General features: G+C 47.0%; 2 protein-coding genes, 1 long non-coding RNA gene and 2 pseudogenes across 8 annotated transcripts; 2 read left to right on the forward strand and 3 right to left on the reverse strand.

The window, feature by feature from the left end:
- The first annotated feature begins 17,686 nt into the window (after window positions 1-17,686).
- Window positions 17,687-22,795, forward strand: LOC131813760 (uncharacterized). The gene is made up of 3 exons (XR_009346954.1): window positions 17,687-18,189; window positions 18,303-18,628; window positions 19,018-22,795. It is a non-coding gene; the product is annotated as an uncharacterized LOC131813760 (long non-coding RNA).
- A 50,691-nt stretch (window positions 22,796-73,486) lies between these two features.
- On the forward strand, window positions 73,487-185,540 carry STK24 (serine/threonine kinase 24). Of its 3 annotated transcripts, none has more exons than XM_059144407.1 (11): window positions 73,487-73,980; window positions 120,538-120,768; window positions 156,510-156,566; window positions 164,199-164,307; window positions 164,605-164,762; window positions 172,651-172,836; window positions 175,491-175,636; window positions 177,399-177,528; window positions 178,622-178,690; window positions 181,035-181,171; window positions 184,479-185,540. In XM_059144407.1, exons 1-11 carry the CDS (start codon window positions 73,939-73,941, stop codon window positions 184,513-184,515), a joined length of 1,302 nt encoding a protein of 433 aa, XP_059000390.1. In that variant the 5' UTR covers window positions 73,487-73,938; the 3' UTR covers window positions 184,516-185,540. The 3 variants fall into 3 exon arrangements, with proteins under 3 accessions (XP_059000390.1, XP_059000388.1, XP_059000389.1); XM_059144405.1 differs by lacking the exon at window positions 73,487-73,980 and adding an exon at window positions 102,217-102,267; XM_059144406.1 differs by lacking the exon at window positions 73,487-73,980 and adding an exon at window positions 118,840-119,053.
- Window positions 165,698-169,655, reverse strand: LOC131814086 (small ribosomal subunit protein eS1-like; annotated as a pseudogene).
- A 2,813-nt stretch (window positions 185,541-188,353) lies between the features above and the next one.
- Window positions 188,354-460,596, reverse strand: FARP1 (FERM, ARH/RhoGEF and pleckstrin domain protein 1). Of its 4 annotated transcripts, none has more exons than XM_059144403.1 (27): window positions 460,367-460,596; window positions 403,287-403,480; window positions 283,588-283,692; window positions 266,976-267,018; window positions 264,433-264,511; window positions 256,914-257,011; window positions 254,412-254,526; window positions 253,400-253,547; window positions 250,998-251,093; window positions 249,323-249,486; window positions 248,757-248,825; window positions 246,580-246,655; window positions 245,217-245,451; window positions 231,907-232,094; window positions 230,698-230,787; window positions 229,537-229,670; window positions 211,358-211,439; window positions 205,064-205,301; window positions 202,885-203,015; window positions 197,933-198,001; window positions 197,638-197,727; window positions 197,070-197,152; window positions 196,881-196,993; window positions 195,603-195,769; window positions 191,869-191,976; window positions 191,343-191,494; window positions 188,354-189,797 (listed from the first exon to the last, which is right to left on the reverse strand). In XM_059144403.1, the coding sequence occupies exons 2-27, from the start codon at window positions 403,455-403,457 to the stop codon at window positions 189,716-189,718; spliced, it is 3,126 nt and encodes a 1,041-aa protein (XP_059000386.1). In that variant the 5' UTR covers window positions 403,458-403,480; window positions 460,367-460,596; the 3' UTR covers window positions 188,354-189,715. The 4 variants fall into 4 exon arrangements, with proteins under 4 accessions (XP_059000386.1, XP_059000387.1, XP_059000384.1 ...); XM_059144404.1 differs by lacking the exon at window positions 460,367-460,596 and adding an exon at window positions 459,357-459,489; XM_059144401.1 differs by lacking the exon at window positions 460,367-460,596 and adding an exon at window positions 458,688-459,029.
- LOC131814253 (small nucleolar RNA U3) lies at window positions 295,740-295,819 on the reverse strand (annotated as a pseudogene).
- Window positions 460,597-551,581: the final 90,985 nt, after the last annotated feature.

The raw sequence follows: 551,581 nt of genomic DNA on the forward strand, positions 1-551,581 counted from the left end.
AAGCCTTGGGCTGGGAGGGGTGAGATGTTAGATGATGGGGATGAGCCGAAGGGAGTCTGGCCAGTGTGTACCGCTCCCATCACTCTGCCCTCTCGCTTACATATCACGCCTCTGACGGGGCAAACCAGGGCTCCAGTGCGGAGCTCTCGCTGGCCGTGTCTGCTCTTGCTGGTCGCTGTAAGAGAACGGATCCTGGATCCTCTAGAGATACTGTCATCCTACGTGTCCGTGCAGCGGCTGCGTGACACCGGGCGAGTCTTGACCTTTCCGGTGTCATTCCTCCTACAAGGCAAAGCATACCACACACTCTGAGGTTTTAAAAACCCTCTGTTTCAGAGTGGCTGGCACGCAGTAAGCTCCCAAATAATTTGAATGAACTCCCCGCTCCGCTCTGATAGTAACACTGTGGTATGCTTTGCCTCTGAGTGGAAATGATGCCTACGTGATCTGCACTGCAGTTATTTCCATTCCACAGAGTAGCCAAGTAATCCGCTGAAGGTCACGTCCACAGTCTGGTTGCAGAGCCCAGGCGGCCGGCCACACCACAGACCTGGCGATTTCAAGGACAGCGTGGATTAACTCAGTGTGAGCCTTACAACAATCCGAAAGAAGGCCTTATTTCTCCCATTTCCGAGATAAGAAAAGTGAGGAACAACCAGCTGAAGTTACTTGGCCCGGGCCATCTCCCCGGCAGAGGGCCAAGCCAGGGTTTGAACGCAAGCCAGTGGGAGCGGAAAGGCCTGCCTCCTAAGCCCCTGGGCTATTCTGTGTCCTTCCGCAGAGCAAAATGCAAACATGTGATGGGGCACCGGCTGAAGGGGGTCCCAGAAAGCTTCCGAGAGGCGGTCGTTCCCTCGAAGCCCAAGATGGACAGCCCAGGGTGGGGCTCAATGGACAGGACAGGCCGTCTGTGGGGAAGGGGGACTGAAACAGAAAAGATGAAACAGTTTACCATCGTAGGAAGGAGGCCTCCTGGAAGGCCTGTGTGATGTTCTGGAAACACCGGAAGCTGCTCCCAGGGGTCTGAGCCTGTGGGAGGCCAGTGGGAGGCCCAGCCATGGCTCCTGGGGGTGGGCTTAGCTCTGAAGACCGCCTGCTGCGGGGCAGGGGCCTGAGTCACCGAAGGAGTAGTGGCCGGCGACAGCGCAGGAGAGAAAAGGAGACAGGGGAGTCACAGCAGGCAGAAGACAGCAAAGAATGTGCAAACTGTCCTGAGTATTTTTTTTTTAGTTGCGATAAAGTACACAGAACAAAACTCGCCCTGTGGCCATTCTTAAGTGTAGGGTTTAGTGGCGTGAAGAGCGCTCGCCTTGCTGAACAAGCGCTCCCCGTACCGGGGTGCCAGGCTCCGTGGGTTATGTGTCTGCTTTGGCCTCAGGTCATGATCTCGGGGTCCTGGGATCGAGTCCTGCATCAGGCTCCTTGCTCAGCCGGGAGCCTGCTTCTCCCTCTGCCTGCTGCCCGCCCCCGCTTGTGCTCACACACAAATAAATGTCTCTGACAAATAAATAAATAAGAACTCCCCATTCCCAATCCTCCCAGAGCCCCCCCAAAAATAAAAAGCAATTCTCCTCCACCTGCCTCCGCCCTGTGGTGTCGGAGGGTCTGCGGGCTTTCTAGAGAGAAGCCCACGCGTCAGGGGCCTCTGACTCCAACCTGATCAAAGGCAGTGGAGAGAGGGCCCGGGCCTGGGGCTCTGAGGTCCGCCTGCGGGGACCCAGCCCCACTCCAGCCCCGGGTTCCCTCATCCCGCTAACCCCTGCCAGTTCACGGCCGATGGAGTTTTGGCGGGATGTCAGCTCTGGTTCTCTCTAGCGAGACTTGGCGGCTCCGTGGGGGTGAAAGGAACCGGGGCTGGGTGCGGCGGGCTGCCCTCTCCGAGCCCCTGGAGCACAGCCAGGCACGTCTTCGAGCCTCGTGGGAGTCAGAGGACTGGTCCCGGGCAGCCAGCCTTTGTGCCTGGGGACCGTCCGGTCCTGAGTGCTGAGCCCAGAAAGTGCTTCCCTGCAGGTCTCCCTGAACTGCTCTCCGCCCTTCTCCCCGGGAAAGAGAGAGAGAAGGGAGCTTCAGGCCACCTGTCGCGGAACTCGGTTTGAGAGCTTTCCCCAGCCTTGCTATCACCCGCAAAAGAGGCCGAGAACCCCTTCCTCAGCTGGACTTTGGGGCCCAGACAACTGCTGTTCAGCTGGGATTTGGGTCACCGGTCAGAATGAGCTCCGGCAGGACTTGAACTAACCTTGGCTAAGTCATTAGAGTTACTGGGGCCCTTGGTTCAGTTTACAAACCTGGAAGGAATTCTTAACACTTTCCGCTCGGCTACTCAGAGTCACACCCAGGTGTGTCCAATGAGCATTAAGGACCTACAGCTGGCGACTCCGGAACCAGGAACCAGGGAGAGCTTCTGGGAGGAAGTAGTGTTCTAAGAAGAGGAAGCGGGAGATTTCTCTCTCTGCTCTCCCTCCCCCCTCTCCCTCCTCTCCCGGCCACCCTCTCTGTTTTTCTCTCTCTCCACACAGCAAAAAAGCAGCTATCAGGGCATCTGGGTGGCTCAGTCAGTGAAGCGTCTGCCTTTAGACAGATCCAAAGATCATGATCTCCGGGTCCTGGGATGGAGCCCCAAGTCGGGCTCCCTGCTCAGTGGGGAGCCTGCTTCTCCCTCTCCCTCCGCCCCTTCCTTCCCCACCCCCATCTTGTGTTTGCTCACTAGCACTCTCCCAAATAAATAAGTAAAATTTTAAAAAACAAAAACAAAAAGGCAGCTGTCATAAGGCAGGAAGAGTGGCCTCACTAGAAGCTGACCCTGACGGCACCTTGATCTTGGACTTCCAGCCTCCAGAACCGTGAGAAAATTATTTTCTGTTGTCTAAGCCCCCAGGCCTGTGGTATTGGCCATGGCAGCCCATGCTGATGAATTCAGGGACCCACTGTCCCTGTTGGTCTGGGTTTAAGGGAGTTCCAGGGCCAGCCCTGGGAGTATCCTCATGATGGGTGAGACTGGATATGGAAAATGCCCGGGCTTCATCCAGTGCAAGGTACGCAGTAGGTGCTCTATAAATGCTAGCTAGCAATTATTATTTTATCCCTTCTACAACTACTTAGTAAGCACCTGCTCTGTGCTAAATGTGCTTTAGAATACTGGTGGTTACAAAATAGGTAAATAGATAAACTTGGGAAGTTTACAAGCCTTTAGTTACCTGGACCAAATCACAGGGGTCTCGGTGTGACAGGGTTCATAGTGGAAGCCGCGTCAGACTAGGAGAACAAAGGCCAGGTAAGGTGGGGCTCAAGGCAGCTGGCCCCCAGCAAAAGCCACCAAACCGAACAGTCACCTCCATTGCTTCCTGTTTCTAAAAAAAATGGGAGCCTAGGAAGATTGGTAGCATCAGGGCCTGGTCAGATGTGCACAGTGTTTTGCCAAATGGCTCTGGCCAAACCTGGCCAACCCCAGCTGCCGGGAACTTTCCTTTTGACAGAGCCCGGGTATGACGCACGGTTTGTCTGGAAGTGCCGCCGCTTGGCCACAAGGTGGCGGACGAGAACACGCTTGGCAATATGTAGCAGCAACAAAAGGCTTTTGTAAATGTCAGAAAGGCTTATCATACATTTTTCATGCATACACATCAGAAGGCCTCATACATACCGAGTGTCTGTTTCTAGAAGCTTCTTTCTTGGGACTGGCGCTAGTGGACTTCCATTCTGTCTGGGACTCGGGTACAAATCCCAGTTGGGGTCGCTGTTCCTCAGGATGGCACCAGGCAGTATAAGGAAACAACTGGGCTTTTTTGAGCTGGGAAGCAAACTCAGAGAGAGCACTTCCTTCATGCCCGAGTTTGCATGATTTTATGTATATCCTCGTCCACTTACCGATTCATTCAACAAATATTTATTAAGCTTCTGCTGTTTCCCAGGCATTAATGTCAGCCGGAAGAGTAAATACAAAACATAACAGCGGATGTTGATAAAGTGCTATGAAGTCAGGGGACAGAGACTGGGGAAGGCTGGTATTTTAAATGGAGTGGCCAAGGAGGACCTCTCTGAGGAGGTGCCATTGGAGCAGAGACCTGAATGGAATGAGGAAACCAGGTAGTCAAATGTCCAGGGAAAGAACATTCCAGAAGGGGCCCCAAAAGGGCGTATGTCCTGAGATGGTAATACGGTTGGTGTGTTTGAGCACAGCAAAGAGGCACCTGTGTCTGGAGTGCAGTGAGCAAGGGCGGAGGGAGGGGTGACCCAGATTGATCGTGTGGGCCTTGTGGGCCACACTGGGGACTTGGATGCCCGTAGGAAACTCTCAGAACATTGGTTTCTCAACATTGGCTGCATTTTAGAATCACCGGAGAGTTAAACCATTCTTTAATACCAGTGCCTGGGCCTCACTCTAAACCACTAGAATCAGAACTCCGGGGTTACAGGCTGAGAACCCATTTTTTTTTTTTCCTGGATGTTTCCGGGGACTCTAATAAGCAACTAAGGTTAAAAATCACAAGTGTTTGATACTGTGTAAAAGCACAATAGAAACCATGAAAACAGGCCAACACTATGATTAATGATAATATGTGCCTTTCTGGAAAAACAACTTTAGATCTAGCAAATGTGTGGGAATGTAGTATGGGTCATTAAAGACAACTACTTAAACTATGGACTTTAGGTTGGAACTCCCGCCTCCCATCAACCCGAAGGAATCCTTCTTGGGGAAAATGCAATTTCTAAAGCATCATGGGTCACTAGAAGCTGCAATGCGGGCGTCGTAAACCTGGTGATAGAGCTAAAACATGGGCCTGTCTCTGTTCTGTAGACTTTCCAGGTTTGTTATGTGTGTTGGCTTTCCTCTGTGGGGGAGATGTGTGTTGGGGGTTCCCTAAGAAGCCCGCTCAGTGGTGCTGGGAACCCCTGGTGCAGACGGTTCTCATTTGTACATCATTTTCTCCAGCAAGGTATGCCAGCCTAGGTCACTGTGCCTTTTCTTCCACATATCACAGAGTGACTGTGAATATTATATACAGATGCCCTGCCTGGGCCTTATTTTGTCACACAATAAAGGTGTGATGTGATTCCCTTCACGCCTGAGTTAGGCTCCCCGTCTTTGCCCTACAAAGATTCCCATCTGGTTAAAATACTGCCTCCATTTGCTGGAACTCCCTACAGGCATTTTCCTGCACCCCCCATGCCCATGGTCTTGGCCGTTCCCCCTTTCTGATCTCCTGTCACAGGGCCAACAACATCGGCCCAGGCCCATGAAGCCTTACAGGTAGACAGTGTTGACGTGTCCGATCTTCAGGCTGAAGGTTGAAATCCATGTGGATAGAAACCAAGTCTCAGTTGGGTGTGGCATCTATCAGAGACTAAAGTGCATAGGAAGGCTTTTGACTGGTCTCTGAAATTTCTGTCTCCTTGCAGTTAAATCAACAAACCACAAAGAAGGGCGGACCCTACAGCAATATGGTTTGGGCAGCAGAAATAGGAAAGAGCACCTAGTGCGGTGTGACGAGCAGTCAGTTAACCGACAGTCTGGCAAGACTGTGCAGAGGCCCGGACCCTATGGCCTCAGCGCTCCTTTTACAAGATGGCGGCAAAGGCAGCCGGTCGGCTTCTGGAGCTCTGTGCGCATGTCATCTCTCTACTGCCCACCTCAATCAAAATGTCTGTCCAAACTCAACCCACCACCCTGAATACTCTGTACGAATATAGCACATTCTGAAAAATTAGTTTTTTATCCTTTATTGATTCAGTAGTAGCAAAGTCTAAAAAGGCAAAGATCTCCACAAGACTTGTCTTAAAAAACAGCAATCCTAAAAACAAACAAACAAACAAACAAAAAAACAGCAATCCTTGGGTTTTCGTGTCCCACTGGGTTCCCACTCCCTAGGGCAACCACCTTGAGCTCTTGCAACTAATTGTTTACCTCCAAATAGCCTGCTTATTAGCTTTCCATATTAACTTCCTACTGGAGAGAAGGCGTATTTGTCCTTGACCCACACCCTGTTGTTCACACAAGGGCTACAAATGCACACTTGCCCGAGGCGAGGACAGGGTCCCCATCGTCTCAGCACAGCCACGTGCTGATTTTAGTTCGATCACTATTCATTGGTCCATTGTTGTGCTTGCTTCGACGTGATCTTCACATAAGCCACACCGTGCGCTGGGATTAGTTTTCCCCTCCCTGCTTTCCCTGGCCTGTTGGCCCTGGAGTTAATCATTCCTCTCCGAGCTTGCTTATTTTTCTACAGATCTTCACAAACTCAAACTCCAGATCTTCCTCGGCTTCATGAATCTCCTCTCAGTGTGATCAAATGCACAACATGTCCTAGCAATTTCTTCATCACCTTCAAGAGGTTTCTTCTGGAACCTACTGAGAGATTTGTTAAAGAGAGAAATCCTGGGTCCAGGGTGGAGTCACTTGTCCCCAGGACAGCAAACCGAGACTTAAAGGCAGGTTCAACCTCTGCAGGAGTAGAATTTTAAGCCAGTGAATCTGGAATTTTCTGGTTAGCATCTATGAGGTGGTCTTGCTTGGGCCCTCTCTATCCCCCAAAGGAAGAGGAGGTCTTCTTCACCTGCATGATAAGAAAGACCCCCAGCTCCTCCCACAAAGGAAGTCCACAATCCTTTTGCTTCTTGAGCTAATAACTTCTTGCCGCCCTCCCCTTCCTATTAAATGCTTCCATTTTCTATGCCCCCCCTTGGGACACCCCACCCCTCCTTGCCAGATGGGATGCTGCCTGATTCCAAATCACTTAAAGCAATTAGATCTTTAACTTTACTTAGTTGGATTTTTGTTTTGTTGTGTTTTTTTGTTTTAACAGATTCCAATCTAGAGGCAAAAAAGATCCTTATAAAACAATCTTCAAATCCCCATCATTTCTTAACCTTGGGACCTCCCCTAGTATGTATTTTATGCCTTCTTCTCCCTTAGTTATTCCTGGTTTTAGTCAGGCACTTTTCTGTGGTTGATTCCTGAGAAGTGGACATGGGGGGTAAATTTTTCTAGGATTTTCCATGTCTGACAGGTTTTCATTCTAGTCTCCCATTGGCTTCACATTCAGCTGTATGTAGAGTTCTAGTTGGAGGCCATTTTCCCCAGGAATTCCGAGACCATCCCCACGGTCTCTGAGCTTTTCAGTGTCACTATTGAAAAGCCCAAACCATTCTGATTATTGATCTTTGCTAGGAAAATGTTTTCTCTAAAGGCTTGTAGGATCATCTCTTGGCTTCTGGGAATTTGAAATTTCATGGTGATGTAGGTTAGCATGAGTCCATTTTTAAAAGAATTTAATTCCAGCTAGTTAACATACAGTGTTATATTAGTTTGGGGTGTACAATACAGTGATTCAACACTTCCATACATCACCCAGAGCTCCTCTAAACAAATATATTCCTTAATCCCCATCATCCGTTTCACCCATCAGCCCAGGCATGGGTCTATTTTTATCTGTTGTTCCCCTGGGTGGCTCAGTCCGTTAAGCATCTGTCTTTGGCTCAGGTCATGATCTCAGGGTCCTGGGATCGAGACCAGGGTCAGGCTCCCTGCTAGGTGGGGAGTCTGCTTCTCCCTTATCGTCTCCCTCTGCTTCTGCCCCTCCTTCCCCCCACCCCACCCCTGCTGGTGCTCCCTCTATCAAGTAAATAAAATCTTCTTAAAAAAAATTTTTTTAAGGGCGCCTGTGTGGCTCAGTGGGCTAAAGCCTCTGCCTTCAGCTCAGTTCATGATCCCAGGGTCCTGGGATCGAGTCCCGCATCAGGCTCTCTGCTCAGTGGGGAGCCTGCTTCTCCATCTCTCTCTGTCTGCCTCTCTGCCTACTTGTGATCTCTATCTGTCAAATAAATAAATAAAATATTTTAAAAAAATTTTAATTAAAAAATAAAAATTAAAAAATCATCTTCGCTCCATTTCTTTTGCTCTCTAGACTCCTATTATTTAGTTATTCCTCCCCCTTGACCAGATTTGAATTGTTTTATTCCTTTTTCCCTTCCTTTTTTCATTTGTTTGATTTTTTGAGAAATCCTCAATTTATTTTCCAAACTCGCTAACGTATTTTTTTAAATTTCTGCCATCATATCTTTATTTTTATTTTTATTTTTCTGCCATCCTATCTTCAATCCAAAGAGTCTTTCTAATTACCTGAGTCCTTATTTAGTCACATCCAGCTTCTGTCTCGGGCTCCCCGCTCTTCTGACTTCTAGACCATCGCTGCAGGTATTTTGAGGTCTTCGTCCCCTGTGTTGTCTCTATTCCCTCTAAGCTGTTTTTAGCTGAGTCGTTTGCTTCTTAGTCTGTTTCTCAAATGGCACATTTCCTCAAATATCTTGGGATTCTTGGCTGTCTACTCAGATTTCAGAGGAGGGGTCTACAGAGCTGGTTGGAGGCTCCGTGCACGAGACCGTGGTCCACAGATAGGGAAATCTGGGTGAACCATTTTAGTGCAGAAACCCAGAAGGTGGCATTTTTAGATCTTCCCTTTAGTGGATCCAGACCAGAGCATGGAAGCATGAGGAGGAAGGGAGAGCTTACAGCCAGCGTGGAAATCTTCCTTTATGCCTACCTGTTGCTCTGTCAACCTGTACCTTACCCCCAACTGTGTCAGCTGTCTCCGGAGCCTGCGACCCTTGATTTTACCCTCTCCAGAGAGGAAGCCACCACTGAGATGGTGGGGTGGAAGAACCCAGCTGTGCAGTGGGGGAGGACTTAATGATGGAATTCCCACCTCCTGCCCCACATTCACGCCTACATCCTAACCTCCTGGTGCTGCTGATTTCTGAGGTGTGTGTGTGAGCGTGTAAATATGTGTAAATGTATGCATGCAATTCGAGTTGCTCTGTCGCTTCCCTACTACTACTGGCTTGGGATCCAGCTTTTTGAAGTCGGCTAAGTTACCATTCATCTATCTGCTGTTCAGCTTCCAAAATTGTCAATATTGTCTTCTCTCCAATTCTTGTGAGTGTCTACATTTTAAAAATATATATTTCACCATCTTTACTGTCATTTAGTGAGTTTAAGGAGGGAATAGATGTAAATATTTGTATTCAGTCCTCCTCTCCATCCAGAAGTCCTAATTGCAGCCTTCTTTTTAATGAATATGCTTTCTATCTCTATTCTTTCCAACAGTCTGGTCACAGTGCTTGGAAAAGCTGCCCGCTCCCCAAGGTGTGGTTCCCTGACCTGTTTTCCCCAAACCCACAGTTGTCTGCCAGACCCTCGTAGGTCAGCTTGCCATGTGAGCTCCTTCTGCCACATCCAGCCACGAGCCTGTTGGCGCGTCCACTCAGGACAGACCTAATGGGGCTGAGACCCCAGGGATCTGGGAAGAGTAGAAGTGTCTCCTGGTGACATCCTGACACTGAGAACCAGACAACCTCAAGTTCTGATCTGGCCATCTTGCATCCAAGAAAGTGGTTTTCTTATTTGTTTTGTGTTTAATCATTTTTCATCTGCTTAGATGGTTAGAAATAAAAAACAAAACAAAAGGAAATAAAATCCGGGTGGTACACTTGCCTTTGGCTGCAAGTCACAGAAACCCCAGCCTAAACTAACTTCGATAACGAAGACTTGGTTGGGTTTCCGTGATTGGAAGTCTGATGCGGGCCAGCCCTCAGAGCTCATTGACCCAGCTGTTTTGTGATGTCATCTGTGACCAAATCTCTTCATTTTCTTTCAGTTTCCTATCCACATTATTCTTGTCTCATTCTAAAACCACTTCCTCCTACCATTATAGGAAGGCAATACCCATAGCTGACCTTCCTTTGTCATGGTCGATGTGAGTGTGTGCTCTTGAGAGAGAGCTAAAGGGACGGAGGGAGAGAGGGTCAAACGAAGGAGACTTTACCCCCAAATTCCTTTCCTTCATGATTGTGTGGTCACATGTCACATGTTAACAAAGAACACCATGCAGAGCTGACAGTGGTCTGGGAGGTGAGGAAGTCAGTCAGAAGACCAGAACAGGACAAAGAAAATGCATGCCTTCAAACAGGAGTGGTGGCTGGGGCCCCCAGCTGGCTCAGTCAGTAGAGCATGCAACTCTTGATCTTGGGGTTGTGAGTTCAAGCCCCACTGTGGGTATAGAGATTACTTAAAAAAAAAAAGACATCTTGGGATGCCTGGGTGGCTCAGTTGGTTAAGCATCTGACTCTTGGTCTCAGCTCAAGTCTTGATCTCAAGGTCAGGAGTTCAAGCCCCATGTAGGGTTCCACTTGAAAAATAAAAAATAAAATCTTTAAAAAAAAAAAATTGGGTGGGTGGCAATGGGACCAGGACAGAAAGAAGAGTTTTGGGGGGTAATTGGAAAATCCAGTAGGAGAGCAACTTGAAGAAAGTAAGCCCAGAAGAAGGCCTAGTGGAGGAGACCAGGGGGCATGGGATGCTGGAGGGAAAGAAAAGCCCCCTTGGGGCACCATATCATTTGGGCCCTATTGTGGGTTGAGCTGTACCCTCCAAAAACATATGTTGAAATCCTCACCCCTTATTCTTGTCGATGGGACCTTATTTAGAAATAGAGTCTTTGCAGATGTCATTAAATTAACATGAAGTCACACCGGAGTAGGGTGGGTCCTTGATCCAATATGGCTGGTGTCCTTAGAAGAAGAGACAGACACACAGGAGAGGTGCCAGCCCTGTGAAGAGGGAGCAGAGATCAGAACAACGCACCTGTAAGCCAAGCGCCGCTGGCAACACCAGACGCTGAGAGAAAGGCCTGGAGGGTTCACCCTAGAGCTTCTAGAAAGCTTGTCCTGTTGGCAGCCAGCACCTTGATTCTAGAGTCCCAACCTCCAGATTGTAAGAGAACAAATTTCTGTTGTTTTAAGCCGTTCTGTCATGGGTATTTGTCACAGTGGCCCCAGGAGCCTAGCACAGGCTCTGAGCAGAAGACATGGCACACTCCAAGAGGGGAAATGAGAAGGGTCTTTAGGAACATGGCGGGTATGGGTAAAGCTTCTGGAACCAACATAGCAAGAGTAAGCACCAGGGTCTCGTAAAGACTCACCAGGGCCAGACTTCAGGGGCCAAAGGAGGGAGCCATTGCTGAGAGCCAGAAAGAGCTCCTCAGCTGTATGGAATGCAGCCAACCAAGCTAATCTGGAAGGGGGGATTCTGGACTTCCTTCTCCTCTTGCCTTTCCTTGGCTGAATCCAGCCAGAAGCCAGAACAAGGGAGACGTTGACTCTGTTCCTATAGACCAGCGTCCCGGGAAAGAGCAGAGAGGCATGGGTGGAGACCAGACCTGGCAGGGCCTATGGAAAATATCCCTGGGGGAACAAAACAAAACAAAACAGGAAATGTGGTTTCAGTTAGAATGTTCTTAGAGAACCAGTCCACACACTTAAAGCTTTTTTTAAAGGTAAGGAGGTATCTAAGAAACAGAGCCAGTGAGCGTGACAATAAGGGATGTTAGCCATACTTCCGTGTATCTATTTATGCAGAATTCATCAGAACACAACAGGTCTGGTTCTCTAAACTACCAAAAGACGGGGCGGGGGGGCGGATACTGAGGCAAAGAAAAGACTGAAACCAGAGCTCACATCAGCACTGACTTTGATGTTAGTGCCTTTCTCCAGCTTGTCTCTGTAAATTCTCATGAGCCATATTTCTTCCAGAGAAATGTGCTCATCGGGTTTTCTCGTCCCGGCTAACCAGCTGACGGTAACGTGCTTCTTGGTCTCTCCAGCTGGAATGGGGCTTAAGGAACCATTAGAATGGGGTGCGGGTGTTTTGGCACTGGGAGACCATGCCTCAACCCTCAGCTGGCCTTGCCCGGGTTTTGTTCCTGTCCCTGGAAAAGGGTATTACACCACCAGGAGCTTGTTCTTAATAACTCAGGACTCCATTCATTTCAGATTTAGGCCAGCATGCTAGGGTGGAAATCATTCAGACACTTTATTATGGCACAAAAGGCAAGACTTTTAATATCTAAATGAATTAATGAGAATCAAAAAAATATACCTTCAAATAACGAAATTGCAGTTAAAAACGGGATTATTGTGCCTCCTATCAGTTTAAGTCTATGACCCAAACATTTCCAAGGACAGAGGACTCAGAATTATCATAATGATTCCGATACAGAACAAAACCATCCATTACCATCTCTTCCTGAATGAGCAGGGCTTTCATCCTCATTAAATTGTAAAAATGATGAAGTAATGGCCTCCATGAGAAATGTAAAATGTTTTCAATTAAAAGATACATTTAGGGAGAGGATTTTATTTATAGATGATCATTAGCATTTAGTCAAATTAATGTATCCATGCCAGCTAATAAATCATATCTCCATATTATAAGAATTATCTTGAGCTTCCGTACCATACAGATTTGCACATACGAAAATGGTTGGAACTGGGATTTTTCTTACCTCATGAGATGAAAGATCACTCCTGCAAAAAAGAAATAATTATAATAACAATCACTACCATGTACCGAGTTCTTTCCATGCTTGACCCACATGTATGAATTCTTTTAACCTTCAGGAAAGCCCTATGGGGTGTGTTCTATTTTAATGACAGACCGTGTTTTGGCCATTATGCTTTTCATCCTAAGGTTTAAAAGGGGTTTTGTTTTTTTCATTTATTTAAAGCAAAGTCCAAGATTTGATTTTTAGGAACACCCGTAGTTCAAGGGTGAATTGATGACCTGGATTACAAGATTGCCCATGAGACCACAGAAAAGGGAAACCCTCCCCAATGAAGCTGTGGACTCTTGAAATTGATTTGTGAAATTAACATGCTCCACATAAAATATAATTTTTGTTTAATTGATTGACTTTGAGAACTAGATTAATTCTAGAGGTTACCAGGACAAATAAGCATGCAAGAGTACCAGGAAAACTCTAACCAAGAGGAGCATTGAGGAAGGACTCCCTTACATAGTGATGTCAACAACTGAGTCAGAGATTTTACTCTACCTGTAAAGTAACAAGTTAGCCTCCCACTGTTTCATGATATGGTAGAAGACACCAGACTCCTGGCTAAAGCAGAGTGTCAGTATTATCAGTGTTTTCCTGACTGGGTTCCTAAGCTCTAATTCCCATAGGTGACACAAAGAGGACCATGTGGGTTGCATGACAGGGGAGAAACCCTAAACTTAGGGAGCCCAGATCTTTTATGATCGACGGAAGCATGCCTGCCATTTTCTTCCAGGGGACACGATCTCTATCTTCCACAGCTGTTTGTTAGGCACATATCCTTAAAAGATAGCTCAGAACAAAGGCAACTTCAGCTCAAAAGAGGTGCAAAAAATGCAAGAAACGCAGAGACAATTAGCACAACATATTATACAAGCTTTATAATTAAAGCAGAGATTATGGGCCGTGAAAAGACAAATAAGCAAATGGAATAGAATATAAACATCAAAATGGACCCAAGTTATATGGGAATTTAAAATTTGATAAAGGTGTCATAGCAAATCATTGGAAGAAAATATGGATTTTAACAAACAATGATAAGAAAATAAGGTCATTATCTGGGAAAAAATTTAAGTTGGCTCCATATGTCACAATTACTCAGAATAAGTTCCAGATGAAGTGAAGATTTAAATACTTAAAAAATGAAACTATGTGGCATTGATGGGGGACCGTTGCATCAAAATAATTATACCCCCTACTTCTGGGAAAAAGTGGAAGAACTTAGCTTTATCTGTGATATTCTGGGTTGTTTTAAAGGGCTAATAAATGTAGAAGGAATTACAGAACATTGCCTTTCGAATCATCATTGTAATGATCGATTAAAGCTAAAATTATCACTGGATGCTCAAACCATTGGATAAAAGTTTGAAGAGTGTGATGATTAATTGTGTGTGTCAACTTGGCTAGGCTAGTCTAAATGACACCATGAAGGTATCTAACATTCAAATCAGAAGACTCTGAGTAAAGCAGATTGTCCTCCAGAATGTGGGTGAGCCTCATCTAACCAGTTGAAGGCCATAAGAGAAAAAGTCTGAAGTTCTCTGAGGAAGTGGCAATTCTGTCTCCAGCCTGCCCTGCAGACTTTGGACTTGACGGCCTCCATGATTGCATGAGGCAACTTCTTAAAATCAATCTTTCCTCCCTCTTTCTTTCTCTCCATACATATAGGTTCTGTTGTATTGGTTTTATTTCTCCAGAGAACCCTGACAAATACAGTGGGTTATAGGCTATTTACATATCTCAAATAGACTCCCACAATTAACTTGTTAAAAGCAAAGGGAAAAAGGGGACCTTTGTGGAGCTAACTGGAGGGTAATACCTTATCTGAGTGATCTCAATAACGGGCTGAGCCAACATCACGTGCCCTCTGATGTGATGCACTGAAAATGAGCCGACATTATTAATGTAGGAACCCTGCCAAAAATGAGCCAGCTGATTCTAATCGAGAGGAGAGCTTATTGTGAGCATGAGGAAACAGTCAAATCTAAAACGGATGAATGGAAGAGCATCACACAAAGCAACTGACCCGTACTCTTCAAAACGAAATGTCAATGTCATGGAAAACCGAAAAGAAGAAGAAGGAAAAGAAGAAGGAAAAAAAGAAGAAGCCTGAGGAACTGGTCTTGAACAAAGAAAAGAAAGACATAACAACTAAATATGAAATACGATCCTGAATTAGATCGAGAGCCAGAAAAAAATTGCTTATAAAGGATATTACTGGGCAAATAGTTAGACAAGAGAATTGAATTATTATGAAATCCCCTGACTTGGACTAAGAGTACCATAGTTAGGTAAGAGAATGTCTTTGCACTTACGAGATCCTGTGAGTGAGAGAAAGGGAGGAAGGAGGGGGAGGGAGAGACAGAGAGGAGGGAATGAGAGGAAAAAGCAATGCATCAAAATGACTAAGATCAGTGAACTCAGGGGAAGGGTATATGGAGTTGATTGTACTTATTTGTGGTCTTCTAACTTTTCTGAGGTCTGAGGTTTTTTCAGAATAAAATGTTTAAAAAAGAATACATAAGCATTGGAAATTTCTTTTTAAGATTTTATTTATTTATTTGAGAGAGAGAGAGAAAGAGTGGTGGGTGGGGCAGAGGGAGAGAGAGACTCTCAAGCAGACGCCCAGCTGAGCACGGAGCCCAATGTGGGGCTCGATCTCATGACCCTAAGATCATGACCCGAGCTGAAATCACTCAGTCTTCTGAGCCACCCAGGTGCCCCAAGCACGGGCAATGTTTAAACCAAATAGTGACAAGTATGCTTTGGAAAGACAGACATGGAAGAATTTCCAATTCATGTGATTCTATGGCACATTTTTTTGGACTACTCCCCTGTTTTAGACGTAGAATCACGGTGAAGTAAGATACCACAGCAGTAAGCTATCCACTTGCCCTCTCCCATGATCTGGTATGATTCTTCCTGCGGTCCTTACTCCCCGTTAACTTGTAAAATGAGTATCATGTCAAGGCCAGGTATTAGGTGGCTCAGTACAAGAGCTATTTTTTTTAAATGTCTGTACCTCTGATGTGTTTTTCTTCCTTTACCTATTTATTCCAAAAACTTCTTAAATTCCAGTTTATTGTGTCTGAAAGCTCCAATCGAGCACATTTCTCTACTTTATAGTGCGGCAGCTGTATCCCTGATATGGGGTATCGGCTGACGCGGGTCAGGAGCAGAACCAGACCATGGGAGCAGGTATTGCTTAGCTCAGGAAGGGGCACGCAGTGGGGTCACGGGTAGACTGTGAGACGTGGAACCCGGCAATGGGCATTAGGGATGCAGCTATAAGCTTGGGGTTTCAAGAGCAAGCTTTGGGGCCCTTCAAGACTTAGGGGACAAGGCAAGATCCCAGTCCTGGAGAAACCAAGGGATGGGGACACAAGAACTCAGAGTTGGAGTGGGGACAGGATGGGGTTCAGGTGCTAAAATGCTCATACCAAACAGAACATTGGTCTCCAAAAAGAAACGCAGACACCCTTTCTTTGAGAAGGAATTGGGGAGGTCAGTGTAGGATGAGGGCAGAATCCATGTTATCGCACACCACCTCCTGAGCTCGTAACTCCTTCAGCCTTGTGGTTACCCTTGATCTTTGCTTTCGCTGTCCTCATCCACCGCCGACTTCCGCATGGACCAGCCATTTAGAGCTGCGCAGACTCAGCACAAGGCTGTCCTCTGTGACCACAGAGGCCTTGAATGCTCATCTTGGCTGGATGGGAAGACTGACCGTTACAACTGGTATCCAGCTGACGTGGAAGCCAGATAGCGAAGACTAAACTTAGCAAAGTCTGAACTCGTGGGCTACAAGAATAAATCTGAAATATCGCCAAAAGTTATTTGATGATCACCGCAGTGGTATCACGAGAAAAACTTAGAAGTCAGTTCTTACATTTAACATTTCGCTGTAGAGACAATAATTTCTCTTGTGATCACTAAACCACTTTATGAGATTAGCCGCTCACGGTCAGCTTAGCTTTGCCAGGGCAAGGACCCGTGTTGCAAATGTTGTCACTGTGGGGTCTCGTGATCGGATTGGGGGTGCACCGTATGTGGGGTGACCCACCTGGGTTAGAGGCCAGGGGCAAGGGCAGTGAGAGAAGTCCCCCAAGGCAGAACAGAGGAGATGGAAGGTTGTTGACTACACCAGAAGAGAGCGATGGGCAGGACAGCCAGGGAGAGGCTGTCTGCCACAGGGCCGTGGTGCCGTCTACAGTTAAGGGGGGAGGTGCGCAGGTAGGGACCCTATGGAATTTTCCTTTTTGTAAGTAAGGCATTCACCGGCCAGGGTTTACGGATGTTTTGAAGTAGGTCATCTAGCGGACCTGTTTGTGTTCATCCAGCGGTCTGGGGCTGCCTGTGGCCCTTCCCACCTCACTCAGACTTCCACCGTCCACACTGGTTGCCTAAAAGTGGTCTCAACAGTCACCGTGTTAGGAAGCTTCCCTTCCCCTCCAGTGGCAAGTTAACTCCTTAAGTTCTTAAAGTTTTTTTTTTTTTTTTTTTTACTTTTCTTATTTTATTTTTTTAAAAGATTTTATGTATTTGTCAGAGAGCAAGAGATAGCACAAGCCGGGGGAATGGGAGAGGGTCAAGCAAGGAGGCAGATGCGGGGCTCGATGCCAGGACCCTGGGATCACGACCTGAGCTGAGGGCAGACACTTAACGACTGAGCCACCCAGGCGTCCCCCGAACTTAAAGATGGAGCACTGGTAATAATGCAAGTTCTCTGAAGCAGTCCTGCAAGCGAAGACCCGTGCCATACTTTAAAACACACTTCCTCAGAGTATTTTTTTTTTTATTACACATCGATGTATACTCGTATTGAAAATCAGCATGCAGGTACAACCGTAACTGAGGACAGCGTTTCCTATACTCCCGGCATCCCCGTGCTGATCGGAGTTAATGATAACCGAGACGCTTGAGACTGGCGTGCTCGAAAAGACGAAGAAGTTGGCTCCTTGACCTTGCCCAGGCGTACCTGACTACATGGCTGAATCACAGACTTTGGCCCAAAGCCGAGACCACAGCTCAGCGTGCCTGCAGCCTTATCTGCTGCCTGGTATTGTTCAAGAAAGCTTTCCTGGGCTTCTTGCTGCACACTTTTTGGGAAGGTTGAGTCCACAGAAGGACTGACTTAGCTAACTTTATGTTTTAGCAAGAGCCTTTAGCCTGAGTGTTACATCAACTAAACCTTTCTTTGCTTATCTACAGATCATGCATTGTTTCCTAGAAACACTCAGAGCCAAGCCCTCTTGCCCAACCTCCCCACCCCACCCCCACTCCCTCTGAACATCTGGAAACATCTGTAGCTGGCACCCTTGGGTCTGTACATAATCGAGTGTTACAGACCACAAGGTCTCCCTTCTATTGATCAATGGCCCTAAAATTCCTGTACAACTCATCAGGCTAGCCAGAAACCTCAGAGCCATTTTTGGACGAGGGTCTGCCTTCTACCCCCAGGTGGCTGGCCTCCTGGAGAAAACTCAGATTCTTTTCCAATCAGAACTCGTTTCTTGAGTGTTGGCTTTTCCAGGGACAGCAGCCAAACCTGGGTTTTTGGTATGGAGGTGAGGATCACCAGGATTCAGAGCACACTCCGGGGGACACTGCCAGGAGTGTCCCCTCGCGGGTGGCTCAGACCCCACAGTTTGATGCGTTTGTAGGGACCCGCAGAGGCAGAACCTATCCCGTGTCCACACACCGTGGGAGCGACGCCCGACACCAAGCCGGCCATCGATGTGTTTCTGCTGAACAGGAGAGCAAGCCAACAAAGGAACAGGAATGAGCAGGAGACTGCGGCAAGGTCAGCATTTATGACCCGCGGTGAGAGGCCCCCGAGGACATTCCGTCCTGACCTGTCTGGAAGCAGAGGGTTTGACCTTGTGATTTAACTGAGATCTTTTCAACCTCTGACAGCTTTGCTAGAAAATCCACCAGAGGTGCCCAGGCCTCGGAGGGAACGTTTCAGAAACCGCAGGACGCCCACTCCATCAGAGAGCCCTGGAAGCAACAGCAGGACAGGGGCGGCATTTCCAGAGCCTTCCTCGGGGGGAGGGGAAGGAGTGCGTGTGCACCCGGAAGGCTCGTGATGCTCGGCTTTCCGTGACAGCCCCAGCGTCAGCCCTCTGAGCAGGCTTCTTAAATTGCGGGCTGAACAGCTCTGACTCACCGCCCAACTCCGGTCCTGCTCTATTTTCCATTATAGAAACCTTATCTTGTGCGTCAAGATCCGAGATAAAAACGTGAGAATCTGAGAGGGTGGGAGCAGGGAGGGGGTTGGGCTGTGTGGGAGGAAGGGAAGAGGGACCGACGCCCTCATCGACACCCCCCACCCCTTTGCCTGGGAGGGTGTCTCCCGCCGGGAACGCAGAGCGCTGTTCCCTTGCTGTGGCTGCTGGTGGCCCAGGGAAGAACCTCCTCCAGGGCGGGAGCTGCTCCCACGCCCCGGGGCCATCCCACAGGCTCCATGACTCCTGGATGCAGGCTCAGTCCCCCAAACCAGCTCCTGATCCCTGACTCCTGACTCCGGGGTGGCTTTTGTAAGGGCAAATATAAACGCAAAATAAGAAGTTTAATTCTCCCAGGGGACGGGAGGGGGAAAGACTCCCCCACTTTTCCTGTTTCTTTGCAGAATTCCTTTTTCCATCCTCCTCAAATGCTCCTACATCTTTTTTATGGGCCACAGAAGCCACTGGCCAGCCTTACAACTCAGGATTGTGTCCTGAAAGACCTGGGGGTCATCTCTTTGTACGTAATCATCAAGGAATACCCCATTTCCCCCAGGGGAAGATGCGCCTACTTTCTCCCCACTTGACCTTGTGAAAGCTGCCTGATGCAAAAGATTTATCCGTTTAGCTACGGAAGACAGACAGACAGACAGCGTTTCTCTTTGCAACTCCTCCCGATGCTGGCCTGGGATTCTCATCACGGTTCTGGTTTAATGTGGGTCAGTGATACACCTGTTGGCTTTCTCGTCTATCTTTGCAGAGGGGGTTTGGGGGGTCAGGAGTCAATTTGGTTTTTAATTGTATTCCCCACACTTTGTCCCACACCAGGGACATGATTTTCACATCAAAGACAAGTGGGGAGATGAGAGATTCTATTGACCCAACGAAGGTGGTGCAGACCCAGCCTTCGGCAGCTTGTCTCCCAGATTCCTGGCCCCTGCTGTTCCCCTCACGGTGGGCTGAACAGAAGGCACTTCGTGAGCATCAGAATACTGAACCCAGAGACCTGGGAACAGGATTTCATCAGTGATGTGAGAGAGCTGGGGAAAGCTGGTGATGGTCCCTGGCGCACCCGATCCATCTCCAACCTGAGAGGTCAGGGAACGATCCAGTGTGGTGACAGTCCTCTGAACTGTGTCACCCAGGGCGGCCTCAAATCCCTTGCTCAATCCTGGGTTTGTGGCCTGCCCAGGGCTGTGGCTGTCCTCTCAGCAATTAAGGAGTCCCTCCCGCCATATAGGACCTAACTACCTGCTCCGAGATCATCCCGGAACAGCCAGGGATCCTCCCCCTGAATCACACCCCAGAACTCGCATGAATTGGAGCCTAAGCGTTAACCAGCATCTTCTATAGAGATGCAGAGCCGTCTGGGAAGGCCCTGCAGGCGTCCCCACACCTTAATCAGTTCGCCATTTGCAGATGTCCACCGGGACCTTGCACTTGGAGTTTTAGAAGGAGAAGGTGAGGGCTGAAGAAAGGCTGATGAAGGAAGAAGCTGTTTTGAGGCTGGGCACATAAGCAGGTGCATCGGGAGGGAGGGGCAGCTCGGAAGCCAGCCTGTGGTGCAAGTCAACCCTGAAGGCGGCCACTGCCTCTAAGCAACCAGCCCAGGGAGCTAGACAACAACCACTGAGCAGTTGGGGGAAAATGGCCAGGACCTGACAAAGAGCTGCATGCTTCCCTTTTGGACCCACTTACAACTTGATACCAATCAGAGAAAACCAAACATGTGCCCTAACCCATCACCTAGGACACCCTGATTCTAGTTAGCCCACTACCAGCCTCCCCAGGCCAGCAGGCTCCAATCGGGGCAACCCAGAACCTTCCCCTCCAGCTCTGTGAGGCGCTGCCGTCCTCCGCCTGCTTCCCGGGTCTCTGGCAAACCCAAGGGCTGGCGTCCAGCTCCCTCTCTCGGGCCAGCTCTGGATAGGAGTAGTCTCTGCTGTTCTCGTTTGTTCCACAGAGGTAAGACCAACTTCTCTCATCTTGGAAGAGAGGAGATGCCGTCCAGGCTGCCGGATGGGTGGGTGGGAAGCGACACGGCGACCGTCCTCCCCTCCTGCCAAGGCGAGTCTGCAACGCGTCCGGGGGCCAGAGATGATTTTTAAGATGAAGCAAAGTGAGTGGCCGCCACAGACAGAGGCGTCCTGCCACGGGCCGGCTCGTCCTTCCAGAATCCCGACGTTGCCCTACCCTACAGGCCTGCCGTGCATTCCAGCCCGCCCTCCCCCGAGGACGAGAAGATCTGACAGGAGCCTGAGGTGGTTTCCACCATGTTCTGGAAGCACCTCCCCCACAGGGATACTCCAGCTCCTCAGGCCTCAGAGCTGGGGGTATCCTTCTGATGCTTTGTGAGAGGTGACCCTCTGGTCTGTCTCCTTTGGAAAGCAAATGCAAGTCCCACCAGGGGTCATGCTGGAAGCAGGAGGAAACCAGGATGCACGACCCCCACAGGATGACCAGGACCCTCTGCGTGGCAAGGCCTCGGGGGAGGCCTGGTGAGAGGGATGACCAGTTGCGAAACACAGGCCGCCTCTTCTCTCTCTCCCAACCTTCGGACGAAGACTGAGTCAGCTTCCCAACACAAACAGTGACTCAGGCCCCGAGAGACAGAGTGGCCAGCCCTTTCTCTGGCTCTTCCTTCAGGAAATGGAATAACTTCCCATGAAAATATTCAGAGGCGGTAATGAAGGCCCTCGCCTTCGTCCTTTTAAGCTAAAGCCCTCGGAAGAGACTCCTTTTTCCTTAAAAGTAGTTCTCCCACATTTTGAGAGTGGGAACTCAGCCCTGTGGGATGTCCCGGGGAATAGAAGGACACATACCCGACCAGGCCCCCAAATGTCTGTACCTATCAGAGATTAGATGGGACTGACGTCCTGACTAACTCCAGTGTTGTTGGTCTTTCCTTGGTTCCTGTTACTATCCACAAGGGTCCTGGGGACCTCACAGAAGGAAGGACCTAGATGAGAAGAAAGACATCCACAAAGCAGATGCCAGCGAGCATCTCTGTGGCTGAAACCACCACGGACCAGCATTTTTTGATTTCATCTTGTCATCAAAATGTCGCCAAAAATGGGTTGAGGGCCGGCCCCGTTGGCTGGAGACCCCACTGATGTCTGTTGGGTCTGAGAACATTCTCGAAAGTATCCCCCGCATGAACACTTACCCGGTGGAGGCACTGAACGCCACTTTTGCGGACCTTTCTTGACTTGGGAGAAATGCTTTCAGAAGTCCCTCCAGGGAGCCGTGTAGAGCGTGGTTATCAAACTCGCAGCGCTCTCGTTCTGCTCCAAGCACCTTTTTAGTCCAAGTACAATGTCATGGCTATTAAGGGCCCAGGAGACTTTCTCAGCCTGGCTCATCTGTAACTGTCTGTCACCACGCTGGGTCCTTCCACTTCCTGTTCCATTCTCGTGCTCCTGCATCTTACCATCACTGACCCTTATCTTAGCCAGTACGGGTTTGTGGTGGAATGGAAACCCCATTGGGAGGAAAACACAGGGGAGAGTCAGCACTAATGGGTGCTGGGGGACGCTAAGCCTGCAGACCCTGGGGTTCTCCTCCAGGCTCTTGGTCAAGGGGTGAGCTCCTCTGACCCGCTTACCAACACCTTTGGAGCCCATGTTTAATGATACGAAGATGTTCCAATAAGAACAATTTACCAAGTGAAGGGCAGTTAGTCCAAAATGGGTTTCTGACATTAAGGAGGCAGTGAGCAGTTTTTTCCATAAGAAAAAACGGTGACTCCCGGGCTAGGTCATATACTTTCCTCCTTTCCTCCTTCACGGCAGAGTGTCCTCATTTGGTCTGGAAACGTCCAAGAGAGCCCAGATGATCAATGGAAGATCTCGGGAGAGGCTCGGGGCTCAGCCAGCGCTTCGCTGTGTACTACGGGGAGAGAGTTAACCGCTCTTGACCTTGGCTTTGCCGTCTTGCTTGCTCTTAGTCATTTTGTGGAAGAATACAGTACAATTTCCAAAATGAATGAAGGGGGTGATTCTGGGGTTGGGACAGACCCAGCAGATACAAAGCAGTGGCCGGTTCCAGATCAACCCAAGAGAGGGCTGAGGGCGAACTGTCCACACTGTGCAAAAGCCGTCAACGTCAGGCTTTTCTACCAAAACGGTTTCTCGAGATCAATTTCTTGCATCCCTAAGCATCACACCAAAAGTTATTTTTAGGCTTCCCCTGGCAACAAGCACGTGTCCATCACAAAGACATTTGCCCATGGCTCCGCCAGAGTTATTTCATGGGACTCTGAGTCCCTCTGCCTCAGCCCCGTCAGAACAGAGCTCACCCATGGGCTCCCCACTCTGCCTTCAGTTTTACTTGCTCCCCTAGGAGCACAGGGCAATGCTTGGCCCTCAGCTGCCTTTGCACCCCGAGTGTAAAGCCTGCAGAATATCAAGTCCTTTTGGGGGCACCTGGGTGGCTCCTTTGGTTAAGCATCTGCCTTTGGCTCAAGTCATTATCTCAGGGTCCTGGGATCGACCCCATACTCCACTCATCTCTCTCTCTAAATAAAATAATATCTTTTAAAAAAAAAAAAAAAAGAGTATCAAGCCCTTCCACTCAAAGACCAGTTTTGGTAGTGGTGTCCCCATTCATCGGAGTCACAACCCCAAATTATGTAGTTCCTGGACCTCATCTGCCATTATCTTGAAGACTTTCTCGATGTTTGAGCCCTGCACTTCTCCCTGGACTTTGCTTTCACTGTGACTACTAGCGTGTAAGATTTCCTTAGTTATACACTGTCCCTGTCCAGTCTCCGGTATCCCCCGACCCAACACACTGGAGTTCCTAGACTCCCGGTCCTCGTCTGCCCAACGTCACTGCCTCCTATGCCTCCCTGGGGGCTTCTGGCCTCAGTGTGACCAAGGGGAGGAGGAGCTCCCAGAGCCACTGCTGGAATCTCCAAGGGGTGGCCTCACAAAGCCAGGCTATCATGACGCTGTCTCTCTAGCCCAGTGGTTCTCAAAGTGTGGTTCCTGGATCAGCCGCAGAACGAGTTCAAAATGCACAGCTGTACTCCATCACAGTCTGGGCGTGAGGCCCGAGATGGGAGCTTTCACGAGCCCAGTGCAGGTGGGCTGGGGTGATTCTGATGGCCATGGGTGAAGTGGGCTGGGGCGGGGGGGGAGGGGTTCAAGGAAGGCTCTGCTGACCTTTACACGCCCCCGTGTGATCCAGACGGTCACCGGAGGGTTCACAGCCCTCAGCCGGCCCACGGCGCTCCCAGGCCATGACCTTAGGCCTGGATTTCTGGGCTACGGCAGGAAGTCCCAGATACCCAGATGAACAAGGACAACAGGCCAAGACTTCCTGAAACGAGAGCCCTACGAAGACCAAGGGGAGGCAGCCTAGGCCCTGCCACTTCCCAGGGCGCCCACCTTGGCTGGAAGGACACCATGCTGTTCTGCTCCAGAAAACAGACCATGTCGCAGTGCCTCTGAAGGACCACCCAAGGCCGACTGTGGCTGAGCACAGTGGACCCAGAAAATCCACGACTGGAGGTAAGTTCCCCAATTTTGAATTTTATGCATCCAGTAATCCCTGAAGAGGGACACCTTGCCTTGCCCTTAAGAAAAAAATAGCATGAGTACTCCAAGACATCTGGGAAGATGAAGGTTAAAATAAATCCCCATGTCAAGTTAATAATTAAGTATTTTACATTTATTAGCTTTTTACATTCCAGGCATTATGCTGGGAGTTTCTTGGCTAATCCTAGGGAAACTGTGTGTGAAAATACATGTTGATGAGTGTCGGGCGTGGAGCGAATTACGCTGGTCTCTGAACACTCGGGTTTGGGTCTTGGTTCTGCAAACTCAGGTGAAACAGGAGATAAGAGTGCGGGATTGCTGGGCTTTTTTCAGATCGATATATGAGAAAATGCCTAGTAGGTGCTCAAGAAATAAGTTTGGATTATAAATGGCCACTTCCACTTTACATCCAAGGAATGAAAACTTTGGAGAGAGGCTCAATGCTGGCTAAACAGCAGAATCGCCTGCAAGGCTTTTTTAAAAAACCCAGTAATCCACGAGCCCAGCCGGCACAGGAGGCAGGTTGGCGCCAGTGGGTTAAATGAGTCGCCCAAGACCCCGAGGCCGGCAGGGGGCGGGGCCAGGTCAGGCGCCCAGGTGTGCGGATGGTGAAAGCCAAGTTCTGGTGGAAAAGTGGGTTCATGGAGGCTCCAGTGCAGGCAGCACGTGAGTCCTGAGTTCTGGGGCCCATGCAGCGTGAGGATGCTGGTTTCTACTGGACGTCCCTTGGAGAGCACTCCCTTGTCCCGGTAAGCCTGGTATTTTGCCGGCAGAACCAGTTCGGAGTCTGGCTTAGGCAGGGCTGATCTCAGAGAAAGCTGCCCTTTGAGAACAGAGAGGACAGTAGTGCAGAGAAGAAGCTAGAGGTTTCTTTCTGATTAATGGGAATTATTCTGCCACTAGGGGAAAAAGAAAGAAAGAAAGAAAGAAAGAAAAGAAACAAAATCCCAGCTGCCTCCAGACACGTAGAGGGGTAAGCTTCACGAAACACGTTTGTACTTACTTCCCAGCTCTGTCACTTCCTGGCTGAGCGTCGTTGGGCAAGTTACTTAACCTCTCTGTCTCTTACTTTCCTCCTTTGGAAAACTGGGATGATAACTGTATCTATCCCACTTCTGTGATGACTGGATGAGATTGTCCCAGTAACACACTGGGAACAGGGACTGGCATGTCGTCAGCAGGTATTAAATTCGGAGTTTCACAAAAACCTGAGGCTGGGCGTCTGACCCCAGGTTAATGGCCAGTAGCATAAAGCTGGTATCCAACCCAGGTTTTGTAAGTCTGGCTCTAAAATTCCTCTTCCTCTACAGCTGCCCCAAGCAGGTCCTGTCCTCATCAGAGCCGCCCACTTACATGCCTGTGCCCACGGCCTTCTCCCTCCAACTCCTTATTCCTCCTTTTCATTTCATTTTTAAATTTTTATCTGCGGTATTCATGTTATTTTTCTTGTAAAAGTAAATTATTTCTCACCGTAAAGGTAAAATAGCAGTAGCAAAAAGTGTGAGGTGAAGGAAAATCCGCCAGTGATCCCACACGTCCCACACAGCTCCTCGCTGCAGAGTTCCGTCCTAAGTTCAACAGTCTTTCCACCATGGCTCTCATTCATTCTTTTTGTTGTTTTTTTTTTTTTTTTAAGATTTATTTATTTTTTTATTTGACAGAGAGAGAGAGAGCGAGCACATGTAGTCAGAGAGGCAGGCAGAGAGAGAGGAAGAAGCAGGTTTCCTGCCAAACAGAGAGCCCGATGCAGGGCTTGATCCCAGGACCCTGAGATCATGACCTGAGCCAGAGGCAGAGGCTTAACCCACTGAGTCACCCAGGTGCCCCTACATGGCTCTCATTCTTTTTTATTTTTTATTTTTTAAGATTTTATTATTTATTTGACAGAGAGAGATTACAAGTAGGCAGAGAGGCAGGCAGAGAGAGGAGGAAGCAGGCTCCCCGCTGAGCACAGAGCCCGATGCGGGACTCTATCCCAGGACCCTGAGACCATGACCCCAGCCGAAGGCAGTGGCCCAACCCACTGAGCCACCCAGGCGACCCCATGGCTCTCTTTCTTTAGAGTCCATAAGAACTGCAAGGAAAACTTGGTTCAAGTTCAGGTGCCTGGGCTCTAGCCTCCGATGTCATGATTAGGCAGAACCAGGACTGGAGACTCAGGTACCTCGGACAGCGTGGGCTCGGAGGAATATCTCTGTGGCATCATGCGTGGTCCTATGCGGTGTCGTGGAGACAATTCACACAAGCAAGCACCTCTTCCTGGCCAAGACGCAGGCTTTACAGCGGTCACCTGTCCTCCACGCGGCTGCTGGGGGCCTTCATGTGCGCATGTCACAGTGCAGCTGGTGTTTTCCTTCCGACAGAGCTCAGACCCTTTCGCTGTTGCGTTGATGTCAGGATGAGCCAGCGGCGTCTGCTGGAAGGAATGCGGCGTTCCTTCTCCTCTGGTGGACTCCGTTCGAGCTGTGTGTCCGGGCAGCTCTGGTGTGATTAAGCCAAGTGGGGAATGCAGCCTGGAGAGGCCACGATTCTGGAATGAGCAGGAGAAGAGGAAGAGGAAGGGGGAGGAGGAGGAAGGAGAAGAAAGAAGAAGAATGGAAGAGGGGGAAGAGAGGATGGAGAAGATTCTGGAATCTGAGCAGGTTCAATCTACTGGACAATGGCAAAGTCCGGAGCAGAAGGTTTCAAACTGCAGAAATCCCAGAAGCAGCTGGATGAAGGCCTCAACCACCAGGGGAGGGACTAGGGCGAGCACAGCCCGGGGCTCAGTGTTGGGGGGTATTTCTCCCGCGCAGCCCTCAGAGAGAAGGCCTCAGCTGGCCCCTGCTCGGATAAGCACGCCAGCCTCGCCAGCGGCTCATGGGAGTCTGCTGAGTTCTATGCTAGAAAAATCTTTCATGCCTATGGAGCAGCTCAGGCCCATTCATCTGTCCCGCTCCTCTGGATGGGAAACCCTCTCCCTCTTCCTCACCCTCTATTGTCTTGGTTCAGTAATAAGATCATGTACGCAGCTGCACTGATGGGAGAGCAAAATTATTCCATGGGCTCTGATGGGGGGGTGGGGCTTATTTTCTATCTTTCCTCCATGATGCTGTCGACCACTCAGGACTAACAAGGGCCGTGGCGTCAGTGCGAATCTGCCAATCTGCACAGAGAACCACGCGTGCCGGAAACCATTTGTAATACCTTGAGACTAAAAGACTCCCCGCCCCCACCCTGGAAGCAAGATGGCCTCTCATCTTGCCCCTATGAGGGGGATGCCAGTGGCCTCCCGCTCTGTTTCCGGGAGCCTCAGCACCACTGGTCCTTCAGTTTAGTCTCTCCCGAGGATGAAGGGCGGGACTCAACAAAACCGAAATAGTCATTTATTTATTTGTGATCAAAGCAGTCAAGTCTTCATTTTCTCTGGTCAACAGAAAAGCATGACCTCAAAAAACAGAAACAAAAACAAAAACACACATTGAGGTCAGAGTTGACAGTAAATGCAAAATTAAAGAAGCCCGATGGTGGGAGCGCCTGACTGGTTCAGTCAGTAGAGCACGTGACTCTTGATCTCAAGGTGATGACTTTAAGCCCCATGTTGGGTATAGAGTTTAAAAAAAAAAAAAAAAGGAGCCATGTGGTGTAAGAAGTATTTTCCCCCAAGCCGTGGTCAGGAAATGAGTTCCCTTTCTTGGTTCCCAAGCATGGACATTATTTCATCCTGTCGGTGAACCCTTTGCTTCTCTGATCCCACGGTATCTGCTTCCTCTTCGTCTCTCCCTTCTCGGTGCAACCAGCGGCTCTCAGGACCGAGCTCTGGAATGGTTGTGTCCTCGCAGTCCCTTGGGTGGGGTTTCTGCCCGTGCTGGCTGCACTTCCTCATTATGGCTTGATTGTTTTACGAGCATTTCTGATAGCGTCTCCTCTCGGCAAATTTCCCCTCACCACAGGCCAGGCCTGGCCCGAGTGGCCTCCTGTGTCTCTGTGTTCACAGGATCAAATAAGAGATTTGGAAGTGGCGGGCCTGGGCTGTCCAGCTTGAGGAACTGGTTTGGCAGGAAGCTCACTGCGGTGAGAAACAGGTGTTCCAGAAAGGGCGAATGACATGAAGAAGCAGGAATGTATGTCACAGGCACTTTTTCGGGGTGAGGTCCAAGTCCCCGTGTCCACAGGTGGACAGACTCCAGGGAGGTCAGAACTCGTCTGGGTCAAGCTTCAGGCACTCGGTTTCTGGGAGCTGATGAAGTCACAGAGGGAGAGCTGCGGGCCTGATTCATGACCCTTTGCTCACTTCCTGGGCCCTTTGCGAATGGCAGGAGGCCCCAGGGGACTAGGGCCAGAAGCCCACATCCTAGCTTCGCTTCTCCTATCCCTAAATCACAGAGTCTCAACCTCAGCCCTGACGCTTTGGCCTGGATCATTCTTTACCATGGGGAGCTGTCCTGTGCATTGTTTATGACGACCCCAAATGTCTCCAGACATTGGTAAATATCCCTTGTGAGGGGGGCGCCTGGGTGGCTCAGTGGGTTAAAGCCTCTGGCTTCGGCTCAGGTCATGATCTCAGTGTTCTGGGATCGAGCCCCACATCAGGCTCTCTGCTTAGCAGGGAGCCTGCTTCCCTTCCTCTCTCTCTGCCTGCCTCTCTGCCTACTTGTGATCTCTCTCTTTCTCTGTCAGATAAAGAAATAAAATGTTTTTTTAAAAAATATCCCTTGGGGCAGGAGTGGAGGGGCCAACCACCCCCGGCTAAGAACCACGGATGTGAAGGCTACACTGTGCTTTCAGACTCACAGGCGTGGGGCCCGGGGAGCAGCAGACACTGCTTGCCTCTCACGACAGGCGGTTGCAGAGAGACAGTGAGACTCGAGTGAGGGAAGTGGTGGGATAGATGGCTATCTCCTCAGACAGACGGCTCACACACTCACTTGCTGCTACATCTCTAAACCTCGTTTAGGGAGCAATGTGTTCACTTGGGCAGAAATCTTCCCATATGTGGGTTCTGACCAATTTCAGAGACCCACTGTGAAGGCTCCCACATCTATGGATGTTTACCCACTCAGACTCAAACTCACCCAAATTTCAGAAATAAAAAATTAAAAAATTTTAGAAAAAAGAAGAAGACTTTACTTTTTCAAAGTTCCCAGCGCACAGTTTGCAAAGCCAGAATCTGCCGTCGTCCTCTTAGGAAGTATTGTTACTGTTGCTGCCGGCACTGTATCAACAACATTGAGGGGAATGGGAAGAAAAATTCTACTCTTATGCCATCCCTCAAATCCGATGGCTCTCATATTTTCATTTTTCCCCTAATCTTTTCTTCTTCTTCTTTTTTATTTTTTAAGCTTTGTTTATTTATTTTAGAACTAGAGATAGAAAGCACAAGCAGGAAGGGAGAGAGAATCTCAAGCAGACTTTGCACTGAGCATAGAGCCCCAGGTGGGGTTCAGCATGGGGCTTGATCTTGCAACTGAGACTATGAACTGAGCCAAAACCAAGAGTTGGATGCTTAACAACTGGGCCACCCAGACACCTCTTGCCTTTCCTTTTTTTTTTTTTTTTTAAAGATTTTTATTTATTTATTTGACAGAGATCACAAGTAGGCAGAGAGGCAGGCAGAGAGGGGGGTGGGGGAAGCAGGCTCCCTGCTGAGCAGAGAGCCCGATGTGGGGCCCGATCCCAGGACTCTGAGATCATGACCTGAGCTGAAGGCAGATGCTTAACCCACTGAGGCACCCAGGCGCCCCCCCAGACACCTCTTTTCTAATTTTTAACCACACAAATATTTGATTTTCTTAAACTAAGTGGAAAGTTGAGTAGACCCAGCTTCAAATTCTCAACATCCTCTTCTAATGAACATTGGTGGGATATGCATACATGAGTTGTTCTTTTGGCACCTGAAGATAGTTTGAAAGAAAATGGCAACAAATGTACACACATTTGCAACCATTCAGCTGTGACATGACATTTAGCAAAAGGAATCTAGGAAAACCATTTCGGTCTTGATTACCCAGATTTGTTCCCATCACTCCACTTAATGACAGGACTTTAAGCAAGAAGTGACCTTCTGGAATCATCCAGAGTTCTCGTTACCAGATAAGTTAATTGTCACCCAGATATACTGACTTTTCTGCCAAGATAACATGGGGAGTAAATGACGAGGCTGGAAGGAATTCCCGATTCCGGGACCAACACTAATGACTTCTTACCACATCTTCTCCCTTATTGCCTGTCCATAAAAGTTGACTAAGGAAGGACAGGTCAGAATGAACAACAATATTGTAATGTCTAATGAGATTATACAGCTGATTTCCACAAAGGGTTAATTCAGTTTCTCACACAGAAGGATTAGGGTTCTGGGTCTATACATTTGGTAGAAATTGCCCAAGACAAGAAGTTAGAAAATAGGGGCTTCCTCTGGTCTCTGCCATTCATGAGGGCTAAAACCCTAATCGCTTCACTTCTCTGAGCTATGACTTCTTAATTTGAAAAATGTCAGTAGTAAGTCTTACCACGTATGTATTAAGAATCTAAAAAACATTCTTTTTTTTCCCAAGATTTTATTTATTTATTTGAAAGGGAGAGCGCTCACGAGAGGGGTGAAGGGCGGAAGGAGAAGCAGGCTCCCAGCTGAGCGGGGAGCCTGACGCAGGACTCACTCCCAGGACCCTGTGATCACGACCTGTGCCAAATGCAGATGTTTAACCAACGGAGCCACCCAGGCCCCCTCTAAAAACATTCTATCTTTTGAACCAATAATCCCCCACTCCAGGATTGTTATCATTTGAGGAAAATTCTGGGACCCAGAAATAGAATTCTGTGCAGTAATCTCCCACCACCACCCCTTTGTAGCTACCAAAGGTTGAACCTGCTATGTGAGTGCTGTCGTGCTAGCTGATTCATATAGTCGTCTCTGGTCTTCACGATGAATCAGGGATGGGTACTGTTGTGTTTGCTAAATAAATGAGAAAATGGAAGGCCAGTGAGGAGAAATGCCTTGCCCCAAATCACACAGGTGGTGAGTCACACCTGCCTCTCTTGCTGTCTGTTGCTTTTCTGCCTGTCTTCTTATTCTCTGTAATGCTAAACAGTATCCAATGATTGCAGCTGATTTAAAAATTACAGAATGGGGGGCGCCTGGGTGGCTCAGTGGGTTAGGCCTCTGCCTTCGGCTCAGGTCATGATCCCAGGGTCCTGGGATTGAGCCCCACATCAGGCTCTCTGCTCAGTGGGGAGCCTGCTTCCTCCTTTCTCTTTGCCTGCCTCTCTGCCTGCTTGTGATCTGTCTGTCAAATAAATAATAAAATCTTTAAAAAAAAAATTACAGAATGGAATTTTCTCAGCCATCAAAGTATTGTTTTTTTAAAGGCTTTTTAATCATTTTCAACAGAAATGTTTAGTAGACTCCTCTGCCTAACAGAGTCAGGGAGAACGAGGGTGGAAGGAGCGGCTCTCCATGCCCAGCAGTGGGTCAGGATGGGAGCAGAAAGGCTCAGGTGGAGAATGTGACAGCAGGAACGGCCATCAGCCTCCCCTGGATGATAAGACACTCACAAAGACGCCAGGCCAGTGGATCAAAGAACAGAGTGAGCATAAAACCCATGAGAATGGAGTATAAACTTACCAGAAGGTGTGTTGTTAGGATTTAGGTTTGGCTGCTCCAGCAGAAAAACTTTCCTTTAACTAGATGGAAGTCGAATTTTCTTGCAAAGAAACCCAGGCAGGTTACCTGGAACAGGATTCCCAGAACCAGAGACCCAGCTTCCTTCTAGTCTGTAGCTCTGCCATCTTCAACACGGCTTCCATCCCATAGTCCAAGATTTCCATATGCTTAGTCAAGGAGGATGAGGGGAAGAAAAGGAGACCCTCTGTTTTAGGGCTGCAATCGGGAAGTTACAGGCATCTGTTTAATACATACCCTATTGACTAGAATGTGGTCTCATTGCCACATCAAGTGCAAGGGAGTCTGGGAAATGTAGTCTTTAGAAGAGCCGCTGTAGCCAAACTGGGAACCCCATTGATATCAAATGAGGAGAGAATGGATGCGGAGGGACAGTTAACACAGAAGGCTAAGGAAAGGCAAACAAGAGAAGGGTTGTTATCCTCTTACCATCTGTAGAGACTGTGAAACGTTAATTATGAAAACACAGCAAAACATCCAAAATCCATTTTATACTATTCTATCCTTGAAGCTCTCACTGCACCTGCTTCCATTTTCCCCCATCACCATCTCCTTCAGAGACATCGAGTAAAGTCCTTCCTTATTTCTCTAAACTATTTAGGGTCATTTATGTGTTTTTGTTGGAAGGCACCCCATTCTGAGACTGATCTGGACAGAACAAGTCATTTTTATTATATTCAGTTTAACCAACTGAGCCACCCAGGCGTCCCATTATTATATTCAGTTTAAGAACCAGGACACAAAGTTGCATACAAAGTCCAGTTACAACTTTGATTCTTAAAGCCACAGGAAAAGAGACTTTGGGGGGAAAACACCACTATGTGAGTGCTTGTTTTTTGGTGTTAGGATTCCAAGTTTTTTCACTTTTTTTTTTTTTTAAAGAGAACGAGCACTAGTTGGGGAAGGGGGAGAGGGAGAGGGAGATAACCTTTTTTAAATTTAAATTCTATTAATTAACATTTAATGTATGATTGGTTCAGAGGTAGAGGTCAGTGGTTCATCAGTCTCATATAACACCCAGTGCTCATCACATCTCATGCCCTACTTCATGCCCACCACCCAGTCACCCCCTCTCTCCACCATCTCCCCTCCAGCAACCTTCAGTTTGTTTCCTATAATAAAGAGTCTCTTATGGTTAGCCCCCCTCTCTGATTTCATTTTGTTTTCCTTTCTTCCATTATGATCCTCTGTTTTGTCTCTTAAACTCCACATATAAGTGAGATCATATGATAACTGTCTTCCTCTGATTGACTTTTTTTGTTAGCATAAAACCCTCTAGCTCCATCCATGTTGCTGCAAATGGCAAAATCTCATCCTTTTTGATGGCCAGGTAATATTCCATTGTATATATACTACATCTTCTTCATCCATTCATCTGTCAGTGGACATCTGGGCTCTTTCCATAGCTTGGCTATTGTGGACATTGCTGGTGCCCCTTTGGATCACTGCATTTGTATCTTTGGGGTAAATACCTAGTAGTGCAATTGCTGGGTCGTAGAGTAGCTCTATTTTCAACTTTTTAAGGAATCTCCATACTGTTTTCCAGAGTGGTTGCACCAGCTTGCATTCCCTCCACAGTGTAGGAGGGGTCACCTTGCTCTGCATCCTCGCCAACGAATGTCATTTCCTGACTTGTTAATTTCAGCCATTCTAACTGGTGTGAGGTGGCATCTCATTGTGGCTTTGATCTGCATTTCCCTGATGCCCAGTGATGCTGAACATTTTTTCATGTGTCTGTTGACCATCTGGATATCTTCTTTGGAGAAATGTTCGTTCATATCTTCTGCCCATTTCTTGACTGGATTATTTGTTCTTTGGGTGTTAAGCTTGATAAGTTCTTTATAGATTTTTGGATACTAGCCTTTTATCTGACATGTCATTTGCAAATACTTGGGAAAGAGAGAGAGAAACTTAAGCAGGCTCCATTCCCAGAACAAGGCTCAATCTGACTCTGAGATCATGACCTGAGCTGAAATCAAGAGTCAGATGGTTAACTGACTGAGCCCCTCAGGTGCCTCATACATTTTTTCACTTTTTAAAAAATTATTTTGCAAATGTCTAAAGTTACTTCAATGAGCATCTGTGAGTTTTATATTCAGAAAAAGATTTAAATGCTTATTTATAAACCACTTCCTTCCTGTCAGTTCTTAGGCAAAACAAATGAATATGGTATATGTGAATTTGCTTTGAAAACTATAAGGAAAATTAGAAATGCAGAGTCTTTAGTATGTATCCTGACTGGTTATTTTTAGGGAAATGACATTACCTGCAAGGTAGTGGATTCAAATGCTACCAATTCTAATACAGAGGCAGATCAATTACATTTCAAAAGATACTTTTTCTGTATTACAGTCAGCAAACTGCTTCATATTTACCAAGCACTATTTACCAGTCAGAAATTTTTCACACATGAAGGCGGTTCTATCCTTAACTCTGTTTTTCAAACCAAGAACCTGAAGCTTCTGGTAATAAACTAACTAGCCCAAGACAACAGAGTTCATGATCTAATATATAATTTTCAGAAAAATACTAGTCCTCAAAATTAACCTATCTAAATAGACTAATTACCAGTGAAGATACAGAGGAAGTAAAGATCTGTCCTTAAAAACACCCCGGGTCCAGGTGTGTGTGGCTGGCTTAGTGGGTAGAACGTGTGGTTCTTGATCTCAGGGTTGTGAGTTCAAGTCCCGTGTCGTGTCAGAGGTTGGTGATTGCTTAAATAAGTAAACTTAAAAATGTATATTTTAAAAAAAAAAACCAGGTCCAGATTTGAAAGGGGAATTCTATATTCTATCCACCTTTAAAGATCAGGTAGTGCCAATGCTATTTTAACATAGTCCAGAGCATAAGAAAAGGGGGAAAACTTCCACCCTGATTTTATGAAACCAGTGTTCACTTGATCCCAGTTGTTAATAAAGATGGCACTAAGAAAGAAAACTACAGACCAATTTCACTTCTGAATAACGATCTAAAAATCTTTTTTTTTATTTAAAAAATTTTTTTTTTAATTTGACAGACAGAGATCACAAGTAGGCAGAGAGGCAGGCAGAGAGATTGGGAATCAGGCTCCCTGCTGAGCAGAGAGCCCCATGTGGGGCTCTATCCCAGGACCCTGAGATCACGACCCAAGCCGAAGGCAGAGGCTTAACCTACTGAGTCACCCAGGCACCCCCAATCTAAAAATCTTAAATAAAACATTAGCAAACAGAATCCAATAGCACATCAACGATAATGTCTCACAGAGCTGGATTTTGAAGCCATTTGTGTCTTATTCTACCTGTTAGTTATCACGCCCACTAAACAAAAACACACTGATTTTTTTTTTAAGTAGGCCTCACAGCCAGTGTGGGGCTTGAACTCACGACCCTGAGATCGAGAGTCACATGCTCTACTGACTGAGCCAGCCAGGTGCTCCAAAACACAGTCAATTTTTAAAACTGTGTTACATACATACAGGAATGTACAACAGGTAGATTTTCACAGATTGAATATACCCATGTAGTAGCACTTCTGTCAAGAAACGGAATGTTATCAGAATCCCAATAGCCCTCTCATGCCCTCCACACTTGACCCCTCAAGGGTATCTGCCATCTTGATTCTTAGCACCACAGGTCCATTATACTTACTTTTGGACTTTATATAAATGAACTGATACAGCATATGTCCTTTTGTGTCCAGCGTCTTTTCACCTGACATCACGTTGGTAGGATTCACCCATGCTATTGTACGTGGTTGAAGCTGATTTAGTCTCCCTGAATATAGTTTTGTATACAACAATGTGAATAAACCATCATTTCTTTGTCCATTCTCCTGTTGATGGAGAGTTGGGCAACTTCCAATTTGGGACAATTCCAGTAGTGCTGCTATGAATATTCTTATACATGTCATGTATATGCATTTGTCTTGGACATCTACCTGTGACTATAATTGGCAGGTCCCAAGGTAGATGTTTGATGGATATTACCAATTTTTCAAAGGGACTATACCAATTTACACTCCCAACAGCAATGTATGAACATTCTGGTTGTTTCATATCCTGATGAACCCCCAGTACTTTTTTGGGTCTTTTTCCAGGTTAGCCATTGTGTTGAGCATATCACAGTATCATGTGATAGCTTTAATTAGCGCTCATGATGTCTAATGAGAATCTTCTATGTATTGGTCATTCTTGAAACGACACTTAAATTTGTCAGGCTGCTTCAATTTTATCTCATGTTCTGTCAGTAAACAGACTCACTTGTTAAAATGGAGTGTGGATCCCTTTTGTATCCTCAGTAATCTGGCACTTAGAGACGCCTGCCCCCATAATCCAGTCTCACAGTGTGGCATGTGATTAAAGAAGAGAGTCCATCGTTAGAAAATCAACTTTAAAATGGTGCAAGTTCTTGTACTATAATTCTCAGACATCATGAAAAGAAATATATAGGCCACAGCAATGCCTCTCTAAATCTCTTTTTCCTTCTCATCTTAAAAGGAAAAGAAATGATTAATTAGACTTCATGAGAATTATATAATTCTGTGTACGGCACACCAAGTTTTGATTTGTAAAGATATAGCTAGAGGAATGAAAAGACAAGCGACACAATGGGACAAAACAGCTTCAAATCACGTATCCGACCGAGAACTTACATGTGCAGTATCTAAAGAATTCTCTAAACCGAACAGTAAGAAAACAACAACCTAATTTTAAAATGGGCAAAAGGCCAGGAAGAGGTCATCAGCAAATAAGCTTGTGAAAACATATTTAGCATCGTAACCAGTAGGGAAATGCAAATTAAAACCACAAGATACTGGTACATACCTATTAAAATGGCCGAGATAAAAACAATATCGTCAGCAAAAATTGCTGGGGACAGTGGAAAGCAATTTTGCTAGTGGGAATGCACAATAATGTAGCCACTCTAGAAAATAATTTGCAGCTTCCTAGTAAGTCCAACATACAGCCCAGAAACCCTACTCCACTGTATTTGCCATATGTTCACATAAAAACCTGTACACAAAGATTTATACAGCTTAATTCATAATTGCCCCAAAACGGAAACTGGAAACTATCTTCAGTGGGTAAATGGATGGACCAACTGTGATATATCCTGTACTATGCACTGCTACTCAGGGGTCGAAGGGAACAAGCTAAGGTACCCAGGTGGTTAAGGGTCTGCCTTCAGCTCAGGTCATGATCTCAGGGTCCCAGGATCAAACCTGCTCCCAGGATCATCAGGCTCCCTGCTCAGTGGGGAGTCCGTTTCTCCCACTCCCTCTTCTGCTCCCCCAGCTCATGCTCTCTCTCAATAAATAAAATCTTTTTTTAAAAAAAAGGAACAAGCTAATGTTACAGCCACACTTTGGTTGAATCTCAAGTGCATTATGTCTCAAAAGGTCACATACCATATGATTCCATTTATAAAATATCCTTGACCAGAAAAAAACAGAGTGAGAGAGAACCTGTTGGTGGTTTCTAGAGGTGGGAAGAGTATGACTACAAACAGGTAGAACCAGGGAATTTGTGGGGGGTGATGGCCTGTTCTGTATCCTGATTGTGGTGGTCATTCCATGCCTCCATACATGTGAAGACATGTACACCCCCCAAAAAAGCGTACTTTAATTAAAAAAAAAAAAACAAAATACTTTCTGCATGGCAAAAAGCATCATAAGCAAATTGAAAATACATATGTCAAAGATAGAAAAAACATTCATATAATTCATATCACAAAACACTATGGTCCTTAACATATAAAAAGTTCTTAAGCATCAATAAGAAGGCCAAAACACCTACTCCCTGAAAGAACAAATAATATAAACAGTTAACATTTAAATAAAATATAAATGACTCTTAAAATATGAATAGGGGCACCTGGGTGGCTCAGTTGGTTAAGCATCACACTCTTGATTTCAGCTCAGGTCATGATCTCAGGGTCCAGAGATAGAGCCCTTCATCAGTGGAGAATCTGCTTCTCTCTCTCTCCCACTCCCACTGCCCCTACCCACAACTCATGCTCTTTCTCTTTAAATCTTTAAAAATTTAAAAAAATATATGAATAGGCATATATTTTACCCATAACCAAAATGCATACTAAAGCTACAATAATATACTACCATTTATCTATAGGATTGGCAAAAATCTCAAAGTTTGACAACACAAACTGTTGACCAAGTGCTCTCATTTATTGCTGAGGGAATGCATATTAATGTATATTAGAGGATTTGGCACAGTCTATCAAGTATTTTCTCTGACTCAGGCATATTTATGCTATATATGCAAAATGAGGTATAGTCAAGGTTATTCCTTGCAGCATTCTTTTGTAATAGTCAAAGAATGGAAACTAGCCAAATTCTATCACTAGGGAACAAGCTGACTAAATCATGGAATATATCCATTCTTTGAACTACTCTGCAGCTACAAGAAAGGAGGAGGGAACTTTCCATGCCCTGATAATGGATGCTTTCTAATACATGTATTATTGTTATTTTTTTTAAATTTTTTCTTTTTTAATTTTTTGTTTCTTTTTACATGTATTATTGTTAAAGGAAAAAAGTAAGGTGCAGAACGGCATGTGCCGTGTGTAGTGCTCTGTAGAAGAGGTAAGGAGTATAAGCAAGGGGTATAAACATACTGACTGTAACAACTCAGTAATTATATCACACAAAGAAAATAAGCGAGAACATAGAAGGGGCTGTTGGTGAAGAAGAGAAGAGTGGGACAGAACGGTGGAGAGTAACAGTAGACATGCAACGTTCATTGTCTGTCTTAGCATATGCTTAGCTTGTGAGCCACTTCTATAAACTACTTGGTCCCCCCAAGAAGTACGTTTTCAAATAAGAAGACACATCGTCAATGGTCCATCATCCATCAGTTCCGTGGAACACAGAAGAAGCAGAAGAGAAAGGAAAGGTGAGACAGGAAACCAGAAGGAACACTAGCTTACAATGAGGAAGGAAGGGGAGCTGGAAACACCCTGGGCTTGTCAGAGAAATGGGAGCCGAGGAGGGACGGAGTGAAGAAACAGACGCTAGTCGGGATGTGGGAGACTTGAATCTAGGTCCTCATTATACCAACGGGGGGAGATGGGGGCGAGTGTTTTAAGCGCTCCAAGTCTATTTTCTCACCTGTAAAATGGAAATAACAACAAACGGATCTCCCGAGCTTAAATAAGGTAAAGGTTAAATGAAAGGAAACTGTGAAAGCTCCTTGCAACAGGGATGCGAGTCAGGAAATGACAGATGTTGGCGACGATGCGGGAAAGAGGAACCCTCGCACACTGCTGCTGGGAAGGCAAGCTGGGGCAGCCCCTCCGGAAGACAGCATGCAGCTTCCTCAAAAAGTTGAAAATAGAGCTACCCTAAGACCCAGCACTACTAGGTATTTACCCCAAAGATACAAATGCAGTGATCCAAAGGGGTGCCTGCACCCAAATGTTTATAGCAGAAATGTCCACAATAGCCAAACTATGGGAAGATGTCCCAGATGTCCATCTACCGCTGAATGGATAAAGAAGGTGTGGGGTGTGTGTGTGTGTGTGTGTGTGTGTGTGTACGTACACACACACACACACACACACGAATACTATGCAGCCATCAAAAATGAAATCTTGCCGTTTGCAACAGTGTGGATGGAGCTAGGGGGTATTATGCTGAGCGAAATAAGTCAATCAGAGAAAGATAATTACAATCTCACTGATATGAGGAATTTAAAAAACGAGGCAGAAGATTATAGGGGAAGAGAGGGGAAAAATGAAGTAAGACGAAACCAGAGAGGGAGAGAAACCACAAGAGACTCTTAATCATGAGAAACAAACAAATGAGGGCTGCTGGAGGGCAGGAAGGTGGAGATGGGCTAGACGGGGGATGGGTGTAAAGGGGACACATGATGTCATGAGCGCTGGGTATCATATATGACCAATGAGTCACTAAATTCTACTCCCCAAACTAATAATACACTATGTGTTAACTAAATTGAATTTAAATAAAATATTTTTTTAGAAAGAAAGAAAAGGAAAACAGAAAAGCGTCCCATAGCTTCCAGATGCCTCTTTCCTCCAGAGACCTGGCGTCTGCACCAGGGAAGTCTGGGAGGGCGGACCTGGCCAGGCTGGCTCCACCTGAGAGGACAGGTTGACAGGCAGGGACAGAGGAGCACAGTCACCGTCCCCCGAGCCACACTCCCCATAGGCAGGGGGAAAGGAGAGGTCAGCCTGTCGCAAAGGATTCCACTTCCCCACCAACTCCTCCCTCCTGAATTTGCTAACTTGGTCGCCTTCCTGCAGACTTTTGGAGAGCTTCTGGCCTCCTGAGAGCAAGGGCAAACCATGTCTGAGGGCTTCGAGTAAGGTGTGGAGGGCACGGTGCCCAAATCTGTTGCGTACAAGAGAGTAGGAAAGTGGGTTGCAGGAAGGCAAGGTTCAGGGCCGGGAGCTCTGTGGGAGGAGCCGTCCGGGGGAGAGAGGATGGCGGCCACAACTGAAGAGAAGGAATGGAGAGATGGGAATGGCGCTGAGAGAGGCTTTGGTGGTGGAACCAGGAGGGAGAGATACAGGCAGAGAGATACGTCAGTGAAAGCAGTGGACACAGGCCTTGCTCAGTAACCACTGACAGTGGAGGGAACGGCCGAGCTACTTTCCCAGCTGAGCAGAGGTGACAGGGCATTTCTGAAGGGAGAAGGAGGAAGGGCGGAGGGGAACAGAGGTTCAAGAACGGTCAGGGAACTGAAAAATTACAAAAAGCAGGAAGAGCAGGAAAGCAGGGTTAGTCCCTGTGGAACCATCTGGGTTTGCTCCCTGGGCCTTGTGGAAGTTGGGCTCTTACCCTTCCCCAGAGGCCTGGAGTCAGGGGCCCTGCCTTCAGGTGTCTACTGGCTCAGTCAGCTCTCTAGGCAGCTTGAGTTTCTCCAGGCAGGCACAGAAGTCTTGTGGGAAGGGGGAGTAGAGTCATCTGAGGGATGTGGCTGTGAGCTGTTAGCCGCCGTGTGAGTGTTCGTGCAAGTCTTCTAGGCCAAAGCTGAGGCCTGGTCAAGGAAGGGTTCAGAAGAGCCTGGCTAGTGTTTGTCAAGGAGAGAATCCTTAGCAAGGGTTTGGTGAGTGTCTGACCGTATCTCATGGGCGAGGGAGGAAGAAGCCATAAGGGTGACTGACTCCCAGCTTTGCCTTGGAATAGCCCGGTGGGTGGGATGTTGTTGCTGTTCAGAGACAGAGAAACTGAAAGAAACCATGGTTCATAAAGAAAGATGGTAGTCGATTCTGACCATGGTGAGTCGGCGGGGCTAGGGTTTAGCTGCCTAGGGCAGGCAGTCAGCAGGCAGCTGGATATTAGGGTCTGGACTGAGCAGAGGTGCCTGGTCCACCTTCAAACACCAACTGATGGTTGCATCAGCCGGGCCCGGCCAGGGACCATGGAACAGAAGAGAAGGCGGAGGATATAATGTAATTCCCCACGCTCCATGTGGGGTTAGGAAAGTAGGCATGATGATCCCCACTTGTCAGAGAAGGACGCTGGATTAGACTGAGGTCATGACAGAAGTCGTCCAGTCACTCCAGAATCGCAGCCCTATTAATTGATTATATTAATGTCCCATTAATTAATTATCAATTAATCCCATCAGAATATGTCTGTCAAATATTTCAGGAAATGAAATGATTAGATGATTGTGTATTTCTCTATGGATTTTTATTCTATTAATATTTTTAAAAGATTAACCTACCTGGAGGGATGCCTGGGTGGGCTCAGTCGGTTAAGCCTCTGCCTTCAGCTCAGGTCATGATCCCTGGGTCCTGGGACATGGGGCTCCCTGCTCCGTGGAGAGCCTCCCTCTCCCTCTGCTGCTACCTCTGCTTATGCTCTCTTTCTCTCCGTCAAGTAAATAAATAAAATCATTAAAAAAATTTTTTGTGGTTGAAGACAACCGAGCAATAGGAAAAGAGCTAGAAGCAGTCATGTGCTCAACCAGAGGTAATAAATACTAGTTACATGAAACCTCTCAAACACTCTCTCTCCCTCTCTCAGAGACGTTAGCCCAACCAAGGCCGTCTGTAATCTCTACAAGGCGACCTGTCAGAGCGCACACTCCAGGGAGGTAGGACCTGAAACTACTCAGCATCCTCGAGAGTCAGCCCCTAAGCTCCAGACCCCCTCACAGTGTTCCTTAAGTGGATGTGGGCACAAAGGCTCTGCTGGGATAATTAGCCTTTTCTTACCACACCTTCAGATTTGCCTCTCACCTCTGAAAACACACTTGATACATCGAGAGAGATAATTAACCCACCAGTGCCTTCTCTCGGCTTTCACCTGCTAAAGTACTATTTTTGGAACGATTCTGCCATTTACTATTTTAAACGCACGATAGGCTGTCTATGAAATAGATGTGCATTTATCAATCAGCTCAGTTAGTTCAACACTGTTTCCTTCCATAACAGATCACAATTCAACCACGAACATGAGGAAACCATGAGCAATTTCCTTCATTTAACCTCCATCATTACTCAAATTCAGTTATCCACAAGAGCCTATCTTTTGTGAATTTGATTTCTGGGAACTAGGCTCTTTAGTCCCATTTTGCCTATGGGAAAGGCTTGTCACCCCAGGACAGGATTGGAATAGAGTCCCTCCTACATTCAAATGCTTGTCGTTCCTGGAACCCAGTATGGGACCTTATTTGGAAATAGGGTCTTTGCAAATGTCTTTAGTGAAGATGAAGTCATACTCGTTCCCATTAGGATGCTATTATGGAGAGACTAGAAGACAGTGGGCTGGTGGAGATGTAGAGAAATGGGAACTCTAGTACGTCGCTGGTGGGAATGCATAATTATGGGCGCAGCCTCTGTGGCAAACAGTTGGACAGTTCCTCAAAAATTAAACATAGAATCACCGTGTGACTCAGCAATTCTGATTCTAGTTAGACACTCAGAAGAATTGCAAGCTGGAATTCAAACAGATACTTACACACCGATGCACGTAGCGGCATTGTTCACCGTCACCAAAGGTTGGAAACAACCCAAATGTCCATTGTCAGATGAACGGATCAACAAAACGCAGTGCACACATACAGCGCAACATTATTCACCCTTAAAAGGGACTGAAAGTCTGACTCCTGTTATGACATCGATAAACCTTGAAGACATGCGGTGGTGAAGCAAGTCAGACACGGAAGGATAAATATTGTGTGACTCCACTTACGTGAAGTACCTAGGGAGGACAAAGTCACAGAGAAAGTCAAAGAGGAAGTAGAATAGATGTCTCCAGGAGTGGAGGGTCCTGGCAAGTTATTATTTAATGGGTGCAGATTTCCAGTTTGGAAGGCAGCTATGCTCACCACTATACCACCAACGCAGAGTTCCAGTTTGGGATGATAAAAAAACATTCTGGAAATGGATAGTGGAAATGGTTGTACAACAACACAGATGTACATAATGCGACTGACTTGTATACTTGAAACTGGTTGAAACGGTAAGTTTTATATTACGTATATTTTAACCACAATGAAAAAAGGAATAATAATAAAAGGAAAAAGATTGAGCCATACTGAAGAAGGTTGGGCCCTCAGCCCAGTGTGGCTGGTGTCTTAGAGAAGAGAAGAGACTGGAGGGGAGAAGGCCATGGGGCAAGGTGAGATGCACAGGGAAGACGGCCTCGTGAAGGTGGAGGCAGGCACCGCAGCTGTGTCTCTACAAAATAATGGCGGCCAACAATGGATGGCGGCCATCAGATGCTGGGAGCCGTGAGGAAGAATCCTCCCCCAGAGTCTTCAGGATGAACATGGTCCTCTTGACACCTTGAATGTGGACTTCTAGCCTCCAGAACTGTGAGAGAATCAACTGTTGTCCTTTTAAGCCTTCCAATTAGTGGCTCTTTGCTACAACAGCCCTGAGGAACTAAGGCAGCATATTTCAGATCATTAAATATAAAAAAGCAGGCTTCTCTCTGGGAGGTTGAGGAAGGGACAGGATGGGAGGGACTCAAGGGGACTCTCAGAAAACTGTTAGCCATCAGCTCATTTTACAAAACCAGCTACAGTTTGCCTGGGTGGCTCAGCGGGTTAAGCCTCTGCCTTTGACTCAGGTCATGATCTCAGGGTCTTGGGATTGAGTCCCGAATCAGGCTCTCTGCTCAGCAGGGACCCTGCTTCCCTTCTCTCTCTGCCTGCCTCTCTGCCTACTTGTGATCTCTCTCTGTCAAATAAATAAATAAAATCTTTAACAAAAACAACAACAAAAACCAGCTACATTTAAGTCTTGCCTGTTGAAATCACATTGTCTATTTAGGGCTTATTATACATTCAGTAAACTTTGTCTGAATGGTATTTCTACTTTATAAAAGTTTAAGTGCTAAAAATGACAATATTTTTAAAATGACAATATTTTCATAATGGAATACTATATTTTAGATGTTTAATGGATGGAAAGGCATTTATGAGATATACTGAAGTCCAAAGAAAATGTTATGAAGCAACCTGATTCGAAACCTGAAGACGCATGGATGCAGCTTCAAGAGTTTCCAAAATTTTTTGCAGAGGCTCCTGACTGACACAGTTGGTCAAAACCGATTCTTGATTGCGGCTCAGGTTGTGATCTCAGGGTCGTGAGTTCAAGCCCCGCATGGGGCTCTGTGCTCAGCGTGGAGTCTGTTTGGGTCTCTCTCTCTCTCTCCCTCTCTCTCTGCCCCTTCTCCCTGAGCTCTTTCTCTAAAATAAATAAATAAATCTTTTTTTGGTGAGTTACTTTAATAATCAGAAAAAAACTTAATGTTATTATAAACATTAAAGATTCAAAGGCAAATAATCGAGTTGATGGGTTGAGGTTAGCTTCTTGGGGGGCAGCTCTTACAAACTCCAAGCCAGGGGTCCACGAGCATGCTGCTGTTCGTGGACCCAAGCCCTTGACAGCTGGTTCACATCCCTGGTGCTCCCCATTCAGTGATCTGGACAGGAGTGGCATGGAGAGAGACCTTCCAGAGTTCCCCAGTTACCCTTGGGCTCTGAGCTTTGGAAGCAACTAGGCTCTGAGTTTTTCTCCCACAAGACCGATGATGTTTCCTTGTTTAGAGACATTCTCTACATATTTATTTTCTCACTGAGAATAACCATTTAGTTATTTAAACAGTTAGTTTATATTGACAAATATTTATTTTACCGGGCACCATGCTAAGTGTTGTGAGGGTGGGGGGTGTAGTTTTGTGATCAGAGCCATGAGATAGACACTCCAACTGGCTGGGAATTGAAGCCTGGCTCTCTGATTTCCTTACACTGCAAAAGGGCCAAATCACTTAATTTCTTCTGCAGTCTGCAAAATGGAGATAATACACTTAATCAAATCTGAGATTGTTTTGATTAGAGGCATGCAGTATTTGCTACTAAGAAAGGCCAATGTTACCAATTAAACTTTGACATGTTGCCCTGAACGACAGACTTGTCCTGTGCGTCAGTTGGTCACATCAGCCTCTCGTGGCTCTGAAATGTCTTTCATAGACGTCAGAAATCTGGCAGTTTCTCTTGCGTCCTATCGGGTTGTCTGATATGTGATGGGCATGTCTTTGTGTACATCTCCGTGGTACACTCTCCATAGGGGAGTCTTCTGTCCTTAAGGCCATAAAGCCCTTGGTTGTTGCTTTGCAAGAAAATACAGAGGTGCGATCCCTTCTCTAGAACCCAATTTCCAGCTCTATTTCTGTGATTTTCAGGCTCACACAGTCCCAGCCAGGCACATACATAACTCAATTGAAATGCTGCTTGTAAGAGCCATGACCCAGACTGGGTACACAGAGGCAAAGACAGATCCTCACTCGCCAATACTGATCGTAGAATGCCATCAGTTGCCAGGTACACTAGGGTTCTGAGATGTGAATGAAAGAGAAAAAATGTTTAATATCTATTAGAAGTAATTAAATCAGTGGTACCTCCCTCTTGGAATTTCGTGATGGTTATATACACAATGATGACCCAATTCCACCCATCCTGCTGGGCGTAGGTTCTGAGATTTAGATCTAAAATGGGCTCCAAAAGACCTCATGCATGTGATTGTTAAGTGAGTGGAAAGCCGGGGCCTCCCACTCCCTTGCTAGGGGATTTCTGGGTCCTCTCTGTGCTTCCTGGATCCGGCCACTTAGCACACACACACTGACGTTGCATAATCGGGGCTGTGCGAAGGGCTCTCCGGTCTCATGGTCAGCAGTCAACCAAAGCAAGTCGGGTGGAGGGGAAAAGAAAATCAGGGGCACCTGGCCGTTTCGGTCAGTGATGCAGGTAGCTGTTTGTCTCGGGGTGGTGGGTTCGAGCCCCATATGGGGGGGAGAGAGGGTGGGGGGTGGGGTGAGCCTGGTGGTGGGTATTAAGGAGGGCACGGATTGCATGCACCACGGGGTGTGGTGCGTAAACAATGAATCTTGGAACACTGAAAAAAATAAAATAAAACCTTGAAAGCAAAAGAGGGAAAGAAGGAAAGAAGGGAGGAAGAGAGAGAGAGAAAGAATGAAAATCGTTGCATGAGGAGTGAGAACTCATTTCTGGTCCTTGCTGCTCCAAGTCAGCAGTGACTGACCTTTCCTTCCCTCCTCTCCCTCTGAGCATTAGCAGAATCGGCAAGGGCCTTCATGTCCGTTTTATCAGGTGACCTGAGGGACACTTGGTTTCTGGCAGGTGACATCCGTCCCTGCCTCGTGTATTTACTTCCTATACTTACAGTTGTGGCGTAATGTGTTCTCAGTACGATGGAAACACCTAATTCATTGACGGAGATGTCTGGCTTAAAAAAAAGAAAAAAAGATTTATTTATTTGAGAGAGAGAGCGAGCATGGGCATACCTGTGAGATCACAGGTCAGGGGAGGGGCAAAGGGAGAGAATCTCAAGCAGAGCTCAGAGCCCGACCCGGGTCTCGATCCCATGAGCCATGAGATCCCGGCCTGAGCCCAAACCGAAAGTCAGATGCTCAACCAACTGAGCCACCCAGGCTCCCTGACAGAGATGTCTGTGAAAGCCATATGGCTTTCATCACAGCCAGGGAGGAACTTGGTAACTATCTTACAAAGCAGCCCCTGGCATTTAGGAAAGAAACTTAAAAAAAAAAAAAAAAGAAATTCCATATCAACAACAGAAATATCTTTGTTAGGCAGGCTATAGTAAAAAAAAAAACCAAAAACACAAAAACACCAAATAAGGGACATGAGCTTGTGTTTTTTTTCTCTATAAATAGACTTCTGGATAAAAGGGCAAAAGACATGAACTTTCCATGAAAATAATACTTTAAAAGCTGTTAATTACAGTAAAAATTTTGTTCTCGGACCAGAGTGACACATATTTATTTATATATAAATATATATAATATTGACATATATTAAATATATATTTTTAAATAAATAAATGCATTTATTTATTGTTTAAAAGTCTAGAAATAAGTATAAAAGCATAAACATGGTCAAACATTGCAGTCCTGAGTGACTTAACGGTCTAGAAATTCTGCCGGAAGCCCCTTTCCAGTAAAAGCAGAGCCTCTGATAAATTCTAAACTTGTCACACTGATAATGTCGTCTCCCAGATGCTGACCAACTGGAAAAAAATAATTGATCCCAGCGAAACCCTGGGAACGTTGGAGGACAGTGACTCTGTCAGTAGGGAGGGAATGCTGGGTGTCCCAATAAGGTTGTTTTGGTTTTTTTAAAGATTTTATTTATTTATTTGACAGAGAGAGAGAGAGAGAGAGAGAGAGCGCACAAGCGGGGAAAATGGTAAGCAAAGGGAGAGAGAGAAGCAGACTCTCCACACATCAAGGAGCCCGATACAGGACTCGATCCTAGGACCCTGAGATCATGGCCTGAGTCGAAGGCAGATGCTTAACTGACTGAGCACCCCCCAGATGCCCCCCAAGTAAGATTTTTAGGATCATAGGTCAAGAAACCAGCTGGTTCAAGCTTCACCCCAAGGGAGAAGTGAGTGGAGGCTTCAGGATCAGGCCACAATGGTCATGAAGGGGAACGCTTGCGCCCTCACAAGGGACCCGAACCAGGAACAAGTCTTTTCTGATTTCTTCTTCCCTGGGCGGCATGGTTTCCCATCTGCTCTATCAGGCTCTTCAATACCAAGGATTAGGGTGTAAGTGAGGCGCTCCGAGGGGAATTTCTGAAGGGCTGAGAAATGGGGAGTTCAAGAGTATAAAATCAGACCTCCAGCTTGTTCTGTGTCAGGGAACGGAGCTGGACTTTTATATTATTTGCCCCCATCAGTCAGTCGATGATTAGAGTCTATGGGGGTGGGAGATATGGTAGGAGCTTGTGGGGGAAGAATAGAAACTCCCCGGGGGGTTTCTGGGTCTCTCAGGGGTGGGGATGACTCTAGTGAGATCCCTGGAGAGTTCTTGCAGAGGCGGGTGATGGGCGCGCACAGAACTGGTAAAAGGAACCCAAGGGGGTCTGGGCAGGGCAACACCTCTGACTGGAAAGGGAGAGAGAGAGAAGCAGGCTCCCCGCTGAGCAGAGAGCCCGATGCGGGACTCGATCCCAGGACCCCAGGCGAAGGGAGACACTTAAGAGAGTGAGCACCCAGGCTCCCAGGGAACGGGAGGTTATCCGAAGGAAGTCAGGTGGCACCCGGTGACACTGACACGGACAGGTGATGAATGATTGTGCAGAGGACGGAAGGACGTATGTAGAGTCAAGTCAATGAAAGTTATTGAACTACAATAACTGGTAGGAGGAATTTGGAGAACAAGCTATTCAGGAGCTTTAGAAAATAGATCTAATTGAAATAAGAATAACAAACAGGTAAAATAAATAAATAGATAACAAAGAGGTAACTCACTGCTCGAGACCGGGGTATAAGGATGAAGAGCCAGCGTGAGAACACAGGCCTTTCAGAGACAGGTTAAAGGAGAAACCAAGTTTAAAACAGTATAGCCTGTGGAGAAATCGGCAAATCTAGGATAAGGCTTATGTCCATTCATTTAAAGAAAATGAGAGCCCTCTGGGTGTTGAGTTTCTGAGTAATTTTTTCTTCTTTCCCCTCTCTTGTAAACGATGAACTTCCACAGTTTATATAATGGGAATAAACTTCAGTCAAGAGACAAAAAGTAGAACTACTTAATTTCCATCTAGTTTTCTCTCTTTCTTTTCCATAAAAAATTTTTCAAAGGGAATGGGCAGAGCACAGTCATTCAGGGGGTACAAAGGCCTAGATAGAACACGAGCTCAGGGAAGATGTAAATGCTTTGAATGAGTTTGGGACCCCAAGTCCAAGTACATTGTTCCCCAGAGTCCTGCAAAAACTTTAAGATGATGTCCCTGGACCCACCACTAGCAGATCAGACAAATTCAGGGCCGTGTGAGAAGGTAAAAGTGCAGTGAAAACAGGTGAAGGGGCAGAGGTTGTCTTCAATGAGGGCTGTTCGGGGAAGCATCATTTGACGTTTGGGGGGACAGCTCTTTCCTGTGCCCAGCTCGTTCAGGCAGGAGCTGGACGTTTGCCCCATGATGATGCTGTCACTGTGTCCTCCATGGATGGGAGGCTGGGCCAGGTCCCAGTTCCAGAAGGAAGTTGGGTGGCCCATCAGCGGACCACAGTGTTCCCCCACCTGAACACAAAACTGATCTTTAGATGCAAACCTTTTCTTGGCTTTCATGAGTAATTAACATGAGTCACAAGTTCTCATGTTACAAACAACCCAAGGTCACTTACACGTAATCTGTGTGTCAGGATCATTCCTGGGGTGTTTCTTCTGACAGTCTCCCCCCACCCACATTCCACCAAGGTTGGCAGGACCTCTGTGCTTCCCCACCCCACCTCTCCCACTACCCCCGCACTCAGAGGAAGTCGGGGACTACCAGGCCAAAACCAAAACTATGCAAAAGATGCTTTTCTTCCTGGCCTATTTTCCTAAAACCAGAGCTCAGTAGAGAACTAGTCTTCTCTTTCTTTGAGGACAAATGAAGAGCAGCTGGAGGGATTTCTTCTAGCTTACGGGCTCCGTCCCCTGCTGTCCCCACAGCACGTATGATGAGATTTAGGTGGGCCCAGGGTTCTTGGTCCCAAGGAGGCAAGGGCCTTCCAGATTAAAGAGCCCAGGTGGTCTTAGACAATGAGGACCACCGACTGGGCACAAAACCCAGAAGAGTGGACTTTCCTGTTCTTGGCACCACATAGAGCTTCTGACTTCCCCTGAAAGTCTGGGAACAGAGGAGAAAGACTCAGTAACAACAAAAATCCAATTTGCCATTTTTGGGGTTGGAAGATTTCGTTTAATGTAAAGAAAACAAAGAAATGGATATTTATTTTGCATTCCTAGAGTTTGTGAACTCAGCTTTACACCAGCTTCACTTACTAAGTGTGCTCTAGTTTTAGTTGCTAGCGTTAGAAGTGACTGGAATGGACACAAGATTCTAAGTCGGGTGCTGTGCGCAAGTCTGGCTAGCTGCCTTGAAGCTCTTGGCAACTTGGCGGGGCTTGGTCATTCTCGCGTAGCTGGGACTGCTCACGTTTGGGAAGAACACTGCTTATCGGAGCTTTAACAGTACTGTCCTAAGTAGGGCATGGTCTTGAGTGGCTCTCATTCCTGCTGCATTTTACTAACTACTGTGAGTTTAGAATTATTGTTTTCAGTTTATTTTGCCATGGGATTCCATGATGATTAACTTCCACTCCAGTCATCATTTATCTTGATGCTCAGATGACCCAGATTTGCCCACCAGGAACTCCTTCAAAGAGGTCCATCCATTCTTTCGCTATCTCACTCTCTTATTTAATGGTACAAGATGTTCAGGGGTCATTTTGTACTTTTCCTGCCACAGCCCTGGAGTCAGCCACTTCTCCAAAGAGCCCTGGTTCCTTTTAGCGAGAATGGTAGGTAGAAACCAAGATCTGGGCTCTACGTGTGCTCATTTTCCTGGTGGGTCATTGCTTCAAGACCCTTCCAGCAGAGAGTTAAGAAATGTAATAATTAATTAATTAATTGAATTTATTATCATTTATTGTTAAATAATTAGTTAATTAGTTGAATTTATATAAAAATTTTAAAATGTATGTGTATATGTTATGTGTATGCCTGTACCTATGTGTATACAGTAGGTCTGTATCCATGTAAAAGTATAAGTCCATATTGATACCTCCGGTTCCCAAAGCAACACCGTGGCCTTCCGGCTGCCCCTATTTATAATTTCCTTTTCCAAGATTGAGAAACCCAGCTCTCATCATCCTAAATACGTCCTATTCATTTGCTCAAGTCTTGAATACACAGAAAGTAATTTCAGTTACTAACCAATACTACTGTAAGAGGTAAATCTATTAGTTAGGGTTCAATATTTCATTAATAGTTTTTTTTTTAGGTAAAATTTATAAGTAGTGAAATGTATACATCTTAAATGTATAATCCATTGGTTTTAATGGATATAGAACCCCATGCAATCCAAACCTCTGTCGAGAGGTAGACCATTTCTATCATTCTGGAAAGTTCTCTCATCCTCCTTGGCAGTTAATCTCCATAGCCCACCAGACACAGCCACTGCTCTGATCCCGTAGCCATGGATCAGTTGTGTCTGTTCTCTGACTGCACATAAGTCCATTCTTACAGTATGGACCCTCTGGTTCTTACCTTTTCTTGCTTAGTGTCATGTCTGTAGGAGTGGGCCATGTTGTTCCACGAATCTGTGCTCTGGGCTCTTGTCGCTGAGTAGGATTTCGCTATATAAGCACGCCACATTTTGGTTATGCACTCTCCTACTGATGGACCCACTTTTGGATTGTTTCCATTTTTTTGGCTTTTGCGTATAAAGCTGCTCTGAGCGTTCTTATTTATTTATTTATTTATTTTTTAGTTGTTTTTTGAGACAGCATGAGCGGCAGGGGAGGGGCGGGGGGAGAGGGAGAAGGGAATCTCAGGCAGACTGCACCGAGTGTGGAGCCCACAGCGGGACTTGATCCCATGACCCCAAGAACATGACCTGAGCCAAAATCAAGAGTTGGACGCTTAACCGACTGAGCCACCCAGGTGTTCCATCTATGAGCACTCTCATTTATAAAGAGGGAAAAAATAGCAGGTGTTTGGGACATTTTTCCCCTGCTGTCCCCTCCTCTCAGTCCACCTATTTCCCCAGCAGCCGCTCTGAGCAGTTATGACCGGACGTCACCTCGCCTCAGCTGCCCTGCAAACATGGGACTTCCCCAGCATGCACTGTGGCATTCATGCGTGTGGGAGGGTGACACAGGTGGCAAAACCTCTCCCTTCTATCTGTTGGTAGACAGCTCTGGGGCACATTCCACATGGTTCCTCAGAAGGCTCAGTGGGACCGACCACCAAGTGCCCACAGGGTGACGATAATTGCTCGGGTCCTTCCTCTCCCTGGCACGCTACCCAGCCCCTCGTTCCTGCTCCCTGGCATCAGACCCCAGCACACTGTGCATACACTAACCCTTGGCTCTGACTCTGCATTTGGGAGGAGTGCCACCCAAGGTAGCCCCTTCAGCGTGTGCTCTAGAAGCATGCAGGTGAAGAGCAGAGGTGCAAATTAACAGCGTTCAAGGGTAACTACTTGTGGTGCTCTCTGACTCAGAGATCAGCGAATTTCTTCTCTCTCTCTCTCTCTCTCTCATTAAGTGTAAGATGAGAGAGATGCATTTCAATTTCAGAAATGTCGAGACGTAAGAGATCACACGTCTTCTGTGCGAGCGTACGTAGCTGTCAGTCATTTCCCACGCGCCTGCCTCACTCACTCTTGTGACTTTCCAGGGCAGAGATAGAGTCTGATGGAAACACTGGAAGACACAGCAGGTGCTCAGCAAACATTTGTGACTAAGAGAAGGAGGGACAGCAAGGAAAAGGGAAACTGAGGAAACTGAAGTCAGTTTTGGAAGAACTCTGAGAGGCAGAGACTTAGTAGAAGACCTGAAGAGGAGAGGAAATCAGACTGAAGCCCCAGGAGCCTGAATGAACGAATGAGTGAGTAAATGAATAAATGAATGAATGAGTGTGAGGAGAAGGGCCAGGACCGAGAAGTAGCTGGGAAGGAGGGCTTGCCCTGAAGCAGCTCCTTCATTAGAAGGACACACGAGAGCCTAGCAGCCTCGGCAGCAAGTAATGCTATTGCCACCATCCCCTCCCCAGTATTTCAGAGAAAAATAGGCTCAAAGAGATTATTTTAATAAGCATGCTTCCTAAATTAGCTTATAGCAACTTTTCTGTCATTTTCCCAGTTCTGCTTCTGTAATCCATGAAGCAAATTCTGTATCTCAATTCCGGGTGACACTACTTCCAAATAACATACTTGGATTTCATAGATTAAGACGATTACTGTGGATTAATAGAATAATGACTAGATCAGGAATGTTATGTTAATTAGGGACAGAGTCATTTGCAAATATAAAGAAACGGGTATTAAGACATCCAGAGGGAGGGCGTAGTACACGGGGCTCAGTGTCCGTTTGGGGAGACTTGTTTGCTCCCCAAGTTGGGCCCCCGATAAGGTTGCAAATGCTTGTGTAAGAAATCAGAGAGGGCTTGTAGCCATGGAGAGTGGGTTAGGAGAAGGAGCAGCTCTCTCTCCCCTCTCCTCATTAAGGACATTAGAGCTGGATTTAAACCGGGTAGAAAACTAGTCCGGCATCCTCATTCGCTGTATAAGACAAGGGCAGGGAGTTCTGTTTATCGGGATGAAAGAAATCTTCACTGGAAACCATCATGATACGTTTAGCAGGTGAAGGCTGAGTTGTTTCTGTGGCTGATTTTTTTTTTTTTTAAGATTTTATTTATTTATTTGGCAGAGAGAGGTCACAAGTAGGCAGAGAGGCAGGCAGAGAGAGAGAGAGGAGGAAGCAGGCTCCACCCTGAGCAGAGAGCCCGATGCAGGACTCGATCCCAGGGCCCTGAGATCATGACCTGAGCCGAAGGCAGCAGCTTAACCCACTGAGCCACTCAGGTGCCCCTATGGCTGATGTTTTAAGTGGAGACTTAACCTTCTTAGCCCTTCTGGAAAACTACAGGTAATAGACATTAGGCTTGTGTGCTCAGGTAGCAGACTAGCGGAGGACCAGCCAGATTTAATGGTCCAGGAGTCTCACCGTGACTGATGTCCCAGCAGTGCAATGGGGAGCCACTCGGGGCTTTGAAGCAGAGGAGTGGTGTGATTCCACCTTTAACTGTATCTTTCTGCTGAAGATAGATCAAGGGACCATGACCACGGTGGACATGGGAAAACCAAGTGAGAGGCCATGGCAGTCATTCAGGGGAGAAGCGACGGTGTCTTGGAGCAGGGAAGGTATCGTGGTGGTGGAAAGGAGGTATCCGACTCTGGTTGTATTTCGACGGGAGAGTGAGATGGATTTGCTGATAATCAGTAGGAGGGTGGGAGAATGAGAGCGAGGTCAAAGCCGCCTCTGAGGTTTCTGACTTGAATGACTGGGAAAATGACACTGGCATTTACTGAGATGGGAAGGGCAGAGAGGAGCAGGTTTAGGAGTGTGCGGAGGGGGGCGGCAAAAGCTGTTTTAGACAAATTACATTTGAGATGCCTGTTAGATATTGTAGATGTTCAGGAAGCATTTGGATATGACCCAGACTCCAGAAAGAACTTTGTTGGAGGTAATACATTTAAGAGTCATCAATGCTGAATATTGATCTTACCAAAAATTACAACACAGCTATAACAGGAGGAAGGTGGGCGGACAAAGTATGTGTACCTAGGGGAATGGGGCATATGAGAAACCGAATCTTTATCTCCTGTAGCAGGAGCTCCATGGTAGGTAGGTACTGGGAAAACCTCAAGAAATAACTATGAGCATCATAAGAAGCAAGCATCCCTATTGCTTCCGCTCAATATCTTGACATTTTTCTTCCTCATCTTTTTTAGGAGGGTATTTTTTTTTTTTTTAGATTTTATTTATTTATTTGAGACAGAGAGTGAGAAATAGAGAGAGAGAGAGCACAAGCAGGGGGAGAGGCAGAGTGCAAAGGGAGAAGCAGACACCCCACTAAACCTGATGTGGGGCTCAATCCCAGGACCCCTGGGCCATGACCTGAGCAGAAGGCAGGTGCTGAACTGACTGAGTCACCCAGACACCCCATAGGAGGGGTATTTTTAGAAGTTTATTTTTATTTCTTTTAATTATTTTTTCATACCACATGGGGTATTGAACCCACATGCTTTTTTAAAAGTAATCTCTATACCCAATGTGGGACTTGAACTCACAACCCTGAGATCAGTGGGATGATCTACTGAGTGAGCCAGCCAGGCACCCCCATTTTAGTTCCTATATTAACAGCTTCCTCAAGATATGATAGACCAACTATACAATTCATCCATTTAACATGTACAATTCAGGGACGCATAGGTGGCTTAGCCAGTGAGGCATCTGCTGTTGGCTTGCGTCATGATCTCATGGTCCTGAGATCGAGTCTCTCATCAGGATCCCTGCTCGGTGGGGAGCCTGCTTCTTTCTCTGCCCCTCCCACTCTGCTGCTTATTCTCTTTCTCTCTCGAAAATAAATAAATAGAAATACTTTAAAAAATAAAAAAATAAAATCTACAATTCAGTACATTTTGGTATATTCACAGACTTGTGCAGCCATCGCTACAATTAATTTTAGAATTTTTTATTATGCCAAAAAGAAACCCTGCACCCCTTAGCTGTCAACCCTCTACCCCTCATCCTTCTCCCTCAGCCTAGGCAACCAATAACCTACTTTATGTCTCTATGGTCTGGCCTATTCTGAATGTTTCATGTGAGTGGGATCTTACCAGCAGCCTGGGTGGCTCAGTTGGTTAAGTGACTGCCTTCAGCTCAGGTCATGATCCTGGGGTCCTGGGACAGAGCCCCGTGCTGGGCTCCCTGCTCAGGGGGGAAGACTGCATCTCCCTTTCCCTCTCTCCCTCTCCGCATTCATTCTCTCTCCCTCAAATAAATAAATAAAATCTTTAAAAATAGTAAGTGGAATTTTACAATATGTGGTTCATTTTACTGGTTTGACTTTTTTGACTCTCCTCTTCCTCTCTCCTAAGTTCTGTCTTTTCTTTTTTTTTTTTCTTTTTTCTTTTTTTTAAAAGATCTTATTTATTTGACAGACAGAGATCACAAGTAGGCAGAGAGGCAGGCAGAGAGAGATGGGGAAGCAGGCTCCCTGCTGAGCAGAGAGCCCGATGCGGGACTCGATCCCAGGACCCTGAGATCATGACCTGAGCCAAAGGCAGAGGCTTAACCCACTGAGCCACCCAGGTGCCCCAAGTTCTGTCTTTTTAAGCACTCTGCACCCTGACCACCAACTTTGGGTTCTTTGGTCCCTACTTGGCAGAAGCCCCTGCCATCTCTTCTGAATTCAGTTGTCCTTAGAAAATCTTGCCTTTGGGGCGCCTGGGTGGCTCAGTGGGTTAAAGCCTCTGCCTTCAGCTCAGGTCATGATCCCGGAGTCCTGGGATCGAGCCCCTCGTCGGGCACTCTGCTCCGTGGGGAGCCTGCTTTCCCTTCTCTCTCTGCCTGCCTCTCTGCCTACTTGTGATCTCTGTCTGTCAAATAAATAAATAATATCTTAAAAAAAAAAAAAAGAAAGAAAGAAAATCTTGCCTTTGCTCTGTCCCTCTATGACAAGAAGACAACACTTCCTACAACCCCGCCCATGACTGTCCTTCAGTGCTGTAAATGAATCAGAAACGTTCCAGAGTACTTTGGACGGTGTCTACCTGAGAGCACGGCTGCCTGATGGAATCAGCCACTATCCTAGGCAGCCTAATTAGAGTTTATCAGCAGTTCCCCTTCACTGCACTGCAAATTATAAGGTGTAGAAAGCTTTTGAGGGGAATCTGCTTTGCAGTGAATGTTCTGGATTGGACTCCACAACCGTATGAAATATTTCTATCCCAAACTCCTCTTTTATACTTACACAGGTGAAAGGGATATTTTTTTCAATTGAATTTTTATAGATTCACCAATAGTGCTTTTGCCTTTAAAGCTCTGTGGGTTACCTGTGACAACAAAATGCTTTTCCACACTGGCATTTGTCCAGGGAGTTGAAACAGACTGCTGAGCCAGTTTGTAACATGTGTGGGTCTATCAGAGAATGTTCTCTGGATTTGTTCAAGAAGCAGCCATCATGTCCAGAATACTGTCTTCCTTACAAAAAATAAACAAATAAAATAAGAAAGAGTTTTATTTTCCATACTTAAACAACATTCAGATTTTAATTCTATTTATCCAAGGAGGTTTCTCTCAAGCTTTCAGAGCATAATTGATGGCAGTTTGGAAAAAAAAAAAAAAAAAAGCACTTCTTCAATACTTGAGGGCTTTTTATATGCATTTATTATGTGAATTAACTAACTACAGGAACTGAGAAATAGCCCCATTTACAATGCAAATATAACATTCATAGAAAAAAAGAGACAACATTAAATAAAACATTTCCTGATTAAAGATACTTTAAACAAACAAAGCTGTCAAATATTTCTACGTTAAAAGAGATACAATAAAGATGTAAATCAGACAAAGGACAACAGTATCGTGAATCACAGCAAATAAAAGGAAAAGCATACAGAATATATTTTATTCCAAGGAAAATAGGAGGCTATTGTAAGACTTTAAGTACATGAGAGACATAATTTGGTTTGCTGTGTGCAGAATCCATCGGAAGGGGCCAGAGTAGGAGCAGGGGGGCTAGACAGAGAAATGAAGCTGGTTTGGAGAGATGCCTCTCAAGCTTCCAGGTACATGCAAATCACCAGGGTTTTTAGCAAACTCTTGATCATGGGCCACACGTGAGTGGGTGAGGTTCAGAGTAGGGCAGTAACAGCACTGATGGAGCACATGGATGGATCCCTTTGGAATTTAGAGGACAGGTTTAGGGGACTAGCTGATTAATCAGGAGAAGGAGACGAACGGGTCAAGGATGGGTTCCATGTTTTTGAGTGAGAGGCAGATCTTGACCTTGGAAAACATATAAATGAAGACGGAAGGATTTAGATGTCTTGAGCTCAAAAGAAAGGGCTGGAGATATAAATTTGGGAGTTAGCAGAATGATTAAATGGCATAATGGACCCAAAGGAGCAAAGAGGAATAAGAAGGAGAAGGCCTGGAGCTTCCAGTACTTAAAGGTTGGGGGAAGTAGACTGAACCAGTTGGGAAGAGCAAGACGGAGAAACCTAGAAGGTGAGAGGAAACCAGGAGTGCGGGATGCAGATGCTAACAGAAGAAAGACGCTCAAGAAGGCAGCGTAGTTAACCATGAAAAATAACACGAAAAAATAAAAGACAGTAAATTACCCACGCGATGCAAGTGTCTACCTAGGTCACTGGTGAATTTAGCACAGTTTCTGCAGAGTGGGGGATGGGGCTACCCCAGATTGGAGGGACTTGAGAGGGGAGAATAAAGCAAGGAAAAGAGGATAGACTTTGAAGAAGTTTGCGGAGGGAACGAGATAGCTGGTGGTAGCTGGGGCGTATGCAGTACAGAGGGAACCTTGTCTCTTATCTTTCAAAATAGAAAAGACAAAAGAGTGTTTTGCCGTTGGAAAAGACTGGGTTTAAGACCAAAGATTCAGAAATGAGAGAGACTGAGAGGTAGCATAAGGGCCCTGAAAACGGAGGAGGGTTGGAGGAAATGGATTTGGATGCAAGGAAGGACATGTGCCATATTGTAGCCCAAGAGAGGACCAATGGTAATAGGCTTGCAGACATGGAGGTGAGATATGAGACCTCTCTCATCCCACAGTTCCTGTTCTTGGCCAAGCAGGAGAGAAGTCAGCAGCTAGAAGCAGATGGGCAGAAGGAGGGTGCTGGGTTGTGAGGCGAGCAGGGAACATGACCACCCCGAGTAGCACAGGTGATCTCCAGGGAGAGCTGAGAGCCTGTGGGAGAGAGGGGATCTATCTCTACAGCCGGTCTGGCCCCCAGTGCAATTTGCTGCAGGTGCTTGGCTTCCCAGGCGCAAGACAACGAAGGTGGGCGTTTGAGGGTTGGTCATTCGCTGAGCGAACGTGGAAGAAAAGCCCAAAGAGAAGTAGAGTTTGGTTTAAGCTAGTGAAAAGAATGTCCTATAGGCTATAGTGTCTGGCACCCAGTAGGTTTACAAGATTTGTATTCATTATCACAGGAGAAAAGAGACAATTCCCAGCCTCCCTTGGCCCCCCATCCTCCTGCAAGACCACCCACCTACCTTTTCCTCCAAGATATTTGTACAGAATATTGAGCTGCTTTTGGAAGTAAGCGTGATATTCATTGTCTATGGTTATGTGTTATAGTTACATATGTTTATATATAGTTATGGATAGTTTATGGAGTTACAGTGTTCCAGTTATTTTATGTGTTCCCACTTCATTATTATCGAGGTGAGAATGTAGAATCTCAGAAATTAGGCTTATTGTTCAGTTATTCAGTTTACTACTGGAATAATGTTCTGTGTAGCTAATTCTGAGTTTCAACAAATGATACCACTTATGGAAAGTAATCATCAGATGAGCCATAGTATATAATTTATTATAATCACAATAATTTTTTAAGATTCCTTATTGAGAAAATCATATTTTTCTAAATATAGTAGCACTTAAGGTCTTTTTTTTCCCCCCCTTTAACGTGGCTTATTACTGTTACTAGTCTGTAAGGATTGCATTTAGTCTGCTAGCTGAAAATTAAAAGTTTTTGCGCAAGAGGTAGATTTTAACACAAAGGTCACATTAGGAATGAGTCGTGACAAAATAAAAAAACATGTTTCAGGATAAGGAATTAGGAAGTTGGGCAAACCATTGTGCTTCTTTGAAGAATGTGTTTCTTCATCTGTAAAGGAAGGAAATGAGGAACTAGGACTCCCATTAGGGTCTATGACTGGACCATCATGACTACAGGGTAGCCGCTACCCACATGTGGTTGCTTACATTTAAATTTAAATTCATTAAATAAAAATTCAGCTCCTGGGTCACACTTGGCACATTTCGGATGCTCAATAGCCATATGCAGTTAGTGGCTCCTCTATTGGACAGTTTGGATATAGACCATTTCCATTCACCACAGAAAGTCCTATTGGACAGTTCTGGCCCATAAGTTCAGTCTTAGGACAATTGGAAGGAGGGAAGATGTTAAGGTGCTTCCATAAGTCATCCATTGTGTGGTGATTTTCCACTTAATCATAGTAGACAACATTTCTAGAATATACCTACATCTCACCAGGCCCAGTGGATTGGGCAGCAGGAAGGACGGGAACTAAAGCAAGGTAGAGCTAGTGCGATGAAATTATCTCCAGGTAATGGAGAGAAGATACATTCTAGACCCTTCTCACCTTCCTTCCTTCCCTGCCCTTCTTCCTTCCTTTCCCATATTTTTTAATAAGTGCCAAGACTTGAGTCAACTACTGGGTATTCAAAGATAACTGAATCTGTCCATTTGGTCAGAGAGAAAAGCAGAGGATGACAATACAATGTATTTGGTAAGAAATATGACAGAACAATCTTTGGGGGTTTCTGGAAATCCATGGGAAGATTACCTAACCCTAGATGAAGAGGCAGAGGAAGGCTTTCCAGAGAGGGTGATACTTAAGGTGGGGATGAGGGGAGACATATGTGAGTTAAAATGATTTCCAGATATGAATATTATGGTTTGTTATTAATTATGACCCTGTTAAAATGCCACAACGGAAAGGAAGAGCAATTCGAGAAAAATAAATAATGAATAGTTTTTGAAATAATTAGCATTACAAACCCTGTGATATGCAGACTTTGCAAAGTCACTGTCAAAATGTGAGAATAGTTATTTTTATCCACTCTGAAGGGTTACCTGCCTAACTCAGTCTTTTTAGTTGCTTCCTCCTTTGTATGAAAAGAACTGTAAGCTGATTCTGCTCATGTGGTCCTATAACCCTCCCCAAGGGTACTTCTCAAGACTTCTACCATTTCAGGGGCACCTGGGTGGCTCAGTGGGTTAAGCCTCTGCCTTCGGCTCAGGTCATGATCTCGGTGTCCTGGGATCAAGCCCCGCATTGGGGTCTCTGCTCTGTGAGGAGCCTGCTCCTCCCTCTCTCTCTGCCTGTCTCTCTGCCTACTTGTGATCTCTGTCTGTCAAATAAATAAATAAAATCCTTAAAAAAAAAAAAAAAAGACTTCTACCATTTCAATAAATGTTGTTTCTCAAATCTCTTAGTTTCTCAGACTAAAATCTTTGGAGTTATTCTTGCTTCTACCTTTCTTACACTTCACATCTCTTCCTTCAGATCCTGTTCACCTTTGCCTTCAAAATATATTCAGAATTCTGTCCGCTTTCCCTAGGCCCCGTGATACCTTTATGGTCCTCACTACCTTTACTTTGTGCCTAGAGAAAAGCAAGAGATTTCTCATGGTGTTTCTCTACGGTTGCCTTTCTACTATGAATTCTCCACTCAACAGCCAGAGTAACCCATTTAAAATTTGGCCGATCACATCATGCCTATGTTCAAACTCTTTCAAGCTTCCCATTTTGGAAAGATAAAGTTGAAAGTACTCATGATGAGCCACAAACCCCTACATGATCTGCCCCAAGCTCCTTCATCCCTTCCTGGAATTGCTCAGGTTGGAAAACCACATGGATCATTCCCTCACTTCCTTCATGTGATTGTCCAAATATCCCCAAACAGAGAGGTCTTCCTTGTCTGTCCGATCTAAAATGGCTCACGCTGGGGGCACTTGGCTCAGTTGGTAGAACATGCGACTTTTGATCTTGGCGTTATAAGTTTGAACTCCACAGTGGGTGTAGAGATGACTTTAGAATCTTTAAAATTGCTCACCGTTGCTACCAGCTCCACGATCATTCTTTATCCTTACTCTGCTTTGTTTTTTATCCGTACTATGTTTTGTCTTCAACACATTTATAATCACTCGATGTGTTATATATTTGTTTATTGGAATATAAACTCCACAAGAGCATAGATTTTGTTATGTTTACCGCAAAATCTCAGTCCCGTGATCAGAGTCTGACTGAGGCATGTGCAGTTCATAACTTGTTGATGAGTGAATAGAATTCACGTTTCATCTATAATTATATGACCTCTGTAGACTATGAGTTCCTAATGATATGATTACATATTATTTCCAGCCACCCGTTACCACTTGGAAGGTAAACTCACTATAAATGAAGTTCTTTAAATATACCTCCCTCATGCTGAACCTGTAGGATCATGGACCCAAAACAAATCTTAAAAGGTACTCTTGCTTAGAGCCATTCCTTTCAAAATAGAATATGGATTAAGTGTTCATAATGGATAGTTTATGGATAATAACTTATTATAGTTAGTTTATGGATAATAATAATAACACTTAATCCTTACTCTATTTTGAAAGGCTACCTGGGAAGAAGAATCCATTGTTTCCTTTGTTTAACAACTTTAGTTCCTGGAAATTTTTTCTTAAGCCAAATCTAAATCCCATTTGCTTTTATTCTAGGATTAGGAGAATTTTCATAAATAAAACCAGTCACTTATATGTCAATTATACCTCAATTTTAAACAACAGGTATTTTTTTCCTTCTTTTTCTCTCTTTTATTTCCTTTTTCATAAGGAATCCATAATCATTGTAGAAAAAAAAAAAAACAAAGAAAAAATCAAAGATAACCTATATAAATAGCCTCTTGTATTTACGTGTGTGTATATACATATATTTTTAATTAATTACTTTATTTATTTGACAGAGATCACAAGTAGGCAGAGAGGCAGGCAGAGAGAGAGAGAGGAAGGGAAGCAGGCACCCTGCTGAGCAGAGAGTCGGATGCAGGGCTTGATCTCAGGACCCTGGGATCATGACCTGAGCCGAAGGCAGAGGCTTTAACCCACTAAGCCACCCAGGTGCCCCTGTATACACATATATTAATAAATATTTTATTGACATGTAACATACCTATAAAACTACACGAGTCAAAAACAGCTTGACAAATAATTCGAAGTGTAACCCCAGTGTAACCACAACTCAGGTCAAGAAATAGCGCCCTCTTTCCCACAGGTAATCATTATTCCTTTTATCCTCTCAAATTTAACCACTTTGGAGGTCTAACACTATTAGATTAGTTTCGGTTGTTTTTAAACTCCAGGTAAGTGGAATCATACAGTACTCCATATGTGTAGTATTCTTTCATATCTGCCTTCTCTTATTCAACTTCAGGTTTTGAGTTTCAGTGTGTACACACACACACACACATACACACACACCATTTCTCTTTATTAAATCTGTCTTCGGTTGTGTTTGATCAGCTCTTAAACTCATCAAGTTCTTAAGAATTTCAGTTATACTTTTTATTTCTAGAATTTTTATTTGATTCTTTTTAATTTTTTAAACTTTTTTTTTGTTTTTTTTTTTGTTTTGTTTTTTAGAGAGATCATGCAAGCGAGATGGAGAGGGGTAGAGGGAGAAGGAAAGAGAATCTTAAGCATTCTCTATGACCAACACAGAGCCTGATGCAGGGATCTATCTCAGGACCCTGGGGTCATGACCTAAGCAGAAATCAAGAGTCAGATGCTTAACCAACTGAGCCACCCAGCCATCCCCATTTGATTCTTTTCTTTCCTTCTTTTTAAGAATTGGAAAAATGTGATTCATTTTTATAGTTTCTATTTTTCTGGAAAATTCTCCATCTCCATCTGTCATTTAATTTCTTGTTATATTCATATTCAGTCATGTTTATTTTAGTATGTTTCTTCTGATTACTTTGATGTCTCCATGATTATGTTTCTATTATATACTTTTTCTCTCAGTCTTCTGTCCTGTCTTGCCTTCTTATATGCCTGGTTATATTTTGTAAGTTCTATTTCACTGCCTGGTTATTTTTTATTGAGTACCATACATTGCTTATGAAAAAATGTACCGATGGTTTGAGACTCCAGATGATGGAATCTTCATCCAGAAAGGATTGAAGTTTACTTCTGGAATAGCACAAGGCTAGGACAGATCACCTTAGTCTGATTTATTGGGCTGATTTGAAGCTAGGCTTATCCTTTGTGAGAGTTAGTCTATTTCTTTTCTTTTCTTTTTTATTTTTTTTTTTTAAGTAGTCTCCACACCCATGGTAGAGTCCATAGGGCTTGAACTCATGTCCCTGAGATCAAGACCTGAGCTGAGATCAGGAGTGAAGACCCTTAACTGACTGAGCCGCTCGGGTGCCCTGAGAGTTAATGTATTTTGATTCTTCTTCATTTTTAGGGTGTAGTGCTTTGTGGTCCCAATCAAAAGTTTGGGTTTTTTGCCAGAACTTCTCTTCCGTAGCACTGAAGTCACAACTTTGCTTACCTGGCCCTAGGGAAGTGCCGAACTTCTGCTTCGCTCTTTTGCCACTCAGTTGTCTCTTTCAAATTAGCAATTGCCTCAGGAAGGAGAGCAGCTCCACATGCCAGGTCTACCTCTTGTGGCTTTCCTATCTTCTGGATCTTGGTTCCACAAATTGCCTTGCTAACTCTCTGATAACGTCAAACACTTTTTAAAAAATTTATTAATCTATTAATTAATTCATCTACCTGTTCTAGTCATATTTAATGACATTGTTCTGAAATAACCTAGGCCAGAATTCAGCCATTGCCAGAGCAAAATTTTACATATACTCTAAGGAGAAATACTATTATAATGTACCTGCATTTCTATAACTTGCTTTTCTCACTTATCCCTATGTGAGCCATGAAAATCTTTAATAAGTATGTTAGTATTAATTTACACAATAATTTTAAGATGGTACATAGAATTTCTACCATTCTATGAGTGAATCATAATCTTTTAGCCAAACCCTTATAATTGGACACGTTGACTGTTTTTACTTTTTCTTTGTTATGAACACTAATATAATGTTTATGGTCATTTTACCTTTCTAAGTAGTTGTACTTATTTCTTAAGTATAGTATCTTGAAACAAAAATGTGATAGAAAAAAAGTAGGACTATTTTAAGGTTTTTGTTATATTACTAAAGGTCCCTCTAGGGAATTTATACCGACTTACTTTTTCACCAGCAGTGTATAAGCCCCAGTTTCCTTATGTTTTTAAACATTTTCTATTTTTTAAATTTATTTGACAAAGAGAAAGAGAGAGAGAGAGAGAGCATGCACAAGCAGGGGGAGGGGCAGGCAGAGGCTAGGGAGAAGCAGACTCCTGCTGAGCAGGGAACCCGATGCTGGGCTCAATCCCAGGACCCAGGGATCATGACCTGAGCCAAAGACAGACACTTAAACAACTGAACCACCCAGGTGTCCCATTTTTAAGCACTTTCTAAATAGTAGAATTCTAATTTTTAAATTTACCTGCTTCTGACATGCATAGACAAATATATATTATATGATTCTTCCACATCTCCACACCAAAAATACTCTTGGGATCACAAGGGAAAAAAACTAAACTTCAATCCTGACCTTGAGAAGTTCATGATTCTTCATAGGCTTTTTTGGGCTGTTGTTTTGTTTTGTTTTTGTTTTTTACGATTTTATTTCTAAGTAATCTCTCTACCCAACGTGGGGTTTGAACTCACAACCTTGAGTTCAAGAATTGCATGCTCCACCAACTGAGCCAACCAGGCGCCCCTCTTCATAGGTATTCTTGGTATGACTCAGTTTTCATTGTGAAATGAATATTAGGAATATTCCCCAAGAGCCTAATCCTCTGTATAGAAACTTGCTGTCTTGTCCTCTCACCAATTATACATACATCTTGGACCCTGCCTTATTTTAAATTGCAATTATATACTGAGGGCTTATTTATAATCCACAGTCCAGGCTAGCTTCTTGGTCTCCTTCTGCCAACTCTACATAGCCAGGTAGTGTGGCTGTACTTTATTTTTCCTCCTTCGTGTACTTCCCTAAACTCATCCTTTTTGAACTCAACTCAGTGGTCTGACTCCTCATCCAGCTTACCAAGGTCACTCATCCAGACCAGGGGTCAACAAACCACCAGGCAGGGTGCCAACTTGGCTTACCAGCTGTGTTTGCAAACAAAGTTTCCGCTCCGCTTACTTGCATGGTATTGTCTGTGGCTACTTTGTTGATACAACAGTGAAGCTGAGTGGCTGTGATAGAGATCCCAGGTCCCACAAACTTAAAATACTGATACCCCTGCCCTTCACAGGAAGTCCGCCCGTCCTTCATTTTTACAACTAAGATCCTGAACTTAATAAGAAAGATTTCCCCACTGCCAGATTAAGCAGCTGCTCAGAACAAACCTCCAAGTCCCCAACTGCAGTGGGCAAAGGGCGGATTGCTCAGTGTGACTTTATTTAGGGTACAGGCACTCCCCGCCGCAAAAAAACAAAACAAAACAAAACAAAACTGTGGGATGATTCTGTCCCTCCCACTCTTCTAGCCAGTCAGACCTCCCTATGAATTCAAGCAGAGCTATCATGAAGGATGTCTCATTTTATCTGGGCTCTTAAATCTTTGGGATGATAAGGGCAAAGAATGACATGATCATCCTTCTCTCCTATGGAAAGAGCCTGTCTGGCAGGGAAGGCAAGCAGGAGCCAAATAAGCCCAAATATCGAGACACACAGAGTCCTGATGACCTTCCTTGAATCCCCAAATTGAGTTGTCAGCAGCTAGCTTCACTTTTTACAATTTTACTCTTTAAACTTGATGTGACGGGCTTATAAATACTGGCTTTCCCAGGTAAATGAGATAAATGACTCTTTTTGTTTAAGCTAATTTGAATCAGGTTTCCGTTGTGTGAAATCAGCAGAATCTAGACAAGTATAAACCTGGACCCAGGGATAGAAGGTGCGAGAGAGAAAAACTGTCATGCAGAAGACAGAATGGAAGGCAGTGGGTGTTCCTGGTTCCTAAAACCATGGTTCCCAAACTCTGCCTCAAGGTGCCCTGAGTGTTCACAGAGGTAGCCCAAGATGGTTTACATTTTCTAGAAATGCAGCGGTATTAAACATCTGTCAGAGGCCATGCTGACAGGTGGTCCACAGTTTCAACACTAGATCACGCTTCCTTCTTTTCAGTGATGTCATAGAGCCGCAAAGCATCTGCTTATATTTTGACAGCTGCTATGTTAAAAAAAAATCAATGTGTACCAAGAACTGAAGCATTGAAGAAATATGTCCAACCTCATTCTAAAGTCTGAGAAGTTGTATATTATCCAACAGGAACACATGTCCCCTTAGCATATAACTGCGATTACTTAAGAATTAAATTAATAGACTCTTTTCTTTATTTTTATTTTTATTATTCATTTATTTATTTATTTTTTGAGAGAGAGAAAGAGCACAAGCAGGGAAGGGAGAGTTAGAGGGAGAGGGAGAGAGAGAATCTTAAGCAAGCTCCAAACTCAGTGTGGGGCCCAACTCTGGGCTTGATCTCATGACGCCGAGATAATGTCCTGAGTTGAAATCAGGAGTTGGATGCTGAGCTGACTGAGCCACCTAGATGGCCCCAGATTATTTTCTAATTTACAGTGTTATTTTTCAAAGGGCTACTGAGTTATTAAAACAGAACCACTAAGTTGCTTGTACCTAGCTTCTTGATTAATTGGACTATTAGGTATTTCTTTTGGCTCAGAGGTGCTATGAAAAATTACTGAGATGCTGAGGGTACCGGGGAAGGAGAAAGTTTGGTACCTCTGCACTTAAGACCATCCCCAGGACCTCAGATCCTCACCAATAGGAGGTGAGCTGCTAAAACAGTGCACCCTCCAGAAGGGCCAACCTCCATGTGCTCCTCTCCAGTGTGGCCACAGAAAGCCACAGAATCTGGAGAACCTTCCAGAGAACAGAGGCAAGTAGAGTCCCAGTGGCTGATCCCGGTCCTTCCCCAATTGTCTCACTTTCCGGAAAGGTATCATGTATATCATGGTCTGATGATGACCCCTGCTCATTTTTCTCCCCTTCTTTTCAGATGAGAGTTTTTAAGGTGGTTATCAAAATTTTTCCCCGTATCAAACACATTAAGTGTGCTAACATTTACCGTGTAGATATATAGCAGATTTTTGACCTATGAAAAGCTATATCCAGACTTGACAAAGAGGAATACATATTATCCAGAACCTCCAGAGTAGGAATGGATGACCTAAGTAGACGCTGCTGGAACCTGACTTGCTTTGGAGAAGTAATGAGTATATGGGTGGCTAGGCAGGGGCTGACTGTAGTATGTTAGGGTGGGAACACACACAAGAAATCATAAATGGAAAAAGAGAATGTGTATGTTTGTGTGTGTGTGTGTGTATATGTGTGTGTGTGGATGGACACATGCTGGGCAGCCAAGGGGTGTGGATGGACACATGCTGGGCAGCCAAGGGGTGCCCAGGAGTCTTCTTTCCGTCTTTCCATCTTGGCACCTCTTCTAGGAAACCCACACAAGGATAAGGGTAACCAGAGGCCAGCAGGGAAGACAGAAAGAAGAAAAGCAGCGTTCCGATTTTATCACTCAACACACCCTCCTGGATTTAACCAAGCCTCAACCAGGAAGCTTGGATTTCCATCATGGAGCTAAAATTTCCCTTTTGCGGTTATGAAGGGTTGAGCTAGGTTTCCGTCACTTGTTTAAAGAGGACTGACTAATAGCCTCACTGACTAATAAACTCATAGGAAACAAAGTAAAACTGGGCTGGAAAATCAAGGTTTGAAACTACATGCTTTTTTTCAGGTGAATCCTTGATGATAGGGTTGTGTCAGGTCGATATTTTCATGAGGATTCTGAGTATAGCTGGCTGTGTGCATTCTGGAACCAATGCCTACAACTCCCAGGCACATTTTACCTTCGGGTGGTTTATTCAATGTTCCTTAAGCACATAATTCCCTAGATCTCCTTGAAGTGAAAATTAAAATCGCTTTCTACAATTTGTCTTCCTTGTCAGAAAATAGGGCCAAGGGCTTTTAACAGGGGAGCTGCAGTTCTGAGAGTGTGGGATGGATGACATCACCCTTCTGGGGATGATTTCATTTATGCCCTTTCTGGACACGTCTGAAAGCAAACCCAGCCTCGGGAGGGAGGGAAATCTACACACTTGATGAGTCTTTGTGTACTGAGTCTTTATGAGCTGATTGGCAGGGTCAAGTGTCCACTGTGCAGAGGGGTGACAAGCTCTGTTAATTGGCTTTTTGCCAGGCAGAATTGCACATGAGAATTTGTGTAGTGAGCCTGTTCTAACGTACCCTGCTAAACAGCCTTAACTTCCCTGGTGTGAGCCCCGAGAACATGCCAGAAACAGAGAACAAAAAGCCCCTTCCTCTTGCGGGCTCAGCTTCCAACCAGCCTGGTAAATTTCACCTCCAAGCACCGTGATACTCGGGGCGCGGAGACACTGGAGAGAAAGAAAGACTTTATTAAAGTGTAACCTTTTGGCTGAAATGAGTATTTATGACTTTCGAAATACTCCCTGGAAAATATTCTGAACTCTTTTCTGGCACATTCTGCCACGTATTTCAGATGATTTCTTCTAATTGGAAATGCTTTACCAAGCAAATACGTGCTTCTCTTCCCTGCTTCTGCTCTGCGTTGTCCAGCGGCTGGAGATTAATGCTCTAGTTTCTCCATGAGAAGAAGTTCAGGGACTACGCCCACGGAAATATGAAGCAATGCCTATTAGCATAAATGTGAAATGTGACGTGTGTGGAATGGTGCACAGGCCTTGAGAGAGGAGAAAGGAAGCTCCTGCTCCTGGAGCGGAGCCTGGAGGAACTAGATAAAGCAGGTGGCCAGAACCGCTTGTGCAGGGAAAGGGCTGGGTCCAGGGCTGACAAGGCGCCCCACCCCCAGTTCTATGTTGAAGTCTTAACCATCAGCACCTGCGCACGTGACTGCAGTGGCAGACAAGGTCTTTAAAGGGGTGATTAAGTTAAAATGAAGTCCTGAGGGCCAGCCCTAACCAAATCTAGCAGGTGTCCTGGTAGAAAGAAATCCGGGCACATGCATATGTACACGCACGATGTGGAGACACAGGGAGAAGGCGGCCACCTACAAGCCAAGGAGAGAAGCCTCAGCAGAATGGACCTTGCGGACACCCTGATCTTGGATGTCCAGCCTCCATCACCGTGAAGAAAAACGTTCCTGTTTAGCTGCCCACCCATGGTACTCTTTCATGGCAGCCCGGGGAGACATATGTGGGGTGCGACCCCAAACTGAATTAGAGTCATGTTGCTCTGAGAGCTTGATCTCCGAGCCCCACGCCCACCAAATGAAATTTCCTTTGCACCAACGTAGCCAGATCTCTTCCCGGGGCCCTAGCATATAATTCCTCGTGGTCATGTCATACCAATCTTAATGATCTGTCTTCCACTTTTTGTGTCTTCACCTGCTGAACATGTGTAGGATTTGTCAAGCCTTCTGTTACTTCTCCGAGCTACTCGAATTTCTCTCTTTAAAGTTCACCATCTAAGTCCCTTTCTTGAATCTGTACATTTAAATTGCTAATGAGCTACTTGTCTAGCTGCTCTTTATAAAGTGGCATTTGGGGGTGTTTATCTTTTCAACCCAGAAGGAGAAGTGAAGGGACTGATTGTTGAATTCTTGTTTTCAGCTACGCTCTTGGAGCTCTGCTGGGACTACTCACTGGTTTAGAGGGAGTTGATAGCCAAGGGCTCTGTATTCTGGAGGGCCCTATATAGGGGCCTGGAAATGTCCTTTGTGGTCCTGAACATGTGTCAGAGCACAATTCATTGCTCAATTGTTATCCTTAAGTCAACACAAAAGACAAAGAGGGCCAGGGGATGAAAATAATTCCATGGGCTAGTATCTCCATGGAGACCAGCAAATGCATAATCTCTATGGAGACCCTCAAAATCTCTCCTTGTGAAATCATAATAGTATATGATCTCTTGTAATTCCGTGTGGAGGGTGGAGAGGAAGTGACAAGAGGAAGAGGATGAGAGGATAATCCTCTTCTTTCCATGGTGGGAATTAGAGCTGTCGCAACTCTAAATTTAATCAACCGCTCTACAGTAAAATTCTGAAGTTAGGATTCTGGGACGTCATTTCTCTAGGTTGGGAGGAGAGGTACCTGAGGAGTGCCAGTGTTTATGGACCCAACACTGAACCAGATGTCTGACTCGTAGTTGGCATTCGAAAAATGTGTTAATGGGTGAACGGCGGCAATAAGCAATTGGGCGGGATCTCATCAGGGGCTCGGGCTGTGTCAATCTGCTCTGTTGAAACAAAGGTAGAAGGCCACTGCCCTGGGGATACTGGGTAATGTCTGCATATGACCCAGTGCGACCAGGAACTCCTATTTTGTGTCTTCTCTTACGAGGAGAATTGTGCTCAGTGGTATAAATATGGTCAAAGGAGGAAATGAAGTTCAGTCATAGTGAGGAGGTAAAAAGGGAAAATAGCAGGGAGAAATCAATAGGGAAAGAGGCCCCTAATGAATGCAAGTCACTGTTTCCAGATAAGTTGTATCCTTTTATAATCTACATGCTCTTAGCCTCCCTAGCTTCTGGATATGAAGTGGGACTCTGGTTACTTTTTATACAAGATTAAGGTCCAAGGCCTCCCCTCCCGACACCCCTCATCCTCCCAGGGCTTATTTGTTGGAAATAAGCTCATGCAAGGTGGACTCCATGAATTTCCAATGATAATGCCTCCGACCAGCGTCCAAACATTTCTGTCCACTTGTCCTGTTTCTTCCTCCTTATCTTGCTGCCTTGTTACTGCCCCTGACTGCTAACCCCAGAGAGTTTTAGCACGATGGTCTCTACTGGTTGAGTACAGACTAGAAAAAATCAGCTTTAATTCCAGGGATAGCCACTGCTCAATCTTGGTAATAGATACTTCCGGGTTTGTCTCTGGTAATGCATCACAGACATATAATGTTCTATGTCTATAGATATAGATACAGATTATAGATATACATGTATATACATACCTATAGATATATAGATATCTATATATATCTATAATATATATCTGTATATATCTATATCTATATATCTATAATGTTATATGTCTGTGATGCATTACCAGAGAAAAACCCAGAAGTATATATTACCAAGATTGAGCAGTGGCTATCTATACATATCTATATACATGTATATCTATACATATCTATAATGTTCAAATATATGTTCATATATAGGAAGTGGTTTGAGCTCAGCCTATACATTTGTTTTGCACAGTGTCTTCTTCCTTGACAGCCTATAATGAAAATACCTTTCCATGTTACTAGATATTGTAATATATCATCATTTTTAATGTCTACATAGTACCTACTGTATAAATACACTATCATTTACTTAACAATCTCTTAAATTTTTAATCTGTTCCTAGTTTTCCCACAATTGTAGCTCTCCTTGCCCTGCATCTTTTTGTATCCATTTCTGGGCATGTCTTGGTTCTAACTTTAGGCCATGTTACTTAAGGAGACTTTCTGGGTGGAAGATTACAAACCTTTTAAAGATGCATCTCTTGCTTGTTTCGCTGGTTCTCTCTTTATGTTCCCATTTTTGAGTACATGAAACTTACACAGGATGGTGAACTCTCAGGTATCCGGGTTCATGCTTTTCTTAACTTTGTATTTGCCCCATTCTCTTCCCAGTCCTTGGGGGAGGCAGGAATTCCTGACTCAGTGATCCCATAAAGATAATCTGAAGGTATCCATCCTGGACTTTGAGGAAAAACATGCACGTTTCCAAAGGGAAAGTGAGGATTATTTTTAGCACCCCAGTCCTCCTCGGATCCAGCGCACCTCAGGGAGCAGCAATTCCCAGGATACCGCGACCCTTCGGAGTATGAACACCCCTTTCGTCGCTCGCTGGAGGACTTAGAGTTTCCTCCCAATTGTTTAGGCTCTCCGGGGGACTCCCGGGCAGCACCAGTGACTGCCCGGGTGCAGGACTGTCCTGAGGTGCAGGACATCAGCTCGTGGCCGCCACTGTCCCCTTCAAGTAAAATACTTTCCGGAGCTTCTTTCCTCTGTTGTTGGAGAAGAGGTGACTAAAAAGTAGAGGCAGGACTGGTCCCCAGAGGGGACTTGGAACTTTTGCAGGCGGCCGAAAAGAGAGGCCGAGAGAGGGCCGGGGATACGTCTAGACACGGTTTCCTTCCATTGTCTTCTCTTCCTCCTTGCCCCCTCCATCCCCCCCGCCCCCATTTTTCCCTTTCTTCTGGGTGGACGCTGCCGCCTGGGTCTGGGGCCCGGAGATGGTGGGGTGCAGCCCCCTCACTTCTTCGTTAAGTTTCAGCCTTCAAGTGGGGCTGCTTTCAAGCAGCAGAAACACGGAGCTGAGCGTGAACAGCCCTCGACCTCTCCCCTCCCGGCTTCCTCCTCGGGTGGGTGGGAAACTTCACCCAGAAGCCGAAGAAGCTCCGCCCTGGTAGTCTGGAACTGGCCACGGACCGGGGACCCTCTGGGCACTCTCCCTCCCGAGGTCCCCCTGCCCTAGCCTCTGCCCTCGGGGAGGTCGCCCGGAGCCCGTTTCCCTGGGGGCAGACGGAGCGGGGTGGGCTTGCGTGGACCAGGAAGAGGATGGCAGAGTTCAGACTTGGCGCTCCCCGCTCCCTCGCCGCCCGGCCCCGCTGCGCGCCGGACTCCCGCCGGGAGCGCGGGGGGAAGTGGGGGCGGCGAGGCTAAGCGGGGGGTTGGGCACGCTGCCAACCCCAGGTCCGACTCAGTCCCCTCCTCCCCTAGCCCGGCGCGGGGGCTGAGGCCCCCCTCCCCGCACTCGTGCGCCGGCCGCCTCCCGGCTCCGCTCGGCCGGCTGGCAGCGGGAGGCGGCCCGCGGGAGGCGCTCGGACCCCCGCCAGGACCCCCGCCCGCCCGGCAGGCGGCGGCGCAGGCGGCTGCGGCCTAGGGCGCCCGGCGGCCGCGAGCCTCCTCCCCCTCCCGGAAGCGCGGGGCGGGGTCCCCGGCCGGGCCGCGGGGGCGGGCGCGGGGGCCGGGCCGGGGCGGGGCGCGCTGGGCTCTGCGCTCGCGGGCTCGGCGGGCTGTGCGCGCCCACTCCCGCTCCAGGCGGCCAGCGCGCGCGGGCCCAGGCCGCCCGGCTCCAGCCCAGCAGCAGCGGCGGCAGCTCGCGGCGAGTCCCCGCGCCACTCTCGCAGCCCCTCCCCGGCGCGGTGCATGGAGACGCGGCCCGCCGCCCGCCGTTGAGCCCGCCGCCCCGCCCGGGACCCGCCGGGGCTGGGGTTGCCTCAGACTCCGGCCGGCCCCCGCCGAAGCCGGACTCGGGCTTGGCCGGCCGCCCCCGCCGCCCCGGGGCTGCGCGCGGCCCGCGGGCCTCGTCGCCCGCGCGGATCGCCGCGGCCCGGCCGTCCCGTCCCAGGAAGTGGCCGTCCTGGCCGCCATGGCTCACTCCCCGGTGCAGTCGGGCCTGCCAGGCATGCAGGTAAGCAGGAGCCGGGCCGCGAGCGGAGGGAGGGGATGCGCGGCCCGGGGCGGAAGCGGGGAACTTGGCGGTGTAAACACGGCCCCCCCTCCACACGCTGCCCCTTCCGGGGTCGCGCCGGCCTCCAGCGCGGCGCTCCAGCCCCCAGGGCGCCCCTGCCCCGCGCCGCGGCCCGGGGCTCGGGGACAGGGGGTGGGGGTGAGCGCAGGGATGAGGGGGTCCGCGGCCTGGAGGCGCCCTCGCGGGCCGGGGGCCGCGGGGGTCTGGCAGGGATGTGGGGGAGCCCTCTCCGCCGCCCTCTCCGCACTACGCCTTGCGAGCTGCAGGCCCGGCGCCCGCCGGGTCCCCGGGAGAAGTGATGGGGGGAAATGCCCTTGGAGGCCCCGACCCGGTCTTTAGGCCCTGCGTGCAGGCGGGGGGCGGCGGAGGCCCCGTTCCCCGCGAGCAGGAGTTAAAGTTGAGAGGCCGGAGGGGAGCCCCGGGCGCGCCCCGACTCGTCCTGGGCCCGGCCGGGCGGAGGAGGCAGGGCGGGGTGAGGGAAGGTGTAACCGCCAGCCCCCACTCCCGGCGCTTTTGCTCCGCGCCTTTCCTTCTGGTGCCAACTGAGGGGAAAGTGCGAGCGTGTAAACCTTCTGGAAGGAGGAATCAGGCGGACAGCCTGTACTCCAGTGTCCCGAGCCGACGCTGACCCGCCGGATCTCGGGACACTGGGCTTTCACTTGGACACTTGATTGGATCCAGACGAGTTCCTTCCCCGTAAACCTCTCGGTGGATACTTTGTGGCATCTTGGCTTAACCAGTGATTTGGCGGAGGGGTGGGGGTGGGGGTTGTGTGTTGGGCTTGACTTTCAAATGTGCCTGCTAGCATTAGAGTCTTCGCCTTTGGGGACTGTTTTTAGTCCTTTGGAAAACAAAACTACTTGGCCCTGGTTAATTTGTCATATTTGCAAGCGCACAAATGGTGGCAAAATAGGAAATGGGACTGAAATCTTATGATACAGTGGGAGTATGTCTTTAAAGTTTTGTTCTCCCGGTTTAGTTGAGGGAGTGTACATAAAGAGCTTTAAAAAAACAACCACGGTATCCAAGTGGATTTATTTGTTATTTTACAGGCATCCGCCGGCCCATTTTTTTCCGTCTTCCCTTGCTCTTTAGGGCTGAGAAGTGCAGTGTTTGGACCTGGCATCTTAAGGGCTGAGACTTGAATCTGACAGGTCTTCCCATGGCAGGTCGTATGGCCCACCCCACCCCCGCCTTTTGTTAACCGTAAAAAGAAAGCTGGATTTCATTGTTCAGGTTTGAAATCTATAAAAATAGCAACACCAAAGCTACCAGAATTTTATCCCGAGGGTTTTTTTTTTTTTTTTTTTAAATAAAGGAATAACAGTCAAAGTTAGTATCTTGAGTGTACTTGAAGAAAACTGCCCTTGAATCTCATTTAAAGAGCTTTTAAACTCAACACTCATTTAAAACCTAAGCTTCTGCAGACTGTTAGGTAAAAATCAGATGTGGTTTCTTGGTATTAAAGTTCCTGCTTCGCTTTGGTTTGAATGGAGAGGCAGGAAGGCACGGTGAACTGGGTGAAAATGATTCCTGAGCCCTAGAGCAAGAAGAAGCTCTTGAGTTGAACAACTTTTCTTTTCTTTTCTTTTTTTATCAGTTATTTCCTTTAGACTGACGTCTGCCGTGTTAATCAGGTTGTAATCTAGTACGGATGCCTCACTTAAAGTTTACAGTGGAGGTGTAAGGCCTTTGTGGAAAGTGAATCAGTTTGAGGCGGTACTTAAAGCCCTGTTGGTTGGTGCCCTGAAGAAGGTATCAGGTGGTCTCCAGGTGTTGGTGTCTGTTCTCAACGTTTTCTGTTGTCTTTTTTTTTTCCCCCTCAAGTGGATGGGCGAAATCTTGGAAAGAGGATGTAAATTTCCATTTCAAGGGAACTGTTTTTGTTTGGTTGAGACCTCCAGATTTTCAGCTGTCATAGGTTGGGGGCAGGGAGCTGTAAAAGGTGGCTTTCAGCACTCCTGTCTTTAAGTCCACGTACAAACTGTAATTGTGTTTAGTGTGCCATTTGGGGAAGAACATTCCTTTCCTCTCCCTTCTCCCAAGAAGAAAAACAACAGGCGCATTTATTTTTCTCCTTTGAATTAGCAGTTGTTACCAGCCCAGGAGGCTTTCCTCAAAGTTATGGGTTAAATTAAATGGAAGTCACACCTGCTTTTGACTGTTCTCTAGAATAAGATAAGAGACACTGCTAACCCTTCTGTGTCTGGTCCGGATACTTCCAATCACCCCGCCCCCTTTTTTTGTTCCCCTCTCATCTTCTGAACAGGGCTTATAAGGAGTTGGGGTAAAAATTTCAGAAAGACCGCAGAGTGAATTTAGGTGGCCTGAATTTAAGTATCAGAGATACTTAAGTAAGCCTGAAAGGACATTTTCATATAAACACCATTTTTTCGTTGTCTCGCAAATCATTTTTATGCCTCTAGATTTTTATTGGTGCCTCTGGAGGTATGGGTGTTATTTATTCTGTCTTCTGGATGTGAAAGCCAACAGAGACTAATTGAACTGACCAAGGAGAGGGAGTATATGAGCTGGGAAGTGTGTGATTTGAAACCAGAACTTTTCCTGTCTCCCAGACTGTTTCTGCTCATCATGGTGTACTGCTGCTTTATTATAACTTTTGCAAACATTAAAGGCTTTTTAAATTACACTTTGGGGGGCGCCTGGGTGGCTCAGTGGGTTAAGCTGCTGCCTTCAGCTCAGGTCATGATCTCAGGGTCCTGGGATCGAGTCCCGCATCGGGCTCTCTGCTTAGCAGGGAGCCTGCTTCCCTCTGTCTCTCTCTGCCTGCCTCTCTGTGTACTGTGATCTCTCTCTGTCAAATAAATAAATAAAATCTTAAAAAAAAAATTCCACTTTGGGTTTGCCGAAGAACTATGCTAAATGAGGAATACAAGATTGATACTTTATTTGGCCAGGAACTATTATTGAACATTTATATGCCAGGTCCTAGGTAAGGGGTAGAGGACTGTACATCTGAATGAGTTAATATTTGTAATAAATGTGTAATGAAGGTTGCCAGGGGCCTTTTTTACCTCCCACATCTCAGTTTCCTATTAACATAGGGGAGAAAATAAAAAATCATGAACTGAATGTAGTAACTACAAATAGACTTACAGAAATTAGGTTGATTTGGGGATGTATGTACTCCGTGTCCTTGAACATTTGTTGTTTCAATCAGTTTAATTCAGATTTGAAGAAAAGCTTCAGTTGTCAGTGGGAACACTAGCCAGCTTTTAGTTTGCTTAAGTTGTAATTTAAGAAGAATTAGGTTTTGGTTTATAAGTTTCTCTTGCAGATTTTTATTGGTCACATCTCAGCTTCCAAGCTTTTTGGTTTGTGACCCGCGTAAGAAGTACATTTTACATCAAGATCTGAAACAGAAGTTTTAAGAGACAGCCCTGACCCTCACTACTTGTGATGTCCTGCTTTTGTGTGATGTCTTTTATTTAAAAAGAAAGAGAGAAAGAAAGAAAGAAAAGCTGGTTGCAGCATTAAATTGATTTCACAGCTGACTGGTTTGACCCAAGTCCGAAAAATACTGAGTTTGGTATGTCCCATGTGCAGGACAGCTGAGTTACTTAGCATGTTTTGAGGATGTCGTTAATTTACTATATTTCCCGATTTGAAAAGTACAAGAGGGTTTAGAGGAATAGCTGGGAAACTTAGTTTCTACTTGGTAAGCCATCCTGTCCCCCTCTCTTCCTCTCTATTGTTCTCCTTGATTGGAAAGACTAACCTTGGCTGAGAATGTCCCTTTAAGTGGGGATTGCGAGAGGAGCGTTGAACAGCCTGGTTTGGACATGTTGGGAGCTTTCCTCAAGTGCTCTTGCTTGCCCTGGGGACACCTGTGTACCCTTAAAAATACGGGAAATGAAGGAAAACAGAAGGACAGCTGCATTTAATTGTGGCTTCAGTGCTCTCGGATTTTTTTCCCCTTGTTTGTGTCGCATTGCCATCGTTTTTTTTCCTGTTTCCATGGAAGAGGCCTCTCCATGTTCAGCCTGTTGCCATCTGCACCCTGGGGAAAGGTTGGCATGTTACGGGGTGTGGACATTCCCGGGATTTGTGAGATTGAGGTTCTGAAGGCACCTTGAGCGAAATGCTTTAGTGTGGAATGGGGTCTAGGGTCCGATGGTGGACGAGATGGGGAGCCTCTGTGGTTGCGAGGACCTGTGAGGAGTGGGTGGGGACCTCGGCGGGCCACGTGCTCAGGAAGTCAGCTGCCCAGCGAGGGCTGTGATCTGGGCGGTCCCAGGGGTTGGAAAGCAGGTTCACGGGGACACAGAGGTTGGAAAGCAGGTTCATGGGGACTAGCCTGGACCCCAGAGCGGGGGCTGGGGAAGGGGGCCTGCGCTCCGGCTGGGGTAGGGAAGCACTGAGTGTCAGGAGCTTTAGGAGTCCTGCTTGGCTGCTGGAGGTGGAAGTAGGATCCTGGGGCTGGCTGGCTGCCACTTGGAAGGCGGTGAGAGGAACCCCAGGCTGGTGAGAGTCGGGACAGACAAAACTGAGTGGTTGGAGGTTCAGGTGTCACCAGGATAGCCAAGGTGGACTTTCTTCTTTTTCAAGATTTTTTATTTTCAAGTGATCTCCACCCTACATGGAGCTCCAAGACCCACTCACAGCCCTGAGATCAAGAGTTCATGCTCCGCCGACTGAGCCAAGCCAGAGGCCTGCCCCTCAGGGTGGAGTTTTTAGCAGATTGACTTCAAACCTTGGTAATTTTGAACTCTCAGTGAACATTGAACACTCTTTTTCTTTTTTTTTTTTTTTTAATACGATCTCCCATCTCCCCAGCTTTTGATGCTTTTTTGCTGTTCTATGCTAAGAGTAATAAGGAAAGTAAAGGCACAGTTTTCTGTTACTGTTAGTTGCCTAAGATTGTTTTTTTTTTTTTTTTAAATTTTTTATTTGACAGGCTAAATATGTTTTCTTAAATACCCGTTTAAATATAACTTGAAGGAGTGTAGGACATTTTGGTTGTAATCCAGCTATGGGAACGGTCCTGGTAGGATTTCACATAGAACCAAATGACCTTCAAGTCGAAATTGGTCAGGTTAGATTTTTCTAGGCTGCCGACATAGCACGGTGTCCCCTCAGGGTCGTTACGGGCAAGTGGCAGCCATCCTTGCTTTCTTGTTCCTGCGTGTGATGCAACTTCACGTTCCTCTTCCCGCTGTTTTCATGCGCAGAGCAGAGCTCGCCCACTTCGTGCCCGTGGAAGGGTATTTCTAGGACCTTGATGAAAGACGTGGTGTGAGGAGTCACTGAAGAAATGAGCCTGTTGGCAGCTGCTGCTTCTTCCTAGAGTCTTTTTTAAGGCAGCTGAGGCCAGGGTCAAGGAGTCAGAGGATCTCTGGAGAAACATGCCACTTGGCACTGCGTTGGGAGCCATCTCCCAGTGATTCAGAGTTGCCTGCTTGGGAATTCCATACCTGCAGGAAATGGGCCACACTGAGCCAGCCCTTCTGTGGCTTCTTTTTTATGCTTCAGCTCAGCATTGTTATCGTTCAGGGAACCTTGGAACCTTGTAGCAGCAGGGAGTGCAGGAAATAGAGGTTGCACTGTTATCCCTGTGTGTCTGTTTAGGGTCATCTGGTGTCCTTGGACCAGTCATTTCCCATAATTCACATTTTTGCAGTACAGTATGTTTTAAAAAAACTCCTAGGGCCCAGTGCTTTGGGGAAAAGAAAAAAAAAAAAAATCATGGCTAACATAACACCTGGCTGTGGAGTTGAGTATGGAGTTTTCCTTTTTTTAAAAATTTTATTTATTTGACAGAGATGCAGCAAGAGAGGGAACACGAGCAGGGGAAGTGGGAAAGGGAGAAGCAGGCTTCCCGCCGAGCAGGGAGCCCTATGTGGGACTCGATCTTCGGAGCCTGGGATCATGAACCTGACCCGAAGGCAGGTGCTTCCCGACGGCGTCTAGGTCGCTCAGTGGTTAGAGTATGGAGTTTTCTAAACCCAAATGGCTCCTTGATTTCCAAGGTTCAGATTAAAAAAAAAAAAAAAAAGTATCTTTGCTTGCTACAAGATATACAAACACCCCAGATTGTGGATTACAAAGGCACTGTATGTGCATACCCCTGGGGACAGCATTGTTGACTTTAGAGACCTTCCATTATGTTTTCTTGAGGGTTGTTAGGTTTTCTTGAGGGTCAGGGTCAGTACAGGGAACCTTATCTGAGCAGCGCCTGCTGGTATCTGAATAAATCGTGGGAACATTCTGAGTTTTCTGTTAATGCTTACGAAATATGTAGCGGGTGTTTATCTTCCTATTATTTTCAGCCTCTTCCTATTTTTAAAAAGATTTTTTAAAAGGCCCTGAGACTTGAAACGACCATATAGGTCCAGATTCTTTGTTTTAATTATTTAGGATTTTTGCTTAGTTTTTATTTAAAAGGCTGAGCATAAAGAGACATACGGCCGAATCAGGTTTGTCCGGAAGGAGAGCCGAGACTGGCCCCTTGCCTCCCTCGTCCCCCTCCCCAAAGGCGGCCCCCTTGACCTCTGTTAGCTAATTGTTGTTATTTCTACTTTATTTATAGAGAACATTTAAAAAATTGCTGCTGCTTTTTTCCTAGTTTAGGGCAGGGTCTGTGTGTGGACTTCGGACTCTGAAGAAGAGGCTTTGGTTCTTGGCTGTCTCAGGCACAGGTCCCTCTCTTCCCTCTCCCCGGCATAGTCTCCTTCTGACTTTGGTGACGTGCTAGCCCAGCCCTTTAGCAAACCGGGGTAACTTTTCAAATCTTCACTGAAATTTTTTTTTTTAAATAAGGTAATTGCCTTAGTTTGGGCTGCTGTGACAACGTCCCGTACAGAGACTGGGTAGCTTAAACACCAAATGTTGATTCCTCATAGTTCTGGAGCCTGGTGAGATCGAGGCTCTGGAAGATTCTCTGTCTGCTGAGGGTAGCTCTTCCCGGGTCATGGACGGTCTGTTCCATGGCAGAGGGGTGTGGGAGCCCTCTACGCTCTCTAAGGACACTTGTCCCAATCCCAAGGGCTCCACTTTCATGATCTAATCACAGGCCCCACCTCCCAATATCAATCCCAGAGGGGACTGGGTTAAAGGTGGGAATTTGGGGAGGACACAAGACATTCAGTCTGTGGCAGTATTTATAACTTACTCAGCCAAAGCTTGCAGAAGTTACTGAAATGTTTTCCGAAGTTTAGGTCAAGCAGACAGGTGTCTGGAGACATCTTGCTGTGAGCCTTCTGAGCCGCTCCCGAGTGGACTGGTGGTCGTCTGCCCTGAGCGCTCTGCTCACGGCCTCTGTCACCTTTTGCCCTCAAACGTGGGACTCCTCGTGCTGCCCTGGACCACCTCTTTTTCTGTGTCTCCTGTCACTGTCTGTCTGGGTTTACACTGTTGTGTTGGCGAAGTGTATCTTGCAGTGCCTTCCTGTGAATAAGGTACATAGGAGATAGGTTCTTTGAGGTCATGAACATTTCTTTTCCTCTCAATTAATGTTTTGGCATGGGATATAGTTACAGGGTGGAAACTATTTTCCTCCAGGATTTTGAAGGCATTTCTCAGTGTTTGAGGCTTCATTGTCGCCGGTCAAGTCTGCAGTGCCACACCAGCACTGGATTCTGCGTGTGTGAGTTCTTTTGTTCTTCCTGAGCCTAATAGGATCTGAATTTTTTCTTCCTGAGCTCGGTTTTCACAATAACTTGTCATGATGCAGGTCTTTTTTTTGTGACCGATACTCAGGAAGCCCTTATCATTGGGCAGCTCAGGTCTTTTCTGTGGTCTCCCTCTCTTAAATTATTATTTGGATGTTGGACCTTCCATTGAGGACGGGTCCTCAAAGAGTTTTATCCTTTTAAACCTGTTTGCTCTCTCTTTGTCTCGCTTACTTGGCTTTCTGGAAGACTGTCTCAGTTTTTTCTTCTAACTCTTCTAATGAGTGTTTCTGCTCTAATTTTTTAAATTCTAAGAGGTCTTTTTGGTTCTCTGAATGTTCTTTCATTATTTCAGTTGAAATATTTGCTCTTATCTCCCTGGGTATGTTAATTGCAGTTATGTTTCCTTCCTCCAGAATAGATTCTCTTCCTCCAAGGCCCTTGGTCCCCTCTTGTTGGTCATGGTCTTTATTTCTAATGCTAGAGGCCACCCTTGAATGTCCACTCCTCTTTAAGAGTGGGGGACAACCATGCTGGTTGGAAATCTGAGCCCTTGACTGGAGCTTTGTAAACCTCAGTGATGCCGGGTGCTTCTGCCAGATGGGAGAGGTGACGAATGGCTGATGTCTGTTTCTTTCAGCCTTTTATACATTTCCCCTTCCTGGAGAAGCTTCTGACCTGCTCTGGTCTGGACCCCTTCTTGTCCACAGCTGGTGCTCCCCCTGCTGCTCCCCCTGCTGCTCCCTCCTCCCATCTGAGACCTGAAGCCTGATGTGCGCCAGGCGCTGGAGGTTGGGGGAGGACTGAGTGTGGGTGCTCCGTCTTGTAGAGCTGCGCTCCCGTTATTTAACTCCCGCCTCTGTCCTCCTCCAGGAGCCCTCGGCTTCCTTTCTAGGAACTGTGATTTCAGTAGTTGCCCTGATTGGGAAGGCTGTGAGCGGGGAAGGCCACTGGGGGGTCTAACCACTTGGTTAATTGACTTTCCATCCTTATTTTAGATGCTGCCGGTTCCTGAATTCTGCGGATTCAGGCTGCAAATGGGCTTGGCTGGCGGCGCTCTCTCCATCTCCAGTTTCGCCTGTCCTTCCCCTCCCTCCTCTGAGTTTCTTCCCACTCCTGGAATTTCATTGCTTTTGGTCTTTTCTCCCCTCCTGGCAGGCAGAGGTTTAACCTTAGAGAACCTCCCTTTGTTCTGGTTTGTTGGGATTTCAGGATTGTTCAGAGTAGGTTACGCTCAGCTTTCTGCCTGGATGCCCCTCCTTCAGCTGGTACAGAATAGAATGAGTGCACTTTGAATTCCAAAGTCAGGTCTTCTCCAGGTGCCCGAGCCCGGTGAAGGGCTCCTCAGGCCCTCGTTCCCTTCAGGAGATGGTGCCTTCTCTTTTCTCTCTGTTAGTCGACGACCATATAAATCCATGCCTGTTTTTTACATATCTCTATCAGTGACCTCCACTTTTGTAACTTGAGCTGAGAATCTGTTTTTCTCTATTCTGTGTCTCATTTGCTAGTCTCAAGGTCATGTGGGCACAGAACCATTTCTTGAAGCCTCATAGTATCTCTTTGGAGAAACATCTTCTTCAGTTGATGTGTGTTTTGGGGGCTCAGCCCTGGCTTGGAATGGACTGTGTGCTTCTGGAGGTGGGGAGCCTGGAGCAGCTCCCCTGGCCACTGGCTCCGTGGTGGTCAGTGCGGGACCCGGGCGCAGGTGCATAGCAGCTGTCTGATAGCCCGACACGGTGTTCAGGAGGACACGTGGCGGAGCCAGTTGGCCGTGTGTCAGGGGGTTCCATGCTGTGGATGGAGGCCCGTGGCGTGGGGGTCTCTGCAGGTTCCATGCCGTGCACAGCCTTGTGCGCAGCCTCAGCATTTATGAGCCCTCAGCTCAGGTGTGTATCTAAGCAGGTAAGGTTGCTCTTGTGGGATAGGACCTTAAACTGATTTCCTACTTAGGAGCAAAGTATTTTTGGGGGGGTGGGTAGAAACTTATAGTAATAAATCATTGAGTGAAAGTGAAAGATCATCCTGAATTTGGGGGACAAGGTGGTGGTTAGCAGTTATTTTCGGTACCATTTCATAGGATAACTTTGAAGTTCCGTGCAGTGTGGTTACAGTTGCTAAATTGCTACCTGAACTCTGGGTAAACTGAGAGCCAGCTGGGGAAAGGCATTGTTTGAACATTCTGGGAGTTTCCTTGTGTTTGATGCACCTTCGTTGTGCCCAATGTTTCTCGAGAGGTATTTTGAAAAGAGAAGAATTATGTTGAGTACAAAGAGTTACTCAGTTCCTTAGCGGTTCCTTGTGGTAGGCGGGTTTTCTTTTTCCTTCTGCTCCTCTGCATTACCAGAATAGATAAGTGGGAGAAGTAAAGGTGCCTTTTGCTTTGCTGAGTTGAGAAAATAAATATTTGTTGCTTGTAGTGGAGGGAAGCCTTGAAGGAGTAGGACAAACTTTTATTACCTTCTTCCCAAGGGGAGGGTGCTGGTGGGCTGCTTCTGCCCTTGGGCAGTCCTCGAGGCTTCTGCCCAGGTGGAGGGGCTCTTATACCCATTTTACAGGTGGGAAAACAGAGGCTTAGGAAGTTTAACCAAGGCCCCTCAGCTAGAAAACAGCCCTATTGGGGCGAGAGCTCTGACATCGGATGCCAGCATTGGCGGTGCTCTCCCTCACACCAGAATGCCTCCCACCGAGCCTTTCAGGTCCTGCCCTTGCCCCGTCCTGCCACATGGGATCCTGTGTCCCTAAGGGTCACAGTGTGCTTCCAGCCTCTGTGAAACCAGCCCAGTAGGAGATGGTATTTTGGGCACCTGTATTACCCCCTCCCCCCCTTTTTTTTTTTTACTTTTAAATATTTTGTTCCTGCTCTGGTATTATTTTTAAGTGGCTTCCCAAAATGTGTGATTGTGCCTGTGGGGGTGATGACTTGGACATTAAGGTGTTTTCCCCATTTCTGGTCCCCAGTCCCTCTACTGAGCCCTTGGCCCTCCCCTCCAGTGGGATTGGGGCCTTTGGGGGCCTCTTACTGCCTTTCTGTTGTTGCCAGAATAGCTGAAGAAGGTACCCATAGTCAGACCAGTGGTTTCGAAGTTTTAGCATTTTTCCTCATCACCTGGAGGGCTTCATGAACTGTAGACTGCTAGGCTGTCGGTCTGGGACGAACACTAACAAGTTCTCCAGCTGTGTGTCTGTCTCAGGGACCACAGTTTGAAAACCATTAAACTGGAGAATTAAAAATCCTTAAATCCCTGTTGCTGGCCACTGTGGGACACTCTAGCGATGCCCCATTTGAAATCTCAGTTGAAAATCAGTGCTTGGGGCGTGCGGCGGGCTCCGTCAGTAGAGCCTGCAGCTCTTTTTAGGGGTTTCACCACTTCGGATTTTCATTTTTTCTTATTGATTTATAACGTAAACTCAAGTTGGTTAACATACAGTGCGGCGTTGTTTTCAGGAGTAGAATTTAGTGACTCATCGGCGTGTGTAACACCCGAGTGCTCATTTGGTCACGCGCCCTCCGTACCGATACCGCCCGTTTAGCTCGTTTAGCTCGTCTCCCCTCCCACCCCCCTGCAGCGACCCTCAGCTTGTTCCCTGTACTTAAGAGTCTCTTATGGTTTGCCTCCCTCTGTTTTTATCTTATTTTAGTTTTCCTTCCCTTCTCTACGTTCGTATGTTTTGTTTCTTAAGTTCCACACGTGAGTTTTCACTCGGACAGTGTTTGTCTTTCTCTGACTGACTTCCCTTAACATAATACCCTCTAGTTCCCTCTGTGTTGTTGCAGATGGCAAGCGTTCATTCTTTTTGACCCCTGAGTAATATTCCATTGTGTTTACACGCCACATCTTCTTTATCCATTCATCAGTTGGTGGACGTTCGGGCTCTTTCCATGATTTGTCTGTTGTTGACAGTGAGAGCTTGCAACTCTTGATCTTGGGATCATGAGTTTGAGCCTCACATTGGGTGTAGAGGAGGCTTAAAAAGGAAATCTTAAAAAAAAAAAAAAAAAAGAAAGACAATTCTTGAGACTTATGACTTACATTTCAGAAGAATGACTTTGGAACCATGGGTATAACTTTGGGAATTGGGAATTGACTGGGCTTCTGTGAGACTTGTTAGAGCCTTAACTGTTTTAGCAGGTATCATAAACCTGTTGGGAAATAAAGGAAGATCTGTGTTCTGTATCTTTGTGACATCAGAACTTTACTTTGTAAGGACTGCATCCCTTAGAATTAGCATTCCACTGTTCTTTTGGAAAACACCAAACCACAACAGAAGTCCTGACGTGATCATTTTCCTAGGGTTGTGAGGAGGACTTAATCGTCCCAACTCAAGCCTTTGGTTGCTTGTGACCAGATAGCTTGTACTGCTTTTCAGTCCTTCTCGCTGGTCAGCTCTCCGCTCCTCCTGCCTCTGGGAACCTGCTCATCTGGCAGGATATCCCTTGCTGGGAGGGGGGCTAGCTAGGAAATGAATGGGTTCTCTTTGGGCAAAATTGATTTTCTTTTCTTGCACTTGTTCTGTTTGACACTGAAGATATACATATATGTGTGACTGGGAAAAATATTCCAGGCCAGTAGACTTTGTTATATTTGGGATCTCAGAGGTTGTATGCTTTTATGTATAAATAGTTGATTTGATTTTAATTTGAAAAATAATCTGTATTTCTATATTAGCAGTCTTTTATTAGAGTTTACTGCGATTAGCTAAACTTCAGCCTTATCTGACTTGCTTATTTGAGGGTGGTTTTGGGGGGAAGGAAGAAGTCTTGATTTTTTTTTTAAGTCTATTGTAATTTTTCAGAGCTTTTTAATTTTTAATTTTAATTTTATTTTTTTTAAAAGATTTTATTTATTTATTTGACAGAGATTACAATTAGGCAGGGAGGCAGGCAGAGAGAGAGAGATAGGAGGAAGCAGGCTCCCTGCAGAGCAGAGAGCCGGATGCGGGACTTGATCCCAGGACTCTGGGATCATGACCTGAGCCGACTGCAGAGGCTTTAACTCACTGAGCCACCCAGGCGCCCCACAGAGCTTTTTTAAATTTGTTTTTTGTCCAATATAAGGGTAAATGGTGTATAAAGGTAAATGGATTTAGGAGATGGACTGTGTCAGGAAGGGCAGTTTCGAGGTTTGGGCTCCTCTCTTCCCTTAGTCAGTGACGACTTGGGGGTCTTCCTAAAAACAGAGTTTGTGTCATTTAGAGGGCTTCCCTCCGTGTTTTCTCCTTCAAGAAACGGTGAGGTGCTGCTGTGAAGTGAAACTGGGTGCATTTCCTGACCTCACTGTCCTCACACGGGCTGCTTGAATTTGTCCCCAACGCGGGCATGCGTGGTGGTGGTGGTACTCTCCTGTCACGCTCGCAGTTGGAGAGCCACAGCCCCGGGGTGTGACCAGAGGTATCGTGGGACAGAATTCCTTCTCTGCTTAGGCTTGAAGCGGGGTCATGTTTTCAAGTGATCCCTTAGTTTAGAACAGTTTTGAGTTGAAAAGCAGTTTTGTCAAGGATCTGCTTGATCCCTCCCTTTGGATGGATTACTGTGTATGTGGAGCAAAGGTTTCTCAGCCCCCCCCCCCCATGTAAATGTAAATGTCTGTGCTCACATATGTGTGCTCATATACAGTATGTTAATTTCTTTCCTCTTCATTGTGATGTGTCAGTAAGTAGCCTTTAAAAACCTTGTGCTGTAACACTCCTAGTTAGAAGCAGTTTATCCTCTTTGTAGGTCCAAAAAGAACAAAGTTTCTGTTTTCTTTTTATCTCCAAAAGGAACAAACCCCTCAACATCCTGAAAAACAGAACGGAAAGTTACCTAAAGTGATAAAATACTGATGAATCGCTAAACCAGGATTACACTCCGTATTAATGCACTTGAATTTAAATAAAAATTTGGAGAAGGAGATATAAAAAATGATGAAATATTCTAAGCCCTTTTAAAATGATTAAATTCTCCATATTTTTCTACATGGTTTGTTGCACTGGTTCCTTCTTAGTAGGTTAGCCATAGCGATCAAGGCTGGTTTTGAAATTCCGGGAAAGAGATTCTTCCCTGTGTCCTTTCGTGTCAGGGTCACAATAATTCTGTTCACTTCTGCTGGGGAACCTGTGGCCGTGGAGGCTCTTGGAAGACCAGAGCGAGGGCTTCACTTGCTTACCTGCTGCCGTGTACGAGCGCTCCCTCCCAGTCCGGCCATAGTGCCTACGTGTAGTCTACTAAAAAGTTTTGTGAAATGGGGGGTTGAAGATAAGTACAGAAATGGGAACCCCTTTCTGGGAACACATACTCACTCTAGCCCCCATTAAATCATTTCTAAAGAGGGGCGTGTGGGTGGCTTAGTGGGTTAAAGCCTCTGCTTTCAGCTGGGGTCATGATCTCAGGGTCCTGGGATCAAGCCCCACATCAGGCTCTCTGCTCAGCAGGGAGCCTGCTTCCTCCTCTCTCTCTGCCTGCCTCTCTGCCTACTTGTGATTTTTGTCTGACAAATAGATAAATAAAATCTTTAAAAAAAGTTATTTCTAAAGGAAAGCATGTATGGTGTCAGTACTTGAGTAAAGCTGTTTATGACTTTGCTTATTTTCCAGTCGTCTCTGAACGTATGTACGTTCAAATCTGTAAGAAATCGCACTCATACACAGGTGGTTCTTTTGTATTTTCCATCCAGAAATGGATCATAGGTATCGTCCCCCATTTCTACATTTTTTTAAAAAGAGATTTTATTCATTTATTTGCCAGAGAGAGAACACAAGCGGGGAGTGGGAAAGGGAGAAGCAGGCATCCAGCCGAGCAAGGAGCCCAATGTGGGGCTCGATCCCAGGACCCTGAGACCATGGCCTGAGCCGAAGGCAGACACCCAATGACTGAGCCACCCAGGCACCCCACCGCATGGTTTGTTTTAAGGTCTTGACTGACTTAACCTTGCCTCCGTCATGTAAGGCTCCCTCTTCCTTGGGACTCAGAGCTCTGGTCGGAAGCACTATCCTTTTCGTCTCTGCTGGCCGGACAGAGTAACCTTGCCACTTTGTCTTGCTTTTGGAGAAAGAAACAGTAATTCATCACTGTTACTGTTGTTCATGAGTCTTTGTGGTTAATTGTTTTGCTTACATTGATACGCTATAGAGCATTCACCCGGTGGGATGGCAGATAGATGCTGGGCTCCGCTTCCCCTGCTGAGTTGTGTCCCAAACAGAGGACACTGTGCGTGGACTGGGCGCACGTATGCGTGTGTGTGTGTAGCACCTGCACACGCGCGCATGGGCCGGTGTGAGCGGTAACTCAATGGCAGAACCTCTCTCCTTTCTGGGCCTCCTTTAGTTAGCTAGTGAAGCGACCCCTCGGCCCCGAGGATGATGAACAGCAGGAAGTCTGCTGGGCTGTACTGTGTTCTTAATTGTTCTTCAGGTGAACACTTTATCTATGTGGTAAGTATAAGTATTCTAGCTTTTTTTTTTTTTTATTTAAACGATTTTATTTATTTGTGAGAGAGAGTGAGAGTGCACAAGCAGGGGGAGTAGCAGAGGGAGAGGCAGGCTTCCTGCTGAGCAGGGACCCCCCCGCCCCGGTCTGGATCCCAGGATCCCAGAATCCCAGGACCCCGGGATCATGACCTGAGCTGAAGGCAGGTGCTTAACTGACTGAGCCACCCAGGCACCCCAGTATTCTAGTTGTAGAATAGCTTTTCTATTGTGTGTATTTCTTTTCAGTCTTTTGCTTTAATGAAAAGTTGTAGGTAGCTGGGAAACTGGCAGGACCGTGACCGGTGCAGATATTGTGAGTTGAGATTCCTGCACCAAATGAACCTTCACGCCCGAACAGGACCAGCCTGCTCTTAGCAGTTTCAGAGTATGTACCAGAGGCCCTGTATCCACGGCTCTTCCCGCACATGGTGCCTACGGGAGCAAGGGACTGCTGGCCTCCACGGTGCGGGTGTGGAGGGCGGGCTGCCTCACTAGCTGCATGCGGGGGGGGGGGGGGCGGGGGGCGGCGCCACGGGCTGAGTTTCTGCACCAAGACTGGGGTCGACCCCCATCCCTTCATGGCGTCCTGCCCACTGGTTTCAGATCAGCGTCAATCTTTCCTCCAAAGGAGTTAGGAAAAACTTGTTTTCTCAGAGACTTGGGAGTTTTGGAACCTCGAATAAGGGACATGGGCCTGTGACTACCAACTTTCTACCATATGTACGTTTTCCTGAATACAGAAATTTGAGAACTAGAAGGCAGTGATCGGAGAATCTAGCATTACGGAGTTCCGCTGGAACCTGTTGGCCTTTTCTCTTCATTCAAATTTAAAAACTTCTTTATTGTACAATTGATCATCCTTAGTTGTTTAGCTCTTGTGAGCGCAGACACAGAAGTGAGTGTTGTTGGACAGATGCACAATTACTGAGGGGGAGGAAGTGTTGTCAGACCCTGTGTCTCAAGGTCTTTGCTATTTATAGCTGAAACATGGTGTCGACTGGCCTCTTGGCTTGTGGTATTGAAACAGAAACATTTATAAGGCTATATTGATATTTTGATTATAATTTAGTGCCAGGATCCTACCACTGTTACCATTTGTTGCAAGCAGAAGCAAAATATCTCATGTGTCAGAGAAAAAGTTTAAAATACAGACATTGCCCCAGTGCATGTCAAATTGGCTTTTTAAGTTTGTCAATTAGAAGTCCGGCATGTTTTCGTCTAGAAACGAGTTTAGAAATGGTGGTTAAGTTGTGAGGCTATGCTAGAAAAGCCTCACCGACCTACAATTTAAGGGTCACGTTCCTGGTTCCGGAGGCAGGAAGCCAGTTGGTGTAAGAGGGCTGGGGGAGAAGGAAGCATTTTCTTTCCTTTTCTTGGTCTAGGGCTGGCCCTGGGCAGCATTGCCAAGCTCAGGGGGCTCTCTGGCAGGTTGCTGGCCCTCACTGTCCTGCCCAGTCCCTGTCTCCTCCACCCGTGGAGGCCTTCTTGGAACCGTGGCTCTGGTGTGAGATTTCTTGACCGCGTCCGTGGCAGCAGGTTTCAGTCGTTCCCAGTTAAAATTCCGACTCCTTCTTTTAAAGCCAATTTTAGCTAGATTTGGGAAAGCCTCTCCACTAGTTGATGTATAAGTAGTAGCCGTTGATTCCAGGAAGAAAGTGCATTGCTCTGAATAAATACCTAAAATGCAGAGTATCAGGCAGTGAAAGGTTGAAGGCCTGTGTAGGAGAGAGTGTCTGTGCCACGCCCCATGCCTGCTGCTGCTGGAACCTGGAAGACAGATGCCAAGCCCTGTCTTCAGGGGGCGTATGTCCTGATAGCAGGGGCACGTGTATGAGCCCGCGTCGGTGGGACGAAGGCAGCTGCAGGAGCGTAAGGCACAGAGGTAGCATAGAGGAGACAGTCACGAAATACCAGAGGTGGCACTTTGAAAATCGATCAAGGAAATGATGCCTGAGCTCTGTTCTGGAAGATTTTTTAAAGGCAAAAAGAATCTAGACAGATTAGAGTGTTCAAAATCGTAAGAGGTTTTTTTTTTTCCCCTCTAAAATAGCATGAAGTTTGGAAAAGTGCAAGGAATTCACTTTTGTTCGACATGAAAGGGAAAGGAAGGAGAACAAGAGACAGGAATTGAAGAGGTCGTCAGGGACCAGATCATAAAGGACCATGCTGAGTGGTCAGGGCTGCAGCCTATTAGGTAAAGCAGAATTTCCAGGAAAGTTTGCAGCTGCAGACGGAGACCACTTTTGGATTTTAACAGCTTGCCTGGTGCCTGGGCTAGGAGACCCTTGCCACCTCGGGTGTGCCACTAGGGGGACTGGACTGGGGCATCCCCGGCTGGGTAGGGAGAAGAGGGATTCCAGAGGGTAGGTGGAATGGGCTGGATTTGGTAGGGGTGGCAGTGGAGGGAGAGGTGGTCCGAGGGGAGCCTCTAGGGTTCTGGCTGGGGCGTGTGGATGAATGAATGGAGGGGCCCCTGAGATGATGGGCCTGTGGAGGCGAGGTAGAAGATCTGTGTCTATTTCAGATGCTGGAATGTAGGAGGAGGGAAGGAATAGGTGGTTTCCCATCTGGGTCTGGAGCTTGGGGGAAGGGTCTGGATGAGGAGGGACGGAAGCTGGGACTTACTAATAAGTAGGTCATCAGTGGTGGTTAGCAGTACAGGCGTGAGCGCGGTGAAGAGGGTGTTGAAAAGCCACGAGCCTGTGTAGAATCTTGCTTCCGGACGCCTGGACGTTCTGCCTGCCTGCTTTTCCCTGTGAGCCGTGCTCGGAGCTCTGCCAGCTGCGCAGCAGGGCATTGCGGTCCGAGGCCCCAGGGCGGAGGGGTGGGTGTTAGTCTGTTCCCTGGGGGCAGGGTTCACAAGCTGATTGTTCTGTAGTCTAGAGCAGCTCCTAGTCTCTTGGGTGGCAGGGCGTTTCTTCTGACACACGTTTTATTACGTTAAATCCTATGCCAGAACTCCAAGTACCTAGTCCTCAAAATATGCTGACTTTTGACCCTGAATCTCCCTCATGGGTGGTTTACTGGATGTGACTGCTGAAGTGGATCAGAAAGCAGCTTTCCAGTGAGCTGGAGAGCAGAATTTAATGAGGACGTTCAGACATTTTGGTTTGGTTACACCTGCAGAGATCAGTGTGGAAGCCTCTAGATTAACTCGACCAAATGAGCTTTCGTTTAGCCCAGAAGGTTGAAGGGGAGGTCCCTGCCGGGCTCCTGACTGCACCCGGTCCGACGGGGAGGAAAAGTCAGGAAGAAGGAAGGCAGTGATGGGGTGGGTCGTGTCGGGCGATGGCGCTGTTGCAATCATTTTCTTTAGTGTGTGCACATGTGAAGCGTGCCAAAGCACTGGTTTTTGACAAGAAATGGATTTTGGAGTTGTATCTTGTTGGTTTACTTCCTGTTACTCTCCAAGAAGCAAGATGTTTTAAATAACTTGGGGGCCTGGAGAGGACAGTTCCTAAAACTTGGGGTAGATGGGAGCTGCTGAGTTTGCGTCGCTGGTTTTGCCAGAGCTAATTTCAGTACTTGGAGTGGAAGGGCCCGTTGTGCTCGGTGAAGAGCTGTGGGTGTCCCGGGTCTTGGGGCGGTGGGGGCTCTCTGGGGGCGGTACCTGGAGCGATGAGGATACTCCTGTCGACAACAGAATTGAGCAGAGGGTACGCAGACTTCTGTATACTCTCAATGTCCCCCCTCCGCCCCGCCCCTGATTATATTGGTTCCGATCAATGAGCCTACATTGATGCCTCATTATCATCAGAAGTCCGTGGTTTGTGTCACGTGGTTCACCCGTCGCACTCTCTGTCGGTTTTAACAAATACGTGAGGACATGTGTCCACCCTTAACAGTGTGCAGAAGAGTCTCACTGCCCAGAAAATCAGTGTGGGTCTTTTAAAAACATGTCCTTTTGGTTCTACTGGAATATTTTTTTACCTGTACACCATTTTTCCTCCCGTTTTTTTACTCTCTGACTTGACCAGAGTAGTTTTCTCTTGGTACGGGGGAGCCTGGGTTGCCCTTGGTCTCCGTCCTTATAAAAGCTGTGTGCACTTGGGGTTCTCGGGGTGCACGTATCCCAAATGATGTCTTGAGAAGTTAGTGGCTCTTGGCAGCCATCCAGGAACCAGACAAGGGAGGATTTTTTTTTTTAAGACTTTATTTATTTGATAGCGAGGCAGCAAGAGAGGGAACACAAGCACAAGCAGGGGGAGTGGGAGAGGGTATGAGCAAGGGGCCTGAGGCGGGGCTGGATCCAGGATCCCGGGGGGCCATGACCCGAGCCAGACACCCAGCGACTGAGCCACCCAGGCGCCACGCAAGGGAAGGTTCTAGCAGGGCCTCCCGCCACAGCTCATCATTGGCTCCCTGCTCCTCCAGTTCTGAGACTGTGGAGTTGAAAAGCGTGTATCCGCACTGAACGCGGGGGAGGCTCGCACCTCCTCTGAGTAGCTCTTCTTTTCGTTTCAATCCCTAAAATTTCCGTCTTCCCGTCTTTTCCCAGCTGGGTCAAGGGGAAGGCGAAGGCCATTTTGCCCCAGAGTTGGAATAGGTGCTCTTAGGCTTCAGAGCCCCCCAACTCCACTGACTTCTGCCTGTGCTGAGGCTCTGCGGAGCTGCCCCACACTGTTGACCTGGCCTTAGCGTCTCTGATGTGTCTGACACCAGTTTGGTCCTTTGGGTCTGAACCCTTTCCTATAACCCAGCTCCTGTGGAAGGCTGTTGGGAATTGTAAGGAGGGAAAAATTAACTGCACGTGGTTTCCCCCTCCAATCCCCCTAGACTAACGTAAGGACTCCATTAAAAAAACAAACTATTAAAAATTTTAATTTAAAATATTACAGAAGTAAACATAACTAACTGTAAAAAAAAAAATCAGTACAGAATTGTATGGTTTTATCCCTCAGGGTAACTAATGTTGAGGGTAAGGATTCTGTGTTTGCCTTAATTGCAAAGGGTTGTTCACTCTTCTACATTGAGAACTGAAGGAGAAGGCTGGGAATGCCATTTATTTTTTCCTCCTTATCACAGCAGTTCTATCGGAAATGTCACCAACCTCTAACCAAGACCCCTTAAGCCATCCAGTTTCTGCCAGCACTTAAGTGCTTTCCATACTCCTGATGAGACATGATACTCATTCTTCAACCAACAGAGATTGACTGGATGTCTGCTGTGTTTCAAGGACCCTGCTAGAGGCCGGGGAAGTAGATGCTCTCGCAGCCCGTTGCCCGCAGACATTCCGGCAGCCCAGCAAGCGCCCGGAGTATAGGGTGATACTAATCAAAGTGGATGAAAAGAAAGGAGCCTTCCTGGAGGAGGTGGCCTTGGGCATACATAGAAGTAATTCTAGGCAGATAGGATCTTGTCATGGAATTGGCTGTAATTTGGGATAAATGGTGTAGATCAGTTAAGTGAACGTTTTCCCCTACCCGAGAAAATGAGAAGGAAAAGGTATTAGAGAGATTTCAGTTTGGAATAGGATAAAAGTGCTAAGAAAAGAAAGGTGAAGTCTGGGGGGTTCAAGTCTGGTGGGGTCTCCTTAATGGATTGGATCATCCAGATTATGCAGCAGTGGCCTGAAGTGACTTTGGTGGCCTCTTAATTTATCTCTGACTGGCTTGAGGGACACATAGCAAGGAGAGATTGGAGACCTAGGTAGGTCTTGATTTCTATAGGCTGGCCCCAGTATATTACATTTCTAAAAGTTGACCTTAATCTTCATTCCTGATTCAGAGGAATGGTTTGTTGTTAATTTTTTTTTTTAATTGGGCTAAATGCACATGGAAGCACGGGGGAGGGGGGTGGTATAGATGGTTTCGCTTTATTTTGTGTGCTTAGGGCCTTTGGAAGAAGCAAAAATACCTGCAGGAGCGCCTGGGGAGGGGCTCAGTGGCTCAGGTCATGATCCCAGAGTCCTGAATCGAGCCCCGCGTCGGGTTCCCCGCTTCTCCCTGCCTCTGTGCTCTCCCTCCTCCTCACTCTTTCAAATAAATAAAATCTTTAAATATATATGAGTGTTTTTACCTTTGAGCCAAGAGCTTTGGGCGGGCTTCCCCTGGGGGAGGCTGGCTGTGGCCGCGAGCTCGGCCGGGAGCTTGCCCGGAGGCCCGCGTGCGGGGAGGCGCGGACGGGTTCCGGGACGGTTACCCGTGGCGGGCCGGGGAGACGCCGCGAGGGAAGGAGGCAGCTGCTGTGTAATCAGGGCAGAAGAAACAAGGAAGGGTTGCCTTCTCTCTCTGACAGAGTCCCCTCCGGCGGCGACGTCGGTGTCAGCGATGAGTCGCGCGCAGGGCGAAGACCCCTCTGTGGCGGGGGAGGCCGGCCGCCTGGGAGCCGGAGCCGCGGGGCGGCGCGCGGGGCAGCTTCGGGCCGCGGCGTCGGGCTCCTCGGCCGGAGAGGGGTCGGCTGGGCCCTCGCTCGGCCTGTGGGGAGCTGAAGACTCTTCAGAGGGTTGGCGCGAAAGAGTCGCTCAACCTGAAACCTTGGTGCGTCGCAGCGGCGGTCGCCGCTCTCGGGGCGGAGTCGCGGCCGGAGTTGGGTGAACAGTCCGGGTGCAGAGGCCCCGCGACCCCCTGCGCGACCCCCTGCGCGACCCCCTGCGCGACCCCCTGCGCGACCCCCGGGGGGCGGGGGCTTCGCCGAGCGCTCCGGACGCCTGTGGGAGGCCGGACGGTGGACGGAATAGGTGACCAAGTAGATGAAGTCGTTCCTTCGGTTTTCAGAGGGAAAGCGGTGGCCGGAGGGGGCGTCGTGGCGCGTGCCCAGGGCTGCTGTGTGATCTGAGGCCGACCCCTGGGGACCCCTGGGGCCGGGTCAGCGCCGGGACGCTCCCGGAGGCCTCCTCCCATATCCGGCCTTTGGCTGCAGTGGACCGGGTGCCTGTCGTTTGTCGTCCGCGTTCCCGCCGCGGCGCATTGGTGACTCAGAGGAAAGAGGCACCTAAGGCTTCGGGTCAGACTGATGGGAACACGAGGACGTTTGTCATATGCCAGCTTGAAAACTTCCAGTATATTATTCTCAGGAAACTGCAGCATGTACGCCTCTGTCTCCTCTTTGATGAACACTTGGGCCGGCAGAGGCACGGAATGAGTGAGAAACGGACAAGGGTTTGAACCCACCCGCCTCTGGCCGTGGGCACCATCCTTACGCTGTGGTTCTCCAGTGCATTTGCCTCCTGGACTGCAGCGTGAGGCGTTTCTGTCCGGTTCTCCAGGGAGAAATTGGTGTCCAGCCCCACAACGGGCCCCACCTCCTCTGAGCGCTTTGCAGCCCACTGTTCGGTATGGGGAATAAACCCCGTCTGGGATGGGTTTATTGGGGTATTTGATTGGATACGGGATTGAGGCTGTGGTACTGAGGTATAGAGAAGGTGACTTGTACATGTTGTGCATTTGTTCAGTTTGCACGGTTGGTAATAAGGCCAAGGTTTCTGGGTTGAGAGCTGAATACGTATGGGGGCCTTGCAGAGGAAACAGTGATTTGCAATGAAAGATCGCCCCTTCCCCTCCCCGGGGGCCTACTTGTGCAGGAGTCCGTGAAGAGGAGTCAGTACAAATACTGGGAAAACAGCACAGCCTGCTCTCTGTTCACTTTAATTTAATTAATTTTAAAAGATTTTCTTTATTTATTTGACAGGGAGAGACACAGCGAGAGAGGGAACACAAGTAGGGGCAGTGGGAGAGGGAGAAGCGGGCTCCCCACTGAGCGGTAAGCCCGATGTGGGACTTGATCCCAGGATCCTGGGATCCTGACCCGAGCCAAAAGTGGATGCCTAATGACGAAGACACCCTGGTGTCCCTCTCTGTTCACTTAAAAAAAAAAAGATCTTTTCAATATCATCTATCTTTCTTTCTTTCTTTTTTGTAAAGCTGTCATTTATTTATTTGAGAGAGAGTGAGAGAGAGCACAAGCCGGGTTAGGGGCAGAGGGAGAGGGAGAAGCAGACTCCCCGATGAACAGGGAGCCCAACACTGGGCTCGATCCCAGGACCCCGGGACCATGATCTGAGCGGAGCGCACACGCTGAACTGACTGAGCCACCGAGTTGCCCCTACGTATTTTCAACATTAAAAAATCATGCCTTAACTAAGTCTGGAATGAAGGGGAGCAGAAGCGTTAGAGGGCCTCCGAGATCAAGGTGGGAATGACTCTAAAAGCGTTCCTGTGGCAACGTGCAGAGTTGTGCGTTCTGTCCCTTTTCAGTTGAGAAAACCCATCTTCTTCGCTCTTTTTGAGCGGCTGTTTGATTCTCTGTCGACCCCTTTTTGGAAGCGGGAGATAGGAGTCTGACGTCCTGTGATAGAGGCTGTGCCATCTGCATCGCTGGGATTGGAGGTAGGAAGAGCTGTTGTGGGCGATAGTTAGGAGCAGGAGCGGCTGCCTGTGGTGGGGTGCGTGGGAGGAGGCCCAGGAGGACGGCAGGTGGACACCGACCTGCTGAGCACCTGGTCCCTGGGAGCGCTGGAGCTGGCCGGAGAGTGGAAGAAGGTCTCTGTTCGCCACATTCTTGGCAAAATTGGTCCCCTTGCAGCAGCCTCCTCCATGTTCAGGCTTTTGGACAGATCTTATGATATTCGTCATTAAAAGAAAGCAAAACCAAAAATAACAGCAAGTCCTTTGTAAAATGAGTTACTCCGGTGTTTAACGTGTAGTGAGAAGAAGGTCAGTAGGCCTTTGACGGCAGAGGGTCTTTTTGTGTATGGCCCTCTGGGATCTGGGGCGTATCTGGTAGGAGAACCTGGCGTTGTGGGATGGGGTGAGCAGGGCCCCGTGCGGGCCTGCCCTCTATCAGGTGTCCTTTAGAAAGCGGCATTGTACTCATCGCCCGGCCCCCCTACCAGCGTTACTTTGCCAGACCTTGTTCTCTGGCTGAAAGTGTGGGTCCACATGTAATGAAACACGCTGTCCTTTAAACTGAATGATTTTGCACATTGAAGCGATTTCTTTCATTCTTTGGTGAAACCTAGGATGACAAAGATTTTAAGAGTATTGAATCACATCCGTATCTTAAGAAATTCCTGTGATTTTTCCAATTTCTTTAAACTTCCATGTTTCCTTTTTAGCTTTGGAAAAAAATTTAAACAGGCTTAAAAATAAATGCAAATACAGGAGAAATTAAGTTTTTTTTCCAGATGATTTATTTATTTTAGTATTTTGGTTTTGTTTATTGGTTCTTCTTCTGGAGAGAATTGTTTAATAGAAATGCAATAGTTATAGTGTTTGGTATAATACAGTTCAGGATGTTTAATCTATTATAGAAGCACGTTTGCTGCTTTTAGCTTCTTGATCATTGTCCAGATTGATTTAGGGTAATGGATTAGAGATGTCTGAAAACTGACCTTTTGTAGCCAGAATGGTTTGAGCCAAGAATTTGGGACCATAAACTTAAGATCTTCCTGAAGTCAGTTTGGCCTTTAAAAAAAAAAAAATGTTCTCAAAAAAGAGTCTTTCAGTGTATGTCATGTTTATATGTGTTTGTTAAAAATGGAAGCGTTGGGGCGCCTGGGGGGCTCAGTGGGTTAAAGCCTCTGCCTTTGGCTCAGGTCGTGGTCTCAGGGTCCTGGGATGGAGTCCCACATCGGGCTCTCTGCTCTGCGGGGAGCCTGCTTCCCCTACCCCCTCCCCTGCCCGCCCCCCCCACCCCGCTTGCCTCTTTGCCTATTTGTGATCTCTTTCTGTCAAATAAATAAATAAAATCCTTAAAAAAAAATGGAAGTGTTACAGCTCTGCTTTTTCTTAGTATAAATTTGTAAATTAAGCTCATTGGTAACAATTGAGAAAATGCAGAAAAAAACGATTAAAAAACCCATAAATAACCACTTGTTATTATTTTAGTGTAAAATCCTTCTGAAGTTTTCGGTGAATGTATGTTACGCATCTGTCCCCTCCACACACAGCAAAAATGGAATCTTCTAAATGTACCATCCCATAATGTGCTTTTTCCTGTAAAACGCCGGACCACTTCTCCGTGTCGATGATTCATCATCATACGGAGCGGCTGCTTGGTATTTCATTGAACGGCCACAGAGCAGTTCCTGAAACTAATCCTACATGGGTATCTGCTTCGGTAGTTGCAACTTAAAAAAAGGAGAAAAGGAAAATGCCAATGACTATACGAATCTGCATCCTTATCTGGCTATTTCCTTGGGATGCGCTAGAAGCGGGAGTTTTATTTCCTGAATTTCAGTTTTAGGCACTGTTGGTGCGCGCACACGCACACACGCACACACACGCGGGGTCCTTGTTGCTTCCAGAGCTCGTCCTTTGTGATCACTCACATCTTTTTAGTCCTTCATTTTTAGTATATGTGCTGCCGAAGCGAGCACTAGTCCTTCATTTTTAGATGGTGTTTGTTCTCCCTGTCCTTTTTGTTGCAGTTTTCCTGAGTTTTCTGCTTTTAACGTGATGTTTATTTGCATGGCTTTTATTATCTTCAACTGCGGTGGCTACTTTTTTTGGGGGGGGACACATGGGAGTGTCCTATTTTATTTAGGTTTTTTTTTTTTTTAATTAATTTAAAATTCCAGTCAGTTCTCCTGCTTGTCAGGCTGGTTCCAGGTGTGCGATGCAGTGATGCAGCCTTCGACGCCACCCCGCTAGCTTCTCTGAGTCAAGAGAAGTATTTGAAACCTTTCCCCTGCCCCTTGCGAAGTCCTCTGTAGGATGACGTGTCATTTTCCTTCAGCCCTTTGCTTGTTGTATTGCTTGTTCCGCCCGCTCTGCTGAGTCGCATTTCTGTACGGGTCCTCCCGGCTTAGGAGCACTCCGAGGGGCGGGTTCTGTCGGGTCCCTGCCGTCTGCCCGGGACCAGGGCTGGTGCAGGGATGCGGGCGCTCCCCTGGACCACTTGCCCATCAGGTCCGCCAGGCCAGGGATGAGCTCCCTCCTGCCTCCGCTTGCTCTTCCTTGGGGTGACTTGCCGCCCCCCGCGGTGGGCTCCTCTCCCTGGTTGGGGACATGAGGAGGGCTCTGCCACCTCAGAGTCCTGCCCACAGCCTGAGCCCCTGCCCTTCCTAGAGCATCTCATTTTCAGAGAAGCCCCTTCTTGCTGGGGCCCAGCGAGCAGGGGCTGGGCTCAGGCGTCACTGATTCGGGCAGTCTTCAGGGCTACGGCTGTTCCTCAGTTTCCTTGTAGATGGACTTTTCTTCTCCTTTCATCACCTCCAGTGTGGGTCAGAGGAGAGAGGCGTAAACATGCTGCTCATTTGCCTTCTTCCTTGGCGAGTCTCCTTGCGGTCTCTGTCGGCACGATCGTCCGCGTGATGGATGGGGAGTTAGTGCCCAAATAGTCACCCTTGGCCAGTCTGCCTCACGTGCTGTTCTCCTTGAGCAGAGCACCGAGGAGGACTTGGAGGAAAAGGAAGCTTTTGTGTTGTGCGGGAGCTTATCTGGACCAGTCAGCCGCGCTGGAGACTGAGTCTCCCGGTGCCCGGTAGGGGATGGTTCCCTGCTGGGTGCAGCCCTTTAAAGGCGCCCTGTTTCCTTGAAGCTTCCTCCTGCTGAGGGTCTGGATGACATTTACTCTGGATGACATCCCCTCTCGCTGGTGGGAGGACAGTAGCTGGCGCGGCAGGAGCCCTGCGAGCCCGGGTCCTCCCAGGCCGCACATGCCACCTCGTGTGGGACAGGAGCAGGACAGCTTCCTGAAGGAGGGAACCTCCCAGAGGTCACCTCCCCGACTCCCTTCGGAGAACTGAGTACTGGAAAGAAGATAATTTTAAGGAGAAACTTACATTGGTGCAGGATCTCGAATCCTTTGGTGTCCGAAGCAGGTCCTTGTTTGGGCATCCTCTTGATGACCTCAGCACGGTATTTGGTATTTTCAGACTTCACCCTACGAGGGATGGCTGGCATTTCCTGTCACACTGGGGAGGTGCGTCAGTCGGTCAGTCAGTGGTGTCCTTGGGCGCTCGCTGAGGAGTGGAGAGCCGGCGGCTCTCTGCACTGTCCTGCTTTCTGCTGGCGCCCAAGCCGCTCCGGGGCCTCGCCCACCCTCGCTGGGCTGCTGCTTCTCATCTGCTGTGGGTTAGCAACCTCCCTTAGAGTGTGGGTTGATCATGGGCCAGAATGTTCTGAGAGGGACTGAGGTCCCCTTCTGTGCAGAGCAGGGGACACGAATTCAGGGCTCAGGGTTCATGACCGTGACCTCTCTTTCTGCGCTTGGAGGCGGAAGGCTTCCTGCTTCCGGAGGGTTGAGGTTTCAAAAATCTGACCTCTGAATCGGAGTTGGGTTACTATACTGGAACAGTTGTGCGAGCTTCCCTTAAATATAGGCACACTTCACGCAGCACTCCAGCCCCTGGGCCGGGGCAGGGGGCGGGCAACTCTGCTGCCTTATGCATTTGATTTGCCCTTCAAGTGTTTAGTTCTCTTTTTTGGGAATGAGCAGCTCTGTAGTATCCTTGAGTAGGGAAGGATTTCACAGAAGCGGTAATCTTTGGGAGGGGTAGCATGCCTGGCTGTTTCTTCTTAATTCATCGGGGACCAGGGCCCAGGGCCCAGGGCCCATCTTCCTTCTCTTTTTTACCCTTGCTGGCATTTTTGGTGATGTGGCTTTCCCTAACATACAAGTGTTTCCCCTCCTCTGAGAGGATTTGCTACACAGAGGTGCAGGAGAAGCGAGGACCCTGGAAACGGAGTATGTATTCGTCTCAGCAGTGTGAGGTTTAACATGTCCGTTCCTTAATCTGAAGTAGGTGAATTGTCTTGTATGCCGTTTCTGGGGTCTAAGTGGGTGTAAGGGATGACTGTGCTGTTGTGGAACTGACCTAGGATCTGTGAGGTCGGCTTAATTTTAGTTACCATCAGTAAAACGCAGGGCAGGGAGCAATCCTGGAACGATCCTGCTTACTGGTAGAGGTTGTTTTTTTTGACTGTGCAAAGGCTGGTGTGTTGTTTTCCTTAGACTCGCTGCCCTTACCTGGTAGCCAGGAGGGAGTTGGCTGGAATGGGCCTTACTCAGCAGTATTTATTTCGGTTTGCACACCTTCCAGAAGGTTGCTCACTTAAATCCCCATTTATAATATTTGAAAACAGCTGACCCACCGGTCTGTACTGGGCGTGATGGAATGTGGGGCCAGAAATTACGAAATCTGCGAGTTGATGACCGCGTCCCGAAAATAATGCAGTTTCGTGAACACCTTCATTTTCAAGGTGGGGTAAGTAGCCTGTGAGGATTGGAGGAAATTAAATGATTTAATCTTTACCTCTTCAAAAGCCAGGGCAACCACAACACAAAGGTGAGGTGAATTGCTCAAGATCATTAAACAAATATGTGGTAGAGGCAAGACTTGAACCAGTTTGTCTCAAAAGCCCACACCCTTAACCACTACACTTCGCACTTACACCATGAGGAAGTGTATTTTATTTCTCTGTTTAACAGCAGATGCTGGTGTCACTTAAACGAGGGAAGGCAGGACACGAATGAATTCTAGGTAGTGTGGAATATGGTAAGCAGTTTGTACTCCTGCATTATTTTTGCCACAGTACTGGCTGAGAAAAGAAAGACCTTACATTTCAAAGCAAGCTTAACGAGTTCCTCCTTAATAACTATGGTCTGTCGAAACAGCATCTTCTCAGGTTCTGTTCATGACGGAGAAAATGGCGTAGAGCACAGGCGAGTCCAAAGCTTATCTTACCGCTTTGCTTGCTGTCTTTAATCCTCCTGGGACAGTATCTTCTGTATTTATTAAATTGGTTGCTTCTAAGTCAAAAATAAATCTTCCCTGAAAGAAGTTGAGAATTTATTTTAGATTAGAATGTAATTTCCTTGAACCTTCACCTTTTCTGAATCTGATGCTAAAGCATGCTCTTCTCTACTCACAATCCCAGGAGTTTTCATAGTAATGCCACAAGGAAAACAGAAGAAAACCACCTTTTCTTTTCCCGCCCTGAGCAGACACCCATGCTGTGCTTCCTGAGTAGGGGCTCAGGATACCTCCAGAGGTGTTGGGGTCGCTTGTGAGTGGCCTGACGCTTCATGGACACTTATGCTCTGTGGCCTGGCTTGGCCTTTGTGTTTGGGGGCAGGTGGGTTGGAAGAGTCGTCGTCAGGGATGTGAAATTTCGGTGAATCAGGAAGCTATGGAAAAACACAAAACTTTCTTGTTTTTGGAAAAAACCACTCCGTGGACACCTCAGCCGGGTGTTCCGCGAAAGGATGAGGTAAGATGGAGTGAGTGGAGTCTGTCCTTGTAGGGCTCACGGTCGTTTGCGGGGACGCAGACGAATATAGGAGTGCAATGTGGGATATTTTTTCTTTGAAACGCTTCTGTGGTTTCCTTTCCATACTGCAAAATGTACTCCCCGGGGTGTATAATTCAGTGATTTTTAGGGACTTGACTGAGTGGTGCAGCCCTCACTGTCAGTCGGTTCAGAACGTGTTCATCCCCCAGTGGGACTCCTCATGCTCACGGACAGTCGGCCTCTGTCCCCCCAGCTTCAGTCCCCTCTGTCTCCATCACTTGGCCTCTTCTGGACACTTCATATAAATGAATTCATCCAGTCTGTGGGTCTTGTGACCGTCTCCTTTGACGTAGCATGGTTTTGAGGTTTGTGATGTGGCCTGTGTGAGTAGCTTGGTCCCTTTTGCTGCTGAATACTGTCCCATTGTAGGGATGTGCCTCATTTCGTCTGTCTATCCACCAGTTGACGGACATCTAAGTTGTCCCCAGTGTTTGGGTACCGTGAATAATACCACTGTGTGTGTCTTTGTGTGAGCCCTCGGGGTTCCAGTTCTCATGGGAGTGGAACTGCTGGGTCATACGGTGGTCTGCTGTTTGATTTTTTCAGAAACTGCCAAACTGCTTCATGAAGTAGCCACGCCGTTTTACATCCCACTAGCAGTTTACCGTAGGAAGGGGCAACATATTTTTAATAGATTAAATAGATTTACCATTGCTTCCATTATAACATGGATACTGTTCCATCAATATGGCAAAACAGAGAAAAACAACCTAACAGCAAAAGCAGTGGTTTCATTCCTTACCCACCCACAGCCATTTCAGGCTTGGCGCCATCGTGACCCACCGTCGAAGAGGTGCGTGCCGCCGAGCATCGTGATTGGAGTGAACGGGACAGAAGTTGAGGACAGCGTGCCCAGGGGTCTGCGGGCCGAGTGCATGTAAACAACTTGTCCTTTCCGTTCTGTTTGGTGGCTGTCAGGGTCTGTGGATTATAACCATGTGTGTCCTTTTCAGTTACTAAAACCTTCCTCTCAGTCCTCGCCAGCCCTGGGCTCCTGCGTCTCCTCACTTGATTTTCCTTCTGGTAGTTTCTGGAAGTCATGACAGCCTTCGGTACCTTTCCTGAGGTTTTCCGGAGGTTTCCCCGCACAGCTGTGGGGGAGGGACTGAGAGGAGCTTGGGGGCTTGGGTGGCAGGCGGGCCCCTCCTTGAGCCGCTCGTGATCCCGGGACAGGGAGTGTGTCTGTCTTGTGTGAGTGTGTGTGTGTGTGTGTGTGTGTGTGTGTAAGACACGGGGCAGGAAGAGGAGCGGAAGGGTCCTGAGAGGGGCAGAAAGTAAGGCGAGCTAACAGGTGTCCTCTGGAGCCGAAGGTCAACTTAATGTGGGGATAAAGGGACAAGGGATGTGAAATACCACCTGGGCCGAACACTTGGCTTTCAAGCCCAACGATGTTTAGTTTAATTATAACCTGAAGTCTGGTGTGGTCCTCAGTATGGAGGTTCTGGAAGTGATGAGAATTTGCAAAGGCCCTGTGGGTCAGTGACATTGATGAGAGTGACAGAAAGTCAGTGTCTGCTGTGAAGGAGGTCAGATCTGCAGGGGAGGGTCTGCTGGCACTGAACTTGAGCTGAACCTTGAGCTGTGGAGTGGAGGGACAATGCCGGTAACTCGCACGGCCCGTGCCAGGGCCCTTGGCACCGATGAACTCATCCGACCTCCCACCGCCCTCAGTGCAGGGGCTTTATGTTGTCCTCATGGGCGGAAGAGGGAACAGAGGTCCCCAGCCACTCAGGATCTCATCCCCTGTCCCTTGTCAGAGCCAGAATCCGATCCAGGCAGTCCAGCTGCAGGGTGTGTTCGGTTGAGAGGCAGTGGAAATGGACCCAGAAGAGGACTAGAAATAGTCTTGCTCCTTCTTGCTTCCTGTTTAACTTTGGGTCGCCTTACTTGCGTCCCTTCTGTATAGCTGGGTGGGGGGAGCGATACGAACTGATGGCACCGTTCAAGGCAGAGCGTGCCCTGGACCAGAGGGAGAGCTGGCCTGGGCTGGAGACATCTCACGCCTGCTTGAACCTGGTTGTGTTTGCTATTCGAGAGCGCAGGAAGGTAAGTAGATCTTCCCCCTTCTAAAGAGTCATACCCGGGAGCATTGTTCTGACCGGAACCCTGCCCTGGGGCCGGGGCCCAGAAAGCTTTCCATCACTGGCACCAACTGTAAAAATAAATGTGCTTAACAGGTAGCCTGGTCCATGTGAGGCGGGTTTTTAGGGGTCACAGTGTAGGGTAATAGGACTTCGGCTTTAGAGCTAAACGCTGTGCCTTCTGGCACTGTGTCCCCGGGGAAGTAACAGACTTTGCCGGCCTCCATCTTCTCCCCCGGGGGAGTGTCTTCGTCCGAGGGCTGGTGAGATGATGGACAGGTGCGTTGGGTTGGGAAACGAGGGCCGGAGAAGGGGCGTGGCGGGGTCTGTTGCTCGCTTCTGCCCAGGGATGCCTGGCCGTGACTTCTGAGGTCCCAGACGGCTCCTGTCCTGCCCTGGGCACTGGTCCTGGGTCCCTTTGGTGGGATCAGGCAGCCTTACCAGCATGCAGGCGGGGGACAGAGTCTACTCTCTTGGTGGTATGGCCTGGGGATGGCCAGACTCCAGCTGCCCTGGGCCCACTTTGTCAGCTCATGAGCTAAGACGGTTTTTCCATTCATAAAGAGTTGTTCAAAGAAAGAGAAGAGGAATGAGCCACGGAGACTGGCGGACGCAGCCGAGGTGTTGGCTGTCTGCTCCTGGAGAGGTTTTCTGCCCTTGCTCAAGCACAGGCCACGCAGGCCTCAGCCCTCCCGAGCATCGCCCAGGACAGCCGACCTGGTGCTTGTCTTCCTGGCCGGTCGTGGCGGCAAGACTTCTGAGCAGTGTGAGACGCGCCACCCCCCACCCCGGGAGAGAGGAGCGCTCTGTGATCCCCTCGGTTCCCTGGTGGGCGGGAGGCAGGTTTCCTGCTTGGGCCGAATCAGCCTTGCTCATTGCCTTGGCAGTTTTATTTCATCTGTTTTCTCCTTAATGCCTCTAAAAGCTGAGGATTTTCAGGTAAAGGAAATGTGACCATTGATTGAAATATAAATACACCTAAATTGTTTGGTCTGCCTTTTGGAATAGTCTGAACCGGAGCTTCCTGATACTTGCTACTGTAAGCTTTTGTCAAATACGGGAAGGCGAGTTCACCTGCAGGGAACGGGGGGGCAGGGGGGCATCCGATTGTGCTCCTTCTGCTGATGGTGGCGTTCCGTTGTGATCACCCGAGGGCACACCTTGCCTGCTGGGTTCCTCTCCCCAGCCGTCCTGCGGAGCGCACTTCCCCACACAGAGGCTGACCCTTGATGCATAGACAGTGGGGCTGAGCCCCCTGACTGGCTGCAGGGGCCCGCGTGCCCCTGACTTACCTACAGTACCCAGGTGCCCTCAGCTGCCTCACAAGGGTCATGTTCGCTTTCTCCTGCTGTGGCTGTGAGGTCTGGAAAGGCCCAGTTAGGAAGACCGCCCTGCACAGAGCCTTTGAGTGCGGGGGCTCTGGAAGTGGGGGTGCCTGTTGTTTGTCAGTGCTTATTGTAGGGTACAGTCTGAAGCTCTTCCAGGGCATGCATGTATCTTTGGTGGGGGGAGGTTAATAAGGGAGGTGGCAGCGTTCATTTCTCTGGGAGCTCTGTCATCTCTTTGGGATGCATTCTGTGTTTTTCATCACCTGCTTGCCCGATAGAACTGGCCTGGTTTCCGTCTTTGCCTGCGTGTCTGGGGCTGCTCATCATCCCGGAGACCCCCCAGGCCTTCCTGTGTCAGCGGCGAGCCTTCCAAGGAAGGAAAGGGTGCCCGGCAACCCCTGCAGGGGCTCAGAGGGCTGGACTTCGTGGGGCCTCTGGGGCCCAGAAGCTCAGTCCTGCTGTGACTTGCACTGTTCGTGACCTTGGGCAAGTCGGAGCCCCAGGCCCGGGTGTCCTCCCTGGGAGGGCGGGTGAGGCTTTGGCACCCAGCAGGCAGGCAGAGCCTTAGAGCCGTTGGCTCGGTGTGTGCTGAGAGAGCTTGCAGCCAAGGGACGGTCCTTCCAGCCCGGGCCCTCTCCCTCCCTGGCCCTCGGGTCCCCGCTGTCGCCCCTTCTCTCGCCGGAGCTCTGATGGCACAGAGCTGCAGACGCTGGTTTCCTGTAAGGTGGTGTGCGCGGGTGTGTGTATGTGCGTTTGTGTGTGTTATTAGAGACTGAGGCCAAAACAGTGAATTCAACTGGGGGGGGGGGAAGTCATTTTATTCTCTTAATTATAATATTTTTCTAAAAAACTTGCATTTGTGAGTTTAAAACTTAAGCAGTTTCTACCGAACACATCCCGTTAAAGATAGTAGATCCTGGTATGAGGATCCCCTAAAGCTCCTGCCGGTGTGCGTCTGTAGGTCTAGACATCCATATTCATAGGGTTTCACATCCCTTTTTCTCAAAAAAAATTTTTCTTCTTGCCAAATACTGTAGAGTATTTACTGAGTTTCTTCTAGATTATGGGGCTGTTGTGGGGTTGAGCCGAAGTGTACAGTATGGGGGAAATGCGTTGGCCAAGCCAGATTGTGGGGTGGGCACGTTGGAAGGGCTTCAGAGAGCTCAGGTGGGGAAGCCGGGGCTGCCGCTGAGGGCAGGAGGTGCTGTGCTCAGGAGCCAGGCCCGGGGCGTCCCCTGTGCTGCCCCGTGGATTTACTGCAACGAGGAGAGAGCAGATTTCTACAGACCCGGGACTTCGGCCTCGCATTACAAATTGATCTTCCATCGGTTAGTGAGGAATGAGGCTTCTCTTTCTTTTGAGGATTGGAAAACTGTCCGTTCTTTGAGCTAATAGACACCATTTGCTATTTAAAGGTGTTTTATGGTAAATAAAAGTTTTTATTTTGGAGACTTTGAATTAACCAACTTAATACACAAAACACCCTTTGGGGCTGGAGGCAGAGAGCAAGCTTGCAAGGTCAGCGAATTACCAGGAGGCAGGTTAGTGGAGGTCGCAGGGGAAGGAGGTAGAGAAGATTGAAAGGCTGAGCCTTGGGGAGATACCCCAGCCCGAATGACGTCCCACTTCGCTGATGTGATTCCTTCCCAAGCGGAGAAAAGCAGGTGAGCGGGAGAAAAGTTCTCAAGGCGTTACTGTGGAGCAGTCTCCTGCGCCTGACCGCTGGTTCTTAACCTTGCTTGCCTGGTGGAACCTTCTGGGGACTCGAAATAACACTGATGCTGGGGGGTCCCCTCCCCAGAGCTTTGGATTTCATGGTCCAGGGTGATTGTGGTGTGCAGCCCTGGTTGAGAACCACTCCGCGGTGGGGCAGCAGCCGGTAGAGCCGTTGGTCTTTGTTGCTCCCTCCCCCGCAGGCTGTCCTGGCCCCGGGCTCTGGTCGCTGTGGCTCTCGCTCGGTGCCAAAGGAGGCCAACGCCATCTTGGGGATGGTGCACGCCATCGGGTGGTTAGTTCTTCAAGCCACAACTCATGAGTGCCGTTTGTGCTGTTGAGGGTGCAGGCTGACCAAGTAGGACACTGTCCTGCACACCTGTCCTGTGTCCTGAAGAGGAGCCCTCGTGTCCTGAATCAGCATTTGGTGTAAAGGCCAAAGCCCCGACCTTAGACTTCCGACTGAGTCAGAGTGAAGAGGCCAGGGTTCCCCTGTTGTGTTTAGGTCAAAATGTGTCTACGGTTGGCTGCGGGGTGGGGGGAACCCCAGTGATCTGACCAGGGGAGATGTGCTGATTGTGACGATTCAGTTCCCTGAAAGCAGGACACCCCTTCCCAGAAGTGTGCCGGAGGCTTTCCAGGCAAGGGTGGAGGCGAGGGGTGTACCACGAAGTTTCTTCACTGTGTCCATTCCCAGAACTCTAGGGGGCCAGACATGGCAAGGATTTCTGGGAAAATACTCATGGAAAGGCATCTGAGTTTTTTGGGGTCTTTTTTTGGGGGAGGTTATAGATACTAGAGTGTCTTTGTATGTATGTAATCTTATATGTGTTTCATCAAAAGTTCAGCTTTTTTTTTTTTTTTAAAGATGGGTAGGCATGGGAGAGATCCCAATCAAGAATGAACTTTCAACTTGTTAGGATGGGGAAAAGCTTTTACGGGTTCATGGACTTGATTAGACAAATCCCATCTTTCAGTGCAGAGTGCCTCTTGAAATGTAACGATTACATTAATCTGATGAGATGGGTGTTCAGGGCATTTTATTTGCCAGTAATTAGCTCTAAGATATCTTATTTATGAGAAGAATAATTTATACTAAAAAAACAGGAATGTGGGGAGCCTGGGTGGCTCAGAGGCTTAAGCAGCGCTGACTTTTGATTTCAGCTCAGGTCATATATGATCTCAGGGTCCTGGGATGGAGCTCTGTGTTGGGTTCCATGATCAGTCGGAGGCTGCACAGGATTCTTTCTCACCCTCTCTCTCTGCCCCTCCTTCCTCTCTCTCTAAAATAAGTAAATAGATCAATCTTTTTTTTAAAACAAGAGTATTAAGCCATACTTTAAAATTACGATAGTCTTTAAATGTGTCTTTGGGGGCGCCTGGGTGGCTCAGTGGGTTAAAGCCTCTGCCTTTGGCTCAGGTCATGATCTCAGGGTCCTGGGATCAAGCCCCACGTCGGGCTCTCTGCTCAGTGGGGAGTCTGCTTCCTTCTCTCTCTCTCTCTCTGCCTGCCTCTCTGCCTATTTGTGATCTCTCTCTCTCTCTGTCAAATAAATAAATAAAATCTTAAAAAAAAAAAATCCCTATTTGGGACCACGTTGCATTGTTATAAATGGTGTGTTTTCAGTAACTGTTTTGGCCAGTGTTTCAGTGATTTCTAAAAATGTTTCCAAAACTAAGTGCTGTTTTAAAGATGACCTCACCTGTTCTCCGAGGTGCTTGCTGAGTGCCCGCCCGCTCTAGCAAAGATAACAAGTCAGTGCCAGTGCCTCACTTTTTCTCTTTCTCTGAGGCTAATTGGATCCTCTGACACATGTATAAGGTAAATAAATACTGGGAGCATCATTGTTCTGTTTCACCGAGAAATTAAGGACTTGCTCAAAGTCACAGGACAGTGTTGCCACAGGGGGACAATCCGGGTCTTTTGATGCTTTTGTGTTCTTGTATTTTGCTGTCAGAGCTTGGGAGGCAAGGAGGGACATGCTCAAACTTTATTTATTTATTTTAAAAAAAGATTTATTTATTTTATTTATTTATTTGACACAGAGAGGTAGGGGGAGCATGTGGGCACAAGCAGGGGGAGTGGTAGGCAGAGGGAGAAGCAGGCTCCCATGGTATCCTGGATCCAGGACCCTGGGATCATGACCTGAGCCCAGAGCAGATGCTTAACTGGCTGAGCCACCCAGGTGCCCTACTCTCTCTCTCTCTTTTTTTTTTTAAGTAAGCTCGAAGCCCAGTGTGGAGCCCAATGCGGGGCTTGAACTCACAACCCTGCTGAAATCAAGAGTCGGTCGCTTACCTGAATGTGACATGCTCAGGCTTTGGAAGTAGATGGCTGTGGGTTTGAGTTCGGGGTGTGTCACATACCCTGTGTCCTTCAACACATCAGCATGACCGCTGCCAGCTGGAGGGGGTCCATCCTTCCGAGTGGGCATCTGTCATTTTCTTAGGGCTTCATTCTGCCTTAGGGCACATCTGAGACCAAAGAGTTTGACCGCCTCCAACTGTAGCTTTCCCCTACCTCGTGAAATGGGGAAGGCCAGGAGTTGGGGGTCTCTGGCTTCTCTGCAGGTGTGAGGATGTAGCTGCCGTGTGTGTTCCAGTCTTCAGCTTGTTTTGCAAGACAAACTGAGGTTCAGGTTTCTGCTCAGGAAGTTTTAGTAGGATGTCTTTTTCACAAACTAAAACTTTTTTTGTTTTTCTGTTATTGTTTTTGTTGTTGTTGTTTTTTAAAATTTATGATTTTAGAGAAAGAGAGTGAGCACAAGTGGGGCAGGGGAGGATGGAGAGAATCTCAAGCAGACTCCCTGCCGAGCACAGAGCCTGTTGTGGGGCTCGATCCCACTACCTTGAGATCGTGACCTGAGCCGAAACAAAGATCGGACGCTCAACTGACTGAGCCACCCAGGCACCTCTAAGATTGTGTTTGTGTTTGGGAACCACATGGGCTTCTTGATAAACTGCTTGAGTGTGCTGTGTCCACACCCACCAGGCAGTGCCTTTGCATCTTTCCTCCTTGGCCATAATTCTCCCTTTCCATTGCTTGTGCTCATCTAACCTTGAGTCTCTCTGAGACTTCCTGCACGGCCGAGGCTGCCTTCTGTGTCCGTTTTAGGGGATGGAGTAGTCAGCACTTACCGGGAGCGGAAGGTCTTCAGAAAGTTCTTGCTTTTTATAATTCTTAGCATCATTTCTTAGACCTCAGAGCTTTTTACTTGGAGGAGGGGCTGTCTGGGGCTCAGCAGTCTCTCTGGAAGCCTCGTGCTAGAACGCTACTTGGCGGCCCAACCCTCTTGGTCGGTGGTTCGTTGACGACCACCACACATGACCTCCACGGGGCTGTCCTCTGCAACTTAGGAGTTTTGCAGATGTTTCCTTCCCGCTTTCTGGTGATGCTCCGTCAAGCCTCCTAGAATCTCCCTCATCCCTTTCCTGAAGGAGGAAAGGCCTCATTGTTTTAGTTGATTTTAGGGTAGCGCAGTGGCATGTGCATTGGTTTGTGAGTTAGGTGATTTGGGGTTTTACTTCTGTCTGCAGTTCAAGGGAAAGGCTTTTAAGAAACCACGGAGTCATGACCAAGCGCTGTCGGAAAGGGCAGCTTAGTGTTAACGACGAAGAACTACAACAGAAGCAGTTTTTCTTATGTTCCTTTATCTCTTGAGCATCCTGAAAATGTACTGTTTGCCCATTTTACAGATGTGGAGACAGATATGGGGGTTTCAGTAACTTGCTATGAATTTGGCAGAGCAGAGATCTGAAGTGCTCGGGCCCCCTAGATGCCATAGTTTTTGGCGGGTAATTTAAGCATCAAGAGGGACAGTTTTGAGTAACTGTCTGATAGTTTATTTTGGGTCTCATCTCTCCAGATCTTAGGTAGCTGCTGCCCTAAATGAGAGATTGTGCATGTCAGCGAGCAGCTGACACCGGTTCTGTTCTTCGGCCTCCGCTTTCCTGGTCTCTCTTCCCTGTAATGCTCTGGATGTGGGCTGGGTTTTTGTTTTCTATTGTTTGAATATGTCTTCGGCTTTCCTTCTTGGAAAGGGGCGTCTGCTTGAGATTCTCCCCGTTCTTTCCTTTTGAGGGAACTCTGGATGCTGTCTTGCTGCTCACCTCTTTGCTGGTTAGGTTGGCGAGATGGTAAGATGCTTTCTTCGGTGATCACAATCTCAAGCGGGAAAACAGCCTGCAAAAATGTTAATACAGTTTCCTCCCACCGCGGGGGTGTGCTCCTGGAACCACTGCCTTTGCTCAAGGGAGTGGTCAGGGTTGAGTGTCATTAAGCAGTAAATGGGAATCCCCCCCCCCCCCAAGAGCCTTGAAATAAGGCTGATCTCTTTGGTTACAGAAGAAAGAGGGTGTGGGACACACAGTTGAGATTGGGCTTTTTTTTTTTTTAAGAATTTTTAATAATTTTAAGTACTTTAAGACTTTCAAGAAGTTGCAGAAAACGCTGTGTAGTTCCTGTGTGCCCTTCCCCTAGCATTCCCCAATGATAGCCTCTCACGCTGTAAAAACCAGGAAACCGATGTTGGCACGGTGCTGGTGAATTAGCTGCAGACCTACTTCAGGCCAGACTGGCCAGTTTTTGCCCGTAGTTTTTGGGGGGTGTAGTTGGGATGCAGGACTGTTCTAGTGTCACAAAAAGTCTGCCTGTCACCTCTTACCCAGCATCCCTTCCTCCGCAGCCCCACAGCTGTTCTCCGTCACTCTTAGCTCTGTCACTTCAGGAATGTTCTATAAATGGAACCGTACACTAAACCCCTGGTGCTCATAGACAGTGTTGAGAAGGTGGGTGATGGGAGAGTCAGTAGGGGTGTCGGAAAGGAGCCCCGGGATTCTGGTTCACAGGGGGCATCTGGGGCTTCAGTAGAGATGATGCGTTGCCCGCGGGTGAAGGAGTGAAGGAAAACCATGGGCTTTAAGGTTAAGTGGGAGCCCACCGGCAGGGTTTAGGAAGGTCTAACAGTGGGTCAGTTGGAGGCACAGCTGCTGTGAGGTCAGGCGGGGCAGGGGGGGATTGCATGGGGAGACATTCCAGAAGAATGATGGCCACAGTTGGGCGGTTGGGATAGCAGAGGAATTAGGATGTTGGAATCCGCCGCTATAGAAATGGCAGACAAGAAGGCTGGTGGCACTGGGACACGGGCTGGGAGAGCCCGGCAGGTATGAGGGTAAGGGACGGCGGGCAGCCAGGGTGGAGGCATGCGGGTGGTGGGGCTGCCCCGGCTGGCACATGAGTCTCCCGGCTGGGTGCCTGTCCGCTGCACGGGTGGTGGCTGCCTGCGGTGCTGCCTGGTGGGGGGAAGGGGTTCTGAGGCCGAGGGCCTCTCTAGGAGGACAGATCTGCGGTTGGTGAGTGGGTGCGTGCCCGATTCCGAGGTGGGGTTGGGGCGCACCTGCCGCCGACTCCCCCTCCTCATCATGTGCTCTCTGTTGTAGGGACGGGAATGCGATAAGTAGCAAGTGTTCGAACATATCAAACTTGGCTCCTTTCTCTTCTCAGAGAGAAACAAAGAGCAAAGCTTGGCTTTAACCCAGAGCGGGGTAGTATGGCGTGGCCAGAGCCGGACAGCTAAAGCCAAGGAGCTTTGAAAGTTGATTAGTAATGCCAAATGCATTTTTCATTGCCAGAAATGATCCAAAGAAAACAGTAATAGCTATTCAAGTTTAAAAATATAAAATACTTGTCATCCTAGAACTATTTTAATGTATTCTCTCAAGGGTACGAAATACGCTGAATTGTAGCAGAAGCCCGAGCTCCGGGAGCGCGCAGCTTAGCCCTTTCTCTGAGCTTTGGAGGGGAGCGGGTCACTGTGCATGTGGATTTTCTTCCCAAAGAGATCCCAACGGTGCAGGTGGGCCTGTCCTCACTGTGCCGCGTGGCACGGGATACTACTTCTGCTGAGCACATGTCCATTTCCTGTGGCCGGGGCTTCTAGGAGATCCCAGGCGCTAGGGTAGCTGGTCACCCCGAAACTTCCATATTTTAATCAGTGAGAGGCTTGTGTTGATTCTGGATTCACCCTGACTTTTCAGCTCTCCCACAGTCCTTGAGCCCTGGAGGTTTTCCAGGCTCGTGGGGTCGGGGCTCAGGAGCTTTTCCAGAGCCCAGACTTTTGCCTGAGCCCCGCCCCTGAGGGAATGCATCTGCCATTTATTTTGGTCAGTTCTGAGGGATCTTGACCTTAATATGATTAGGTGTAACAAATGCTCCGGTCTCCCTAGACCTTGTAATTAACAGTAAACAGGATAATGTGTGAGTGCGTAGGAAGTTCCAGAATGTAGCCAAGGTTTAATGAGACAGGCAGCCTGGTGGTGTTAGGGAGAAGGGGTGATGAATGTGGGACGATGGCACCCAGAAGTGGAATCCACATGTCCTTTCCCAGACTTTCTGGGCATAGCCCGTGGTGGTTCTGCGAGAACTGGAGAGCCGTGACTAGAGACGAGCCCTCGGTGTTGGAGGGCCTTTGGGGCAGACATCGCATGGTCCGTGTGTCACCTGGCGCCACGAGAAGGCGCTAGGTGCCCACTCCTTAGTGCTTTTCCTGGAGACACTCTTGTTTCTGTCCCCATGACCCTTCTCCCAAAGGAGGAAACGGAAGTTTGCAGATGTTGAGTAGCATATGGGGCCCTATTACATAGTAGATATATAAACGCCGTCCAAACTCTTCCATCATGAGAAACCTTTTCCTCCTCCGGCTCAGAATGAGGCTCTCCAGGCCAGCAGTGCGGGTGGGAATTTGGACTTGGGGGGCCTGAGTGGTATTTCTGAGGGTCAAGTCCAGGACCTGTAGGGTGGGAGCTGGATGTTCTTGTGCTGGCAGTACCCCACCTGGGGCTCTCTCCCCGCCCCGCCTTGTTGATCCAGGAGAGGTGAACTTTGGCGGGAGGGTCCTGACCTTCCCGCTGCTTCGGAGAAGGCTGAGCTGCTGCGTGTCCTGACCCCTGCCTGGGATCTGGCTGGGGCTCCAGCAGCAGGACCCTGCCGCCCGTCTGGCAGGTGGGATGCGGGGGTGAGACGCCAGCAAGCCTTTCTCACCTGGGATGATGGCCAGCTTAGTTCATTCAGCATTAACCAACCTACCTTCCTTCCTTCCTTCCTTTCTGGGAGTGGGGGTAGGAGGTGGGGCAGAGGGTGAGAGAGAGAATTTTAAGCGTAGAGCTTGATTTCATGACCCTGAGATCATGACCTGAGCCCTAATCAGGAGTCAGACACTTAATCCGAGGAGCCAAGGTACTCCCCAGCATAAACCATTCTGGAGAGAAAAGCCTCAGGATGGTGGTCAGAACAGCCCCCGTTCTACCAAGGGGATCTGCTTTGCCCGTGGCATAGATTCCGACAGGCAAATGCTGAAGCTGCTTTCTGAACAAGGTCATGGTTGGCACTGAGTCTCTCATGGCTGTGGGGCTGCATGGCCTGATAATGACTTGCCAAAGGGCAGGGGACCCTGCTTATTTAGTCCCCTGCTGTCACTGTATTAGCATATGTCTCCCTCCATGCCAGGGACAGTCTGCAGCCCGGTTCCAGCTGCTGACACAGTGGCAGAGAGTGGGGACTGACACGCCACACTCGACCACACGCAATAGCAAGCTGTGGCCGCCAGCTGCACCGTACAGGCTGCAGGAGAGGGCTTTGGGGGAGAGGGTCCAAGCAGTTGTGTGAGCAGCTGGGTCTCCATCAGGCCAGAGGGAAATCGGGCAGTTGATTAAAATGAAACACTCCACCAGAGTAGAGAATGTCTGTCTGCCCCTGCCGCCCCCACGATGGACACGTTTCTCTGGCAGTGATGTGGGATTTCTGTTAAACTGGTTGCCTGTTCTTGTCTAACTTCTCCCCAGAGCATCATGGCCTGAAACATTGATGATGGAATGTGGCTCATGATTCCTGGGTTGATTAGGGTTTCCCTGCAGGTCCTTCCTGGGCTCGTTCACATGCCTGTGGTCAGCAGGAGGAGTGCTGGCTGTCTGCCCTGGGTCCCAGGTTATGTCTGGTGTCTTGGTTCTTCTCCGTGTGACCTCTCCAGCAGGCAAGCCCAGGCCCCCTTTTGTGCCAGTGGATGCATTCCAAGACGTCAGAGACAGATGCTGCAGGCAGGGCCTCTTAAGGTTTAGCCTTGGCAAGAGCACAGCGCCCTAGGAAATCCAAAGGCCAGCTTGATTCAGGCCACCTCTAGGTGGGAGCAAGGGGCACAGTGGCTTTGGGGTGTGGACGTAAGGCGATGAAGTTGTTACTCTAATAATCTCCCAGGCTGCCTGCTGTCCCCGAGGATCCGTGTCCTTTACAGCTACAGGATATACGGATACAGCTACAGGATATACAGATCTCCTGTTTTTTCCCTTCCCAGGTGGCACAGCATCGACCTTAGAATCTGTGCTCTGCCGGCTTCTGCCAGCGATAGTCCCGGGGGGGCCACCAGGTTGCAGCTCCGCAGATCTGGCTTCTCTTCATTCAGGGAACTGAGGCTTGAAAAGACACCCCCCAAAACAAGCAACCAAACCAGCATGGTGGGGTGGGAACACGGTGACTGCAGCAGCCGGGCCTGTTTCAAGAGTGGCGAGAGGGAAGGGCGTGTAGCAGCGGACGGTCCTAGCAGCTCCGAGGTCCGGCCCTGCCCTGGCAGCGGGCTCCTTTTGGGCGTCAGCCGTGGTGTCCGTTGGTGGTGGTCAATAACCAGCCCACTGAAACCTGGAGGTTTCCAAGAGCAAATTTGCTCCCTCTCGTGCAGTCGGTGGCTGCCCGGGAGGCTGGGCTGGCCTTGGCTGGGCGCTGTCACGCGGCTGCGTTGAGCTCCGTGAGCTGGTGGCGGGGCTGCGGCTGGGAGGTTGAGGGTCCCCTGAGCCGTGGAATCGCCGGGGCTGAGTGAGTCCCTCCCCTGCGCTCAGTTCCAGCCTCCTCAGCCCTTTTGGGGCCTAGGTTTAGAAGTCCCCACGTTCTTTTGGCCAGAGCCTGTGTCAAAGTCTGCCCAGATTTAGGGGGTGGGGACGCAGACTCTTTCTTGCTGGGAGGAGGGCCAGTGACTTTGCAAAGGCGGGTGTGGGCCTAGAGCGGGGCGGTTCACTGGGGTTATCCTGGTACCAGGCTCCCTGCTCTCCTCTCCGGCATTGTGGGAGTGTGGATACATTTTTGTTGGCTTCATTTTCTATTCTCAAAAAGGAATGCCACGGTCTTTTCTTAGTCTGGGGCCGGGACAGTTAACAGAGGGTGTCAGGTTAGCTGACCTAAAACAGCCGTATCTTAGTGGCATGTAAGCCTGTCAAGGCTGTTGCGCTTCTGTCCCCGGGTCTCCCGGGCAGTGGTTCTCACAGTGGGCCCATGGATCTGCGTCACCTGGTTGCTCTCTGGTGCTTGGGGGCCGCACACCACATTTGCTGAACCAGAAGTTCTGGGGCTGGGGCCAGGCAGTTTGTGTTCCAACAAGCCTGCAGGTGATTCTGAGGACACAGAGGTCGTTTCTGCAAGTTCAGGGGGCTCTTCCTACAGCTCCCTTAGCCTTGCAAGCTGGAGGGCCGCGTTCCTCGCTCCCCCTTCCTCTGGCTCTCAGTCCCCCTGAATTAGGATATTCTTTGTAGACTCTACCCTGCAGGGCGTGTGTCGGTGTGAGGCTGGGGCTTTCTCCCTGCTCAGGGGACATTTCTTGGCCATCAGTCATCGTGCCCAGGGACATGGGTCAGGAGTTAAAATATGGTCCCTGACTTCCCTCGGCTCCTAGTCTAGTGAAGGACGTAGTGTGGGAGGGCTGGCCGGTTCAGGGAAGTGACAAATGCAGTTCGTGTAGCTGGAGCTCGAGGTGTCCATGTAGAATTATGGATCTAGCAAGTCCTCGATCCTGGGAGTTAAAATTCAGAAGGCAGGGCAGGAGCTCGCAGTTTTGAAAGTTACCCCATGTGTAATTTAAAGCCATTTTTCCTAGGAGGTGGCTATTCGTCAGAATTAATTGGGGGTCTTCGAACAATATGGGTTATGTGCCCCTGCCCTGTGCATGGCTGAGAGCGTTTTGGGATTGCCCACGTGTCCCAGGGGCTTCCGACCAGCCAGGCTGGGGGAACACAGTCTCAAATCGTGACACTGCGTGGCGGGGACGAGTAGAGGAAGGATGTTGTGCTCTGTGGGTAGTTTGTGTGGGGAGACTCTGCTGGGACCAGGGGCACCGGGAGGAGCCGAGTGCAGAGCAGGGTTTAATGCCAGGGGCCTGGAAAGTTCCCAGAGGGAGGGCTTCGTGGAGGAGGACAGGATCAGGCACGGCAGCCTCTGGGCTGCAGCCGATGGACGGGGGGGGGGCGGGGCAGGGCACCTGGCTGGACTCCGTGACTGGCGGGGAACTCTAAGGGAAGGAGAGGGCGAAGGAGGAAGGCGACCAGGGAAGCCCAGTGTGTGTGTTTTTTCAAATGGGAGAAACCCGAGCAGGCTGCCAAGGCTGATGGGTCTGTAGAGAGGGCTGAGCGGAAGAGCGAGCAGTGAAGCCGGCCCCCGATGAAGCCACAGCCCGGGGGACAGAAGGATGGACTCAAAAGCTCAGCGCTTGGGATTGGCCTTGAAGAAAAGGAGGGCCCCCTCCCCTCATCCTGGGGGGAAGGAGGTAAGGGAAGGGGTTTGGAAATGGGGATTTCTAGCTGCTGAAGATGGACGTGGTCTCTCTCTTGTTCCTTTTTCTTGCAACCCAGGATGTCTTCTTTTTCTCACTTACTTTGTTCATTTTTACTGATGGGGGGTTAGTGGGTTTTGCGAGTGTTTACCTTGTTCAAGTGCACAGTCTCAAAAATGGGGCTTCTTTGGCATCTGAGAGATAGCCCCTGACTTGGTGCGCCTGTGTTAGTGGGGTATGCTATCCCTGCGGGGTTCACACTGCGGCGCAGCAGCCCCTCCGCATGGGAACGGGCGGGCTGGGGTTCAGTAGTCCCTCCCTCGTGAGGTGCTGCTTGGGACTCTGCGGGTTTCACCTTGAAAGCAGGTTCGTGGTTAGTGCCGACTAGCTCACGGTGCTGCCGACATTGCTGTAATTCTCTGTTGAGGGCCCCCACACCTCCTCCTCCTGTGCCTGCTTTCCCGCCTCTTTTTCAGCCCTTCTCCTTCCCCATCTTCCTTCCTTCTCCATGTTTCCATTTCTTACGAGGACTGGTAGACTTTGAGGGTGCGCCTGCCATCCTCTCACTGGTGGGCAGCATTTTTGAGAGCAGGTGTGGGAGGCGGTGTATCCAGGGTCCTGTCTTACTCTGGGGGGTTTCAGGTGGTGCCAGCAGTCTTTTGGGGTGGATGGTCCCTTGTGCTGAGATAGGCCGTACCCCTTAGTCTCCTTGCTGAATGTCAGTCTCCTCCCTTGTCACCTCCTGGGATGACAGGTTGCTGCCCACTGAGAACTCAGCTGCTCACACATCTCTCTGGTCAAGGAGTCCTTAGGGTGGGTGTTGGAGTCCTCTTGGAAATGGACACTGTGTGTGTGTGTGTGTGTGTTCACCTAATCGCACTAGAGATTAAGAGCTTTCAGAAGGGATTTCAAGGGTGTGATGCTTACAAGACAACAGGAAACAGGTTCTTAATGTTTTCTGGGTTCTGGTTAAAATATTGAGGCCAAGGTAGTAGCTGTAGGTGAAGATGCATAGGGCTGCCTTTGCTGGACTTCAGACCGGGCCTGTTAGGAAATCATTAAGTGCTGGTTAACCTACATCGTAGTGCATAACCAACCTGAACTTAGGAAATGAGGCAGAGAGGGGGAAAAAAGGGAGAAAAGTGGAATATTTGCTTCAATAGGGGTGTTTTTCAATAAATCCATATATCATATTGCATTCAAATAAGGGTTTGGGTTTTTAATTAAGCAAGTGCTGGAGCCTTTCCCAGTTTTTATAGTCTGAGTGGTTCTTATTTGCACACTCGCTGTGTTTTATAGAGAGGAGGCTTAGAAATCTCCGTGTTGTCCTGTGTGTGAAGAGCTGTGAGCACAACCAGCCTGACCCTTAAATGAAGAAGACTGGAAGACTGTGTTCTTTATGTTTGTAAGGAAAAAGGAAAATCTGTCCCTATCTTGTGAGTTTCTGAAGGTTCTCTTCTTTTCGTTCTCTCCTACAGAACCTGAAAGCAGATCCAGAAGAGCTTTTTACGAAACTGGAGAAAATTGGAAAAGGCTCTTTTGGCGAGGTGTTCAAAGGCATTGACCTTCGGACTCAGAAAGTGGTTGCCATAAAAATCATTGATCTGGAAGAAGCTGAAGATGAGATAGAGGACATTCAACAAGAAATCACAGTGCTGAGTCAGTGTGACAGTCCCTACGTAACCAAATATTATGGATCCTACCTGAAGGTAAGGCTTGAAAATGAGAACGCAATTTTCCATGACCGAGCTGGAGCTGTGTACGTGAAGGACGTCAGTGTGGCAGCTTTCAGAGGAAGGAGAAATGTTCTGACCTTTGCGATCAGAAGAACCTGGCCTTGATAGTTTTATCATCCTAAATGTCACCTGTAGAAATATATTTTGGTTTAAGTTTTTGTTGATGTTGCCTTTCAAAGAAGAAAGTTATTTCTGAGGGGGACTTGGTCATCAAAGACACCTTTATTCTGAAGGTATTATAATGGGCATCGATGACTTTCCCTGGTTTTAGCATGGTTTATCATAAAAACTCATGCTGCCCTAATATTAGCCTCTTGATATTATCACTTATCTAGTGTAGTTTAATACTATTTTAGAAAAACTGCTGGAACTGATACTGTTGTTGAGTGAGCTAGTTTATCTCCACTTGACTTTGAAGAATTGTAGGTAAGTAAATAATTACTTAAAAGAGTTACAACAGTCCACTACGCATTGTCCTTGACTTCACCTGATTCTGTGAGTCGGTAAGACGAGCATTGAGATCGGTGTTCTGGTCCCTCCTGGGACTGTGTTAGGTGTTGTCAGTCACTCCGGTTGCACCACTCAGAAAGCATAAGGCTGTCCCTTGGGTTACAAGTCCCTTGACTTAACGCCCGTTTTACTGACCTTAACAGTGTAGTATCTTCCAACGTGGAGTTTTGGCAATTAAGAATTGGTGAACAAAAATTCTAAAATAACTTGTGGAAACGAAAACCTCATAGGTAGGAAGAACTCCTTCCTGAGAGGTGGTCGGCGGTGAGCCCAGAGAATGTACGGCCGGGCTTCCTCCCGACCGGGTTTACGCTCTGAACTCTTCACGGTGCTGCCCGCCATGTCAGCCTCCTGACGGTGCAGGCTTTGACTTTGAGGAAATGGAATAATAAGGTATAAGCGGAAGGATGGACATTTTGAGAACCCATCGATTCACTTAAAATGAATATTTAAAGAAATAAAAATCAAGTGGTAATCCAATCTATTTTTTTTTTTTTTTTTTTTTTGGCAATGTGACATAGGTTCAAATGGCAAAGGATGGCAGTCGGCCATGGGTCAAATGCAGCCTTGTGAAATGGAGAGAATAAGTTTTGGAGTCTGACGTCTTGGTCTTGAATCTTGCTTGTCTTGGCATGTGGTTTTGAGCAAGCTTATTTGTTTGTTTTTTGAAAAACTTCCCTGCTTCCTCATTTGTAAAATGGGAAATTATGGTATATACCTCATTGTTGGAAAGATTAAATGGTATCAAGTATGTAAAAATACCTGGCATGTGCTAGGTGCTTAACGAGTGTTAATTTCCTTCCTTAATTGAATTTATTCATACTCCTTCTCTGAAATTACCTAGCAATGAAGGACGTATTCACTGAGGTCGAAGCAAGGAGGAGGAAGTGTGCCAGTGATAACAGTGGATGTTGGGGTGGGGTGCATCCATTTTGGGTCGTGATAGGGCAGAAAAAGAAGCACCGTATGTTTTGATTCTCATGGTCTAAGCAAAAACACGTCTGACTACCGGACAGGAAAAGCAAAGGTCTTAGTGATGTTAAATATCTATTGAGAAAAAACAAACAGCCAAAGAAACTCAACTTGAACTCTGCTGTACCACTTAATATTCTTTGTGAAATGACTTCGACAATAGCTTTATTGTAAATTCAGAGTTGGTTTCATGTGGTGTGTTGATGTTGTATTTTAATATGTTCATGGTTCCTTCGGCAAAGGAAGGGTGGAAGATTCTGGCAAATTTGTGGTGATTTATGCCAGCTAATAGTCGACTATGGGAATAAAGGATCAGTGGTTCAAAAGTATCTTTTTCAGCCCAGTTCTCCAGCAAAATTTTAACTGCCTGCTGGAATAGATTGCTGTATTATGGCCAAACATGGTGTTGACTCTACATACTTAGAGATTCCATCTGTAATGTCTCGTTCTTGCCGGAGTCACTGATTCTAGAACATATATTCCAAGTCAACCTAACCTTGATCTAGAGTCGTCCAGTAAATTTATTTGGTTAACATAATGTCAGCTGCTAGAATAACCTCCTCCCCCCCTAATTTATAACAGCTCACATTGGATACAAGCTCATTTCTTGCTCACTGGTAAGCCTGATTTATGGGTGGTTTTCCTCCAGATAGTGATTGAGGAACCCTGGTTCCTTGTTGTTCTTCCTTCCACCTTCCGTGCGTGACTGTGCTCGTGGGCCTTAAGTCACTGTGGGAGCCAAAATGGAGACTCCTGTGAGAAGTATCCATATGCCCAGGCCTAGGTATGGAACACGTCATTTCTGCCCGTGTTCCCCTGGCCAGTCCGCAGTCATTTGACCACACCAGACTCCGGAGAGGCTGGGAAAGGGCATCTCATCATGAGCCTCATGCAGCCGGCTGTGGGCTTGGTGCTCAATGAACCGTCCCTTTCCGAAGCCTCTTACCCTGTAAAGGACGTAGAATAATTTCCAGAGTGATTTTCTCCACTAACTATCTTCAGGAGGATGAAAAGTTTTGATAACTTTGTCTAGAATGTCTTACATTTTACTAGGCAGATTGTCTTTTAGAGAATATAACTGCCTCAAGAATGCCAAAAATAATATCATCATTGTGGAAACTTGCCCTTGGTTTCTTAAACCACGTAAAAGCGGATTCTGTGTAATTGGATTAAGAACATAAGGAACTTTTCTAGTTAAGCAGTAATGGCTGTTATGAGTTGGGCAGGACAAGAATCCAGAACTGTGAGTCTATCCGCTGGTTCTTGTTTATCAATTCCATGAAGTTCCTTGCCCAGAGGAAGAGCCTCAGTGACAAGCCAGGGGCTTCGTATCATCTCTGCAGGCTGACGCAGTTGAAGCTTGTAAAGTCCTGTCAGGTAGGATACAAATTAAATCGATAGAAAAGACAGATGATGGGTCAGTGGGTCTTTGGCATTAAGTTGAAAATTACTGTGCTTTCTGTGGTTTTTGTTTTCCTTCTAAAATCTCCCAGTAGCATTCAGAGGGTAATATTCTTAGTTCTTTAAGGGCTGATGGCAGCGAGGGCCTTCCGTTTCACCTGGCGTTGAGTAAGGACTTTCATATACCACGACCGGGCAGAGAAGAAATGAGCAGAAACTGGGTTCTTCGTACTGGGCTAGCACTTAGAGGCTTCCTAACTGTGTCCGTTGGTTTCCATCATCTGGTCTAGAAAAAGAGATTAAGCACAATAGGTCCGGAGTGCTCTGATACACTGAATGTTATTGAGGATGAGGGGCACGGAGTTGATTTCCTACTGTGTGGCTGGGATCTGATCAAGAACCGCAGTGGAGTAAGTGTTCCGCCTGAACAAGGTCGGTTGAAGGAGGAGACCAATTCAGGTTCTGGTGACGAATCTGAAGCCTGGGGGGGGCTTGAAGGTTACCAGGGTCCAGAGAAGAACCGCATTTGTTGTAGTTCAGGTGTTTCATGTTTGGGAAATGAAACCAGTGAGAATATTTAATTAACCAGAAGCCTCTGAGTCCTAACCATAAACTACTGGAATTTCCTGTTAGAAAAATACCACCTGCAAGGTCAGAATGAAACTGTGTGCATGTGCGTACCCTGCATGTGTGTGTGAGTGCGCGCGTGCACGCGGCGATGCTCCGGGCGATGTGCGGGAGGGGAGAGAGAAGTCGGTGGTTTTTAGTCGGGCAGGAAAGACACAGAAGATCGTAACCACATGATGTTCCTTAGGATTCTAAGCCTGTTTCCTTCTTGAGCAGCGTTCACAAGTGCTGCTCACCCTCGTTAGCTCTACCCGGCTCTTCCGGGGTTTTTTTGTCGTTGTCAATTTGCGGAGGTAGATGCGTTATTAGAATCTCCACTCTGAGGGTCACAGTCAGGGCCAGGAGTTTAGTCTAGGGTCTTAGCACAGGTGCTGACACCCCCCCGCCCCGCGTGCTTTAGGCTGCTGATTTTCTAAGGAGAAAACGCAGAAGCAGAAACTTCCCCTACGGGGTTACTGATGAACATTGAGAACAGGTAGATAAAGTGCCTGGCATGTGGGAGATCTTTAGCAAATGATCATTTTTTTTTTTTTTTTTAAAGTAAGAGAGAAGTTACCTGTGACAAATGATTCAAATTCATGAGGTTTTTTTTTTTTTTTTAAAAGATTTATTTTGGGGAGGGGGCCAGAGGGAGAGAGAATCTCAGCAGACTCCCTGCTGAGCGCAGAGGAGGGGAAGGTCTTGATTTCAGGACCCTGAGATCCGTACAAGAGTCGGAGGCTTCACAGATTCATGAATCTTAAAAACAGATCATTAGCATTTTAAAAACGAGGTTGATCATTTTCCTTTTAAAGTAAATGACTTAGTACTTTCACATATGAAGCCAGCTTAACCAAAGCAAATCAAATGCAAGGCAAAAAATCCAGAAAACAAAAAAAGCTGTATTTCTCTTAGCTGTTTTTGTCATAGTATTGATACTAAGGAAACATGTCCATGGAGTGAGTAGGTGTCTAGTAGTGAATTCAGATCCCCAACCTAAAACTAAGGTTTTCTTCAGTTCCTGAAAAAATTTAGGGTACTTTTACTCATCAGATTCACTAGAAAACTAACATGGAAAAGTCCCCTGATGAGTTTTAGAAAACAATGCGCTCTACGTAAAGACAGATTAGGCTGGTAAAAGGGTTGGCTACGTTGTGTACATTACAAGTACACTTCACAATGATTTATTTTTTAAAGATTTTATTAATTTATCTGACAGACAGAGATCACAAGTAGGCAGAGAGGCAGGCAGAGAGAGAGGGGGAAGCAGGCTCCCTGCTGAGCAGAGAGCCCGATGCGGGTTCCATCCCAGGACCCTGAGATCATGACCTGAGCCAAAGGCTGAGGCTTTAACCCACTGAGCCACCCAGGCACCCCCAACACTGATTTTTTAGAGTTAAATTATTTCGACTTCTGACGCCTTTGGTTCTTTTCTTCTTCGTTCTCCAAAGGGAAAATAGTTCGTGATGAAATAGAAAAAACAATCATTTTGCCCTTAGGAAAAGAAGTAAAAGAAAACATGTATAAATGGCTGGCATCTTTGTGAACGAGGCTGCTGGGTTGGTTACCGTCCACCCACTATGCTCATGCTTCTTGTCCCAGCGTGACTAATAGCCTCTCCTTTGACTCTCAGAAGCATCCATGTTTGGACAATGTACTCAGCCTATTCTGCTTTATCTCAAGAAAAAAAAAACCAAACCCAAACTACAGTCTCTTGCTTCCCTGTATTGTATTATAATTTCACGATCTTTTTATCTCAGAGATGAAATAAGAGTGTTGCAACATGATAGTAAACATATCTGTTGGGACATGTCTGAATTTATCTTCGCTCACACTTTTTCCCCAACTGCTTGCCCCACAGTAGATCCTGCTGTTGTATTGACCTAGTTTCAGACATAGTTAGCAATACTTTTGGGAGGCATTTCGGCTCACATATATGCCTAGTATGCGTGTAAACACTCTGCCTCAGGCATTCTTACATAAAGCACACAGGTTCCTCCTCGCTCATGCTTTCCCTGCCCCTGAAAGCAGAGTGTCCCAGCACATTCTCACTGAGACAGAGAAGATGCCGTACCGTTGGTATCTAGGATTCTGTGGGTATAGTCCACGAGCAACGATTTGCAGCTTAACTGAACTTGAGTCAACAAGGCAGAGTTAAAGGGCCAGAGGGGAAAGTCAGAACTCGCCTGCTGTTAGGAGTCTCTGTGCCGAATGGGACTTTCTGTGGTTGTAACAGAGAAAGGCATGTGAAATTGGGGCCCAGCCCAGGCACCTAAACGGAGTAGATGTGGTCCCTCTGTACCTCCTGCCGACATCCCCAGGCCGCACCCTGCGACGCTGACGGTACCCGTGGCCACGTCCGGAGACATTTTCAGTTGTCAGCATCGGGGATGGTGCTACTGGCGTGTGGTAGTGGGCGGAGACCGGGGTTGCTCCTACAGACCCTGCAGAGCCCAGGATAGCCCCTACAACAGAGAGCCACTCAGCCCAAGTGTCCGTCGTGCCACCGCGGAGACAGCACGGCTCATGGAGTGAGCCGTGATCTTTTGTCCCAGAATGTAGGAGGAATGGAATTTCTGGGGCTTCGGTTGGGACTCTGGGAAATATCCCCAGGGGTATTTTGGACACTCTCAGAGACCATGATGATGTCCATGTGATTCTGTGGCCAGACCACAAGCGAGCTTCGGAAGCCGCGTGAGCAGGGTGCGTCCACATCTGGGACCGTGACCTCATGCTCTGTATGCTGGGCTAACCTCTGAAATGTCACACGGTATTTTGGGGACAGTGGTATCCAAAAGATGCTTTCCTCCGTGACTTTTACTCTGATGTAAGATAGGACAAAGGCTGTAGGATTTTTCAGAACGTTATGGGGCAGTAAGTGTGTCATTTACCTGAATATTGTCGAGGACCCTCTCTTGGTTAGCGTCCATGACAAACTCTGCCCTTTTCAACAAAGCCCTGGAGAGTGCTGCTGGTCCGGCCTCCCAGGGATGCTGGTCTCGGGAAGGAGAGGGAGCCTTCCCTCACTGCTGAGTGTCTGAGTGGGAAGCGGGATTCTCCCGTGAGCATTTGTGGGCTTACTACAAAGTTCATACCCCGGAGACATTATTTAATACCCAGACGAGTGCTGCATAACCTCCTCCGATTGATTTATTGTCTGTGTTCTTGATGACAGCCAAGGTCAAAAGTTAATGATGCAGCAAGTGAGATGCTGATGCCTTGGTTTTTTTCCCCCGTTTTTGGTATAAGATGTTTTTTACTTTTTAGTTCTTTTTGGTCACTTGTTCATAACAGTGGCGTGTCATTCTTAGTCTTAAGCAGAGATCGTCCCACTGTAGCCTCTCCGAGTTTTGGGCTAACTGCCTAATTAATAAAATGACCTGTTTTATAATGTTAAATCAAGAATTGGTCATCCCCCCCCCCCCCCCCCGTATTTCTTTCCACTTTTTCCATTAATGGACATCAGATAAGGAGAGTGCAGGTTTTCCGCCCCTGTTTTTCGGTGTGGCACCATCAGTATTGATCTGTGTAAGACCCTGGTCTGTTTTCATCCATTTGATTGTATTTCCTTCTTCTTCCCCCTACCTTTTTCTTCTGTATCATAGGTTTTGATATGTCTTAGGATAGTGTGTCCTCAGTAGATACAGTGTTTTGTGTGTTGTGCATGAGTTTATTTTTCCCTACCACATGGTTGTTTTTCAAAATTTGCACGCGGTAAAATTAAGCGTTTTTGGGTGTACAGTTCTTACAGTTCTAGTTCTTTGTGTCTTAACACACGTATGGATTCTTACAAGCACCGCCATACATAGGACGCAGAACAATCCCAGCCTCACGAATAATTCCCAACTCGTTGCCCATCTGATCCCCTGGCATCCGTTCATGTGTTTTATTGTCCCTGGGGATGTGCAGGTTCCAGAGTGTCCTATAAAGGGAATCGCACATCCTGGTCCTTCTCTCAGCTAGCGTCGTGTATTTGGGATTCATCCACGTTTGTGTGTGTCCGTTCTTTGTGCCTTTTCATTGTTGGGTCATGCACATTGTCATGATGTACCAGACTGACCCTTCGAAGGGCACTGGGGTAGTTTCTGGGTGTCGGCCATTGTGTGTAATGTTGCTGTAAACACTCCCCTACAGGTGCACGTAAGCTTTCGTTTCTCTAGGATAGATACTGGAAGTGGGATTGCTGAGTCATGTGGTTAAGCTTATGCTGGAATTCCCACAGTGCCTGTGTCATTTTGCATTGGCTTTGTCAGCATTTTTTATGGTAGCCATCTCTGTAGGTGTGTCATGGTATTTCGTTGCAGTTTTCATACGCATTTCTCCAGCGACTTAGGATGTTTGAATGTCTTTTCATATGGCTCTTATTTCCATCAGCCCTCTGGAGTAGGGTACTTTTGCTTTACTACCTGACACTCCTTTTTGGTTTCTCTGTTTTTTTGTTTTTCTTTTTAATAAACAGCTTTAAGGGGGCACCTGGGTGGCTCAGTGGGTTAAAGCCTCTGCCTTCAGCTCAGGTCATGATCCCGGGGTCCTGGGATCGGGCCCCACATCAGACTCTCTGCTCGCCAGGGAGCCTGCTTCTTCCTCTCTCTCTCTGCCTGCCTCTCTCCTACTTGTGATCTCTGTCTGTCAAGTAAATAAATAAAAATTTAAAAATAAAAAAAACCAGCTTTAAGGAGGTAGAATTCACATGCCCCATAGTTCATCCATTTAGATGAAGTCTTCAGTGGTTTCTGGTGTATTCCCAGAGTTGTGCAGCCATCACCATAGTGAACGTTAGAACATTATCATCACCCCAGAAAGAAACGAGTGTCCATGACCAGTCACTCCACATTTCCTCCCAGGTTCCCCATCCGTAGGCCCCCAAGGACCTACTTTCCAACTCTATAGATTTGCCTATTCTGGAAACTTCATATAAATGGAATCCTAGGATATGTGGCCTTTTGTAACTGGCTTCTTTGACTTAGCATAATCTTTTTCAAAGTTCACCCATGTTCTAGCATGTGCTGATACTTTATTCCTTTTCATGGCTGAATTGTAGCCCATCATATGTATGATTTTTTTAGTATTTCCGTTTTTAGTATTTGGTATGTATATTTAAGTTTTTAGTATTTGGTATGTATATTTAAGTTATTGATTTTTAAAAAATAATTGAATCTTCTTTTAAGATTTATTTCATTATTTGATAGAGAGTGAGAGGAGAGTGTGCACACACAGGGGAGGGAGAAGCGGGCTCCCCACCGAGCAGAGAGGCTGATGCGGGGCTCGATTCCGGGATGACCTGAGCCAAAGGCAGACGCCCCGAGGTTATTGATTTTTTTAAGTCCATATTTGATATCACAAGTATCTTCTTTGATTCTGTTGTACTGTTAACTGAGAGGTATCCTTTGTTGAAAGAAATCTTTAATTCTAGTGTAGATCAGTCTGTCAGTTTTTCACCTTCTGGTTTGTGCCTTTGGGATCCTGTTTGAGAAATCCATTAGTTCCTGAAGTTTATAGTTTTTATGGTGTTTTTCTTCAGTTAGCCTTGGAGTTTTGCTTTTTATTAGATCTTTATCTGGTATATAGTGGTAAGTAGGGATTTTATTTTTCTCCATACAGTGGGATAGGTTTTCCATTACGAGTCTGTAAATGGTCTGTCCTTGCCCTGCTCAGGTATGATGCTGTAGCACACCAAAGTCTTACATATTTCTAGGCCTGTTTCTGGATTTTCTGTTCACTTGTGAAGCCAGTATCATACATGTTTTATGTGTGTGATTATTAGCTTGTCTTTAAGTCTCAATATCTGGAGGGGATAACCCTCTTCATCTTTCCCGCGTACAAACAAAAGCTTTGCATGAGGTCTTTGAGGATCTTTATTCTATCGTATAAGGTTAAGAATGAATTTGTACATTTTCTGTTTAAAATCCTACTGAAATTTAAAAATTTATTTTTGAGGAAAGTTGTCTTTTTGTGAACCTTAATAAAGTTAAATACTGTCCCATAAAAGATCTTGTGGATTTGTAGGTCAGTTCCTAGACACGTATCTTACCTTGCTGTTTTGCGTGATATATTTTTGGGTTGCTTAGTTAAGGGCATTGTGATAATTTTTTTCACATTGTTTTTGGTAATCTTGCTGAATTCTTGCTAGTTTTGCACGCGTATGTTCGGATCCGTAAATACCGGCCGTTTTCTTCCTTCCCTAACACCTTCCGCCAGCATCTTCCATTTTCGGTTTTGGCTGTGACCTCTAGGACTGTGACTGTGTTGGTTATGTAGTGATAGGAAGGGTATACCTGTGTCGTTCCTGATCTTAAAGAAAATGCATCTTAAATTTTTCTTTAATAGGTATGGAATTTGATACAGAGTTCGGCGGTGCAGACTATTTTTTCTAAATAAGGAAGTCTGCCTCTATTCCTAGTTAGAAGGCTCTTTAAAAAACAAAGTAACAGGGCGCCTGGGTGGCTCAGTGGGTTAAAACCTCTGCCTTTGGCTCAGGTCATGATCTCAGGGTCCTGGGTTCGAGCCCCACATCAGGGTCTCTGCTCAGCAGGGAGCCTGCTTCCTCCTCTCTCTCTGCCTGCCTCTCTGCCTACTTGTGATCTCGGTCTGTCAAATAAATAAATAAAATCGGGGAAGGGGAGGTAACAAATCATAATACTCCTTTTTTTCCCCTGTAGTTTTAAAGACGGTTATGTCTTTTCAGTTACGACTTTTTCAGTTATGACTTTTTCAGTCTCCGTGTACGTAGGTTGGCTAGATCTGAGGTGTGCCCCTTCCAACTTCTGAGAAAGGAAACGGGTGTCACAGGGTGAGGACGGTCCTCTCTAGCTGATGTTGGTAAGAAGACCCCGGAGCTGGTTTCATTAGCTGAGAACTAGGGTCCTCTTCTGGGGCCTGCAGTTTTTTGCATACCACTCAGATGGAACAGAGAGAAGTAGAACCTGACCTTGCCTTGGACTGTAGGCCGCTGCAGGGGCCCCATCACCAAGATTCCCACCATCGCATTTCCTTCCTGGTCACGGGTCAGGAACGATGCTGAGACAGAATTTTAGCAGCTGTTCAATTGCTCGCTGAGTGATTTACTCACATCTGTGCGGGCAGTTACTGTGCGTCTTGGCTCCCAAACCTTGTGTGGGTTCCTGGGGTGGAGGTATAACCCGGCTCAAAGCAGCTGGACCGAAATCACTGCACACTGGCTTGTGCTGAATTTGACAAGAGGTTTCCAGGAGGCAGAAAGTTTTTGTATTTGAAACTGGCCTGGAGGGATTACTTGTGGGGCAGTACCTTGATAGAGTACCTTGATAGAGTTGTCTCTTTGGGAATTGTTCAGATGGTATCTGGAAGGTCTAGGGGTCACCATTTCTACGTGTGCACCTTGGGATTTGTTTCTCCCTTTGCTGGGGACTATCCAAGACACACTTGGGAGTATTTTCGGTGGCGGTAAGAGGAGAGGAAGGATGGGTTGGGGTGGTTCAGACTGCCTTGGTGGTTCTTGTATTTTTGAATTTACTATAATACTAAATATTTTCCATCCACTGGTTTTAGATTGCACTTTGGTACTTTGCCTCTACATTTCGGGATAGGTAGGTTTGTGAGAACGTGGAACAGAGACGCTTGGAGATTGGGGGAAGGGTCTTTGAATTTGGTTTGGGGAAATATCCTACGGAGGCTCTAGAAGAGACCTAGTTAGAAGGGAAAGATCGCCTTTCCCTGCCGCTTTCTGTTCTGCTCTAGCCCCCCTGACCCCAAGCCCTGGAGATCTGGAGGTCTGCCTCTGAAGCGCTAATTCTGGCTCTGAATCTTGGGCCTTTGTCCTCGTCTGCAAAATAAAGTTCCTTTCAGTCTCTGTTTTGGCTTAGCTTGCCATTCAGTAAGTTTTTTTTCCCCTCTTATTTGTTTGTTTTAATTAGAGCGTGAGCACACACAGGTGCACTGGAGGTGGGGTGGGGGCTGGGGGGTGGGGAGGAAGTACCAAGCTAGCCCCTCTTGGGTCTAACTCGGAGCTTGATCTCATGACCCTGAGATGACGACCTGAGCTGAAATCAGAAGTCTGACGCTTAACCGACTGTGCCACCCAGGTGCCCCCAATAAGCAATTCTTAAGCACAGTCAGAGAAATTAGAATCCTAGATTGTCAGAGCAGGAAGGGACTTGGCAGGCTCCTGGCACACTCTTTATTCTCTGGATTAGAAAACCAAAGCACAGATGAGCTGAGTGATTTCCTTTTCTCCTGGTATCAGAGTCGGGCTGGGTTCAGGGCTGCGGGGCTCCTCGCCCCTTGTCCCCTTTTGGCTTCCCTGCACCTGACTGTTGTCCTGTCACATACTTTTCCCTTTTCCGTGTTGGATTCCCTCCGCTGGTGGCTTGTTCCTCCTTCCATGAAGGGGATTTCAAGGTCTCATCCGTGGCTTAGCCCATTTTGCCTGAGCTGAGCTGTTCAGTCCTGAGGACGGGGGTCCTAACTGTTGCTTAACGAAGCACCTGCCCTTTCCTCCCTCCCGCGGATGATGGAGCTCCGCAGGCAGCCCCTGGCGAGCGTCCGCTCCTGAGGCCTGGCTGCACCTGCAGATGATCTCCTTTCTTGGTTCCCCACTGTGGCCTAGACCGTGGGAGTGCTAAAAGCTCCCCAGGTGACTGTAATGTGAGGTCACGGTGAAAGTCATTAATCGGTAGGATCACCTTGAGGAGAAGGAGCGTCCGCAGAGAGCAGCACACAGAAGGTAATTACCACTAAGGAAGCTTTCAGTGTTGGAGAAAATACCAGCTCAGAAGGTTCAGCAAGAAGGGTGTGTGTTTCCTCACAGAGCAAAAATTCCAGAAGAAGGGCACCTCCTGCTGATGGTCCCCAGGGTCCTCAAGGATCCAGGTTCCTTCTTCCTTTTCATACCGAAGTCCTCAGGGTCTTAGCTTGGCCTGTGGGCAGATAAAGGGCCATTCTTTTTTTAGGAAGTGTTCTTCAGGTATAGGAAACCTTTCTCAGAAAGCCTCCCTAGGCCCCCTCCTTACATAGTCACTCATCAGACCTGGGTGACAGCCTGATGCCTCACTGAGCCCCTGGCTGGAGAGATGGGGCCACCTCATCGGGCCCCGCCAAATAGGACTTAACCTCTTTTTCTCCCCCCCACCCCCGGAGTTTACCTGTTAGTAGTAGTAATCTCTGCAGCCACTGTGGGGCTGGAACTCATGACCCCGAGATCAAGAATTGCATGCTTCTTGCACTGAGCCTGCCAGTTACCTCTAGGATTTACTTCTTGAGCTGGAGAAGAGTGGGTTTCCCCCAGAGTCATGAAGTCAAGGGAGGGAGAAGGGGGAAGTGTTGGTTGAGTAAATCAACCAACAGAGCCTCTGAAAAGGAATTCTGTTAGGTCCTGCCCTAGACATGCCCACTGGGAAGCTCTCTGCCACCCCTGCCATGGGGAGTCTGGCATTTGCTTACCTGGGAGCGTTCCATTTTGCTGGTGGCCATTGAGATTCTACTGGAAACTTGATCAAATTAGCCAGACCCTGGACTTGCAGGCGCCTGGCCCTAGGTCATCTTTTCACACCTGCCTTGAATCTGAGTCCAAGTTAGTATCGTCAGATGGCCTAGTGCTGAATTTCTACCTTATTTCTTGGCTGGTTTAACAAGAGAGATTCTTGCCTAGCAGGTGTTGACCTTAAAAGTAAAATAATCAGTTATTTTACCAGCAAAATGAATTTATTTCGGGATAGCAGAGGAATTGCAACTTGGGTCTGTCAAGCTGAAGCAAAAGGCATAGTCAAGTCCAGAAGATATGGGAGAGGAAGACTCTTTTATAGGGGAAAGGGGGCGCTGGGCAGGGCTGTTAAAAACAAAGTCCATTGGACTGAAGGGGAGGATTGGATGTGTAGCGGCTTCTCATTGGCTGAGTTGTGGCGGTCTCTCATTGGCTGGGGTGTTGCCGGGGGAGGAGAAAGTCCCTCTTGCTGGAGTGGTAGGGTATAGGCTTCTTTCTTTTGGGGCTCTAAGGCGTTGCGTACAGTAGTAGGGTGTATGGGGCTCCCCCCTTCTGGCCTCTCAGCTCCATTTTAAATGAGGTTTCCTTTATTCAGTTATTTACTCTTCGGTGCATAGATGATTGTCAACCTCTATAGCTCACATGTGTTGAATGAATGAATGAATTTGAATTTGTTTCAGTAGCTATGGCCCGCTTTGACATAGATCCAGAAGCCTAGCCAACACCTAAAAAAATCTTTCCTATGGGACTCATAATTGGACTCCCTTGGGATAATGGGGACCTGCTTTGGCTGCCAGAGCTGGCTGTCACATGAGCCCTGCAGGGCGGCCCTGTCCCTCCTATTCCTTCCATTTTGGTTTTGTGGTCCTGTAGCTCTCATTGTTAGCACCACCTTCCTCGTTCCTCACCTGTGGATGATTCTGTGGTTGCCCATAAAACAGTCTGGCAGAGTTTACATTCCTTTTCCAAACAGCCGTTCGAGTAACTTAAAGTAGCCTGCCCTTATCCGTGGGGGATTAGTTCCAAGACTGCCAGTGGTTGCCTCAAACTGCAGATTGTACCAAGCCCTATATACTATGTTTTCTCTTAAATGTACATATGTGATACAGCTGAATTTATAAAATAAGCACAGTAAGAGATTAACAGCAATGACTATAATAATAATAGAACAGTTATAGTAATAGCGTTAATGTGAATGTGGTCTCTCAAAATATCTTACTATACTTACCCTTCTTATGATGCTGTGAGTTGATAAAATGCCTATGTGATGAGATGAAGTGAGGTGCAAGACACAGGCATTGACCTTTTGGGCCTTTCACTGGGAGGAGGATCATTTGCTTCCGGATTGTGGTTTAGTGCTGATCACTGAAACTGCCAAGGCTTCCGGATTGTGGTTTAGTGCTGATCACTGAAACTGCCAAGGCTTCCGGATTGTGGTTTAGTGCTGATCACTGAAACTGCCAAGGCTTCCGGATTGTGGTTTAGTGCTGATCACTGAAACTGCCAAGGCTTCCGGATTGTGGTTTAGTGCTGATCACTGAAACTGCCAAGGCTTCCGGATTGTGGTTTAGTGCTGATCACTGAAACTGCCAAGGCTTCCGGATTGTGGTTTAGTGCTGATCACTGAAACTGCCAAGGCTTCCGGATTGTGGTTTAGTGCTGATCACTGAAACTGCCAAGGCTTCCGGATTGTGGTTTAGTGCTGATCACTGAAACTGCCAAGGCTTCCGGATTGTGGTTTAGTGCTGATCACTGAAACTGCCAAGGCTTCCGGATTGTGGTTTAGTGCTGATCACTGAAACTGCCAAGAGCAAAGCCATGGACAAGGGGGGATTTGCTGTAGTAGCAAACTTGCTTTCTACAGAGCCAAGTTCTTCCTGATAACTTGCCTTTGTTTTCTTTTCCCCGGTACATCCTAGAGCAGGTCCTTTGTGGCTGTTGCTCTTTTGTGTGACAGACTCTTTGGGCTCTGACGGATTGACTGATGTGAAGTTAGTTCCTGGTCCTTTGGGGTAGGGAAGTGGCTTAGATGCTTGCCTTTTGAGAACCTGCCAGACCTAAAGGTTTAATTGGTATGTTTAAGAGCCCTTTTGTCCGTTTTCTGATGATTGATCTTTAGGGAAGTAAATTAATTTGTAGGTGACTTTCCTCCTTCCTCTTTACCTGGATATCTATAACCTATATTTGGAGAAAAAACACATATTTGAATCCTGTTTTTAAAAAATGAAGATGTTCTCCCTCACGAAACTCTGCGTGAGTAGGTTTTCTTCATTCTTCTTTTTTTGTATGCTTTTGCACAGATAACTGTATGCAAGTTATTCTGTATACAGAGTATTCTGACTTCTGTTTATTTGCATTAATTACGGAGGTAAGGATCAAGTATCTTAAGGCATTTCTTTGCCTGAAGGAAAGGACTTTTTTAAGAAAGGAAATTTTGAAACGATATCCAGTAGAACATAGACAAATAACTTGCCTAGCTGTGCAGTTGGAAAGTGTGTTCTGGCATTGGGGGGCTGTTGGCGTACTGCAGACCAAATTGCTAAAAACATTTCATATATAACCTGTGAAGTAGACCAAGCATTGCTACACTGGATTAGGTATGTAGTTTTCTGAATTATCATGCTTTTTGGTTAACTTGGTACGAGGTTGACTTTCTGGTTTATGCTTTGATGGACTCTTCGCTGTCATCGTAAGTGAAATCAGTAGAGAGAAGTCAATGGCAAGGTTGATTATAGACCAGGGCTCATGGGAGCTCATTGCCTGCGTTTCTTGTTCATATACAAGTCTTCTCTTGCTTCTGGCCGAGGCTGGTATAGGGTGGTATGGATTTTGCAGCCATTATTGCTTATGTATCTTAAATAGGCCCGACGAGGTGGAGTTGGCTTGTGTTCGGTAGCATGAAGACTTCTTGCTTTTCTCTCCTTCCTTTGATGGATCTATATTTCTGGACACTTTTCTGAGAGTTGAGATGCATTCAGAGGCTGACGGACTGGTTCCTAGAAGAGAGGGGGCATAAGTATGCCAGATGCAAAACCACAATGATTTCTTTGATTGCAGGGACCTTTGGGCCAGCTTGCAGTAAGAACTTGCCTTTAGAAGATCCCTTGGTTCACATCAGTGTCTCCCTCTCCTCAAAGGGATGGCAGCCCGATGGACAGCGGGCACATGACCCTGACATCAACAGACTTCCTCAGAGGTAAGCTGCTCTGTCAGTGCCACCCAGACGGACAGGCGCCTTCCTCATCAGTCCTGAGCGCTGCCTCTATCCACACTGTCCATACACGTGCTCAGAGGACCTGAGTCTTTTCCACTTCCTCAGGTGACAGATAGCCCTTCCTGCACAGGGATTAGAGATGTGTGGAGTGAGAGCCAGCTGTGGCAGCTTTCTCTTGACTGAGGACAGGCATTTCTGAGTTGGTGGTCTTGAACTCACAGTCAGTCCTTTACGGCTTTGTGTTCATTTCTCACTGTGTGTTGGGCTTAATTCTGGTCACTAGGAGCAACTGTGTTGCTATCTGGGGACAAGCTGCACATGGTCTGTCCCTTCTTTTGGGGGAGATTCTGTTGATGCACTTGCTGGCAACACCATGTTATGACTCTGGTGCAGGCATGTGCAGTTTCAGAGACTGAGCTTGGAACTGGGACCATGACCCAAGCCGAAGGCAGAGGCTTTAACCCACTGAGCCACCCAGGCGCCCAGCTTTTTGTTTTTTTTATTCTAACCTCTTAAGGTCCACCTTAGGTCTGTTACAAGGATTTCCTTTGTAAGCTCCGGACCTGTCTGGGAGCCGTGCTCGTGTGAGGCTCTGGCTAGTGTGGAATGTATTAGGAAGCTTATCTCCTGGTTCTCACATGTTCTTATAGTGCTCGGGTCCCCACTGCTGTGTTTGCCATCTAAGGGGCTCAGGGCTGTCGAATGAATTGATTCTAGCATCAGTGCCTGGTTTAATAATGTACCAAGTTGGATACTACACTTTCTGATGTTGATCATCAAGTTTCTGCCTCCAGTGTACATTGGAGGAATGAGAACTAGTCCACTGGCGTAGCTGGCAGCAGAAGCAGCATGTTCTTGGTCTCTGACTTCTGCTTTCTCCTTCGAGCAGGAATGATTGGGTCCCTTCACCTCTGCTGGGTGCACCACAAGTGTGCAGAGTTGTGTCCGCCTTGCACTTGTTTTAAAAATCACCACCTTGGTACCCTGAGTCCCTTATGTGGCCGTTGGGTGTGGGATGGAAGCCCCTAGAGCACATTTAAGAAGCGTCTACTTGTACCACACCGAGAAAAATTGACGGCAGTTGTTTCCAGTATGTTCGGTATGAGATGTGTGAGCCCTTCATTAGTAGGATCTGCCCCCGCCACCCTCATAGTCCTCCAGGTGTTTGTTTTTTTAAACCTTGCCCATGGGATTTCATCGATGTGAGGAAAGAACTTGGGATGACAGCGCCAGCCTCTTTCTCCAACAGCATCTTAAAACTGTGTTTGCACCTCAAGGTCATACTCTCCCTCAATCCCAAGACCCAGTTTCTAGGGCTCCCAGGCGTAGGGTCAGGTGCATTTCTTTCTCCTGCTGTCATAATCTGTGGGTCACCGGTTCTTTGCATCCTGAGCTCTGCTTCTCTGTCTTGGTCTCAGAATGAAGGCTTGGTCTCTGTACTCGAAACTTGTTTGGTGTCGTGAGGGAAAGAGAGACAGAGCCAGGCAGGCATCACCCGAGTAAGTGCTCTGATGGTGGGGGCACGAGGTTGTACTTGGAGTACACAGGAAGGGCAGCCCTCCACAATAGGAGGGGGAGGGCAGGGGGACACGGGGTGCGTTTCTTGGAGTTCATGTGTCACGGATTTAGGATTGGCAGACCGGGCCAGTGGGCCTCGGAGAGCCTGGGAGAAGCCTTTGGACAGAGGGTGAGAAGGTGGGGTGATTTAGGAGGGTGATACCCGGGAAATTTCTTTCTTCTTTTTTTTAAAATATTTTATTTATTTGACAGAGAAAGCACAAGTAGACAGAATGGCAGGCAGAGTCAGAGGGAGAAGCAGGCTGTCGCTGAGCAGGGAGCCTGATGCGGGGCTCGATCCCAGGACCCTGTAATTGTGACCTGAGTCAGAAGCAGACGCTTAACTGACTGGGCCACGCAGGTGCCCCGAAATTTCTTAATAAACACACTGAATTGAAGGAGGGAGAGAGGAGAGCGACCTGGACTGTCCTCCGGTGGCTGCTCTCCTGCTGCACGTGGGGACTGTAGGTGGCTGCTGGTCAGGTCAGGCACCTGGCGTGTGAGTTGGATTTGATGACAGCAGTCAGTTCTGTACGTGCACCCAGTTTTCAGATAGCATGGTTTTCTGTTCCTAAATGGAAAAAAAAAATAGAATTTCACTTGACAGGTGAAGTCCAAACTGAAGTTTCTGAAGTCCAAACTGTTTTTACTCATTTGGTTAATTAATTAGAAACTCAAGTGTTTCAGAGCACACATAAGAGGTGTGAATAACGGTATATAAATATTGTTGGAACTCTCTGTTGTGGTTTCCCTTTCTTTCTTTTTTTTTTTTTTCCCCTTGTCTCTGGTTTCAGAGTTTCAGCAGTAACAGAAAGACCGGGTTGGTTCTGGAAAGACAATCTGTTGGCTCACCTGCCGTGATAGGCACGTTTTACTCACCATGTATGGTGGGGAAAGGTGCGCGCATTTGAGGACCAAGTGGTGTGAAGCTTTCCAAGTCTAGATGTGCCATAAAAATGCAAGTAGCCCACTGTTCTGAGTGTCCCGAATAAAGAAATTCGCCGCTAACTTATACTGTATCTCGCTAGGTTGGGTCTCTATGCTGAGTCGGTGATCAGGGGTGCACACCTGGGCTCCATGGGTTGGCAGCGGTGTGGGATGGGCGGGGAGGGAGTGGGGGGAGGTGTGAGGGGAGGGAGGTGTTGCATAACCTTCACACTGATGCTGGGGTGGGTCCCTGTGTTGGGGCCAGAGCACAGCTGAGGTGACTTGTGCCCTCTGGTCTGGGGAGCGTGATGGTTTCCATGTCTGACGGGAATGTCTTCTGTCTGCAGTTCCTTACTTGCCTGCTGTTAGCTGGCTTTTCCTGTTTGTTCGTCACATGCTCCTTTGTCCTGGCTTTTAACTCCCGCCCAGGTTTCGCGGCTGGCTTGGACCTTGCTCAGGCCTCAGATCTACTTACTGAAGCATTTACCAGTTATTTCCCCTAGAATGTCGCATACAAACTTCACCGTGCACAGGCCCGAGCAGCGGATTTTCCTGTCGGGTGAGCTGGGTCTCAGGGAATCCGGAGTTGACGTTAGGAAGGCATCGGTGAGAAGGAGCGTGTTTAAGGTGGATACAGTAACTTACAGCAGAACATCCAAGGGCTTTGAAAACCGCTGATTCCCATCCTGTCCTTCAGCTAGAGTTTGGGGATGGTGGCCTGGCCTTGTTTATAAATGAATCAGTTTAAAATTTCTGAAGTGTAGGGTCCTTGTAGGGCATACATTGAAAATACCATGGAAATGTGGGCAGCGCTTTTTCAGGGTGACTGTGTCAAGAACATTCGGCCTTCATCTGATGCTGTGTTTTCTTTTCTTTCTTTCTTTCTTGAGAGCAGGAGAGACAGAATGGGGGGGGGGGTGCAGAGGGAGAGAGAGAATCTTACGCAGGTTCCAGGCTGAGTGTGGAGCCTGACGCAGTGCTCGGTCTCACGACCCTGCGATCATGACCTGAGCTGATAACGAGTGTTGGATGCTTGACTGACTGAGCCACCCCGGCACCCCTGAAGCCATGTTGAAGCCTTCATGAAATTGCCCGTGGTCTCTAGGAGACAGAGTTGGCAGAACACATCTCCCCGGTGGCTGTCTGGGGTTGCCTGAGGCCTTCCATTGCCACTTTGCTCCTGTGGTATCTCTGGGGCTTCGAAGGTGGAAGGTGGATGTGGACGGCTGTTTGGAGGAAGAGTGCCATGGGCAGGGGAGCCACGAGGAGCCGGTTTGGCAGGGAAGGAAGCGTCTATGCAGAATTTGCTTGCTTCCCTGGCCTGTGTCAGAATCGGGAGGAATCTGGAATATGCCAGTTGCTTCTAGAAATGTCTGACCTAACATTATTACACTCACTCTAAGTAAATTAAAACTTGGAAAAGGGAGTCGAATGTGTGCCAGGAAGTGGTCAGATCTGTCCATTTGATCATTTTGTGATTCCTCTGTGTTGTTTTCTTAGATTTTTGGCTTGTTATTTTAAACACAACTGATTTTGGACTTACTTCAAGTATCTGTCCTGTTTCCATGCTTCTTATTTCTCCTTTTGCTCTTTGTTTCCTTCAGTGAATATCCTTTACTCTCTAAAGAAGATGGGTTTGGGGATTATGATTCCATTTAAGTCCATGAACATAATTGGACTCTGAAAAAAAAAAAGGAAATTCATGCTATGGTCAGATGCACAACTTTGAGCAATAATTTCCCAGATGTTGGCAAAATGGATTTTTTATGTTGTGGCGGAGGCACCGTGTTGTTCACCGTGTTGTTGCCTCTTTGTTTAGTTGACTGTTTCCTTTGCTATGCAGAAGCTTTTGATTTTGATGAAGTCCCAAAAGTTCATTTTCACTTTTGTTTTCTTTGCCTTTGGAGACATATCTTGAAAGAAGTTTACAGCATCCTTTCTTGATAAAAACTCTTCACAGCATAGGGATGGATGGAATATATCTCAATATCATAAAAGTCATATAAAAAAGCCCACAGTGAATATCATTCTTGATGGGAAAAACCTGACAGCTTTTCCCTTATGTCCAGGAATGCAGCAGGGATGTCCACTATCACATCACCATTGTTGTTCAACATAGTATTAGAAGTCCTAGCCTCAGCAATCAGAAAACAAAAATAAATAAAAGGTATCCAAATCAGCAAAGAAGTGAAACTCTCACTCTTTGCAGATGGCATGATCGCCTGTGTGGAACACCAAAAAGCCTCTACCCCAAAAATGCTTGAACTCATACAAGAATTCAGCAAAGTGGCAGGATATAAAATCAATGCACAGAAGTCAGTTGCATTTCTATAGGGTAACAATAAGACAGAACAAAGGAGATTAAGGAGGTGAGGAGACCCTGGTACTGGCCCAGGCAGAGCCTGTCCTGGAGACATGGAGGGTTGGAGTCCGCTGGAGCCAGAGTTGTTTTAGCTGGTGTTTCTGGTCGCACAGAGAACTGACTCAACAGCCCGTTGGGTCCTGCATCCCGGGGTGGTGGGGGGCAGCTTTTCCCTGTGTGGTAGCCTCCTGCCCTCTCCTGGCCAGCTGTGCAGTCAGACCAAGGCTTGGAGGTCCTAAGTGTTGAGAGGATGTGAGCCCCTCTTGGGAGCTCCCTAGCTGCCCTCACGCCAGCAGAGGCGTTTTTCTCTGCCTTATGCACCAAGGTTTGGCCAAAGGGGGCCCAGCTGAAGGGCCCTTGGCAGACAGCAGGACCCATCCCTGCTTTAATGTCTGGAAGGCATCAGCTGTGTTCCCTGATGGCCTGGAACAGCCACAGCCCCTGGGACAGGGAGCAGCACATCTGTTTCCTTGGAGAGTAATTTCTAGTCTGCAAGTATGTGTCCTTGCGATTCTGGGGAAAATAGACACGGTGTGCTGAGTCTGTGGTATCAGACTCCAGGGTCACCGTGGGCAAAGACAAAACTTTGCTTTTGAGCAGATTGAAAAAATCTGAAAGTAAATCTTGCTTTCAAATCGCAAAGGAATACACTTCATTTTGCAACCAGTCACGGGGGGAAAGTTGTAGGCTCGGAGCCAAAGATAATATAAAAGATGTGCTTTGAAATGTTTCTGAGGGTGGCGACTGGATCCCTTTCTCTCTCCCGAACACACTGTCCTAGTGTAATTGAAGAAGGTCCCTGAAGACATTTGGCAGCTCCATTTTATGTTTTTCTCTCCAGAAAGTCGAATGAATTAAAATTCCAGTTAGGCTAAATATTTTCCTTCACCAAAAAGAAACTCAACTCTGGGTTTTTGGTTGTTGTTGTTGTTGTTGTTTTGGCTAATGTTACATGTAAATTAAAATGAATATTAATTGTATTTCTCGTTCTCTTCATTTCAACATACATGTTCTGCATATTTAAACTTTCGTCTGGAGTATCTAAACACAGCTGAGGTATTTAGATAAGATAATTATGCCATATGTTTTCTCCTCTAAAACATATATTTCTGAGTAAATTCCTTAAAAAATGGTATGATATATGCCATCACAGATCTCATTTAGATTATGCAAAGAGGGACCACTTGGGTTGTAATTGAAGGGAAGACTTGTTCCCAGGGAGGTCATTCTTCTCTTTCCGCGTTCGTTCGTTCATGTGGCACAGCGTGACTATCGAAAAAAAAAGGAAAGTGGACGCTGGAACCAGCCCTTGGATCGAATCCTGCCCCAAAGGAAGGGGCCTGCCAGGGGCCAGCCAGAGCGTCAGGGTGGTGGTCCGGGAAGAGTCTGCGATCGAGCTGTGCGGCTTTTCATACACAACGGGGTCTTCCTTATGGGGGCAGAGGCGGGCTGGAGCTGGCGGTGCTTCACGCCGTGGGGGGAAGCACGAGCCTGTACCCCGCAGGGCACGTTCCGCGCTCTCTCGGGCCTAACCGTGAGCCCCAGTGCTGCTCCCCGTGACGGAGCCCGTGGTTTGTGCATCTGATCCAAGGGCAGTTTGAGTGTTTTCAGGAGCTCATTGGTCGCAGACGCAGTGTATGTTGAGAATGTGTGCGTGTCCCGAGCCCTTTGCTCTGGACTGGTGCCGTGCAGAGGACACCTGAGTGAGCAGCCAGCAGCACGGCGGGAGCAGAGCAGAGGTGCGCCGGGCAGATGCGGGTCCTCGGTGCGACCGCGCGGAGTCGGCGTGTGGCCTGCAGGCCTGGGCTTCGCAAGCCGCCGCCTTCAGGGTAAACTCCACACACGGCAACAAAATACTGATATGAATGCGCATGCAGGCATTTAAAATACAGCATTTGTGTTTTGTGAATCTACCAACTCCGTAGCTTGACTCAGAACGCGAACGGCCCTTCTTTAAAGATGTGCGGGAGGTGCGGGCTGCACAGTTTATATATTTTTAGTCTTGCCCAGCCGTCCTCGCCTTCGGACCTGGCTTTGTCTCTTCGGGCTGGGTCGTTCTCCAAGAACTAATGCCATCTTCAGTAGGAGTTGGCCCTTCTTTGGATTTTGTGGGTTTTGAGATGAGTGTTTCTGACATATGTTGCGTCACACCCGCGATGGTTGTCGCTGAGCTGAAGGGTCGTGTAGGCACGAGGCATGTCCCTTTGGCAGAAGGATCCATCCGTGGCGCGGTGAGGGCAGAGAACTTGGTCAGCTTAGTGGTTGGCATTTCCTGACCGTGGCGTTTGCTGTTCTGGTAGCGGAGGCGCGGGGGAGGAAAGGTCCTTCTCTTTTACCTCCCAGGGTGTGTTTCTCACATTGCTCTTGATTGCTGCTCTTCCCTGTGACTTAGAGCCTTTGTGAATACGCGCATCTGGATGCTTTGTGTCTGCGTGTGAGCAGAGCGGTTTCCGTGGTCTTCCTCTGCGTGAGCAGTCAGCACAGAAACTTCCCACGGTCGCGTGTGGTATCGAGTTAGGTCAGCTTGCTGTCGCCGGGGAAGAGAGGACCATCTCAGACCTCTCTGGGGGACTGACCTATCACACACACTTGTATGTGTGAGCACACACTCGCGCACACACATACACGGTGATAAGACAGCCCTTTTGGAAAGAGTCCTGTGATAGAAGCCCAAAGAGGAGCATTTCAGGGACCGTCCAGCGCTCTTTCCAGTTTATTAAAGGACATTAGAACAAGAATTCTGAAACTGGCCGTGATGGAGCGTGGGGCTGGGGAATCCCTTAAATTGCAGACAAACATTTTATATTTTCCCAGCAGTCAGATTGGAATTCACAGCTGTATAAAAGGAAGCCAGTTAAACAGTTAAATGTTATGGACAGTGACATCAGGAAGTATTTTCCTCACTGGATTCCTTTAGAAATTGCTGAGAGCCTGTGGTGTTCATTATGGTGGCTTCTGTCGGGGGTCTCAGTCTGTCAGAATGTCTCCAGAGGCGCCCGGCTGCTGTCCTTCCTTGCCACCGGCCAGGTACCTCCGTAGACGAGAGGAGACGGATTGCCCGAGCAGGCAGGGTCATTGGGAGAATGAAGTGAGACCCTCCTTAGGAAGTGCCTGGCTCTGCACTCGTGGGAAATGATGGTGGCAACCCCGCCTCCTTGATCAGGAGGAAGGCACGAGGAGTTCTTGGGACTGTTCCTTCCCCAGGGAGCCTGTGGCTGCCCCCCGTGAAGGAGAACGTGCCTGTCCCCAGGCTGCGGACAGCTCTCCCTTCCTTCCCTAAATGCCCTGGGCCAGCACCACCTTGCAGCCAGCTCAGCCCCTCGTGGTCACAGGTGAGAGGCGGCCCCAGGGGACAGCAGCCTTGTTCTCCCTACAAGGAGGTACTTGTCTGATCACAGGGGGACCACTGCAGATGTGGAGGGGAGCCCAGACCCCCAAAAGCGCTGTAATTGGGGCAGGCGGGAGGGCAGGCACGGGGGAGCAGGTGGGGACAGGCGGGGTGGGGGGCAGGCAGGAGCTGGTCGGGCTGGGGTGGTTGATGCTAGTGTAAGGTGGAAGCTTTCTGTGCAAAGAGACTCACACCCAACATTCACTTATTTCCAAGGGGTTTCTTTAGAAATAACTTTTGGGGCCAATGACCCTTGTTAGCTGACGGCTCCTCTCCTAGGCTGCGCTGCATCCCTGGTGCTGAGAGGCGCCCGGGTTCCCACGACTCTCTCCTCTCCCTGCTGCGCTCCGTCCTTCAGTGGGAACCATGGCGCTTTCCCAACCCTGCCTCTTGCAGGTGTTTCGGTATGTGGTGATGCCATGAAATGCCTGTTCCTCAGGATGGTGCTAGGATACATTCTGTTCTTCCAAGGTTTGAAATCACTCAAAGGCAGAAACCATCTGATCTTCCTGCTTGCTGTCTGTCTTTATGTAGATGCTTGTAGAGGAAGGAAATTTATCCGTTTCTTCCCCTGACTCCTTTTCTGTCTATAGGTCTTGGGCTTGCTTGAGTTAATTTTAATTCGTACGTTACAAAGAAGTTGAGTTTCCTTCTGGATTTTCAGATTTACTATTCATGAAATATTGTGATCTTTTCTATTTGCATTTAGAAAATGGTTTGTAATTTTCTTTATTGCTATTTTTGCAAATATAGTGTATTGCCGTTTTTTCTTGATTGCAGTAAATGGAAGTTGTCATTTAAAAAAATGATACATTTCTCATTTTAATATTTTCCAATATGCATATGTCTTTATCTTTAGTCTTTGCTTTGCTTTTCTTGGTTTCCTTTTTCCTTCCTTCCTAGCTTATGGGTTGAACACTCAACATTTCTTTATTTTTCATTTTATTTTTTGGTGTGATAATGAAAATATATCATGATATATCATGAGTACATCTTTGGCTGTACTGTAGATATAGCTTTTGCTATATAGGCAGACCTCATGGATCCTGCGGGTTTGGTTCCAGACCATGGCAGTAAAGCTCAATATTGTATACTAAAACAAGACAAATGAATTTTTTGGCTCTTAAGTACACGTAAAAGTTACGCTTTCGGAAAAGTTATGTTTATATTGTAGTCAGCTAAGTGTGCAATCATAGCACTTTGTCTAAAAAAGCAGTGTACATACTTTAATTATAAAATACTTTATTGCTGAGAAATCCTGACCATTTCTCAGGGTCGGGGTGGTGGTTGCCGCAGGTTGGGGTCGCTGTGGCAATTTCTTAAAACAACATTGAAGTTTGCTGCATTGATTGACTCTTCCTTTCCCAAGTAGCTTCTCGGTAGTGTACCGTGATGTTGGATACTATTATACCCAGTTGGTGTCAGTGCTCTCAAACCCTGTCACTGCCATATCAATTAAGTGTGTGTCATAGTCTCAGTCCTTTGCTGTCATTTCAACAGTCTTTGCCGCATCTTCTCCAGGAGCAGATCCCATCTCAAGAAACCAGTTTCTTGGCTCCTCCACGAAGAGCATCTCCTCGTCGGTTAAATCCTAAGATTGCGGTGATTTAGCCCATCTTCAGGCTCCACTTCTAACTCTGGTCTCTTACTGTTTCCACCACATCCTCAGTGACCTCCTCCCCTGGAGTCTTGAACCCCTCGACATCATTCATGAGGGTTGGAATCAACTTTTTCCAAACTCCTGTTTGTGTTAATAATTTTGACCTTTTCCCATGGATCATGAATGTTCTTAGTGGCATCTAGAATGGTGGATCCTTTCCAGAAGGTTTTCAGTCGACTTTGCCCAGATCCATCAACCTATGGCAGCTATAGCCTGAGGAAATGTATTAAATCCTAATACTGGAAAGTCAGAATGACTCTGAGCCCTGGACTGCAGAGTGGATGTTGTTCACACAACACGAAGACGCTGTGAATCTCACAGCATGTCTCCACCAGAGCCCTTGGGTGACCATTAACACTGAGCAGTAACATTGTAAAAGGAATCCTTTGTCGTGAGTAGTAATGTCTCAACAGTGGGCTTAAAATAAAAAGGTAAACAGTATTGTAAACAGATGTGCTCTGTCATTCAGGTTTGGTGGTTTCATGTAGAGAGGACAGGCAGAGTAGATTTAGCCCATTCTTCAGGGCCCTGGGAGTTTCCGAATAGTCACTGAGCACTGGCTTCACCTTCATCACCAGCTGCATTAGCCCCTGACTAGAGACTCAGCCTGGCCTTTGAGGCTTCATAGCCAGCACTTATTTCTCCTCTGTAGCTACGAGGGTCCAGTGTCTTCCAGCAGAAGGCTTTTTCATCCAAATTGAGAATCTGTTGCGTGCAGCCACCATCATTCATGATCTCAGGAAACTTTGGGATGACGTGATGCATTTCTACGTCATCACTTGCTGCTTCATTTTGTACTTTTATTTATGGAGACGACGTCTGCCTCTCTGCTATCTTCAGACTTTTCTCCTGCAGCTACCTGACCTCTCTCGGCTTTTATGGAGTGGACTTCATACTGCTCATCAGCAATAAGGCTCCTTTCCTTTCTCATCATTTGTGAGTTCACTGGAGTAACACATTTAATTTCCTTTAGAAAGGTTCCTTTTGCATTCACAACTTGGCTGATTGGCACAAGAGACCTAGGTTGTCTTGGGTTTGGACATACCTTCTTCAGTAAGCGTACTCATTTTTTGTTTCTGATTAAAAGTGAGAGATGTATGGTTCTTTCATTCACTTGAACATTTGGAGTCTGTTGTAGGGTTATTCATTGGCCTAAAGTCAATATTGTTGTGTCTTAGAGAACAGGGAGGCCAGAAGAGACAGGGGAATGGCGAGTTGGTCGAGCTTCCAGGACATACCACATGTACTTGTTAAGCTCCTCCTCTTTTACGGGCATGGTTCGTGATGCCCCCAAACAATGACATTGGTAACATCAAACATCACTGGTCACAGATTCCCATAAGAAATACAACACTAATGAGGAAGTTTGCAGTGTGAGGATTACCAGTATGTGACACAGAAACATGGAGGGAGCCAGTGCTATTGGTAAAATGGCGCCCGTAGATTCACTCAGCACAGGCTTGCCACAGACGTTCCATTGGTGGGCCTGCAGAAAAATGAGGGATGCCTGTGCATAGTGTTTCCAACATCATTTTTGCCTGATCTGTAGTGAAGATTTTGATTTTTTCCCCTTTGGGCTAAGGATTTGGTCAAATAATTTTTAGTTGACTTATTTTTTTCTTTGTCTGCTTTCCAGTACAACCTATTTTTAGCTGATTTCTGTATATAGGGCCTTTCTCCCACTTCATAATGTGTTTCCAACACTAGAAGAATTTCCCTGCATTGCAGCACTTTTGTCCTCCTCTTGGGGCCTGGAAGAGGGAAGCCTGGATTCTCTTTCCTCTTCCCCGTTCTCATCTGGGTGGCCTCTTCATCCTCTGTAGGTGGGAATGATTCCCTTTCTACCATAGAGGCCTTTGCTTTGGAAGCCATATCCTTTTTTTTTTTTTTAAAGATGTATTTACTTGAGAGAGAGAGGGTGCACGGGCACACTCATGGGTGGGGGAGGGGCAGAAGGAGGGAGCGTGCTCATGCAGACTCGCCACTGAGCGCGGAGCCCCACACGGGGCTCCATCCCAGGACCCTGAGATCATGACTGAGCCGAAATCAAGAGTTAGATGCCGACTGAACCGCCCAGGCATCTCCCCCCCACTAAGAAGACCGCCATATTCTAAGGCTGGGAACTGGCATTGTTTTAATAAAGCCTCCCGTATTGTGGGTCATGGATCTGGAGGCCTCTGACTGCAGTGCAGACGCAGAGCAGAACTTGGGAATTCCTGCTGTAAAATCTCGTTCTGTGTTAGCTGTGTGGACGCTGCTCTGTCTCATTTGCCTGGTTGTAAGCTTTTGCTGGGTGTCCATGAAGCCCCTGGGGCTTGTTCATGTGGGGGCCAGCTCGCTCACCCATTCCAGGCTCTCAGGAAGTGTTTCCAGATCATTCAGGGAGAGTTTTCCTGGAAGCTGCGCTGTTGTTGCGTTGACATCAGATTAATTTGTTCAAGCAGAAGTTACGGGAAGCAGAATCAAAAGCCGAATGAGGAAACTGCTGTTTCTGTAGCTCATGGGAGAAGAGGCTATTTTCCCTAAGACGTTAAGAAGTTACTGCCTCTGAAAAAGGCCCTGTAAGCCCGTAGAGACACGGACAAAGGATGTAGATGGAGGATGGTTCACAGAGAGGAAAGCAGTCACGACTCTTGGTATGTGAAGGTGTTCAGCCTACGATCAGAGAAGGAAACGTCCTGAGAGACATTTTCCCCTGCTCGTGGATTCTGTCTTCATGTTCTAGGGCTCCCATAATAAAGTACCACAGTCCCGGTGCCATAAACAGCAGATGTTTATTTTCTCACAGTTCTGGAGGCTGGAAGTCAGAGGGCAAGGCATCGGTGGGGTCGGTCCCCTCTGAGGCTCGTAGACGCCCCCCTTCTCCCGTGGTCCCAGGGCGTGTGTCTGTGTCCTCATCTCCTAGAAGGATGCCAGACACGTTGGATCAGGGCCCACCCTGGTGCCTTGATTCTTAACTTAATTACCTCTTTAAAGACCCAGTCTCTGCATAGTGTTGACCCTTGGAACTGCACAGGTCCACTCATGGGTGCAGAGTTTTTACAGCTCTGTCAGTGCTTTGTCCCGAATACCCTTTTCTCCAGACAGTGTAAGGGCGTTACCGGTGAGGTTGTGGTCAGCGGCAGGCCATCAGTAAAGTTGTTGAGGACTCGCAAGTTCTCTGTGGATCTGGGGCTCCGGGGGCGGGTAAGGGGGTGTCAGCATCTCTAACCCCTTGGTGTTCAAGGGTCAGCTATACAAATCTTGAACTGGGGGTTAGGACTTCAGCCTATGAATTTGGGGGGGCACGAAATTCAGCTTAGGACAATGACAAGAAAAAGTTTCATTACGCTGTTGGCGAAGGAAAGGGGAAATTGGCACTCCTACGTTGCTGGTGGGGCATGGATCGAGATGGGTTCTTTGAAGAGAAATTTGTCATTATTTGTTAAAATCCATGTGGGTTCCTTTGACCTAGAAGCTTTATTTCCCGTAACTCTTCAAAGTGAAAACATGTGAGGTTCTTCCTTGACACTTGGCTCGTGATAGCAGAAGACTGGGAACGACTCCATGTTGTCGGTGTGGCATGGGTTAGTTATGGTTAAAAAAAGAAGAGGAATTTCTTTATAGTCAAATAGAGAATGTTCCAAGGAGAAGCAAGGTACAGAGCAGTGCACAGAATGTTACCATCTGCATAAAGGGGAGAAGGAGTTTGTGGGTTTTGTGGAGAGCATTTTCTTTGAGGTTGCACCACATGTTTTGGTAGTTTGGGGACAAAGGCTGGGTACCCCGGGGCCAGGGGGAGAGGGAAGGTTCTCACTGTATGCATTTTGGTACCTTTTAAATTTCGAAATGTGAATTTTTTAAATAAAGGAACCATTTTCTTTCACTTATGAGAAAATGGTATCGCGAGGTCGCTTATAATTTACATTTTTGAGGTGTTTTAAAAATGAAATTATTCTGTTTAAAATCATTCATGTTTTAAGAGCTTTTCTGATTTATTCTTCTGAGAGCACCCCACAAGTCATGATTTGGAAGGTTTTATGAGGGTCGTGAGTCCACGTCTAGGCAGCGCTTGGTCACTGAGGACAGGTTGCTGTGTCCCTCAAGCCAAACCGTCCTTGTAGGACTTTCTTGTCTCAGGCTCATAGGGCAGTAGTTATTTTTTTCATTCCAGCGTGGAATGTGTATGAATCATTGTTCCAGATTTCATGTTGCTCAGACACTCCCATGCAGGAAGATACTATTTAGTAACTTGTTAATTGGGCTGCAATTTGGTTTTACCAGGCTATTTTAAGGCACTTATGGGTGACGATGTTGATAAAGCTAGTAGCACGTTGTTTGTGTGTGGCACCTCGAACTTTGCAAAGTGCGTCCATGTTCATGACAATCTCATTATACTGTTAGTTGAACTTGGAGGTTTAGAAGCAGGTTATGACCATCTTTTTAAGCCTAGCATCTCGTAGTGCATAAGTGATGACTTTCCTGCTGGAGGTTTCAGGGGGTGTAGTGGCTCTGCTGTGGAGGAGAGCATGAGCGCTCAGCACTGGTGGTCCAGTGCCACCTGAGGCTTATTGACCTTGGCCATGTAGTGCAGGGGTTTTCGGTGGGGGCGGTTCTGGCCCCCAGAAGACACGGTGCTGCCTGGAGACATGTCGGTGATCAGCACTGGGGGTGTGTTACTGACATCTAGTTGGGGGAGGGCCAGGAACGCTGCTCAACTATCCCGCATGCACAGGGCAGCTCCCCGACAGACAGCCTAGGCTCCCCCGGCCTCAGATGTCAGGGGTGCCGAGGACGAGAAGGCTTGATGCAGGGCACAGAGGCAGCGCCTGCCTGCCTCCCCCAGAGCCTGGCTCCGCTCTCCCCAGCTCATCCATTTACTCCCTTGTGGACGTGTGCTTTAGGGTCGGTGGTGGTGGAGCTTACTCGGAATCCTGACTCATGGCCGTTGTAAGTGACCTTGTCTGTCTTGTGTTGCACATGTGTCCTGCCTGGGAGGTGGGATGGAGCCCGCAGGTGAGCTCCTGATGGGGCACAGGTTACGTGCCTGCACGAGATGCTCCCCCAGATCCTAGGATCTGTCCCTTCGCGCTCTTCCGGTTTTCATGATAACCACAGCATCTGTGTCCTCGTCCAGGTTGGGAGGGAGGCAGAGTTTATTCCTAGCCCCCTTGCCTTTTGGTGGGGAAGAGAAGTCAGCAGCTGAGCTTATGGTTCGGGAATTTGAGCCAGGAGAGGGAGGGCAAAGCAGAACCCGGAGCTTTTAGGGCTCATCCGGACCGTGGGGGAAGCCTTTCTATAGGCTTATAGAAAGGGAGAGAATGATTGAGTACGGAGGGTTGGGGCTGTGGAGAAGGAGTCTCCAAGGGAAGGTGGCAGATGGAGAGACGGCATCAGTAGCGGGACTGGGGGCCACTGGGGGAAGGGGGTGGGTGGGCAGGGAGCACGGCTGGCACGCTACTCTTGGACAAGGATGAGACAGACCTCTTTCTCGGAGGCAGGGGGAAGATGGGGACAGACATTTGTGGCCCCTGGTGGCCCGAGGGAGGTGGCTATGTCCTAGGGTTGCATGTCCCCGAGAGGGGAGGGGGTTATGTCCTAGGGGTGCGTGTCCTAGGGGGCGTTGCCCTGTGAGTCTTGACTCGTGCGGGGCAGGAGCAGCTGTGCGGGATCTGGCGGGCTTTGGAGCTCGGTGCGTCCCGGGACGCGGGTGTGGACGGTGGCATGAGAGCAGGGGACGCGTGGGTGCCTGCGAGTGGGGGCGGCCTCCCTGAGACAGAGGTGGGAATTCACTCTGCAGTTTAGTGCGAGCCGTCAGTTATCTTAAAACCAGAGTGTATTTTTTCATTTTGTTTTCAAGGAGAAAGGAGAGTTATTCTTGCTTCATGAATGACCTGTGGACTCCTTCATCCACCTGTCCACAAACTTGTCACACCCCCTCCTCTCGCCGGGGCTCCCTGTCAGTAGATGGTGATGCCGGGTGTTCATCTGAGTGAGGGCAAGTCTGGAAGTGACCTTGATGTCCCTCTGTACCCCCAGGCCCCATCACATCTGCCTCCCCGGCACCACCTCTCTCTCTGCCTCCGCCTGAGCCTGCAACTACTCTCTGCTTCCTTCTCCACCCACGTCCAGGGCTCACTCCAAAGTGGGCATCTACTCTGGTGCCCTCCAGTGACTTTTAGGGGGAATCTGAAGTGTTTAGCACAGGCTGCAAGATTGGCCTCTCTCTGTCGCACACTTGGTCCCTCTGCACCGGGGCACCCTCGCCTCCGTGCCTTCCCTCCATTAGGTCCTTGGTGTCCCCTCTGCCTTGCCTTACAGCTTCGCTTCTGTTGGCTCACCTGTACTTGTCCCCCCTCCCCCGGCCCCTCCCTCCACATCTCCCCCAGCCCCAGAGCCAGCTCCTCATTCGGGCTTATATGCAAAGAGACAATTCCAACTCTGCGATCCGGCAGGTCCCTGCTGTACCCTCTCTTGGCACCTACTCTTGATAGAGTTCAGGGAACAGTTGCCAAGGTCTGTCTTGGGCTCCCGAAGGCCAGCTCCGTGGGAAAAGGCAGGCGCCTCCCCTGCTTACCGCAGCCTCCTGGTGCCGGCCCCTGGCAAGCTGCCCTGCGGCCCCTCGGCCCGAGGGAGTGGGGGCTGAGCCTACACAGTGCAGGGCCGGTGGGGTCACTGACCTCGCTTCCCGGGCCACCTCCCATGCAAGTGAACGGCTCACCCAGTGAGCTGGAAAAGCCAGTTCGGCCGACGGGGGTCAGCCAGAGAACCTGTTCCTGATCAGTGGTGCCAGTGGACCTGGGGGAAGAGCATGTTAGTTACAGTCCCCTGGCCATCGTATTTAAGCCGCATGACCTAACGCTGTTTCCCAGGGGTCCTCGGATCTGGTGGCCCTTGTGTTGGGACAGCCTTCAGACGCCAGTAGATGTACTACCAGGAAAGAGCTGGATATAGCAGACGCAGGGCTGGTCTTTCATTCCCTCCCCTCCAGGAGGTGAAGCCTTTACAACGAGAGGTGGGGGCACTTGGTTTGCTGCCTGTTCCGCTGTGGCTTACGTGCCCCCGAGGTATTAGGACAGCATGGGGAACTGGGTCACTTTAGCACCTGGTGCGGCTCCCTGGAAGGAGAAAAGTAGTGTGTTGAAAGAGTTATTTTTTATTCATTCATTCATTCATTTATTTATTTATTTAAGATTTTACCCATTTATTTGACAGAGAGAGATCACAAGTAGGCAGAGAGGCAGGCAGAAAGAGAGAGAGAGGAGGAAGCAGACTCCCTGCTGAGCAGAGAGCCCGATGCGGGACCCGATCCCAGGAGATCATGACCTGAGCTGAAGGCAGTGGCCCAGCCCACTGAGCCACCCAGGAGCCCGAAAGAGTTATTTTTGTTTCCTTGGTGGGTAGTTCCCTGCTGGGCTAACCCCTCAGGGATTTGGGAGAGAGGAGCCTAGTGCTCGGAAATGGGTGGGCAGGTGCGGTGTGGGAAGCAGTGCGGTGACCCCCTCAGGATGTCTGGTCACAGCCAGCAGCAGATGGGAGTGACGGAGAGGGTGATGACCCACTGAGTCTACCTTCACAGCCATGAGAGCAGAGGGTTGGGAGCTGGGTCAGACAGCGCCCTCGCAGCGGGCTTGGGAGTAGAGATGTCGAGTTCCAAGGTTTTCATGGCAGGAGAATGTAGAGTTCCCATGTTCTCCAAAATGGTATTGGTTGTTCCTTGGGATAATTTATTTCTGTCAGATGTGATGCTTTTTGGAATGCCTAGGAATAACACAAACATTTCTCGAGGAGCAGGGGCTGTGTCTGCCTGGCATTAGGCTCAGTTACAAAATGGAAGGAAGGCCAGAGAATAGTCTTTCTGGTGGGAAGTTCTCTCAGAATCAGAACCCCCTGTTCCCAGCAGGTGCCTGTGACTGGGTAGTTATGGCAGGGGTGGAGGGGTGGTCGTGGTAAAATGTTTGTATGTGGAAGGTAGATCCCAAACACATCATGTCAGGCTTCTGTGCCCCCCGTCCAGTCTCTGCTGAAATTGTCTTTGTCGTACTAGACATCAAGGGCATTTAAAAGCTTGAGAAAATGCTCTATATGCAGTAAAACTTGGACTGTCTAGAATATCTTAGAATCAACTCCAGATGTCAGAATTTAGTTGAAATTTTACAAGGAAGGTATTTTACAAATGTGGTGCGGGTATCGTTGCCTCTCCGAAGCGAACGTGTGGCCGGCACAGTTCGCCCTTCCTTGACGACAGCGCGCGGTAACTGACACGCCCTGAGCTCGACCGCGCCCCACTGTCCCTAGGCGTGTAGTTTGCTGTTGGTAGGAAACACGGACTCGTGAATCTAAAATCCGACCAGGAGTTGCTAAAGTGAAAGTTCGCACGGGATGTTGGGGAGGGAGGCAGGGGAGGGTTTTTCCCCTGGCCTTCCTCGGGGGGGGGCGAAAAGGCCAGAGAAACTGTTCCAGGGTTCCAGAAGAGCAGGCGGTCAGAGTCCGCCCTGTTGGAGCCAGGAGTGTGGAGGGCCCCTGGGGATACTCTGAAGAGGGAGGGCTTGCTTCCACATTGAAGGGACCCAGAGCTCGCTGGATGTCCACTACAGCTTCCACACAGGACTGAGTCAGTAAGAAGCTGCTGCTTCACATCCGCCCATGCGTTTACTGCTCAGGCCAGGGACCAGACCCCTCTCCCCGTGCCTGGTGTGTGCCGGGTCCTCCAGCCCCAGCACCACTCACGGGTTACTCACCACCAGTGCTGTGACGAGGGTCCATGTCACTAGTTGTCGACCTTGCCTGCTTGCTGTGGGTCAGGCACTAGATTAGATCAGATGCTCAGAGAGGAAACAACTACCTGAATCCCTCCGGCTGTCAGGAGGTCAGGATCCGAACCCTGGTCTGGCTGGTCCCTGAGCCCGCAGGCTCCTGACTGCCCCAGGGGTGCTCCCTGTGCACTGTGGCTTGCTTCTTGGCTTTCAGGGGAGCATTGCTTTGGGATTTGTGTTTAAAAACAGAACCCTGGAAGTCACGGGGGCTGAGTGGTTTTAGGAAACACGGAGGGGAAAGACACCAAGTGGACACTGGCGAGCACACAAACTCAAGACTTGGTTTGGGGCCTGCTGTTCTGGAAAGCTTCCTGAAAACTCCGGTAGCTTTCAGGCTGTGGGAAACTGGTGGATGAGAGGCTGTGCTGCTGTCCCCCCTCGGGAGCATCCCGTTCCCTCAGCTCACAGGGCGTGAGGGCCGCCCCTGCACAGCCCAGAGCTGCAGGCGACGAAGGGCAGTGGCCGGGCCCCGGGGCTGGGCGCTCTGGGCGCCTCCCGGTTGAAATGCGGGGGAACGTGTGTGACCAACGCCGGCCCTGTGCTGGGCCTTGGGGACTGGTTCCCAAACCCCGCTGTTGCCAAGGATCACGGACTGAGCTTGTCCGTCCCCTCTTCAGAGATTTCTGGCTCAGCAGGTCCAAAACATGTTGCCTCCGAGCTCCTGATGCAGGCAGGGACAAGCCGTGGTCGCCCACCGTGTCTTGAGGCCGTTCCTGCACGGGACTCATTTGCATACGCTTTTCTTGCTGTCACGTGTTTAGAAATTTCCAGTTCCAAAAGAACAGTGACCCCCCCCCCCGACATTATTTAAATTTTTTTCTGGTTTGGTTTATTAAAAATAATTACCCTCTTTTTGTTTCTGTAGGACACTAAGTTATGGATAATAATGGAATACCTTGGTGGAGGCTCCGCGCTAGATCTAGTAAGTACCCCCCCGCCCCATGCCTGAATACGCATCAGAGCTCTTCTCCGTAAATCTTGGTTGTAAAGGTAATTGTTTTTATCCACTTGTGTTTCCCTCTTCAGTTGTGCGGAAAGGGGACCAGACTTTCCCTTATAATTTCATTTCTAATAATATTACTAGAAATTATAGTTTCCTCTTTTTAATTTTTTTTTTTTAAGATTTTATTTATTTATTTGACAGACAGAGATCACAAGTAGGCAGAGAGGCAGGCAGAGAGAGAGGGAGGGAAGCAGGCTCCCTGCTGAGCAGAGAGCCCGACGCGGGGCTCGATCCCAGGACTCTGGGATCATGACCTGGGCCGAAGGCAGAGGCTTAACACACTGAGCCACCCAGGCGCCCCAAATTTCCCCTTTTTAAAAGATTGATTTATTTGAGAGAGAAAACATCCATGGGTGGGGGGAGGGGCAGAGGAAAAGATTCCCAAGCAGACTCCCTGCTGAGTTGGGGGGGCTGGGGGGATGGGGGGGTGCTGGATATCACCACCCTGTGATCGTGATCTGAGCCAAAACCAAGAGTTGGGCGCTCAACCCACTGAGCCCCCAGGGAGCCCCTAGTTCTACTTTTGAAACCAGTTCTGCTGTTTCCTGGGAAGCCAGTGAATTTGTTCGTAGAAGCCGTGAAGGATCCTATCATTGCCTTCCTTGGGAATCATTGTTAGCTTGTCTTCCAAAACTGCTCTTAACTTCTGTGGAGCGGAGATCCCGTTATTGTTTCGTACTTCAGATAGTATAGCTTAGCTTCCGAAATGCGCCTGTAACATTTTCATTTATAACTAATTAGAAGCAGGGTTTTTAAAACATACCTGATTTCATAAGTCCGGCAGGCCGGCAGCCTGTGACCGTGGCAGAGCGATGTCACCCATGGGAGCCGGGGGCAAGCCTGGGTGGGGGGTGCACACTCCTGTTTCTCAGTCGTACGTGTGGTGGCCTTGCTGGTGCTGGCGGCGCGTTGACAGCGGAGCTGGCCCCATCCCCGTGGTTTTGTCCCCTGGCTGGCCCCGGACCTTCTTGCCAGTCTGTGTGTGAGCCAGCGGAAGCTCGCCAGGGGTTGACCTCAGAACCCCAGGCTGCACCTTGCTGCTCTCAGTGAAACATGGCAACGTTGTTGGCTTCTGGCTAGATGCTTACAGATGAGCAGTGAATCGTAAGCATCACTTCAGTTGTCTTAGAAACACATGGAGGCAGAACAAGTTTTAAAAAACTCCCATAGTTGTTTAGCACTTGACATCTTGTCCCCACTGTGGTTATGCTCTGGAATCAGGGCACTCAGCACCTGTCCTGGAAGGGCTGGCTTGGGGTGCTCACGTGGTCATTTTTAGTACCGGCCTTGTCTGTCACTTTTGTTTTAAAAGGTGACAGTTGTCTGGCTGATGTGCCTGCAGTTTTCCTTGCTCTCAGAGTGGTTGCTGGAAAGCCTGTATGTTTTAATGGTTATAGTCTTACACAGATTTTATCCACTAAGGAAAGAAAAGCCCTTTTTCTTTCTCACAGTGGAAGTAGCAATTTTTTGCAGGGTGGGGGGAGGTAAACCTTTAAAACTTTATGTATCTCTAAAAGTATCACATACTCAATTTTAAAATAGCCTATCATGTTATAAACCATGAAAGCAATCAGTCTAAGTAGTGTTCAAGGGGAAATTTCAAGAAAGGGTTTAATACCGTATCAATGATAAGAATGAGAAAAGCAGCAGAAGAGCTGGATAAATTTCATGGCTTGCTTTGCATCTTTTCCATAAATACCTGACACAGAGAGTGTTTCATTTTTTACCTTTGTGGGAACTGCTACAGGAATGTAGAAAATAATCTCATTTTGGGTAATTAGATTTACTGTTACCTTGAGGGCACTGCCTTGTGGCACACAGGAGATTGTTTGCCGGGACTCTGTCCTCCACACAGAGCCCTTCAGAGAAGCAGCTCTAGCCTCGCTGCCCTGGTTTATTCATTCTTAATGCCACAGTAATTTATTTAGTGGCAACTGCCTTTGGAGCTTTGAAGTCTGTGAAATTGTAGACATTACAATTGGAAGGAGGTGTAGAACTCTCCACTTTAAAAAAAAGAAAAAATCTTGTTTGGTATCAGTCCTAGCAGACTGCTCTCCACCATGCACATTGATGGCCTCATTGACGAGAGCCAGGCCTCCTTTTTTTGGACGTCCTGAGTCATCTCCTTTTAATTGACGAGCCAGTGGAGAGGCTGAGAGGTTGGGTGTCCCAGCTAGCAAGTAAAACTGGACTTTGGACCTCGTTGTGCCCGGCTGCAAAGCTTGGGGCCTTCCCTGGCCCCACATTGTTCATCCGTCCCTCTGACTTCGTTTTATCTTTCTCATATCCCCTTGCTGGTGGCTGGTCCCCAACCTGCAAAGATGACGCATTCATAATAGAAGACAAGAATTACTTTTTGAATGTTGAAAACTATTAGGATTATTTTGAGAGGGTCTGTTATTTGTTTATGAAAGATTTTAAGAATGAGAATATTATTGCATATAATATTGGATACCATGTAGCTGAATATATGGATTCTGGGACTTTTGCCTGAAAAATTAACATTGCTTTTATTAAATGTCTCTCTGGTAAGAGGCATACTGCTAATATGTCTGTGTGGCTTTGGAGGAGCCTCACATGTCAGGGTCTGTGGAGGAAAGGCGACCACATGTGCCTTGGTCGGGGAGAGGGCCATGCCATCCCTCAGAGCATGTAGCTCTCCCTGGCTCTTGCTTCATCTTTGGCTTTCTAGATTCATCTTTTCTCTTCATGCACTCAGCAGCCGACATAGTCAGCTTGGGCGGCCATGACAGATTACCGTGGACTGGGGACTCAGACAACAAACATGGGTTTCTCACAGTTCCCACTGGAGGCTGGGAAGTCCAAACTCAAGGCATGGGCAGATTGGTGTCTTGTGAGGACTGCTTCCTGGCTTGAGGGTGGTGTCTTGTATCTTTGCATGAGGTGGAGCAGAGAGCCCCAGAGCAGCTCCCTGACCTATCCTTGAGAAGGGCACTAACCCTGTCCCTGAGGACTCCACACATGTGATCTCATCACCACTGGTGGGCTCCACCTCCTAAAACCATCAGATTGGGTGGTGGGGCTCCACCTCCTAAAACCATCAGATTGGGTGGTGGGTTTTCAACATTTGAATTTTCAGTGGTGAGGGTGGGCACAACGGTTCAGTCCCTAGCAGAATGAAACCTGATCTAAGGCTTCCCCGACTGGTCAGAGGTGGATGGCTGTCTCAGCAGCCCCTCCCCATTCTTGTCCGTATGGGTGTTGAAGTACCGTGTGCCGATTTGGGTTTTTGCTTTTTTGCTCTGCATTGTGGTTATCGAGTCTTTTTACTTAACGCTCTTAGATGGTAGTTGAATTCCTTGCCTTAAACCTTAATGACACTGTAGCCTGGATCAGGACGATGGCCGCCCTCCTTCAGCTGACATTGCCTTTTGACCATGTCTGGTAGTTACTTTAGGGGGGCTTGCTGGTCATTCTGGAATTGAGGTTCCACAGGGAGGCCGGCTCCACGATGGGATGGGAGACAGAGGTAGAATTGCCTGGATGTTCCCCAGTGGGAAGGGGGGTGTTTGGGTCGTAGGTAGAGAGCTGTCTGGGTATGAGCATGCTTCCGCGGACCCCTGCCCCCGAGCCGTCGGAGGCAGCAGCGGTGTCAGCTCTCGGAGCGCAGGAGAACGGCAGACCCGATCCCCTGCTGCTGTTTATTACATCTGGAAGTGGCCTGAGAGAGGAGAGCGACTTCACCGCGGGCTGAAGATGGGTTGAGGATCCTGGTCTGCTGCTTGGCCTCTAGGTAAATCATGGGCCCCACAGATAAGATAAGTCGAAGGACAACCAGAAGGCTTCATAAATTCTACTGTGGAATTCACACAGGTCTGCTTTTTGTGGGGGCACTGAGGGGCTGTCGTGTTGTTGTCTGGGCGCAGCGGGGGCCTCTCTCTGTGAGGCAGATACACTGATGCTGTTGGAGGGTACGTCCCTGGGAGCCGTTCTTCCTCTGTTCTGGAATTGCCTCCTTCCTGACTTTAAGAAAATGCAGCTGATACCCTTAACCCGTAACTTGAGCAGCACAAGATGGGATCTGGCATGAAGAATAGTTTCAGACATAGTTTAGGTTTTTTGTTTTGTTTCATTTTGTTGTTTTGTTTAGTAATGTCTGCACCCAGGTGGGGCTTGAACCCATGACGCCAAGATCAGGAGCTGTGCGCTCTTCGGACAGAGCCAGTCAGGTGCCCCCAATATATAGCTGAGTTGTTAGGAGCCAGGAGTGTTTGAGTAAAATAAGCATATATTTTATTTTGAATGCACACATATGAGTGTGCTCGATCTGTTGATTGTTTTTTTTAATTTGAAAGGCAATGAACAAATTGAAATAAAATGTTCCTTGGTTCCCCGTCGAAGCCCTAGAAGGCACTGTGAGGAAACGCTGGGTTCTGGTTTGAAAACCACGTGTGTAAATAATTTCTCAAGTTTTGTCTGCTTCTGGCGTGCCCTGACTTACAAATATAATAGGTATCGTGCGGTTGAAGACTTCATGACTTGAAATGTGATAGGTTTCAGGTGAATTCATTTTTCATTCAGAAAATGCTTGTTGTGTGCCTGCTACGCATCGGGCACTGTTCCAGCCGCGGGAAGTTTCGGCAGTGAATGAGGCAGAAGGAAATCCCCCTGGCACGGAGCCGTATTCTGCTGAGAGAAGAGAGTCAAACTGTATGTCGGAAAGTGCCGCAGGGAGAAGGAAGCCAGCTGGGGTGGATGGAGCCGCTCGCAGGCAGCGTCCGCAGCAGACGGCCGGAGTCCGGGAGATGGGTAGTGACAGCTCAGTCTCTGCAGGAGACTGTCAGGGCTGGCCTTGGAGTCTAGTTTAGAAGAACCCCTGCGCCGTGAAGTGGTCACTCGATCAGGCAAGAGATGGTTGACAGACTTAAAAATGAACATGCAACACGATTTAAAACAATGAGATGGCCTGTTTGTTAATGTTAGGCTAAGCAGTTACTGCAATGGCCCCCAAACGGTGTCTCCAGCGGGAGAGAGGGCTGGTTGACCCTGGAACAACACGGGTTTCCACTGCCCGGGTCCACTTGCATGCAGATTTCTCCTGTACGGGACAGTGCTGTAAATGTATTTTCTCTTTTTTATGATTTTCTTAATACCATTTTCTTCTGTAATATACTGTGGACTACACGTAACATACAAAACGAATGTTAAGAGACCATTTATGTTATCTGTAAGGCTTTTAGTGGAAGTAGGCTGTTAGTAGTTAAGCTTTTGCGGAATCAGAAATTGTCTGCAGATTTTCAACTGTCTAACCCCGACATTGTTTGAGGGTCCACTCTGTTTGTCCCGCTTCCAGGGGCGGGGGTCACTGGGCTCCAGTCCACATGGTCGTCAGGGCCCTGCTCTGGACGGTGGCTCTGCCATCTGTAACCTGTGGTTTCCCGTGGTCTTCAGTCACTGTCCTCTCTTGCTGCCAGTGTTCTCAAGGCCAAGACCAGCAAGGGGCCATCACTTCTATGCATATTCCATGAGTGAGACTTAGTCACATGGTGAAGCCTGCTACCTCGGACCCTGGCCCAGGTGGCCCCCAGTTGCGTGCCTGGCTGAGGGTCCGCGTTGCCGAGGAAGGAGGGAAAAGCAGACTTGGGGGAGATGGAGTTCGAAGTCACCCAGAAGTGAGATGCAATCTCAGTGTTTTTCCTGGGAGTCTTTCTTTTTTTTTTTTTTTTTTTTTAAAGATTTTATTTATTTGACAGACAGAAATCACAAGTAGGCAGAGAGGCAGGCACAGAGGAAGGGAAGCAGGCTCCCCACTGAGCAGAGAGCCCGATGTGGGGCTCGATCCCAGGACCCTGGGATCATGACCTGAGCCAAAGGCAGAGGCTTTAACCCACTGAGCCATCCAGGCGCCCGGGAGTCTTTCTTTTATAAAATTATTTGAAAAGCCCACATTCCTCTTCATGGTAGAGACCGGCACGTTGATATTGCTTAGAAATGTTAGTGGTGGAAGAGGTTAACGTATCTCTCTGCAAACTTAGCTCACCCTGGGCTTCCCCACCTGTGGAGAAGTCTGGGTCCAGAACAACTGCAGACCTTCTGCAGTGACTTCAACAGCAAGGAGGATCTCCCACCTTCCCATGGCATGTAAATCACCCGTGGGTGGTGTTTAGGTCATGTTTAAGAGGGCGTAACTATGTGTCTATCAATTGGAGAGCCAGCACTTAATGATCCAGGGAAGGGGTTTTAGTTAGTTTCCCCGCTCCTCTTCTTTCCCCTTGGTGGTGGCCGCAGGCGGCCTTGCTGTTCCTTTCCGGAGACTTGATAGCAGAAGGGAGGGGGTGGTTAAATCCAAGTCTAGTCAGATGTCCCTCATGATTTGGGTACCCTGCCGGAGGAGGAAATGCAACCTGTGCTCCGTGATAGGATTTGGGAGAACTGGATTGTCCTTCTGGGTCCTGGTGTGAATACGAGCGTGCCCGTGCACACCCGTGCATGTGTAGCACGCGCACACACACTCGCAGTGCACAGGCGCATGCATGCACGCACATGCACACGCATGCACACATACCTGCACATGCGCACGCACGCCCACGCTCACGTGCAGCCTTGCCCTCCCCTGACTCTCCCCGGTTATGAGAAAAGTGCCTGTTCCCTTTCTGAGTAGTGAAATGTCTTTGTCCTGTGAACACGCAGAAACAGCTGTGGGGGAGACGGACAAGGCAGGGTCTTCAGGTTGTGCTCTTTGGAACAATAGTTTAATGTATGTTTCTTGAAAAATAAGACTCTTGGTCATATAATTTGGGGGAAAATTAGGTTCTGTGGAATAAAGTGTGCAACATGTTGCCTTCATCTGAGGTAATCTCTGGACGGCCCTTGGACAGTATCTGAATTAGAAACTGGGTCCTTCTTGGTAGGGTAGTTGGCCCAAGGGTGTGACCTCCTCTGAGCCCATCATGTCTCGTAGAACCAGTGTGCCCCCCACGTTGTCCGGCCCTGTATCCTGCACGGGAGACTGCCAGGGGATCAGCCTGGTCACAGGGCACTGCTGCCTGATGCCAGAGTCCCCGAGACTCTGGGGTCATTGGTTTAGGAGAAGTGACCGGCTTTGAGAAAGAGCCCCGCGCACCCCCACCTCCCCTCTAGCACGCCTGGACCCTGTTCTGGAAGACTGAGCTGGGCCTGTGAGCCCCGGATGAACCAGAAGGGGGGGTGCCAGGCAGGAGTCTGGCTGTCACCAAGAGACCAGGGGAGCCTCTCTGATCCCCGCCCCAGGCCTGGGAAACAGCTGTTCTGTCACCATCCTTCTGGCGAGGCCCTGAGATGCACAAGTCAGCTTGTCTGTCCAGGACAGCGTCTGTGTGTCAATCGAATGCTCATGTGGGAAGAGCATCTTAGTTTCATTTCCTTTAAAGCAACCTCCACCTGGGTGGCTCAGTGGGTTAAGCCCACTGCTCGGTGGGGAGCCTGCTCCTCCCTCTCCCCACAGCTCACGCTCTCTCTTGCACACACTCACTCTCTCAAATAAATAGTCTTTTTTTAAAAAAACAACCAAGATGATCATTTAAGTAACTTTAATTGTTCTTTTCTTATTAGTTAGAACCTGGCCCTTTAGATGAAACTCAGATTGCTACCATCTTAAGAGAAATCCTGAAAGGACTTGATTATTTGCATTCTGAGAAGAAAATTCATAGAGATATTAAAGGTAAGGAGGTGTCTTGCTTGTTCTCCTCAGAAGCGCCCCCCCGGGCTGGGTGGGAAGGTGCTGTGGAGCTGAGCTCGTGCTTCTCTGCCCGAGGGAGGTTATCCTGCATGTGTGGGGAGACTGCCTTCCTCACGCCTGGGATGGGTGGCTCGGGGGGGCATCTCCCCACAACGCAGCAGGGCTGCCTGCCCTCAGTGAGCCCACGATCCCCTGGGACAGAACCACGGGCCCCTGAAGCCACAGCGGGTGGAGCCGCCCCGCAGGTAACGTCGGGGCGTCTCGGCTTTCACTCTGCAGCTGCCAACGTCCTGCTCTCGGAGCATGGGGAGGTGAAGCTGGCCGATTTCGGGGTGGCGGGCCAGCTGACGGACACGCAGATCAAAAGGAATACCTTTGTGGGCACCCCATTCTGGATGGCGCCTGAGGTCATCAAACAGTCCGCCTATGACTCAAAGGTAAGGCCCGGCTCTTTGCGGTGGCCGGCTCCGGACAGTTGTCCCCTTTGCTTCGACCTTGTAGCCTTTCCCAGCGGAGTGAAGCGAGGTCCTTGAAGTGAGACCTAAAGGTGGTTCTCTCAGACCTTGGTCAGAGAGCAGGTGTCATCTCCCTCTCCGTCGTTCACTGTCCTGAACTCACCCGGCTCGCAGTTGCCGAGGTTTCCAGCTTCAGCACCGGTGCTCGGTGGCGGTGGGCGCCCCGAGAAGGAGCAGGGGACGAGGGTGGCCGGAGCGGGCTCGGGCCTGGTGACACGTTCAGGTGGAAGCACGAGGGCGTGTGGGGCCGCAGAGTGGAGCATGCGGGGGGGCCCCGGGCAGACCTCGGAGCAGTGTTCCAGGGACAGGCAGAGAAAGAGGCTCCGCAAAAGCAATGGAGAGTCCACGAAAATAGAAACCCAGAATCTGGAAAGAATATGCCTTTAGAGATTGCTACAGATTTTTCCTCTCGTTATTTTCAATTCTGCGTTAGGATCCTTATTCCCAGAGGCTCCTTCCTAACATGACGCAAACCGTGTTTCCCCTTTTCTATGTTTTTTACCTGTCATATGTGGTACTCTCCAGTTTTTCCTGGTACCTTCAACTTTCTTTTCTTTTTTTCTTTTCATTTCTTTCTTTTCTTTTCTTTTTTTTAAAAAAGATATATTTATTTAAAAAGAGAGAGAGCGCCTAGAGGTGGGGAGAAGGAGAGAGAATCCTAAGCAGACTCCCCGCTGAGTGAGGAGCCCCCTGTGGGGCTTGATCTCGAAACCCTGGGATCAGGACTTGAGCCGAAAACACCCAACCAAGTGAGTCACTCAGGTGTCCCCTTCAGCTTTTGTAAACTTCTTTAGTATAGACTAAACAACCTACGGCTCTTGCCTCAGGAATCCGTGATTTAACTGCTCTCTCCCCCCGGCTGCCCACTCTCACACTGTACACAGAGTACTCGCGTGGCCACAGAGAACCGGCTCCTCTGAATCGACAATTTCTAGGCAAACCCATGTTTAACTCCCATACGTTTACATGCCAGCGTTGTTTCCTCTTTTTAAATGGGAATCTTCTAAATAGACAGTTGACTTCCTAGCTTGTTGAACACGGCACGCAGAGCGTAGAGCAACCTTTCCTCCAGCCCTCAGGGTGCCATTGTAGCCGTCGGCTGTTGGAAGGACCGGGTGGTACCGGTGGGGTACCTGGTGGGGCCGCAGGTGTGCCCTGGTGCTAGCCTGGCAGAGACGGACCTGGCTATCTCACTTTTGAGTTGTCGTGGTGGCCGTGACTGTCGTAGTCCCCCCGTGGCCTTGGCAGCCATGGCCTGAAGGTGACTGTTGGGTCTTCAGTCCCCAGTGTGACAGCTGCGCGGTGTTCACTACACTTGTCGCTCGTTGGCGTGTGGCCCTGTGTGAGGGTTTGCTCCAGGGGAATCTCTGCAGCCAGTTCAGCCATTGGGGAGCTGTCAGTTTGGGACTCGGCAGGAACTTCTCTGTTTAGTCCTTTCTCTTTATTTGAGGCTGAGGCCCATTTATTCGAGTTCGTCCATCTAGAGTTCGGTAGGCACTAGAATCCGCATTTCTGAACTCCTCTGATCATACTGTTCCAGTGTACCTTCTCTTTGCGGGAAATGAGCTCCTCGACCACGGGCTTGTGAGTCTGGATTCAGACCTTCTCTTTCCATGATGAAACGCCCACCACGGCTCACGTGACAGCTCACTCGACCTTGCCCTTGCTGCCTGTCTTCCTCCTTTGGGGCCACTCTGGACTTTTGCCCAAGATGGGGCCTCTAGCGGTAGAGATTTTCCTGCATCATAAGGCTTGGCCACCTTTTTCCCGGAGTTCTTGCCAAGATCAGAACACTCAGATCTCATCTGTGGGTGTTTCAGGGTTCTTGTGTGTATTTAAAGATGCTGTCTCCAGCTCCAGGGGCACGCACTTGGTTGGGGAGCATGAAAAGCTACGCCACTCTTCTCTCTACCCTTTAACTTTACCTCTTAGTCTGGCCTGTATCAAAGGCTAAATCTTTTCATTTTCCCGAGTCATACCCAACACCTCTGACCTGGAAATCACGTGCAAAAATGATGTTGATGTGAAGTTTGCTTCCCAGATTTGTTGACCCAGGAGGTGTGGAAAGTGCAGATAAGGCTGATGTCTATGTCTGAGTCTGGGACCTTGGGGGTAATGTGACATTAGTTCGCTCCCATTAGGTGTGGCTCTGGACTAGCAGCTTTTTTTTCACAAAGGGTCTTTTTCTGCATTTGCTTTGTGGATATTTTTCTAGGGACTGCCTCCCTTCTCAGAGGCTTGCCTGGGAGGCGGTGGAGGCTCTTGGACGGCCACGGGTGGTCTCCTGGTACACAAACATATTTGGCTTCTTTCCCGTTACCCTTTCCATTCTTTGCCTTAGGTGTCTGTCTAGACATATTTCCCGTTAGTTTTTGCTTTCTGTTGAATGCACAGCCCCATGGTGGCAGGATTCTGTTACCGTTGTTCGGAACCCTTGCTCCCATCATACTCACTTTTGGACACGCCCTGCTTTTCAAAGGAAGGTCAGGTTGGGATAAGGCTAGAATGCCCCTGCTTCACGAGCATCATCATCTTTACTGAACCAAAGGGCACGTAAGCCTTAGTTTTATGTACGTTGTCGACATGAACGCCTGTTGAAACAGTATCTCTGACCCCTTGTCACTTGTCCAGACTTCTTAGGTGTCCTGAGCATGTTTGCACATATGGGACATCTTCCATTGGTCTCAGTTCTTCATCTAAATATAGCATTACTAGATCATGATTGTCTGTATGTCTCGAGCCTTCATTATTACTGTTATTTTTAAGGTGAAGTAGGCTAGCTTGGTTTATTTTAAGAAGTCTTGAGACTTTGGAGATGGTGCCAAGGGAGATAACTGCTCTCCCACAAAGAAGGGTTTGCTTTCCATGTCTGAGCAGGGTCTTGGCTGAAGAATGTTAATTCCCTCCTACCCCCCGCTTTCTTTGTAAGGTTATTATGGTGGTGTGTTAGCAAATGGATTGGACTTGTATGAAAACATTGTCTCTGTTCGATGTCTCTTTCTCTGTATTCGTTCATTTGGTTATTGCTGTAGTTGTGCCCAGTGCTGAGTAATTTACATCTTCAGTGAGTGATTGCAGTCTTGGGTGGCTCTGGCAGAGAGTGGGGAGGGCAGAGGAGTTGTGTGCAGAAAGTCAGAGCAAGCTAGGGAAAGCTTCATAGACATAGAGCTTTGCAGCCCCTCAGAGATGAGGTGGGGTGGGTGTTCAGACCCAAGTCTGGTGTGGGAATGGAGTGACCTTTGCATTTGGATTTTAGATTGTGGTGAAGAACGTAGAAGGGGGTGAGGCTGGAGAAGGTGACTTGGCCTGCTGACTGAAATACCCCGCAGACACTGAGAAGCCAGTGTCCATAGTCTCTCGTAAATAACTTTTCCCTTTTTTGGTCTCAAAAGCAGTATGTACTCTTTAATCTGGAAAATGTTGGGAAAAAGGAGATAAAAAAAAGAAAAACATCTGTAGACCTACCACCCCAGCACAGGCTAAGTTATTTTGGTGTCCGGTCATCTCTGAAATAACTGTTTGCCATCTAACCATGGTGAAAAATGGAACTAGGTGATATGTTGATGGAAAAAAATAAGATTGTTAAAGATAAGGGAAGACTGGCAGTATTAGCCCACCAGTTTTTGGAATCTGTCTGGTTAGCTTGTCCATGGCGGCCTGTGAAAAGCAGGATCAGAAGCTAAAGATCACAAATAAGATTTTTTTGTCAGCATTACATGTGTGAATTTTAAACAGATTGTTGGATTGGTGGCTCATATCCATTGGCTCATTCAACTTGATCACTGGTCTCAACCCCTGTAGCTTTTCCAGAATTACTGCCTTCACCACGAATTGCTATGAGTTTTCCTAATTCAAAGTTGGGACTTTTTCAGCATTTTTACTTTCTAACCAAGACATTCATGGAATGGATAAATGGACTGACAGGCCTTTTCTGTGTCTTTTGATGCTTTCTGGAATCAATGTATTGACCACTTCTTTCAAGTCCTTTGCAGATCTTGGGGCTGTGATTTCTATCATCGTTTTCCAAATTTAGTAGACCTGTTGGTGATGAGCATAAGAGGACTTCTGAATCTGATTGTTGCCTTTTTTTTTTAGCAAAACCAATACAAAATAGACAAAGTAAATAACCAATAGTCTTGAGTTGGGCATGCGCTTTGATCATGATCTGGTATGTTTTTTGACCGTGGAGCACATTTTGTCTTGGGTAAGACGCATGCCATGAAAATCAGGCAGTTTTTGTCTTGAATTTCCTCAGTAATTACCCTGAATTTTCTAAGTGCACCTTCATCATTCTGCAGATGAACAAGGCTTCCTTTAGAAACGCAGCCCTTAGGGAATCGGATGTGAGTTTGTTTCCCGAGTCCCCGTGACTAGTGTTTTCCAGTGTTTCTTACATTGAGCGTAGCTGGTGCTCTCAGATCACACCAGTCTGTCTTGGGAAATGAATCTGCTGCTTTCTTCGCTCCCTTTTTGCTGCTTAAGGCACTGGTTCTTCCCAACCACCATGGTACTACCCAGGGAGCCAAAAGGCAGGATTCTTAGTTCTTTTTTTCCTTCCTCCTTCTCTTGATTATAGAGCCTTGTCTATGGTTCCTTTTAGAATATTTTCTGCATATAAATTTTTTATAGCACTCAACATTGTGTTGTATCTGCAGATCTGCAGCCAGCTTACTTTTACTTAATTAACAGGATATTGCAAAGATCGAGAGTGTTGTCTATTCATAGCAACCTAACCCCTACCGAGAGGAGTCCCTGATCTTCAGTACCAGAGAACTCTGTGTCGTCTCTTAGGAGCATGCTATGGGAGCTGTCCATGCGGGAAGTCAAGTCTGTTTGCAGGGGTCTGTGTGTAGTTTAGAACACCTGCCCTTACAACTTCTGTTGGGCCCATATTGAAAACCACTGTTTCTTTTCTCTTAACATCTAATTTTCATGGTTTTCCAGATGGCAATAAAACAGGTCTCCTCTCCTACCTCAGTCTTAATTGCTTTGGAAAGTAAGTGCCCTTCCCCCACATAACTTTTATTTTAATACCTAGACACGTGTTCTCATCTGATGCCATATTTCCCAAAGATTTCCTAAGTACAGTAATGGACAAACCCCCTCACATTCGTGATTCTCTGCCCCTGTCACTGTTGAGCGTGCGGTGTCGCAGTAAACGTGTTAGCGCAGCTTCATCCTTCTTCTAAGATTTAGTGGAAGCGATGGAATATTTTTGGCAGCATACACCATCTTCTAAATCTAAAATTATTTATTTAGGATAGAGTCCTAGAAGTGGAATTTACTGGTTTTAACAAGCTTGGGTGTTCTTACGGCTTTTGCTACATACTGCCAAATTGCCACCAAGTTTTCCACATTCGTCGGCAGGACAGGAGAGGTCTAGAGAGGGAGCCTCCAGGCAGGAAGACACTTAGGAGCCCCCCCCCCAGAGAAGCCCCAGGAGGAGAGGATAGCTCCGAACCCAGCCACGGGCAGGAGGTACAGGGGGCCCCCAGTGTTGAGAGGCTGGGAGCCACACCCCTGGCCCTGGCTGGTGGAGGAGCATCCAGAGAGGAAGGCACGAGCTGGTGCAGCACACAGGCTGTGGCTCAGCTGGCAGGATGGCACGCGTTTTGCTGGGACAAGGCCATACTGGCTGACCCTCCCCGGGGACTAGGGGGGAAGCAGGAGGGCGATTCCTGAGCCTCTCTTCTGAAGACTGTGGCATGGCTTGCAGGCGGGAAGGTGGCCTCCTGTGGGCTGCTGGCCCGTGCCGGCTTGTAGGAGCAAGTGCAGGTCCTTGAAATCTTGGGACTCTCTGTCTCTTGTCCAGCCGGGAGCCTGCTCCGTAGCCCTCGGAGCTCTGGGGACATGAGCATAGGCTCATGGTGAGAGGCTGTCGGCAAAGGCCACCGTCTGTCTGGTGTTTGGATTATGGTTTGTAAGTGGCTGTGGGGTGCTTGGGGGTCGAGAGGTTGTCCGTCAGGGGTCCGGGGGGCTGAGGCCCTGTGGGTGCCAAGCAGCAGGCTTTGCATAGAGCAGCCGTTCTCGGGAAGTCCCGGAGGGCCTGAGCAGGCAGCCAGAAAGGGGGGGGGGGGTGGGATGCTTTTGTGGGAAGAACTGTTGGGAGCTGTTGGCACACGAGGCTGCGCGTTCCCCTGTTCGCGTATCCCTCGCTCCCTGTCACTGTGCACCTGCTCCTGTCCTCCTGCTGCCGCTGGCAGCGCAGCGCCGCTCACCTGCCGAGCAGCCTGCCTCCTCCTGGGCGCAGGGACTCTGGGATCTGTCACGTTTGTACTGACTTTAAAAGTAATACATTCCTATTGAGCTAAAGCAGAGTCCAGGGAGGGAGCATGGGCAGAGGACTCCTGATGCTGGTTCTGGAGTCTGATCCCTTTTGTGCAAAGAATTCAGAACAAGACTTGCTGACAGGCCTGTTTTCACCAAGAAGAGAAGCAGCAGAGCATGTGGTGGTGCCGACCCCGCCGGCTGCTGGCCAGGGAGATCGCAGCGAGGGTCTGTTCCGCTCCCTAGGGCTGTGAGAACACAGCAGGTTTTGAAGGTTGGGATGTCGGGGTCCTGCCGTGACCTGAACCATGTCTCAGCCTTTCATTTCTTTGCTGTAGAGGGAGGGATCGAGTAGGTTCTGACTTTCCATGGGTTTCCCGTGCCCAGTGACCAGGGCAGAAAGGCTGTGCGAGGCGGGCTTCGTGTGGATCCCGATTCAGTAAACCGACCGTGACAGTACTTTCTTCAAGAGTTCAGGAAATTTAACTATTACAGCATATTAAGTTATTATTAATTTTTAAACTGTTCCTAATTTTAGGTCTTGATCGGTAGTATAGAACCCTTGCTGACAAGCTGAGGTCGTCAGGGGAGAATGTCAGGATATCTTTGACTTTTAAATACACTGTGGCAAACAGTAGACAAAGTCCATATGGCAGATTGTTCATAATCATTAACTTCATGTTAGTTCTGTGAATATTCTCCTCTATTAAGATTCTGGTATTATTCTCTACTTCTGTGTGTGTGCGAACGTTTCTGGAAGACACCCGTTCTGAGTTCGGGGCCCTCTGTGAGGCACCCTGCTCAACCTCCCTGGTATTATTTCCATTTTGCCGTTGAGGAAACTAGGCTCACAAGTTAGATTTTTTATTGTTAAGATTTTATTTACTTACTGATTTTAGAGCACGCGTGAGAGAGCATGGGTCAGAGGAGGGGCGGAGGGAGAGGGAGCGGGAGGCCGTCCCCATGCCAGGCCTGCCGCGGGGCTCGATCTCACGACCCTGAGAGCACTGCCTGGGCTGAAACCAGGAGTCAGACCCCAATTGACGGAGCTACCCAGGCGTCCCGGTGAGATACTGTCTCCTGTCGTAAGACTTTGGTTGTGGAGCTGGCATTTAAACCCAAGTCTCTGAGGCTCTTAGCCTCACAGCTGTGCGTGGTTGTAAGCAGGTTTAATGGGGTGAGTTGCAAACACCCCTCTGTTCCAGACGTGCCCGCTCTGCTCACTTCTGGCGAACTGTCTCGTCACTCCAGGGATCTGAGTCACCATGGAGTGCCTCATACTCCAGCAGTAAACGGAAGATGAATGATTGTAAAAGCCGCCTTCAGTGCAGAACTAGAAGGTGGTCTGTGTATTCCGTTTTCTGCTGTGTGTCGCCTGTTTTGAAATTATACCAAAGGCTTATCTTTTTTGTTTTTGCTCAAAAATAATTATCTTTTTCAAAACCTTAGAAGTATGTTGAGATGTATTTCTTGTTTTTCCTAAGAAGCCTATTTACTCGAGCTTATTCCTTTTGGTATCTCTAAAAATGCTTTGTTGTTGCAGGCAGACATCTGGTCCCTGGGCATAACAGCCATCGAGCTCGCGAAGGGGGAGCCCCCTCACTCGGAGCTGCACCCCATGAAGGTTTTATTCCTCATTCCAAAGAACAATCCCCCGACGCTGGAAGGGAACTACAGCAAACCCCTCAAGGAGTTTGTTGAAGCCTGTTTGAATAAGGAGCCAAGCTTTGTGAGTTGCTCAAGCTCGGGGTGGGCCCCTCTTTCTGTGTGGCCAAACTTGGTCTAGAGCCATCTTACTGGAATTTCCTTAATCACTCTTGCTGTAGTCACCATCGTCTTTATGACCGCGTTCTCTTTTTTCTTCTTCTTTTCTAAATGGATGCGATTGATTTGAGTTGCAAATTTTTTTTTTTTTAAGATTTTATTTATTTAGGGTAGAGAGAGTGTTTGCACAAGTGGGGGGTGTGTGTGGCTGGGGGCAAAGGGAGAGGGAGAAGCAGATTCTGTACTGAGCGAGGACCCTGACTTGGGGCTTCATCCCAGGACCCTGAGCTCATGACCTGAGCCGAAGGCAGAGGCTTTAACCCACTGAGCCACCCAGGCACTCTGCAAATGTTTTTATTATTTATCTTTTAATAAACAGAAATCTACTTATTTTCTTTCAGATTTCCTAGCATTTCGTACCTCATTGAGCCTGAGGACTGTGCTCCTTAATATTATATGTGGAATCATAAATTTTTAATGTGTATAGTAAAAGGTCAGGCTATTTTTAGCCGTTTTTAGTAATCGCAAAGTCTGGCCAGAAAAATAATGGCTAAATGTGTCTTTAAAGTACATGTTTTCAATTTCTTCTTGGCATGTGGTAGGAAAGAAACGATAAATTACGAAATACGCATGTACCACCCACCTTCCCCCTACCCCTTCCTTTTTTACTTTTGTTTGTGTGTAATTGACTGGCAGAGCCCTGTGGCCAGACGAATTCTCTCCTGTATAGCCTTAGCTGAATTCTCTCCTGAATTAGGATGCATCTCTGAAAGTTATCTTTGTATTTTGGTGTTACGTATAGGACCATGTGTCTTGGTTTGTTTCTGAGTCTTCTAGCAGTGTTGGCTGAAGGCCAAGCTAAATCCACCCCCCCTTTTTTAAAAGATTATTTTTTTTTTTTTAAAGATTTTATTTATTTGTTTGACAGAATGATAGAGCACAAGTAAACAGAGCAGCAGGGAGAAGCAGACTCTCTGCTAAGCAGGGAGGCTGATGCAAGGCTTGATCCCAGGACCCTAGAATCATGACCTGAGCCGAAGGCAGATGCTTAACCAACTGAGCCACCCAGGCGCCCCTTTAAAGATTTTATCTGTTTATTTGACAGAGGGAGATCAGAAGTAGGTGGAGAGTCAGGCAGGGGTGGGGGAAAGCAGGCTCTCTGCTAAGCAGAGAGCCAGACTCGGGGCTCGATCCCAGGCCCCTGAGACCATGACCTGAGCTGAAGGCAGCGGTTTAACCCACTGAGCCAGCCTGGCGTCCCTGAATCCCCTTCTTAACTCTTATCTAAGAATGGGTGACTAATTTTACAAGAACACCATGGTTTTCTAGTATGCTCGTTTTGGTAAAGGAATGAAATGGGGGATGCAGCATTTTCTTCGAAGCCCCGGGGAACGTAGCCTGAGATCGCCTGGTGGGCTTCATTAATGCATCAGGCGGGGGGTGGGTCGCTGCTCCATCTGTGCACGGCGCTCTGGACGGTCTGGCATGATGTGAGTCCCTAGCCACAGTGCGGAGGCTAGGAAGCACCCAGGAAGATACACCCCCACACGTGTGCTCATCTTTCCATTAAAAATGGATGTCTAGTGTCTGCATACTTGCCCGGAGCACCCGTAGCCGCCTCTACCCTGCCCGAAGCACACTGAGGAAGCGGACGAGAAGCTGAGAGTGTGAGCACTTTGGAGACGCTGCGAGTCTCCCGGGGAGTGAGACGGCACCTGAGGTGACCCAGGTTGCCTGTGGGCTTGAATTTGAGCCACACGACTGGCTGTTGTGAATCAGGCTTTAGTAAGTGGGACCTGAGTCTCACTGGCCGTGTTCCCCCCTCCGTCTGCTCTCGTTTGGGCTGTGCTTGGAAAGTGTGCTTCTTGCCATCTGATTTGCCATCCTCGAGGGGAAGGCAGTTGCCGACTTCAGAATGTGCTGTGTGGTTTTGGCCATTCAGAGCCCAGGATCTGGACGAGGTTCTCACCCCAACCCCAGGGCGAGAGACAGACGGGGGAGGCCAGCACTTGTACGTGGTGAGTGAGGGCACCCGGTACTCTTTCGGCGTCCGAGAAAGGGGTATATCTTGGTTCCTTTCTAGTTTCCTTGCGATGTACCCCCGTTACCATCTATCCACTATTTTGGGGAGGTGGAGCCAAATACTAACACAGAAAGTTAACAAGGTAGCACGGAGCATATGTTTTCTCTCTTGTCAGCATCTGTATGTAAGTATGTGTGTGCGAATGTAAAACAAAATATTTTATAAAAACTGGGAGGTATATTCGAGCTGTCCTAAATGATCTCTGGAGTTCTCTGACATGTTTTCCGTGTCAGTGCGTCTTCCTAGGGAAAGGCTTTTTGCTTTCGCTGGGTGGTTCCCCGTGGCATGTCATGGACCACGTCAGACACGAACCGCCATGTCCACACTGCACGTGGATTCCCACCCGTGGGTGCTGGACCACTGCTGTTGGAATCCTGGCTTTTGTCAGGGAAACAGACCTGGAAGCAGAACTCGACCTTTACATTTTAGTGTGGGTGTGTGACTCTTTGAGGCAGAAGTCTGTCTTTTGGGGTCGAGTCAGAACACAGGGAACTTCATCTCCTGCTTCCTGTTCTGTCTGGCGGCTTTTTTTCCAGAGACCCACCGCGAAGGAGTTACTGAAGCACAAGTTTATAATACGCAACGCAAAGAAAACCTCCTACCTGACCGAGCTCATCGACAGGTACAAGAGATGGAAGGCCGAGCAGAGCCACGAGGACTCGGGCTCCGAAGACTCAGACACGTGAGTCCCCTCCACGTGGGCGTGCGGGGCGCGTGACCTGGGTTGGGGGTCTCCCATGGGAGCCCTGTGAACGGGTCATGTTTGGGTTTGTTCTTCTCTCTCATCTGGGGTGGGATTTTCTGTTGTTATTTGTGGATTTCTTTGTTAATTTTTTTTTAGATACACCAGGTTGATGGTGATCTTTGTGTCAGTATGGGACAATTTGGGGACCTTTTGGCCTCTTTCTGTTGCTAGTGGAGTTTCCAGGAAAAATCTCTGTGAAGGAACTAGGCCTGGTCTCCTTTTCCTTTTCTTTTTCCTGCCCATAAACTATCGGTCAGGTCAGGTGTGACTGCTTTACATGTATCGCTTTTTGACGATACAAATGTACGTCTTTGTGATTCCGTGTTGTGGTGTGGTCGATGCTAGGGCTTTAAAGCCGCATACCAGAAGTTCCTTGCTGAAAACTGGTGTCAGGTTACGCATTCTGGAAGTCTTTTAGCCAAAGAGATGGTTGAGGTCTGGGAGTTGCTTTGGTGTACGTGTGTGTGTGTTGGGGGGCGCTGGGCCGCCCACTCCGGCAGGAACGAGGGCGTCACGAGTGGAAGTGGGCCCCGCTGTGGCACCTCTTCTGTTCTCCCTCATGCCTCGGCTACAAGTCCAAGTCGACCACCAGACCAGGTCCACGCACCAGGCTGGTTGAATCAGTTTCTGGGGGCGAGACCAAGCGTTTCAGGGTCACAGGAGCCAAGAGTGAGAACCGCTGGCTCAGGACGCGGAGAGATGAGGGTGGTGGCTGTGGGGACAGAAAGGTGGACCGGCGGCCCGAACGTGGCCGTGGCCTTGAGTGAGGGAAGTGGAGACCATCCAGACCTCGGCGTGTGGGTGGGTGTCGTGGTGACCAGAGAAGCAGCCGGGCGGGGCAGGGAGGGGCACGGGAAGCTGAGTTTGGGGTGGGACATGCGTGAGGTGCTGGCAGGATGGTGTAGGGGCGCATTGAGGTGCGGGGTGCAGGTGAGGCGTGCCGGCTGCGGTCCGGGATTTAGTTACAACGCTGTGAATGGTCGTTGGAGCCGTGAGAGTGAACCGTGTCACCCACCCAGTGGGCCGACTGCTGGGAAACGCCAGTGTAGAGGACCGAACTGTGGGTGACCATGGCCGGGGCGATCTGGGGGCAGAGACTTCGGAGGGGAGCGGGGATGAGCAGGAACACGGACCCGGGGCTCCAGCAGGCGGAGGACAGAGCAGGAGCCCCCTCGCGCAGTGTCGTGCGGGCGGTCGACGGCCTTGGTCAGGGCAGCTGCAGGGACAGGGTTGGTTTTGGGGTGAGAGAAGGTCAGAAGCAGAGGCAGTAAGTGTAGCAGACACAGCCAAGAAACGAGACTGCGGGCTGGCTGTGGCTGGAGGGGTCGTTGCGTTGCGGGAGCCAAAGGGATGCGTGTCGGGGTGTTGATGGGAAGGCGCCGAAGGGGAGAAAAGATGCCCTCTGAGAGCGGGACTGTCAGTGGAGCGCGGAGCGCAGGGTGGTCCTGCCGGGGAGCGGCCTCTCTGGGGTCCAGGAGGTGGGATGGCGGCTGTGGGTGCGGCCGGTGCCGTGGGAAGTCAGGGAGCGCCGTGGTGACGGTCTCTTTCCTCAGGGCCGGGTGGCAGGGCCCGGGAGGGGTGATGGGTGACGAGCGGGGTTGGGAGGTGTGGAATGTGGGGTGGCTAGCAGGGCTGCGGGGGGCCGGTCTCGGTGCAGGGATGTGCACTCGCTCATGGAGTTCCGGATTTCTCTCCAAAGGGAGACGGATACGGACAGCCAGGCCTCTGGAGGCAGCGACTCTGGGGACTGGATCTTCACTATCCGAGAGAAAGATCCAAAGAGTCTTGAAAATGGAGCTCTTCAGCCTTTGGACTTGGAAAGAAATAAGGTAACGCTGGCTCCTACCACAGTTCGTCCCCACTCACCTCTGCAGGCCTGCTCTGTGGGGGGCGGGGTGGACTCCCTGGGGTAGCGTGCTGGGGGGTCTCGCTATTGGGGACCCATAAGGACCCAGAGAGTCAGATCCGAGAACCCGGCCTCTGGTCTGTACTGCAGGCTGCTTCCTGCTCTACAGAGCCTGCTGTGTCCCTGTCCCCGTCCCCCAGCCCCCTCCCCCGCCATCGGCCTTTCCTGAGGCTTGCACATAGTGGGGGGCGGGGGGAGGGCATCTCACCTGTGAAGTGACATTCAGACTCTGCACGGAACTCTGTTTTGTGTATTGGGGTTACTCAGAAAAGATACCAGAATTTTGGGATTAAGGTTTTTAGGATCTTAAAAATAAACATAGTGCTGTTGGTACTTAACATGGGACTTTATTTTCATTGGTTTTACGCCTCTTTAAGTTTATGAAGAACTGTGTTTTTGGAGTTGCTTTAAAGCACCGTGGTGTAGTTTCTGTCAGGCAGCGTGGACCAGCGGCTGTTCACAGCTGTCCCCTGGTGATCCTACAAGTCTTGCTGTGCTGGGCAGATGGGAGTCATTACAGAGATTGCAAAAGTAGAAAATGGGCCCCTGTCCTGTGATAGTCACTTGCACCAGCCAGCTTTGATCTCATTTCCATTTCCGGAGTGTTGGTAGTCAAGTCCTGCTGCATAGACCGCGCAGGGGTGCGATTTGGTGTCACCGGCCTCTGCACGAGGGCCACTCCTGGGACCTCTCGGGCCTTTGCACCTAGAGTCCAGATGCCGGTTGGCCCAGCTGCATGAGTCTGGCACATCGCCGCAAAGAAACATTGACATTTAGTGAAAGAGCGAGACACTCCCATTTAGCTATCACAGCAAGTGCCTCGACTCCTGGGTTGTGAGTTTGAGTCCCACTCTATGTGTGGAGACTACTGAAGAAAATAAAATCTTAAAAATAAAAGCACAGCAAATAGCGTTTCAGACTGTATGCTGGCTAGCTTGGTGCCTGTCTGAAGTTTCTGCGCTATTGAATGTGAATGTTAACTACTTACTTCTCATCACCTTTTTTTCTTCCCTAAGATGAAAGACATCCCAAAGAGGCCTTTCTCTCAGTGTTTATCTACAATTATTTCTCCTCTCTTTGCAGAGGTAAGATACCCCGTTGACGTGTGGGGGTGGGGGGTGGCGCGTGACAGGGACGTAGTGGGCTGCAGGGTCCTCTTTCTGGGACGTGTCGCCAATCGAATTCGGGAGGTTAGAGCCAGTGGGCACCAGTAGGTGGGGAGTCGGCATCGTGGTCCCGTGAGGCCGCTGGGGTTGGCACTGGCTTCCCGGTGCCCCTCCTGCTCTCCTGGGCAACGGCTGCTGCCCGGTCCTCCTGGGAAAGGTCACTGTCGCCTCCTTGCGTGTGCTGGCCCCGCATGGCTCCGGGAGTCACCAGGGTGAATTTGAGCTTCTGTCGCACTGCTCTCCACAAAATCTGTTCGGTGTGGCCTGACGGCTTTGCATCACACAAATTAATGGCCATGCGGAAGTGTAGAATTTGATTTTAAAGGAGATACCAGATTTCGCAGAGACCTCCTATGCCCTACCGTGCCCCCATAGTTCACTGTAATCCCATAGAAGTCTCCTTACCTGTTGTTGGGCCCCCGATTTGTTTCCCTGGTGGGGAGCCTGCCCTGCCTCCTGGAGGTACGGCATTGTGCAGTGTTTGCCAGAATAAAGTTTACGAGAATGAAGGTTATTCTTCATCTGGTTAGGAGGTGATTTGAAAAGAAGTTGGAGATACCCTTTCTGGTTTTTTTTTTTGAGTCCCACAGGCTGCCTTTAAGGTAGTCCAGAATGAGCTACACTGGTCCCATGCTGAGCCTGGGGTGTAGAGTTGAAACCACTGGACACGTGGGTTTGTGACGGCAAACTGAGTGACACAGGGCAGCTGGAGGCCCTCTGTGTCACTCCCTGGCTCTGCCCTCGGCTGACGTTTCTGGGTGCCTGCGCTCCTCCTCTCCTGTCCATCAGACACCATCTCACTCTTCATTATGTTGTGTGGGAGGGCGGTCTGGGTTTTCAAGATGTTCCCTCGCTTTCCTGTTAGCCTGCCATGGGCGCTTCACTAGGATCAGTCTGGCCATTAGGGAAAATGATAAACATATTTCTTACTTTGTTTGAAGCCAGGTATTTTCTACGGGGCATATGAAGAAACAGTGCCGAAATCATTACTTAGAATTGGTGAATTAGTCCTCACTGTAATATTGTTTAGATTTTTTTCAGCTAAGCTGAAGGTAAATTCACGGGTGTCTTGTCTAAGGTGTTTTTATCAGTATACATCATTTTATGGAATTCCAATAAAAATAACAAGGAATCATTATCCCCGTGTCTACAAGTGAGGCTGTCCCGATGTCGGAGTGTGCATGACGGCTGATAGAGCCCATCCGGCAGCAGCTTTGGGCAGGGGGACTTGTGTTGGGGGCGCAGGGCAGGGTGGGCTGGAGAGGGAGACCGTTGCAGGAAATGGGAGAAGGCAAAGAGGTTGGGCGCTCGCGACTTGTGAATACGGTTGTATTAGTTAAGTGATCAGGAGTCCTAGGTGGACACCGGCGGCCGCCTCCAGGTCTGCCGCAGTCTGTGGGGGGAGGAGCACAGGGAGAGCACGCTGGGCCATGGCCTCCCACATCAGGCCCTCCGAGTCCTCCATGTGTCCCTGCCACGGGGAGGAGGAACCAGCATGGTCAGGATGGGCCGACCAGGATGGGCTGATGCTGGCAGTGATGTGTTCATGGGAGTTTGCAAAGCCAAAGCCAAATGTGATCCATTTGTTAAAGGCGACATCAGGGAGGGGCTCCCACCGCGGGAGGCTGCTGCCTGTGACTGAACCTGAACGGCCCTCCTTGTCCTGTGTTGCTCCGGGAGGGGGACTTAGAGCCGGTAGTGGTGCTCGAGGACACTGCTGTGATTTCTTGTGAGGGGTGGGAGGCTCAACAGGGACACCGGATTCCCAGAATTTAGGCTGGGTGGGGGTGCTTGGTTGTAGGAAATAGAGTATTTTGACAGCACTGTGGACCAAAAAGGCTGTTTGCTGGAATAAAGGACCGACCTGTTACCGTTGGAGCGAAGCTGCAGCCCACAGCGCAGCTCCTTGTGGGAACCAGAGCTGAGCGGTGGGACAATGTGTTTCTGGTGTCGACGAAGGTCCAAGTGGAAGAAGAGGGGCGGGTGTCCTGTTGGGTCTTGAAAATGTGCCCAGAAAGTTGTCTCTGCTCTTTCCTGGCGAAGGTGGCGATTTAGGTCTAATGAATGCCGTTTCCACATGCACTGTCCCCCCCGAAAGACACTCAACAGAGGGAGTGCAGGCTGCCCACAGCCCAGCCCGAGCTCCGCCAGGACTCGTGTGCCTGGGGCGCAGTGGGCCTCACGTCGCGTCCCTCCTTAGAGGAGGTTCCCCTTGATTCCTTCGCCTGTGCGGGTCATGCTCTTCTCGCTTGTGTGTCTGCAGCTGAAGGAGAAGAGCCAGGCGTGCGGAGGTAACATGGGGTCCATAGAGGAGCTGCGCGGGGCCATCTACCTGGCCGAGGAGGCCTGCCCCGGGATCTCGGACACCATGGTGGCCCAGCTCGTCCAGCGGCTGCAGAGGTAACTGCCCCAGCCCCGTGGGTCAGACCATGCCACGTGTGCCCCCTGCCTTTCCTGGTCTGTCCGAGGGACGCCTGGCAGTCCTAGGTCGCCTTGGCGCTTTGCTCCTGGTCTCCGGCTGTTTCCTTCCTGGCCACACGGTTGAGGCAGAATCAAGTCCGAGAAGACTTCAGTTCTGAGCTCTAGATGTCACTGTGAAGGAATGACGGGGTCTGGGGTGCCCAGGGGAGGACCACAGACCATGCGCTTGGAGCGCTTTCGTGGGAACACCCAGTGACCTTGTGACCCTATCCGCTCCTAGCGATGCCGCCTGTCTGCTGCGGGCGGCGTATCTTCCCTTCTCCGGGTGCTTTTCTCCTCTCCCAGGGTTTAGGGACTTAGGACACGGGCACCTTCTCCTGAGCTTATGCCCGTGCTCACGTCTGCCTTGCTCCTGGGAGCCTTGTTGGGACAGCTGCGCGCTCCCTGCCCTGCCGAGGGCTCTGGCCTGAGGGGGCAGCAGCAGAGGGGGGCAGCGATCGGGCTCCCCCCACCCAGTCTCAGGCTTGTTCTAGGAGTTCCCTGGTGGAGGCCACTCCCACGGCCACCCCCACGTAAGGGCAGTCCTTTGGGGTTGCTGCGGAGTGGAGGTGAGCTGTGACTCGAGCTCTACTCCACACCCCCAAACCGTCACTCCCCAGAAAGCTGGCTGGGTCATTGCTTTGAAATTCCCCTTCCGGGGGAGTTGTCCAGTGTCTGCCAGAGGGCAGCCGAGCCTTGATGAGAGTAGAGCGTTTCAGGTCTTTCCAGAGACACTGACTTGACAACGTGTAAAGAATTTAGGGGTGTGTTGGGTTGCTTTTGCTTCTTGGCAGTGATGATCCAAGGGGCTGCCCTCTGGCCCGTGAAGCGTCCTGATAAAGTGGGATGTGGGGGCACAACCTAGTCGCAGCACCGCACGCGGTTCACGCTCCTCTGCCCCGGCTGCGGTGTAGACGCCATCCCCGCACGCCGACCCGCCCTTCTATGCCGGCAGCACGGTAGGGCCTGTTTACCGGCCGCCTTGATATCTGAGGCGCCGCCTTGATTTCTGAGGCGAGCGAAGGAGTCCGCTGTAGTCTTTGGGTTCATCCGCTCCCCGCTGTCGGTACTCACGACTTCCAGGCATAAAGGAAAACAGAAGTCAGGACGGCGGGACACACACAGTCGGGACAAGCTTGTCGTACCCCTCGGGGGTGTGTGCGGGGACGTCCCTAACGTTAGTGTGTCCGTGACTCTTTCATCTGGGCTGGCATCCTTGTTACCGCACAGGCTTCCCCACGACCGAGGAATGACTTAATGGTCCATTTTTCTCCCTTCCCGAAGTGGCTCGGGGGCTGGTGCATGTGTTTGCTGGTAGGGGAGCCTGCAAGTGCCCCAGCACTCAACGAGGAGCCCGCCGCGCTGGGAGGGTCCTTTCTGGTTTGCTTTTCTGCTTGTGAAGGGCCACTCTCGGGACTGATGGTTTCCACCCTGTCCCGAGTTGCCTGAACTGGTCAGAGGGACACACGTACCTGACTTGATTTCCCCTCTGCTCCCCGGCCCTTGGGCGGCCAACACAGCTGGTCCGGCCCCGCGCTGCCCGGCAGCTGGTGTGAGCCACACTACACGGTCCAGGGCTCTCTGGTCACCTCCTGAGGAATAGTAAAGAAGGTGCCAGTGAAGTTAGTGTCGTGATAGCTCTTGAACCCACTGCATCCCAGGTCTTTCCCCGACGTGTCATCAGTGAGGGGTTGTTTCCCGCGCAGTTTGGCATCTTTGCGGACCGGCGTGTTTCACACTCAGCGGCACATCTCGGCGTGAACCCGCCATGGTTGGTTGTGACCTCGGCAGCCGCCGGCTCAGTCCCACCCACCACGGCCCACGTCACGCGGGGGCGTGTACTTTGCTGTGATGCATTAGGAAACGCCGAGTCCACAGTCCTTCTCGTCCCCACGCCGTCTGTCTCTCCCGCTCTGCTCTGTGCCGTGCAGACTCTGCAGCCAGCGGTGACGCGCTCCAGGGGTTCGGGGGTCCTCCGCAGGTCCCTGCAGCTGGAGCTCTTCTGTGTGTGCCCCACCCAGATGGCCCAGACCACGGTGGCCACAGCTGCTGCTTCGTGCCCGTTTTGCTCCGAACGGCATCGCTCTGGTGGATCAGTCACCTTGGGGAAGAATGAACCGACTTTGCCTAAAGCGTTTCAAAGACATGTATCGTAATTTGAATTATCGTGTGGACCCTTCTGTGTGGCATCAAGTCCTCCCGTGGCGCAGGCAATTCTCCTTCTGGAAGGAGGCTCTGAGATCTGTGGCTACGGCCTGCTTTCCCACAGGGTCCTACGTGATCCTTTGTTCCCCGGGAGACGGCCCAGTATTGTAGACGCCGCAAGAGCGGCTCTCGGCCGGAATGGTTGAGAGCACTTCCGATAAGTGTGTCCTCTGCCCTCGCCTGTGAATGGGGGTCAGTGTTGAGGTCAGGTTGGGCCTTGCAGACACCCCCCCTTTTCTGTATTCCAGAGCGAGACAGTACCACGCAATTATCAGAAGCCGAAGAAGGCGCCCATGACCCCACTCAGCCTGGTCACGCCTCCCGGTGGTGCTGGGTCACGGGGTCCGTTGTGTGTAAACCATAGACGCCAAGGTCATGACCTGAGCCAAAATCAGGAGTCGGACGCTTAGCCGACTGCGCCTGCAGACCCCCTATAATTACAATTTTTAACTGTTTTTTCAGTTTGCTGAATTTACTTAACCCTTTCTTTGCTCTTGGACATCGGAGTTGTTGCCTAATCTTTCCAATGACAGAAAGCCCTAAGAGACCTCCTTGTGCAAATACAATGCTCCTTCTCTGGACAGTCCAGGGACAGCTCCAGGAAGTGGATTACGTGTGCGAGCAGCAGTATTCTTGTGGCCTGGAGAGGCCTCCTGTGGCCATGCCCCAGCCAGCCGTGTGTGCGCCCTAGGGGTCGCGCGTGTCAGCGGGTGCTGCCCACTGGGCAGTGTTAGAAGTGCACTGTAAGCACAACTGTCCCATCTTTTTTTCCTCCCAGGAGACCAAGCGCGCTCTGGCTTGCTACATTCTTCCTGTTTTTCCACTATCTAACCGACGAAAAGTGGGGTCAGAATCATGACTTTCTTAGTTCTTATGAATTCTTTATATAATAATGAACCCATTGATGTTTGCGCCTCTAGATTTCTTTTATGACTTGAGATTGCCTAGTAAACTGGGATTTCGGTGCTGGTTTGACTTTTTGCACGGGGGTTACAAAAATGACACACATTCACTTAAATTTCTCTTGTTTTTCTTTCCCTAGATACTCTCTAAGTGGTGGAGGAACTTCAACCCACTGAAATTCCTTTGGCATTTGGGGTTTCTTCTCTTCTTCTTCCTCCTCCTCCGAAAACGTCCACGAGAGCCTTTGCTGACCCCGCTGCTGTGGTGTGACATCCGGGGGCCCCCCACCCCCGACCCCGGCCGCGGGTGCCCACCATCCTGGGGCGCACGCCCCCCCCCCCTCACCGGCTTCCGCCCGACGGACTCGTCCTGTGGGCTGGGGAGGGTCGGCTCCTGCAAGCGATCATTTTATTTTCTCGTTCGTGTTTTTTAATTTTAGCCATCGTGCACATATCAAGGAAAGTGTCTTTAAAAACAAAAACAAACCCTGAAATGTATATTTGGGATCCTGACAAGGCAATTGAGGACATGAAATCTCAGGTACCCTGCTTTAAGTGGGTGACTCCCCCCGCCGCGGGAGACGGAGTATCGCTCTGGTGGGTCAGTGTACAGATTTGTATATAGTGTCATTTTTACGGAAACCCTTTTGGCGTGCATAAGGAATCACTGTGTACAAATTGGCCAAGTGCTTCTGTAGATAATGTCAGTGGAGTAAATATTTGACAGGCCATAACTCGAGTCTATTGCCTTGCCTTTATTACATGTAAATTTTGAATTCTGTGATCAGTGATTTGGGTTTTATTTTGTATTTGCAGGGTTTGCCATTAATACGACTTCCTGCCCCCCTCATGGAACACTCCTCTTTGTACCTCCGCAAATGCAGATCCCCTCTTGTTTGCCCGACGGCCCTTTTGGTACACACACAGGTTGATTTCCTTCCATTTGATGGTACTATTTCTTAGCGTTTTAAATTGGAACATATCTTGCCTCATGAAGCTTTAAATTATTATTTTAAGTTTCTCCCCGATGAAGTGCTCTCGTCTTCACGTTTGTTTGAAATCGTCCCACGGCCGGCCCCGCGCCAGCTCTCCTGTCCTTCCCAGTAGGATTTTCTGTCGCGCCTCGTAGTGGAATCCGCATATCATCTTGCCCACCTAAAAATGTCTGAATGCTTACACGAATAAATTTTATAACACACTTATTTTGCACATTTTTCCTTGAAACGTGACTCTTCAGAGGGCAGTGTACCTGGTGTGTGTGTGTGTGTGTGCGCGCGCACGCGTGTGACAGCGAGCGAGCGCATGGGGATGTTTGGCACTTCCAGAAAGACGTGCCCACATTCAAAACTCTTGAGTGTCCTGGTCAGCTCCCTGTGTGACTTTCAAAAAATTGGCCGTTTAGAAAATGGAGCTGGATACTACTTATTTGTGAAATTGCGCTCTCTTCCCAGGGACCTTGATTAAGGGCAACCTTGCTTTCTTAGAGGAGCCGGGGCTGCTCTCTGTCAGCCGTGGGCCTGTCGTTCTCCTGGCCTGTGGCCTGGTGGGAGGCAGGAGGAGTCCTTTCTCTGGGGTGAGACAGGGAGTCGGCAGCGATTTCCGACTAAGTACACGTGGCTTCGTGTGGTTTTCGTGGGCACAAATCATCGTCCTCTTGCAGGCGCAGCGGCCCTTGCAGGGGCAGACAAGGGAGTTTTGGAAGCAAGGAAGTTACTGGGTCACCTTTGGGATGGAGGGTTTGCTGTCTGGCGCCCCAGTGGCCTGGGCCACAGGGAGGGGAGGCAGCCTGGAGCTAGAGAGGGGAGCGTGCATGTGCGCCGTCTGGGTTTGGTCATGGACTGCAGCGTTTAAAAGCCTACAATGAATTTTTTTTTTTTTTTTAAACCAGAATCTGAATGATTGATTGATTTCTGTAAGGGATATGTTTTGATTCGGGGAAATAGAACTGCATCGCGGATCGTTATCTTGCGTGTTCGGCGGCGGCAGGGACTTTAACTTGCACGAGAAGACGTGAGGCTGTTCGCGCTCTAGGAGTGGTTCGTGCAAGGCAGCGCCCCATCTCCCTGTGCGAGGCGCATCTGCTGCGGGACAGTCCCATGAAGCAGTGACGCCGCTTTCTCCAGAGGGTGGCAGGTGCTGCCCTTCAGCCAGCCGGTGTTGACGGCCGCTGGCTTACGGTCCCGCACCTTTGCATGTAGACGGTGACCTTGAGACGACACGCTGGAGCCGGTCTCCAGCGCAAGGAGTGGTCACGCTGGCAGGGAGACCGGATTCCAGGTGAGCGGATTGACCCATGGTTGGCACAAGGCCCACAGCCCCCAGACGGTCACAGCGGTCGACAGCGGCGCCCCCCAGGGAGAGAGAGTCATTGTTCTGGAGCCTACCTGAGCACCTTCTACTGACGAAGCCTGCTGGGGGTTGGTGGGGGGAGTGCTGTGAGGAGCTTGGACAAGGGGATCTCGCCCCCAGACTCTCCGGTCTGTGGCCACGCAGGCTGCGGTTGGCTTCTCGGGGCCCGTGGGCCGTGTGCCCTTCCACGGGCTGCTCCGCGAGCCAGGGAGGCTGGTGGCGGCATGGCCCCGCTATGGGGGGCCCTAGCGGAACCTGGGGAGAAACCCCGCCACCGTGCAGCCAGACCCACAAGGCTGGCACCTGGAGGCTCCCTGATGCCCAGACGCTCCCCACCCCGGCCCCCAGCCTCACTGCTCAGATTGTCCCTGGCCTGGGAGAGGCTTTGGGCGAGCACAGCTACCACCTGGCGGGACCAGAGGCAGTGGGCTATGTGGTTGGGTTTTCATGCCTTCTAGCCATTCTGTCGTGTGTCCTGGCTGGCTTCACAAGCGAGTGGCCACCACAGGGGTTCGGGGGCCTCGGCACCTCAGAGCTGGCCTCGTGACTGTTGTGATGTAACCACAGGCCACACGCCTTCTGAACCCAGCGGTTTGCCGATCGAGTTAGTCTTGTGTCCAGTGCAGTTCTTCGTGTAGCGTTTTGTACTGTTCTTTTGGCAAAACATGGTCCATTTATGAGTGTTTTTTTCTGTTCCCTTAAACAAACCGCAGCTTCCGTATTTGTGCTATCAAATACGGCAGTAAATGGAGAGAGTGCGGTGTGGCGTGTGTGTGAGCACGGGGACTCTGTCGTGCAGGGGGACTGTGCAGGTGAAAATCCGAGCCCCCGGTGCCATGGTGTCAGGAGGTGAGGAGGTCAGGAGAGCGAGGGCCCATGATGGGACTAGTGACTTTCTAAGATGGGCCCCCCCGAGCCCCTCCTCCCTTCGGCCCTGTGAGGACACAGGGAGAGGACAGCAGACTGTGACCTGGGAAGGCTGTCACCAGACACCAGATCTGCTGGTGCCTTGGTCTTGTACCTTCCTGCCTCCAGAGCTGTGAGATGCGTTTCTGATGTTTCTGTTCGAGTTGCCCGAGTGACCTGAGACACTGGGTGTCTCTGAAACTCCCCGGGTTCCTGGTAGCTTGGGGGTGGTCTCCGGTGCCCACAGGATTTGCACTTAGAAGTCCCAGGGGCCCACAGAGGTATGAGTAGGGCAACACCAGCACTGAACCGGTTTGGACTCTCTGAGACACTGAACTAGACCCCTTCGTCCCCTAGCCTATGGAAGTCAGTGACAGGTACCCTGGGGGGGGGGCATCTTCCTGAGACTGCCTTTGTCCCGTCAGCTGCACCTCCGTTCCCCCTCCTGGGGAGTTGGTCCTGCTGCTGGGGTGTGAGAGAAGCCATCTGGGAAGGAGTGGCTGGTCTCCAGGAAGGACGAGGAAGGACGTGGAAGGTAGCCCCCCTCCCTGGCTTTGTGTTCATCCCTTGAGTTTTAGTCAGTTTCTAACCACGGACAGGCCCCGCCAGGGTTCCGCCTCCCCGGTTTCACGCCGTCAGCCTCACACGAGGTCCCCCGCCCCCCGCCCCCCCACGCTAGGACCAGCCACCTCCACTCCTGGGCCGCTCCGTCCCCGCAACCCGCCCGCATCGGACGAAAATAAAGACCAGACAAGGTGGGTGATGTTTTGCCTTAAAACGTCAGTGTGCTGGATTGTGGCGTGAGGTATTTTTATTCCCTTTTGTTAGTACTTTCAAACCATCTGGTACACAGCGTAAGGCAAGTGATGAACGCGTCTCGAGCTCCTCGTCCATGGGGGCCACCGCTGCCTCCACGCCCACCAGCCCCGGCTCCGCTGCACCGGCCAGTGGGGCTGGGGTACGGGCAGCGGCTGGGTGGGTCGCCCCCTCTGGACTGGGTCGGAAAGGGTTTAAGAAAAGTAGGGAATAGCAGCCACCCGCTCTCCACAGAGAACAGGCAAGCAGATTTCGACTAGCGGGCCCCGCAGGTCCCAGAGCCCGGTTCCCTGTGTAGTCCGACTGTTGCGGATACGCAAGGTCATACTGTGGATACCCCATGCCTGGGTGGGGGGGGGGGGGGGATATAAGCGGAGGAAAGAATGTTCTTGAAGACAGGCACAATATATACTACTACCAACTGTGCGGTCCCCAGCCACAGGTGCAGGCTATGGGGGTGAGCACGGAGGGCCGCGCCCCTCATGTTCATGGGGCTTCCACGGCCCCTGGAAGCTCATGGAGACCCTCTGGAACCGTCACGTATCACAAATGGCCCTGATCACGGACATACAAGTTCTCATGCTCGGGAGACAGACAGCAGACACCACAGTGGAGGACCTCCCAGCGCACACACCACTCCTAGGACAGCGAGTGCGCAGACCTCGAGCCGGATCTGGGCCACCCCGCTATGCTTCTGTAAAGAGGAATCACGGAAGCAATTTGGTCCCCTTGTGCCAAGAACAGCATTTTGCTGGAGCATAAAACCCCAAAGGGGAAAGTACGTAGCGTGCGGCGAGCTGCTTCTATTAATCAAAGAAGTAAATCATAACATTATTATAAAAGTAGAAAGATTGAAAAAACGAAATCTGAAAATGATCTCATTTGCTTAAGACTGTGCTGTGTGTATCACAAACACTGGAAAACTTTTTTTTTTTTTTTTTTTTTTTAAGAAAAAGAGCGCTTGCCCTGTCTTTTGGTTGAACGGATGGGGTCGTACTGCCTCAAAGGTGCAGCTGCGGAGGAGCGGTCATTTGGCACTGTTAGGGACACGGGGTTAACACTGGCGTGTGCTGGGAACAGGCCACCCGGAGGAAGACCGGCTCAGCGGGAGCCCTGTTCCGTTCAGACCGCGGAACAGCTCGGAAAGACAAGGTTAAAAACGGTTTTGTGGAGACAGGAGAGCTGCTGTAAAACCAGGTTTCGGTTTCCCAGACAGGTGTTAATTTTACTAGGCTTCGTTAATACAGAGGACAGGCAGTGTCTCCCGGGGAAGCCGCCCCCGCCGAGCCCAGCGACAGACGTGCCATCAGTACCCGTGAGACTCTCTGTGGCTCAGGACGTGGGCGCGCGAGGTGGAGCTGGTCGCGCTGCGGATCACCTCCATCCACCTGCGACCGGAGAACGAGAGCAGGGTCAAGGGCTACTTTCTCTGAACCTGCGCAGGGTGTTTTTTTCCCTTGTAACGGCTTCCCGACACTCCACGTAACCTCATGACTTACAAAAACACAGCACGGCAGGCCGGTGCCCGGTTTGCAACGTGCTATTTTAGCAAACGGGTTCTTGAACGAACTCTCGGTACCCAAGTACACGAAAGCCAGGGTAAGGGTTCCGTGAGGTATACCAAAGGAACAGTTTGAGAACCACGGCTGGGGCGCTCCCTTTGTAGAGCAGCGGGATGGAGGGGTCTAGCCCGCTCTGTGCGCTCCTTCTGCCTCCCCGTCTCTGCTGGACAAGGTCTGGAGGTGTTCTGGGGTGTCACAGTGAGGGGGCGCCAAATGGCCTCTAGGGGTCGGGACCAGGGTGCTGCTCCCCAACCTCTAACGCGTGGGCCGGGGCCTCCCGCCCCTCCAGGGATCCACATGGTCTCCAGAGTCATCAGTGCCGAGGGTGAGAAATGGGTAGTAAGGCTGTGTAGAAATTCTCTCATCACTGGTCTTTTTAGGGTCTTGTCACTACAAGGCTCAATGGCCCTTGCTACCACAGTGACAAGACCCCCAACCAGTCCAGGGTTCCCAGTCTGGGCTCAGATTTGGGAAGTCTGTCGCCTGGGCCCACTTTTCTAAGCAGTGTACTAGGGAGTGCCGGAGGGGAGGCCTGGGCCTTGGTTTCCCCCCACGGTGCGTTGCCCTGTAACTACCCTTCCCGGCGACTGGGTCCGGGTCCTACCCTGTAGGCTCACATGATGTGGGGATACCGAAGGAACACACACTCTGGTCCTCTCAGCACGGCCAGGAGGGCTGGGGACCCCTGGCCCTGTCTGCTCTGGGGCCTGCGGACCTCCCCCTACCCCGACCCTACCCGAGCTGGTGCTTTAATACAGGATCCAGTTCCCCAGGGACCAGAATTTCTACTTGAAATTTCAGGAACTGTCTGAAATCGGTCAAATGGGATAGTTTGGGTCTTTCCATCTTTGAAAAGGACAGCTCCTGGGTCTCATTCTAGCCCACAGGAAGTCTTACTAAAAAGGTGACCCTCAGAAGCACGAGGATTTGCTCCCTTCCTCGGGTGGCCCTCCAGCCGCGGCACAATCTGGCAGATTCCGACTAAATACTCTAGACACTAAAACGCATGTTAGAGATTTCAAAACGGGCGCCCTGGGGAGCATTAATTCAACATTGTACAGGTTAGGGGCTGACACTGAACCAGAGAAGTCAGAGTTTCACTTGCTTCTTCGAGAACAGCGGTGGATACAGGTGGCAGGCCAGGGGACCATCCTCCTCACCCGGCTCCCCCAAAGGTCAAGGACATTTTGGAAGTGAGCAAATGCCCAGGCCCACAGTGGGCAGTGAGTAGCTGCCCCCAGAAGAGCCTCGTCCACTGGGCTCGCTTGGGAGAAGGGAGGGGGTGTACGGCCAGATCTCGTCTGATCTCGGAAGCTAAGCGGGGTCGCGCCTGGTTAGTACTTGGATGGGAGAAGGGGTGGGGATCATTACCTTTCGAATGTGTATTCGCTTTCAGCCCTGAAGTAGTACACGTGGGACTTGAAATGCAGCTTGAACACATAGTCTTTGTGGATGTCCTCCGACTCTGAGGGGATGGTGAGTGAGTAGCCGAGCAGAGGCAGGCTGGCGAGGGGGTGATTGTCCTGGGCAGAGGCAACAGCGGGGGGCTTTGGAGGGGCGGCCTCGGGCCCTGGGGCCTAGCTGCAGCGTCTTGCCCCACAGGCCAGCTAGGAGGCCCAGAATTCATTAAAGGCCCTCAGCCTTCAATGAAGTCGTCCCCTCTCCCGCGTTCAGCCACCAGCCCGGTGACCCTTCCCCAGGCCACGGCGCCGCCTCCCGCACGCGGACAGCATCGGCCTTCACTTTGGAAACGAGGGTCTCGGGGATGTGGCCTTCACGGGCCTGGGTGGCTGGAGCGCTTGGGTTCTTCATCCTTCCAGAGTGAGCCTGTCTCCGCACCCACCCCCCAAACCCTGCCTCCTTACGGCCACTGCGCCGGGCTGTGGGCCTTACTTACCTGGTGAGACTTGTAGAAGAACAGGCAGAAGTTAGTGAACACCACCCACAGCTTCTGCCACCCGTTGCTGTTCTTGAACTTCCTCAGCAGATTCCCAGACAGCTGATTCTGAAAGACAAGCACGCCTGTCAGGAGTACAATGTGGGGTGGGGTGGGGTGGGGGTGGGGGGGCGGGCACGCGCGTGTGCGCGCGCGCGCACACACACACACACACACACACACACACACACACACAGTTCCTGGGGCCTCCAGTCCCGGGGGCCTCCTCATGGGGTTTCTGGGCGAGGCTTCCTGCTTCTGCCCTAATTTAGGGAGGGGGCCTCTGCTCCCTGTGGGTGCAGAGTCTGAACCTGATTGAGCTGCTGTCCCCCACCTAAATGACAGGTAATTTGCACCCTCCTGCCCCCCCAACGGTGACCTCTGTACCCCAGGTAGAAGGTAGGAGCACATCACGCTTCCTCGCTGTGCCTGCTGCCCCTCGGAGAGGAGACGGAGAGTTCCTGAAGTGCTGCCTCTCACCCAGGGACCCTCCCTACAGGGTGCGGGGGGAGCTTGGTGCTCCCCGATTTCCGACTTCAGAGCCCCGAATGGTAACCCAGGAAAGGCCCCATCACCCCAGGACAACACGCTGTCGGGTGCTGCGCGCCACCTAGTGGCCATGGCCGGAACGCCGGCCTGCCCTAGCAGGCGTCCGCCAGGGCCCTGCACATGTGACTCTCCCAAGGAAGAGTCATCCCCGGACCACACTGGCCTTCCCCACGCGTCCTGCTTGGGCTCCCCAGCTCGGAGGCCCGGTGGGGGACACCTGGGGCACAGGCTGCGCACCCAGACCCTGCACCGGGAACGAGACCGTGGGACTGCCTGTCCACAGCCCTGACCAGCCGGTCCCTCAGTACCCTGGAGACTGAAGGAGGCAGGAAACGGATGCTGGGGACAGACTCCCAACCCGGGGGTCAAATGGGCAAATTATTAAAAAAAAAACAAAAAAACAAAAAATACACCTGAGTCTACTTTATTCTTCCAACACGCATTTTTAAGGTATGCAAACTTCTTTCTCTTGCCTCCTGGCCCAGGGACCTTAAAGAATTTTAAGTGTCTCTGCCTGGAGTTACCGTCTGATGGGGGGACAGAGGCTACAGGAAGCAAATGGTGCCTCAGGCCGAAAGAGCACTGGAGGTAGACAGACCCACAGACAGGTGGGTTCCCACCCTGCCTGTCACCCACGGGCGAACAGGACGAGAAAATGGGGTGCTCAGAGTGCCAAGCAGGTGATGGCAGCAAGCAAGACTGGGGGAGCCTCACACACGGAGCTGAGTACACCCAAGGCAAGGGGGGAGCCCTCGCCTACCGAACCCACACCCGCCAGCTGGAGCCCGGAAGGTCCTCCTCTTGCGGCCGGTCCCACAGCGTGCCGCGGCCCACCGTGACCCAAGTTCAGGCAGGCACATGGGAAAGTTCTAACCGCCGCCACCACCACCGTCTGTCCTTTCTGGAACATGCCATGTTCCAGCCCTCTGAACAGAGTTCTCCTTCCCTGCTCCCCACTGTCTCATTGGCCGCTGGGGTCACAGCTGCACGCAAACCCCCCCACTCCGGCTTTACTCAGCTACACTTGTCCCTTTCTCAGGTCACACGGCCCTCTGTTCTGGAGAGGCTGAAGCCTGCGGGCAGAGGACTCCGGTCTGTGTCCGACCAGACCAGTTCTCCTCGGCCACCTTTACTGGGTGGGTCAACATCCTTGAGCCCCCAGTCAGCTGCGGCCCCGTCACCTCGCTCCCCTCCCAGAAGCCTCTGCTCCTGGACTCCCCAGCGGAGGGAAGGCCTCTGTGCTCTGCCCTCGTCCTGGCACACGCTGCTGCTCAGTCTTTATTCTGGATCGCGTTGCATTCCCCCCCCTCCCCCGCCCAAGGTTCTGTTTCATTCCAAAGGGGCCTTATTTGGAACTATGGTCTCCACAGGCGTCAGAGTTCAGATGGGTCCTCCTGGAGTAGGGTGGCCCTAAGGCAGTACCCAATGTCCTCACGACACCTGAACACGGACACAGGGACACCTCCCCATGAGACAGAGACTGAGATTGGGGTGATGCGTCTGTAAGCCAAGAGACACCAAGGATGGTGGCCAATACCGGAAGCTGGGGATGAGGCATGGTGGGGCCCTTCCTCAGCTCCCAGCAGCCCGGCGGGGTAAGCGGCCCTGGTGGGAACCAGTTGGGGGGAATGCGATGTGGCAACCAGGAGAGCCAGAACCCTCCCCACCCCGATTCTCCCTCTCCGTGCTTTCCCTTCCCTCCTGGTCCCTGCCTGCCTCTCCCCAGGCCTCTAACGCCTGCCAACTCCGATCTAAAACACGAGAATGCTCCATGGGCCCTCTCCGTGGGGACTCCTACGTCTCATGTGGACCGCCCCCGCCCCCCGCCCCCATGCTCTTGGCTTCCCTGCCACCTCCGGGTCGCGCCCAGCACATCTTCACGCCTTCCCCAGCTATCGCCCGTACTCCCCTCCACCCGTGGGGGTCCTGCAGGAGATATGAGGGGAAGAGGGTCCATTGCGGGGGGGGAGGGGGTGCTCAGCAGCAGCGGAGCCGGGCTGGAAGGCATGGCCGCTTCCTCCCCATTGCCCAGTGGGACCAAAGGGCCTGGGGAGGGGTATGTGGCAAGGGCCAGGGGTTCACCTACATTATTGCTATCTTAAACCCACACACCGCGGGGCTTGCAGTCCCCTCTCGGGGGGCCGGTGGACGTCCCCGACGGGCCGGACAGTCTGCAGTCTGAGCTTATCAGGCCAAGTGGCCAAGTCAGATTGTCGTCACCAGATAACATCAGACCCCATTCTTAGTTCATGGGCTGGGACCGACCAAGGCGGGCCTGGATCTGGCCTGCAGGCCGGTTTGCTGACCAGCTCACTACACACACCTGACCACGTAGGCCGCTGGGCAGGCCTGTCGCCCCAGAGGATCTGGCCTTACAGTGCCCGGCTCCCAGGACCTACCTGACATGGGGGTCACTGCGTTCCGGAGTGGCCTGCATGCTCCTAGGCTGGCAAAGGGAGTTTCAAGCCTGCCAAGTTCCTGAATCCCCTGACAGTCCTCACCTGCCCCCAACCTCCCGTGCGTGGGAGAAGCTCTAGTTCCAAAGCGTGAAGGGAGGCAGGACGCTGAGTACAGCGAGCTGGGCAGAAGGACAGAGTCCGTCCGTCCCCTTGGGGTTGGAGCTGAGGGACCGTTCACTGGCAGCCCCAGGAAGGCCTGGTGCCGGGGGTGCTGGGGAGGTCCCGGGTGGCGCACCTGGGGCCCAGGGCCTGCCCCTCACATGGGTGCTCCCAAGGACGCTTTCAGAAACAGGCGCGGGCTTTCGGCCCCCTTCGCAGGGGGACTCCGGAAAAGCAGCGTGGAACCGTGATGGTCACCCCCAGAGAGTGATCGCGGACAGTCCGTAGGGACTGTCCCCAACACCACTGGCTGGCCCCTGCCATCCCTGGCTCAGGGTCTCCCGTGACATGTCCTGGGCCAGGCCCATCTCAGAACTCAGGTTTTCAGGTGTGAAGAAGGCAATCCAGTGCCTCTGCTCATGGCAGCCCGGCAGCGGGGGCGGGGGCAGCCGGAGCCCACACGGCTCCGTGGTCCGACCTGGCCCTGCCGTGTCCCCCTCCCCCACCTTCCTGAGCACCAGTGACCAGCACCGGGAGGGGGACGACCACAGCTTCGGGGGCCCGGAGAACACAGGATGTGATCCACACCTCCACGGCGACGCTGAAGTCCACCATGGAGACGCTGGTGTTGCGATGCCAGCACACATGTACCGTCGTGTTGCCGCGGGGCGGGGCCTGGCGCTCCAGCGACGTGCGCGAGGCGCTCAGGTCATCCTCCGACTCCTGGTCCGCCACCGTGGCCTCGTCCGGGGACTCTGTGCGGTGTGACAAAAGGCTGTGCTTCGGATCTCTGCTGGCCAGGAGAAGGACCCTCCCGGACCCTCTGGGTGCCAGATGGGACAGGACGGCCGAGGGCATTCAGCTGGGGAGCCCCCTGCACCCCGCCCCGAGCAGGAGGTCACACTAGCAGCCATCTCCTCGTCCGGGTCCCACCCCGTCAGCCCCTCTGCCAGGGAGCCCCGAACACACCTGGGCACTGAGGCCTGGGGTGTTCGCCCGGTCAGACGGCCTCGGGTCCTCTCCCTACTGCCGGCGGTAGCACTGTTCTAAGGGGTGTTTGAGTGGGTGGAAGTTCCTTGATTTTTAGGGTTATGAAACACAAATGTCTATCAACGACAGCCAAACTACAGAAAGAACCCAGGTGTCTTTTGGGTCGAAGAAGAGCTGGCGATCTAGCCACCGGAATATTACGCGGCCATCACAAAGGTGAGAGCTTGCCATTGGCAAGGATGTGGATGAACCTGGGGGATACTGTGCGAAGTGAAACAAGTCAGAGGACCAACACCATATGATTTCACTCAAGGAACAAAACATAAACATACGGGAGGGGGAGAAAGCAGGAGACAAACCATAAGAGACTCAACTACAGACGACAGACTGAGGGTGGCCAGAGGGAGGTGGGTGGCGAGATGGGCTGGATGGGGAATGGGCACCCGGGAGGGCACTCGTGATGCGCACCGGGTGTTCTGTGCAACTCATGAACCACCGAATTCTGCTCCTGAAGCCAATATTGCACAGTACGTTCACTAACTGGAATTTAAATAAAACTGGAAAAAAACGTACATGGAAGAAGTAAGATGTGTCCAATCGATCACAGCAGCTATATAGAAGTACTTGGGTCAGAGGGCCTTCTTTGTTTTCTATCCTATAAACTTCCAATTACATGATTTTGTACATATGTCATAAAAATTAGGAATAAAGAAGACTAAACACAAACGTCCGTCACAGAGATGGGAGCTGCCGGGAATGGAACAGGCTGTCCCCGCTCCGTGAGCCGGGGCTGTGCCCCCTCCAAGGCCAGCTCCTGGAGGTGGTGTGCCCATGCCGTCAAGCACTAGGAGACTCCCCCCGCCGGCCCACACTTACTGTTGTCAGGGGGGCTGCTGGCCAGGAACTCAGGAGTGGGGCCGCTGCTTTTCTCTGCCAAATCAATGGCCATCTGGATATCCTCAACCCACTTTTCCATCTCGGACCTGGAGCTGAAGAGGCGGGGGACAGCTTTTCAGAGCCCGGCAGGGAAAGGGGCCGACGGGAGGGGTCAGGCGTCCGCCTTACCTGGCCGCCACGACGACGGACTGCCGCTGGCCCCGGAGGGTCAGGCAGTGGGGCACACCCCACTCGTCCTCGCTTTCCTCGATCTGTGGGACGAGTGTGCATCGTGTTACTGCCAAGAGGCAAGTGGGACACGCAGTGCATTTTCAAACGCTCCCCGAACTGGCTATGGCTCAAAGGAACCACAAAGGCACGGAATTGCTTTTTGGCAGTGCCCATAAACTTCCCTCTACCCGGTGGAGGACAGGCGGCCCCTGCTCGAGGGGTGGGCTCCCCTGCTCTAGGGGCTGGTAAGAACGCTCTTTCAGGGGTCCCGGGGCCAGGCCTACCTCATGGCCATGACAGCTCGCTTCCTCACTTGATTCTAGAAGGAGGTTGCCCGGACATCTCACATGCAGGAGGAGCCGTGTCCCAAGCCCCTCTCAGGGAGCCCGAACAGGGCCAAGGGGCCTAGTTCCACCCCTCCCTCCCCTTCTTCAGGTCGCGGCCTCCCCCTTCCTCTAGCTTGGCCTGCCTCCTGCAGGCAGCGCACCAGAGGGGTGGGGATCGCATGCCCATGGCGCATACTCACGGTCATGCCGTACAGCGGGAGCTGTCCGTGGACTTTAAACTGATTCGAGGCCGTCAGCCCCCTGCTCGTGTACAGCAAGACGTCATTGAACTAGAGGAGCAAGGACAAGTGCAGCTGAGACGGATGGGCTCCCCTGAACCCACAGGTGCACAGACTGCGTCTTCAGAATCTTGCAGGGCAGCTGCTCCGCAGCGACCGCAGCTGCTCCTCCTGCCTCCCTGGTGGCCCGGGCCCGGCCCCATGACCCCCGTGGGGCCCCCCATCACCCTGAAGACCGACGGCTCTCGGCACTTACCAGGAAAAACATGCGCTGCTGGAGTCCCTTGCCGGAGAGCTTGCTGAGGCTGCCCAGGCGGATGAACTCCTGTGGAGCAAACAGAGCCCGGGGGTTGGCAGGGGCGCGCGAGCCCGCGTCCTCTTGCCACGCTGGGTTCCGTGGAGAACCACAGCAATTCTAGTTACCGTTCACTGAGTGCTGCTGCCCCTCCCAGGAACCCACAAGGCGGGTGCTCCGATGGGCTCCGCGCAGAGAAACCAGTGCTCAGAGGCCACGACACTGTGGCTCCATGGCCAGTGCTGCGAGCGGGGTGGGGGTGTGCAGTGGAAGGTGGGGGGTAGTAGGGTCTCCCGCCACATGCATGGTTGGGGGGGTGGTCAGGGCATTGGGAAGACACAGAAGCCAGAGGGGAGTTACTCCGAACCCAGGATCGCTCTGTGACTCACAGCTCTGGTTTCTGGAAACCAGTAACTGCTCTGGGATAAAACAGCCAGAAGCAAACGTGTCCAAGGAATTCCTCCTCCCAGATTAATAAACAACTGGGGGCCCAGGTCACTTGGGGGCACTTCAAAAATTTAAAAAAAAAAATATTAAAACTCTAAACCCCACAAATTTTTTTTCTTGTAAAATACACATAAAAATGACCGTTTGTGACCTTTAGTGCATTCAGAAAGTGTACGCATTGCTACTCTCCAGGTCTGGACATTTTCATCACCCAAAAGGAAACCCGGTGGCCCTCAGGCAGTCACTCCCCACTCCTGCCTTTCCCTAAGCACCTGGCTCCCACCAATTTTTTTTTTTAATGGATTTGCCCATTCTGGATATTTCCTATAAATTCTGTCTTGTCATATATGAAGTTTTGTTTTGCGCCTTCTTCCCCTTGGTGTGTTTGCAAGTTTCATGCACATGGGGGTACATATCAGATCTCCCCTCCTTCCCGTGGCTATTTCCTTGTATGGACACATCACACTGTGCTCGTCTATTCACCTGAGGATGGACACTTGGGGTTTTTTGGCTACGACAGTGTAGTTATGGACATTCACATTCAAGGTTTTGTTTGAGGGGGCGCCTGGGTAAGCGTCTGCCTTTGGCTCAGGTCATGATCTCAGGGTCCTGGGATCAAGCCCCGCATCAGGCTCCCTGCTCAGTGTGAAGCTTGCTTCTCCCTCTGCCTCTCCCCTCTGCTCATGCTCTCCCTCTTTCTCTCTCAAACATAAATAAATAAAATGTTTAAAAAAATTTGTTGTTGTTGTTGGAATACCTGTTTTCAATTCTTCTGGCTATATACTAAGGACTGGAATTGCTGGGTCCTGGGGAAATTCTATGTTAACTTATTAAGGAGCCACTAAACTGTTCTCCACCGTGCTACTTCTAACCCAGGGCTGCAAGTTCATTGATGTTTTTCACAGTCCTCCTGTGGAGGTGGGGGCTCTGCTTCCCTTCGATATGGGTGGGCTAGTGACTGATTTGACCAACAGCGTGTGGACCTGCCACTATGTGACTTCCAGGATGAGGTCATAAGACCACATGTAGCCTTTGCTTTGTCCCTAGGAACACTTGCTCGTGGGACCCTGAGCGGCGCACAGCATTAAGACCAGCCTGAACCGAGGGCCGGTTGGGCTTCTCATGGGCTCCCTGGTGCATAGTCAGTTCCAGCCGAGCCTCCAGATGTCGCTGCCAGGTGTCAGCCTCTGACCCTCCAGGCCAGGCCAGCCCGTCTGGGACCCCTGTCCGTGCACAGGGAGCGGAAGAATCCCCTGGCTGAACCCCGCCCAGTTCCTGACTCACGGTGAGTCATGACCTCTACGGAACAGCTGTTTTCAGCCTCTAGAGGTCCATGACCTCTAGGAAAAGCTGTTTTCAGCCATGACATGTCCGAATAGTTTGCTACGTTATCAACAGACTTCTGGAACACCTGCCACCAGATTTTTCCATGCTCAGAGCAGCTACCGAGCCAGGGCCTCAGCCAACTCATTTTGATTCTATAGACTTTGGCACAGACTGACTCAACTCTGCTTTTTTAATGAAATATGGATCAAAGACCATGTCTGCCGGCAGTTTCACCGATGTACGTGTTTTGGGGACCAACAAAGGGACACACCATAGATCCTTGTAGGAATTTGGGATGGATGCTATCAGACATCAACAATGCGATCCGAGGAAATGCTGTCGGGTGGGGGGGTGCACCACTACCAGGCAGCCAAGGATGGGACCGGGACTCAAACCTGCTGCAACAGGTGCGTTTTCTAACAGATCTGTGGGAGCTTGACTGTTTTCTCTGCGGGAGATGAGGTGCCCTGGGACACTGGCTGCAGGAAGACGGGGGAGCCCCGTCTGTGTTCCTGGGTTGGGGGGTGCTCCAGCGGTGGGGAGAAGGGCTGTGGACTCCGATATCAAGGTCCGACGCAGGGGAGGGAAAATGTCCCGTGTCTAAAATTCTTCTTTTTAAACCACAGGAGGCGGTGGGAGGACGGCCCCAAATGTCCTTGAGAGCAAAGCTGCTTCCCTCCGGAGGGAAATCCAGTCCACACCTCTGAGTTTTCCCAAACGGACCTCACCCACCGCCAGAGCCTGCTTCCTTTCTGACTATGCTCCTCTAACCGGAAGGCTGGCCCAGGACAAGCTCTCCCCCCCAGGCACCCAGTTCTTAGGATAAACACCATCGGGGGGCTGACTCCGGCCCAAGTACACCTGGGGTAGCCTGGGGTGGGGGGGGGGGACGTCCCACCCTCCAGGATGTGATACCATCGCGGACTGACCCCAGCAGGAAGGTGAGCGGATTCGGCCCTGCCAGACTCACGCTGCAGCAGCCAAGGGGGGCGTCTCCCCTTTAAATCTCCATTTTTGAAATCCTACTTAGAGACAAATCAGAGCTTTCCTCCCAGCCATGGGGGGTTATTTGTTCCCCGGAGGGCCTGTGATTCCTTCCTCTCCGATTCATTCAGGGTAGACCTGAGGCTAGTTGATGGACACACGGGACATGGATATAAGGCAGTTGGTCACCAGCTCCCCAGCTCCCCAGCTCCAACTTCCCCTAAATAATCCCGAGCACACAGTAGGAGTCTTATACTGGCATTGTAGGGGAGCCTCAAGTTCAACGTTGTCCCATTTTTCAGAGAAAAAACCGAGGAGCAAAGTGACTTAGAAACCTGTCCGGGATCAGTGACAGAACCTGTACTTAGCCACACGCCTTCCTGCATGATGCTACCCTTAATCTCTTCAAGTAACTACAGGTGGGGGAAGGAGAGTCACATTTGCTATTTTTACACATTAAATCTCATTTGATCCTCATGGCCTATAAGGGAGAGCATAGGACGCCCGTGCTACAGAAAGGAAGGAACATTCTGGTTGGTTGAAACACCGAGGTCTGGCGGAGCGAGGACCTGAGCCTGCGACTTCCTGCTCTAATCTGCTCCTCTTCACATGGTACCAATGGGGGCCTTGCCGCAAAAAAAAAAAAAAAAAAAAAATTTTTTTTTTTAAAGATTTTATTTATTTGAGAGTGAGCACAAGCAGGGTGTGTGTGGGAGGAGGGCAGGAGGAGAAGCGGACTCCCCACGGAGCAGGGAACGCAACGTGAGGCCAAAAAATTCTTTATGGGTAGGCTCTGTTCACCAGGTAGCATAATAGGCTACGTATTCTAGAACATCCAAAGTTAAGAGACAATCTCAGTAATGGCACGGCTTCCTTGTAGCTGGGTAAATGTGCTTCTTACATGAAGCCCACTAGAATGTTCTCCCTGGCAGAGCTGATGCAAGCTCTGGCTTTCGTTTCCACCTGTCACGCCCCACATACAACTCTTCTGACCATCTCTCGCGACTAGTGTTCCATCAGTTTTGTAACTGGGCTCTCCTGTCAGAGACCCAAACACACGGGCAGGTTCCCTCGTCTTCCCCACATTACAGACTTCAAGTTTCCGGAGAAGCTGCCTGGCAGCCAGGACGGAAAGCCCCTGGCAAACTGGACAGAGCACCTGTCCGAGGAGCAGCAGATATGGGGGTGGGCGGCTCTGGTCATGATCTCAGGGTTGTAAGATCGAGCCCTGCACGGGGCTCTGTGCTCCGTGCGGAATCTGCTGGAGACTCTCTCTCCCTCTGCCCTTGCCCACTGCTCACGTGTGCATGTGCTCTCTCTCTCTAATAAATCTTTAAAAAAAAAAAAAAAAGGCGGATGTGCAACAGACCAAAGGCACCAAAATTCTCTCTGAAGCACCGGGTCATGTGTACCTTGAAACGGGGCAGCTCTAGGGATAATGATCCCACAGACAGAGTGGATATACCGCCTAATATTTTTTGATCCCTGGGCAAAAAATGGCTTCTTAGGAAAAGAATCAGAAGCAGGCAGGTTCCCTGTGTCTTCATGTCCCCCTGGCCCGGAAGGGGTGTGCATGCGCGTGCAGCGAAGCCCTGCTTCCCCGTGCGGCCGGGGGAAGGTTAACAGCTCAAGTGAACGCGAATCTCTCCTAGAACCATGTTCTGCCTAAAACCTTATTTTAATTCTAAATTAAAATTATGTCATGCACAGAAAACTGCATCTCTTAAAACTCCTTTTCATCCTTACACAGGAATTTACGTGCTTTGGGGCGCTAATTTTCCTGCACGACTGTATCACCATTTGGCCCCATTGTTTGTTTGTTTTCCCTTGGCTTCCATTTCCATTTCCCTAACTTTTAAAGACTAAAATAAGCTACCTCAATTCCTCTCCAGATATGGTGGGAGGAAAGAAAATTAGCCAATCAACAGGTAAGGAGAAATAGTAGACCAGGTGGTCAAAGGCTTGCTTATCTCCTTCTGACTCAGAATTTTCTAGTGATTCTGTCACCATCAAGGCGCCTTTCCCAGTTGCCTTGTAGCTGGAAGGAAGCCACTTCATTGGGAGGAGGGGGTCTTAAACCAGAGTCCAGATTCAGAAGGTTCAAATGTAAGTCACTGAAACACTGCCTCGCTGGCTTGGCTCCCGCAGCGGCTTACCCTTCCTGGAATCACGAGATTGTCGATGCCGATCAAGTCCTTCTTGAGTTCGTGCAGCTTCTGGAAGTTCTCCATCTTGATCATCGTACCGTGAAGCTGGACCACCAGCTCAGTGATCTCTGCCAGAGCAGCTAACGAAGCGAACACAGACACGGTGGCATGAGTGGCAGACCGGGGTCCCCCCCCCGCCACCACACCCCAGTATCAGCCCTCTGGGTCCCATCCCCCAGTAGCTAAACTAAGTTAGAAGCCATCCTCCTGGGGGGAAACACTGCTATTCCTAATACAAATTTTTCACAAATAAAAAAATTGGCATTGTGTATTTACTGGAGCTTCCCAAATGCATTCTAGAAATGTAAAAGATCCCTTTGTGGCTACGTGGTGGACGGCTGTCCTGTCGGAATCACTGGGCAGAGAGGCAAACCGTAGGGGAAGCAGCAGGAGGAGACCTGGAATTTTTCCCTGGGGCAGAGGTTTCTACCCGCCTCCTGTTACCCGGGAAGAACAGAGCACAGGGAGGCCACAGAAAATCTGTCCCCCCAAAGGAGGGACCCTACTGATAGTGTGACATTCTGGGGCACGTGACATCCGGCACCGCACTGCACGTCCCCCCCCGCCCCGGGTTCTTCCTTCTGCACCAATTACCCCATTTACCAAGATGACTGCAAAAGGCAGATTTTGGAGCCTGGGCACATCTCCCTCACGTGGGGACGTATCTGATATGGAAAAGGAGCTGATGCCCAAACTAGAGTGACTTTAGTTTACGTAAATCCATAGGAGCTGAGCGTTTAGATATTTTCGTCAGGAAATACTTGTCAGTGGTGGGGGCGGGGGGGCGGGGCTGGGCGGCACAGCTGATTAAGTGTCTGCCTTTTGGCTCTGCTGGGATTGAGCCCCCGCTGGGCTCCACGCTCAGTGGGGAATCTGCTTCTCCCTCTCCCTGTGCCCCTCCCCCTGCGGACACATGCACACTCTTGCAAACAAATGAATCTTTAAAAAAATTTAAAAAAATATTTAAAAACCTCATCTGTAAGTTTTGTCTACATATCCTAGGATACCAAAGGATCGACTTTTCTGCAACAAGCCCCACAGCCCCATTCCCTCCTTAAAACCCTCCCAGTCTTCCCCTTTGCTCTTCCATGCAGTCTTGTGGGATTTATGAGACCCCAGTGGGCCTGGGCTCTGTTTACTTTGCCAGTCTCGTTTCTGCTGCTATCTCTCTGTGTTCTACATAGAACTTCTACTTTCTGTAATGTTCCACAGTCTCTGTCCCCTGTGGGCCTCTGTATGTGTTGTTCCCAAGTCTATCCAAGAAAATTCCTTTACTTTATACATTAGATAAAAACTTAAAATAACCTTTCCTTCAGGGCACCTGGGTGGCTCAGTGGGTTAAAGCCTCTGCCTTTGGCTCAGGTCATGATTCCAGGGTCCTGGGATCGAGCCCCACATCAGGCTCTCTGCTCGGCAGGGAGCCTGCTTCCCCCTCTCCCTACTTGTGATCTCTGTCTAATAAATATCTTTAAGAAACCATAACCTTTCCTTCAGAAAGCTCCCCCTGGGCTCTGGGGGTTGGGTCAGGTCATAGGTCAGTCACTGCCCAGATGTCCTGCCCTCTGTGGCCACTAGCTGGTCCTGTGAGTGGGGGCCACATCCGCGTTATTCTCTCTCCTATGCTTAGTACACAGCAGGTGCTCAATGAGTACCTGCTGTAGGAGAGACCAGCCAGGAGCCAAATCAGGAAGATTTAACTGCAGTCTGAGGGAACCAGAGGTTACCCAGGTTTTAAGCACGAGAGTGAGAGGTACATTTAGAAAAAGAGGTGACAGATGGCAGGTGTTCATAATAGCTTAGGAGAGAGATACCGGCAGCCCAGGTATCTCCTCTGTAAAATGGGGTAGCAGTACTCCTGTTGTTGCTGGTTGCTAAAGGAGCGAAGGCACCGGTGTCACTAAGATACCTGGTGCGGTACCTGCCCCGGTGCCGAGAGCGCGACACGGAGAGTGACAGCGTCAGGACACTAGCACAGGACGGTCAAGAACATGGGGTCTGGGTCCGGGCTCCGAGCCATCTGCTCTCCCGCTGTGTGACTCCGGGCACGCCCCTCAACCTCTCTGGTCCCGCGCGGCGCCCCGCCCCCCCGCGGCGCCCTGCCCCCCGCGGCGCCCCGCCCCCCGCTCACCGCGGCAGTCCCGGAAGTCGGCGTGGTGCGGCGGGTGGTGCTTGCACAGGCGCTCCAGCAGCCGCTTGTAGTGCACGAGCCGGTGCAGCGGGCGCAGCAGGAAGGTGTTGAGCGGCAGGTAGCACACCTTCTGCAGCTCGAAGTCCCGGCACAGGTTCTCCAGCCGCCGCGAGCCCCGGATGCCGGTCTCCAGCGCTTCCAGAGCTTCGCTGTGCTTCCACAGGTGAACCGCCAGTTGCTGGGGTGGGCGGGGAGACAAGTGCGCATGCGTCCCACACGGCCAGCCTCTCCCAGACGAGGCTCGCCGCGGCTTCCTTTTGTTCTCCTACCGTCCCCACTTGACTATGTGTTTGATAGCGGCGCTTAGGTTCTCCGGATGAAAGAAAAGGCTCTACTAAAGCATTAAGCCGCTCACAAAGCTTAGGGATTTTGGAGGAGGAGATGGAGAGGTCATCTCGGAGGAGCAGGAACAAACAGGAGCTCTTTCAGGGGCCCGGTGGTTTTCTTCTAAATGTCACCAGATGACAAATAGACCAGGGCCCATTCAGTAAATGTCACACGGTTACCACCGTGCCTTCCTGTTTAACTCAGAGTATCTGCCACACGCCCCAGCTCTGCTCAGTCCTAGAGAGCTGGGTGAGAATTAGACATGCGCCCTGCTCCAGGGGGTCCCAAAGAGACGCTGCGCGTGACCCTTTCTTCAGGCTCCTGAGCCTTCTCCTGGACCTGTCTGGGAACTTCCTTACTGAAAGCCAGTTTCAGCAAAAACCTTTTTTGTCAGCCTAACCCTTATCCTAACCCTACAGCCTGGATGTCTGGTCACCTTTGACATTGGGTTCCTCATCTCTCATCATCCCCATGTGATACCAGATCACCCTGTCTTCAGCAAAGAAGGCTGTTAGGTTGGTTCAGCCAGAACCCGACTTACCCATGTTTCCTCTGCATATATTCCCATCCTCTGACCCCCTACCCTGCCCCTTGGCTAGAAACGCCCATGTTGTCTTCAGAGATGAGCCCAGTCTCTCCTCCACTGAAAACCCCACTGCAGGGGACTCTACCCCAGTCACAGTGGTCCTGAATAAAGTCTGTCTGACCATCTCTAACACATGCCATTGAAGATTCCTTTCCTGTTATGGCTCACAGTTGACACTGGTGAGGGTAATAAAGGGCAATAAAGCATTAATGGAGGAATTCAATCTTCCCAGCAGGTGGGGAAGATCGCGAGGGAAGGAGGTTTCCGGACAGAGGTAATAACATGGGCACAAGGACATCAAGGTCAAGAGAACAGTCGTCCTCAAGACTCACTACCCAGGGGCAGTCTCGCTACCCATGCACTGCTCACCCCCACATCTACATTTCCACGCCCCACAAAGGGTTCCTAAGGAGCCTGAAATATAGCAAGTCCGATGGGAACCCCATGCTCTCTGCCTCACCCAGGGCCGCCCTGAGATTCTCCAGCCTCAGTATGAGTGCCGCCACCAGCCAGGGACTCAAGACAGGGAAACCAAGAGAACATTCTAGATTCCCCCATTTTTTGAATCCTTTACCAAGTTTTTCTCATTCTACCTCCTTAAAACATCAAACCTTTTCCTGTTCTTCTCCACATGGTCACTTCCCTGGTTCTGGCCTTGTGCCGCCCATCACCAGGGTGGGGTCTCCATGGGGGCCTCTGCCTCCACGCCTCACCCCTCCACCACTAATAAAAATTGGCGATGGAGCTCAGCTCATGGCCTCTTGGATGGAACATGACGAGAGCTCCCCCCTATCCTGGGACAACCTTCAGAGTCCTCGGCAGGGCACAGAGGACCCTTAGGATATAATCTCCCTACGCCTCCTGTCTTGCTTCTTGCCTCTCATCCCAGGGCCAAGCTGAACTTGAATGTGCCCGGCTGTTGCATTCAGAGCCTCCGCAAACGACACTCCTCTGTTTGGACTCCTGCTGTCCTCAGCAACTCCCTGGACACCCACCTGCCGACAGCAGTTAGGGGCTCCTCTGTCTTCCTGTACTTAGGCTGTATTTGTCCCTCTTAGTCCTTATCACATGCTCTCCCCTGCTTAGCTTGTTGACTACTTTAAAAAAAAAAATAGACTCATAGGAACTTGCAAAGAAATGTACAGGGAGGTCCTCCGCCCAGCCTCCCCCGAGCATTACCATCTTGGGACGACCGCACAACGTCAACACCAAGAAACCGACATTGGGCCAATCCGGAGCTTGTCTGGGTTCTACCAGCTACGCACACCCTTGAGCGTGTGTGTTCTCGTGTGCATGCAGCTCTATGCAGTATTGCCACATGCACAGTCCCCTATTAAGAGAGCACGTCTGTCATGTTCCGATATCCTTGTGGCTTGATGCATACAGTAGGTGCTCAGTAAATGCCTGTTCCCTGCATGCACTAATGAGCAGATGAGGGGCAGTGGCTGGCTCGGTCACGAGAGCATGCAACTCTTGCTTTTGCAGGCCTGTGAGCCGGAGCCCCCTGTGGAAGTTACTTAAAAAAAATAAATAAATAAAAGAGAGAAAAAGAGTAAGTGAACCCATGCATGCACCCAGCTGAGGCAGGAGTCTTGCAAGAACCCGAGAACCCAGAGAGGCAAGTTCATGATCCCTGGAACACAGAGTGGAATGCAAAGATCAGGGGAAAGGGCCTGGAGAGATCATCCAAGGCTAGACGATGAAGGCTTCCTTTGTCACGTTTTGGGTTTGGACTGCATTCTCCCAACCACAGAGACGCAGGAGGGCTCTGAGCCTACGCAGTCGGCCTGTAACGGAAATGGTGCCTGGAGCTCGGCTCGCTGTGGGAGGGGAAGCACCGGGAAGCAGGTGGAGACATCCAGCGGAGAGCAAACGGAGGGCCAGAAGGAGTAATGTGGTAGGAGCTGAAGAAGGAGAGGGGGCAGGATTTGGACACTCGAGGAGACAGACGGCTCAGGTGAAGGTCCCAGACTGGATGAAAGGCGGATCTTTTATTTGTGTGATTTCGAAGAGCCTTTGTGCAACTGGGCGGGTGTTTCCGGTTGGAAGTCCACAGCGTGAGCCCGCGATCACAGTCTGGGTGTGTGACTTTCAGGCGGGGATTGCGGCCCCTGGCCCCCTGCCTCTGTCATGGTCACGAGTGGAGGGTTGCCCACCCCCCAACTGTGCCCTTGAAAATGCAGGTAAATACGTGGCTTTGTGTGTTGGGGCTTGCGGGGGGGCAGGAAGGACCCTGCGAGCTGCAGATTGCTCTAAGCATTTTGGACAAGTGCTAAGCTGGGCTTCTACATCTCTAGAACTTTCTGCGGCCCTCCCTTCATATTTCATAAAAATTCTTTAAAACCAACTATAACCACTACAAGAAAAAGCAACCCAAACAAAGTCTAAAAAAGGCTGCCAGGGGCTGTGTGAGCCTCTGCACCTATTTTAATTTCGCTCGCACAGAGCTCCATGCTATAAATGCTCACGGCATCCGTGCACCAACTCACGCGCCAGCAGCTGATGAAGCCGCCTCAGTGCAGAAATGCCAACTCACCAGGCCCTGAGCACAGACCAGGGATGTTTTAGGAGGTCTCAGGTGCCAGGTGAACAGAGAGCAGGCTGGAGGCCCGCGCGCGTCACCTCTCCGGGGGTGAGTGACCACAGACAGCTGGTAAACCGGACACTCTGGGGGCTGTCCCCAAGGGGGCAGGCAGTGGGCTGGCAGGTGTCCAGCTGCTGTCCCCGGAGGCCACGGCGGAGGCCCAGCCTCCTGGAAGGGAGTAAGTGCTGGGGGAGCCCTCCCTGGGCAGGATCATACAGCGGGTCCTTGAATAATGTCGGGGTTCAGAGCATTTAACTTTTAGTCCCCCTAAAACTCAACTATTAATAATAGCCGCCTGCTGTCTAGGAGCCTTCCGGTCAACACAAAGAGCTGATGATCCCACGGTGTTATATTTACCATCACAGGGAGCACGACACACATTTAGGGGACCCTATTGGGTTGATGGAAAAAATGCTGCCCGTAAGTGGACCCGTGCCCTCCAAACCGGTGTTGTTCCAGGGTTCACTGCCACGGGAAGGGAGCACAAGGAGCAAAAGGGGAAAACCCGACTGGGCCAAGAAGACAGGCAAAACGTGGGAAAAGGAGCTTCCTGTGAGGAAAAGAACTGGAAAAGTATGACAGTGACGAACGCATATTGTGTGTGAGGAAGAAAAAGATCTTAAGCGAAGAAGCTTGGAGAGGCTGCGCTCTGTGTGATTCTGACTCTAGGACTTTCTGGAAGAGGCAGAACTATGGAGGCAGGAGAAAGTCAGTGGTTGCCAGGGCCTGGGGGAGGGGAGGGATGAACAAGCAGAGCAGGGAAGGTTTTTCGGGCAGCGATGCTGTCCTGTGTCCTCTTGTCACAGCAGGTACACGACGTTCTGCACTTGGCAAAACCCCACAGGACGTACCACTCCCAAGAGTGAAGCCTCATGTAAACTGGATTTTGTGAATAAAAATGTCCATCAGTTGTAACAAATACACCAGAGCCACACGAGACGTTAGCATAGGGGTCATGGTGTGTGAGCGCGTGCGTCAGTGGGCAGGAATAGGGGAGCTCTCTGCTCGATTTTTCTGTAAACTTCAAAAATTGCTTTAAAAAAGTAAAATAGATTACGGGGTGCCTGGGTGGCTCAGTGGGTTAAAGCCTCTGCCTTCAGCTCAGGTCATGATCTCAGGGTCCTGGGTTCGAGCCCCGCATCAGGCTCTGCTCAGCAGGGAGCCTGCTTCCCCCTCTCTCTCCGCCTGCCTCTCTGCCTACTTGTGATCTCTGTCTGTCAAATAAATAAAATCTTCAAAAAAAAAAAAAAAGGAAAACATATTAATAAAAAATACGACAGAAAGTTCAAAGATGTCTGTTAGTTACATGGGAGTTTTGTACAAAAGCCTGACTTACGGCATTACAAATACCACAGCCCTAGAACCTCTGAGATAGTTCTTTGCATCTATTGCATAGGATTCTGCCATCCCACTAGCTTCCAGCGCCTCCCTCTCTCATCTTGCCCAGAGGGGAGTGTTGCTTTTTGAACAGAGAAAAAGTGAGCACAAGGCCTACAAAATAAGATCTTGATCTTTCAGAGAAATAGGAAACTTCGAGAGTAGCCTTTCTTTCCTGTGTCCCCCATCTGCCCCCCACCGCCCCACCATCCTCCCTCATGAGAAAGATCATTCTAAGGGGGGAAAAGTGAAGCACTCAACAACTTAGCAAGATTCTCGGGAATTAATTCAAACTCTAGTGGTAACTTTCACTGTACGCATGTCTTAGATGTTGGCTAGTGCTAGACAGACAGATGGCCGGCGGGAAATGGTGTCGGTATGAGCAGCCTGCCCTCGGTTATTAGTTAAGGCTCTTAGATAGGCTTCGGGCAGTCAAGATGTAGGAAGATCGCTTTAAAATGCAAACAGAGGGGCACCTGGGTGGCTCAGTGGCTTAAAGCCTCTGCCTTCGGTCATGGTCATGGTCAGGTCATGGTCCCAGGGTCCTGGGATCGAGCCCCGCATCGGGCTCTCTGCTCAGCAAGGAGCCTGCTTCCTCCCCCAACCCCTGCCTGCCTCTCTGCCTATTTGTGATCTCTGTCAAATAGATAAATAAAATCTTTAAAAAAATAAAAATAACAAATAAAAAAAGTAAAATGCACACAGATGTATCTGTATTCAAAAGGTAAGCTGTATGAATCAAAACATTCTATATTAAAGGGATGAACAGGTTAAAGTGAAAATGTAAAAATGAAAATTCCATATATAAGAGAGGAAGTAGATTTCAAAAATGAGTGGAAGCCTGGCTCGGGGGGGACCGACTCTTTGTACTTCCATTCTTCGTAACCAGCAAGCAGGTTAGAGCTCTCGGCCTGGCACCAAGACTTAAGAAGTCATAGGATGGAAAGAATTCCTACGTGGTTCTGAAGCCAGTATTTCTGCCACACGTAGACGACACCAAAAACAACGGATGAAAAGCGAAACGTTCTGTTAACCAAACGTCTTGTCTACCTAATTTTTAAAAATGGGTTCTGAATGATTTATTCACAGAAAATACCCATTGTTTTGATCACACAGAGTTTTTGAAGAGGAAAAAGGACCAAAAGTGCCCCCCACCCCCACCAGGTGACTTCCTTTTCCTTTATGCTTCCAAATAGAATGATCTGGCAAGACAGAGGGGTTTACGCGAAGCTGTATCATCCCTAGAAGGTCAAATCCAGTCCTGTGCGCTTACAGACAGCGGTGAGAGCCCAGGCGTCTGACAGCCCCGCCATTACTGTGCCCAGGAAACGTGTTCCACCCCAATCCCAAAGCCGCTCACCTTCATGCCCTGAATGTTCTTCAGCAGGACGTCTCCGATTCTTTGGTAATCTCCTCTGATGTGGGCATTTGAGCGGCCTTCCCTGAGAACAAAGGCAAAAGGTGGTGGGAAACGAAAGCGTTAGCAGTGGAAAAGCTCCCTGAACGAGTCCCAGCCCCAGGATCCTACCTAAATAGCGACCTTCCCGACTCCCCTTCCAGTACCTCCCCCTTCTCTGGGTATCACTGAGTATTAGCGCCGGAAGGAGACCTGGAAATTTCCCAGTCATTCTGCAGACACAAAGAAGTCGACTTGTTCTTTGTTAAAAGATGGGGGAGAACTATTTTGTCATCATTTTAATTTGGTCTCATTTTAGAGTTTCTCCCCATCCACACTTGGGTGATTCTGGCATCACTTGAACAGCATGGAGAGCACAAACAGACCAGGTTTCTGCCCCTGAGAACCCTCAGCCTAGAGCAGACAGAGTTGTGTGCAAAGCCCTCAGGAGGGGAAAAACAGGACTGAGGGGGTACAAGAGACCCATGCGTGAGGAGGTGGGAACGGGTGCAGAAGCAGGCAGGACAAGGGGTCCTAGGTATAGGGGAAGGTCCACACTTCCCCCATCCCGACCTGCTGGGTGATCGCTGACAAAGATGTGGGCACCTTCAGCAGAGTTTTGGTGTATTTTATTTACATTTCTTAAGGCTTTGGGCTGCAGCCAGTGTTGATAAGCCAGGGGCTTACACACCAGAGGAGAAGAATATCGAAAATTGCAGGTAGGTACTGAGCACGGTCTGCCATGCTGAGCACAGTACAAGCACGAATTCACTGACCCCTCGTGTTGACTCATGAGGCAAGTGCCCTCTGGACCACTTTTTTTTTTTTTAAAGATTTTATTTATTTTATTTTATTTATTTGTGAGAGAGAGTGCAAGTACGTAGAGAGACAGAGAGAGAGAAAGGAGGAAGCAGGCTCCCCGCTGAGCAGAGAGCCTGATGCGGGGCTCGATCCCAGGACCCTGAGATCATGACCTGAGCCGAAGGCAGAGGCTTAACCCACTGAGCCACCCAGGCGCCCCCCTCTGGACCACTCTTAAGCAGCTTTAGAAACCGAGGCAAAAGAAACACGTGGCTTGCCTAATGTCAGGCTCAAGCCTGAACTTGAGCCAAGGGGGTCTAGGTTATGCCCCTCTAAGCACGGCGCCAGTGGTATGTGTGAATTGAAGCACTCTTGAGAAAAGAATATTCCAGAGACAATTAAAACACCTTTTACAACAATGAATCTGGCTATTATCTTGAAACCAACTGTTCAGGAAAGCTAGAAGCCAACTTCAGTGAAGGGGATGAGTGAGGGAAAGAAAAAAGGTAAAAATCCGGGCATGGCACCTTGAGTCAGAAGTGAGAGGTGCTCCAAGGGGCATAAAACCCTGAACCCAAGTCAGGACGGGCCGTGATTCAACCCCAGGGATGCCATCGCTCTATGCCTCCAACACTAGGAGAGTGACCTCCCTTCCCAGCTAAAGCAGCGCTGAGCCTGGGAGCCTTCTGGAACAGTTATCAGGATGGGCAGAGGAAGGCGGGAAGAATGCAGGCATGTAAGGAAGCCAGTCCAGGGGCTGGCTCCTCACCCAGCCCCTGAACTCCCTGGGTTTTAAGCACATGCTGTGTGGATGACATCACACAGGAGGTGGAGCCTGCAGACGCCCCTCCCCTGGTGGTCGATGACATCACATGGGGGGCGGAGCCTACAGACCCGCAGGGGAAAGCTTCCCTGGGAAAAGGGACAGAGAGCGTCCATGATGCCGCCAGCTTGGGTCCTCATGGCTTCTGGACACTTTCTTCAATCCATTCCTTCTTCCTCCACCCCCGACACAGTATCCCCAAACCTTCCCCTTCCTCTTAGCTGCCAAAACAACCATGGTTGGCAGAGTGCCTTACTTACTCACTTCTCTTCCAGTTCAATATGGATTCTCTCCCCATCACACAGTTGTTCTGCCCCATGCTCAAACGCCACGGCAGGAGCTCCAGTATCCTCCCTTGTCTGTCTCTCGTATCCTCACCCACTGGATGAGATTCCCTCCAAAATGGGGCCCCTGGGGGAAGTTCAAGCAACGGACTGAGACCAGGCTAATCACTGCCTTGTAGTCTCCATCAGCTGCAGGATCGCGGCATCTCTGGATTTCCAGCAAACAGTTATTAATCCAGTCTCTACAGAGAAGCAGATCACTTGGCCATTCTGTCGGTCCTGACGTGTGCCTGCTTTTAGCTGCGAGTTTGCTGGCTGCTCTTCTCATACGCTTGGGCGCAGAAAGGAGCTCTGGCCTGAAATGGAGGCTTTCTGCCTCCTGGGAACACCGGTCTCCTGCACCTTCGCCATCCCATGAAGCTCCCTGAGGAGCCGGAAAGTTCTCCTTCCCTTCCCCCACTGCTCCCCCCAACACCTGAACAAAAAAAGCAAGACCCAGCTCCTGAGCCACGATGTACTGATTTTGACAAAATGCCACACATTAATAAGAGGAGGGAAGACGCGCTGCAACTTGATTTGCGGGTACGTCCATACTACTCGGAACTTATGTAAGTGACCCCAAACCTTTCAAATGGGCATGCCATTGACAGCGCAACTCAGGAAGGTCTTTATTTAGTTCGAAGGACATGATTTAGATATTTTAGTGAGAGTCCTCTGGATTGGGGGGGGGGGCAAGGGGAGAAATGGGGGGAGAGGGTCTTGTGGCTTCCTTAATATTCCTAACAAGCAATTTCCTCTTTCTCACAGATAACACCCTAGCCCAGGGGAGAATCCAGAGCTGGAAAGCGTATGCTGAGGGAGGGGCAAAGCCAAGCATGGAAATCAAACATCACTGACTTCACTTTCTTTCTTCTTCTGCCAACTATTTCTTAAAAGAAAATGTACTCCTGTTAAAGCCTCAAAGTCAAAGGGACATTTTCCTGCATGGCTTGCTAGCAGAGCCCCGTTTCTGTCTGTGGCATCTTTACTCTTGTTTTAGAAACAGCTCCAAGGGCGCCTGGGTGGCTGAGTGGGTTGGGCCGCTGCCTTCGGCTCCGGTCATGATCTCGGGGTCCTGGGATCGAGTCCTGCACCGGGCTCTCTGCTCGGCGGGGAGCCTGCTTCCCTCTCTCTGCCTGCCTCTCTGTCTACTTGTGATCTCTGTCAAATAAATAAATAAATAAATAAAATCTTTAGAAACAGCTCCAGTTTCCTATCACCACTGCCCTGTGCCCCTGTGGGGGGGTGAGGTGGGGGGGGAGGGGGTAGACAGTGAGGTGGATGTATTCAAAAGGGGCCAGCTCTAGCGGGTGTGCGGAAAGCAGGCTGCGGCCCCGGAAGTCATCCCAACCATTCAGGCAGCTCTGCCCGCCCTCGGTACCTTCCCCTCTGTAGCACACAGGGCCGGTCCCAGCCCTGCTGTGGTTCCAGAATGTGGAAGGCCTTCCACGGGAACAGGACAGAACCCGAAACTCCTGCTGCCGCCTCTAAAAACACTGTCTTGTTTTTATTTCCTGCCCCCCGATCTGCACGTTCAAAGCATCTGCTTTATTACGAAGAACTAAAAGGTCATTTCATTATGAAGAACATGAAAAAAGTAATTATAACTCTTCCAGAACATCCTCCGGATGTTAACCTCCCAAGAAAAGGGTCCTTGTTTGGAAGACGGGGCCACATATTTGCTGCCTGTGTAATTACCGCGCCGCAACAAAGCCGAAAATTCCTTTGACAATTTCACTTCGGAAACCCATGTACTTGGGTGCCTCCTGGGTGCTCGATTCTGACCCGTGCACGTACACCCTGGAGCAAGGACACACGGGCTCAGCACAGGGCTGAAGGCACATGCTGGCACACACACACACACACACACACACACACACGAATCTCCAAGTCTTCCTGACTCTGTACACACTTCATTCACCACTACGTGAGCTGCTCACTAACTCAGCAGCAGGCAGAGCAAGAAGAGGAAGGAAGGACCAGTTCCCTGGGGGAGGGCCGAGAGTGAGGCCGTCTACAGGGCACAGAGGGAGCCCCTGCACCCGAAGGCTTTGACTCTGACCCCCCAGGAAACACAACACTGGCAGCAGGAGCAGATGGGCAACCCCGATGGGAGAAATCACACTGTGCTCCCCCCGGCACACCCCAACCCCAGGGTCAACCAAAACTCTACGTGGAACCCTAAAACCGTGAACAGCATGTCCACAACCTCGTCAGTGACACAACCCCCCACAGGCTGTGCTATCCCGAGAGCGGGACGTCATGTATGGCTGATGTCACGTCTGGCTTCCATCAAGCGTCAGAGAAGACTTTACTGCGAACGCAGGTAGTGACCAACCCCACTGGGCTGTCCAGGTAGTCTCGTACAGTCCGGACGTGTTCAGTAAGCACTCGGACCTCCCCTTCTCACAACAAACAAGGCATCATCTCAGACTGAAGCACAAAGCTCCAAGCACCTCCGAGCTGGGGCGCGGCAGGCCCACTGGACTCTGGGTCTGGACGCCCCCTCCCCTGGAAGATGCACTGAACCTTATGAGCCCCCATTTTTAGGCCACATTTGCAAATCAAACATCATATCCTTAGCTCTTGCTAGTCCCTGGGGTTTCCAGGACTTTACAATGAAAAAAGTCTGTAATGACACATATTTGTCTATATCTAAGTAGAAAGACAGTGTATAAATAAGTAAATGAATAAAGATAAATCTCCCACTAATGTGTGAGTGAGGGAGGTTGGCTGAATTCAAAAGCAAACAATTTAGCCAGAGTAATCGGTTAGATTTATATTCTAGACCCAACACTTCTTTATATATATTTATATGTAATACACAGAACATCTATAAATATATTAGCCACATGTAATCTATGTAGATTTCAATATTCTTCGATGGATTTCAATATCCTTGAAGATCCCTGGAGAGGAAAATCCAGTTACTTTGCATTTTAGTTCGCATCCCAAGCTGTGGGAAAGATGTTCGTGCAAGAGGCGTCCTCACTGGGCTTGGAGCCCTTGGGATTGTCTTTGGGCGCCCACAGGTAAGGGACCCAGTCCCTGGGCCAGCGCCATCAGAAGGCAGACAGCCCGTGCTCCGGCAGAGGCCATGCCCGTGCATGATAACCCCAGGACGCTTAAGGCTCTGGCTTTCCTTCTGGGGTTCAATACCAAGTTCCATTTAATAAGAGGAGCCAGAGTTACAACCACACCCACCCACAGGCAGGCTTGACAGCACCCACGTGAGATCTGATGCCATTACCGGGGTGCAGTCCTGTCAATGAGCCACCTGTGAAAATGCGACAGGACGAAAAAGGGGTCTTAGGCTCATCTGCCACCTGGAGGGGGCTCTCTCTCAAGTGCTGTCCAGCAGAAACCCACCTGCGGTTCAGGCAATTGGAAAAATTGTTTTCATTTTCCTAGGAAAGCAGCTTGTTCTCAGAGCACAGTAGGCTCTACAACCAGGACAAGGCAGAAAATCCAAGGAAAACTAGCTCCCACAGAGGATGGGGAACATGTCCTTTTACGCATGTGTTAAAAGGAGACAATGACCACCACCCCCAGAAGCCCAGCAGACACTGGAAAGCCAGCTGGGAGAGAATATAATGAAATCCCAGGGTCCTCTATGTGTCCGTCTTGGCTTTGAAACAAGCATAAAAATTTAAACTTATATAAATAAGCATACAAGCGATCCCCCAGCACAGTGTATGGGTAAACCCCCCACACAGATTTTTTTTCCCATTGTTTAGGCTAATTTTTCTCATTTTTCTTCCACTGTTTAAGCTTCCAAGCGGTTTTCTAGGTAGACCACATTGCCTTGTCTCCCAGGAGTTTCACTGCCGTTTACTCTGAGAACAATGACTTGAAACCCTTTCTGCATCATCTTATTCTTCCAACCAAAGAAAAATCTTCGAATAAAAGCTCTTACATGGAAGAAGTAGCCCCAGTGTGGGTGAAGCGGGGAGTGCAGGGCTCAGAGAAGCACGCGGAGTCTTGCTTTTTGACAGCTAACCTCAGAGATTCTGATTTCCAGGCAAGTGGACGTTGGGTCACGATGGGAACCGACGAGGTATTCGGTCTCCCACTCCCGAGCGCCCTCCCCTTCAAAGCTTCGAGAACTGTGCTGCCCTGGACAGTATCTGCACGTGGCTGTTTAAATCTCATGAAATCAGCCACACTAGCCTATTTGACATGGTCTGTAGCCACATGGGTCTAGTGGCCGCGACCGAGCATTGCAGACACAGCACAAATCCATCACCGCCAGAAGTCCCACCCGAGAACATGGCTCTGGAGAGAACAAGGACGAGACCTGAAGCCACGTCTCCTGCCCCAGGCTCATGGGCTCCAGCGAAATCAAGAAGTGAGGTGCCGTCCTAGCTAGTTGTATCCCGACCAACTCTCAAAGCCTCATTATCCACAGGGAGGGGAAGGCCGGCCTAATTCCACAGGATTGTTTCGATGGTCCAACGAGACAACCTAAGGGAAAATGTTTGGAAAGATGTTGCAAGAAATGCGAGGTGCTTTATGGTACACATGTTGCCCGTCTTAAAGCCGTCATGGTATTTCACAGCTCCAGAATATGGACGGAGACTTCTGTTCTGGGAAAAGGGTCAGATGCCTGTGCATCTCTGGGCTTGGCCCAAGTAGAAAATGGAGCAGGAGCTCTTGCTCTCCCCCCAGATGTCCATTTCCCCTTTTCATATCTTATCAGGCTGCCTCCTCCAGAGAGCAGAGTGAAGGTGAAACCAGAATGAAGAAAGGGGAATGCACCATGTTTTGTTGGCCGAACACCAAGAAGAGGGACCGAGCTGTGGCAGGGATGCAGTCTGTGTTTGTAGAATCCACGAAAGCTGATCCTGGTGCAGTCAGCTGACAGAGGGATTCATGTGCACACGGCTCAAGGCCCTGAGGTGGGGAGATGGCCTCCGCCACCAAAGCCCCCGAGTGTGACTGGGAAGGAAAAGGGAAGCGAAATATCCTCGCCGCGTCCACACATCTGTGCGCGAGCATGCATGCGTGTGGCCAGGAAAGGCCTGAGCAGTGTGGGTAGCACAGGGTAACAGGCAGCGGGCAGGGCTGGGGTTTCCTGGGATCCAGAAGCTGTTCTCATGTTACAACAATCAACCTGCTTCCTTGGAGTTCTCTCCTTCTAAATGTTAGGCCTAAAGCTGCTGATGCTGAAGGCATAATGTCAGTCAGACAGACTGGTTTCCAAAACCAGCTGTGCCCTTAGCTAGCTGTGTGACATCTACCAAGTAGCTCACCCTCTCTGGGCCTCATTTCCTGACCTGTGAGATAAGGAAAGAACAGTATCAACCTGGTGATGTTCTTGTGAAGATGAAATGACACGGTACACGAACGGTGTTTAACAGGAACACAGGAAACATTGGATTCACGTTGGCCAAAACTCACCAAAGACATCGGCAAGCGGCTTACACTTTTTAAATCAAAGGGATAAAATAAAAGTGTTCCTAACACTTAGCCAGAGCCTTGTCTCAGACTGTAATGGCCTTGACATCTCTGGTGACCTAAACCAGAGCCAAGCAGAGGCCAAGAGACCATGCCCTCTGCTCTCGGTTCCGCGCACCTCTGGCCTGATTCAGATTCTAGATTCAAATTCTAGAGAGAGAGGGCAGAAGGCTGGGTCAGCAGGTCAAGTGGGAAGGTCAAGCAGCAGTTCAGCAAGATGGGGAGGGTAGGACTTGGACGCCACGCTGCCTGGGTCAAGTCCAGCAATAACTCTGCAAGCCGGCCGGGCTCTTCCTCCTGCTGACCGAGGCTCGGGTCCCCTCGTCCCAACCTGCCTCTTCGCGTCGCGCAGCTGAAACACGGCGGGTAAGGCTCAGAAGCACGCCCGGTAGGTCTTACCAGTGCTCTTGTTTCTACTGTGATCCCTTGGGCGTGGCCAGAGAGGCTCTGAGGACATGTGGCAAGGCTAACTTCTACAGGATCACCTCTGGTATCACCATGCCCACAGTGGCCATGTCACCCTTAGCAAGTCTCTTGGTAGATTAGAAAAAAATTGAAATCCATTTTTGCAGATGTGAGATCTAATGGGGATCCTACTGCAGACAAAGGCACCAGGGGGCCAGGGTCAACCAGATGCCACATACTTCCTGCCACTTTCGAGAAGACACATATCCCAGGGGGGTAGGCAGAGGAGAAGGGGCTCTCGGGGAGCAGAGCTGACCTCCCGAAGCCAGGAACAGAAGGATGGATGCAAGAGTTGGGGACAACAGGTGCTGGATGGGGCTCCGGTGGGTTCCCGTTGAGTGGCCCAGGGCACCCCACACACTGAAGCATGAACCATCCATGGTGGATTCATACCTAGCTCCTTTCCAGGTGGAAAGTCTTGTGCTTTATCAGCACAGCTGCAGAGGCACAAGCCGCAGGCCAGATCACACCCAAGTTCAAGTTGTGCGTCTGTCACTTACAGGCTGTGTACCTCTCTAAGCCTCATTTTTCCCAAACATACAACAGGAATAACAGCTACACTTGGGGAAGCGTTTTCAACATGGGCGACAGGCTTCTTCGGTAGAGGGTCAGACAGTAAGTATCTTAGGCTCCGTGGCCTGTACAGTCTGTGTCATGAGTCTTTAACTGGGAAAAGAGGCCACAGACAATGGGTAAAAGAATGGGCATGGCTAAGTTCCAATAAAACTTTATTAACAAGAACAGGCGGCAGAAGAGATCTGGCCATGGGTCATAGTCTGCCAACCTGTTTTTGAAGATCAAAGGGGAAAAGCTGGGTGGGCGTTTAAATTTTTATCACTGATGCCAGTTTTCAGTGGTACAAGGTACCTGAAGAGTTTGATGCCACGAACTCTGCACGTGAATGAGACTTTATAAAGGCACTGGCCTTCCTCACTTGCTAGGCCTCCCTCTGCTTTATGAAAGATCAGTCCTTACCCTGGACAAAATCAAGACATTTTCATGCATTCAGCAGGTATTTTGAGCAATTCTTGTGTCCCAGGCCCTGGATTTGTTGTAGTAACAAGTACTATTTCTTACTCATTTTTCAGCCCAATATTGTCCAATCTTTTTTTGTGATGATGCAAAAATATTTTTTTAAAGATTTTATTGAGACAGAGAGAGAGAGAGAGAGCGCGTGACAGCAGCGGGAGGGGCAGAGGGAGAGGGCGCGGATCTCAAGCGGACTTTATGCTGAGCATGAAACCTGCTGCGGGGTTTGATCCCATGGCTCTGAAGTCATGACCTGAGCCAAAATCAACAATAAGATGCTTGGGATTCCTTGCGGGGGGCTCAGTCATTAAGTGTCTACCTTCGGCTCAGGTCATGATCCCAGGGTCCTGGGATTGAGCCCCACATCGGGCTCCCTGCTCAGCAGGAAGCCTGCTTCTCCCTCAGCTTGGATCTCTCCCTGCTTGTGCGCTCACTCTCTGACAAATAAATAAATAAAACATTTTAAAAAAGAAAAAAAGAATAAGATGCTCAACTGACTGAGCCACTCAGGTGCCCCTAAAATGTGTTTTATAACTTCTATGAAACGCAGTAGCCACATGTGGCTAATGAACTCTTGAAACGTGGCCAGTGTTACTGAGAAAACGATTTTTAATTTACTGGAAATTTTAAATTTAGATCACTGTACGTGGCGAGCCGCTGTCACACTGGACAACGGACAATGCAGCTTCATAGCCTGCCTTTGTCCTTTTCTTATATTGTCTTCCAATTGCAAACCGTTCAAGTGTTTGAGGAAGATGAGGCACAAAAAGATTTGAAAACTGCCTCTGCTATGCCAGTCATTCTCTCAATCTCTCTCACTCTCAAATAAATAAAATCTTAAAAAAAAAAAAAAAAAATCCACAACAAAAATGGGTGAAGCCATTGGCAAACAAGAAATCATTCATCTGACGAGGCCGTCATCACTCTCAAGTTCCAGTCTAGACAAAGTGGCACAGGAATGACTGGCCGTGTGCCCAGGCATGTGTGTAAGGGACTGAGATGCCGGGTGGGGACGGGTCAGTGATGTAAGGAGGCTAGTTACAGTCTTGGAACCTCAGAGACAGAAGATGCGGAGGACAGAGGCCTCTGCATGGGCTGTGTCACAGGTAGAAAAATCAATGCCATGAGCGGACTTTGCTGGAACAAAGCCTGCCTCAGGATTCCTGACTCATGGGGTTGTAACCCAGACTTCCTGCTCACAACCTGATTCGCCCCTGCTGGGAGCACTGACAGCCCATGAGGCCATGGGCTACATCACAGGAGAATGTTCCACGAAAAGGCACTGCAGCTAATTTTACTCTAAACGAAGGGTAACAGTTTTCATTGTCCCTAGTAAACATCCCGCAGACCTCCACATGAGACCGACCGTGTCTGGAAAGGATTAGGCAACCATGAATAAAGTTTGTGGGACAGTAATTATTATTCCATGAAATAATTATAGGCGTCATCTGCAGTCAACCTTTACAAGTATTTTGATGTTGGGAAACAATCTAGAAATCAGATCCTTTCCTTATGTCCACGTGACAGTAGACCCTACAGAGGTCTACTCTGGGGGGAACCAAAGCTCGGGAGTCCTGTAAATTGCATGGGCGAGGGGTGCCTGGGGTGGCTCGGTTGTTAAGTGTCTGCCTTCAGCTCGGGTCGTGATCCCAGGGTCCTGGGATCCCTGTCGGGCCGTGTCGGGCTCCCTGCCTGGTGGGAAGCCTGCTTCTCCCTCTCCCACTCCCCCTGCTTGTGTTCCCTCTCTAGCTGTCTCACTCTCTTGTCAAAAAAATAAAAAAAAAAAATCTTAAACAAAAATTGCATGGGCGAAGCTGGCCTTTCCGCGGGCAGCGACCAGTAGCCTCTGACAGTACAGGGATGAGGCATGGAGAGGCCGACTCTCGCCGGGGAGAGGAGGGTGGGTGTGGAGGGGGACGTCCGTGTACACACACGTACGGAACGTGGCATGTGCTCAGGCCCGGTTCGAACACCTGCATCCAGCCCCCGAGGACAGGATACTGGGGGACACCACTCTGGCTCCAGGGAGAGCGACCTTTCTGAGGAGCGGAGGGAGGAAGGCAGGAAGCCCCGCCACCACCCCGGCAAGACGGTGTCCCTGCCCGCCCTGTTTACAGGGAGCTCAGGTGTGTGGTGAGCTCAGGAACACGGGCTGTCCAGCCTCTGGACATCCTTTTGAGCATCTCCCAACACAGTCCCAAATTCACACACCGGACGGAGAAGCGACACGCTGTACCATGCACAGCAGGTGTCCCCCCCACCATGGGAAGAGTGTGGCGTCTGACCGGCTGGCACGATTGCCCACCTCACCCCTTCTGGGACAGTTACAAAGCTGAGAAGTCTGCTGTCACTTCCCAGGGGTTGAGGATCAAGCCCCGCGGACCACACAGAGCAGTGGGGCAATGCAGGGAAGCAATACTGGGAGATGGAAGAGCCTCCAGGAATGAGGAAGGTGCTGGAAAGGCAGCTGGAAAGGTGGAGACTGCACCGTGCCCTTGGCTGCGTTCTCAATGTGGAAGCACTCAGCATTCGGCTCAAATACGATTTCAGCTTTATTTTAATAAAAATGCTATTTGTCGGAGAGAGAGATAGGGTGAGCATGAGCAGAGAGAAGCAGCAGGCAGACGGAGAGGGAGAAGCAGACTCCCCGCTGAGCAGGGAGCCCGATGTGGGACTCGATCCTGGGACCCTGGAATCACGACCTAAGCCGAAAGCATACGCCCAGCTGGCAGAGCCACCCAGGCGCCCCACGATCTCGGCTCTAAAGGGACATCCTCGGGGCAGTTTAGCCCCCTGCAGCCGGCTGCGGATGCTCGGGCTCAGGCTCAGATCGAAGGTAACCCAAGCGGCACCCACGCCCACTTCCTGTGCTCACCTGCCGCTGCCTGGTTCAAACCGCGTGACTCAGGGATGCGCCAGGGCAGCCCACAGGGTGACAAGACGGGCTCCATCCCTCGTGGCCAAGACACTGTTTTGAAGCTTCTACTCCTAGTCTGCACTGGACGACTTAGGACTTTTTTCTCTCTTTTTAAAAATCTGGCGGTAAAAGGTACATACATGGGGCACCTGGGTGACTCAGTGGGTTCAAGCCTCTGCTTTTGGCTCAGGTCATGATCCCAGTGTTCTGGGATCGAGCCCCGTATCGGGCTCTCTGCTCAGCAGGGAGCCTGCTTCCTCCTCTCTCTCTGTCTGCTTCTCTGCCTACTTGTGATCTCTGTCAAATAAATAAATAAAATCTTAAAAAAAAAAAAAAAAAAGGTTCACGCAGGCAGTTTGCCGTCTTCACCATTTCCTAGGTGTACTAGCGGTTTGGTGGCTCTAAGGACGTCCCCCGCGCTGGGCAAGTGCCGTCCACCCCCACGTTTCATCGCGGTCGGCGGGAACTCCGGCTCCGCGGTGAAACGCAGGCGCCTGCTGCCCTCAGCCCGGACCTCAGTAACCACCCTCTTATCTTCGTCTCTAGACATCTGATTCCTCCGGGTCTCTCCTAAGTGGCATCATACAGGGTGTGGTCCGGCTGGTGTCTCGCTTAGCCGGTCTTTACGTGTCCCCGGTGCTGCAGCAAGTGTCCGAACATCCTTCCTTTTTAAGGACAATATCCCATTGGACGACGTACCACATTCTGTTTAGCCACACACCTGTCAGCGGGCCCTGGGCTGCTCCCGCTGTGATAATGAGGCTGTGAACGTGGCGGCAGAAGGAGGGGTCTGGGTGCTCTCAAGTCTTTCAAATACCCGCCTAGGAGTGGCCCTGCAGGGTCACGTGGTAATGCTGTATTTAATTTCTTGAGGAATTCCTAGGCTCTTCTTTTAACGATACCCAGCTTCCAAGAGCTGGGATGATGAGTTTTTATTTGTTTTTGTTTGTTGACTGTCCACTGGGACGCCACCGTGAAGATGTGCCACTCTGGGGGAAGGTATTGCTCTAAACCATTCTCTGACCCTCCCCTGGTCACCCCCACTCCGTTTCTGCCACTGGAGCGTCCTCGTGAGACAACACGGCTCCACGTGTGGATCACTGTCTGCAGGAGGGTCCCCACCCGACAGAGAGGCTTCCTTTCCGCTCTGAATGGACCCCCTCCTTGTCTCTCGACTCCCTAGGGTCCAAGCCTGCTCCTGCCCTTACTGCAACGCACTCGGTGCGCCCGGCCACTCTCCAGACATGCTCTCCTCTGGGACCCCCCAATCTCTGGTGGCTTCTTTATGTTCCTTCACTGGCTCTGGCTCGGCCATAAGCGGCACATTTATGGAAGGCTGCCAGAGACGAGCTGTTTATTACAGTCCTGTCCCTGGCTCTCCTCTGTCTCACCATTCTTCCTTACAAGATGGAATTCTTCTTGTGGATAATTTCCCGATCCAGACCTGCACCCGATTTCCTTCCCAAGCCCGAGACCTGCGTTCCCAACTGCTGGTAGGACTTCACTGTTGACCCGTCAGAACTGCTGTGCCCCAAAGCTAACTCACCTTCCTTTCTTCTTTCCATTTCTTAAATTCATGAGCATCCTCCCAGGGAGCCAGGATCCCTCCCAGGGGGCCTCTCCCTTCCTTTCACCTTTGGTCCCACGAGGCCCACTTGCCTGCTCTGTGACATCTCAATCTCTGGTCTCTCCACCCTCCTAGCTAGACTCCTGCACACCTTCCAAGGGAATCTACTCCAAGTTTCTCCTAATACACGCAGCTGATCCCTCTGGAGAACCACGTGCGCCCACAGCCTATCCCAAGTGCCCCTCTGCAGGACTGTCCCCCAGACCCCAGCTCCCCGGGTCTTCATCCATCTCTGGAGATCAAGTTGGCCAATGTGTGCTGAGTGCCTGCAAGGCATTTCTGGGCTCGAATTTGGGAAACTCTGCTCTGAAAGCCAAAGGTTGTGAGTGGCCGTCTCTGAACGCTTTTGAACAGCCGAGTAGAACATTCTGACTTTCAAAAAAGAAAAGCATTCTGGATGTTTTCACAAGTCACCAAACTGGTTTCCTTGTTTCTGGAGACAGAGTAGCCTAGGCTTTGGCCAGGATTCCTCCCCTCGGGGGCATCACGTCAGGAGAACGTAGCATTTAGATACGGTGTGTTTACTGAGCAAGGGGGTTCAGCCTCCTTGTGCTGGAAAGTGTCCTGGTAATTCATCTGCCCTGAGGCCTCCCATGGCTGATGGAACCTTAGGGACAAGCTAACACAGAACTGCGCAGGAAAAGCCTGGTGGCTGTCAGTGCACTACCAAATTTGGGGGAATTTTAGGTGCGCGGTAAACTTGGGATCTTTTTTCCCCATTACAATAGTCATTTAAAACAATATCACTGGGGGGGCGTCTGGGGGGCTCCGTCTGTTAAGTGACTGCCTTTGGGTCAGGTCATGATCTCAGGGTCCTGGGATGGAGCCCCACATCGGGCTCCCTACTCTCTGCCCCTCACTCTACTTGTGCTCTCTGTCTCTGTTAAATAAATAAATAAATAAATAAATAAATAAAATCTTAACGTAAAATAGCGTCATTGAATAAAGTCTGGAGTTTGGCTGATGGTAACTCAGCTATGGGAGTTACTGAGCTCGGGCAGACGGAAGCAGCTGACGTCGACGGAAAGGCAGGCATGAAAGGTAACCCAGAAAACTCTTTTGTGGCAACTTCTCTCGAAATCTAAAACTATTTCAAAATAAAGTTAATGTAAAAAAATGATCAGCTCCCCCTCCCGGTCCCCATGCATGGGGTAGAACTCGAAGCCCTTCCCACGTACCCTCTCCTTTAGTCTGAGGGATGGCCCTGCGAGCCGGAGACCACACTGCACACCTGACAGCCGAGGCCTGGGGCTCCGCAACGGCCGCAGGCAGCTGGACGGAGACAGCTGGTGGTGTTCCCGTGAGTGTGGACCCAAGTCAGGACACAGCCGTCCCCATCTATACCAGCCAGCCCGGGGGTTCCCGTGCATGCATATACATCTCCGCCTGCTTCTCCGTGGACTGTCGGTCAGGACCGCAGTGTGAGCTCCTTCCTTAATAAACCTCCCCGCGTTCCACTTTTCTTAAATACATTCACTCCCGGGCTGCCTCTGCTGTGTAGGCACCAAGGGCCCAGAGGTCGTTCGAGGCAGAACATGCCAACGATGCCTGGGCGCCCACAAGGGACATGGCCCACTCACCTATGAGGGGGCCTGGCCCTCCCCCTCTTCCAAGCCTGCCTCCTGCCCCCAAGACCGAGAGCCCCCCGCGGGCAGAGACTCACACTCGGACACCAGGCTCGCTCGTCCCCTCGCGCACCTGTGTGTGCACACGTTCCCAGGAGCCATAACCAAACCGCAAAGCAAAGAATCGGAGAATCCTAGTTTGTCAGAGGAACTCCCTACCAGTGGCTCCAGAAAAGGAATTTCTCAGTCCCCTCAAGCAGTGCTTTAGAAACACACGTTTCTGGGACTCCTTCCAATGCTCTGATTCAGCAGAGCTGCACCAGGACGGGGGGATCTATTTTTTTGAAACTCACCCCCCACCCCGGCCCCCAAGGTGACCTTGAGGCACTGGCCGGGTTTGGGGTTTCTCCTAATAGATAAATGCCTTCTAAAAACAGTCGGCCTACGCTCAAGAAACCCCGGGCTGGGGGAGCTCACTGCCTCATCAGGCAGCCTCTCACGACTAAGCGTCAGCGTTAGGAAATCCTTCTCTATATTTAGACACGACATGCCTCTTTGGAAACGTCCTGTTTGAATTTCCTGCTCTGGTACAGTGAAGACGATGCTCACTCCCTTTTCCATGTGACCAGCTGAAAGAGAGCCAACGTGCATTCTACAATCTTCTCTCTTCTAGGACAAATGCCCATGGTTCCAACACTTTTTCTTTTTTAATGAAATGCATTCTCTTATTATCAAATGTAAAACTCAAAATGTCAAAGGTGAAACTCAGAATTGGGCCCAGTGTGCTGAAGGAGCCCTGAGCCTTGAAGGTTTTGTTTTTCATTCTCTGGCCTTCTTTATGTCTAGGACACTCAGGACAAGGGTTCCTGCCCTTGGTGACATACTGGGATCACCTGTGAAGCTTCAGGAACCGCTGGTGCTCAGGTCCTACCTCTCGGAGATTCCAACATGACTGGTCTGGGGTTCTGGCTGGGGATGGAGATTTTTGTTAAAGTTTCTAGGTGACTGGAAGGAGTAGCCAATGTTGCGAGCTAGAGATGGACACTGGGTCCTCTCCGTGTTATTCTATCTTCTCACATTCATTCACGCAGACTTTCTGCCCAGAACCCCCCGCCAAGCAGGTCTTCCTCAGCACGCCCTTGAGGAAATGATTAGCTGAACTCAACAGCAGACTTTTCCACGGATTCCTGATAAACGTCACCAGTCTGGTTTGGGTCCACAGTGGCAAGGACATACTGTGGCCTTGAGCGGCGTATCGACGATCTGTTCTCTCTCTAGCTTTGAGTCTTTTGTATGTAAAACATGAATAACATTACAGATCTTTGAAAGAAACGCCACTGGAAATCCTCTGGGAAACATGGGATAGCAGCCGCTTTTTAAGAATTGGCTCTTCTTTCACAGTTAAGGGCTGGATACTAAAAACTGAAGGTCAAAGATAAATCCAAGAGCATGCCACTTATTCCTAACTTCTCTGTGGTGGCAGGAACTAGCTGAGGCCACGATGCTGGGCTGCCAGGGTCCCACCGGTGGCATTTCCTGTGTGTGACCTCCCCAACATTACCAAGGTCATCTGTCATCATTTAGGTGGATGGAAGTTGCCAGGTGCTCAAGATGGTCTGAGCCTCTGGGACGACTTAAGACTGTTCAACACACATCTCACTGGCCACACAACTAACTGTGGCTTGGTTTCTCCAGAGCTCTAAGTTCTTCGACTCCCCTGTGAAAGCATCGTCGAGCTCTGTAGGAATGATGAGGTAACATGCTAGGGCAGAATGCAACCAAAAGCTTCCAAGGAAATTTTGGGAGGTAAAATCAGAAGTTAGAGCCTGTAGAAGCTTTTTTTCATTTTGACAAGTGGCCTTTCTCTTACATTCACACCACCAACCTAGAGTAAACCTCTCCAGTGGGGTTCCTAATCTTGCCCCATTTTCAGTGAGGCCGTCACTCAGTCCTGGCTGTGCTCCCCTCCCTGGGGCCATCTTGGTCAAGCCTCCGGCCTCCTCCTATTGTAGGGCGAGATCTGTGTGTGCGTTGTCTTCACGTACACTCACAGCCCGACTCCCAAGCATGTTCCCTTCACGACACAGGAAAGCAGCCCCTCAGACCTGGTCAGCTGCCACTTGAATCCCATCATCTGGGATCACCTGGGGTGAGACCACCTCAGCCACTGCTCCTTCACACTCCCGGTCACTAAACGCCCTAAGAACACTTTAAAGCAAATTGTCCCCTACAGTGAGGAAACAGTATACAACGGCGCCACCTCTGCCAAAAACACAGAAGCCTCTTGCTATTTCTCTCTGGAATTTGTAAATACATGTTTGGTAGACAGTCAACTCCCCGAGTGTCTACACAGAACAGGCTTAAAAAACAAGAACCACAAAAAGCACACCTGAAGAATTTTCTGTAATGGTTCCATCTTAGGGAAGGGGACACTGGACTTTGCCTCCTCCGGGACACGGAATGCTTCCTGACTTCCAGCACCACACTCTTCTTCCTCCCAGATTACTGTTTTCTTCGGTATTAAACGGACAGACTTAATGTGACTCTGAACCAATCTGCCCATCGACATTTAGATCATTTGCAATCTTTTAATGCTAATATGGCTATCTCTTGTCATGTCATCTCCCATTATAAATGCATCCTTAAGATGAACTCCTAGAGTAGGATATAACGTGCAAGTGGGCGGTACATGGGGCCCTATGTTTTGCTAAGCACTTAACACCATGTCATATAAATCTGAAAACTGTGTGAGACATACAGATGCTTCACAAAGGACTCTAAGGCCAGCGCAGGGAACTACCGCCAACACCTGCAAAGTCCCCCCTCCCCCACATGCCTCTACTCCTTAAAGCCCACATTGGTTTTCCAGAAGGAACTACCATCTTTATGTTGTAAGTTTCACTTACTCATGAGAAAACCCGTGTTCCAAAGAATTGTAAGCCAAAGGGAACAAAAACCCAGGATGACATCTGAATGCACACAGAATTGAACTGAAAACCATCTTGAGGTTGGCTCACCTTAAGCCAGGTTCTTGCTTTTCTCTTTGGGCATGACAGCTGCGCACAAGGAATGACAGGAAGACAGGAGGGAGCCAGGAGAGGGGACGCGTGTCATGGTTAAAAGTAATTGTGCTCACCACAGGGCTAGTCGCTGTTCGGTTTCCTTGAGAAAACTTGTATGAAATTTGTGCAAAGGTTCAAAATTCGAGAAAATGAGACTTTTCAAGGCTTCGGGCATGGCGTCCTCTTTGCTCACCGCACTCTGAAACCACTAGAACAAAGAGGACACATGCGGACACGTGAATGGCGGCCCGGAGGACACAAGGCTCTCTTGCTAAATCTGGGGTCACCCGGGAGCATGAGGGGCTCCTGGGCCTGACTGCTTTCCCCATTTTCCATCAGACGGGGTGAGAAGCCCCCAGCTCATTCTCAGGGCCGCCCACAACTTGTTACCGATGGATTGTTGAGGTCAAGAGAAATCTCTGAAATGGGCAGCTACTTCCAATCAGGACTGGCATTTTGGCCAACTCACTGGGTCCCCACTCATTTAGACCACGGCACCCCCTCTGCTTCGATCCTGTAGGAACATCGATCACTGTGCCTTTGTGAAGACACTGAGCCCCAAGAAGGCAGGACAAGGGAGAGAAGCCACTACCTTCACACAGGTAGGTACTCTATCCCCTCCCCGAGGCCCAGCACCTGTTGGAGCACCTGCTTGGGCGAACCCCTCCCCCGCCCAGGCCATTCACACCCTAAAGGCACAGAAGCCCAGCAATTCCCACTGGCCTCCATTGGCTAGTTTTTTCCCAGAATCCAGGGATCCTAGATACCTGCAGTGCTTTGAATTTCTTTCCTAGACTCAATAGGACTGATTAAAATAACAAAAGGCAGGCTTCAGGCAGATTTGCTGACTTGGCTCCATTTCTTACCAAGGGCTAAAACCAGGCTTCTGTTCACCTCTGGGGTCTCCCTCAAGCAGAAGGAGCTGCATTTGATGCCCCGCAGAACACTGCTCTGCCCTGGGTGCCAGGCAGGCAGAGAAAGGTTTCGTTTTAATTTTCTCCATGTTAGGAACTTCCTTTCTTTGCACTTGAAAATCACAAATGTAAAATTTTTTAATAGAGCATGTTCCAAATTAAATATACTATTACCGTCTAATTTCTATAACCCAGAACCAAATCCTTTTAATTGAATTCAGAGAGCCCAACATTTAATTAGATCCAGCAACTCTCTGAAAGCTACATGGGTGTTGAGATACATTACGCAACTGAATGCTCTAAGGGAAATGCGACACATACCGAGGTGATGACCTCAAGGTCCTTCAGGTACGTCCTTTCGGTGGTGGATACCTCCTTAGCAATGAAGTATGCCTTGTCCGTTGGGAATCTCTGCAAAACCCACAGGAGAGACAAGACGTCATAATAATCTTTGAGCACAAGCCTCTAAGAATGTCCTGATTAAAGCGACACATGGTTCATTTTCCATCTTCTGTTCACGGCTCAAGAAACTCTTACTGGTTTGCCTTTCTGTGTGAGGAGCTAGGAGAACAGAATGGATTCCCATGATGGGGATAAAGCCTGGGAACGTTTCCTTCCGCATGAATCTTACCCGCAGTCAAAGGCCTCCAATGAGTACGTTAGTCACCGTGAAGGACTATTCATTCAAGATGGGGCATTGGAGGCTCTAACCAATTAGTAAAATATCAGAGCAATGCCGTCTTCCAGGAAAAGAAAGAGAAGCCACAGCGGCCTTTGTGGGGAGCAGGGTCTGGTGGTGTCGGTGTATGGGAAATGGGAGCTTGAGTGTCCGTGGAAATACACAGTGGCTGAGCTAAGGGGACGACGAGAAAACAGCTGGCGACACCACCATGACTTGGTTCCCTGGAGTCCTTCACTAAGGTGAGCAAGCACCTGTCTACAGTGAGTTGGCCATGGGCAATCCTGGCTGCTAGCCATCTTGCCTGTTTCCACGAGAGTATGCCTGATTCCACCTCCGGGGATACACACGAGAGCACTGGCATCGGAGACTTGGGACCCCTGGATGCCCATGTTTCTGGCAGCAGCAGGGAGACAGCCAAAAGGAGCGAGTGACCCACCTGTCCCGACAGACAGGTGCATAAGCACACTGTGCTCTACCCACACAATGGGATAGGACTCAACTTTAAAAGGGAAACTCTGTCCCACGCTACACTGTGGATGACCCTCGAGGACGTTGTGCCACGTGGAAGAAACGTCAGACACAGAAGGACAGAGAAGCGGTCGAATCCACAAAGACAAAAAGCAGGATGGTGACTGCTGGGGGCTGGGAGAAGGAAATGGATGGAGATTTCCCGGTGAGTGGGGACAGGCTCGGTCTAGAACGATGACAAAGTTCTGGGGATGGACAGTTACACAACACTGTGAAGGTACTTCATGCTACCAGCAGTTAACATGGCAAGTGTTACGTATACTAGTGCAGTTTAAAAAAAAAAAAAATAGAGCAACGCGTGTGCACGCAGGTCCCCACACCTTTCTCCGGCCTTCCTCCTCGTCGTCGGTGCGTGGGCACGCCTGGTCGTTCAGCAGCGGGCTGACCAAGGGGGAGGCCTGCTTGGTGTCGGGGCTCAGGTTAGGAGACAAGATCACGCTGGCGGGCACAGCTCCTCCCTGGGAGTTGATGGACAGCTCTGAAAGGTGAGGGCTACCAGTCAGGGAGCCTATTTGGGGATGAGAAGTATTAGAGAAAAAAATAAAAAAGTAATTCTTTCTGGGACCAGATCGCTACTGTCCATTTTCCCCCAAATCAAATCTTTAGAACCTTGACTACCATTCTGCACATCGAATGCGCTTCACGATTTTCTAGTTTTTCTCTGAGTTGCGGCTGCCTTCCGACTAAAAATACCGTAGTATGAATGGGTCAGCGGAGCCAGAGTTCTGTGATTAATAAGGCGGAGAACTCTGCTCGGGGAATGGGTAGAAGCATAGTGGATCCCCAAACGGGATCTTCAGCTCCTTACTACTGCCTGAGCGGCTATGAATTATTCCAGAAAGACAGTGTCTCTACCACCAGGAGACATGAGAAAGGACTAGCAAAATAGAGCTATTCTAAAAGGAAACTAAATAGCTGATGTGCCGGGACAGACTACGCCTTGGAAACAACGGGCCGCAGCAAAGCCAAGGATGAGCAGCTAACTCCCCTTCTACCAAGAACAGAAGCAAGCTTATTATACCTGGTGATGGCACTCCGGGTCTCTCTCACTGTTTGGGACAGAAACACTAGCACCACATGCAAAGCTGGAGGTCATTACATTATCACAATTCCCCTTGATGAGTCAAAAAGTGACAGGTCATTAATGATTCCTCTGCAAAGGATACATTAAATAATAGGAAAATGTATCATTACCCATTAAACGTCAGCCAAAGGAGAGGGTGTGCACGTGCAACGTTTCGCCAACAGAATTTTGTGAGTCTCCAAACCTCAACCCATGGAAGCCAACCGGGACGTTTCGGAAAAACACTCTACCTGCGTGTTTCCACCGAACACATTTGTTAATTCTAACACAGGTTTGCTAGGGCTAGCGCGAGGGTCGACGAAGTTCAAGGAGCCTGCAGTGCCCTCTGTTACCATTCTAAGGAAAGACGATGTAAAACGCTTTCTTGTTTCCCAAAATGCGGTTTCAGCTCAAGGCTATTCCGCACACTGACAAGGATCTCGGCGAGAAGGTGAAGTGCCGTTTTCTGGGCATACCCCGATTTTCTTGAAAGCTACCCTCTCCCTCTGGATTCATCCATATCCACTTTGAAATTACAAGATGGGATGGCCTAGAATGGGTAGTGAACTTGATATCACAGGAGGAATGAACCAACCATGGAAAACCACCAGCCCCCGCCCCGTCCCAGCTGGACCGGCTAGGGGTGTTGCCAACACATGCAGGGAAAGCCAGCACACCCAGAACAGCAGCAAAAAAGCAGATGTCCTGCTACAGGACTATGGGTCAGTGCGACAGTCCCCGAAGAACGAGACTTGAAGATGTGAGCAAGATTAAAGAAGTTTGCGTTTTAAAAATCCCTCCATGGAAATCCTGGCATTCTTAATACGCAGCACTGTTAGACAAAGACCCGTGCACCCCACACTCCACCAGACCCAGCGAAACCCGGAGAAAAAGGCCAGAAATTGCTTCACAAATGTCAATTTTATTGACACTAGTGCACAACCGAATACAATGATTTCGAAAGTACTGGAACTTGTCAAATAGAAATAGTGACAACAATTAGAACCGCAAATGTTTCAAGGGTCTATGCTATTCCCTTTAAGAAAAAAAAAAAAAGTCACAAAAAGGAAACGTGTCATCACTACAAATAGGAAATAGGAAAGAGAAATTCTGGCAGTCTGGCGATCCAAACATTTCATGCATTTGTGAGTCATTGTATCCGAGCAGCTTTTTTATCTGTCCACCATGATCCGGCAAAATGGGGGCGGGGCTTACCTTCAGCTCTCACACTGTGGTGAGGTCAGGTGAGGCAGTTCTAAGTGAGAGCATGCGGGGCCTCGGTTTTGCAGGGATGTGCAGCAGAAAAAGCACTCACGTCATCAGTGAGAGTTGGAGCCAAGAATAAAAAGCAGTTAGAGAAGGCTGGCTTGGAGGAGGAGAGGGGGTGGGGGTGGGTTTTGGGACAGTACCAATCAGGCCCTGGACAGCATCCAGCAGCAGACAAAAACCACCTGCCCCACTGGGAGGGAGAAAATGCGGGAGGTGGGGGGGCCCATCAAGCACAGGCACTTCTACCCTCCAAAGGTCAGAAGCTATTGCCCTGGTGAAGTCCCCCTGGGGACACTTCTAATTTAGTAGACTGAAAGGTTGAGAAGACAGACCAGGGTTCCAGGAGATGTCTGTCCCGCCGAGAGGGCAGGGCACATTTCAAAGAGAACAGCCATCTAGAAGCATCTACACTGGACCACGTCAGAGACGGGATTCAGAAAACGGGATAATGGCAGTGAACTTCATAACCCGTATTCCTAGGTTGAGGAAAGGACAGCCCCGGGTCAGCCACAGGTTGCTGGGGGACATGCACTCACTCACGTAGCCCAAAGATGTGGGTGACCGGCACCTTTACACGGGCAACACAAGGACTGTTGCCCACTTCCGTTTCCGGAGCGGCTCCTCCCGCTAGCTTTGTGTCTACTCCTGGGGCCCCAGACAGGAAGGTTGATGGGTGTATTTAACAGCAGGACCAATAAATCAATAAATACCAAGCAGCCCGGTCTAGAAATCTGTCCACAAGTCCAAAGAAGGGGACAGTCCAAACTCTGAAGTTCAAGTTTGCTCGTTTCAACTGCCTCCACGGAGAGCAGCCGTCTTCTCCCCTTGCAAGCGAAATTACTCGAGACTTTTGGAAAATTTATAGGTGACGTGGTCCAAACCCAACTATGCAGCTCACTGACCATTCAGCAATCCGTCAGACATGCTGATGAGGGCAACCGGGAGAATCCGGCAGCTTGATGAGAAATTAAAACGCTCTTTGGACTGAGCGTATGCAAAGTGGTGTCCACGCAGGGTCCACCCCTGGGCAGGTGGGAAGAGCTGGGTCTTTAAGTCAGAGTCTACGCTACAGTTACTTGAACTACAGGTCTATGTAACCAATTTTCACTGAAGTAGTCCATTCCACAAACAAACAGGGCTGCTCTGTATGAGAAAACCAGCCCCCTTACCTACCTAGCTTATCAAGCCTGTTCAAATCATGAAGCTGGTTACCTACTTTGAAGGCACAGCCCCAGGTGACGAGAAGAGGAAACTGTGACTGATGTTCCCAGCTACTCAGTGAACTCATTAATGCCTGGGTACTTTTTTAAATTGTTTGTTTGGTTTTTTTTCCCCCTCCATGACAAACTGACACAAGTAATTTCTTTCAGGGATGGGCTCTAGGTAAATAATTTGGGGGAATCTTTTGAGAAAGCACCTGGATATTAAGGCAACAGGTGGAAAGAAGCTTCAAGACATTAGAAAAAGATCAGTTATACTCCAAAAATCCAGAAGCTTCTGATTCTTCTAAAAACTATTTTTCCCATTTCCAGAAACTGCCCTGCATTTTGTTTCCAGTCATAACTCTCCAACCCTCCACCTCTTCCAAATGATTTCATGACCCCAACACGGTGCCCCCCCCCTTCCCTGCTATTAACCCGTATCAAGTGGGCTGAGTTTATACTACCCCCATGGACTGGAAATGCCATCACCAATACTGCTGTCAAGAGAGGCATTTCTCGGAACAGCTTTTAAAAATCCTTTTAAATGTACACATTCTCGTGGCACAAACAATTATGGAACTCCAAATTAGCATGGCTATATTTAGGGATTCAATTTTTCACCTAGCTGAGAAACTGACTTAGCTTCTCTATCTTTTTAATGTAAAATACATTCATCCTTATTCGTTCCTGGCTTTTCTGGGGAAGCTCTGCAGTATCACCCCAACTAAAGTATCTCTGGACCAGCCCCTTTTCAGAGGTACATCAACAGTGGGAACATGGTTTATGACCATGGAGCCAAACTCAATGCTCATCTCCCACTTTTTGGGATTGGGCACAGCTGCATAGTAACCTCCTCTGATTGTATTAAGGCTTAAGAAGAGACTCATACATGTCTGGAAAAAGAGAATTTCCACTCTATTTTCCAAGTCATAGAAAATGGCATTTGGAAAACTTAGTTGTACTTATCCTCTATTTTAAATTGGTCATCTTAGTTTTAATTAGCTAAGTTGTTTTTCCTCTTAAGTGTTTAGAAAACCTGGTAATCATTTTAAAAATAGTAACCCAGAGCAGGTCTGATAGATACTCGAATATTTGAGAATACTGATTGCTTTCTCAATTCCTCTTTTCAAAATTTTAGTAAGTACAATTAGAACAGGATGCTGATTATTCAGCGTTCCCCCCAAAGTTACCTGGGCAAGCCTCTAGATTCCACTCAACTATCATGATTTGTCTCCTGGCATTTGGTTCTAAAACAAGAGGTTTTATCTCTACATACCCAGAATATGTTCCAAAGGCACATGTAGGAAATTCATTACAGATGTAGGTTTTCATGGATCTTTGAAAAGGCTCTTTTTAAATCCATCATCTCCTTCTAAAAAAAGAATACGTATGAACTCTTTCTGGAGAGCACCTGTATTTGAATTGTTATCAAAAAAGTTATCAAAAAAGGTCAGTATTGGGCTGAAAAAGGGTAATATCCCAAATGGACAGGGCTCACTCGTGTGATAACTCAGCTGGGTGTCCACTCCAATGGAATATGTGAAAAAAGCTGACAATGCTTTGTTAAAATTGTAAGGTGTAAAAAAAAGAAAAATTATAAGGTGTCACGAGAAAAACTAGTTCACAGAATTAGCAATCCTGGTTGTGCTGTCCTTTTCTTGATAATGGAGGGTGTTGAGGGTAATGCGTGTATGTGCCTCTTATTCTCAGACCAAGGTCCTTTAAACAAAGTTTCATAAGCAGCTAAGAATCAGCTTCAATGTTCATCACCCAGCAACTCAGAAAAGCAACCACAGTGCAACGTGCAGAGAAACAGAGACATGCCTAGGAATGGAGCAATGACAGAGAATGTTCTAGTGTGCTCTCACTTACGGAGAAAAGAGAAAGGAGAATTTCTCTTTGTTCACACATGGTGGTGGTGGTGGTGGCAGCAGTGTTGGGAGCAGTGTTTGGGTTGGGGAACACGGTGTTTCATACCAATGAAAAATACCATCTTGTACTTAGGACAAAGCTTTAGCCGTCAGTGGGAAAGAGCAGTTACAATGGACAGTTTTTACAGCAAGATACCTGTTAGGACAAGTAAAAGCCTCTTGAGTCTGGATTAACAAGAGATATTATTGTGCATACACGGTTACAGGAGTTTGGCCTTCCATGCTCCGAGAATCCCCAAGCTCATGGTTAACCGCAGAAGCCAGCACCCTTCCCGGTGATATAAATCCATGCTTTACAGGGATGCTGCTTTCCTAGACCGTGGAGAGGGGGAGGAAACCAGACAGTATCTGTGACAGCCTACATTCTGGGGATGCATCAGAATTACTAATAGTTTACTTATTATCCATGAGGAGCCAATGGGGCTGAGCTGGGCAGGGTCTCCTCTATGTTCCCATCAGCCCCCGCACCCGCCAAGACAAGCGCCCAACTAAATTCCCTTATAGACATCAACTATGGAGAGTGTTCTACCCCCATCTGATTGGCTGGTCCGTATCAAAACAGGAAGCCAGCCCTTTGGTTAGATGTCTGAGCTCCCCTGTGCAGGCTGTGGCCACAGATACGCTCTGCTTCCGTGAGACCTCTCCCCCAACTACAGTGATCCTGCTCCCTTCCAAAGATGACCACCCCCCCCCACCGCTGCCAGTGCACACACAGTACAAAGTGCAGGCTCCTTAGAAGACGAAATCAGGCAACTGAAGTCTTCCCTTTGCCTTCTAGACCCCACCCTCAGTGATAGGGGGTAGGACCCCGGCATGTCTCTGTGTTAAAGCTTGCTGTTTAGAGAACAGGATCACTGTAATTCTAGAGGAAACAGGTATTCCAAGTACAAATTGGTATTCAGCAGTGTAAAAAAAAAAACAAACATCAGACAGTGCTCAACAATGCAGGAAACAGGGTATACCATGCTCTGAGGATAAAGACAGAACACTGGGGCGGGGTGGGGGGCTTTTCCCCTCCTAGATAGGTACATGCTGACAGACAGTGCATACAATGGAACAACAGAAAATGTTTCCCCAAATTTATTAAACAAATGACAAAAATGAGAATGAAGTCCCCAGCCTTTTCTATTGTAAAATTTGGCATATTAGACATTTTTAATAAAATATTTTATCTCTAGTATTAAATATACACACAGAAAGGACAGAAGGGAACTGGATTAATCATATAGGCCAAGCTTGTGAGACTGGGTTAGTCAGGTGTTCACAGCAACTTTCCACGCAGAAGGGGGTGGTGAGCATGAGGGACTGGACCTCGGGCCTTGAGGTGCGTGTGGGGAGAGCAGCAGGCGTGTGGTCTGCACTAAAGAAGGCCTGTCTTCGGTCGTTCTGTATATCGCTGCAGGCAGAGTGACAAATTCCCTACTTCCCACAAAGGAACTTAGAGGCCCAGGGGGAAAAGGAGCTGTTAGCCTAGTTTCATGAGCCAGAAAGTTCATCCGTGGGTAATGACACACCAGTCACACGACTATGGGCTCCAAAAGGAACCTTCTCCTGTTTCCTATTTGAGAGCCAGTAAACAGCCCAAACTTGTAAGAGAGCAGTAAACTGCCTGTAGACTCCCGGGCCCATCACCGCCTCCATCTCTTACTTGAAAGTAGAATGAGTCCATCCCTGTCTGATGCTTTTTACTAAGTGAGCACGCATGCGCACACACACAGTACTCGCTTGTGCCCCCGGCTTGGGCTGCGTTTGGCAACGACCTGCCGTCACCCTTCAATATTCTGCAACTGCTGCCCCGAAAGCCCCGCGGATCTTCCGGTGCCCTTCCCGTGATGGCCTCTGGGACACCAGCCTTGCAGTTCACCTAAAACTTGCTCTCTGCTACACATGTGGATCGGATGTCCCGTGTCAACAGCTGACTTTTAATCCTCCCTGCTTTCAGATATGAAGCCACTCCAAGACATTCCAGAGTAACCTGATCTAGAACCCATGCAAAGACCCAGAGGAGGTGCCTTCCCCTGGGAACAACACCGGAGGCTGAAGAGATGCCGGTGTCTCCAGGCGAAGCTAAGGTCAGCCTACACTGACATGATTCTGGACAAATCAGTCAATTCAGTTCTGAAAGATTTTCTCACTTCTTCCCCAGGTCCCTCCAGGGAATGCTGAATTGCCTTCATTGGAAGAGAAGAAACGTTCCTTGTGCTAGAAGTGTCATTTACGTTTCTTGGAATGATGTACTGTTTCCTCCTTTTTTTTTTTTTGGACAAAACAAGACTCCACCCACCTCCTCCCAAACATATAAAATGGCATACAAATGAGCATCTGCAACTCCTGTTTGTAGCAGAATTACTTAGAAATCTCTAGGTTATTTGAGGAAACAGTAAGTAGTCCTTTTCAATGATGGCTCTAAGCAAGAGGCAACCAGGTCCTGACAACATAATGCCAAATCGTGGAGTTGGGTTTTTTTTTTTTTTTAAATAAGAAGAGAACAGCTTCTTATTAAAGTGGCATGCTTATTTTGATCTAAAAGTCAGTGGCTTCCTTTAAAAAACCAGCGAGTGGTATTAGAGGTATGCACGAGCGTACACCAGGGAGCCCATTCTCCTGCACTATTTCACTCAACTTGACTGAAACAGACGGAATGAAACTAACAAAGAAAAAGCAGCAGCGCCAGTAAATCGTCTCAGTCACCAGAGCCTCGTTTGTTCATCACTTACTGCTCTCGGAGTTCATAACGAGCACTTCTGCTCCCATGTGCTCTCACGGAGGTGGCGAACGTGGCTGAGTGTGAAACTCATCAGACAGCCACCAGTGGTGGATTATTCTGCAACAGTCCCTCTTTTCAGGTTCAACAGAGACTTACTCCCTATGGCAGCAATGGCAGAGAAAGATTCCGCTGCAGCTTGATTTATAAAATCTGCAGCAACAGACTCATCCCATGAAACCAGAGGAAGGCCCACCAGCTTTAGAGTGACTCCGCGCCTATCAGAGAAGGAAGGCTTATGGCCTCCGAGAGAGAGAAGATCCAGAAAACAGAGCCTTTCTTAGGAATGCAATTCTGAGGTCTCTTTAAATGCTTGCCGAGATGAAGAGTGATTAAAACAAAATCAATTCAAAATAAGCCCAGTGATGAAAAGGGCCCCCAAGTTTCTTAATTTAAGGCTGGGCCAATCACTGACTAATGACGGCAACTGTACCAAACTCATTCTGTGCTGAATACGGAGTAACATTTTAAGTGGAAAAAGTTGATGGATTGGAGGTGAACACCAATTACAGATACGAAAAAGGATGCTGTATGCATATGCGCAAGTTTTAACAGAATTTTAAAGGATAGTTTAATCTCATTAATTTTTCCTTCTTTTAGATACTGCTTCGCAGCACAGTCAAAGGGCTTCCAAGGCTAGGATGCAAGCTGAGTTTCTGATTCAACTGAGGACAGGCTAGATTTTGCATACGTGCTGCAAATTTCAAGAGGCTCAGGCTGTATTTTAGTTTTGCAGGCCTGGCTTTTTTCTTTTTTCTTTTTTTTTTTTAAAGCATTGCTGGGTTTGAAATCTTCAAAGAAGTTCTTGAGAATAAAATAAAAATCATTCACATTTCAAGTGCTGGCCATGTGGCACAACTGGGAACTAAGTCTGTGAGAAATCCCCAAATATGAGTCACATATGTGGGGGAAGAATCTGGCCCACAGAATTCCTTTAATTAAATGCCTGTCTAATAAAATATCGTCAACGGCATACAGATGCCGGTCAGAGGAGCTGGAGCAGTTCAAGTTCCGGAACCCATTAAATGCATTTCTTCACGCTAAAAGAATTTCTTGCATTTTATTTTGCCCTGAAAAACAGCAACAGAAAAATCAACCACGCGAGGGGCTACAATGTGCATACTTTGAAATACCATCTCACAAAGATAGGGATTCAAGGGGGCCCTGGTGGGGCCTGGTGGCTGGAAGGTGAGTTTCTATAGATGGTTTGTATTCTATCTGAGGCCTTAAGGTTTCCTATTTCATGGAGCAGCTATTACCTAAATCCTGGGCTCCTTACTGATTCAGGAGTCCTCTGCACTAGCTGTTGTCTTAGAAAAACAGACAGACGGGTCTTGGGAAACCCTCTGGAAACTAGAATGAATCCACAGGTCACCTGTCCACACCCAACCCCATTGCTGGTCTTTGCTGCATCCTTGGTTCAACTCTGTGACACACGTGTCCTTCCCTGCCACACCGTGTGGCTCTGGAGGCCATGTTAAGACCTGGGGAACCAGAGGCGCCCAAAAGGTAGAAGGTGAGAGGCTGTCAGGTTTCCCTGACCTCTGCACGGAGAAAGACCACATCTCCTGTGCGAGCTGGCTCTGCCGGGCTCCAAGAATGCTTAGAAGTACTCCCTAACCCATGCTTAAAATCTTTATTTGTGCAGAGCAAGCTCTCCCAGAGGCAATTAGTGGATATTTTCAGCACTTTAGGCTATGTGGTTTTTGAACAAACCATACCCCTTCTCTGTTAAGCACCATTAATCACATCAGGACTGCTGCTTTCATAAATACTGGCCCAGAAGCAGAAATTGAGTCGCTTGGCTGGTACGAACCCAACCAGAGGAAAACTTGATGAGCTACCCTAAAAAGGGAACGTCCGTCAACACAAAACTGAGTACACTACCATTGATCAGCTGTTTTTAAAACATTTCACATAAAAACAAACAGACAAAAATCACTCCTTTAAGCAAAAAGCAAAACAAAATAATTACTGGAGCATGTTTTGCTTTGGAGGTTTACATTTGCTGATTCGCACTGTATGCTGGGAAGGTTAATACCCACTGCTCATTCATACTTCCATCAGCAGACTGCAGTGTAATCAGAGGTAAAAAGAAAAGTCATTTGAACAAATCACCTTCACAAATAAACCACAGGATTCCAAATGGGACTCTGCTTAACTCACATTGGACTGCATTTTTATACAGCAGATCGACATCTTTTTCTAAGTCCAGAACAGAATATGCAAGAACACATTATAAGTGCAAAAACTCCACAACAGAAAGAGCAGTGCTTCCTACGCATTATGGACTGTAACTATCTTAAGTCAGGTCTCCATGATCCCTGGTCTCCACATCTAATTTTAATTATTAATCTGAACAAGATTCTCCAAAATTAAAGTACTAAATCAAAAAGGTCCTATTGCACCAAGAGGTCACACAGACCAGAGCTGAAGGGCTACGGGCCACAGTTCCAGTTCAGCTTCATCAGGCAGTGGTTGTATGACTAGCTGACATGTCTCGACTTCAGCAGGTCAAGGTTTGTCATCCACAAAATGAAGGTTTCCCCTAGACAATCTCTAAGGTCCCTTCTAGTTCTAAAGTTCCATGACTCCGTTAAATATAGAGATCTAAAGCAAGACATCAATAGACTACTTCAATGAACATCTTTCAAACCATCCAATAATCAGTTTGATTCATCAATCATGCACTGAATCAAATGATTAGGAAAATAAGACAATAAAAAAAAAGTTTATATAAAAGTGGATTACGTTTTCGGCATCTTCAAAACCAACTTGTCAACATTCGTGTGGACAGATAATCAGTTGGGAGCCACAAGGTCAGTCGATCTGTCTATTTGTCACATATGGCTGCCAATTTCTTCCCTGCTTCCTAAGTACGTGGAGCCCTGCCCTTGTCATCATGCCACATGCAGGAGCTTAGTAAGGCAGTGGGCATGGTGGCATGCCAAGGATGTATCACTGTTAAAACTCTTTTTAATTATCTGGTAGTTAGGATCTAAAAATTTGATTCTACAACTCATTTTTTTTTTTGAAAAAGTACTAAAGACTGCAAAGTACCAAGTAACAGGCATTAATTAATGAAAGTATTTCATTGATGATGCTTTCCTTACTTTGCAAGCAAGCCAGAAATTTACCTGTCAGCTTCAACATAGTCCACTAGATTCTAGAAGGCAACGGTGTCAGGCTGAGGAATGACCCAGACTGCCCAGCAGAACCATCTGCGGAACCCAAGGGGCACCCCAGACCAATTAGATAAAAATGTCTAGGGTTAGGGCCCAGGCATCACTGATTTTTAAAATGTCCCAGGTGATTCCCTTGTGCGGCTGGGGCCGAGAAACAAGCATGATAAAACCAGGTTCTTTGATCTAAGATGCAGGAATGCTGAGTGAAAGGCACTGGCAGAAGTGGGCAAGATTTAAGAAGAAATCAAACCTCTCACTACATACACTTCTTTTCCTGCACATGGAAACTTCTAGAAGTCACTGTTTCCAAGAGAAGACCCTGTTCACCCAAGTGTGAATGTTAAGAATGTACGTAATAACCAGCCAAGAGGCAGCAATACTGGAAAACGGTCCTCTCTCTGCTGCACAGGAGTCAAAGTCAGGCCTTTAGTGCCTCCTGCAAGGTCTGATTTTCCCCTGCATCGCCCCTCAACTGCATTTCTATGTTTCAATTTGAAATTCTGACAGCCAGTTGTAGCTTCTTAAAACATGACTAACAATTTGACCAACTGATGCGAATCGCAGCCAAACCAGCAGACCCTTAAAATTAGTTCCACCGACATCCTTTACATCAATTCAGAGGAAGTCTGGAGAGAAAAAACTATTCTCCCTATTAAAATGTTCATTATTCTTGACGGGGATTTCACCCACACTTAAATCTTAGCCAGCCATCAACTTACAAACGGGCTTGAATTATGTCAATTCCCTCACCTACTGAGGCTCCAAAAAGCTCCAAAAAACAGCACCTCCTCTTAAAGAGGGGGGAAAAAGTAAAACCTACACCTTCCCTGGGATCGCTATGATAGTTCAGTCTGAACATTCAATCGAAAGGAGCGTGATCTGCACACAAACTCAATACACACAGAAGATTTCCACATAAATAAACACCCTATACCCATGATCAGATTCATAAGAAAGAATTTCTTCCTTGCCTTCAACCAGAAAGATAAACAAGCTCCCGGTAACTTGTCATCATGTCTTACTATTTATCTTGTCCACTATTTTTTTTTTTTTGGAAAGCAACCCACTATGCCAACTTTCCTTTTTCTTCAAGATTTTAGAGTTAGGCATACCCTATCCAAACATGGCTGTCCAAAACTTCCTCCAAACAAACATTGATTAAAGATTAATGAGCCCCTAGGACAGATCATCTCCACTGGAACCCTGGACTCAGGACTCCAGGTTCCCGACTCTTGAAGCCCGGCCCTCCTACTCGGCCTCCTCGGCCTCCTCACTCACACACAGGCCGCCCCCCTGCTTCGGACTTCTCCGCATGCAAGGGGAGCCCAGCACCGCTGGGTTGCCAAACGTGAGTGGCTGCCTCAAAGGGGTCCCCATCTCAGAGTCTGAATCACTGGATTCAGTCCCGCTGCTGGTGGAGCCCTCGGTCACGTGCAGGGGCGCCCTGGGGCCCGCCAGGCCGCCGGCACACGCTGACCGCACGGCGGGCGTCTTTGAGGTCGGACCCACGAAAGGCGCACCATTAGCCAGCATTCTGCCTCCCGACGCGGCCAGGCTGGCCCGTCCTCCCTTTTCGCGGCCATCAAGCCCATCCAGTGCCTGTGGGGTTGTCGCCACCTGGCTAAGGATGAGCGGGTCGGTCTCTGACTTGTTGTATCTACTGGGAAGATTCCGTAAGTATGGCCTCTGCAGGACGGGGGACGAGCTCTCGGAAAGAGGGCCCTGGCTTGGGAGAGCATCCTCTCCCGTCCTTTCCCGGCTCGGGTCATGCCCGTTTTCGGAGACATAGCCCTGAGACCCAGTCCGGTCCCAAGTCAGATTCGGACTCGACTGTCTGCTAGCGGGGGACACAGGGGTGGCTGGGCTACTGCGACCGTCCGAGCCCCTGAACAGCTCATCTATCAGGGAGCTGTGTCGTGGGAGTCGGGGGCTCCCGCTCATGTCAAAGGTGAGGTCTGCGGAATCATCATCGAGGAACTCTCTGGAAGGAGGCCGGGAGGACTTCACGGAGGGAGGGGAAGCCCTGGGCCTAGCCTCGGTCCGCCTCTCCTCCCTGGAGAGCAGGTAAACCCCACTGGTCAAATCACCCTCATAGTTGTCATTTGTTTGGGACTGGGACGCTTGCTCCCTGAGCAGGTCGGACTCGCTATCTACGTCACTGCAGTCAATGAAAGGAATGGAAGTGCTGCTGCCGCGGGCAGCCCTGGATGCTGGACCTGTGCTCGGCTGCGGGGGCTGAGCTTTACTCTGCTGGGTCCTATCCTTAACGACCTCCTCCTCTTCGTCGGCCGCCGCCCGCGCGGCTCCGTCCGCCTTCCCGCCGCCCGCGGGGCTCCGGGGCAGCGCGGGGCTCCGGCGCGGCTCTTCGGCCGGGGCGCTGGGCTCCTCTCCCTGCGGGCCGGCGGCGGGCTCCGTGCCTTCTCGCGGCGGCAGGCTGGCACTCTGCTGCGCCTGCGTGGGGCGGGGCGAGAGAGGGAGGGCGGGGTCAGAGGCTACCTTAGAAACACGCGGGAAGCTTGCAGCAGCGCCAGGGACTGCCAGGGACCTCCAAGGAAACGCTGCCGGTCCTTGCTGCTCAAACAAAACACCGCCCATGCGCAGGCCCTCCCGAGTGCACAGGGTCGGCCTCCAGAAGGTTCTCTCTGCGTGTAGATGCTGACGATGCAGGCCCTCCAGCAGCACGTGTGGGCCACTGCCTGTCTGCTCTCTAGGGCTTCCGGGCTCATACTGGGCTTCCAGTTTCCGTGGACCCAGAAAGCCCTTGCAACCCACAGGGGGCTTCCCAAGAAAGGGTGGGTGGGGAGAGGAAGAAAACACATGGTGGACCAACCCCCCCACACCCTCCCCGGAAAGGCAAGTTGACATGGATTTTAGACAAATGACAAAAAACTTCTTTGTTTATACTTCCAAGGGAAGAACAGACAGGTGAGGCACTCTTTTTAGAGGTGCCTACAAAGTTGGCATTCTCTGGTAGAGAAAACCCCGAAAACACACCCAGAGGCCAATTCCGGACAAAATGAGTTTTCACCATCCTCAGGACAAGAGTGATAATGTCCCTTAGTGCCAACTGCGGTCACTGCGCTGTAACAGGAGTCCTGGGAACTCTCCACCCAGTCTGGTGCCAACAAAGGGTTCTGACCTCGGCCCTGACCGGGAGCTACACCCAGCAGGTGCAAAGGAGGTCCCGGTGTCTTCACACAACCACACCCATTTCGCTGGATGGTGGGCTCCGCTCTACTGGCTCCCGTGGGTGCCTGCTAGCGGGGGACACCTGCTAAGCTGAGTTCAGGCCAACAGAGCAAACGTCTCCGTGGCAAAAAGCACAGCATGGAAGACAGGAAATGAGCTGAAAAAGGACCCGCTCCAGGGTACGCTGAGCCCAGGCTGGGCTGCACAGAGCCTGGGTCTGCTCAAAGCCAGGGCACACACACAACTATACTCTTCCCTCAAAAAGAAACCCCCAAAGTGCAGGGCAAATAACTCAGAAACATATTGTGAAACACAGTAGTTAACAAAGTGTGGTGAAACAAAACGAAACACAAAGCCCCACAGTTGTAATAATCGATGAGCATTACTGACTTGTTTTGGCACTTCTGAATTCGGCTCTGTAGGCTGTGTAGCCAGGCTTCTGATGGACTGAATCTTGCTGTGTTTCCTGGGAGAAATCACATAAGATAGCCAAAGTTAGGTAAACTGTGTTTTGTTTTCTGTGTTTGTGTGTGTGTATGTGTTTTAATGAAAACTAACAACAGCCTTATGCGTATCCTTACTATGAAGGCACCTAAACTAGTCTGTATGGGTGCCTGATTGAAAGGGGGTCATTTTTGGGGCGCCTGGGTGGCTCAGTGGGTTAAGCCGCTGCCTTCGGCTCAGGTCATGATCTCAGGGTCCTGTGATCGAGTCCTGCATCGGGCTCTCTGCTCAGCAGGGAGCCTGTTTCCTCCTCTCTCTCTCTCTCTCTCTGCCTGCCTCTCTGCCTACTTGTGATCTCTCTCTGTCAAATAAACAAATAAAATCTTTAAAAAAAAAGGGGGTGTCATTCTTTTCCTAATACTTGTAGTATTCAGGGGTTACCTAAATTCTGAAAAAATTCTCAGTAATCCCCTGCTCCCGTTCAAGCGGTCAGGAGACCCAGTCACTGCTCACTACCTTTCTAGACCTCAGAAGGTCCGTGGGAGGGAGAGTTGGCTAGGTTCCAGGATGCCCTGAGGTGCAAGTTCTGGTCTGACAATAGGCTATCAATTCATGTATTTCTGGTCATGATTTTCTAGATCACTTCTATGATAGAGGCAATCACCACTAATCAGCTAACTCTTTCACAGTGTTGAGGTCAGGGAAGGCCTGCCCCCCGTTAATGAATTTACAGTCTCAGCAGTAGAAGGAACTGGATTTAATGCCACTAGCCTGTCTCCTTTATCTTTTCCCTTCCTTCGTCTGCCGGTGCCCTCCTCTTCCTCCGTGAGCATTAGAAACTTTCGAGCTACTCAGATGATGAAACCGTATCAATACAGACAGATCAAAAGTTAACGTGCATTTGGCTTTTCTTCGAAATACTCCACGTATACAAGGACAGTCGAAGCATCAGGTTTGTTTCGGCAAGCGTAAAACGAGGCACCAAGCACCCGGAAGGTTTGTCAACAGAGATTCAGATAAATAAAGCGGGATACTTTCACAATACCCTACAACGCCAACACAGATCCCCAGATCAGGGTAGGGCTTCAAAAGCAAGATGCAGAACGAGGGACCGTGTGTTACAAGTTAAACAAATGAAACCACACAACCCAGAGGAACCCTGCCCATCCGTTTCAGGTGCGTAAATATATGTAACAGGAGGAACAGGAAGCTGGCAGCTGTGCCTCTGGGAAGGGGAGACGGGAAACAGCAAAGACGGCTGTCGGTCAAGGTGGGGGTGGCTACGGGAGCCAACAGCAGTTACACACAAAAAAGGGGGAAAAATCCAGATGCAGAAAGAAACGTGGATGTTTGCTGTGTTCTCCAGTCTCTACTGTCATTTTAAGACGGATTAAAATGTAAAAAAGAAAAATGTTAAAAAGAAGAAATGCACATGCCCTGAACAGCCCATCGTGCACCTCACATCAGCTGTTTACTCGTTTATCTCATGTCCCTGGATTCTCTGCTTCTCCTTCTCCGGGCAGCAGAGCCACACTCGGGGCAGGGGGCCACGTGCCAGCTCTGAGACGAGGGCTGGTAACTTGATCTCTCTGAGCTACAGTGTCTCCATCTTTAAAAAGGTAACAGGAGGGGCGCCTGGTTGGCTCAGTGGGTTAAGCCTCTGCCTTCGGCTCAGGTCATGAACTCAGGGTCCTGGGATCAAGCCCCGCATGGGGCTCTCTGCTCAGCAGGGAGCCTGCTTCCCCCCTCTCTCTCTGCCTGCCTCTCTGCCTACTTGTGATCTCTCTCTCTCTCTGTGTCAAATAAATAAATAAAATAATACAAAAAAAAGTAACAGGAGTGGGGCGCGTGGGGGGCTGTGGGTGAAGGTGCTGCCTCGATTTCCGCTCAGGTCATGATCTCGGGGTCCGGGGATCAGGCTCCGCCCTCAGCAGGGAGTCTGCTTCTTTCCTTCTCCCCCTACCTGCCCCCCCACACTCTCTAAAATAAATAAAATCTTAAAAATAAAGAAAAAGGGGACTAGGAGTGCACCAGCCTCATGGACCTGGCATGAAGACTGGGAGTTCACGGATGCGAAGCGTGCGGAACCTAGCAAGGGCTGCCAGCAACGACGCGTCTGTCACCTTTCAAACTGCACTTTCTTGTGTCCCCCTTCTTTCACGTAGTCAAGGACCTGCTTCTGCGTCCGACCGCTAGAAGGAAGGGGACAGAAGAAGATGAGAGGGAAGACAAGACAGGAAGGCGCTCTCATTTGAACATGGGACACACCCAGTATTTCCTCCCCCCGCTTCCATCACCAGGAGAGACTTGGGCTTTCCTAGCGAGCCAGGCATCAATGCCGCTCCGAGAGACAACCGTCTGTGCCCATTTTGTCCCTTGGCAGTTCCCTTCTAAGTAGCAGAAAAATGTTCAAGTGATGAAACCCCTTAATGATTCTGAATTGGCTTATTAAGCAACCATCCTGAGAATCTGTATGCTTCGAGGAGGAAGGGATAATTCTGTTCACCAAGAATGCCCATGGCCTAGACTAGGGGACACGGGGACTTCGGACACGGGGAAGACACTCCAATGTTTGCTGAGAGGAGGAGCGGGAAAGAGAAGCGAGGATGTGTAAGTCTAAGGCGCCATCCCGGGGGCTAGACCAAATGTCGAGGAGCAACTTGCTTCTTTAGAGAAAGGAAATCGTTACCTGAACCGAAATGATGACCCCCGACTAAAGAGAACGGGCTTTGGCTTTGGTTTGGGCTCTTCAAAAAGTCTAAAAAAGGCATGATGTTCAACACAGATTTTCCAGAAGGACTTGCAAAAATCCCGACTGGCCATGAGAAATTCCAAGGTATCCTGGTATGAGCTCTAAAAAGAGAAAATACCACTTTGGGTTTCTTCTTTTTCCCATTACCCATGAACACTGGGTTGGAAAAACAAGAAAAGGGATAGAAAACAAGTATGTCCAATAAAATTTCAATCATGTACTGTATTATATAGCAGGACCATAAATTCACATATTTAGTAAAACACAGTTGTTCCTAATGACAAAATATAGTCATCATTCAACCATTCCCCGCCCCCCCCACCCCCGAATTCCTTAGAGGAACTACAGAAAACAGGAATACTTAGCAGAAGCCATAACACTTCTTTTGACAGAATTCATAAACAAATTTTGTGTATGTTGCTTACATTTCCTTCTTTAAAAGAAAAAAAAAATCAAAGTACAGAATTCCCTTTTTGCCTCCTTAAAATAACTGAAACACACTTTTATTTTCTCCCTGAAGGTTCATGCCAACTTTGCATACTGGTCTTAAGTCTTTTTTCTGTCGAGCCACATATGGCTCAAGCCTCCACGTGGCCCCAGGGACCACACAGGAAATGAACATTTTTTTTTTTTTTCTGGAGCACAAAAGTATCACTCAAGGCTGAAAAAAAAAAATCACGTCCTTTGATTCTGCAAAGCGGAGAGCATAATTTTCAATTCCCGGGCTGAACATTCTCCATGTAAGAGGCCGTATTTTATAAACAGGACTTACCACAGTCCTTAACGTTCCCAGCAACTTCCAACTATTCTGAGGGATCTCACAGTCTGGGCAGTCCCAACTTACAAACAAGTGCGCCCCAATTCTACATCTGTAAGTAGCCTTTTGGAACTCAGAAAGCATTTTCCCAGAGAAAATGCTTATAAACAACTTATAATGGGTGACTGCTTCCCAGGTCAGGCCATAAAAGCTGATTTAATCCATTTTGTAGCTGAACGATGAGCCTCGATGGCCATTTATCATCTTTTTTCCCACAGGGGAGAAAACCACTCGCCGTTCAAATCCGCAATGGCGGCTGGGGACATCAGGGATCTATCATCCATGACCTCCACCACCCATTTCTGGCAGGGGAAGAAGATGCTCTTTCTTCCCTGACCCCGTCCCGGGGTGAGCGATGTCTTTAGGGGTTCTGGAGAAAGTGGGGTGGACCTGCTTATCAGCTGTGCGAATGCGCTGTCAGAGGCTTGGGGACAAGAGCGGGGATGCGAAAGCTGGGGACAGCTGGAGGCTTGTGTGGGCAGGGGCCTGCCCTGAATCTCGTGGATGCTGAGTGGTGTCTCGAGGAGGTGGCCTGGGGGCTGGAGCCCCAGCAACTGTACAGGTCAGGCTGTCTGGGGCTGGGGGGAGGGGCTGCCTATTCTTTACCCTTGTTCTGTCAGCCCAGGTGACAGCGTGGTTACGGAGTGTCCAGGCAGACCTGTCGGTACAGACCCTCAGACACCGGCACAGCGCTGGCTGCCGTTCCAGCCTGCGCCCCAGCAGAGCCCCTATGTCCCCGCAGTCATGGGGTGGGCTCCAAGGTCACGGTCCCCCACCCTGCCCCCACCCACTTACGTTGGCATCAGGACGGAGTTTGATGAGAAAGCGCTTTCTTTTGAAGCTCAGCTTCCGCACCTTCGCCCAGTTGAAGGCATTGATCTTAGTAAAACCCTGAGAAGAAGAAAGGTCTCGGCCAGTGAGCCACGAAATGCATAATAAGCAACACAGGGGGCTGCTTTGCCTCAAGGACGGGGAGCTGTCGCAACCATGCCTTCTGCTAGAGGATTCTCAGGATTTGCTGCTGTGGACATTACTGTTCCTGGAGCATTATTTTCCACTAATTATAGGCTTTGGCATTCAAACCAAGTCTGCCTCCAGGGAGAGGGGCAGTCAGCCAAGGGGAAGGATAAAAAGACAAAAAAACAGTAAAAACCACGACAACCACAATTAGTGACCATCACTTTTGGAGTGTCAGCACCCCGTAAGGACCCGACAGACCTCACCTTATCAAACCTGAGACAAAACCCGCGGAGATGGGTTTATTATCTTTCTCTTACAGATGTGGAAAGTGCTGCATGGACAGATCTTGGTGTGTCCAAAATCCCACAGTTTATGAGGCAGAATGAGATTCCCCAGCTTGTGCCTTAACCAGCGGCTAATCGTTAATCTCCATAAAAGCAACCCAGCAGGTTAGCAATCAATCCCCCGTGTCGCACAGGGGTCAGCCTCCCATGCCCAGGCGGTGGCCCCCCTGCGCAGGCGGGAAGGGGAGGGAAGGCCCGGCCTGCGGTGTTTATTGTCTTCTGGACCAGAGCATAGTCTCAGGGAAGGACTCACACATCCCCATCTCTGAAAGTCAGGTGTGGAGACACAGGGTGACGGAGAAGCAAAGGGAGACAGCCAGAAACCAGCTCCCATCTGTCCTGTCATCTCAACTAAAATTAGAATTCCTCCTGAGCCTGTTCGAACACCAGAACCGTTTATTTAAATTGGTGAGAATGAAGCAATTAAGGACTGGCAAGAAGATTAATTTCAAGATACAGCCTTTGTACATGATTAAATAATGGAGCAGTACTCAGTATTGGATTCTACCGCACATCATCAAGAGCGAATTAATTCAATTGTGAGGCATTTCTTCCCTCCCTACCCTCTGTGATTTTTAGAACTGTTTAAGGCCTCTGATTTTAAAATTTCATGGTAGGACTGAAAACTCTATTTGCTTTCTTGTCATTTGGCTCATCGAGCACTCCTAAGGTTACTCCAGTAGGCCGAAGACTGCTGAGAGCGGTCATGTCCTCTAATACCATCCTGCTTTCCCATAAGAAACCCAACCCCGACTCCTCTCGGGACAGGATTCGGTGATAATTCATGTCCGTCGTAAATATCCGATCCTGCGGCAGAGAGGCCCTGGGACTATTTTGGTAAAACAGGAAGGGGAAACAGAACCGAACCTGGCAGAGCTTGAAGGAGTAGGTTAGATTGTGTACATATTTACCCCTTCAAAATGGGTGAAAAGGACCCAATTTAAAAGGCAGCTGCTTTCTTCATACTCCTTTGAAACTAAAGCAGAGATGATGTACTTTTGTTTGAAAGAAAAGCACTGAGGAAACCTTTGGGAATGGTGAATAACTTCATTGTCTTGATTTCACTGATGGCTTCAGGATATCTATATATATATATAGGCTTATAAAACTGCATACTTTAAATATATGCATTTTATTCTCTGTCCATAATAATTCAATGAAGCTGTTAAGACACAAAAGCAGCACCATCAACAGAACAATGGCAGTGCGATCAAGAGAGTACACACTTCAGAGTACAGAAAACCATGTTTTTAATAAAACACAGGTAAGAATTCAAGTGCAGTGTTTTGCTATAAAGTTACTATATAGCACCTGGCTGTCAGGAATTTAGAGAACGGCTAAATCCTAAAAAATACACCTTACGCTTTTCTTTTTAAGTTACGTATACCTGAAATAACAAATCAGCCGACTGATGTAAAATCTGAATTAGGTATAAAAACCTCTAAATTTGGTTTAAAGAAAAAAAAAGCAACTAAAAACCTTAACAGGTTTTAAAAAAGGGGGGGATGGGGGAGAGGACATGAGTATCACGTGCCAGTGTGAAGAAGGTGTTTCTTTGGGGGGATCTGAAATCTGATTCTATGACACTGGGATTTGAGCCCAGGTCCACCGAGAGAGATTTCTGTGATCCTACAAAGTCAACAGATACAAGCAAATCTCGGGTTGTGCATTCCCCAACCAGAGCAGGGGCCAGTGAACGGAATGGAATAGGATCTGGAAGCTGAGGACCTGGAAAGAAATAGAAACCCTGAGATGAGGTTCGTTTTTTCCTGTTCACAGAAAGTAACTATCGGAGGTCTTAACTCGGCCCACCCAACACGGAATCAGAGTTGAAGAGCCAACTCTTATCTTTCCATCACCAAGGGAACTGAGCTGTGGTCTCAACGCTCTTACCTGAAAGACGAGAATTCCCGTGTTGGCCACAGCCAGGTTGATCTTAGTACCTTCCCTGTCCTTGGCCGGGTGCAACCGGATCCCATACATCTCCAGCCTGCGGGCAATCTCCAGGAGTTGGAAATCTGATTCTGCTGGTGTCTGTCCACTGACAGAACAAAAAATGAGAAAAGAAAGGCCAGGAGATTTGGATTCCCTGTGTCTATTAATTTGAGATTAAGCAACTTCTCTTGGGAAATTAAAAGGCATTTCATCACAAACAATGGAGCTACCTGATCAGAAGACACCCAACCCCCCATTCATTATCACCCAAAGTCAAACAGCTAGGACAAAAGCCCTACTGCCCATGAAACACAAAACCTCAAAAGTCTACCTCACATTTGCCCTGATTTTTTTTTTGTTTGTTTTTTTTGACTCAAAGAGTTTCCTTTAAGGTCATATAAAAGCAAAACACCACGGTGTTAAAACACGTTTTTAGTCACTTACAATGGGCCTACCCTTGGAAGCAAAGTTCAGGGCAACACTCTTGCATACTTTCATCAAGTGCACATACCCTCCTTCAAAACAGCAACAAAAACAAGAGGCCCAGCGAGCATCTTTTGAAAAATATTTTACTGATCAAGGCAAAAAAAAAAAAAAAAAAAAAAAAAGGAAAGGATACAAACGTTCTGGATTTTCCTAACGTTCCTCCTTTGCCCCTTGTGGATATCCCTTTCCTGATTTCCTATTAATGGGTCTTGAGTTCTCCCTTTAATTCCACAACGTGGGTGCCCTAACTTCCAGGCCTATTCCAGTAGCACAGGAAATCAAAGAAGGATCCTAGAGCTCTGGTCCTGAGTGGGTGACCCGCATTTCAGAGTCCAGGGTGGGTGACAAGACCTCCAGGAACCTCTGTGCTCTTCTCCCTCTCGTTTGGCCTATCTTGCCCAAATAGTGTGTGTGCACACCCATGTACGCTGGAAGGACAGACAGAAACAGCTCAAAGGGAACACAAGGCACCCGCGGGACTTACATGTGATTGTGGTGAAACTCCACGATTTTGTCTTCTAGTGCGTCTTGCTGAGGTATGTACTTGTTTTTTGCTAAATGCTCTCTGTCCGAGGCTTCATCAAAATCCCCAATCTCAGCTACCAAGGAACAGAGAAAGAAAACGCAGCCATATAGGATTAATACTTCACAACTTGTTGCATTCCCCCGTGGAACATTCCAGAACTAGCAAAGCAGAAGGCAGTGGAGAAGGCGATCCCAGCCTGTGGGTATGGTCAGTGCCGGACATCAACACGACTTCCCGTGAGCATGTATTTAACAACTGTGCCAACATGCCGGGATGGTTTCCCCTCTTTCTCATCTCTCCCAGCTTCAAAGAAGACTGCATTATCCATCCGTCTTCCTCCCTCCTCGTTCCTGGTTCATTCTTTCCTCCCCACCCAACTAGGACCACTTCTGTTCTAGGCGGTAAATTCTACACATGTGGATTTCAGGACCTCATGACTTCTAAAAGAACCCCAGAATTTCAGGACTTTACAAAAGCAACTTTGAAACTCTTATATATAATAATTACTGGTCCAAACCCCAAATGTTTTCTCATGCAGAGAAAAGCCAATGGTAAATATAGCTACACACACGTGATCTCATTTGGTAAAACAAAACAAAGTATATTAAGTTTCTTATAGTCCTAGCGTCAGAAATGACTGGTCAAGCTGCAGATTCTTACGAATTTTTCATCTAAAAAGAAGAGGAGGCACATTTTCTCACATTACCTCTATATTGTCCCCAAATGGCCATGGTCTGGAAAGCTACAGGACAGACCTTTGAAAGAATGATTGTACCTTAACATCACTAGTGCAGCTCAGTTTATACCAATCTAATACCTCTGGGACAGCCTTGTTTTTTGATTTGAATCCTGATTCAAATCATAGGATTCAAATAATAAGTTGAATAAAAAGTAGCCTAATGACCAGAGCCCTGGTGTTTCTGAGTAAAAGCTAGTGAAATCTACTGGTCATTCTATCATGTGAAGCAGCTTGTCCCACTCTGGCCAACGACCGTCCAGTAACCAGGCAGGACGCGGCCGATATGTTCCTATAAATCGCACCCACTGAGAACATTTGCTCTGCACAATACCGGGCCAACTTATCTGGCTCCAGCTATGCCAGGGGAAGAACTGATCATTCTCACGCCCTTCCTGCTGCGGGGGACACATCAGTAGCATTCCTTCCTGAGTCTGGGAGATCTTCAGTAAGGCCCACATAGAAAGAATGAGAAGAGAAGCACAGGCTCTAGAAATACCTCCTTTTAGGCGTGTTTATGAACCACTAGGAGTGACACTTGTTCCAAACCTTTGGGAATCTTGTTACCTGGGCAGATATCCAAATGGGTTGATTTTACGGGACTACTCTGGAAACTACGGAAATTTTAAAATGAGATGACAGCACAATTTCCTTCATCCTCATGCTTATATACGTGACATCCCTATCTTCCCGAAGCACAACATCTATATTCCATTTCAAGTAACTTCTGCCTTAGCCAAGAGGGGGAAAAAATGCCCAGCTGGGTTGTCAATAAGCCTTAGAGTGAGCACAGTCTAATTTATCCTCTGCCTAGATTAAGAAGGTAAAAATACCCAGTTTCAAGCATCACCAGGGTTCAGCCCAGCTTCATGTGTCTTGGGGTTTACTGAACTCCGGAGAACGGAATATAAGATGCGCCATTGTTGACAGTTTTAGGTCTTAAAGCTAATGGGCCATATTCGATAATGGATATTAAGTTCAAGAACAGGACAGAACAAGCTTAGTTTATTTGGATGCCATCTGTCCAAGCTTCTCCTCCAAGTCAAATGAGATTATCAAACAACTGCGTACTAGTCCTTAAAAAAAGGGGGGGCCCGGCGGGCAGTCAGCTGAGCGTGCAACTCTTGGTGTCGGCTCAGGTCACAATCTCAGGGTCCTGAGATCAAGCTCTACACTCAGAATGGAGTCTGCTTGAGATTCTCTCTCTCACTTTTCCCTGCACCCTCCACTGTCTCCTTCTAGCTCAAATTAAAAAATCTTAAAAAAAAAAAAAAAAAAAAAAAAAAAGAAAGTTGGGAGCCTAGGTGGCTCAGTCATTAAGCGACTGCCTTCGGCTCAGGTCATGATCTGGGAGCTGGGGGTCCTGGGTTCGAGTTCCCATCGCGCTCCCTGCTCAGCAGGAAGCCTGCTTCTCCCTCTTCCACTACCCCTGCTGTGTTCCCTCTCTTGCTGCCTCTCTCTCTGTCAAATAAATTAAAAAAAAAAAAAAAAAGGAAGAAAAGAGTAGACAGATACCGAGCACAGAATTCACAGGCCAATGCTGGGCGTGGTGGGTACGCCCATACAGCTTGAGGAGTATGGTCCTCAACCCACTGGAACTCAGGCTCGCAGCAAAATAACACAAAGGCATCGTTACCGTGTTTGGGGGCTGTGATTACTTCCCCGCATCCATCGGATCGCAGGGGGCTCCAACAGGACCTCTGGAGGAAACGAATGCCACTTACACTGTACGATGTGTGAGATGAGGAGGGCCGCGCTCGTGTCATTACAGGTCAGCCTGCCCTGAGCCAGGTCCTGCTTCACCTGCAGAGCGAACAAGTACCTGTGGACACAAACACACCCGTCCGGCGTCACACACTTTCTGGCTGACGGCACGCACGGGGGGCGGGAGGGGGGTTCGGTGTCAAAGTCAGGCTCAGGTGCACATGGTGAGGAGCTGGAGAGAGGTAAACAGAGCAAGGAAAAGAGAGCCTGCGTCGTCCAGCATGAATGCCCGGGGCCGATGACGGCAATGTCAACACTCATCCGTCACTAGAAGGACCAGGAGACATGCTAGAACCTTCTCATGTGAGGACAAATACATTTTATTCTTTGGCTCTACCTCTCCATTTAAAAACCTAAGACTATCTTATGCCACTCTCTAAATAATTTTTGCAGGGTGTAACAAAAGTTTATGTTTTTTCCCCACAGATCAAATGTATGAAAAAAATAACTTTAAGGATCAGAGAATAACAGTAGGTCATTATCAAGGATAGAGAGAACTCTTTTGCCAACTGACTTGGAAAGATATGAGTGTTTTGTGTGTGTGTGTGTGTGTGTGTGTGTAGTGTAACAGTCACTTAGATTCTCCCAAAAGCCTCAGTTACCAATCTATAAAAATTCATTTTACAGTTATTTTTATATTGCAGAATAAAGCAAGGAAACATTTTTGGTGGAAGAAAAAAGAGGTATTTATAGATCAAAGATATTACGTAAAAACAGTGCAGTGTAAAAACTGATTTGAAAAAAAAAAATCAACAGGAACACCTACATATTTTTAGGAAGATATTTGCTAGTTTTGCCCTAGAGGTGCTACCTCAGTAGCAAATCTTGGCAGTTGGATTCTGGCAGTCTGCAGTTACTGGAAGGTCACAGAGGAAGGTCCATGGAGAAATGACAGGTTCCAGGTATGGGGTAGGTATGAGTCTGGAGTATCTAGTGAAGTCAGAAAGCAAGGCGGCTTGGAAATATAAATGGGTTGTATTAAAAAGGCAAAAGAGGGGCCCCTGGGTGGCTCGGTTGGTTGAGTGTCCGACTCTTGGTTTCAGCTCAGGTCATGATCAAAGGGTTGTGAGATCAAGTCCCAGGTTAGGCTCTGCACTCAGTGGGGAGTCTGCTTGAGATCCTCTTTTTCTCCCCTCTCTCTTAAGTAAATCTTTAATAAAGGGGGGGGCAAAGAAACATCCTGAAGGGGTGTCCACCTGCCAATGCTGTGGCAACTTGAGTATCAATTACAATAATTAAAGTGAATCAAAACACATGGATTTGATAAAAATTCCTGAGTCCATTTCAGTATTCAAAGAGAAAGCAGGAAAAACATAGGAATTTGAGAATGAGGGAGGCAACGTATGGGATCAGGAAGGTCCCCTTCCCGCCGCACCTTGCGACAAAGTCTGAAGTGAGGGAGAGCTCCTAAATTTTCTAAATGCATCACCACTGGAGGAAACTATGAAAGCAATTCTTGGTAACCTGAGGCAAGAAATGGAGCATGGACTCTGCATCTCCAACAAGAGCGGCATTTCAGGATATTTGGAAAATCCAAGTAGAGGAGGCAAAGTTCCTTCTGGAAGTATGCCGACTAATTACCGCAAGAATCCTCCTTCCACAATCTCTAAAACATCACAGACTCTGGCAAGGGCTGTTAATCTGCGTTAAAACCATCCAGGAGCAGGGCGCCTAGGTGGCTCAGTGGTTTAAGCCTCTGCCTTCAGCTCAGATCATGATCTCAGGGTCCTGGGATCGAGCCCCACATCGGGCTCTCTGCTCAGCGGGGAGCCTGCTTCCCCCTCTCTCTCTGCCTGCCTCTCTGCCTACTTGTGATCTCTATCAAATAAATAAATAAAAATCTTAAAAAAAAAAAAAAACCCATCCAGGAGGGCGCCTGGGTGGCTCAGTGGGTTAGGCCGTTGCCTTTGGCTCAGGTCATGATCTGAGGGTCCTGGGATCGAGTCCTGCATCGGGCTCTCTGCTCCTCTCTCTCTCTCTCTCTCTTTGCCTGCCTCTTTCCCTACTTCTTGTGATCTCTCTGTCAAATAAATAAATAAAATCTTTAAAAAAAAAAAAAACTAAAAAAAAAAAAAAAAAACCATCCAGGAGATTGAATGTTTGCCTAGAGACAAAGTAGCATGACTTCACTTCGCAGTGGCGAGATCAGAACACCCCCACCCTAATTCAATGATGAATCTTGGCGCTGTTAATGAAACGGGAAACACACAGCATCACTTCTGATGAATTCTGGCCCCAAATGTCCAACCAGTACCCATCAAGCCTATTGAATGACCTTTCAGTTTTCTAGAAAAGCAGAGGATGGAGGAAAAAGCTAAATGGCACCACGAGGATGAAATCTGACAAATTAAGGAGGTGCGGCATTCTACCATGTACTGGGTCCAGTTTCTTCAACAAGGTGGTATCACGGTGGGGGTGGGGGGGGGAGACTCTGCTGGATTAAATAAGGTCCAAAGGACATAACCAAGTGCAGCTCTGGTCCTACATGAATCTCCTTTCAGATGAGCAGACAAAAATGACATTTACGGGACAGATGGGGAAATCTTAGCATGGCCATGGTAGTAGGAGAAATGAAAAGTACATATGGAAAAATCAGAAAGGATATCACACTAATGTATTACCTAATGCTCACCCCTGGGCCACCGGAATACAGTATTTTACCTTCTTATTCTTGCTTATCTGCATGTTCTAACTTTCTACACTGTACACCTGTGATTTTTTTTTAATAATGACAGGTTATTTTTAATTAAAAAAAGGGGGGGCTTTTAATAAGATCAACCATAGAGGTTGCCATAAGAAATAATTGAAGTAACGCATGGAAAGCTCATGGCTAGAACAAACACATTCAATAAAAGTTAGCAATTTTTCCCTTATACATGAAAAACTAGAGGTGCCCGGCTGGCTCAGGCAGTGGAGCACGTGACTCTTGATGTCAGGGTCATGACTTCAAGTCCCGTGTTGGGGGTACAGCTTACTTAGTAAAATTTAATAAAAAAGAAAGAGAGAGAGAAAGAGAAAAGAAAAATGAATCCCCTTTAAGTTGCTTAGGAAATTCCATTTCTAAGAACTAAAAACAACTACAGAGGCAATTTTGGAACAAGCTCTCCCAAAAAACCCAAATCGAAAAAAACCTCCCGATCCGCCAGCGGGTAATAGTTGACCTTTACACAGTGCCCTCCCCAACCCCCCCCCCCCCCGACATTTATTCCTGCTCTCCTGTTCCCAGTCTCTGGGAAGTTAAAGGGAAGAAACGCAGAGACTATAAAAGACCCCAAACAAGACAAGAGGCAGCACAATCTGGCTTTCTGGATTAGGCAGGAGATATGCTATTTTGAACCTACACTTCTCAGACCAGCAGGCTTTAATTCTCTCTCTGGTTAAATTTTTAAACAAGTCGAGGACCTAAAAGCATTCCGTTCTGAGTAGTTGGCCATCTCCCAGTTCAAACATGAGGTCTGGAATCTGCAGAGAAATTTTCAGGGACAGATGAATGGTCAGAGTCTAACAGGCGTTGGGGACCTTTGGTGACGTCTCCTGCAGGCTCCCAGGCAGCGCTGGCTTCTGGAAGCTCACACGTTCAGGCATTCTGGGGGCTGTAGGAAGAACCTGTCACTCCTTACTCTAGTCATATTTAGTCTCCCTGTTCTGAGGTCCTTGTAACATGAGAACAGTCTTCCTGGGCCCTGACAGTTAACTTCATGACCGCTGTCCATCAGGGCTAACTTCGGGGATTCACCAACGCCTTTCGTACTTATAAATTAAGGAACTGCCATCAAATTCACAGGAGCTAAAGGCTGAGTCAGCTCAAAAGACACAAAATAAAACAAGACCAGTCAATGATGGACACTCAAAGTGCTAGGAACAGAGCGAGTCCTTGGCAGCAGCCTGGGCATCTGAAGAAGGGCATGACGGTGGCCGGAACTCATCAGGAGGACTTCTGGGGACAGTAAGTGTAGCAAATCACACCAACCAGAGGCCCTACTTTGAACACGTCTATCTTAACTTATTTCGTTCGGGAGGTCTTCACTGTTCTTTCCTTATTCAGCGGAAAGTAATTTACAACTTCTCCGCCGGTCTCAGGAGACACCTGAGCAGGCCTTGAAGGGCAGCAAGTTTGGACGGATCTCACCACCTCTAAGAAGAGCACAGCCAAGAGGAAACCGGATCCGAACGGAGACAGGACGCCCTGAGCAAAGCGTGCCGAGAGGCATGTGGGCTCATCGAGACGGTCTTGGGAGCTCTGTGGTGAGGAAACCTGGTAACCTCTATCCCAAAGACCGCTCCCTGCCGCAGTGTTTCAAATCCACACCTGCTTTTCCCCTTCTAGAGGCCACGGCCCTGGCGGCAACAGAACACAGCGCCACGGAAAGTGCAGTTCAATAAATAGAAAGGAATTCGGCCCCTTGGTTAACAGCAAAGTGCAATTTAATCTTCTATCTACAGACACGGGAAGCTGAAACCTATTCCAGAGGCCCCGAGAATTAACTGTAGATCTAGAGTCACTCAGAGTCTGCTAAACTGCAGACCTGCCTCTTTAGTCCCTCGGCTAAAGTGCCGTCCACACAGAGCTTCCCCTAAACCTTCCCTCACTCCCTCTCTGCTGCAGAAAAGTCCCGGGGACCTCAAGAGGCCCATCATTAAACTTCTGCTTACACAGGAACCTGAGAATGAGGGAGGCAACATATTGGATCAGGAAGGTCCCCTTCCCGCTGCACCTTTCAACAAAGTCCAAAGCAACGGAGAGCTCCTAAATTTCCTATCGATTATCTTCACCCTTGCACCGAAAGGAGTCTATAGAAAAGATGTTTTAAATGTGGTTAACACTGGGAGCCAGAAAGCAAAGACAACAAAACCCAAAAGCTGCCCCATTCGGCTGAGCCTGTGTCACCTGAGGAATTTATCAGATCGGACACAGCGGTGCATGGAATTTTCTAGCAAAAACCACCATGGGAGGAAACTACAAACCTCTAGAGACCATGATTTGCAAACACTGAAAAGGTGCAGAAAACTCAAAGCAAATTAGAACAGGAGGGAGAAAAACAAGGCTTCATGCCACCAACTTCCCAAGGAGGACAGAGGTACAGCGACAAACAGGAGGCAAAGGCACACTGCCCTGTGACAGCTGGACTCGCCTTCACATTGAGGTTGATATTCTGAGCTCCGAGCAATGCATGTTCCAATCAAAGGAAACCCAGCTCAGACGCAGAGACCCAGCAGGCCCAGCAATGACGGCACCGGAAGCCTCTGCTGTCGTTGGCCTATCCTGTGCCTCTGGACATCGCAGTCCAGCTGCCTCTCCTCCATGGGGGCTGTTCTAGAAAACCACGCATACCTCCCAGAAGGCTGAGGGCTCCTGTAATTCCTGGCCAATTAATGGCTTCATCCATCTGAGGATTATCAGTGGAGGTAGCAACTTAGTAGCAACTCATTCAGAAAATGCAGAGGCATGGGAAGAGCCACCGCCTTCACCTGTTCCTGGAAGTCCACGTTCCTGCACCTGACATGGCAGCACGGCGTCTGGGCGGCCTCTCAAACAAAAGCCGGCAGAACCCAATCCCTGACTTTCCACCCCTCTGCAATCCCCCTGCTTCCCTCTGCTCCTTTTTTAAGTCAAAGTCTAAGCATAAGACAAAAGTCTAAGTTTTCTCCCCCCCCCTCAGTCTCTGCTGCCACTGGCCCCTCACCAGGATGGACGGACCCCATCTCCAGCACAGAGCCCAAACGCAACCACGCTTCTCCGTTTCCACTCCTGCCACCTCCTCGGGGACCACCAGTGGAGAGCAATGGCTTCCTCATGGAATTCCCAGCTCTCACCGTCTTGCGACACCCGCACGGCAGCTAGACTTTCAACCCTACCATCCAGCCAGCCTCTGTCCTGCCTCACTGCACGTCGCCCTGTCTTTTCCTGTCATGCCAGCCTTCTCTAGGGTACAACTGGCCCTTGAGGGTGATTAGGGGTACCAACCCCAGGCGCAGCCTCAAATCTGCATTTAACTTTTGACTTTCCCAAAACTCAACTACTGTTGACTGGAAGACTTACCAGTCAGAAACATAGCTAACACATATTTTGTAAGTTATATGTATTATACATTGTATTCTTATAAAAAAAAAAAAAAGTAGGCTAGAGACAAGAAGTGTGAAGAAAATCCATTTGTGAAGAGAAAGTGCATGTAGTTTCGTGTTGTATTTATCACACTCTCATGCACTCACGCACGCGTGGGCCATCTGCACGTAAGTGGACGTGTGCAGCTCAAAGTCCCGTTCAAGGGTCCACTGTATTTGAACATCCGGAGCTTGTTGGTGCCTTGACCACCGCCAACCGTTCCTCCTACCTGGAAGGCTCTTCCTCCAAGGAGGACTGAAGGATTTTCATCACGTGCTCAGACACGTACCACTTCCTCAGACTGACCCATCTGAAGCTGTCACCTGGTCGTAACTGTCCATCCTATCATCCTTCCTCAGTTACCTACAGAGATCTTACCATTATCTGATATTTGTTCTCGTTCATTTAATCATTTTATCCGCTCCTATGAGAGTCAGGCTTGCCTTTTCACCACCATATTCCCAGAGCCTAGGACAACGCATACAGCGTCCACTTCCTAAGCACTGTTGATGGAATGCCTCCATTCCTTTGCTAAATGACGGTCAACCACCCAAGACATTGTGCTCCATACCAAGAGGAGGACAAGGAAGGGACACGCTTAGCCTAATCAGCAACAGCTTGAAAGCCATGTGTGGGAAGAATCTGGCTGGCCAGACTAGTAGGTCACTCATCCGGGCACTCTTGAAAGGGTGACACTTTGTCTTCAGGCATTCCCACCAGGCTCTGCTCTCCCCTAGCATATATCGTGTGTCTTCTGCAAGTTAAACAATGATGGCGATGATGTGATCATGCATGGCCTCCCTATGGGCTCCAGCCACCCCGTGCATAATCCTGCTTCTCCTCAAGACAACCCTGGCCAGGTGCCAGCAGAGTCGCACTGAACAGGGCAATGAGCAGAGGGACAGAGGGAGCATGGAAGCTGGCCAGTCACACAGGGACCAAGGGCAGGCCTGACTCCATACTCACACTTCTCCCACTTGGCCAGCTTTCAAAGAAACCGAGCATTGGCTCATGCCCACGCACCCATGGCAGCAACTAAGACACTGAGCTACCATCTTGGTTTCCCAGAGTCTGACTTCCCCAAACCATCCTGTGATGTGACACACAGAAGAAAGAACTAGGACCGGGAGAGGTCACAAGCCCAGTTCCCTTCACGGCTTAGCTTTCAAGAAACCAGGTTTTGAGGAAAACGTGGTGCTTTCTCTCTTGCCCTGTTTGTAGGCGGAGCTGGGAGCAAAGGGTTACACGGTGAAGGACAGCGCAGACGCCGGTCAGGGAAGCGCTGTGGACATGTGTCATCAGATGGCGGAGAACACGGACCTTCTATTCTCCTCGGCACCCCGTGGCAATAAATACCCAGTTTCCAAACCACTAACCTTGTGAGTTCTTCTTGGAGTTGTGTGTGGTCAGGTGGAAAGAATTTCACCACAAACTTGACAACAACATGCTTTGGCCCTAAAAGGCGGGGAGAAAAAGCAGGGAAGCATTTATTGATTTGTTTCAAGTGTAATTAAGGAAAAAGACTTCAGAGGGTATATCAGACACCAAATAACGAGTCTCATTCCAAGCTGCCAAGAGCACATCTGCTGACATCTGGGTCACTGAAGCGGCAGCTAAGGTACTAATTCCCACTCCCACGTCGCAGAGACACAGCTGCCTGTTCTAAAACAATGCTGTGACCTGACTGTGTGGTTCAGGTATTAACCTTTTCCTCTGAAGACTTAAACTGTACTCAGATTGTAAAAACAGGCATTTGCCTTAAAAAATTTATCTAATTGGCTCTTTTAGTCCAAATGGAGGCCTTTGGGTAACTTGAGGGAAAAATGAAAATGTCAGTCGGTTTTAGGATTTAGGATTTTAAGCTCTCCACCAGGTAGAGCTGCTGATGGGCTCATCAAATATGTAGGAGCACCTACGGGCCAGGCGCTCCCCTGAGCTCTGGAGAGAAGACAAACAAGGCGCGGCCCAGCCCTCAGCCCTCAGCCGCAGCCCTCTCAACCGTCGTGCGGATGCGTTCGGGCAACATCAGGAAGCAGACCCGGGATGCGTGGACAGGGAGCGGATCAAGGAGATGGGAAACTCTTCAGAATTAAAACAGAACATCAAGTTAATTACAATAATTTATAACCTGAATCAGAGCTTGTTCTGATATATGTATCAAATTTCATATCTATCAGATATATATAAGCTTATATGAGCTTACAGACCAGAGCAGTCTTACAGGTTCTGCCCTTTGGAATGATAGCCACGAGTTTACTAAGGTCTATGAAACATAAGGAAATATAATGAAATCCAAATTTTAACAGCAGTTGTGCAAAAGCAGAAAACGTCTCTTTGCTCTACCTTTTGCTGTCACAAAAAATAATGTTGTATCATCATCTGTGATCACCCATTTAAGTTGAGGAAAAAAGACCCCAAAAGCGACGGAAGATGAAGATGTGGACAAGAGACACAAAATTAGGAGAAAAATGAGGCACAGAAATACTGAAGCCCAGGGACTCTGGGTCCCTTGTCCCTGACCACACTAACAACAAAAACTGTCGCCTGTCGAGGCTGGATCATAAAGTAACATGGCCAAATGGGGAAGACAGAAAGCCAGCCTGTCTCCTGTCCGCGGCGAATTCCGCAAGGCTACCAGATCCTTCTACAGCCTGAAACGAGGAAGATGCTGTCCCTCAATGCAGAAGGACAGCTCTGTCTCACACCCAACTAGTCACAGCCCACGGGGATCGGAGGAGAAGCCCCGCTCAGGGTGGACCCAAGGGCAACAGAGGGTATCTCCAGTCTGCATTTGGCAACATGCTAAAAGACGCTGTTCCACACCGAGCATTTCCCAGGAGTTACTGCAGGCACACAAGCCATCATTCTGGATGCTTCGCTACCTCCACCCACCAGGTCTAGGGGCTTCTCAGCAACAGGCTCCCCCACACCTCCCGCCCTCCATGCTCAGGTTCTGGCTAGCCGCCCCATAAACCCATAAACATTAAACAAACAATGGAGGTTTCATTTTCAGCATCAATAATTGCTTAATTTAAATGACAGAAGATCAACATCAATTTCAAACGCATAAGGGCCCTACAGACGCTGCGCGCCTGGTTATTACACCCACATAAATTGTTAGAAGTGGCCCAGTGGGGTTTCTTAGTCAGACATTGAAATGATCGCAGCGAGGTGTCCTGGTGCTTCCTGTTCCACTAATGGAATCCGATTCTGTTTCTATCCTGGGACTTCTGCCCAGGCCGGGGATGCAGGGAGGGAGCATTTAGACTCTGAACTTGACCTCAAAACCAAGAGTGGGGGGCGGAGAGTGGAGGTGCTGTCCTGGTCTGAGTCTCAACAAGAAGGGAGAGAGAAAGCCTGCCTTCTTTCCTTACTCCTCCTTAATCTTCTCCAGCACACGATATAAATGCAAGCCAGACTCCCTTCAGTTCTGCTCGCCATTCAGAAAGCCACGAGTGCCCCAGACACTTATGGGCACCTCGTTGTTTCCACACAACACTTGCACTCTGATTTCCCAGGCTTTGGAGAGGCAGGACAGAAAACCTAACCCTAGTCTTTGGAATACGGGGCTCCACCTTCCCCTTCAAAAGTGACAGTAACAAACACGGGCCTTGACCAAGGCAAGCTCAATTAGCCTGGGATGAGCAATATGCGTTAGCTATGAATCGAGATTGGATTTTCCAAGCAAGGTTTTGATGACCAAATTGTTAAATATTAAAATTGCAGAAGTGACATTTTAATTGCAGTTGGTTTAGTGGATGAGAACAGGAAATCACGGGGTTAAAAAAAAAACCAACCACCACCACCAAGAGTCTGTGCCACCAGCTCACTAAACGCAACAGGGCCAATGGTTGTCTAGAAAAGGAACTAGTCTGGCTTCACACTTAACATCACTGTTAAACACAGGGGAGATACTTACTTCTAATCTGCTTGACAATAGGTTTTAAGAGATCCAGCCACACCTACGAAAGAAAAAACAGATTGAGACAAATTCTCAATGGAAGAGCACAATATTTTGAGACTTGACTTGGAGCTGTTTAAAATTACCATATTTTTGAGTATTTGAGGCCGTCTGTTCCTGTTTGCTGCAGGATGGTGTATCTCCCATCACCTACCACTTGCATAGTATAGATCCAAATTTGCTGATATCATCCCTGAGCTTCGGAGTTGAAAACCTCTCCCAGCTGCCACGAGTGAACTAAGACTTCTTTGCCTCTCTTTGTACTCTTCTCTCACCGCTAGTTCCTCAGCAAACCCCGAGGCCCCACTGCACGTCTGGCTACAGGGGAAGTGAAAACACATGTTCCTTAATGAAACAAATACCCACGTGTTGTTCGCATTTACAGAACAGCACATCTTTGACGCATACGGGAAGGGAAGAAATAGGAAGGGAATGTATCTCTCTGCACCAGGCACTATCCAGAAGCTTCCAACCTCTCAAAACAAGGCCAGAAGGATTCAGGTTGCCTAGAAGAGGAACAGAGACTTGTAGACAAGAACTATCATTTGTCCAGACATCAGAGTAAGGACTGAAACCAGGCCTGTCCAGCTTCAAAGTCCAGAGTCTTTTCACACACAGGCAGGATAGGAGGCAAAATTAAGAGAGAGCAGCCAACTGCCCTTAAGGGTAAAGCATCATTTAACCATATTATCTGATTTCACACGCTGCTTTTCTCTGAACTCCTTCTGAACTGGTGGTCATGTGGAAAGGGTTCTACTGAAGACATGGTTACTGTGCTTAACGTAAACAGGTTCTTACAAGTAAATATGAAAAACACAACACTCTTGAACGATCCAAAGAATTAACAGGTAACTGACAGAAGAAAAAAAAAAAGTAACAATGGCTAACAGGGAAATTATTCAAATTCAGGAGCAATCCACACTACAAATGCAAGGCAGAAAAATCAAATACCAATTCCACCCACTAAATTTGCACCAGGATAGGAGTGTAGGTATCTGTGTATTCGCCCCGTAATACCACAGCTTGGCAGGGAAACCTGCAGTGTCTTAACGCTATTGGTGGAGAGATGAATTGGTATATTTCTGGAGACTAATTAGGTAATAATTATCTGAAGCCTTAAAAACCCCCACTCCTACATGTACTCTTCATCCAGTCATGGAACTTTGGGAAATTGTACAGTGATGCACGCAAAGATTTAGGTGAAATAAAAATGCTGTGATTAGCATTTCTGATGGTGAAAATTTTTTACAATAACACCAAATAAATAAGTAATCTCCAATAGGACACGTTATCACTCAGGCATTAAAAAGGATGTTCTTGTGGAATATTTAAGTATGTGGGAAAATGTGTTGGGGAGGTTGGAAGATGGATGATTTCCTGCCTTTCTCCATTATCTAAATCACCTTAAGTGAGCACTAAGAATTTTCACAATGGAAACACTAAAAATGTTAAATCTCTACTTATTCAGGTTACTCTTTCCCCATTCACCTTCTCCAATCAGTAATATTTCTTTAATTTTTTTTTAAATTTATTTATTTGACAGAGAGCAGAAGAGCACAAGCAGGCAGTGAAGCAGAGGGAGAAGCAGGCTCCCTCTGACGTGGGGCTCGATCCCAGGACCTTGGGATCATGACCTGAGCTGAAGGCAGTTGCTTAACCAACTGAGCCACCCAGGTGCCCCCAAGCAGTAATATTTCTTAATGAAATTCTCATTTCAGTATTTCCCATCCCCTACCACTCTCCTGTAAGGGGGACAAACAACATTAACAACAACGAAACAATGATATTAGGGGGATTTGGCTGGCTCAGCTGGAGGAGATGTGATTCTTGATCTCAGGATCGTGAGATCAAGCCCCAGGTTGTATGTAGAGATTAGTTACATAAATAAACTTGAAAATAAAATAATGGCATTACTTGCCATAGGTTTATCTCCACTGTGATAATTATAAACCTCAACCTTCAAACGTGAGAACATCAACATTTAAAACCGCAATCATCGTTTGCGAGACGTATTTTTTAAGATGCCTAACAGATGGAAAAGGTGCCAAATGTATTTCCATGGGATAAGAAACGGAGATTGAGACCATCAGTACCCAGAGTTGGAACTTAAAACCCTGTTCTTAACTTTTTTATTCATTTAACAAAAAATTACCGCGTCCCCATGTTAGGTTCTGGGAATCCAGTGAGGAGACAAACTTAGCATGGTTCCTGCTTTATGGAACTGATGGTCTAGTGAGGAAGAGACAGGAACCAAACCCTTCCTGACAAAAGTGAAGTTGTGTGACAGAAACTGACTGAAGGGAGGGCAGAGGACTCCCAAGGGCTGGGATGGAGGTCTGACCAGGCATGGATGTGGGGGGGAACACGAGACCTGATGTGAACACAACATTGTTGAGGGAATGGGTCCCCAAAGATGACGTCGTGTGGAGATGTGAAGGGAATGCCACAGCCCCAGAGCAAGGCGGGTGGGTCAGGAAGGGGTCAGACTGCACCTCCCCCACCCCCCACCCCCCGCCGCCGCCATGTTGCCATTCTTCATCCTTGTCCTCAGAGCAATATGAAGTCAGATTTAAGCACAGGGCTGATGGCATCAGATGTGCTATCTTTAAAAAGATGAAGCTGGCAGTGTGAGGACAGAAGGGCCGGAGGAGATGTGGACTGGCACACAGCAATCGTCTGGGCGAGAGGGAACACTATTCTGGACCAGGGGTGCAGAAGCAGGGATGGGGGCAAGTGGACGGACTGAAGAAAAATTTAAGAGGTAAAATTAAAAGGGATTTACTGACGGACTGGATATGGTGGCTCAGGGAGGAGATAATGACCAAATCTATACCAGGATTTCCCCTGAGGGCCTCTGGATAGACGTTGGCACCATTCACAAAGACAGGAGTACCGGAAGAGGGCCAGGATGGAGATTCTAGACTTTGATTTTATGAGGTGTCCTTGGATTTCATGAGCAAGAGACGGTATGGCAATGGTGGGGCGCACGTGTCTAGAGCCCAGAGGTGAAGCCCGGACCGGACATCTCACATTAGAAGTCGCCTCCACCCTGACTCCGTGGAGGGGAAGGCAGTCTCACCGAGTCCAGAGGATGAAATGCCATGACCCAAGATGGCGCCTCCGCCATGGAACAGGCAGGTGGAAGCAACAAGGACAGAAGGGAAAAGAGGAAATGTCACGTCACAGAAGCCGTGGGAAGACAGCGTTTCCAGAAGGAATTATACCAAGAACTACTGAAAGGTCAAATGAAGGAGAAGTAAAATCGAGAATGCGAGTTTCCATTTCTGGGTCGGGAAGATAAGAATGTTCCTTCTTGCTGCCTTCTGCTTCCCCTGTAAAAGCAGAGGGCTGCAGGACGAGGCAGGGAGAGAGTAAGTGAAGTGTCGTGTTGCATGGGACAGCACGTTAACTGGCAAACCAGAGTGGAGACACCCCCCGCCCCCGCAGCCCCGGCTACGGTGTGCGCACCCACGGGCCTGCAGGCCTGCGCTCGCCTGGCCACCATAGCTGCCTCAGGGAACCCCCTCCGAGAAGCTTCCTCATCGCCAGTTCTGCTGCAGAATCTGCCTCAACTTCCGCAAACCACTTGGGACAAAACGACTGTGCTCTGGCAACATCAATGCCAATTTTATGAATTGTTTTAAAACAGCTCTCGTCTGTTTTTGGCATTTCTGTGGCAAGCATCAAACACAAGCACCAGTTTGAGCCAACGGAGCATGTGGTTTTACAACGAGCAGGTCTGGGAACATCAGACCAGCGGGCATGAGGCTGTAGGGTAGGGCTCCGTGGCAGTCACGCTGGGGGCCATCGATCACGTCATGGCTCACCCAGGGGGTTGGGGGGAGAACTCAGGGTCTCCGAGAACCTCTCTGTTTACCAGTTACAGTGTTAGCTGCAGGGCTCAGAAAAGGTCTTGCACAGAGAGGACTTAAATTACCCTAAATGGATGAGCTATAAGGAGCAAGAAGACAAATAGGGTTGCTGCTGCTTGTCAGAAGTCAAGCACGGAAATTTTGATATATAGGGAGGGCCACTGGAAAGCAACTGAACTGGACGAGGTCATCATAGACAGATCACTTCTCCACTCAACCTAAGTAGAACGGACGCAAGCTCCGGCCAATTTAAAAAGGTGACAAAAGCGCCATCATCTTTCTTTCCCTGCCAACTGGCTCCCCAGAAGGTCACAGCTGTAATGATCTATGCCTAATCCCACTATCCACCCCTTCGACCAAGCCATACATCCCTGTTCTTTCCAAAACCATGCTGCTGGTCTCCAGAGCGCCCCTACAGGGCCATGTTACCGGACTGTAAGGGGATTTGGTTAACATGAATGGATTTCTCAAAATGTCAGTCTCGTCAGTACAGCTCACTGAATCAGGGAACTTCCGGGCTAGTAAAAGGTTGCTGGGGCTGCTGGGCCAAACCACCACAGACTAGGAGACTTGGACAACACACTTTAAAAAAATTTCCTCACAGCTCTGGAGGCTCACGTGTCATGGGCTTGGCTTCTCCCAAGGTCTCCTTGACTTGCGAATGGCTGCCTTCTGGCCCTGTGCTCCCGTGATCATGTCTCTGTGGATGTATGCCCCTGGGTACATCCAACTTCCCTCTTTGTAAGCTGACAACTGTCACCTGGATGAGAGCCTACTCTCCTGGCCTCATGTTAACTTCACCGCCTCCTTAGAGGCCCTATCTTCAAGTACAGTCTTGTTCTGAGGTACTGGGTATTAGAGCTTCAACAAACAAATTCCAAGGAGACACAACTCAGCCCCTAACATATACCTTCCAGAGCTTTCTAGCCCCGTCTTCTTGCGTCTGCCTACATTTCAGTCAGACTCCCTACTTTCCTCTGATCTTCGGTTAATGGTAGTGTTAGAAGAAACACTTCAACGCTTAGGTATGTAAAGAAAGGCAAAGTCAACCACTGTTCCCAAAGTGGTTTCTCGTCTTTCCCTTCGACATCTTTAGCCTCTGGTGATTTATTTTGGTGGGTGACATTTTAGGTAGATTTTGTAGGCAGCTAAAATATCTGAGGTATTTTGGAAAGGTTCTTATTGAAAGAAACTCAGTTACTTGGTATCAGAATACTGAGAAGAGACCATTTCTTGAGCATGTCCTGCAGTCCAGGCACTAGACAACTGCTTATACATTCTCATTTAATGTTCCTGATGATGCGGTAATTTTACACAGGAGAAGCCGAGTTCAGAAAGCTTCTTTAAGCTGCCCAAGGTCATACACAGCCAGGATGCAAGATCAAGTTCATTTGACCCCAAACTTGTGCTTTTTCTGCAAATAATATGCTGCTCGTCTAAAAGCTAACAGACTCAACAAAAGCTTAGCTCACCTCTTCAGGTTTAAAAATCAAAACTGCATGTGATAAAAAAATTTCATTGACTGTAACACAGATAGGAATGAGATAAAATGTTACAGCAAATTATCCAGTGTCTAGAATTCATGGCAACAAAGTAGTCTTTCCGCAAGCTGACTCCTACAAGAAATAACTAGACTTTTTGAATTTTTATAACAATTTGCTTAAATGTAACTTTTTCATATTAATGGTAAGTGTGGCTTTCTTTTTAAACCTGTTAGATGTTTTTTTATTCTGCTCAAAATAGATTAACAGGGACTGGATTTATCTTCCTACATGAAAAACAAAACAAAACAAAACCAAAAGAAAAATATACTTAGCACAACAAATCCGAAAGCTCAGGACACCAGACACTTAGAAAGAGTGATCCCTGAGAGACAAGTAAATAGAATCACAATCACTACACTTGCCCCAGCTTTCTGCCTTGAGCAAGTTCTGGACCATGGTACAGGGAGGAAGTATCTGGCAAATCCATGAATTAAAAAGATGGGGCTGAGAAATCTCCCTCCAGAAAGAGCATTTGAGAGAGTACAGAAGGTTCCCTTTGAGAGTCATCAACTGAATACTGATCAATGTCACCTTGTAATAAAAGTACCCAAGACTGGGGACAAAGAACCAATGAAATGACTCAAGGTGTCAGACCTAGAGCTCACATAGTGTCCGGACTACTACTATTTCTCACCAGCCGCACCAGACAACCTCATGATTTCTGGGGTACTGGGTAAGGTACAGAATGGCTGTCCCTTAGCAGTAAGGAATAATTAACCTGAGAGTATACACCAAACCAGTCCCAACTAACATGTCTTAAAATCCAGATCTGAAAGGACTAAATGGTTTCCAAATAACTTAATTGCATCCCAGGACACTCAATAAAAGTTTATAGGAATATAAAATATCCAGGATTCAACAAGGTAAAATTCACAATATCTGACATCCAATAAAGAAAATCACCACACATATAAGGAAGTAGAAAAATAGGGCCCATAATCACACACACACACACACACAAAAAAAAAATCAAATCTGACATGGAACACAGGTGTTAGAATTAGTGAAGGACATAAAGACAGTTAATTACAACTGCATTCCTTATGTTCAATGTTGACATACAGAAGAAATAAAAGACTTAGATGAAACCTCTAGAAACAAAAACAACACTGTGTGAGATTCAAAAAACAACAAAAGATATAGGATGAAACTGAAATCAGATTAGACACTGCAGAAAAAACACTAATGAACTTGAAGATGAAGCAACAGAAGCAATTCAAAATGAAACAGAGAAGTAGTATCAAGAAATTAATGGGGCGCCTGGGTGACTCTGTAGGTTAAGCTTCTGCCTTTAGCTCAGGTCATGATTTCAGGGTCCTGGGATCAAGCCCCACATCGGGCTCTCTGCTCTGCAGGGAACCTGCTTCCCCTTTCTCTCTGCCTGCCTCTTTGCCTACCTGTGATCTCTGTCTTGTCAAATAAATAAACGAAATTTTTAAAACAAGAAGAAGTTAATAGGGCACCAGAGAACTGTAGATCAACTTTGGGCAGACTAACATGCATGGAGAATTGAAGTCACAAAGGATAAAAGATGGCAAGGGAGGGGCAAAAAACACCAGACAGAATATTAGAAGAAATAATGGCTGAAAATTTTCCAAATTTGATGGAAACGATAAACCTGACAGATCTGAAAATCTCAGAAAACCTCAAGCATAAGGAATGTGAAGAAGGGGTACCTGCATGACTCAGTTGGTTAAGCATCTGCCTCCGGCTCAGATCATGATCCCTGGGATTGAGCCCCACACTGGGCTCCCTATTTAGCGGGGAGCCTGCCTCTCCCTCTCCCTCTCTCCCCTGCTCATGCTCTCTCTCTCTCTGACAGATAAATAAAATCTTAAAAGAAAAAAAAAAAAACCCAAGAATGGAGAAGACAAACAGAAAATAGCAAGATGACCCATTTAAATCATTATTAACAATCACACTACACGTAAATGCTCTAAACACCCCCAATTAAAAAGCAGGATTATGAGACTGGACAAAAAGGCAAGATCCAAATCTATGCTGGGATCCTGGGATCTAGCCTCACACCCGGGTCTCTGCTTCGGGGGAAGTCTTCTTCTCCCTCTCCCTCTGCCTCCTGCTCCCCCTCCTTGGGTTCTCTCTCTCTCTCTGTCTCTGTCAAATAAATGGATAAAATCTTTAAAGAAGTCTATTAATTAGAAACCAAATATAAACAAAATAAAAACAAAAAAACATGTATCTTCCCAGCTTAAGAAATGGAAGATGAGGGGCGCCTGGGTGGCTCAGAGGGTTAAGCCTCTGCCTTCGGCTCAGGTCATGGTCCGGGACCTGGGATGGAGCCCCGCATCAGGCTCTCTGCTCAGCGGGAAGCCTGCTTCTCCCTCTCTCTCTCTCTCTCTCTCTCTCTCTGCCTGCCTCTCTGCCTACTTGTGATCTTTCTCTCTGTCAAATAAGTAAATAAATAAATAAAATCTTTTTAAAAAGAAAAAAAAGGAAATGGAAGATGACCCATCGCTCTCTTTTTCTACCAATCCATCCTCTTCCCAGACTCTCTACGCTCAAGAGAAGCCTCCTCTGAGAACTGCCCCATTAACACAGCCACTGTCACATCAAACCACAGTGCTTCTCTGCATGGTGACAAAGGCACTCCACAACATCACTGCTGATGGATTCCCAAACTTCTGTCTGTGGTTCTGCAACACTCTTCATCCCTTACAACCGGCATGTTCCACAAAGAGCTGCTCATGGCTAATGACGTTCTCAGACCCCCAGGAAGAAGCAAGGTCAATAGGCTGCTATGAAGCATAACATAAGGAGGCCTGACCGACCCCGGTAGGGCTGGGAAACCCCCAAGAGGGGTGTAGCTGTGGTTTCTGTGGCCTTAAGCCCCTACAAAGCATGTCTGCAGCTGTTGACTGAACTGTGTCCCTCCCAAATCCTAGTGTCGAAGCCCTAACCCCCCAATGAGACTGTATCGATAGGTCTTTAAAAGGTAATGAAGGCTTAATAAAGTCCTAAAAGTGGGGCCCTGGTCCAATAGGTCCGTGGCCTTAGAAGAAGAGAAAGATGTTTATCTCTTTCTGCCATGTGAGAACACAGTGAGAATCTCCACCTGCCAGCCAGAAGGCGAGTCCTCACCCAGAACTGATCAGGCTGGCACCCTGATCTCAGACTCCAGTCTTCAACACTGTCTGCCGTTCAAGTCACCCAGTCTGCGATATCTTGTTAGGGCAGCCTGTACTAAGACACTACCAGGGACAAAACTTTTCTCCTGGCACAGAGAAAGATAGAAAATTAACAAAAAGAGGGCAATCTTCTTCCAGAGCTTTACTGGTATTTATTAAAAATGCGAACTGTCGTATCAGATCCGTAAGCGATACAGCTTTAATGCAAGACTGGTGGGTCAGCTTTGTTGGTTTCTGAGCTCGAATGCAAGCACCAAATGTGACAGATATCGGGGTGCCTACTACATGCAGGGATCCTGCTGGGCCCATCATTTTAAAGTATCTCATGGCAACCTCGTAAAATCATCATTTATTAAACTCATTTCCCAGATAAGGTCCAAAATCGAAGAGGTTCATATTCGACCCAGCTGTGACAGGACGAAGAAAATGTTTAAAATGATATTTACAAGCCACAGACTTGTGGCTTGTGAGATCAGCGGTACCCTCCCAGTACCCTCGACGGGCTTCTGAGATCAGCAGTCCACACCTATCTCCGTCCCTGAGGTTCACACAGCTCTCGCCGACCTCAGGGCCAATGGGAGGAAAGGCAGCCACATGTAGCCGAAAGCAGGCCAGTGTGTGAATCCTGGTTAAAAACCTGGTTATGCAGTTCATTCATCGTTAAGTAACGGGCAAGTTACCTCTCTGAATCGGCTCCCTGGGCAGTGCTGGCGCGTTGCCATAGAGACAGCAAGGTCTGCAGAGCCTTGCGTGTTTACTGTCTGGCCCAGTTCGCCCCCCTCTCGAATGCAGAACAAATGAGATGCATTAAAGAGTGGAGCAGAGTCATGGCGCACAGGAGATGATCAAGGACAGTCAGGTCTGAGTTCACCCCAATGGCAACTTCCTGGCCTTCTACCAGCCCCCCGACTCTGGCCACCAATTAACTCAAATATGAAGTAGAGTCTCGATTCCCAGGATCTGACTCACATTCCTGCCATGGAAAGACCAATCAATACAGCAGCTGATGAAAACACAAGTCTGCTCCTGTGGGGGCAGTCTCATGGGCACGGCTGCCTGGACCCAAGGACAAGGGCAGGCCAAACTCGCACGGACACACAGCCATCAACTCTATTAAGTGGCCAGCCAGAGGACAAGTCTAATGAAGGGTAGAGCATAACTGATTACCAATTATCACTAGCTTATCTCCTGTCTTAGACCGTGGAATGCATGCCTTCTCCCCTTAGGCTTTTGCAAACCCGACTGGGGCAGCCTGCTCTGACGTGCGCGCTTCATGTGATGGAAAGTGAGCCGAGCACGGAATGCTGGGCTGGGACCCCAGCTGCCTGGACCGACCACTCAGGCATGGAGGTCCACAACTCCGTGTGCCAGAAACTTGGTTGGGGACCCTAGCTTCCCACATTAACATGCACAAGCAGGCACTTGGGCAAAGCCGGCTGCCACAGCCCCCATTTAGATCTGGTGGGACCGATCACACTTCCTCTTGGTTTGGCAAGTAAGTAAGCAGCCTCCCAGATGAAGCCGGTAAAGGTGAAAATCACAGCAGGAGCATCGAAACACTAGGCTGAGGACGCACACGTGTTCACTGCAGCAGTCTTCACAGACACTGATGGTTGTGAAATACACAACCTCCAGGTCCACCTACAGACACGCACGTGCAAAAACATGGTGCGTGCATTCAACACGTCTCAGCTGAGCCTTAAAAGGAATGGATATCCTGTCATATGCTACATTGCTACATTACACCCTGAGGACAGGAGGCTCAGCGAAATAAGTCACAGAAAGACAAAGGGGTTTTAAGTACGCTGAGAGGTATCTCCAGTAGCCCAACTCCTAGAAACAGAATTAGAATGGTGGTTGCCCAGGGCTTGGAAAGGGGAATTGGGCAGTTGTAGAAGGGCATACAATTTCAATTTTTTAAAGATGGAAACAGGGGCACCAGGGTGGTTCAGTTGGTGAAGCATCTGCCTTTGGCTCAGGTCGTGATCCCGAGGTCCTGGGATCGAGTCCTGCATGGAGCACCCTGCTCAGCGGAGAGTCTGCTTCTCCCTCTCCCTGCCATTCCCCTGCTTGTGCTCTCTGTCTAACGAACAGATAAAATCTTTAAAAAAGTAAAATAAAAAATAAAGAGGAGAAGAACATTCCTGAGACCTGTGACACGAGGTGAATATAGTTAATGCTACTGCCTAGTACACCTTGAGACCATTAAGATGGTTAACTCTTATGTCCTCCGTTTTCATCCATTTAAAAAATGATCATGGTAAGAGTTGCCATGACAAATACTTCTTAAACACCTGAGTAGGTCCCACACACAGGGTTACATGCTGGCTGATGTTAGCGCGTCTGATCCTTTCAAAATCCCCACTAGCTGGGCACTACCGAGCCCATTCCACCCACGAGTAAAGCAAGGCTCAGGAGGGCCGTTGTGCTGACTTCGGGGCTGGGAGTCTGATCGCAGAGCCCTTTCCCAGGCTGCAGTAACATAGCACCCCGCTCAAAATCAACAGAATCGGGGGGGGGGGGGCAGAAACCAGTGGACAGAAATCTTGTATTTTCAAGCACCTTTACTAAGAGCAGAGGTGAAAACCCAGCCAGAATTTCCGGTTTTCACAGGTGAGTGGCTCTTCCTCGGTTTGCCAAAATCAAGACTTGTCCTCGGCTCTTCCAAAACTGATTCTGTCAGCCAGCCTCCGGGCACCTTCTGGTCATTATTTCTGCTCCTCTGTGATTTTATTTCATTGAATTTGGGGATACACTTTTTTTTCTTTTTTTTTTTTTAAGAAAAAAAAAATTTTATTTGAGAGAGCACATGAGTACATGCAGGGGGTGTGGCAGAGGGAGAAGCAGGCTCCCCATGGAGCAAGGAGCCCGATGCAATGCGGGACTCGATCCCAGGACCCTGAGATCATGACCTAAGCCAAAGGCAGATGCTTAACTGACTGAGCTACCCAAGCGCTCCTGGGGATAAACTTTCATTGATATTTTATACACATATGGTACACACGGGGTAAGCATAGAGGTCACTGTATTTTTCCCCGCTGATTATACACACAGAACCAGCACCCAGATCAAGAAACAGAACTTGGCCAAGGGCCCCAGGGGCCCTCCTTGAACCCCGCCCCCAGGCACCCCTCCCGCCTCCTCTAACATCACAGATCCGTTATTTTCTTTAGTCTTACGAAATTAACTCTCAGGTTGGGATTTTATAATTGACAGAGAATAAAACATGGAAACATGGTCAGAACAGAAGGGTGATGGAGAGCATGAGCTTGTGTTTATGCAAACCTGTACCTGAATCACAGCCATCGCATTTCCTCACCGTGCACCTTCATGAAAATGACTTCACCTTGCTAAGCTTTAGCTTCCTCATCAGAAAAAGTGTATATGATGGGCTTTTCTGGAATGAATGAAATACTGTAGGTCAAACTAACAGGATGCCTTGCACAGAGTTATCACTCTTCAGAGCAGGTGCTGGCTGACTATGGCTTCCTGTACTATAAATAAAGTTTTATTGAAACAAAGCCACATCTCTTTGTTTACATACTGTCCAGAGCTGCTCCTGCACTATAAGGGCAGCCTTGGGTGGCTGTAGTAGAGAACCTCTGGCCTGCAAAGCCTTCATATAATATTATTTGGCCCTTTATGAAATGTACTGATCCCTGCTTTAGAAAGTGAGCCACGTTAGCGGCTGTGTCCACAGGGACTAGAATAATCTGGCACATGATAGGCAGCCATGTGGTGGCTTTCATCTGTGTTGCATGGGACAAATGAACCCCTATTTCTTTGCCATTATTAACAGGTTTTCTGTATTTTGCGGCTAAACACACTCCTAAATGGTATTGTAAGAAAGGAGCAAGATGATAAAAATCAAGCCTGATAAAACTTGAAAGAAGCCAGCCCTGGAGGTGCACAGGAATATCAATAGGTCTGTAAGTTCTAGAAGGGCACTGAACTTGGGGTCAGAAGGACCTGGTCAGAACCCCAACTCCACCATTAGCTAATTTATGCTTTAAAAAGGCAACTCCAGCTGGCTCAAAACAAGGCATGAGTGGAGTCGGGGAAGGCAAAGTTGTTAGAAATAATAATACAGCATTACCCTCCAGTGTTTTGAGAATCAGTATTTTAACATAGAATACTTTTATGAAACAATGTTCCGTAGAACTAGCCACATTGTATTGTAATTTATTTGTTTTCCTTCTCTCTCTTACCAAGCTGTGAACTTTTCTTTTTTTTTTTTTCAAGCTGTGCCCGTCTAATGAATGGAAACCGTCACCACTTCTTGCTGTCACTCGTGTCTTCTACGGTACAAAGGATGATGACAGACAGTGTAGGCACAAAATAATTGTTGGATAAATAGAATGCAGAATTAGATCTGGCCCATCTGTGGTCATCTGCCACATCAGAAAAAGGAACGGGAGTCAGGGAGGCTTAGATTTAATTCAGGCATGCGGAAATGCTAAAGAGTATTTGGAGACAAGAACAAGCTGAGAAAACACTATTCACACCCGTTTTTAGGTACGGGACAGATTTGCTCATTCACCACCTACCCACTCAACTCCTGTCTCTGCCTTCCTTGTAACACTCTCTTCTGCTCTGTGATGTGTCCTTCCCCTGGGTTTCCTCCTCCCCATCCGCACCTCCTCTGGGGGCTCGCTCTTCTCTATCCCTTAAATGCCGGTGGCTCCAAGCGAGCCTCCTTTACACAGTCTACCCTCTCGTCCAGTGTCAGAGCTTCAGCTGATATTTAAAATAACCCTGGGGAGGGGGGCCCTGGGTGGCTCAGATGGTTCAATGTCCAACCCTTGATTGCATCTCAGGCCATGATCTCAGGGTGGTGAGGTCATCCTCCTCATCTGGCTCTGGGCTCAGAGCAGACTCCGCACTGTCTCTCTCCCTTTCCCCTCTTTCTCTCTTCAAGTAAATAAATAAAATCTTTTCAAAAAAATTTTTAGAGTGCCCCTAGGTGGCTCAGTCATTAAGGTCTGCCTTTGGTTCAGGTCATGGTCCCAGGGTCTTGGGATCGAGGCCCACACCAGGCTCCCTGCTGGGCGCGAAGCCTGCTTCTCCCTCTCCCACTCTCCCTGCTTGTCTTCCCTCTCTCACTCTCTCTCTCTGTCAAATAAAGAAATAAAATCTAAAAAAGAAAAAAAAAAAAATTGGGGACGCCTGGATGGCTCAGTTGGCCAAGCATCTGCTGTAGGCTCAGGTCGCGATCCTGGCATCCTGGGATCGAGTCCCGCATCCTTGCTCAGCAGAGAGCCTGCTTCTCCCTCTGCCTGTGACTCTCTCTGCTTGTGCTCTCACTCTCTGACAAATAGTCTTTTAAAAAAAATTTTTTTAAATAAAATACTCCTAGGATTTTCTAAGTCCACATTTCAACTCAGATATCTTTCCTGTGCTCCGGGAGATACACCTACTGGTAATGCCCACTGGACATCTCCACCGGGATGTCCAAGGACGCCCGAGTCCTCCTGTCTGGATGGAACACCTTGTGTCTACCTCTGCACAGACAGGGCCACTTGAGACTTTCATCTCCAGTGACTGGCACCACTATCCCCCAGATGGCAAAGCTGGAAACCCAGCTGCTCTGAGCCTCCTTGCCGTCACGAGCCCATCCATTCACTCATATCCCCAGCCACCTCCTCCCCTCAAAATCTCTTGAATCACCCACCTCCCTCCAACTCTCCACCACGGTATCCCCTTAGCTCCTTCCAACGCCGTCTCTAGCCTGAAAAACAGCAAGCTCCTAATGGCTTTCCTGACTTTAGTCTTGTCCTATTCCAGTCCAGTCCTCTTTCTAACCGATAAATTGGATCCTATCATGTTCCCTTTAAAACACACTGACAGCTTCCCAAACACATTAGCTTAGGACAGAGCTGTGCTGTCCAGCACAAGAGCCGCGGGCTGCACGTGTCTACTGAGTGCCGGGAACACGGATGGCATGTATTGAGAGGGCCTGTGAGAGTCAAGTACATGCCAGATCCAAAGACTCAGCACAAAAAAAAGGTGAAATAGCTTAATTCATAGTTTTTGATATTGATTGCATGTTAAAATGATCATGTTTTTGGACACACTAAGTTAAATACACTTTTAAGTTAATTTCACTTTGGGATGCCTGGGTGGCGCGGTCGGATAAGTGTCTGCCTTCAGCTCAGGTCATGATCTCAGGGTCCTGGGATCAAGCCTGCTCAGCGGGGAGCCTGCGTCTCCTTCTGCCCCTCCCCCTCCATTCCCTCTCTCTCTCCTGACAAATAAATGAATAAATCTTAAAAAAAAAAAAAAAAATTACTGGGGCACCTGGGTGGCTCAGTGGGTTAAAGCCTTTGCCTTCAGTTCAGGTCATGGTCTCAGGGTCCTGGGATCGAGCCCCGCATCGGGCTCTCTGCTCAGCGGGGAGCCTGCTTCCTCCTCTCTCTCTCTCTGCCTGCCTCTCTGACTACTTCTGATCTTTCAAATAAATAAATAAAAATCATTTAAAAAAAATTACTTTTTTTTTTTAACATAACTGCTAGCAAATGTGATATTACATATGTGGCTCATATTTTCCTTCTACTGGATGCCAATGGTATAAAAAGTCCCTCAGGGATGCCTGGGTGGCTCAGTGGGTTAAGCATCTGCCTTTGGCTCAGGTCATGACCCCAGGATCCTGGGATCAAGCGGATCGGATCAGACTTCCTGCTCAGCAGAGTCTGCTTCTCTCTCTCCCTCTGCCCCACCCCACTGCTCGTTCTCTCTCAAATAAATAAATAAAATCTTAAAAAAAAAAAATAGTCCTTCAAAGTGTGGCTCCCTGCCTACCTGAGAGCCTCCTCCTTCTCACTCCTTCAGCCCCTCCCCCTAACTGCTCAACTCCAGCCACACCCGCAGGTTCCTGAAGGTTGCTTTCTGCCCTTTAAATTCAGGGTCCTCTCTCACTAGAACATTCTATCAGGTCAACTCCTACTGGCCTCATGGGACTCAGTTTCATAGTACCTGGGAAGGAGACCCTGAACACCAAACCAATGTTATGTGTTGCCCACCACTGCCCAATGCCCCTGGACCCAATGGGGCCCCTGTCACATGCCCTGGGCTAGTTACTGACTAAGCTTGACACCCCACCTGGATCATACGTTCCCTGCGACTTACAGTTATCCCCAGCACAGTGGCTCGCAAAAGTGCTAGGTACCCTGTAGTAATTCAGAGAACAAAGAGAAATACAATCAGTGAACGTGTAGTCTCAAGTGACATCTATTAAAAGACTAAGATACAACCTTAGGAAAGTTCCCTGAGCCAAAAGACAAAATAAACAGTAAGCTATGTTCTCACTCTTGGGTTCACAGGGGTGAAACCTCTGTAAAGAACATGATATATCTTTCAAACTTTACAATGATGGAAACCCAGGCCTTTGGATGGATCTTAAGCAGTGAAATACTTGGTCGCAAGCATCAAAGCATCATGTACTAGTGGGCTCCCTGTAGCTTCATTTGTTTACAAAAAAAAAAAAAAAAAAAAAAAAGAAAGAAAGACTGGGAACAACCTACATATCCCACTATTTATAAGAGGCGTTATAAATCACGGCATGACCATTCAGCGCAATGGCACGAACCTGAAAAAGGAGGAAGTGGATTCTATGAGCGGAAAAGGAAAGAGCTCCAGGATACATTAACAGAAGCGGTGGGGACGATACAGGAAGTTGTATATTGTTTCCCCAAAACCGCATGTTTCAGAAATATGTGCTTGTATATACACAGACACGGACGTTTATCAGGAGGATACGGGGCCACTAGTAATGGTAGTTTCTGGAGGGAGAGGTGGGGGGAGGGGTCAGAGGGAGCCAAGCCTTCACAGAGCATGCTCTTGGCACTTGCTAACCCTACGTATGTAGTATTTTCCAACAAGATTAACAAGGGCTTTCGGGATGTTCTTCTTCTGCGACAGGTCTGTACAGCCAAGGAACCACACCTGGTTCCTCACCTTTCCCGACACTGAGCAGATGGTCAAATACCAGCATCAATTTCCTGCCACTTACTGTGATCTTCTTGTGGTCGGGAAACTCGAGGCCGAAATAGTCCCCTTCCACAAGGTTGAGGTGGTTGCAGACCGCATCCAGCAACACTTTCCCCGGGGCTCTTTGCTGCGAAGAGAAACAACAGGAGTTACCCACCTCCAACACAGGAAGAGATGAAAACAAACCTCGGCTCCCATCACGGGAAGCCTCGTCATTCCTGAATCTTCCGGCCCTTCTCGGCTTGCCCATCTCCACGGATGCTGACCACTGGACCCCCCGACTGCACCCCCTGGAGTCTTTTACAGGCTGCATTCCTACTTAGCTGCTAATTCTCTGCCATTTTCCCCTGCCCACCCCAATCCCACGCACCACCCCCTTTCTTAAAAATAAATAAATAAATACACACACACACACACACACACACACACACATACACACACACTTAATTTATTTAGAGCAGTTTTAGACTGATAGGAAATTGAAGACAAGACACAGAGAATCCCCACACAGCTCTTCTCACCACACACACACCGGATCCCTTATTGTTAACCCTGTATCGATCCATCTGTAACCACAGCTGAGCCAACACGGACACATGATCGACATATTATCGGCACCCCGAGCCCACACTCTACACCAGGGTTCACTCTGCATTCTAGAGGTCCAGACATCTTGATGAATGTATCAGATCACATCTTTGCCATCACAGGGTCACAGAGGATAGTTTCACCATCCTAAGAATCCACCGTGTGCCACCCAGTCAACCCTTACTCCCCCAACCTCCGACTCCTGGCTATCACTGGTCCTTTTGCTGCCTCCACTGTCTGCCTCTTCCAGAATGTCATACAGTGGGAACCACATGGCATGTAGCCTTCCCAGATTGGCTTCCTTTGCTCAAGTGTATGCACTTAGGTCCCTGGATGTCTTTTCATGGCATCTTGGTTCGTTTTTTTTTTTTAACTGCTAAATAACGTTCCCTTACATGAATGTACCACAGTTTATCCATTACATCTTTTTTTTTTTTTTAAGATTTTATTTATTTATTTGACAGAGAGAGAGAGAGAGAGAGAGAGCAAGCGATAAAGGAGGAGCAGGAGAGGGGGAAGCAGGCTCCCCGCTGAGCAAGGAGCCCGAAGCAGGGCTTGATCCCAGGACCCTGGGATCATGACCGGAGCTGAATGCAGATGCCTAATGACTGAGGCACCCAAGCACCCCGAAAGTCATCTTGATGACCATCCAAGTGTTGATGAGGAAGAATAAAACTGCTATAAATACGTGCGTGCAGGTTTTGTGGGGACGTAAAGTCATCGACCCATGATTCCGTATCCTTTCTGTGGCTGTGGAACCCCTGGTCCCACTCCTCGTCCCTCCCACCCCAAGTACGGCAGAATTTAGGACTTTCTTCCCTAGGTTCTCCCAGCACATTGCGCAAGCTCACTCCCACACCTCACCTACACGGAAGGTAAAGGTTGCGTTTTGTTAACTTCTGTATCCACGGTGGTGCCTACAGACCAACCAATTTGGAAGTGAATAAACAAATGAATAAAACTTCCTCATTCCACAGTATTCTATATCGTTAAGTATACACGAGCTTGCGTCTCCACTTAAATTCTAGGCTCCTTACTCACCTTCATAGACTTACTGTCCAGCACAGCAGCTGGACCAAATGCCCACAGCAATCAGTACCGTACAAGCACTTTCTAGTTACTGAACCTCTAGGGAAAGGGAACACAGGACAGACAAGGTCCCAATTCCTACCCTCAACACTAAGAACCATATGCCTTGGTTTTTCTTCACTGCTTGGTGGATTCCTTTTTTTATTTTATTCTTCAAGATTTTTATTTATTTATTTGAAAGAGAGAGAATGAGAGAGAGCGCGAGACGGGGGCATGGTCAGAGGAGGAAGCAGACTCCCCACCGAGCGGGAAGCCCGATGCAGGACTTGATCCTGGGACTCCAAAATCATGACCTGATCCAAAGGCAGTGGCTTAACCAACTGAGCCACCCAGGTGCCTCTGCCTGGTGGATTCCTAATGACCCACTACACTAATAAAATGGACCCAAGTCTACCACACAGATCAAGCACCGGAAGGAAAACGTCTCAAAACATGGTCATTTCCAGTAACTGCTTTTACATGTGCACTTTCCCCCTGAGAAGAGTGGAACATTACAGGAACCAAATAGTAACCCAGGGGACTAATGGACAGAAAGAGCTAGAGGCTGACAGGTTCAATGATGGGCATGTCCATTAGCAGGAGTCATTAAAGAGGCTTCGGTGTCCAGTCAATAAGCATTTCTTTTTTTTAAACAGATGCCATTTTATATCCCTAGAATTCTCATCACCGAAGTCCAGAAGATATTCACAGCTATCTGAAGGCATACAGTATTTGCCACAGGGAATACCAACCTCACCGGGCTCTTCCGGTGCCTGGTTCAAAAACCACTGGTAAAATTATCCCACGTGCGCTGATGGCAGGACTCATGAGAAAAACAGGGATGTCTAACAAAGAGAGAAAAGATTTCATTCCCATTCTCGAAGAGAAATCACCCCTCCTGTACTTCCCACGTTGGATCTACTCTGACAGTTTGCAACATCGTTCCTCATTGCTTGTATCCAGTGGATTTTTTTGGAACTTCACACTCAAAGTAATTTTGTTCAAACTCACATCACAGTATATGTTAATTAACTAGAATTTAAATTTTTTTAAAAAAAACCACAAAACAAGAAATCAAATCACAGAATGTAAAATAAATGGTGGTGTTGGTGAGTGTACTTAGTGGCACTGAGTTGCACATGTCATGGCTAAACTGGTCAATTTCACGTTACAGATGTTTTCTCACAGCGCAAAATGCAGAAGAAAAAAAATAAGAAAAAGGGGCAGTGGGATTCATATCTGAAAACAGCCACAGGGGGTGATGCATGATAGTCTGTTTCAAATTTTTTTTACGAGCCAGAAGGTGAGTTAGAGCTTAGAAAAATACTGAGGGGTAGAACTAGTTCACGAAGAGTGGCTGTGAAGGCCCGACCACACGGGGAGAGTGAGCGAACACCCACGTGGGCGCACACGACATCGGCTAAGATTTCTCGGTGCAAAGAGGTCTTTTATGTGTTGGGCAGGAAATGAACATTGTTGAGTAACTGCAAATTTTGCATTTGGGGCAGGCTTTGCACCAGGAGCCAGGAATGGGGTTCAGAAAGCTATAAATCCACCAGCCCTTTGGCTAAAACAAATCTGGACGTAAGTTGATGAAGTGTGAGTTGGGGAAGGGAGTATATCCAACAGCGTGGATAAAGCTAGCAGAGCACAAAGCTTAGACCCAGAGGAATTTTGACCTGAAGAGGTCTCTTCTCAAAGGGGGGCAAGGGGCTGACTTTAAGATACACACACATTTGGGGAGCCTGGGTGGCTCAGTGTGTTAAAGCCTCTGCCTTCGGCTCAGGTCATGATCCCAGGGTCCTGGGATCGAGCCCCACATTGGGCTCTCCACTCAGCAGGGAGCCTGCTTCCTCCTCTGTCTCTGCCTGCCTCTCTGCCTATTTGGGATCTCTGTCTGTCAAATAAATAAATAAAATCTTAAAAAAAAAAAAAGATACACATTTCTATTTAATGTTGCACAAGCTACTTACATGAGGAAAGGAAACCAATATACACATCATCTGAAAACCTACACATTAGTAAGTTTAATATGAAAAGGATCTTATGACAAATGACTTCTTTAATTATCCCTATGTGTTATATTGGGGCTGGGGAAAAAACCTCTAAGACCCCCATAGCCTCTAAGTAAGGGTCAGTCTGGCCAACCCCACACTCAGCCAGTCTTGATGAAAAGTAATTATGGACGTGTGTGCCTTACAGAAAAGACACCCAAGAGTAATTATATGTTTTATTCTGGAGAACAGATCAGCAATTAGTGAAACTACATAATCGCATTTTCACCACTTTTTTCTTATTGGCTACTTTTAATTATGCTCCAAAAGGCATCTGAATTGTAGCCTCCTGCACAAACAAGTTAACTAATTTCATATTGGGCGTCCCTGCTGATTCTCTCCATTTTGAACTGGCTGTTCATGGAATCCTATAAAATTACTTTGTAAGAGGAGGTCTGCATTCTTGGGGATGGCCACTAAACACTGAATAACAAATAGTAGGAACATTCAAATTTGTTTTTTTAAGCTATTAAAAATTGTGAATCAGGGGCACCTGGGTGGCTCAGTCATTAAGCGTCTGCTTTCGGCTCCGGCTCCGGTCACGATCCTGGGATCCTGGGATGGAGCTCTGCATGGGGCTCCCTGTTCCATGGGGAACCTGCTTCTCCCTCTCCCTCTGCTGCTCCCCTGCTTGTGCTCTCCTGCTCTCTCTCAAATACCTAAATAAAATCTTTTTAAAAAATTGCGAATCAAAGTTGCTTTCGTTTATTGTACCTTAAAAAAAAATCTATCTATGCCTTTAGGTTTTTTCTATTACATAAAGTTTTATGTGGGAGTATTTTTTTTTTCCTTTTCCAAAAGAATAAAGACAGTTCTTTCTGGGGTAGGGTCTAGTTTCCTCCCTCTCTCTGTTTCCTCCAAGCTTCCGAATAATTTCCCCTACTTGATACAAGCTACAGTTCTAAGCTTTCAAAAGCAACCTCCTAGATAGGAACCTATAAAGATAACATTCGCCCAGGTTTAAAAACTTTGCATCTGCTGAGGCTTCAGAAAGCTGTTTCTCGAAGTGTTTTGTTTCCTTCCCTCCTCTTCCTGGTTTAGGATTAAGGTAACCATGACAACCAGGACTGGCTCTTATCCAGCAGAGAATGGCTTCTCTTTAAGGCCTTGGTCCCTTTTTCTTACCTTTAATACCTCTTAGTAGAATATGATTCAAAGTCTTATAGCCCACTAACCTTCAACAACCCTAATTGTAGGGCATTAGAATCCCATAGATTTCCTCATGGCCCTTGGCTACTTTTTGACCAGGTGGGTGGATACAACTGATGCTGCAGGCTTGAGGAGCCTACAGGCACTGGGCTTAGATGCTGCACAAACAGAAATCAATACAAGTATTTCCAACAAGAAACCAGCTAAACCCGAATATTACGCGACATACCATGTTAGAGAGAAAGAGAATGCGACGTACCATGTTAGAAAGAGAACTCTCCAGTGTCTCTTCCTCCAAGAACACTAATCCTACTGAGGGTTTTGCCCTTATAGCTAGCTTCATTTGACCTTCATTGCTTCCCTACTCTCAGGATAGCCACAAAGAAAGTTCCGTCTTCAGTATACGAATGGAGAGTTGGGGAAGCATGACTCAGTCCACAGGACGCGGGAGTCAATGAGAGGTGTGGAGATGATATCATCTATACCCCAAGATCAGTGTAAACATTAAAATGATGATTGCAAAGTGGTGAGCAAAGGCTCTGGTACAGAGGAAGAAGTTCTCCATCACTGCTGCTCCTGCTGTGAAGGGAAGATGTTCATTTCGAGCATGGCTGGTGCGGGAATGAGTGGACACTGAGGCGGAGGCATGCCTCTGCAACGTCAGGGCACAGGAAACCTGGCTACCCCATCAGTGTGCCATGGAAGGACACCTCCTGATGCAGAGGCCACCCCGGGGCCCCACTGGGGGTGATTCAGCACGGTACTTCCGGTTTTCAATCCCGCCAATCAACCTAACCAGCTGCAAGTGCTGATTCTTGGGGAATGGGGCGAGGCCCCAAGGTCACCATTTTCCCAACAGGCTCCCAGAGCGGTGGCTGCTGGGACAAAGATTGTGCTTTGAGTGGCAAGATGCTCATCACAGGGGTCAGTTACTACTTTTTTATAAAAAAAAAAATTATTTATTTGAGAGAGAGTGTGCATGCACGAGCAGGAGGACTGGCAGAAGGGGAGGGAGAAGCAGGCTTCCCGTTGCGCAGGGAGCCCGACGGGGGTGCTCTCCCAGGACCATGACCTGAGCTGAGGGCAAATGTTTCACAGACTGAGCCACCCAGTGTCCCTAATCAGTTGCTACTGAATGACACTCGGGTCCTCTACAGGCAGGGCTAGCTGGCTGGTTTTGTGGTCTCTCTGATTTCTATACAAGGCGAACATCAAGCTAGAAGCTTAACTGTAGGGGGGAAAAAGTGGTGCCAAACTTATGTTTATGGGCTGAACTATGTCCCTCAAAAAGATATGTTGAAGTCCTAACTCCCAGTACCTGTGAATGTGACCTTATTTGGAAACAGGGTCCTCAAGATGGAGTCAGGTTAAGATGAGCTCATTCGCATTGGGCCTAAACCAGTAGGACCAGTCCCTTCTAAGAAGATGGTGTGAAGAAAGACACACTGGGAGAAGGCCCCGTGGGGACAGAGGCAGAGACTGGAGTGATGGGACTATTAACCAGGGAACGCCAAGGATGAACATCCCCCCACACTTCCGCCAGAAGGTGGAAGAAGCAAAGAAGGATTCTACCCAGTCTTGGAGGGAGCATGGCTCTGAAGACACCTAGATTTGGAACTTGTGGGCTCCAGAACTGAGAGAGATTAAATTTGTTGTGTGAAGCACCCCCCCCCCCAATACACAATTTTGTGATTCTTAGTCACAGCAGCTCTAGCAAACTCATACCCATCCCTCTGCTGTATGGGAGCAGAGACAACACAGTTATGCCCAGAATAGTCCCTTTTGGATAAATGAGATTACAAGGAAATAATAAGCCAATAAGCAGATTTAGAATAACAAGAACTCTGGCAGAATTCCTCTAACTTGATCATCACATACACTCAGCAAGTAGTAGACTAATTATAGAAGGTAATTAATCTTTCCTGCTGTTAAAATATATTCCCTTTCTCACAGCTGTTGCTTTAGATGTGAACGGGTTCTAGAATTGAAATCCTTTTTAAGAAATATTGTCTCTTTTGAGAGCCTTCCACCTGTCAGGTCAGAGGGACGTGAAACGGGCTCAGGAGCTTCTGATGAAGCAGAAGTTCAAGGAGAGTACAATTTCAGAAATTACACAGGAACCCACCTAACCGTCCATAAATGCATGTTTTTCTTAGAAAATTTAGCACAAGGCCACTGCCAGACAGAGCTTAATATAAGAGATGAAAAAAATGTCAGTCTGTGGCTAAATATGGCCAACTCAATACATGCATCTCCACTACATCCAGAAACCCCACTTCAAAAAGAACAGTAGAGAACAGAAAAAGGAAAAAGAGGAATACATACATTAAAAAAAAAGAAAGAGAAGAAAATGAGAGAAGTGACAGCAGGTGAGAGGGGTCCCCCAAATTCTAGAGGAGGACAGACAACAACACTGAAACCTAATAACAGAGCAGAGGAAAGAGAGTAAGCAGTCGGCAAATGGCCACATTACACAGAGCCAGCCCCCCTCCCAAAGGTCAGAAATGGGAGATGCCAGCCACTTCTGATAATGCAGACTAGAGGAAAACCCTTGTTAAAACACTGCAATTTGTATCCCCATATAGCCAGGAGTTTATACCTAAAAAAAAAAAAAAAAGAAAGAAAGAAAGAAAGAAAGAAAACAAAACAAAAAAAACAAACAAACCTAGAGGGTTATAATAAGGAATATTTGTATAGCAATTAAGAGCTCTAAAAAATCTAAGATGAAAAAAAGAGCAGCACAGAAATACTTTCACTGGAAGAGATTACAGATATAGGTGAAAACTCCTAGAAATAAAACATCCTGACCAAGAGATGGCACTGAGTTTATGGCTTCAGCTCAAGAGTCCCAATGTCTGACCAATGCGACTTCTATCCAGACCCAAGAGCAGAGGATATGGTGCAAGCTCAATGCAAGGAAATTCTCCAGAATGAAAGAGTCCAACCTTCTAGGTTGCAAAGGGCCAGAGAGTATCACACAGAATGAATGAACACAATCAATTTCAAGGCAAATATCTGGGTCATTTTGGAACCCAAAGAAGAAAAAGAAGATTCTTACCAGAGGGAAGGAAAGGCAGGTGAATCACAATCAGGGCTTGGGACTTCTTGACAGCACACGAGAAGCCAGAACAGAGTCCCTACCATTCTCCCCTCCAGGACAGCAATAATAATGGCTGGCGGCTTGTTAGGCGTCAATAAAGATACTGGAGGCCAGATGCAATGGCCCCAGGGCTCACCCCAAGATGGAGAGATCCCTTCAGTCTCAGCTGCATAACTGCACCTCCACAAAGCTACCTGCCCTGGGGCACTCCAGGCTGGAGGTACCAGACTTGCCAAGATCACACACTCACGGGCTGTGGAGCTGGGATTCAAACCTTGTTTGGAGACGCTGCTCCTAATGGTTGTGCCCCAGAGTCTCTCCATTTTCCCCCTTGTCCCTTTCAAGACCTATATATACTTGCAATTTTGAGGACTCCCAATTGTCCTGGGGAAAACTTGCCGAAAAAAACAAGGAAAGAGGCTGGTGCTTTCCCAGAGTTCTAACTAGAGGCACCGAAGCGGGCTAGTAGGCCACATGGTAGGACACAGCTAGGATGACCATAGTAAGGCATAGCCCCAGCATGCTAGGCCGAGTGGCACATAAGCCAACCATAATTTTCCACTGCAGAGGCAGGGCTCCTTGGTTAACACGGAAATGAGACAACTGAAACGTGCGAGATGATTCTCATGCTGTTTCTCCACCCCTTGGGTGATGGAGAAAGGTAGCACAGTGTCATCATTTGGAATACAAACCCGGGGGCACCTAGGTGGCTCAGCTGCTTAAGCCTCTGGCTCTTGGTTTCAGCTCAGGTCATGATCTCAGGGTTGTGAGAGAGCCCCTCGTTGGGCTCCACACTCAGCACCATCTGCTTGAGATTCTCTGCCTGTCCCTCTGCGCTGCTCCCCATCCCACTTGCTCTCTAAGATAAAAAAATTTTTTTTTTAATTTTAAGAATACAAACTCTGAAGACACCTGCCTTCTTGCAAATCCCATAACTCTGTTCCATGGCAGTGTGACCTTGGGCAAGTTACTCTTTGGGCCTCCCTTACCTCTTCTGTAAAATGGGCGTAATCTGGGGCGCCTGGGTGGCTCAGTGGGTTGGGCCACTGCCTTCAGCTCAGGTCATGATCTCAGGGTCCTGGGATCGAGTCCCGCATTGGGCTCTCTGCTCAGTGGGGAGCCTGCTTCCCTCTCGCTCTCTGCCTGCCTCTCTACCTACTTGTGATCTTTCTCTGTCAAATAAATAAATAAAATCTTAAAAAAAAAAAAAAAGGGCGTAATCTCCAAACCACTTCATAGGGTTTGTGAGGAGGAATATGTGAGTTACCATACCTCAAGCTCTTAGGATGGTACCCAGGGCTCAGTAAACTCTACCAGGTAATAAGTATGATGTGGGGGTGGGGTGGAGAAAAGGACACAAAAGCCCAACAGGAAAGTGGCGGCGGCCTCATTAGCAGACACTGTGATCACCATCGCTGTGAGATACGAACCAGATCAAGAACAGGAACTACAACTTGAAACACGGAAGCCTGGGAGCGGGGACAAGGCTTTCATTCTGGAAGAATGAAGCCCACCGTGTAGGCCTGCCCATCTATGCGTCCACAAACGCGGTGATTCTTCCTCCCGCCGTGGCTCCAAGGGTGGCCACACTGTCTGAGAAGACACTGCCTTCCTTGTTCCCCGCCGCACTGAGCCCCAGTGATCCGAACACCCATTAAACACACTTCAGACTGGATATCAGAGCCCGGGCTCCAAGTCAAGAAGAGAATGGGTGCTTTCAGCTCCTCGGCTGTAATTTGGCTACATTGTAACCACAGCGTTGTTAGTATAGAAGTCACTCCCCTTCCGTGGCACCGGGACTTCACGTGCGCATGCGCGGCGAGTGCTTAAGGCAACGAGCAAAACAGGAAAAACATGTATGGAGAATTCGGCCATTCCTAGAGCTGGGTTTCTCTGCTCTTGACCCTGAGCAATTCATTGTCCTTGGATCCCTTTCTGAAGGTGATGAAGAAAAAAATTCTAAAATTTATCGAAATAAGACAATCTTGACGTTTAAAAAAATATTCAGTAGTCAGGGAATAACATATCACACAAATAATGAATCAGGCAAGTAAAACCCAGATCACGAAAGCTCCAGGAGAAAGCATTAGATCCTTCCCAGCAAAAGAAAAATGCTCTCTCTCCCCTTGGGCTCAGTGATCTAATTAAGCCTCAAAACTTAATTCAGTGCATGGAGCCTGAACTTTCTGGAAATACACCTGATATCATGCACTTAGCCTCCAAAATTATTATTCCAAAGTAAGATGGAAAGTAAATATTTTATTGAATTTAGCTTAATATTCTAACAGAAGGATAAAAACGCTGTAAAACGAAACCTTGAACTAATATGAGTTTCCCAGTTCGCATCTCTCTTCCCCTGCAGGCAGATTACTTCTACTAAGTTTTTTAAACACAACTTTTCCCCTCAAACCAATCTCCAAGGTTCTTGGACAACTTCCAGGAACATTAAATGAACAAAAAATTATTTTAAATGTTTACAGATGCTTTCAACAGAAAACATTTTTAGTGTTTTTCAGTTAGTAGGAGAACGGGAACATTTTCTCATCCTGAAAAAGGACCCTTAAATTACTTTTTATGCATTAAAAATAGGTCAACTGAGGTGTGAAAAACACAGCTTTCAGGTCAATTTAAGAATTCTCAGCTCTGGCATCCCCAGAAAACGTCCCAAATAAATACTATTTACTTTTCATTCTTCAAGTACTTTTCAGGTTTACTATCCTATTAAGCACATTAGCAACTGGGATCCAAGTGGGCAGGAGCTCCAGGCATGCATGTCTACAAGGAGGTCAGAGTTTTAACTTGAGTTAGTACAGCTGACCTTTGAATAACATGATTTTGAACTTCATGAGACTACTTATATGCAGATTTTTTCAATAAATACAGTACCATACTATAAGTGTGTTTTCTTAGTAACTTTCTCCCTCAGGCTTACTTTATTATAAGAATACAGTATATAATGTATATACAATGTAACATATGTGTCAATCCACTGTTTATGTTATCTGTAAGAAGCTACAGGAGGCTAGTAGTTACGGAAGTCAAAAGTCATACACAATGTACTTTTCAACCAAACAGAGGGCTGACACCCTTCCTGCATTGTTCAAGGGTCAACTGTACTTCTCCTTTGAAAAACTGGAAAGCAAAAAAAAGAAAAAGAATAAAGTAAAAGAAAAACTGGACAGCTCCGATCAGTGTAAACAGAGAGGCTCCAGATTTAGCACAAAGAAACTTACAAATATGTAACAAAGGTAACAAAAGGTATCTAACAAGAGACTGAAGGTAGTCACAGAAAATGAAATGCTATTTCCCAGGGGCTTGGGGTGGAACAGGGATGGAGAGTTATTGTTTCAGGGGTACAGAGTTCAGTTTGGGAAGATGGAAGAGAATTCTGGAGATGAATGGTGGTAATGGCTGTACAACACAGTGAATGTACTTAATGCCACTGAACCGTACATTTAAAAATGCTTAACATGGTATAAATTTATGTTAGGTGTATTTTATAATGGGAAAATATCCAAAAGGACTGGTAATCTATTATAGGGAATGGCAAATTAGGGGGAGAAAAAGTCAAGGACTCAAAAGAATGTTTTAATTATAAACAAAGTACACAATATATTTATAAAGATAGACAGCAAACTTATATATTTCCAATGGATGAAGCTATTACTGCTAGGTATAAAAATGTGTGAGATTACATTTGGGAACAGCACAGAATGGGGGGGGGGGGTGCTGGACCAAGGTTCCAGAGTCTTTAGGATAGGACTTCGATGCCTGGCTTGTCGTTTGCCTATGTGGCAAGTTACATGGCCTGCCTGGGCACTGATTTTCCCAACTGAATAATGGAACAATAATGCCTCCTAGGGAGGCAGGCCTGAGAATTCAATGGGGTAAACACATAAAATGACAGGAATTGATGTCAGCATTTAGAAAGAGGCTTTGTTTATGGTTGCAGGCTTTTCCAAGTTTTTCCACCTTTTGATATCTAAGAAAACTCCCTTTAAACCCCATTTTAAGGTTTACGGCACATGAACCGCTATAAAATAAAACATATTTGCAATTATATTCCACAATCTTCTGAGGAGGGGTTGAGGAATGAGATAATGGGAATAAGGGGCAGAGGGGACAAACTAGAAAACCCTAAAAAGCAAGCAAGTTCTGTGTGTTCACTGTGGATGACCCGTCCTTCCTGCCACCAGCTTGCCAGAGTAAGACAAAGCCTAAGCATAAAAACTCTAGGTTTAGGAAAAAGCTCATAATTAACAAACTATAGAAATGATCCCTGAAAGTATAGTCTTCATAATTGAGTATATAGAAAAAGTACAGACAGCAAATCCAAAAATATGGATGGTCCACTAGAAAGGCTGAAAGAGTGTGAATAAAACTGTTTTCCTTTAAATTATCAGGCAACAAGCTCCTTGCTAATAAACCAATGTTGGCAGACAAGATCATTCTGCATGGTTTACATCAGATTCTTTCAGTTCTTACAAACCTAGTAAAAAGAAATGATGATCAAGTCAGGAGCTATTTCTAGGAGCTAATTCTGGAACAGCAACGATTCTGAGGTTCATCCGGAAACTTAAAACCATCCACACCCTCTAACCTGTACATATCTAGAATCTTGCATGTGAGAAGTGTTTGGAAAAAAATCCTCCAACCATTCTGATTCATGCACACACTCACAGTCCTCCATGACACTCAGGACTTGGAAAACACACAGCTTATGTTCTATGACAATCTTTTCAAATTCACCTGTTGCAATACCTTGATGAAATTTTTTTTCAGCTTCCTTGTATTTCTTTGCTGCATCTGGCCTCTGTACTTCTGATTACCATTTGAGTTACTAAATAAATAGTTCCCAAATAGTTTCTCAGGTCAGTTCTATCAGAAAGAGCCATCTTCCACTAAATCATCTGTGTCATTCCTCCTCCAAACTCGGCATCAGGGTCTTTGCAATGGAAAACAAGGCCCCAGAGAATCTGCTCCTCCCCTGTCGCCTGTCTGAAGCCACATCCAAGTGTTCTCCTCCTGCTCACTCCAGTCTAGCCACACAGGACTGTCTGCCGTTCTCAGCCTATCAAGTATATACCTACCTCAGGGCCTTTGCACTGGTTGTTCCCTCTGCCTCCAAAACCTTCTCCTTAAAAATGTACATGCATAATTCCCTTGCCTCTTTCAAATCTCTGTGCCAATGTCATGTCTCAACAGGGCTCACCCAAACCACCCTCAACTGTAATTTGCCCCCAGTCTCCTTAACTTCTTTTCCTGCTTCTCATTTTTCACTTTACCACTCTCTAGCATCTGAAACAGTATTTCTTTATAATGTTTCTTATACATGGTTGTTCTGCTCCATTAGCGCACAGACTCCATGAGCATACGGATGTCTGGTTTTGTTCGTTCGATCAGCATGATCCGTAGCAGGTGTCCATGCTGAGCAGATACGTGAATGAAATCCTCTTAAGATCACTTCTCGCGGGGAGACCGCAATAGCACGATCTTTTAACAAAAATAACCATGTGCTAGGGTCTAGATTCTAAAGCCGCTTTGAATATATTTTTTATTTCAAGACATTGTTGCTCAAAGTATACAGCGGAAGTATAGAGAACCGACATCTTCCAAACGCTGTAAAGGAAAACTGCTCTGGAAAGGTTACTTGGAGGGAAAACACGAAAAGGGAAATAATGAAGGATGGTTTTCTTTCGACAAGGAAGCACATCGGGCTGGGCTACCGTCCACAACAGCGCTAGTCACGTGACCATTGCACATGGCCAGAAACACCTACAAGAAGACCAGAGACCCCACATGGAAACCATCACTCACCAGTGCTAACTGGCCATGAGCCTTCATGCTTATTCCCTCATCTGACTTCAATGAGGAATGAGGTTCCAGAAATAAAAGGAGGGCTTCTGTTTTTTCAGATCTTGTTTGGAGACCAGACCCTCCTTGGGCTATTATTACTGATGTAGCACTCCAGAATATTCAGACCTACTGCTCCCTTTTGAACTGGCTCCCTGGTTTACTCTTGTGTGATTACTTCAAAATCAGGTAAAGATGATACCTTGGATAGCCCACTCTGCTGTCCATTCGTACGGGTTTTCAGTTTGAGGCTGCCTTTTAGCCCTATTTTCAATCCTATTTTCAATCAGACCAGCCCAGCAACCAGCCCGTTTAGGGTTACTTCATTTTTTGTAGTGTGACCACTGCTCAAAGTGAGCGGCAGGAGAACGGAAGGCAAATCTAAGAAGGACACTGAAAAGCATGGGTATAGAGCACATCCTTGAAATAAAATCCTGCCCGGGGCCCGGGAACACGGGCAGCCCACAGCGCTCCCTTACCAGCGCTGAGAGCCAGGCCACACCTGAAGACAAGCAGAAGTTTCTGAAAAAGCAGAAGCGTACAATAAAACCGCCTTTAACAATGACCCTCTATGACGTCACAGCACTTAAAACGCTCGTCTGCAGCAGCTCCGCAAGCAAGGACGTACACAGCCGAAAAGAGCGCGCCCCCTTAGATCCAGAGTTTGGGTTAATCTGTCCACAGTGTGGGATCGTGACATGCACACTCTGTCCCAGTTTATAAACAATTACATCAGCGCTACAAACAAATGCAGTAAGTACATGCTTGAAACAGAGTCCGTCACCTGCTGAAAATGAAGTAGAACTTGACAGAAGAGAGTTTACAGGTTTCCCTAGAAATTGGAGAGTCAGAATCAATTCTGGAGGAGAGATCCAGGAAAAAGATCTAGTTAATAAAGTTTAGATTGTCCTTTCAGGGTCTCATTTCTTCATCCTGCAGGATGCTTTCTCAACGGCGCTGCCGTCAGGCCAAAAGAAAAGCTCAGCAGAGCCCCACACCCTGTGCGTGTAACGCCAGCACTGTTTTACAAAGCCAAGATTACAAATCATTCTGTCCTCCTTAATGGCACGATTAACCCAAATTGCCCTGAAGTGAGGAGAGAAGACTGGGAAATGAACAGGCTCCTAAAAGAAAGGCCAGAAGGGATTCATAGCATCGGGAAGTAGAATGATGGTTGGGGTGGGGGGCGGGGAGGGGAGTGGGGACGGGCAGTGAGCGCGGGGAGAGGGCGGCGGGGTTATTTAATAGAGTTATTGAACAGAGTTTCACATCTGCAAAAAAAAGTCCCAGAGCTCTGTTTTACAGCAACGTGAATCCACTAACCACCACTGCATTGCTGACTTTAAAATGGGGGAGATGCTAAGTTTTGTGTGTTTTTAACCACCACTGAACACAAAAGCAAGCAAGGAGAACTCAAACTCTAGGTCTGAGCCTGCGCTTGAGACTCCTTCCCTGATGACACCACAGCCCAAGCCGGTTTATTCATCCCACGGAACAAAGCAGGACAGACTGGCCGCACACAAATACACACACACACGGAACAAAGCAGGACAGACTGGCCGCACACAAATACACACACACACACACACACACACGCGCGCGCACGGCTGTTCTTTTGCACGGGCGTCATTCATTACAAAGTCCGCGGCCATGTGTGACTTTATGTTTGATTTTCATTCATTTTTCAAAGCTCTCCCCTACCAATGGCTGGCCCAGTGGAAAAATTTCAAAAGCATTTATTTTACCCTTAGCAGCTCCTTTTTTAACTCTGTGTGCCTGCGAGCCAGGCAGACGAACCTATGAAGCTCTGTTTTCTCTGCTGAAATGCCCCGGAGCTGTTTCAGGGCATCAGGAAAACAGTCCAGCTTTCAGAGCCCGGTGGTTTCAGGGGTTTTCTTTGTTGTTGGTTTGTTTTTGTTTTTGTTTTTTAACATGAGCCGTAACCCTAACCCAACAGCTGCATCTTGCCAACTCCTCCACCAGATTTCTTTCTGTAAGAAGGTTCTATCAAGACCATACTGGAAAAGCTACAAATCTTAAGATAAACATTCTTGCGTAATCTCCTGAGTAGGTGGTTCCAGAAGGGGCCTCTAGGGTTTATCATTGACTGCTGACACACGTGTAACTCTGAATTAAGGACCTGATCGGGAGTTCACAGGTGCAAGATGGTTAGCAAGATAGGCAGGACCGAGCGTTTCCCCTGCATTTCAGTCCATAACCCTCTGTCCAAAAGGCAGCAGCAGTTCGCCGGCGAAGAAGCTGGAAGGATGCTGATAACACTGCTTACTTTCCCAAGGACCAGCCCAGCCTAAATGCAATCGCAAGCCGAGGAGGCAGGCCCGAGCTTCTATTTTTAGAGATAAGGCACAGAGACACAAGTACCAAGAACAGCACTTCAGAGAATGCCAGCAACCAAGGTCCACAGTTTTATTAATCAGATTGGTAGGAAGCCGATCATAAAGATGGATCCATTAACGACGTCAACTGATGAGATAGTTATTCCTAGAAGTACTGATTTTCAGTACTCCTGGGAAGACAGCTGTTGAAACGGACAAAAGAAATCCTCTCTCCCATTTCAGCATCACACATATAAACTCAGTACCGCTGGTGCAACAGCCTAAGCGTTTGTGTCCTCCCAAAAGCCACATGCCGCAACCTAATCCCCAAGGTGACGATGGTGTTTGGAGGTGGGGCCTTTGGGAGGCGATGAGGTCCTGAAGGTTGGAGGCTCTCATGAATGGGATGAGTGCCCTGGGAAAAGAGATTCCTGGGAGCTGTCTCGTCCCTCCTGCTACGGGCGACATGGCAAGAAGATGGTCATCTCTGATTCAGCCCTGGGCTCTCACCAGACTTTATGTGAACTCACCAGCCTCCAGAACTGTGAGAGAGAAGTTTCTGTCATTCATAAGCCACCCATATATATTCTGTTACAGCAGCTCCAGCTGACCAACACTTCTGGTGACAGTGCTAAAGCAAATTTTACATTAGATAGAAGAAAAATGGGAGGGGGACTCTGCCTCCATTATCTGGAAGCCAACCATCCAGGAAGAGTACGTCTGCCATTTTCCTTCTGCAGAGGCTAACGGCTGCTGTAGGGAGGGGTGTGGGAAGAGAACGGATGCCCAGATGTAGCAGGCAGGAGACAGAGGAACCAGCAATGAAAACTGAACATGAGAACAAGTTAATTCCGACTAGCCCTTCCCTTCCTTCTGATAGCACAAGGAGAGCAAATCTGGGACCACTCAGACAACAAGCTCAGTGCAGATGCAATGAGCTCCAAGGTCAAGAATGATCAGGGCTGTGGCTGATCACGGAGAGTAGGGAGAGTTGTTGTCTTGCTTTGGTCCATGGAAACAGGACCGGGCTCGGGCCCAAAAGGCTTAAGGATCTGCAGAAAGCTACAAGAAAGGAGAGTTTCAGCTTCGAGAAGGAATGGACATTCTAAAATAAAAATATTCCACAGCACAACTGTTTGTCTTGGAAAGAAATGCGCTGCCACCTCCAACAGGGTATAACTATAAATGGGGTAATTGAGAGGATGCTGGCTTTGGGGAAAGGTGGCTCTTCCCGCCTCGTGGTGCTTTCTTCTCCCCACATCCCATGCGTTAATGCTTCTCCTTCTAGTTTATGCTTTACCTGCTAGTTCTTTTCTTCCTTCCTGGGCAGGCCCATGGTTAGATCTTTTTCAAAAGAAAATCAACCGTTCTACAATACAAGGCAGGATGTTCTGTATCCAGAGATGCCCTCGGGTGACATCCAACACTGAGATACTGTGATCCAGCAGGGAAATGGAAAACCCCTTGAAACAACGCAGCACAAGTAACTTAGAAGGAATAAAACAGACTTACACATTGGTGATGATGTGCCTGCACGTGTAGATTTCCAGGTACACGCCCACAAATGATATGCACAATTTATAGGCGGCCCAGCAATCTGTATCTTGCATAAAGATTTATCTTGCATAAAGGTGTATCTGGTTTCCTACCACTGCGGTGATGAGCTGTCCCTCCAGGGAGAACACGGTGGTGAGTCTTCACCCAGCTTCCAGGACCCAGATCTTTCCACACCTCCTTCCACAATCCCAAATAAAACAATGGTACCATCACTATATAAATGATACCTGGAGAAGTTTGCCACTTTATGAAAAAAAGAAAAAGAAAGAAAAAAGGAAGGAAGAAAGAAAAACAAAATTCTAAAACTGGTTAAGTTCATTTAAATTCTCCAAGTGATAGAACTGAGAACACATAGAAGAAACTTCTGCACAAAAAGCCTGACGACAAGTGGGCTTGTGAAGGATGCGGAGGTCCGCGGTTTGGGATCCGTCATGAACTGGATCCAATTCTGGCCCGGAGGGAAAGGAAAGCAAACTATCAAATGAAATGTTTTTAGGAAAAGAATAAACGTCTTCTCTCTTTCCCAACTGCAGAATAATGTCTCATGATTAATCACAGTCATTTTCACCAGCCCCGAAAAATCGCTCGCAGTTTCTGGTTTGATGTACTCAAGGCACCGCACACCACATGGAGCACTTCACGTGGAGCACTTCGGGGGCTCACAAAGGTCAGTGCTGCATCTTGCGGGATAAGCTGCCAGCCTGTGTTGCATATTACACTGAACCCAAGCCACGGGCCCTGCATCCAACATGATGCTACCGGCTTCCTAATAAGCCTTCTGGAAAACTACTGGGACCCGCTAAGCTGAACATATGTATGGGATTGGCAATTCCGGAAACTCACCGGAAGACATGGGACAATCCCCATTATCAGTAGAATGAATCAATTCCAGCCAAGGGAACGCAGACGCTGTTGCCACGGCAACACCACAGATGAAGGTCGCAAACCTAATGCCGAGTCAAAGAACTCACAAGGAAGGGTATGGATTGGATTCCACCGATCGTGAACTCATTTGTTATAGTCCCCAAAGGTAGGAACAATCAGGACAGTAGCTATCCTGGCAGAGAAGGAAGAGCTGGTGGGGGGTGTTGGCGGGGGGTCGCCTTTGGGGGCTGAGAATCTTCTCTTACGTGATCTCTGAGATGGACAAAAGAGTGTATTCACGGATTCATTCACAGCCATTGTGATTTGGGCGTGTTTCTGTAGGAGACTTCTACTCTAAAAATGTTTTTTAAATCTTACTATCATAACATGGTAGAAGGCATTGCCTTTCCCGACTGACCTAACTCTGTGCTCCCCAAATCCGACGAACATCCAGATGTGGGATGACTGGGTACTCCTCCAGTCAGGTTTCGACAGGCATGAGAATGGTTTCGACAGCACTCTGCCCCCACAAACTGCCTGCGCCAGGCACATTTTCTGGAAGCCCACAGGCCTGCTGTCTCTGCCCGCACAATCCCCTGAAGGAGCCAGCTTTGCCTTGCTGCCTCCCCTTCCTTCCCTCCGGGGCTGGGTCTGACGCCGAGGAAGAAAACCTAAGCAGTTAAGACTCTGTGGGTCTCTGCCAGGATCACGCCTAGGCAGGGGGGGGGGGTCGGGGGGGTCGGGGGTGAGAAAGGGGGGCAGGGAGAGAGCTGCTCGGCCAGTGCCATGTGACCCAAAACCCAGCTCCTGGGAAGAGGTGCTCTGCAAAGCACCAGCCTCCAGGACTGACCTTCTAAAAGGATAAGCTTCTTGGCAAGCAAAAATAATAAAATTCATGCACTTCAAGGATTTCTAGGACAAAAAGAAACCCCAGAACACGATGAGGCTTCAACGCAATAGTTCATTATGCCACAATAATTCCCAACTGTGTAGCAAGCAGGCATTCATTTCTTATTTTCACACAACTTCCCCACACGTTATGGAGCCATCACGCTGCGAAATCTGCATTTCCCGGTGGTTCACAACAAAGGGTTCCGAATTGCTTTCACCGGTATCTAACTTCACATTTTCTATTGAATTGGGCTAAGAAATTTCAATTATCTTGGTAAGGTCTCAAAAAAAAAAAAAAAAAAAAAGAGTGTCAGGCATCGCCAACACACAGAGCCCTACCGTGTCCTCCCTGAGGGTGAGGAAGGCCGCCGAGAGTCCTGGGGCCAGAAGGTCAGCAAGACTTCACTAGATGGCAAAAAGCAGAAACATGGCGCCCTGAGGCCCCTCAGGATAGGACTTGAGCTCCTCAGGGCCTGGTGCTTTTGGGGGGGGTCTTCACTTGCCCAAAGGGCAGAAGGAAAGGAGTTTGGGAAGGGTGGTTATGAAGGTACAGGCTGTGGGAGTTGCTCAGAAACACACACCAGGTTTGGCCAACAAACTGTTGACCACAGAAAACAGACCTGTGAGGGCTTCACATTTTTTTCTGATGACGGTAAAATCCTTTTTTTCCCCCTTCCTTTGAAGACATTAAAAAAAGAGCTCTCCGTACCGGCAACATATCAAAAAGCAGACTCTTTCCAGAAAATGTCAAGTCATTCCATCAGGCTACTCAGACTCAATAAGCAAATCATGAATTTCAGCTTAGAAATCATCTGTAGACAGTTATAAAGAAATGTGGAAACACTGAACACCAAGGTTACCCACCACAAAATAAATCTTTCTAAGGAGCCTCAAGGACTGTACTCTCCTTGTCCCTATTGCCAAAACACACAAGCTAGATTAGATGTGACAAGATTTCCTCAGGAATATGGGATTTCCTTCATGAAAGACTGCTGATAGAGTATGGGAGCCACTTGGCTTTTTCTTTTCTTTCCAAGCCACAAATTAAAACAAAGAAAACCAAGAGCCACCTGGAATTGGGAAACCCTCTTCCAAACCGGCACTACACAGAAATTCAAATTTATAAACGAAATAAGATGAAGGGTGGCTTTTAACCCTGAAATCATGGATTTCCTTAAGAGCAAATTTTTCTACTATGTTAACTTTATTAATCAAGTCACACAACTGATTTATGTACGACTCATTAGACATAGCTGAGTTGTGATGTAGCTCAGAATGTGTATTCGTTATAGAAACAGAGATGACTAAATTCTATTCTGGCTCTTGAGTATTTAATTGCTCTAAAGTTAACTCCCTTAAAGGATGGGGAAAAAAGAAAAAGAAAACAAAACTGTTGACAGTCAATCAGAATTGAAAATTGCAGGACTGTGCAAATAATCTTAAAAATATTCTAGAAAAAGGGGGGCTTTTTTGTTCCCTTGGAAGAATGAATAAACTTAACTGCAAATAGTAAGAATTTAAGGTTTTTTGTTCTGAACAGCAAAATAAACTAGTCTTAATTTTTTTTTTTTTAAAGACCTGGTTTTGGGGCACCTGGGTGGCTCAGTGGGTTAAAGCCTCTGACTTTGGCTCAGGTCATGATCTCAGGGTCCTGGGATTGATCCCCGCATTGGGCTCTCTGCTCTGCAGGGAGTCTGCTTCCTTCTCTCTCTCTGCCTGCCTCTCTGCTTACTTGTGACCTCTGTCAAATAAATAAAAAACATAAAAAATAAAAAAATAAAGACCTGGTTTTCCAGTTTCCTTGAGAAGTAAAAAATGAATAGCCAAAGATGTGCCAATCAGAAAAACCTTCAAAAATGACCTTCAAAGTAGAGCAAGCCAGAAAGAACAGATAAACAAGTAAATCAAAATAAGTGAATAATATTTTCATGGGTTAGGAAGAGGCTGGAAAATATTTAATAGGTATAAATTCAATATATTTATTGTTGATATAATAATAATGGAAGTCTCAAATTTGAGAGGGAAAAAAAAAAGTCTGTCCTTAATAACCACATCTTCAAAGCCAGAAGCAGACTCAGCAAGATAAAGAAAAACTCATTATGAACCAATACATTTCTCATTATGAACTCTTTGGATCACATATTAAATAAAATCTAGCAGCCTTTCTCATTCCACTACCTGGGCATACAGGCTTACACCTACTGATGAGAATTGCAATAATAAAACCTAAAACCTTTTATGATACAGGTAGATGGCAATTGCTCCCAAATCCCAACCCCAAATCAACCCCTTCTCAAGGGGCTAAAGGAACAGTGACCATCTTGTTGACTGTAAGCAACACATGCTTTCTTTCACCACAGATCACCACAAATTAAATAAATCTATCCATTTCTGGCACGCGGTTCTGTGCGTTGCTACTAACATTCACGTGTTATGTGTGACGTGCACGTGTGTTTTCAGCAGGTTGGGGATGGCGGCCTTTTGTGCAAGATGGCCACCATGATAAATAAAATTTTTAAATTGTCCATTCCAGAGTTCTAGAAATTTCTCAGTTGGGCTAGGATGCTTGGGTAATTCCCTCCATCGGTGCCGTCCTCCACATGCCTCAAGAGTCTTCCTTCTGTTTCCAATAAGGAGCAACCCAGAGACACCCTGGTCTTGTTCACACAGCCTTCAGAGAGAACCACGTTTGGACAAGGAGCATAGACAATTAAGAGGGAAGGTAGCACAGTCAGCCTCATGGCTGTTGCCAAGCAGGGTGGAGAGCCGTCCAAATCCCAGGGTTCGAGGGGCATGGGGCTGAGGTCAGAGGCAGGCTGGCATTCATTCTGGGAGTCACTATATGTCACCCAAGATTCTGCAGTATTTTTCCTCAAGCCCATTTCAGGTGGTGCTGACCATCTGCTACACCCTTGACCAGGCACTCCCCAAACGTTATCTCGCTCCCCCTTACAGAGACCTCACCGGGAAGGACTGCAGAGGGAACTGAGGGCAGGGAAGGTCATCTGCCCCGGGTCGCACAGCTACTAAGGGTAGATCTAGGGAAGTCTGTGTGTGTCCGACGCCAAAGCGTTGGCTGGGTCGGTGGAGAAGTCTCATTCCCTCCGGGAAAGAATGACATCAAGCATTCCTCTAGCCCCTAAGACTTCCAAAGAGTAATACTTAAACAAGCCATGGTTTTAATAACCAAGAAGTGAAAATTTGAAGGTTATCTGAGGCAAAGAAAGTTCCTTAACTGATTTCTTAAGAGGGCCAACGATTACTCACGGCCAATTTTTCTAGTCTTCTATCTACACCTCCCGCATGAACATACCTCTTTCCCACCAAAGGATCATGATGTCATCCCCTGGAATTTTCCTCTGGGTATTGCTGCTTTAGCCACACGCCTCGAAGAGAGCCCAACCATCATGTGAAGAGCACGACCATGAAAACCTTATGCGACTCAGGTGATGACCTTCATCATTGCGCTAAAGCTGCTTCCCATTCTCAAAACCTTTTTTCAGATCCAACCATTTCTAAATGTAAGTTTTTTTTTTTTTCAAGATTTTTATTTGTTAGAGAGAGAGAGATACAGAGCGCAAGCACAGGCAGACAGAGTGGCAGGCTGGAGGCAGAGGGAGAAGCAGGCTCCCTGCCGAGCAAGGAGCCCGATGTGGGACTCGATCCCAGGACGCTGGGATCATGACCTGAGCCGAAGGCAGCCGCCTAACCAACTGAGCCACCCAGGCGTCCCTCTAGGTGTAAGTTTAACACACAGTTTGGGTTAAGGCTCTGATTGGAGCTCAGATTTGCTTTCATCATCTACACTCGTGGGTCTGAAGAAGTTAAGCCCTGGGGCCAAGGGCTGACAGGAGTGTGCACCTTGAGGACCCTGTAGGGAGAAATAGGATCTTGAACTTCAAGACACGGAAAGCGAGCCAATAGGTATGAAAAAGGAGGAGGAGGGGGGGGGTGGGGAAGGAGGAGAAACGGAAGGGGGGGAGGAGGGAGAGAAAGATGGGGGGAGGAGGGGGTGGGCAGGGAGGAAATGGAGGAAGAGGAGGAGGAAGGGGGAGAAGAAGGGGGAAGAGAGGGAAAGGGGGGGAGGGGGAGGATCTTCTATTTCTCAAGGTCAGTGGTGACAGGAGGGTTTGTGGGGAGCAGACCCACAGCCACAGACGCTCGTCCACACATCCCAACTTTAAACAACGTGAAAGGAGCCAGAGAGAGGTCACCCTCCTCTCTCATAATTCAGAGGGCTCCAAGTCCTCAGGCTGCAGACACTGAGACGCACCTGTGACCCCGGGCGGGGGCAGGGGGGATACGGTCCTTGCAACCCCCCCATTGGAGGTGCCAGGTCCCGCGTGGCATTTAGGCTCCCAGAGCTTGTACAAGGGAGGCTGAGGAGAGAGGAGAGGACGAGCCATCAATGCTCCCAAGAGCATCAGTGCTGTCGATAAAGGACTTGGACTCGGTTCTGGCAGCTCCAAGGAACCCGCTGAGCTGCCAGCTTTTCAGCAAAGGGGACACGAAGTACAGGGTCTGCTCTAAGACCAACGCATCGGCCATTCCAACTGCAACACAGCCCGAGGCTTACAGGACAGTCTAAGGTGTCACAGGGACCCCAGGAAAGCGTGCTGAATCTGCTTGTCCATATCTCACCCCAGACACTGCCTCAGTATCCCCAGAGGCGCCGGGCGGACAAGGAGGGACAGGGGAAGAGAAATCTGTCTTCTCCTTTATAGGTCATTCTAATCATCTACATAAGATTCCAAATACTCGGGGTCGCATGGCTTAGGCACAGGTGTTGTCCCAAGTGGTGACTGGCGAGCTGAGCAGAAATACCATCAAACATCTGTCAGTGAGCGGTACACGTCCAGATTGTTGGGGATCAGGGGCACGGCCCAGAGGGAGTCCTGAGCACACCTGTGCCCATCAGAGACCCTTTTTAGGAATCTGGAACCGCAACGGGGAGTGTGACTTTGCATGTCCCCTTGTGACAGGGCTGGGGACTCCAGGCTCATGTCTGAGAACGGGACTTGGGTGAGGCCTGGAGAAGCAGGGAACGCAGGTGCATAGGTGGAGGGAAATCAGGCAGACCCAGGCAGGAAGGAGTGTGTCTGACCACCTGCTTCCCTCCTGCCTCCCTGCCTGTGGAGGGCCAGGTAAGGTCACTGTCAGTCCTCGGTTGCACTGGTACCCTGGTATCTGAGAATCCAGTTCCGTTTTCTGTTTACGTCATCTTCTTAATAGGGTCCTTTTTTGTATGACCTAAGCCTTCCAAGAGTAGCTCGGAAATAAACTTAACTGCTTTTCCCAAAATATTTCAAGAAAAGGAGGATTTTTTTTGTTTTTTTATTTTTAGTAAATACAGGTAAGCAGATATCAAAAATGAAGAACAGGCTTGGATTTATATTAAAAATATTCTAGCCTAGGGGCTCTTGGGTGGCTCAGTTGTTAAGTATCTGCCTTTGGCTCAGGTCACAGTCTCAGGGTCCTGGGACTGCATCCCACATAGGGCTCCTTGCTCAGGGAGAAGCTTGCGTCTCCCTCTCCCATTGCCCCTGCTTGTGTTCCTTTCTTGCTGTCTCTCTCGCTCTCTGTCAAATAAATAAATAAAATATTTTTAAAAACATTCTAGCTTATTTTTGCCCTTGAGTGCGTGATCCTAAGTAAAATGAGAAAGACAAATACTACATAATATCACTTACACATGCGATCTCTAAAAAGTCAGACTCCAGGACGCCTGGGTGGTGCAGCTGGTTAAGCGGCTGTCTTTGGCTCAGGTCATGATCCCAGGATCCTGGGATCAAGTCCCGCATCGGGCTCCTTGCTCAGCAGGGAGGCTGCTTCTCCCTCTGCCTCTGCCTGCCTCTCTGCTGGCTTGTGCTCTCTCTGACAATAAGTAAAATCTTTCAAATTAAAATAAAATAGAAAGTCAGACTCCTAGAAACAGAGGAGGAGACAGTTTTCAGGCGCTGGGGCAGGGGGTGGTGGTGGACACAGAGGGGTTGGTAAAAGGGAATAAGCTCTCAGAAGATAGATAAGGTCTGATAATTTCATATATATCATGGTGACTACAGCTCACTCTGCACTGTGTAAAACTGAAATTTGCTAAGGGAGTAGAAATTAAATATTCTTATACACACAGATAAATATGTAATGCACTTAATGTATTAACTACATGGGGGGGAAGGCTGTTTCATAAGGTACCCATACACCAAATCTCCACGATGGAGACTTTTAAAATCCTACAACCTTATATGCCAATTATACCCCAATGAAGCTAGAATTTTAAAAATATCCTAAAACTGTGGATTATAACAAGTTATTTGAGAAAAAACAAATAATTTGATCCTGCCAAACTGTATAGAAGAGGTTTTAAAAAATAATTTTTTTTTAAAGATTTTGTTTTTTTACTTATTTGACAGAGAGAGACACAGCGAGAGAGGGAACACAAGCAGGGAGAGTGGGAGAGGGAGAAGCAGGCTCCCTGCAGAGCTAGGAGCCCAACAGAGGCCTCGATCCTAGGACCCTGGGATCATTACCTGAGCCAAAGGCAGATGCTTAACCGACTGAGCCACCCAGGTGCCCCAAGGTTTTTCTTTTTTTTTTTTTTTTTTAATTAATTGCTCTACTGTGGGTTGATATATAAATTAATGGGGTAAAAGTAGGGAAGTGATGACTATAAACACTTCTGATTTTCCAGAACGGACTGTATTTCGTCTCCCACATATTTTACTAATCAGTTAAAACCTGAACTCCAAAGGGTGTGACAGGCATATTTTATGTCTTACACAACTGCTTAAATGAAACACACATTCCAGAGACAAAAGCCAAAGGTGGAAGGCAAGCAAAGTCCCCAGTCACTTGCCACCCGAGGTGGGAAGGCACAGAGAGCGCCAAAGGAGGTGGCCGACTTCCAGCCTCCAGAACCTCTGTCTTGAAACCATCCAGTGGACAGAAACGCCACAGTCACCTTTACAGCTGAAAGGGGCCTTAGAATATAAGAATATCTGTCTCAAGAACTAATCTTCATTTGCAAGTACAAGCAAGGAGTGGATGCTTCCAGTTCTAAGCAATGATGCAGACCATTCAACGAGGCTTTATCTTTAAATCTCTCTTGCTTTCTGGTAGCAGATTTCCTTTATGCTTAGCTTTGGCCACAGTTAAGAGCCCACCTTCCCGGAGGCCATGGCAGCAGGAGGGAGTGGGAAGCAGAAGCAGACAGAAGCTTCCCTGTTCTGGGAGAGGCTGTGGGGCTCCCACCTGCTGAGGAGCAAGCGGCTGGCCGGTTTCTGCAGGTACCCACACAGCTCCGGCCACAGGGGCCATCCTATCCTGGGTGTTTTTAAAAGCAGCCTTACAGGTTTTCCTCCCCAGGTTTACCGACCCAGCAAACACATGCAACACACAGGATAGAAAGAACACTTCTATTTGCTTCCTGTCTGGCTGCTTTGGGGCTGGAGCGGATCCTTGAAAATGAACCACCCGATCCCACATGCTCCAATGTCGGTCACATCTGTGGTCACCCAAATGCCACCTGAGGGGACAAGACCTGTCACCTCCATCTCCCAATAACGCAATGGTTGGGTAAAATCACCAGCATGCTTCAAAGGTGGACCTTGGGAATCAGCCGGTTTATTACTGAAATCTTAGCTGGGCTGACGGATAGCTTGGACGCCGAAAGAGTCCCTGAAAGGGGCTTGCATGGGAAAAGCAGCAAGCATGAGGCACACCTGGCTTGGGAGGACCCCAAAAAGCAAGAGAAGGGCCACTGGGCAAATGTGGGGGTGCTGCCAGCTGCTGCACCCTCCAAGGTGATGACCTCACACGTGCGTATGTGTGCGTGTGCTCCAGAGTCCTGAGTCAAGAGGGGCGCATAACCCCAGAAGTTTTGGGGGGTCAGGTATAGCTGTTGGAGGGCAGGCTCTGCTATGAGGAAGCTGTGTGACCTTGGACAAGTTCTTCAACCCCTCTGTACCTTTAGGTCTCAGAGTACAACTGGGAATGATTGGACCCCAATAGAGCAGGACCTGTGGGAAGATTAAACAGGCTCAGAGCGAAGGTTAGGTGTTATTGCTCATAGCGGTGTTTTGTCTGTTCTTTTAGAAAGCCTGTCTGCTTCAGGAGCAGACGGAGTGGGAGTGTGTGAGAGCCAAGGGGAAAGGCCTTCCTCCTAGGCAGGAATTAAAGTTCCAGAATGAAACCATGGCAAAGCCTTGTCCTGCAAACTAAATGTCCCCCCCAAAAGATCCAGGGGTGGCTTCTAGGCCCCCAGACACAGAAATACCAAGCTCACCCCCAGAGCACTGCACAGTCCCTTGGCTGAGACCACATGGATGGAGCAAAGAAGATTCTGATTCCCTTGAGTTGCTCCAAGAGCAGCCGAGACAGCGATTGGGGGCTGCATGTGGTCCACATGCCTAGCCGGGCTCTGGGTCCCAAGTAGGTGATGTGGGGGCCGCGGTCTCTGCCCCAGAGTCACTTTGCCACAATTCATCTACACAGACGGGACCTTTCTTCTTACCACAATTTGTCTATGCAGACAGGACCTTTCTTCTAATTCTCATGTCTGGGGTGCCAGACACCCTAGCCTTCCTGAGGCAGGGGCGGACACACATACGCAGTGAGGAACAGACTGCGGTCACACACACTGGCCCAAAGAGGAATTCAATCTCAGCCGGAGAGTCCATGTCATCCCATGGAAATGGTCTCCCGTCACAGCCGCCTCCACGCACCCCAGGCCCATTGCATAAGATGGCATTTGTTTTTATTGTTGGAAAGGGCTGGCTGTGTGTCTGATCTGTAGGAGGGAGAGGCCTGAATTTGCTGAGCGTCCGAAACAGTTTAAGATTATTAATGACAATTAGATGCTGCAAAATCTGAAGTCCTAAGAGTGGTTTTATCTGAGGATAATCACTATGACTCAGACTTAAACCGAAGTCAGCCTGACGTTTCTTCCTCCCCCGACGGCTCATCGGCTGAATGGGAATTCAGAAAACCATCAGTGCGTTCCTTCTGCTAATTGTAGTGACACAGACATGGAGGATAACGTTTCTATCCTTGCTTCTCCGCCACATTATGAGACGAAGAAAGGAAGAGGGAGCACGAACACTTGACTCTGCATCAATCCTACTAATAGAACAGAACGTATTTGCTGCAAACATCTCATTGTTCATTTCAGTCCATTGCTATTGGCAACCATCCGAAGCGGTCCATGGGGGCGCTTGGACGAGCCCTGTCTGCGGCTCTGCCCTCGAGGCCGGCTCTTCCTGTCACCCTGGTCTTCTTCCAGAGTTCCCGCTCCAACTCAGGAAACCATTTGCTGCCTCCAATCAGAGTCCCCAGGGAAACAAAGTTTCTCTTGACAACACACAGCACAATATGAAAGCTGGTCTGCTCTCTTGTCCCTAATCTGATCACGTTCCTTCCAGAGGTGACCTGCCTGGCCCAGGAAATGCCAACCTCTATTTGAGATTTCATTAAAGTAAACCCTGCTGTCACATCAAACACACAGGATTCCAAGCACAGACTGCCCCCCCCCCCGCCATTTTGTTTGAGCTGTCTGGACATTATAAAACAATAATACTTTGGAGGGCACAGTATCATTCAGCCAGCACTGTCCCTTACAATATTTGATTCATAAGTTCATGTGAATAGGGGGGGTGGGAATCCTGGCATTTATTGAGCACCTTCTGAATGCTGCAAATTCTAGTAGGTACGTAATAGATATTCCCATGTTTAATCCTGAGGATCCTGAGAGATAGGAATTAATTTGGGATTTTTTTTTTTTTTAAAGATTTTAGATCACAAGTAGGAAGAGAGGCAGGCAGAGAGAGGAAGAAGCAGGCTCTCCGCTGAGCAGAGAGCCCGATGTGGAGCTCGATCCCAGGACCCTGGGATCACGGCCTGAGCCGAAGGCAGAGGCTCTAACCCACCGAGCCACCCAGGCGCCCCTAATTTGGGAAATTTTTAATACAAGATCATGTCAGAATCATTAGAATAAGTTATTTACTTGGAAATGTGTTCAAACATTAAATAAAGTAACACATTTGGTGCCCAGCACAGCACCACGTAGATAGCGGGCTCTTGGGAAAACATCCAACCTTCTTTCTTGGCGAGGAGAACAGGACTTACTCAAGTGCCTCCAAACAACGCACCAAAGGCAAGAGCTGGGGCTCAGCTCATGTCCACCTGCATTTACTTGGCCCTACCTGGCCCCGTGCACGCCTGTCCTTCTCACCAACACAGGATCTTATACCCAGGTTAGTCCATGGTACACACAGCGCAGGGTGGCTGGGGGAGACTTGGTAACTTGCCCAAGGTCTCGGGGCCAAGAGATGAAGGATTAGCCAGGATGTGACCTTCCTCCATCCTGAGCAATCCTACACCCAGTCTTTGTCTAGACTATGTTTACCTACAGGATACTTTTTCTCAAGTGTGCTCTTCTCTACAAGGGAACTATGAAGGGCCTTTGATGGGGCGGCGGGGGGGGTTGGGAGGGTAGCAAAGTCCGTGCAGAAGAGGCATGAATCTGTTCCATGCTTGTCCCCCCAACACAGCCCCAAGCCCCCCCCACTTCTGGTGCTTCCCAGCCTGCAAATGCATCACTCTGATCTCTGCTCTGTGTCTCCTCCCTGAGTCTCTCCTCTTATCCGGACACTGGTCATACTGGATCAAGGACCCACGACTCTCCTACGCAGCTCTCACTCGAACCTCCATCTTAATTCATCTGCAAAGTTCACTCTTCTAAAGAGAGTCACATTCACGGGTACCAAAGGGGCAAGGACCACAACACACCTTCTGGTGGGGTGCACAATTCACCGCTAACACCTTGTCTTCCGGAGAAGCCATAGAAAAATCCTGCCCAGTCCTTCTCCCGTGCCCTTTATCCAAATTACGGCTCATGATGAAGTCAGGGACAACGGTGTAAATATGTCAAGGGAGCTGGCGACACCGGCTGAGAAAGAAGGCAGAGAGCCCTGTGTGGTCAAACTGGGGTTCACACAAGAATGAAGGTCAAGAGATCTCGGCTCTGTTCTGTGTCGAAACCTACTCTTGCTCTTATGCAAGAGATGCCTGTTTTGTTTTTTAAATTTTTTTCTTATAAATAACATCTCCATCTTCTGAAGCCTACTTGGAAACACACACAAACACACACACACACACACACACACACACACACACACAAACTCGGCTGCAGCTGGGTGTACTAATTATTCCAGCATTATGTCAACCTCTTGTCAAATGAAGAGTGGCATTCCAAAATTTCTTCACGCATCATCAAAATTAGAACGAAAATGCTACAGGAAATCTACTTCTCTCTCTCTCCAGTGTTGATAATTTGGAGAGCAAACGTGAGCCCTGCCAGTGTAGCAAAGATTATCTTAAAAACAGGCCTTACGGAGCACCTGGGTGGCTCAATGGGTTAAGTGCTCACCTCTTGATTACAGCTCAGGTCAAGATCTCAGGGTCAGGGGACGGAGCCCTGCATCAGGCTCTGCACTCAGAAGGAGGATCTGCTTTAGATTCTCCCTCTCCCTCTGCCCCCCATCCCCACATAAGCTCTCTCTTTCAAAAAAATAAATAAATCTTAGGGGAAAAAATACAAAAAGCAGTGCTTCATTTGCAAGTGAGGCAAAGCCATAATTAGGGTAGGCCAGCCCCGTTCATCAAAGTTCATTTTTTCAAGTACAAGTTTTCTCTGGTTGAGAGGTACATTCAAAGGCCCTTTAAAAGTTCTCTAGAAAGAGAAGATTTTTAAAGCAGAACAAGGGTCACCCACCAAAACACGGAGAGTGCACTTAAAAAGCCACTTCACCAACACAACACCTGATTCGCTGTCAGGTTTCCTCGCTCTCAGCTGGCAGGCAAGGTTAAGAGAGCCTGTCAGGTAACTTAACGGAGGCTACCAGTTTTAAAAGTTGAAATTCACCACCTGAGCAGGAAGCAAAAAGGGTAGGGGCGAAGGTTTCGGATCTGCTGGTCCTTTGGCAATCCCATTCGTTCTGGAAAACACTGGGATGAAACCCACCAGCTACTCCCTCACTGTAACCTTGACTCGGCATTGACCTCCTTGGGCTTCAGTTTCCGCTCTGTAAAGTGCAAAGGACACACACAGCCTCCCTTGCAGGTTGGTCGTAAAGGTTAAAAATACCACACACGAAAGGTACGCTCTGGAGCATGGGACCCACAGCAGCTCAGTGAAGGGTGGTGGTGTCTTGATCTGTGTTAATACTTCTGCTCTTCCCCTAATGGTCATTGATACTAGGTAGGGAAGGGGGTGGGCAAATCGGCCGCCGCGCTCCCAGAAGTGAGCCCTCCCATCACCAATGGAAAGCCCCTTTCCCACTCTGAGAACCCTGACGACTTCTGGGAGAGCCATCCCTGGCCCCTTTGTATCTCCCTCTGAGGTCACTGGGAAAAGGGGGGAGCTGACCCACGTCCCCAAGGATGACTTGGACTCCCCTTGCCAAGGGGGCAGAGCAAGAAGCAGTATAAACTGAGATTCTTCTTGAAAGGAAAATTTGAAACAAAATCTCAGTGAACAGTTCCAGCGTCCTTAAAGCTTCTGTTGGGAACAAATCTACACTGTGACTGTCTCACCATCTCTGCACGGCTTGGTCTCACTCATCACCCGTTCCCTGCGGGTCAGGTACCTTCCCAGCATCTGAAGTTTGCCAAGTTCACCTCCTGGTAACTCAACTCCACTCCACCTCCACAGGTCAGATCAGAACTTCCAGGATATAGAACCCGACGCATTAGTAAGTTTCTAAATGGCATCAGGAATAGCTTCAAAATCATCAACGAACTGTGCTGTAACATACACACAGCTGTACGCGGGGAGGACAGTGCTGCTTCATCTTGAATGCCAAATTACTGATGTTCTCATTTATTCTAGTCTACAGCTATAACCCTTAGAAGGCGGAAGAGTATGTTTTTTAACCTGCAGCATTCAGGAAACGCCATTCACTGGGCCATCCCTGGGGTCGGGGTGGAGGGGGTGGAGCACAGAGGTGACCTGCCCCTTTCAGAGTAAACCCACTTCCCAGATTTCCGCCATCAATCTAGTTGATGTGGAAATCAGGGCTGCTATGGTCCCAACAGAGGAAACCTGGGAACTGGGGTGGGGTGGGAGTCAGGGTCAGCATGCCACATTCAGGAGATAACGCGCTCTATTTCTGTCCTCCAGCATAATGATCTTAAATTAAAGGCTCCTGTGGAAAAATATTTAATCTATTAAGTACAACAACAACAAAAAAGCAGATTATAAGGAGTGTATATAAAGAAGGGTTCCATGTGCATAAAAACCATACGTAAATGGATATAAATCCCGGAAGAGATCTGAAAGATGGTAATATACCAAGGTTTAAGGAGACTGTTTCTCAAGACTAGAATTATGGGTGATGAGTAGGTTTTCTCCTTGTTTGCTGACTTTATTCTCTAATTATGGGTGCAGTAAACCGGAATGACTTCATTAGAAGAGAAAAACAATACGAGTTTTCATTCACTGTGTGGATTCAAGTTTGCCTGTTCTAGATATGGGGCTGCTCACAAAGGCTACTTGCGCCATGGCTTCCCCCTCTTGACGGCACCTATGCTGGGTCTTCTGTCTTCCTTTTTTTAACTTTCCCCTGTACCCGCCAAAAATGGCAGCCCCCCTTCCCTTCTGATTTTTGGAGCATTTGCTCTCTGCCTCCCTTCTCATCCCTGACCCCTCGGCTTCCCGGAGCTTCTCTCTAGCCCAGCTGTCCAAGAGAAACAGCGTGAGGCACAAACGAAATTTACGTTTTCCTAATAGCAGTATTTTTTAAAAAGGGAAAACAAACCGATGAAGTTAATCTTAACATTTAATCCTAATACTCCAACTATTATTTTAATATATCAATATTTTAAAATGGAGTTATTTTACACTTGGGGGCTTTTGGGTACTAAGTCTTTGAAATCGAGGGTGCGCTTTTTTTTAAAGATTTATTTATGAGAGAGAGAGAGAGAGAGACAGCATGAGTTGGGGGGAAAGGGAGAAAAGCAGGCGCCCCACTGAGCAGGGAGCCCGACACGGGGCTCAAGCCCAGGACCCTGGGATCATGACCTAAGCCAAAGGTAGATGCTTAACTGACTGAGCCACCCAACCACTTAGAACTGGCCACATTTCAAGTGCTCAGTAGCCACATCTGGCCCGTTCAACTGTATTGGGCGGTGAGGTTCTTCTAGTCTTTATGTCTGTTTTCTCTTTATCTTCCACTCATGGATCACCCAGTATACCATCTAAGCGGGGATCAGACCTTCATAGTCCCTCCAAGTCACAGTTCCCAACTACCGGATCAACAAAGCACATCCTTATAACTTGGTTCTGTAGTCACAACATGTGCCGAAGGAGCACCAGAGGAGCAATGGTCTTGAAATCTCTTATCCGATGACTCAGTATTTACCGAATACCCACTATATGATGAACGCAGATAGGACCATTACTGTCATCAAGGTGCTCACACCGTCCTTTGGGAAAAGCCACGTGAACAAAGCCACTACCATACGTACGACACGTGAGGACTGTACGTGTTAGGAAACCACAGGGGAGAACACGTTATGATGAATTCTGTGGGTTGCAGAGTCTAGGAAACCTTCGGAGAGGAGTCTACCCAAGGGAAAGGAGAGGGCGGTCCAGGCAAGGAGAAGACCGCACAAAGGTGGAGAAGCGTGAACTCACAGAAGCTTCCAGCAAAAATACACACAGCATACAAAAACAGGGAGCCCGGCAGGAAGTCAGACTGCTGTAAATGATCTTGTGTGACCTGCTGAGTAATTTTAACTTTATCCTGTGAGCAATGAAAAATCGCTGGCAAGTGTTTTTGCAAGAGCCTGGTATTATCAAATTTGGGATCTATTAGCTCTGGCAGAGGGTAGGGTAATTGAGGGGGAGGGTGGGTGACTAAAACACAAGACAGGCATCAGCATCTCTAGTTAGCTGCTCTAAGCTCAAAAGAGCTTTAGAAGAGGAGACAGAAATGAGCACGAGGCCTTGGGACTCGGTGTGGTCTTGAAGAAAAGAGGGTGCGGACGAGCGGGCATTGATATTAAATCTTTCGATGTGCATCTGGTACAAACCTCAGACAAGGGACCTGTGGTGTTAGAACTAGAGTCGGGACATAACCTCAGGGACGCCACACTGTTGGGCACCTAGGGCTGGAAGAGCCAATCAAGGAGGCAGAGAAGGACAAGGCAGAGGTGGAGGGAAAGCCGGGAGCCACTGACGGACCTAAGGGACATGTTTCCGGGGAAAGGACACTTTTCAGGAGGAATTAGTTCTGCAGATTCCTTCCATCCATAACATGAACCATATGAGATATTCAAATTCAATCTCTAACATATTTTTGCCACGTCCCCAATAGAATCCAAAAATGAATTATTTACTAGCCAAATGATCAATGTGTGTAAATTAAAGCCTAATCCTCTGCCTTTTCCAGCTTTCTGATCTGGACCACATTTTATAAATGAAGAATTAACCGTAGAATAAAACCAACGAAATCCAGGTGAGTCGTCTCACGGATGACTAGTCTCTGTCCTTCGTGTAAAGTCCAACTCTCTACAACAGAACGTTGTAGAGGTGAGCCTCCTCGTAGCTTCTCTGAGCTTCGTATGGTTGCTTCTGGAACGCCGGGACAAGAGAAGGGACCTGAGGAACAGGAGTGGCACAGTACAGGGGCCAAGGAAGTAAATGCTGGCTTTCTTCTCTTTCCCATCACAGCATTTGGTTTCATTCCAAAAGAGTGGTACAGTATAAAAGGCAGGACTTTTGGAGCCAGAAAGATCTGAGCTTGGATTGTCAGCCTTCCACTTTCTGACTACATTTAAGCAAGGGACAAAAACTTCTCCATTTCCTTCTGCATCAAGGGGAACAGGTGAAGAACTATCTAGCATGGGGGACGCCACCTAAGCGGACACCCTGTTCCTCCCTTTCCTCCTTCTTCCTGAGTTGGAGAACTGCAGGGGAGTCAGGCAATTTCCTCCCTCCCCACATTTCTGAGGGGACTAGCTACGGCCAGGTTGGTTAAACACCACCAGGCTCCCAACAGCACGACTCACCCTTTCTGCTATCATGGTATTGTTGCGTGGTGAGTAACTGGTCGTTAGGTCTGGAGGCCAGAAAGATCTCGGTGAGGAACAGACGCACACAGTGATCACGGACCAGTCTGTGCCAGTGTCTGGATGGTGGGTCACCACCCGTGTGCTGCTCTGTCCCCACAGAAGGCAGCCTGCAGCCACGCGGCCACACTGTGTCCCAGAGATAAAGCCACGTAACATTTCACCCATGTGGACAAATGGAAGCGAGATGAACAACAAAATGAACGACTGTGCAGTCAAGAAAAGGGACGGAGGGAAATGCAGATTGAAGGTAAACAGAGTCCCAGAAGAGCCAAGCACGGAATCTCGCGACTGTCCACGTTTGAGAGACCCCCGGTTGGGCAGCCAAAGAAAGCCAGTGGAGGCAAATTTATCCGCATAAACGCAGAAAGTGGTCGTGAGTAAAGGCTGAAGATGTCTGAGAGGAGGGGAGGCTGGCAAAAGCCTTTCCACAAAGAAATTCTCAGAGATAGGGCCTGACGCTGCAAACACAAAGGAGAAAATGCTGGAAGCTGATCCAGTCTTTGAGGAGGAGGCCGAGAGACCAAGGTAGAGAAAAGATGCGCACTCCGTCATAAATTACATGACAAGGACTGCTCAAACAGTTCCCGATGAGTTTTATTTTTATTTTTAATTTTTAAGTAAGATTTGAGAGAGAGAGAGGGAGAGCATGCATGAATGGGAGGGGGAGTGAGCAGAGGGAGAAGCAGGCTCCCCGCTGAGCAAAGAGCCCCATGCAGGGCTCGATCCCAGGACCCCGGGATCATGACCTGAGCCAAAGGCAGATGCTTACCGGACTGAGCCGCCCCAGCGCCCCGGTCTGTGATGAGTTCTAAAATTCGAAAATGTTTCTGACATTTTAAATTATGGGGTATGACATAAACACTACTTTTACTATTTTTCTCTGTTTCCCCATGCATTTGTCACTGACAGCATTTTTAACGTTTTGACAAAAAATTTCAAAGGTCAGGGAACAATCATCCTTTTAAAATTCTGGCCCGGCCTCGTTGTGCAACTTTAGTGGAGTTTATTCGACCCCCTGTAGCCCAAGTTTGATCTTCTGTGAAGTGGAGACATAACCAACCCCTGTCCAGGCCACGGAGAAGGTCAGACATGACGTGATTATGTGTTTAAAGCACCCGGCACTCTGCCAGGCACGTGGTCAGCCCCCATACAGTGGCAAAGAGCAGGATTATACTTTCCCCCATAAAGACAAATCCAACAAATTTCTTCAATTTGTTGAAGAAATTCAACAATTGAAGAAATCCAATTCTTCAGAGGGAGAATAAAAAAGACATTGAAAAATTCTTACATAGCAACTGCCTTCTATTAATTACAAAAATCTGTGAACTTGTACTTCCTTCTCCCGCTAAAAAGATCACCGTCATGCCTGAGTTCCCTACACAACATGAAGAACATGCCGGCCACCGAGAGGCAAAGTTTAAAGAAGTTGAGACCAAATGAGAGAACGTTTCTCTGTGGCACAGGTCTTATTTTTGAAGGTCACACGGAAAGATATGAATCCTCCGTGCCAACTAGCAGACGGAAACACAAAGCCGTTGACCTGCTCCCCGTGAACTTACGGCCAGGCCAGCTGAGGTCGTGACCTTTTTTGTGCCTGGATGAGAGGCAGGAAGGGTCTGTGAACGCAGAGAAGTCAATGCAGGCTTTGACCTGCAAGATGAAAGTCAGTATCACAAGCCATTTCGCAGGTGATGCCGTTAGCTTGCAAAGGGGACGCCATTTAAAATCACGACGCCCACCGGCCTGAAAACAGCTGGCACTATCCCAAACCCACCTCCCAGGGCTGACTTACTGGTTTCTAGGTCTCGGGGCTCCCAGCCCTCTGCCGCCCCGTAGTCCTCACCACCAGCCCAAAGCTGTTTCGAGGCAAGAACCGTGTTGTCCTTCTGGACCCATCACCCAGCAATGCACATGTTTGTTGATGGAATGAATGAACGGAACCAAGCCACAGAAGTTGCTTCAGAAGCTCCTTCTCATCGACGACCCACCTGGTCCTTAGATAAAAATCACAGTTAAAAGAAAAACTTCTGGTGAACAGGGATAAAAATGAAAGGCTTCAACTGGGCAGCTAAAAGTCCTAACCCATTACCCGTAACGTCGCTGGCTTCCATAATCAAGGCCAGGGCAGTAAGAGAGACTTCTGAAAGTGGGGTTGGGCCCGCCTAGTGACACACCAAGACGAAGCCCCTGGTGGGGGATGGGGGGCGTACATTCCATTTTCGCCAGCCTTAAATCGACTCTCAGCAGCATCTCCCAAAACAAACATGGGACTAGAGCGAGGTATGGAGTTTTCTAAACACCAGGGGAAGGAGACTCACCATTAAACTGAGACCACCACCAGAGTCAAATAATGAGTGTGTTCTGATGAAGGGAACTTTCTAATTAAAAGGGCATCCATTGACTTTGAGGTCTTTCCATCCACTAGTCAAATACAGCCCAGAGTCTTTGAATTTCCTAATTGTCGGCTATTCTTCCTGAGTCCGTCCTCCAGGTCTTAACCTCTAACATCCTTTCCACCTCCAGGAGCCTATAGGATTTCACTCCTTTTACAGGTAGAGAGGTTACTAACTTGGACAAAAGATGTTCTTGTTCACATAAAAGTATGTCCTATATTTAAAACAACAACAACCAGGAGTTCTTTTACATAAGCACTTTAGAAGATGTAAGGCAGATTATCTAGGGTCTATATACTAAAGTGGTGGGACCAAGCTCAGACTAGGACTTTGCTTAGAGCTCCAACAACTGTTAACAGCATCATTCGGACACATTTCCCCGAACCGCAGTTAACATCATGGGGACCAAGTCCAGACCATAAAAATCTTTTTGTAGGTATCCAACTCCCACAACAAGCCCCAAACAAAATCCAATCACGGTAAAACTTTAACAGTTTCCTTGAAGTGGAAATTACATTCTATAAAATTCAGTCATTGTTAGGACTCAATTCGGTGACCTTTAGTCAATTTGTAGGACTGGGCAACATCACCACGATCCAGCGGTAAACACCCGCCCGGCTCCCCTCATCAGCCCCCCAGGCCACTCTGAGGTGGATTCCTGCTCCCCCTCCCGGCCCCGGAAAACCACCTGCTCTCCACCCCTTTAAACTCACGTGAGTGGAAGCAACACCTCGTCATTTCCTCATTTAGCATAATGACTTTTGAGGTTCCTGCCTATTGAACATGTCCCATCAGGGTAAATTTCACTGATTTTTTTTTTTTTTTTTTTTTTTTCAATGAAGAGCCAGCCTTTCCAATCGTGAGCCAGCTACCCAGAGAACACATCCTGGGGAAATGAAAAAATCCCACCTGGGCCAACAGGTCCCCTCCAGGCGTGGGGCAGATGACTACACGGCCACCCCAGGGCCCGACACCTCTTCTCTCATTTACCGAAGAGGGCTCTCCCACTCACCTGGACGTCAAGTCACCCTCAGCTGCAGGTGACACTGTTCCTCCTCCACGGACCCCATCGGAAAGGGTCCAAAGGAACCAGTTACCCAGCTCCCTTATTCTCTCGCAGCGAGAGAGATGCTTGGTTTCCTCCCTCATGAGACCTTCAAGTTCCTCTTTACTTTTCAGCTTATCTTTTCTCTGTCCAGAGAACTCTGTCGGGGGAGCGGGGAATGGCGTTTGCCTGAGCATGTCCATAAACAATGAGGTCTGGCAAAACTAGATTGGCCTGCGTTCGGGGAGCTGATGGAAGGCAAAAAACAAGACCATCTTTGGCCATTCATAACTGTAGTGGTTACGGGGGAAAAAAAACAAAAAACTGTGCGGTGGGGGGAATGCAGCAAGAGGATTCTTGGGAGTGAAGGAATGAGCGTGAGATACAAATTAGTCCCTTAATAGAGGCAAAATGACAACAGACGCCGGCGCTCGGCCCTCCCAGGAGTCTGCAAAGAGGTGGGAGGCCTGCCTGTCTCTAAGCGCGCGGGCGTTGTTACTCCGGGGGCGTGATTACGGCTTTCCTCCACCCAGCACCAGGGGAATAGCTGACTTTGTGCCAGAATGGGGCAGCTGTCCCCAAGGCCTGGGAAGCTCCTTCTTGCCCTCCTGCTTCTCAGTGGGAGAGCTCAGGGTGGGTATCTAGAGGGTCTATATATGGGGTCAAAACTAAGGGGCGTCTCCTGGAAGCAGTTCTCGAAAGGAACTGGCTTCCTCAGGGAAAACACCGTTTGTCCTCGACTCCATGGCTTCAGCCGGGCTCATGTGTGCTGTTTTTGAAATCTGGTCCCCCGAATGAACGAGGCTGCTCTGGGCACCCTTCCCGCCCCGGCCCCGGCTTTGGCTCAGAGCACAGTGTTCAGTTTCTGCTTTTTAAAGAGGTCCAAGCCATATGCCACCGAGTACCTGTGCACCTAAATAAACCAACAACAAAAAACATTTGCTGCTTAAAGCCAGTTAAGTATTCCTCTGTGTGTTTTCTTTTTTCTTTCTTTTTTTTTTTTTTTAAGATTTATTTATTTATTTATTTATTTGACAGTCAGAGATCACAAGTAGGCAGAGAGGCAGGCAGAGAGAGAGAGAGAGGAGGAAGCGGGCTCTCTGCAGAGCAGAGAGCCCGATGCGGGGCTTGATCCCAGAACCCTGGGATCATGACCTGAGCCGAAGGCAGAGGCTTTAACCCACTGAGCCACCCAGGCACCCCCCTCTGTGTGTTTTCAATGTGCCATCATTTCTCGGCTTGTCCCCACCGCCCGCCCCCACCCCACTGCCTCCTACCCCCGACTGCCCCACAAAACCCCACCAATTTCAGACAGTCGCGTTACTTTATTTTGTTGTCATGCCCGCTCTTTAGTCATTAGTCCCTAGGAAGATTAAATGATAGGCTACAGCCTAGAAAACTCTAAGCTTTCAATAGAATTCAAGTCCCAGGAATGTCCTGGAACCTGGAAAATACACAAATACCGAGTTTCTAAGTCACTGCCAGGAAAATTCTAAATAAGAGAACACAGTGGGCCACACATCTTTAACGTGGCTCAGAAAACCAACACCTCCACGTCCACGGTGGCTTCAGGCCCCTCAGGGTGGCACCCCGCCTCACACAAGAGCAGCTCTGTCTCCTTGAACCAGGCCCGTGAGACTGACCCCAGGAGCCGGCTCCCGCATTGCTTCAGCAAGAGAACTTTCAGGGGGTAAACGAGCAGTGAAGGGGACACACAAACCAGAGAGAAAGAAAGTGCATGGAGAAGGCCAGGAGCCAGGTCCCCATACCTCCTCCCACTTCCTTCACACGGGAGCTTCCCAACACTTCAGCACCACTGACGTGTCGTGGGGTGGGGTGGGGGGTACGATTCGTTGTCGTGGGGGCTGCCCTGTGTACGGTTAGTCAGTCTGCAGCACCTTGAACCCATACTGGTTGGACACCATTAGAAGACAACCGACACCATCTGTACACATTGCCAGGTGGTCCCCGGGAGTGGACCCCTGGTCGGCACCCACTCCAGAATCCTCAATATCTGGGTTGGAAAGACCCGGGAGATCATCTAGGTCAAGGCCCATCGTTCGGAAGGAGTTCAACAGAGTCCTTTAAAGAGTAACTCTCCAAGGTCACCGAACCCCCTACTTATTGGCAACACAGAAACCAAAAGAAATGGTACCTGAGCAGGCCAACAATTCTGGAGAAGACTTTTTCCAAAAAATATTATTATCAGGCATATTTCAAAACCATTTCTTGGTAAATAAAACAGTGTAAGTAATGCTGTTTGGTTGAATAGAAAATGCCCCCTGGAAATCAGCCCATTCAAAAAAGAACGTGCACAAATCCTGGTTCTAAGAGGAGAGACCCCTAGGATCTGCCCATCTCCCATCAAAGAACAGCCATTCATAGAGAAGCCTATAAAAATAAAACATGGTCTGGATGATTACGATCAAATCTGGAGATACAGGGTCCACACACCTGATGGTGGTCCAGGACCCTCAGGAAATGTTCCCAGTGACTGCCAATAAGTGACTTATGTGAAAATCTGAGCAATAAGGTAGCATGGGCCACGCTCTCCTTCCCCAGGCACTTGCCAACTGAAGCCTTGTTTCCTCTTGGTCTTGATTAAATATCTTTACATGGATACAGCACTCTCAGGGCAAGGTGGTCAAAATCGGAGTTGGGTGGGGTTTTAGTATATTGCAGGGACCTAGAAGGAGTTTAATCAATACTCTTAAAAGATCATTTGGAGGTAAGGGTAACATTAGACACTATTCAAAGGTGACATCAGAATAAAAGAGCAATTTTCAGTGTTCCTGGAGCATTTTGGTCCCAAATGATTAGCAGTGTAGACAAAACAGCAGATAATCTGGGAAGCAAGGAACAAGCAAAAATTTATCAGCAAAGAAGAACTATTCACAAGTAGTAAAGAGCTAGAATCAAATGCATGCATTCTTAAAAAAAAAAAAAAAAAAAGATTTTATTTATTCATGAGAGACGGGAGTGGGGAGGGGACTGAAGGACCTCATGTGGGACTTGATCCCAGGACCCTGGGATCATGATCATGATCATGATCCCAGGACCCTGATCATGACTGGAGCTGAAGGCAGAGGCTTTAACCCACTGAGCCACTCAGGCACCCTGGGATCCACCTTTTAAATGGAGCCGGCCAGAGCATGCTTTCCTGTCTCTTGGCTAGTAACTTATTCTCAGCGCAAGGCAGGCTGGTGTGAAGAAAAAAGGCTGCTTTAAGCAAAGGTCAATTTTAATAGGATATTGTAAGCAGAGAAAGAAAGACACTAACATTTTATAAAAATGGTGATCTAAGTATAGTGAAATTTACTTTTTGGTTTTTTTTTTTACTTTCTTTGGGTTCACTTAAAAGAAAAACAGGAATAGGTATTATATTCTTACTCCAAATTAAAATCGATTAATTTTTTTTTTAAATGAAACATAACCAGCATTTTCTGAAGCTGTGGATTGCAGCGGCTGAAATGTCCAGGCCTGCTCCCAGCATCCCCAACCAAACCCACGCTTTCCCATTCCATTCCTTCAGCCAGATGGCATCCAAGCAGGACGCCTCTGCCTTTGGCAACCCTGTCTACTTACAACGTGCTAGTCTCATTGAGCCCAAAGTCGGAAAACTCCGGTCGAAGCACACACAGCTTAGTGTGTGAACCAAATCCGTTCCCAACGCCGGCTCACTGCACGGCAGGTCCTTCAAGTTTCAGCATCGCAGGAAGAAACCACACAGTCCTTCGGCAGCAGGTGGACCCCCCCGCCTCGTCTGTAGCCCTATACTATCTCCCACGCCATGGTGCTCCCTTATTGTGCTCCAGCCTCCCAGAAGGCAGGGGTGGTGTTTCACTCCTCTGTATGCGCTCAGTTCCCATAAGCGGAGGATTAGTTAAGCGTCTGCCTAAGGAAAGACTCCATGTCTAAGGTCAACAGCATCGACACAGATAAAAACAAGCAGTGTGCCATATTCCGGGGAACAGCTGGCAGAATTACCTCAAATAATTGAAATCCACGGGTAAGCCACAAGGAATTAAGCTGATTGCTACGTCCTAACAAGATCTTTTGTACAAGCCGACGCAAAAGGAAATATAAGGGGCAGAGGCTCTATTTACTGCTTTAGGAATCGTGTTTTTCTGTGCTCGTCAGTTAAATCTGACAAACATCTCCCAAGCCCTGTCTCTGTGTGGGTATGGCCACCCCATATGGCAAGATATCTCAACAAGAGCCACGGTTTCTTTACCTTTTCTTGGTAAAATGGGCAAAACGTGCCCTCTTTCGAAATGCCAGTATGACGGCTAAAACAATGGAAGTTTATACAAAGTGCCTAGTATATGACAGGTGCTCAAAAATATAGGGTAGACCCAAGGCCACTGAATAACACAGCTCTAGGGTTAGGGGGGGGGGCGGCATTTCTGTCACAGTCCCGGAGGGCCGGACACACACCAATCTCGCATCGCCTTTTTCCTTAGCCTCCTGCTTTCCTGGTTTATTTCATTTTCCACCTCCCTGCCTGTTCTCACCGGAAATGTCAAGGTCAAAATGCAAATGCATAGGATGATGGCAAACAAGATCCAGGAGAGTGGGTGATTTAGAAATGAACCTGCTACTGATCTACTTCTGAGCCATTGAAAAAGACAAGGAATTCATTCAAGATCTATCTTTAACTCCTAGATACTACTGACAACTTCAAAGAAACATAAAACAACACTTAATACTCTCCATTCTTCTGGGGGGAGGGGTTCCACAGACCCCTTTTGAGAATTCAATAAAAGAAAGAGACTGTCTTCTCCCAAATACACACACATCCTGAAATTCTGCTTATATTTCAGACCGTTCAAGAACACACATTCCCACCCCAGACCCCTCCCCCACATCAGCAATAAAAGAGAATCAGGCTAGACCTTCCCATGATTAAAATATGGAACACGCTGACTTTTAAAAATTATTGTGCACACAGCTGGCTACAGTCCCAACAATTCTCTCGCTCTAGGTTGTGTTAAAATTCCAAAGAACAAAATAGCATGAAGCGAGCCTGGGAAGTTTGTGAAGCCAGTCTCTGGTCTAAAATGCCGGCTGCTTCCCCAAATAATTAAGCCATTACTTCATCCTCGATTGCACACCTGCAATATAATTGCTTCACAAAACCATGCTCACAGATGGCTTTGAGAGAGGTGAGTCCACATAATAAAAGTTCACAGGCAGCTTGGTTATTTGGACAGGGTTTTGGAATTGCAGAGATGCTGCCTGAGGCAAACACAGCATCTCATTAGTCCGGCTGATTAGCTGGGCTGCACTTTGCAGTGGAAACCCCACATCTCATCCTTCTGGGGGGGCGGGAGGGCTGTGTCGTGCACCCCCAGGGCAGCCAGACTGTATTTTAAACAATAAACAAAGCACAGGGTCCCACACGCTGAAGAGCAGAGTCTACAGGAAAATGACAAATAGTCAATGCTCTCATTTAAAGATCCCAATCAACAAGAATCACAATCTGCTTTCTATTCGTAAAATGCTTTACGGTTCTGAAGCGCTTGAACATGGCTCAGAACCTCAGAAGGCAGGTATGACCGCTGCCAATGCACCCGTTGATTAGCAAATGCTCTTAGAGCAGAGACTGGGCGGGGTGTGGAGGAGTCAAGGTCTCGGTCTTCCAGCAGCCATGAAAATGCAGAATGCCAAGTCAGCCGCAGGAAGGACAAGGGTGTCCTCCAGGAAAGGAGCACTGAACCAGATTCTCCAAGGGAGAGAGATTCTGTGCTGAGAACTGGAATGGGAGGAGTCTTGGGAAAGGGCAGTGAAGTCAGAAGAGCGTGGGCCAATACAGAGGCAGAGAATGGGCAGGATCTCACCGCTGGGTGCGCCCTGGCGTCTGGGGCGTGATGGGGGCTGGGGCTGGCGAGGAAGATGGGCCAGATCAAGGAAGGCCTGACCCTCCGTGGATAATGGGCGTTTACAGAGAAGGAAGTGGAAGATAACACAGATCTGCTGGAGCCGTTGTTCTCAAATGATGCAGAGCTTTAAAAAATATATCAACCCAGCAAGTGCCCTCCTAGGTATTTACCCAAAGGATAAAAAAATACAGATCCCAAGGGGCACCTGCACCCATGTTTATAGCAGCAAAGTCCACGATAGTCGAACTACGGAAAGAGCCCCATGTCCATCTACGGATGAATGGATAAAGAAGATGTGTCGGGTTTTCATCTGCCTATAATGGAATACCAGCCAGCCAGCCACAAGAATGAAATCTTGAGATTTGCAATGACGTGGGTGGGGCCTGACCGTACCGGGCAAAGTGGAATACGTCCGAGGAACAAAAAACAGATGATAGCAACCCGTCTATGGAATTTAGGAATGGAAACAGATATGGGAAGAGGGAAAAGAAGAAAGGGAGAGAGGGAAACAAACCTGAAGAGACCCTTAACTATCAGGAACAAACTGAGGGCTGCGGGAGGGAAGGGGGGAGGGGTGTGCGAGGGGGTGACAGGCTGACGGGCTTTAAGGAGGGCACTTGATGGAATGAGCCTGGGTGTTACATGTAAGTGATGAATCACTGAATTCTACTCCTGAAAACAAGACTAAACTCTATGTTAATTTAAATAAAAATTTGGAAAAAAAAAAAAAAAGATAAAGGATTACTATTTTTTTAAAAAGCGTAACAATGCTTGGGTCCTACCCACAAAGATTCTGATTAAACTAGCCTGGTGTGGGACCCGGACAGCAGCATTCTTTTTTAGAAACTCCCCAGGCGAGATTACCATGCAGCTGGCATGGACAAGCACTGGGCTAGAGGTCCAGCAGCTTCCAGCTCCGCGGTCAGTCAGGGCTCTTTCCCGGGCGTTGAATAATAGCAATTATTTCCCCTTCATTTTATGTATCAATTTTAAAAATGAAAAAAGAAAAAAAAGAAAAGAAAAAGGGAAAAAGGGATGGGGAGAAAAGGCTCTCAGATCCACACATACACACATACCCTATCCTTCAAATTCAGCTCTTCACTAGAACATAGGATTCTAGCGATGGTTATGTGCTATGTGTGCAAATTGATATGCAAAGTATCCTAATGAATGCAGATGTTAACAAATCCAAAGTGACCTTTACTTCTGGACAGACTGGGTAGGAAAAAAAAAAACTGTGAAAGTCTCTTTATTACATATTCTTTGAGACCATGATGCTTTGCTGGACAAGATCAACAAATCTAATAAGCTTCCTACAGGGCCTCAGGGAGCCAGCACACGGCAGGGGGAGTGGGGGACATCCTGCATGATCCCTTTTATCTGAAGAATTTCAAGCTTCTGAAGGTCATTTTACTGACAGATACGGAGTTCATAAGAACAGGTGCATGAGAAATAGTGACCCAGCAAACTTCCAGAAATCTAAATGGCTGGTGCTCTCCGGGTCACAAGGTCAGCAGACCTCAGTCACATCTACTGCCCCTTTGTCCTTCCTATGTCCCACAAGGACACCACTGACCGAGCTGCCTTCCCTCTTCCGACACAGTGCTCTGTCGGCCACCATGAATCGACCAGACTCGGCAACAGAATCAAAATCAATTTATGATTCCTGCCCCATAATTTAACACCACTTTAAAAAGAACCACTCACTAGGACTCCTTGGAAAGAGTACCAATTTGTACCAAGCAAGAAGCCCCAAACACTGATTCCATTCATTTAAACCAACAACATAGCCTTTTAGGTAAGTAGAAGTTGATTGACCAAAAAAATGTCTGGGGACATAAATTTTGGGGAAAGAATGAAATGCTTTTTTCACTCCTGCCAGAAGAGAAAGAAAAAATTAGGGTGCGGGGGGAACCCTCATCTTAAAACAGGCTTTGGTGCTAACCTTTGAACATAACGCCATGAATTCACTGTTGTGCCAAGGGCCGGGGTCTGTCCGTCTCAATAGGATTTCCCCTGGGACTCACAGAAGAGTTGCGAGAGGGCTGCCTTCACCCCTCTGGCTGTTTTGTTCCTGTCCCCTGCCCACCTTACATTTATTTATTTGGGGGCAGGGCAGAGAGAGACCCTCCAGCAGACTGAGCACATCGCCAAAAGCAGGGCTCGATCTCGTGACCCTGAGATCATGACCTGAGCCAAAATCAAGAGTTGGGTCTTCATTGACGATGCTCCCCAGGTACCCCGTTACAGGACACCTAGGAAAGGTGTGTCCATTATGTTACAGGACATCTAGGAAAGGTCAACTGCACGGCATGATACAAATAAAATGTATAAAAAATATTCTAAATGTATTTACCAATATTTGATCCTAAGCACCGACACCAGATCATAATGGGGGACTGTGAGGTCATCAATAATGTGCCCCCTCTCAGTCAGGGGCTCTGAAAGCCCGAAGCTTCCCCGGGAGGGTTCGTGACTAACACCACGAACGTGTCCTGCGCTGTCTTCCACAGCTTCCCGTGAGGGGGACCAATGGTCACAGGAGACGTGAGGGACACAGCCCTGTGGCCAAAGGATGCCATCGAACACGGGCATGTATTCTGTCCTTTCAGGAAAGGAGAGCTGATCAGCTTGTTGAGAATGATCAAATCTGGGGCAACCAGCTCAAGGCTACAGACATTTCCCAAGATGGATTTCCACCTGTATTCATTACACAATCTATTTCTAAAAGGCAACCCATCTTGCGGAATCACATTTACCTCACAGCCCACAAAACCTGTGGAAACCGGGCCGTGAACAAAAGATTTACGGATTCCACCATGAAGAGGAGCAAAAAGATCTGGGTATACAAAATGGCCGTCCTAATGAGGCGACATGTTAGGGCCCCCTCAGCCACGGGGACAGAAGGCCGTACAGGTTCCCTTCTCCACCAGCCCAGGCTACCGTGACTAAACCCTCGCTCTGCCTTCCTCCAGGCCTTTCCCTGTACTGTTTGTCCTTACAGCAGGCCCCCCTTCGGCCCACACGCTTGACAAGCTGTGAACTCAGGCATTTCAGTTACTTCTACTGACGACAGCTCCCATTGTGTGGAAGGCACCCCTGTGCCCACCGCTCCGTGGGTGAACTGCATTATACCTGCGAGATCTGCCATGGCTCTGGGGCCACCTGAGGCTTGGCACTTCACAGAAGTCTCCTCAGTGGTCTCGATTTGAAAGTCCCCACACCTTTCACCAGGCAGCCCGTAGTCACCTCCTCTGCAGTCTAACCCCAGGCCCCCTGAGCTATCTGGCAGCAGGGAGGTGAGGCAGCTCGGCTATGAGGGGAATGTCACCTGCTCTCGAGCTCCCCCCAACGCGGACCTGCTCTCACAGGCCTCATCAACTTAGTCAATATTTGTCCAGCACGCCCGGCCTAAGCAGAAGCATGATAACCACCTTCCGCCTGCTCCTCGTACTAGAAAACAAAACCCTTGACTCCATTTAAACATGAGTGATTAGGGGCGCCCGGGGAGCTCAGTTGGTTAGGCAGCTGCCTTCGGCTCGGGTCATGATTCCGGGGTCCTGGGATCGAGCCCCGCATCGGGCTCTCAGCAGAGCCTGCTTCTCTCTCTCCCCATCTCCCTGCCACTCTGCTTACTTGTGCTCTCTCTCTAGCTGTCAAATAAACAAATAAAATATTTTAAATAAATAAATAAATAAATAAATAAACACGAGTGATTAAATGAGACAACAATATGGCGGCAATCCACAATCGAGTTAAGGAAAGATCCTTCCATCTGGCTGGCTTTTAACTTTTTTTTTTTTTTCCAAGATTTATTTATTTGAGAGAGAAAGACGGACCATATGTGACCAAAGGTAGGGACAGAGGGACAGAATCTCAAGCAGACTCCCCTGTAAGCCTGGGGCTTGATCCCAAGACCCTGAGGTCATGACCCGAGTCAGATGCTTAACCGAATGTGCCACCCAGGCGTCCCCATCTGGTTAGCTTTCTTTTAGAGTCGGAGGAACGCAGCACAGGTAGGACTTTGAAGATTTAAAAATTCCCCCCCAACCTCTACTTCTACTTTCGTTCCCGTATCTTATGACCTCGGGGATTTAAACTACTCCATGACTTTCTTACTAAAACAGGTTCCATTTCTATTTAAGTGTCTTGGAAAGAAGAGGGCATGTTATCCATGTGAGTAACTCATCACCGTCCGCAGCCAGAGCTACACGCCGGATGAGGGTCCAAACCGCAGGATGTACAGGGGAGTCCCACAGGCACCACCAGCAAGGCCACACCATTTTAACACCATTTTGCAAGAACAGAGATTTTTTCTTTGAGCCTCTTGGCACTTTTCCAACTTCATCACTCCGATGGCCAGGAGTGAAATGCATGACAATGTATCACTGCTTGGGTATGTTCTACTCTAGACCAGGACTATCTGACGTGACGTTCTCCAGTCAGGGGATGTTCCACACCTGAGCTAACACAGTTGCCATGAACCATATGGCCGCTGAGACCTTGGAAGTGGCCGGTTCCACGGTTCATTTAATTAGATTTAATTTCAATTAAACAGATGCATGTGGCCAGTGACTGTGGTACTGGACGGTGTCTGTCAGACCGTGACACACACGGGGGATTACTTTATCTCAGCCAACCAGTTTCAGCAAATACCGTCCCCCACCCCATTTCACTGACGCCAAGGACTTACTAGCATCTTTCTAGCATCTTCCATCACTTATAGCTCCCACGCCCCTAACTGAAGAAAACACGGAGTCAATTCAATGGAAAAATGGGAAATATTAAAACTCCAGATTTCTAGTTAAAAGCACTAACGCTGGACACGAGTTCAGTAAGTCGTCTTACCCCACCTGAGTGACAAACAAGTACTTTTTAAATTACGCACCGTGGGGGCGCCTGGATGGCTCAGTCAACGGGGGAACCCGCTTTTGATACTGGCTCAGGTCATGATCCCAGGGTGCTGGGATCGAGCCCCACCTTGGGCTCCGTGCTCAGTGCAGGGTCTGCCTGAGAGTCTCAGTCTCTCCCTCTGAGCCTCCCCTCCCTTGCTCATGCTCTCTCGCAAATAAAAATCTCTAAAAATAAATAAATAAATTATCCATAGCGTGTAAGGGATACCGAAGTGGCTGTGGGGACACTTCGACGATCACACATCAGGGCACACGCTGTACTCTGTTAAGGAGCAGGAAAGGTCAACAGAGAAGGCGTGACGGGGGGGGGGGGATTACATTTTGCTTCCTACTCTAGGAAAAGCCTTTTCAATGTCCACCCACCCAAGTTTGTTTGCTCTCTCTCCAGAGGTTCTGGTAAAGAACACAGAAGCTATTGTTCACCCCCCCCCACCCCCCCACCCCCGCCGCTGGCTCTCCTCAAACAGGGCTTTGTCTCCAGGCCTTCAGAGACCATCGCTCGCCCAGGAGAAAATGCTGCTGCGTAATCGGGCCACACTGTGTCTAGTCGGTGGCATTTACACAGATTCCCAGAGAGAAGTGACCGGGTCACCGAGCACTGGGGAGTTGAGAGCAGGGTTGGCCATCCCCATGGAGGGAGAAGGTGGCTGGTGGTAAAGGGGACTCGCCTTGAGGTGGGGGCGTGGGTCACAGCCCATGGGAGGTCCAAGAGCGTCACTCAGCATGGGGACATGGCATGTTGCTGAGTGTGGCATGTGCGCTGGCTGGCACGGAAAGTGCCACTGGAGGCAACTCACCTATCATGACAGTTACTCTGTGAGCCTGGGATCCACCCACATTACACAGTAGGACCACAATGCACAGTAGGACCGCTGAATCCTACCAGCAATGGAAAGCTAAGGCCAAATTCACAGACCCAGATCATCTCGAAAATCAAGCAGTGTGAGATTTGGTTCTACTTTCAAAGATGTACATCCTTCCAACTTCTGAGTTCCTCTGCTACAGAGCAAAGAGAACAGAGAAGAAACAGATGCTAACATTCTTCTCGCGCGCGCGCCCTGCGTGGTCTTTCCCTTCTCGAAACCGGCAGCCCCACTCCGCCCGCTGCTTAGCGCCCCCGCCCCACCTCCAAGTCATCCTTGACTCCTCTCCTCTTTCTCTCACTCCCCAAATCCAATTCCTTACCAAATCCACTAAGTGCTACCTTCAAAACTCTGGGACTCCACTGCGAAGTGCCACCCCCTTGTCTCCAGGGAGGTACCACAGCGCTCTAACTGGCCTCCTTGTCCAGCCCCTGAAGTCTGCTCAACTCTGCAGCAGATATGGACCTCATATGGGGTCCAGTCAGATGACACCACTCAGAAGAATACCTAAACGCCTTCTCCTGGCCTACCAGACCCCTTGTTATTTCTCTGGGCACTTCACCCATTTCCTCTCTCACTCCTATTCCAGCTACTGTGGCTACCCTGCTTTTCTCAAATACATCTAACACACTCTGACCTCAGGACCTTTGCATATCTCCCTACTGCTCTCTGAAATGACTTTCACCCCCAAATGTAGGACTTACCCCCTCACTTGCCCTCAGCCTCTAAATGTCATATTACCAGAGGCTTCCTTAACAGGTTTACACAAAATATGACATAAAAACATACACCACTATACACACTCTTTCAAATTTTTCTCTTTTGCATTTAGTACCACTTGGCATATATTCGGTTTTATTTCTAGTCTTTTCTACTGGAATATAAGTTCCATGGGGACACGAGTATTCTGTCTGTCTGGTTAACTGCTATCTCCCCGGGGCTCACCTACCAGACAGCAGGTGTTCAAAACATCTATCTGTGGGGTTTCTCTTTGAATATTTTCATTGGTTCTCTACAAAGCAGAATTCTCTCAAGATGAAGTTCATGCGATGTAAAGGTCATCAGGAAGACTCAAATAAGTTATGGGCCATAAAAATCACAATTCACTTAGATAAAAAGCAAGTGAATTTAGGACAATATAGTTCTGCATATTTGCCTCTGGACTGAAAATTAGGTTCACCAATTCCTCAATGAGCTCCTTCTCTGGGGTGCCCCACTGGGCTGCTCTGGTCAGAGGTGGGACTCTGGCTCTCCCTCAGTGGTATACAATGAGGGTATCCCCCCAAAGCTTTGGGGGTCTTGGCCTGTCCTCTCCCCTTTAAAAAACAAATGCCCACGATACACATCTACTTCAGAGGGCTTTATGTTAAGATGTGAAAATAAATGCGTGTGGGTGTATGTGTGTGACAAACACTTCATTTCTGGGTCAAGAAGTTTATTCCACATGGAACACCTGGCTGGCTCAGACAGTAGAACACATGACTCTTGACCTTGGGGTCCTGAGTTCAAGCCCCACTGGATACAGAGCTTACTTTAAAAAAAAAAAAGGTTGATTCAGTTTATAACACTAAATTCCCTTCTCTGTCACAAACAAGTGGGCCGTGTGCTCCTCCAGGCCACCTCCCCAACTTCGTCACCCCAGGAGGCTGTATGCCCCAGAGACAGCAGACTTGTCCCTTAGGTTCACCTGTCACATGCCCAGGACATTGCACACTGAGCCTCAAACACAGTGGAGGCTCCAGTCAACGTGTGCGGAGCGACAGAGACACCAGAGCCGACTGGAGCCTCCGAGGGCTGGTGACCGATCACCTTCAGGTGGCAGGGGTTCCGCGGCACACTGGACAGACAGCATGTGGGACACGGCTGCTCTTTTTAGAGAAAGTGGACTGGACAGCGGACTGTTTCCCACTCATTTCCAGGACAGAAGTCCGCAGCTTGTTGAAGCTTCCCGTGCTCTTTCTGCACCGACTAATTTTAATTGCATCTCATCGGGTCCCTTCGGTAATAGCCGGTGACAGTCCCAGATGCCAGGCCCTGGCAAGAGCATCTGCTTCTCCCCTCAGGATTAAACTAAACGACTTAACCTCCAGGACGGCGGGCCCTCCTCTCGAGGTCTGCGGAACAAAAAAGCTTACACCACCGTCCGGGCCAACAGCCCCATTAAGAGAACCCCATTGGAGAACCCCAGTGCTGGGAGCATCTATTTAAATCTGGATGGTCACTTCCTTGAGAGCCGGGACCTCATCTCCTGTATGGCTGTCCCAGGGGCCCCAAGCAAGACCCATGCCCAGTTAGAGCTCAGTGAAAGTTTGCAAAAAGTCACCGGATGTGAAGTACAGAGCCCAGGAAACATACAAGGTGGCCGGACTAGCGCTCAATAGGAACGAGATGGCTTTCCATTTTATGGGTGACCCCTTCGGATTTCTCTGTTGTGCTTAATTTCCTTTCAGTACTTTGCATGAGCCAAAGTACCACTCCAGTCCCTTCTTATTTTGGAGAACAACGAGGCTAGGTTGACTGGCCCACGGCTTACGGATAACCAGTTTGGGCACATGATTTCTCATCTGTGGCCGGATCCAGCATGCTCCCTCAGTTCTTGGCACAGGGCTCACCCGGCGGGGGAAAGTGCCCGCTAATGGTCGGTGGGATGGATTCCAGGGGTAGCTGACAGCTGACACTATCTGAGTGCACAGGATGGCCAACATCAGCGAGTTAGAAAATAAAACACCCCACTGAGTCAAACTGCTCAGATGCAGAAAATACTAGGACAGCGGCTCCTCTAGAACACCCCGAAATAGAAATTCATAACATATGACGGGCCCAATTAAGACATTTGGGAGCTTGATAAAAATAAATAATTATGTAATGGAAAGTAAGCTGTGACCATTTAGAATCAGGAATTCAAATGCCGTGGAGGCCAAGAGGCCACCGAATGCAGAAACTTCCTTCATCCCATCTCGGACACACCGTGGAAAGCGGGTGTCACCACCTCCATCAACGCAACGTTTCCACATGCGGGCACCGCTCGGCGTGAGATGGGCCACGCACCTGTTCCAGACGTGCCCTGTGGCATGGTAGATTCTGAGGCTAACATGGTAGGGAGACATCACTTCTGTCCCCGAGAGTCTCAGAACCTACTGGAGAGGAAAATTTTAAAAACTGTGCAGGTGAAATGGCCAGCGAGAGGCACAGAGAGGCTATGGGGACGCCGAAGAGGAACAGCACACACACAAGAAGTCAGGAAAGGCTCACAAAAAGTGACAGCACATGAGCTCCATATTGAAGTTTCGCCCAAGAAACAAGGGACCAAGACACCCCAAGGGAGCCCAGACACGAAGGCTAGGAAGCACGAGGAGCACGGGGTATCTGGAAGGGTCTTGAGCGGCCCCCATCAGTTCACGAAGGGCCCAGGAAACAGGAAAAGCTGTTGGGATTTTGTCCCCGACATGAAGGAAAACAACCGAGGAACGATGTACTCAGAGATGCATCAATGGACCTACAATGTCACTCATCACTCTTGATGGTGCTTCTGGCGAGCTCAGAGTCCGTCCTGGCCTGCAAACCTTAAGCGCCACGAGGGCCCGGTTTGAGTCTGTTTGGCTCACCGTGTTCCCGTTATCTGGTACGGTGCAGGAGACGGCGCCGGTGTTGAACAGACAGCGAGTGAATGAACGAACCCACCCGTGAGTGGACTCCAGCGCGTGGACGGAACGGGGGACACTCGGGGAGGGGGACAGACCAGCCTGTGATAGGATTCCTCTAAGCCTGATCATGGGAGAGATCCCAGCTGCCCCTCAGGTGTGGTCTGGGAGGCTAAGAGGACAGGAGAGTGAGGACAGAGATTTTAAGAAGTCTCAGGACAAGGCGACAGGGACACTTAGGGAAGTGAATTCAGTTTTAGAGATCCCGAGCTTGGGAGGTCGAACATCCATGGACCAGCAGAGGGGAGCTGTCAAATCAAGCGTGAGTCTGCTTACATGTAGGGGAAGATGTAGCCAGAAACATATACAGGTGGCCACAGGAAGGCCACGGATGGGGCCACGAGGCCACGGGGGAGGAGCTTCGACCCAAATGTTGTGAAACCTGGATAGGTTTTGTACCACAGAATGACTCCCTTTGAGTTGACTGTTAATACCACCAACAGTGGCCACAAAGCAACAACCAATCTTAATGAGCCATTTGCTGTAAGAATTTCATTTTCAGCTTTTAAGACTTGGTAATAGCTGAAGCATGAACTAGATTATCTCCATAAGGGAAGACGGCGGTTTGAATGCCAGCAATTGGTTTAAAAAGCAGTTGAGCACAAATATGCCTAACGAAATTATCCCAAAGTCAGACGCAAAAAAAGACCGATGATCACTCTTTTCATTACAGCCAGGATCCACTCAGGTCCTGAGTTTCCGTGAGAACAAGGGAGCAGATTATAGGAGAGATAATGAGCGTGTTTTAATGTCTCGCACGCACCTGGCTTGCTCAGACTGCGAGTGACGTCACTAAGCAGGGCTGCATCTTCCCACAGCCTCTTTGAGACGAAGAAAAAGCACTCAGAAAATTCTCAATGAAATCAGATGAATAGCCGATCCGGTAGAAAGAGAAATGTCGCTACGGAAAGAAGCTGGGATTCACGACTAGGAAATCTAAATTGATCCTCTGTATTTCGATTTTGTTAACTCCTGACAAGTAAGAGAATCTACAGATTTGGCATCGGGGGGTGGGGGGTGGTAGGGGCGGAGGAGACTCTCTTCCATCTTAGAATTTAGGAAAAATTTTAAAACATGTACATATTGCATTTTCTTCCCTTCGAGACTTTAACGGCTGTATGAAGTCTGATAAGGGGAAATGTACACCATTACCATCTGATCATCTACTTTATTGAATGGAGGAAGGTCAATGAGAACATTAGCACTGATTTTTTAGGTACTAAAATCCTCGCGTATTTTTGAAAGTAGCGACATGGAAGCAGCTTTCCAAATCCTTTACCCTGAAATCAGCTCATAGGACCAGACACAGTGTTATACAGAACCCCATGCCGTTTTCAGGTCCAGGGGAGCTCATCTCTGCTCTGGGAGTGAATGGTTTCCATCTATCCAACAGGGAATGAGTACTTCTCAGCATTAAGAGTATGCTGGGCCTTAGCTCAAGGGGGGGCGGGGGTCAGTTGCCAGCAGCTGGGAAGGAAAGCTAGATCCTTGTGCCTGGTGTTAATCTCAAGCTCATTCAATTTACCCTAAGGCACAGGAGAGCCTCTGAATATTAAAAATTAACTTTCTCAACTCATTATGAGACCAAACTTCACTTGCAAATATAACCAGCAAGAGCCTTTGAGGGAGGAAGGGAGTTGGCCATCCAGCTAAGTAATTGGAATTCATAATTCTGAAAAGCCCAGGAATCCCTCCCAGACTTAGGAGTAATAAAGGCAATGTGTTCAGCCAACCCATTATCAAGAGTTGTCAAGAGTTATCACTATTTTTACGCAGTATCCTTGTGTCTATAGAAGCCAGCTAAACCCCCTGGTTTTAGGGGGAGGAGGGCACTCAATTTCTAGCTCTGAGGTTGGTGTGAATGAACATTTTTTCACGGAGTTAGTATCCCTGCCTAGGTGCTGGGAGGTGATGGCAGGGCTGGGGAGGGCGTAGGGAGGAAAAATTATCATGGGGCTATCATCTACTGACTTTTTAAGACATTTGCACACAGAGGGGAGGTGGTAGCAATGGTTATCCAAGAGCTAAGTTTTCTTCAAGGATAGGAATGTTCTAGAGTAATCTCTACTGTCCAATATGGCAGCCACTATGCAACTCAGGAATAGTTCAATTGCATTTAAAGTTAAATAGCCACATGGGAGCTACCTACTGCACAAGGTAGACTTAGAGGACTCCAGCTCAGGGCGCCTGGGTGGCTCAGACAGCTCACGTCATGATCCCAGGGTCCTGGGATCGAATCCTACAACTGGCTCCCTGCTTAGCAGACAGCCAGCTTCTCTCTCTCCCTCTTCCCACTGCTTGTGCTCTCGCACAGGCATACACCCTTGCTCTCTCAAATGAATAAATAAAATCTTTTAGAAAAAGAAGACACAATCTAACTTTTGTCAGCTGATGATCCAAATACAAAATGCTCAACTTTGAAAATTTTAGTATTTATTTTTAGGATTAAGAAAAGCGTACATCCTTCGGTGTAATCGGCAAAAATGCACATGTGAGGCAGTCTGTCACCAACTCCTCATTCTTCACCTTCAGAGATATCTAGACCAACCACACTGAGCACGTTTTCGGTCAAAGGTATATCAATTATATTAAAATATAAATCTTTAGTTTTAATTATTTCCAAAGAAAAAGCAAATACCTAGGAAAATAGAGAAGCGGCTGATGAATCCAGAATGTTTTTCAAAAAAAACCCAAAACGTTTTTTTTCCCCCCAAAGATAAGAAACAAAATAAAATTTCTCTGAGTCCCACAATGAATCTCAGATTTGGCTACTGTCATGCCGAATGACTTGGACTTTGTCCAGTTCGGTGGCCTCGCTCCCTACGAACTTGCCTGCTCACACACAAGATCTTCTGGGTGATTATACTAACACCACAGGAAACTGCTGGTTCCTTGGGTGCCACCAGGTGTGACACGTTCCAGAAGGAAAGCCTACTGTATCCTACTCCTCTGAGGGGCTAGAGGATAGGACAAAACCCCACCTAATTTTAATTTTAGACTTTCTTGACAGTCGTTTTTCATAGGTGGGTTCGTCTCAAACTTCCCTCTGGTTTTCTTCTCAGGATGGATCAAGATGTCCTCATGTTCCTTATGAAAATTTCAAACTAAGTCAAATTACAGGAAAGCCACTTTTTTCCCCCACTAAAGCACATACACCGATTACAGCACTTATGTAGAATTATCCTGTTTAATCAAGACAGAAACCATCCTTTTTAAAACACAGAAAGAGAAATTCTCTTTATACAGAGAGACATGCGTAATAACTTGGGTGTACTTCGTCTGTAGTTATTTCAGTAAAATGCACATCCGAAGACGGTAGATACAATGACATCCTGTATTCACAACAATGTCAAAAAATAAAGCACCCAACAATTTTCTCAAACCCCCCTTTTAAGATCAAATCTCTTTTAATCCTCTTTGATAGAAATCATTCCTAAGTATATTTATAATTCCTTGGGTTCTTAAAAAGAGGAGGACTGAATTTTAAATTTTTTATTCAATATCCCTCAAAGCCAGAACATCAGCTATCAGTTCTCACGGCTCGCTTTGCCCAGTCTCCTGGTTTATAGCTTCCAATTCTCTATGTACTAGGAGCAGTAATTAAGCCTGTGTAGGTTAACTGAGTTAATCATGATCTGAATTGAGGAACCCAAGAGCAAAGTACAGGGCTGCGAGGCGAGGATTTCTGCCAAGCAAAGCATACGGAAGGACCACAGTCCCAACCCAGCCACCCTCCCTGGCACCGCCATCCGCGTTAAAATGTTTTTCAAGGGCCAAAGAAGCCAGAGAGGCCAGAAGCATGAGCCCCAAACGACACCTCAAGTCCAAATTTCAATTAACATAAAATTAACCAGTTAATTTACCATTTGCCAGGATTGAGTTTACTAGATAATTCTAGCAACAATCAGAAGTGCATAGCTCATCAATAACTTGGCGATGCCTCAGCTATAAATTCTCCAACACCAAAGGGTTGTCATCGTTAATGTTAGTGACCCCACAGCAAACTTTCTTTTTGCAGCTAGCCCCATTTAATTTTTCCTGCTGAGGGGTGCCTAGGGGGCTCAGTGGGTTGAGATTCTGCCTTAGGCCTGGGTCAGGATCTCATTCAGGGTCCTGGGATCAAGGCCCACACGGCAGGCTCCCTGCTCGGGAGGGAGACTGCTTCCTTCCTCTCTCTCTGCCTGCCTCTCTGCCTACTTCTGATCTCTCTCTCTCTCTGTCAAATAAATAAATAAAATCTTTAAAATAAAAAAAATTTCCCACTGAGATTAGCTAGTGCTTAAAGCATATGGGGGATGCTTTCAGTGCCTTCCTTGTGCTTATTTAGAGGAAGGTGGAGACGGAGAGTGAGTGCGGATTGTGTGTAGAGCAACAAGGAAATGCAAGTCAGGGGCTGACAAGTGCCCAAAACCAAAGAGAACAGTAATGACTAGACCATCAGTGCCCCTCCACAGTTACTCCTCTGAAACCTGGCTTTCTAAAACAAATGATTTTTTTTTTATCAGCTATTAGCAATAAATGTAAATGTTCTCTTGCTTCTGTTTTTCTTAATTATAATTATCAAAAAAATTTAAGATAGTATTACACAAAGTCCTTTACAAATCTACCCATTATCTCTACTTTTACTTTTCTTTGTGGGAACCCAGCCATCTATGGGCCACGGATAAAATACGAACCTAACCGAATGGGTCTGTAGCACGCCATAGCAATAATACAGTGTTCTCCTAAAAACAAAAACACAGAGTCCATGATATTGGGCAATGCATGCACAAGTTCCTTACTGTAAATCTCCTTAATTTATCAAACCTGGAATTTAAGGAGGCATGGGCACACAGAAACCACCCAAGGTCTGGGCTTAATGATTAACTTGTTCGTGTTGCTCATTCACCAAACACAGACACCAAGTGCAGAGTGTCCCAAAGGGCACCATTTCACTTTGCAAGCACAACACAGACACCCGGGGTCCAATAGGACTGGGGACATGCAGGAGGGGCACCTGACCACCCAGGAAGGCCCGGAGGGCTTCCTGCAGGAAGAGGCATCTCAGCCAACACAAAGAGTGAGCCTTGGATGCACCGCAGGCAGGGCGCATTCAGGAAAGCACAAGGCTGCGTGTGTGCCAGGCCCAGGAGCTGACGGGTCCATCAATTTAGGGAACCCACTGCAGTGGATGTGGGGCTGGAGTGGGAGAGGCAGCAGAGGAGAAGCTGGAGAGACCACAGTTCCTGAAAGCCTGTTAAGCAGAGTGAGGAGCCTTCCTGGTGAAGCCACTGGCCGCGGTCTGAGATAAAGTAACAGAAGTGCAGGTAGGGCAAGAGAGAGAAGAGGAAGGGCAGGCAAGATGTCTGAGGGAGGAAGGGCGTGGGTGGGCGTCAAAGGGGCACAAAGTTTGGGAATGGGGACACTAATGTCACAATGGTGATATCTGGCAGGAAAGGAGCCAGGGCAAAGGGAGAGGCCCAGAATCCCTGAGAAAGACATTCCAGTCATGAGAGCAGGCCTCTGAGGACCGGAGGGCAGAGGCCAGAGAGGGAGGAAGAATGTCCTAGGAGAACCCCAGCTCTGTCCCCAGACTCGTAGCCTTGGACTGTGTCCGTTCTCAAGATCATCCATTCTTACCCAAGCCCCTGGGAGGCTACTGCCAAAGCAGGGGATGGCAGGAGACACGCCTCCCATGGGAAGAGGGGACCCAGCTCAGCCGAATCTCTTCTCCAGCTCTGCCCACCCTGTAGCCCCCACCCCACTGGCCTTTCACAATCTAATTAAAATGAAACAAAACTAGAAATGCAGTTTCTCAGACCCAAGAGCCACCTTTTAAATGGCTACCCAAAGAGGCTGGCACAGATCTTTTCCTGAATCACAGAAGTTCAGCCAGAACTGGGTGGAAAGGGTTTCAAGTAGCATATGCAAGGGGTGAAGAAATTTGATTTGTTTCATAAAAAGGTAGAAATTTCACCTCATCACAGGGTACTTTAATGTGCTCAGTGAAGGGGGGAGGCACCCGGCTGGCTCAGTAGAGCATGCGATTCTTGATCTTGGGATTTTCATTTTAAGCCCCACATTGAGCTTAGGGCTTATTTACAAAATAAATAGAAAAATAAATAAATAAAGGTAAAATGTTCAGTAGAGGATCAATGTGGAAAACAGAAACACTAGTTCGACATTCTCTTGAATACATAAAATACTCAAAGAACTACAGCTGAAACGATACAATACACTTCAAATGTTGGCACTTAGGCTATTTTTCTTTCCAACGTATGTCAACTTTGTATTTATTTATTATGCTGTCAGTGTGGATAAATACGATGAAAATAGTAAAAACACTACAGCCTCCTCAGAGTAGGCATCGAAAGCCTTCAAACATTTTCACAATTCAGGTTTTTAAATTTATGACATATTCCAGGAAACCAGGAGGTAGGAAACCAGAATCGACAACTTGCTGAAAGTGGCATTAGGAAGTGTTCGATCTGGCAAGTCCTGGGGGCCTCCTACCCAGGTTTATCGATGAATACCTTGGACTGTGTCCCTTCTCAAGATAGTTGTGCCAACAAATCAATGTTGAATATGCAAATATGGTGGAGAGAGTCTCTGTCTGAGGGTTTATCCCCAAGCCTGCACCCAGGAGGTGCTCACAGCAGGCTTCCCTTATAAGGCCCAGTACCACCCAGCCCCCACCCCCACAATACAAGCCTAGGAACCAGCAATCAGAAATTGCTGGAACAAATGGGATCAATGTATGTGGTTATGGGTAATCTTTTAATAAATGATGATTTTTTTTTTTTTTTTTTGAGATTTATTTTAGAGAGAAAGCTTGGGGAGAGGGGCAGAGGGAGAGAGCAGATCTGAAGCACACTCTGAGCTGAGCATGAGCCCTACGTGGGGCGCGATCCCACCACCTGGAGATCATGACCTGAGCTAAAACCAAGAGTCGGAGGCTCCATGCTCAACCCACTGCCCCGCCCAGGTGTCCCTGATGAGGGAAATTAAATGCTTCTTCCCAGAGGAAATCCAAGAGCTCAGATATGGTCTGAGGCCATATCCTGATTTGATCCGACAAATCACTTTAAACACAATAAATACTTGTATTTATAATGTTGAGGCTCTTCTCTCAAGGAGCTTTTGCCATCAAAACAAGTTATCAGAAAATTAAGAACCCAGGAGCAAACAACCCTGCGTATCAACAGCAAGTACAATCGGCCCCTCTTCGCCGCCGCTTTCTCCCAGCCACGCCCACAACGCTGGAAACGCCCCCAGTGCCCGGGTGGGGCCAGTAGCGGGAACGCCCCTCGCCTCGCTCGGGGTTGGAGGGGGTGGTCCTCGCTCAGGTCTCGGGAAGGGCATGGGGGTTTGCTCAATCTGTCCAGTTACATTATGGAGCCAAACCGCTCCTTAAACCCCTGCGCTCTGATAGGACAATTCCATCCCTGCCATTCTGAGGTCCGGATCTGATCTATTTCAGTCCTTCTGGACACCCAAATCCCACTGTAAAAACCACCTAACAACACTAAAGGCCATTTTAAGTAAGATGAAACGTTAGCCATGTTGCCAGGGGCCCTAACACAATTACTTACAAATGTGTTTAGGTGCTCTATTCTGTTTACTGGTACAGTATCTTCACGTCGCTTTCACACTCAGGGCTGAGGTCTCATCCCCTATCCTGCTTTTCCTCAGTTACTATTATGCTATAATAGATGAATCAACAGCTCTTATGAAATAGGCAGAGGGGAACACAGTGTCCAAGGAGGAATTCTTGTTTGACATCGCTGGTTATAAATCCTGGACACCCCAGGCACAATCCACAGGCTCTAGGGCTTCTCAATGTCTTTTTCAGAGTCTCTGCAACACTCGATAATCTAGAAACTGATCTCGTCCTTGGCATTTTGGGTCCTCATTTCATCAACTACATTCATCAAGGGAAGGCTGAACACAGAGGTCCAGCCTCCAATTATGCTTAAAGACAGCGGTGACAGGCACGGAGCCATCCGCGCTGGCCAGACCTGCCACCTCAGAATGTTAGCGGGAGCTGCTGTCAGCATCAGAGCTCTAGTCCATCAGCCTGGCGCCTTGCAAGAAGGAAGAGACTCTGAGCTTTAGATCTACCCTGTCCCCCACCTCTACTAGTTTCAAGGGCAGATGGTGACTTTTGGAGCTTCTCAGTGTAAACACTTACACAATGCATTAATAAATGCAGGCCTGAAAGAGTGTTTCATGTTTCTACACTATATTTAAACATTACGCCAATCACACTGCCTCCAACCCAGAAAGTGACGGGGTGGGGTGGGGTGGGGTGTTAGATGTTAGCCGTTCATCAGTGGAAAGTTTTATTCTGTTTTCAGGCCAAAGCGATCAGCCACCAATGCCAACCACTCGCTGGGAAAGCAGGACACTGTATACAAATTAATTGTCACGGCTCAGTCTTTCACAGATACAAAAGGGGTGGGGGGCCGTGATTCCCTTTCAAAATCCAAAAATGTTGGGAATCCCTTTCCTTGGCCAAGCAGTTTCCTTCCTAGAAACTCATCACATTTTGCCTTGAGGGAAACAATTAAATCATTATTTTTGTTGATTATTTTTAAAACATACCTAATTATCACCAACCTCAGCAACGATCACTCGTGGCCAGTCCTATTTCATTCATATCCCTAACCACACTCACACACACCCACTTTACATGGCAGAAAATCCCAGGCACCATTTATTCCATGAATGAGGAGCCCAGTGTGTTAGGTCTACTTTAGAATGACAAGAGCCTGAGTTCACTTGTTAACGTTTATAACATTCTGGGACATTAGAAGGCATTAACTTGCTATTGAATCACATGTAGGAAATTAAAATGAACCACTCCCTCTGACCACTTACAGCCATAGAGTTCATTTGGAAAAACATTTGCCAGACGAATACAATGAATTCACCAATCCACCCCAGGACAGCAAGATGAATACAGTTTCATCTAGATGAAGTTCACTCTTTTTAATAAAAAGTGTGAAATTTAATAAATTTTAATGAATTTTTAATAAAATCATATTACTTGGGAACTAACCAATCAGCCAAGTATCTACTGTTTGACCAGAGTTAACTCAAAACTCAAAAGAGAAATTGCTCGTATTTACTTGATGGGCAGATGAAATCCTAACTTTTTTTTTTTTTTTTTTTTTTAAAGCAAGCCCCATGCCCCATGTGGGGCTTAAACTCATGAACCTGAGGTCAGGATTGCATACCCTACAAACTGAGCCAGCCAGGTGCCCCCAAACGCCTAACACTTTTTTTTTTAAGATTTTACTTATTTATTTGACAGAGAGAGAGAGAGATCACAAGTAGGCAGAGAGGCAGACAGAAAGGAAGAAGCAGGCTCCCCACTGAGCAGAGAACCCACCGGGGCTCAATCCCAGGACCCTGAGACCATGACCTGAGCTGAAGTCAGAGGCTTAACCCATTGAGCCACCCAGATGCCCCAAGCCTAACATTTTTAAGGAGGTTTTTAGTTATGTGAATGGTACTGATACCTTTCTTTTGACATGTAAGATTCTGGATGGTCCAGATCAACATGGGAGCGGATTAATCACAATTTTGCTAGTATTCAATGCTTAACTGAAATCCTCTCCCTGGGATTATCCAGGCCCCTCTGATTTTATGAGGTAAGAAATGGCAAAGGGACAAGGGAAGGGGAGAGAGAGAAGGAACCAATCTTAAAAGACTTGCTTCTTTGAAATCTAAAACAAAGCAAAAATTTTCAGATAAGCCCCTCTCCTCCAGGTAATGAATGCATAAGGACCAGCCCCTGGCCCCCTCAGTCTCTCCTGATCAGGAAAGGGAAACATGAGGTCAGTTAGGAGCCCGTGCAACTCTCCACTTCAGACAAAGAGAAACTCACCAGCCAGCAATGCATTTCCCAAACCAAGCATGCCCGTGTGCACACCAAAAGCTCCAGGGAACTTCCCTGAATATTTTGAGGGATACCTTGTGGTTTTGTTTTCCGTTTCTCAGTCCTTTAAATTTTTTCTCTACAGGGTCACCCCGGCAAAATGACCAAGTTTAATTGAGGATGCCATCTGAAAAAAGTGGGGGGGGGGGGGGATGAACAAAACAACAAATCCATGCATGCATTAGTGGAGATGGGTGTTCACACTGAGGGAATGTCTCCTTGGAAAAGGTCAAGGTTAGCAGCCACACCTGGTAAACTTTTTTTTGTTGTTGTTCCCAGCCACGCAAAACATTAGGTTTTGCCACTTTATAAACAAAGGCTGATTCTTTCCTGAGCTACACCATTCCTATATTTCAGTTGGTAGTTGAGAGAAGACAGGCTTTGCCAGGAGACATGCGAGGTTCAAATCCCTGCCCAACTGGTCCTTCCACAGTTTAACCTTGAACTCCTCCCCTGAAGTCAGAACCGTCAGTCTTCACAAAGCTTCGTCTGTGTGGTCTCTGAACTTCTATTTCCCTACACACAGGAGAGATTAGCTACCTCACAGCAGCTATGTAAGCAACACATTTTACCATTCTGTTCAACAGCAGAAGACCGATAATTCTTAAATGCCTAGGAGCCAGACACTACTGTGGGCAGAAAGCAGGAGCCACTGCCCTAGTAAAGGCTCTAAGCAAAACTGAAAATGCTCGCTTCCAAAACCCTCTCACAGTCCAGCCACTGGCTTCTTCCTGCCCCCCTGGCTCCAGGCTCCAGTCCCAGCTCAGTAATTATCACTAATTATCTCTGAAATGTGAGCTGATAAGAGCTCAAATGCAAGAGTAGCAATTGTGGCTTCAGACAGCCCCAGAGACAGACATCACTAGTCCAACCCAGCACCAGTGACCCTGAACTCCAACTATGACCCTGCAGACAGACATCACTAATCCAGCAACCCTGAACTCCAACTCCAACCCCACAGACAGACTTCACTAATCCAGCCCAGCACCCGTGACCCTGAACTCCAACTCTCTGGACAAGATATCCAAGCAGCCCCTACCAGTTACACAGCTGGCAAAACGGCAACCTATTAAGTGATGTTCTTCCCACGTATTCGCACTTAAATACGGGGCCCCTGAGGACTGAGACATAAAGATCCCTTAGTCTCCCAAACACAAACGAAGGTCAAGACAGAAGTGAGAGGGAAAACCGAGGGGAATGCATTTCATGATTGGGTCCCCACGTGAAAATTTTCTTTTAAACTATTCTAACTGTTGGGCTTTTTACTCGAGTGCAAAGAGTGCTATTTGCGGTACTTTTAAAATAACATATAATCATCAGTGTACCATGAGCTAGACTCATCAAAGTGCCATGAGTCCCAGGACACGGGCTTGCCCGCGTTAAGCCCAGCAGAGGCAGCAAGCTGGGAAGGCGGCTTCAGCAAACGGCACCAAACCTCATCGCTCTCGCCTGTATGTGCGACAGCGTCGTCCCTTGTGTGACTGTGCGAAGAACGTCTTCATCCTTCCAAACCCTGGGCTCCAGCGACAGAGATTTCAGGTCTGCGTTGCAAAGTGCTGTGTCCCCAGCGACCAGCCCAGCACCAAACCCTCAGCCGACTCTGAAATACCCAGGGAGGAAAGCAGCAGTTCCTCCACGCCCCTGAGTAACTGCAGGAAGGCTGGTCCCAACTTTTCTGTGGTGCTGACTTGTGTCACTGTGACACCAGCACGGGTCCATACTACTACTCACAAGGAGAGAGCTCGAACAGCCTCCATCCGTCTTTCCCTTCGTCGCCAGTTCCGATTCAGAGGACGACAGTGTGAAACCAGAGGGGAAATCGTGGGACATAATTATATGAAGAGAGCAGCTTCCGAGATTCGTGCACTGGCCTTCCGATCTCGGGCCACCGCATCACCAGGTCCCCACGCTGTCACCACACACCACCTCAAAGGAGTGATTCACCATTTAAAAAAAAAAAAAAAAAAAAAAGTGGGGAGAAGGGGGAGAAAGGAAGGGAAAGAAAAGCTAACACACACTCAGTTTCTTGGCCACCTCAATTCTCAGGCTAAGAAAACGGCTCTCATCAGATAAGAAAGGTCACTCCATAACAGAGAGAGACCATAACAATATTCACATTTTCTTTGTGGAAAAGACCCATTGGCTCAAAGTGGGGTCATTTGCCCCCAGGACAGCAAACCCAGACTTCATTGCAGTTTCAGCCTCTTCAGAAGTAAAATTTAAAGCCAGTCAATTTGGAATTTTCTGGAAACACCAAGGAGGTAATCTGTCACATGGGCCCTCCCTGTCCCCCTAAAGGAAGAGGAGTTACTCCACGTGATTAGACACTCCCCCTGCCCTTCCCACTAAGGGAAGGTGATCCCGCCTAGAACAATTCTTTTCTCTTGCTAATAACTTCCTTGACCCATCGTCCTTCCTGTAAAAATCTTCTATGTTATATGATTCCTTAGAGCATCCCTCTACGGGCTAGATGGGATGCTGTCCGATTCAGAAATCGATTAAATAAAGCCAATTACATTCTTCAAATTTACTCGGTTGAATTTCAAGTTTCCCCAGCACGCTTTGTGAGGCCCTCGTGAAGCTGCTATTTGAACTCATTCACGTCTCTACATCTGTTAATCACAAAGGAACCCTCGAGATCCCACAGATGCCCAACATCTAGGAGAGGAGTGAACATTTACCAGAATGGCTTTTTCCAAGAAAAACATACTGCGGCTTTATAAATCACTAATAGTTTAAAAACCAAGACCCAACAAAGCCCGTGTACACGTATATTTAAAACCAGATGTGCAATCTCATATTGCCCACATGAAGAATTTAGGACAGCCCACAAGAGCTTTTGAAACTAAGAACAGAACACATTTTACCAGATTTCCTAGTCATGTGTTATTGAAGATACATTAACAGCTCAGCCTCCACAAAGAACCGTGATAGACCCTGACCAAATGGGAAAGGGTTATAATGGTTTATTACACGTCTTCCTAGCGGTCGAATGTGAAATCTGCTATTAAAAATTGACTCTGCGTTAACCTAGGATCCTACTGGGTCCCAAACCTTTTCCCCTGAATGCAGTATGATGGGCTTGGTGGTTAACTCTTAAATAACCAATGATTTTTATTCTAACCTAAAACCAGACTTTTAATACACCTGCACTCAGTTGATATGTTTCAAGTAACCAAGTTAAAAACATTTTGTTGTAGAGGCGCCTGGGTAGCTCAATCGTTAATCGGCTGCCTTAGGCTCAGGTCATGATCCCAAGATCCTGGGATCCGGTCCCGCATCAGGCTCCCCTTTCAGTGGGAACCTGCTTCTCCCTCTCCCATTCCTCCTGCTTGTGTTACCTCTCTCGCTGTGCCTCACTGTCAATAAATAATAAAATCTTTAAAAAAAATTTTTTTTGTTGCCTAAATTCTCTCCTCCCTGACCACTCCCTTAACAAATAGTAACGAGTCAAAGAATCAAGCAGTCACTGAAAGCATCCTGTTGGCGCATGAAAAGGTCAAGGTTCCTGCCCCTGATCACCTTCTGGTTCCAGGAAATTGGATTTCCTGGTATGGTGGTCACATGATTATCTTTATTTTTTGGAGAGGCATTCTAGACTACTTAAGAGTGAAAGGTATGTGAAAACTTGTCAAGCTGTACACTTGCCCTTTGTATAGTTTTCTGTGTAAATGGTATATACCTCAATTAAAAGTTTATTTTAAAAAGGAAGAGTAAAAGATCCTGATGTCATTTATTTTTAAAAGGGTCCACAGGGGCACCTGGGCAGCCAGTCAGTAGAGCAACCGATTCTTGGTTTCAGCTCAGGTCATGATCTCAGGGTCGTGGGATCGAGTCCTGAGTCAGGCTCTGTGCTCAGTGTGGCGTCTGCTTGAGATTCTCTCTCTCCCTCTGCCCCGCCCCTCACTCTGCCTCTCTCTAAAATGATGCAGTAAAAATCTTTTAAAAAATAAAAAAGCTTTGACAAATAGATAAGATGGATAAATGGATAGAAGCAGCAGCTAGGAAAATGTTCATTACTGAATGCAAGGAGTAGATACACAGGGCTTTGCTTTTCTGCAGGCTTTAAATTCTTATAATAAGAAAATCCAATCGGACTTCCTATGTATTCACACAAATAGCTTTAGCAAAAACAGGAAGAGCCCTCACGTGCAGACAGCACGGTCTCTAACAAGAGGAAAGGTAAGCCTCTTATGACAGAAGGAGCCATGTATGCCCCAAAGGACCATGAATTTTCTAAGCTCAAAAAGGGCTTCAAGCAACCTCCGCCGCTCGGAGCACAAGGACAGCCCTGGGATTTATTTGAATCACACAAAAGCTGGGAACAAATAGGAGAAAAAGGGCAAGAGAAAGAAAGAAGAGTAACTTGAGTTGCCATGACAACCAAGAGGAACAGACATATTGTCCAAATCCAGACAATGGTAAGAGTCTCCAGGGAAGGAGAGGGGAGGGAAAAAACACGAAACACACGAAACACGCACATCTCCATTCATCTGAGTTTTACTAAAGTAAAATTACTTCTGGAGGGGGGATACCTGGAGCTGAGCCTTTGGACTCTTGCACTGAGTCCTAGTCCTGACTCTCCTGCATTTCCTGTATTTCTGAAACAAATCCCTATGGAACCTCAGTCGCCAACAGCTGACTACGGCATCTGCTCCACACCGAAGATCGCTCGGGTGGCAAGCTCTCGGCTTGACCAAGAAATGACTGGAATCTTCTTGAGGGGGTGCCCAGCACAATATCTGAACTGAGTGCTGGGGGCTTTTAAATGCCAGCTTATTTTCCTCTTACACTGAACGAATCTACTAGGATTTTATTGTTTCCATTTGGGTTATCCAACTCAAATGGGTGCATCCCTTCTCACCAGATAATTAAAGAGTTAAAAAAAAAAAAAAAAAAAAGTAGCTCATTACATTCACCAGCAAAGATCATCACTAAGAATTACAAGGGAAGGAACGCCTGGTGACCCAGTCGGTTTAGCGTTGGGCGCGCGATTTCAGCTCAGGTCATGATCTCAGGGTTCTGGGATCGAGCCCCACGTCTCTGTGCTCAGCGTGGAGTTGGCCTGACTTTAGCTCCCCCCTTCCTCCTCCCCACATCGCCACCCCCCCAAATAAATAAATAATTTTCTTTTCTTTCCTTTTTTTTTTAAAGAGTTGCAACTGAAGAAGATTCATTTCTATGGGGTTGATTCAAAGTTAAGGGCAGCATGTGTTACCATAGTTTTAATATTAAAGCCAATATATCAGCAAAATTTATGAGATACTACAGATCCACAATAATGAAATACACAGGGCCCCTTAAATTAGTTCTAAGGACGCATAAACAGAACATGTGGTCAACTAGACTTGCTTTGGGGTTGGCAAACATTTCCTGCCAAGAACCAGGCGATACCTACTTTATGGTCCGCGTCCATATGGTCTCACCGTAACCACCCAGCTCTGCCACTGCAGCATGAATGGACTGGGCTGTGTTTCAATAAAACTTTATCGATTTATGGACACTGAAATGGGAATTTCATGTCATTTTCACATGTCATGAGGTAAGTCTCCTTTTTCTCAACCATTTAAAAATGCAGATGAATTAGGACTTCACCTTTCTAAGATGAAAAAGTTCCGGCAACTGGTGCCCACCATGTGAATTTAATCAACACTGCTGAGCTATCCAGTTAAAAATGGTTAACGCGGTAGATTTTATGGTATATGTATTTTGCTTTAATTAAAAAACTGTTTTGAATTAAAAGTTTTTAAAAAGTAAGACTATTCCTGGCAGGTCGGCTGAAGCTGGCCCACGAGCTATCATTTGTGGCCCGATAGAATCTCTCCATCTTCATTCGGAAGTAGGATGTGAGCTGTCCTGCTTGTTACCCCCACGGGACTAGACACATGCATCAGAAATCACTAAACAGCAGTGTCCATCGACGCCACAGTTAAGAAGAGAGGCCTGCCATCCCCTGTGTGAGGGCACAGACACAGTTTGAGGGCTTGTGAAAGGAGAGACACATCTCTCTGGGTTTTGAGTCAACTGAACTGGAACCTCCCTGCACAGGAAAACTGGATTTGAGGACGGGACCTCCACGTGCCCTCAGCAGCCATCCGAGAGGTTCCTAAGGAGGACACACACGGAAACACCCTGGCCTGGGGAAGGCGGCGGCCAAAAAGAGAGAGCTCGGGGAAAAGCCAAATACAGATGTGACCCAGAAAAGTCTGGGGGCTGTGAGACTGGGCTCTGAAAGCACTTTCGTCACCATCAAAGGAAACATGGACTGCCTTTCCAAATCCCACACTTGCTATGTCCTCACCAATAACCAGATGAAGGCAGAGAGGCCAAGTTTCCTCAAAGCAGCGACTGTGACCCAGGGAGACAAGTCCCAAGGACACCTGGGTTCGGCCTGGCCTGTGATGCCACAAAAACCAGAAGGCGCAGGTCAGAGTGAGAGGGATTCTTTAAGAAAACAAAGCGGCCCCTTGCTGCAGAATTGGCCGGTGGCTAAAATTCGCTGTTTACACAGAAACACTTTTTTTCTTCCTATGATATTAATGTGTCAAATGCCTACATAAAATAAGCCCTTTCTCTGTGCCTCTAACTCCATCCTTTTAGTTTTCAATGGTGGGTTTTATTAAAAAGAGCAACCTGGGGTGGCTTGTATTCATTCATCTACATGGGACATCTGGAAATTCTGGAAACTAGCTTGAAATCTGGGACTTCAGAAAATTTTCCAAAAGGTGGCTGTTCCAAAGAGTGACTCACGACTAACCTAAAATCCTCCCTTTGCCACCAACCAAGCAAATGAGTAAGCTCTGTGTTAATGACCGAGCTTCACGGGTAGGAACCCTGATGAATTTCATGTGGACAGCGTGCTGGGCCCCAGTGCATTAACACCATTTCCTTCAAAGGACAAAGCTGGGACTGTTCTACCCATTTTACAGAGGAGGACAACAAAGCCAAGGGAGCAAACCTTCCCAAGGCCACACACCTAGCAAGTGGCTGAACTGGGATATGAGCCCAGATCTTTGACAACAGAATTAACGCTTTGACACCAGAATTAACGCTCATCTTTCAGATAAACAGAATCACCACATAATGTGAAGACCACTGCTAATATGAACTGGAAAACCATTTTAAGCAGTGACCTGTCGGTGACTTGGTCTCACAAGGTCTCCTTATCTATACAGGAATGAGTTGGCACAAAGGGTGTCCACTGATTTCATGCCCTCGACACAAATTCTCCCCTCAGTAGTCGGTCATGCTAGGGGAAAATAAAAAAAAAGGAATAAAGCACTTAAATGTCATTTGGCTGTTTTTAACTTACTTTTCCTGTCACACAGAACAATCACCATCACTCTGTGGAATCAAGGGATTTTTCTGGTAGGACAAAGAACTTTATAAGCCATCACAGATATCATCAGCTAGCTGCAGCGCACCATGAGACAATGGGCTTCACACAGGACATTACGAATATCATCTACCTCCGCCATCAGACTGACTTCTGACATGACATCCCCACCCCCTCAGGATCCAGAGCCTCAAGTGGAAGGCCAATATACCTAGGTTGTTGCAAATACAATACAGTCAAAATAATCAGCTTTACAGTTCATTTCCACAAACACCCCGAGCGTCTGGCCTGTGCTTGGCACGTAGGATTATAATGTTGACAAAGTCCGGCATCTTGCCTTGAATGAGCTACGCCGGGCGAGTTTGGGGCTACAGAACCAAGTACGGCTGACCTATGAACACTGCGGGGGTTAAGGGCACCAACCCCACCACAGCTGAAAATCTCTACGTAACTTTTGATTCCCCTAACACTTAACTACTAACAGTCTGCTGTTGACTAGAAGCTTAACCAATAACATCAACAGTCAACACCTTTTTTGTGCTCTGTGTATTATGTACTATATTCTTACAGTCAAGCTAGAGAAAATGTTAAAATCATAAGGAAAATACATTTATAATACCTACTGTATTTATCTTAAAAAAACAAGAACAAAAACCCACCTCCACATATAAGTGAATCCACACTATTTCTACTCAAGGGGCCCAAGGGTCAACTGTCTTAACATTCTCTGTGAAGTTCAATTACAAATCACATCTTAGATCTGGAGATGCAGGGACTTCCCGAATGAGATGACATTTTAACAAGGTTTCGAGGAGGAACAGCTTTCAAGATGGGGGTAGGGAAGAGAGGAGAGCATGCAAGAGGCATTCTAGAAGGAGAAAAGAACATGTACAAAGGTCCTGTCCTAGCACACAGGGTAAGGTATTCGGGGGACCACTGGAGGGAAAACTTGAGCGGAAGATGGATGCTCCCTAGGTTAGATGTGGGCAAGGAGGCAGGCAGTCCAAGTTTCATTTCGTAGATTAGGAAACCGTAACAGAGGCGGGCAGACCAAGGGCTCTGGGGGAGTTGGGCTAAGGCCTGCTCCGTGCTCCACTGGCCCTCCCCACCCAGGGTTCGGGGCTCCGCGGATGGCACTTCACTGAAGGAAAAAGGGAGGGGTTTCCTCCAAGGTCACCAGTGAATCCATGACTAAATCAAAGTTAGAGTCAAGGGCGCACCAATGCTTACAACAAAAGTCACTCTATTTCCAAACCAGGCAGAGATAATGAATAAAAAAGTCAGGGGAAGTGGGAAAAGAACAACCACTGGAGAAATGTCAGAGTATAAAAGGCTCAGATTCATAAACAGGAGATGGATTCCAAGAAGATAAATACCACATGGCGCTTAAGGATATTTTGCATGGCGGATGGGCCATGCTCCACTCAACCCCATTTGGCCAGACATCCAGAAGGCTAGACTTTTGCACACAGACTAAGCCATTCCTTAAAAGAAATCCCTTCAAAGAGCAAAAGCTAGTCAGAAACATACAAGGTTATATACTTTTATAGGAGATCACAAGATTCTCTCTTTATATTGTTAATATTTTATGACTTTTGAACGAGCATAGAGGCTTTGAAAACTTTCTGAGAACAGCTTTTAAAACAGAGTCAAGTACAAAGAAAGATAAAAGAGTAACCATCTATCCAGCAGCCAGAAATGACAATGTTTTGTCACATCTGGTTTGGGTTTTGTTTTTTTGTTTTTGTTTTTTTTTTTTTAGTAGAAATAAAACCTCATAAATAAAATTACTCCCATTCTATGTTCCTATTTGTGTATCTTTCCAATTCATATTCTACTCACATATGCATACACCTCTTTGGAAATACAGAGAGCTCTGGGTAGGTCTGATTTTTAAATATAAATTAAACCATACTCATATCATTCAAAATTAGGTTGTTGAGATCTACTCTGATTTATAGAACCACAGCTCACTCCTCTAACTCTGGCACGGTACTGGCTTAAACATACCACTTTCTATTTATCCTACCTTTGTATGGATATTTGTTTCCAGGTCTATTCCTGAAGATCAGTTAATAACCTTGCACTTATCCTCCTGAGAGACAGCTGGAGATACGAACGCTGTCAACCAGAGTCATGTTGAAGGTGAAATTGTATTACGGAAGTAACAGGGTCACAGTGCCTGGGACACTCGGCTAACACCTGTCATTAGGAAAGTCACAGTCTATGCTACACTATGGTAACACCCGACTTCTCCAAAAAATACCCACTACCTCCTCTTCAGCCTAACGGAGAGTAATTGTAGGGTTATGGTAAATTCCTGGGGCCTCACAGAGAACTGGCTATATTTTCTTTTGCCCTAATAAAGATTCCAACTCAAATTCACGTGCAACATGAATGACTATCACAATACCATTTTGACACAATAATGCAGTGCTGGTAATGCTACCAGGTTATCCCCAGCGAACACAAAATGCACGAATTCCATTAACCTGAGCCTGGAATGACCAGTTCCCATTACATCTTCGTCTCTTCACTTTACCTGGAGATCTTTGCTAGTCCCCTCCAGGAGCTCCGTTTTCCCTGATCTGAAATGGAAAAACACTTGATCATCTAATCCCACTGAGAGGGAAATCACAATCGGAAGCTGCCCTCCCGCCGCCTCACTGTCCCTAAAACAAGCTCGTTTGGAGCCTGGAGGAAGAGGAAGAGCTGGCGAGAAAAAAGAACGTGGTATCAACCTGTAGGAAGCAGAATCAGCACGGGGGAGCACTGCTGAAATCACCCACCAGCGCAAATTCAAACCACGTGTTGCTTCTTTTTCCTTCTCCGCCCCCCCCACTCCCACACAAGCGTGCTACGTACCGAAAAGACAGCATCTAGATTACAAACTCTCATATAACTACATATTTTTAACAAACATCAAAATATGCTCTTCCTAGGACACCATAAACTCCTTCCCACACACAATTTTCCACCATCCTCAACCCATTCAAAACAAAACAGCTCCCCAGCACGGAAATACACAGTCCTACAGATTTATGGACGCTGATTTCACCCTGGGAGGGAGGAACGGTGCCTGGTCCAGGAAGGGATGGGGTGAGTAAAAGGATGTGGCATGAAGGCTGCATCCACGGGATGTAAAGGCAGGCAGACGGCAGGATTTCTTTACGGAAGACGGGAATTATGGCCTGTCCCCCCCTTACACACACCTTAGGATGGGCCAGGTCCGGAACTCCCCAGCATGGCAAGCACCCCAGGTGAAAGCCAGCACTTCCCCATGGGACCCTGGCCACCCCCTTCGTGTCCCCCCGGGGCCTGCCCTATAAAACAAAGGAATGAGACCACACACGCTCCCCACCCCCTTCAGGTGGGGAGCTCAGAATACCATCCCTTCCTCCTGGAAAACTGCAACCCCTGTCCATCCTTGGGTCGCAGGTGCCCTCCTAAAATGCCCCGACAACAGTGCAGGAACTACATGGAGACAGAAGCCTCCAACTGATCGGCTGTGCGGGTCTCTCCAGAGCCTTCTCCTACCGCCTGCGTAAAACGGATTCGTACTGCAGGCCTTGACCCTCTCCAGCCAGCAGGGCTCTGGGATGGGGCCCGGCCCCTTGCATCCTGTCTGTGGCCTCGTTTAACACTGCTCTTGGCCGGGTAAACTTGGCAAGCAGCAGATGAGAAGTCAGTTTCAAACACTGGTCAGCCTCTTGGCAGGACGGGGGGGAACTGAAATCAGAACACGGTTTCAGCGTTAGAACTCCCTGCCTCGGGAGAACAAGGGAACCAACTCCCGCTAAAGCAGCTGGCATTCTGAGAGATGAGGGCCTAAGAGGCCGGCGGAGAAGGAAGGAGACCAGGCAGTGTTAAAAAAAAAAAAAAAAAAAAAAAAAAAAAGCACTTGTAGGTGAGGTTCGCGTCTACTGGCATTGTTTTGCTTTCCTGGGCCCAGAATTGAGCTGGGCTGAGTCCCAGACCTCAGGGTACCATAACCTTGACCTTTCCGATGTTTGCCGATGTTTGCAGAGTTTATCTGGCATGTGCTGAATACTTGAATGGCTGAACCCAGAAAGCATGCAGGTGACTACACAGCTTAAGCCTGGTAGGTTTTTGTTTTTGTTTTAATATTTTATTTACTTATTTGACAGACCACAAGTAGGAAGAGAGGCAGGCGGCGGGGGGAAAGCAGGCTCCCCACCGAGCAGAGAGCCTGATGCGGGGCTTGATCCCAGGACCCTGGGATCATGACCCAAGCCGAAGGCAGAGGCTTCAACCCACTGAGCCACCCAGGCGCCCCAAGCCTGGTAGTTTTTAATGGTATAAGCTGAAGGAGAGAAGGAAAAAACAAAACAACAACAAAAAAAAAACCCAAACCAGGGGGCCTGGGTGGCTCAGTGGCTTAAAGCCTCTGCCTTTGGCTCAAGTCATGATCCCAGGCTCCTGGAATCGAGCCCCACATTGGGCTCTCTGCTCAGCAGGGAGCCTGCTCCCCCCCCCCCCCCGCCTGCCTCTCTGCCTACTTGTGATCTCTGTCTGTCAAGTAAATAAATAAAATCTTAAAAAAAAAAAAAAAAGTTTTAAATGGAGCAGTTTCACGAATCAACCAGCAATGGGTGACTTCCAACATGATTGAGACCATCTTAAAAAAGAAGACCAGCTTTGGGGTGCCTGGGTCAGTTAAGCGTCTGCCTTGGGCTCAGGTTGTGACCTCAGGGCCCCAGGATCCAGTTCCACGTGAAACTGTTCAGTGAGGGACCTGCTTCTCCCTCCCCCTCTCCCCCTTGCTTGTTCTTGCTCATGCTGTTAAATAAATAAAATCTTTAAAAAAAAAAAAAAAAAAAAAGAGCTCGATACGTTTTAGACAGCAGAGAGCAATGAATGACCAAACACACGCAAAGCAAGAACGTATTCCGTCTTTTCCATGGTGTCCAGAACCCGGGGGTCAGCTGGCATCCAAAGTCACAAATAATTTACTCCGTCAACTAACATCAGAAGCGCAAAAATCCTCAGGGGCAGGGGCACCTGGGTGGCTCAGTGGGTTAAAGCCTCTGCCTTCGGCTCAGGTCATGATCCCAGGGTCCTAGGATCAAGCCCCGTATCATTGGGCTCTCTGCTCAGCAGGGAGCCTGCTTCCCTTCCTCTCTCTCTCTCTGTCTGCCTCTCTGCCTACTTGTAATCTCTGTCTGTCAAATAAATAAAATCTTTAAAAAAAAATCCTCAGGGGCAGAAGAGATCAATATTTTTATTAAAAGTAAAGTGACTGGGTGTGGTGCATTAACAGTGAATTTTGGAACACTGAAAAAAAATTTTAAAAATTAAAAAAAAAAAAAAAGGTAAAGTGCCCCCCACCTCACAGAATAAGGCACTTAGAAGGTGAGAGATTCGTGAAAAACTGTATTATGAAGCTTGCTGAGGATTGTTTTTTAATTGCATTCCCCCATGTGAAGACTGGTTTTTCCAAACTCTTCCTTCGAACGGACTGCCCATGCAGGAGTTTATAATACAGTCCAGAGGATTAAAACCAGGAAAGAGCCTGAAGGATTATTCCAATCCCAATGTTTTGCGAACATTCTAACTGAAGTTCAAAGGTAATTGGCCCAAAGTCACACAGCTCCCAACACACACACACACACACACACACACACACACACACACACGCCTCCCAAGTATTTTTAAATGTCCCGCTTCTTTGGCCCCTGGACTATTTCCCGGACCCCTCCCCTCCATTCAACCAAAATCTTTGGTCTGAAGGTTAAGCCAAGACCTACAACCAAGAACTTCTTCCTCTTTTCTTTAAAGTGTATGAGAGAGATCAAGTTTTCAAGAGACCATCTTGGAATATGAAATTTCACTGCTGCCGTGTTTACAATTGAACACTGTGAAACTTGGTGAGGAGGTCCGTCTGAGCTTCCAGAAGCCAGGGAACCTTGCGGACGCAAACCTCCAGTTCTTTATGCTAAACTGAGGGGGGGTGGCGCCAACACTGGGGGCAGGTGGGCAAGACAGGCTTGGCTGCATGGATGCCCCTCACTGAGCAAATTCTAAGACTAATTACAGACGAGCAGATGTGTACTGATTACAAAAAAAAAAAAAAAGGAAAGAAAATTTTAAATTCTTGAATTAATTGCCAAATAAAATCACATAAATATACATGAATAATCCTACCAGGAGGCAATATCCGTGGGCTGCCTATCTAGAATTTGCCACTTCATCGTGAGAGCAAGATCAGAGACGCCGGCAGAGAGGGAGAAGCTTGGCAGACCGCTTGGGGATGGACTTCAGCTTTCTTCTTTGCTCACCATCTTTGCCGATGCCCAGGTCTGTCCCCTCACACCGGCACTCTTTACCTGCTCACACCAAAGGATGCCTGTTTCGGGCCACAGATTCGTAAGCGTGACGCCCTGTGGTCTAACACGTTATCAAGATGTACTGACCCATCTCGACACAAAACCATACCATACCGGTCGATGATCTCTCTCAATTATTGCTGGAGTTTTTAAAGGAAAAAGCATATCGAGACCAGAGGGTTTCACAGCCTGAGCTCATCAAGGCCTACTAATTAGATGAATACTGAATAAAACATCAGATTCTGATAGAGTGAACATTTTAGCTTGGATCTCTTCCAAGCCACAGATCAATTGGGTTTTTGGTGTTTTGTTTTGTTTTTCTTAATTTTGGGGGGAGGGGCAGAGGGAAACAGAGAATTTTAAGCAGGCTCCATGCTGGGTGTGGAGACCAGTGTGGGGCTGGATCTCAGACTCTGAGATCACGAGCTGGGCCGAAATCAAGAGTCAGATGCTCACCCAAGGCACCCCTGGAGTTCTTGTTAACGAAGGATTTGAACAAATACATAAAAGAACAAGAAAGCAGGGGAGATGGAGAAGATGATGAAAATACAAAATGAGAAGGAAAATGTGTACTTTTAATGTGACATTGATTAGATATGTCAAGAAGAAAAATTAACAATTCCATCACACTCTCCCCCTTCGGAAAATCCTGCCATATCCAAAAGCTTCCAGAACAGTTCTATTGTAATAGACGCCCAACACAGTCAAGGCTGGGAGCGATCTAAAGACGCAGACAATTCCATCTCCGGAAAAGCCTGAGGAAGTTACTGACAAATACTGTCTTTTCTAATCAAAAGGCTTTCTTTTGGGGCATCTGGGTGGCTCAGTCGGTTAAGCGGCTGCCCAGGGTCCTGGGATCTAGGCCCCAGTCGGTTTCCCTGCTCAGCGGGGAGCCTGCTTCGCCTGCTCCCTCTGCCTGCCTCTCTGCCTACTTGTGATCTCTTTGGGTCAAATAAATGAATAAAATCCTTAGAAGAAAAAAAAAAGCTTTCTTTTGCATTCAGTGATGTTAGGAAATTTCTGATACATATTTTCAGTTTGATAATGGGAGAGTGATGGTGTGAAAAAAAAATATACAGGTTTTCAAGTGATACACACTAGAAGTGTTTACAACAGGGCACCTGGGTGGCTCAGTCTGTTAAGCTCGGACTCCACTCAGGTCATGACCTCGCCGCCTGTGACATTCAGCCCCACATCAGAGTCTATGCTCAATGCAAACTTGGCTTGATACTCTCCTGCTCTCTGTCTCTCTCTCTCTGCCCTTCACCCCTGCGTGCACACACTCACTTCATGCTCTAACAAATGAATTTCTTTAAAAAAATAAAAATGTTTACAATTGAAAACAAAAGCTTTGCTTTCTGAAGGAACCTTTTCAAAACCTGATGAGTGAGGCCCACCCCTACTTTTTTTTTTTTTTTTTTTAATTCTTCTATGATCACCTATCCTTTTTTTGAAAGCTGTGTAGCAGAATTACCTACAATTTACCATTTTTAAGTGTTTTGGGGAATCAAGCACATTCTCAGTGTTATGCAACCATCACCATTCATGTCCCTAACTTTTCTTCATCTTGCAAAACAGCACCTGTGCACCCAGGAAACACCAACTCCCCATCCCCCCTCCATCCAGTTCCTGGCAACCACCACTCTCTGTTCCGTCTCTAGCATGCACACAATGTGCAGAGCTCCCCTGGTTTCAAACTCAGAATTAGTAACATAATACCAAAAAAACCTCCCTCAGATTCCAAATATTGACTCATTAAAAGACAGTATAACATATGTATTCAATTTGCAATAAAAATACCAACATTTTAATAGTTTCATAGAATTCTGCATACAAATAAACAATCATTTAAGTGAACTTATGGTTTTATTATCATTGCTTTCGTGAAATCGTTTGATAGACTTATTTCTGTTAGATCTCTTAAGAACACTTCCTAGAAATGAGACGGCTGGGTCAAAGCTAGCACATTTTTAAGATTTTTGACCAGTTGCCAGAATGCCCACCAGAAGGGCTGTTGCTTTAACTTTTAGTGAAGCTTCTCATATTCAAGTAGACTGCTCTGAATTTAGGGGTTGGGGAGGGAGGCCAGGAGAGACTCAAACAATAACACGGTTCCCACTAAACACTTGTACTACCGACCCGTCCTTTTCTTGAAGTTATGAGACCTTTTCCACGTGATCTCTGCCTGACACGGTGTATAAGAAATCTACAAAGGTCATGAAAGCTCCTGAGCGAGGAATCAGATTTTCTAAAGGGTTTTCTTTCGTCCGTTAAAAAAGCTGAAGATACAACTCTGAAAGAAAACTGCTACGCAGAAGGCTTATAAAACACACAACCAACAAGATACAGATTTCTGTCTCATTACTAATATTTTTCAAAACCAACCCAAGAATGCAATTAAAAAGTGCATGGTTTCATAATATTTTACGTTATCAGCAAATCAGCATATTTAATTACACAAGCAGCCATTTCGCATTTACAAGAAACACTGCAAAACCAGCAACATCTTGTGTTTTGTGTCTTACCCGTTAATTGAGCTTGTTGAGGGTGGCCGAAAGGAGCCTAAAAAGAGCACTCTCTGTTTCCCCCCATACACCCGAAATCTCATTTCTCAAGTAAAGCCAAATTTTCTCTGGTTTTAGAAAGTTACCATTTCAAAAATTTCTCCCTTGGCTTTTCAAGGTAAAACTTTTTTATTTACATAAAGGAGGGGTAGGGGGGAGTGAGGAGGGGAACAGAGGGGGACGGAGGGAGGAAGAGGGGGAGGGGAGAAGGGGGGAGGGGGAGGGAGGGAGGGAAACAGATGCCATAAAAGAACCTCTGTTCTGTCTCCAGCTCCTTCTTTGGCCCAGCAGCAGCCTAGGCAGCAACTCTTCCCCACAAGGTGGTTCCTGAAAATCGCGTGGTTACTTTCCCCATCTCCCCACTGCCATGGGTTCTAGGAACATATGTTTTCATTTAGAGCATTATGGATATTCTCTAGACAGTCAGTCTGTTGAAAAGAAATTAATCCCAGCAGTGAGCTAAGATCCTGAATTCTCAGCAATTTCTTGTGAATCGTCGGTAAGGCTATTTATGCTGAGGCTGGAGTTGAGTGTGTGAACAGCTGACCAGGGCTAAACCATTATGCATCAGGCTTCTCCGGCTTAAATCTTTCTGCATTTAGAGCAACACGGGCAGAAAAACACCTTTCTCGTTAATAAATGCAATACAGAGACAACAGACAGAATTCCTACAAGAGCTTCGTGTCTCCATCACAGAGACCTAATGCCTCCATTTTACTGAGCACCTACGGTGTGCCCGGAATCACCTAACTTCAGAGGTAAGATCTAGGTCACTTTGCAGGCACGACGGCCAACTCACATGGCCTGCTGTTGACACCAGAAACTCACTGTGGGTAACTGGTTTGTTCAGAATCAAGTTGTAAGAGTGGAACTAAGGGCTGACTGCTTCTCTCACTCTCAACTCCAAACGGGGTTCATGACAAGAAGGCTGTCTGAGGGTGAGGAGGAGGGCCCAGTGCTTCTCCGGGATGCCCACGCATTACCAACCGCCCCATCAAATCAACACTTTGCCCCGACCCTGAGAGGTGTCCCAGAACAAGAGGTAGGCCGAGATGATCTCAGATCGCAAACAACTGAACGATCACGTGGACAGGAGAGGAAGTTATTTTCAGAGATGCGCATAACCATTCGATAAGCCCTGTATGGGGGGTTGTGAAGAAGGAGACAAAACCACGGATCGACTTGTTCCAAATCCCACTTCCGACATGTGCGTGCGCACACTCACCCACACACCACGAGGAATCCTGAGCTCAAACCCAGAAACTCTGCCTCCGCCCAGGACTCAATCTGTCAGCCCAAAGCAAGGCACCACGTGGCCCGGTCTCCACGAAAGCGTGCTCTGAACGGAACAGGAAGGTCCGGAGGGAGAGGGTAAGAGCAACGCACAGGTGCCTTGGGAAGTGAGCCCGACGTGTCCTTGTCTGTGACCTTGGCCCCAGCAGCGGCGAACGCAGACAGAGCGCATCCGTCAAGAGCCCCATGTCGTTAACCACGTACATGAGCTCAGGCGAGCCTCACGACCGCATGCCAGCGAGACGCTATCGGCCTCGTTTCCCGAATGGCAGACCTCGGGTCCCGCTTAAAGAGTGGCAGCAGCTGGATCTGAATCTGGTTTTTGCCTCGCATCAACATCCTGACGTCACCGTGGAGCCTTATCATTGCGGAGCCAGATGGGGAATATCGGACTCAGAGGGTTGCCACGGTCATTTCCTGAGATCGATTCCGAACGCGCTCTGCAGCAGCCCCCAGAGACAGCGCCGACCGCCCTCACCACCCTTCTTCTTTTTCTTCATCATCATCATCATGTCGATCTGCAGCAGCAGCAGCAGCAGCAGCAGCCGCATAGCAAGGCCAAAGGGTTCAACTCAGGGCTACAGCCAGTAAACACTTCCCAATAGTCTTGAACGCTTCCAATTATTTTCATCTCCCTGAGCGCCTTATCAAAGATTAGAAACTTCACATTTTTTCCTGGCCTAACTTGGCCTGAAAATCACTTTTGTTGCAGCCTAAGTCAACACACAGCTAAGAATTCATCACGCCCTGCGCATACAGCGCCCGTGCCAACCTCTGGAATTCTCCGGACTCACCACCAAGGAGCTGGTCTTATTTTGATAAAAGCTCCTCTGAACTCTCGGGTCTGTGCTTGCCAAAACCCAGCTGACAAACAGTGGTGTCAAACAATTTGGAAGCGTTCTAAAACTAATACTGAGATTCGGGGCCACTTGTATTTTCCTCTTAAGTGTGAATTATCACGAAGGCTCCCTGAGTCATGGACTTGGCTATTTGGGCAGGCTCAAAGAGAACTTTCTTCAAAGACCAATGCCAGATGCTTCCTTGAAAACAGCGACTTACAGTTTCAAGCCTTTGGAAGGCTTGGGATGAAAGATAAAAGTTTTCAAATGTGTTGCTAAGTATTAAGTCGAGAGATGGCTTCTATTATTGGAGGGCAGCCTGTGGACGCGGAACTTGAGAACATTCTGTCATAACTGAGAGGTAAGGCCTGCCGAGACAGCTCCCTTGCCCATTTGCAGAGGTACTGTTGGCCTGTCTTTAGGTTCATGTCAAAGTAATGGGACAGAATCATCACTGTGTGTGTGTGTGTGTACACATATGCTGTGCACCCACCCGTGCACTGGAGGGCAGGAGAGAGGGGGATGGAGGTGGGGCAAACTTCTAATACCAAAACCCAGACCCTACTCTTTGGAAAATACCATCATCGTTGGATCAATAAATAAAATTCAGGTAATAAAACCTTGTATTAAGTACACTAAAGAGATCTGGACATTGACTGACTAGGGACACTTCAAGTCTGTAGTTATGGAGTGATAACCACAGGCACGCATTTTCTTTTCGCCTTGTGTTTCTCACACTGAATGGTCGAGAAGTTGAGACAGACCCAAATGACAAAATGATGTTCCAGAAATGATTTCTGAAAACATTCACCTGACAAGAAAGTCCCTCTAAATTCTACTATACATCCTATTAAATTATTTAAAAATATATACAATTAACGATCTGGCTGTCATAATCTAGTGTCTTCTCTTGGTGGATGAAGGTCCTTATCAGGTCACATTATTAATTCACACATTAATGTGTGAACTTGAGGGCTTTTTGTCGTTGTCTGTGCCCTATTCCCCAGGAGGGGCTTTCCATTAAACTGAAGAAAACCATCGCCATGTCTTGGTTAAAACCACCTTCCAAGTGTCCTGTGGAGTTGGCAAAATCTTGGAGAAGGAGGAAAGAGAGGTCCTGGCCCCACTCTGGCTACCATTAGCTAAACAACCCTGGGCAAAACCATTATCTGTTTGAGACTCACTTTTCTCATCTTGAAAAAGGGGATAAAGTTTTTTAAAAGTCATCCAAGTTCATTTTCCAAAAGTACATTTTGATATTAGCTTTATGATTATTCAAATATACATTTATGCACTTGTCATAAAGTAGAAACTTCGTGCTAAGTGAACATTTTTGTATTTATTCATTTAATCCATAAACATGTATTAAATCCCTGTTATGTCCCAAGCACCATCCTTGGGACTAAGAACAGACCAGAATCTACACAAATTCTCTCCTCCCAGTTAAGTGGAAAGACAGGAACCACATACATTATTAAGAGACCAAACACGCTATTGTTTAGAGTTGTGTGCCAAACTATAAAGAGAAACAAGGGAATGATTAACATAACATTTAGGCCCTGATTACTTCTGTGGGGAGGGAGGGTGAGCAATGAGGAAGGGCCCCACTCCAGGAATGTTATGTTTTTGAACTTGCATGTTCGGGTTCTTATTCATTAAACTATACTTACCACATTTTATAGCCTCTTTTGCAAATATGCCATATTTCACAATCTATAGTTTTAAAAGATCACGTAAGAAACAAATCATGCACAAACCCAAAAGACCGGCATTATAAAACAGTGCTTTAGAATCTGAAGCATTCAAAACATAAATGGTTTCAGATTTTAGTGTAAGAGTTTTGATGTGATTGGAGGGGACATTTTAAAGAATCATATTTCAGTTGTTTTAAGCCTCCTTTTCAAAGTACCAAAGTTTTTCAAATTAAGTCAGTAGAGAGCCCCCCATTCTGGGTGTTTGGGAGTCACTGGTAAATCTCATAAATAAATTTATGCTAATGTATTATTTAATGTATACAAGTCACATACTCTTTCCTGAAATGCATCTCCATACCAGTGGCTCAAGAACTTGAAAACTTACGAACAACAAAAATTAGGTTTTCAAAAAGGTCAGCAGCCTAAACCCTGCTTCATTCTAAAGACTTCTAAAAGACATCTGGGCAAGGAGCTGTCAAACTTCGCATATGTAAATTGAAAGGCTAGAGGTGGGTAACCAGAGCATTCATTTCCCACTGGAATTTCCTTTTTTAAAAAACCACCACTGGAAACCGTCATTAGGAAACAGTGCTGCTTCAGGTTTTCCTTTGGTCTTTTTCCTTCTGGAACATTCAAAGACAGGTACAAACACAAGGCTCTTGTGATCTTTCTTTCACAGACATACATCTGGTTCCTTTTCTGCATCCCCACAAGGTACAGCACTATATGGCATCAATCATTTCCATAGCCAAAGAATTTATGTGTCGTCAAAGGTCCATAATGTGGATGGATATTGGGTGTGTGTTGCGGAGAAGGCAGACCATAAGATTCCTTCTACCACAATATCACTGTCACCATAAGGACTCAATGGAAAGTTATTTTTAATTCTACACTCCTTGAGCAAAAATGAAGAACTCTTCCTTAAATAAAGGGCTCAGAGACTCCCTTGTAAGAAAGGCTTTGTATTACAAATGTTTATGTTCTTACCATGTCAAGGAAAAGAAATGCCACACCATCAAAGATACCATTTCCCCCCCCAAAAGTCCCTGACAGATTAACAAGGAACAAACATGCTTGCCTACTTCCAAAGGTGAAGTTGTCCCATAAAAATCCATCCACGCATCCCCTGATCTGTGTCATTTGTGTAAAACCTACCTGGAAATTCCTATTTCTCTGCTTATTAGAGGTTCTATGAAACCCAGCACAAAGAACACAACAGCTGGACTTGGATGTTCCTCCAACCGAATTACAGTTGATGCTCATTCTTTGCTAGATAGAGTCTGTTCTGTAAACGTGGTGCTTAAGTAGCAGATACTTAACCACTGCTCCGGGGCAAGAAACAGGGTTGGGTTCCTAGAAGCTTCTGGTCACAGCATTTTCATCAACCCATCAATGCGTAACCTTCGTTCAATGTGCTTCTGTTTAAAGACACCGTATTCCACATCTATTGTTCATTCATTAACACTGACCTCATGACTAACCGCACCGTAACTCATGCCCGAACAAAGCTCATGTGACACACGTATTTTCTAAGGCACCTCTCAGCATTCTCACGGCTGGGAGCACCAGGGACTACTCCATCTCTACAACTGGGGGCCATCTGAGCCCACGATGTAAAAAGCACAGAAAGGTGGAAAAGGTGTCATTGCACAGACCATGAGAAGGACAGCTGTTGAGAGTGACAACTGAACCCAGAAGGCAGCGCATCTCGTCCAACACGCACAGTGGACGACTCCAAGTTCTCACCGCTGCTCTGTGCCCATCTGTGAATGATCTCGGAAGCAACACAAGGAGTGATGCGGGGTTGGTAACAGATAAATTTGAGGGAGTTTGTGAATTTGCAAATACCAGAAGATCGGCTGCAGTTTAACAAGCCCATCACCAACTTTAACAAATTAACACCTAAACCTAAAAATGTTTCTGAAGGTTTTTTGATAATTTCTAAAAATATACCAGGTATTTCTTGACACCATTCCAGACTATAATGGAACAGCCTAATGCCTCTATGCCCATAAGAAACTCTTCCTTGCATGAGCCATCTGCCTTGAGAAAGGCCACTCACGCCATCAGCTATGCAGACAATGTCATCCGTCCTTCTTGCGTCCGCTACGGAATCTCTTTCCACCCAAATACAGTATAAAGAGCTCAAAACTCACAGAAGGTTCCAAACACGCAGAACTGGTTATAGTTCTAGGTATATAACCTACACTTGACCCGCACTAGAAAGAGATGAGCAAATGACACATTCCCCCTAGAACGACTAGGTTTCGGGTTGGGGTAGGGCGTGCGCATCCACCTACTGAGAGAAGACCTTCCAAGGCAACGGCCTCTGTGACACGGAAGGTGTGGAGGGCTTGGGTCATTATGTAACTGCCTTCGATCCTTTGTAAAGCTCGGGGAGCAGGTGTGATCATCTGACCTTTGCTCCACCTCCCCAACTTCCTCCAGAGAAGGTCTCTCTGCTGCTTCTGATTCCCACAGAACCCCACTTCTCTCCTGTCCGATGCTTTTGCCTGCAGTCACCCCTCATGCGTTCAAACTGCTCTGGGTGGCCATCCCCTCCCCGTATACCCTACACCACACGGCTGTGGGTAGGGAGAGCACGTGGCTGTCACACAGAGCAGTGGGCTGTCCAGGTAAGTGACCCAGCCTGGCCAGGTAGGGCCCCCCTGTGACTTTCTGAAAGATCAGTTAAAGAAATCACGCACGGGAACCAAAATGGGCCAAACCTTGTCGGCTGGGTATGTGGAAGGTTGCACAGCCACCATCAGCCACACCCCTCAAGTGTGACACCATGACCAGATGGCTGGCATCGTCTTCCAGGTGTGCAAAGAAAGGCTGTCCAAGGCTGTCCCCTTGAGAAGGCAGGTGCCCGGGACGCAAGGAGCCCCGGCTCTCAGTTCTAGGCAGAGCAGACCCAGGCAGGACACAGAGATCAGTAAGCAGCTGGATTCCTAAACCTAATTAACAATTAATGTTCCATTTCGGTGCTCTGGTCTAGAAAAACAATGACAAAGCCTCTATTCACTACAGTTCTGGGTTCCTTAGGTGATGTCATTCTGTTTGTTTACAGTTAAAGTACCTGGTTAAAATTAAACTTTTCTAAATACCCCCTTATAGCATTGTTTCCGTGTGTGTCACTAAGGACTCTGAGCTCTTAAAATTATCCCCATAGAAAAGGGAGGGAACAGAGTACGTGAACACCCACGTGCACACACTAACCCCACCTGACTTTCGAGAATTCACTAACAAAATTACAGTCACTTTTGCTGGACAAAACTAAAGACTCTTTTTCAAGTTAAAAGAGTAAGAAGGCTAATAAGCTTATTCTCCTGATCTGTCCTTGATAAAGAATTTGTTTCTAAAGTTATAAGAGCAGGATGCATGTCCGTTTTCTGTGTTATTTGAAATTGCAATTGTCAAGTAATCATATGATAGCTTTGTAATTACAAAACAAGTTTTTCTTTTAAAGAACTGTCCTCTTAACCCCAAAAGATTTCTCAAGAATTAATACCGACATAAACATCTGTTCCCTTCCCTAGTTCAGGCCTGAACCATCCACTTTACTCTGGGAAGGAAAGCTGGAGGAGACTTCTTAGAAAAAAGCTTTGAGTTTCCACAAGTAGAAAATGTCCCACATATTACTCTAATCATCTGTTTCAATTACAGCGTTTCTTCCTTTATTGAGGTATTATGATTCTGTCATAAATAAAACATTGAATACCGGAGCTGAAATTTTTTTGCATCCAAATTAACTTAGAAACATCCTATAAAATGCTTATCAGGAAACTGAAAAGACAAACAGGAACTAAAGCAGATACTTGGGGGGCACTTGGCAGGGGGCTCAGTTAGTTGAGTGTTCGACTCCTGATTTTAGCTCAGGGTCATGATCTCAGGGGTCCTGACCCCCTCATCAGGCTCAGCACTCAAGGGGGGCGTCTGCTAGTCCCTCTCCCTCTGCTCCACCCCCCCGCACTCACAGGCCCACGTTCTCTCAAATAAATGACTAAAAATTTTTAAAAAGGTAGATACTTGGTTTTAGTAGTCTAAAAAGCTTCACAATTAATAATCCATTATTTGAATTTAAAAATGAGACGCAAAAATTACCACAATGTTCTCAGAACAGGGCAGTGTGGGAAAGGAGGTGTTCCTTTTACATTTAAAACCTTTCAGGAGCTGAACTGCAGTAATCCCAATTAACATTTTAAAACTAATGAATCTAATTAAGAGACCATAGGGGAAAGAAATGGTTTTTAACTTCAGCACCAAGCAATAAACGAAATTCCTCTCTTCGGTCTAATTTATGTCAGGAATAAAAGTGAATCTTCCCCTAGCATCAAATACCGCACAGCAGAAAGGTCTCCTTGGCTCCCTGCCAAGAGGTCCCCAGTCTGGGAGAGCCCAACCCCCCTTCCATCCCCCCACCCCCACCCAGCATGAGCGCAGTTGTAAGTGGGTCAAGTGCGTGGGCTTCACTAACCTGAGAGCCTATCTCCACCCACGCCCACCCAGCAGAAAAACATGGTCACATCAACATTTTAATAGAACTCCAGCCACCACCAGTCATCTTCTTCAAATGAAATAATGAAATAGGACTTTGAGTCTTAACTCAGTAGAGTATCAGCAGCTCTTTGGCGAATGCTACTTCCTGGGCTCCCACTTCAAATCCAATTTATGTAAGAAACTGAGCCTTTGGTCCCGGAGTGATAAACACAGTCCTCTCCAAACTCTTCAATTACGTGCAAATGGTAGTTACGTGCTTGGGCCACAAAACCATCCACAGGGGATCAGGTGCTCAGAGAACAGGAAAGAGCCAGCACAGTATCCGTAGAAGGAGCAGAGCAAATGTTCCTTCTCTGGGAAAGCCAAACTGCCAAGCAGCAGCAGAAAGTCAAGGTCAGCTGTATTTCCATCACCCAATTTTGTACCTGATTCTATTTCACTTTAAAATCGCACAAAATTCTCTGGTACTTAGGTGAATACATTAATGAAAGGTCTCTCTGAAATTTTAATCAACCTCAAATGGACCCAAAGGATCATCATCATTGATATTCAAGGTGGGGGGGGGGCCTCTAGAAATAAGGTGCTGGGGTGGGGGGAGGGGAGGACTCATTTCTTTTGTAATCATTTCCTAACAGGACTGTAAGTTTCCTGTACCCTAAAGAGGTTGTTTAAAATGACCCTGAAATCCAACATACATGAACGGGGTAAAAATGTAAAACCCTCTACAGCAGCCAACAGTGAAATCAATTTTAGGTGGTTTTTGTTACAAAAATAACTGACGGTCAACACAGGGGCCTTTTATCAAGCTGGGGGCGATGGGGAGACTGACATAGAATTACCTAAAAGGTCAATGAAAGGGGCGCCTGGGTGGCTCAGTGGGTTAAAGCCTCTGCTTTTGGCTCAGGTCATGATCCCAGGGTTCTGGGATAGAGCCCTGCATCCTCCTCTCTCTCTCTCTCTCTCTCTCTCTCTCTCTGCCTGCTTCTCTGCCTACTTGTGATCTGTCAAATGAATAAATAAAATCTTAAAAAAAAAAAAAAAAAGGTCAATGCAAGTTATACAGATTTTCTTTTTCCATGAAATACAAGAACAACACAGTAGCTCTGGGTGGCGGATTCTTTATCCTACAGAACTTGTCAACACCCTTAAGATGACAGCGTCTCTGGGTGGCTCAGTCCATTAAGCCTCTGCCTTCGGCTCAGGTCGTGATCTCAAGGTCCTGGGATCAAGCCCCGAATCGGGCTCTCTGCTCAGCAGGGAGCCTGCTCCCCACCCCACCCCGCCCCACCGCCTGCCTGCCTCTCTGCCTACTTGTGATCTCTGTCCCTCTGTCAAATAAATAAAATCTTCTAAAAAATAAATTTTAAAAACCTCAAGTTCTGCCCACGGAAAATACCCTTTAAAATGTAGCAGCTTGGATTTTATGAAGATACACATTTAAAAATTTGAATCTCTAAAATCTATGTAAAGAGAACATTAGTCTCTCACAAGCTTTCACGCATCAACACGAAGTATTCTTAAGTTGTGTTTTTATGATTTTTATATCTTTGGAACAAAGGAGACATGTACATACATATCCAGTAGGAAGAAAGCCTACTTTTCTAATATATAATATATGTATTATATATATACACATACATACATATAATAGCATAGACACCCACTGAACTTACTAAGTCCAGATTTTTAAGAATCTTAATATTCAAGCTGACTCCCCCTGAAATAAGTTTCCTATTCGGCTAGTGCATGTATACTACTATTCCAGACAAAAGCATCAAGAAAGGCAGTTCTGATGTGGATAGCAGACGCAAATGTTCTCTGTTCCCTTAGGGGAGGGAAGAACACTCAAGATATTTATATATTTAAGAAATATGTGTCTTTGATCGATCTTGCACGAAACGTTCAGGGTGGTCCGTGCAAAAACAGGTCCTGCGTAAGCCAAAAGGACTCTAAGCAGAGCTTGTCACGGCAAGACACATGGCAGCATTGCTCCCATAAAACAGAAAAATAAACAAGCTGTATGGCAAAGAACAAACCAGAGGTTTGTATTTTAGGCCAGACGTATGGAATATGTACTCCACTCCCGCCAAAAAAGAGGTTCCCCTCCTGTTTCTGTGACGTCCAAGCCGTCAAACGAATGTGCCAGTATGCAGGGCACCGCCCATCAAAACTGTTCAATACTTCCTCCTCTGCTGGCAATTCTCTCAGGGGTCCTCCAGGCCCAGGCCAGCAAGCACATGGTAGGCATCTCTAGAAACACCCTGGGCTTCCTCCTACCTGCCCGCACACTGGGGCGCCTGGAACTCTGCCCGCTCTGCCCATGGCTTTTTGTAAGATTTCACTTGGGGCTTATCTGTGGCAGAAACTCACCTGCATCCCCAAACTCCACTCCAAACTCTTCACACAGCCGGATTCTACATTCCCACGGCGTTCATAAATATCCTTTATCTCATCTTCTGATCCTTCATATCTGTCCATGTTTTGACACTATCACTGTTCATCGATCGTGTGTGTATATACAGGATTAGAACCCTCACTAGCAACAGCAATGTCCACCGTAGCCAAATTATGGAAAGAGCCCAGATGTGCATCGGCAGACGAATGGATAAAGATGGGGGATCTGTAGAAAATGGAATATTACTCAGCCATCAAAAAAATGAAACTGTGCCATTTGCAAAGATATGGCTGGAACTAGAAGGTATCATGCTAAGTGAAAAAAGTCAAGCAGAGAAAGACAATTACCTGATTTCACTCATGTGGAATTTTAGAAACAAAACAGAGGATCATAGGGGAAGGGAAGAAGAAACCAAAGCCAAGACTAAATCAGAGGGAGACAAACCAGAAGAGATTTTTTTTTTTTTTTTAAGATTTTATTTATTAGAGAGAGAGTGCGCAGGTACAACCAAAAGGAGTAGCAGGCAGAGGCAGAGGGAGAGGGAGAAGTAGGCTCCCTGCTGAGTGGAGAACCCGATGTGGACTCAATCCCAGGACCCCGGGATCATGACCTGAGCCAAAGGCAGATGCTTAACTGACAGAGCCGTCCAGGTGCCCCATTGGAAACAAACCAAAGGTTGCTGGAGGGGAGGGAGGTGGGAGAATTGGGTCACTGGGTGATGGACATTAAGGAGGGCGTGTGACGTAATGAGCACTGCGTCTTATAGAAGACTGAGGACTCACTGATCTCTGCCTCTGAAACTAATAATACATTACATGTTAATTGAATTTGAAAAAAAAAAAAAAAGAATCCTTCCATCCGCCCTAGGGCAGAACTATCTTGTCTTCTGCTTTCTTCCCACTGATTTATCCTCTAGAATCCCGGCTACTGTCTGTGATCATAGAGTCATGTCCCGTGACTCACAGTACGTCAAGGGAGAAAGCGCACTGCCTACTTTTAAGAGAATACCGGGTTTCCCGATCACACACTATGAATACCGGGTTTCCCGATCACACACTATGAATACCGGGTTTCCCGATCACACACTATGAATACCGGGTTTCCCGATCACACACTATGAATACCGGGTTTCCCGATCACACACTATGAATACCGGGTTTCCCGATCACACACTATGAATACCGGGTTTCCCGATCACACACTAGACACTTCTCATTCCGCCCCGTCCCCCAAGGCCTTTTCCTAATCCCTCCCATCCTAAAATTTTCACCAGGAACAAAGAGGTGGTGGAAAACTGCACAAAAAGCAACTCTCACACTCTGGGGTCATATCCGCCAGTATGGGGATTTTGTGTTTCATTAAGGTTATCATTGTCTACGGAACAAGAGGGAATTTCATCACTCACGGAGTGTTTCATCGCCACAGGCTCGCCCCCACTAGACAACTCATATTTTCCTCCAATCCTTCTCGTCAAATGGTTTCTTTCCTTTTTACCCGGCTCTGACATTGTTACTTTCCACCAAAAGACCCAGGGTATCCACGACCAAAAGATTTCGTACAATTACTCATAATTTTGTTAACTTGCCGATCCCAGAAATCCGTGGTGGTTCCTTTTTTATTTGCTTATTACCCAGCAGTCCTGTACCTTCACCCTCCGCTCACACAGCTCCAAGAAGAGGCGACACATCACATTTCCACAAACAAGAAACCCACCCCCTTCTCCTGCTCGGGCCCCAGAATGCCACTCAAGCGACCGCTGTGGAGACAGATTCATACCTGATCTTCACCCGGAACTGACCTTTCCAAGGCCCCAGACCGGAGCTTTTTTTCCTAATTTCACATTCCTGTTTTTAAAAGGAAGGCCCATCAAAAATGTCCATCGGCCCCTGATTAAATTTCTGCTATAATCATCAGACTGGCCAAAGGACCTCCTTGCCCTCAGCCCATGGCAATCTAACCCCAGACAAAGGAAGACATGGAAGAAGCCACAAACGACGTGGGACCGGGGGGCTCTCTCCACCCGAGGAAGCAGAGATGCTTCTCCTACTAACACGCCTGCCTCAGCCAACTTCCCTCCGTGGAATGATCCCACCACGGCGGCACCCCCCCTTACCCACCTGCCCCCCCTCCGCAAAGGAAGAAGAATCTCCTTCCTCCTAATAAGGTGTCCTGTCTGGTGAGACGCGGGGGTCACCCCCGGCAGGAAGCCAGCAGCCTCTCGCTCACCCTTTTCTCTTCCCTTCTGGAAAAGCTCCAGCCCAGCACAGATAAGCACAGCCATGCCCCCAGGACTCCAGACGGACATCTAGCTTGGAGCTGGAATCCGCTGCCCTCCTTCCCTTTGACACTTTGTCTCAACTCAAAATGCCCCTGCTCTCTTCCCGCACCTCTCCCTGAGCTGCTCCTCTCTAGCCACTGCCATCGGCCGTCCAGTGGTCCAGCCGGGAAAGAGAGTTCTGGTCTCCCCGGCACCCCGGGGGACCACCCTAGCCCTGTGCTCAGCTCCTGCTGAGCACCCCCCCCCCCCACCAGCACAGACTCCAGCAAGAATCCCTCAACATCAGTGCCTAACCTTGACCTCTGCCTTTTTTTCCACCCTGGAGGACCAGCCCTTTAGCTCTGATTAGATATCTTCTCTGAGACTACTTAAAGTGATTCCATGGCCCAGAAGTCACTTAAAATAACTAAAAATGTTAGGTCTGACGAACAACAATTTTGTCAATGCAGTGCTTAACATCGAGTAAGGCCACTCAGGTCCAGACGGCTTGAACTGCAAGAATTAAGTGGGCTCCAGGGGAAACCCTTTGCTAACCCTGGGGCATCAGGGCCTTTCTGGTTTTTATGATGGGGATAAGGGAGAGTAACACCCGCAGGGCCTGTCCTGAGCAAGGGCTGAACACACACCTAACTTGGCACATGTTCCCTATGGCCCTTTGGTAACATGGTAAAGATTTCAAGCATCCCACTGTACTGAATCCTGGGGTTAATTATTTTCCCATCGCTGCAGAAAGGCTTAAAAAATGCATCTTTGGACTGTTGGCGGCATATCAGCCCATAAGGAAGTACATTTCTCTAGGAGGATTAAAAGGTAAGATCTAGTCCATACCACTAATCCAGCATTCCCAGACAAGGAAGCTGAGTTTCCCCCCCCCCCCCCCCCCGGAAAATAACAAAGGCAAAAGCAGGCTTTCTCGATTACCTGCTTTACAATACAGGCAGGATTTTAGAAATGCGTAGGAAATGTTGGCAACGTTTATGCATTTTCTCTTCCAGTTTTATTTAGTCTCTGACCAGACCGAATAGGACTAGATTTATGGCCCTCTGTGGCTTTAATTAAATCCAGTTTGGAAGATTTTTTCCTTAAGTCTTCAGACAGGTGGCACTTAGAAAGAAGTCCTGACTTAGCAAAGTCAGTTTTTCCTGGTGACAAATTAAGGTTTTTGAAAAGAAAAAATGCCATTGGATTGAGGGTTAGGGTTCAACCAACTTTTACCATGCTATGTTCTTCCAATATACAGTGAGTTTACTAACGAATTAAAAAAGGGGGGGGGGGGCTTTATGAAGCCAGTTACAAAAGGCCACATATTGTAGGATGCCATTTACAGGAAATGTGCCATCACAGGCAAACCTGGAGAGATGCAAGTAGGTTAGTGGCTGTCAGAGGCTCGGAGGAAGGGTACAGAGAGTGACAGCTTGTAGGTATGGGGTTCCGTTTCGAAGGGCGAGGAATATTCTCAGAAATTGACTGGCAATGGCCACGCGACAACTCTGCAAATACGCTAAACCCCACAGAATGCTACATCCTTTGAGTGAACCGTATGGTTGAAGAGTTCCATCAAGCAGTTTTAGACGTAGGCCTGTCTGGGGATGTGGGGGAGGGGCAAGGAGTACTGTATCAGGAATCAGGTCTCCGGGCGCAGGACGAAGCGGCTCTGCAGCCCAGTTGCACAACCACGGGAACAGACTTAACACTCAGCTGTGCACTTGAAAGTGACAAAGGTGGTAAATTTACAGTGAGTAGGTTTTTTTAGGTTTTTTTCCCCACTTTCCTTTTGCTACAGTTGTAAATTTCAGAAATTGATTTGAAAGGGAAAGGGGGTGGCTAGAAAAATGCCATCTGATTCAAAGCTGCTGTCCCACGTTCTGTCTCCCGCCTGGGCACAGACCCGGCCTCCACATAGATAGGGGCAGCCTCCCTCCTCTCCGCCAGCACCGGTCTGGCTTTACCACTTGACCACATCCTAGGAGTTCCTGCACATCAGAACTAGCAGATGCAATCAAAAGGTCACACGCAAATTACTTGAGCGTCATCTCTCCTCCGAGAGTACCCTGGCAAGTCCCAGTGGCTTTCTGAGGCCTTCTTTCCATGATACTGTGATACTGGATGCTGTGGGACTGGCGGTCTGGGCAGTAGTAAGTGCCCAGGAGAGGGAGGCAGGAGGGTCCTGCACAGGGAGGCCCACAGAAAGTTCTCATAAAATTGATGCCCAAATTGATGCATGTGAAATTCTGAGCAGCTACATGACGCAGCTGAGCAAAGACAGGGACTCCCTGCCAAAAGCTGAGTCCGCTGGACTCCACCCCCCTGCCACCCCCGTGGACCCCAGCAAGCTCCCAAGCCTCTCGGCACCAAACTGGTTCACGTAGATGGGAACAGTCACAGCACCTCTCTGGGAGCTCAGAGCACTACTTACCTCTGTGGGCCAAGCTGTCATTATTCTTGTTGTCATTATTAAGCAGTGTGGTTATTTTTAAAAATATCGTTCTGTCCATATGTTGAATTAGTCTGCTCAGGCTGCCTGACAAGCTATCCCAGATTGGGTGGCTTCAACAACCCATCTTTATTTCTCCAGGTCTGGAGGCTGAAGATCAAGATCAAGGTCTGATCAAGGACATCCAGCTCCTGGTGAGCACACTTTTCCTGGCTTGGGGATGTCCCCAGATGGTGGAGGGAGGCCGAGGAAGCGCTCTGGGCTCTCCTTTAGGACACTAATCCAGTCCGATTCTTCTTAGAACCTCATTGAGCTTTACTTACTTCCTTATATCAACACGTGGCGGGGGAGGAAGGGGGTAGAGGTAGAGCTTTAATGCAGGAATTTGGAAGGAGACCCAATCCAGCCCATAGCATATACCAAGAAGAGTAAACTACCAGCTATGCGTTTTGTGCCAGGCAAGAGTCACAAAAAATAGTTCAGTCTATGGCCACACATAAGAGACAACTTTGACCACCTGGGTAAGGATACACAAACACACTCCTTAAAGATACAAGTATAGAAATCCTCTACACCTTGCTTCCTTACTTATGAAGACCTGATTCAGAATTTATTTACACAGATTTCTTTTTTCTTTTTTTTTTTTTTTTTTTTATTTATTTGACAGAGAGAGTTCACAAGTAGATGGAGAGGCAGGTAGAGAGAGAAAGAGAGAGAGAGAAGCAGGCTCCCCGCTGAGCAGAGAGCCTGATGCGGGACTCGATCCCAGGACCCCGAGATCATGACCTGAGCCGAAGGCAGCGGCTTAACCCACTGAGCCACCCAGGCGCCCTATTTACACAGATTTCTAACAGCATTTGCCATCTGATGTCCCAGAGAGTGGATTAGAAGTAGCGAATCAGAGGCTTAGAAATAAATGCTTCTAGGTCCAAGAACAAAGAAGAGTGACAAGAAGGAATAACTAGCCAGGTCTTGGGAAAATTTTTTCAAAGACTGATGCATCCACTTGAACTTAAGAGCAGGATAATTTCGTTCATGTTTTCTTTGTTCAGTATGAGTTGAAGGACCTGTTATGGTTGACTTGTGTCCCCCTAATATTCCTATGTTGGAGCCCTAACCCCCGAAGACCTCAGCATGTGGTCTTATTTGGAAAAAGGGTCACTGCAGACATAAGTAGTTAGAATGAGGTCCCACAGGAGTAGGGCAGGCCCCTCATCCAGTAGGACTGGGGTCCTTACAAAGATGGGAAATTTGAACACAGGTGCACACACAGGGCTCTGCCGTGTTTCTGCTTCCAGAAGCCAAGAACAACCAGAAGGCGAGAGACTGGTTGGAGGGTGCTCTATCCCTGGCACCTTAAGGGCAGTATGGCCCTGTGGACACCCTGATATTGGACTTCCAGCCTCCAGAATGCTTTGTATGTACTCCATCCATCCACCCAGGAGACTGAAGGCCAGGCTCTACTCTAAAGAATAACACTCTAGACTGGAAACCGTTCTTTGGTTTGGAGAGTATGATGGATGAATTTCACATGTCAACTTGACCATGCCATGGGGAGCCCAGGTATCCAGTCAAACATTATTCACAGTGTGTAAGCGAGGGTGTTTTAGAAGAAGATGAACATTTAAATCAGTGGACTGAATAAAGGAGACTCCTTGCCCCCATGTGGGTGGGCCTCATCCAATCAGTTGAAGGTCCCCTCCTCCCCCACTTTTCCCCCCCAGAAAAGAGGAAATTCCCTGAGCCTGACTACCTTCCCACTGGGACCCCAAGCCTTCTTCCTGCCATCAGACTCAAACTGAAGCTTTGACATTCCCAGGGCATCAAGCCTTCTGGCCTTCAAACCAGAACTTATACTATCAGCCCTCCTGACTCTCAGGCCTCCAGACTCACACTAGAACTCATGCCATCAGCCCTCGTAGGTCCACCCCAGCTTGCCAGTTCCCCCTGCAGATCTTGGGACCTGCCAGCCCCCATAATCATGTGAGTCAACGCCTTATAAATAAACTTTGTTCTATATGTATATCTATACACATCCTATTTCTTTGGAGGACCCTGACCGACGCAGACAGATCCGGCAAGCTCCTCGGTGTCGTTATCTTACAATGGGGAGAATGCTGCCCTTCTGGAAAGTTGTGTAAATTAGAGACAGAGCAGGCTGAAAGCTAACAGAGTTCCAGCCTTGGCTGATGGGAAACCAGAGTGGGAGGCTAGAGGGAGGAGCAGCGGTGGGAAGGGGCAGCTGCTCGCCACCACCAAATCCACACCTACACACAACACAACGAGGTACAGGCAGGGACGCTCTCGCATGGAAGCGAATGCCATCTTTTAAAAAGCCCAAATGGGTATAAATATATTTGCTGGCATAAAACAAGAGACAGCCCAAGAGAAAGAATTACAAAGGCCCAAGACACTAAAAATAGACATCAACAGCCCTAAAAACCCAAGGTGTGAGACATCACTACAAATGACAACTTGAAACACCATTTTGACAGAAATTTTAATGTATCCCAAAACACCAGATGTGAAAGTACAAACAAATGAGTTCTAATGCTGTTAGGAGACAGGTACTTAGGTACCTCGACCATAAGAGAGCTTCCTTCTCCCAAGGCCCAATAGTTACTATACACACCTGTAAGAGGAAAACAGGTGTGCACCGTATCAGAGTCTACTGCAGCGAACCTTGTAGTACCTCCTTATTGCTGCTCTTCCAAAGAAACGATGAATTTCACTTTCTAGCATGCTGCACACCAGCTTCCTGGAACAAACCCTACCACTGGAGAGGCTAACAATACTAGATACAATGTTAAAGGGATCTTTTCAGCCGCCTTGCTAAACTAGCAAGAAAGCAGAGACCCGAAACAGAAAGAATGGAAGACCCAAAGGGCAGCCCAGAGTCCCCAGTGGAGCTGGGTCAGAAGCGGGATGGGCCTTGTCCACATGTGTAAGGGAGGTCGGAGAAGGTGGGGAGGAGGGTGCCCCCAGGAGCACAGGGGTCCCAAGCCAGGCATTCCCCTCACCCATGAGGGAGTCGGGCTCAGCTACTCCCCGGAGTGCCCAGATCCCTGCCGCTTTCAACTTGGAAGATACGATCTCTAAACCCTTGGTACTTACCGCACTGGGGTCTTCTTAAAAACCAAAGAGCTTAATTAACTAATGGCTTTAACCTGGGTGGCTCAATGGGCTAAACCTCTGCCTTCGGCTCAGATCGTGATCTCAGGGTCCTGGGATCGAGCCCCACGTCGGGCTCTCTGCTCGGCGGGGAGCCTGCTTCCCCCTGTCTCTGCCTGCCTCTCTGCCTACTTGTGATCTATTAAATAAATAAATAAAATATTTTTTAAAAAAATAAAATGTGCAGGACCTCAGGTTTCAAATTCTGTCTCCTCGAAGGAGTGACTACAGAGGACTTCTGCTCAAGCTGTTCTGAATTCCACTCATGACTCTGCCCAAAACAGCTCCCGCTCTATCCCTCCTCTCTGCCCCCAGAGGCGGGATGCTACCCTCTGCCCCCAGCTGTGGGCCTGTCCATCTCCGTCATCACCTAGAGACGCAGACCAGCCCCCCAGACACGAGGCCTTCAGACTCGGCACCCTGACACTCACTCCCTCCAACCTCTCCCTTGGAGCACGCAGTGTTCGGTCACTCCTGCTCCCCGGGCCGGGGGCTGTGGCAGACAAGGAGGTTGGCGGGGCCCCTCCACGTTCAGCAGAGACAGCCTGCTCTTCCAAGGACTTCCTTTGTCCTAGCAGATGGGAAAGGCGCCCACATCCCAGAAAAGTGAAGAAGAAGAAGAAAGGTTGAAGAAAAACAGCTGATTTGGAGTCAACTGCAGTGAAAGACGTTTCTCTGCAGCTCACAGAGAAGATCTTCAGCTCATACAGGAGGACGGAGGCACGGAGAGGGACGGAGCCCGCCGTTAAGCGCAGACAGTGCTGCCAGGAACCGAAGTTAGCAGGTACAGGAGAAACTGGTTTTGTGGGTCCCTCGGCCTCTGCAGTAGGGGGGAAGGCGTGGGGGGAAGGGCCAGCAGACACATGGGTAGAGGGGGGCCGGGGCCCGTGCTCTGCGGTGGGTGCCAGTGGTTCTGCTGTGGAGACAAACTAACAACAACTCTCTGCAGAAATGACCTTGAAGACACAGAAAACTGGAGATCCACCCAGCATCGGGACCCTCTTGGGTCTCTTTCTCGAGTCAGAGAAGCAAGAACATGTTCTAACTTCTTTTTCCTTCCGCCTCCCCTCAAGTAACATTCTTTGAGATGCCTGCACGGGGCTGGAGTTTCACGAATCATGTGTAACTGGAAACAAGACTTGTTATTTGTAAGGAGCCATGCCAAGTAATTCGTGCTTACATTTTTATAGATGGCACCGAATGAGTCCACCTATGTGTACATACACACACACTTTTGTAGGAGTGTTTTCGTTAGTCTGAGGATGACTGGGCATAAATAAAAAATATTCTCAGATGCATTTCTCTGTTCTGCCTAATACAGCCCTAACCCCACCGCAAGTGCTCCCGAAAGCCGACACAATCGTAAACATCCAACAAGACCCTTTAGTGCAAACACATGCACATCTACTAATTCTCCCTCTCTCCTTTCGTCAGAACCCCGATCTGGAGGTGGATTACTGATGGAGAACACGGATTCTCGGCAAGACAGGTTGCAAGAACAGAGAGAATTTAAAATAAGGTCTATTGTATAAATAAAGGTCAAGGCAGGTAGATTACGCTCTGACTCCAAGAAGCTCTGGCCTCCTGTATCCGGAAGGAAGGAAAAATGTGGCGTGGTGCCCAGGATACCTCGCCTGGGGTGGGGACACGGTGGTGGGGGGAGAGGAATGCCAACATTCGCTCTTAAGTCAAAAAGGACTTTCTCAAATCCACCATCTACTTGACTGGCTCCATAGTTTAGCCGTAACCTTGCAATTACTAATGGAATTTCAGTTAAAAAAAAAAAGGATTAATGTAGCAACTTCAATTCCTCCAAGTCTACAGCACCCTGGGTGAATTGTTTTACTGACATTATAAGTGGTGTTTATTAAAAATGGATAACATGGTGAATTATTATAAGTATAAATGGATTGATTAGGCCATATGTGTCCTAGTTAATAACCAGCCTGGGATGTGGAGAGAGTCAAATTATGCTGAACTTGGTGTGCATTTCTGGCAGCCAAATGAATGCATGAAGGGGCACGTATTACTCCTCTTCTCCGTTACGGTCTCAGTCTCCTACATAACCAAAGGCGATCTAAACAGCTCACCAAATGTTTTCCTAGTGTTTTATTTTTACATTTAGACCCAGAGCTTTAATCCACCTTGAAGTTTTTCCTTTATCTGGTAGAAGATCAAAAAATCTAATTTTTTCCTCCAAACGAATAGCTAAGCAGGCCAGCCCCGGGAATGAAATAAACCATTCTTTCCCCTCTGACTTCAATGTGCTTTTCCCATATATCATTTCCCGTCAGTACTCAGACTCTTGTTTCTATTTCTGTGCTAGAACCTGCTAGTTTAATTACAGTGGCTCTAAAATTCTTTCGTCTGAAAGGGCAAGGCTCATTTCACGTATTTCAAAAACGTCTCGGTGACGCTCACACATTTATTCTCTCACGGGAACTTAAATTCACTTTGCCTCCTTCTGCCTCCCCCAGGAAAGTGTAGCACACTGATGGGAAGACAATCAAAGGTGTCCATTCTCACAGGGAGAACTAGTAGTTGAGGCTACAATCTCCCCACCCAGGAATATGATACATTCTTCTACCACTTAGAACCCATTTTTTTATTATTTTTTTATTTATTTTTTATTAGAGCCCATTTTTAAAAGTCCTTCCACAAAGTTTTACATTTTTCTTACGTTCCCTCCCAGTAAAAGGTCTAAACAGTTATCACTCTTGGTCACAACTGTGAGCTTTGCCCCATCTCTAAGTGGTTATTCCAAGGATGAAAAAAGGCCATCAGTTTCTAGGTCTTTCTTTTATTTACTCATCCAAGTTCACTTAATTCAAACATATTTAAAATATTATGTTGGGTTTTTAAGTGTATGACGACAAGCTTTGAAAAATAATTTCCCCCCTTCTAACCTTCCCAGTTTTTTATTGTTCTTGTAAATTAAACTTATTCTTATGTAAGTTATAACTTATTAGACAGAAGTAAGAATGGGATACTTTGCTAATGTCCTCAACCATCAATAACTTTCTAAGAAAAGGCCACCCGCTAGGCCAGAGAGTTAAATCCAAGGCGGCACAGCTCATTTAGAAACACAAACCCTGCAGGCATGGGACCCATGGGGACATGCAAGCCGCCAAAAGAAGCCCTTGAACATGTGGGCCTCCTATACAACAACACACACCACGAAGGCCTTCACGGGGTCCTCACTTGATCTACAGACAAAGAAGCTATTACAGGATTTTTCTGGGGAAATCAGGCAATACACCCCAAAAACATCATTCCCTCCAAAGTTTCAAAGCACTGCGTTCTCCATAGACACGTGATTTTTTAAAGTACATGATCTTTACGTGCCTTGTTGAAGGAGGCACGTTAGTGCCCACTTATGAACTCTATCCTTGCAGCATGGGAATCTCCACACAACTTCTGATGAGCATCCTTCCCGCTACAAACCCTCGCTGTTCTCCTCCAAAAGGACAGTAAAGAAAACTGGCACTTCCCGCACTTCAACCCATGGTCTGCAGCAAAGGCAGCTGAACAGGACAAAGGAATACGACGGGCTCCCAAAGATTCGCGGAGCCATTCGTGAAGCAAAAAGGCAAATTTTAGAGAGGGTATTTTCTTTTCTACAACAGAAGAAAAATAACACCAGTTCCTTCATGAATTCAAAGGCTGCTAGAGAAATTGGTGACAAAATTGTACCTCAATGGGCAGATCTCCAGGTTGTCCTACTAACTGCTTTACTGCTTCTGGTCGCAAGTCTATCCAGCATTCCATCTGTCTGCCATGCCCTTTCTATCCTGCCGTAGCCCGGGTCTTAAGAATTCATTCTATCTTCTGTCCAAGTATCAGCCTGGCCCAGGGGCTCTCTTGCAGCGCTCCCTGCTCCCAAGGTCATCACAGTGAATCGCTTCACCTCCCCCGGGGGGTGATCACAGGGCTGCGGGCAAGCTAGAGGTCATTTCTCTGGGGGTACCTCCTACACCCTGAGCCTCCTCCCCTTTGGCAGTCCCTACATCCGTAACTATGCATCCCAAGGTGGAGAGAGAGGAACACCCAATCTATACAATACGTCTTGTTACATAAAGCGATATTCTAGAAGACAGACGGGGCATTTGCCCGGCTCACCATTATTCACGTCCATGCTACTGGTCACATGGAGCTGCCACAGAGACCCTTCCACGGCCCCCTTTCTTTGCTTACTCCAGACACAGTCACTCTCTGTGGCTTGCAAACCAGAGACAACTGTATGGAAATACCATACGATACCAATACCTTTGTCTTGATTTTTTTTTTTCTTGACACTTCTAAGCATTTCCCCCATTTTCTACAGTGAACACAGTTTACTGGAGACCTAAGTATTTAGGAGCTTCAGAAAGGTTTTAGGGTTCATCTGTGTTTAAAGACCAAATGTTTGTCGGTGCTCACTAAATCCCAGACCCTGTTCAAAGATGCCAAAACCTCAAATGCTCGGAATTATGTTAACAAGCAATTACTCAAACGAGCTATTACGGCAGCTTCGTGGATAATGACAATATTTTCAATGATGCCTAAATCTCTTGGTGGGGGGTGGGAGGGTGGTACCCAGGTCTCTAAAGCAAGTGAGAGGCAGTGACTCATTTGCCCCACAGTCCCTTGGCTCTGAGGCATGACCAGTGACCATTACAGAACCTGCTAGAAAATATGAGACAGTCACAACTTGGCTTTCAAAGAATGCTTTCTTTCCGAATAATTCTTAGAATACTCATATGCTAAAATTATATATTCAGTCACCTTTTTTCCATTTCTCTAACCTGTTACAGGCAATGCAGAGATAAAGGGGGCCTTGTAACTCAGGAGAGACTGCTAGTCCCACGTCTTTCCACCAGCGTGCTGACAGCTCCCTTCTGGTTTTTGTTAATGTCCCCGTGACCTCATCCTCTAAGAAAAACGCTTCTTTTGAGATCATGCGATTGTGTCCTGTCACTGCCGTAAGTTAATAGTATACATGGTTACTCAGAGGCCTCAAGCTGTGAATAAAATATATGTAAAAAGGATTTCGTACCGGGAAAATTTAACCAAATGCTAGACTTTGGGGACATAAATTTAAAAGTTCTTGTAAAAAATTCTTGCCTACAGGTTTTCAAATGCTACAACACAAGCAGAATAAATGTATTTTTTTTTCTTGACTTGTTTCATGTTCACTGTCAGATGAATCTCTGCAAAGGAGGAGAAAATGTGAGCAGAAAGGCAAAGAATAGAAAATTTATCATTTGCAGGGAATTAATTAGAACAAGGTCCAAATGGTATGTCTTGGCAGCTTTCCACTTGGAATGTCATACGTTACTCAAAAACAATATTTAGTTGCAGATCTGCGTGCCAAGTGCAAGGAGATACTACTTGGCGTGCTTACTTGAAGACAGGTTTTATGCGATATTAAAAGATTCTGTTTGTGAGAAACTTATTCAACTGATCAATGCACACGGAAATTGCTAGAAAATAAAGGACATTTGGCACCTGTGAACGTTACCAGCTTCGGTAACTTCAGGATCGTTTTTGAAATCGTGTCTTTGCAAAAGTGTCCTCAGTCAGGAGATGGCCCACGACCCAGCAAACCAGGCACCTGGAGGTAGGTGAAGGGACACTTAGGACAAAGTGATTTGCTGAAGGTCCCCCAAGTAGATCAATGGACAAAAAAGGTCCATAGACTATTTACTCCTGGCATGTGCAAGAAACCCACAGCCGCTACAGATGTCCTCCAGAACCCAGCCCTGGCCTTAAAGGAATGTGACAACTCTGTGGGAGACAAGAGCCATAAAATGATAACTAACGACACAGAAACAAGCAATCAACGGGGACACCACACCATGCAGGGAAAGTTAGTGAAACTTCAAAGTCACCTTGGATGTTTTCAGAGTATCTCTATCAGTCATCTACAGAGCAGAGGTCACATACGGAGGAGCTAGGATTTTAACTTATTTTAACAAATCTGTTCTCACCTCCAAACCCCTTCACCACAATTGACCCTGTTTCCAGAGCCCGAGCCCCAGCTGGAACACTGGGGTGGGTCACCTCAAGCACAGTGGAAATGAAGGGCCAGCCTATTTTTCTTAAGAGCCGAAACTAGCTGTGGCTCTTTTAACTAGTTTCCAATTTTTTTTTTTAAATTGTGGTTAAATTGTATAGTTCACTAGTGATAAGTATATTCACGTAGATCCCCAAAACTTTTTCATCTTGCAAAACTGAAACTGCCTTCTCCTAAAACAGCTCTCCACTGCCCCTTCCTGAGTCCCTGGTGACCACTGCTCTACTTTCTGTCTCTAGGAATTGGACTACTCTTGATGTCTCATATAAGTGCATTCATATAGTCTCTGTCATTTTGTGACCCAGTTCACTTAACGTCCTCAAGGTTCATCCATGTTGCAGCATGTGACAGGATTTCCTTCCTTTGAAGACTACGTATTAAGAGGGGAGACAAGATGGCGGGGAAGTAGGAGGAGGCGCCGTTTCAACCTGTACCCTAAAGTGAGCTGATTACTTACCAAAGAACTCTGATCACTCATGAAGTCAGCCTGAGATTAGAATCATACACTTCTGAAGACTACGTATTCCATAGAATGTATATACTCCACGTCAGCCACTCCTCCATCAATACCCACACGGGCTGCTTCTACCTCCTGGCTACTGTGAATAAGCAATGAACACAGGGTACCCACCTCTCCAAGATTCTGTTTTCAGTTCTTCTGGATATTCTACCCAGAAGTAACACCGCTAGATCATACGGTAATTCCAGGTTTTAATTTTTGAGGAACAGCCATATTTTCCACCACGGCTGCCATTTTGCATTCCCACCAACAGGGCACAAGGGTTTCAATTTCTCCACCTCCTCACCTAACACCTGTTAAGATTCTGGTTCTTTTGACAACAGCCATCCTAATGGATGGGAAAGGATATCTCATTGATTTTGATTTGCATTTCTTTAATGGTTAGTGATGTTGTTCTTTAATGGTTAGTGATTTTGATTTGCATTTCTTTAAGGGTTAGTGATGTTGTTTCACATAACCATTGGAAGAGGGATTGAGAAAACTGGGAGAGCAATAAAGTCTTATGCTTTCAACCTGGACCAAGACATCAAAGGGAGGGATACTCGCCAGAACCAGAGAATGATGTTAGAAACCCAACAGAATGATGTGGGGAGGTGCTCCTTGGTGACTTTCAAGCTAACACACTCCCATTACAGATTCATGGAAAAATGCCAGGGATGAAGGAAAATTACGCAAAACCAACCTACTCCTGTGGTTCGCTTGATTGAAACAGCCAAGATTCCTCTTCTGGTGGAGCTGCCCATACTACAGATCTCATTTCAATTATGCATATGTGTGATTTAGAAGAGTTTGGGGGGATAAAAGTCTCCTCCACGTACTGGGAAAATGTCCTATCCTACACTGTGCTCCAAAGGAACCAGAGCAGAAACTAGGTACATGAGTTGCAAAGCTAGAAGCCACAGCACCAAACAGGCCAACCATTCCTCAAATGAAGTTTCATAATGAAGCTGAACAAGGAAAATCAGTTGCTGTTCATCGGGGCTGAATTAGGTCTCAACAAAATTCACACATTCAAGTCTGATCCCCAGCACCCAGTGACCTTATTTGGAAATGGGATCTTTGCAGAAGATCAGGTTAAGATAGGGTGGGCCCTAAACCAGTAGGAGGACTGTGGCCTCAGAGAAGGGAGATACTGGGAGACAAATGGACACACAGAGAACACAGAGTGGAAATGAAGGCAGAGATTGGGAGAGAGACATCTACAAGCCAAGGAACACGGAAGACCGTCAGCAAACCCCCAAGAAGCTAGGCGAGAGGCCTGGAAGAGATTCTCCCTCATGGCCATAGAAGGAAACCAACGTTGCCGCTATCTTGATCTCTGACTGCCCATTTCCGGAACTGTGAGAGGCTCCATTTCTGTTGCTGAATCTGCCCGCCTGTGGTTCTAGGTCACGGCAGCCCAAGCAAACTAACACATTCTATTTCAACAAATGTCATACTGAGGCATTAAGTGAAGAAGCCCAGGAAATGAACCACATCTGAAATGTCCCCTTCAAGGCAGCAGCAGAAAGCACGGCCAGCAGGCCTTACAAGGACCATGCACTGCCCGGAGGCTTCTTGTGGGCCCAGGGCTCAGAGAGAGAATTTTAGTACCTTGTGTACTACCAAACAATGACCAAAAACAAAACCAACTCCCCAGGCACCTCGTCGAGCATTTTTAGAGCCAGACAGAGGGCAAAAATAATTTTGGAAGCTAAGCAGCTCATACCCACATAAAACCTCTCTTGAACAGCCCCGGGGTTGGCAGGACGCCGAGTGGCTCCTGGCAGGGCCTTGCTGAACCAGTTTTCTGGAGAAAATTAGAGTTTTCTTTTCTAAGACTGCCATGTCCCTCTTAAGAGCTTCAAAAGAGAAGGCGGTGGTGGGCACTGACGGAAAAGTCCACCTCAGAGAAACTGCCCTGAGAATGGAAAGGAAGGGGGTGGGGGGAAGGAGACAGACTATCTTTGTTTTTAGGGTTTCGGCAAGCTCACCATGAGCAAATACTAGGACTTTGCTTGGAATGAGGGTTTCCTCTTAAAAAGGGAATAATGGGCAAGAGCTTAAACCAGGAGAGCTCTGGCAGGGTGGGGCTGGTGCCCAGACTCTTCATCATGTGGTCAGCAAACAGGGACACGAGCCATTCCTGTGCCATCGACCCGGACACAGGCAGCCGGTAAACAGAGCTGAACCCCAGCTAACGAAGAAGAGTACTTCCCAGCACCGGGCTACACAGCCAGATGTCCCACTTAACAGCTCCAATAAAACATGTCAACTCCGTCCTTACAAAAAGCAATCACTCAGGCCAAGGGAGAATCAGATGGCCAACAGTGATCAAGAAGTTTTTTTTCCACTCCTATGTGGTCACACTAGAACCATACACAACTCTGGCTGGCTCTTTTACCTTCAGCATGTGGATTCTCATGATAAAATCGCGTGCAGATTAAAAGCGTGTCCATGAATTGCAGGATTTGTACATGAACAAAGGTCTCCATGTCAGTGTCAGCCAGATGATGTGAGGCCCAGCAGGGTATGGGATTAAGGATGGAGTGGGGGGTCAGACAGTATAAAGGCTGGAAGCCAAGGCAAAGGAAGAGGGAGAGAAGCAGAAGCTTAGAGACAGGAGCCTGAGGAAGCCACACCTGGTGGTCTTCATTCTCTCTAGGAGGTGGCATGCTGGGCCATCCCCTAAGAGACAGGGTGTCCTGGCTCTTCCCCTCACTGTTCCTGCTGACTGGCTGGGACAGCCTGCTCCCCACGGCTCCATGGTTTGTGGGCTTCTGGGTGGGCTCAGCAGAAGGAGACACTGATAGAGGAGTGGTCAGGAACAGAGGTGGGCTCCTTCCTTCCTTCCTGGCCCTACCGGGGCTCTGGCAGTGGCCGTCACTCCCGCTGGCCACACCATGAGTGGCCGAGGAACCGTCCCTCTTTCTGTCCCTTCAATTCTCAGAATGACAACTCCCGTGGGGCCCCAGGAGAGCACGCTGGCCAGAAGGGACTAGGATGGCCAGCCACAGCCAATATGGACACAGCAAAGCAGTGACCAAGGGTTGGCCATGACAGGAGCCAGGAAGCTCCAATGACCAGGTAGGATCAAAGACTGGACATTTGTAGCAGACACGGCCTCTGCTTCGATGTAATTTTTTTCTTCACTGGTTGATGTTGCCACAGAGAAGAAAGGAACTCTGGCCACTGTGAGAATCCCAGCAAGGCAAGGGACAGGTCCCCTGTGTGAGAAGTCACTGGGCTCTGAACTACAAGCAGAGCCTCAGTGAGGAAGAAGAGGTCACCCCAAGGGTCAAGAGCAGAGGTCGTGGGAGGGACAAGATCCAGAGGCAGATCAAGTAGGATTCAGAAAGTCAACTTTGTGGGGCGCCTGGGTGGCTCAGTGAGTTAAGCCTCTGCCTTTGACTCAGGTCACGATCTCAGGGTCCTGGGATCGAGCCCCGCATCAGGCTCCCTGCTCAGGGAGCCTGCTTCCCCCTCTCTCTCTGCCTGCCTCTCTGCCTACTTGTAATCTTTCTCTGTCAAATAAATAAATAAAATATTTTTAAAAAAGAAAGAAAGAAAAAAAGCCAACTTCATGCGACCACTGACAGAAGGGGAGGGGGGAAAAAATCACAGAATGCTGAAAGCATGAGCTTTCATAAAAATGTTACCAAATATTATTGGACATCCATCATTCAAGAGTCCCCTGGCCCCTGAGAGCAGTCACAGGTGCCTTTTACTTCTTATTTCTGTTCCTAGTTAAGGGGCACACACTCAGAATCAGAAATGGAGGATCATTTTTAAATTACAAGTCAGGCTTACAATGAGTTTTGACTGCCCTTTTTTCATTTCAAAAAACGATCAAAAAGGAAATCTTTCTACTAACTGTTCAGTGAGAACAAAGCCTGAAGTGTTTTATTTTTAACAGGTGTGCTAAGGAAAAGGCGTCTTGAGGCTCAGGGTGAAACAGACTTTTTTCCTTTTGTTCTCTCAATGCTAACGAGGCATATGTTATGGGGTGAACTGGGTTCCCCAAGATTCATGCGTTCAAAGTCCTAACCACACCCCCCACTTTAGAGCTTTCACATAAGGCTTTCACAGAGCTAGTCTAGTTCAAACGAGGTCATTAGGGCTGGGGCCCTCATCTTGTGGGGTCGGTGTCCTGATCAAAAAAGAAAATTGGGAGATCATCACCCAACACAGGCGGAATGCCATGGAAACATGGAAGCAGATATGGGGACGTCCCATCTACCAGCCTAAGAACACAAGACACCGCCAGCAAGCCACAGACGCTGGAGAGAGGAGACAGGCATAGATGGCATTCTCCCTCCCAAGCAACCAACCCTGCGGACAACTTGACCTTGGACTCTGGGTGCCCAGAAAGGAAAGGGAATACATTTCTGTTGAGGAAATGCCCAGTCTACAGTATTGTGTTCCGGCAACCGAGGAAATGAATATAGATTTTAACCATAAAAAAGGTATTGTTTCGATACCCTAACAACTCAACAAGTGCTCCTTGGTCTTGCTTTTCAAAGCTGTAGACATTCAGCCTTCTATCTAGACCAGAGGTAACTGGGCATCTGTGTTCAGTTTGCAGACAGAAACACACACTGACCAATGACCCCTGGAAGAGACCTAACAGCCAAAGGCACTCGCTGCTACACCTCATAAGTAAAGTGCATCAAAATTAAACAACAAGCTCATGACCCCTATCACGCCCTTTCTTTCTAAGGATCTGGAGCAGGGTCCTTTCAAGTCCCTGGATTTAAAAAGACTTTCCCAGCCCGGACTTCGCTTCGGCATGGCAAGCTGAACAGAGTCGCCCCTGGATGACAAGGAAATGGAAATGCCAAGAGTAAATAGAATTTTCCTAGTATACATGGAAACCAAGCAATCAACCTCCATGTGATGCTTCCGGTCTGAACGATTTACATAATCACTGTGAAGCTCAGAGGTTCACTTAGAGACACAGATTCTTCTTTGTGATTAAGAAGAAGGCAGTGCCTTTTATTAGCAACATTAGCAACGTTCCTTTCATACCAGAAGACACGATTTCGAGTACAATTGTCCTGGAAAGGCCCGTGCAGGGTGATTTCCCAGTCTCCTATGACAGCAAGGAACCACGCAGGTTGTAAGCGCGAAGGCTGTAGGATCTCCCGGTCTCTGGGTGCGCCCATCCCATGAGTTGGCCAGTCCTACGAATCCCACCTCCACGATTTTTCCTGGGTCTTCTCCATCCCACCATGCGGACAAACACTGCAAGGCCTCTGGTCACTGGGCCTTCCTCCTGCAGGTTTAGCCCCATTCAATCCAACCCCCTCCCACCCCCGCACATAAGAGTGTCTACCACCAGCACGTGCTGGAGGCCGGCACGACACACCAGATGCTTCACCAGAGGGCTGCTTGTGGTCCTGGACAACCTCATGGTATAGGGAAAGCGGGGCTTAGGTATAGGGATGTGCAGGTCTAGGACCCTCCTCTCTCTCTAGCTCTGTGACCTAGACCAAGTCCAGTCCTTCCTGTGCACGCACCTCCCCGCCCCGACCCTCATTCACGCCGGGGTCAGAGGTTCGTGGCTCAGCCACAAATGAGAGACCAGGACAGACTTATCAGCACAATGTCTAGCACATGGATTTTTTTGAAGGCAGTCATTTCTATCCACTTTCTTATCACTCGCAGCACCTTGCCTTGTGTGTTCATATCCTATCGTGTTTTCCAGATCACACTCCACAAAGTAACACCAGAGCCACAGAATTCCACTGCGGGTATCTAGCCTAGCTTCCTGTTTATATAAATGAGCAAAGAGGAACCAGAAAGCGCTGGATTACGGTTACGAAGCGTTAAAAGGCTTTCGGAGCTGCTCACTTACACAAGACCCCTAATGGATTCAAATCATTCCGTGTCTTTTCTTAGCAATTAAAACTAAGGTGAGGGGCACCTGGGTGGCTCAGTGGGTTAAAGCCTCTGCCTTCAGCTCAGGTCATGATCTCAGGGTCCTGGGATTGAGCCCCCAAATCGGGATCTCTGCTCAGCAGGGAGCCTGCTTCCTCCTCTCTCCCTACCTACTTGTGATCTGTCAAATAAATAAATAAAATCTTTAAAAAAACAAAACAAAACAAAAAAACCCAAGGGCCGACTCAAATGCTCCAAGAGATGGAAGACACAAATGAGGGAATCCTAAAAACAGGTACGAAAATAAGTCACACTGATTTTTAACCTATTTCATACTAACAGTCAAACACAGGAGTATCTCGCCTTCCAAGGGTGCACAGAGCCCACACCATGAAGAACCGTCCTCGAAGTCTTAACAACAGCCCCTATCCCTCTTGAAATCCCTCAGCCAGCCTGCACTAGAATGCACAGGAAAATTAAGCTCAAAGAACACCCTCTTCTATTGTGAAGCTCTGCGAACTGAGGCTCAGAGAAGCTACAGATAGATTTTGGGGGGGAGGAATTGGAGGGGATGGTAAATGTGCTCGTCGGAAACAGAATTCACCACAGCCCTCCAAGTGGCACTTTACTCTTAAAGACCTCTGAAAGCCACCTGGGCTACATCTCTATTTTAGGACAAACCCTTCCAGCTCATCAAATGGGAGACTCTGCAGAAAGCTTGGCTGGCGGGGGGGGGGGGGGGGGGGGCAACACAGGGGGGATTTTCCAATCTCAGTCTCAATTTTGCTCAAGAACAATCCAGCAACTAAAGCTTATTAGCAGCCAAGGAGGACCAAAAAAAGAGACTTTCCTGAGAGGCTGATTCGAGTCCAGGGCTCTGCAGGAAGGGTTTCCTCGGACTTCACCTTGGCCCCGTGAGGCAGGCGTCCTTCATTCTCAGGGAGGAAATCAGTGGAGAGAATAGTCATCGACCCACCCGGGGCCACGCAGCCGCGGAGTAATGAATAAGCCAGGATCCAGTGTCCTGGATTTTCCCCTCCAACCCTTGTGTTTCTTGGAACTAGAAAATTTATTATCTCCAGTTAAAGGACGGGGGTGGGGAGCAGCTCTAAAATTCCCTTTGTTTGCTCAGGATATTGGTCCATTTTAATGCCAGAGACAGACATTCTCAATTACAGTTTTTTTGTTTTGTTTTGTTTTGTTTTGTTTTAATTTATGAGGTTCTACTGAGAGCCTTTCAGGGAGAAGAGAGTCAACAGCTGGAGAGAATTCCAGCCATCACGATGAGAGCTGCGGAGCCGACTTTGATCACAAGCATTTACGTCGAAGTTGAAAAGGGTGCCCCAACGAACATTTCAGGCCAACATCTAAATTCGACTCTTGGCTTCAAGGAGCCAGAAAGGAAGACTAACACGATTAGGCTGAAATGATTTATGAAAAAAAAGAAAAAAGTTTTCATCTATTAAAATGGCCTTTAAATGTAACCTCATGAGGCCCGACCCAGACAGCACCATTGATCATTCCAGTTAAATAAAAACACAAGAAAGGACGATGCAGAGCAGAGTGGACATAAAATACTATTTCAGAAACTCTAACGAAAAGAGCCAAAAGCAACACAGATAAGGAAAGAAACACAAATTTTTAAAAAGCTGAGTGAACTCGTTCCCGTTCAGACTGCAGCTGCTTCAGGAGCGGCTCGGGGGCCGCTGGGTGGCTCAGTCGGTTAAGCCTTCGGCTGGGGTCACGATCCTGGAGTCCCCGAGACTGAGACCCACATCAGGCTCGCTGCTCAGCGGGAGTCTGCTTCTCCCTCTTCTCATGTTCTCTCTTTCTTTCTCTCTCTCTCAAATAAATAAAATCTTTAAAAAGAAAAAGAAAAAGAAAAAAAGGATCTCTGGGCAGATGCCACTTCCTGCTAGGTTTTAAATGGCCAACTAAATTTTATTCCGGTCTCAATACCATCAACTCCTTCTCCACTCCTCCTCCTTCTCCCCCAATCCCCTTCCAAGTGCACTGCATGCAAAAAAAGAAAAGAAAAAGCAAGAGACGGAGAGAGAAATCAAGTAGTCCTGGGACCCCTATCTGCCTCCCAGCATCACTCTCATCCGATCCACTGGAGGGAACAGCTCACCCCACTGCCAGGCACTTGGAATTCCAGAGCAGTGAGAAGCACAACACTTTTAAGAAAAGAAGATCTAGTCCCCCCTCACACAAAAAACCTTCAGTTAAACATATATTCCATCTTTTGGGGGCCCCCCCAAAAAAGTGACTTTCAGCGGCTTATCCAAAGGGGCACCTTCTCTAAGATGGCTAAAATAGAAATAAATTAGAGGGAGGAGGGGCCGGGACACAAAATGCATTCAGAATTAAAAAGACCAAGAGAGAAAAGGAAGTCTGCTTTCCTAAAGACACCGTTGTTCTGGGTGAGGCATCAAGGGGAGGCCCACCCAGGAGCCGGGGAACCTTGAAAGACAAACTGGTCTGGGTCCGGTTTCTGAGCTCCAGGTGATGAAGATAGCTTTAAAATTCTAGAAACGTGTAAGACCTTCCGAAGAACCCAAGCCCATGGAGAACAAGTTCCCGACAGAGGTCAAGCCCAGTTTCATGAAAATTAGACATTAAACAAGTTTCGTTTCGAAAGGTAAGAAAAGGAAACGAATGTTTCATCATGTAGGGATGGACCATTAAGAGAACACCTGGGTGGCTCAGCCGGGTAAGCATCTGCCTTCGGCTCAGGTCATGATCCCAGGGTCCTGGGATCCCCACGTTGGGCTCCCTGCACAGCAGGGAATCTGCTTCTCCCTCTCTCTCTGCCCCTCCCCTGTGCTCATGTTTGAATGCACTCTCAAATAAAATCTTTAATAAGTAAAAAAAAAGGGGGGGGGTGTGAACCACAAGAGACAAATAAGGTTTGACTTAACAGAGATCATTCTGCCCCCAGTAAAAAAAAAACAACCTCTAAGGACTCTTAGTAGGACATGCCGTTTTCAACAAGCGGATTTCCGACTAACAATGTGTTATCTAGAAAATTACTGGTATCTTTCAATCTTCTATTTCCCACTGTCAACGCAGTATCGTTTAGCCCATTTGAGATCAGTGCGATTTATGTAAGTAACCCCCCAGCACACACTTGCAAGATAAATACTGTCAGTTTCCTGACGCTGCATAAAAATCACAGAAATCACAGCACACTGGTTCACCCTCCCCACTTTTTCTCGTTTTTCACTGCTCACTAGATAACACTCTGTATCCAACCAGTGTGGGGTCTGTTTGTTTTGGGGGGAGGGTTGCTTTTGCTTTTGTTTTGAAAAGAAATTCCTTTTCTCAAAGAGTTTACCATCTGCTGGGACAATTAAATACTAGTCCTGAAAAGTTAATCCATCAACAAGGATGTCAATGCGGAGTCCCAGCTTCCAAAAAAGGGAGAGGAAAGGCCTTTACTATCATCTAGACCAAAGGCCTCATGCTGCAGATAAGCAAACTGAGTCTCACGCATGGATGTAAAGGAACTAATTAAGAAGATTAGAGCCGGGGGTTCCAAGTCTAATTAGAGGGGCAGACAATAAGCACTGGAAGGAGACCAAGCAGGGCCCCCAGCGAGAGCCACAGGGGCCCTGGACGGTTGGCAGGTTGGAGAGAAACGGTTGGAGAGAAACGTGTTGGAAGTGAAGCTGGGTGGGTCCCACGTGTAGGCACCCCCAAGTGTGGGACTGGATAATAAACAGGAACACAAGAGGCCCCGCCCCCCAGCGCTCACGCCCTACACACTGGAGCCCCAACCAGCATGGCAACGAAAGCAGATCTCCGTGAGATGCCACCACAGAAGGGGAACCCACAGGGACAGTGGTGGGGAATTCGGGCACCGTCGCCCTAGCTGCTCGGCGGTCTGGACCTTGGGGGAGGCTCTCCGTTCCCCCAGCCTCCACACACTCACAAATCACGAATCTACTTTATCCTCTGACACCTGGGAGCTATACAGGCTTCCGAGGGAGGTGAGGACACGACAGATACACAGAAAGCGCAATGATGGGACCCTGGGATGGCCACGGTGGACACCAGCCATCAGAATTCCTTCTACCACAACTCATGCGGGGCACTGCTTCTAGAAGGCTCCCCCCGCCGCCCGGCCGGCCCCCCACCCAGCCACACCTGCCAACTCAACCCAGACCAGGTGTCCTCTGGTCCCATGAGTGACTTTCCTACGTGTTTTTTCTTTCTTTCTTTTTTTTTTTTTTAACCAGGGCAGCTCCAAAGCAGCAAAGGAAATGGCTCCCTCTTCTATCCCCCGATCTTCTCCACTCTTCCTAGAGTGACCTTGCTAATGAAAACACGAACTGAATAAACACTTGGAGGAGAAACCATCTGCTTCAATGCAACCAACCAACGACCAACGTCAGTAGGAACAGTGTTTGTTTACCAGCAGGGTCAGGAGGCCAGGACACACAAAACCTTCTCAGAGATCTTGAGTGGGGGATGGCCCTGGCTGGGGTGAGGGGCAGGGAGAAGTGTCATTAACCCTTTCGGAGCTGCACGAGGCACTCCGTTTTACAGCCTCCAGGTGGAAGGGAAGACTGTAGCTCCCAGGCCCCCGGGTGAGGCTTATTTGCACATCATTTTCCACATAAAGAGGCTACAACACCATTTAAGAATTTACAGTCAGTACTGAGCTTGAACTGCCCACTCTGCAGAGTATACCTAAGCTGACCGTCCACGTTCAAGAGCAAAGGGGGCTGATGGGCCCACAAAGAATAAACCCGTGCTCACCAGGGAGGCTTTTTTGAAAGGTTCAACACTTTGAGAAAGCCTCCGAAGAAAGACAACCATGCAGACCACAATTTGGTTATCTGAGCTAGGAAGGGTTTAGGGAATTCGTAGTTTAAATGAGGACTCTGCCTGCTTTCTACGCTGAAACAAAACTAATGAGAAAAAGCTCAGGAAATCCAATCCCCAAGGAAGTACAGGGTTCAGAGAAGAATGCTCGCGAGGGGAAACTGCCAGGACTTCTGGCCGCACGCCCTGCTCATCCGTGTGGCAAACGGGAGTGAGGAAGGATTGTTCATTCTCTGGCGGCGCCCAATCCAAGGAGTGGTCCCATGGGGGCAAGGGAGACCCTGCCAGGGTCAGACACCCAGCCTTACGAACTCCCAGCAAAAAGGTGGGGAGCGAGGTTTTCCAGCAGCTACAGGCGGCTGGGGCCCTTGCGATCCTGAGTCACTGTGTTCCCACTCTGAGTGCTAGGACTGAGTCACCCTGGCCAGCCGGAGGCCTTCCAGCTGCGTGAAGGCCTGGCTGGTTCTCCGAATAGAGAGCACAAGGTAGCAATTTTGAATCAGCTCTGTCAATAAAAATGCTGATATCTGCCTGTCTGCAGGCAGTTTCAGAAAACATCTGTTACCCACTGGTTGGGAAAGAGCATTCTGGCCAATAGAAAACTCAAAATAAAATATGAATGGATGAGATGCATGGAAAAAAGGACATTAAATTCTACTTGTAAGATAAACTCATTCTCACATGCAGGCAGCAAACGTTTTAATGAGCAATGACTACATGCCCGGGACTGTGCTAGAGGCCAGGAATGAGACACTGAGGCAAGGTCCCTGTCCAGGGAAGTGGCAAAGGCACCACCCCATCCTATTTGCATGAGGGTTTAGTAGGTGCTGAGCTGGAATAAAGCGCCCGGAAAAACGTCATCATCATAGGAGGTGGGGTTTATTACTAGCCTCATTTTACAAAGGAGAAAGCAAAGATACAGAGAGGTACTTGTCCGAAGTGATCAAGAAGTCAGTATAAAAAGGCTGAAATTTGAACCCAACCCTTATAGGTGCATAAGGGAAGAGGTCTGAGGGAGGGAAAAAAAGGCCCAGACACTATCTCCAATGTTAGCGTCTGGATAAAATGATAGTAGGGTTCTTAAGGGTGCAGAGAAGTTTATGGGGAGGAAAAGAGAAAAGTTACTTCCAGACAGAGGGGTTATAATTGTAAAACATAGACACCAGCAACTATCTAGTAAAATAAAATTTTTAAAGATTTATTTGTCAGGGAGAGCATGCACAAGCAGGGAGAGCAGCAGGCAGAGGGAGAAGCAGACTCCCAGCTGAGCAGAGAGCCTGATGCGGGGCTTGAACTCGGAACCCTGGGATCACGACCTGAGCTGAAGGCAGATGTTTAAACCGACTTAGCCACCCAGGCATCCCATCATCGAGTCAAATGATTTTAAACAACGAAAACCTACTTTCATTCCTTTCCTTAGGGACATCCTATACCGTTCCTAGCTGTTAGTGACATTCTTTGGTTTAGGGACACTGAAGAAATGCAGGTGAACAACACTCCCTGTGGTTCGCACACCCAACATTAATATTTGATCGGTCCTCAGTCCAAACCACACACGAACACCATTTAACAGAATGTGTAGCCAGAGACTTGGGCTCAGAGGCCCTTAGTACAGGCCCAACAGGAAACCCTGAAACTAAATACCTCACCAAACCAGTCTGGCAACGAAGAGAAGGCACTGGAAAGTGGGAGGGGGGGTACCTGTTCCAGAAGGCCTAATTCTAACAGGCTGGCAGATGCCCTCATTTATGTTCACAGTTTCAGCAGACTGGCAAAGAGCTTTGTTCACCAGAATACAGAGATGTTCCCCAGCCCTTGAAAGACAAACCTTCCACAACAAGAAAATAAATGTACAATAAACTGGCAGTTTTCAGCACAGCTATTCTGAGGTTTACCTTTCCCTGAGACACTTAATGGTAATTCGCACTCTTGGAACGATATTAAGAGGAGTATGATTTAGTGAATCGTACTGCATAAGTGATTAAATGACAGGTTACAGACGTCTGTGTCAACTCTTAAATCCCACAGTCCCTCTAAGGCCAGCAGGAGTAATAGACGGGTCGTCTCCACTTTAAGAACAGGTTACGTTCCCAAAGTTTTGTGTTTTAGTTGGCTGTTGAGAATTCAGGAGTGATTGTCTTCCCCACCAACAGTGCCAGATTCGCTGTAGAGTACCTGAGACAGAATGCAGAAAACGAAACCCGAAGCGTGCCCCAAACAAGGTCTGCGGACCCCAATCCACGTGAGGGACAAGGATTCCGGAGCAAAGTGCCGTCCAAATTCTAAAGCGCCCAGAGCACTCATCTCACCCTCCCCGCCTTGGGCCCAAGAAATCTCACCACCTGTAACTGGTGCCGGTTCCCTACCCTCCAGCAGGAGGAGGCGGGAGAGGAGGAGGAGGCGGGGCTCGAGGAAAAAGGGCAGAACCGCAGGGGCATGGGGGCCAGGGCCAGGGTAAAGGGCTCCTATGGAAGAAAGAGGCCAAGGCTATTGATTCTTCCCTCTCTGCCTGGCTCCCAGACACCCCCATTTCCTGGTGTCTAGAGACACGCCTCTCTAATTGTGGGGCTGCTAAACTGTGGACCTAGATCAGGGTTTTTCTGCTCCCCCCCAACCTCCCACATCTCTCCTGGCATGAAAACCCACATGGGGGGCGCCTGGGTGGCTCAGTGGGTTAAGCCGCTGCCTTCGGCTCAGGTCATGATCTCAGGGTCCTGGGATCGAGTCCCGTATCAGGCTCTCTGCTCAGCAGGGAGCCTGCATCCCTCTCTCTCTCTGCCTGCCTCTCCGACTACTTGTGGTTTCTCTCTGTCAAATAAATAAATAAAATCTTTAAAAAAAAAAAAAAAAAACCCACATGGGGCTCTTTGATGATTTTCTCAGGATTTTTCTTGCCCGTACCCTAGATTAGCGGCACACGCACGTGCACACACACGCACCGTGAGAGGAAGACTTGTAGGGAGCAAATGAGACAAGACCACAACTGCATCCAGTTCAAATATATACAGATCACATGTGCACACACATACACACACATACTCTCGTAGGAAAGTCTGTAATTCAAGTGACCGGCCCACTGAGACCACGATCTAGGCCGTGCACGCATGAGTCACAATACTGGATGGCGGAGAACCAGATCGGGTGAGAAGAGCGTGCTGGGGCGGGAGGGGGGGGGAGGGTGTGGACCGCACCCCCCAACTCCCGCCACCTCCGGTCACTGAAAAAGGGGATTCGAGGAACCTCCCCGTCCTGAAGGCTGCCCACCTGTCTGAGTTCACACCTCTACCCCAACTTACCGGAACTTCAAATGCCTCCTGGGTGTCATCCAGCATCTGGATTTTGATGGACATGAGTTTCCCAGAAGGCGTCGGGGGCGGCTTCTGACCATGTTCCAAGGTGCTGATCCCCGAGTTCTCCGGGGCCCCCAGTCGCGATCCTGGACTTGGCCTCTGCTCTATTTCTCCCATGGTGAAAGCAGACTCTAGAATATCTGCGGAAAGCAGTGAGAAAGAAAAACCCGTCAGAAGACGCAACGCATGTCAAGACCTCAGGGGCATCTGCGGTCTCCGAGCCGTCCTCGAATCCGAGGAGCCACGGCTCGGTGGGCCGTCGCTCCCCCCACATGGGACTCACACATGGGCGACTTCGGTGCCTTCATGAAATGTCAGGTCTCCCTCAACCAACCCAAACATGCCAACAGTGGTGCGTATTTTAACGTATTTTCTTCCCGAGTTTTACAGTCCGCTCTCATAGTACAAATTTTGCGGCGTCCAGCACAGTATTCAGGGCCCACAGTGAGCCGGGCACGGCTTTTGGCGTCTGGAGAGAAGAGGATAAGCAATGCCTAAGCCGTACCATCAGTGTCCCTTAGTTAGCTGTCATGCACACAGAACATGCAAGGAAACATGGGCTTGATCAAGATAAAAAAAATAAAGCAGACATCGTGGCTCTTGAGTTTAGAATCTGTTGAGGAAGGTAAACACGCGATGCCACAACACGGGCGACGTAGGGTAGGGTCTCTTCCCTCCATTTCTTCGGCTTGTTTCTCTCACAATCACCTTCTAATTCATTTCTTTCCTGCCACCCGGCCCACGGGCCCCCCATTCCCAAGAAATCATTTCACATATAATGGTATCAACAACGTTACTTCCCCAGAAACAAAACCCAATCTTCTTTCCTCTACATGCCTGGCCCCGTCCCCCTCCTCTGACCCAGCCACACCCCACCTCACTCCAACCTCCCCCTCCCCTTTGTCCTGCTCTAGATCTCTCTGGAGCATGGCTCTGGCGGGCTGAACGCTTTGCACTACTTCTCCACCTGGAAACTTCCACCCTGGCTTTGGAACTCCGTTCCAGGATCACATCCCCGACCCCTGGGCAGGAGGACTCTGGTACCACTGCCCCCCTCTGCACCCACACCCGTCATTCAATGTTACCATGGTGGTGAGTCCCATGGGCTTCTGCCCGATTACACCTCCCAGGACCCCAGGGCCTCAAGACCTAAAGCAGGAATCAAAGCTTGATATCTTTGGATCTCAGCACCTGGCTAGACACAGCACGGGGCCTAAAGATTCCAACAACGGATGCTTGATGCTGGGCCCTTTCTGGATATGCAGGATCACAGGGCAGAGCACAATGGGCGGGGGGCGGGGAAGGTGGCCCTTCCATCACTGAGAGGGTAGGAACGGTCCTCAATCAAGTCTCTAATATCAGATAGTAATGGCAAGGAGACAAGCACACAGGAGAAGGCACTGCGGGGAAGACGAAGAGCCCCCACAAAGTTATGGGACAGAAACTAGGCGGCATACAGGAAGAATACGGATTCATGTGGAAAGAGGGTTTGGAAAACAGGCTGGAACCAAATGACGAAGAGCTCAAGCCCTGGCTGAGAAACACGGTCCTTCCCTGGAGGCAGCCGGGAGCCCCTGCGTGATAAGAACGTGCAAAGCAGAATCTTGGAAAAACCATCCACGGAGGAACTAATCCTACACGCTGGAGAAAGATGGCAGGTCCAGCGACAAAGCTATTGTGACAATCTGTGCCTCAGGGGACAACGTGGCCAGTGGACACAGAAAGGAAAGCACGAGGCCATAAACCCAAGGTTATGGAAAAATGAACCCAACATTAACAGTAAGCTGCCCAGGAGGATAGAGAAGAATAGCAAAGACCAGAAAGTTTTATATTAGAGCAGAAGAGTGTGTGGGAGGGAAGGTGAGAGTCTGACTGGGAACATCCAGGGCCCTGCGGGGAAGCGGGAGATGGACTCGGGCTGAGGGGTCAGAGTCCATCTGGCTGTACAAGCAAAAGCCATAATGAAAGCAAATGGTGGGGAGCAAGAAAGCAAAACAGAATCACTGTGCCCGGTCAACAGGTGGTCATGGGCTGAATATTGTTCCCCCACAAAATGTTTAAAAGATTTGAGAGAAAGAGAACATGATTTGGGAGCGGGGAGGGTAGGAGGCAGAGACGGGAGACTCCCCACCACACAGGAATCCCTGATGCGGGACGTGAACCCAGGACCCCAAAACCATGACAGTCTTGAGCGGTGGGACCCGACCCGTTCATCTGCGATGCCCCAAGCGCAAGGCCTCGCGGGCAAGGGGCCACGGGGTCGTCTGCTTGCTCAGTGAATCAGACGTGGGGGTGCACCTCTGATTAGTTAGGAAATCAGCTGTGTGTCAGACAATCTCCCCAAACTACGAAAAATTATTTCCCTGCAGGTTTTCTGTTTGGGGTCTCATGGTTAAAAGGAAACACAAGTTCCAGAGAAAATGGACATCTGCTCAGTTTGCCATGCCTGTCCCCACCCAAGCTCTGCACTTTTTCCTGCTTTGGTCTTAATCCCTCCCTGTCATTCAGAGCATCCCCTGATGCCTTCCCCTTCCTCCTCTTCCTCCTCCTCCTCCTCCCACTGCCTCAGGGCCCCGCCCCCTGCCCCCCCTCCCCCTGCGTCAAGGAGATACAGCTCAGATGCCCAGCGAGGGAGGGGACAGCGGAGAGGAAGGGGCCCAGTCCCCCCCACATCACCCCGACCTCAAAGATGCTAGGGACCCTCCCTACAAAGGCACCTTCTCCTTGTCCTGCCTGAGCAAAGGGCAAGGCGCCTCACCTCCTAAACTAAACCCTCTCCCCACCCCACCCCGGGGGCCCAAGATCTCTCGATGAATACGCACTGTCCTTTTTTAGCCTCTTGGCACGTAAAAATGAAAAGTGAGCTAGTTACTGATAGGTATTTAGTACCTTAAATTCCTTTTTCCTCCGTCTCCAAATGACCTCACGCCTGTATTATTTCCACTCTGGCTACTGACACTTCAACAATGCAGTCCCTCCTTTGTTTCCCCAGCCGCATGCAGACCGGGGCTGTACATGGAAAGTACTGCTCAATTCAAATATCAATCCGGCCGAGAGGCCTGAGCTGAGCATCCTAGGAATGTCACGGGAATACCCGAGGAACACTGGCTAGTCATAAAGGGGTGACCACGTTGATGCCTGCTATCAGAATTGGTGGGTCCAGTAACACAACACAGCCTTCTAGGCCAACAGGTCTACCAGCCCCCAAAAGCCTCCTGTCTCTATAGATCAGTCCAGGCTCCACTTGGACTTGACCTCCATAATCACCCGTACCTTCTGAATTCCTTCAGGAATGGTCAAAGCAAAGCAAATGAACCCTTCTTCCCTTGTGATACATTACTAGTAACATGATCATTCCAGACCTCAAAGCAAAAAAGCTATACGTGAAACGACTTCACTCTTTGGCTGAATGAAACAGGAACTACAACGAAAAATAAAATTTTTAACTGGCAGAGAAAAGATGAAAAAGCTAGAGTTGCCTTGTCATCGTATCCTGGCTTCAAGAATTCCTCTTGGAATGTTCCCAAAAGCATTAAGGACACACACACACACACACACACGCGCGCGCGCGCGCACGCCAACTCCACTCCGAACACATCTGCGACTCCAAACCACAAACCAGGGAAAAAAGTTGCCAAACTGCCGTCAAGGTCAGACAGAGGAGAAGGAACGGAGAGGCTGCCCATGCCTGCAAAGCCAGGCTCCCCGAACACTCAGGATATCCCAAGCCAACAAAGCCAGCAAGCACTTTCTGGGAACCAGGGGAAGAGGCATAGAGGTTAGCACGAGAGCTTCTCTGAATGCAGCATCTCTAGTGGGAGAGCCCACTAGAGATGGGGCTGATGGAGAAACAACACAGGTAAGACCCATCAGCAGGACGCCGCCCATTACCAAGGCCAGGTGAAAAAGAGAGGGCCCTGGGAATGCTACCAGTCCAGCAAGCAGAGAAAACACAGAGGACAAAAGGATTATACACACCCCCTCGGGTCACCAGAGTTCCTATGAGCATGGGACGGTCTCCTGGCTCTCCAGAAGCTGTTACAAATAGCTAGTTCATAAAGCACTCCCCATATAACAAAGGACCTTTACAAAGATGCTAGATTGAAGGAAAAAAGAAAAAAAAGGAAAAAAAAAAAAAAAAACAAGAACAAAAGAATTAGTCCCAAACATGCTGTCCCAACTTAAACAATGAAATAATGGACTCGGACGAAAACATGAGAGGATTTACAAGAGGGGCACCTGGGTGGCTCGGTTGGTGAGGCGTATGCCTTCAGCTCAGATCACAAGACCAGGGTCCTGGGATAGAGCTCCATGTCCATCACCCCACCCCCCACCGTCCTGCTCAGTGGGGAGTCTTTTGCTTCTCCCTCTCCCTCTCACCCTCCCCCGGCTCCCTCTCTCTCAAATTCTTTTTTTTTTTTTTTTTTAATTTTTATTGTGCTATGTTAGTCACCATAAAATACATTTTTTTAAAGATTTTATTTATTTATTTGACAGAGATCACAAGTAGACACAGCAGCAGGCAGAGAGAGCGGGGGAGCAGGCTCCCTGCTGAGCAGAGACCCTGATGCAGGGCTCGATCCCAGGACCCTCAGATCATGACCTGAGCCGAAGGCAGAGCCTTAACCCACAGAGCCACCCGGGCACCCCAATACATTAGTTTTTGATTCAGTGTTCCAAGATTCATTGTTTACGTACAATCAAATAAAATCTTAAAAAAAAAAAAAAAAAACAGCTTTCCTGAACTCTTATAAATCCTACGGGAAAACAGGAGAAGAAAATAAAGGATAAAGGCAGACCTCAGGGGAATACCAGAAAGATGAGTAAGAACGTTACTGCTATAAAATATATGTTCATGTTGCTCCCAAATTCATTGTTGAAACTAAATCCCCAAAGTGATGGCAAGTTGAGGGGGGGGGGTACTTTGGGAGGGGTTACATTGTGGGGGGGGCTCTCACGAGTGGGACTGGCGCCCTTATGAAGGGCCCCCAGAGCCCTAGCTCAGCCCCTCTGCCATGTGAGGACCCAGCGGGAAGCCAGCAGCCTAGGAAGCAGATGCCTTCCTGTTTGGACTCCCAGCCTCGAGAACTGGGAGAGAGTTCTGCTGTTCCTAAGTCACCCACTCTATGGTACAGTTAGAGTGCCCAAACAGACGAAGACAGTCACCAAAATGGAAGTGGCTAGAAGAAAAGATGCCCAGTGAAAATAGAAGGTTCTTGATGGGAAAAATGGAGAAAAGGGAGCAAAAAGATTTAAAACAGAGTAAAAAGTGATAGCAATGCAGACAGGCAGGTGCACCAACTCGCCCACAACCAGAGTCCCTAGTGATTAAAAAATAATAATGGAACAAGAAAGAAAAGAAAAAAGTTTAAGGCAGAATTCAGGAAAACATTCCAGAAATAGAAGGTGATTCTCTGCCGTGAATGAACATATATTCCAGAAATCACTAACTCAAGATGATCAACACCAAGGCATTTCCTGTGTGATCACTGATGTTCAAAAATGAAGCAGGAATCATTTGGGCACCTGGGTACAAAGTCCAAACAAAACTCGAGGGGATGAAAATTCAGACTCACCCAGGGCAACACATAATGCTTAAACTATCAAAACGGTCCTCAAAGAAAGAAAAGAGGAATCAAAACATTAAACCCAATTTTTCATTCAAACAGAAGAGTCACACATTTTAAAATAGTCAACAGCTCAGAAGACTGTTGTCCAAGCCCTTGCGGAAGAAACTACTGGAAGGAAGAAGGCTAACCCTCAGCAAAACAAGGGCTGAATGGAGTAAAACACTGGGAAAGGATTACTGGTAAACTCTAACTCCATTCATACCGTAAGAGGAAGACGACAATAATAGCAGAATATTGTGAACTTCGGACAACGCAGCAATGATTAAACTGACAGAGGAAAAGCCCAGATGTTAAGAGGAACGCCAAATCGATACATTAACTGTTAGCTCGGGTTTTAAACCGGGTACAAGAAAACTTCCATCTCCAAAGACACACCCGCGGTTAATAAGCACTCGGAGGGGGGCTGTCCAACATCGTGAGTCATGCGGAAATGCAAATGACATCCACAAAGACGCGTTTTCACACCCACTGTGATGGTAACAAGTGTTATTTACAGTGTGGAACAGCTGGAATTCTCCCACACTGCTGGTGGGACCAGAAAAAGGTGTAGGCCCTTGGGAGAACACTTCGGTAGTTTCTTTAAAATTTAATCACAGATTGAGCACATGAGCCAGCAACTGTGCTTCCCCCGGCGAAGCCCGGACGTCTCCCGGAGGGTCTGGACATGAAGACGTACATCCACACAAAGGAGGGGCCAACAGGTGGGAAGGCTCCCGCCGAGCAAGGGACTCCTCGTCACCAACAAAACTAAACGAAATGCGGACACCTGCTACAACACGGATGAACCTCAGAATCCCTTTGCTAAGTCAAAGCCAGATGGAAGAGATTACAGAGCCAATGACCTGACTTGCAGATCTGCAGAGATGGAGAGTGGATTCCTGGGGCTCTAGAGAAGGGCTGGGCGGACAGGAAAGGGTCAGAGGGAGGATGGAGATTTGGGGGGCGGGGGGGGGGGCTGGAAACGTTCTGAAACCACGTTGTGGTGACGGTCACACAACTCTGCAAATGTACTAAAAACCTCTGACTTGTACGCCTGACACCCATTCACGTTCTGCTCTATAAATCACACCTCAATAAATAGGTTTTAAAAATGTGTGCGGGGCGCCTGGGTGGCTCAGTGGGTTAAGCCACTGCCTTCGGCTCAGGTCATGATCTCAGGGTCCTGGGATCGAGTCCCACATCGGGCTCTCTGCTCAGCAGGGAGTCTGCTTCCTCCTCTCTCTCTCTCTGCCTGCCTCTGCCTACTTGTGATCTCTCTCTGTCAAATAAATAATTAAAATCTTAAAAAAAAATAAAAATAAAAATAAAAATAAAAATGTGTGCGTACATGTCGTGATGAGCCCCAGGTGATTTACAGAATTCAATCACTCCCTTACACCCTGAAACTAACATAACAGGTTAACTGGAATGAAAATAACTTGAGGGGGCGCTTGGGTGGCTCAGTGAGTTAAAATAACTTGAGAGAGAGCACATGTGCATCGTGGGAGGGGGTCCCCGCAGGGCAGAGGGAGAGAGAGAACTCAAGCAGGCTCCACGCTGAGCACAGAGCCTGACACAGGGCTTGATTTCATGACCCCAAGACCATAACCTGAGCTGAAACCAAAATCTGGCACTTAACCGACGGCATACCCAGGCGCCCCTAAAATAAAAACTTTAGGAAAAAAAATTGTGTGCCTCCACACGACTATCGTGAACACACACAACCTCTCTGGAGACAAACAAGTGACCCGTAGGAGAGCGGCCTCCGCCTTAAGGACTGAGAAGGCTATCACCCATTCAGAAATACACAATTGTAAGGCGGCCCTCTCCTAGGAGGCCGTCTCCTCACTACCCCGGCTCATGTAGAGCATGAAACCAAAGGAGACGAGATCACAGTCAAGAAAGGGGACAATTCTCCATCCAAACTTGGACCAAGAATTCGCAAAGGATTCTTCCTTCCAGTTTTAAGGATAAACCCCTTCCGTCAATATCACACTATGTCAACTAACTAGAACTTAAATACAAACTTTAAAAACACACCCATCATTTTTCTTTAAATACACGCATTTGAAGCAGACACACTCACGCAGACACACGTACATAAATGAATGCCACCGAGGAATTCCGAGTGAAGAAAAACTCACAAAAAACGGGCACTCACAGAAGCCCAAGACGCAGATTTCAGGAAGCCACGGGGCTGGGTTCTAGAGCCCCCAAAGTAGTGCTGAGCGCCCCACGTCGAGAAGGAAGGAGTGCACATTGGCCATTTTGTGGGGACCCAGAGCAGCTCCGCTCAGGAGGGCAAAGGGCGAAGGGTGTGTAACCCCAGCCCTGCCTGGTAACAAAGCCACCTTGTGTTCTGTCCCCGGAGCCACAGGCCAGGAGGGAGGGAGGAGCTAACCCCCCCCAACCCCGCACCACCACCACCACCACCACCAAAGGCTGGCGGCCAGCAGCTTCCTCACAGGGACTTAGATAAGGGGTTTTGAGAAAGTTCAAAAACAGCTATCTATGCGGACAGATTGGCTTCCTTCAAAAAAAAAGTCTGGGAGCAAAAGAAAGGACAACAGATCAGCTGTTTCACATCAACCAGAGACTTCAAACAGGCGGGAGAGGCTGTCTGGCCTGTTTGATCATTTGGGAGGAGACCAGAAGGCTGACCGTCTGCGAGTGGGGGTGCCCCGATTCACTAGCACAAGGCAGGGAGAGGACGAGACCCCATCGACTTCCTAAAGACACGCTTCGCCGTCTGTTCTTTCCAACCCTAGTGAAAAGCGGTAAGTACATTCAGCAGGCTAGCCTACATACCCCTACATACCCCCTTAGCCTACATACCCCTCACGTCTCCGGAAAGTACTTCAAGAAAACCTCTGAGCAGAAGTTTTCTCAAGTTCATAGATGTTAATTCAAAAGTCTGGTTTTAACTGTAGCCCCTTTTTACTCAAAAACCTTGAGTCTGACCAATACCGAATTAAATGTGAAAATTCCTAGCCAGGCGTTCATCGACCTACCCTGATGCCTCTACTTGTGAATCAGTGGTTTTCTAACCCTGCTGGCCTCTGCTGTTTCGCACAGCGCATTTCCTGACGCGGTGCTGGTGCTGTTCTATATTCTTCCTTCTCAAATATTGCCTTCCTGCCCCGGGTCCAATGTCACCTCCTCCAGAAAGCCTTCCTTGATCTACTCTTTCAGGGGAAAAAAATGCCTTGCTTTATCATCTCTGGGGTTTTGCTTGTACTTGGCTTGGATTTCTCCTGCTTTCCAGACCTTCCTCCTCTCTTCCTGCATCTTCCAACTAGATTACAAGTCCAGAGGGGCTGTTACCTGGGAGCAGGACAGGCTCCTCCTGTCTCAGTACAAGAGACGGCCCTGACTCTGGGACAGAGAGAATTTCAGGCAGCACATGTATCCCTTCTAGAGGACACTTTCCTTACCTGAAAAACGCAGACAAAGCCGGCCAGGGTTTTGTCTGGTACAGGGGTTTGTTTTGTTTTGTTTTGTTTTTAAGATTTTATTTATCCATTTGATAGATCACAGGCAGGTGGGGGGGGGGGGGCAGGTTTCCCAATGAGCAGAGTCCAATACAGGGCTCAATCCCCAGACCCTGAGATCAGGACCTGAGCAGAAGGCAGAGGCTTAACCCACTGAGCCACCCAGGTGCCCCATGCAGGGGGGTGTTAAACTGTGGTTACAAATCAGCAGCAAAAGCATCCGGTGGGAGCTCTAAGAAATGCAAATTCCGTCCCAGCACAGGTTCTCAGCATCAGAAAGGCTCAGGGTGCCTTCCGGTAGATTCTGATGTGAACTCTGGCCTGAGAACCAGGGCTCTACTTCTCAGGGTCCCCATGAGGATCGGCTACGATAAGTAAAATCCACCTGACTACAAATTGGGCCGTAATTTCAGGAAAACATCTGACGACCACGTTTCGCACATGCACCTGACGCAACAAGCACCTGGTTTATTCAATAGCTCTTGGCAAAAAAAGATGGCACTTCTCCAATCCCATGTTCATGCAGACTCCAACTTCCCTCTGAAAACGAAGACAAGGCAATCCTTCCATCTGCATTTTCACGGGTTTGGTAGAAGGCATTTCCTGCCTTGATTAGATAGGCAAGGACAAAAGCACGGAGAACGGAAGTGGAAGCAGAGGTGTTGGGAAGAGAAGCTCTTTTTACCCCAGTTGTGTGAGGGAAGAGGAGAGGATTAGGAAGGGGGGGATCCAATTCGCCCCATGTCAATGATGTCAATTTCTTGATGAGTCTGAGGGTACAAAACAAGACATCAGCTCCCCTCCGTTCTGCCTCCAACACAAATGCCGGAGTAAATAAAATGTCAGGAGCGACTTGGTCTTCTTGAAGACAAAAACCCCAGCCGGGAACCACCCCCCCCCCAAGTGCCCACGCACCACGTGGTTCTGTGTCAACAGAGGCTGCCCTTCGTGAGCTGCCGTCGAGCTCGCCCTACTCCCAGCACATCGATCTCATCCACTCACTAAAGACAGTCCTCTCGGTGTCCCGTGGACACTGGTCAGCCTCTCTGAACAGCTGTGGGAAACAGCCAACCCTTGCCGAGCCCACAGTGAGGTGGGTTTGGTGCTTACTCTGCGCCTCTGAAGATAACAGACTGTTCAGCCTCTCATTCAGGTGTCACAATCACTGGGATTGTCCCCAATAACAGACATCTAGAGGGACCTATGAGGTTTCAGCAACTGCACCCAGAACGCTAGGGGACCCAAAGCCACACCATGGCACCCTGAGGTTCGTCGTTCTGGGATGTGTTCTCCATCAGGCAACAGACAACAGGTATTCAGAGAGAACCATCCAATGCAACGTGTTCACTTCTGACAACAGGTATTAGTCAATTTTTTTAAAGAATTTTTTTTTTTAGATTTTTTGTTTATTTATTTGACAGAGATCACAAGTAGGTAGAGAGGCAGGCAAAGACAGAGGTGGGGGAAGCAGGCTCCCCGCTGAGCAGAGAGCCTGATGCAGGACTCGATCCCAGGACCCTGAGACCATAACCCGAGCTGAAGGCAGTGGCTTAATCCACTGAACCACCCAGGCGCCCCAAGTATTAGTCAATTTTTAAAGCTAGAGAAAGGTGTGGATAAGATACAGTCCAGGCGGAGTTCATTCCTGCATTAAATAAAAGTGCCTGCCAGTTGGTTAAGCATCCGACTCTTGATCTCAGCTCGGGTCTTTTTTTTTTTTTTTAAGATTTTATTTATTTATTTGACAGACAGAGATCCCAAGTAGGCAGAGAGGCAGGCAGAGAGAGAGGAAGGGAAGCAGGCTCCCCGCTGAGCAGAGAGCCTGATGAGGGGCTCGATCCCAGGACCCTGGGATCCTGACCTGAGCGGAAGGCGTCTTTAACCCACTGAGCCGCCCGGTGCCCCTCAGCTCAGGTCTTGATCTCAGGGTCGTGAGTTCGAGCCCTGCACTGGGATTCACGTTGGGTGTGGCACCCACTTAAAAAAAAGGTGTCTGCCCTATGCCAGGAGCTGCGGCGGTAGGAGATACAGGATAATGGAGGCAAGAAGGTAGTGAAAAGAAAATGAGGGGCGCCTGGGTGGCTCAGTGGGTTAAAGCCTCTGCCTTCGACTCAGGTCATGATCTCAGGGTCCTGGGATCGAGCCCCACATCAGGCTCTCTGCTCAACAGGGAGCCTGCTTCCTTCTCTCTCTCTGCCTGCCTCTCTGCCTACTTGTGATCTCTGTCAAATAAATAAATAAAATCTTAAAAAAAAAAAAAAAAAAGAAAAGGAAAAGAAAATGAGATGAGTAGGTGAGAGGAAGATTTCAGTCGGCCAGAAACAGGCCAACGTGGAGGAGGGTCACTTGTGGATCAGAATGAGGCACTGCGGTTTATAAGACAAGGCGGAAACCACGAAGCTGTAAGAAAATATTTGACAGTGAGGTGGTGGCGCGATCAGGACACCAGTCAGGTGTCCTGTGCACCTGTCCCGTCTCAGGCAAGAAAGCATGGAAGTGACAAGGAGAAGAGTCAGGAGGCATATCTGGGAACACTCTGACATGAAGAATCTTTCCAAGTCGATGACAAATTAGGTGTGGGGGAAGAAGACAGAATTACGGACCGATCTAGAACTTGGCTACAAGTGCGAGAAAGAGCAAGAAAAGGCCGAGAGGTCTTGTTGGGGCCACTGAGGGTGACTGCAGGGCCTGGAAGCGGGCTGTCCGGCGACGTCCTAAAGTTCACCGCCCCCATCTCTTCAATACTCGCCCTTCCTCAGCCCCCGGCTATCTCCTCTCGGATGCCTTCTCCAAAGTTCCACTCCTGTAAGCGGAGTAGAGGGGTCAGAGGTGGCGCTGTGACCATGGGTGGCATCATAGGCAGGAGGCTGGAAAACAGCACAAAAAGAAATAACCAAGATGGCAGCCCAGAGTCCATGCCCAACAGGCACAGGCGGGAAGAGGAAGGAGACTTGGTGAACGAATCCCATGTTCTCCGAGTTGGAAGGGCTTCTAGGGAGCATTTATGACACCCTTCCCTCTGACGGATGAATCCCATATTTACAAATAGCGGAGTCTGAAAATCCATTCTCAAGTCACACCAGGATGCCAAGGAGGCAAGAGCATGAGGAACCAGAGGCTGAGCCATTAATGCTGGATGCTGTCGGGGCATCAAGGAAAATGAGTAAGAAAAGTTCGCTCGGGGGCGCCTGGGGGAGAGAGAGTCAGGAGAGTCTGCGAAGTTCTTCTCCTCAGGGTCATGACTCAAGCCCCACGGTGGGTGCAGAGGTTATGTTTTTAAAAAATATTTTAAAGAGAAAAGTTCACTCATTAGATCTGGTATGATCCGTTAGTCACCGGTATGACGAGGCAAAGGATCACTTGAGAAATGGAGGAAGAAGGCAGACTGACTATTACTAACTCAGACAGCAAATATATTCGTCTACAAGAATCTTTTTTTTAAATAGAATTTTTTAGAGTTTTATGTTTCCAAGAAAAGGCAGAGGGCTCCTGATTTCCCTCAGTCTCCTCACACTGTCTCCTATCGTTAATAGCTGCGTTAGCGTGAAAAATCTGTTAGAACGGATGGACCAATACAGACACATTATTAACTCAAGTCCAACTCCGGTGTACCTTTTGCGGGGTGTGACAAACGCAAAATGTCACGCACCCACCATGACACCATCACACAAAATCATTTCTCCGCCCTGAAAACATCCCCTGTTCTCCATCACTTCATGCCTGCTCCCCTTTCTCCATCCTGTCCCCTGACAACCACTGACGTTTCTACTGCCCAGCCTTTGTCTCTTCCGGAAAGTCACGCGATTCTTCTGGAATCATACAGTATGTAACCTTTCCGACCCGCTTCCTTCACTGCGCAACGTGGATCTGAGTTTCCGCCATGTTTTTTCATGGCTCGACGGCTGGGCCCTCTTTATCCCTGAGTAATATTCCACGGCCCACAGGTACCGTGCCTGCTGCTCTCTCTGCTCACTTAGTGAAGCACATCGTGGCTGCTCCCAGTGTAAGGCGACTCTGAAATGCTTTTCAGCTCCAGAAATGGGAGGGCGTAGATGTTCCCTCCAAAGGGGGCCAACTCGGCTTGAGGGGAGAAATGGAAGCCAGGTCCGCGGTTTCATGAGCAGATGCTACGTTGCCAATGTCCAGCTCGGTCAAACCCACCCCGTGGCAGGTAATGAAGCCTATCTCAGCGGTCCTGTGTGATAACTCTCTTTACTTCATGAGAAAATGACAGAACTTAATAAAAAACAAAACAAAAAAAAAAGTTTCTGGAATGTACAAAAAAAGAGAGAAAGAAAGAAAAGGAGGAAGGAAGTGAAGGGAAGGAAAAGAGCGCTGGGCATTTTCTTAATAAACTACAAGGCATTAAGTTTGTTTTCAAATTAAATCAGGATATTGCCAACAGCTTCTTTATTAAATAAGGAAATTTTTAGTAAAAAATTTAACGGACACTCTATCGTTCTCTGCTGAAGTTTCAGATACTCTAGAAATGACGCTTAAGAAATAAATGCCAAGAAGCACGCCTGGGTGGCTCAGTCGGTTAAGCGTCTGCCTTCGGTTCAGGTCATGACCTCAGGGTCCTGGGTTCGAGTCTCACATCAGGCTCCTTGCTCAGAGGGAAACTGCTTTTCCTTCTGCCCCTCCCCCGCACCCCCGGGCCCACTCGTGCTCTTTCTCAAATAAATAAAATCTTTTTTAAAAAAGGAAAGAAATGTCAACATTTAAATGCATCCCGCATCGTGCGGAACATTCCACCGACATCCATCCTAAAGTGAGTAACGGCATGTTTCATATTTCATACAACGTTAAGAAAAAAGAAGGCATTTCCTAATGCTTACCAAATCCAGTGAATCATAAATGACAGGGCTTCCCTTCAGGGTGGAAAGAGGAAAGCAATTCCCATTAAAGCCATTAAAGAAAAGACTCTTCGGTTTCTCCTCTCACAGTTTCAGTATTATTCAAGACACAGACGAGGAAGTATTATCGCGGATCAAATGACACAATAAAACTCAACAGCACTGCAAAGGGTATCGCATCCTGGAACACTTCCCCTAGAATTAATCATTAGTTCCAACAGCGAAATGTCAAGGGAAAAAAAAGTATGTAATAAAAAAGTGAAGCCCCTTGTGAAAAAATGAGAAGGTTTAAATGTCAGCCCAGTGAATAAATTAGGTATTTAACTAAACAATACTTTCCATTAAAATACAATAATAATTATGACTAATAGTCTTTGCCTTAAACTGCTAAGCGGGAAGAAAAATGATTCAGATGCTGTCAAATTGTTCACCAGGTTCTAGTTCAAATTTTTGACGTTTCTGAGTGCGTTATAAAATTAACTTGACCTTTCCTGGATTTTAGGCTTCTCATTCGGGGGGAGTGGGGGGATGTACAACTATTATTTTAATATAGCCAACCCTTACACAGCACTTTCTAGAATACAGCACTGTTCTCTGAGCTTTATAAATATGAACTTCTTTAATCCTCAAAACCACCATGGGGAGGACACTATTACTGACCCCTTTTACAGATAAGAAAACTGAAACCAAGGGCTTAAGTCAACTTTCCCATGGTCACCCAGTCAGAGAGAGTGGCAGATGTGGGACCAGATAGCAGACAGGCTGGTCTTCACCACCAATAATCACTGGCTCTCCCGGACAAGATAATCTTCAAAATTGTCACCCTCTCGAATATTCAGCGACCTTGGGACTCAGTATTCTAGATGCAATCAGTCTCCCCTGAACCTCACCCCTTTTCGAGTGCACAGGTATCAATCAAGCCACCAAGTTAATTACCCACGCAGGCTACAAGGATGCCAAAGGGGAAGGCACATCCAGTAATCAAAATGCTTACTGCATTCTTACTAGGGCCTATAAAGAGTATGGCGTATGGTCTTTTTATGGTTTCAAGTTATGAATTTTTTAAACATCTTAAAACCTCTCTCACTTCTCTAAGCAAGGATTTTTTTTTTTTTGCAAACATCTGTTCCTGCAGTAGATAGCACACTCACTCAACCCTGGGTGATTCGTTAATTCTTGCAGCCGAGATCCTCGGAGCACAGGCAAAGGCAAGTGTCCTGAAAAGGTCTGCAAAACTGCAGGGCTTCAAGGGATCCTGAGACACACCGGGCAGATACTGCTGGGCCAAGTCAAAGAAAGATAAGCCGCCCTCTCCCCGGGCAAACACTCAGCTCCCACGGGATATACCGCTGGATGAAAAGAAACAGACACGAAAGCAGACACAGAACATTCCATAGCCACATGTCATGAAAATGAAGGGAGGTGGCGTGAAGGGGGCTGAGGAACGGGGTCCAGATTCCCCTCCGGGCTCAAAGGACCAGTCACCGTGTGAAATGAGACGTCAGAGCACCACACGTTGGTTTCTCTTGAGAAATACACGATTTTTCCAATTTTGTCACCGAGAACTCTCACTTGATAATATGTACCATGTATTACAAAACCTCCTCGAGCCATTACTTCATTCCTACACAACCACCGTATGGGACAGGCTCACTTAGGGAGAAGCCAACATCCCAACTTTCTGTAACTTTCTGTAATCTAATGGAAGCAGCCATTAAGGATATAGAACCACCCTCCCCCAGTACAGTAAACCAGGGCAGAAAGAACAATATCTAGACAGTAAGAAATGGCAAGTAAGGAACACACATTTTCCTATAACTCCAGGTTTTCAACTAATACCGATTTTGCTGAAACACAAAATTCACCTATAACAGAAGTTCTGTATACATGTTACATATTCTCAGATCATAAAGCATAAAATCAAGAAATAAAGAACAAAGTGAATCCTGACCAGTCGTTTGCAAGCTCCGGTACCCCGCGCCACAGAAGGCAACGGTGAGAGGGATTTGTCTTAAAGTCACTGAGAAGAGTCTGAAAAGACAAGTAAATGGTATTCTACCAAAGTGTCATTGCAAGAAAAATGGATCATTCTCTACAACAATATAGGCAGGAAGAAAAGGGGTGCGCCTGGGTGGCTCAGCGGGTTAAAGCCTCTGCCTTCGGCTCAGGTCATGATCTCAGGGTCCTGGGATCGAGCCTGCTCCCTGCTCAGCAGGGAGCCTGCTTCCTCCTCTCTCTCTGTCTACTTGTGATCTCTGTCTGTCAAATAAATAAATAAAAACTTTAAAAAAAAAAAAAAACCTTAAAAAAAAAGAAAACTCAGAAAATGATTTTGGAATTTAAGTCTCCTCCAAGTCTATATATATAAATAAGCCTGGGACATTTTCCCAATGTTTCACAGATAAACAATCTTTTTCTGTTGTTTTGTGAGTTTCAAACTCATTTTAGTCGAGCCCAAGCAAAAACAAGAACATTTTAAAAGTTATATTCAAAAATTCTTCATAAAATCCTACCTAAAAAAAAAAAAAGAAATCCTACCTAAGTGACAAAAAAACACACAAGAAGAATTATCTCCTAGACGTAAGTGAAGACTTAAAACTGGGAATTCTGAGATGGACTAGACCATAGAAATAGACCACTTAATTCATTACTACCAGAAATGATAGTAGCATATAATAACCATTAGGTATCAAAAAATGCATTCAAAAACTGAACATATATATTTCTTTTTTCCTAAAGATTTTATTTATTTGAGAGAGAGGGGGAGAGAGAGCGAGCATGAGTGGGGGGCCGGGGGCAGAGGGTGCCCAGAGGGCTCCATAGGTAAATCGAGGCTTCCAGCCCGGGCCCTGACCCCGGGCTCCCTGCTCAGCAGGGAGCATGCTTTTCCCTCTGCCCCTCCCCCTGCTCATGTTCTCGATCTCTCTCCAATAAACAGAATCTTAAAAAAAAAAAAAAAAAAAAGATTATAAATGATTTTTATTTATTTTCTTCTGAGAGGGTTCAAAGGTCAACATGAAACGGACAGCCATGTGGACAGGCAGGCCCTCTCCAGGACCAACGGCAGGGAGCTCTTCTTGGCCAGCAGGGAAAGGCAGACATATGAGCCTGTGAAGACTGCTGCCAAGAAGAGCTGCCCAGGCATCCTTCAGAGCAGGTGACAAGAGTCCCAGAAAGGCCCTGATCGCTGCCAGGTGCCAGCGCTGGCCACTCAGGGTGTGCAATCTACCGCAGGTCAGGGGACATGCGGCTGCCACCAGTTGAGGCCGCCACGAACACGGAAGCCTGTGGTTGGAGCAACGACACCATACGTCTAAGCGTCAATCAACTCCTCTGTACTAAGGACTCTAACATCAATTTGAGGTCTTAAAGTTGACACTATTTTGAAGCAGAAGAGGGAGCTTAAACATTTGTATGTCATTCCGGTGGCCCCACATCTGGAATTCAGACATTTAGAACTTAGCGTCAGGGCACTGGAACAAGGAGCAGAGAGAACAGAGGTCCCTCCTCTCAAAGCTCGGACTCTCAGGCCCAAATGTGGGTGATGTGTGGCAAAGCAGATCATTCACAGCAAAGGATATTGAAACAAGTGAAAGAAAAGATAAATTGTTCAGTGCAAGATTTATTTGCAACGAATGGGTGGCTATTTGGGAGGAAGATTAGGTTGGACCCACCCTTCTCACCAAAATAAATTCCAAATGGAGAGAAGATTTAAAAGCAAAAAAAAAAAAAGAAATTTAAAACCTTTGATTCTCAGACATTCTCAGCTTTTGATGTCCGCTTTTGCTTGAACAACATACAGGACACAGGAAGGCTACAAATATTTCATATATCATGCACCTCATGTGTCATCAAGTTGCCTCCGAGTGGCCATCCAACAAGGGGCAAGTGTGGACCTCCACCCCGACCATCAGCAGGAATTTCTCTATATGGGTCCCAGAGGACAGAACTTCCACAGGGATTTGCAAAAAGTAACATTTTCCACACTGAAGATCCTTACACTCCCATATTTATTATGACCGTTGTAGAAAATTTTACCATTCTGATATGAGCGATTTTATTTCTATTCAATTCTTAAATTGCAATTCATAATTATCTTAATCAATCCTGATGAGCTATTATAGCCAAGAAGCAATTTTTTAAAATATTTATTTATTTATTTACATTAGAGCGAGCACAGGGGGAAGGGCAGAGGGAGAGGGAGGGAGTCTTTTTTAAAATTTTCTTTTAAGAGTTTACTTATTTATTTGACAGAGAGAGAGATAGATCACAAGCAGGCAGAGAAGCCCGCAGAGGGAGAGGGGGAAGCAGGCTCCCCGCTGAGCAGAGAGCCCGATGTAGGGCTCGATCCCAGGACCAGAGCTGAAGGCAGAGGCTCAACCCTCAGAGCCACCCAGGCTCCCCTGGATAATTAGCAATTTAAAGAAGACAAATGGAAAGGAAAATCCAACTAGAGTTGAGAAGGAACCAATATGGCAGCTATCATAATCTTCTTTAAATGAATATATAAATTTTCTGCAATTCAGAAACCCCCGGAGAATATTTTCAGAGCATGACAGAACAACAAAGTCCATCCAGAAAATAACCAGGAAGTGAAACCAGAAGAATATATTAATTGTATGTAGTTCCAGAATTAAAAATGCACTGCTAAGAGCCAACTATGAAAATGGGTCGTTACCAAGACGAGGACCTGAGGAAGGAAGTTAGAAGCTAAGATGGCTTTATTAAGAACAGATTAGGCTGCGATCACCTCCTTTCTGTTTTTGTCAGATGTTACACTGGTAGATCAGGAAATCATCAGAGCCATGAACGGCTGGATTTCAGCAAGGTGTTCCGAAGAAATGTTCATGACATCGTTGTGCATTAGGTGGGAATAGGGCTGGGTGATAGTACAGTTGGTTCCTACTGAACAAGGCTCCCAAAAAATTTTAAATAAAGAACATCTCCCTAGACCCTGAGTCCCAGGAAAAGGCCCCATCCTTGTAACTTACCAGATATCTTGTATTATTGTGTCAATGAAGGCTTTAATGGTATGCAAACCATATTTATAGGTAATGAAGCACTAACACAGAGAAACGCCAGGATATTTAATCGAAATGTACCAGCTAATAGAACACTGTATGTTAATGAACTTCCATTAAAAAAAAAAAAATAGGGGATTCCTGGGTGGCTCAGTGAGTTCAGCCTCTGCCTTTGGCTCAGGTCATGATCTCAGGGTCCTGGGATCTATCCCCTCATCGGTCTCTCTGCTCAGCGGGGAGCCTGCTCCCCACCCCCTTGCTGCCTCTCTGCCTACTTGTGATCATTGTCTGTCAAATAAATAAATAAAATCTTAAAAAAAAAAAATAGGAAGGCACCAAGCACCCCTACTTTACATGTCTTCGTAGTAGGATACCATTGCTCTGAAGGGCCTCTCTAATTAAAGAAGTCAGCCGGCTATTCCTACTTGAGCACACATTTTTATAGGGGGAAAGAAATAAATGTAAGAAGAGCTGGGCTTTCTGGTGACTCCACAACCATACTTAGCAGACGTCACAGCACGGCATCTTACTCTAAAAGACTTCTGAGCCCTGACCATCAATCAGTCCACCCATCCATCCATCCATCCATCCATAACTTGTTGCTTAGATAAGGGACTGGAGAAACACTCACATCTCTTAAAATCTATTTTGCCTACAGACTACCCATGGAGGGACAGAGTTATTAACCAACACGAACAAAATTCTCTGGCTTCCTTGCATCTGCCTGTAATCAACGATTTTTCTTAAAACACCAAAGGAATTTTTTTGGAGATTTTTTTTTTCTTCTGAAGGTAGAACAGCAAGTCAAACCCCATGTTATATGGCCGGATGCGACACTTCTAGAAACGAATATGCATCGATACCATAAATACTGTGCACTCCCTAGAATTTGCCATTTTGGAGAATTTATCTTTGACAAATCATCCCAAGGAAGAAAGAAGCTTCAGGCCCAAAGGTGTTCTTTATAGACTTATTGACATTCGTGCCAGCCCAAAAATACCCAAAGAATAGTTAACCAAATTACTTTCCACCTGCTGCCCAGAAAACTGTACACTCAAAAATTAGAAACATGAAGATTATGCCACATAAGAGAATCAAGTTGTGATAATGTTTAAGGCAAAGAAACACAAAAATAGGGGCGCCTAGCTGGCTCAGTCCATGAAGCATGTGACTCTTGATCTCGGGGACGTGAGTTCAAGGCCCACGTTGGGCATAGAGCTTGCTTACATGCACGCCTGCATGAATGAATGAATGAATAAATAAATAAATGCAAAACTGCACGTGCACGATGATTCTGGACACCACACACAGGGTCTCCACGTCACGGGCAAAGAATGGGATTTGTTGGGGCTTTGGACTACCAAGCCCGCTCTGGGATCCCAGCGGCGCAGAAGCATCAGAGGCGAAGAGCTGGGGGCAGGCCTGGGAGCTCCTACAATGCCTCCAGCAGTGCTGGGGCAGGAGCATAAGGCCAGGCCGCGCTGTGTGTGTCAAGTTTCCAGTCTCAGGGAGGGGGGCACAGGAGGGCAACAGAACCAGGAACTGGTCTAGGGGAGAGGGCAAGACACCAGTGTTTGTACATTAGAGCACTGGAATCGATACTCTGGAGTCAAGGACTACCTGTGTGAAAGGTTTTTAATAGGGAAAAAATAGAAACCACATGCTAGGAACTGAACTGTGTGCCCCCGCGCCCCCTGAAAATGCATATGTTGAAGCCCCAACCCCAAATGTGTCTGAATTTGGAGATAGGACTTTTAGGAAATAATTACCGTTAAATGAGGTCACGAAGGTGGGGTTCTAATCTGACAGGGTTAGTGGCCTCTGTAAGAACAGGAAGAGAGAAAGAGCTCCCCTCTCCATATACACACAGCATGTTAGGACAGTGAGGAGGAGGTCCTCCGCAAGCCGGGAACAGAGGTCTCACCAGGAATCATACTGGCTAGCACCTTGATCTTGGACTTTTCAGCTTCCCAAACTGCGAAAAATACATTTGTGTTGTTAAGTCACTCAAGTCTACAGGATGTTGTTCCGACAGCCCGAGCTAGGACAGTTTACCAAGCTACTGGAAATGTCATCTATCAACTACCTGTCTGGGGGGGAAACAGATCCTGCAAATCTACCAGTCAACCTTCATTTTGCTAGTTAGAAGTTTGGGAGGGAGAGAAAGGTATGAAATAGACATATACTTCAGTTAAAGAATTCAAGGTCGGATCTTTTCCACACTTGATTTATAACAAAAGAATCCCCAGAAAGAAGAACTTAAAAGAAAGGGTATTTTCCAGAGTTTTACCATTCATTAAGATGATACAGAGGTAGGACAAAGGAAGAGCACCCATTTTAAAAGTTGTGCACAGTAAGGAAGGAGACCATTGTGAAACATTTTTAAAAGAAAATAACAAAAGAGGGGCGGCTGGCTGGCTCAGCTGGGAGAGTGTGAGACTCTTGATCTCAGGGGGATGAGACTGAGCCCCGCAGTGGGCATGGAGCCTACTTAAAATAAAATAAATAAATAATAAAATACATTTTTAAAAGAAATTAACAAAAGAGTGGAGATCGCTTCAGTTGCCAAACTGCAGACGTCCGGGCGTTGCTAAAGCAACAATTCTTCAACCGATCAGCTCAAAAAAAGAAAAGCTAATATAAAGGCTGTTACAGACAGGGTCAAGAAATCCAAAGGGACAGGGACAAGAAGGGGTTGACACAGTGGTAACAGGCAAAAGAGAGAAGACAGGGGCAAATCTCAACCACTAAATATAGACACTTCTAGTAAAGAAAATATCGTATAATATGGAGACAGAGAACTTCAATGAGAAAGAAAAAAATCAGCTCTTAAACAACCATCCCCCAAAAGGTTTCTGTTAACAGAAATCACCAACCTTGGCTGTGAGTAAAATTCAAAATGAAAATAAAAATCTGAAATATATTTATTTTATCATGGGGCTCAGTCTCACAACCCCTGAGATCATGGCCTGAGCCAAAACCAAGAGTCCGACACTTAACCGACTGAACCACCCAAGCACCCCTTCCTCCAAACTAGTTTTGAAATTAAAAATTCAACTATGCCTCACTTGAGAAGTCTTTGTCAGATGCATGGCAAAAATAAATAAATACTGTCTGTACTGAGTATGTATTTTATTTCAATATTACATTTGGTTGGTTAAGAAATCTCTATTCCTACGATTTCCATAATCAGGTGAATTTATCATGTATTCAAACCCTTTCCTGTACTGCTCCTTATAATATCAGGTTTCTTAATAGGGTCTTTTATTCTTGCTTGATCAAAAAAAAAAAAAAAAAATCTTATGACACTCAAACCTTAAGAAGCTGGCCTTCCTACTTCGAACCCTTCAGAAAGCAAGAGTTCATGCACCTGACCATCATGTGACCTAAACCTTACTCCCAGCTGAAGAGCACACCTCCATCAGCCAGCACCTGGCAGGCTGCCCAGCCTGGTGGCTCCCTGGGGAACATAACAGTTAAGGGGCCATGCTTCCCACGACAGGCAGAAGTGCTCTCTCCCAGAAGTGCTCTCTCCAGCGCCAGGGCAGGACCACCGGAAAGCCGGTGGAGGTCTGCACTCACAGTGGTGCCAAACACCCTGCGGCCCTATCACTTTAGAGCCGAACTGGAATTTTGACCTCAGAAACCTCCTGGTGCGAGAGGCCAACCCGTTTCCCCAAGCACTCCTGTTATGTACCACAAACCACTTTGAAGAGGACTACCCAGGAACTCATCTCCAGGAAAGAAAGGACTTCCAAGGGCATGCACTGTGGCCGGCTCAGCCCTCACCGTCCTCACAGCACAGAGAGGCCCACATAGGGCCTTCAAGGTAAACCATGAGCCATCCAGGAAGTGGTCAAGGCACCAGCGCATTACCATAAACCTTTAAGTACCTTCCTCTCACCTTTTTATCTTGAAATTTCATTCATTCAACTAACATTTTTTTTTTGGAGATTTTATTTATTTATTTGACAGAGAGAGAGAGAGAGAGAGAGAGAGAAAGAACCAGAAAGCACATGGGGGGGGAAACAGCATAGGGAGAGGAAAAAGCAGTCTTCCTGCTGAGCAGGGAGCCCCATGCGGGGTTCGATCCCAGGACGAGTTAGAGGCAAACGCTTAACTGACTGAGCCACCCAGGCACCCTTCATTCAACTCGTTCTTACAGGAACTGCATCAGACCCTTCCTGGATGCTGCCAAAACAAGAAAGGTCAGCCTCTCCACAAGTGTCCACACCCTGAAGGATGACCAAGAGCCAAGTTCAAGTTGGTAACAGTGCCAACTCCTGTTCAGTAGAAAAAACACTGCACCCACTGGGAGGAACTTTAGAGCTTAGAGAATATTTGTCCTCACAGCTGGAAACACCACATCTGAACACTTTTCCCCCTCAGGATTTTACGTGACTTCCTGGGGTCACAGTTCATTGTCTTAATGATTTGACTGACTCCCTAAAGAACGGTCCATGTATATGTTCCATGTCATATTTAATAGAATGAGGTACATAAAAGTAAAAAGGTGACGGACAAAATCGGAGCTCTGGTCATGGACCTTACATTTACAGAAGGAAAATGGGAATAAAAGAACTAACTTTCCATTTCCCTGTAAGACCTCTCAGCTAGATCATTTCAACAGCCAAATGGCTTTTGCAAGTACAATCTCCAGCTCCGAATGGTAACTACCCATCTGACTGCCCAGATTAAAATATTTCCAGCTCAACTACAATTCTGTTACTGAATTCCTACTGAAAAGCCTTTCATATCTCTCCATTACATACAAATCAGAATAAATTATTTAGCCTAACATCGAAGGTTGCTTAAGGCGACCCAAACTTACCTCTGCACACCTTTCTCTCTCTCTCGGCTCAAGACCCCCTTTCCTTACCTCCGCCTGGATTATCTTCTCCAAATCTCCACCTGGCAACATTTTGTTCCTCTACCAAAGATTATCTAAAATTCTTCCTGTTGCTCTCCATTTGCATGCTCAGAACATATGAATTTCTCTTCTGGCTCTTATCAGATTATGCTTTATGTTATGATACTATCTTTACATTTAATTGGGCGATTACATCACACTTCGGACTTTCAAATATATGATGTGTTAAAAGAACACCCTCATAAAAGATAAATTTATAGAAAGACATATTATCTGCACAGGAAGGAAGACAACCCACATGAAAGCAATCACTTGGGAAAGTTCTGTTGACTTCCAGGTGAAAAAATGATGAATGAGCGGTATACAACAGTATGGCGGTACCTCAAAAAATTAAACACAGAATTACCATAAAATCCAGCAACTCCATTTCTGGGTGTATGTCCCAAAGAAGTGGAAGCAGATCTTTGACCAGATACTTGTACACCAAGGTTCATAGCAGCATCATTCATGAGAGCCAAAAGGCAGAGGCAGCTTAAGTGCCTACCAACAGATGAGGGGACAAACAAAATGTGGCATATACGTGTGACATGGTATTATCCAGCCTTGGGGCACCTGGGTGGCTCGGTCAGTTGAGCATCTGACTTGTGGTTTTGGCTCAGGTCATGAACTCAAGGTCATGAGATTATGCTCTGCATTGGGCTACGTTGGGCTCCATGGGGCATGGAACCCGTTTATGATTCTCTCTTTCCCCCTCCCACCTTCCTTGCTCCTCTCCCTCTTAAATAAATAAATAAATTTGTTTATTAAAAAATAAATTTTTATATACATTTAGTTTATATATAAATATATATTATATATAATATCATATATTTATTTATTCATTTATTTATTTCATCAGCCTTAATAAAAGGAAATTCTGACATATACAATATGGTGAGCCTTGAAGATATGATGTTAAGTGAAATAAGCCAGACACAAATGAGCAAACATTGTATGGATTCCTCTCATATGAAGAATCTAGAAGAGGTAAGTTCACAGAGGTAGCAAGCAGAATGGAAGCTGCCAGAGGCTGGCCAGGGATTGGGGGAAGTTAATGTTGATGGATACATTAATTCATTTGAAGAAGATGAAAAATTTCTGGAAATGCATGGTGGAGATGTTTGTACAATAATGTGAGTGTACTTAATGCCACTGAAAGGTAAATTCAAAAACGGTTAAAATGGTAAATTTCATGTCATGTATAGCTTATCAACATAACAAAAAAAATGAATGGATAAATGTCAGAGAATCAAAATTACCAAGAATGGTGTCCGCCAAGAAAGGTACCATCCGATTCCAAATGTCAAGAAATTATGTAATAAGGAGCATAGTGAGTACTACTAACCATTTCCTCTCTTCTACTGGTATCCTAATCAGATGCAACCTTATGCAGAAAAGCAAGCCACCCCAGAATAAAACTCTAGATCAAAACAGCACCAAAGAACCAGATTAACCCCAATGCCTGAATGTTTTATTTATTTTTTTAAGATTTTATTTTTAAGTAATCTCTACACCCAGTGTGGGGCTCGAACTCACAACCCATGAATCAAGCGTCGCACACTCTATGGACTGAGCCAGCCAGGTGCCCCCTTACGTACTTTACTTCCCTTGTCCTGTCAGGAGTTCTTTCCAGCAGGACCCTGGAGCCAGTGTGAATCAGCTCCTGAGAGCAACTGTTAAGTTTGGGGGAATTTTTACCACCAGTTGTTAAAAGGCATTATTAAAAAATAAAGTAACACTTAAATTATATTTAAAAACAAGGTAATACATACTCCCACGTCATCACTTCCTAATTATGTTCCTACATTTTTACTGTTATCTCTACTTGAGGTGACTTTTGCCCACTGAATCTGTATAGTGACAATATTAAAGAACATCACCATCGTGCACAGCCCCTTCGAATCCTGTGTTCAATGATGCCACAGGGGTAGCATGAAATCGGCCATGGTGGGAATATTTACACCACAGAAATTGGTGAGCACTATGAACCAGAGGGCTGTTTCGGTTTTTGTCTTTCTAGAGAAGTGTTTATTAAACTGGTTCTTCCCCACTCAAAGCACTCATCACTAAAATTATGGACCTTAAAAAATAGTCATCACCTTAAAGATGACCAACTATTAGCATCAGCCAAAAACACAAGAACGCATTTTACTTCAGTCTGCAAAAACAAAGTAGAGTAACTGAACCCTTTAGGAAAGGGTTTCTCACAAACTCTTGAGATCATTACTGAGATACACAAAAGGACACAGAGTCCATCCCACTCCCCACAGTCACCATAGGCAAGAACAGAATGGATTTGAGAAATCTGGGGAACAACATGTTGGCATTTCTCCCTTCAAATATATTTTCATGCACTGTTTTTAAAGAGCAAAAAATAGGATCACACTACACATAGTGTTTTATAAACTGCTTTTAGATTCTAATAGTATAAACAATGTTCTAATTATCATACTTTCTCCACACCCCTATTATAGCATGTAACTTTAAAATACTTGTTAAAACTAAAGGCAGATGACTCTCAAGATAGAAGAAGTAACAGAAATGGTACCAAAAAAGCAAAAACAAAAACAAAACACCAAACAAACAAAAAAACAGTAAATGCAACAAACAGGAGTGAATGTTTCGAAATACTACCTGCCCCAGCATTCCGACCTTCAACATGTCCTACACACTAGTGTTTTTAGCAAACAGCTCAGCCTCACTCAAATATGAGTAATCATGGAGTACGAACCCACGCAGAAGGCAGATAATAATATTCACTGTAAAAATAATCAACAGGAGGGGCTATGGTATGAAAATGCACAGCCTCTTTTTCAAAAATTAAGAATTGTAAGACAGTGGCAGCAGAGCTCTAGTCCAGGGGTGAGGCCCCTTCTGAATGCACAGTTCAATCACTCATGGTACAGCCATGAAAATCAACAAAAGCAACAGATTCAGCGTTCGGAAAAAACAGCTCTCCGTCATTTGAAAAATATTAACTATAAAATGGTCTCTCTAAAAAAAGGCATTCAGAGCCTAGATCGGAAGTTTCCAAGAAATGACTATCATTAACCTAATAGTTTTCTCATGGACTGATAAGAGCAGGAGACATGGATTAGAAACAAAAAATTACAGAACGGAACAGCAACAATAAAACAGAGCAAGCTTCAGAAAACTCACAGAGACACACAGGGAACACACTTGAGGAACTCACTCAGAATTACATGGAAAGAAAGATACATAGATGATTGTAAGAACAGATGCAAGATTTAGATGTTAGGTTTGGATAGAACATAACAACTATATTTCATGAACAGTGATGACTATTCGAAATACTAACAGATCTAATAGAAGAAAACTTTCTGATGTAAAAACAGACCTGAATCCATAGATACTATACAGAAAATCCCAGGAAAGTGACCTAAAACAACCAATGCTCAGAGAGGCTACTAAAAAAACCTCTAAACTCAAGAAAGAATGAAAGCACCCACAGGCACATCCGTTGAGAAAAACCAGTCCTGTGTAAGAAAGAAGAAACATTAACCTGGCCTTAGCTTTCTCCTCCAGAAATACCCAATGCTGAAAATGGACAACAATGTCTGGAATTCTGAGGGCAAAAAAGTGTGACCCAAGAACTTGATACTCGGCCAAATCACCCTTCAAATATAAAGGCAAGAAACAGCCACTCTTGAAGCCATGAAGAACTCAGGGAATGCAGTCCCCACGAGGGCTGCTTTAAATAAAACAAACCGACAGTGAGGTCCTGCCAACCAAGAATGAATCAAAAAGAAAAACAAAACCTCAGGAATGGCAAAGCCACAGTAAGAAGAGTGGTAATAAGCAATGACTAAGAGTTACCAGAAATTGTGATATTAGAGCAGAATTATATTAGAATTCTATTAGAGTATAAATGTTATAATCCTTTGCATTAAAAATTCGTAATTGATAAAAATTTGCAGCTAAGGGGAAGACGGGGGGCATAAGGTCAGTGCTAATTTCTTGCAAATCACAATGATTTCTTACAGTAGGTTTTTTTGCATACATGTTTTCATTTCTGCAATAATCAGGTATTACTTTTAAATCTTTAAGAAGTGTAAGTGTTTTAGAATAAGCACTACCGCAGTGGAATGATTCCATTGGAAACCTTACAAGAACGTGCTGGAAATGAACATTAGGTGAGAAAGTTATGTCTCATTCAAAGATGGTTCTTTCAAGGAATCCAACTGAGAGGTGGAAACACATCAACAGGGGGAATGGTTTGGGAAGGAAATTTTTTTTAACTCACTTTGGTTTTTTAAGACAGGAAAGATTTCAATCTTGTTCACAGACTAAGAGAAACCAGTTGAAGATTAAAGAGGTACTAGGGCTCCAGCATCCCCACTCCTGGGTATACATTCCTATCTCTCATTTAAAACAGCAACTTGTATTTCTCCCAAGACAGACACAAACATGCCCACATAGAGTTTCTTATAAAGAACTACGTCTTGGGGCGCCTGGGTGGCTCAGTGGGTTAAGCCGCTGCCTTCGGCTCAGGTCATGATCTCAGAGTCCTGGGATCGAGTCCCGCATCGGGCTCTCTGCTCAGCAGGGAGCCTGCTTCCTCCTCTCTCTCTCTCTGCCTGCCTCTCTGCCTACTTGTGATCTCTCTCTGTCAAATAAATAAATAAAATCTTTAAAAAAAAAAAAAAAAAAAAGAACTACGTCTTAAGGGTGCCTGGGGGGCTTAGTCAATTAAGCAGCCAACTCTCCATTGTGACTCGGGTCAGATCTCAGCATTGTGAGATCCAGCCCTGCATGGGGTGCCCCGCTCAGCAGGGGGTCTAGCGGTGGGGGGGGGGGGTCGTCGGCCGGAGGCTCTCTCCTCCCACCCCCATTCAGGCGCTCACGCTCTCTCGCTCGCTCTTTCTGCTCTTGCTTTCAAATAAACAGATCTTTAAAAAAAAGAAAAAACTATGTCTTATGTAAATTTTCATAGCAATGTATCTCACGTCTCAACTCTGGCTTTGAATTCCTTGAAAATAGAACCACGTTATACCTCCTGTTTTTGAACACCCGACAGGGGCCTCAAATAAAGGTGGCTGGTTAGCAAAAGATTAATTAAATCAAGGTGCCCAGCACCTGCAACAGAGAGTGATTCGGCAAAACCCTCGACCTGAATTTAACCACGAACCGCACCCAACCATCCCCACTGGCCCAGTCAGAGGTAGGGGTACGGATGAGAGCACAGCCTGGGTCAAATCATGCCTCTACTGATTGCAGCTGTGTGACTTGGGGCACACTGCTTGACCGCTCTGTGCCTCAGTTTCCTCGAATGTAATAGCATCCACCTCTCGGTGCTATGTTGAGAATATGACATATGTAACGTGCTTAGAACCTGCCTGACACCTAGCATGTGCTCTGAAAATGCTGGTTATTACTACTCAAGGAGAGGAGGAAAGGGAACGCAATCAAATAGGAGACAAGGCAGAGATGTCACATGCCCCATAAAAGTGAGTCCGGTCACGGAGCTTTCTCTAAGAACTGTCTTTGCCAAAGCTAACAACACAATGCTTCCGTACAATGACTCACTGGGCCCACTCCCCCCGAATCTCTCAGCTTCTGTCAGTTCTGTCAAAGGGCTATTTTACTCACTTTCAAGCCTTCCAAAAACATTTGGAACCTGCACAAAAGAAGAAATATGAAACTTTGGGGCAGCGATAAGCAGAAAGTCGAAGCCTCTGTTCGGGGGTTTTCCTTGTAGCTCTCCCCAGAGTTTCGGCCACAGCACGTCCCGTGTGTTTGAGAAATTCTCAGGTGTGCTGGGCTCACACCCCGTGAACTTCATCAGGACCCCGGAATCAGCAACCTTTGAGAACATTCCGATACACGCCAAAAATATATATCGTTCCTCCCACTTTCAAACAAAAGGATACAGCTCATTACCGATCATTTTCAAATTAAAGCAGAAAGGCAATCACTGCAAAGTGTTACTAAATTTGGTAATCTGGTCTGCCACTAGAGCCGGCAAGCCAAAGTCCTTAAGGTTTTGGTCAATTTCCTTCCGGTCTGTGTATTTCCAATACCTGAAACAAACATTCCGGAGTTGGAAAGAAAGCAAGCAAGCCACCAGGACACTGGCAAAATGCTCCCACACCCTGGCAGTGGAGACCCTTCTGTCACCGTCCTCTGAGACCACAGCTGCGGCAGGTCCCTGGTTCTGCTTTAGAGAGCTGCAATCTGGGATGACGGCACTCCCCAGCACCACTTTACCAGGCAGACATGGGGGTAGTGAACAGAGCAGCGTGCAGACTGCTGACCTCCAGCTCAGACCATGGTCACTTCTCTCTGGATCAGGGTCCCTGTCCCTACTGTCCTCCCTTACCACTCCCCAACCCCCATCCCTTGATCGAGAAAGAGAACACATGGGCCAGGCTGCAACTGCTTCCTTGTCCTGCAGAAAAGGCGAGTAAGGAAGGGTCAGGAAGTCCTTGCGATCAGCGGTAACTGCATGTTACCCCACCCCGGTGAGAAAAAAAACGGCTGGGCCAAACAACACTGATGCTTCTGTGAATTTGCAGGCACTTAATGAGATGGCCCGCCTCCCACTCTGTGCCTCCATGACTGTAGGATTCTGCTGGTTGGCTTCCTGAGATCCTGAAAATAACCTCACAGGCCTGCATTCCACGGCAAAGCCTTTAGGATTCCAAAAACTCCATCCAGGTCGTGGGGCAAAACACCGAGAGCAATGAAAATCAAAACCTGAAGAAACTGTACCCAGGTTGACGGAGAGATCCTGAAATCTACCAAATTCTTTCTGAAGTAATTTTCCTAAGTACCACCTGCAATTTAAGTAAACCGTGGAACCGCTGACTTTTTTACTTATGCCAAAAACGCTCATAAAAATTCCTCTCCTTCTTTGCAAGGACACAACCCTCAAGAACAAATGACCTAATTAAACGCGATTTCCTGGCTCACAGCGATGCACAGGCTAAAATGCGATGAAACAAGGCTGATTTGGGAGAAGGCCGGATGCCAAGCTGCTTTAGCGAACTGGGTTTGCTTTTTTTGACTCGCATGCCCAGCACCAGAGCTACAAACCTGAGTGACAGCCGTCCTTAACTACTCTTATGTATGAAGCAGCCAGAATGTCCATTTCCCCGCTTATCTACGGCACATTTTTCCAAATATGATTGTGTAGCACTATGAATGCATCTTTTTGGCACAATCGGTCGGCCTGCCTTGGCTACTGGGTTCGTGCCAGGACGCTACAATAGAGCGGATCTGTTGTCTCTCACTCCGGCTTTCAGAAATGTGCTAAATTATCCCATACTTTCCCTGGGCTCCGAACCCTCCGCCTTATCTGATTTTGCACAGATGTTCAAGGAGAAAGAATTTTTTTTCTTTAAATGAATGTCAAAGGCCTGGCAAAATACTGTACAAAGAAATGCAAAAGTCAGCACTGTGCTGAAAAGCTGGTTATGAGCTCACTTCCTTCTCACTCCGGCTTCTCTGTCCCCCCCCCCAAAGAAAGGGGGGGGGACATGGAAACTATCACACTTGCCCAAGGCCCAAAAACAGCCAGGAACATGGTCAGGTTTTGGACTCCCAGGTGACTTCTCCCTGCTCCTTCCTGCTGAACTCTGAGGAGCTGTTAGATTTGTGGGTGCATATCATATCGCAGGGGAACTGTGCTAGAGGCAGCCCTGTGCTTCTCATTCTTTTGGCTACAACCCCTGGGGAGGTGAGGTCATGGGGAAATTCCTAGGGGGTCACATAACTGCTTGGTAGCACTGTAAAGTAGCCCGACAGAGCCGAGTCCCATCCCCTGTGCCAACCCCCATGACACCCTATTTTCAGAGTCTTATTTAATCAGCCAGTGTCTCCCTCCTTCCCATCGCTGCATCCCCATGGCCACCCAGCCCTCCCTAAGTAGCCAAAATTCAATCAATAGCCTGGCATCTGCTGGGTTCCTGCTCAGAAACGTCTCACGCGTGGCTCATCAGCAGTGGAATTCTCGTTCTTCTCCCCACCACACCCAACAGAACAGGCACAAAGTCGGAAAACCGCAGCAGGATTTCCAGCCCCCCACCCCCGCCGAGTTGTCAGGGCCATCTTCTCTTTGTTCCCTCCATCCAGAAGAGAAGTGCTGGCCCCATGGAGGCCAGCCAACCCCCCAGCAGAGCCAGTGAAAACATCTGTGGTCAAGAGATCTAAAAACAAAACAAAACAAAACTCCAAAAAGCAAAAACCAGAAACAGACCTCTCGGATAGACAGAGCTTGATTTTCCGTGTGCAACTGAGAAAGGAGAAGAGGGAGAGAGGGCGGGGCACCCACCGCGTTGACACGAGAAACCCATCGTGTTACTAATCCTGTAAAATCTTGACCAATGACCACGTGCATTGGACTACGTCTGCAACCCAAGAAAATGAAAAAGGCCCCCTATTTCTTTTTTTAGATCTGGTATGATCACTGCTTCTACAGCAAATTTCTGCATCCTAGCAAAATCAGCATGGCGGATAAACCATGTGCCTACATCACTTCTTCCACCAAAGATTCACCAACGATGACAGCAAATGGACCTCTGCAAAAGGACCAAACAATATGCAGCCAAGACAAGAGCAGACAAGGCATTCAGCTGGGCCTTGGACAATGAATGGAAAATAGCTGGTGATGGTGTCCTCTGTGATGCTCTGAGGGGCTCCAAAAAATAGGCCAATTCCCTGCCAAAGCCCCTTGGAGGACCTGTTGGGGGATGGGGGGTAAGGGGCTGGGTAGAATAGCAGTGCAGGTCTGATTCAAAAGGGATGGACCTTGGGGCCCCAGGTCCCCTCCCCTACCTGCCCCAAAAACCAGTTAAGAGGCTTACTGTCCAGTGGAATGGGGGGAGATTAGAAACTCAACATAGCACCAGACACAGGGAAAAAGAGAGATAGGATTCTGTGCTGAAAGCATAGCAAGAGATGGTAGGAACTGAGGAAAAAGTCTACTTACTATCCCCACGGGACCCACTGTCCCCTTCCTGCATCCTGCTTCCAGAATACTCTTAGCTTATACCAGGCTTATTCCAGGCAAGGCTTGAGAATCTGAACGAAGACATACTGACAGTTGAGGGCTTCCTTTTCCTCAAAAAGACCAGTTGCTGCTTCATCGCTTTAAAGAAAAATCAGCAACTGACAAGCCCTGTCCACATGCAGAGAGGATGAGATCTGATTTTCTGTACCTTAGTCTTCACACTCTCGATGAACAGCCAAGGATCAGCCAACGCTTAAGGCAAGTTTATGAAAGGAAAGTCCGGACCAAAATGCAGAGGAACAGAAAAGCCATCTGAAAAATGCAGACATCACAGGGAGACAAGGGAAATGTTTTTAAATCTAGAATTAAGATCCCCAGAGAGAACACCATGTCTCAAAATATAGGGAGAGATGCTATTAAAAACAGGCCAACAGCTCTTAAAAATTAATAATATGGATAACTGAGATCTTTGTTTCTATAGTTAGTTGAAAGGTTAATCTAAAGAAATTTCATAGAAAGTAGAGCAAAAAATACAGATGGAAATTTTAAAAGATAGGGAGGGAAACCATAGGCCTAATTCTCAAATAATGGAAGTTACAGAAAGAGAGAGTTAACAGAAACTTATTTTTTTAATTCAAGAAATGTTCAGACTGATAGACAAATGTCTCCAGATTGAAAAGAAAAGCAAATGCCCAGCAAAAGTAATTTTAAAAGGACCCACTGAGAAATAGGCCAAATGCTGCAAAACTTCAAAACATGAGAAATTAGGTGAAGATTCTAAAATATTTCAGAGAGAAAGAGAAAAAAAAAAATCACATACAAAGGATACTAGATGACAAGGGAGCAATGTCTTCAAAATTTGAAGGATCATATAAAAATATATTAAAATAAATTAAAGTTAAAATGACATAAAATATTAAATATTTTAAATTCTTAGTTCCATGTGTAATAAAATTATCAAGCAAATCTAAGCATACATTAAAGGCAGTTTTCCATGCAAAAATTCTAAAGAAATTTAGCAACTTTGTACCTTTCTGAGAAAGTTACTAGAGTATGTATTCTATCAAAACAATGCTGTAAACTATAAAATTAGAGGATATAGAATCCAGGAAAAAGTGGGTCCAGGAGAGGAAAACAGTGCAGGAAAACCTCTAAATGATGGTTGTATACAAGGTTTGAAGTACAACCCACTCAATAGGAGTCAAACGATGGGGGTGCTACAGACAGTGGTACATGTTCAGGGGGTAAAAATGGGGTAGCTCAATGGTTATGTGTTCAGAATTTGGTACATATTAGTTGAAAGAAAACTGACAGAGCTGTTGAAATTATTTGGAAGAAATAAGCAATAGGTACACAGAAAATCAAGGAAGTTTTTAAGAAGTGAATTATCTCCAGGAAAACAAAGTTTTTAAAGAAAGCTTGTCAAAGAAAAGACTCTGGCTTAGCAGTGAACACTTCACACAGTGGTAATATTGTACACACCAAGTACTGAGTTAACCAAACACAGTACTACAGTCACATTGGGACGGGGAAGAAAGTTGAAACATGGGTGAGGTAGGGTTCAGAGAGCTAAGTCACTGTCCCACTAGGAAGTACAGAGGAGGACCTGGAAGCTTTAACTACTTCTTAAACAACCTTCCATCTCACCATCCTGTTTTCAGAGTTTCTCCCAGCCCACAGGTCTCCCCACACAGTGAAGGAGGGGCTCCACCAAAATGACAGAAAAATGCAGAAACAGAACGAGATAGGCCCCAAGAAACAGATTTCAGGAAGAGAAGCAAGGTGTACTCCCAGGAGAGATCCCTGATGCTGACTAAGCCAGAGATCCTCCATCATGTGCTAGAGACAGAAGGGTGCCACTAAAGGGTGCTGAACAAGCCAGAAAACCAAAGAGCCGAAACCACAGCAGCTCAGAAGACTTCCAGACAAATCTCCTAAGGATAAAACAGAGACTATCTGAGCATCTGATGAATCTGAATACTCATAAAGGGACTTGGGTAAGAGGTGGGAGTTTTGAAATCAATTAGGTTAAGTACATGGAAAATGAAGCAAAGGAAACGCTAGGTAATTATTAACTCCAGGGAAAGCAGAATTGGGCACAAAGCGGGTAAAAAGCCATGTTAGAAATGTGAGCCATATGGCTACCACCATGGCTCAGTTGTCAACAGTCACAGCAGAATCTATTACAATAGCATGACCCCTCAAATGCTAAGCTACTGGGAGTTTGGTTTTCATTCCTGTATAGCTGCAAGTCATGACCACTGACTGTTATTAGGAAAAAACAAAGTAGGGTCCCATGTTACTCTTTAAACCAACATAAATTTTTTGAAAAAAACGTAAAGCTCTAGAAGAAAACAGAAGACTTTTAAAAAGGCTCTCAGATTGTGGAAGATCTCTCTAAACATAACCTAGATCCCAGACACTAGAGAGGAAAAGACTGATAAAGTACAGAGCCAAAAAGGAAACTACGAAGTAGGCCAAGACATTTGACAAAGGGCTAATTTTCTCCACATGCAAAAGAACTCCAGCAAATCACAAGAAAAATACTCACAACCTAAGAGAGAAATTTGCAAAGGCAGGAACAAGTAGTGGAAAGATGGCCAAGAAAATCCAAATGGCTTGTCTACAATTAAGAGGGGACTCTGGATCCAGACTGTCTGGATTCAAACCCTTCCTCATCACTAACTACACGTGGCCCTTGTATGGGTTACATCTGGCCTCAGTTTTCTTCATCTTTTATTTTTTTTTAAGATTTTTATTTATTTATTTGAGAGAGAGACAGTGAGAGAGAGCATGAGCGAGGAGAAGGTCAGAGGGAGAAGCAGACTCCCCATGGAGCTGGGAGCCTGATGCGGGACTCGATCCCGCGACTCCGGGATCATGACCCGAGCCGAAGGCAGTCGTCCAACCAACTGAGCCACCCAGGCGTCCCAGTTTTCTTCATCTTTAAAACTGTGATCGATATTGTACCTCTAAGGGTCTCTCTGAAGAGTAAACAAGTTAATATTTGTTAGAATTATTAATAATAATATAGTTATTAGCATGTGGTAAGCAGTACACAGGAGTTAGTAAAATGAATAAAAGGGCAGAAACTCTTGGGAGGGCAATATGGGAATACCCATGTATACTGAAAACACATCTCTTTGATATACACCCCACTTCTAGAAATCTATATTTCAGATATACTCAGACATCAAGGGGCCTCACTCCCGCACTGTTTGTAAGACCAAAATCGCTGACAACAACCTAAATGTCTATCAATAGGGGAACCCTACAAATAACCAGGGGTACCCCTATAAAATGGCTATGATGTGCCCATAAAAACATAAGAGCAATCTGTATATATTAATCTGGAACAATCTTCAGAGCGTATTAAGTGAAAAGAACAAGATATAAGACAGCCTACGGTATATGCTACCATTCATGCTAAATGTAGATGTATAAAATATTTCTTGATGTTATGCTCTTGAATGATGGGAGATTATCACATAAAGGTCCTACCAGCTTTGTTTTAATGGTAAGAATCATGAATTACTCTTTCCCAAGTGCTGGAAAACTCTTTTCTTAAAGGGAATCCACTTTTTCCATGTAACTATTTTCCTTATTTGTTTAGAAAACCTTTTCCCAGTAACATTCTGTTAAAACAAACTTCAGCCTGACAGAGTTCAGACTACTGTGAACTCTGAATTATTGGGATTTAAAACCAAGGCATGTGCAGAATGGCGTGCTCCGGATACCTCTTCATAATTTCATAGTTACAATTCGTCTTAAAACATTGTTTCTCAGGAGCGCCAGAGTGGCTTTATCAGTTAAGCTTCCAGAGCTTTCGGCTCATGTGGTGATCTCAGGGTCCTGGGATCAAGACCCACATCAGGCCCCCTGCTCAGCAGGGAACCTGCTTTTCCCTCTGCCCCTTATCCTGGTCACGCTCTGTCTCCCTCTCTCTCTCAAATAAGTAAAATCCTAAAAAACAAACAAAAACCCCACACACATTGTTTCTCAGAAAATGTTTCATTTCCTTTAATACGCTCACAACTGCCAAACGACAGTACAATTCTACAATATTTTAAAGACTGCACAAACTCAAAAATAGAGTCAAGCAAAAGAAGAATTTTAAATCCAATGGAACATCATAGTATTCTGAAGATAAACGGGAGGATTAAGCAAAAATCCCATCATCACACTTTGGGCAAAATACCCATATGCCACTGTCCTGATCCTTTTTTCCTCTTCCTCTTCCCCATAATCTTAACTGCTCACAGGTATAACGTTCACTCAAAGTTAAGACTGCTGTTGGTGCCAACAGCATGACTCAGAGCCAAGCAACTTAGCAACTTACACAGAATTCACTTAAAAGGAGGTGGTCCCAAGGATTCAAGTCCTAGGCCACTAGAGTAGGATGTCATGATCCCTAAGGTTCTTCTTCCCCCCAAAGGAGCATCTGTTAGCTCTCAAAGCTCTGGATTTGAAAGGTGGCCTCGGCCATTCACAGAACACTGTGAAGGATTTTCTAATCTCACAAGAGACCCACTGGGCCCATGCATGGCAGCAACCAAAATGAAGTCTGGAAGCTAACAGAAGGGTCTTTCAGTTCTTTTATTTGGTCTCATGACCAGTGACAACGGGCTACGGCCTGCACTGGGGAGCAGCCACATAGATGTGAACACAAGCCGGCGTCTTATAGACGTCTTATAGGTTCAGCTAGGGAGAGGCGCTTTTTCCCCAGCACACATCGCTGAGAAGACAAATGTTTCCCCAATTCTCACACAAGCCCCTCTTGGAAACCCCACATACCCCTGTGCAGCCCCCAAGCCAGGAGACAGGCATGCCCCACACACGTGCGAATTGCCAGAAGCATCCTTCCGTTAGGTGTTTTCTTGAACGCTCCAGACTGTTCTGGAAACACTCCTGCCACAGTTTTATTTTCTAACTCCTGAGGAAGGCTAAACATTGCTAATGGAAAGCAGATCCCCCTCCCCCAAACACCAAAGAGGGGGAAAAAAAAAATCCACTGATAGAAGAGACAGGGAGGGCAGAGTCTCCATAGCCCCTAAATCCTTCTAAGCACATTCTGGGAAATCTCCACAAGATAAATATTCCAAGAGCAGGTCCTCTGGGGCCTGCCCCCTCCCTACTGTAAGCTCAGTGGCATTCCTCAGAGCAAAGGTCAACAGGAAGTGACCTCATATGACCTTCACCTTAATTTAAGAATTACTGAAGCAAGACTAGGGGGGAAGGGGAGAGAAATTCATAAACCATATGTATAATACATGATAAATCTGAAGAAAATGAAACTTTAAGGAAAATGCTAGATGTTGATAATGGGGGGGGCTGGGGAAGAGGTGTATGTATATATCGGAACCCTCCGTCCCTTCTGTTCCAAGACTGCTCTAAAGTTGTCGGTGTTGCTTTATTTTTTTTTAAGATTTTATTTATTTGACAGAAATCACATTTTTCTAAGATTTTGTCACTTTAAATTAAGACAAAAATAAATATAAAGCAAAAATCAAGAAGAAAGCAGTAAGTGTGTGCTTTGCCAGACTACTTTTCTTTCCTTTTCAGTTTCTACCATGACCCTATTGCTTCTGCAATTAAAAAAAGGCACAGGCACAAGAAACAAGGTTATTTTTAAATGCTTTATTTAAAACAAAAAAAGAAAGAAAGAAAGAAAGAAAGAAAGAAAGAAAGAAAGAAAGAAAGAAAGAAAAGACTCCGTGAAACACAGCCAATTCCCACGTGAAACGCGGGAGGCTAGCCTTGTGATCTGTTGAGGACACCTGGGCCACCTGGGCCTTTCTGCAGACACCCCTGGGGGAGATGGGACCGTGTGGCCCACCGACAGTCCCTCAATGCACCCCCGCCCAGGCCGAAAGCACCCACCTGCTCGAGGGCTGGCATCAGTCTTCAGGGAGAGCCTTATTTCTCAGTTTCTTTATTACGTGGCTTCTGTTTAAAATCCAAACGGCTTCCCAACCCCCCCCCAAATATGCACACCCAGCTACAGAACACGGGGCCATGGGGCGTCCCTCAGGCTTGCGTCAGACCCAGGTTTCTAAGTAACCCGCAGTCCCCACAGCTGTGGCTGCCAGAGGAGCAGCAGCTTCAAAGGTGAACCCAAGAGAGGTCTTTAGGACTGTGACTCAGCCCCCAAAATTCCTTGAAGGAAAAAAGAAAGCTCGTATTACAATGCTGGAAAGGAGGAGGAAAGCCTCTACCGGAGGAGGAGCTGTCATGAGGTGTCACCTTGGGACTAGGAGGAGGCAAGGGAGGCACTAGGCTCGGGCACAAAATTTCAGAGGGTGCCAAGATAGCTGCATCATGAAGAGAGTCATTTTTAGTGACTCTTTTTAGAAAGCAAAAGTAATTGTAAAAATTTCACAAGGAACCATGAAATGCAATTTTTAAAATAAAGGAAGGACGTGACCCTGAACTTGGAGGACCCATCTCCCATGACCTCAGTTCTGGGTCGGGGTGGAGAGGGGTTCAGTTGCTGCTGTGGGATGATTCCCAATCTAAGCCACGAAGAAGAGCATGGGCTCTAGGAAAATCTGATTTTACCTATTAGCTACCTGTGTGACCTTGGGCACATTGGCCCGAAATCTATGTCTTAGTTGCCTTTCTGTAATGAGGAGCTAATACCTTCCTCGGCGAATGAATGATCATGTAAAAATAAATACAACAAAATAAATAAATACAACAAAAATAAATAAATGCCAAAGCACATGGCCCAGCACAGGACGCAGGAGGGAACTGGCAATCCCACAGCTTCGCACCCAGTACCCGGATTCCAAGGAGAAGCCAGAACATTGCCTAGGTACTCAGGATAGACTTAGAAGCAATTTTCAGAAAATGGGCTTGACAGGTTGTCCTGGTTTCCCTAGGATCACCCTCAAGACAAACTTTTCTGATCCTTTCCATCTTCAAAACTGGAGACTCACCCCAGCACCCAGTCAGAAGAGGATGGGGGAGGGGCGGGGCTGGAGACCTGGACCAGCGTCCACCCTGTGGGCTCCTCAAGATCAACCAGCAGGCGATACCCAAACAGTCTGGTATGGCTAGAGGACAAAACCGTCTCTGGGTTTCTGAAGAGTTTTTCTTCCTCCAGCAAAGCATGGTCATCTTTAAATAAAAGGAATCCAGCCCCCAGGACAGTCTCTGACCCCCTTCAGTCCTTGCTAATGTACCTGCGAGCCTGGGAGAAGCAACTGTCCCAAGCTGACTCTGGGATTTATGGACGTGACCTTGGGATCATGATCATCACTATTCTCAGACTCTCCAAGTTTGGAGTCTGAGTTTATCCTTATGAATTACTCCACCTCCAAGACAAAAGGGCCCCACGAGCTGGACCAGAGACCCCAGGCAACCATGAACTTCCACACCACAAAGAGAGAATCACCTTCCAATCACCATCTCCCCTAGAAGACCGCCTCTCACCCAAGTGTCACAAGGACCCTATATTCCTTTGCTTTATGCCTTGAAAACCCTGGGAAGAAGAAAACCATCTTCCAGTGGATGGTTTCAGTCATACAGCAGGGGGAGATCTGCGATGCCCAAAGTACATCTCACGTGACTCTTTACACACAGGAGCGGGCTCTGCTTAATGTGCAGAAAACTATCTTAGGAGGTTTTCCATTTCTTGTGTCTCTGGAACATACTTTACTTTTCACGTTTTAAATAAACGTCTAGAACGTTTTCACGTTTTAAATAAACGTCTAAAAGATGTTTAAATAACGTCTTTTAAATAAAGACTAGGTCATTAAAAAAGCAATAAAAATTCAGTATGGGAAATTGAGAAAGCACAAAAAAGTTCAAAAGAAAAAATAAAAACCATTCATACTACTTCTAGCCAAAGAAAATCATGGGCAAAACTCTCTTCTCAATACACATAAATATGTAGATCTTACCTAGAACTTTACACATACATGGTCATCTCTTAAGTAGCAAACTAAGTGCATAATCACAAAAGAAAGGGGGCGGGCGCCTGGGTGGCTCAGTCAGTTAAGCACCTGCCTTCAGGTTGGGTCATGATCCAGGGGTGCTGAGATCGAGCCCCACTTGGGCTCCCTGCTCAGTAGGGAGTCTGCTTCTCCCTCTGCCCCACTCCCCATTCATGATTGCACACTCGTGTGTGTGCACACTCTAATAAATAAATAAAATCTCTAAAGAAAAAAACAAAAACAAAAAGAGGTAGGTGACCAGACGCAGGGAGGTCAATGAATAGCATAAGAAATAAACTCAGAACCTCATCATCCTGCAGAAGGCCAAGAGGAGGGACGACATTTTCCAAAGAAATGTGACATTATCTGCGACAAAGTTAACTTTTTAAGAGAGTTAAGCATCAGCAAATATTTATCGAGCCCCTCCTAAGCTCCCGGCGCTCGGCCAGGCCCTGGGAGCGCAGGGGGTGACTGAGTTGGGTAGAAGGAGCTCAGTAAGTGGGGAAACACGTCCTGAGCTTCTTCCCGGCCTCTGCCAATTCAGCATTTAAGCTCTCCGTGCCTCAGTTTCCTCTTACCTAAAATGGGGATTCAAAATCAGGGCTGTTGGGAGGATTAACGGAGTCCATGTACCTAAAGCACTTGGAGCTCAGCCTGAGATGCAGAGGGGCTTAATCCGAGTGAGGGCTCCGACAGGTAAAATGAGCGACAAAGAAAGAAAACCCATGGTAGAAACAGAGGGTCCAGGTAAGCCCCCAGGAGGAGACCAAAGCCATAGAAAGGCTTCTGCACGGAGGTTGGGCAGCGACGGGGCGGACATCTGAGGCAGGAACTGAGTAGAAAGCTCTTGCCTTCCAAGCTGAGGAATCAGCAGGTGTGGAGATGGGGCGCTGGGAGACAGGAGGGCTCCTGGGGCGGTCTTTAGGGGCAGCTTGTGGGGGGGGGGGGGGGAGGGTGGAAATAGGAGGTGGGGACAGAAAAGGGGCCAAGAGACCAGATTTCATTCAGCCGCCTTCTTTCCAGTGACAGCCAAACAGGTAGAATTATTCCACGTCACGATCACTTTGAACAGGAAAGCTTTCCAGACTATTCCGGTAAAGTCGAAGGGTGTTAATTTATGTATTTTTACATCACGTTTACCAGTAAGTATTTTCAAAAAACTCTAGAGAGGCAGAGATATAATGAGCTGATCCTTCACACCTGCTCTCCAGACAGCCCTAAACTCATCACAAAGGTCCTTACAGCACATACGCTGACCTCTAGTCACGGATTTCTCACTGAGGGTATTACAACAAACAAAACAAACAAGACTAGATGGTGAATTTGGTGTTTGCTACATCAGAATGACTGGAAAAAAAGGAAAGTTAAACAAAAGTTTAAACATCCATAGAAAACGGTGTGCCCGGCTGACTCAGTTCGTGGAGCGTGCGACTCTTGTTCTCAACTCAGGTCATGATCTCAGGGCCCTGGGGTTTAGCGCTGTGCCAGACTCTGAGCGTCCAAATCGTTGTGTGGTCCCCTCCCTCCGACTCACAGCTGGCCTGGGTGACCAAAACTACCATGGAAATGACAGTGTAAGGCTTCCAAACCTAGCTCATAAAAGTCATGGCAGCGTCTCCCTTGGCCTCCTCCTAGGTCACTCACTCTGAGAGAAGCTAGCCGCCATCTTGTGAGGACACTCAAGCATCCTGCCCAAGGAGAGCCCATCGTGAAGCGCCAGCTGACATCTTTACCACAAACACACAGGCAGAAACTCAGCCGTTCCCAAGGTCCTGACCTGCAGAAACTCTACGAAAAATTAATATTTACTGTTGGTTTAAGTCACTTAATTTGGGAACAATTTGTCATGCAGCAACAGATAATTAATACACACTCTAAAGCTATATTCTTTTCTCCATATCTACCACTGCCTTTCAGTAGCTTCCGTAATTTTGTTTTTTAATTACTATTACGTATATTCATATAGAGAATGAACAAAATAGTTACTGAAATCAAAGCTCTAAACCCTATCAGTTCTCTGAGATGAGGACCCCTGGGACTGACACCTTACATGGACTTGCCAGTACTATCACGCTCTGGGACTTGATTTTATAAACACAATGGCTCTTTTGGGTCTACCCCTTCACAAAACAGGTAGCTGACAGAGTTCCTTAAGTCTGTGTGGTGTAGTCCAGGAAACTGGTTAGTCACGACTTTTTTTTTTTTAAAGATTTTATTTATTTATTTGACAGACAGAAATCACAAGTAGGCAGAGAGGCAGGCAGAGAGAGAGGAGAAAGCATGCTCCCCGCCAAGCAGAGAGCCGGATGTGGGGCTCGATCCCAGGACCTTGGGATCATGACCCAAGCCGAAAGCAGAGGCTTTAACCCACTGAGCCACCCAGGCACCCCTAGTCATGTCTTTTTAAAGTGTGTTTTCAGCATTTTTTTTTCCCCAATAAACATAACTATGCTGAGCTACCACTACACATGTATTACAATGGCTAAGATAAAAAACATTCACAATGTCAAGTCCTGATGAGGATTCCGCTTCAGGGTATTTGCTCATGAGAATTCAAAAATATGTGCACACCAAAACCTATGTGTGATGGGCCCCTGGGTGGCTCAGTCTGTTGAGTGTCCAACTCTTGGTTTCAACTCAGGTCATGATCTCAGGGTCGTGGGATCGAGCCCTGCATCGGGTTCCACACTCAACACAGAGTCTGCTTCGGGTTCTCCTTCCTCTTTCCCTCTACCCCTCCCCCTGCTCGCACTTGCTCTCGCTCTCTAAATAAATAAGTCTTTAAAAATCTTTAAAAAAAAAAAATCGTGAAAGTTGATAACAGTGGTACATTTACAGCTACTGTATTCGTTAACTGCTCCCAACTGGGGACAACCCGAATGACCTTCTCCAGTGAATGGCCTCACGAACTCTGGTACGCCCATACAGCGGACTATGACTCGGCTACCGAGAGGACTCACGGATGCTCCCAAAAGCTCAGAAGACCCTCAGAGACGTCGGGTTGAGTGAAAAGTCTCAAAAGGCCACATGCTCTATGACTCCATTCATACATTGTTCTGGAAAAGACCCAACAACAGTGACAGAGCAAAGACCAGTGTCAACAGAGGCTGGAGAAGCAGGACAGTGACTACGAAGGGGCAACACGCGGGAATTTTTTGAGCTGTCTGACAGGGTTCCACACCCGGAGCGTGGTATCGTTCGCACACACTGGCACATATCGTAAAACTCACAGAACTACCCAGCGGGGAAAAAAGTCACTTTTACTCAATCTTGATTTTTAAAAAAATACAGATGCATATGTACTTTCCTTTTGAAGCAATTTCAGATTCCTTTTTCCCTTAAGAAGAAATACATCTTCTCCTAAGTCACCCTCAGGGCCCAGGTCCCTCTTGATGCCCAAATCTTTAAAAAATGCTGATCGCAAGGACTCGTACAAGCCAAGTTATTCAGAATCCATGATTTGTACCTTAGGAGTCTACCTTCGTTCAAACGATTACTATTCATTATTTTCCTCTACAGCTGAGGACAAATCCCCTGGCCCCTGCTTTATGTCCCTATAAACATTCTTGCCTGAGAGCAAAAGACCTTTTAGAAGAACACAGATAAAACTGCACAGGCTCTCAGTACATGTTTGTTGGGTGGGTTTATGGTGGAGCTCATTCCTTAAGCCACAGGTTACCTGGATCTGTCCCCAGACTGTCCCACAGGCATCTGACGGCCTCAGGGAAAATGAGCCCCCACGGTGAGGGGGGCTCAAGCTTGAGGGGACCATCCACACAGACACCTCGTGCCTTGCTGCCCCAAGCAATCCACACCTCCTTTCAGTATCAAAAATGTCTCCATTTGGGTAAAACACATTTATATAGTCCCCTTGAAGACAAGGATTTTTGGGGGTCTGCTTTGCTCACTGGTGTGAATGTCAAAAACAGTACCTTCCATATGAAAGGTGTTCAACACATCTCTGTTCAAAGTAAGACTGGGTTTATTCTTTGTAACTTGGGAAGACATTAAGAATTTAAAGAGTTGTGATTTCCCAGATGCCTATGATCCTATGGTAAGACTTCCTTTCATCTATCAGAGACAGGCTCTTTTTTAAGGACCTGGAATAAAAAAAAGGCGGGGGGAGTTGGACACTAGCCCCTGACCTGCAGGAACTAACCGGTGGAAAGGGTGAGATCAGCACACTAGGGGAGAACTCCTCAGACATCCGTATGACCCAGTTGTGCCCATAGGCACCCCTGCCACACATCTCCCCCTCCCCACTCCCTGCGAGCGTTCTACACACTTCTGGATCCGCTCTTCCAAAAGGTGTGACAATGGAATTCAGAAATAGGCACTGCTTTAATTGGGACTTTGAAAAATAGGCAAGACTCGGATGTGTTACAAATGTTCTGCTGGGGGCTGATTAGGGCTGCAAAGAACTAGCACTTTTGCTGGCGAAGGGCTTTCGACCAACAAGAAAAATTCTCCCCAAGTTAGAAGAAAATAAAGCAGCATGCACACCTCCGATTCCAGCCTACTGGAGGGCTCCTGGCTCTACTCGGGGCCTCTCTCAACCTCGGGGGCAGGCCAGTTACACCACACACATTCCCTGAACGAGCCCCAGCCCTTCTTCCCCACTCTGGTGCATTCGAGAACCAGGAGCATCCTCGAGGGGATAATACATAACAAGTGACAAACTGCTTATGATACCCCTCGTAAGGGATCGTTAGGTTAGAGACGCTGCTCTTGGAGCACAGGCATCAACATTTACGTGACGGTGAACTTGGCGGAGTTTTGCCCAGCCCTGGGATTGGAAGTAGAGCAGAGGTCTTGTTTTGTATTTCTGCCATCCCCTTTCCTGCTGGCCCCTCCCCCAGAAAGGGTTTCCGCCCCCCCCCCCTAATTTTGCCTATGAATCCTAGCCATCTGGAAAGGCTCATGCTGTCTGGACCCCATCTCATGTCTCCCTGTCCCTCTGCCGCAGACACACAATCCCCCCCCCCCAATAAAAGTGGTCCCTCACGTGGCCTACACAAGAGTCCTCCTCTGGGAGGTGAGGGTGGAGGTTCATATTCCATAGGTGACCCCTACATTTCATCCTAGTGGGGGGCAGGCTGAGCACTCCTCCCAGGGGAACGGAACACGCTCGAAGGTGTGTTGAATTGCCAGGATGATCCAAGGACTCTCAGATTTTAAAGCAGACCATGGATGCTATCCTTCCCGTCCTCCCCTGCCCTGCACCTCCTCCTCCACCACCACCAAGCTGTCCTGCTCAAGATGCCAGGGGACAGGGTAACCCAGAAACTGAAAGTGATGCCCGGCCAACACCAGAGTCAAGACACAAGGAGGGAAGAAAGCCTCCCGAGTTGACTCCGGATCTGGGTTTCTATGCTGATACCCATCCACCTCCACCCTTCCTGAGGTTGGTCCTGAAAACAAAGACACACCCCTATTCAGCATCCCGTGCCTCAAGCCGGGCACCTGTCCCTTGCAGCGAAAGAGACCTAGGGATCCTTCTACCATAGATTTATGCACACAGGGTCACTGCCGCAAAATACCACAAGCAAAATCATGAACCAGAAAGGACCATGTTAGATACAGCACGTAGAACCACAGAACAGTAAGAAAAATCCATACGGAGAACCCTCAGACAATGTAAAAGGGGAAAAAAGTGGCTTCTGAATGTGCATGCATTATTCTCTCAATTTCTGAAAAACAGATGTTGGCATAGATAAGTGAAAATACTTCAAACAGGGATGCCTAGGTGGCTCAGTCAGTTAAGTGCCTGCTTTCAGCTAGGGTCATGATCCCACGGGATAGAGTCCCGCATCGGGCTCCCTGCTCAGCGGAGCCTGCTTCTCTCTCTGCCTGCTGCTCCCCCTGCTCGTGCTTCCGCACATTGACAAATAAATACATTTAAATTAATTTTTAAAATGTTTAAAAAAAACATACTTCAAATATACCAAATATGGCCAAAAGTCAAATGGAAATAAACCAATTTTTAATTTTCATAATCTCTGAATGGCAGGATTACAAGGGATTTTGACTCTCGGTCTTATATGTGAATACTTTCCTAATCCTGTTAGAGTGACACACTACAAAGGGTGCCTCAGTGGCTCAGTCAGGTAAGCCTCTGACTTTTGACTTCAGTTCGGTCATGATCACGGGGGAGAGATCAAGCCCCACATCAGATTAAGATTCTCTTTCTTAGGATTCTCTTTCTCCCTCTGCCCCTCCCCCCATTTGCATGCATGCTTTCTCTCTCTCTCTAAAATAAACAGATCTTTAAAAAAAAGTAACACACTACAAAGTGAACCTAAAAATAAATAAAAACATACTTCTTTAATTATAGCTCAGCTCAAATGCTGCTTCTTCCCAAGAGAATCCACTGTCTTACTATCCTGAACATTTCCACCACAACTATGGCTTTTGCAAAGTTACAGTCATATTTCACCTTTTATTATAATTACCAGATGCTTCTCCCACCCACCCTGGATCCCATACTCTGAGAGCAAGGACTGAGCCTTATCTTTGTGGCACCATCGGTAACTAGTACATTCAACAGATGTTCATAAACACCTGTTGGCTTGTAAACTTGAGTAAGAATAAAAGTGAATGCGCAAACTACTCTAGCCAGTTGGCCACCACCATGGTAAAGGGGGGTGGGGGGGAGATGATCAGATTTCTTTTTAAAAGTTGTATCAATTAAATGAAAATAGACAAAAATATTAATACTCCATAATCTGCATTTCATTCACCTGGCTATTTGACATTCAATGTATTTGCTTAATATTAAGGTTATTATGAAATCATTTAACTTTTCCTCACAAATATCTGTGTCTAATTTCTTAATTTGGTAAACCTCTGGCTTACCCAAGTCTGACAATTGTAAGCAGCTCACTCCGCTAATAACATTGGCTCCCAATAAGATTTGATGCCAGAGAACCAGAAGTTCTAACAGGATTATGAAGGATGATGTTAATAATAATGTCCTCAAAAATCTCCTAAGCAATATTAAATGTGCAGGTAAATGTCATTCTAGGAAGACAAAAATGGCAGGTACCGCCATGATTTTTTTCTTAAAGAAACAAAACGTCATGCTTAAGTATTTCTTGTAATCCAAAATGCCAAATGATCAATTCCAAAGAGAATTGAATTAGGACATCTCCTAAAAGACCACCTTGAGAAGGTAAAATTCATGTTGATTTAGTTGCAACATTTACACTCAATATCAAATACCTAAGCCCTTAAAAACAGTTCACCTCTCACAGAGTTCTGATAGGACCATGAAATCACTTTCCACATAATTAACAGGGAGAAACATGTTTTCTCAGAGACAATGGTAAATGGAAGAAAGATAGAGTCTTCCAATTAATGTATCATCCAAGATGCTTTGGAGGGCAGTAACAGAATTAGAAAGTAAGTAAAATTATTATTTAGCACACAAAGTCCAGGTTTATATTATTTAATATACAAAATTTACTCTTCTTTAGAATACTAAGCTCCAGGTGCAGGAAGGTCACAGACTCAGTGACACCCACAAGTCATCTGCCAGCTCCATCATCCTCTTGCCTTCCTCCAATGGCTGATCACAACATGGCTGCTGTGGCTCCGGGCATCACATTCAGTCTAGTCCTTGGGTCTCTTTTCAAAAGCACAGAATCATTCCCTAGAACCACCTTCACAGACCTCCTAGATGTTGGAGACTTCTGGGAAGGATCTGGCTTGATGATGAAAGAAGCCCGAAGAAGCCAGTGTCAGTGTCAGTATCAGTGTCAGTGTCAGTATCTGACAATACCAGATGTGTGAGAGCACGAAGCTGCAACAACCATTAGTCATAATAGCTAATTAGGCAGCGGCAGCCTAATTACCCAGTAGGAAACAAGCCCAAGTACGAAAAGCAACATGCTGGGGATGGCAGGGTGAAGAGATAGAAACAACCTGGGTCCTTAATGATACCATGAGCTGAGACACCAAACTGGGAGCCCCTTACTATTCTTTGACGCAACTGAATTTGATGCAAATTACTAGCCAGACATTCTACAATGTCAAAATAAATGTACTCTTAAAGGCGCTCTTCAGATTTTGGGGAAAGAGCACCAATAACTTGCCCAACATCACAAACATGGATGGGCAGATCTGTGCGGTCCCAGTGCTTATGCTCCCAACTCTTGCCACCTCTGCTACCAACCTCTACCTCCCATATTCTCACACGTCACGGCGTGTTCAATACACCCATTTTAATTCAGATCAACCAATATTTATTTACCTTCTCTGGGCAGGAGAAACGAAAGTTGGGAAAGTTTCTGACTGAACAATGCTTGTTATCTGATTCAGAAAATGAGGAGAAAACAATATATATAACTCCTGACAAAAGAGAGGAACTAAAACCTTTCATAACTACCTACATATGCCACTCTGGTCTCTTTTTAAAATGTTGCATTGTGGGGCAACCGGGTGGCTTAGTTGGTGGGGTGTCCCACTCTTGGTTTTGGCTCAGGTCATGATCTCAGGGTGGTGGGAGAGAGTCCCACGTGGGGCTCCGCTCTCAGCAGTAAGCGTACTGAAGATTCTCTCTTCTTCTTCCTTCCCTCTGTCCCTCCCCGGCACGTGAATGTGCGCCTATTTGCACGCGAGCACTCGTGCTCTCTCTCAAATATATAAAACTTAAGAAATGAATACAAAAATAAAAAGAAACAGAAAGTAAAACATTACATATTACATCTTGCTTTTACTCAAGGTTCCATTTTTGGGTTGATTTCAAAAACGTTTCTCTCCCATAATCCTTCTGTGTGCTAAAAAACAAATACGACAACTCTCAATTTCAGAAATCTATTAATTTGATCATAATCTTAAACACTTTTTTCCTCAGATTTTCAAAATGAGCCGGTATTTTCTCTTTCAAGTTTAAGTCTCTTCAACTCGGTTTTAGTTAAAAAGAACAAAACTGGGGGCACCTGGGTGGCTCAGTGGGTTAAAGCCTCTGCCTTCGGCTCAGGTCATGATCCCAGGGTCCTGGGATCAAGCCCCACATCAGGCTCTCTGGTCAGCGGGGAGCCTGCTTCCCTCTCTCTCTGCCTGTCTCTCTGCCTACTTGTGATCTCTGTCTGTGAAATAAATAAGTAAAATCTTTTAAAAAAAAAGAACAAAACTGTTCCAAGTAAATGGAGGCCACCTCATGAAACGAGCAAGACCAGACTAAGCATCACACATAAAAACATGTTATTTTTCCAAAGTTGAATAAATTCCCTGACCTTTAGTAAGTTTAATAATTAGATCACATACAATGTTTTCCTAATGACTTTTGCTTTTCAAAAGATACCATCAAAAAATAAAAAGGTCAAAAGACAGACTGATGAGAATATTCACAGAACAAAGAACTAACAACGAACTTGTATCCGGCATAAAGGCTCTCCAGGACTATAAAATAGGATGACATTGAGGATGTGCAGTTTATACTCAAAAGCCATGTAAAATGATCAGACGGGAAAAAAAAAGCTTAAAACACAAAAGATTTAATACACAAATGGTCAATAAGTACATGAAAAGCAACCATTAGCCATCAGGGAAATAGACAATTAAACCACAATAAGTCCCCAGGACATATCCACCAGAACGGTAAAAGGGCAAAGACTGACCATTTCCAGTGTTAGTGGGGATTACAGTCACTGGAATGCTCAGATGTCACTGGGGAATGTAGAACAGTACAACACTCGGGACTGCAGCTTCTGAGAAAGTTAAGCATGTACTTATTTTAGGACCCAGCGACAAAATTAAAAACAGATCTCTACACGAAGACTTGTTCACAACTGTTCACACGGCTTCATGCACGACAGACCAGAGTGGCCAAAGGGGAAGGAGTAGACACATGGTGCCATGCCCAGACCCTGAAATGCTACTGGGTGAGAGAAAGAGGAGGGGGGAGAGGTGGGGGGAGAGGAGGGGAGAATCAAAGTCAAGAAGAAAGAAATCGGGCGCCTGGTGGCTCAGTGGGTTAAGCCGCTGCCTTCGGCTCAGGTCACGATCTCAGGGTCCTGGGATCGAGTCCCGCATCGGGCTCTCTGCTCAGCAGGGAGCCTGCTTCCCCCTCTCTCTCTCTCTGCCTGCCTCTCTGACTACTTGAGATTTCTCTGTCAAATAAATAAATAAAATCTTTAATAAAAAAAAAGAAGAAGAAGAAGAAGAAGAAAGAAATCTTACCTCGACAGAGTGAAACCGCAGAATGCCAAAGAACCCTAAAAGAAGCCACTGCGTGGGTGGCTTGGTCGGTTAAGCATCTGAATCCTGACCTCAGGTCAGGTCTTGATCTCAGGGACCTGAGTTCAAGCCCCACATTGGGCTCCACACTGGGCATGAAGACTACTTATTTAAAAAAATTAAAATTAAAATTAAAAAAAAGCCAGAGAGAAAAGACAGACTACTCACAAAAACTAATCAGCCTGACAGCTGACATTGTAGCAACAACAATGGAACCAGGAGACAGCTGATTAATACAAAAGCAATCCAGAATTGCATACCCCAGGGATCTATCATTCCAGAACAAGAATATTTAAAGGCATGCAAACATGGGGGTTACCACCAACGGACACTCACTAATAAAACTCCTAGAAAACATATGCCAGGAAGAAGGAAAATTCTCCCAGAAGCTAGCTTCTCAGACAAGTTCTGCTTTCTTCCTCATGTTTTTAGGTTTAAGTTTTTGCTTTTTAATACCATTGTATCTTTTTCAGTGCCACCCAGTGTTAAAGGTTAAGTTTTTTAAAGATTTTACTTACTTGAGAGAGAGTGAGAGAGGGCACAAGCACAGGGGAGGGGAGGGAGAAAGAGGGAGAAGCAGACTCCCCGCCAAACAGGGAGCCCAACGTGGGGCTGGATCCCAGGACCCTGGGATCATGACCTGAGCCGAACACAGATGCTTAACCGACTAAGCCACCCGGGTGTCCCTAAAGGTTAATTTAAATTGTTAAATTAGAGCAAAACAGAAACAAAATCAAATGTCAAATTTTCAAATTCCCAGAACAGCAACCTTAAAAAAGACTTCAAACACTACCTGGGAAGAATGTCGAAAACGAGATTTACTTAATCACTGCAAGTATTTCCCAAGGGAGTGCCATGGGCCAGGCATATACTAGATCCTGAGTTAACAGGATAAGAACAAAAAAATGAAACCCCCCGTGATCCTGGATTTGTAAGTTTTCTTTTGACAAGGTACCTTGACGGGAAGCCAAAGTCTGTGTGCGGCACAACGTTACTCTTGTGCTAAGAAATACTGTCATAATAGAGTTAAAAGCAATCCAGTTTGGCCCGTGGCTCCTTTGTTTGAAAATGTATGCACAAATATGACAATTTCAACACATGAAATTAATTCAGTGCAAACGATGAATTCCCACCTCATTTATTTGCCAATCTTACCGTGTGTCTAGTCTTTCCATCCCCCATTAAAAATAAGAAAACTGCCACCGTGAGCCGGGTTCTCAGCCACTCTGTCTCAGTCACACTGTACTGGATGCTCCCCGGCTTATTTCACAAATATCATAAGGCGAGAGCACCATATTTCCTATCTATCAAGTGGCCACTTCTGCTTAGAGTACCCACTCAGCAACACATTTTTTTTAACTGCCTTAAACTAGGACAAGGGCAGCCGAAAAAAGTCAGTTTCTCCACTTAAACACCTTTCGGGGGGCTTCTTGATTAAAAACAAAGGCAGCATCTGGCATAAAAAGCCTGGTGAAATCGGCATTTCAAGTCATTTTAATGGAAACCGTCAGGCTCTGATCTTTCTGGACATGTGCAAGTGGTTAGCAGGGTAACCTGGAGACGGACCCTGCAGCAGAAACCCTACCTACTAAAAAGCCAGAAAAAGAGGTGGACCTACTGCTTTCCATTTAGTGGCCAGGCTTCGAGAGCCTGCCTTTCAGTCAAAGGCACCCCACAACAGGACAAGGTCAGCCACAGGAACCCCAAAAGCCTGGCCCTTCCCCTCCCAGGCAATGGCACCCAACACCTGAAACACTCGTGCACCCCTTAGTGGCAGTGACTCGAGCCAGCCACTATATTTGGAGATTGGGGGGGCCCCTCTCTTTTTTGGAGCATCTTTTGTTATGGGGAAAGCACACGTCTGGAAAACACGAGGCAGTTCTCTGCGATAAGCAAGGCCAGTTGCAAAGGGCTGGTTTCCAATGCCTGGTTCTCTGTGCTACCAGATCACTGGCCTAGGACCTACACATCCACACAACTTGTCCCATCCTCTGGGAAAGTCACAATGTCACCTTTCCTATAGACTGTCCAGCACGCAAAGCCTGGGCACTTGCCTTTTCTTCACTGGTCTCTAACCTCTTCTAGGATGGAAAAAGCTTGTGATGGTTATGGCAAAGCACCCTCTTTAAAAATTTGAATTGAATGAATTAATTCAAATGAATTAAACTCTGCTATGCTCGGTGAGTTGGAGAGGGTGAATTCCACTCTTAAAAAAACTAACCCTTTCGAAACTAGTTAATTCTTAACTTCCCTTGGATGGTTTCTTTAATCAAATACAAAACACAAACATCCACCCAGGTTCCTTTCAGGCTCAAAATAATTATAAAATAAATGCAATGTACCAGGAAAAAAACTGTTTAGGATTTTTTTTTTTTTATTTCATTTTGGTAAATTTGACTACAGTAGCACCAGTGTTCTTCTATGACCCAAGGAATCTAATCACCCTACAAATTCTAGGAAGATACTGTCCATGTGAAAAGGGGCATTATAAACCTAACTCCAGGATTTCCATAGGGACAGACTCCCTAAATGAATGACCACGCACCAACTCACAAGGGGCCCGCTGCAGAATCCATGACCCTATGCGGCACCACGACATCAACTTCAACTATTTCAAGTTTCCTGCCCACATACAAGAAACAAGAGATTCTGGGAAGGCCTGGGCTAGGGAGACATCAACTCAGTATGTCCACCGACGCTCTACCCAGTGAGCCAGCCACTGGACAACAGTACCCATTTATTTTACCCAGAGGCAGATCTATTAGCCAGACATTCTAAAAACACAAACGTTTTGTTGTACTTGGAGAAACTCCAATATTGGTGCCTTGCTGCAGAACGATGCTACCCGAATATAAAGTGAGCCATGTGGATGTTGAGCCCACATAGGAAAAGCAGCGCTGGGAACTGTCATACCAGAAGACCAACCCTTTGCAAAGGCTAAAGGTAAAGCCCCAAGCTGTGCAACGAGGGAAGAAAGCCAAAGACAGGAGAGAGCAGGAGGGCCCACCCCATCAGAACAATGAGGGCAATTTTTAAGGCAACTCCCTCATAGATCTCTGCACCAAAAAGGCCCTGTCTCCCTCCTCTCCCTTTTAGATTCAATAAGAAAATCGGAAATGGGCTTGGCAAGTCACCACGTGCAAAACACATTCAACAGAACCTAAGGGGTTTGGCTTTCCTGAGACTGCCCGGCCTGCCGGGTGGGGTGACAGGGGTCCACAAAAGTCAAGGCAGGGGCGCGGCGGGAGAACGGGGGAGGGCTAGCAGAGCAAGTGAACCTGGGAAACTGACAAGAAAGGCATTGATAGCATTAATAAAATGAAACAGCCAGAGGCCACCATGGTACTCCAGAAGGCCCATGCACAGGCTCAGACCGCTCAAATGCTCTCCACCTCTCCGGAAGCTGATCTGATCTCAGGATCCTCATTCCTTTGTGAGTCTACCTTCCTCCTTTCTGGGGTCCTGCAACGATCCCAGCAGCTGCCCGGCCCCAATGAAAACGACAAACCAAATCCACAGTGATGACGGGAACTCACGCCCCCCCTACACACACACACACACACACACACACACACACACACACACACACGCACAACACACTCACTCGCTCAAGGGTCTGGCCAGATCACACAGCTGAAGTTTCCGGAACTTAAATTGTAAAACCACAATCAGAAGTTGCTGTTTTGAAATGCTCACCACAAAAATCTGTGTCCCTTGCTTGAAAGAAAGAAAAAAATAAAAACTTTGCTCTCCATAAAGACAGACGATAGAGAGAGACAAAAATCTAACTTAAGCAGAGGGTGTGTTCCTCTTTGTCACCTACCAGGGTGCTCGCGCCGCGCGTGGGCGAGCGCCTGGCACCCAGGAGTGCCGTGGCACCCAAGCCAGTGGCCACCTCCCCAGCCCCGCGATCCGCCTCTGGGGCCAAGATTCCGCCGGAGGTCCGGAAGCGGCGTCCGGCGCTGTCACTGTGCCGGGTGGGATGGGAGGAAGAGGGGGGAAGGGCGCCGCCGGGTGAGGGAGGCGAAGGGGGCCGCGCGCGGCGCCCCGCTGCCCCGAGTGAGAAGAGTGCAAAGGGTGGGCGCCCGGAGGCCCCCCGAGCTCCTGCTATTGTTGCCGGGGCTGCCCGGGGCTGGCGGGCGGGAGCCCGATCCCACCCGCCGCCCGCCTCCTCCGGGCAGGACCCCGCGGGCACGCACCCACCACCCCCCGCGCCCCTCCCCCCCCCCGGCGGGTCGGCTCCGGGCGCCCCGACTCGCACAAGTTGCCGCCCTCCCGCCCGGCCGCGGTCATTGTTCGCCCCGCGCCTCCTACCTCCGCGGCGCCGGCGGCTCCGGCTCCCACTCCCGGCCTCCGGGCTCAGCAGCTCCGAGCCCCGACTGCCGAGGGCGCGGCGGCTCCGGGCTGCGCGTGCAGCGGGGGTGCTCGGCTATTAATACCCGCGGGCGGCGGCGGCGGCGCGGGAGCGCAAGCGGGGCAGGGGGTGGCCGGCCGAGGTCCGGGCCATCAAAGGTGGCGCGGGGCGGAGGGGAGGGCGGAGCAGGCAGGGTGGGTGGGGAGCGGGCTCAGGGTCGCCATGGCCGCCTCGACGCCGCGCCGAGAGCCACTCGCGCTGGGAGGAGCGGCGCAAAGCGGGCGGCGGCCGCGTCCCCGCCCCGCGCCCCAGCCGAGCGCCCGCACCCCTGCGCCCGCGCGGGACCCGCCGCCTCCAAGGCCGGCGAGCGGGAAGTGAAGGCGATCGCGCCCCTCCCCGGGCCTGGGCCGGCCCCTCGGCGGGGGGGAGCTGGGGCGCCGCGCCGCCCGAGCCGCGGGGACAGCGAGAGAGCCACAGCCCCCTCCAGCGTCCGGGCCGGCAACCTGCGCGCCAGCGCGCCCCGCCCCGCTCCGTCCTGGGGGCAGGTGCACGGTGGGGGGGGGGGGGGGGGCACCGGCCCGGAGCGGCCCTCCCGGACCCCGCGAGCCCACCTTGGGTCTGTGCCTTACTTGGGCCTAAAGCCAGAACCCGGGTCTCAGCGCGGCGCCAAGGAACCGAGCTCAGGAAGGGCTGGGGACTGCGCTGCGCCACCGGGGATTCGCCAATCCTGCTGCGGACGGTGAAAGCGACCTCAGGAGAGCGGGAGACTGAGCGCACCGGCTAAAACCCGGAGCAGCGGGGAGGCGGGCGGCGGCGCGGACTCCGCAACTCGCTGGCTGAGGTCATGCAAGCTGGTGCTCGTGTGTCCACCTAGGACTTTACGTGGTCGCGCGGGAAGCGGCGTTTTGCAGAGATCGGCGAGCACCTCCTCTCCCAAGCCGCACGAACGGGCTTCCGGCACCACCCTGGGCGGCGAGAGACTTAATCCTGCAGGGGCGGTTGCCACCTCCCCCCCGCCACGACCGGGTGTCTTGCACCCTGGCGATTCCCAGGACAGTCCCCACCCCTAGGTGCCCCACCGCCACGCCAGGAGCAAAGCCCCAGAGGGGAAAGGAAAAGGCTGGGAGCTCGTTTGCGAAATTTAACGGGGGAGAGAGCGAGATTGAGCACCGAGGCGGCTGGGACCTACGGCGGGGGGAAGCGCAGTCACCGTCCCCACCCTCCGACTGGGAGTTCCTGCTTTACGGTCTCCATCCCCCCTTCCCGAGCCCTCGGTGTCGCTTTTCTCCTCCAGGCTGTAGACTTCCCACTGGTGGAGGAGAAAGGGCGGGTGGCAGCAGCTTAGAACCCCGGGGAACCCCGTGTTCGATCCCGAGGCCGTGAGCTTCCCGCCTCTAGCGGCCGCTGGCTCCGGAACCCTGGTCACTGTGCGCCTTAAAGGGGTTCCCAGGCCTCGAACCAGGTGGATGGGTTTCAAGGGACAGGAGCAGAGCAAGGGGCCCCTTGGGGCGGTGTGGGCGGACACAACAGGGCGCTTAGACGCACAGAGGGTACCTGCGAGCAGCAGGTGCGAGTAGTTTCCAAAAAGGAGTAGAGGCAAATTTTTAGTATGAGGCACTGGCCTGTCACCCACCCCTACCTTATCAGCTTCTCGACCGGTAGTCCGCATCAGAATGGCCGGCGGGACTAGCTGGTCCGGCCCCATCCGCAGAGTTTCAGATTCTGTAGGTCCGGGGTGGGGCTTGAGAATTTGTGCTCCTTTAGCAGGTGTGCTGGAACCGCTGGAACCACTGTACGGGCAAAATGGTTCCGAGTCCTAGAATCCCCGAAGATTCAACAAAACAAAACAAAACAAAAACAAACAAAAAACGAAAGCAGAGCAAAACTCACTGGCCAGACTACAGCTCAGCCGAGTACATCAGAATCTATGGGGCTGGGACCCAGGCCTCAGGCTTCTTCCAGCTCTGGAGGTGATTCCAATGGGAAGCCAGGTTGGAGAAAAATTGTTCTAATCTTGAAAGCAGACGTGAATCACCTGGGGATCCTGTTAAGATGCAGATTCTGGTTTAGTAAGGTTGGGACCCTATCTCTCTCTCTCTCTCTCTTTTTTTTTTTAAGATTTTATGAGAGAGAGAGAGCACAAGCGGGGTGGGGGAGGGGAGAGGAAGAAGCAAACTACTGGCTGCGCGCGGGGGGGGGGGGGGGGGGGTGCAAGGCAGAGCTGGATCCCAGGTGGATCCCAGGACCCCAGAATCATGACCTGAGCCCAAGGCAGACTCTTACCCCACTGAGCCAGCCAGGCGCCCCAAGTTTGGGACCCTTTGTTTTGTGCTAGGCCAGGTTCTGGGCTGAGTGGCAAGCAAGGCGCTCTGTTGTGCGTCTCAACGAAAACCAGAAAACCCGCGGAATCAGAAAATTAGAAAAGTGACATTTACCCTGTCCTTCTGTTTGGAAAACACACAGATTTTCATGTTGCTCTAGCGTTTCTTTCATCTTTCGGGGCCTGGGATTAAGGTTCATGCTGTGTAGCTCTCTGCCCCGCACCACCCTTGTGCGTCTGATGCTGTTTCATTATCTCAATATTGCCAACATGTTTGCGACAAGGTGACTTTTCCCGGAGGCCATCTCAGAGGTCTGCAGGCCTGGGGAGAGAGTTAATACAGGAAAGAGAAGAGGGCAGGCGGGGGGCTCCAGCTGGGAGAGACTAGAGAACCCACCCCCCCACCCCCCCCCCAGCTTCCTGCTCTCTCCAGAACATTCTGTGCTCTGTACTAAATCTCATTGAAAGCACTTGTTAAATTCCTTTGCCTGCAAAGCCAGGGATACCTTCTTTGCAAAACCTGCTTCCCTGCACTTGTCATTTTTTTTCCTTTGTGCCTTACTTTCAGTCTACACAAATGTGTAATTAATGAGATCCCCTTTTTATCCCATGTTATTTAGAAATCGTTCTGAATTAAGGGGCTACCCTGTTCTTAACTTTTCCCTTTGTTAATTTTAACTACTTTAAAAAAAAAATTACAGTAAGTGTATGTACTTGGAGAATTAAATAAGTAGTCAGAAAGGTATCAGGTAAAGCATATAAGGGACCCTTCCCCGAATTCCTGGTCCCACTTCTCAGAGATCAATTTTCCAGGGGTTCCCAGTCCTCAGAAATGTTCTAAGCTTAGGGACGCCTGGGTGGCTCAGTCAGTTAAGCGTCTGACTCAGCTCAGGTTATCATGTCAGGGACCGAGCCCCTCATCGGGCTTGGTGCTCAGTGGGAAGTCTGTTTTTTTCTGTCTCTCTCTCTGCCCCTTCCCCTGCTCATGCACGCTCTCTCTCTCTCTCTCTCTCAAATAAATAAGTAAAATTTTTTTAGAAAATGTTCTAAGCTTAGGGGCTCCTGGGTGGCTCAGTGGGTTAAAGCCTCTGCCTTCAGTTCAGGTCATGATCCCGGCGTCCTGGGATCGAGCCCAGAATGGGCCTCTCTGCTCAGCGGGGAACCTGCTTCCCCCCCCCCTCTCTCTGCCTGCCTTTCTGCCTGCTTGTGATCTCTGTCTGTCAAATAAATAAATAAAATCTTTAAAAATGAAAAAAGAAGAAAAAGAAAATTTTCTAAGCTTATACAAAAGTGTGAGTAAATCTCGTATGCTAAAGTGATCATGTGTCACAGTGGAGGGAAACTTCTTATTCCATAATCACCATCCCCTCTCCAGGAAACAGATTACCACACAGCCGAGACCCCCCTTTCTGGGTCCAGGCATCACAAATCTCTGGATGCGAGCATGTGTCCTGTCAGTAACATGAGAAGCTTAACTAAAACCCAAGTCAGGGAAGAGGGCATTTGCCCCTAGCTCTTGTGGGCAACCCTGGGGGTGACTCCTAATCCTCATATTCTGTGTAATCCCCTCACCCTGACTGAGGGCGGGGCCTAGTGAAGGCCTCACTACGAAGGTACAGAATATGGAAGCATGAGGTGATGTCCCTTCCATGATTAGCTTACAAAAGACTGAGTTCTGTCCTGCCGGTGCCATATTGGGAGGTATTCCATGAAGGAACACTGCGGTTGGGAACAAAGAGAGTTAGTAAGGACAGGAGGCCTTAGATAAGAGCCCTTGAGGCACTGAATCCTGCGACAATCACAAGAAGGGGTGGGAGGTCCTTCCTAGAGGAGCCTTGAAATGATGCCAACATTGTGAGACATCCAGAGCCAAAGGACCCAGCTAAGTCATGCCTAGACCCCTGATGCACCGAAAGTATGTGATGATAAATGGCATTGCTCTAAGCCACTAAGTTTTAGAGTAATCCATTATGCAGCCATGGGTAACTAACAAACACAGCATAATACAATAGGAGTAGTAGAGTTAGAAGACGAACATCCCAAGTTAAGTCAACAGGAAGAATATGGATCTCCCTTAGAGTAAGTAGGAAGTAAAATCTTGGGGTTTTGAGCTGTATTTCGTTTCAGCAGAATGGAGCCCTACAGAATGGGGCCAGCACTCCCAGCTGCTGCCCTTGAACGGAACCAGCAGATCCAGACTTGCATAGGAAGCAAGTGGCAGGAAGTAGACCCATGAGATTGTAAAATTTGTAGAATCCAAGAAGGATCCTAGAGATGAGGGCCTAATTATTTTGCAGAGAAGGTTCTAGATCTGGGAGGGGAAGGGATAGCAATGGTGGTGGAAGAAACCAGGTAGAGAGAAGGTTAAGGACAGACAGGGGGTGAGGGCAGGGGGAAGGTAGAGAACAGGAACCGGGACTGTCCATGCAGGACACTTCTGGCTTAAGAGGTGGTTGCTAGCCATCTTGGTAGATGTTGCAAAATCACCCTCCAAAGATTCTGCCAGAACTTATTCTTCCACTGTGGTGGTTTTAGAACTTGGGACAAATTCTTTGATACTCCTGTCATGGAGAAGTGGGGGGTCTATGACTGCTCCCTTTGAATTTGGACAAACTTGTGACTTAGTCAGTAGAGTAGAGGTGATGCTATGTGACTTGCTCAGAAAAAGCCATGCATGGGGCACCTGGGTGGCTCAGTGGGTTAAGAGTCTGTCTTCAGCTCAGGTCATGATTCTGGGGTCCTGGGATCCAGTCCCCCTCCATCGAGCTCCCTGCATGTTGGGAGGCCTGCATCTCCCTCTCCCACTCCCCCTGCTTGTGGTCCCTCTCTCACTGTGTCTCTGTCAACCAAATAAAGAAAATCTTAAAAAAGAAAAAAAGAAAAAGCCATGCAGCTTCTAGCTTATTCTCTACATACACTTGCCCTTGGAGCCCTGAGCTGCCATGTAAGGAGTCACAGCAACTCTAAGACCACCATAATCCAGTGGCCCCACAGAGGTGCTCCAACTGACAGTCCCCGATGAGCCCGCCTTATACCATCTCAGTCCAGTGTCAGGAAGTGAGTAAAGAAGAGAGCGGGCTCTCCAGCCCCCCTGTGCCTATCCTCAGCCTCTCCAGCCACCCCAGCCTTGGGGTCACACCAACTATGGACACTGGGAAGCAGGGAAGATCCATCCCCATTGTGCCCTTTCCAAATTCCAGATTCACAAAATCTAGGATAAAATGGCTATTTTATGCCATTAAACTTTGCATGGCTTGCTGTGCAGCAGCAGATAGTGCAAACACGCGCTACCCATGCTGGAGAATTCCTCCTGCTTACGCTTTAGCCCACTCTTGGTATTGGCAAACTTTACTATTTGCCAATCTTATCAATAAAACGGAATCTCATTCATTTTTTTCATTATCCACTGACATTTCTTCATCCATGAACTGACTTCATATCCTTTGCTCATATTGCTGTTGGGTTATTTGTCTTTTCTTGTTGGCTCATAATATCTTGATATGTTAAGGAAATCAGCGCTTTGCGATCATATGCTGAGTATTTTTTCTGTTTTTGTATTTGTTTATACTTGTTTCTGTAATAAGAAGTTCTTAATTTTTATATTGTCAGATTTATTGTTGTTTTCTTTTCTTGTGTGTGTGTGTGTGTGTGTGTGTGTGTGTGCATGTGTGTGTGTGTGTGTGTGTGTTTTAAGGAAACTCTACACCTAACGTGGACTCTGACTCATGACCCTGAAATCATGAGTCACATGCTGTACTGACCAAGCCAGTCAGGTGCCCTAACCATTGTTTGCTTTTATGATTTCACATTTTTCCATCATGCTTGAAGAGGTCTTCCCTGGCTTTAAAAAAAAAAAAAAAAAAAAAAAAAAAGATCACTATATTTATACACTTTAACGGTCTATTTTTATAGAATTTGATATTCTATTATATAGAATTTGATAGTATATAGAATTGATCTATATACTATTTATTTTAGCATAAGAAGTAGGAAATAGAACCAGATTTTCTTTTTTCCAAAGGGCTAACCACTATTTGAATATAATAATAATTAATAATAATATGGAGAACAGTAACCCAGGTATTAATAATAATCTATCTCTCCTACACCTGTTTGAAATGCCAACTTTATCGTATAGTAGAGTCCCTGTTCTTTTCTACTCATTGCCTATTCTTGTTCCAGTAATATAATGTTTGTGTTGATAGCTTCATAATGTATTTTAGTAAACTGATAGAACTTACACCCATAATTTCAATGTCTTCCTGGCTACTTTTACATATTTATTTTTCCAGATGAATTTTAGTATCATTTTGTGAAGTTCTAAAAAATAATTGTATTATATCTTGATTAGAATCACTTTGTTTTGTTTTGTTAAAGATTTTATTTATTTATTCGACAGAGAGAGAGAGAGAGATCACAAGTAGGAGAAAGGCAGGCAGAGAGAGAGAGGGAAGCATGCTTCCCGCTGAACAAAGAGCCTGATGTAGGGCTCAATCTCAGGACCCTGAGACCAGGACCTGAGCCCAAGGCAGAGGCTTAAGCCACTGAACCACCCAGACACCCTGATTAGAATCACTTTGAAATTTTTACCTTTAAAGGTAATTTTGTAGAAAGTATTTTTTTCTATTTATAATAGTAATAATAGCCCAAAACAGATGGCTCTTAATACAGCAGTGAATGTTAATTAATTTAACAGACACATCAACCTTATAAAGTAGGAAGCATGTTATCCCCATGTTATCCCCAGTTAATAGAAGCACAGAGAAGTTAAGTAACCTACCCAAACTCACACAGCTAGTAAATGGCAGAGAAGGGAATTCAAACTCAGATTGCCAGGCTTTAGAGACTATGCTCTGCACCATTATGCTGCATTGTGTCTTTATATTCATAGATATAGGACAGCTGGAGGAAAGTATTAAAAACATACTTTTTTTAGAACAGAAAATAGAATAGAATAAAAAGTCAGGACTTTTGTTATATTTTTTTCCACTTTACTTTCAAAAGGAAAAATTCAGGAGAAAACCATGGGAAGGTCACAGAGTGCAAGGATTTTTGAACCTGGCTTTTGATCTTGCCTTTTGATTCTCAAAAAATGAAATGAGACTGGTCTGCGTGGGTGGCTCAGTCAGTTAAGCATCTGCGGTCGGCTCAGGTCATGATTTTGGGGTCCTGGGATTGGCCCCGTGTTGGGCTCCCTGCTGAGCTCTTTCTACTCCCCTTGTGTGCTTTCTCTCTCTCTCTCTCGCTCTCTCTGTCTCTCTCTCTCTCTCAAATGAATAAATAAATGAATAAAATCTTTTTTAAAAAATGAAATGATAGATAAGGGGAAAGTATATCATTGTCAATGTTACTTGAAGCATTTTCACTGTTCAAAATGCATTGAGATCGGAGGTAGGAAATGAGGAGGGGGAGAGTATATACATATGTGTCCCTGTCTGTCTACCTGTCTGCACATACACGTGTGTATACCCATAATCAAGACGGCAAATCTCTGTCTTATCGCTCTCACGTAGGAAGGCCCATGCAAAATAACTCCAGCGCTTGGTAATCTGTGGTAGGAGTTCCATTTGTGTTGCAAAATTATCCCTGTCTTGAAATTGGATCTTCACACATTTTAAAGCAAAAATAAAGAAAAAATGTTTATTCTGCCCCCCCCCAACTATTGCTGCCGACGCTTCTTAACCCTAACACGTGCTAAAGTTAAAGAGGGGCACCTGGGTGGCTCAGTGGGTAAAGTGTCTATTTTGTTTAGCACAGGGCAAGATCTCAGGGTCATGAGGTCTAGCCCCATGGTGGGCTCCAGGCTCAGTGGGGAGCCTGCTTGAGATTCTCCCCCTCTGCCCCTCCCCTCTACTCCCTGCACACACATTTACTCTCTCTATATATAATAAATACATAAAATCTTTTAAAAAAAAAAAAACATAAGTTACAGAAGAAATCACCTGCTGTTCCCTACCTGGATAGGATAAGGGACAACTGGTCCACAGTTGTCCACAGAAAACTTGCATCTTCAAGCTTTTCTCTTCCCTCTGCATAGCTAAGGGCAACGGATCCTCTTAACCTACAAATTACCGCCAACTCTCAGGGTGGAATTTTCTGACTAATCGGGCTTTAGTGTTGTCTATATTCTCCTGCATGGGATCAGGACTGCTTAAATACAGTTCTTAATCCTTAAAAAAAAAAAAAAAAGTAAATCCTAAATACAATCATACTTTTTCCCTAAGCAGTGGACGTTTCTTTTCCCAGCATGAGCCCTGTGCTTCAGCTTACTAGTAATGGAGCTAAAGGTGGACATGTGTAGCCATAAACTAGTACTTGGTTGAATTACTCTTCTACCCTTTCATAGAGATTAAGAACACTAGGGGAAGGGAGGCATAAGGAGGAATTATTTATGAAATAATGCCTATCCTTTAACAAATGAAAATCCTCATCACACATGCAAACATAGCCTAAGTATACAATGCCTAATCATAAATTATCTATAAATATTTGTTTTAAATCTGAATGAGGAGTCACCAAGAGAAATGAACTTAAATGACAGTAATCTGAAGTCCATTAAGTTCTTATAGTTAGAATTTATGCCATACCAAAAAAAAAAAAAAAAAAAAGGACAGAGAAAATTTTATTTTCCTAGAACTGCTTAACAATAAAGCAGATTTGTATATTATCAGTGGTTCTTCGGGACTGTTCTATAATTCAAGATAATAAAACTTTAACAAATTGGCAAAAGATGTGAACACTTAACAAAAAGGAGCATCCAAAGAGCCAGCGATGAAAGAGCTTCTTATCAGTCTGAGAAACACAAATTAACACTCCAATGAGACACACCCGTTCATCCACTAGAATTGCTAAAATTAAAAAGACTACCAACAACAAAATTTGATGAGGAGATAGAGCGACTGAAACTCGTACATTGCTGATGAAAACATAAAATGGCACAACCACTTTGGGAAAAAGTCTGGCTGTTCCTTGTAAATTTAAATCTACACTCAGTGTAAAACCAAGTAATTCCACTCCTATGTATTTGTTCAAGAAAAACAAGAACATATGTCCATAAAAAGACTTGCACAAAAATGTTCACAACAGCTTTATTCATGAAACTTAAAAAAAAGGGGGGGGATGGGGGGGCAAACAGATGCCCATGAACAGGAGAATGGAAAAGTAGGCTTTGGACCATTCATATACCATGCATGGATTTGTAATTCAGTAATAAAAAGGAATAAACCATCAACAATAGGGATGAATCTCAAAAACATTTTGCTGAGAAAGGAACTTCACACACACAAAGAACATATTGTACTTTTCTATTTACATGATGTTTTATGATAGACACACCAAATCCATAGCGAAAAGCACAGAACGGAGGTTGTCTTTGAAGGATGGAGGATGGAGAGCGACTGGGGAGGACCACAAGAGAAAATATCCCGGAGTGATTATAAGGTATTTGTCCTGCCCGAAGTTTGGGTTGCGTAGATGACTCTGTGGAAACCTAGCGAATATAGACTTTGACACTTGTGCATTTCATCATACGTAAACATTCCCCCAAAAGAAATGAAACAGCAAATTTTGAACTCTAGCAAATGCTATTCACGTTAAGTACTGAAGAGGAAGAATAGTTATACCACTTTGAAACAGATTTAAAAAGAAGGTCAGCTGGTGGGTGGCTGGTGCGAGAGAGAAAGAAGTGATAAAGGAAGGAGAATAAGATGTTAATTATAGAATGTTGGTGGCTAGAAACATGTTCACTATAAAATTTTGTCATCTTGTATGCTTGGAATGTGTATCATAAAATGATGAATTCCACTTCTAGGTATATACCCAAGAGAAATGAAAACATATGTCTTTTTTTTTTTTTTTTTTTTAAGTAGGCCCCATGCCCAGTGTGGAGCCCAATGTGGGGTTTGAACTCAAGACCCTGAAATCAAGACCTGAGATCAAGAGTCAGATGCTTAACCAACTGAGCTACCCAGGTGCCCCCAAATTATATGTCCACATAAAAACTTACATTAGGGGTGCCTGGGTGGCTCAGTTGGTTAAGCAACTGCCTTTGACTCAGGTCATGATCCAGAATCCTGGGATTGAGTCCCACCTCAGACTCCCTGCTCAGCAGGGAGTCTGCTTCTCCCACTGACCTCTCTCCTCTCATTCTCTCTCTCTCAAATAAATAAATAAAATCTTAAAAAAAAAAAAAAAAGCTTACATGAGTGTGCATAGGAGCCATTATCGAACAGCCCAAACGTGAAAACGACCTGAATGTCTATCAGATGATGAATGGATGAACCTGATGTGACCTACCTATAAATAGAATAGTGTTTGGCAATAAGAAGGAATGAAATGCTGACATGTTACGACATCCATGAACCTAGAAAACACACTGCAGTGAAAAGGCAGTGACAATAGACTACGGATTATATGAATGCATTTATGGGAAATCTTGGGGGTAGGCAAATCTACAGAGACAGGGAAGTCAGAAGTTGCTTCAAGGTAGAGGAATTAGAAAGGAATTAAAGGAATTAGGGAAATGGGATCTGGGGTTTCTTTTTGGGGTGATGAAATATTCTTAAGTTGATTGTGGAACTCTGTGAATATATTAACAGCTGTTGCATTGTACACTGTAAAAGAGTGAATTGGGGGCACCTGGGTGGCTCAGTCAGTTACTCATCTAACTCTTGCTTTTTTCTCTGGTCATGGTCTCAGGGTCATGAGATCTCATCCCATGTTGGACTCAGAGCTCTGTTAGAGTCTACTTGAGATTCTCTCCCTCCCTCTCTCTCTCTGCCCCAACCCATGTCCCTCTAGAATAAATAAATAAATCATTTTTTTTAAATGGGTGAATTGTATGGTATATGAATTCTAACTCCACAAAGCTGTTATAAAAAATAAAATACCAGGGGGCCCTGTGTGGCTCAGTTGTCGAGTGGCCAGCTGACTCTTGATTTGGGATCAGATCATGATCTCATGCGTTGTAGGATCAAGCCTCGGGTTGGATCGGGCTTCCTGCTCAGTGGGGAGCCTGCTTCTCTCTCTCCCTCTGCCCCTCCCCCTGCTGGTGCTCTCTCTGAGATAAAGAAAATCTTTAAAAAGGAAAGAATAGAGGTACAGAGAACCCCCCTCAAAATCAATAAAAATAGGTCAACACCCCAATATCTAATAGTAAAACTTACAAATCTCAAAGAGAAAGATAAAATCCTGAAAGCAGCTTGGGACAAGAGGTCTGTAACCTACAGTAGAAACATTAGATTGGCAACAGACCTATCCACAGAGACCTGACAAGCCAGAAAGGACTGGCATGATATATTCAGAGTACTTAATGAGAAAAATATGCAGCCAAGAATACTTTATCCAATGAGGCTGTCATTGAAAATAGGAGAGAAAAAAGATCCCGGGACAAAGAGAAACTAAAAGAATTTGTGACCACTAAACCAGCCCCACAGAAAATATTGCAAGGGGTCCTCTAAGCAAAGAAAGAGCCTATAAGTAAAATAGACTAAAAAGGAACAGAGACAATATACAGTAAACGTCCCCTTACAGGCAATACAATGGCACTAAATTCATATCTTCCAATAGTTACCCTGAATGTAAATGGACTAAATGTTCCAATCAAAAGACACAGTATCAGATTGGATAAAAAAGCAAGACTCAGGTGCCTGGGTGGCTCAGTGGGTTAAGCCTCTGTCTTTGGCTCAGGTCATGATCCCAGGGTCTGGGGATTGAGGCCCGCATCAGGCTCTCTGTTCAGCAAGGAGCCTGCTTCCTCCCCTCTCTGCCCCTCTCTGTCTACTCTCTCTGCCCCTCTCTGTCTACTTGTGATCTCTCTCTCTAATAAAACCTTAAGAAAAAAAAAAAAAGAAAAAAGACTCTTAAAAAAAAAAGAAAGCAAGACCCACCAATATGCTGTCTGCAAGAGACTCATTTTAGATCCAAAGACACCTCCAGATTTAAGGTGAGGGGGTAGAAAACAATTTACCATGCTAATGGACATCAAAAGAAATATCAGACAAATTATATTTTATATCAAACATATTAGATTTTTAAAAAGATTTTTATTTATTTATTTGACAGACAGAGATCACAAGTAGGCAGAGAGGCAGGTAGAGAGAGAAGGGGAAACAGGCTCCCCGCTACGTAGGAGTCCGACATGGGGCTTGATCCCAGGTCCCTGAGGTCATGACCTGAGCTGAAGGCAGAGGCTTAACCCACTGAGCCACCCAGACACCCCAACAAATTAGATTTTAAACCAAAGACTGTAATAAGAGATGGAGAAGGACACTATATCATACTTAAAGTGTCTATCCAACAAGAAGATCTAACAATTGTAAATATTTATGGAAGCAGCCAATTATATAAGCCAATTAATAACGAAATCATGAAACACATTGACAATAATACAATAATAGTAGGGGACTTTAACACCCCTCTCACCGAAATGGACAGATCATCCAAACAAAAGATCAACAAGGAAATAAAGGCTTTAAATGACACACTGGATCAGATGAACTTCATAGATATATTCAGAACATTCCGTCCTAAAGCAACAGAATAGACATTCTTCTCTAGTGCACATGGAACATTTTCCAGAACAGATCACAGCCTGTGTCACAAATCAGGTCTCAACTGGTACCAAAAGATTGGGATCATTCCCTGCATATTTTCAGACCATATTGCTTTGAAACTCGAACTCAATCACAAGAGGAAAGTTAGAAGGAACTCAGATATATGAAGGCTAAAGAGCATCCTCTAAAGAATGAATGGGTCAACCAGGAAATTAAAGAATTTTAAAAATTCATGAAAATGAAAACATAATTGTTCAAAATCATTGGGATGGAGCAAAGGCAGTCCTAAGAGGGAAGTATATAACACTAAAAGCCTTTCTTAAGAAATGAGAAAGGTCTCAAATACTCAACCTAACCCTACACCTAAAGGAACTGGAGAAAGAACAGCAAATAAAACCTAAATCCCTCAGGAGAAGAGAAATAATAAAAAAAAATCATAGCAGAAAGCAATGAAATAGAAAACAAAAGAACATTAGAACAGTTCAACAAAAGTAGGAGCTGGTTCTTTGAAAGAATTCATAAGATTGGTAAATCCCTGGCCAAACTTATGGAAAAGAAAAGAGAAAGGACCTAAATAAATAAAATCATGAATGAAGATCATAACCAACATTGAGTAAATATAAACAATTATAAGAGCATATTATTAGCAACTATATGCCAACAAATTAGACAATCTGGAAGAAATGGGTGCATTCCTAGAGATGTATAAAGTGGCAAAACTGAACCAGGAAAAAATAGAAAGACCGAACAGACCCATAACTAGCAAAGAAATTGAAGCAGTAACCAAAAATCTCCCAACAAACTAGAGCCCAGAGCCAGATGGCGTTCCCGGGGAATTCTACCAAACATTTAAAGAAGAATTAATACCTATTCTTCTGAAACTGTTCAAAGAAAAAATAGAAATGGAAGGGAAACTTCCAAACTCACTTAATGAGGCTAGCATTACCTTGAACCCAAAACCAGACAAAGATCACACCAAAAAGGAGAATTATAGACCAATATCCCTGATGAATTTGGATGCAAAAATTCTCACCAAAGTACTAGCGAATAATAGGATCCAACAGTGCATTAAAAGGATTAATCACCACAACCAAGTGGGATTTATTCCTGGGCTCCAAGGTTTGTTCAACATCTGTAAATCAATCAATGTGATACAGTACACTAACAACAACAACAACAACAACAAAAAAAACAAGAACCATATGATACTCTCAGTAGATGCAGAAAAGCATTTGGCAAAATACAGCATCTTTTCTTGATCAAACTCTTCACAGTGTAGGGATAGAGGATACATACCTCAATATCATAAAAGCCATCTATGAAAAGCAAATATCATTCTCAATGGGGAAATACTGAGATCTTTCCTCCTAAGCCAGGAACATGGCAGGGATGTCCACTATCACCACTGCTGTTCAACACAGTACTAGAAGTCCTAGCCTCAGCAATCAGGCAACAAAAAGAAAGAAAACGCATCCAAATCAGCAAAGAAGTCAAACTCTCACTCTTTGCATATATGGAAAACCCAAAAGAGTTCACCCCAAAAGAGCTAGAACTCATACAGGAATTCAATGAAGGATCAGGATATAAAATCAATGCACAGAAATTAGTTACATTTCTATACATCAACAAGAAGACAGTAAAAAGAGAAATTAAGGAGTCGATGCCATTTACAACTGCACCAAAACCCATAAGATTTGGAATGACCTAGGAATAAACCTAACCAAAGAGGTAAAATATCTGTACTCAGAAAACTATAGAATACTCATGAAAGAAATTGAGGAAGACACAAAGAAATGAAAAATATTCCATGCTCATGGATTGGAAAAACAAATATTGTGAAAATGTCTATGCTACCTAGAGCAATTTAATGCAATCCCTCTAAAAATACCATCAATGTTTTTCAAAGAAATGGAACAAATAATCCTAAAATTTGGATGGAACCAGAAATGACCCCAAATAGACAGAGGAGTGTTGAAAAAGAAAACCGAAGTTGGCAGCATTACAATTCTGGACTTCAAACTCCATTACAAAGCTGTAATCATCAGGATAGTAAGGTAGCAGAACAAAAACAGACACATAGATCAGTGAATAGATAATAGAGAACTCAGAAATGGACCCTCAGCTCTATGGTGAACCAATCTTCAACACAGCAGGAAAGAGTATCCAATGGAAAAGAGATAGTCTCTTCAACAAATGGTGTTGGGAAAATTGGACAGCCACATGCAGAAGAATGAAACTGGACCCTTTTCTTATATCATACACAAAAATAGACTCAAAAAGGATGAAAGACCTCAATATGAGACAGGAATCCATTAAAATCCTTGAGGAGAACACAGGCAGCAACCTCTTTGACCTCAGCTGCAGCAACTTCTTCCTAGAAACATCGCCAAATGCAAGGGAAGCAAGGACAAAAATGAGCTATTGGGACTTCATCAAGATCAAAAGCTTTTACACAGCAAAGGAAACAGTCAACAAAACCAAAAGACAACTGGCAGAATGGGAGAAGATATTTACAAATGACCTATCAGCTAAAGGGCTAGTATCCAAAATCTATAAAGAACTTATCAAACTCAACACCCAAAGAAGAAATAATCCAATCAAGAAATGGGTAGAAGACATGAACAGACATTTCCGCAAAGACGACATCCAGATGGCCAAAGACACATGATAAAGTGCTCAACATCACTCGGTGTCAGGGAAATCCAAATCAAAACCACAGTGAGATACGACCACACACCAGTCAGAATGGCTAAAATTAACAAGTCAGGAAACGACAGGTGTTGGTGAGGATGCAGAAGAAGGGGAATGCTCCTACACTGTTGGTGGGAATGCAAGCTGGTGCAGCACCTCTGGAAAACTGCATGGAAGTTCCTCAAAAAGTTGAAAATAGAGCTGTCCTACAACCCAGCAATTGCACTACTGGTTATTTAACCCAAAGATACAAATGTAGTGATCCGAAGTAATCTGTACCCTAATGTTTATAGCAGCAATGTCCACAATAGCCAAACTATGGAAAGAGTCCAGATGTCCACAGACAGATGAATGGATAAAGAAGATGTGGTATATGTATACATTGGAATATTATGCAGCAATTAAAAAAATGAAATCTTGCCATTTGCAACAATGTAGATGAAACTAGAGGGTATTATGCTTAGCAAAATAAGTCAATCAGAGAAAGACATTTATCATATGATCTCACTGATATATATATATATATATATATATATATATATATATATATATTTTAAGATTTATTTATTTATTTATTTCACAGAGATCACAAGTAGGCCACAGAGAGGCAGGCAGAGAGGAAGGGAAGCAGGTTCCCCGCTGAGCAGAGAGCCAGATGCGGGACTCGATCCCAGGACCCTGAGATCATGACCTGAGCTGAAGGCAGAGGCTTTAACCCACTGAGCCACCCAGGTGCCCCCTTTGCTATATATTCTAATACATATTTTTAAATACAAATTGTTTAGCAAGGAATTTCTAAATTCATGGAACATATGAACCTGGTACTAATCTTTGATTTGTCAAGCTGATTCTAACTGGAGGACTTCAATATTCTAGCAGATGGTTTGGGGATCTGCTTTTTGTTTGTTTTTCACAATTTCCTAGTGACAGATGTTTCAGGCAAGGGAGTTAGATATGCCTGGACACTCCCTGCTGGTCACCGCAGGTACCTGTAAAGTCCCAGAGGGACAGAGAGACCTAGGAGGTAAGTATATGAAAGGAGGAAGTTATAATTTACATAGGCTACTGGTTCCCAAACTTGTGTACATAATGGAATCATCTAGAGGTGGGGAGCTGAAAAAACACTGACATCTTTTTTTTTTTTTTAAGATTTTATTTATTTATTTGACAGATCACAAGTAGGCAGAGAGTCAGGCAGAGAGAGAGGAGGAAGCAGGCTCCCTGCTGAGCAGAGAGCCCAATGCGGGGCTCGATCCCAAGACCCTGAGACCATGACCCAAGCCGAAGGCAGAAGCTTTAACCCAATGAGCCACCCAGGCACCCCAATACTGACATTCTTATCCCTTGCAGAGATCCTGGTGTAACTGGTCTGGGGTGCAGTCTGGGAGCAGAATTTTTTAAAGCTCCTTAGGAAAATCTAATGCACAGTCTGGTTGCAAAGAACAACTGACCTCAGACCTATCCTGAGCTCAGGGAGATCAGGTTGGAGCAGAGGCTTAATTTAGAACCTAAATCCAAATGGTGGGATCTCACCCCCTCCAGGTCACCCCAAGATATAAGAAGCTCCAGCAAGGGTGACTGAGTGTGATGTCATCGTCCTGTTGTAACTTTTCAAAAAAGAACACATTATATGGTTCCAAGTCAAATTCTATCCAAAGAGATAGTTCAAGTTTCCTCTTACCCTGACCCCCCATTGTTCAATTCCCAATCCACCACCCCCACCCCCAGAGAGGCACCACCGCCAATGGTCTCTTCTTTATCTTTCTAGGGAATTCAAAAGAATCCAGATTACATTCTTTTTTTTTCTCCTTCTTCTTCTTTTTTTAAAATAGAAAATGTAGAACTTGATTTTTTTTTCCCCCTGGGGAAAATCTTGGAAATAATGTCATATCGATACCTAAAGAGCTACCTCATTTTTTCACAGCTGGTATTCCATTATATGGATGCACCAGAAATTATTTTTATTTTTTTAAAAAGATTTTATTTATCTATTTGAAAAAGAGAGAGAGAGAGAGAGCAGGAGCAGGGTGGGGGATGGGGTAGAGCAGCAGAGGGAGAGGGAGAAGCAGACTCCCGGTGGTTAGCAGAGAGCCCCATGTAGGGCTCAATCTCGGAACTCTGGGATCGTGACCTGAGCCAAAAGCAGACACCTTAACTGACTGAGTCACCCAGGCACACTGCACCAGAAATGATTTTTTAAATTACTCATTGACGGGGATTTGTTTCTTATCCTGTATTAGAGCCAGTGCTGCCATGAATAATCTTGTCCGTGCCATTCGGCACAAGCATGAATACAACCTTACTGGAGAATTTCCCAAGGCACAGAACTGTTGTGTCAGAAGGTTGTGCATTTATAATATTGATGAAATTGTGAAATTGCTCTCCAGAGGGTTGCTGCAATTTACAGTGAGACCAGCGATGTCTGAGAGTTTCTCTTTCCCCACCTCCTCATCAGAGAGGGCAGGGGTGGGGAGGTGTGGGTCCCCACATTTAACTTTGTGGCAGGTCCGATAGGTTGAAAATGATAGGTCAGCGAATGTTGGTTTCCTCGTCTTTCTCCTTCTTGTGAACTTGTACGTCTTTTCCTACATTTCACATCTTGTCGTAATTCCTCCCTTATGATTGTTTACTCATATCCTTTGTGGTCCACCAGCTGCACGGGAGAAATACAACCTCTCAGAGTGTGTGGTCCCACCTGCTGTCCATACAACTCAGTAAGTCAGTGATTCCCCTGGGAGGAGCAAGGAGGTGGGTAGAGGAATGGACAGGCAGAGAAGTAGAAGCCCTCTGCCCTTAACAGAAGGAACTCACACTGCTTACGGGCCCCCGTGGTCCTGATACACCGTCATTCATTCATTCCTGTAATAGCCATGAGATACCCACAATATGCAAATCATAACCCAAAGATGACAGATAAAAGAGCGGAGGAACTAGGATGTCTGGCTCAAAATGCTTTTATGACTATAGACATCTTTCTACCAATATCGCTATGTTTCCTTTTTATGCGTATTGACGTGCAATTGCACCATCATGATCCATCCTTAAACAACCTTTTCAAACTTCTCACATTTTCTTGGCATTACACTTCTCCAAACTGAGCTAACTATCCAAAATTTGAAACTATGCTTCCCCCCTATTCAACCTTGACACTCTCAGCATTTTTTCTGCAACCTAAATGGAAAAAATTTCTGATTTATGCTTTACTGTTTCCCTAAAGCCTTTTCTGACTTGAGAACTTTATGTGTGTCTATCCCTTTATTTAGTTTGGTTTCCTTTGGTGTAAATTAGAAGACCGAATAAGGATTTTCTAATGGCATCTAGTCAATCCCCCCAGGCTTCTTGAAGGACAGAGGATATCAATTTCTTATTTTAAATCATTTCCTAAGGAGAGGCCTCTCGTTCTCTCAAAAATTCTCCCATTTCAGTGTTTGTGATCTAGTCATCCAAATAACTTTCCACCATCTAGTGCCTCAAAATGATCTCATTGACCAACTTAATGTCATTTGATGCTGAACACTCCTACATCTTTCTTCAGTTCTCACAAATCAGCCATCAAAAGAGATCCGCACTGTAATTAACTTGTGACTTTGAGTTTTTCCTATGGTAGAATGAACAGACTTTGATTTTGTTCCACAGTAGAAACAATCCTGTATTTGTTTCCAAATTCAGGCATGCAAAAAATATCATCGAAATCAATTTCTATTCCAAACTTCATCCCACCAGGCAGGAAGAAACTCACCTCCCAGGGGGTGTAGGGTGTGGGGTGGGGGTTGTGCTTACTTCACTCCCTCCTCCACCCTTCTTGCAGGATAATAAGAGTCCCAGCAGGTCGGGTAGCATCAAAGTGTTAGGGAGACCCTCTGCAGGCCACGTTTCTGGCCCGGGCTACAGTTCTGCTGAGGGGCAGAGGCACTGTTGGCAAAGCCAGAGACCACAGGTGAGGCAGGATTCCCACTGCCTGTGGGACCGCAGGCTCCTCTTTCTTTTGTAGCTTTGAGGAAATCCTTTCTTTTCTCTCATTACCTTTGGAAGCACTCCCTCCCTCTCTCTTGCTTCTACAGAACATTAAACATAATTGGGGTTTCAGCATTTGAAAATCTGAATATCTCAAACAAATTTCCTTCTTCCGTGCTTTAGTGCCTTGATCCCTCTCTGTTCCCCAAACTGAGTCCCAAATATTCTGCTTTAGGGGAAAAAACCAGTTGAGGGACACAAAATATAAAGACTATTGTCTTCATTAACCATTAGAGGACACTTTAAGTTAGCATCCGATTACAAACATCCGATTACAAACAAACATTGCAATATGGGGTTTACAAAATTGGTTCTCTATCACAGCATCCATTCTTCCTTCTATATGGCATAGATGCTGCTTACAGTGGACGACTCAGGAGCAGAAAAATCAGGAAAATTCATTTTCCTGACCGCAAGCCCTGGGAGACCCCAGCCTGTCCTCAGATGTCTCACGTCACTCACTGTCTTGGTGTTATTCTCTGATCCTTGGTGTCAGATGTCATCTAGATGCTTCTAACTTCTAAGTCAGCTCAGGCTGCCATGACAAAGTGCCACAGACCAGAGAGCTTCAACAGCAACTGTTTATTTCTCACCATTCAAGAGGCTAGAAGTCCAAGGCCAAGTTGCTGGTTGATCTGTTTCCTGCTGGGGGCTCTGCCTGACTTGTAGATGGCCACCTTCCTGCTGTGACCTCACATGGCCTTTCCTTGGTTCCTGGGTGTGAAGAGAAGGAGGTGTCTCTCTCTCCCTCTTATGAAAGCATGAGTCCTATCCTGGGGGCTCCTCCTCATGACCTTATCCAACCTAATCTAGAACCTCCCTAATCTGGAACCCCATTCCCAGATATAGTCACTTTGGAGATTAGGGTTTCAACATATGAGTTTGGGGAGGACATAAACATTCAGTCCACAGCATTTTCTAAATTTTTCACTCTAGACCGGGCCTCTCCCCTGAGACTATATGTCTAGCTGCCTCTTGGAGACTCCTTTTGGATACTGAATGGACAACCCAAACTCAGCACAGTCAACACGGAACACATCTGTTCCCCAAACCTCCTCTCCAACTCAATAAATGACAACTCCACTCTTCCAGTTGCCAAACCACCTCGAGTCGTCCTTGGTCCCAACCCCACCCCCAGCCAGCTCCCTCACACTCACAACTGGTCTGTCCGTGAATCCTGTTGGCTCTGCCAGACTCTGGCCTCCTCCAGTGGGGAGGGTCAGCTCTGTGTGGGAGCTTGCTCAGGCTGATGTAACAAAGTCCTACAAACTGGGGGGCCTAAACAACAGAAATGAATTTTCTCATAGTCTGGAGCCTAGAAGTCCTCAGACTCAAGTTGTTGGCGGGCTCTTTCTCCTTATTGGGTAGATGGCCATTTTCTTCCTTCCTTCATGGCATCTTACCTCTACACATGTCTGTGTCCAACTCTCCTCTTGTTAGGAGGACACCGGTGTTATCTGATTAGGGCCCACCGTAATGACCTCATTCGAACTTAATCACCTCTTTAAAAACTCTAAGGAGTTGCATTCTGAGGTACGAGGGTGTAGGACTTCAACATATGAATTTTAGGGGGACGCAACCCAGCTCATAACACTGCTTCAAGAAATAAATGAGTTTGGGCACCCGGGTGGCTCAGTGGGTTAAAGCCTCTGCCTTCGGCTCAGGTCATGATCTCAGGGGCCTGGGATCGAGCCCTGCATCAGGCTCTCTGCTCAGCAGTGAGCCTGCTTCCTCCTCTCTCTCTGCCTGCTTCTCTGCCTACTTGTGATCTCTGTCTGCCAAATAGATAAATAAAATCTTAAAAAAAAAAAGAAATAAAGAAAGAAATGAGTTTTCCTTTAGCCTTTGTGTTCATATAACTTCTCACCCTGTTCTGTGATGGAGACAGGGTCACCTTAGCCTCCTCAGTGTCCAGTCCTGCCTGGTAAAGAGATGCTGTCTTCTCAGGACACTGCAGGGTCCACCTGAACGACCATCGACTTGGCTTATAGCTTCTTGGGTATATAGTTCAAAAGCTAGTGAACCCCAAGTGGGCTGAGATGACTTGAGAAGTATCAGATGGGGGGTATGACCTGCTGATGTCACTTCCTGGCCTTTCCTCGATGCCACAGTGGCAAAATCCCACCATAGAACTTTTGTGGTTATCATTGTGTTCCCTTGTTGTGCCTTTGCAGGGGAGTCATGCTGAATAAACAAAGACATAGCAGAAGTCTAGTGACAAGAACCCTTAAGACAGGCGGGTGAGTTTCAGGAACAACATAGGCCTGTTGCTTGACCCCTTGATCTCATCACCTCTTTGTTGGTTAATGAAGACAATAGTCTTCATTTTTTGTGTCCCTCAACTGATTTTTTTCCCCTAAAGCAGAATATTTGGGACCCAGTTTGGGGAACAGAGAAGGATCAAGTCACCAAAGCATGGAAAAGGGGCCCATAAAATGGGTCCCGTGTTGAAAACCACACTTGGGACACACACACAAAACCGTATGTCTTAAAGAAATCTGAGAAAACAGCCAGGAAGGAGGACATGGGGACAACATGGAAGCCACAAAGTAAGTGGTAGAAAAACAAAACAAAATGAAATCCAAAACCTAACCTCAACCAAATAACCCTTACTGGAAAAAAAAAACAAGCAGAAAACTCCATGCCTTGAGAGAAGTGGTAAGATTCACGGGATCCCCTCTCAAGTGGGTGTGCTCTGATCGATGGTGACATGAAATTCTGATCTTTAAAAGAAAGAATAGTAGAAATATTTGAAATACATATCCATCAAAACCAGTAGTTCTGGATGATTAGAACATAAACATTGTTCTGTCTTTTTAAAAATATGTTTTGTATTCTATTGAAAAACCTTACGATAATATATAAAAGTCTGATGAGGGGGCGCCTGGGTGGCTCAGTAAGTTAAAGCCTCTGCCTTCGGCTCAGGTCATGATCCCAGGGTCCTGGGATCGAGCCCCACATCGGGCTCTCTGCTCAGCGGGGAGCCTGCTTCCCTTCCTCTCTCTCTGCCTGCCTCTCTGCCTGCTTGTGATCTCTGTCTGTCAAATGAATAAATAAAATCTTAAAAAAAAAAAGTCTGATGAGAATATAAAAGAAGTACTTCATATAAGAAGGTATTTATAAAAAAATACTCATATAAGTAAATATTGCTACTGGATAATGAATCAACACTCCCTCCCAGAATTTGTAGAGTTTTCTTATAGACCCTAGAATTGATGCTGTCCAACCTCCCATCGTTCGTCAGAATTCTCATGTATTTATGCGTTATCTTGGCGTGGTTTCCATACTGGCAGCGTAACCCTGAACATCTGACTTCCCTTCCCATAGCCTTTGATTCTGCATTTGTGGAGATGAAAACTGCTTTCTCACATGGCTTTGTGGAGGATTAAATAAAATCATACAACTAAAGCATCTATGTAAACAAAACATCCTTCTTTAAAAAAAAAAAAAAAAGTTAGGGGTGGGGCCAAAGAGAAGATTCTGTTGGGAAGTGGTGTCTGACCTGGTCGGTCATCTGTACCTCCTTGGGGTTGTCACACTTCACGGACTGGGCTCCTGGGGACCCCCTAGTGGCATGTGGCCTCCCACTGGTCCTCGGTTGAACCCGGGTGTCTGGCGGACATCTGTTGGAGTATTTGACCGTCAGACCCCATCTCATGCACAGATGGGATCCCAACCCATCTGTGCAGGACTCAATGGGTCTGAGAGGGGCACTCAAGCCGGGGGACCCTGAGTCCCTTCCCTGAGAATCTGGAGAAGCAGGGAAAAGGAACTATGTAGTCTCTTTCTATGGTTGTATCACGCAAATTTGGAAACTGTTGTTGACAACTGTTTTCTACCCCATGAACTAGAAAGCAGAGACCTTTAGTTTGCAAGATGAAAGGAGACAGACAGAGATAGTCAGAGGGAAGCAGAGGCAAGAGGCAGAAAGACACATTCATTTCCCAGAGCGCCCATAACGAACCATCTTGGACTGGGATGGTTTAAAATGACAGAAGCTTACTGTGTCGCAATTCTGGAGGCTGGAAGCTGGAAAGCCAGTGTTAGTGGGACCACGCTCCCTCTGAAGATCTACAGAAAATCTGCTCCTTGCCTTTTTCTTTGCTTCCAGTGTTTGTCAGCAACCTTGCTGCTCCTTGGTTGGTAAAGACATCACTCCAGTCTCCACCTCTCCTCACTCGGCGTTCTTCCCTCTGCGTCTGTTTATCTCAAAAGACCCTATTTCCAAATGAAGCCCTCTTCGCAGGCTCCAGGAGTTAGGTGTTCAACAAATCTTTTGGGGGGCACAATTCAATCCAAAACAGGAGTTCCTGGCTTCTCTGCTGCTCACCACCCCCGGTCCGTGTCTAAGACCAGCTGGATCCTGGCCTTCATGTTCCTTGTGGTGCCCCAAGGCCATCATAAGGGGAGCTAGCCAGAGCAGATTTGCGCTGTTTCTTGTCAGAGAGTCCTAATTAATGTGCTCGGCATGTTCCAACTCTGTTACTGTTTCCTCTTTTCCCACCTGAGACATGCTGCAGCTTTTAAATTTTTTGGCTAAGCGCTGAAAGGGTAGCAGGGGATCAAACAGGAAAACCATGCAATGAACAAAATACAGGTTTCCGATGCAATCATCTCTTTCGAGAGTAAAGTCACCTGACATCCAAGGATAGCCTTTTTCAAACCATTTTGTACGAAATGTGGCTTCAGGGAAAAATTCACAACAAAGATGTTTGTGCTTTAAATTCTATGATTGCCAAGCATTGCCGATAAGGAACCAAAACTTGAGAGATTAGAATTTGCCCAGCGACCCATGGCCAAAGCGCCAAACTGAGAAGGAAAACACGACCCCTCCATCCCGCTTCGCCATAGCTGATGACTGAATTCTGACATTCACATTGAAAGTGAAGACCAAACACCGCTGTCATGTTCCAGAGTATCATTTGATGAAATTGTCTGATTTCTCAACTGTCTACAGAGAGCCTCCTACGTACCGGGCACTAGACTAAACATCCCAGCAACAGAGACCACCACCAGCATCTAACAAGGTAGGTAAATTAAAATCATTATTATCTTTAAAGAAGCAGAAAGCAGACTGTAATTTGGCCAAGGTCCCACACAGCGAGCTCTGAGCAAGAAACCACTGAGATCCTTTCTCCCTCACTCTGCATTTTTCATGTTTTTAACCAGACTATATTTCCACCGTGCATGAAAATTCCGTGTTTGTTCCCCATTTGTTCTAATCTGTGTTTCGGGAAAAAAAAGTTTTAGTTTAAAAAAAAAAAAAACACATTATGCAACAAATGGCATGACCAGAAAATGAAAAGGGACTGCTTTAGATTAGCAGAGACTCAAGAGACAGAACAAAAGGACATATGTGAGTTCATGTGGATTTGGATTTCAACAGAACAAATGTACAGACGCTTTTTAAGACAACTGGGGAATTCTTATTATGGTCTGGGTATTATAATTCCACGAACTACTGTTAATTTTGGTAGGTGTGATAAATGACCTGTGGTGATCTAAGAAAATGTCCATCAATTTTATAACATGATGAAGTATGCAGGAGTGAAATGGCATGAAATCTGAAATGTGCTTGGAAAATACTGCAGTGAAGTGGAAAAAGAGGGACCAAAGGTGACAAATTCTTGGTGATAACTTACTCTACATTCCGTGTTATAGAAATTTATTCTACTATTTGTATACTTTTGTTTGAAATTTTTCATGATAAATTCAGGAAAGACATATAAATAAAATAGTTGTAGAGTTATCACACAGTAACCTGTCTTTATCACGTAATCATCGCATCATTTCAAACATACATTTTGCATTTGATAGTTTCTCCATGGAGTTCCTGGTGCTCTTGGGCATGGCACCATATAAATTTTATATATATATATATATATATATATATATATATATATATTTAAGATTTTATTTATTTATTTGACAGAGAGAGAGAGAGAGATCATGAATAGGCAGAGAGGCAGGCGGGGTGGGGGTGGTGGAGCGGGCTCCCTGCTGAGCAGAGGGACCGATGCGGTACGAGACCCTAGGACCCTGAGACCATGACCTGAGCTGAAGGCAGAGGCTTTAGCCCACTGAGCCACCAAGGCACCCCCCTATATATTTTTAATTTAATAAAGTTTAAAGCATATCCCAGACATCATGTTATCTCATGCAGTCATCCTTCCCCATGGTTTGCTCAAAATAGGAAGGAAATAAAACATTACTGCTTTCTGGATGTTTTGTTCTAGGGCAGGCAGTTGGGAGAAGAGAGTCAGTCCAGAAACTAGTAAATAGAAACGGATCGATAGAAACGTAACAAGAGAAACGAGTTGGGGGAGGGCGCAGGGAACGATGGGGCAGGTGTAATTTTGCATTGCTGTGGTCAAGGAAAGCTCTCCTGATGCGTGGGCTCAGAGCGGAGTCTTGAGCTACTTGAGGGGGCCAGCATTGGGGACAGCATTCCAGACAGAAGGCATGGCATGTGTCTGTGAGCCTGGGGAGAGGGCTAGGTAGGGCAGTGGGTGATGACATCAGCAGGGTGCCTGGACCAGATGAGGTAGGGCTGCGTGTAAGGGGGGGAGGGTCCCCAAGTCCACTCCCAGGTTCAGGGATTTCACAGGAGGACCCACAGGTTCAGCATATAATCATACTCACGACTTTGATTTGATACAGCGAAAGCATCCAAGGCAAAATCAGCAAAGGCAAAAGGTGCGTGGGGCAATTTGGGGAAGACAGGCACAAGCTTCCAGAGTCCTCTGCCTCTTGGAGTCACAGAACATGTTTACTTCCCTACCAGCACGCTGTGATAATATGTGGAAAGAGTTGTCTACCAGGGAAACGCATTATAGACTCAGTGCCCAGGGTCTTTATTGGGGGCTGATTCCATTGTATCCTCTGCCTGACATGTATCTAAATCCCAGGCTTCCAGAAGGAAATGGGGTGTTCGGCATACACCGTATCATTTATAGAAATAGTTCGGGACCAGTGAACCACCCTTACCAGTTCATGGTGGGAACCTTCTAGAAATCTAAGTTTCCAGATATCAGCCAAGGACTAACCTTCTAGGAAGGCCCCCGTCAGCCCAGTGGTCGAGCCTGCTCTGCTTACGTGCCTCTGCACGAAAGACTTGCAAACAGGGGTGAGGATTTTGGAACGTGGGAAGGAGAGGCTGGAAATGGAGCATTTCTTCCCCCTTTGACACCACAAAGACATGAAGAGAGAACAGAGACCCCTGAGAATACCAATGCCAGTGGCACACTTTCCTAGGCATCGCCTGGGACCCTGCACCCCTCTCGGATGGAGATGACTTTCAGCAAAGCGTGTGAGTGAGGAGGCTGCACTGGGAAGGGAGGGGTTCCAACCTCCCCGTAGCCCAGGCATGCTTAGAAGAGGTGCTTGGGGTCTATGGGGATGGGGAGCTTCAGAGACCATCCATGGACCAGCAGAGGCCCAGGAAAGAACGAAATGAGAGAGCTGCCTGACCCAGTCCAGTGCTAGGCGCCAGCATGTCATTCTAGAAGGCGACAGGAGGCCAATCACATTTTAGTGGTTTACCAGTTCTCCCTACCTCAATTGCCACTCCCCCCCGCCCCCCCGTGTGAGGACACAGCAAGAAGGTGGCGGTCTAGAAGCCAGGAAGAGGGTTCTCACTAGAGAACTTGGACTTGGAGCCTCCAGAACTGCCAGAAGGTAAACGTGTGTTGTATAGGTCATCCCCTGCTCCCCGCCCCCCATCTCCAGGATTCTGTTATGGTGCCCGAGCCAAGATACCACTTCTACACAGACACCATGAAGGCAGAAGAAAAGGGAGGAGGCCAGCATCAAAATGACATAGTTGAAAAATATCAGCATTTATCCCCAAGAAATCGAGTAATTTCAAAGATTCCTTTCTTTTTACAAAAAGTCTTTATGAAGTATCAAAAGTCCATAAAACCTATAAAAAAAAATCACCAGTGGAAGATTCCATTTTAGTGCTTTTAAAATGGAATAGTCAATGTCAATTTGCAATGGTTCATAGCACTTTTCCTAGAAAATCTTGAAATTTAATCAGAATCTTTAAGAGTTTCACAAAGAACCTGAGCAGAATTTTCATGTTTTGGTAGTTGACATATTAGGAAAACATAACTGAGAATTAGAAAATTCAAAACCATATGAATTTTATGGGAACTGAAAACCACAGAAACTAAAGGATGTCTTTTGAAGTCAGCTTACAAGGTGAGAGGTGGCTTCTAAATCATTTTCTAAGGATCATTTCTTTAAAAACAATGTTTCTAAGGTCCAGTGAAGACAAACAAAGTAGCTAGAAATTAGAAGCTATAAAATTCTATCTACAGTGCTGAGTTTCAGGAAAAGGGAGGGTACTTTTATTATGTTCTTGCCCCTAGAAATTTGTTGTTATTTCTTGTATATTAATTGCCCCCCCCCCCCGGGAAAGAGACTATTCAAACGAGAACAGGATGACACCGTGAAGTAGAATTTAATGTTTTCCCTTTTACCAGTCAGCGGAGTGCAGTGCTCACAAGGAGATCAGCGTGGCTGCAGTAAATTAAAGAAAGTGGTTTCTTTGGACATCTGAAGAGTGTGGGTAAATTTGCAACCCGGTATGCGTTCAATGAATACTTAAGAGGACCTACCATTTGCTAGTGCTACGGGGAACTAGGTATTCGGGGAATTGGGGAGGGGTGTAAAACAGACTCAATTCCTCCTCGCACAGAAATGAGGTTGTTCAACCCTGCAAATAGGTTGTCAGGCTGAGCCCCCACATGAATGCACAGGATTTAATCAGGCAAGAATGGGAAGGATAGTGTGTTGCGAGGGGGGGGGGGTCCAGAAAAAAAAAAGCCTCCTGGAGCATATGTCCCTCAAAAGCCTGGGGCAGCCTATCAGTCAGGGTTCTTCAAAGAAACAGAACACGTATATGTGTTAAGACATTCCGTTCAAGGAACCAGCTTATGTGATTTGTAGGGCTAACGCGTGTGAAATATGTAGGGCAGGCAAGCAGGCTGGAAATTCTCCAGCTGGAGCTGACACTGCAGTCCTGAGATAGAATTTCTTCTTCCTCAGGGAAATACTGATTTTTGTCGAGACCTTCAACTGATTGGGTGAGGCCCACCCAGATGATCAAGGGTGATCTCCCTCACTCTAAATCAGCTTGTTGGAGATGTTGACCCCATCTACAAAATGCCTTCACAGCAACACCTAGATCATTAGTTTAGTTAATTGACTAACCTAGTCCAGATTGAGTAACTATAGCCTAGTCAAGTTGACACATGGAAGTAATCATTTTGGATGGGACCAGCATTACAGGCAAGCGAGAGGAGCTAATCTCCATGTATACCCAGCAAGCCATAAGTGGACGGTGGTACAACCAGACCAAATTGGGCTGGTCAAGGGCTAAGCTGAAGAGTGCTGTCCAGGCCTGGCCTTCTACCCAAGCCTTCCTTAGATTATACGGGTTGAGAAAACCAGGGTCCTATGCAATCTTTACGTTTCTTACCAGACAGGGAGGGGGTTTTCCCTCCCCATCTGGCTGCTGCTGAAAGCAAGACCCTCCCCGCGAACCAAACCTCAGCTGCACCTAAACCCCAGCCACCGACATAGAAGAACAGGGCTTTACACTTACCCTTATTTTAGCTCTGCATTTGTTCACTTGGCAAACATTTATTGAGCCCCTACGGTGTACCAGGGTTGCTCTAGATACTAGACAGGAAGAAGTGAACAACAGTTTATATTCTAGCAAGGGAGACAGATGTCATACGAGAAGACAGGTAAATGCCTCAGATCATTCCAGATTAAAAAAATGCCAGGAGGACATTTTGAAAGTCAAATGCCATAGGGAGTAGCTAGAAATGGGGAGCAGTATTGGACAGGGTGGTCAGGGAGGACATCTCTGAGGAGGTGACTTTTTTTTGGTAAGATTTATTTATTTATGGGGGGAAGGGGCAGAGGGAGAAGAGGGAGAGAGAATCTCAAGCAGACTCCCCACTGAGTGTGGAGCCCAACGTGGGGCTCGATCTCATGACACAGAGATCATGACCTGAGCCAAAATCCAGATTCAGATGCTTAAGTGACTGAGCCACCCTGGCACCCCTAGGAGGTACATTTTGAGCAGGGACCTGGGTGGTGACAAATTGGGACACAAAGAGCAAAGTATCACCCTACGGATTCCCTAAACCATGACCCAAACCAAACCAAAGCCTAGACTTTGTCACATGAATTAAGCCTGATCTTCCCATTCTTTCCCCAGCATGAGAATCATGCGTCCTATTTATGTAACAATCGCATTTTCTTGTTTCCGCCTCCGATGCCTTGACATCCTGGGGCTGTGCTGACCTTGGAGGGACTACATCTCCCAGGTTTAGCCAATTTCTGGAGAGTCTGCAAGCTCATCTTTCAAATACCAACCAGTCTGAAGCCCACACCCCCAACCACCTTTTCTCTTGGGCTCTCCCCCTCTGCGACCCTATTCCTGTGTCTTCATCACCCCGGACCACATACCAGACAAGCAGGGACAGAGCTCGTCCTCCCTAGGGCCCACTGGAGTCGCTCCAACTAGCTAACTCTAAACCAGCCCATCCTGCCTTGCCTTGACTTTCCCAAGGAAACCGAAGTACAGGTTCTTGCTCACATTTAGTTTGTTCCCTCTGTCTCCCGATGACTCTGGAGCTTCCCCACCGAGGGCCTGGCATGGTGGACTGTGTCCTCTGTTTCCAGGAAAGGTGGGGAATACTAAAAACTTCTGTCTTTATAATAGTCATTACTCTGTCTACACGTCTTACCATACCTAATTACAAGTAGTCCCAGGTACATTTTTTTAATCGTTTTAATCGTTTACATGGATCTTCATTAAACTTCTTCCTGTTAGCCTTGGACCAGTGTCCCGAGCTGTCGCCACCCTTTGAAACTCTTGGGTTGTCTTCTATCACTACACGCATCCCTCCGGTCTTTGTGTCACCAGCAGACCTGCTAAATGCCTCCTGTGTGTTCACATTCATCTCACATTACGTCATCAGGGGAGTCAGGGCCAAGCCCTGTGTGTGATATTTGCCCAGAGATGCTCCCCACCATGTTCACGCGCCACCACTGTATAAAGGTTTCGAGTCACCTTATTTTAACTTCTCTAAAATCTCCTTATCACAAGCCTGACATTTCCCCATCGACAGCACAATCGCTGATGTTAATTGCTTGCTGAAGTTAAGAACAGCATCACCTTGCCCTATCAACCTAGAGGCAGCTTCCAAAACAGGAGACATGGGTGCCTGGGTGGCTCAGTTAGTTGCTTGCCTTCTGCTCCCAGGGTCCTGGGATCGAGCTCTGTGTCGGGCTCCTTGCTCAGTGGAGAGCCTGCTTCCCCCTCTCCCTCTGCTGCTCCCCCTGCCTGTGCTCTCTCTCTCCCTGTCAAATGAATAAATAAAATCTTTAAAAGACAAAAAACAAAAAAGGGAGACAGGATGGAATTTTCTATGACTTACGCTTAGTGGGTTCACATGGTCTTCAGTAATCACGTTAATCTCAAACTGCTTGTGAGAAATCTTTGCCAAACACACAAACATCATCTGTAGGTTCGTCTTATCCCTTTAAAAACAAAACAGGGCGCTCTTTGCTGTAAGTGAGAGTCATTGCTTCTTCGCTCTCAGAAGCTCAAACGTCGCTGATAGAATGTGCGGGAATTAGGGGACATAGTGTGGAGGTTGACACTCATTCACAGCAAAGATGTAATTAGTGGTGAGTCAAGACACACAATTCCCAAGATGTTAAAATGAGTGGATTCTGGGCACTTATTAGCAAAAAAACCATGAACTGCCCATTGTGAGGAAAACACGAAAGGAAGAAAAATTAAAACCGAGGAATGTATAATTAGAGCAAAACTGCCTTTAAAAAGTTATCTCTATTATTTTTTTTTCAGCCTCTACTCCCACTTCAAACACAGTGGAATATTTTTAACATTTCCCATGAATGTTTCTTAAATTAGAATATGGAAAGTATTAAACTAATGTATGTTTTTATTAAAGCAATGAATGCTGCTTTTAAAATAAAATTAGTCTCTGAAAGGATCCGGGAGTTCATTTTTCTTTTTAATTTAAAGGCTAGGAACTAGCTACTTTGATTTAAAAAGAAATGATTATACTCTGCCCATTCCATGCTTTAATGTGGTTTTATTACATTTGGGGCTAAGTTTTTTGTTTTTTGTTTTTCCTCAGCACAACAAAGAAATATCAAAAAGGAGCTCAAAGCAAGAACTTCAGCATTCTTTCCATTAAAAAAAAATCCTCAAGTTGGGGTGGCTTTTAAAAATTAACAACCTTTTCTCCTGACGGAAAACATGTGCTTTTTTGTCCGTGTTATTGTGAAATGAGCGGACGGCAGACTCGGGGAGTCGCTGCTGGGTCCCATGATGGCAGCCAGAAGGATCCAAGGTAGGATTTCAGCACCAAGAATTCAGAGGCGCCTGGTAACCAGGCCGAAGGAGAGAGCGCCCTTAGCCTAACCAGGCGACCGGCATGGACAGGAGGAGCACAAGGGAGAACAAAACTCCACCCCTGAAATGTACATGGTGACCTCACTTCAAGGCAGGTTGATAGTACAAATGTTGAATGGGGGCGCCTGGGTGGCTCAGTGGGTTAAAGCTTCTGCTTCAGCTCAGGTCATGATCTCAGGGTCCTGGAATCGAGCCCCGCATCAGGCTCTCTGCTCAGCAGGGAGCCTGCTTCCTCCTCTCTCTCTGCCTGCCTCTCTGCCTACTTGTGATCTGTCAAATAAATCAATAAAATCTTTAAAAAATAATGTTGAATAACACGCAGGAATCACACAGTCTCTATACTCAAGTGAGCCGGGCTGACAACAATGGATGTGTTTAAGACCCACGGAGAAAAATATTAAATATTTAAGAACCAGATGATACTTAGGTGTGCCTTGATTCTGCTTCATGAAATATATAATGAATCGCTTCTAAAGGTTGCTGGGATTCGACTCAACCCAGGTGCTTGTTCTCAGGGTCTTAGGAGAGCAGAAAATTGGAGGTCGAGGCTTTGCTGTCTCAAGCACTCCGTGGAGAGACCGAGGTCCCAGGGAAGGAGACTTTGCCCAAGGAAGCAGTAGAATCATTCTTAGATGCTGACCCTTCTGGAGGGAGGAGTGGCAGAGGCTTTGCTTACTCGTGCCTTCATTCAATGTCCTTCATCCTACCTTTCATTATGGGAAACTTCAGCCAATTCAGAAAGAGCGAGAATACTATCACAAGCTTCCATCGGCCAATCTGGTTTCATCTATAATCCGCTCCCCTCCCCCAAGAGCCCCCAATCCACACCATCAGGCATTGCTTTGAAGCAAATTCTAGATATGATATAATTTCATCTGAAAATGCTTCAGTGTCTGATGCCTGCGGATGTGTGTGTGTATGACTGTTTTCAGATTTGATCATAATACCCTAAGTTTGCTAATAACATTCACGTCCAAATTTCCCCAGTTGTCTCATTAATGCTTGTATGCTTGGTTTGTATGAAACAGGGTCCAAAGTCTGCACGTGGCATTTTTTTGGTCAGTATGTCTCTTAAATCTCCTTTAATGTAGAGGCTCTTCTTCCCTTTGTTACTTGGGTGGTTTTTTTTGTTTTTTTTTTCCTTGCGATTTTTTGTTGTTGAAGGAATCAGGTCATTTGCCTTATATAGCTTTCCACATTCTGGATTTTGCTGACGACATCCTTGCGGTATAAATATGGTCCTCTGACCCCAAAATGTCCTGTAACTGGTAGTTAGATTTAAAGACTCGATTCAGTTGAATTCCATATTTTTAAAGGAATACTCTATTTGCAGATTTTTTAAAAAGAAGCCAATAATATCTGGTGGTCTCTTAATGTGGTTGGTTTGTGGCCATTGATGATCCTTGCTTAAATTCTTTATTTCATTAACAAACACTTGGACACTGACTGGATATTTTTAGATGTGGTAATTAAATCACAGTTATGTGTTGAAAGGGAGCTTTTATCTTTTAGAGATACATACTGAAATATTTACAGATATTCATTCTGTTTCTATTATTCCTTCTTTATTTATAGACGTTATAATGTTCTAGAATGAGAAACGTCTAGAAGAATGCTATTCATATTGGAAGGTCAGACCCAAGGATTCTTTCTTTCCTTGTACTAGGTTCTGAAACAGTAAGTGCGTTCTACAGGACTCCTTGGGACTAGGGGATTGGGTTTCTCTAACAGCTGCGATATGGACTTGGGAATTTTAACCTATCTGAAGACTGGTCTCTTTTCTCCCAAAGCTTTAAGGCACTACAACCAGGACTACCCAACTGTAAAAGCAGCTTTCTTATTAAAGAAACAATGGTCAAAAATAACGGGATGACAAGAAAAGGGACAGGAAGAAAGGGTTTCAAAATGTGGTATCCTGGGACATGCATTAGGGAAATGCAAGGGTCTTCAGAATGAGAAAAATCGAATGTTCCTTTTCCCAAGGATCGTCTGTGGGGTGGCCGGAAGCAGGTCAGCAGGAGAAAATGCGAACCTTGACCCCAGCTGCTGCAGGCTCCCTCTGTTTGGGGCTGGACTGAGTCTTCTCCCACTAAGTCAGTCTCCCCACCCCTCCCTGCTTTATCCGAGTGTTCGTGAGAGATAAGAGAATAAGTGCCACAGCTCCTAAGTCTGTCTGTTCAAAGATGGGGGGGGGGGGTGCCGACGAGGAAAGGGGGTGTACCCACATCCTACATTCGACAAATAAGCCCGAAGAGTAAGACAGCAGTGCACGATTCCGGCTGATTCTTCTATCACCAGGTAACCCAACAACTGCGACAAATGCACCTAGAGTCATTCATCAGGACTCTGCTTCCAACTGGGTGCACAGAACCGCTCAGCTTCCCAGCCTGGGGGTCGGAGCTGGCGGGGGGGGGGGGGGGGGAGGGACCCTGGTCCAGCCCCCCAGCGCACGCGCAGCTCTCAAAACCCGCGCACCCAGAGGCCATCCCAAAGGCGCCTGTAGAAAAATGAGCAGACCCTTATTAAGGAGATAATTAACTAGCCCTGAAACCTCATAGTAAATGGAATGCATTAATAATTCATGGACAGGCGCTCATCCGCCCCCCGCCCCCGCCTCCTGGGACACAGACTTCCTGTATCTGTGGCTTTTGGGGGGGACCCCACAGTCGAGCAGTTATTAGGGAAAGCTGGGCAGCCCTGAGGTCGGCCGTGGGAAAAGGGCAGAAATCACACAGTGCAGTCCGCTGGGACTGGCTGCCTTAATCTCACCAGGAAAGCAGGCAGGAAATTAAAGAATCACAAAATCCCGACATGAAGAGAATCGGCGAAGGAGGGAGCGGGTGGCAGGGCTGTTCTTCCCCTCCCGCAGGTGGTGGAGCCAGTGACAGCCGGCGAAGGGGAGGAAATGGCCAGAAGAGGCCACGCTAACACCTGATGGCAGCGTCCATATTCTTATAGAGACCTTCACCATTTCCAAAGCTCATTATCCCATTGGAGCCCCAAAACATCTCCTTGAGGGAGGCGTAAACTCTTTTTTTTCAGACGTATTTGCTCAACAAAATATTTATTGTATGCAGGTGCTGGGTGGATTTCAGGAAACACAGACATCAGGAGTCTGTGTCCCAGGATTTAGGAGTTTTTCTGATAGTTTCTGGTTGTACAAGGCTGAGCTATGCAAATAATTAGATGATCGTGGCTAAGGTTATAGGTGATACCAGTACTTGTGTTCATAGCAGCGTTATTCACGGTAGCAAAGAGGAGATACAGCCCAGCTAGCCACTGACAGATGCATGGTGGACACAACGTGGTCCATCCATGCGCTGTTCACACACATCCATACACTGTCCTTTCTTGGAAAGGAAAAGCATCCTGTGGACATCATGCCCAGTGAAATAAACTAGACACAAAAGACAAATACGGGATGATTCCACTCACACAAGGTATCTAGAGTGGTCCGGCTCAGAGAGACAGAAAGTTAAATGGGGGTTGCCAAGGGCTGGCTGGGGAGGAAGAATGGGGAGTTATGGTCTAACGGGTGTAAGAGTTTCCGTTTGGGAGGCTAAAAAAATCTCGGAGGTGGGTTGCCCAGCAGTGTGATTGTACTTCCTACTGAGTTGTACACTTCAAAATAGTTACAATTGGGGCACCTGGGGGGCTCGTTCAGTTGAGCATCCAACTCTTGATTTCAGCTCAGGTCAAGATCTCAGGGCTGTGAGATGGAGCCCCCCCCCCCCCAGGGCTCCTCGCTCAGTGGGGAGTCTACTTGTCCTTCTCGCTCTGACCCTCCCTCCACCACCTCACCCCTGCTCACTGGCACGCTCTCTCAAATAAATAATAATTAAAATATTTTAAAATAGTCACAATAGTATGTTTTATGTCATGTATATTTTACCACAGTTAATATGCACAATTCCCAACTGAGAGAAAGATGTCTGAATGATCGTACTGTGCATGATGACGTCATGTTGGCTGATGTTGTAACTGTTTAACCTGATCTATCATATCTGTTATCATTTATTATCAACTGTCCTACAGGATCTTTTTTTTAAAGATCCCACTCATTCATTCATTCATTCAAGAGAAAGAGAGCACAGCCAGGGGCAGGGAGAAGAAGACGCAGACTCCACCCTGGGCAAGAGCCCAGTGCGGGGCTCGATCCTCGTTCTCTGGGATCATGACCTGAGCGAAGGCAGCCGCTTCATGACTGAGTCCCCGAAGTGTCCCTGAGCCTAATGGATCTTGAGATGCTATGGCACTTCCCGAGCAATCGCCATCGTGGTGGTTCATGGTTTACCAAGGGGCACCAGGCAGGTAAGCTGCAGACAGAGGAGAGATTCCAACCCAGCTGAGCCTGGCTCCAGAGTCCTGGCCTTTATCCAATATAAATACTGTCTCTCTCCAGATTCAAATGAATCTTTTGTTTAAAAAAAGATTTATTTATTATCTAGGAGAGAGAGAGAGAGTGTGTGTGTGTGTGCAGGGAGTGGGAGAGTCGGGAGAGAGCATGTCGAGCCGACTTGCACTGACCTGAAGCCCGACGGCCCTTCTGATCACAGGGCCCTGTGCGCAGAGGTCCTACGCACATGAAGCTGGCCGTGCTGCAGAGCAAATACACAGGAATCCAGGCTACTGTTTCCTCTACACTGGTATCTTTAAAACTTTTTCAATAATAAAATGATTTAAAGTTTGTTGATTGATTAGATTTTCATTTGTAGACAATGGCATATAATGATGACTCTCAAAGTGTAATCCCCAGGCCAGCGTTACCAGCATCAGCAGCAAATTTGTTGAAAATGCAAATGTCTAGGACACCTGGGTGGCTCAGTTGGTAAATCGGCTGCCTTGGGCTCAGGTCATGATCTCAGGGTCCTGGGATCAAGTCCTTCCTGCTCAGCAGGGAGCCTGCTTCTCCCTTGGCCTGCCGCTCCCCCTGCTTGTGCTTTCTCTCTCTTTCTATCTCTGTGATAAACAAATATCTTTAAAAATAAATGCAGTTGGCAGCCTGAGTGAACTTCAGGCCCACGATCAGCGGGTTCAGAAGGTAGGGCCCAGCAGGCTTGTCACATGAAGGCCTCCCGGGGATTCCGTGCTGCAGTTTCAGAGTCACTGGGAGATATGTTGCCTGAGGCCGTACATTTAGTCATTAGCAGAACTGGGACTCAAGGCCGGGAGTCAGGCTCTGAGTGCAAACTTTCCCCAGGGTTCGATGTAATCACCAGGCAGAAGGTAGAACCAAAGAAGCAATTACCCAGCAAATGTCTGCACACTGTGGACTCCCCTGATCTGTCCTTCCTCACGGAACAGGCAAACCAAGCCCTACAGCCACGGAGGCTCACTGCACAGGTCCATCTGCTTAAAGGTACAACCCTGAGGTCCCATCAACAGCCACCGAGAGTGTAGACCAAGTCCTGAAGACACCCCTGAGTCGCAACCCAGCGCACGCATGGATGGCCAGAAGGATGGTTGAGTAGTTTGACAGAATGCTAACTTGGTTAAACTGTGTTCCCAAAAGATGTGCTGAAGGCCTAACCCCAGGGTCCTGTGCATGCGACCTTGTTTGGAAACAGGTCTGTGAAGGCATAGTTAAGATGGGGTCATACCAGAATGGCCTAGGTCCAAATCCAGTATGACCAATGACTTTCTAAGAAGAGCAGAGAGACACAGAATTGTTATGGGCTGAACTATATCCCCCTCAAATTCATATATTTGAAGTTCTAACCTCCAGGGTGACTGCTTTGGAAACAGGATCTTTCAGGAGGTAATAAGGTAAAATGAGGCCATAGGGTAGGACCCTAATCTAACAAGCCTGGGGTCCTTAAAAGAGAAGGAAGAGACCCCAGAGAGCTCCCTTTCCTTCTTGGTGCATAAAATAAAAGGCCACGTGGGGCTCCTGGGTGGCTCAGTGGGTTAAGCCTCTGCCTTCGGCTCAGGTCATGATCTCAGGGTCCTGGAATGGAGCCCTGAATTGGGCTCTCTGCTCAGCAGAGAGCCTACTCCCCCCACCCCTCTGCCTGCCTCTCTGCCTACTTGTGATCTCTCTTTTTCTGTCAAATAAATAAAATCTTAAAAAAAAAAAAAAAAAAAAGGCCACATGAGGACACAGGAAGAAGGTGGCCATCTTGCCAGAAACCAGCCCCGGTAACACCTTGATCTTGGCCTTAGAGCCTCTGGAGCTATGAGAAAATGCACTCCTGTTGTGTACGCCATCCAGTCTGTGGTATTTAGTTATCTCTGCCCTTGCAGACTTAAAAAAAAAAAAAAAAAGTCATACAAAGAAGGCAGAGATCCCAGTGATACATTCACATCCACAGAACTTCCAGAACTTCTGAGGTAGAGCCACGCTAACAAAGTGCCAAGTTAAATACATTGGAGCCTGCTACCTTGACAGATATTTCTTCATGATAATCTAAAGGCCTCATTCTACGAAAAAATTCTGGAACTCTCCAGAATATTCCAGATGCTTGGAGGAATTACCCACTCACTAAAAATACTTCAGCTTGTTAAGAATTAATTTCTTTCTAAATAGCCCCAAAGTGAAAATGGATAACCAGCAACAGGAAGAATCAGAGGGACCAAAGATGGCCTTACTTTGTTGCTTTCCCTCTGTAGAAATAAACACGACACAATTTTCCCCGAAATAAGGTGCAGCAAAAATCTCTAGTTGCCAATTTAGCAAGGGATGTGAGGCCCTTTTTAAAATGGTTTAATTGTTCCTCTAGATCAGATTCCCTCTTTTGAAATAATTAGATTATGGTAATGCACCGAAACTAAGCTTTCTCCCATAACGTTTTTTATTTTGTAACAGTTTTAGTAAAATTCAAACATTTATTACTACCTATTTCTACAATCTAGTTCATTTACCCAATTTCAGCGAAAATGTGAGTAGGCTAGTGGGGAGTTAGGGGACCTTTTAGGACTTTCAGAGTTTGGGGAAGACTTTAACAAATATTCATATTAGAATCGTTTTCTGGGGGCCCCCTGGGTGGCTTAGTCAGTTAAGTGTCCCAGACTTGATTTTGGCTCAGGTCATGATCTCAGGGTTGTGAGATCGAGCCCTGCGTTGGGCTCTGGGCTCAGAGCAGAGTCTTAAAATTCTCCCTCCCCCCTGTGCCTCCCCCTCGCTCACCTGCTCTTTCCCTAAAATAAGTATTTTTTAAAAAAAGAATCACTTTCTCTTTAGCATATATTTATATAAACAAGTAGAGGGCAGAAACCTAAGCCAGCATTTCCTTTTACTTCGAGTTAATACCTACAGATATTACATAAGATCTAATGATTTTCACATGCAGAATAGTGAAAGAATAAACTTCTCCCTGAGAGATAATACTAGAAATTTGGAACATGTCCCTGATGTTTGTTGAATATTACGTTTACTGTATGGGTTTGAGAACCCATATGAATGTTGCCTAAGCGAACACAGTATTTGGCTTCTAAGTTTGCATAAGTCCTGGCCTGGCTGAACATGACCATCTTCCAGGACCACCCATGACACGAAATAGTAACTGAATGGTGGATAGCTGTCCTTTAAAAAAAAAAAAAATGTCATTAAAAGTGGATCACTTAATTAGTACAGTGTAGCTTTTTCTTCCCATTTTGCCCTTAAGGACAAAGGATGTGTCCTGGGAAGTGACAGCTTTATAAACTACAGAGAAGAAAGATAAATGCAATCTGATGATTGTCAAGTACCCTTCCTATTAGAGAAGAATTTCTTGGAAAGGTTGGACAGGGCTACTTCTGACCACTTGTTATAATATGAAGGATGAAAGGAGTCCAAGTGATCATTTCCCATTGACTCTTATATCATTTACAGGAACAGCTCTTTTGTGAGACAGCACTGGCACATTTCTGAAGCAGAGACAAGGTGAGATCATTGTCATAGTTTGAAATAAGCTCAGGGAGATCCAGGGGCTGGCGGTGGCGTGGAAGTTTGGGTATGCATCACAGGATCAGCGTCCAGGATCTTGAATCTGACACTCCATCTTAAGTATTTTAAAGCTCAATCCTGTCATGCCCCACAGTTGGCCACACTGGTGTTGACCAAATTTAGAAGAGACACATAATATATAAGCCAGAATGTCCATTTCCTAGTTTCTGATGATAACTGGAGTGACTTGTTTACACTCCTTTTCTCATGCCCCTGCAAAGTCATACCAGCCTGGGTACTCATTTTCAGGCATTTAGGTTCTTGGAAAACCCAAATGAATAACCAGAAGGTTGCTTGGTAAGCAGAGCATTAGGGCCAAGAGCAGTGGAGACTTTGAGAGTGATGCTAGTCACATTATGGTGAGGCTCAGAGCAGATGTCTCCTGATCAAATTGCTATGGTCTTCCAGAACCCATGTAGGTTTTGAAAATCAACCATAGTATTTTGTAGTTTTTGAAATTCCTTTTCATCTTTTATCAAGGCCCACCGTAATGATTAGAATGGACTCATATTTATTTGAGATTCAATATATTTCTCTGAAGTAAAGACTTTAGAGCTGTATCATATAAAGCAAAACTACCCCCCCAAAAAAGCAAAACTATATATAGTTAGTTATATTTGACTCTCCTGAATTTATTCTGAGTAATCACAGATGGAGTAGACAACTCCAACAAGACATTAAAATGAATGCAACCTTCAACGCTGAAGACGCAGAACTTCCACTGATGGGCTGTAATGGATCATTTTATTCCAAGGACATAAAGGAGTCCTCTGATTGATGGCTTGTGTGTACACAAGACCAGCCCTTTTGCGAAAAGATGAAAATTGTTGGGGGAGGGGAAGGAGCCAGAATTCTGAGAAGATCAGATCAAAGGAAAGCTTCAAGACAAGAAGGGGAGATAGGCAGATATCCCTATTGGAAGCACCCGTGGTAGACACAAAAGCAGGGATAATTAGGATATTTCATAGAAGGGAGAGAGTGACAATGGAGAGACCAAGAGAGGAGCTCTGACATCCAGGGTTAGGGGACATGCCATGCACCCCTCAAGTCCCCAACCGTGTGGCACCTCTAAGACACATGAAAGGAGAACACTTACATTGTTTTAATGGTCTTCTGGGTGCTCTCATTCCTTTTGTGTTTAAGCATGCCTAATAATTTTTAATAACCTTTAAAAATTAGGATTTACAACAGGCTTAAAAAGATATGGAATAGGAGAAAATAGTATAGTGGTTCCTCAAAAGTAGAACACAGAATTACCATACGATCTGGCAATTCCATTTCTGAGGATGTGCCCAAAGGACCAAAAGCTGGGTGTTAAACAGATATTTATTTGTACACCCACATTCATGGCAGCATTATTCACAAGGGCCAAAAGGTAGAAGCAACTTAAGTGTTCATTGATGGACGGATGCATAACAGCATGCGGTATATACATACAACGGAATCATTCTTCAACCTTAAAAAGGAATGAAGTTCTAATACCTGCTTATGAACCTTGATGACATTATGCAGAATGGAATAAATAAGCTAGAATCAAAAGGCCCAGTATTGTCTGATTCCATTTATATGAGGTACCTGGAATAGACAAATTCATACAGACAGAAAGGGGAATGGTGGTCACCAGGGTGGCAGCAGAGGAGGGACATGATGGCGAGTGTAATGTGCGTGGAGTTTCAGTTTGGAAAGAGGAGAACAGCTCTGGACATGGACAGTGGTGAAGGCTGCACATCAGTATGAATGTACTTAATGCCCCTGAACTGTACACTGAGAAGTAGTTACAATGATAAATTGTTGTGTATATACGTATATATTTTTAAAAAAATATTTATTTACTTACTTGACAGAGAAAGAAATCACAAGTAGGCAGAGATGCAAGCAGAGAGAGAGAGGGGGAAGCAGGCTCCCCGCTGAGCAGAGAGCCCGATGCGGGGCTCGATCCCAGGACCCTGAAGGCAGAGGCTTAACCCACTAAACCACCCAGGTGCCCCTATATGGATATTTTTTTGAGAGAGAGGGAGAGGGAAGGGAGGGGCAGAGGGAGAGAGAGAGAATCTGAAGCAGGATCCGCACCCAGTACGGAGCCTGATGTCGGCGCATCTTACAGCTCTGAGATCACCACCAGAGCAGAAGAGAGTCGGAGGCTCAACTGACTGAGTCAGCCAGACACTCCTGTTATGTATATTTTATAGGACGTTCTCAGGGATTTTACTCTTCACTTGATTGCTACTTCATATGGTAATGTTTTGGGGTTTTTAAAAAAATATTTTGTTTATTTTAGAGAGCACATAGGCTTGTGCAAGCAGGGGAGGGGCAGCAGAGAGGGAGAGAGTGGGGAGAGGGACAAGCTGACTCACTGCTGAGCGTGGAGTCCGATGCAGGCCTCAATCCCACGACTCTGAGATCATGACCTGAGCCGTAACCAAGGCTGGACGCCCAACTGACTGAACCACCTGCGAACCCCATCATACGGTAATATTTTCTCAGGAGGATAGTTGGAGTAGGACAACCCTGACAGAACTCCCCTTCACGCTCTTGAAGGAAAGTTCTTGCTTGTTCCAAGAAACAAATGTTCTTTTTATGCTCTTGTGCTCTCCTACCTCCTACATGTGGCAAGCTGTACCCACTCCAGGCCAAATGGTGACTGTCCGTACAGCACGTTGTTGGCTGTGAATGACATCAGCTGTGGCTGAAATCAAGGTGACGCTGTGGGAGGAGTGTCAGGGCCCTGAACTTGTCCCCTCAGCAGGTACCCTTTGTGACATCCAGCTCTCGGCACCTGCAGCTCTTTACCAGGAGGCTGTCTGGCTTCAGCAGCTGGCTGGGGCTGTGCGGGGCAGGCTGGACGTGTCACGAGTGAGTGTCCCCAGAAGCAGCCCTCAGTGGTGAAGCCAGTGGACAAATTTTGCAACTTTGCTGCCTCTGGGTGGGACAACAGAGGTGCATCTCCATACCGTTCCCAGCATGGTTATATCCCACTTACCCATAGTGATAATTGGTTTAAAAAGCACTTTTGGGGACACCTGGGTGGCTCCGTGGGTTAAGCGACCAACTCTTGATTTTGGCTCAGGATCTCAGGGTCCTAAGTGGAGCCTCACGTTGGGCTGTGCACTCAGCGGAGTCTGCTTGTCCGTCTGCCCCCCCCCCCTGCCGGTACTCTCTCTCTTTCTCTCTCCCTCTCTCAAATAAATAAATAAAATATTTAAAGGGGAAAAAAAGCACTTTTGCTTCTCTGCTTCTCTTTTCTGCCTCATTTTGACACTCCTCGACACTCCTTGACCCTGTGGTGACACTCCCCACCCAGTTTTTCTTATAACCACCTCCCAGACAAACCACTTGCACTTGAATCCTTGCCTAAGGAAGGGCCTTAGACACACTCAGTGGTAGACACACTCAGTCTACAACTGTCTAAAGGTGATACCAGGACCCCGATTGAAAATGTCCTCGGAGGGGCTGTAATGGGCTGACTCATGTCCCCCAACACTTACATCTTGGAGCCCTAAATGCCAGTACCTCAGAATGTAACTGTGTTTGGAGATAACATCTCTATGGAGGTAATTAAGTTCAAATGAGGTCACTAGGTGGGCAGGCTCTAATCCAGTAGGAAATGACTGTGTTCTGAGAAGAACAGGAAATACGTAGATATGTGTGGGCACAGAGGAGAGACCACATGAGGACACAGCAGGAAGTTGGCTCTCGACAAACCAAGGAGAGGGGCCTCAGAAGAAACCAACCCTGCTGACCCCATGATCTTGGACATCAGCCTCCAGAACTGTGAGAAAAGAAATTTATGTTGTTTAAGCCAGGTTGTCTGTGGTACTCTGTTACAGTAGCCCCAGTAAAGTAACACAGGAGCCTCCACCTTCTAGTAACAATGTATCCTATTTCTGGACTCCTTTGGTGGTTGAAAGGTTCTTCTCTGTATGGAGTGAAATCCTCCTCCTAGAATTACTTTTATTTCCACTTGTTAGAACAATCTGGAAGAAACTGGCTTCCACTTTTATGTGAAAACATTCAGTTATTCATGGAACCACAGAATCTTAAAGCTAGATAATATGTGAAGAGATGGGAGAGGGAGGAGTCTCACCAGAGGCTCTTATCCCACTGCTGGTTCACAAAGACAGTAGGAGGACACCCATGGTTTTTATGTCCACCATCAAAGCATTTGAAGGAGGCCACCAATACTTAAACATCCTTCTTTAAAAAAAATAGAATTTTGCTCTCTGTCCTACTATAACCTGGCCCTTTGATGGAGGGATTAAGTATTAAGAAGCATTGACCTAAAAAAAAAAAAAAAAAAAAAAAGGAAGAATTGACCTAGGCTTTCATTTGGGGTTTCTCAGGAAGCAGGAAACAAGATGGCGTTGCACAGTGCCAGCAATGCATTGAGGGAGGGGTGGGAGCCATGCCTGAGTATAGATAGATTAGCGAGGATTTAGTAAGTTATTATGAATGTGGTAGGTAAATCAAGCCCTGCTCCAATCATAAGCTTGATATCAAATATAAGCTCAAAGAAAAGAAACAGTTTCACAAGCAAAAATTCTAAGAAACCAAGTTTCATATAACAAATATTTAAATTCTACATTGCAAGAGAATATTCCTTAAAACTACTGAAAATTATTTCTTGATTTATAAGAAAGCCCTTCTTCATTTTTTTTAAAAGAATTTATTTATTTATTTACTTACTTACTTACTTGAGAGAGATCTTAGGACCCTGGGATCATGACATTAGCCGAAGGCAGGTGCTTAATGGCTAAGCCACTCAGGCACCCCCCCCCTTTTTCATTTTTTAAAAGATTTATTTATTTGAGAGAGAGAGAGAGAGAGGTGGGGCGGAGAAGGGCAGAGGGAAAGGGACAGAGTCTTAAGCAGATTCTTTGCTGAGCATGGAGCCTGACCCAGAGATCATGACATGGGCCAAAATCAAGAGTCAGACATTTAACTGTGTCACCAAGGCACACCAGCCCTTTGTCATTGTTATTTTTAAAAATATTTTATTTATTTATTTGACGGTGGGGAGGACAAGCACAAGCAGGGGAGCAGAGGAAAGAGAGGGAGAAGAAGAAGCAGGCTCCCCACTGAGCAGGGAGCCCAATGTGTGACTGGACCTCAGGACCCTGGGATGACCTGAGCTGAAGGCAGATGCTTAACTGACTGAGCCACCCAGGCACCTTTTCCTTTGTCATTCTTAACAAAGAATTTAGAAATACAACATTAAAGTAACAAGTGGGTTTGTAAATATTTGGTAACTTTTCCTTGTTTATTTAGAGTCTACCAGCTGGCTGAAAGCTTGTCAACTCAATGAACCTGCATAGCAGCCCTATTCTTAGAGGTTTTTTTTTTTTTTTTTTTTTTTAATTGGGGCACCTGGCTGGCTCAGTCAGTGGAATGTATGACTTTTAGTCTCAGGGTTGTGAGTTTGAGTCCCATGTTGGGTATAGAGATTACATAAAAGTAAAATCTTTTTTTTCTTAAGATTTTATTTATTTATTTGAGAGAGAGAGAGAGCATGCATGAGTATGGGGGTGGAATAGAGGGGGAGGGAGAGGCAGACTCCCTGCCAAACAGGGAGCCTGATGTGGGGCTCAATCCCAGCACCCCAAGATCATGACCTGAGCTGAAGGCAGACGTTTAACTGACTGAGCCACCTAGGTGCCCCTAAAAAATCAAATCTTTAAAAAAAAATTTAGCTGCCAACAGGGCCTGTAGTTTCTGGTTTCCATTATAATCTCTTGTGAAGTGTGAAGGAAAGAATATGGGGCTTATAATTTTCTATTTCCACATGACTAATAACATTAGCTGGGTTTCTGTTCAATTTCATCCCGCTGCTGAGTTGAAGTCCTTCGCATGGTTTGAGTGGCGGGATCTTTACCATTTCTGAGTTGAGTGAATGCTATCTGGGAAGCAGTCACGGGGAAAAGGTATCCACTTCCTCTCATCTGTTCTTTGTTATTACCCTTGTTTACAGTAGATCCAGCAAAAGCCAAGGTGATCTTTTATTTTTATCATCTCACTTATCTAATTCAATTTCATACCCATACTTAACCTTATATAAGTCACTTTTTATTGTCTAAACCTTCTCTTACTCAGTATCAGCAGCTGTTTTTGAAGTGAGTTTTCTCTGCTGTTTTGTATCTTTCCACTTTTTTTTCTATTTCTAGAGTCCTCTGGTCAATCAATATTAAATCTTCACCCCAAATCCTCTTGGCAAGTATCAAAGTTATAAACAACGCTATGATGTTAAATAGTAAATACTTAAAAGCCAGACAGCATAAAATCTGGAGTCAGAAGAACTGATTTTGAGTTTCCACTATTTTTCATCTGTCCTGGGGCAAGTAATTCAATCTCTCTAAACTTCAATTTCCATAATCATAAAATGGCAGTTATTATACCTTTTGAAGATCACATAAAATAACAGTTCATATCTGCCAAGCAATTACTAAATATCACACTTTGATCTAAGGGCTTAAAAGTATTAACTCATTCAAGCTTTATAACTCCATGAGAGTGCTATTATTATCATCATCATTTTGTAGATAAAGAGAATAAGCCACACAGATTAAAAAAAGAAAACGAGTCCAAAGTCAGATAGGAAGTTGTAGGACTGAGATTTGAAGTGTGGGGAGGAAAACGTTTCCTCTACTGTCTTATGTTCAAGCACTGGGGGCCTGCAAATTAAACTAACAACAGATAAATTAACAGGAGAAAGGATATAAAAATTTTTTGAGATTTATTTATTTCTATTTGAGAAAGAGAGAATGTGCCAGTGAGGAGGGGCAGAGGGAGAGAATCTTCAAGTAGACTCCCTGCTGAGCAGGGAGCTCGACATGGGGCTCGATCACACAACCCATGAGATCATGAAACTGAAACCAAGAGCTACATGGACACTCAACCACCTGAGCCACCCAGGCATCCAAGGCATACAACTTTGAATAACATTTACACACATGAGAGTTTACAATGAAGAATCAAAACTCAAAATAGCAGACTTAAGGGTCAATATACCATTTTAACAAAAGAGAGGAGATTTGGACTTTGAGGAATGGTAAATCATGGCGAAGTAACTAGAAGACATTTGAAAGAACTGATGGAAGGTGTTATTTTTAGTAAGGTCTGTTTATGCAAACTTGTCTTAGTGTCAGTTCCCTGTCTCCATTCTTGAGTATAGGAGTGGGGAAAAACAGTCTTTTCAAAAATGGTTCTGGGAAAACTGGACAGCTACATGCAAAAGAATGAAACTAGATCACCTTACACCATACACAACAATAAAGTCACTATGGATAAAAGACCTAAATGGGAGACCTGAAACCATAAACTCCTAAAAGAAAACATTGTCAGTAATCTCTTGGACATCGCCCCTAGCGACATTTATGTATGGATATATTTCCTCAGGCCAGGGAAACAAAAGCAAAATGAAGCTCTTGGTAGTATACCACAATCAAAACTTTTTAATAGCAAAGGAAATGATTAACAAGACAAAAAAGCAACCTACTGAATGGGAGAAGATATTTTTAAATGATACATTTGATAAGGGGTTAATATCCAAAATATATAAAGAACTGACACAACTCAACACACACACAAAGGCAAATAAGCCAATTAAAATGGCCAGAAGATGTGAACAGACAGTTCTCCAGACAAGATATCCAAATGGCCAACAGACACATGAAAAGATGCTCAACATCACTCATCATCAGGGAAAGAAAGGCAAATCAAAACCATGATGAGATATCACCTCACACATATCAGAATGGCTGAAATCAAAAACACAAAAAACAACAAGTGTTGGCAAGGATGTGGAGAAAACCCAACCCTTATGCACTGTTGGTGGGAATGCAAACTGGTGCAGCCACTGAAGAAAACAATATGGAGATTCCTTTAGCAGTTAAAAATAGGACTACCAAATGATCCAGTAATTCCCTTATTGAGTATTCACCTAAAGAAAATAAAAACACTAATTCAAAAAGATACACGCACCTCTATGTGTACGGCAACAGTGTTTACAATAGCCAAGGTATGGAAGTAGCCCACGTGTGTACGGATAGATGAATGGATGAAGAACACACAATAGAATACTACTCAGCCATAAAAAAGAGTGAGGGCTTGCCATGTGCAAAAACACGGATGGCCCTAGAGGGTATTATGCTAAGTGAATTAAGGCAGACAGAGAGAGATAAGTACTGTATGATTTCACTTATATGTGGAGTATAAAAAATAAAACAGACAAAAAGGGGACTCTTAAATACAGCTATAAAGTAGTAAGTCACCAAGATGAAAAGTACAGCATAGGGAATAGAGTCAGTAATATAGTAATGACATTGCATGGTGACATGGTGTCTGTACTTACCGCGGCGAGCACTGAGAAATGCAGACAAACATCCAATCAATATGCCGTAAAATTGAAACTAATATAACACTGTTAATTATATCTCAATAATCAAAGCGGTGTTCTCATTTTTTCAGAACCAGGGGAAGCAAGTTTACAAGGGGAAATTTATGTCCTGCTTTTAGGCAGATGAGGGAGAACAGAAAACACTAAAACACAGCTGCATCTGTAGATTCTCAGTTGCTGTCAGCTCAAAAGAATCCTTATTCCAGAGTCAGGTAATTTGGGATGCAGATTCTGATCTCCTTCAGAAACTAAGCTAAGTCTGACTCTGGAATCTGTATTTTTTTTTTTCTTTAAAGTCAATGCCGTGCCCAGCATGGAACCCAACACGGAGCTTGAACTCACCACCATGAGATCAAGACCCAAGCTGAGATCAAGAGTCAGACACTTAACTGTATGAACCACCCAGGCTCCCCGGGAAACTGTATTTTTAAAAATTAAATCAATGAGTTAACATATACTGTATTATTAGATTCATACTGGTATCTGTATTTTTGACCACTACACATGCTTTCTTCCATCAGAACATCTACAAATGCCTTTTAATAACTATAAAAGGCTGAACACATATAAATTATTGCTCTATGTATTATAAATACATATAAATGCACACTGATGTATCTTTATTTATTTATTTATTTTAGAGAGAGTGAAAATGAGCAGAGGGAGGGCAGAGGGGGAGGGAGAGTCCCAAGCAGGATTCCTGCCGAGTGTGGAACCCTACACGGGGTTGGATCCCACGACCCCAAGATCATGACCTGAACTGAAACCAAGAGTCGGCCATCCAGGCACTCCTGAATGAAGTCCAAGGTATCTTTAAACATGTTACAGAGCATTCCATTAATCATTGGCAAACCAGCTACTTCACAAATACACAATTTGATGAGTCAAACTATGTAGGTAAATAGAGTAGGATAAACCAAACTGGGGATACACAAACTTGGCCAAGCAGCAGAAATCAGAGGTGATAGGTAGTAAGAGTTTGGGTCCCCTCCCAGAGTTACCAAATTTTTAGGGAGGACCCAGAAATCTGTACTAACAACAACAAATGTCCTGCAGACGATTCTGGTGACCAGTTATATCCGGGAACGACTACATCAGCAGATGTCTTGTGCGGTCCCTTACTACAGTCGGATTTCATAATCCCCAGCAAACTTTCTGGTTTAGTGGTCAATTTGAAACAATTTTCACCTGCCTAAATTGTCCCATAATTCAGGTAACTCATTCAGAAATAACTTTGACCATTCTCTAGGGAGTATAGAAGCCACGTAATGAATTTCTCCTATAAAACACCGGAGGCAGGACTGACTCATCTGTGATCTGTTCCAGCCGCGGTCCTGTGAATTAGAAGGCTGTCCATCACATTTCAGGTTTTACACTGGGTCATGTCCTAGACAAAAAAAGCAAATTGTACCCTGCTTTTGTGATATGCCATGTACAAGTAAGTACTAAAAATCTTTCTTTACTGTGGTGAGCTAGGGTTAGTAACCAGTTTTGGGGACTCATTGTAATTGCTGTTAGAGGGGAGTAATTTTACTTGTCATATAAATGTTCAAGGTATTCCAATTCTGTAGTTTTAAAAAGGTGTCATATTAAATGTAGCTACATATAATAAGGCATTTTCATAGAATTCTTGATTTTGCTAGGGATTTAGGGTCAATGGCCGGCTGACTGGGACTCTGAGTTAAACTTTGAGTTAAAAAGTGAGGGACAGGACACCTGGGTGACTCAGTCATTAAGCGTCTGCCTTTGGCTCAGGTCGTGATCCCAGGGTCCTGGGATCAAGCACACATTGGGCTCCCTGCTAGACGGGAATCCTGCTTCTGCCTCTCCCACTCCCCCTGCTTGTGTTCCTGCTCTCACTGTCCCTCGGTCAGATAAATAAATAAAATCTTAAAAAAAGGGGGGGGGTGCCTGGCTGGCTCAGTCCATACAGCATGTGACTCCTGATCTCAGGGTCATGAGTTCAAGCCCCATGTTGGATGTAGAGCTTACTTAAAAATAAAATAAAATAAAAAGTGAGGGACAAGAAAAGAAAAATATTCCACTAGTAGAATTATGGGTGTAATATGCTACTTCTCCTACATCATCATTTTTCATCCCATGTGACTTTTTGTTTTATTATTATTCTTATTGAGGTATAACTGACATACAATATTATATTAGTTTCAGGTATACAACATAATAATTTGATATTTGTATATATTGTGAAATGATCACCACAATAAGTCTAGTTAAAATTTGCCGTGTGACTTTTTAAAATGTGCTAATATTTTGGTTATCTAAAAAAAAGAACTTGTAATAAATACCAATGACACAAAGGTGTTTACTAGTAATTATTTTATTTTCACCTAAGATATCTATCCTTTATGAACTTCCCTCCCCAAAGGCAACCACTGGTAACATACTACCAATACTTACATCCTTCCGGAAATGTTCAGTTCACTAAGGAGTGAGTGCTGTGTGTGTGTGTGGGGGGGTGTCCCTTCATGGTAAAGGGCATGGTTCCAGTATTAGAATGCCTGGGTTGGGGCGCCTGGGTAGCTCAGTGGGTTAAAGCCTCTGCCTTCAGCTCAGGTCATGATCTCCAGGTCCTGGGATCAAGCCCTGAATCGGGCTCTCTGCTCAGCAGGGAGCCTGCTTCCTCCTCTCTCTCTGCCTGCCTCTCTGCCTACTTGTGATCTCTGTCAAGAAAAAAAAAAAAAAGAAAAAGAAAAAAAGAATGCCTGTGTTGGAACCCTAGCTCAGCCACTAACTGCAACACTGACCAAGTTCAGTTTTCTCAGCTATTAAAAAAAAAAAAAATGAGGGGCACCTTGGTGTCTTGCTCGGTTCAGCATCTGACTCTTGATTTCGGCTCAGGTCATAACCTTAGGGTCGTGAGATCAAGCCCCATGCTGGGATCTGTGCTCAGCAGCATATTTATTTGGGATTGTTTCTCTCCCTCTGTCCCTCCCCCTGCTCGTGTGCACACACACGCACACACACTCTCTCTCTCTGTCTCAATAAATGAATAAAATCTTTAATAATCACCCCCTCATTGGAGAGTTAAATGAGCTAAAGCATATGAAGTGCTTGGATCTCACCTTGGCATATTACGAGCACTTGTAAGCTCCAGATATGTTTATTATTATTCCGGAGTCCTTGCGCTATGGAAACAGGAACGCATCTCAATGTGCTCTACTTAATACGTGAGCGCAACACACCGACCTCCGTCCTTGGTGGCGCAGTGGCCCATGACGTGGACAGGACCAATGGTATTCACCAGCCCCCTAGGATAGACACTTATGTCTTCCATAACTGAGGCATTATGAACAATGTTGCACAAAACCTTATGAACAATTTTGCATAAAACCTTCCTGCACGTGGGTCCTTCCCCACACATGTCAGGTTAGGGCGTAAATCCCCAAGGAAGCATTACTGGCTATATGGCACTCACTGCTCAAATCAGCATCGAATTCCACATGCGACTATAAGTAAGCGAGTACAAAACACGCTTTCCAAGCCGCTCTCTGGAATGGGTTGGGGGGGAGATGACAGTAAGCTCTGTGATCATCACTTTCTTCCCACAAAAGTAAAATCAGGGAAAAGATGGCATGTAGATGGGACAAGGAGGATCTGTGGCAGAACAGGGAATTTGAACACTTTAGGAACTTTCTAGAACCCTGGTGGTGGCAATTTTAGAAGACCAGCACTGCCACCCCAAGTAGCCACAAACTCAGCGGGGGCGGCATCGCTCAGTAAAGAAAGCCCTCCTGGCTCTAATCCGTGCATCTGGCACATTCTCTCATCCCTTCCATCAGGCTGATGTGGAACAATATGCCCAGTCTGGGGCCAGTTGTGAAGAGCAAGACGCCCATGAGACCAGGGTCACATCCCCACAGGCCGTTCGGCCAGAGATGGGATTGTGGCTGGTTGCTCGGGGGAGAGACCTTCGGAATCAGGGAAACAGCAGACATTTGTCCAAGTCTTAGAACGTGGCTTCCTGAGTGCCGTCCTCGCCAGCTTTCTGCCATGCCGCAGCCATGCCATCGTGCCTGACAGGATACCCCTGTGTGAACCACTGCAACTGGCAAGGCATGGATGTGTTTGGACATGCGCAGACACACACACGAGTATGAAGCAGCAAGGAAGTAAATCTTGCCACATAGAGAACTTCCTTTGGACTGAGGTAATATTTTAGCCCATGTGAGGAGATATTGGGAAGTGAATATCTGAATAATTCCAAGCAGCTGACAGCGAGGTGGACACTCAGATGAGGCTTTCTTACTCCTTCCCTTTAAGAATATTTTACTGTAAAAAAATGTAAACCATGTAGAGAAAACTGGCTCAATAAACTTACGCACCGGTCACCATGTAACTGACCAAGACTCAGCCACTGTTGGTTCATCTGTATTGGGAGGGACTTTCATAAGACATTTCCAAGCCCACTGTTGAAGGGCTTCTCTCCTGTCTAGCTTATCAGCTGATTCCTGTAGCCTCTTGGCCTTTGAGCATTTTGTTGTTGCCTTAGTGAAAATCAAGGCAACTCTGAATTGTAAGAACGGAAACTGTGTAAAAAATATTATCATTCCAGGAGAATTCCTGATTTAGGATGTTAGGACTCTTATGCACACAGGGAAGACACAGAATTTATGATGCTCACTTCTGATTCTATTGGACATCTGTTACCAGGTGTAGGCGTCCCAGTGCATACTTTCCTGACTGCTTGGCATCTCCTCGAAGGTGGGGAGCTTTTGAGGCACGCTGCTCTTGCCTGAATGCAGTGCAGTATTTCTGGTTTATTTGTCTGCAGTGCCAAACATCTTTGCCCATCTTCAGTGCAACAAGAGAGAAATGTTAGGTGAGGGTAAGGGTCATGAAATGGTTGCTTTTTTTCTGTTTTTATTTAAAAGTTTTAGGCAAGGAACTAAACGACTTCAGACTTTCAAACAAGATGGCGGGTTAAATATGCCCGGTCGTCTCCTCAACTTCTAAGTCCTCAGTAAAAAAAAAAAATGTTCTTAACAAAAGCATACACCATTGGGATAAAGACAATGAAAGAGGAAAAACATAAAGCAAACAAAATTTTGGAGGAAGGGGGAAAAAAATGAATAAAGCACACGGACTTGCCCGAGTAGAGAAAGCAGAGAAGCAATCTAGATTATTCTTAGAAGCGCCTGGGGCAAAAGGTGAGTTTTGTCTAGAAGTGAGTAAGTGAGTGAAGAGCTAAACACAGGGTGATGGAAGGCTGTTTAAGAATAGGGCAGCTCCCAGTTTGCTTCCCCCCTCGCCACTTGCTTCTGGGCTATGGAGGGCCAGGCAGAGCGGCAGATGGGGTTATAGATCACAGAGATGACATGGGCGTTCAGCATTTAGTTAGTCTTATGGGGTCCACTAGAATCAGAGAGCCAACTCAGCAGCTACTGGAGGAAAACCCTCAGTGTAGAAGAGTAGAAAATGAAGAAACAAAAAACAAAGCACCTTTGATGGAAAATGGAGACCATGGGGTGGGGGGAGGAGTCGGCTGTCATTATCATCCCTAGACATTTACAGGAAGATATTGCATCCATGACACAAAGATAGGATGCTATTTTTTTTTAACTATAGAACACAAAAGAGGTCTTTAAAATTAGAAGCAGAAGAACAGAAATTAAAAAAAAACTCAACAGAAAATCTGAAAGACAAATTTGAGGGAATCTCCCAGAAAGCAAAGCAAGAAGACGAAGATGTAGAAAATAAAGACATGGAAAGAGAAGCCTAGTGTAGGATTCTCAACAGCCAAGTCATGTAAATTCTGGAAAGAGAGAGTGGGAAAGAAAAGAGGTAGAAAAATCACTGAAGAAATAACCCAAGAACATTTCCCAGAATGGAAGAATCTAAGTTTTCAGACTGGAAGGTCCTCTCCAGGGCTGGGGATAGTAGAGAGAACTAGATCCACACTAAACCACATTATCCTGAATTTTAGGTCACTGGGGTTAAGGAGAAGATTCTAAAAACTTCCTGGAGGGCAGAGTAAGTTTACCCTAAGGGATGAAGGATCAGAAGAGCAGAACTTCTTGACGGTGACGTTGGAAGCTCAAGACAATGAAGAAATGCCATCAGAATCCTAAGGGACGATGATGTCCTACTTTGAAACTCATTCTAGCCCAACTAACAGGCTTGTCAGAGGACAGAATCAGGAACCTTATTCAGGAAGCTATGAAAAGATGCATTCTACCAAAGCAATAGTTAACCACAACGTTCAAAACACAAGGATTCCAATCAAGAGAAAAATAAGGGAATTCTCAGGGTGATGGTGACAAGAGGTCTGGGGTTGGCCACTGTGCCCCTGGCCCACCCCAGGCCAGTGTTGGTGGGAGCATGTGAGGAGGAGCCTGGTGAGGCTTTTTAAAGAAGGGAGGGAGGGAGGGAGGGAGGAAGAGAGAGCCAGAGAGAAAGAAAGAAGAGACGTGATGTGTATGAAAGTGTTGAGAGGCGAATCACACAAACTGGGAAGAGCGTGGGGATAAACTGGTGGTGAGAATATAGAAAACACAAGATATTTAAAAAAATCATCATCCTCTTCAGAGAAAACACAAAGTTGTATAGGAAAAAAAACAAAAAAACAAAAAAACAACCAGACCACACTGCATAGCTCATCTGTCTGTGGCATTTACAGGGTGCTGGGCATGGACCACCGGATACTGTTCTAACCAAAATTACAATATTGCCCTATGAGGTATATGGGGGCACAGGGGTGTGAGGAAGAGCTCAGTCATCATATTCCTCAGCAGGAACTCAATAGGTACTGCCTAATGTTGAAAATCAAGAAATATCGATGTAAGTGCGCTATGTAAAGCAATAGAGGGGTGCCTAGGTGGCTCAGTCGGTTAAGCGTCTGAGTCTTAATCTCAGCTCAGGTCATGATCTCAGGGTGGTGAGATCAAGCCCCAAGCCGGGCTCTGCGCTAAGCGCAGTCTGCTTGAGATTCTCTCTCTTCGCCCCCTGCACATGCCCCCTGCTCGTGCATGCTCTCTCTCTATAAATACAATCTTTGAAAACATAATAGAGATGGAGAGAAAAACTCAGTTAAAAGAAATAAAAGTCGTGATCCCTGGGGAGAGAGAATGGGGTTGGGGGAACTATTGCTTTGACTTTTCTTTTTTAAGATTTATTTATTTATTTGAGAGAAAGAGAGAGAGAATGGGAGAAAGAGACTGTGTACAGCTGCGGGGTAGAGGTACAGGGAGAGAGACTCTCAAGCAGATTCTGAACATGGTGAACGTGGAACCTGACACAGAGCTCGATCTAACGACCCTGAGATCATGACTTGAGCTGAAGTCAAGAGTTGGATGCTTAACCAAACAACTGAGCCACCTGGGCCACGCTATTGTTTTTAATAAGCTTTGCATATTATTCAGCTGTGAAAGTTCTGTTTCTGCATCATTTTAATTAAGATTAAAACTAAGTACAGGGGTGCCTGGGAGGCTCAGTGGGTTAAAGCCTCTGCCTTCGGCTCAGGTCATGATCCCAGGGTCCTAAGATCGAGCCCCACATTGGGCTCTCTGCTCTGCAGGGAGCCTGCTTCCCTCTCTCTCTCTGCCTGCCTCTCTGCCTACTTGTGATCTCTGTCTGTCAAATAAATAAATAAAATAAAATAAAAACTAAGTACAAATAAAACTATTTAAAAAAATTTTTTTTTAATTGAGGAGTTCACAAATAGTTCAACGAAATGGATGTGCCCATTCCCACACTTCAGGATTTATTTCCCACAAGTCACTTGGACTTCACTTTGTAAACACTCCTCATGTTGGTGTTTGCACAGCTGTTCAAGTACAGGCTGCAGTGAGCTTTGTGAGTCACATGTCGGGAGTTGAAGGTGCTGGTATTGGAGGGGATCCTGCCAGAAACTCTCAGGCAGAGGGACAAGGAGGAGGGAGGCAGGGTTTGTAGAACGTTACTGAAGGGGGTCAGAGAGTATCTATGGGAATGAGAATCAAGTGTTTCAAATGCATTAATCTATGTGAAAACAGTTGGTCTCAAGAGGCTATAGACTGTGTGAATTCATTAATATGACATTCTAGAAAAAATCAACTATAGGAACAAAGAACAGATCTGTGGTTTTTAGGGACTAGGAATGGGGAGAGTATTGACTGCAGAGGACCACTGGGGAATTCATGTGGATGATTGATAGTTCTAGAACTATTCACATTTGTCAAAACTCATCGAACTAAACATGGTGAATTTATTCTAGGTAAGGTATTCCTTGGTAAAACTGACTGAAAAAAAATTTTATAAAATCAATGGAAAATATTAGTGTGTCTATGAAGTGAGGAATGAAAACATGGTATGACCATAGAATGGAATATTAGTCATCTATAGAGAGGAAAAGTACCGACACAAACTAGAATATGGAAGAACCTTGAAAATATTGAGCCCAGTGAAAAAGCCGGACACAAAAGGCCGCATACTATATGGTTCAGTTTATATGGAATGTGCAGAATAAGCAAATTTGTAGAGATGGAAAGTAGATTAGTCGCTTTCTAGGGCTGAGCAGGGGAGAGCAAGCAGTGATTACTGACAGGTGTGGGATGGCTTTTGTGGGTGGTGAAAATATTCTAAAATTCAATACTGGTGATGGCTATACACACTTTGTGACTATTCTAATGGGCCCTGAGTCATACACTTTAAAAGGACGAATCTTATGTATGTGAATTACACCTCAATAAAGCTGTTCGAAAATACCAATGGGGAGGGGCACCTGGGTGGCTCAGGCAGGTAAGCATCCGACTCTTGATTTTGGTTCAAGTCATGATCTCAGGGCTGTGGGATTGAGCCCCGCAACAGGCTCTGTGCTGGGTGTGGAGCCTGCTTGGGATTCATTCTCCCGTGGTGTCTGAATGGCTCAGTCATTTGGGCATCAGACTCTTAGTCTGGGCCAGGGTCATGATCCCAGGGTCCTGAGATGGAGCCCCACAGTGGGCTCCTGCTCAGCAGGGAGTCTTTCCCCTATCCCTCTCCCCACTCTGGTGTGTTCTCTTTCTCTTTCTCATGAATAAATGAATCTTAAAAAAAAAAAAAAATTCTCCCTCTTACCTCCCCACTCTGCCTCTAAAAAAAAAAAAAAGAAGAAAAAGAAATAAAACCCCAGTGTGATAAAATAGGCCATTTCAAATGGTGCTAGTGGGACTGGGAATTGGTGCAACACTTCCATAAAGGCATTGACTATGCATCTTACAAGCTTAAGAGTGCATGGCTTTTGTCCAGGAATCACTTCTAAAATCCCACCGTTAGTAAATAGCTAGAGATGTAGTCAAGGATATACGTACGAGGGTGTTTTAGCATCCCTTGATAGGAAGATAGGAAAATGGGGCCAGTGATATCCATTTATTGGGCAATGGCTAAGGATGATAAAACCACATAATGGAATACCGTGCAGACGGTAAGAACACACCTTTAGAAGAGAAAGTACATGAGAGAAATATGGCACCCAAGATTTGATATACACAGTGCAAATAGAAAAATACAATTTGTATTATCTGCAGCACTATGTGAAATTTATAAGAGTAAATTATTTGGGGGGGTGCCTGGGTGGCTCAGTCAGTTAAGTGTCCAACTCTTGGTTTCTGCTCCGTTGCTTATCTGAGTTGTGGGATCAGACTGTGTCTGGCTCAGTGTGGAGTGTGCTTGGGATTCTCTCCCTTTCTCTCCTCCCTCTCTGCCCTCTCCTCGCTCACTCTCTCTTTCTCAAATAAATAAAATATTTTTTTTTATTAAAGGGTAAATTATTTTAGAAGACATCTCTTATTATAATGAATCATTTATAATGTAAAGCATTTAGTGAAAGTCTTGACCATTAAAAACAGACTTAGAAACTTAAGAAGTTCCTATTAACTAAGCTTTCTTTCTTTCTTTTTTTTTTTAAATTTTATTTATTCATTTGACACAAAGAGAGAATGCGAGCACAAGCAGGGGGAGCAGGGGAGGGAGAAGCAGGCTCCCCACTGAGCAGAGAGCCCAACTCAGGGCTCGACCCTAGGACCCTGAGATCATGACCTGAGCTGAAGGCAGAGACTTAACCAACTGAGTCACCCAGGCACCCATGGATTAACTAAGCTTTCTGTGTGAAAATAAACCCAGGCCTTACATCAGCTAAAATACTTGGTGAGTTTATTTTTTTTAAATACTGTCACAAAATCAGGGAGAATTCACAGTTCTTTTAAAACAAGAAAGGGCACCTGGGTGACCCAGTCAGCTAAGTGTCTGACTTTGGCTCAGGTCATGATCTCAGGGTGCTTGGATTGAGCCCTGTGCCTGGTTCTATGGCCAGCACGGAGACTGCTTCTCATTCTGCCCTTCCCCCTGCTCATGCTGACTCTCTCTCTCCCTCAAATAAAAAAATAATATATTTGGGGCACCTGGGTGGCTCAGTGGGTTAAGCCTCTGCCTTCGGCTCAGGTCATGATCTCAGGGTCCTGGGATCGAGCCCCGCATCTGGGTCTCTGCTCATCAGGGAACCTGCTTCCCCCTCTGTCTGCCTGCCTCTCTGCCTACTTGTGATCTTTCTCTCTGTCAAATAAATAAGTAAAATCTTAAAAAAAATAATATATTTAAAAATAAATTAAAAAAAAAAAAACAAGAAGTATCACAGCAATATAATTTGTCCAAGGATTAATCATGCTTAGTGATATTACTGGTACTTACCCTTATATAATTTTTCTTTATTTTTATACCCAAACTCTAAAAACCTTCATATTTTATTGACTATTTATGACCTTTTCTCAGTATTTTCTCTCTCTCTCCTTTTTTTTTTTTTTTTTTTTTTTTTTTGGCCTGGAAACAACTCAACTTTTTCTTGCTTTTTATCTTACAATTTAAATAACATCCAAGGCTGATAATTTGCTTTATGGAGATCAATAAATGCCTGTATAAATCAAGATAACATAATTCAAGAATACTTGGAGAAAAAAATAAATTTTAACTCCTCATGCTTTAAGAATGCTGGTCCTTTGAAAAAGTTTAAATACTTAAAAACTACAATTCAGAAAACAATTTTTATTACAAGTGTTTATCCAGCTCTACAAATCAATCAGAATAGGCAGTCTTTTAATTTAAGAGATTTTATAGTTCCATTTATTAACTTCCTCCAAAACTGGCCAAAAACACAAAAATCTGTTTAGAAATCTACCCACATTCACACAAGGGAAGAATCTCCTCCGGTAAGATAAGGCCACTCCGGAGGCATTTGTAGCTGATTCCCACTCTTTTGTTTTGTACTGTTTCTTGCTGTATTTGTTCAAAAAGAATGTCGGTCAAATTCAGGGCCCAAATTTATGATGTATTTAAACCTTGTTATCAAAGCACTTCTAGAATGATGGAGCAGGGATCTCCAACAATCCAGTCTTCCATGACGGCAACCAAAGCACCAGCAAAAATGGTCAAAATCAGCTTTTTCAGAAGTCTGGAGATTAACCAAAGGCTTGCAACAATCTAGAGCCCGTTTTTCAAGAAAACCGACTGAATCTTGGTAAGAATGATGGCATTGTAATTTGCCCTATTCCACAGCCCCTTTCTTTAAATCTGTGGTAGTGTTGAAACCCAACAGTCTTGGGATCCGTCAGTGTGGGAACTCACAGCCGATCAGCCACCTGCAGTAGAAGAATGGCCCTGAAGCTCCCCAACACGTCACCTTCCCAGAGAATTGTCACCGTGTCATCTGTCTGGCAGTTCTTACATCCCCCACATGATAGCCATGGGCAGAGCAAAGGACAGCCATCACTGAAGAGTGAAGGAACTTAATTGGCCCATAAGGACACATGCCAGAGTGACCACGAGGAGGCCAGCCAGGATTCATGGGACCCAGCTGAGGCATAGAGCAAGCTGCATGCTTCTGGAGGTTCCCAGGAGCCATTCCAATGGGCAGAACTCATGCGGACCTCCACCAATTACTGTCAAAAATAACTCAGAAAAATGAGTACGGTTAAAAGCCCAGCTGGAACATAACTGGTATACAAGGGAGATCAATTATCTGTAAATCAAATGTCACTCAAAAAAGGCAGGACAAGTTTTATAAAAGTAAAAATTGCAGACTATTTAAATTAGAGCAGATGGATATACTTACAAGGGAAGACAATTTTAGTTGTTTGTGGGTTTGCCAAAGAGCCTTGTGATTTCAGCTATGGATGAATGCAGAAGGAACCTATGCCTTACTTACAACAGGTTAACAGGTTTTCTTTCATTCTTTTTTTTTTTTTTTTTTTTTTGAGAGAGAGAGTGTATGAGAGGGGAGGGAGAGAATCCCAAGCAGGTTCTGTGCTTAGCACAGAGCCAGATGTGGGGCTTGATCTCACCACCCTGAGATAAAGATCTGAGCTACAATCAAGAGTTAGAAACTCATCCAACCATACCACGAGGTGCCCCTGTGTTGCTTTCTTAATTGCACTTCTGTATAGTACGATGGTTAAAGGCATAGGCTTTGAGTCCACTAGATCAGGCTTGTCCTTTCTTCCCTAGACAACACTGAACCTGAATTTCCTCATCTGAAAATGCAAACGATGACATCAATATCACAGCATTCTTGGAAGGATTTCAGGCAGATAATGTTTGCGGCATGCTTCATACCGTGTCTCCCTCATCAGAGACACTCAACAAATGGTAGACTTTATTATAAATTAGTATGGGAATAGCCCACTGTGTCAGTCAGGGTCCATCCAGGAGAAACCACACAGTAATCTTGATAGGGTATAAACTTAATATAAAGAATTATTAACTCTAACACGGGATTACCTACCAAGAGGTAGAAAGAACCCTGAGGAATACAGGAAAAGAAGGTGGAGGGATAGTTATTTCTTCCATGGTTGAGTTAGAGCATCTAAAAACGGAAGAAACCTGAAAGGGTCTCCTTTTCCCCCAGCCCAGGCTGGGATACAGACCTTACAGAAGAGGGTATGGCCATGCCTCTGGGTGATAATGACGTTTGCTAGGGTTCCACGCTGATAGAACTCAATAAGAATCTGCCCACTGGGGAGCCAGGAAGACCTACCCATGGGAAACTGCTGCATTATGGAAAGCACTGGAAATATGCTTCCCAGAACATGGGTCATAGTCAAACAATGGTGAAGAACAATGATATGAAGGGAAAAATAAGACATGATCCTCCTTCCTGGAAAACTCTTGCATTTTTTACCTAACCTTAGTCGGGTCAGGATGGCAGACCTTCCTCCATTTTAATTCCATGTGATATAACAGAAGTCATAAGTATAGTTAAATAGATTTTTAAATAATTTAATTACAATGTCAATTGTAATTCTTGAACTTCAGAAGAAAAAGTTATTTGTAAATACTATAAATACTCAGTGAGGTGGTATAGAAGTCAAGATGGCAGAGAAGTAGCAGGCTGAGCTACATCAGGAAGCAGGAGATCAGCTAGATAGCTTATCTAACCATTGCAAACACCTACAAATCCAATGGGAGATCGAAGAGAAGAAGAACAGCAATTCTAGAAACAGAAAATCGGCCACTTTCTGAAAGGTAGGACAGCAGAGAAGTGAATCCAAAGCGATGGGAAGATAGATCACGGGGGGAGGGGCTGGCTCCTGGCAAACGGCGGAACAATGGAGCACTAAATCAGGACTTTTAAAAGTCTGTTCTGCTGAGGGACATTGCTCCAGAGGCTAAACCGCAGTGAAGCCCACACGGGGTGAGCATGGCCCCAGGTCCCACAGGGTCACAGAAGGACTGGGGGTGTCTGAGTGTCAGAGCTCACAGGTATTAGAGAGGAGAAGCCGGCTACAGAGATGGAGCCGAGTAGTGAGCTCTCAGCTCGGGGTTACCTTGAACTAATCGCAGCCTGGGTCAGCTCAGAGAGCAGCCTGAGGCCAGGGAGATGGGAGTGATTGAGCACTTTTCTCTGAGGGCGCACTGAGGAGTGGGGCCCCAAGGTCTCGGCTCCTCTGGGCCAGAGACTGGGCAGCCGCCATTTTCATTCCCATCCTTTGGAACTCTATGGAAAGCGTTCAGGGAACAAAAGCTCCTGAAAGCAAACCTGAGCAGATTACTCAGCCCGGCCCCTGGTAAGGGTGATGCAATTCCACCTCGGGCAAAGACACTTGAGAATCACTACAACAGGCCCCTCCCCCAGAAGATCAACAAGAAATCCAGCCAAGACCAAGTTCACTTACCAAGGAGAGCAGTGGAATTCCAGAGGAGGAGAAAGCAAAGCACAGAACTCATGGCTTTCTCCCCATGATTCTTTAGTTTTACTGTTAATTTAAGTTTTTAAAAAAATTTTTTTCTTCTGCTGAATTTTTTTAAACTTTTTTCTTTTTTAACGTTTTTAAACTAGTTTATCTTAACAATACCTTTCATAAAAAATAATAATAATCTTTTTTGAACCTTTATTATTAGAGTCATACTTTATCCTTCATTGTATTTAACTTTATTTTTTGTATAAACATAGAATTTTTTCTTCTAAAAAATGTGGGGTACAAGTTCTTCTAATATATCAAAATATACCCTAAATCTAGCTCTGGGTTTGTTCTAGTCTCCAGCCCAAGCAAATTCTCTCCACTTTCTTTTTCTTTATTCTCCCAACCAACTTACTTTATCAACTCCTTTCTTAGAAATTAAAAAAAAAAAACATTTTTTTCTTCATCTTTATAGGCATATTCCATCACTTCATCGTGTTTACCCTTATATACGTTTTTTATTCTTTAAAATTTTGGGAGGTAGTTTCTTCTAAGAGACCAAAATACTCCCAAAATTAAGTGGGTGACCCTGTTCTAGTCACCAGTCTATCTTCTGATTTAGTTAAAGCACATTTTCCTGGGGGTTTTGTCACCCTTTTAGTATTTTATTTGCTCCTTCATATACTTTTATCTGGACAAAAAGACAAGGCAGAAAAACTCACCCCCCAAAAAAGAACAAGAGGCAGTACTGAAGACTAGGGAGCTAATCAATACAGACACTGGTAATATGTCAGATCTAGAGTTCAGAATGACAATTCTCAAGGTTCTAGCCAGGCTCGAAAAAGGCATGGAAGATATTAGAGAAACCCTCTCTGGAGATATAAAAGCCCTTTCTGGAAAAATAAAAGAACTAAAATCTAACCAAGTTGAAATAAAAAAAAGCTATTAATGAGGTGCAATCAAAAATGGAGTCTCTTACTGCTAGGATAAATGAGGCAGAAGAAAGAATTAGTGATATAGAAGACCAAATGACAGAGAATAAAGAAGCTGACCCAAAGAGGGACAAACAGCTACTGGATCATGAGGGGAGAATTCGAGAGATAAGTGACACCATAAGACGAAACAACATTAGAATACTTGGGATTCCAGAAGAAGAGGAAAATAGAGAGGGGAGCAGAAGGTATACTGGAGAGAATTGTTGTAGAGAATTTCCCCAATATGGCAAAGGGAACAAGCATCAAATCCAGGAGGTGCAGAGAACCCCCCTCAAAATCAATGAGAATAGGCCCACACCCTGTCACCTAAAAGTAAAATTTATAAGTCTTAGTGACAAAAAGAAAATCCTGAAAGCAACCCAGGAAAAGAAGTCTGTAACATACAATGGTAAAAATATTAGATTGGCAGCAGACTTATCCACAGAGACCTGGCAGGCCAGAAAGAACAGGCATGATATATTCAGAGCACTAAATGAGAAAAACATGTAGCCAAGAATATTATATCCAGCTAGGCTATCATTGAAAATAGAAGGAGAGATTAAAAAGCTTCCAGGACAAACAAAAACTGAAAGAATTTGCAAACACCAAGCCAGCTCTACAGGAAATATTGAAAGGGGTCCTCTAAGCAAAAAGAGACCCTAAAAGTAGTAGATCAGAAAGGAAAAGAGACAATATACAGTAACAGTCACCTTACAGGCAATACAATGGCACTAAATTCATATTTCTCAATAGTTACCCTGAATGTTAATGGGCTAAATGCCCCAATCAAAAGACACAGGGTATCAGAATGGATAAAAAAACAAAACCCATCAATATGTTGCCTACAAGAAACTCATTTTAAACCTGAAGACACCTCCAGATTTAAAGTCAGGGGAGTGGAAAACAATTTACCATGCTAATGGACATCAGAAGAAAGCTGGGGTGGCAATCATTATATCATATCAATTAGATTTTAAGCCAAAGACTATAATAAAAGATGAGGAAGGACTCTATATCATATTCAAAGGGTTGGTCCAACAAGATCTAACAATTTTAAATATCTATGCCCCTAACGCGGGAGCAGCCAACTATATAAGCCAATTAATAATAAAATCAAAGAAACACATCCACAATAATACAATAATAGTACGGGACTTTAACACTCCCCTCACTGAAATGGACAGATCATCCAAGCAAAAGATCAACAAGGAAATGAAGGCCTTAAATGACACACTGGACCAGATGGACATCACAGATATATTCAGAACATTTCATCCCAAAGCAACAGAATACACATTCTTCTCCGGTGCACATGGAACATTCTCCAGAATAGATCACATCCTGGGTCCTAAATCAGGTCTCAACCGGTATCAAAAGATTGGGATCATTCCCTGAATATTTTGAGACCACAATACTCTGAAGCTAGAACTCAATCACAAGAGGAAATTTGGAAAGAACCCAAATACATGGAGACTAAACAGCATTCTTCTAAAGAATGAATGGATCAACCAGGAAATTAAAGAAGAATTGAAAAAATTCATGGAAACAAATGATAATGAAAACATAATGGTTCAAAATCTGTGGGACACAGCAAAGGCAGTCCTGAGAAGGAAATATATAGCGGTACAAGCCTTTCTCAAAAAACAAGAAAGGTCTCAAATATACAACCTAACCCTGTACCTAAAGGAGCTAGAGAAAGAACAACAAAGAAAGCCTAAACCCAGCAGGAGAAGAGAAATAAGAAAGATCAGAGCAGAAATCAATGAAATAGAAACCAAAAAAATAATAGAACAAATCAATGAAACTAGGAGCTGGTTCTTTGAAAGAATTAATAAGATTGATAAACCCCTGACCAGACTTATCAAAAAGAAAAGAGAAAGGACTTAAATAAATAAAATCATGAATGAAAGAGGAGAGATCACAACCAACACCAAAGAAATACAAACAATTATAAGAACATACTATGAACAACTCTATGCCAACAAATTTGATAATCTGGAAGAAATGGATGCATTCCTAGAGGCATATAAACTACCACAACTGAACCAGGAAGAAATAGAAAATCTGAACAGACCCATAACCAGTAAGGAGATTGAAACAGTCATTAAAAACCTCCAAACAAACAAAAGCCCAGGGCCAGACGGCTTCCCAGGGGAATTCTACCAAACATTTTAAAAAAAGAATTAATTCCTATTCTCCTGAAACTGCTCCAAAAAATAGAAATGGAAGGAAAACTTCCAAATTCATTTTATGAGGCCAGCATCACCTTGATCCCAAAACCAGACAAGGATCCCATCAAAAAAGAGAATTACAGACCAATATCCTTGATGAACACAGTTGCGAAAATTCTCACCAAAATACTAGCCAATAGGATTCAACAGTACATTAAAAGGATCATTCACCACGACCAAGTGGGATTTATTCCAGGGCTGCAAGGTTGGTTCAACATCTGCAAGTCAATCAATGTGATACAACACATTAATAAAAGAAAGAACAAGAACCATATGATACTCTCAATAGATGCTGAAAAAGCATTTGACAAAGTACAGCATCCCTTCCTGATCAAAGCTCTTCAAAGTGTAGGAATAGAGGGCACATACCTCAATATTATCAAAGCCATCTATGAAAAACCGACCGCAAATATCATTCTCAATGGAGAAATACTGAAAGCTTTTCCACTAAGGTCAGGAACATGGCAGGGATGTCCGTTATCACCACTGCTATTCAACATAGTACTAGAAGTCCTAGCCTCAGCAATCAGACAACAAAAAGAAATTAAATGCATCCAAATAGGCAAAGAAGAAGTCAAACTATCACTCTTTGCAGATCATATGATACTATATGTGGAAAACCTAAAAGACTCCATTCCAAAACCTCTAGAACTTGTATAGGAATTTAGTAAAGTGTCAGGATATAAAATCAATGTACAGAAATCAGTTGCATTTCTCTAGACCAACAACAAGACAGAAGAAACAGAAATTAAGGAGTCAATCCCAAGTACAATTGCACCCAAAACTATAAGATACCTAGGAATAAACCTAACCAAAGAGGCAAAGATTCTATACTCAGAAAACTATAAAGTACTCATGAAAGAAATTGAGGAAGACACAAAGAAATTGAAAAAATGTTCCATACTCCTGGATTGGAAGAACAAATATTGTGAAAATGTCTATGATACCTAAAGCAATCTACACATTTAATGCAATCCCTATAAAAATCCCACCCATTTTTTTCAAAGAAATGAAACAAATAATCCTAAAATTTATACGGAACCAGAAAAGACCTTGAACAGCCAAAGGAATATTGAAAAAGAAAGCCAAAGTTGGTGGCATCACAATTCCGGACTTCAAGCTCTATTACAAAGCTGTCATCATCAAGACACTATGGTATTGGCACAAAAACAGACACATAGATCAATGGAACAGAATAGAGAGCCCAGAAATAGACACTCAACTCTATGGTCAACTAATCTTTGACAAAGCAGGAAAGAATGTCCAATGGAAAAAAGACAGCCTTTTTAATAAATGATGTTGGGAAAACTGGACAGCCACATGCAGAAAAACAAAACTGGACCATTTCCTTACACCACACACGAAAATAGACTCAGAAATCAATGAAATGATGAAATCAAAATGATGAAGGACCTCACTGTGAGAAAGGAATCCATCAAAATCCTTGAAGAGAACGCAGGCAGCAAGGTCTTTGACCTCAGCTGCAGCAATTTCTTCCTAGGAACATCTCCAAAGGCAAGGGAAGCAAGGGAAAAAATGAACTATTGGGATTTCATCAAGATCAAAAGCTTTTGCACAGCAAAGGAAACAGTTAATAAAACCAAAAGACAACTGACAGAATGGAAGAAGATATTTGCAAACGACATATCAGGTAAAGGGCTAGTGTCCAAAGTCTATAAAGAACTTCGCAAACTCAACACTCAAAGAACAAATAATCAAATCAAGAACATGGCAGAAGACATGAACAGACATTTCTGCAAAGAAGACATCCAAATGGCCAACAGACACATGAAAAAGTGCTCCATATCACTCGGCATCAGGGAAATACAAATCAAAACCACAATGAGATACCACCTCACACCAGTCAGAATGGCTAAAATTAACAAGTCAGGAAATGACAGATGCTGGCAAGGATGCAGAGAAAGGGAACCCTCCTACACTGTTGGTGGGAATGCAAGCTAGTGCAGCCACTCTGGAAAACAGCATGGAGGTTCCTCAAAAAGTTGAAAATAGAGCTACCTTATGACCCAGCAATTGCACTACTGGGTATTTACCCTAAAGATACAAATGTAGTGATCCGAAGGGGCACATGCACCCAAATGTTTAAAGCAGCAATATCTACAATAGCCAAACTCTGGAAAGAACCTAGATGTCCATCAACAGATGAATGAATAAAGAAGATGTGATATATATATATATATATATAATGGAATACTATGTAGCCATCAAAAGAAATGAAATCTTGCCATTTGCGACAACATGGATGGAACTAGAGGGTATTATGCTTAATGAAATACGTCAATCGGAGAAAGACAACTATCATCTGATCTCCTTGATTTGAGGAAGTGGAGAGGCAACATGGGGGGTTTGGGAGGTAGGAAAAGAATAAATGAAATAAGATGGGATCAGGAGGGAGACAAACCATAAGTGACTCTTAATCTCACAAAACAAACTGAGGGTTGCTGGAGGGAAGGGGGTCGGGAGAGGGTGGTGGGGTTATGGACATTGGGGAGGGTATGTGTTATGGTGAGTGCTGTGAAGTGTGTAAACCTGGTGATTCACAGACCTGTTACCCTGGGGATAAAAATATATTATATGTTTATAAAAAAATAGAATAAAAAAAAAGAAAAAAAATGAAGATGCACTTTGAAAATATGGGTAAATGAAAAAAAAAGGAAGATGTGGTATACATACTATAGACTGTTACTCAGCCATCACGAAGAATGAAATCTTACCATCTGCAGTAACATGGATGGAGCTAGAGAGTATTATGCTGAGAAGTAAGATAGTCATAGACAAATATATGATTTCATCCATATATGGAATTTATGAAAGAAAACAGGCATGGGGAAAAAAGGAGAGAGAAAGGCAAAACAAGAAACAGACTGTTACCTATAGAGAACGAACTGATGGTTACTGGAGGGGAGCTGGGTGGGCAGGAAGGGTGAAATACGTGATGGGGATTAAACAATGCACTTGTTGCGATGAGCACCAGGGATTGTATAGAAGTGTGGAATCACTAAATTGTATACCTGAAACTGATATTACACGGCATGTTAACTAACCAGAATTTAAATAAAAGTTAAAAAAATATATAAAAATAAATCAATAAATACTCAGTGAGATAAAAAGCTGTTGTAAGAAGTCAGATTTTATTCCTACAAAATTCCACCAATCAGTTTTTGTTGCCAACAACTTTCTGAAAGTTTCTGAGTCTTTAAATTTAAAAATAAAAAAAAAAATTAAAACCCTTATTTTTCTGCCTCCAGTAAAGCATTTAAAAGATTTAGTGAAAAACAAAAACAAAACCCCCCCAAATCTTTGACATTACTCTTGTTCGTTACTGCTTCTTAAGTGTAATTTCTCTTCCCCGTGACCATGAAATAAACAAACTGAAATTGGCAGACTTTGGAATCCATCTTCATTATTGGAACTAGAATTAACCTTCCTTCCTCCCTCCCTTCCTTCCTTTTAAAAAAATAAAGATTTCATTTTTAAGTTATCTCTACACCCAACATGGGCCTCGTCACTATAGCCCCGAGATCAAGAGACATAGGCTTTAACAACCAAGCCAGCCAGGTGCCCTGAGAAGTAAGTTTTCTTACAAATCCCCATTGATCAGAAGACAGAATTGTTACTCTGCATTATTTCACACAGAAATTATTTTTTCTTCTGGCTGCTGTTTGTTTGTTTTGTTTTGTTTTTTACAAAACTCTAACTGCCGATTTCATGTCTTGGAAACGCAGACATTTAGTACCAATCCTGCATGCTGGTGGGTGTGTCTGAGCAAGCCCATGCTTCTTGCAATGGTCATTTCCACGTGGTCACACACACACTAAAGCAGGTGAAAATGGCTCAGAGGTGAATGCAGTGTGCTGTTCAGACAGTTGATGGCTGGTGAGGAGCACTCTAGGTTTGGAACCAGAAGCTTTGCATCAGAACCCTAAGCTTTTGGCTTATAGGTTGTATGTGGCCTTGCACTAGGTAGGTAGACTTTGAGCCTGTTTCCCTGCCAGTAAAACTGGGATGATACTTAACTGTCTGTTCGCTGTGATAATTCAGTAGACACGCAAGGGTCTGCCAATGAGTCAAGCATACTAGGTACTTGGTAAAACTTACAAGTACCTTAATTGATTATTGAAAATATTTGTCCAAAAAATGTTCTTTGTTGCATTAATGGGTGCTTTGTTGAACTACCTTTGTGCTAATAGGTTAATGTGCTACTTATTCAACATTTTACCAAATTATGGACTTCAGATTTGCTGATTTGTAGCTCATGTGCTAAGAGACTTACATGTGTCTATGGTATTAAATTAATAGAAAAGGCATCACTAAATAAATCCATCCTTAGCCATTTTTATTCAAGCCAAACCTCCTAAACATAATTCAGTACAGAGACAAGGTTGTTCCTGCTGCAGTTTTTGCTACTCATTTGCATTTGCTCTAAGTCATCTCTGCAACATTGTAACAGATGTACTTTGTTTGCAAGATCTAGTCTCTCTCCTCTGTTGGTCTGCATACTTTGTAAGCAAACACTTACTAAGCTTCTCCCCCATACCCAGCAGAGGCTAGACAATGTGGATTGAAAAATAGATAACACATGGCCTCAGGGAGCTTAGATTTTAGTGATAGAGCTAGACATGTGAGGCCAATGGTACAGTGCACTATAGGTAAGAGCTCTCCCTGAGCTCTGGAGACCTGGAGGAAGATGGGGCAGACTTTGCCCTGAGCACCAAGAAATGTTGCGTAAGTACTAAGACGTGTAAGTTGGGCCGTGAAGAATGAGTCCAAGGAGAAAGGCATTCCAGTAAGAGAATGAAGCCTTTGTCCAGCTATGGGACCCTAAAGATCCTGCTGTCCCCCAGGAATGAGATGCTGCTCAGCACAGTTGAAGAAGAGGCCACATGGTTTGTCTGAAAGTTTTTCAAATTGTCACAAATCTCCAAAAGTTTTCCAATATATTTGTCGAAAAAAAATCTGTGTGTAAGTGGACCCAAGTGATTCAAACCCACGTCATTCAAGGGTCAACTGTAAGGACACACACAGACAATGGAATGCTATGTGGCTCTTTTTTAATTTTATTTTTTAAGATTTTATTTTTAAGTTGTAGCTACACTCAGTGTGGGGCTTGAACTTACAACCCTGAGAGATCAAGAGTCGCACACTCTACGGACCAGGCCAGCCAGATGCCCCACTATGTGGCTTTTTTTTTTTTTTTAAAGATTTTATTCATTTGACAGAGATCACAAGTAGGCAGATAGGCAGGTAGAGAGAGAGGGGGGAAAGCAGGCTCCCTGCTGAGCAGAGAGCCTGACGTGGGGCTAGATCCCAGGGTTCTGAGATCATGACCTGAGCCGAAGGCAGAGGCTTAAACCACTGAGCCACCCAGGCGCCCCCACTATGTGGCTCTTTAAATTAAAAGAATTATACCTCTATGTTTTGGTCTGGGGGGTTGCCTCAAATATGCTGACTTTATTTTTTTTTTTAACTTTTAGAATAGTACGAATGGCGCGTTGCCATTTCTGTAAAAATAAAATATTAACCTTACTCTTAAGCTGTTGCATTTACCTATGTGCATGCCTAAAACCTTACTGGATAGATAGAAAGGAAACTGCTCTCAATGATACATTAATATTTTGCTTAATATCCTTTTCTAATGTTTTCATTTTTTTAACCAGGTAAAATAGATCACGTATGTAATATTTCCAAGTATGCTAGGCACCCGTCGGCTCTGTAGGATCAATCTCATAATCCTGGGAAGCAGAGTGAGGACACAGTTAACAGTGCAGCCCCGTGATTTGGGCGGGGGCTCTGCGGGCTGCCCAGCCTGGCTTCCTATCCCCGTCTCCGCCCCTCACTGAGGCTGTGTGTCCTCAGGCCAGTTACCTCCTAACTTCACACACGGGTTTACTCCCAGCTGCAAACAGCGATAGCCATTGCGCCAGCTTTCCAGGGCTCGGAGGTGATTCCGTGATAAGGCATCTGTAAAGTCTGTGGGGTGGGCCTGGCATACAGTCAGTGCCCCGAGCATGAGCTAGTGTTTTTTGAAAATAGTGCTAACTCTATTTTTCCTTCTCAATGTTTACATCTCTTCTTTCTTTCTTTTTCTTTCTCCCTTTCTTCCTCCCTCCTGTCCTTCCTCCCTTCATTTATTTTGGTGGGGGAGGGGCAGCTGGAGAAGGAGAGAAAAACTTCCCCCAGACTCCTTGCTGAACTTGGAGCCTGATGTGGGGCTTGAACTCAAGACCCTGAGATCCTAAGCTGAAACCGAGAGTCAGATGCTTAATCAACTGTGTCATCCAGGGACTCCCTATGTTATCTTTCTCTCTCTCTTTTTAAAGATTTTATTTATTAATTTGAGAGAGAGCGTGAGAGAGAACATGAATGCGGGACCGGTAGACACAGAGGGAGAAGCACACTCCTGGCTGAGCAAAGAATCCGACAGGGAACTTCACCCTGGGACCGGAGATCATGACCTGAGCCAAAGGCAGACACTTAACCAACTGAGCCACCCAGGCGCCCCCCATCCCTGCCATGTCTCTCTCTCTTTTTTTTTTTTTTTAAAGATTTTATTTATTTGATAGAGATCAAATAAATAAAGATTTTATTTATTTGATAGAGATCACAAGTAGGCAGAGCAGCAGGCAGAGAGAGAGAAGGAGAAGCAGGCTCCCTATGGACCTCTGGATCACACCTGAGCTGAAGGCAGAGGCTTAACCCACTGAGCCACCCAGGCAACCCATCTTATTTCTATTTCTTTTCAGATTATATTGCTCAGTGCTCTTGCTTAATTTGCTTTCCTCTGTTGGAAGAAACAGAGCTTCACCTCAATGACTTTGATGAGTGGAATTGATTATGAGGACCCAGCTGAGCACCCAGAGTTTCACTTTCACATGGGGGAAGGCTCTGGCAGAAAGGAGTTGGATGGGCAGCTGGCGGTGACAGGGACACCAAGCTTCCTCAGTTAGGTGGATGGCCTGTGCCAATTAGAAAAAGGTTTGATTTTCAAGCCTGGGAGGGGAGGCCATCTCTCACTTTACTTGGAATATTTACGATTAGACATTTGTCAAACTTTTCTATGACATGTTTCTATCTTTTCTTTCTTTCCTTCTTCTTCTTTTTTTCTTTTATTCCTTTATTTTTAAATTAACATATAATGTACTATTTGCCCCCAGGGTACAGGTCTGTGAATTGCCAGGTTTACACACTTCACGGCACTCACCATAGCACATACCCTCCCTAATGTCCATAACCCCACCCCCCTTCTCCCTAACCCCCTCCCCCTGGCCACCCTCAGTTTGTTTTGTGACATTAAAAGTCTCTTATGGTTTGTCTCCCTCCCAATCCCATCTTGTTCCTTCTTTCTCTTTTTTAAGATTTTATTTTTAAGTGATTTCTATACTCAATGTGGGACTTGAACTCACAGCCCAATATCAAGAGTCACAGGTGCTACCAACTGTGCCAGGTGGGCATCCCTGTGATGTGTTTCGATATAAAAATCTGGGGTGTCTGGGTGGTTATCGTTGGGTGTCTTGCTTTGGCTTGGGTCAAGATCTCGGGGTCCTGGGATGGAGCCCCGCATCAGGCTCCCCGCTTGGTGGGAAGCCTGCTTCTCCCTTTCCTCCTCCTCCTGCTTGTGTTCCCACTCTCACTGTGTCTCTCTCTGTCAAACTGATAAATAAAATCTAAATAAATAAATTAATTACATAAAATAAAAGTAAAAAATGTCTTCCTTGACTCCAGTGAAAGAGTATTTATGACTGCTGGGATTCAGTACCTCAAGGTCCCCAGCATTAGAAGCTCGTTAGCTAAATAAAATCAAGTGACTATAGAAGAGAGCAGGAAATCCCGGCTGGGCTTCTGCTTCCAGGTAAGACAGCACAAGTGCCACCAGAGCTTCTCTCTGCCTGGATGAAAATGAAGGACTCTGAACAAAATGCAAAAAACAGCTACTGAGAATTCTGACAAATAAACAAATGCAGGCAGATTGGTTGGGGTGGGGATGGCAGGGTGGCAAAGCTTGGAGATGTAGCCCACAAGGGAGTGTACTGCTGAGATTTTTTTTACCTCCCTCTTTTCTCTCATGGCTTTGTCTCCAAGGCAGATGTCAGCTGCAGAGCTGTGGGGCTATGGCAGAACAGGCAGCTGAACCTCTGAGAGAAAACCCACGTTTCTGCCCAGAGGAATGGGGAAGGGGGTACCTGTGAGCCAAGAGTGTGGGAAAAGCCTTGGAGAGGAGGGGGGGCATTTCCTTGGGGTGCCTGAATGGCTTCATCAGTAGAACATGTGACTCTGGATCTCAGGGTGGTGAGTTTGAGCCCCATGTTAGGTATAGAAATTATTTTTTTAAAAAAGGAAGAAAGAAAAAGTGGTTCCCTAATTTTGTGTGAACCCATGTAATTCTGGGGCTCACTTCTGACCTGTACATGCTTGTGACAGACCCAAAGGAGCATAGCAAAGCCTTGGAAAATTGAAAGGAGATTGGAAGCACTACCCACAGAAAGCAAGATAGAAATTCTGTCTGAAAATAATCCAATCAAGAAATGGGCAGAAGACATGAACAGACATTTCTACAAAGAAGACATCCAGATGGCCAACAGACACATGAAAAAGTGCTCCATATCACTCAGCATCAGGGAAATACAAATCAAAACCACAATGAGATACCACCTCACACCAGTCAGATTGGTTAAACTTAACAAGTCAGGAAATGACAGATGCTGGCAAGGATGTGGAGAAAGGGGAACCCTCCTACACTGTGGAGGAATGCAAGCTGGTGCAACCACTCTGGAAAACAGCATGGAGGTTCCTCAAAAAGTTGAAAATAGAGCTACCTTATGACCCAGCAATTGCACTACTGGGTATTTACCCTAAAGATACAAACGTTGTGATCCGAAGGGGCAAATGTACCCGAATGTTTATAGCAGCAATATCTACAATAGCCAAACTCTGGAAAGAACCTAGATGTCCATCAACAGATGAACGGATAAAGAAGATGTGGTATATATATATATATATATATATATATATATATATATATATATATATAATGGAATACTATGCAGCCATCAAAAGAAATGAAATCTTGCCATTTGTGACGATGTGGATGGAACTAGACGGTATTATGCTTAGCGAAGTAAGTCAATTGGAGAAAGACAACTATCATATGATCTCCCTGATATGAGGAAGTGGAGATGCAATGTGTGGGGTTTGAGGGGTAGGATAAGAATAAATGGAACAAGATGGGATCGGGAGGGAGACAAACCATAAGAGACTCTTAATGTCACAAAACAAACTGAGAGAGGTAGAGGGTAGCGGGGTAGGGAGAGGGGGGTGGGGTTATGGACATTGAGGAGGGTATGTGCTATGGTGAGTGCTGTGAAGTGTGTAAACCTGGCGATTCACAGATCTGTACCCCTGGGGCTAATAATACATTATATGTTTATAAAAAAATTTGAAAATTAAAAAAAAAAAAGAAATTCTGTCTGAGTCTAACTGGATGGATTTCTTGCTAAAAAGGAAAAAGAAAAAAAACATTCCCAAGAAAATTTTAATTGAATTATGAGGCCAGGATTACCCTGATACCACAACCAGGCAGGCTTTACAAGGGAAAGAAAGAAGGGATTAACATCTTCATGAATATGAAGGCAAAAATCCTTAACAAAATGCTATCAGTCAGAATCCAGTAATACAGACATGTGACCACATGGGGTTTATCCTGAGAATGGAATGCTTGTTCAACATTTAAAAATAAATCTATATAATTCACCATATCAACAAATTTTAAAAAGGCCCTATGATCATCTCAATAGATGTAGAAATAACTTTTGACAAAATTTGACACCATTCTCAGTTTTAAAAACTGAGAGAAATAGACAGGGACTCTTCACAGTCTGTTAAAGAATATCGGCAAACTCCTGTCCTGCCCCTAACATCATACTTATCAAGGAACACAGATACTTTCCTCTCAGGATTAGGGACAGCAAGGATGTCTGCTCTTACTATTCCTATGAACATTGTGCTGGAGGTACTAGCCAGTGCAATAAAACAAGAAAAACAAATAAAAAGAAAACAGTGTAGAAGTAAATAATTGATTTTCTATTCATGGGTGATGTGTCTATGTAGAAAATCTCAACAAATGTCGAAGGTCTACTAGAATAATAATAAGTGAGTATGTCAGATTATAGGACACAGTCAATACAGAAAAATCAATCATACTTTTACATACTAGTGTATTGGTTTTCTATTGTTATATAACAAATGGCCACCAATTTAGTGGGCTAAAATGACAGAAATTTACTATCACACAGTCTCCATGGGTTTGGAGTCTAAATACAGGTTAAATGCTCCACACTCTGCTCCAAGCTCTGACCGGACTGAATTGGAAGTTTTAGCCGGGACCAGAATCTCATCTAAGGCTTGGGGTCCTCTTTCAACTTCCTTCAGATTAGCAGTAGAATTCACTTCCTCCTAGAGGCCACCTCTTTCAAAGGCAGATCACCTCATCGTTTGTTTTCTCTTTTGGAGCTTGTAGGAAAGCATCTCTCTGACTTCTCCCATGCCTGGTCTGTAGACTCTCTTTGAAAGTGGCCTTCTGACTAGATCAAACTCATCCGGGATAATCTCCCTTTTGGGTAACTCCAAGTCAAGTGATTAGAATCTTAATTAGATCCACAAAATGTCTTCACCTTTGCCTACTGATAGAAATGTTCTGCTGTCAGCAGAGGGGGGTGGGGTTATGGACATTGGGGAGAGTATGTGCTATGGTAAGTGTTGTGAAGTGTGTAAACCTGGCAATTCACAGACCTGTACCCCTGGGGATAAAAATACATTATATGTTTATAAAAAAATAAAGATAAAAAAAAAAGAAATGTTCTGCTGGCCCTCAACATGAGGTCACACAGAGGGTGGACATTGTAGGTTGGAATCCTGCCTCCAACAACTAGAGGAACAACTACAAACTCAACTAAAAAACAATTATATTTTCAAAATCACCAAGAATCATGAAATACTTTGATATAAATATAACAATAAATGTGTGGGATTGCATGCTCAAAACGGCAAAACAATGAATATTGCTAAGATGGTACTTGTTTTCAAATAGATCTACAGATTCAATTCAATGAAAAAAAAAATCCCAGCAGGATTTTTTGGTTTTTGAAATTGATAAGATGGATCTAAATTTTATATGGAAAAGTGAAGGAACAAGAATAATCAATTTTTTAAAAGAAAAGATTTAGAAGACTCCCCTTACCTGATACCAAGACTTGCCATATAGCTACCATTATTAAAACATGCTATCGAAGAAAGCATAAATACATAGATCAATGGAACAGAGAATTCAGAAACAGACTCACAGAAACATGGCAGATGAATTTTCAGCAAATGTAGAAAGGCAATCCAATGTGGAGAGGACAGTCTTTGCAGAATATGGTGCTGGAAAAATTGGACATGTCTACATAAAAAATAAACTTCAACTCATACTTTGTACAATATACAAATTAACCCAAACCGAATAGATCTAAATATAAAACCTAAATTAAAACCTAAAATTGTAAAACTTCCAGAAGAAAAGAGGAAGAAATGTTTGTGACCTTGGGTTAGGCAATGATTTCTTTCCTATAACTCAAACACAATTCATTTTTAAAAATTCATAAGTTGGACTTCATTAAAATTAAGAATGTCTCCTTTCTGAAAAAGACTGTTAAGTTAACAAAAAGACAAGATACAGACTGAGAGAAAGTACTTGCAAGTCACCTAACTAGCTTCCCCAGTTACTGTATGCAGAATATATAAAGAGCCCTCAAAAAACCGCCCCACCACCCCTCAAAACTCAAAAAGAAAAGAGCAACCCAATAACAAATTGGCAAAAAGATGTGAGCAGACACTTTACCAAAGAAGATACTTGGGTGAAAAATATGCAGATAAAAAATGCTCAATATCATTAAGCAATGGAGAAATGCAAATCAAAATCACAATGAGCTGTCACTAACCACTGACATTAAACAAAACAAAACAAAACAAAACAAAACATAAAACCAAGCCTGATAAGGATGTGAAGCAATGAAACTCTCATAAGTTGCCATGGGAATCCAAAACAGTATAGCCACTTTGGAAAACTAGTTTGGCACTTTCATTAAAGTTAAACATACATAGTCTTACCCTATGGACCCAGTCATCACCCTCCTCAAGTATTTACCTGAGTGGAATGAAAATTGTGTTCACACTAAATTTTTACCCCAATTCTTCGTGGCTTTGTTTGTAATGGCCCCAAACAGGAAACAGTCCAAAGGTCCATCCACAGTGAAATGGTTAAATGAACTGTGGTACGTCCATAAAACAGAGTACCACTAAGCAATGAAAAAGAATAGCCTACTAATGAAAACAATTCTTTGAATGAGTCACAAAGGCATTATGATGAATGAACGAAGCCAGGCTTGAAAGGTGGTGTACCACGTGATTCCATGTGTACGTCACTCTTGAGAAGATAGAACCGTAATGATGGAGAACATACCAGTGATTGCCAAGGCTAGCTCTGCATGGGCAGTGTGACTACGAAGGAGCAGCCTGATGGACTTCTGCAGAGGTGGAAGAGTTCTGGGCTCTAATTGTGGTGGCGATTACCCTGATATGTTCCTATGTTAGACACATGGAACTATATGCTAAAAAAAAGTCAAAGGTACTGTGTCATCATTTAAATCTTATCAAGAAAATTGTTGCCTCTGATGAGCAGACTTGATGGGAGTGGGAAAGTGGGCCAGGACACTACTATTTTTCATTACAGGGCTTCTTGTTTTAATTTCCTTTAACCAATAAGCTTGTATGACTTTGATAAACATAGAAAAGGGGCATAAGGGACGCCTGGGTGGCTCAGTTGGTTAAGCAGCTGCCTTCGGCTCGGGTCATGATCCCAGCGTCCTGGGATCGGGTCCCACATCAGGCTCCTTGCTCAGCAGGGAGCCTGCTTCTCCCTCTGCCTCTGCCTGCCATTCTGTCTCCTGTACTCACTCTCTCTCTCTCTGACAAATAAATAAAATCTTAAAAAAAAAAAAGAAAAGAAAAGGGGCATAAGGGGAGCGATAGTTCCTGTGCTCAAGTCCCAAGTTCACCATGTAATAGGTGTGTGACATGGGGTAAGTGTCTTAACTTCTCTGGGCTTCAATTTTCATCTCAAAAAGGGGACAGTAGAAGTAACTCCTTTTATTTTTTTTAAGATATGTGTGTGTGTGTGTGTGTGTGTGTGTGTCTAAGTAATCTCTACACCGAACATGGGGCTCTAACGTACAACCCTGAGATCAAGAATCACATGCTCTACAGACTGAGCCAGCCAGGTGCTCCAAAAGTAATTGCCTTTTCACAAGGATTAGGTATGTTAAAACCCACACAGCGCTTAGAAAATGATAGGGCATGAGTTAACACTTAGTCTACTGGCTATTAGAAAATAATTAGTTGTTACTATCCTAATTGTATTATTATAGTAATTATCACTTGCTAAATATTAATGTATTAGCAAGCCAGCATGTTATTCCTTTAGGATAATTTCTTAATCTAACTAAGGTAGCACAATTCCCCTGATGCTGTGTAATGGTGCATTTCGGGATATATTTTTAGGTTTAGATCTATATTTCCCAATTCCAAAAGACATGAAATCGATCTTACAATCTGATGAATCACAGTCACGGTTGTTTGATAACAAATACCTAAAACACCGGGCAGGTCACAAGGCTTACGAAAGACTGTACTTCCATAATTGCTTTCTATTTCTGATAATTTATTCCTAACAGTTTTTTGTTTTTTTTTTGAGAGAGAGAGAGAGTGTGTGTGTGCATTTGAATGGTGGGGGGAGGGCGGAGAAGGAGAGGGAGAGCGAGAATCTCCAGCAGAATCGATACCCAGCTTGGAGGGGGGACTCCATCTCATGACCTAAGCCTTGATCTGAGCGGAAATGAAGAGTCAGATGCTTAACCAATGGAACCACCCAGGCGCTGCTGTTGCAGCTAATTTACAACACCAGTGCCTCAGGGAAAATCCGGAAGACTACAGATCTTTACTTACTGTTACACTTACCCATTACATTGACTTATTCTTTAGGAGACACTAATTTTTTCCAGAAAATAGAAAAAAATAGATTTCTTTTTCTACTGGTGAGATATTTCCTAGCGTCTTAGAATTGTATTTTCCAGGTGTCTGGGTAGCTCAGTCAGTTAAGTGTCTGCCTTTGGGTCAGGTCATGATCCTGGGTTCTGGGTTCAAGTCCTGCCCCAGGCTCCCTGTTCCCTAGGGAGTCTGCTTCTCCCTCTATCACTTGCCCCTGCTTGTGCTCACTCTTTTTCTCTCAAATAAATAAAATCTTTAACAAAAAAAAAAAAGGATTGCATTTTCCTACTTACAAGTTGGCAGCCATGCTGTCAAAGTGTCCAGCACTTTCTGTGGCCTGCTTGGTGGATGCCCAAAGGAGAACGGCTGCCAAACAGCTCAAGCCACCGGTGGTTCTTGCTCACGGAGCTGAGGAATCCTCCTGGAAACCCACAGGGGACCACGTCAGGACAGATTGTAATTTGTGTCTGTCTTTTGCTGCTGTAAATACTTTCTCTCCTCTCTGTTCCGAGGAAGCCAGAGTCTGCCTTTCATTGCTTCAGGGGTTCATGAATGGTTTCGGGGGATACGGGGCCAAAAGCAGAAATGCCGGGCATCCAGCAGACACTGTCACCCCATTTGGGGGGTGAGTGCCCTAGGGTTGAAGAGGTGATGAGTTGGACTGAGAAAGGTTGGAGGGGGGCAGAAGAGAGACAGTGGGGCTTCGAGCTTCCCCCCAGAAACAGGCCAGGGTGGTGATTTGGGGATCTGTGCATTTGGAAGAAACCCCAGTAGCACCAGCACCTTGCAAGGAGTAGGGGTGTGTGAGTGGAGAATGAGGGCGGTGCCCACCCTGCCCGGGAGTGGCGGTGAGAGTCCTTGGGGACGGTGCTGGGGACAGCGGCATAGGTCATGGTAAGGGCTGCAAGGACCTATTTAGCCAGAGCAACTCCATCTTGGCTAAAAGCCATTTTGTTGTTTGTGCAGTAAAACTTTTTTTTTTTTTTTTTTTTTTTTTTTTTTTTTTTAAGATTTTATTTATTTATTTGACAGACAGAGATCACAAGTAGGCAGAGAAGCAGGCAGAGAGAGATGAGGAAGCAGGCTACCCGCTGAGCAGAGAGCCCGATGCGGGGCTCGATCCCATGACCCTGGGATCATGACCTGAGCCGAAGGCAGAGGCTTTAACCCACTGAGCCACCCAGGCGCCCCTGTGCAGTAAAACTTAAACCAACCCTGCCCTCCCCACCCTGAGAAACTTAATTAGAAGCAAGTCTGGGAAACCAGTAAAATATGGTCAGCTACTTCTTAATAACAGAGCCCAGAATACAAGGCCAGGTCGGCCAGTTCTTGATAACAGAGCCCAGAAAACAAGGACAAGTCGGGCCAGGTGGAGACATCCAACCAGTAAGAAACACACCTACTTTTCCCCTAACCACCAAAGAATGTAAACCCCGCCGCTTGGGCGCCAACCTTGAGCACCAATTCTGACCAGAGCAATAGGTTAGTTCAAACAGCTACTATAGGGTAAACTGTAATTCAATTGGCCACCTGCGTGTGACCTAACACGACTACAATCTCATTGGCCACCTATGTGTGGCCAAACTTTTGCTCTACAAAAGGTAGTCTGTAAGATGGGGAGGGGTCGCCCTCTTCGGAGGCGGTCCTGACCGGTCAGTCAGTCAATTCTTGAGCCTGTAAGCTGGGGGTGGTCACCCTCTTCGGAGGTGGCCCTGGCCAGTCAGTCTGACTTTTCAGGCTTAGCATAGAATAGAGCTTTGCATAGCTTTCACCTTGTTTCAGTCTTGTTCCCCTGATCCATCAGTCTGACTTCGAATACTTACCATAAAATAAAGCTTTAAAGAATTTTCACTTTGTCTCAGTCTCCTTTCATTTAATAATGGACCTAACAAGGGTGACTAACCTAAGGGTCCGCTCACCTCTGAAGACCCTCCGGCACCGGGATATGACCCCTTGTGGAGCAGGTCCCAGCCTCTGAGATTTGAGTGCTCTGATTTGTAACTCCTGGCAGGTTTCTTTAACAGCGTGCTTAAAAAAAAAAACAACAGCAAAAAAAACAAAAAAACCACCAACCCAGAGGAATTAGTTGGTAAGAGGCAAAGATACAGTGTGGCTTAACCATACACAGGTTTAATAAACATGTAATTTAAGCCTATAATCACAGGTAATCCATGAATTTATATTACACAGGTGTGGTCCTATTTTTACTGCCAATTCCCTCCTCGTGTGGAATTAATAGCTTTCTCACTTTCTTAATTCTTTTTCTTTTTTTTTTAAGTGTTATTCAATGGTTTCTTATTTTGTTAACCCTTTGAAGAATTAATCATTGGTTTCACTTTTCTATTCTTTTAAGTCTCCAGTTTGTTAAGTGCCATTCCTTTGAACAATGCTCGCTTTTTTCCTTTTCTAAATTCCTCAGCTGAGGTCTATTTCGTATCTTCCTTTTGCCTTCCTTATTTTTTCTTCTTAAAAAAAAAAATTTTTTTTTTTTTAAATTCTAGAAATTGAGAGAGAGGGAGAGAGAGCAGGGGAGGGGGGATGAGGAGTAGAGGGATAGGGAGAGAGAATCTTAAGCAGGCGCCATGCCCAGTGCGGAGCCCCAGGTGGGACTCGATCTCCCGACCCTGAGATCTCACATGACCTGAGCCAAAATCAAGGGTCGGACATTTAACTGAGTCACCCAGGCGCCTTCCTTTTGCCTTTTTCTTAATATATTTATTTAGAGAAATCTATTTTCTTCTAAATAACGTTTTGCATTGATGACTTTTGGCAGGTGGAGTTTGTGTTTTTAAAACAGAATGTCAGTAATTTCTGTGGACTTCGTCTGTAACTCGATTGTTTTCATAGGGAGTGTTTTCAGCCCTGTGGGGGTATTAGGCAAGGCTCTTCTGGGTCCTGGGTAACTTGGGCAAAAGTATACAGTATTGGAAGGATCCTGGGGAAGCTCTTAAAGGAAGAGAGGGGATCCTGGAGGGCTCAGTCCCAGGAGCATGAGACTCTTGACCTCAGGGCTGTGAGTTCAAGCCCCACGTCGGGTGTAGAGATTATTTAAATAAAGAAAGAAACTTTAAGCAAATAGTAAAGGAATTGCAGATCATCCGGCTCTGGGATGCAGATGCCTGGCAGCGCAGCTGGGACTGAGTCCTCCAGAGTCCCCTTGTGTCATGGGGACCCAGCGAGGAAATCAAGTCAAGCCTCTGGATCTCTCTATGACGGGTTTCAGTTTCTGGGAGAGAAAACCTATTGACCTGGCTGGAGTGAGTTGTCCACTTCCGGGTCCAGTGGGAAGATACAAGACCCCAGAGGAGCCACGTGTGAGTGTCACTGGGGGTCCCAGGATGGGGAAGTGGGACCAGGACATCTACCCCTGTGGACCCAGTGGAGTGGCTCTCACTTCCTAGTGAGGAATTTGGCCAGTAACTTCTCTCTGTTCAGCTTTCTCATTTGTAAACCGAGGATCCTAAGAATACTGACTTTATCAGGTTATGGTGAAAACCAGGTAAGTTAATATTTGTAAACACACACACAACAGTGCCTGTCACATAACGAACACGTCTACGTGTTTGCTATTGGAATTCTAATTTTATCAATATATGGTCTATTTTATTTACTTGAAACTTCTTGGCTCAATATATGATTACTTGGAGTCTGAGAGAGATTTATCTACATTTTTATTTTTTTTAAGATTTTATTTATTTATTTGAGAAAGCGAGAGAGAAAGAAGGAGAGAGGAAAAAGAGAGAGAGAGAGAGAGAGAGAGAGAGCGCGCATGAGGGGGGAGGGGCAGAGCGAGAGAGACAAGCAGGCTCCTCGCTGAGCAGGGAGCCTAATGCGAGGCTCGATCCCAGGACCCCGAGATCATGACCTGAGCTGATGGCAGATGCTCAGATGCTTGAGCCACCCAGGTACCCTATATACATTTTTAAAAACAGATTCTCTAATTTTGCATCTAGTTCTCTGAAATCTGTTTATTCTGCCTGACCGGTGGTGCTGTTCAGCTCTGTGATGTTTTTTACCATCTTTTTATTGATCAGATCTACCCAGCTCTGAGAGCCGGGTAAAGCTGGATACTAAGGAATCCCAAATGGCATTTGATTCTTTTTGGATAACTGTCACCTTTCCATTTGTGTATTTTGTCGTTCTGTGTGGTACCTAATGAATACTGCTGTGTTTTCATTACTCACTGTGCCTTTTATCGTTCTAGCGTGCCAACGTTGATATTTCCTTGGGCTTTTGTTTAAATTCTGTTTTGTCAGAGATCAAGATTAAAATGCTGACTCTCTTCCATTCACACAGGCATTACTTTTAGTTTACCTTTTCTCTTTTCTTTAAATGCACCTTTGGACATCATCCAAACCCACCAAATCCTTGGGTTGGGTTTTTTTTTCTCCTTAAGATTTATCTATTTATTTATTAGAGTGGTGGGGGAGGGGCAGAGGGAGAGAAAGAATCCTGAAGCAGATGCCCAGCTGAGCTGGGAGGCTGAGCAGGGAGCCTGATGCTGGGCTCCATCCCAGGACCCCAAGATCACCACCGGAGCTGAAATCAAGAGTCCGACCCTTAACTGACTGAGCCACCCATGCGCCCCGGTTTGGGTTTGTTTTTTTTTTTTTTTTAAGATTTTATTTATTTATTGGACACAGAGAGAGAGAGAGATCACAAGTAGGCAGAGAGGCAGGCCCAGAGAGAAGGGGGAAGCAGGCTCCCTGCTGAGCAGAGAGCCCGATGCGGGGCTCCATCCCAGGACCCTGAGATGATGGCCTGAGCCGAAGGCAGAGGCTTTAACCCACTGAACCACCCAGGCAACCTGGGTTGGGTTTGGTTTTTAAATTCACTCAGTGACTCTTTCTTTTTAGAGATTTGGTCCACGTTGTCGATGTCACGTGGCGCTCTCTTTCCTCCTGGTGTGTGTTCTGCCTTGTTGAGATGGTCTCTGAGGAACTCGGACGTTGGCTGGCTCTTTGTCCACTTTGCCCCCGTTGCTGGCTCGGGGTGTGGCTGTGCACTGCCTGCAGGCGACCGCCCCTTGCCTCTCCCACCGCCCCCACCCCCACACTCACGCACACCCTCTGAGCTCCAGCCCCACGGGGCCCCCCTTTCTACATCCGAGCGCAGAGTCCCTTCCCTCTGCCTGGAATTCCTTCCCCCTTTTCTTTGCCTCGTTAACTCTTCTTTATCCTTGAAATTTAGGGCTAAGGCATCTGGGTGGCTCAGTTGGTTAAGCAACCGAGTTAGGCTCAAGTAATGACTCCAGGGTCCTGGGATTGGGCCCTGCATCGGTCTCCCTGCTCCGTGGGACGTCTGCTTCCTCCTCTCTCTGCTGCTCTGTCTGCTTGTGCTCTCTCGCACTCTCTCTGTCAAATAAATAAATAAAATCTTTAAAAAAAGAAAGAAAGAAAATTAGGGCTAGATGTCCCCCGAGAAGCCTTCTCTTTTCTTAGTCTTAGAAGGGGTAGATGCCCCTTCCTTGCCTCCCTTTATGGTCTGAATGGAGCCTGCTGACACGTGGTACAGCTTTGTTTGCTGTAAGCAAGCCTTCCCAGCAAGCCTGTGAGCGACTTGAGGGCCAGGATGGTAAACCTGACCTCTGAAGGCCAACTCCCAGAATGCACCTGGGCTCACCGTGAGCGCTCAATAAGCTATTGTTTAATAAATAAATGAATGAGACATTCATCTTGTTATTTATGGATTTAAAAATGGTCCCTCAAAATTTAAAAATGGTGCCCAAAATGGGCACCTGGCTGGCTCAGTCGGTAGAGTATGCAACACTTGATCTCTGGGTCATGAGTTTGAGCCCCGTGTTGGAGCAGTGATTACTTCAAAATAACATAACAACGTAACGTAACATAACATAACATAAAATGGTTTGAAGTTCTTTTTTGAGGGCTAGTTGGTGTCATGGCTTCTTCCTTATCTTTGTTAAATCCTTAATATTGTTGCCTTGAAATCTTTTTAGTTCCTTTTTAAATACCTTGTTATTATATGTTGTATTTTCCTATAGATGAAGATAAAAATTTATGCCATCTAACTTCCCCATTAGTCAGACTGACAAATTAATCTTTTCTGAGTCTATCTTTGAAATGCAAATTAAATTGTCCATTTTTAATGATCCTTGAAACGAATGCTTTTTAACGGTAGCCCTTTCTGTTCTTGCGGATTTACAAATGTTACTCTTCTACTGTCAAAGCAGAACAAATTGACAGGGTAACTGACCCGGGATGGTAACGCTTCTGTAAATGTCTTCTCTGATTTTTCACTTGCAAAATTGAGGTTTTCTTGTCTTCGTATCTCTGAACAGCAGCTGCCTTACTCTGCTGCTTGCTGCAATTTAAAAAAATATTGTTTAGTTACAGAATGTAATGGAAGAGATGGCCCCACTTACAACAGCAACAAATAAGAGAAACGATTCTGGAATAAATTTAGGAAGATACTGCATAGTAAAACCTGATATTCTATGTGTTGCCTTGATACCTTTGAGTCTCATGGGGTCTCAAAGCCTTAGTAAGTTCTGCTTTTGCTGGAGAGCCCCCCCACCCAGTGGGAGAGGTTCCCCGTGTTTATTCAGACCAGCCAGTCACATCCTCCTGCGGAAACCATCGTCCCCTTCCTGTCGCTACAAAGCCTGCCTCCCACCCCACCTGCTGGGTCACTCTGCTCCCAGATGCAGCCCGGGGTGACTCCGCATGACGTGGGTGCCCTCCTCCCCTGGACTGTGAATGCATGAGACTAATGAACCCCTGTCCATCTCATCATGCGGATGTTGTGCAGTCCACGATCTGACACTATGTAGGGCGTAGAATCCTTCCTTCACCAATGGGGTGAATAAGACATGATCAGAGCAGACGACATGCAGAGATGGTATGAGGAAAGCTTTAGAAGACTCCCGAAAGACACAAAAAATAGGCATCAGCAAAAAGGAAAATGTCCCCTAGTCTTGGATCTTAAAGATGTCTGTTCTCCTAAGCTAACTTACAAATTCAGTACAACCTTACCCAGTAAGAATACCAGCAAGCTATTTCATAGTTAGTGTGACTCTAGAGCTCTTATGGGAAATAGCAGAAGGTAAATACTGTGAGGACAGACTAACCCCAGCAGACGTTAAAACGCAGGATAAAGCCTCTATAGTTAACAATGTGGGGGTGGCAGGTGAATGGAGAAATGGACATGGGAATAGAATGGATAGATCAGATTAGACTCAAACATACGGGAAATTTAGTAAATGACAACTGTGGCATCTCAGATCAGTGGATCAGAATGGACTTTTTAATAAATGGTGTTGGGAACATTGCATAGCCCTTTGGGGAGAGATAAAATTAGATTTCTATTTCACTCCACACACAAAGCAAATTCCAAATGGATCAGAACTCTGAAGATAAAAAAAAAAAAAAATTGTAATACCATCCAAGTACTAGCAAATAAATGGTGGAGAATTCCTCTTTACAGTTGGGTAGGAAATTCCTTTCTCAACTATGACAAGGTCCAGCGGCAATAAGATTCATAAATTTGCATTAAAAGAAAAAGTCAAAAGAAGACTGATGAATAAGGAGAAAATAGTCACAACAGATTATACTGCAAGGGGCAAATATCCCTAATGCATAGAGAATCTCTTAAAAATTGAGGGACAAAGGACAAAAATATAATAGAAAAATGGGAAAAGGGTATGTACAAATAGTTCACACACGCACAAAAAAGACATAAAAATGGCCCTCAAGGGGAGCCTGGGTGTCTCAGGGGGTTGGGCCTCTGCCTTCGGCTCGGGTCGTGCTCTCAGGGTCCTGGGATCGAGCCCCGCATCGGGCTCTCTGCTCAGCGGGGAGCCTGCTTCCTCCGCTCTCTGCCTGCCACTCTGCCCACTTGTGATCTCTGTCTGTCAAATAAATAAATAAAATCTTTAAAAAAAAAAATGGCCCTCAAATGAATGAAATAATGTCCAAGCTCCCTCAAAATAAATTACACTAAGTCTCTACTTCTCACTTACCTGACTGGTGCAAATTTTTAAACATGACAGTATATTCTGTTGTTGAGGTTGTAGGGAATCAAACTCTCTCATACACTGCTGGTGGGCACCCATCCTGCCATAATCCTTCTGGGGAAAAACTGGGCAGTATCTAACAATATCCATATGCACTTGTACAAAAAAAAAAAAAAAAGAAAAAGAAAGAAAGAAAGAAAAGAAAAAAAAGCCTCCATGCACAGTGTGGAGCCCAACATGAGGCTTGAACTCACAACCCTGAGATCAGACCTGAGTTGAGGTCAAAAGTCAGACACTCAGCCGATTGAGCCACCCAGGTGCTCCTACACTTTTACTTTTTGACCCCACAGTCCTACGTCAGGACTCTGCTCTAGATATGCCTCCAACAATATGAAAATATACATACATGGGATCATTCATTGCAGCATTGTTCATAATTGTGAAATGTCAGAAACAACTTAAGCCCCTTTATTCGGGAGATTGGCTGAATTACCTATGCTAAGTCCATACCTAGAGACCTGTACAGATGTAAGAGAGGATGAGGAAGATCTCTATGAGCTGAAATGGGAGTGACTGCCAGGGCATATTAGGAAGTGAGAAAAGCAGAGAACAAGAGCTTATCAGCAGTATGCAAAATAGGAAGAAGGCATTCTAAAAAATTCCACGTGGGGGTGCCCGGGCAGCTCAGTTGGTTAAGTGTCTGACTCTTGATTTTGGCTCAGGTCACGATCTCAGGGTTCTAAGATTGAGCCCCATGTTGGGCTTCATGCTCAGCAGGAAGTCTGGTTGAGATTCTTTCCCTCAGCCCCTCCCCTGTTCTCTCTCTCTCTCTCTCTCAAATAAATAAATAAGTAAATCTTCAAAAAGATTAACATGTATTTGCTCATTTGTTCAAAAGAAATACAGCTGCAGTCAATCAGGAAATAAAGACACTGATTACCAATGGGGCAGGGGTTAGGAAGAAGGGAGAAAAAGCGGTGAGTGAAATTGGAGTATCAGGGACATGGAGAGAGGGACATTTCTCCGAGTATATCTTGTGTGCAGCTGACTCTCAGAGCAACAGTAGTGTTTTATGTACCCTTCGAATACCTAAAATGAAAGGAAGGAAGGAAGGAAGAAAAGAAGGAAGGAGGAAGAGGGGAGAAAAGCAAAGAAACAAAGTAAGAAAAAATTGGATTTTAGCCTATAGAAAAAAATAATATCCACTCTTCCATATTGATAGACATAATCAAACAAATACATGGAGAGAAGGGACAGCACTTCCTAACAGAAGAATTCCAACTGGCAAATGCAGAAGAAAAGGAGGAAGTAGAAAATCACCACTTGGCTAACACATGGTTGTTGCAGACAAGATCCACTGAACACAGATGAATGCTGAAATTGGTGGGAGAAAGTCTGAGGGGGAACAGGGTATTGGTTTAGTCTGGAAGTCTCTCCCTGGGAAAAAGATAGTAACTAGGGGCGCCTGGGTGGCTCAGTGGGTTAAGCATCTGCCTTCAGCTCAGGTCATGATCCCAGGGTCCTGGGATCGAGCCCCACATGGGACTCTCTGCTCAGCAGGGAGCCTGCTTCCTCCTCTCTCTCTGCCTACTTGTGTCTGTCAAAAAAATAAATAAAACTTAAAAAAAATCTTTAAAAAATGTGCTCCCGTCATAAAAGAGACATAGTAAATAGACTTTCTTGGCATGCTAAATCGCACAGAAGCATTGTCAAATAAGAGATGCTAAACCATCTGAGATCATATATTTTACAAATATCCATTATTAAAATAAGTGTTCTAGAAAGTATATGAAATAAATTGGTTCAAAATGAAAAGTTAAAAAATATATTTAAGAACTAGACAGAGATAAAGGAACCATTTGGAGTTTTAAACAGTAAGAATGGAAAACTGTACGTTCAGGGATCCTTTCTATAGTCGGCCACTAAAGAAGTTTCTCTGAACCTTTAGAACATTATTAAAAAAAACACAACAACCCAGAAGTCACAATGGAGAAATTGCAAAGGGTCAGGTCCGCGGGACCCCTCTGAGGAGGGGACAGAATATCTTTCAGAAGTTCCCACCTGAGTGCGGGGAAGCTGAGCACTTAGCCATTGGCTCTTGTCCCCCACGGAGACCAAGGGGAAATTCAGTCCCTCTGATCCCGGCTGTCCTGTGCCCCAGCGGGATTCTTCTCCACCCTTCACCTCCCCTGCAGTGAGAAAGACCCAGGGCAGGACGTGGACTCAACTACAAGGGGATTCTGACTTGAGAGGAAGACACCAGCACATTTCAAAACACACTGGAGGTGTTGAGGGCTGTGATGCCGGTTCCCCAGGCTTCAGTGGAAAGAGATGGTGAAATCTCCACGTGCAGAGTCACCATGGGAGGCAGACATGACCCACCTGGCAAGGATTTGCTCTCTGCCACCAACCCTGTGAGCCTGGAATAGGCCCTTGAGTCTCAGATGAGACCCTCTGACTGCAGCCTCGTGAGACCCCGAGCAGAGCACCTAGCCACGCTGTGCCCAGACTCCTGCCCTCAAGAAACTGTGGGATAACAAATGGGTATGGTCTTCAACCTCTAAATTTGTGCTCATTTGTTATATGGCAGCAGAAATGAAGACAAACACCTCATAGGAATGTGACTCATCCTTCAAAACTTAAAACCAGCCACTGAAGTTAAACACACACTGGCCCGTTGATTCAGCAATTTCAAGACAAAATGAGTGTGGCCACTAGAAGGCATGGATAAGGATGGGCGATGCATCACACTGGTCAGAGTGGTGAGTGTCAATGAGATGAGACAACAGTGTTGGCGAACATGGGGGGAAAAGGGAGCCTCATGCACTGTTGGGGGGAACGCGAATGGGTGCAGGTGCCATGGAAAACAGTATGGAGTTTCCTCCAAAGATTAAAGATAGATCTACCATGCAAGCCAGCAATCCTACTTCTGGGTATATGTTTGAAGGAAAGGAAATGGCCTTGAAGAGACATCTGCACCCAGCCCCTGGCCTGCATTGCTCAAGGCAACATTACTCACAATCACCAGGAAATGGAAACAACCCAAGGGTCCATCTATGGATAAATGAATGAAGCGAATGTAGTATGCATATATACCCATAGTGGAATATTACTTGGCCATGAAAAAGGAGGAAATCCTGCTATTTACGGGAACATAAATAGCATTTACTTAGCATTATGCTAAGTAAAACAAGGCAGACAGAGAAAGTCAGAGAAAGACTGTACAATCTCACTTATATGTGGAATTTTTAAAAATCCAAACTCATAGAAACAGAGTGGAATGATGGTGGCCAGGGGGTAGGGAAATGGGGAGATGTTGGTCAAGGAAGACAAATTTCCAGTTATGAAATGGTTTAAGTTCTGGGGATCTCATGTACACATGGTGACTGTAGTGAGCAGTTCTCTGTAGTATACCTGAAAGTCGCTGAGAAAGTAAATCTTAAATGTTCTCACCACACATACACAAACACTGTAAAGACGTGAGGTGTTGGATATGGAGGTGTTAAGTAAACTTACTGTGGTAATCAGTTTGCAACCGATCTTTTATCGAACCATCACGTTGTACATATGAAACTTACACCATGTTATGTGTCAAATTCTATCTCAATAAAACTGAGAAGAAAAAAGAAACCTAAGAGAAAAAAAAAAAAAAAAAGAATGCGCAATGCAGCTTTCTTCTTTTTTCTCTTGTAAAAGTTGTAGCAAGGGATGCCTGGGTGGCTCAGTCGGGTAATCATCTGCCTCCAGCTCAGGTCATGATCCCAGGGTCCTGGGATCAAGACACTTATCAGGTTCCGTGCTCAGATAGGAGCCTGCTTCTCTTTCTCCATCTGCCTGCCACTCCCCCTGCTTGTGCTCTCTGTTAGATAAACAAATAAAATCTTAAAAATATATATACAATGTGCTCAAACAGGTAGCTTCTCTTAAATCCCTCCTGCATTCACAAAATTCTTTTAAAAAGTCTATTCTTTTCCAGGCTACACTGAATAAAGCCCTTCCCCATGACTGATGTAAAGTTTCCTGAGAAAAATGATGACCTTTGTGTTGATAAAAACGTATGGTTTTTATGACAGGAGAAGCAAATATTTTGCAGAAGGAAGCGTGTAGTGTGTGGGATGCTCTTTTAGCCTCCCGAAACTCTTAGTTCAATAGAAGTGTATCCTTGAGAACTAAAAGCCTCAAGACGTGAATGGCTTAGTTCAATCTCTTAAAGGCTGAGAAATTCTTTCTATCCTAGCACTTCACGGCCGTGGCTGGGACATTAATAGTGATGAGAATTTCAGTTCTTTACAAGGTACCCATGCCTCCGTGGATCCCTTCTCTTTACTGGTAACTTTTTTCTTCTCTAGACACCAAATGGACTCAGAGCTTTCACCGACTGTTCTAGGCCCTGCCACCAGGAACCAGGCAGAACACACTCAGTCCCTATTGTAGACAAGAGGGATCCCCTCCCAGGATCTTGAACTTACCCCACAGCTTTCCTCTGTGTGGCACAACCAGATTTTATGATTCTGGTGGAAGTGGGCTCTCTTTTCCCCAGAACTCGGTTCTTTACCAGCTGACTACATTCTTAGAATACCACCTTCTCCCAAAATGACTCTGAAGACTCAGCCGCGGTAAGGGTGGGTGGGTGGATGGGTGTATTCATGTCAAAATCCCAGAGGAAATACAAAGTCTTAATTCCAATTATGAGACAAAATATTATCTCTTATTAAGGAAATATCGAGCTTCAACAGGCACAAGAATATGGCTTATTTTTGCAGGAATGATGATGGAGAAGGAGAGGAAGGTGACCATTCGGGTACAAAGAGCCTTCCTAATTTTTCTGGAATTGTGGTCTTTCATACAGACCCATTATCTATGAGGTGGTCTTCCTGCTTCCCTAGCTCAGCATGGAGCCCTTTAGGGAAGCCTTGGGTGTGTGGAGAAGGCCGTCTTCTAAGCAGGACCCACCTGTGTGGACAGATAATGAATACTACTGAGGACCTAGTGAGTGCTGGGTTTCCAGCCCCACGCTGGTAAAATAACGCTAAACCCTATGCACATAAGTTGTGGGCATGTTTCTTTCTTTCTTGGACT

The sequence above is a fragment of the Mustela lutreola genome, chromosome 13 (assembly GCF_030435805.1).
Source record: "Mustela lutreola isolate mMusLut2 chromosome 13, mMusLut2.pri, whole genome shotgun sequence".
Taxonomy (NCBI): domain Eukaryota; kingdom Metazoa; phylum Chordata; class Mammalia; order Carnivora; family Mustelidae; genus Mustela; species Mustela lutreola.

Coding starts and splice junctions, on each gene's coding strand:
- STK24 (XM_059144406.1), top strand. CDS start 118,976: ATGGACTCAAAAGCTCAGCGCTTGGGATTGGCCTTGAAGAAAAGGAGG. Junction 119,054..120,537: donor CTCATCCTGGGGGGAAGGAG/GTAAGGGAAGGG, acceptor TCTCTCCTACAG/AACCTGAAAGCAGATCCAGA. Junction 120,769..156,509: donor ATTATGGATCCTACCTGAAG/GTAAGGCTTGAA, acceptor TTGTTTCTGTAG/GACACTAAGTTATGGATAAT.
- FARP1 (XM_059144403.1), bottom strand. CDS start 403,457: ATGGGAGAAATAGAGCAGAGGCCAAGTCCAGGATCGCGACTGGGGGCC. Junction 211,440..229,536: donor GAACAGCGACTAGCCCTGTG/GTGAGCACAATT, acceptor CTTTGTTCTCAG/GGAAGGCCGCTCAAATGCCC. Junction 197,153..197,637: donor TCCCGCTGTACGGCATGACC/GTGAGTATGCGC, acceptor CTCGTCCCACAG/ATCGAGGAAAGCGAGGACGA.